This window comes from Ornithorhynchus anatinus, chromosome 14 (genome assembly GCF_004115215.2).
Source record: "Ornithorhynchus anatinus isolate Pmale09 chromosome 14, mOrnAna1.pri.v4, whole genome shotgun sequence".
Classification (NCBI taxonomy): Eukaryota; Metazoa; Chordata; class Mammalia; order Monotremata; family Ornithorhynchidae; genus Ornithorhynchus; species Ornithorhynchus anatinus.
In genome coordinates this window covers 4,080,232-4,656,947 of record NC_041741.1, presented here as the reverse complement: position 1 = coordinate 4,656,947, position 576,716 = coordinate 4,080,232, and the positions used below count along the sequence as shown (strand labels likewise).

The following is a 576,716-nucleotide window of genomic DNA, read 5'->3' as shown; positions in this document are numbered from 1 at the left end:
TGCTCTCTCCCAAGAAGTTAGTAGAGTGCTCTGCACAGAGTAAGTGCTCAATAAATACGACTGACTGACTGGTGCACTCTGAGGCAGCTGCCTCCCTCACTTTCCATCTGTAGTTGGCCTTGTTTCAGATTCCCTTGAAATGTAAAATAAGATAGAGAAAATAAGAAATGTTTCAACAAGATGAGGCCCAAGTGTCCAACTGGACTTAAAAATGGAGAGGAATTTGGACCTGGCTCTATCAATGGATGGGGAGCCAAGAGAAAAAGAATCAGAGAAGAGGTGATGTGGACACTTTTTTCCACGTGTGAAAGTTATCTCCCACTATTCCTCCCCATGATACACTCTGGAGAGGGGAGTTTAGCATACACGGAGAAAGGTCTCTTGTGGCCTTCAAGGCTTTGGATGACCTCAGCGCAAGCCTACCCAGTAATACAGGATGCTGGCCAAGCAACTTGGAGAGCTGGTTTCCCAAGCTACCTCTGTTGGAATTGCTCTTGCTCTCCATCAATTAAACATCTGGACCACTGGGCTAAAAATAGCTGGTCCTTGGCATGCTGAATGAAGGGAGCTTTCTGTTTAACTACTGGATCAATTTTGGACCTGAATCTGCAGGAGGCAGCCCTCACAGCAAGCACCTGTCTAAGCCTAATAGGGTTTGCATGTGCAGACAAGAGGATGGTTACTAGAGCTCTGGAGATCCACTTCAGGGCCTGCCCCAGGAATCCTGACGCCAGGACGTCTCTCTGGATGCCTGACGGCATTTTCATTTTTCTAGACCCTTCCTGGTAGTTTTCTCTCCTCCCATCCTTCCCCCCAACCATCATTCTCCCTATTGCCTTCCTGTAGTTTTTAGATCAGTCCTTAAAGCCTAGTAAGATGGTTTTAGAGCGAGAAGGAAAAACAGGGCTACCAGTACCCTCAGGTAACAGCTGTCAATCAATATGCATGACTACACAATCACATGACATAAACACCCAGTTAGCATGATCTCAACCTACTATATTTCATATTACTGTGCCACACTGACACCCAAAATACAGTACCAGCAACAAACCCCCTCTATAGGTGACTTACTAATCTAAAATCATTAATATTGTTAAGATGTGGAAGTAATCTACACATTTTTTTCAATTTAAGTCAGCTGAAGGGCAAGGAGGGTCTCTTGGAGGCCTTTGCTGATGGAGATAATAAGAAAAAGGAGAATGGGAAGGGGCCTGCTGTGAAGAGAAGCAGTGTGGCCTAGTGGACAGAGCATGGTCCTGAGACCCAGAGGACCTGAGTTCTAATCCCTTCTCTGCCATTTGTCTGCTATATGACCTTGAGCAAGTCCTTTAACTTCTCTGTGCCTCAGTTACCTCATCTGTAAAATACAGATTAAAACTGCAAACCCCATGTGGCACATGGACTGTGTCCAACTGATTATCTTGTCTCTAGTCCAGTGCTTAGTATGGTGCCTGTCACATAGTAGCACTTAACAAATACAAGAAAAAAACCTTGCCCAGTGCTGAGCCAGCCAGCAATTCCAGCAGAACTGATGACTGCAGCCTGAACTATGAGCTGGCATCTTTCCCATCCATGCTCCTTTCCTACTCTCTTTCCTAGGAACTTCCTTGGCACACCCCGGGAAAACTGTTGTTCCTAGTGCCCACTGTCCTGAATGCCTTTCTCATCCAGAGAAGACACCAGGGAAGGAAGGACACAGTACCTGTTGAGGGTGAGGGCAGGGAGGCATGATTTTGGGACGATTACAATAGGTTGTGATACCTTTTTTGAAATCCTTTACTTTGTGGGTGTGGCCTCGTTAGAGCGTAGGTTCCTTGAAGGCTGGGAACACAGCACTTATTTATGGTGTATTTTTCCAAATGTTTGGTACATTGCATTTACCTAGCGGGCAGTCGATACATGCTATTCCAACTACTGGGCGGAATGGAATGAGTGTGGCGGGGTGGAGGAGAGGGGAATCCAGCTCTTATTTTTTAATTCATTTGAACCCATGAGACCCGTCTATCAGAAGTTGAAGTCCTAGCCGGAATGCACGTAACACAAAGGATTTGGATTAGAGCCCTGAGACGATACCCAGAAAAGCAATATGTATTTCCGAACAATATTCTGGAGGCGAGACATTCCTTTAGTTAATGGGAAAGTAAAGAAAAATTTCACTTTCCAAAATGCCCTTTCTTTTTTGGCCTTTCTCTATGGAATATAGGACTGTCAGACGTTATTTTCATTCCACATCTGATGTCCATCCAACAACCTTTCCAGAGTTCATTCCCCTGGAGAAGGAGAAAGGACCACATTTAATGCTCATCATATTAGAGACATCGGTCAAGCCGACCTCAGGATGATGACATCTTCCAACAATTTCCTCTAGCTTTTTATGTGAAATAAAGCTAGCAAAGGTTTTAAAAATTTGGCCTTTGATTCCCTGCTTTCCTGGAATAAGTTATCCAGAGATGCTGCCTGAATTTTTTTTTCTTTTTTACAGAAACATTCAGTCCATGCTTCCCCACTCCTCCCAAACCTCCAGTGGTGGCCCATCCACCTCTGCATTGAACAGAAACTTCTTACCACAGGCTTTAAAGCACACCATCATCTTGCCCCTTCCTACCTTACCTCCCTGATTTTCTCCTACAACTCAGCCTGCACACTTCACTCCTCTAATGCCAACCTACTCACTCTACCTCAATCTCATCTATCTCGCCTCCGACCTCTCAGCCACATCCTGCCTCTGGCCTGGAACACCCTCCCTCTTCACATCTGACAGACGATCACTCTCCCCACCTTCAAAGCCTTATTGAAGACGCTTTTCCTCCAAGAGGCCTTCCCCACTTAGGCCTTCATTTCCTCTTCTCCCCCTCCCTTCTACGCCATCCTTGCACTTGGATTTGCTCCCTTCATTCACCCCTCCTTCAGTCCCACAGCACTTCTGTTCAGATCTGTAATTTATTTATATTTATGTCTGTCTCCTCCCCTAGTTTGTAAACTCGTTGTGGGCAGGCAACTCCGTCACGCTATATTCTCCCAAGTGCTTAGTACGGTGCTCTGCACACAGTAAATGCTCAATAAATACGATTGATTGATTGAATCAAGGGCCAGAAATCCCCAACAGTTACACTGTCTCTGTTACTCCAAACCACTCACCCCTTTCCTCTCTCCTTGCCCTTTTCTTCCCTTTCCCGCCAACGTCTCCAACACTGCTTTCTTTTTTTCCCCTATTTTATGGTCTTTTCCTTGATGGTGAGGCTTTACTAGTTCACCCACAGCTCTGTGAGGATTTCTTGGGTGATGAGCATTTGCCGGACAGCTGAAACCACTTGCCTCTCATAAGAAGCTTGGCTGTTCTTCGGACCACCTTTGAATGTGGTGGGCCCTGGGGGCAGGACTGGTTGAAAGGAAGAGGGAAGGTCTTGGAGAGAGGAAAGATGGATGGACACGTGGAAGGAGGACTCTTGTCATCCAGAACAAATCCATTTCAGTGGGGTATGGCTTCATGACAGCCCGATCATGGTTTGAGAAGAGGAGGAGATACTCTGGAGGCTTATTTAGTCAGGGGAGAGTGTGTGGATGATTCGGCCCAAAACATCCCCACTACCACACAAACGGTGCAATCTTTTGTCCTACTTACATCCCTTTTCCTATCTACCCGTTATTGCCCAAGCCAAGCTCTTCCGAAAGATCAGAGGCCAGAAGGGATGTACTACTTACTGTATTTTCCCGAGTCACAGTTTACAAGTGATTTCCTCTCAACAACACTCACACCCATGGATACAGACTCACTGTCACCAGCATATTTACCAGCCCAAAGCTCCATTCTTCATTTTATTTCGTTTAGCCATCTTGTGAATTGTCATTTCACTAGACTCACTGACACCTTTTAGGGCTGGGGCGGTCTGGTTTAGTGTTAGTGGCAGGGAGACTCAGATCTGCAAGTGGGCTGCTGTGCGTCCTTGGGCAGTTATTTAACCTCTCTGGACTTTTGTTGCCTCATCTATAAAATGGAGAAAAGCTATCTGACCTCGCTCCATCTTAGAATCCTGGGTGGGACAGGGACTGCGTCGCTTTGTCGCTACCTCGATTTTTCGTACAATAGGCAGCACTTAATAAATGTCATAATTATAAAGACTCCAAAGCCTGCTTGTATAGAGTTATAGGAATCACTCTGAATATCAGGCTTCCCTCTGTGCAGATGCAGCCTCTTCAAAAAGCAGTTTTCAGTGATCTAGAGCACCAAGCAGCCAAAGGGGGGGGCCTTAGGGCCCCTAGTGTAGGTGGGAGAGTGGGTGGGGGCCCAGAAAGCCCTTTCAAAGGCGGCCGGTCTCCCAGGAGCTTACGAAGGGGAAGGGTGTTTTGGTCACCACAGGCCAGGGCAGGAAATTCCTCCCTCAGCTTTTGTTTGCTTTTAATGAAAACAATGTCCAAAGGGCCCTGTCCCCCGGGGCTGAAGGCCAGCCCTCCTGGTGACTCTGCCAAACTGAAACAAAAGTCACCTCTGATGGGGAGCCCAGGAGGGAGGCTCTACCTTCTTGACTCCACCCCTGAGCTGCTGAATTACCTGACCTTCCTTTGACCGCATGAAATAGCAATTTACCTCGAGGAATGAATGGAAAAAGGGAGGAGCAGGAGTAATCCCCAGAGATTTACATTCTCAAGAAATGACCACCTTTCCATTAGAAGGGAAGAGCATGAAGAAGGCTATTCCTGGGCTAATACAACTCTCCACCCAACAGTGGCCACCGGATATCTGGGGACATTTCCAAGATGGTTGGCAACAATCAATCAAAGCCCTGAGCTATCTTGGATCTGGCCGCCAGGACGACAGAACTGAGGATTCCTTTTCCCTTTCCCCTTAGGACTGAGAGAAGACCTGAGGGGAAGTGTGTGGTTGTTTGGGGGGAGGGGCTGTTCAGTGCCGTGGCCATCCTTGGGAACTGAGCCCTGCCTCCTCTCTCACAGGTCTATTGTGATTGCACTGGGATCCAGAGAGCTGGACCTGACTGCTCCAGTAGCTTTCCCAGAAGCACTCTGGTCAGTCTGTAGGAGTATTTCAGCACCAGTCAGGGAATCTGCAGGCACTAGAACCTTATGAAGAGTAGAAGACTGTGAGCCCAATTTGGGACTGGGACTGTGTCCGAACTGACTACATCGTCTCTACTCCTGTGCATAGAACAGTGCTTGGCACACAGTAAGTACTTAACAAATACCACAATTATTATCATTATTAGAACCCGAAACAGGCCGGCACCCCCGACCCAGCTTCTTATGGAAGCCAGGGCTCTGCTAAGACTCTTTGACGGCAGGGAGCGTGCCTTCTATTATTAGTATACTCTCCCAAACATTCAGTACAATAGTCTGCACGCAGTAGATCAATCAATCAATGCTACTTATTGAGTGCTGACTGTGGGCAAAATACTGTAGTAAGTGCTTGGGAGTTGGTAGACACGTTCCCTGCCCACCAGGAGCTCACAGTCTACATTCTAAATGCTACAGATCACCTGTTCTGCCATTGGACTCCAGCGTCCAGCACGATGATATGATACGAAACGAGGGCTTAATCTCATGGCTCACCGGGAGTCGGCACTCTGCCTTCGAGGAAGGGGCTACCGGCCACAAAACGGGAAACAGATGAGACTAGCAACCCCCAAGAGATCCCTGCTCCTTCCTAGGCCAGGGCTAAGCTGGGCTGGGTAGGGAAGGCTGTGGGGGCTGGACTTCGCCCCCAAACCTGGTGGACCGCCTGCCCGACTGCCCAGAGCTGGCTCAGCTGGGCTTCTGGGCCCTTGAATTTCCCATACACACACTCTCACTCTCCCGCAGCTCTAAGGGGCCCAGGCTTCCTCACTGCTCCTATCAACAGCAACAGGGATGGCGCATCCACACTGCCTCTTGCTGCTCCCAGGCTGGGGGGGTGGGAGGGGCGGTCCAGAAACAAAACTGAGATGAGGGGGGAGGCCAGAGAGAACAATGGCGTAGCATCGCTACTTTCCTTATGCAAGTTGAGCACCTAAAATGAGCCCAAACAGGTCTCGAGAGCTGGTTGCGGCAGGTCGCGCTGGGAACGTCCCACGTTTTTTTCTGCAGAATGTCCTATTTATAAATCTGAGTCACTGCAAGCGGCTGTTTCTGCAGCCACCCCAGAGTGCAGGGACACACTGAACAGGAAACCAAAGACTAGTGGACAGAGCATGGGCCTGGGAATTCCCAAACTACACAAAGCGCCGGGGAAACCCCGGGGACGGGGTTGCCCCCTCTGCCCTCCCGGCCACCCCGCGTACGAGGACTATGAGCGGCCGACAACCTCACGCTCCTTTCCTTACCCTCACAGGTCTTCCCTGCCCCTCAGATCCCTCTGCACCCACCTCCCCACTCTTCTTCCTAAGTTCAGAGGTCACCTTCAAACTGTGCAATTCCAGAAGGGAGGTGAGGAAGTGGAGACTACCACTGAACCCTTTCATTCCTTGCCCCAAGGGCAAATATCTCCTCCCTATGGCCAGGCTATTACCTAAACCATTTGTCCTGTAAGATACCTGTTCCTGTTAAACACAATACATCGTCCTGCCTCTACTGGACACGGATCATCTAAAATGGAGCAATAATTTAAATCATTTCCAATGCACCCCGGGCGAGTTTCAGGCCGGCGGCGCAGGGTTCCGCTACAGGTCAAAAACGACTCAGGGGAAAAACATGGGGCCAGGAATCCAGAGATCCACGTTCTAATCCCAGCGCTACCACTGACCTGCTGGTTGACCTTGGACAAGTCTCTTAACCACTTTAAGTCTCAGTTTCCCCTCCTGTAAAATGGAGTAAAAAATATCTGTTCTCCCTTCCTCTTAGATCTTCAGCCCCTTGTGGGATAAGGATGGTATCCAATCCGACTATCTTACTTACCTCAGTGGTTAGCACCGTGTAAGTGCTTAACACCAATACTCCAGAATTTCTGACCCAGAAAAAACACAGCCTGCCCAACAAATCATTTCCAACTCTCACCTTTCACCTCTCTTATCCAGGACCTATGCTGACCTTTCCTAGCCTGAACGTTTCCTGAAGCGTGGAAGGCAAAGTGACCTCAGAGGACCCCTTTCTGTCCCGATGACAGAGAAGCCCCTTGCAGGGTGGAAGTGGGCTCCCCATTTCAGCATGGAGCAGGAGAACCCCGATGTCTGTGAATGCCGTGGCTCCCTGTGGGACTTGGCTGAGGTTCTGCTCAGGCAGACCAGCTGCTAGCTAAGCCAGGCTTGTCCTCCTGACATGTAGAACACTGAATGTCTGGAGACATGATCTCAGAGCAGACTTCTGCTCTTTCTCTACCAGAGATCAGAGGGCTGGCCCCAAAGAATCCCAATACAGACCTCTACAATCAGAGTCATACACACAACACACACACAAACACACACACACAGAATCAGACACTCTCCCTGCCAACCCTTCCTGTTTTCCCCTCACCCTCCTCTCCACCCCCTGCCCCTAACCAATCCAGCCAGTCGCAGCCCTTCCGACTTGCACCACCCTCTTGCTTCCAAGATAGAAAACCTCTCTCTCATTCCTGTTCTGGACTCTCCTAGTCTGCTAGTCGGGAAGTGTCATTCCGGAGTTTATTTCAATCATTCTGAATTCTTTTGAACAACAAAGCATGCAGTGAAGCTCTCCCAGATGACTCATACTGAGCTAGAAAAAATGGACTCTGATGGGAACATTTACAGTTCCAAATACCTAATTTTTTACCAGCTACACCCCGGGCAGCAGTGTCAGATGCACTTCAATGTGCAAGATTTATTAAGTCAGGGCACAAAACTCTAGGGCAGGTTTAAGCAAAGAACTCCATGTACTAATTAACTTCCATCTAAGGCTATGTAATAGGGTGGAGGAAGGCAAGAAAACAGGAAAGGTTGGCAGGGTGGGGAAAGAGAGGGAGAGGGAGAGTGAGAGAGACACTGAGACTAACTGTATGTGTATAGATCTGTGCTGTGGATCTTTTAGGCCAACCCTGTGATCACTAATACAGAAAGAGCAGAAGTCTGCTCTGAGATCATCTAACGCCAGGCATTCAGCTCTGCCAAGAGGACTAGTAGTTTTTTTCAGCTAAAACATGATGTTTAAAACCAAAAAAAGCTTATTGCATACCTGTCCCTGATGTCACATTTCCGCTTCATTAGATCACTGAGAGGGAGAGTTTCAAGGACTCGATTCCACGAAGGGATAAGGATCTAGAAATGAAATGAAATGAAATGAAATATCAAGCTTCCTAAGTGGCTTTCCAGCAGACCTAGTTGAAAATGTAACCCTCACCCCAAAATACCACAGGTTAAGTGTTGGAAGAGATGCTACTGCCAGTGGCCACCAACCAACTCGGATATCCTTGCCCTGCCCCACTGGAATGGAGCATACAGAAGTTCGGCAGTTGCCCCATGCACCAAACCTTTAGAATATTCCGAAGGATTGTGATTTGGATTCTGGACTAGCTTGATAATCAAGCACTTAGTAGAGTGCTCTGCACACAGTAAGCGCTCAGTAAATACATTGATAGATTGATGGAGCCCTGGAACTGCTCTTTCAGCAGTAAAGTATTGCAGCTGATTGTATTGATAAGCTGAATGTATCACTTTAACTCTTTGTGGGTGTGTATGTGTGTTTGATGACCATTTTTCCTTCCCATCCTTCTATTCTTAGATTAGGAAGGACCTGTGGGGCCAGATCCAAGTCTGAATTATCTGCCTTGCACTTTCCTTCAACACTCAGTACAGTGCTTTGCACACAAAAGACAGTTGGAAAATACTATTGAACGTATGAGAAAGCCAATGTGAAACATGGGAGAGAAAAATTCTTCATGTGAACTCTCTCCACCTTCTCTGTCCCTACCAGACCCCCATTCTAAGTCATAGCACTTCCGTGCCCCACAGCTTTCCCTCCTCAGCCACTTGACAGATAAGACCTAACCATGTGGACCTATACCCCACCAGAAGTCAAATGACCAACATTCTTCCAGCCCTCAACCTCACAGGATGTGTTCCACTGGTTTAGGCACTTCTTTGCCTTGCAGATTTCCACTCCATGAGAATTCAGATTCTTCTTGGACCCACCATCTTCTTTCAGTTTATTTGATTTTTAAGTTCATTACCAGGATGAGCTGTGTGTCTGGGATTGTTTAAAAACTTGGAGTAATATCAATTTGGAATCTTGAACCAACTTCTTCCCCCATGGAACACAAGTAATTCCCACTACTGTTCTCAGAGCCCTTGAGGGGCTCATGGGACTTTTATCGTTTCTGCTTTGAAAGAAGAATAGAACTGTTTCAAATCCTTTCGACAAGCAAAAGCTCCTCACTGGTTTAACAACCCATCCCTCTCCTAAGAATCTGCTCTAGAGGTCAGAAGCTCCACTTACCAATGTAGTCTACTTAACTTACCTACCACAGCACCTTACATAGGTGGATCCTAAGTGCTATTTCAGGGGATAATGAGATGAAACAAAGAATCTTACAGGACAAGAATACCGAGTCAATGTCTCCTCAGAGGAAGGCTTTTTTTCACTTCTGCCTGTAGAGAGTTACATGACCGAGAACTCAGTCCTAATTAACCACTCTTCATTACAAGTCTGGGGGCCAGGCTGGCCTGCTGATGGGCAGTAAGCAGTTTGAGGTGAGTTACATGGCTAATTGGCTTATCACCTGGAACTGGCATAAATCTATCCACAATACTGATCTTACACTGCACATCATACTAGGTGCCTGAGAAATGTAAGAAAGGATCAAGAGAAGTGACCCCTGCTCCCGAGGAGTTTGCTGTCTAGTAAAGGAAGCATACATTGAGAAATATTCCATAGAATTAATTGGTCTGTATGCTATAAACCACATCCAATGGGCTTGGGGCACGACCAGTCAGGATCCAGGACTCATTCCTGGTCAGCTCCACAGTCTGGATGGAGAGAGGAAAATCCGTTATGAAAAATCTTCCTCCAGAGCAGGACATTTGGGAAGGCAACAGGGTCTGGAGCTGTTCTCCTAGAGCAGAAAGCAGGTACCCCTGCCGTGAATCCCTCAGGTCCTCAGCAATGTATCAGAGGATCTCTGACTCACCGGCTCCAACTCGTCTCCCCCGTCAGCAGCGTTACTCTGGCTAAGGGAAGACGAAGAGCGTCACAGAGACCAGCCCTTCCTCTCTCAAATACCCATTTCCCTGTTTCTTGGAGGAATTGGCCCTGGGTTGTGGCATGCCAAGTGTGAACGTTAAGGACCGGGCTTTCCAAAACTGGCAAGGCTCACCACCGGATAGCTCCGTCATCTACAGAGTCGGGGCCAAAGGCACAGAGACGGGTGGGAAGGGCTGAACGTTTCCGGAGATAAAGGGAGAGGTCAGCCTTCAACTACTTCTAAGTTGCACAAGTTGCACAAACCAAAGCCCGTGACCAAACGAGTTTCCCAGAAGCAGGACAGGTGTTTACCTGAACCAGGGAAAAGGCAGCTTTGGGAGAAGACGCTAGGGGCGGTTTTACACTTGGCCCACCTGGTGAGTTGCAGCAGAAGCTGTGGTTTTGAGGGCTCAGTTGCCCTGTCAGCAGAACGGGTCTGTTCTCAGGTTTGCTGAGATGATATCTGCAGGGTGTTATGAGCAAGCTCCAGGGAGAAAGTATCTGGACCGGTGGGGAGACGATACAGGAAATGCCTCCCCCATGAAAACGGCTCATTAACCCCTGAACTCTTGGCTGATGCGAATAGCTCACGGATTCACCCACAGAAGGTCCAAGTGAAGGTAACCCCCGTCTCCCAAGAGGCATAGTAGTCCTGTCATTTATTGAGCACTTGCTTTGTGCTGAGCATTCTACTAAGTCACTGTACCCTGATCTGGCCTATCTTGCCACCGACCTCTCACCCACACCCATCTTTGGCTTGAAATACTTTCCCTCTACATACCCAAGGGATAATTATTTTCTTCACCTTTAAAGTCTTCCTGAAGGTGCATCTCCTCCAAGAGGCCTTCCCTGACTTAAGTTCTCATTTCCTATTTTCTCACTCCTTTCTGCATCACTCTGATTCATTCCCTTTTTTCACCCTTTTCTCAGCCCCACAGCACTTATGTCCATATCCATAATTTATTTATTTATATTATTGTCCTTCTCCCCACCTGGACTGCAAGCTCATTGTGGGCAGGGAACTGGACTCTCCCAAGCACTTTGTACAGTGGTCTGTATAAAGTAAGCACTAAATACGATTGATTGATTGAAATAAGTCAATTCATATACAGTGCCCATCTCCTGAAGGGCTCACTGTCTAGGAGGCAGAAGACAGATACCTAAATCATTGGCAGCTGATGAGCAAATGAACTCTTCCCAGCAGCAGAGAGTCATTTGTTCAAAGACATTTTCCAGGGTCCTGGAGATGGAGAATTTGGACAAGAAGGCACACAGACACCTAAACAGAAGGCTCACATCAGAGGCAAATCTCAGATGACTTCTTGAGGATCCCTTTGACTCTGAGTAACAGATGCCACAAAAATACAAACTGTCAACTCTGTGGTGTTTCCAGTGACAATGTATGGATCGGAAAGCTGGACAGTGAAAAAACAGGATAGAAAGAACATCGATTCTTTTGAAATGTGGTTTTGGAGAAGGCTTTTGTGAATACCATGGACTGACCGAAAAACAAATGGATTTTGGAGCAAATTAAACCAAAGTGGCCTTTGGAAGGCCAAATGACTTAGATTACCATATTTTGGACACATAATCAGGAGGACTAATTCTCTGGAGAAGACACTAATGCTATGGAAGAGTCCAGGGAAAACGTGGAAGAGGCAGACCAGCAGCTAGATGGATAGAGACCATAACGATGATAATGGAAGAACCATTAGAAAGTTTGCAGATTACGGCAGAGGACAGGACATTCTGGAGAAATAGCCATGGGGTCGCTATGAATTGGAAACAACTCAACGACACTTAATAATTATAATGTGAATATAGAAGAAGGTAAAGCTAGTGACCCCCCACACACACTTCAGGGAAAATTCACTTACATGTTGGTTGGAACCATTCAAGGATTCATTTTTTGCATACCATAGTTGCCATCCATGAAAAATTAAAAAAATCTGCCATTCAAGGATTCATTTTTTGCATACCATAGTTGCCATCCATGAAAAATTAAAAAAATCTGTTAAAACTGGATTCCTTTAACTCCCCAAGTAATATGCAGAAAGTGATGTTCATTAGGGCATCAGGGAGGTAATTTACTAAATGGTACCCTAGTGCCCCGACAGACTTAATTCCCTTCCCACAGGTAAACAATTTATTCCCTGAGATCTATTCACTCAACCAGATTCATCAAAAGCTCCACCCCATCATTACGTTGTCTTTGCTCCACCATCATTAAATGAGGTGGCCTCTCCTACACATCTTGAACCAGGCGTGGCAGACCTTGAAGTCAATGCTCTCTGAAACGGGAGCGATGAGTACCTCGGGGGCCCTGTGCCCCAGAGACCTGCCACCTATTCCCGGAACCGAAGCTTCCCCGAAAACTGCCCACTGGCCCTTGATCTCTCAGTCACATGACGCCGAGTGCCATCGTGTTAAGCTTCCAGGGCTGGTCCTCTGCTGTCCGAGCCTGCCCTGCTGTGGCCCAGAGGAGTCCTCCCGCCTCTCTCTGGACAATGTGCTCTAGGAGGGTCTGGGTCCTTGCCAGGGCAGCCATGGGCCATGAACTCTGCCCAGGCAGTCTGGGCCAATCCCAACTTCCGGTGGGCTCCGAGTCTCTGCAAGGTGACAGCTTGGGGCCGTGGTCACAGGCAAGCGGGCATGAGGAAATGACCCGTCTCGGCCTAGCAAGTACTTTGCCCAGTTCCCTCCTCTAGATCAATTTCTCACTGATGATTAACTCCCCTTCAGGCAGAGAAGCCCATCCCTGCAGGTCACTGAGCCAGTCTGGTGCCTCTCCTGAGCACCAGCCCTGCCATTTCAAGCAGTGGCAGCTGGCCTGGAGCCTGGGTATGGCTGGAGAGACAGTTCCTGAGACAACCAAATGAGTTTAGGTTCTGTGGGGAGGGCCAAATTCAACTCAGTCTTCAACAGTCAGACCTATCCACACAGACAGCCAGCTTCTCCATTTCCTACCATCTCTGGCCCCGGCCTCCACTATGACGGGAGGGCAGGGGGGTTTGACTGTCAGGTGTTCGGGCCGGAGTGCCAAGTGAAGTGACTCAGAGGAAGGGAGGGACAGCAGTCACGGCCTCTCTGGCTCGGTCTTCCTTTCTGGGCTGTGCCAGCGAGGAGATTACAATGAATACCCGGGCATTGTTAGTCTGACAGAGAAAGAGCAAGCTCACTCGGTATGCTCAGTTTCTGTTTTTCAGATGTTCCCTGTGTCATGAAAACAGTTCCACCCACGGAGTCCAGGGCCGGGTGTAGGGCCGTTGCAGTAACATAGCTTTTTTGCAGTTGTTAGGGGTGACCAACGCGTCATCCGGCGGTCACTCCAGGATCCTAGGGGGAATGATCGGCCCCGCCCTCATTCGCATTTGGTCCCTTGTCAGGGGATCCAAGGTCTCACAGGTTGGGTTGAGAAGGTGAAAGGAGAAATGTGAAGAAGTTTTACAGACACAAATAAACTAACCTGATCCATTCACACTGCTTGAATAATAATAGTGACTTCGGTATTTGTTAGGTACTTTCTCTGTGTCAAGAACTGTTTTAAGCACTGGGGTAGATATAAGTTAGTCAGGTCGGACACAATCCCTGTCTTACGTGAGGCTGACAGTCAAAATAGGAGGGAGAACAAGTATTGAATCCCCATTTGACTGATGAGGAAACTGAGGCACAGAGAACTTAAGTGACTTGCCCAAGGTCACACAGCAGGCAACTGGTTAAGTGATTAACTTGTATCTACCCCAGCACTTAGTTCAATGTGTGGCACAATGTAAGTGTTTAACAAATACCAAGTAAAAAAGATGGAACCAAGATTAGAACCAGGTCCTTGGACTCCTAGGGCCACGCTCCTTCTACTAGACCACACAGCTCCTTGCAGCCGTAAACTGTCCAGCCATGCCAAGATAGTGAGGGGTCATGGAAGGGCAGCTAGGAGCTCCACTGGCTGCTCGTCTGTGTCCCTCCTGACAGAGACAACAAGCTCGTGGGTGAGGAGCATCCTTTGCAGTCTCAGGTCAGTCCTGGGGGCCCTGACCTTCAGGGAGTACAAGCTCCGTTGCAGCTCTCTGACACAGCTGGGGCTTGTAGGAAGCAGGGCGGGAAAATTAACTGCCCGTGTTCCGGGAAGGTGGAGTCCAGAGTCAATGGAACAGGGCCTTTGAAGAAGGGAGGTGGGAGTTTTCGGTTTCTGAGATGAGGACTCAGACCCTGAGAGGAGCCACAGCTCCAATCTGGAGCTGGAAAATGAGACCCCAGGAGAGAAGAGGCGCTGTGGAAAAATCTTAGGTTTCCTGTATAGTGCTTGTGAGTTTCAGCTAAAACACTCAACACAGATTGCCCGTGGAAAGCAAAACTGCGGTAAACTAACAGAGCTGGTCTCTTTGGGAAAAGGGTGGGAGTTACTAGAGCTTCCGTACTGCCCCAAATTTGAGTGCGGAAGCCGCTCCCAATCTAGCTGGGTGCCTGGGTGCCCCTGGTGCGGCTGCATCCTTTTCCCCAAAGGCAAGGGCAGAATCGAATCCCTGAAATGGCCAAGAACAGTTGAGCTGCCTCTGACAAGTTGGTTTTGTCCGGGCAGGACAGTTCATGAGCGCAGAGCAGAAAAGGGTGTGAATCTCACTTGGGTGAAGCAGCATGGCCTAGTGGAAAGAGCATATATGCCTGGTAGTCCGAGGACCTGGGTTCTAATCCCCGTTCTGCCAACTGCCTGCTGCGTGACCTTGGGTAACTCACTTCACTCCTGCCTCAGTTATCTCATCTGTAAAATGGGGATTAAGATCGTGAGCCCCATGTAATTTCATCTCACCTGATTATCTTATATCTATCCCAGTGCTTGGTACAGGTCCTGGCACATTGTAAGCGCTTAAAAAACACCATTAAAAAAAACCCCAAAAGCTCAGGGGTAGGTTTCAAGGATTTGCCTTGGATGGGACCTGCCTGCTTTTAGGGGAGTCTGTTGGGCTTGGAATGCTCACGTTTCTATGTGCTGCTCCTACACCTAGTTTCTCCTACAGTGCAGGCGGGATCAAAGGCCTGAGAAAAGAGTCAGAGCTGTTTGCATTCACACAGACACCCAGTACGGCCAGCACAAGGATGGACTCGTCTCTTGCCCTGGGTTCTTTAGGCTGGTCTCAGGGCTATCTAAATGGCCAAATGCGAGGTTTGACTGTAACTTGTCTCTTCCCCAGCACTTAGAATAGTGCTTCGCACATAGTAGGTGCTTAACAAATACCATAATTATTATTATTAACTATTACTATTAGACCCCAAGCTCTGGTACAAAAGAAAGAAAGAGAAAAGGCTCAGGTAAGCAAAACAAGGACCCAGGCAGGAAGACTGAAAGCTTTGGGATGGCACTCAAAAGATGAACCGGAGGCCAGAGTGTCAATCCCTTTAGGGTTTTACCTCATCTGTAAAATGGGGATTAAGACTGTGAGTCTCAGGTAGGACAGGAACTGTGTCCAACCTGATTATCTTGTATCCACGCCATCCCAGAGCTTAGAACTGTACTTGACAAATAGAAAGCACTTAGCAAATACCATTCAGGAAAAAAGAGGAAGACAGAATTTCTACATTATCCAAAACTCCCTGTCTGGACCAAAAAATGCTTCCTGACTCCTGAATTTATGACTAACACTATGATGCACAAGACAGTCATTCATTCATTCAATCAATCAATTGTATTTATTGAGAGCTTACTGTGTGCACAGCACTGTATTAAGCGCTTGAAAAGTACAATTCAGCAACAAATAGAGACAATCCCAACAATGGCCTCACAGTCTAGAAGTGGGGAGAAAGACATCAAAACAAGTAAACAGGCAAAAGAAGTATACAGGCAGAAAGTCTCTGATGCTGATACAAAGTGAGATGCGCATCCTCCTAATGACTCTAAGCCTTGTCCTCCCAACATCTGAGGGAGAAGTAAATTCAACAGAATTCCAAACTGAAGCAAAATTGTAGCAGAGAAAAGGCCGCTCCATTCTAGGTCTTGCAACCTAGATCCATACTTCCCTGTGTTCCGGGAGCTTCACCCCATATAGATGCTTCCATTTTGTTTTCTTTGTGGTTTGGGCTGGGAGGAGGGAACTGGATAAAAGGGGAAGCAAGAGACAGAGGTAATGTACACCTGGCTGTTTTTTGTTTCAAAGATAATACTACTGATGGTAAGAGCCTAACTGTGAAGGCCAGTTTGGCCAAAAAGATCAGCTCAACTAGCAGCTCCTAACACTAACCATCCGGCCGGTCAGAAAGCGAAAAAGGACCACAGGTTCGTCAACAGTATTCATTTTGCCGAACTGCACTTTCCAAGCGCTTAGTACAGTGCTCTGCACATAGTAAGCGCTCAATAAATTCAATTGAATGAATTTACTGAGTGCTTTCTGACTGTACAGCCCTGGGCTGGGTGCTTACTTACAAAGCACAACATTGTACTAAGCAACACACCACAGAAGTAAAAAGACGAGGTGCGCTCTGCCCTTGAGGATGTAAGTTGCCAAACGAAAACAAAGAAAGAATAATAAGAGCAAAGCTACGAATGATCAAAAACAAAACCAGGCGATTAGAGACACAAAGTGCCAACCACATAGGTACTGGGGGGGTGAGGGAGTGACATGACCAGCAAGGTGAGGATGAATCGGCAAATGCTTCTTAGATGAGGGGGCTTTTAAGAAGGGTCCTGATAGAGAGAAAAGAAACGGTTGGGTGGATTTGAGGGAAGGGCAGTTTCCATGCAAGGGGAGCAAACTGGCTCACTCACAATTTCTATCTCTCTTTCTCCCTTTGTCAGCTACAAATCATTTGGGGCCTGTGAGAGGTGGAGGAGGAAAAGGGTTGAAAAATCTTTGTAATCAAAAACAGCAAATGAAACAGCCTTTACAATTACGCTCTACTGTTCCTGACCGCTCCTTATAAACTGGTGTTATCTGGCTTCAGGCAGCAAAGACTGTCCGTTTAATCTCTTTAGACCAGAAAGTCCTTATGCTATTTTGGGCTGGGAAGTGTGGTTTGGTCTGGGCAGCTCCATCTCGATTCATCAAGGAGAAGGGAAGGGAGAGATCAAAACCAGACCCTGGCACACTGAACCCCAGCTCCCTGCCCTGAAACCTCACAGACCCAGAGACAGACAATAGTGGCCAAGCTCCGGGATTTTAAAAGTGCAACCGTGACTAGGGCTTTTTATTTTATTTTTGTTCTAATCCATTGGAATTCAGCTCCACCTAGGCTCTTCTGAGCCAGAGATGATTAAGCAGTTAAAACACTTCCTCATTCTGGTTATATGCATTCATAAGGTTTCTGAAAGGTCTCCTTGTCAACCTGACGCAAAGTCCTTCAGGCATTGCTGTGCTGCTTCAGAAAACAAAGACGATTTAAAATTTACTGACGGAGGAATGGCGGCAGAATTAGTTCCTCTTTTAGACTCTGCTCTCGGTTTAAATCCTCGCTGCTGTGGATCAACCCAAAAGAAATAGAGGTGAAATTATCCACAGGAACATCGCTGGCCTCCAAACAAATGAAAATAAATAATTTGTTTCATCTGTAATCTATTCCTTAATCCTGCAGCAATTTATTCCGAATACGGATTTGCCAGCACACCTAGTTGCTGGCTGTTATCTCACGGGACCAGAATGAAGAACTTTTACTTACACACGATTTTTGATACTCAACAGGATGGAGTGAGGAACTGTTCAAATGTGACTCCAACCACACCCCTCTCTCTCCAAGCAGCATGTGCAGTAGATAGAGCATGGGCCTGGGAGTCAGAAGGTCATGGGTTCTAATCCCAACTCTGCCACTTGTCTGCTGTGTGACCTTGGGCAAGTCACTTCACTTATCTGGGCCTCAGTTCCCTCATCTGTAAAATGGGGATTAAGACTGTGAGAGCCATGTGGGACAGGGACTGCGTCCAGCTTGATTTGCTTGTGTCCTCCCCAGTGCTTAGTACAGTGCCTGGCACATAGTAAGCACTTAAACATACATCACTATTATTGTTATTATCAACTGCTGCCCCTTCAACCCCTGTGCAGCCACTGGGTAGATCCTGGACCAAAAGGAAGAAGCTAAAAGTGAACTCACCATAAACTCTCCCCACTGTGGACCAAGCCGGGTTCTGATGGGAACCTGTAAAAGAGGGGTCCTCGATACAGTGTGCTTTGGGGAGCAGACTCACCCAAGGAGCCCTCTTATTTGCTCAGTGCACCTTAAAGGGCTTGGGAGGTGTCAAGTTTCCGGACTCAATTTACTGCTTCAATGGGAACCTTCAAAGCTCTTCCAGGACTGGCTAATGCAGGGTTAGTCTGGGGTTTTGGCTTCTGTGAGCCCTTCGAAGTGCTTCTGGCCCAGCAAAGTCATTGGCTCCTTTTTAACTGGGGGGGACTACCCCAACTTGGTGGGTGGGAAGCCTCTTTCAAACAGGCTAAATGTCTTGGAATTCAGGGGATCTGGCCTCCCATTTTAATCGTTTGGTTTGAATGATGTTGATTTTGCCAGAGTCGGCCCCCAAGTGTTTTCGACTGATCAATCAGTGGTATTTATTGAGCATTTACTGTGCTCAGAGCACTGTACTAAGCTCTTGGGAGTACAGTGTAAGAGAGTAGATAGGCACAAACTGGTGAGGGCTTCTGCAATGAAGACCCAGTGGGTTTGACCCTCCATCCTCTCTGACACCCTTTTCCCCCACCTTGCCAATTCTGCTGCCATCTACCAGACACCAGAAACAAAGACAGATTCTGTCGGATCAGGTCGCCCCTTAATCGAGTCTACCCCCGACCCTGGTCATCACCCCTTTTATTAACACGACTATATTGTATCATACTGTATCATGTTGCTATATTAGCACCACTGTATTGTATCATATTGTATCATGTTGCTATATTACCGATTTCGTTTATTACTGTTTATTGTTGTCAGTGCTGCCACCCACCTCTCTGGCCTCGCCATGTCCCTCCTCCCCCCCTCCCCCCTCCCGCCCCTTCCTATCCTCCCCTTCCCCTTCCCCTTCCCCTCTCTCGCTCAGCTCTTTCCCGCTCTCTCCTCTGTCTCCTCCCCCCCTCCTCTCTCCCGCCCTAGAACCCCACTTTCCGTCCCTCGGTCTCGCCTATCCCTCCGTCGACCCCTGGGTCACGTCCTCCCGCGGTCCTGGAACGCCCTCCCTCCTCACCTCCGCCAAACTGATTCTCTTTCCCTCTTCAAAACCTTACTTAAAAATCACCTCCTCCAAGAGGCCTTCCCAGACTGAGCTCCTCTTCCCCCTCTACTCCCTCTGCCATCCCCCCTTTACCTCTCCGCAGCTAAAGCCTCATTTTCCCCTTTTCCCTCTGCTCCTCCACCTCTCCCTTCCCATCCCCACAGCACTGTACCCGTCCGCTCAACTGTATATATTTTCGTTACCCTATTTATTTTGTTAATGAATTGTACATCGCCTTGATTCTATTTAGTTGCCATTGTTTTTACGAGATGTTCTTCCCCTTGACGCTGTTTAGTGCCATTGTTCTTGTCTGTCCGTCTCCCCCGATTAGACTGTAAGCCCGTCAAACGGCAGGGACTGTCTCTATCTGTTGCCGACTTGTTCATCCCAAGCGCTTAGTACAGTGCTCTGCACATAGTAAGCGCTCAATAAATACTATTGAATGAATGAATGAATGAATGAATTCTTCAAGCAGCCAGCAAGAAAACCTGGGAAGCTTTCTCAATCATTCCTCTTTCCATTCTGTGGTGCTTAGGCTTTTAAATGTCCCCAAGGTTCACTTGGTCCAGGGCGTGCCTTTCTGCAGAATTCTTCTCCAGTGGGTTCCTTGGCTCAGTCAGGTAGCAGGGCAAAGCTGAACTAGAGCAAAGCTGGGAATAATGAGGGAGGGTTTCTCTCTGTAACCGGTTCCAAATTCTTGGATTTCTACCCATCTCTGCCTTTTCTGAGCACCCAGTAGAACCTGGGTGGTTGTTTAAACCCTGCCTTGAGAGTATTTCCATAATGCTTATGTAAAGGGAACATTTTTGCTTCCTGAGGATTTTCATCTTTTGCATCGTAGGTCAAAAATATTTCTCTCTCTCACATACACACAATCTAAATGATCAGAAATGTTAAAATCATCAGGAGAGTCAGCTAGACTGTAAGCTCGTTGTGGGCAGGGAGTGTGTCTGTTTATGATTATACTGGACTCTCCCAAGTGCTTAATACAGTGCTCTGCAACACAGTAAGTGCTCAATAAATATGATTGACTGAGTGACTGACTCTGGAACCTTTCCATTGTAAGGGTCATTCTTAGGGCACCAACAGGAAACAGGAACTTTTTTTAAATTGAAGTGCTTGGTAGAAGGAGAGAGCAAGAAAGAAAGAGGGAGTAGGGAGAGATAGGAGAGAAGGAAAGAAGGAAAGACAGACGAAAGGAAGGTGGAAAAGGCAAAGAGAAGGGAAAGAGGTGAAATAAGGAAGGACGGTAAAAGGGAAAGAGAAGGGAAAGGAGTGAGGCAGTACCCAACCACATTTGTCAACAACTTCTTCCATTTGAATTCCTGGGGTACGGTGACAGAAATTCTTTCTGTCCCCACTGGAAGAAGTTGGTGCCAATAAAACCGACAGGAGGAAACCAATAAATTCTAAGTCCTGCGGGTGGCATCCACTGAGAAATTAACTCTTGGACTTTGACCACTGAGAAGTTGCAGCCTCCATGCATTATTAAAAGCCTGTCATTCATAATTGATCTCCACATGCATTTTTCTGGGCTTGAAGGCTTCCCATAAATGGACACGCTAGCCGGGTCCCCTCACCCAGAATCGATTGGCCATACCGCAGAGGGCTGGAGTGAAGCACCCGGGACCGCCACATGATCCCGGCGGCCCGTTAATCTCCTTTTCCATCAAGGCCATAGGGAATCTGACCCAGGACCAGGCAGCCCATAAGACGGGGTGTGAACAGATTGCCTTCTCTTTGCTTTCCTACTCCCTCATCCTCCCAACAGCCCCGCTGGTAGCTACCATGTGGGAGGAAGGATTTAATGGACAGAAAGACTGAAATATAGTTTAAAAAGAGATCATGCTCTTTCAGGGGCAGGTTGTTTCCCAAACACGGGGGAGAAATGGATGGTAGGGCAGGAGTGGGGGTGGTACGAGGGTTGTGGGCTGGGGAAGCGCGGACAGGCACTTCTGGCTCCACTTTCCTTAGGGAACCCAGAGGAGCCTCGCAACCTCTGGCAGCCTGGATGGGTGCAGCCTCCCTGGGAATGCGGAAAGATTCCCTGCTGCCAAAACCTGCTCCTGCCTGTGGAAGCGCCCGTTGAGCCCGCCCGGCCCTTAATGGCAGAAATGGCAGGCGGGGTGGGAGAGGGAAGGTGCACTGCCTACTTCCTGTGGGCCGGGCCCATGTCACAACTCCCCCAGCCCAAGGGAAACACGGGAGCTGAAAGAGACAGTGAGTGCGGTCAGAGCTGAATTTCCAGGAAACCCTGCCAAGAGTCCCATGTCACCCCTAATAAGGCGCATTGATTCTGTGGGCTAGAAGCTCCCAGGCCTGCCAGCTCTGGGTTTGACTCTGACCATTTCCTTTTAATGGACTTGGGCTTTCAGCCAGCCACAGCTCCAGCCCCTCGGTTTCCTCACTTGCATCGTGGGCCGAAGCAACACAGACCAACGTTCTGCGGGATTGTGAGCTAATAAAAATGATCTTTGCCGTAGCAGTGACCTAGTGGAAAGAGCATGGGCCCGCGAGTCGGAGGACCTGAGTTCCAATTCCGACTCTGGCACCTGCCCGCTGGCTGTTGGGCCAAAACACTTAAATTTCTCTGTGCCTCAGTTTCCTCATCTGCAAAATGGGGATTCAATGCCTGTTCTCCCTCCTACTTAGATTGTGAGCCCCTATGGGACTGCAACCAACCTGAAAACCTTGTATCTACAACAGCACTGAGAACAATGCTTAATACATAGTAAGCGCTTAATAAATACCAGTAATTATTATTACCTATGAAAGGATAAAGACCATTATGAAGACATCAATAGTACATTAGTACTATAATAGTAATAATAGAACTATAGTACATAATAGTAATAGTAATAACAATTCTGGCTAGCACCGATGTGGCAAGTATGTTTGGGTCTCAAGGCCGTTTGAGTTGCTATCCTGGTGATGAGCGAATGATTGTGAGCCAAATGAGCACTGCTTCCTAGGCAGTTCTCATTTGTCTCACAAACATTCTCTCCTGCATTCATTCAATACTATTTACTGACCACCTAATGTGTGCAGAACCCACACTAAGAGCCAGGGAAGAATACAATGGAGAATAAATTAGCCCTTAAGGGGCTCACAATCGATATGGAAGGCAGGCAGCAAGCAGGCAGGTTGGTCATGAGCACACGAATAGAGATTAAAATGATGAAGGATAAAAAATACAAAGAGAGCTGTAAGCATTAGTCTGATCCTCTTCTCCAAATCTTCTCGGTCCTCACGCTCAATCTTTCCCCGTTTAATTGCCTCATTGCTGTGCCATTCTATTGGATGGAATCTGTGGCCATGATAGTGGAGAGGGAAAGAGGTAAGAGGAGAGGAAAATCAAGACGCGATAGCATTTTGCTACTGCTCCCCATTATCCCTAGTGAACAGGTAGCCTGGCCTACATAGGTGGAAGCAAATTACAGGGAAATCACGCCACCACAAACAGGAGGCCCTCAAAATTGCTGCAATTGGACAGCCACCTGACAGATCTGGTTGGATTGTGAGCTCTTGGGTAGGAGAGATCATGTCTTGACCTCTATTGTTCCTTCCCAAGCACTTAGTACAGAGGGCTGCACACTGCAGGCAATCAATCAACTCTGTATACTGAGGACTTAAGTTGTTCGTAGAGCACTGTACTAAGCAAGTGGGAGAATACATTAGCATAGATAGACATGATCCCTGGCCTCAAGAAACTTACAATAAAAATTGTTTCCTCCCCTTAAGGACTGGAGGAAAGAAGGAAAAGGGGAGAGATACATAGTTAGTGCTTAAATAAGGAGAAAATAAGAGATTACAAAGAGGGAGACAGGTTTGGACTAGTGAGTTAGATTTGGGAGTTATCAGAGTGGCCTCTCAGAAGCGGCGTGGCCTACTGGATAGAACACAGGCCTGGGAGTAAAAAGGATCTAGGTTTTAATCCCAGCTCTGTCACTTGTCTGCCGAATGACTTTGGGCAAGTCAATTAAGTTCTCTGTGCCTCAGTTACCTCATCTATAAAATGGGAATTAAGAATGTGACCCCATGCGGGACATGAACTGTGTTCAACCTAATTAACTTGCATCTACCCCAGTGCTTAGAACAGTGCCTGGCACCTAGTAAGTGCTTAATGAATACTATAAAAAAAAAGATGGTAGTTGAAGCTGTGGGAGCTCAACTAACATGAGGGCAGAGACAGCATGTGATGAATAGGACTGGTGGATTGAAGATCACTAACAGTCACTTCAGAGATAGCAGCTTTGGCTGAATCAGTCAGATGTTTGACTTAGAGCTGAGCCGTGGACAGAGATCGATAAAAATTCCACCCTTTGGCACTTCAACACTCATGCCCACGATGTGCCTTCCAAATGGTTGTTTTTGCTGTGGAGAATGCAACAGTGGAGAACAAACACGGCATCTTTTTCATCTCAGGCTCAGATAAAAAATGTAGGCTCTGACTCCAAAAGTGGACTCTCACTCTCTCCTTTCTCACCCGATCCCCACTGGAAATAGCTGGCTCTCCAGCTGGGGAGCCGGCTACATCACACCCTGATCCTCACTTCCAAGCTTGCCGGAGAACCTGTGCTTGCCGGAGAACCTGTGTAACCTCCCGATGCAAAAGAAGTGATTCATTCCCCACAGCTCTGATTGTGTGGCTCACATGTCTTGCTGGAAGAGCAGGTCACTGATTTGCCTCATTCCCCAAGTCTCCTATGCATTTTTCCCCCAAGGGACTTGGAGGTTTTCGGTAAAAGCTGCAGTTCTCTGCTGATACGATTCATATGCCATGTTAAAAGAGGGTCTCCCCGACTGTTACTGAAAGGTTGAATGAAAACCTGTATTAAGCGCTTACTGTGTGCAGAGCACTGCATTAAGCGCTTGGGAGAGTACAGTACAACCATAAACAGAAACATTCCCTGACCACAATGAGCTTTAGAAATGGCCTGGCTGTCAGTTTACACCTGCACCTATTTATTTATCAAAGAGGACAGTTTAAGAGACAATCTCAACTCCTCTCCTCAATTCCCATCTTCTCCTTCCAAAGATATACGAGCCCCTTGAATTTGGGATTGTGGGACTGGTCAGTTGTATTTATTGAATGCTTTACTGCATGCAGAACACTCTACTAAACTCCCGGGAGAGGACAATAGAACAATAAACATTTTTCCTGTCCACAGTGAGCTTACAGTCTAGCGGGAGAATATGCCTAGATGTAATGTTCCTATATGTCTTGTGGAGGGGGAAAGAGGTTATGTGGCAGCTGCAGGGCAGATTAGAACCATCTCTCTGACACCTCTCTAGCTGCAGGAAGGTGTTCTGTGCATTCTATTGGCTTTATTTGCTATGTCAGTTAATTATGCCATTACCAAAAACAATAGAAAAATCATTACTGTCGCCTGTGTTTATAGAGCCTTTTACTTGGATTGAATTCAACATGCTGCTTCAGGAGGCTGCAACCTCTTTGCCCTTGAAGGTAGATGGGGTGTAGATGTAAGACTCGCTTTTTAGTCGAACCAAATCCTCGAGAGATCTCACATAGTAATACTCGTGGTATTTGTAAGCAAGCACAGTTCTAAGTGCTGGGTTAGATATAAGTTAATCATGTCAGACGCAGTCCCTGTCCCACATGGGGCTCACAGTCTAAATCGGAGGGAGAACGGGGATTGAATTCCCATTTTATAGATGAGTAAACTGAGGAGCAGAGGAAGTGAAGTGACTGGCCCAAGGTCCCACAGCAGGCAAATGGCAGAGCTGCGATTAGAACCCAAGTTCTCTGACTCCCAGCCTGTGCTTTTTCCAATAGGCCACGCTGCTCTTAGGATGGAGGTGGTGCTGAGAGACAAGTGTCAGAAAAGACTCGAAACCACTCTTCTTCCTTCCCCTACAAACTCCTTCTAGGCAGGGAACGTGTCTTATGTAGCCGTGTGCTCTCCCAAGCGCTTTGAACAGTGCAGTGCATTGGCTAGGAACTCCATAAATACCATTACTACCACTTCTATTCGAGGATCAGTGGAAAGAGCAGGGGCTTGGGAGTCAGAGGTCATGGGTTTGAATCCCTGCTCTGCCACTTGTCAGCTATGTGACTCTGGGCAAGTCACAACTTCTCTGTACCTCAGTTACCTCCTCTGTAAAATGGGGATTAAGACTGTGAGCCTCACGTGGGACCCGATTACCCTGTATCTCCCCCAGCGCTTAGAACAGTGCTCTGCATGTAGTAAGTGCTTAATAAATACCAACATTATTATTATTATTATTATTTGTGCCCCTTTGAGAGTGAGCGACAGGAAGGGGCAGAGAGCTCTTTACATCTCTCGCCCTCATCTCCCCTTGGGGAGGAACTACCCACTCTACACCTGGGGAGCTCCTCCTCCTGCTTCGTCAGCAGACTTGGCCCCCAGGTCCCAGCTAGATCCCTGGGCACAGCTTTTCCTCAAGTGGCTCAAGTCATCTGTGGCACTGGAATCCAGGCTCCTCTTCCCCCTTGAGAAGGGGCATCACAGCCAACCGTTTCCTCAGGATTTCTCATGCTCCCACCGAGGCAGTGTGGAGAACACCCTAGGGCGATGGGAGCAGTTGTTGGACAAGTTCTCCCTCTACCTTCCTGTTCCTCAGTTCATCCGTCGCAGCCCTTGCCCCGGGGCAGCGCCAAAGGCGGCCCACGCTCGGCAAACCAACCTCTGACCGGCCTTGGCTCTCCTCCAAAAACGAAGCCGGCAGAGGCCCCGGGCATCCGGCCCGAGTTATTCCCTGCTGGCTCGGGCCTGGGCCTGTCCCGTTGCGCCATCCAACTCCCACTCCCGGCTCCTTTGGAGAGCAGCGGCCACAATCTGCTGGCTTTCCTCAGGTGAGGTGTGGGCCGCGGCTCCAGAGACCTCGCCCACGCCCGGGCCCCACCCCAGTCAGACCCATCCAACTGAGATTGTTCCAACTTGCAGGTCTTTCAGCGACAGGGAGCCAAGGAGCCGAGCCTCTTCAGGGTGACCTTGAGGGCTAGAAACTGAATAGCCCGAGCCCTTTTATCTGCTGGGTCGGAGGGAAGGATCAACAAAGCGCTTAAAAGGAAAGGGTGATTAGGGAAGGCAAACAGGGGCAGGAACCTCTCCTAGGAAACAAGAATTTGGGATTGTGGGACTGGTGCTGGTGTAATGCTCCTAGATTAGGTGTGGTTAAGTCAAGAGGAACTGAGTGCAGGGCCAAGCTTCATGTTGGCTGCTAAACTAGGTGCTTAATAGTGCAGGTGCTTCTAGGTTTCTCACTGCTTTTATCTAGTGAGACCACTGCATCTTAAGGAATGGCAGGTCCACATCTGGCCTGTTCCCTGCCTGCTTCACTGAAAGAAAAGGTTTCTGCTTCAGCTGCCATATCAACTTCAATAGGCTCGAATGGGCAACAGAATTGGCCGTCACCTCATTCTTCAAACGGGCAAGAGGCAAAGTAGACATTGGCTGGCCTCAGGAAAGCCAATCTTTTGGTGCCAACTAGTCAGGTGGTAATCTAAACCCAGTGGAAAACGGAGACCCTGAAAATCAGAAAGCATCGACTGCAGAAACTCCAAGGGACGAAAATGCTATCACCAGTTCCAGTTGCCTTTGGGAACAATCATTGACTGTAGGCCCTCCCCCCAGAAAGTTGTCATCCTTACCTGAATGGTCCAATTCGATCTCTGGGGTTAATGGACAAAGTCAGAAACAGAGACTCCAGGGACATGCCAGTCATTGAAGACAGAGGGAGAGGTTGGTTAGAGACTTCTCTCAAGTGGTTTCCAACAACATTTTCTGGGCACATAGACTCATTTTCTAGATAGGGAATTTAGCTGTGAAGCTTGGCGATGGGTTCTTGGATCTGCCACAAACTAACTCTGAGACTTCCCCTTATGGTGGCTCTGTAAAATAGGGGTGGAAAGGTGAGGCTTCTGTTCTGGAAGGCTTTGAGGAGCAGAGTGGCCTAGAAGAAGAACTTGGGCCTGGGAGGTAGGGGACCTATGTGGTAACCCTGGCTCTGCCACTTCTGCTACGTGACCTTGGACAAGTCACTTAACTTCTCTTTGTCCGTTTCCTCATCGGTAAAATGGGAATGAAACCATTTGCCCTTCTTTCCCCTTAGACTGAAATCTCTGAGGGATAGGGACTGTATCTGACCTGATTACCTCTATATCTACCCCAAAGTTAGTGCAGTCCTGGACACACAGTTAACACTTAACAAGTACCACGGTTGTTATTAACTAATGGAAGGACTGGAAAATTTTTGTGAGTACTTCAAACCTCATACTTTAAATAAGTCATAATCTGTGCTGACTGTGGACCAAACCAGCTAAATTCCAGACATCTTCGTCACAAAAACAGCTAACAACCTTCAAACCTCAACCTTAACCTTAATCTCAACCCTCAGTACGAGGATTGACCCTCATGGGGTTTGACCATTGATGGTGAGTTTTTGGAAATGATAATTCAAATTTTGCATTGATTAGTCCTTAGGCATCTAATCTAGCTGACTAATTGTTTTCCCTTCTGTATTCATTAAAGTCATTCCCATTACTGAGGAAGTTACTGAGTTGAAAGTTATTGCTCACACTGGAGAGAAAGGAGGGTCAAATGAAAGGTGTTCATTCTAAAAGAATGGGAAAGAACCTCTCTAAAGGTCTACACTTGATGGTGCTTTAAGCCTGACCCTCGGCGGTCACTGCCACCTTTGCAATGATGTTCCAGGAATGTCTTTGCAAGGGGATAATTTCGTCTCTCAGAGCGATCTGGGCTCATTATCGCTTATGAACTGGAAAGTTGAAAAATACATAGATGGGGAAATAATAGCATCCTGGCTATCGAGCAGATAGGCTGCTCTTTGAATTACACCTTAAGTGTGATTATGTCAAGAGCCTTATAATGATTATCTAGGCCAGGCCTCGGATAATGGGAAGCGCATTGTTGCACAAGGTTTCCCTCAAACTTTTCAGCATCAGGAAAAATCCCAGTCTCTATGCACGGAGGTTGACACATTATCATTTAGGTAACTGCAATGATAATGTGTTAAATGATGCTGCAAAATAATTCCCTGAAACCCACGATAAAGTGCACAGATGACACAGCTGTAACTGGCACATTGAAGGTTGGTTTCAAGAAGTCCCGATAGAGTTAAATTAGATCAAGATGGGCAGAGGGTTTGGGAACGGTGCCTTAATGGTTTCTCTTACAAGTTTCAGAACAAGGTGGGGTGGGATGGAGCTCTATTTCAGACAGCACAGAACCAAACTCAAAAGCAGAGAGAAAAGGGATCCAAAGATCTGGATGAGTAGAGAAGCAGCGTGGCCTAGTGAAAAGAGCATGAGCCTGGGAGCCAGAGGTCCTGAGTTCTAATCCTAGCTCTTCCACTTGTCTGCTGTGTGACCTTGGGCAAGTTTCTCTCAGTTTCCTCATCTGTAAAAATGGGGATTAAATCCTACTCCTTCCTACTTTGACTGCAAGCCCCATGTGGGACAGGAACTGTGTCTAAAATAACCTTGTAGATACCCCAGTGCTTAGAACAGTGCCTGGCACATAATAAGCACTTAACAAATACCATTATTATTCTTATTCTTCTTATTATGACACTTCCGGGGGCGGAGGGGCCCTAAATCCAAGGACAGTCATATCCTACACACCAAGACCCACTTGATGGGTCAAGGAGTTGGCAAACTCTCTCCAATGGGCTTAGAGATGGAGTAATTCCAAGATTCACTGGAGACTTGATCAAGTTCATTTAGTTCCTGCATTTCAAACCTAATTGGTAGGTTTTTATCACTATTATCATTGTATACAATAAAAGAATAAGCCCCCTAATATTAAAACAATAATAATAGTATTTGTTAAGCACTTACTTTGTACCAAGTACTGTGCTAGGTGCTGGGGTGGATGCAAGATCATCAGGTCAGAAACGGGGTGGGGGGACGACAGGCATGGAATCCCCATTTTACAGATGAGGAAACTGAGGCAAAGAGAAGTTCAGTGACTTGCCCAAGGTTACACAGCAGGTAAATGGCTAGAGCTGCAATTACACCCCAGATATTCTGGTTCCTGGGCCTATGCTCTTCCCACTAGGCCATTCTGCTTCTCAAAGGAGGATTTGGGTCATTCTCCTGCTTGGATTTCAACCTCTTCTTGTCTCAGATACTACCTGGATTGACACAGCCCTCTCCTTTCAAGGTAAGTAGAAGAGTAGAAAGTCATGATGGCTTTAATACTTTTCCTCAAAAACCTGCCTTCAGAGGATACTATCACAACATTTGAAAATGATGTGATGCTGCATCCAAGCACACACTGAGTTTTGGTTTGAAGGAAAATGGAATGTACTTTTTGGTTCTTTGAACATCAGGGATGCAGGTACAGGGATGAAAAGTCACCAAGTCCTCATTTCCCTTTCTCCCATTCCCTTCTGTGTCACTCTTTCACTTGGGTTTGCCCCCTTTATTCACCCCACTCTCAGCCCAACAGCACTTACGTACATATCCGTAATTTATTTATATTAATGCCTAATCCCCCTGTAGACGATAAACTCATATTGGGCAGAGAATGTCTCTACCAACTCTGTTTTGTTGTACTCTCCCAAGCACTTAGTATAATGCTCTGCACACAGTAGGCATTCAATAAACACGACTGACTGATCGATTGAAAGCTATCCGAGTTAGTAAACTCGGACTTCCACACCAGCAAATTACAGTGAATTGTGTGTATGCTTCTGGAAAGAAAAGGCTTGCTACAGAAGCCTAATGTCCTATATACTAAAAAAGAACAGAGAACACCCTTGCAGAAGAAGCATCCTCCAGTTCCTGCTAGAAATGTCCTTCCTTTTGCCTATGCAGAAAGAGCTACAGTGGCATTATGCCAAAGCGCATTACGAACACTTTCAAGGCTAACAGAACCGGAAAGACATCAAATTTTTTTTTACAAATAATTTTAACATTTTACAACCCTCAAGTTATCAGTTAGAGAGTACGATTCCCACAATTCTGTCTCTACTTGTTTTGATTTCATAGGGCAAGAGCTTAATTAAAACATACTTACTTAGAAACAAGGACTATGAACCTGATTATACTAACTAAGAGAGTGGAAGCACGAGTTATCTTCCACAGGTTCCAACCTGTCAATACATGTGTCAATATCAACATTTAATCTGGCATACTGCAGATCAATAAATTAATTTGGCCTTTGAGATCATCTAATGAAGTGTCAATCAACATGGTTCATCTTCAAATTTTAACCTAAGATACCCTAGGTCCTCCACAGACTAACTCCCCCAACTCCCCAAGAGCCAGGGTTCATTCTAAAACTTTTAGACATTTAAATAATTTGTGGCACTTTTTAGAATGGCATCGTCCTTAGGTTCGAGTCAGAAATGGGATTTCTAAATGCACCACCAAATGGGGCCCAACTCTAGGAAAAATGCAACATTTAATATAATAGAAACAGAATTCACAGAGGACCAAAACACCTATCTAGTAAAAAAAAATCCATTTAGGATAGTAAAACTATTTATCCCATCAAAATAAATTAGCTTTGATTCTATCATCTGATATTATAGAAAATGATCAGTGAGCCAATGATCTAAACAGAGGCTAAAAGAAAGCCATGCCGAACTATTAAATGACACACTTTAAAACCCCAACAGAAGCAATTCTGGATACTTATAACTGTCACTTTGGATGATCACATTTGTCAAAATCTCAGACAGTGGGCAATGTTAGCTCTCTCGGGCTCCTGAGTTGACCACTCCTGGCAGCTGTGGCTGGCCCTTGGAATTCTCTGCTCTCTGCCTCTGGAGCTGCAGTTCTGTGGCCTTGGGTTCTAAACCCACTTTAAACCCACTCAAAGGGAAATAAGCCTTTCCCCTTTGGTCAAGCAGAGGGCTATACTGTTGCAGCAAAAATCAGCAACTTGGTATGAACACTAATTAGTTCATCCTCCAAACAAGGGAATGATATCCCTCCAACTCACAGTGAGATTTCCCCAAATTTCTCCCTAGTAAATTCTGGAAATGAAAGACAGCTCTTCACAGTAGCCGATTTGCTTGTTAAAAGTCATTAAAAGATTAAAAGATATTTCCACTGGTGTGTACCAGAGCAGTGTGGACTTCAGTAAATATGGGGATAATCCTCCTCTTTTTTCATACTGTTTTGTGCTAAAATGATATTGCAAATTCTCTTATGCACAGCATAAGAGATTATAGAAATACATTGGGAGAAAACATACCATTGGATACTTGTAATGTGTTTCTGTGTGTGGGAAACAGACAGTAAAAGACAAAAGAGCTGGGTGAGAGCTGGATTGCTCCAGCGGCACTGAATTCTAGAGGGCACTGGGATTAGGCACTTTGCTCTTAAATCTCTCCTTATGTTTACATAAACCTCCACTGCTGAAAGGATGTTGTGGAAAATATTGACTACATAACAGAGTACTCTGAGCTCCCAGAAAGAAAGGTGCTGTATAAATGAAAGAATAATTTATATACTGAATAGGAAGCCTCGAGGGGGAAGACACATTATTTCATTGACAGGGGCTGTCAGTATCTAGAATTGCAAAGGTTCCTCTCAGGCACAGAGGTAAATTGGCAGCCAGATTCTGGGTTAGCCAGGGGATCCCTTGCTCATGGCTAACAGGGTTGCCCCCAACTTCCTTATAAAGTGAGTCTCTCCTCCGTAATCTTGTAGGGGACTCGGCAGGGGTTGCCCTTCTAATGAACAATAGAAATCATGGTTTCCCAGAGGTGGATGGACATCATCAGATTGACCTGACACTCATATTACTCTGTGGCAGGATTTTAGGTAGGGAGAGAATTATTCAAGGCCACATTCTGACGACTACAATTATGCAAGTCACTGGAAATCAAAGTCACCCTTCTCTGCTTACCCAGTTTTTGGGTATTAACAAAATAGTTGGAAAAAGGATTACAACTAGAGCTCTTCCTCAATGTCTGCAAGAAGTGTCAGTTCTCTACTAAGCTTTGAATGCCTGATATTATTTTTGCTTTTAACACCCACCATACAACCAGGTTTTAAATACAGCTAACAAGTGCAGAAGTTTCCGACGAAATATAAAATAGTCATGCAGCAGTTTTTACTGTCTATCTACATAGGAATGTATTTATGGGCTTGTTGGAGATGCCTATCTACCACTCTACCATGCATTCTGCAAAATGCTGATACAAGTTCAAAGTAAATTAAACTCAAAATACCAATATGTTGATTTAAATCACTTCTCTGAAAGTTCTTACGAATAAATGAACATAAGCATTATTTGAGCACTGACTTATTGAGTGTTTGATAGGCCTCCCTGAATATAATATTTTTAAGGTATTTGTTAAGCACTTACTATGTACCAGATACTTTACTAAGCACTGGGGTTGATACAGATCATGGGGTTGGAAACGGGCCATGTCCCACACAGGGCTTACAGTCTTAATCTCCATTTTATAGCTGAGGTAACTGAGGCATAGAAAAGTTGAGTGACTTGCCCAAGGTCACAGCAGACAAGTGGAGGAGCTGGGATTAGAACGCAGGTCCTCTGACTCTCAAGCTGGTGCTTTTTCCACTATGCCACATTGCCTTCCAAGGTAATGTTCTGAAAGGGGTTGAGATTTCAAGAGCATGAAAGCCTGAGATAGTGAGGATCAGACGAGCAAGTTATGCCATCAGTGGGTTTTAGTGATTTCTGTTTGCTTTTACCAAAATTGGGAACACTTTTCCCCCTGGCCTTTTATTTCCAGCTTTGGAAATCTTAACTGTCAAGCCATTAAAGTAATTTACTTGTCCATCGTATTCAAAGAGGGGGCTACTGATGGTGCTCTAGAGAGTGTATATTGTCACTGAAGAAGTCACGGTGAGCCCAAGACTCCCTTTTGCCCGATATGTATGAAAACACAATCCCACCGCACTGGAGTAAAAAAAATGTTAGCCACAGTATAAGTGAGACTGCCCTAAACTGACCCTGTAGGAAAATTAAAAGCAATAAAACATTTAAAGCCACATTAGAATTGGTACATGGCCAGTCAATTGGTTTTTCACTCTCTGCAGTTTTCGGGTTAAAAAAAAGAAATATGCCAAAACCCAAAAGACCACAAGTTCTATGATTGGCCAGTAATATACCTGGATCGGCATTACATTACAGCAGACCCTCAATATCCCATTCCTTGGATTTTGGCTCTGGGGGCCATGACTAATCATCTTCGTCACTTGTGGCTCGACTGAAACCATAACTCAGGATTCAGGACTCACTCCATCCTGACTGATGCATTTTTATTAAAGACGTGAATTCGGGTATTGGATAGCAATTGACAGCAACGATTAGGTTGGACCCAGTCCCTGTCCCGCATGGGGCTCACATTTTTAAGTGGGAGGGAGAACAGACATTGAATTACCACTTTACAGTTGAGGAAGCTGAGGCACAGATAAATTAAGTGATTTGCCAAAAGTCACACAGCTAGAAATTGGCAGAACAATTGGCAGAACTGGGATTAGAACTCAGGTCCTCTGACTCCCAGGCCCGTGCTCTTTCCGCTAAGCCACGTTACTTCCCTGAAGCTGCAGACCAGTATGGAGCCTGTTCAAATAATTCGACCAAGGGGTGGTGACCAGTGATGGTGGTAGTAAGAGTAATAAGAAAGAGGCAACTGTATGAAATATTCTAGAAAAAATACCCCCAAGATTTAGGAAAAGTCTAATTATGGGATTAAAATATTTAATAATATTTAATAAGACAACATTACACTAATTGATAAGTCAGAGTGCAAAAAATTATATTTCGGTGGCAGAGCAATATACGCATTGAGCCATTACCGGATGAATTTTAAAATTCAAGTGTTTTTTTTAAAAAAGGTGGAGCACACATTTCCAAGGATTACAAATTCTGATCCCCTAACACTTCCTTGAGTTAAAGAAGATGTAGAAATCTTAATCCCTATTTCAAATCTCAGTGGCAGAGACATGTACGGGGCCGTGGGACAAGGCCATAGGACTTTGGAGGGGCTGCAGTGCCAGAGAGATCCTGATTTTGGGGAGAGAAATGATTCATTGATCTGAGACCACCCTCAGGAGGCAGCTAAATCAGTGGCCAACACCCTGCTCCACAGCTGTCCAAGAGGGAGCTGACCCAAAGATGCTGAGGAGGGACTGTTTAGGACATCAACCCTTCCTTCTGCAGACATGGAATAAAACCATGGGGCCTCTGGGGAACGGATAGGAAAGCTGATCCGGGCAACTCCACTGCCCACGCTCTTTCAGGAGGCAGAGCTGGCCTCGTGGTTTACTGCAGTGCAGGCTAAAAACTGTGTTTTGGGGCCTCGAGTCTCTGGATAATTTGTGGCTGCAGACCTATGCTCAGGAAGAAGTTTGCCCAAGATTAAAATAGTAAGACTGTAGGTCATCGAGAAACAGACTGCAAAGATTTTCTTGCACGGTAAGTGAAAGCATTTCTCTGAGAGCAGATAAAGAGAAGCATATAATAAATTATTCTCAAAATAGTTTCAGCCAAGCATGCATCATGAGTACAAACAAACCTTACCCAATGTTATCACTCCAAGGTGAACACAAAGTTATCTGCTTTTTGCATCATGAATGAATCTAGGCCTTTAAAGTATCTGTTTCACCAGAACAACAGACGTCATTAGCAGCCAGAACATTTTGAAAGTTTCATTTCTTTAGATGCTGCATGAATGAAAACCAAACACATCAGGAGAACAAGAATGCAATGGAAAGGAAAAATAAAACAGGAATGATTGCTGTGGCAAAAAATACATATTGAACACGTTATGCAGTTTCATCTCACATATACAGTGAGCTTGACCATGATTTCAGATTCCAAGTTAGTTATCAGCTTGTTCTAGTTTGTGTCTGAATCTCAGAAGTGTGAGGAAAGGTCAAAATCGGTTCCAGTTTAACCACTGCGACCCAATGACCCGATTAAAGAATTTCATAGCATTAGTCCAACAATGCCATCTACAGGGAAAAGCTTGCACAACAAAGTCACACATCAAAAATTCACATTTTTCAGCGGCTGGACAGGTTCAAAACCACCTCTCTTCTGATTTTTTTATGGTATTTGAGAAGCACTTACTGTTTGCCGGGTACTGTTCTAAGCGCTTGGGTAGATACGTGGTAATCAGGTTGGACAAAGTCCCTGTCCCGCATAGGGCTCACAGTCTTAAGACTAATTAAGATTAATTTAATTAAGATTAATCCCCATTTTACAGATGAGGGAACTGAGGCACAGAGAAGTGAAGTGACATGGCCAAAGCACACAAGTGGCAGAGCCAGAATTAGAACCCATGTCCTCCTGAGTCTGGAGGTACATAATTTCAACAGATCCCTCACAGATACATGCTTCAGGAAAACAATTCAAACAACAGTTTTTGTTAAATATCTTACAGTAAGCTGCCTATAGCAATGCATTTCTCAAAATTAAAGTTTGAAATTCAATTTAGCTCACAAATCCACCAGATTCTGCTAATAATAATGGTATTTATTAAGAGTTTACTGTGTGCCAAACACTTTGCTAAGTGCTGGGATAGAGAAAAGATAATCAGTTCTGTCACAGTCTAAGAGGTAAGATCAGATGGCTTATCTCCATTTTACAAATGAGAAAATAGGGTACAGAGAAGTTAAATGACTTGCTCAAGGTCAAGCAGCAGGCAAAAGTACGTTTGTATTCACTGTCAGGAAATACTCTGAATTGCATTCCACAAACGACTAAACCAGATTCTTCTCCCTCCACCAGCCAACAGAAATGCCGAGAATACTAAATCCCAATATGCTTCATATTCAATTACGAGTAATCAATAATACTTAGTGAGTGCAGAGCATCATGCTAAGCGCTTGGGGAAGGACGATGAAGGTGGCAGACAGAATCTCTACCCTTATCGAGTTTATAATTTAGGGAGTAACATCCCCAGCCAGCAGGAAGCCATGCAGATAATTGATCATCATTGTGAACCTACGAGACTTGGGGAAGCAGTGATTACATCTCGATCACCCTCATAAAAAAATAAAATAAAAATGTTGGTATTTGTTAAGCGCTTACTATGTGCAGAACACTGTTCTAAGTGCTGGGGTAAACACAGGGGAATCAGGTTGTCCCATGTGGGGCTCACAGTCTCAATCCCCATTTTACAGATGAGGGAACTGAGGCACAGAGAAGTTAAGTGACTTGCCCACAGTCACACAGCTGACAAGTGGCAGAGCTGGGATTCGAACTCATGAGCCCTGACTCCAAAGCCCGTGCTCTTTCCACTGCGCCACGCTGCTTCTCATGCCGATGTGTACTTTAGGTAGGATACAAGGAAACATTCGGCACTGTAGAGTTTATGTCTGTGGTCTGAAGGAGTCAATATAAATGAAATATTACAACCCAATTATGCCTTTAGGAAGAGCTGAGCTGCATTCTGTGAATTGGGAATCGTGATGTTCAACAGCCAATGTTGTACAACGGATGAACGGAATCCAGAAATAAAACAATTTCCTTTCGGCACTTCAGCTAGTACAAGTGAATCAGTACAGATGGTGAACTGACAACTGCATTGTATTTACAAATAATGTCGCATCACTGGAAAGGAGAATACAACAATCGCAGATGTAACGTCACATGCTCTGCCTAGAAAGAGTCCGAAGAGTAATGAAATGATGCATGTCAATCCTATTTACTGAGTGCTTACTCTGTGCTGAGCACTGTACTAAGTGCTTGGGAGAGTACAATACAACAATAAACAGACACATTCCCTGATCACAATGCGCTTACAGTCTAGAAGGGGAAACAAACATTAATATACATAAATTACAGATATGTACATAAATGATACAGGGCTGAGAGGGGAATGAATAAAGGCAGAAGTCAGGAGGATGCAGAAGGGCATGGGAGAAGAGGAAAGGAGGGCTTAATCAGGGAAGGCCTCCTGGACATGTGCCTTCAAATAAGGTTTCCAACAGGGAGAGAGCCATTGTCTATTGGATGTGCTAGGTTTCACTCAGAGCACACATTCTACATGAAGACACACAGGTGGCCAAGGTGATTCTATTTATCGTGATTAAGTTGCCTTGTTTTTGTCCATCTGTCTCCTCCGATTAGATTGTAAGCCCGTCATTGGGCAGAGATGGTCTCTATCTGTTGCCGAATTGTACATTCCAAGCGCTTAGTACAGTGCTCTGCACATAGTAAGCACTCAATAAATACTATTGAATGAAGTGCGAGCTACATATTTGAAGCAAAACAAAATGGCTTGTTCCTGAGTTGGTATGTGGAACAACAGACAGCCATTCTGGCCTTGATGCAGAAGGTAACCTCACACAGCACTGAGAATGAGTAAAATTCAATTACAAAAGAGAACAAGATGAGAAAAAGGCTATTTACATGTTTGACTCATCAAACACTAGCATGAATGGCTAGTCACTCTCAAACTCACCTATTTTAGCATTCCACTTACTGAAGTCAAAGAGAAGTACACAGCTAACACAAACCAGGAAAAAAAAGGGAGCCAACTAACATTAAGCTTACTAATGAGATTTTTTCAAAGGTACCAGCAGGTGATTTTTGTGGTTTAGTAACAGAGGAAAGTATTATTTCCTTACTATTATGAAAGGAGAGGTACTTTTGAGCAACATCTTTGTAAGGGAGGGACAGGGAGGAAACAGAGAAAAGAGCAACAGGCGCTGCAAACATTAAACACAACAATATAACAAGGGAAATATTGTGGTGTGGCCAAGACTTGTGGGACCTACAATAACCTTTTCAGTCTCATAAGCACTCATGGGTGAAGTTCCCTGTCAGTGGGGTCTTCAACTCTATATAATTACGAGAGTCATACTTAAATGCTTTTTAAGATGTCATGTGGGTTGCTATTAGGGATTGAGAAGAGGGACTTTAGTCTGAAGAAAAAGAGAAATATTGCAGAGAGCTTCTCCGACAGTTCAAAGAGTGGATAGAAGAGCAAATAGCTTCAGAGTGTCTAGTAGGACACCATGAAAAAAAATTAAACCTCGACTTTCATAAGGACTTCCACAGAAGCCATCACATGAATCTTACTTTAGTTTACAAAGCTCTTGCTTAAAAAAAAAAATGATTTCATATCTAATTGCATTTTCTAGGCTGTGAATTGATGGGGATGTTCAAATCAGGCAACCTACATTTCTTTTCTCTAACCTTCATTTTCAGTTAATCTTGATTCTAAAACAAGGTAAGTTGAGAGTTAACAATGAGGTTAAATATAGTTTCCAGAAAGGTCTGGGAAGGGCCAGATTTATAGAGGTCTGTTTATCGAAGTCTATTTTAACTCTTGGTTAATTTGCTCAGTAAAATCCCAATGATTAGATTAGGAGATTACTTGCCTGCAGGGGCACTAGAAAGTGTTTGGGAAGATTTTATGCAGTTTTACACATATCTGAAGATAATTTAGTGTGGTCTATAAATCAAGGTCTGAATTCACAGGGAGGAAAAAGTTCTACTTTATATACTGAGAAATACGTATAACTCAAACATTAAAATGAACTATAAATAATCACGGTGGTCATAAATGAATAAATTTACTACCTTGGAGTACACGAGTCCCTGATCCACAAACTACCATGAGTGTTTTTTAAGAAATTAAGTCATCATCCTCAGGTTTGGAGGTCAAAGACAACAGCTAAGGTGCAAGAAATAGCAGTGGTTCATTTTTTACGTTGGTGGACACTTATGAAGTTATATGCAGATGGACAGTAAAGAATACAACTTCCAACTTCTCAAATATATGCCCTCAAGGTCAGTGAGAAATCAGAAAAGATTTCAGCTTCAAACAATTTTCACAAAAAACTTGGGATTTGAGGCACCAAAGCAGAATCGGCAGAAAAATGTTTAACTAAGAAGATGGGATACAGATGCCAATAACTATTTTCTTGGAATGCTGCTGGTTCAGGGATTATTTCTCCTTCCTTCCCCAAGCCTTTCAGATTTCATTCTAGACTAGGATAATATTCAACCATCACCCTTGCCAAGGGTATCATAAAGCATTTGATCTCTTTTGTGTTCCAAAACTCTGTACAGTGTAAATCTTCATCACAAAGAAAAAAAAAATCAACCAAACAAGCAAAAAAAAATTTCTCCTAGGAAAACATGGTCAGATCCTCTTTAGTTTCCTAATTATGCCCTGCCTGATTGTACTGTGTTCTTTTTTTTCAGGACTCTGTCTCACCTCAGTACATGTTTTGTTTGAGTGATCCACCTGAAACATGCCCTAAAGTCTGTGATTTCACATAGGGCAAAACAACAGTATGGGTTAGATTTAATATCATACTCTTCCAAGAGCTTAGTTCAGTGCTCTGCACACAGTAGGTGGCTCAATAAGTCTGACTGATTGACTCCCTTCCCTTCAGGACTGTTAGCATATAATGACTGTTACTTCTGTGAATTCTATGTGGTAACCAACTATCTGCTCATCTCATTCATCAAATCCAGTCTCCAGACATTTAAAAAAACAAAATAAAACAGGAAAAAATTATTTCCAAGCTGTTTTCCCAGGCTCTATCCACACCATTAGCTTATCCAGTTGTCATAGGCTTGAATTAGTCGGTCAAAAGGGATCATGATGGCAAATTCTATAAAAAAGAAATTAAGGCTTTAAAAACGTTTTCTCACCCCCAAAACACTGAATACTCACTGGGCATAGCAAACTATACTAGAAAGGTACTTCGGTATTCACAATTGTGGGTCAACCCTGCTGTCAGTATTTTGGTACTTCTGGTACAAATGAAAAGAGCTTTGTAGATGGTGACGTTCTGAGTTGGTCCCACAGAATTTCATAGGCACTGCTTATAACAATAGCTTCCAATAACACTCTCTTGCCCTTAAAATTCCCCCCACCTCACTTCCTAGTTCATTACGGTGAACACTAGGGTCTCCTTCCTACAAATACACAGAGGAATTGCCCCACCTCCAAACTCCCATAAAAACGGGCAGTTTTAGCTTACTGAATAAAGCCTTATATTTTCCAAAAACACAAAATCAGTTTAAAGTGGTTCAGGACCACTTGTCAAAAGCTGATGTTCTCTCAGCATGCTCTTTACGCTGTTCATTACCTTTCCCTGTCCAAACTGGCATGAGCACACATACAAAACAAAGCCAGTGGCATTGCCTTTCAGAGGAATTCTGTGTTCTGTAAATTGCAAAAGCAAATTCAGTGACTTGACAAGGTAAAAAATAATTACCATTTTTTTCCGCTGGATGTGTAAAATATGAATATCTTCACTCCGATATTCTTCATCATGTTTCTGTAGGGGAATCTTTTCCAGATCAAAATCCAGCTGAAGAAGCTATAATTGAATTAGTAACATACAAACTTCAGGTTGACTATATTTCCTGTAATCTTGTTAACTTCTTATTTAACACTATGAAAGCCTATTCAAATTAGAACACATTTGAAATACAACACCTTAACACAGTGCTCTGCACACAGTAAGTGCTCAATAAATACGACTGAACACCCTATTTTCCTCATCAATATTAACCTTACCCTTCTAGTGGAGTTTGATAATGCTTCTTTACTCCCCAGAATTGGAAAAACATTGCTAAGTGGGCAGGCCCTGGGTAGTTACTAAAGCCCCTAGCAATTTGGGAATTTAAATAACTTTGCAAAGAAAATTCGCATCTTATAGCAATACCAAAAACAGAATTCTATATTTGAATCTTTTGGCAAAGGATCTGAACATGAGATTACCCATCAAAATATACAATTTTACTGCAAGAAAAGTCCTTCAAAATTAAATAGCTAACTGCTGATATATTCATTAATTAGTTATCAGATATGAATTTACCTCAAAATACTTTTTCTCTATTTCTGGATTTTTCCCCATGGTTCGTTGCTCATAACAACATATGATGCAGGTTTCAGGCCCAGCAAGATCTTTCAGGGTCTTCAGCAGTGGCTCCAATGACTAATCAAAGAAAATATTTTCCATTTAGAACTGCTGCTCTTTCCCTATGGCTGGGGCTAAATCTCATTAAACCTAGTCATTGAACTTCCTCTTTTCTATTTATGTGAAATACAAATTTAATACTTAATAATATTTAATAATTCTAGCTACACAACACACATCTGAACATACTAGTATTCAAATAGAAAATCATATCAAGGCTAGCATGTCCTTTGGGAAACTGTCCAACAGACTCTTGAAATAACTTGGCGTCAAGCTTTAATCCCAGAGCTCTACCACGATGCTGCTATGTGACCTTGGGTAAGTCATTGTCAGTGGCCATCTCCTGTGGATAAATCCTCCCAAAATCTAGATTTGGATTATGGATTACTATTGCTTTACCTATTTACCTGTCACTATTTTATTATAGCAAATAAGCTATAAACACATGTAATATTATGGAAGATTTTGTTTCTGGGTTGCTTCTGCCAATCCTCTCCCATCTCAAAGGGGAAGAAGTGCCTTTCCCTATCATTTTTTCCGTTTCCCCTATGGGTCTTCGATGTCATCGCTTTATTGGTTACCTCTTCGTAGTATATGCAGTCTGCCATCAATATATAATCTGGTGCAAATTCTGCCACTTCTTCCCCCCTTTAAAGACAAAACATAGCAAAGTTACTTTACAATATAATAAAAATATATAGACCAGAAAAGCTTTGGGAGTAGTGACTCAAAGCCCCACATGGGACAGGGACTGTCAGATCTGATTTTTCTGTATCCACCACAGTGTTTGGCACATGGTAAAATGCTTAACAATTAACAGAATTATAGTTCTGACATTTTTAGCCCAAGTCAACAAATGTGAGCAATTCATAAGTGGAAATAGGGTTCAAAGGTCATACCAACCATTTCAGTACCTTGGCTTGAACTGAGCCCGTGACAAGGTGCTTATTCACGTCAATGTTCATCTTCAGCAGGTCCTGCAATTCCTCGAGATCTGTCAGCACAACATTCGCCCTATGGAACGGCACCATATGTGTGCATACAATATAGACATTACTCAAAAAATACCATAGTTCGTGATGTTTGCCCTTCTACTCTCCTAGGTCGGCCTTGGTGATCTTGTATCTATCCGGGTTTTGATGCATAATAAGCACTTTACACTGTAAACTCATTATGAGCAGGAAACATCCGCTAATTCTGTTGTGTTCTTCCACGTGCTAAATATAGTGCTCTGCACGTAATAAGCGCTCAGTTAATTCCACTGATATATTAACACATACCAGTCGGTCAGTTTTATGTATTGAATGCTCACTGTGTGTACATCACTGTACTAAGCTCCTGGAAGAGTGCAATAACAAAATATAACAGACACACTGCCCGCCCAGATGAGCTCTCAGTCTAGAGGACCACACTTTTTTTTATGGTATTTGTTAAGCATTTCCAATGTGCCAGGCACTGTACTAAGCGCTGGGATCGATAGGAGCAAATCGTGTTGGACACAGTCCCTGTCCCACATAAGACTCACAGTCTTAATCTCCATTTTCCAGATGAGGAAACTGAGGCCCAGAGACAGAGGCACTAGTCATACAGCAGACATGTAGCGGAGTTGGGATGGAACCCAGGTCCTTCTGATTCCCAGGCTGGTGCTCTATCCACTGAGCCACTCTGCTTCTGCTGCTGAAAAGCAGCTTGGCTTAGTGGAAAGAGCCTGGGTTTGGGAGTCAGAGGTGATGGGTTCTAATCCCGGCTCCGCCGCTTGTCAGCTGTGCAACTTTGGGCAAGTCACTTGACTTAAATGTTGGTATTTGTTAAGCGCTTACTATGTGCTGAGCACTGTTCTAAGAGCTGGGGTAGACACAGGGGAATCAGGTTGTCCCACGTGGGGCTCACAGTCTTCATCCCCATTTTACAGATGAGGTAACTGAGGCACCGAGAAGTTAAGTGACTTGCCCAAAGTCACACAGCTGACAAGTGGCTGAGCCGGGATTCGAACCCATGACCTCTGACTCCAAAGCCCATGCTCTTTCCACTGAGCCACGCTGCTGCTCAGTTCCCTCATCTGTAAAATGGTGAAGTCTGTGAGCCCCAGGTGGGAATCTGAAAACCTTGTGTCTACCCCAGCGCAAAGAACAGTGCTTGGCACATAGTAAGCGTTTAACAAATACCATCATTAGCATGGCTCAGTGGAAAGAGCCCGGGCTTGGGAGTCAGAGGTCATGGTTTCGAATCCCGGCTCTGCCACTGGTCAGCTGTGTGACTGTGGGCAAGTCACTTAACTTCTCTGTGCCTCAGTTCCCTCATCTGTAAAATGGGGATGAAACCTGTGAGCCCCACGTGGGACAACCTGATTCCACTGTATCTCCCTCAGCGCTTAGAACAGTGCTCTGCACATAGTAAGCGCTTAACAAATACCAACATTATTATTATTACTATTACTCTCACACTTAGAAGCAGTGCGGCATAGTGGAACGAGCCTGGGCTTGGGAGTCGGAGGTCGTGGGTTGTAATCCTGGCTCTGCCGCTGATCAGCTGTGTGACTTTGGGCAAGTCACTTAACTTCTCTGTGCCTCGGTTACCTCATCTGTAAAATGGGGATGAAACCTGTGAGCCCCACGTGGAACAACCTGACCACCTTGTATCCTCCCCAGCGCTTGGCACATAGTAAGAGCTTAACAAATGCCATCACTATTATCATTATCACTTGGCCTCAGTTCCCTCATCTGTCAAATGGGGATGAAGCCTGTGAGCCCCACGTGGGACAAACTGACCACTTTGTATCCTCCCCAGCGCTTAGAACAGCGCTTGGCACTTGGTAAGAGTTTAACAAATGCCATCACTATCATCATCACTTGACTTCTCTGGGCCTCAGTTCCCTCATCTGTCAAATGGGGATGAAGCCTGTGAGCCCCACGTGGAACAACCTGATGCCCTTGTATCTCCCCCCAGCGCTTAGAACAGTGCTCGGCACACAGTGAGGGGTGGAGAAATGGCACCAATAGGATACCACGGTGGAAGGAATGCGAGGGGAGGCAGGTCGGGTCAATGGCGAAGGTTTCCTCAGGGCGAGGGAAGGAGGCCGTCAAACGGTCGCTGAGGGCCCCCGCCGAAGCCCCGCCCCTTCCGGTCTGCGCCCCCACCACTTCCGGTCCCCCCCTCACCCGAGCGTGGCGGCCATGAGCCCCACAGCGCCCGTGCCGGCCCCCAGTTCCAGCACCGACCGCCGGCTGAGCGGCCGGGCCCCGTCGCCGGAGAACCCCGGCGTCTCCAGGTACTTGGCGAGGACCAGGGCGGCGTCCCACACCACGCAGCCCACGCCGCCCGAGCCGTACTGGTGCAGCCGCAGCACGGAGCCGTCCCGTTTCTCCACCGTCCGCACGAAGCCCCTCAGGGCCGGCTCCGGCGGCGTGGCCGCCATGCTGCGCCGCGCTAACCACCCCCCCCGGCTGCGCGCGCAGCGTGCCCACTTCCCTTCGCCCCGCCCATCCGGCGGCCCCTAGTGGCGGCTCGTGGTAAAGCCGCCCTCGGGCCACGAGGCCCGGCCTTCATTCATTCATTCATTCAATCAATAATAATAATCATGTTGGTATTTGTTAAGCGCTTACTCTGTGCACTGTTCTAAGCGCTGGGGTGGATACAGGGTAATCAGGTTGTCCCACGTGGGGCTCACAGTCTTAATCTGTGGGGAAACAGCGTGGCGCAGTGAAAAGAGTCTGGGCTTCGGAGTCAGAGGTCATGGGTTCGACTCCCTGCTCTGCCACTTGTCAGCTGTGTGACTGTGCGCAAGTCACTCAACTTCTCTGTGTCACCTCATCTGTAAAATGGGGATTAACTGTGAGCCTCACGTTGGACAACCTAATTACCCTGTATCTATCCCAGCGCTTAGAACAGTGCTCTGCACATAGTAAGCGCTTAACAAATACCAACATTATTATTAATCTCCATTTTACAGATGAGAGAACTGAGGCCCAGGGAAGTGAAGTGACTTGCCCACCATCACACAGCTAACAAGTGGCAGAGCCTGGATTAGAACCCATGACCTCTGACTCCCAAGCCCAGGTTCTTTCCACTGAGCCACGCTGCTTCAATAATAATAATAATGTTGGTATTTGTCAGACACTATGTGCCAAGCACATAGTCCCACGTGGAGCTCACCGTCTTCATCCCCATTTGAACTGAAGCCTAGAGAAGTTAAGTGACTGGCCCAAATTCATACAAGTGACATGGTAGGGCCGGATTAGAACCCATGACCTCTGACTCCCAAGCCCGGGCTCTTTCCACTTAGCCACGCTGCTTCTCAGTCAATACTGAGCACCAACTGTGTGCAGAGCACTAGACTACGTGCTTGGAATGGACAATTTGGCAACAGATAAGAGACCATCCCTGGCCCCCGCTGCACACCCGAACCACACTCACCCTTTGAAATAGAGCTCTAGAAATCGAGCTTCAGCTCCTTCAGCTCGGGTTCTCACGGCGGCCGATGGCAGCTTCTCCAAACCAATGCGAGAACGTTAAAAAAATAAAAATCAAATTTTAACCAGACAATGACCCACTTTAGTAGCTTACTAAAATGGAGAGATGAGCTGTGCCGTGTGGCTCATTTACACTTGGAAGTTACTGGGGTGAAAAGCTCAACTGGGGTCGTATCCTAAGATGTAATTTGGACTACAAGATGATATTGGCTCAGACTTTGAGGGACACACATTGCAAGAACTGGTCATTAGAAGGAATCCTGTGCATTATAAGGAACGCAGACATTTTAAAATCTTTTACAAATTAAGACTGGGGTGATTTATTAATCTTGTTAAAGAACTCTGATACAAAGCACAGTAAAAGGCCACAGACCAGGAAATAAAACAAGTGGCTTTTGGCCACTTTTACAACTGCTGCTACAGTACTACCTTAAAAACATTCCTTCTCTCATCAATCTGCACAACTAAGTAGCCCAAATGGCAAAGAAAAATTTCATTCCTTTGGCTGTTTAAAAAGTTTAATATAGTTTTAGTGTTTGCTGGTTTAAATACTACCAATCTCCAAAAAATATATATATATATTTTAAAATCACTGTAAATGCAATGAGATCTAGAGAGAAAGTTATTGGTTTGGAGGCAAAACTCAGTTCCTAAGCCACAGAAAACTTTCCTCTGAACGTGTGAGTTTGCAAAGTAGCAGACTGTTTTATAAGCCGCAAGTCACTTACATTTATACAGGTTATTAGCGTTATCTGAAATATACAATATAAACAAAACTGTACATACATGGCATATTAGCTTTTTTCTCCAAAACAGTAGGCAACTCATTAGCTTAAGACACTTTTGCCTGCCAAAATAAAAGGCACATTTGCACAGGATGCATGCTAAATACGAAGATCTTTTTCCAATAACTGGGTAAGGTACCCAATAAGGTAGCCCGTCTACACTGCCAAAATAACCAAAACCTATAAATGCGTTCTGACCCCTTAATTTTATATCTTCAAATTAGTTTTCCCTTGTCTTTGTCTTCAGCAGCAAATCAATGGCTATATTTTTTAAGTCAAAACATTGCAGAGTTTGAGACGAGTGGTTATTATTCACAACGCTCCAGTAGGTATTCACAAATTTAGAAGATGAGGCCCCTGTACACGTGTGAATCCATGGTCTTAAAAAGGCTTCTGGTTTGCAGATTTGAAAAATGCCACAAATGCACCTTTTATTTTTTCTTTTGGCCCAGTGCAGTCAGCTGTCAGTTTAATTCATTTAGTGTAATCTTCAGTGCAAACGGAGAGTTCTTTATACTGGCCTAACTGTTGGCGGCACTGAAGATCCAAGACAAGGCAATGCTATGGACCACCTGAGGGAAACGCTGAAGGAGCATGGAGACGTGCATGGTTTTTTTTTTATTTTTCCAATTTAGGGCTTTTCTGGAGCAGGGGGAAAATATCAGCAGCATTTTTGTAAGAGCATTATTTGTAAAAGTACTAAAATACACTGCCTTTTTTGAATAAATAAAAAAGGGACTTTACAAATACTATTCCAGTGTCAACGACTAAATATGGCTAAGGTCATTGAGGAGTTTCTGCATTTTCTAGCAAAGACAGTCTGTGCAAAGGAGGATGAGAAAGCTCCCTCTTGTAAGTCTTTGGAGGCAGTTTGGGTAAATGAGGGCTAGAATTCTGCCTTGGTGGAACCGGGGGAGCTTGAGGATGAGCGAGATTGTTGTGACTGGAACTGAGCATACAGCAGCGGCGTGGTACCCTTGGAGAGGGGGTGCTTGGAGGAGTATTTGGGGAATTTGGACATGTACTGGTTTCTCTGAACCAGTCTGGATCTCTGTGGAGATGTCCCATCGGTGGTGGCTGAAGATTGAACGGACAGTTGACGAAGTGTTCCGGTGGGCGAAGTGGAACTGGTGGAGGAGTATCTGGAAGGGGGTCCCTTGGAGGTGGTGGTGGTGGACTATGAAGAGGTCCTTCAAAAGGACCACCGTATGCAGGAACACGTGGCTTTATCTTTGGAGGTGGCGGCTGTCTTGGTGGAATAGCAGGAGGGTCGTCACCAGATTTCAGATTTCCCTCCAATAAAAAAATTAAATCATCACATACACGATTCGTTCATTTAAAAAAATTCTAGCTTGACTAGCACTAGGGCTTCTAACAGAAGACGTTATTCCAAAATTGAGAAAATTCAGAAATCAAGTCTTAAAATAGGATATTTAAAATCCAAAGGTACAAGAGGCTGATCTGAGATTCAAATTTGTGATCACTCTTAGTAATTTTAACCAATATAAAATATATTGCCAGTATCATATCTAAATGGTTTCTAACTAGTTTTATAAGAAAAGAATATAGGACTTGGGGCAAGGTGTTTGTTAGTTCATTAAAAAATTAGAAAAAATGAGTTCGTAAGGAAGTCAAATTTTGGGTTCTTGGTTTTACACCCTTGAAACTGACACAGATTAAAACTAGTTTATCATTCATAAAACCAAATCGTGTTCCACAATGTTCTTTGAATTCACTATTACATTACAGCATTCCAAACACCTACAGTTGGATGCACTTTGGTACCTTGGAATTTGAAGCGTCCTGATCAAACTTTTTGCGAGGTGGAAGAGGAGGAGGAACCAGTGGCTCTTCACTTAATTTATGTAAACTTCCACATGAACTGAAAAAAGATTCTGAAAAGAAAACAACCATTGTAGCCACAATTTAGCACCTGCTCTAAGAGAATCACTTCCAAAATATTAACAAGAGAATGTTCTTATTCTGCAGAAGTACTAAGAACCTGTCTCCTGCTAATCTAACTCCTTATCCCTAATCTATTTTCTTGTCTGTCTCCCCCTGTAGAAAAAAAAAGATGCATCTCACAAAATGCATTTAGGAAGCCACACCCTCATTCATAACAGATCAATCGCATATTCAAAATTCTTGTATGCAGAGCACCTGTACCCTTTAGAGAATAAACTGTAACAGTTGGCATATGAAATTATATTCCTGGCACATATTTACTACCATTGGATTTTATGCCAAAAAAGGAAAATAAGTAGTGCAGGGTATGATATGCAGATGGCAAGTTGAATTAAATACCCACATTTCCAGGATAGTAGTACCATATGTTTAACTGTAGTTCAAAATGCAGCACAAAAAACTCCAAATCGTGAGAAAAAGGATTTTAAAATGAAAATCCCAGAATGGGATTAAAATTCTCAAATATATCTAATAGAAGTAAACAGTGAATAGCCTGTTATATAAATGGAAAGACCAAGAACAAAGATTCATTTGCCTGTGGTAACAAACTATATCAATGTACGTTATGGATTAAAATGAAATAATTCTGACACTGCAATACTAAGCTTAGTTTACTGCATTCAACTTAAATGTTTAATGCAGTGATTTATTTACTGTAAATAAATTTAATGAGTACTGTAATAAGTAATGTCTCCCCCTCTAGAATGTAAGCTTGTTGTGGGCAGGGAATGTGTCTGTTATAGTGTACACTCCTTAGTGCTCAGTACAAGTGCCCGGCACACAGTAAACACTCAGTAAATACCACTGACTAACAGAAAGACTTTACATGCACTTTTTCTTCCTCTAAACTTTGGCCCAAAAGGTACATTCTGCAATATTCATGCAGCATAAAAAGTGTGGTTGACATTTTTACAATGAAGATATTTTAGTCTGCCACAACTAATTTAAGACTCATGAGAAATGTTACAGAAAAACTGAATACTCACTTGAATGGGGCAAGAGAACTGGAGCAAAGATGCTGTTGCTTCCTATGGTGGAAAAAAACACAGATTTTAAAACAAATGGCAGTCTTAATCTAGCATTCTTCAGTTTTATATATATATATAGAAGGCACTGAATGAGAAGCAAGCAGAATATTTTTATTTTAAACGACACACAAACACAGAGGACTGTTTTATGCTGGAATATCCAGGCTGAAAAGCAAATAACAGGTACTCAAATAAATATTAACAATCATCAGCAGATTAATAGAGAGAAGAGGGTTTTTGTTTTTTTTTAAGGAGTCACCCTGGCCCTGCCAGAAGCAACCAGTTGTTTACAACCTCTAAGTATTCGCCCCTGGAACCAAGTCATTAAAGAACCTCCCCTCCTTCAGCTTTCCCTTTTCCCGATCCCTCTCAATTCCTCTCCGCTCCAGAGCCCATGGCTAAACCCAGGTCCCAAAGTTAATGGATTGGGGCATTTCTTGGTTAAACAAAAAAATGCTGCATATTTTTATATTTAAAATACACACACACACACAAAATCTATTCTGACATATTGTGTTTTCATTACACGATTTGGACTTAACTCAATTCCAAGTCAATCCACTGGGCTGTAAATTTCTTAATCAATCAATGATATTTATTGAGGGCTTACCGTGCAGAGAGCATTGTTGAGGGTAAGGATCCAGTCTACTAACTCTATGGTATTGTACTCCCCCAAGGGCTTAGTACAGTATTCTGCACATAGTAAACACTCAATAAATATCACTGACCTGCTCTGGTGCTCTGGTGCCCAGACTTCTCTATCACCGTTGATGGCACGACCATCCTTCCCGTCTCTCGGGCCCGCAATCTCGGTGTCATCCTTGACTCGTCTCTCTCGTTCACCCCACACATCCTATCCGTTACCGAGACCTGCCGGTTTCACCTCTACAATATCGCCAAGATCCGCCCTTTCCTCTCCACCCAAACGGCTACCTTACTGTTACGGGCTCTCGTTATATCCCGGCTAGACTACTGTGTCAGCCTTCTCTCTGACCTCCCTTCCTCCTCTCTCGCCCCGCTCCAGTCTATTCTTCACTCCGCTGCCCGGCTCATCTTCCTGCAGAAACGATCTGGGCATGTCACTCCCCTTCTTAAACAACTCCAGTGGTTGCCTATCGACCTCCGCTCCAAACAAAAACTCCTCACTCTAGGCTTCGAGGCTCTCCATCACCTCGCCCCTTCCTACCTCTCCTCCCTTCTCTCTTTCTACCGCCCACCCCGCACACTCCGCTCCTCTGCCGCCCACCTCCTCGCCGTCCCTCGGTCTCGCCTATCCTGCCGTCGACCCCTGGGTCACGTCCTCCCGCGGTCCTGGAACGCCCTCCCTCCTCACCTCCGCCAAACTGATTCTCTTTCCCTCTTCAAAACCCTACTTAAAACTCACCTCCTCCAAGAGGCGTTCCCAGACTGAGCTCCTCTTCTCCCTCTACTCCCTCTGCCATCCCCCCTTTACCTCTCCGCAGCTAAACCCTCATTTTCCCCTTTTCCCTCTGCTCCTCCACCTCTCCCTTCCCATCCCCACAGCACTGTACTCGTCCGCTCAACTGTATATATTTTCGTTACCCTATTTATTTTGTTAATGAATTGTACATCGCCTTGATTCTATTTAGTTGCCATCGGTTTTTACGAGATGTTCTTCCCCTTGACTCTGTTTATTGCCATTGTCCTTGTCTGTCCGTCTCCCCCGATTAGACTGTAAGCCCGTCAAACAGCAGGGACTGTCTCTATCTGTTGCCGACTTGTTCATCCCAAGCGCTTAGTACAGTGCTCTGCACATAGTAAGCGCTCAATAAATACTATTGAATGAATGAATGAATGAATGAATGAAACCAAAGTCCGTGCCCATCGGTATGGCATTAGTCAAAGGGTAAGCACTAGAATATGATTTTGAGGATCTTCAAGACCACGTTAGAGCATACATTCTGCTCACTTTCCAAGTGATAGCTAATACTTACCATAGGAACTGTTGAGATCTATATCTAAAAATACACTAAGGTCTGAGGAAGCAGAGACCGGTGGAGTAGATGGTGTGTTTGGAGACGTCGGTGCTGACACTGTTGTCTCGTGCTCAGCTTCAGTAATCCGACTGAAGCTTATCTTACACGGTTCTCTTTCTAGAGGAGTCGGGTGACCTCGTAAAGTGCCTGAGGTAGAGCCATGCCTGCCAGCATTGGGCCTTATTCCAGGAGACTTTAAAGAGAAAGTTGTTTTCCTAGGCTAGAGAAGGTAAATGAGAATAAAATTACTACCCAGAGGTACACTGATATTCTTATAAACCATTCCAGCTTTTTATGAACCTACAGTTGAGACAACTATTGCCAAAGTCTGTGAATTTCTTGTAACTGTATTAAAATATAAAATATATTAAAATCTCTATCTTCATTACAGAACTGGCCCAAATTTTCTAATGGTACTTAATTAGGTAGACACAGTTTCAAGCTCCGGGCTAAGCACTGAGTTTGATTCAAGACGACGAGGTTAGAGTTCTGGGCCCACACAGGTTTTACGATCTAAGAGGAAGGGAGAGCTGGGATCTTATACCCATTTTATGGATGAGAAAAGCAAAGTTCAGAGACCCAGAGTCATACAGCATGCCAGAGGCAGAGTTTGGATTACAATCTGTGTCTCCTGACTTCCATTCCATGGTCTTTGTATTAAACCATGCTGCTTCCTAATTCAAGGGAGAATCAATCAATAGTATTTAATGAACACCTATGTGCAGAGAACTGTACTAAGCGCTAGGGAGAGTACAATAGAGCAGAATTAGCAGACCTGTTTCCTACCCATTAACAAGTTTACAGCATAGAGAGGGAGACAGACGTTAATATGAATAATTCAGAATGTATAATTTAAAGATAGGTACGTAAATGCTGTGGGACTGAGGTGCATATCAAATATCCAAAGGTCATATATCCAAGTGCGCAGATAACGCACAAGGGAGAGCAAGCTGGGGAAGAGAGGGCTTAACTAGGGTAATAAATAATTAATGTGTTATCGTTTTCATGTAAATTTGCTGAAAAAATTTACCTAATCCTCTTTTTCCTATACAACACACCTATCTTGTACCAAAGCCATCCCCTCAGGTTCACACAAATGAACCATCATACATGGAGCCTGTCAAAGCCAGATACTTGGCTAGTGGCATTACCATAGATTTGAGCTCCCAGGGAAAATATAACACCATTATTATTGGGAGTAACATCCGTATTCTTCTTTGATTTCTTACACTACCACCTCCTTGGCTGATACAGATTGACAGATCCAGTTCTCCTTCGTTTACCTACTCCTTCCTCCCACAAGTAAATCTTCACCGGCCAGTGTTGCTTATGAGTTTCAATAACTGGCCTTGTGCTAAAATTTTCACGTGCTAACCTTACAGATTTTAAAATGTAAATACCATTCATTATTGAAAGCATTTTCAAAGAAGTTCTTTTGTCAAAATCTGGAGAAACAGTACTTATATATTAAAACTCACTTGTGGCTCTAGAAATAGAGCTGGAAACGCTCAGGACTCAGGAGGAGGAATGAAGTTTTTAATCACTGTAATTGGGTTCAGTTTGAGGTTCATTGTTTTGTTTTTAATGGTACTGGTTAAGTGCTTACTAGTTAATCAGGCTGGACACAATCCATGTCCCACAAGGGGTACACAGTTTTAATCCCCATTTTACAGAAGAGGTAACTGAAGCACAGAAAAATGAAGTGACTTGCCCAGTGTCATACTTCAGATAAGTACTAGAGCCAGGATTAGAACCTACGCCATCTAACTCCCAGGCTCATGCTCCTTTCACTAGGCCACACTGCAACTCTAGACTTTTCATATCTACTTCTTGGAAAGCGTACTTTAGAGCTTTGAGGCTCCGCTTGGTCCTTGGGATAGAGGACAGCTGGATTGCCAGTTACCTAATACTGTTTTAAAAGATTGCATTTCCCCCTTCCCCTCTATCTTTTTCACTAAAAGGATTGAATATCATTTGTTTCAAGAGCATACAGTAGCTGGAAAGCTGAGAAGAACAGAGGAAGGAGAAGGGGAAAGAATAGCTTTTCAGAAAATGCACTTTTCTCCTGGCTTAATTTTTAAAATTCTGAAAATATAATAATTATTTCAAGGAACTTTTAGTAAATAATAACTGTTTCCCTACTGAAGAACATACATAAAGAACTTACAAATCGAGGTGGCTGTTTGCAGTTTCGGGGTTCAATTTCAAGTGATTTATTGAACAAGTAGTCTGTAAATTCTTTTTCAGATGTATTGCCCATAGGATTGAGATTTTCAAAGAATCCCTAGAATTAAAGACAAACAAAAGTAAGGGTTATCCCCCTGCTCTGTGCCTATCAAATTTCAGATCCACTTCTTGTATCCCAATTTTATAAAGGCTCTGCTCTTCACGAGTATACCGTACTTGACTATATCAAATTAATTACTGAGCACTTACTGTGTTCAGAGCACTGTACTAAGCGCTTGGGAGAGTACAAAACAACACAGTTGGTAGACATGGTTCCTCCCACAACGAGATTACGGTCTAGAGTATATGTGGCAGTTACCTTATAACAGTCAACATCATTCTGTAGGAGTTTTAAGCTAAATTGTGTTTACTATAGGTATAAATACATATTAGAATATATATTTTTATTTAGGGAGTGAGTTAAGAGAAAGGAAGGGGGGAGGTGTGATTGCCTAAAGAGTTGTATTTTCATTGATTTTTATTGAAATTATTTGTGTATTCACTTTAAAATTTACAAACATTACTTTAAATGAGTTTGCCCATTTTTACTCCCTGGGATTCTACAAGAGAGCTTTTGTTTGGGAAAGCTAAACCATTTTTCATTCACTATTAAGAACAAAACCTATCAAAATATGATTGACAAACCAGCGGCACACTTCAAACAATAGTTCGTGAAGACTATTTATCCGCACTTCCACTCTAAAAATATAAGGACACTCACTGTCTCAGAAACAAAAACGCTTCTAAGGTCAAAATATCATTGGGTGCATAGACAAACTTGGAGTAAGGCTTCCTGGAGGGTGGGGAGTAAGGTATGGGGGCTTCTAGGGGACAGGCTGCAAGGAGGCAAAAGTGATAAACAGGTAATTTGGGTGAAGGAATAGGATGTCCCTGTCCTGTATCCAAAGTACAGCAGGGCACCTAAAAGCTCTTGGGCCACAAATCTGGCAGGAAATAATTTAAGCTTCCTGCCCGGCTCTAAGGTGAAGCCCCTTATCAGCCAGGATCTGGGGTTGGTTAGGGGAGAATGAAGCTTGGGCCTGGACTCACAGCCTGCAGAGCAGGGTGAACATTAGGCGAGACCCTCACTTGGCTTCATAATCCTAGAGAAGGCACCTGTACAAGCTCAGAGTCCATGTCTAAGGAGGGTGGGGTTAGAGCCCAACCCTGGCCACAGCTGGAGTCCTGCTTTGAGCCTGTTGGATCATGTGGACAGTGTCCATCCCTGTAGACGTGAATCTGGGTCCATTGTGGACTACCTGGACAGAAGCAAACTGAAAGTGGAGCTACCCATTTTCTTGTTCCACTTTCTCTTGGTCCCATCCTGCTCCGAGGGGCAGGTGCTCTAAGAATGCTACTGATACTGCCCAAAAATCGGGGTGAGGGGGGTGAGATGCTGAGAGCTTCAACTCTCAAACTGTGGTTGCCAAGGGGATTGATAGCTACCCCCTGTATCTCTCAGGAGTTCGTACCCCTGCACTCATGTAGAACATAACCATTCTGTGTAGTTACGCCTTTCCCTCTGCCCTGTATTTTCTGACCCCCAGCCTTCCATAGTATGACATTTCTTGGGTATTTCAGTGGTACTGACTATTCAATATTTTAAAAAGTCATCAAAAAAGACTTACCCTTATTTCTGCTTCAATCCGCAAACAGTAAGGCTGATTCTGATACTGCTGAATTTCTCCAGTAATTTCAGCGACTTTCCTCCTCTTACTGAAGTTGATTAATTCTTTTCCTTGTTTTTTAAGAAAGTCATTATTTCCTTCTTCAGTCTTCAAAATATTTGTTAAATAGATTCCTAACAAAAAAGGATCTGAGAGTTTATTTTCATTGTTCCTGCCACCGGAAGAACAAGTAGCCCCTTCTAGACCTATTAAAATGCCCAAAGAGGGGGAGGGCCAAGTTAAGTTACAGAAAACCACTTAACCATGTGGCTTAATCTAGACTCAAATTTAGTAAAGAAGAGTTAAGCCTGACCCAAAATCCATCTGCCCACATTTGAGAAAATAGGCTTGATATTTGGGAAATGTAAAATCAAGAAATCTAGGTAAAATAATTTTCATAATTTGAACTTCCCCAAAAGGAAAAAAAAACCCAATATGCCTTCATTAAAAGTTTGAATAGGAATATAAATATACTTCTATTTGAATTTTTCTAATTTGAACACAGAAAAATATTTGCAGTTTTATAATCAGATATCAGAACAACCCATAATCCTAGGCACAGATATTGATCTACCCAAGTTATACCATTAAACAAAACAGCCCGTCAACAAAAAAAGTTCTGACAAAAGAGATCTGCATAAAGCATTTAATCAAATAATCCTAAATTGAAAGAGAATGTGCCTGAACATTTTGCAATAAAAATGAATGAAATAGATTCAGTTAACTAGCACTTTATTGTCTAAATGTATTCAACTGAAGAGGAGCATAAACCTCTGTAAGATATGGGCAAAATTACCAAAAAAAGGCACGCAGGGTGGATTGATTGATTTAAGCTTTGCCAGGTATTTTTTAAAGTGATCTTGGCTTAGGTCCACTGCTTCATCCAAAATTCTCCTTTTCCTCTCTTGTAATGCCTAAAGAACAAAAATAAATCTTGATTCTTAATTCAAAATATACAGATTTTAAAAATCTGGACTTCATATACTATTTTTTGTTTCAGTTTGAGTTTTCCACTCCATTATCAGCACTACATATACATTAATTGAAAATCCATGAAAGCATTACAAATTTAGTGCCCCAAATCAAAAAATATATTCATTTTCCCAATAGTTTACGGCTAAAGAAAGGCTAAAATACTTTTAAAGGCTAAAATAACTGTCAATATAGATTCCAAAACTGGACTAAAATTTTCTAGTACTTAGGGTTGGTTTGCATCCCCATGACTGTCTTATAAGTGCTGACTGAAGAGCAAGGAGCAAAAAAGAGTTTTCCTAGATTCATTTAACAAGGACTCAAATGTCACTTAAAAAAACAACCAAAAAACACTTTTCAAAAAGTGTGAAACTTAGGTTCCAGATCCTTCCCATTACTGAAATAGCAATTTTTAAGCATAAGACTAGGTTGCTTCAAATACATCTCACCCTTTAGACTCTATCAGGGAGAAAGAGCTCTGAACAAATCAAAAGGTCCAGCCTTTTAGAACTTGGCCATGCCTGGCCTGAAGTCCTGCTCAAGGTAGGTCACCAGCTGGGCTATCCTGAGGATCATGGTCAAGGACCATCAGCCTGATGTACATCCCTGAATAAGGGCCTGGGGACTCAAAAGTGTAGAAGCAGCTTGACCAAGTGAAACAGCACGGGCCTGGGAGAAAGAAGACACGGGTTCTAATCCCAGCTCTGCTCCCTGTAAACTGTGTGACCTTGGGCAAGTCACTTCACTTCTCTGTGCCTCAGTTTCCTCATTCATTAAATGGGGATTAAATACTGTTCTCCCTCCCTCCCTGAGTCCAAGACTGTCTCCCTGGCCTGATTTATGTTGTATCTACCCCAGCATTTCATGCAGGGCTTGGCCGCAGTAAGGACTTACCAAACACCAAAATAATAATTATAAGATTTCTGCCACCCCACAATGATAGTGCTGTAGTGTGATTCAACAGGAGCCTCTCCTCCACTGCTCTTTCTGCTCCCCATTCCTCTTGGTGAACTCAAGGCAGCCCCAAGGCCAACTGATCTCTTTCCCCAATTGCACTCCATAGTAGTATCTCCATGAAGTCTTCACTCCTTACGGCAACCAAATTCTTGCAACCGCACAAGGCAGTCTAAACTTGCTGCAAATCCAGTTGTTTCCTACTGCTGTTTCTTTTTTAAAAAATTTTTGCCTGCCTCATACAAGCTCATGCAAAGTTTTAGGGTGAATCCACAAAGAGGGTGATCAAATCATGGGAGGACGATAAACAATGACAAAAAGATGAGTCTATGCAGAAAGAAGTGGTAAATTGCTGAAATGCCAGAAGGGGGGAAAATAGGAAGGGTAAATAAGAGCTTGTTCTTAAAACTAATAAAAGATGATTGGAAATAAAGAATGAGAGGGAATCTAGTGTGAAAGGACTATATTCTTGATTAAGAATATTAGTTGTACTAAACAAAGGATGAGCAAAGGATAATTGAAATTGGCCTAAACAAAACTGAAAATGGTGACTACTCTTTCTCCTTCACACTCCATAGGTGAATTTTTTTATTCCCCCCTCCCAAATATTAATCTGAATCAATGCAGTAAAAAATCATGTAAAGCAAAAGATGACCTATGTTTATAGACAAATCCTATGCATAATCACATATTTTGCTAGTCCTTTTTATTTACTATTTTTACTGAAAACTTCCACTTCCTCAAAAAATTAGGACAGAAAAAGGCTTGCATACTTTTATTACATAGGTTAATTATTTCTAAAAAACACAAACCAGTGTAACACTTACCTCAAATGTGTGGTCTAGCCTGTACACAGGCACTGAATTCACTGCACTGACGATCTCCAACACACCATTGAAATTGTTTAAATCTTGAAAAACCTGCAGGATTTCTATGACTCTACTCAACACTGCCACTCGTTCTTCAAGGTTCTCTGCTTCCACTATACACCTAACGAACAACGGATTTTTGGAAAACACTGATTTAGGAAATTTACTGGATAGCTGAAATTTTTTATAGATAAAAATTCTATACCACCAACCTAAAATTTCATTAAATATTAGAAGAGTAACTGAATCTGTACGTACTTTTCAAACCAAAGAGTAAGATTGGTAGTATGCCTGATCATTTTCAATAAATTTGGGGAATTGATCTCCTTATCTTCTTTAGTCCACACACTTCCAACAAGTTCGGAAGGCTGAACGGCTCTGTTGAACCAGAAGAAAACAAGATTTAAAGGGCTGATAATACCCTTTAATTTTCTCTATGGTACATACAAAAACATTTCTGCTAAAAGTACATTTGCACTGGGAATAGGAAAGGTTAATTGGGTGATCAACTGACAACATCCTGTTGTCAGGAGTCTGATAAAGAGAGGCAGAGTCACATTGAAAGAGAGACCATTCCTCCTGAATTTAATAATGGAGAGGATATCCAATGGGACTGTGAACGGCCACCTCCCTATCCCTCCTCTGCCAGGGTGGAGGGAAGGAAGGACAGGAAGAGAAGGGGGAGATACACAAGTGTGAGCCAGACCTGCCACAGACCCGACAGAGGAATGTGAGCTAGGCCTATCACTGCCCCAGTTGGAGGGAAAATAGGTGACAGCCAGGAATAGAAGAGCCTGGTGTGGACAGTCATTCTTGCACGCTCCAGCCTCTGGTCTAACTTTCAGCCAGTAGCACAGCAGGCCCAAAAAGCTATTAGGGGGAAATGAATGGCTTTGGGTCCAGAATCCCAATAGTGGGGAGCCATTCATTCAATCATATTGTGCTTACGGTGTGCAGAGCACTATATTAAGCACTTGGGAAAGTACAAGAAAGAGTGACAATCCCTGCCCACAACAACACAAATTAACGAGTGACTTTTGTACTTATGGGGCCTTCTAAAAGATCTTCTTGAATTTAAGACTGAGGAGCCACTTCAGTTCTTTACCTGTAGAGGTCAGATTCAAGAAGTGTTAGCTGACGAGCAATTTCTATCGGATGGAGTGTCATGAGGTCAAAAGTTTCCAACTGTCCCGATCTGCTGAGATGCCATTCAATTGGTGGAGGTGGACTTTCGAATGTAATGTTATGGCTGATTCCATTTGCCTGAGCTTGTTTTTTCCGCCTGATGATTTTAGCAATCGATTCTACCCACTTCTTCATGGCTTTTCCTGAAAAAACAACACACCTGTGGAAAAGCCTTTCACGTATAAGCTTCAATATACTTCTACAGTCAAAAACACCCACCCCTGGGGTGAATTTCATTCATTCATTCAATAGTATTTCAGCGCTTACTATGTGCAGAGCACTGGACTAAGCGCTTGGAATGTACAATTCGGCAAGAGAGATGATCCCTGACCAATGACAGGCCCGCAGTTTAAACGGGGGAGACAGCAAAGCAAAAGAGAGCAAAACAAAAAGTAGACATCACCATCAAGATAAACAGAATCAAGGAGACGTACACCTCATTAACAAAATAAATAGGATAATAATATATACAAATGAGCACAGTGCTGAAGAGAGGGGAAGGGGGAAGAGCAGAGGGAAGGGGGGGTTCAGTCTGGGAAAGGTGGGGGCTCAGTCTATATATCACTGTTAGTTGTGCATTCTTTGAGTGTGAAAAATAAACACATCCAAATACATATATATAATTTTACAAGTGCATGTTTGTGCACTTGTATTTTACAAGTGCAACTTGTAAAATAATATCTTGTTAAAACATCTCTATTTTAACAGTCATTCAAAACAGGAAAAATGAGAATTTGAGGATAAACAAACTATAAGAGTACATACCAAAATAAAGAGAAAAGCTATGTTTAGTTTGTATACTTACCAGGACTTATCTGTATCTATAGTGTGTTCACAATGTAGATGAAAAATACCTAAGTATTAGTTTTTTTCCCTGCACTTTTAAGGCGTCTTCTACCCATCTTGGAAAAGCAGAATAGTTTAGCTATCCTCAAATTATTCAAAAAAGTTAGACATAAAATTGTGATTGGCAATCAGCCCTTTGCACCCAACATACCTCTTACACTTGTAATAAAAGATTCTAATTTTTCAAGCAATTCCAAATCTCTCTCAAAGTCGTAAAAATGGTGCTCAACCCAGTGTCGAAACACATTCAGTATCCTGGCAAAAAGCAAAACAGGCATTTTTAGTAAAACCCCAAAACAGAACACTACCTCCTCTTCTTCCCCATATCGACAGCTTCAAGGAATGGATCTAACAGAAGGACCCACCATGGGTTTCGAATGGTGAATCCCTGCTTAGAATCTAGCAGCCTCCATGACATTCCAGGACACAATTTTGACTCAGCACTACTGAGTCAAGCTATCCTAAAAGAACACAAAAGCTGCCACTACACTTCCAGTAGAGTTACCAGGATCGCCTGGCTGTTGATAGAGCCCCAGAAGAGTGGTAGCCCACATGCCTGAAAATCGTAGGGCTCAAAGCTGAAGTCGATCAGATTGGCTTGAGCTGGAAAAACTACTCACCCTTTACAGTCTGTCCAACATTGCCCAATTGTGGGAGGTTTCAAGGGGGGCACTGTGGGAAAGGTAGGGGACAATCTTCACTGACAGAGGTAAATACTTGGCTGGGTGACCCAGTATAGAATTGGTAACATTCTTAAACTCAAGTATTGCTTTCCGCACATGCCCGGTACTCCAAATACAAGTCCCATTCACTCACTGGAACCACTTCACAAGAGAGAAAGCACCACCTGTTATACTACAACCTACAAGTGAGTAGAGAGTCCCATTTCCAACTTGTCCTAGGCTCTCTTCAGTCCTTAGCTTTAGATTGTTGCTTGAACACAGCATAAAAGACCAAACAACCACCCTCACAGGCTCCAGCTGCTTCCCTATCTCTGGCAAGTTCCTAAATGGCACACTTAGCCAGTGTAAACTCCTCTAGACTGTAATCTCATTGTGGGCAGGGTACTTGCCTACCAACTCTCCCAAGTGCTTAGCACAGTGCTGGGCACAAAGAGAGCGCTCAATAAAATCAATTGATTCACTGATTTGATTTACATTAAATATAAATTACATATAAATGACACATCTGTAATTTATGTATTTCTGTATACTAATGTCTGTCTCCCTATCTAGACTTTAAGCTCGTTGTGGGCAGGGAATGTGACTGTTGTTTTACTGTCCTATCCCAAGTGTGTAGTGAAGGGCTTTGTAAACAGGAAGCGCTCAATAAATATGACTGACTGACTGAATGAATGAATATCCTGGCCTACCTCAGAGCAAAGTGAGAAGGAGAAGGAGGAGAAATTCTCTCACCACTCTGCAAGCCGTTGGAGAGATGCAATTATATCCCTTTGGTGGACAAAGTCATGTTATCCATCTCCACAGGAGGGAGAAATGGACTTCAGTTAATGAACCCCTTTCCCCACCCACCCTCTGCCACCTCTGTGGAGTGGACACCTCTCCTACATTACACTTTCAGCTATGAATGGAAGTGAACAACCCCTGTGGGAAGCTGTTGTTGAAGCTCTAGATTTGTTTTGGAAATATAATAATAATAAGCCCAAACCTCAGTTGAACGGGCTGGACATATTCCTTGCGAAACCTTTTAAGGTCTGCACTGATGGGCTGCTCTCCTTTCTCTACTGCCAGCCTATCCGCTTCTGTAGGCTCAGGATCTGGGATTTCAAACCTAAAAATAAAGCACAAGAAAATACACTCACTCTTGACAGTTTTGCTGTGAAAGCTACCACAAGACTGGAGGAAATAAAGTTGGCTTTCTTTTGCTTTTCTATAACTTTCAATAAGTTCTAACAGAACTGCTTTAGAAATCTTGGATAATTTGGAGTAAGAAGTCATAAGCTATGTTTGTCCCACTAATTCCATTTTCCAAATTTAGGAGGTCAATAAATTCCTTTAAAGATTTATATCCTTATAGGTGTAAACACAAAAATTCTGTACCCCAAAAATTAGGCAAACACAATGGGAAAAATGCAATTTAGCTAATAAAAAGTCAAAACTTCTTTGAAAAGTTTCCTTCTATTCTATTGTGTGTTCCATCCAATAAAGGAGTGAATACCACACAGAGTTTGGACCTAAAACTTATTTTTCAAAATAATTATAAGCATCAAGGAAGGGAGTCTTTTATTAAAGTATCATCTCAGTTATAGATTTGGGCTGCTGGAACAACATTAGATAGTTAATGTTCTTAATCAAAATTTAATTAATTTCTTTTAAAGTGTTGCAATGTATCAAAGAAATGTAGTTTTATAGAAATACCACTTTATGTTCATTTTGTGTGGACAAAACATGAAATCCTCCATACAACCTGGGCCAGCTTTTAAAAAAAAATTCAATTTAAAAGATAGGTGAAATATTCTCTGCTTACCTTTCGATCAATAAGCTCAACAGTTCCTGTGGTTTGCAAAAGGACCGATACGTTGTAAGGAAAGTTCGCACAAAATTAGGATCTACAAAAGCAAAAGAGTGATGAAAATAAAACTGCAATAACTGTTTTTAACCTGAAGCTGGGGTCACAGGAATCGAATAAGCAAGACAACCTCCATAATCAGATGATGTATTACTAGCCAACCCTTCCATTCCCTCATTCTGCCCAGGGACAGCGAGTGCTGCTCTTCCTCTCCAAAGGGAGAGAACAGCATGGCGAAAATTCACACAGTGTATCCTGGGTGGATTTAAGCAATGAAAAGGAGAGAGGTAGAAGATTTCTGCCCTCAACATGTTCACAGAGACAGCTACCTGTTTGGTCTGTGTGGTAGCTATTACATTCTAGCTGCAATGCTACTGCCAGGACAGGACAAGCCCAGATGCTCTTAGCACATCCTACTTACATGTCCACAGGACAGTATTACTGGAGGCTCAAAGAGTCTGGAAGAGTCCCAAACCTTGGATTACATTGGATTTGTATGACCTAATCTAGCTGGACAGATTTCTAGGCTTAAAGCAGTCCCTAACAGTCTTGGAACTGAGGCAAAAGTTCCAGTTCAGATGAGGCACATGGGAGAGAGTCACATTTGAGCAATGTAGAACCGTTTCTGTACACATGATCAAGTGAATTTGCCTGCCCCACAATTCCAAACTCATCATTACAACCTAATATTAATTTCCAATTTGATTTATAAATCCAAATACACAAAAGCATATCATTTTAAGCATCTGAATCTGAATGGAACCAACTCAGCGATGATTTTTAAAAATGATATTGTTAAGCACTTACTAGGTGCCAGGCACTGTACTAAGCACTGGGGTAGATATAAACTAATCAGGTTGGACACAGTCCATGTACCACAAGGTGCTCACAGTCTTAATCCCCACTTTAGAGATGAGACACAGAGAAGTTCAGGGCCTTGCCCCAGGTCACCCAGAAGACAAGTGGAGGATCCAGGATTAGAACCCAGGTCCTTCTGGCTCTCAGGCCCATGTGCTAACTACTAGGCTTTTGTTGCTTCTACTGCCTGTTCTCTGAGAAAACATATTTTTAAGTATGACTGCCCTCCCTCTTCAACAAGCAAATACCCCCACATACCTGCATACATATGATATGTTAGTCTTTCAATTAATTTCACCACAGTTCCTCCTTTAATTATAGGAATTCCACTCCTACTTTGTAAGTTTTCTTCAAAAACAATGTTATCTTCAGAGTCTTTCACAACAAAACGATACAATTCTGGGCTGGGAAGTCTCAGTGGCTGCTCATTTTCTTCTTTAAGTAACACAGAATCAAGCATTCGATCCAGAGTACTCCGATACTGAAGAGAAATTAAAGCTGCCATCCAATTGTTTTTTTCCTCAGCAGACTTGGCAGAAAACACAATGCTGTTTTCATCTTTGGAAACTAATTCAAAAGCATGCTTGCATTCACTAGTGTCATCTTTATCATTGATTTGAATTTTCCTCATGATAAATTTTTCTTTTAGTCTAAACTCTGCACTGCTGTAACCTGGAAGCCGGGACTGTCCATGATTTGTTTTACAACTGATCATCAAGCCATCGAAGAGAAAAATATGGCGTTCATGCTTAGCTCCTAATCTTGTTAGTGGACCTTCCATGATGAATTCATTACAACACTGGCCAATATCTTTGCCTTCCCATCCATCAATATTTTTCTGAATTTCATTCATTTTTTTGATGGCCAGGTGCTTGCTTCTTATTTGACGGTTATAAAACCGACAAACTGGATCCCTAAAATGCAAACAACAAATGAACTGTTTAGATACTTCATGGAACAAAAGAATATGATGCCTTTCTTCACCGAAACCTCTGCCCTCTGAATAAACCAAAATGCAAAACAAGTGCCAAAACTTGGCAGTGGAAAAGCATTGGACTCAGGTACAGTTTTTGGTTCCCTGTTACCACCTTTCCCCGTGACCACCTCTGCTACTAGCTCACTGAGTGCATCTGGACAAATCATTTTCCTTTAATTTCCTTTCCTCATTTGTTTCTCTCTAAACTGTAAGCTTGTTATGGGCAAGGAACATGACTACCAACCCTTACTCTGTACTCTCCCAAGTACTTTGTACACAGTGAGTGTTCAATAAGTATAACTGACTGAAAATAACGTCTTTATCCTTCCACACTTATGCTACCAATCAATAGCTGTAGCACTGCATTTTCTCCTCTCAGTGGTGTGAATAGCTTCTATTAACCTCCCTTGAGAGATTACAAGGTCCTCGAGGGCAGAGTCCAGGTCTATTATTCAACATGGTACAGTTCACTTGTATACAGTAGGGAACATCCAAGAATGAGATATAAAGAATTTGGAAGCTTGAGAATTTTGAGTAGTAGATAGTATCAAGTGTTGAATCTAATTTCAAGGATAGTACATTTTTTAAATATTAAACCTAATAATGTTGCAGTCTTCTGCATGTCAAAAGTCAAAAGGCTGTAAAAACTACAGGCAGAATACATTTTGCTGATTTTACTCTGCTGGAGATCAAACGTATTTATTGAGCGCTTACTTTGCACAGAGCACTATACTAAGAGCTTGGGAGAGTACAATATAAAAATAAACAGACCCATTCCCTGCCCACAATGAGCTTCTGAATTACTAAGTAAACAAATGTGAAGTACAGTGGCACAGAGTTTCAAGAGTGAAAAATAACTGGTCTACTTGGAAATGTAAAATGGCTTTGGTTCAAAGATACATGGCTGACAGCAAATGTAGTTTGGAGTTGACTCAGATTTTTGGGATCAAATCTTACCCAGGACGTCGTCTAGGTGAATGCTGCCTATAAATCCGTTCCATACTACATTGAAGATTCAACAGCGCAGTAATGGCTTGTTTCAAACACTCTCTGTCCTCCTCTTCTTCACTGCATTCTTGTAATTGCTAAAGGGCATAAAAGCAAAAATACATTTTGTATAATACTTGATTATTTTTTCCTAATCTTCTGAAAACTACAGAAATGTACTATTTTAATATACACATAGAGTATAATCAATTAATTGAAGAAAATTTTGCCAAACTAAAGGGAATACAATATACAAAACAAACTGCCAAATAATTCCGGAACTATTACTATTTTAATACACGCACAGAGAATATAATCAATTAATTGAAGAAAATTCTGCCACACTATAGGGAATACAATATATAAAACAAACCACCAAATAATGCCGGGACAACTTTTTCCACAGCTCCTATTCTTCTTGGATTCTCTTCCAAGTTTTCCTGCAAAATGCATTTCTGGCATATATATATATATATATATATATATATAACAGAATAAGGACTGAGTAGGAAAAAAACATCACACATAATTTTACTGGTTAGTTAATGGAGTTGGACTGAAAAATACCATAAAGTCATATTCCTACATGTATTAGCTGTCCTTCAAATTACCAAGCTCTTATTCATGCCTATGTGTATGGCTGAAGATAGATATACGACCACCAATCCATGGCAGTGATTGATGTATCTGTACTTACAATATATGTTATTTTTTTTTCCAATCAGCTTTCTTGGTATGCCAATCCTTCTGAGGCCTCTGCTCAAGAAAAGCAAACCCTTCTCCTGATTGCTGAATGACAGTTTGATCTATTCTCTGCTGCTGTCTCTTAACAGTCTGGTCTATACTGCATTGCTTGAGATTATGTTTCACTGCTTTTTCTGTTGGATAAATATCATTTTAGCTTGTGATACCCAGCACCTTCGATAGCCCGTTGTCATCCATCTCCGCATGCCCCATTCAATCAAATTCTTTAACAATTAACATTGCCTCAATACTACTACTAATAATAGTTGTATTTATTAAGCACCGCCTACTTGCCAAGCACTGTACTAGGGATAAACGCAATACAAGCAGATTGACCATAGTAACTATCCCACGCGGGGCTCTCAGTCTAAGGGGAAGGAGAACAGGTATCTTATCCCCTTTTTAAAGATGAGGAAACTGAGGCATAGAGAAGTTAAGATTCACCCAATGTCCCACAGATAGCAAGTGGAGGAGCCAGGATTAGAACCCTCTGACTGACAACCAGTAGCTCCCTGTTGATGATCCAGTCTTCCATATCCATGTTAATTATGTATGGACAGACATGCCTTCTGCTTTAGGTCTAGGCCTCTCAGCCATATTGAAGGTTGTTTATCAGTTTTATAGACCTTTAGCTAGGTATGAAGACTGATACCACCACATGGCCTTTCAAACTCCAGAAGAAATGCTTCCCCACTTGGTTCAGCTTTCTACTATTTTATATTATTCACTCATTCATGTTGAATGATGAACTTTGTCTTAATAATAATAATAATGTTGGTATTTGTTAAGCGCTTACTATGTGCAGAGCACTGTTCTAAGCGCTGGGGTAGACATAGGGGAATCAGGTTGTCCCACATGGGGCTCACAGTCTTAATCCCCATTTTACAGATGAGGTAACTGAGGCCCAGAGAAGTTAAGTGACTTGCCCACAGTCACACAGCTGACAAGTGGCAGAGCCGGGATTCAAACTCATGACCTCTGACTCCAAAGCCCGTGCTCTTTCCACTGAGCCACGCTGCTTCTCTGGCTGCTTCTTCTGCTTCGCTGTCTTCTTCCTCACTGCTTAGTACAGTGCTTTGCACATGATGAGTGCTCAGTAAACAGTACTGAACGAATTAATCCTCGGACACTGTATTACCTAGGCTTCCTTGAAGTCTTGTGGTATTTCCTCAGAGTTCTATTTTTGAGGGAAAGTTCACGCTGCATTCCCTACTCTTTCTTTACTTGTACATTTACTAATGACCATGTGGTAGAATGTCTTATACTTTTCATATTTCAAAACAAATGAGTTCTTGTTTATTCTTATACTTATTTGGAGATGAAGGCTGTGAGTCTCTCGTGGGACAATCTGATTACTCTGTATCTACCCCAGCACTTAGAACAGTGCTCTGCACATAGTAAGCACTTAAATACCAACATTATTAGAGAAGCAGTGTGGCTCAGTAGAAAGAGCCCGGGCTTGGGAATCAGAGGTCATGGGTTCTAATCCTGGCTCCACCACTTGTCAGCTATGTGAATTTGGGCAAGTCACTTAACTTCTCTGAGCCTCAGTTACCTCATCTGTAAAATGGGGATCAAGACTGTGAGCCCCATGTGGGACAACCTGATCACCTTGTATCCCCCACAGCGCTTAGATCAGTGCTTTGCACATAGTAAGTGCTTAACAAATGCCATCACTATTATTTGGAATCCAGAATACCTTTGGGCTTTTAGCTTTGACCCATGACCTCTTAATATTTTAAAATAGATTAACCAAATAAGCTTTTCAGGAAACAATGACCCCTCAAAGTGAAAGTGACTAACTGGCACATAATTCAACTATTCCAACAAATGAATTTAGAAAACTATGAAAATTCATGTGTCACCACTTCACTACCTGAAATAAGTTATGTAAATTCAAGAATCAGTCTCAACAAGGAGATTCAACTGTAAGCTTCAAATATACCAATAAAAAAGTTTCAAGTATATAAAAAAATTTATCATTTACGGAAAAATAAAGTCACATAATGACTGAATCTGTTTCAGATGATCGAAATCTCACTGCAGCAAGATAACTGAAAAAGGCTATCTGCATTGTTTGGAAAATGGTTACCATGCACAAAATATGACAGCACGAAAATTCTCAAAAACAATAGTCACACTTCAACTTTGGAGGAAAATTCCGTAAGGGTTGTTTTAATACAATAAAAATAATTCAAATAGCCCTTTCTATAAACATGCTTCTACCCCAAATCAGGGGATACGAATACTTGTTTATGTTTTAAGATCAGTAAGGTAGTGACTTTCTTTTCCTTCCTTCAGTAAAGATTGGAGGCTTCCTCTAAAACAAATTAAGAAAATAGCATTTGACCCATTAGGCCCACACCCTTATTCATGGGATTTAAAGCACTAATCTCCATACATTGCACCACGTCAAAGTATTCTGTGGTATAGAATGGTATCTTGTGATCAAGACCATGGGAGGAATTAAATGATTTGAAGAGTTTATGAAACTGTTATGCCACTAAACATCTGCTGCAGTCCTGATATTGTAAATGGTTTGGTACAAGAGTGAGGGAAAAAGACATGGCGCTAGCTTTATCAAGGATATAAAATATGGCTACAAGTGACAGAAAAACCCCATACAAGTGAGAATGGAAATCTAATTCATGTGCTGCTAGAAGAGTTCTTGTTTATAGGAATTCCTCACCATCTATACCTAGAATCAGTTTTTCCAATAAAAGACAGCAAAAGGAGATGTTTGAATGTTTATTGGAGCCTTTCAAATCATAAATACTGCTCAAAAATCTAACTGCTACAGTAATGTCTGTCAAAAAAGGTCAGTTTTCATAGCTGAAGATGCCAGTATATTGAGTTTCTGCAGCTGATCTTCATTAAATTGGTCAAATTATTATCAAGTGACTAACTAGTTGTTCAACAGACAAATGCATTAAAATATGCAAAATTCATTTTACAGGTATAATTTTTATTGGCGCTAATGTTGGATCTATTCACAATGTTTTCGACTATGACTGGCATTTGTGCCATGTGGCATTACAAAATAAACTATGATTAGCAATTTGTAACAATTGCTCAGAGAAGTAAACTATTTGAGGTTAAAGTGAGGAATCCCTAGAGCCAGAAATGGTCATTTTTCTGCAGATAGAAAGATTAAATCCTTTCCTTTTTTCATGATTGTGTAAGTAGGTTCAGAATGTGGACTTCATAAACTGAACATTCTACACTGTTTGTTCATTTCCAGCAGGTTGAATTCAATTTAATCAACTGTGGGAACATTTGTTCCTGACCCAGATCTTTAAGATATATTGTTTCCCAGCATCGTAGTTTGACAACATAATCCATCACTCGAATTACCCAAGCAACTTCATCATGGGTGCAATTCTCCAAATACTAAAGCCCTAATATCTCCATATACTAAAGCACTAATATTTGTGTAACCAAAATTTGAAAGAAATAGTCAACGTTTCCACAAGTACCCATAATTATAAATTGTGTTTTGCTCATTATTCCAGGTGCAATGACTCTGGATAGTTTTGGGGTTTGGCAAAGCACCCAAGTTGTTCCTTCAATGGGTGCAAATGACAAGAACAAGTAAAGAGGATCAAAATCAGGCGCTGATGTTTTAGTAAGTCATTTGCTAAGTAATTATGCTAAGTACCCAAACAGGTGTTTGGGGAGAAAAGTTAAAGAGAAGTACCTGTAGAAAGCTTCTCAGCTAAAGATTCACTGATCAATCAATTGCATTTATCGAGCGCTTACCATATGCAGAGCACTGTACTACATTCTTGGAAGGGTACAATATAACAGAGTTGGTAAATATGTTCCTTGCCCACAAGCTTCGAGTTTATAGAGTGATAGACATTAATATGAATAAATGAATTATGGATAGGTACTTACATGGTATGGGGCTGAGGAAGGGGTGAATAAAAGGGTGAATGAAATTGATAGTGATACTTCAATAGAGAGTTAATTCTCACAATCTTGAATGGACATTTAATCCCTTGACTGGGAGGATAATTTGACCAAGATTTTAGATATGTAAGAATTTCCTTGACCTTATGAAATATCTTTAAATATATTTACCAAGCTTCTCTTGAACTCATATTAAAAGATGCATCTATTAGGTATAACTGTATGCCTTTAGCAAGACAAATTGTGATTTACAATTAGTTTTCCTTAAATCTTCTTGCAGTGGCACTCAATTTAAATCTGAAACATAGGGCATATCTGTTTTTCCAGTAGTTATGATCTACTGTTGCCTTTAAATTTCAGAGAGGGGCAGTATTTGAAGTATCTGTTACCAGACATTTCTCTCCTTTACTGGACCTGAAAATATGAGCTTCCTTTATTTCTATATCTATCTCCCTGCAGTGCACAGATATCATTTGGATTTATCAAAACTAGAAGAATATTTTGAGATGAAAAGCTTCTGCAAGTGACTTGTACAAATACTCCCAACAAGCACATTTGAATATTTTTCAGTACTCTCAATATTTCTGACTACACAAGAACTTGGCAACATGGTTAAGAACCATATTTGAGGTATGAATAAGTACTTATCAATTTTATGCCTTATTTATGTTAAGTACTGTTCTACTTGCCAACTGAAAGTTTATTTTAAATAAGCCACATGTTTGTGATACACTAAACTGGCAACAGTTGGAGGTATTCCCATCATTGAATAACAGATACTCTAACAAATGCTTTCTATTGCCTGGGCTTGGGAGTCAGAGGTCATGGGTTCCAATCCCGGCTCTGCCGCTTGCTAGCTGTATGACTTTGGGCAAGTCACTTAACTTCTCAGTGCCTCAGATACCTCATCTGTAAAATGGGGATTAAAACTGTGAGCCCCACGTGGGACAATCTGATCCCCCTATATCCCCCCAGCACTTAGAACAGTGCTTTGCACATAGTAAGCGCTTAACAAATACCACCATTATTATTATTACTGCATTTCAGCTTAGCATAATAAAAAAATCCAAAAATAAATTAAGACTCTTGTGCCCAGTAACTCAAATTTAATCCAAATGGAATTGTTGAGTTTTTTTCAAGGAATCTTATGATATTAATCCAGTAATTATTTCCACTGGGAGATTATCAAAAGAGTACGGGGCCTGCTAGTGCAATATTTGGCTCCAGAAAACACTAAGAGTCTACTGAGCTGTAGTACTGCCTGACTTCCTCTACGGCTAAGAGACCTGGACTACCACCAGGCAGTCACACCTGGTCCTTGTCCTTGGGGCAGTTCGCCCAACTTCATCTATGGGTTAGTCTCAATATCGAATGACAAGACGATAGCACAAATGATGAAGTTGTGAAACGTAGTCCCCTAATAATAATAATTTGGTATTTGTTAAGTGCTTACTATGCGCCAAGCACTGTTCTAAGAACTGGCATCAAAGCTAGGCCCATGCTGACAAAGCTAGGCTGGAAGGGGCACCTGAAGAGACAGAGGGACAGCAGAACAGCCAAACAACTGCTGTATGGAGCTCTGAAATTGGGAGAGTGAAAGCCAGGAGGGCAAAAGACACATTTTCAGGTCACGATGAAACAAAGCCTCAGCCAATGTGCATCCCAGGTGAAAACTTGAAGTCAGTTGCTAAAAGGAGTGGCTCTCTTCAAGCATGAGTTTTCTAAGGAATGAAAGGCAACGAGGCAAAAGAGAAAACAGCCCCAGGTGTTACGAACGTTAAGCATGACAACACAAGCTTGGCCTTTTCAGCCACATATGCACTTGGGTGGGAATTTCCTCATCATTTAAATATGAAGTACCACTCTGTGTATCTGTATTATACTAGGAGGATAGAAATCCCAACAAATGCTGAAGATAATGAAGTTCTATCAAAGGAAAAACTGTGCTTTGGTAGATAGTAATTTCTGCTAGAGCACATGCTTTCAATGTCTAGTTTGTCTATAACGCGAGAGAATTAAAGAATGTTCTTCCCACTATATAAGCCTGTCCTGGTATAACATGATCCACAGTGGTTTTAAAAACAAAATGTTCAAGCAACTTCAAGAACAAAATTACCGCATAACTAGTCACAAATAATCATTTGAAAAATAAGGATCAGTGTGTGACTCATTTCATATTCTCCCAAATCCTGAGTACAGTGCTCTGCACACAGTAGGTGCTCAAATTAGTACCAGTTTGACCAGTCAAAAAGTATCTGGGGAGTGGCTGAACCATTATGTAAAACCAAAGGAGTCATTCACTGTGCTTTGGGAGCAGTTATGAAAGGCTGCTTTAAGCAGATGATCGGCTTTGGAAAATTGTGTTGATGATGAAAGGCACAGAATTTTATCGACTTCATATTAGTGATATGCGAAAGTTACATACGTTGCTGTTGTTTCCTTTGCTATCATATTACAGCTTTCAAATCAAACAATATTAAGGAACCAGTTCCAACCAGGTGCTCCCAAATTCATACAAAAGCCTGGTACCTCCTCAGCAACTGACATGAGAAAAAAGAAATAACAGCAAAACTCTGGATGGTTTAGAGATGCAAGATGAGGACTGACAGGGTAGCAAAAGCTCAGAAGCTCTTTAGAATAATAATATACAGTGATCCGTGTGAGCGTTTGTTGGGAGGTGGAGAAAAGGGGAAACTAGATAGAAATTTTCTTTAAACCACAGAAATAATTTCATGCACTAACTTTCACTTTCTTGCTTGCTCCCCACACTGTAAATAATCAGGCATTAATTTATGATACACACGATTTGGTGTGTGAATTCCTGAGACAAACCCCTATTCTACTGCTGTTTAAATAAATCATCCATCAACATTATTTTTAGGTTAAAAAAAATTAAGTACAGTCAAGTGTCTACACAATTTCAAGCCATCAAAAATGGTGGCTATTTAATAGCCCTCAAAATATTATTCATTATTTCAAACAGTACATGAAATATTTGCTGATGACTCTTTTCTTTTATGCATCACAAATCAATCTCCAGCTAATAAAACACAATTAAGACTTAAATGGTAGGCCCTCAAAAGAACTCTTTCTTGGCACTTTGCCTAAACAGCCATTAAAAATTGAAGCTCTGGGCTACAACTGTCCCAAGACTGCTGTTTTCTACTGCCAGTATTAAGCTGCTTCTGGGCACACTGCTTTTTTTCTTTCTTTTAAACTTCTTTGTAGTTTTTTTTCCACACTTGTTCTTGGCACTAGCTCATGTTATATCTTCTTTGTGATGGCGCTGGTCCCTATTAAGTCTTAGCAACAATAAAAACAAATAGAAGGAGACATTCACATCCTTAGCTGTTCCAGTAGAAGAAGGCTAACACACAGAAGGTCAGCGGTGAAAAGACTCCTATTATCCAGTGTTAGGCTACTATTACAATAAAGCAGTGGGCTGGAAATCTCTGCCCATCCTCATAGAAGCATTTCCTATACAAAATTTTGTTGGTTTTTATTTTATTATTTTTCACATTTCCAGATAAGTGAATGCAGATCCTAATCCAGGCAATGCAGGAAAACAGACCACAAATTCCCACACATTTGGAGTAAAATTGCTGTTTCCCAGGAACATTTGGAACATTTTCCAGGTTCCAAACCCATTTCTCAAATTTATACAAAAATATATAAGTTACCTTTAAGGTAAACCTCATATGGTCATTCATCTCTCAAAAAAATCTGTGATGAAAACAATGGATTTTATCCAATCTGAAACACTAACTGAGCAGATATGTGGCAGACTATATTCATTTTAGGTACTGAGTATTCACAGCACTAAATGTGAAAAAATATTTGTTGCTTTTTAACTTTGGAGGGATTCAATGGTAGCATTATAAGAAATTTTCCTCCCTTCTCTTCCATTCTTTCTCATCCCCATCTAATATAAATGGGAACAGGGAAAAAAAAGGAGAAAATAAATTGTAAAGAAACTTCTTTTGGGCTACAATAAGAACTAAAATTTTAAAAAGCAGCAATAGTATGAACATAAATTGGTAAGGATTTACGAGTAGGGGGAATTTATTTATATCCCTCTTAAAATTCCTATGAAAATAACAATTTAGTGGAAACAGCATCAAATTAAGACTCAAAGGGCTCTTGGGTTCCTTTGAATCTTTGTGCCTCAGAATTCCTAGTGATTAAAAAAAACCCAAAAAAAACAAAAAAGGACAAAACTTTCCCATACTCACCTCAGGGAAATGTGAATACAAATTATGAAGACTCTGAATTATCAATTGGAAGAAAGGAAACAACTTCAGGTGGCTTTATCTTTAAATTACATAGTCTAAATTACTTAATGTCTGCCTCACCCTCTAGAATATAAAGTTATTATGGGCATTCAGTCAATCATATTTATTGAGGGCTTATTCTATGCAGAGCACTGTAGAAAGCACTTGGGAGAATGTAGCTACTGATTCCATTATCCCAAGCACTTCGTACAGTGCTCTGCACAAAGTAAGCCCTTAAATACCATTGACTGATTTATTATATCTAATTGTCTTCTACATTTGAAGATGATGCTACTGAGTGTAAATTTTATCACTGTGAAGAGGGTGGTTGAAAAGGGTGATTCTTAACCAATAAATTGTTTCCACAGCATGAATATAAAAAGATCATCTCTTGCTCTTTAATGTTTTAAGCGCCTGGGGCTGTGTTACTGTTTTTTAAAATTCTGCCCAAATCAAATGACAAGAAGGCTTATAGTATTCATAAAATTCCACAAATACTGTAACCTTTTCCCTCAAAACAGTCTCATCTTACCTGTAATAATTCAAAATAGTGCAGGCAATGGTAAACTGGCACCAGCATGAGACGTGGAAGGACATAACGCACTGCCTCTTTAAAACCATCAGCAATGGACTGGAAGGCAAAAAAAAATTAGCTGCACTTGCTTCTCTATTATATAAACTATAAGTAGTCCTCAAAGCTGAGTTTAAAAAACAAACATAAAAAGATTAAAATGGAGAGCAAATAGCTATGGGAAACATATTCTCTTAGCAAATGAGAGCACTGGAAAGTCAAATGATCTTCTCCCCTTGCTCTTAAGCAATTGATGACAATATCTCCTTGATTGTATTTATTGCCATTGTTTTTGTCTGTCTGTCTCCCCCGATTAGACTGTAAGCCCATCAACGGGCAGGGACTGTATCTGTTACTGATTTGTACATTCCAAGTGCTTAGTACAGTGCTCTGCACATAGTAAGCGCTCAATAAATACTACTGAATGAATGAATGAATGTATTTCTACTTCATACAGAGAACAGGCAACAAGAGTATATTCCTTTGCAAAACAATGTCACTGAAAGCCACTGAGTGGTGACAGTGATGCTGGTAAAAACACAAGGAGAGCTACTGATGGCTAAACTGAAGAGTCACAGTGAGATGTTTCTGGGTCGTATGGCCACAGTGAGAACTGCCCTCTCCTTCGGTTTCAACCACCCCTAGAGTCTCACCATCAGGCTACTTGGCAAAAATACAATGGTGAGCTGAAGATCTGCAAAGAGTCATCCAAACTCATTGATGTAGATTTCAAATACTGGTTTCTTCAATCACTATTTACTCTTCACTCAAGTTTGGTGGAAGGAGAAGGAAGGGTGGGGGAAAGAGAAGAGCCACGGTAATATAGTGAGGTAAAGCATGCTTTTCTACACAAAATCTCTCCTGAAATAATCAACTTCGAAGTCCATATCTAGACGTGAGACTGGGAAGAAGAAAAAGGAAGAGAGGGGAGTGTGGGGAAATTAGATTTCTCAACATTGGTCCCAGACACTGGTGTTTGGGATTATGGAACAGCTGCTCAATGTTAACAGGGTATTTTAAGAAAAAAATTATCTCCCTCATTGATCTGGATGTGGTTTTTTTGCAGCTGAATGTGTTTATGTGTTTGAGAAGCAGCGTGGCTCAGTGGAAAGAGCATGGGCTTTGGAGTCAGGGCTCATGAGTTCGAATCCCAGCTCTGCCACTTGTCGGCTGTGTGACTGTGGGCAAGTCACTTAACTTCTCTGTGCCTCAGTTCCCTCATCTGTAAAATGGGGATTAAGACTGTGAGCCCCATGTGGGACAACCTGATTCCCCTATGTCTACCCCAGCGCTTAGAACAGTGCTCGGCACATAGTAAGCGCTTAACAAATACCAACATTATTATTAAGTACTGATTTTTTTTTTAGCTAACATGAATAAAAGTTGCTGCATCTCTCCAAGGACAAAACTGAAAAGATGGGGAACAAAAATTAGAGGGTAATCTACAAAAGTTAGAATTGTAGAGCTGGAGCTCTACTTACCTTTTATATAAAGCCTCAATTAAATCTAAATTTACCTGAAAATGAAGAGCAACTGCAGGTTTGGACATCAAATTATGGAAATGATCATGAAAGTCTGCCGAGAGAATCTCCTGTGACAAGGTTTCATAAGGATCAAACGCTTGCTCCTAAGGACACGGAAAATTCGGTCAGGTTTCACAAGCTTATAGAAGAAATGTCTTTCCTTAGTCCCCTAATCTCGTCTCTCTCCAATCCTCCAATTCCTTTCATTTTATCGGCCTTCTTACCAGTCTCCCTGCCTCCAGCCTTTCCCCTGCCCCATATGCACTGCCTACTGTCTCATCTTCTTGAACCAGCAAGCGGCACTCAGGACATCTCTCCATTCAAAAAACTTTCAATGGCTTTCCATTTCCCTCCACATTACGCAAACCCATGTTCAAAGACCACTTACTTCTGGAGCCCTACCAAACCTGCATAATTCATTAGAGCTTGTGAGCTCCTTGGAGGCAGGGAATGTATGTCTTGCTTCTGCTGAACTCTTTCAATGGTTTACTATAGTACTTTGAAAGAAATATCACCGATCGATCATTCTCTCCTGTCCTGCTCTTTTTACTCCCATCACTTCCTAGCCATGGCTCCAACTTTAGCAAAGAGGGCATCGTAAGTACATCCTATTCCTCACCACTCTTATGACTCCCTCTTCTTCCTTCCTTCTCCCTGCTCTCCTTCTCCTGAGCCTCACACTAAGTAAGGACAGTCATTTGTACATGATTTTTAAGCAGTGGAAATTGAGTGGAAGAACAACTGTTATGCAGCAAAAGGGTCTGGCTGTGGTAAAAATGCCTTCGGCCCAGGAGAGAAATAGAGAAAGGAACAGAAGCAAGCAGTGTGACGCCTAGTGGAAAGAACATGAATCTGGGAGTCACAGAACCTGAGCTGGAATCCCTCTTACCTGTTTAGTGACCTTAGGCAAGATACTCATCTATTAAATCTCCAGTTTCCTCATCTGTAAAATGGGGATTCAATACCTGCTCTCCCTCCTACTTAGCCTGTGAGCCCCATGTGGGACAAGGACCATGTCCAACCTATTGCCTGGCATCTGTTTATAACAAATTTATACCACTGACTCTCTAGGAAAATTCCCCAATATTTAACTTTTTATTTCACCCAGGTTAAACGAAGGATAAAGATTGAGGGAGGCCTGTGACTGCTTTAGAATTATAGTAAATGAGTATGTTTTACTAAACTTACTTCTGCCAGATCTTCAAAACAGCTGCCAGCTAAAGGATGAGGACTACTCTCATCTGTCATTTCAACAGTGTCCTCAATTAGACCTAAAAGCTTCACGGTCAATTCATGAATATCTGAAATGTTGCTGAATATCATTTCAATATCCTGGAAAGAAAAGGAGTCAACAAATATAAAGGGTATCACCATCATTTGACAACAATATTCCAATCTTGAACTGTGGGAGAAGGTAAATGCCATTCTGCACAAATATTGGGCTTCATAACAATCTGAAGAGCTTCCTTACAAAGACACCTGGAGTGGACTACCCCTTGCTTGCTTAGATAATACATAAGAGGATTTGTCCAATTGGCCCCGGGGTCTCTCCAAATGAAGTCAGTGTGTTCAGCTCTGCGCCCATTTCCAGGACGCTTCCCACCTTCCTGTGGGGACCAGACCCTTGTATCTGAAGGTTACTTAGGTGTGCTCTTGAGCCTGTTAGTGAGAGTCACCCAGCCTGATACCCCAGGCCCTGGTTGCCATCTTGAAAATGTGGTTGGATGAGAGAAGTTAAAAACAGATCTCAGATAACAAAAACAGGTGCAGAACAGGCTCTTTCAGGACCATTCAAGAATAGCAGGATGACACTTGGGAGAGAAGAAGGCTGATTCCACTTAAGAGAAACTTCTATCATACCAGTTGACAGACCTGGAAACACCTGGGAGCAGAGGCAAGGAATGTGTCTGTTTACTGTTATATTGTACTCTCCCGAGTGCTTAGTTCAGTGTTCTGCAAACAGTGCTCAATAAATACGACTGAATGAATATCTGATATACCTCATCTCTGGAGAACCCATTACCACTGCCCAGAAAATTACCTCAACCTTTCTTGAACTTACCGATATTTTTCAGTTGTGTCTTTGTTAGGGGTGATGGCTGGTGCACATTATCTTTATTCAACAATTTACATTTTTTAAAAACAAAAAGGATGCATTTTTGCTCTACATACCAAGGTTGAAACTGAAGCTATGTTTAAGGCTTAAGGATTCTAAGCTTTTACTTTGTGAGATTCAATAAACTCAAAGTCCAAGAAAGATACTTACGTAAGATGAAAACAGCTTTCTGTTAGATAGGAAAGCCTCGCGAAACACTTTTATAATCAGATTTAGCTCTCGCAGGTACTGCCTTTCTTCGGCAATTTCAGTTCTAACTAAGTCGTAGTAATTTAATTCACCTGAAGAAGAGGGCTCATCTTCACAGAGAGAAACCAAACCAATGTCGTCCTGATCGAACATATCCATTAAAACCTGACACAGAAATTTAAATCCATATTTAAACATTGTATTACTTCTACCAGTAACCAGTTAGCACTCAATAAACATGGAGAATTTACTGTCAAATAGTTAACTTACTAAAAAATTCAGTGTGACTAATCTTTGCAGTATTAACCTCTCTGTCAACGTGTCAACTTTTTTCAAATGAGAATAAACTTGGTTGTTGGGTCCAAGAATTAGTACCATAGTTCATTTATTCCTTGAGTGTAAATCTACCCGAACCATATATAAACACTTATGTAGACAGAGATGTACAGATCCCTGAGGAAAAGTGAAGAGACCATTTCACAAATTTTTCATTAAGTGCATTTGGTAAGAATTTAGAATTCAAAGCAGGGACCAACAGAACCCCACTATTTTTGAAACAGGCATGCCCATCTTAAGTTTACAGACTTGCAGCTTCGTTTTGCTACAATGCTGACTCATGTAGTTTTCCTATCCCAGTGTGTTCAAACTCATCCTTCAATAATTTGGGGGGCTACTTTTTAACCACTGTTAAAATCATAAGAGAGTTTCAGAATGGGAAGTAGAGAATGTTGCCCAGACAGAGATCCCCAGAAGAGAAGGAGCAGCCGGAGAAGAAAGATGGCAGAAGAGTGGTTCACAGAGTGGCCCACCTTGGGTGGGCCAGAGTTCCTGCTGACTCCCCTTGGCTAAAGGTCCCTCACAGAGGACTACTTTCATCTGTCATTTCAAGTGTCCTCAATTAGACCTAAAAGCTTCCCGCTCAATTCATGAACATCTGAAATGTTGTTAAATATCACTTCAATATCATACCTGGCCAGCTCAAGGACATAATCGAGTTGAAATTTTTCCTCTTTATTCTCATCTACTGCCTGCCCAGATTTCTAGACTGCTGCTGCTGTCGAGGGGCAGTCAGCAGGAACTCTGGCCCACCCAAGGTGGGCCACTCTGTGAACCACTCCTGCTATCTTTCTTCTACGGCCGTTCCTTTCTCTGCTGGAGATCTCCGTCTGGGCAACATTCTATACTTGCCATTCTGAAACTCTCTTCCGATTTTAACAGTGGTTTAAAAAAAGCCTCCCAAATTACAGAGGGATGAGGTTGAACACACTACTGGGATAGGGAAGCTACTTAAGTCAACATCGTGGCAAAGTGAAGCTGCAAGTCTGAAAACTAAGATGGGCAAGCCTGTTTCAAAAACAGTGGTGTTCTGTTGGTCCTCATTATAGGCAGGGAACGTACCTGCTAATTCTGTTTAATTGTACTCTCCCACATGCTAGTACAGTGCTCTGCACGTAGTAAGTGCTCAATAAATACCACTGATTGACTGATGTGGATTTCTGGAATCATATGTGGTCTATCACACATACTATAAACTTTTAAAAGAAGTTTACTAATAATCTACTGGGAAAAGAAAGAACAAAAAGGACCCGGGAAGCAAAAATGTTCAATATTCACTAAAAGCTGTGTGTCAATGCTTTTGATCCAAATGAGTTTAAAAAACACTTCCTACCTTATCTGCACACATTGATACTTTTATGTCCTGCTGGGAGATTTCATAGTGTCGGATATTGAAAACATAATTACCAGCTAATTTCAAAATATCAGCTGAGATATATTCCAATACGGCCACGATGTAAAGAGAAACATGGTAATCTACTTTATAGCCTAAGACTTCCTGTGAACGAAATGGGAAGAAAAAAACCATAAAAATACTTGCACAATTATCTTACGCACATTCAATATGGTCTCAAATTCATTTGGATAAAGTAACTGCTATATTATTATGAAGTGCCATAGGAACCTATGTGAAGTAAATATTTCCAAAATTAATTCTAGCCTTTGAGTCAGTGTTGGAAGCTTCCAACAAGATCTGGTTCCTATGGTCTTTGTCCCCAGGCATTTCCTCAAAGGTTTAAGAAGTTAAGATTAAAGGCAAGTAATGGATCCATTGATATTCACTTTGCATGACAGTGCAGGGTTGTACCGGTTGCTTATACACTCATCTGCCCTCCCACCTTGTCTCCTTGTCTCCTGGAGAAACATATCCAACTACAAATAATTTTCCAGTTGTTACAAAGACCTTCAAAGACAAAACTAAAGCCCTTTGACAATATTATCCTGATTCTTACAGAAGACTAGAAACTTAACCAAAAAAAACTCTTTTCATATAAGTCCCATGAAAATTTTCTAAAAAAAACTGTTTCCTCTTTTGGCTCAAGGGAACCAGAACACCTTGCCTTTTGACACAAAATCCACTTATTTCAAAAGGTGAAAATGGGTTGATTTGGGAAAATAATTTTTTTTTAAAAGCAGCATGTAATAAAGAAGGCTATATTAGGCATCTGATTATAGTCTTTAATTGGTACAAAAGCAGCAGGAGACATTTTTCTAATAATTAGGGAGGATCCTAAAAAGGTTCCTCCAGATTGAACATCAAAGAGGACTCCAGGAACACTTTTCTGGCTCCAACCTTATAGCCTACTGAAAACCATTTTGCAAAGTCTGAAGAATTATTTTAGAGAACTTTAAAATCTGGAATGGAAGAGTTGCTAGAAACAGAATACCAAAAGCACAGAATCAATGGAAGATGAAAATCACCCAGTCAAACTGGCACAAAGTGAATATTTTGTTGTTGGCTTTTTTAGTTTTTTGTTTTTTTTTAAGATAACCAAAATTTTAGAATGAATATTGAACTAGTCAAAAGACCCCTTCAATTAGCAGGGATTGAGAGTGGAGAGGAGAGAAAGGAGTCACTGGAACAGGTACAGAGTTCACAGGGGAAGTGGTATGAGACAGGTACTGAGAGGTTTAGGGGAGGAGAAGAAGAGCCAGCTCTTATTCCGACTCCTCCGTTGTTGTGGATTGGCCCAAATTCCTGACGTAGGCTCAGGATTCCCAAAAACCAACTACCGTCTTTTGCTGCATGAATACAACTGATATTCATGTAATATATGGGAGGTCAGAGGTTCTGGGGCCTCTTTTATTTATTGCCGAATTATACTTTCCAAGCGCTTAGTATAGTGCTCTACACACAATAAGCGCTCAATAAATATGATTGAGTGAATGGGGCAGGCATCTCTGGAGGTGAATTGCCATCTGCGTTTTCAGGAAAGTGCTTCAAACCAAGCTCTTCAGCCAACTGGTTCGACCAGAAAGGCATTTACCCCTATGGAGTAAGTGCACTGAGCCTCTAAAGTACTTTTGGTTAGCAGCTGCTGTGACATAGTTCTTTCGGCTGGTGCTCAGTGGAAGCCCTCTTTACGATCCCTCGGACCAGTTCATCTATGGCCAGGGTGACAGGGTCCCCAGTACTAAGCTTAATGGCCTAGCAGATAGAGCAGCGGATAGAGCACAGGCCAGAAGGACCTGGGTTCTAATCCCACTCTGCCACCTGTCTGTAAACTCACTGATGGCAGGGAATGTGTCCGTTCATTGTTATATTGTACTCTCCCAAGCGCTGAGTACAGTGCTTTGCACACAGTCAGCACTTGATATGATTGAATATTTATGAATGCTCTGTGACCTTGGGCAAATCGATTTACTTCTCTGTGCCTCAGTTACCTCATCTGCAAAGTGGGGATTAAAGACTTTGAGCCTTCTGTGGGTGGGACAGGGACTGTGTCCAATCCAATTAATTTGTATCTACCCCAGCGCTTAGTACGGTTTGTGGCACATTTGTATTAAAGATCTGCCTTATGATTGATTTTTCCATACCTTTAATGATGGATGAATTTTATCCACAGGTAGTAAGAGGGGATTTCTTCGTTTCCTTTTCTCAATGGCAGACTGCGCATCAGCAATGGCCCACTTGTCAATTGGATGGGGAAATGTCTTTTGAACTCGCTCCTGGACACAGATGATAGAAATTCATTGTCTTTGCCGTTCAAAACCCCACATAAATTAAGTGTTAATACATCCCTCAAAATATGGGAGAATCAAGCCCAACATTTTTGAGATACCTTACACTGTTAACAATTTGAATTTCCCCAAATTTAATTTAGAAAGAACAAGCAAACAAGGCAGGCTTCATCACTAAGATTTGAAAGGTAACATGATTTACTATCTCTCAGACATTTTGCTCCTCTAAAAGCAAACTAGTCACTGTTTGTTCCTTGCTCTCCCCTCACCCGCCACTGACCTCTCCTCTATACTCTTTGAACATGTCTGACACGCCATCATTCTCCCCATCCCCAAAACCCTACTAAAACCATATCTCCTCGAGGAAGCCTTCTCTGACTAAACTTCCATCTCTCCAGCCATGCGCTTGGCTCCCATCCCCTAACCATTTATGTATTGACTGGATTTACGTACACATCCTTCTACTTGATTCTTTCCCTCACCTATGATTGATTTTAATGTCTGCCTCCCCCCACTAGACTGTAAGCTCTTTGAAGGTAGACAACTAACTGTACTGTAATCATCCAAGTGCTTAGTACAGTGCTCTCTACAAAATAAGCATTCACATATCATTGATTGCCTGCCATTCACTGACAGACTATAAAATGAGGACTTATCTTTTCTTACCTCCACATCTTGAACTGTCCTTGGTTGTGCGATGCATAATTTACTGAGCAGCTGAAGAATCAACTCTTCAATATAATAGAGGGAATCTTCTTTTGCTGCGAGATTTGGGTGAACTTGCTGCTGAACCTATAAAAACAAAATAAATTATTTTCTCAGTTTACAAAGCTACACTGAGGGATGCTGGGTGCTGATCAGAATCCAACAAAGAGAGGTCTTTATGCCACTTATCAGTATGATCATTACAGACCCCTGAGGGATAGGAACCATGCCTAATTCCTAACTGGGTACTCTTTCCCAGCTTAGCATAGTGCTCTGCACACAGTAAGTGTAAAACTATAAGCTTGTATGTCTAGTAACTTTATGATAAACTCTCTTGAGCACTTAGTAGTGTTTTACATACAGTAGGCACTCAAATACCACTGATGCTGATTGACATTAATAGTATTACAATATTGTATCTTTTTAAAATATAGGGTGCCTCAGCATTTAAGCACTCCCCGCCACCCATAGCCATTTTGTATCCTGATTTACATACTCCATTTAAACATTTTTACTCGATCAATGGTATTTATTGAGCGCTTGCTGGGTATAGAACATTATTCTAAGTGCTTGAGAGAGGAACGAACAACAGATTTAGAAATATTCCCACCCACAAGGAGTCTGCAATCTAGCGAAAAAAATTTTAGGCTGTGGTAACTGTGAGGTTCAAACCTACGCCACTGAAATGACTAGAGTTTATATTCAGCACCTCTGACCACTCAGCTACAGGGCCCTCTCAAATGTACACTTTTTGCAACATGTGTTTAATGTCCCAGATAAGAACTGAAAGAAGCAGTTGGGTTTTTAAATTCCAAGGATTGGCGCCCTGACAGAACCACTACTCAGGTATCCAGATCAGCTGCATCAAGACCCTAAAAGGTGAGAACACTGGCACCACTAAATCCCTCTACCACGCAGAGAGCATCATCACATATAAAAATTATTGAGCGCCTGGGTACCAGCACTTGGAGGAAATGCAGAAGCATAAAATATTTTCTCCCCTCAGGAGGAGTTTACCGTTTAAAGAGGAAGATTAAACGAACAAAAATGATTAAGAGTGAGGGACTATAGAAACAGAAGAGGAAAAAAGGCAATTATGAACATACAGGTAATTAATTGCATAAGAGTGCTGAGGTGAGTGAAGGCTGGCATGACCTGAAAGAAGGGGTGGGTGGGGGAGTGAGATTAACTCATGATCTATTTGCCAAGTCATTCCCAGACCAATAAACAGAACTACTCAAAGGAGAAGAGGGAACATGGTACTGGTAAATTAAAGTAGGGTGAATGTACTATGCAAATGGTGTAGTGACATTGATTCAGTGCTTCGGATTTTTAAAAATCACTCTGCAAAGCTGCTTCAGCGTGTTTTAATGAGCCCTACCAAAGCGAGCCATTCTCTGAGAGTAAAGAGTTTAAGTCTTCTCTGATTAACCTTTCATTTCCCCACCCTATTTGCTTTCCCTTCTGTGTCACCTCTGCCCTTCGGTCTGTACCCCTTAACCACCCTCCACAGACCTTATGTATCTAGTCTTCTACCCTGCTACAGGTCTTGGTGGATCAACTGCTGAAGTGCTTTCCGTGGTACGGCAAGTGATTCTGGAGCTAAAAATCCCTGCTTGACTTTAGGGTACACATTTGCCTTGAGTACAAGACGCAGCTTGTCTTAGGATGCTAATTTTATCAACTACCCACTTCTGTGCTGGCACAAGGAGAGAGTTCAAAGCCGGAATGTATTCAGAAGGGAGTCAGGCCAATGTTGGTTATCTCTTTACAAAGATACTGCGCTAATTCCCTAATTTGACTTTTTCGTCTACAGTTATTCAGTGTCTACTGTGTATCACAGCACTGTGAAGAGCACAAAGAAAGAATATGAACTAAAGAGCTTACAATCTAAAACATAAATTCTATAACAAGATGCTGTTCCTTAATCATTTCATATTTCAACAACAAGAGTAGAAAAACATTTAAAAAAATTAGTATTATCGCTTAATACTACATCCACGTCATTTTGCATTTCCAAGTTCTTTTGTCTCAGCACCCTAGAGATAGTTATAAGATAAACATTACCTCACCAGTATTCACTAACCATATTTTTCTAGAAGCGCAGCCAGGAAAAAAAAAAAGCACAATTAAAATCATCTTCATCCTTTAAGAGTGGATTAACAAGTCAGACCTGTAGCGTAGTTATACCAACCTCTAGGTAGATATTTTCAACTACCATAAAGTCTCTTCACTAATGCCACAGCCACGTGCTGTTACGATGAATGGAACTGGAAATCTGGAACTGGAATTAAGGCAGACATAGGACCACCGCAAAGATGTCCAGCAATCAATCAATCGGTGGCATTTATTGAGCGCTTACTGGGTGCAGAGCACTGTACTGAGCGCTTGGGAAAAGTACAATATAACAGAGTTGGGCAACGTAATCCCTGCCCACAAGGAGATTGGGGTCTCCAGCCCCATTTTCCCCTTTCAACAGGGCGTTGCTCAAGCCAGAGAACCATGAGTCAGTTAACCAAGGCAAGGGACCAGGATAGGGCTCTGCACCTCCTATGCTTTTGTCTCCCCTTTTTCAGTGCTCTGGCATCAGTCCCTAGAGTTGTTCCTGCTGTGGCTCCGCTGGAAAAGGACAGAGAGACTAAGGGCTCTATCCATGCTGTCTCTCCCAGCCCTGAAGACAGTCCCTCTACAGATCTGCAGAAGCTGAGAATAGGACAGGATTCAATCATATTTATTGAGTGCCTGAGTGCAGAGCACTGTAATCATAATAATAACTGTGGTATCTGTTAAGCACTTACTTGGTGCCAGGCACTGTATTATGCACTGGGGTGGATATGAGCAAATCGGGTTGGACACAGTCCCTGTCCCAAGTGGGGCATGCAATCTCAATCACCATTTTACAGATGAGGTGCAGAGAAGTGAAATGACTTGTCCAAGGTCATACAGCAGACATGTGGCAGAGCCACAATGAGAATCCATGACTTTCTGAATCCCGGGCCCATGCTCTATCAAGTCCACCATGCTTAGTCATTGTACTAAGCACTTGGGAGAATACAATGAAATAGAGTTGGAAGACCCATTCCCTGCCCACAACGAATTTACAATCTAGAGGAAAGGCAGGGATAGTCAATGCTACGGAAGAGCAGATCCCTGCATAAAGCTGGAACTGCTGAGGAGCTGGATTGTAGACCATGTACACTAGAGGAGTGTTACACCGTGGCCTCCTTGATAAGAAAAATAGATACTCAGAGAGTGACAAATTCCAAAAGATGTAGTTCCCAATTCAAATATATTCATATCCTCTTGGCAAGACAAGGTTTACTTGAAAACTAATCATAAAAACTTTATCAGAGAGAGTCGAATGTTTCAATAAACGTTTTCAAAAAATCCAACTGGCCACAATCCTATAATAGCATACATTTTAATGCTCTATTGATGCTTATAGTCAACCCCATTATGAATTTATGAACATATTAAATTATTAGCATGTTATATAATTGCTGGGATAACTCTAGGCTTTGCACTCAGGTCTGGGTAAGCCATAGCATGATTACAAGGGCATCCACACAAGATGGGAATCTTGAAAAGTACCTATCACTGAAAGCCTTCCTATTACTCAAAGATTAAAATCCAAACCAAGGAAGTTGCTTCCTTTCTCCTTGTCAACTTATGATTTTTTGTTTTACATTTTTCACAGTTTAGCTTCCTAATCTGTTATTTATCACTAATGAACAAAAACCTACCCTAACCTCCTAGGTTTTATAACGTTTCCAAGAGCTGGGGGAAATGACCAAACCATATGGAAGAGGGCAAAAATTACAAGATGAGTTGAGTACTACAAAGAATCTAGTCACCCCCCACGCTCCCTGAACTCCACACTCAAACACAACTAGTGCATAAAGTTTGGGCCTGGGAGTCAGAGATCTGGGTTCTAATCCTGACTCTGCCACCTGTTTGCTGTGTGACTTTGGGCAAGTCACATAACTTCTCTGTGCCTCAGTTACCTCATCTGTAAAATGGGGATTGAGACTGTGAGCCCTATGTGGGACAGGGACTGTGTCCAACCGTATTATCTTGTTGTCTACCCCAGAGTTTAGTATAGTGCCTGGCACATAGTAAGGGCTTAAAAAATACCACAGTTATTCCTACCCTCACACAAACACCCACACACTCCCTCAAAGACATAGGTATTAATGTCTGTCTCCCCCTCTAGACTGTAAGCTCATTGTGGATAGGGAGTATGTCTGTTATACTGTCATATTGGACTCTCTCAAGTGCACAGTACAGTGCTCTACACACAGTATAAGAGCTCAATAAATACAACTGTCTGATTGAATGCCTTGACAGATTTGACTATTTGCTAGGCATACAGTGGAGTAGCAGCAGAAGTGAAATAAGAGCTGAAAACAGCAACCAGCAGCTGCCTGAGAGTCCCGCTGCGATTGCTCTGGGTAGAGCCTGTCAAGGCCCAGTGGGGTTAGAACTCAGGGCAGCCAGCAATATACTCAGCTGTGGTTTCTTTTATCTTCTTTCGCTGCTGCTGCTCAGTGCCAAGCTCTCTAACTCTATCTCCCTGACCAAAAGAAGCTGCCACTCCTCCCTTCCCCTGGCAAAGGGGCAAACTCACAGAAGGGCTAAAATCCAGATGTTCAGCAAGGCTGCCGGCCAGCCCAATCACCAGTAAGTCTGACCCCCTCCTGTGTTGCCCTTATACTTGGATTTGTGCCCTTTATTTATCCCATCCTCAGCCCCATAGCACTTAAGTCTATACCCATAATTTATTCATTTACATTAATGCCTGTCTCTCCCTCTACACTGTAAGTTCCCTGTGGGCAGTAAGCATGTCAATTCTTATACTGTACTCTCTCCCGAGAGCTTAGTATGACACTCTGCACCCAGTACGCACTCGATAAATGTGACTGATTGACTGAGGGATACTAGTCAGTGGCAAAATTTCATCTTGTACAGTGACAAAGGGAGAAAGAGGGGCACCTGTAGAAAGGAGACATGCAACCGGGGGGGGGGGGGTTCCCCAAGTGAAAGAGGAATTTGGGGAGTCCTTTTATCTTTATGTCCCCTAGTGCAACACCTCCCCTAACAAGAGGCCAGGGAAATGGTATGAGAGAGTATGGGTATGAAATGTATGGGCTAGAGGCAAGAGCAAGAAGGCATTTAGGTGGTCAGTGTAGAGGAAGGGGAGAATAAAATCAACTGGTGACCTACTGGGTGCAGAGCACTGTATTATGGGCTTGGGAGAGCATAATAAAATCAGTAGACATAATCCTTGCCCTCAAGGAGTTTATGATCTAATGGGGAAAACAGACACTAAAATAAACTGCAGGTAGGAGAAAGCAGTAAGAGTACAAGGGCATATAAACTGGGAATGTCACGGGAGAAGGAAGGGAGACAACAAGAACAGAGTCCTGAAAGTCTTTTTTATCGGAATCTCTGGGGACCGGGAACTGGACTGGGGCTTCCTAGAAGGAAGTGGATTCGGGCTAATGAGAAAACTGGAGTTTGGCCAATCAGGATATGGTCAGGGAATTTATTAAACCTGGGTAAATGTCTGTGGCATTCCTTTGGCCCTGGATCTTGGTAGCAAATGTTTTCTTTGAAACTATTATAGTTAAATAAACAACTCTGTGCTAAATACCAATCTCTTCATTATGCTATAAGATCAAGGTCAGAGTTTTTCTCACCTGAATGTCCTCAAAGGACGTGAGCTAATCCTGGAATGCAGCAGTACAAAAAGGGACAGGGGGACTGAGGAAGTCACATACAAGAACACATCACAATTCTGGACCTCTATCTATCTGCCATGTGAGCTGAGAGAAGGGGCCCCAGAGGAAAGGCACCTTGGAAAAAGACAAGGTGGCTGAAGGCATTAAATACTCCTTCAAAGAGTAAATAAGTCACAGGTCACTGCAGAGTAAATCTGTTTAAAACAATCTAGGGAAGAATCTAAACTGGGGAAAATTGTCTTCTCTTCCAGGAGTCTATTTTTGGCTCATTTTGCTTTAGCAATTGTGTTGAGTAGAACCATATGAAATGTGCTTGTTAAATGGCAACCGTTGGTTTGTTTTGTTCACTTAGTTCTCTAAACCACCTTTGCTTCTTACTAAAAAGCTTTTATACCTTGTAAAAAAAAAAAAGAAAAAAAAAAGAAAAACAAATCTTGAGAAGATGATATGCTCTTGGGCAACCCAAACCCACAATCTTAGGCAATCCCAAAGATGCTCCTGAAAGTTACTAAGTGCAAAACAATAAAGTACCTAATCTTAGTGGCCTGGGGCTAAACAAACTTGATCCCAACTACTCCCAGGTCTAATCTGCCCAACAGATGACAACAGAGTTCTCTCTGGTGGGGAAGCTTCAAAGAATTGAAAGACTTGAGGTTGTAAAACTCTTTATGTGCAGGGTCTGGGGAAATCGATGAGTACACTCAGCTCTCTTACACAAGGAGGGTGATACATTCCCGATGAAGCTGCCTTTAAGGAAAATGCCTTGTCCAACACAGAACACAACCAGTTTTTCAATGACACCTCACATGCTATCCCGATAGAAGCATGTGGTCAAAAGAATGTTTCTTAATGAATTTCCAGCATTCTCTTCAAAACACGTTAATGAAAACAAGCACTATTGGTAAACTGAGTCTGGAGGTCAGACTATAAACTGAATTTAATGGCTGGTGATGATAATAATAATAATAATAATGTTGGTATTTGTTAAGCGCTTACTATGTGCCGAGCACTGTTCTAAGCACTGGGGTAGACACAGGGGAATCAGGATGTCCCACGTGGGGCTCAAAGTCTTAATCCCCATTTTACAGATGAGGTAACTGAGGCACAGAGAAGTTAAGTGACTTGCCCACAGTCACACAGCTGACAAGTGACAGCTGGGATTCGAACTCATGACCTCTGACTCCAAAGCCCGTGCTCTTTCCACTGAGCCACGCTGCTTCTCTAGCTTCTCTAGCTCAGTTTGCTGGTGAAGCCAGCAAAGAGTTACACGGTAACGAGATTTACACTCTAACAACCCATGTGTCACAGGCTTATCATGTCATAGCCTGCACTTTCCATATGGGGCTTTTTAAGCACATACTTGGGCCATGAAGATGATGATGATGAAGGCATTTGTTAAGCACTTACTATGTGGTAAGCATTGTTCTTAAGCAGTGGGGGAGAAACAAGGTAATCAGGTTGTCCCAAGTGGGGCTCACAGTTTTAATCCCTATTTTGCAGATGAGGTAACTGAGGCACAGTGAAGTTAATGACTTGTCCGAAGTCACACAGCTAGTAAGTGATGGAGCTGGGACTGGAACCTACGACCTGACTCCCAAGCCCGTGCTCTTTCCACTGAGCCAAGCTGCTTCTCTAGCCACGCTGAAGAGTGTGGGTTGCATTATTGTAACTGAGCATCTTACTCATATATAACCATTCCATAATTACTTTATACTCTAAAGACTGGGGACTTAAGATTAAGAACCCTTGTGAGTTTTAATTTTAGCTTTTTAAAAACCGTTTAGATCTGTTCTGAGAGGAAGTTGTACTCCTCATTAGATCATACTATTTGTACTGCTGTTGTGTCTCAGAGGTAGAAGGAACCCACGGAGGCTTGTCTATAATATTAGACTTTAGTATTAGACAAGATTCTTAGTTCCTTATACCTGCAACAGAGCTTTCTTGTATTTCTGCTGCAGAACAGTTTCTTGCCATTTGGCACTGGAACTTGCTCAGTGACAGGTGGCTCAGAAACAGAAGGAAGGAAAAAAAATCCCCACAGAAAAGTCAAAGGGGTTCGTAGGGTGGAGGCTTTACAAATGCAGATGAAGGTATTGTGTGGGGCCTTGAAAGACTGGCTTTCAAAATTGGAAGTCTGAGTCCACAGTTGATGCTAATGTAGAGTTGTCCTTTGGTCTGAAGAAGATGCTGATGACAGGGAGACTGTACCCATGGTTGCGTGTGTCAGAGGGAATCACTTGCCCACTTGGTCCATGAAAATACAGTAGTGTATTTTTTTTGGTCCACGAATATGTTGTATAACTCTTGAAAGAAAAGCAAGAAGAGTGATGGCTCTGATTTTGGAATTTTCAGAAGCCAGTTCGGGTTCTAAAACTATAAGAGAGAAAGAAAAGCACTACTCCCTCTGGTTGTTTTTTTTTTTTTGTTGCTGTTGTTATTGCTTTTAAAACAGTTGAGAATGCAGATCGGGAGACAGAGTTACAGAACAAGATCATAGTGGTCAGAGTGACTACTGTTCCCAACAGAAATTTAAGTAGCACCTACAATAAACCTGAATCCTCAGATCCTGTGACCCCTCTCCTCAGAGCAGTGATTATGCAAGGGACTAAAATAATAGAAAAGAGAAAAGTTGATCTATATTTAACTACACTACCTCAAGATACAAGGAAAACTCTGCCCCCCAAAACCTGGATAGTCTGCCAGAACACGATCGGCAGTATTTCAAAAAGTACCTCATCTAAATTAGCCAGCAAGTAAAAATGACCAAGTCCCCCTGAATGTTTATGCAATGTATGTGGGCTGTGTATTCTTTGTACTATCCCTCTATATATGATCTAGAAAGAGCAGGTAAATAATTTAAAACCACGCTCACTGAGTAGTGTCTTTGGGGCTTAGGTTTATGAATTAGTAAACTACTTCCTAAATGGAAGTTCAAGACATAGTGATTGCATGGCCTAGTGGAAAGAGAGCTAGGTTGGGGAGTCATTTGACCTGGGTTCTAATTCAGCACTATCCCTTGTGAACTGAGGCAAGCCACAACTTCTTTATGGTTCAGTATCATCTGTAAAATAGGGAGTAAACACTTGCTCTCTCGCCTATTTAGACCGTAAGCCCCATGAGTGGCAGGGACTGCATCTGACCTGATCGTCCTGTATCTTCTCTAGAGCTTACTACAGTGTTTGGTACACACCATGCACTTAACACATACCACAATTATTACAATGACTGTACTTTGCATTTTCTTTAGGAATGGGACAATTAGGCTTAGCCAGTCAAGACGAACATTCCCATAAACAAGCAAAAGATAAGTTAAAGAAAGGGCGATATCAAGATAGCATCATCATCATCATCATAATGACTCATTCATTCATTCAATAGTATTTATTGAGCGCTTACTATGTGCAGAGCACTGTACTAAGCGCTTGGGATGAACAAGTCGGCAACAGATAGAGACAGTCCCTGCCGTTTGACGGGCTTACGGTCTAATCGGGGGAGACGGACAGACGAGAACAATGGCAATAAACAGCATCGAGGGGAAGAACATCTCGTAAAAACCGATGGCAACTAAATAGAATCGAGGCGATGTACAATTCATTAACAAAATAAATAGGGTAACGAAAATATATACAGTTGAGCGGACGAGTACAGTGCTGTGGGGATGGGAAGGGAGAGGTGGAGGAGCAGAGGGAAAAGGGGAAAATGAGGCTTTAGCTGCGGAGAGGTAAAGGAGGGATGGCAGAGGGAGTAGAGGGGGAAGAGGAGCTCAGTCTGGGAACGCCTCTTGGAGGAGGTGAGTTTTAAGTAGGGTTTTGAAGAGGGAAAGAGAATCAGTTTGGCGGAGGTGAGGAGGGAGGGCGTTCCAGGACCGCGGGAGGACGTGACCCGGGGGTCGACGGCGGGATAGGCAAGACCGAGGGACGGTGAGGAGGTGGGCGGCGGAGGAGCGGAGCGTGCGGGGTGGGCGGTAGAAAGAGAGAAGGGAGGAGAGATAGGAAGGGGCAAGGTGATGGAGAGCCTTGAAGCCTAGAGTGAGGAGTTTTTGTTTGGAGCGGAGGTCGATAGGCAACCACTGGAGTTGTTTAAGAGGGGAGTGACATGCCCAGATCGTCTCTGCGGGAAGATGAGCCGGGCAGCGGAGTGAAGAATAGACTGGAGCGGGGCGAGAGAGGAGGAAGGGAGGTCAGAGAGAAGGCTGACACAGTAGTCTAGCCGGGATATAACGAGAGCCCGTAATAGTAAGGTAGCCGTTTGGGTGGAGAGGAAAGGGCGGATATTGTAGATAATGACGGCATTTGTTAAGCACTTAGTATGTGCCAAGCACTGTTCTAAGCGCTGGGGTACTTTCAAGATAATCGGATTGGACACAGCAGACGTTTGGATTTAGGCTACTAAGATTTACAAGGGAGGATCGATGGATCAATCAATCAGTAGTGTTTACTGAGCGCTATGCACAGATCACTGTACTAAGTGCTTCGTAGAGGACAATACAGCAGAATTAGCAGACACATTCCCTGCCCGTAACGAGGATAGGAAAGCTGGAATCATGGGTCCTGGGACAAGAATAACACAGGAAGCACAGGATCTCAGTCTCACCGCTGCCTCAAAGATAACACTCCCAGGATAGAAATCAGAAGGACGTCAAAAAAAGTTTCAGACTCACAAGAGTTTTTTAGGGAAGTGGATATTTAGAAGTACACGAACTCTGGTCTACACCCGCTGCCTAGAATTCCTTAACTCCAATTCTCTCCTTGACGCCCTCCAATCTGGCTTCTGTCCCCTCCACTCTACCGAGATTGCTCTCTCTAAGGTCACCCATGACCTCCTTCTTGCCAAATCCAATGGCTTCTACTCTATCCTAATCCTCTTTGACCTCTCAGCTGCCTTTGACACTGTAGACCATCCCCTTCTCCTCCACACCTTATCTCACCTTGGCTTCATGGACTCCGTCCTCTCCTAGTTCTCCTCTTATCTTTCTGGCCGATCGGTCTCCTTGGCAGGCTCCTCCTCACCCTCCCATCCTCTAACTGTAGGAGTTCCTCAAGGGTCAGTTCTGGGCCCTCTTCTGTTCTCCATCTAGACTCACTCCCTCGGTGAACTCATTTGCTCCCAAGGCTTCAACTATCATCTCTATGCAGGTGACACACAAATCTACATCGCTGCCCCTGTCCTCTCCCCCTCCCTTCAGGCTATCTCCTCCTGCCTGCGGGACGTCTCTACCTGGATGTCTGCCCACCACCTAAAACTCAACATTCCAAAACTGAGCTCCTTATCTTCCCTCCCAAGCCCTGTCCTCTTCCTGACTTCCCCATCACTGTGGATGGTACGACCATCCTTCCCATCTCTCAAGCCCACAACCTCGGTGTCATCCTTGACTCGGCTCTCTCATTCACCCACACATCCAATCCGTCACCAAGACCTGCCGGTCTCACCTTTATAATATCACCAAGATCCGCCCTTTCCTCTCCACCCAATTGGCTACCTTACTGCTACAGGCTCTAGTAATATCCCGGCTAGATTACTGTCAGCCTTCTCTCTGATCTCCCTTCCTCCTCTCTCTCCCTACTCCAGTCTATTCTTCACTCTGCTGCCCGGCTCATCTTCATGCAGCAACGCTCTGGGCATGTCACTCCCCTTCTTAAAAACCTCCAGTAGTTGCCTATCAACCTCCGCACGAAACAAAAACTTCTCACTCTAGGCTACAAGGCTCTCCATCACCTTGCCCCCTCCTACCTCTCCTCCCTTCTCTTTACTGCCCAATCCGTAGGCTCCGCTCCTCTGCCGCCCACCTCCTCACTGTCCCCCGCTCTCGCCTATCCTGTCGACCCCTGTCCCACGTCCTCCCGCTGTCCTGGAATGCCCTCCCTCCTCACCTCCGCCAAACTAACTCTCCTCCCCTCTTCAAAGTCCTACTGAGAGCTCACCTCCTCCAAGAGCCCTTCCCAGACTGAGCTTCCCCTTTCCCTATGCTCCCTCTGCTGCCTCTCTGCCCCCCTCACCTCCCCTCAGCTAAGCCCCCTTTTCCCCCACTTTCCCTCTGCTCCTCCCTCTCTCCCTTCCCCTCCCCTCAGCACTGTGCTCCTCTGCTCATTTGTATATATTTTTATGATCCTATTTTGTTAATGAGATGTATATCCCCTTGATTCTATTTATTGCTATTGTTTTTGTCTGTCTGTCTCCCCCGATTAGACTGTAAGCCCATCAATGGGCAGGGATTGTCTCTATCTGTTGCCGAATTGTACATTCCAAGCGCTTAGTACAGTGCTCTGCACATAGTAAGCGCTCAATAAATACTATTGAATGAATGAATGAACTCTCCGGGTCTCATTAGGCTTCAGATACCCAGGAGTGCAACAGATCTGAGAAGATGTGGGGAAGGTTTTAAAGATAAGGGTAAAAAGCTCAGTCCTGCCAAGAGTGATAGGGCCCCATTGTAGGGCTTTAAGAAAAATGATGACATAGGGCAATAAATGATAAGTTACTTTGATAACTGTAAGAGAATGACGTCCAGCGAGTTGCAGACTACAATAGCTCAACCAAAAGACCATAAGACTTTAGACTAAGGACTAGCCTGGGAGAACACAGAGGAGAGGGCAAAGCTGTAAAGGAAGTTGAGGGATAGGGTGTGGGGGTCAAAGGACAGAGAGGTCAAAAAATGACTCAGATTACTATCAAGAGAAGCAGCGTGGCTCAGTGGAAAGAGCACGGGCTTTGGAGTCAGAGGTCATATGTTCGAATCCCAGCTCTGCCACTTGTCAGTTGTGTGACTGTGGGCAAGTCATTTAACTTCTCTGTGCCTCAGTTACCTCATCTGTAAAATGGGGATTAAGCCTGTGAGCCCCACGTGGGACAATCTGATTCCCCTGTGTCTACCCCAGCGCTTAGAACAGTGCTCTGCACATAGTAAGCGCTTAACAAATACCAACATTATTACATTATTGGAAATACAGCCTTTCAAAGGAAGCAAATCTTGTGTCTGGCTGAATCCCAGGATGGTCCAGTCCAAAACCTGACGAGGTGGAGATTCAGACCGCTTTTCTAGGATAGTAGTAATGGTACGCATTGAGCACTTCCTTTGTGCCAAGCACCACGCTGAACGCTTGGGAAGTAAAACAGAAGCATGAGGCTCACGTTCCCCGCCCACAAGAAGCTCACTTCTGAGGGAGATGGCAAGAGAAACATGGGATAGCACTGCTGCAAGGCATTTGACAGTCACACATGCGAAGCTGCCTCTCTCTGGTCCTGTGAGAACCAGTCCTTTAGATGACTCGGGAATACCTGCTGCCCTGAAGACTCCAGGCCCTCTGAGATCCTCAACGAGGCCCTGGACCAACCCAGCTCACTCTGCCCTAGTGCTCTGCACACAGTAAGCATTCAATAAATACGACTGACTGTTTTCCTTTACCTGGTCAGGCTTGGAGATCTTATCAGCTCATATGGCAAGTAGGAAGGCCAAGACAGGCTGGCTTCTTCTGGGAAAAAATGTGGATAAGATCAGGTACAGTAATCAAGAAATTGAACGGAGGGAATAGTGTCAGAGTAAAGGCACTTCTACTCTGTCTTTAAAGGGAAAAGAGTCAGTTTCAAGCTGTAGTATTTTCTATCGAGACATTCAGAAAACTAAAACTTGTTTACTGAAAAACAGGACTTATTACCAACATAATCACTGACTTTAAACACCCTGACTCAGAGACAGCTCTCAGAAAGCAATCAATAGGCTGGGAGGGACAGGGGATGGGAAGGGGGGGAGGGGACACATGCCACCCTCCCCCTCCATGTGGCAGTACAAGCCTGCCACAAAAATGGCTCTGGGGAAACCAGTTATCATGCTTCCTGCAGCCATGGCATGGCAGGAACAAGATCAAAATGAGAAGCAGCAGGGCCTAGCACAAAGATCACAGGGCTGGGAGTCACAGAACCTCGCTTCTAATCCTAGCTCGATCAACTGTTTGCTGTGGAACCTTGGGCAAATCCAATCTGTCTCCAAAACCTGCCGGTCTCACTTTATCGCCAAGATCCGCCCTTTCCTCTCCACCCAAATGGCTACCTTACTACTACGGGCTCTAGTAATATCCCGGCTAGATTACTGTGTCAGCCTTCTCTCTGATCTCCCTTCCTCCTCTCTCTCCCTACTCCAGTCTATTCTTCACTCCGCTGCCTGGCTCATCTTCCTGCAGAAACGATCTGGGCATGTCACTCCCCTTCTTAAACACCTCCAGTCGTTGCCTATTGACCTCCGCACAAAACAAAAACTTCTCACTCTAGGCTTCAAGGCTCTCCATCACCTTGCCCCTTCCTACCTCTCCTCCCTTCTCTCTTTCTACTGCACACCCGCACGCTCCGCTCCTCTGCCGCCCACCTCCTCGCCGTCCCCCGTTCTCGCCTATCCCGCCATCGTCCCCCGGGCCACATCCTCCCGCAGTCCTGGAACGCCCTCCCTCCTCACCTCCGCCAAACTAATTCTCTTCCCCTCTTCAAAACCCTACTTACAGCTCACCTCCTCCAGGAGGCCTTCCCAGAATGAGCCCCCCTTTTTTTCCCTCTGCTCCTTCTGCCCCCCCTTCACCTCTCCGCAGCTAAATCCTCTTCTCCCCCCATTCCCTCTGCTCCGCCCCCTCTCTCGTCCTATCCCCTCAGCACTGTACTCGTCCGCTCAACTGTATATATCTTCATTACCCTATTTATTTTGTTAATGAGATGTACATCACCCTGATTCTATTTATTTGCTACTGTTTTAATGAGATGATCTTCCCCTTGATTCTATTTATTGCCATTGTTCTTGTCTGTCCGTCTCCCCCGATTAGACTGTAAGCCCGTCAAAGGGCAGGGACTGTCTCTTTCTGTTACCAATTTGAACATTCCAGGTGCTTAGTACAGTGCTCTGCACATAGTAAGCGCTCAATAAATACTACTGAATGAATAAATGAAAATCACTTAACCTCTCTGTGCCTCTGTTTCCTCAACCGTAGAATGGGGATTCAATACCTGTTCTCTCCTACTTAGACTGTGAGCCCCCCCAAGTGGGACAGGGACTGTGTCCAACCTGATTAATGGGTACTTAGATGAGTGTTTAACATACAGTGTTTAAAAATACTATAACAGTAATGATGATAATGATAATAATAATAATAATAAAGATGGTGGCCCCTGCCATTTTCATCCAAGGCAGCCACGTTGGAGGTGGTGGAAGCATGAAGAGGCAGAACCAAGAAGCGAAGGGACATCTCCAGCCAGAGTCTTCATTTGGCCTTTCCCTCTAACATCTGGCTCCTCCAGGCTACTGCCATCCCTCCTGTCCAGGTCTCTGACCTTCTGGTCGCACCTGCATGGCACTAATTATGTTAATCACCCATGCAGAATCTACATTTGTTTTGGCTAATTTCATAAGAGGATGAGCAAAGAAACCCAACTCTAATACACAGCTAATGAGCTTTGTTAAGCATAGATGTACATTCTCGCTTGGGACAAATATAATTAAAGCCAATAGATTTCTTATCAAAATTGTTTTCAATAGCTACCAATATCATTGAGTCATTGGTGTGTTATTGTATATTGATGAACGGGGCGCTAGCAGAAAGAAGCCACATTTACTAGAAGCTTCCAATCATGACGACAGAACACCACGCATGCAACTACTGAATGGGTACTAATTTCCTTTTAAATTTTGTGCTTTTGCATTCTTTTCGGGGTGGACTGTGTGAGCCCACGGAACACAACTGGTAGAAGCAGACCTCTGGGGGAGTTGAGAATTCTCCTATAACCCACTTAGTTTAGGAGTCACAGGGAACATCTTTCAGTAAACTTTGAGTCCCCATTGATAGTTTACAGATGTTTATTTTACTTTCTAGGAAGATCATTCAGTATTGCACTAGAGTTAATTGCTATTGACTTAGTGTTCCATAGAAAGAAATGTATTCATTTTGCATTAAACATACTCTAAATTCAGATGCATACTTACAAATTTTATTGCACTAAACATTCACATTAAACCCCTCAATGGCACCTACGTCACCACTACTTGAAACATTTTTAGTATAACCCTCCTTTTTACACTATACTCTTAATATTTTTATGTTAACCACATGTCTTTCAAGTTTTCTGAAGTCCAGAGAGCAAAATTTTGAAAAAAAATGGAATGCTTATCAAAGTTCGGTGAAAAAAACTGAATATACTCAAAGCTGTCCATATTTATTCCCAATCTTAATCAAAAGGTAACACTGACCACGAAAGGGGAGTTGCTAGTCCTAGTCTCCATCCTTAGAGAATTTACAATCAGTCAATCAGATATGTTCATTCAGTCGTATTTACTGAATGCTTACTGTATGCGGATCACTGTACTAAGTGCATAGGAGAGTACAGTCCAACAATGAACAGACACAATTCCAGCCCACAACAAGCTTATAGTATAAACCTTGCTGTGTGTAGAGCAATTAGCGCTTGGGAGAGTACAACACAATATACATGCTCGCTGTGGGCAGGGAATGTGCTACACTGTACTCTCTTAAGCGCTTAGTACCGTGCTCTGCACACAGTAAGTGCTCAATACAAGTGACTGACTGAGACATTCCCTGCCCTTAACAAGTTTATAAACTAAAACACTGCAACCAAAAAGTCTACAAAAAGATAATCAATCTATTAAGAATTCATTTCTTCAACTAAGAGCTCACACAATTATGTATCTGTAAAATGTATGTTCCTTAATGAAGCATGCTTGGTAACTTTAATTAGACAGTGACGGTTCTTAATGTAAATGACAGCAACAGAGAGAGGGGTATTCTGATCTGGAAGTTTAGTGGGATCATCTCCTTTCCCCAAGAGAAATATTGGAATTTTTTTCTAAAAAGTCTAAGAACAAGCTTCTAGGACAAACACATGCTTACAAAAATGTGAATTCTACTTTTGCTACAGGCTGTTACTTTGGCCAAGCTGTTTACTCTCTTTTATCTTGGTTCCTCTAGAACATAAAAATAGGGTGAAAATGTCTCACACTAAAGTAAACCTGGAAGTTGTATTACAAAATAAAATGACAATGTTCAGAAGTGATGAAACCAGAAGATTTCTTCACCTTTATGGTTAAAACTGTCAAACAACCACCACAAAAAAAAAGAGCAAGTAACATACAAAATTGAAATCATGGACTAGAAGCAAAATTGAGGACCTGAAGTCACCAGATCAGAATGACTGGGTTAATTTTTTTTAGCCGAGGGAAAGCATATTTCAGTTTATTTTATTATTATGAATTACTAAGTACAATTCTCCCCTCATGCGGTGGGGAAATTGGTTGTGGCCACATGGTAGGCAGATTAAGGGAGGAGAAGAAAAGACAACCTCTTGCTACAGGCACTCATCCTGAATATACCCTCAGCCATGGGTGGATTAGTCTCAGGCAGAATCAAAACCCACAGGAAAGAACCCTGCCTCCTAGAGGCCTTCCTGGATTAATTTCCACGCATTGATTACATGCCCCTAACTGCTTCACCATATCTGTGCTACCTAAGCACCAGAATAGATACAAGCTTATAAGATGGAACACAGTTCCTGTTCTGCATTGGGGCCCCATTTTACAGATGAGGAAACTGAGGCCAGAGAGGTTAAAAGATTCACCCAAGGCTACAAAGTACATCAGTGACAGGGCTGGGACTTCAAGCTAGATCTTCTGACTCCCAACTCCAGGCATTTCCATTAAGCAACACTGCCTCTATATCTTATATACTCTACTATTTCCTATATGTAATTTTTTTAATTGTGTCTCCCTTGCTAGATTATAAACCCCTTGAAAGCAGGGATTACTACAGGCTGCATTGTTCTCTCTCAAGAGTTTCATACAGTGCTCTGCATAGGATAAATACTATTGCTCGATTGAAGTCTCAAATTATTTAGGGTGCCTTCTCTGACTACTTCCAACTCTATATTTTGTGGGGGAATGGTCATCACCATTTTACAGTGATGACTGGGCCATCTAGGGAAAGCCAAAACATTCACTTTATTGAGCGCTTATTGTGTGCAGAACACTATACTAAACACTTGGGAGAATAAAGTACAACAGCAATGGTAGACACATTCCATGTCCAAAATGAGCTTACAAATACATTTATAATATATAACTTACAGATAGGTACACAAGTGCTGTGGGGCCGAGGGTGGGGAGAACAACAAATGCCCTAAGGTCACAGGTCCAAGGGCAGAAGGGAGAGGGAGCCAGGGAAAACAGAGCTTAATCCGGGAAGGCCTCAGGGCGATGAGAATTTATTCCATTACTCCACTATTCCCTTTTCTGAGCATACAAGTGGGTTAAAAGAATCGGGTGGGCAGACAGAGATGCAGGGGGCTCGTAATCCTGGAGCACAAGAGCTCCCTGGTCTATTAGTTAGAAAATGGAACCCATTGCTTAGGGGTACAACCTGGGAACCACTGTGAGCAACCCCTAGACCACGTCTAATTCCCACCAGTGTATGCTCTCCCAACACTCAGTGCTCTACATCCAGCCGGCACTTAATTAATACTATTACTACTAACTAGCACAACTTTTCAGCTTAATGCTATTTTTCAACTCCATGTTGTTCTCTGCTATCACTCATTCAATGGGGAAACTATGACCAGTTTCCTTATTATTTCCTTTATAGAAATAGGGATTTTTGTTGGAGCAATTTTGAAGGAATGACAGAAAACAGTAGAGCGCTGACATAAATTCTTTGGAATCCTACTTTCAACCATTTAGGGATAATGGTTTTGTAAGAATGCCCCTGATTCAATAGGAAAATAGGATTTGGAAACAGAGTTTTACTTTATGGACAGTTTCTGAAAAACATTTATGCCAATTTTTAAGGTATCTAAAAGCGAAACTCCAACTACTTCAAAAATCACATTCTCAGGAAGAATGTTCAACACTAAAAGTAGGAACTCTTCATTTCGAAACACTAAAGAGAACACAGAATAAAAGAGACCAAAATCTTTTAGAAAGGAGAGATCCTAGAGAAATACATGATTAACTTATCATTGGTTCAGTAATTGAATTGCAGTTATCAATCAAGTTCTACAGCAAATCACTTCTGTAAGTGAAGAAAAATAGCAGTTGGTAGCTAAACATCTCCAAATTATTAGCTACAATAAAAAAAAAACCTTAAAAAAATGCAGTACGTAACATAACACAGTTGTGATGACACTCAAGAGACTGAAAAGTGTGTTTCATAATAAGAGTTTCATAAAAATATGGTGAAACAGGGTCTGGGGATTTGGGAAGAGGAACACTTTTTTTTTATGTCCAAGGTATAAGGAGACAACTCTAAAGGTATGTTTTAAAAATGTTACCCTGCAACATCTCATGGATTCTGAGAGTTCCCTTTTAAGATGTAGCTTGGCTGTTTCACTTTCCATATTGACAGCTTAAGGTTAAACTTCACCCCCTACCTATCTGGTGCCTGCCTTGAAGGCATCCTTCGACCACCACCTCCAAAAAACTATGTATATATAGCAGCACTTATCTGACCATAAAATTCCACTTGGCAAAAACACAAATCTGACACTAGGAAATAACTGAAGAGGGGGAAAAAAATCTTCTCTTTGGACAAGGCTGTATGGCACCAATATCTAGGCCTTTTCACTGATTTTGTCACTCCGTAGATATTTCTGACCCAAAAGTAAACCTTAGGCCTCTCATCACAGCAGTAAATGAAAGAAATACGGTCCAGAGTTTGTAAACCCAATGGACATTTGCAAATAACTTCACTCCTCTTTCCAACATAGAAGCCTCTCAATCACTCCCAACTCCACCTCCACTTTTCCTCACCCACAACCGCAGGCAGTAGCAAAGTCTTTCCCCAACCCTGTCCTTTCGGTCACTGCTCTGTGAAGCCTTAGTTGGCAGTGTGGTTGCCATCATGCACACTCGCAACCTCTCCAACCCCTCACAGGGTGGTGGGCAAGGAGCTGGCCTACTACTTCCCGCAAACCCAATGATCTGACAGCAGCAGGAGGCTAGGCAGGAAGACGGCCAGGACGGCCCTATTGATTCTACGTCAGTGGAGGCTGCAAAGGCAGCTCCAAAATGCACAGAAAGGACAGTCAGAGGAGGAGGAGGAGGGAGAGGCTGGAGTTGTCAGTAGGTGCTAGAGCAAGGACAGGGAGCAGAAAGGAGGAAAGTGAATATGGGAATCGGAAAGCAGGTGGGTAGACAGGCAAACTGCAGCTTAGCTGCTTCTGCCTCTGTGAGTGGAGGTCTTGCTGGACAGTTAGGGCACATACTGGGAGAAGCAGTGTGGCCTTCTGGATAGAGCCTGACCTGGGAGTCAGAAGGACCCAGGTTCTCATGCCGGTTCTGCCACCTGTCTGCTGGGTGACCATGGGCAAATCACTTCACTTCTCTGGGCCTCAATTACCTCATTTGGAAAATAGGGACTAAGGCTGTGAGCTCCATGTGGGACGGGGATTGTGTCCAACCTGATTAACTTGTATCTACCCCTGTGCTTAGAACAGCTCCTGGCACAGAGCGCTTATCAAATGTCATAAAAAAAGAAAAAAACTTAAAAAAAAAAAAAAAAGGTGACAGTTGCCTGACTTGACCCAGTACGAATCAATTGGGGAAAGGGGTTGGTCGGAGCAGGAGAGGGAGAAAATGAAAATAATCCCAGTCTCACTTCTGTAACTAGCAGGATCGTCTGCAGGGGAGAGGTCAGAAGCCAACTGCAAAGGGAAATAAAAAGTAGCATACAAGCCTAACTTTTTTATTGCCATGCTCGGAGAGAGGATTTCAGATGCCCATCATTTCTTCTGCTCCAACCTCTACCCCACTAGGATGGTTTTAGGGCCCAAGAAGCAGCTGTTAGTAATTGTTTTTGCATACATCCAGCTAAGCCCAAAACTAAGCCAGGCACAAAGAGTACCAGCTCTTGTTTCCTGACCACATCACTGCCCCAAAATACACACTCACCGGCAACAAGCAGATTAATTTATTTCTCTGGCTCCTCCCATAAATATCCACACAGACGATTACTTATTAAGCAATACCTAACAATGATTTCAGTGTAAGAGGAAGTATGTCTTCCTCCTGAAAGTGATGTTCCTCTTCCCGAAAGTAGAGTTTCTTTTAATCTGTAATTTATTTCTAAGGTCTGTCTCCCTCTCTAGACTATAAGATTACTGTGGGCAGGGAATGTGTCTGTTTACTGTTATACCGTGCCTTCCCAATGCTTAGTACAATGCTCCACACACAGTAAGCACTCAATAAATATGACTGAATGGTTATTTAATCCTAAATGACCATAATGTGCCAGGTGGGGTGAGAATAAAACTGGGCATTCCAATATTTATCATTAGTGAATAATACTTTAATAGGAAAAAGGTGAGCCTGAACACTGCAGGACACTCCACTATGCTATAACACGTTTTCATTAGGCATTTTGGCCAGCACACAGTAGGGAATTCGGTAACTTCTGTCCAACAACGCGAGCCTGCTTGGCCTCAGTGCAGCATGGGAACAGAAGAGACAGCTGGGCTTGCATGGGCAGTGACCAATGAGGGATTGGTGCGTTTGAGAAGAACTTGGTGTGCTTCACTGTAAAAAACCACTTGGCTCAAAGGACCTTGAAATGCATACAACTATAAAACCACATATTTTATGTGGGCTTCCTACAGGGAACTGTTGCTGTCCATGTCACCGTTATGTCACTCCGTAACTGGCCGGTAGATGGTTCCCACATAACAGGCTACTTTATGGATGTCTTCAAGTTGAACTTTTGTTTAAAGGCTATGGTTAGGAGCAGGATGACTATGGCCCATTCTTTACTAAGAAGTGAAAGCACTTTCTACCAGAAACACCACGGCTCCTTTCTTGGGAGGTGGTTGTTGCTGCCACTGGTGGGATGGATTAATGGAACAGGCAGTAATTGCTGTGCACAAATTCACAGGGCTCCCTTCCACTCGCACAAATTCTTGGACCGAGCACTGCGAGACCTATGTGGCTAAAAAATAAACTGGACCAGGAAACACTTGAATTAGTTGAAATCTTAGCACAAATCATTCAAAGAGCAACTATTTTGCCATTTGATGAGGCTTCTACACTAAAATGAAATTGCAAATTTTGCAGCCACATGAAATTCATATGAACTCACAGGCCAGGAACCTGAAAAAAATTACACCTAAATGGATTCAAACTGCCCCAAAATAAGGATTCTTATAAAAATAAAAGACTACAGAACTAATACTAAAGTTGCAGATGATAAGAGACTTAGAAAACAGGAAAAAACTCACTCTTTGTCAACTTTTAAAATCTGTTTTGCAGTATGGGGGCATTAATCCAGGTGAATTGGTTTAATACCTTTGTCATCAAAAATCAGACTTTGGAAAACATTAAAAAATACTGCATTCTGTTTTTCTTCTTTTCTCCCCCACACAAATTGGGCAAATATTAGACACAGGAAAATGAAGTTACTAATCAATGCCACAAGAAACATGGGCAAAAAGAGCACCAAAACTCAAATCTTAAGATTTCTTTCCTGAACACAGTTACCGATCTTCCTTGGAGCCTCACTACACCTCTGCAACAGAAAGGAATCTTAGGTAGTTAATCTTTAAAAGTGACAACGCTCTAGAGAACGCTCTGTCCATTAGTTCCATTAAAATACCTTCTCAAATCACACAGCCAGTCTACCACACAAACACAAAGTACCATCATGCTACAGTTACTTTGGAAGAAAGGAGTTGGTAGTTATTAAAAAGACAGACATTTGATTTATGTCAAGTAGTAACAAAGGTAATGCTTTGGCTCTTTGGACCAAAGCAGTTTAATGGAATACTATTGCTTCAAATGCACAGTTCTGAAGTTATCATTCTCTGTGACTGAGTAATCTTATGGAAAATATTTTTTATCACCTGGGTCTATACCTATATTAGACCATTAAGGAAAATGGAAATAAAGCTACTGAATTGAAAAGCGCAAATATCTTCCCTTCCGCAACTCCCCTTTAAAGAACCTGAGAGGGCAGTCCTACGACTAATTACCCTTCTCAATTCCTTCATTCTAATAATAATAATGGTTCTTGTTAAGTGCTTACTATGCGCCAAGCACTGTTCTAAGCACTGTGGTAAATATAAGATAATCAGGTTGGACACAGTCACTATCATCACCAACAGAATTTCCTGAATGCCACGAGAATGCAGAGCCCTGTACTAGATGCTTGAGGACATACAGAAGCAAGAGTCTGCAGTCTTCTGCTAGTCTGCTCTCTCCACCCCGCCTCACAAAGGGTCCCGGACCTCTTTGGGCCCCAGATCCCCAAATGCTAAACCTGGCCCTAAAACTAACCTGCCTGTACCCAAGTGGTTCAGCTTTGTGGTAGCCTGACCTGACTCCACAAGCAGGTGCCACCCGGCCGGGACCTGGATCATGCCAAGCTCTATCAGTCTAGATCATATATTTGCACCCTGTATGCTGCTCTAATATTTAAGTAGCTACGATGTTTCAACGGGAGGGTTAAGTGTACTTCTGGCTTCTCGAGGCTGATAAAAAATTTAGTCATAATGTCAACATTAAAATGACCCTATGCCTAATGGATCATGTTTTCATTTTTGTATTACCTAGGCTAGATGAAAAAGTGACGGGCCAAAAGAACTCCCAGCTCCATCTGTCTTGGGCATTGATGGGGCGGAATGGCCTTCACTGCCTGCACACTTCTCTCCTTTCATCCCTTTGTTTTAGTAGTAGCATTTACTGAATCCACATTAGGTAGATTGTATCAGACCCTGCATCAGACTGTATCTGATGTGCACTGTTTCAGGCTCTTGGAAGTACAGAATAATGAAGTGAAATGTTCCCTGGACACAAGAAGCTAACACTCTAATGGGGGAGCCCAACATAAAGATAGTTACCATGCTGTTTCAAACTTCATAAGCTGAACAGGTTTTCATAAGTGAGTCCTAAGGAGGGTGTTTTGAAATTAACCGGGAAAAATTCACTAGAGGAGGTGGGATTTTAGGAGGAATGTGAATGCGGAGGGGTCTGGGATCGGTCTGATTTAGGGAAGGAGGGAGAGAAGGAGTCTCTGGGTAGAGGAACAGTGTGGGTGAAAGGCTCAAGAGTGAGGTACGGTTAGAAGATTGACTTGGGAGGAATGAAAGCAGCAAGTTGGGGAAGAGTGGGTGAAGAGAGCAGAGAGGTAACAATAATAATAACAACAACAATAACTGTAGTATTTGTTAAGCGCTTACTATGTACCAGGAACTGAACTAAGCACTAGGGTGGATACAAGCAAATCAATTTGGACACAGTCCCTATCCCATGTGGGGCTCACAGTCTTAAACCTCAATTTATAGATGAGAAAACTGAGGCCCAGAGAAGTGAAGTGACTTGCCCAAGGTAAAGGTGGGGCCAGATGGTGGAAAGCCTTGAGGCGGGACGTTTTGTTGGATGCAGAGAGAAGCGGGCAGCCAGTGGAGGGTTTGGGGGAGAGGAGAGACACGGGCTGAGCAGTGCTTCGGGAAGATGATCTAAGCAGCAGGTGGAATATAAAATGGAGTAGGGAGAAGCTGGAGGTTGGGAATGTCATTGCTCCTCTCGGCCTTGTTTAGAGGATAGAGCATGGGCCGGGGAGTCACAAGGTCATAGGCTCTAATTCCAGCTCCGCCACTTGTCTGCTGGGTGACCCTGGGCAAGTCATTTCACTTCTCTGGACCTTGGCTACCTCATCTGTAAAATGGGGCTTGAGACTGTGAGTTGACTTTGTCCAAGTTGATTTGCTGGTATCCACCCAGGTGCTTAGTACAGTGCCTGGCACATAGTAAGCGCTTAACAAATACCACAATTATTATTACTTCCCACCCTTCCCCATTTCAGGATAAGAAGCCCATCCTGGAGCAGCTGTGGCACTATCACTCACTCATATGTACGTGCTGGGGATCAAACTGTCCACAAGGTGCATGCCCAAATTAAGCTGCTTAATCACACAATGGTTTTACTTCAAAAATCATTTCTGCAGTTCCCATTTATACTTTGCTCGACTTCTCAATGTGTCGCATCATTAAAAATGCTCAAATCAACATCCTTCTTCCCATTAGTAAATTATTTTAGTGTCTGTCTCTCCCATTAGATCATAAACTCTTTGAGGTCACGGATCATATTTACTAACTACTTCCCCAAATGCCTAGTACAGTAAGCACCCAGTAGGAGTTTAAAAATATGATTATCAGGACTTTTGTACTGCAACTCCTCATGGCCTTCAGAATTTCTCCTCTGCCACCAACAAAAAGCCCAGTCTGTCATTCTGTTGGCAGAGGGGCACATCTTAAAGACTCTGCAGGCGAGAAAGGGGAGGTCGCAGGAGATGAAAGCAGCCCATTCACATTCACCATAGTTTACTGCAATCACCACCATTCATTCATTCAGTCATATTTATTGAGCGCTTACTGTGTGCAGAGCACTGTACTAAACGCTTTGGAAAGTACAATTTGGCAATAGATAGAGACAATCCCTACCCAACAACGGGCTCACAGTCTGGGGGGGGTGGGGGGGAAGCTCTGCAGCTCTGGCCTCAGGAACCCTTAATATCACAGAATCGCTACGGGAAATATGACTGTACCCTCCTCCTCCATACTTTGAAACACACCAGTCTAACCCACTGCACTCAATCTGGGCAACAAGAAGCCCATCAAAGAGTTCTTCGCAATTAAAACTGTGAAGATGACCATGAATAGATTGTAATAAATGCAGTACATTTTTAGATATTTGAAGACTTGATGAGCAGAAAAAAAAAAATGCTGCGCCCCCAAACTTCCTAGAAAACTAATCTGTATTACTTAACTTGGAATTACTTCAGTTTCTTAAACATTTAGACTTCACAGTTATTTGAAGTCTCTCTCATTTCTAGCCCTTGATTTGTTTTTATTAATCCTGAACCAATTTATAATCTAACCAAATACTACATGCAGTGTGCTTCACGGGCAAAGTCTCCTGAAGGGAGAATAAGAGAAATTTTTTGCCTGCTCTCCTTTCCCTCCTCAGATTGACTTTCGGGTTCAAAAATCCTGCTAGGTAGAGACGGGCTCAAGATGGCTTTTCCTGGTCTGAGTCAGCCAGATTTTGGTTCCAATTTCAGCCAAGTCCTACAATGAGGAGGATCCAAATTCAGCCAGCCAAGACTGGGACAGACCGCTGCGCTCCCCCTATCGTCCCTGGGAAAGTCTAAGGTGGATACAATTTGCTGCAGGTGGTTAGCTGTACCCTAGCTATGGTATGGAGAAGCAGCGTGGCTCAGTGGAAAGAGCACGGGCTTTGGAGTCAGGGCTCATGAGTTCAAATCCCAGCTCTGCCACTTGTCGGCTGTGTGACCGTGGGCGAGTCACTTAACTTCTCTGTGCCTCAGTTCCCTCATCTGTAAAATGGGGATTAAGACTGTGAGCCCCATGTGGGACAACCTGATTCCCCTATGTCTATCCCAGCGCTTAGAACAGTGCTCGGCACATAGTAAGCACTTAACAAATACCAACATTATTATTATTATTATTATTATTGTTTCCCCAAACCTCCTCTCAGCCCTGAGAAGAAGGGAAGGTGTGTCACTGTCCATATCTCCTGTTTCTTCTCCATATCTGAAAATTATTTTAGTGTCTTGTCTCACCTGCTAGACCGCAAGCTCCTCGAAGGAAGGGATCATGTCTACTAATTCTACTGTTAATTACTACATAATAATAGTAATTGTGGCAATTGTTAAATACTACATGCCGAGAACTGTATTAAGCACCAGGTAGATTCAAGATGATCGTCATGCAAAGGCCCTGTCTCACATGGGACTCACAGTCTAAGTAAGACCGAGATCAGGTATTGAATTCCCATTTTAACAGATGAGGGAACTGAAGCACTGAGAAGTTAGATGACTTGTCCAAGGTCTCACAGCAAGCAAGTAAAAGAGCCAGGATTAGAACCCAGGTCCCCTGACTTCCAAGCCTGTGCTCCTTCCACTAGATCACACTGCTTCTCCCAAGTGCTCTGCACATAGTAGGTGCTCAAAAAATACTACTGATTGATTGATCACGAGGCCTCCAAACCCGATACAAACTCGGCTGAGCTGGTGACGGAGGGCTTCATCATTCTGGCTGTTTAATATGGAATCCCCTCCTCCCCACAAATACTGGCTTGGGGGCTTCCACTTTAAACAAATGACTGCTTTTACCCAGAAAAACAAAACTTATACCAAGGCTTCAGCCCCCTGAGGCTTGGCACACCTGCCTCCTGACCCCGTTCATAGATTTTATATTTTTAACTTTGTAGATGCTTTATAACACGCTCAAGGCATACCACTGCAAATGACTAATTTACATGGTGCATTTTATTTCACTCAAGTATCCTACTGAACCCATCATAAACAATTCTGACTGAGCCAATAAGAAAATTATAAAAAGGAGGAACTATAGCAACCTGTGTACATTTTATAATTGTGTTCAAGAGCTCTGTCCGATACCACAAAACATCAACATGAAGGAACAAAAAAAATGTTTGATTATATTCTAGAAATCTCTATAGGGATAAGACACAGTGGGATGTTTTCCAGAAAGTCAAATTTTAATGAACAAGTGGTGGCTCTGCCTCTTTCGCTCATCTGGCAAAAACCACATTAACAACAACAATGTCGCCAGGTTGCCTCTTCTGGGGGAAAAAAAAACATGGTGAAGGTCACTGAAGCCTTTTTTTGCCACTGAAGAGGTAAAAAATTTTAATTTTTTCTTAGCTTTTATGCTATTAAAGTGTCTGAAAAGCTGCTATTTATAAAACAAGTCTACATTTTATTGTATGACTTTTTTCCATTTCTGCCTTTAAAGAGAAATGTGGCCTTTCCAATCGTTTGTTTTTAAAAGACTCCCGTTTAGGCAGTACGGTCCAAAGCACTTGATAAACACACCCTCGGAAGCCGAAACTGATTACAGAAAGGATGCCACACGGTGCACAAATTACTCAAAAATGTTAAACTTCCTATTTCTGGTCCTCTATACAATGATTCAGAGATTTATTCATCCCCAGTGTCAAGGCTGTATTTCTGCTCCCCGCTGAAACACCAGTTCATATCGTTAAGTTGACATCACGAATTGTACAGCTGATAAGAACTGTTCTTGACTCACTGAATTCATTCCTCCACATGACGCTCATACACAGAGCAATTGTATTGCTTCACGGATCTGGGTGGATACCTTGTCTGGGAACTAGCCTGAAGGAAAACCAAAAAAGAAAACCCAAAACCCAGAAATTGTTCGCTGTGGAAAAGGGTGAATTTTCTAAAGGCCAGCTGGCCTTTTTCCTGCCAAGCGATCCAGGCGGTGGAGAGAACGCAAGTGGATGAACAACAACAACAACAACGGAAGCTGAGGCAGAAAACAGCTAAAACAAGAAATCCAGTTGGGTTTTCCCTCACAATAAAACCTCCCTTCCGGGGCCAAACGACAACTTCAAATAAAGGTCCCTCTGGACCCGACTTGCAAAAGCCAGTTTCCACTCAATCAGTGGTATTTGTTGGGTGCTTTCTGTGTGTGGAGTGCTGTACTTAGTGTTAAGGAGAGTACAACATTATTTACTCAGCGCTTACGGGGTGAAGAGGACTGTACTACACGCTTGGGAGAATACTGTATTATTTACTGAGAGCTTAGTGTGTGCAGAGCGCTGTACTAAGCAACTGGGAGAGGACTTATTTTTTGAACATTATACTAAGCGCTTGGGAGAGTACAATATTATTTACTGAACTTTTACTGTGTGAAGATCTCTAGGCGCTTGGAAGAGTACACTATTTATTGAACACTTACTGTGTGCTGCGTGCTATACTAAGCGCTCGGGAGAGCTGGTAGGTTCTCTGCCCCCAGTAAGTCAATCGTATTGAGCACTTACTATGCGCAGAGCCCTGTACTAAGCGCTTGGCAAAGGAAGGAGGCAGGTACTAAGAGCTGATAGGTTCCCTCCCCACACTCAGTCGATCGTATTATTGAACACTGGCTATGGGCAGAGCACTATACTACGCGCTTGGGAAAGGTGGGAGGCAGGTTCCCTACCGGCAATCACATTTATTGAGCACTTACTATGTGCAAAGCACTGTCCGAAGCACTTGGGAGAGGAAATAGTAATTGCGATTGACTGCGGGCATGGAACCCAAGTGCAGAGCAATGTCCTAAGCGCTTGGGAGAGGTGGTAGGCAGGTTCCCTGCCCGCAGTCAATCGCATTTACTGAGCACTTACTGTGTTCAGAGCACTGTCCTAAGCGCTTGGGAGAGGTAGCGTGGCTCAGTGGAAAGAGCACGGGCTTTGGAGTGAGGGCTCATGAGTTCGAATCCCAGCTCTGCCACTTGTCGGCTGTGTGACTGTGGGCGAGTCACTTAACTTCTCTGTGCCTCAGTTCCCTCATCTGTAAAATGGGGATGAAGACTGTGAGCCCCACGTGGGACAACCTGATTCCCCTATGTCTACCCCAGCGCTTAGAACAGTGCTCGGCACATAGTAAGCGCTTAACAAATACCAACGTTATTATTATTATTATTATTCCCTGCCCGTTGTCAGTCAATCGCAATTACTGAGTGCAGACCACTGTCCTAAGCGCTTGGGAGAAGCGGTAGGCAGGTTCCCTGCCCGCAGTCAATCGCATTTACTGAGCACTTACTGTGTTCAGAGCACTGTCCTAAGCGCTTGGGAAAGGTGATAGGTTCCCTGCCCGTTGTAAGTCAATCGCAATTGCTGAGTGCAGATCACTGTCCTAAGCGCTTGGGAAAGGTGATAGGTTCCCTGCCCGCAGTCAATCGCATTTACTGAGCACTTACTGTGTTCAGAGCACTGTCCTAAGCGCTTGGGAAAGGTGATAGGTTCCCTGCCCGTTGTAAGTCAATCGCAATTGCTGAGTGCAGATCACTGTCCTAAGCGCTTGGGAGAAGCGGTAGGCAGGTTCCCTGCCCGCAGTCAATGGCATTTGCTGAGCACTTTACTGTGCGCAGTGTCCTAAACGCTTGGGAGAGGTGGAAGACACAGGTTTCCCGCCCGCACTCAATCGCATTTGCTGAGCACTTACTGAGTGCAGAGCACTGCCCTAAGCGCTCGGGAGAGCACGACGCTCCAGGAGACACGGGCGTCCCCCGGGCAGGTCCCCGCAGCGCAGATGGCGCGGGGGAAGACTGGGGTGCGGGAGGCCGCCAGCACCTGTCAGGCGCGGCCGGGCCCCCGCACAGGCCCCTGCCCCCGCAGCGGACTGACCTTCCGTAGGGCCGGGACGAAGAGCCCCCGCCATTTCGGGCTGTTCTCGTCGCCGAAGAAGTCGTAGGGCTGCTGCGGCGGCTGCATGGCCCCGGCCGCCCCGCCAGCTCCGCATCGACGGCCGGCGGGGGAAAGGAGGCCGCGGGTCCCGGACCAGCCCCGCGTCTTCCCAGCCTTGTCCCGGCGGCGGCGGCCCTCACACACCCCGGACCCTCCTCGTCGTCGTCGTCGTCGTCCGAGGCCGGGCCTGGGGTCGGCTTCGGCTGCCTTGTCCCGTCAGTGGCAGAGGCGAGGCGGCCCCCGACGTGGGCTTCCCCGTGTGGCGGGGGTCCGCTCCCCCCGCGGCCGGTCCTTTATTCGGGGGGTGAGGCCGGCGGCGGTCCCGCGGGCCTCTCCCTCGCCCCGCATCCCCCCCGCTACGGCGGCGGCGGCGGCGGGCGGACAGCGACGAGGGCGACGGCGGCGGCGGCGGCGGGTCGGCGCCTCATCCCCCGAGCCCGCCGGCCCCGGCCCCGGCCCGGCCCCGCCCCTCAGCCACCTCCAGAGGCTCGCGCTGCCTCCTTTTCCGGCCCGCCGAGCAGGCCGAGGGGCCGACGAGGACGCCGCCCCCGAGCCGCCCTCCCCCGGCGCATGCGCACCGGGAAGGAAGTCCCCGGCGAAGCGCGCGCCCGCCGCGCCGGGAGCCCGCAGGGGGGCACGCGCGGCGCGCCCCCGCCGCGGAGGAGCGCCCTCCCCCTCCCACGCAACCGTTGCCGCCGGGGCTGCACCCGCCCTCCCTCTACGATCATCATGGTATTTGTTCAGCGCGTACTAGGGGCCCAGCACTGTTCCAAGCGCTGATGGTGATGATAATAATGTTGGTATTCGTTAAGCGCTTACTATGTGCAGGGCACTGTTCTAAGCCCTGGCTAATAATAATGGTATTGGTTAAGCGCTTAATAGGGGCCAAGCACTGTTCCAAGCGCTGATAATGATAATAATGGTATTGGTTAAGCGCTTAGTAGGGGCCAAGCACTGTTAATAATAATAGTAATGTTGGTATTCACTAAGCACTTACTATGTGCAGAGCACTGTTCTAAGCCCTGGCTAATAATAATGGTATTGGTTAAGCGCTTACTAGAGGCCAAGCACTGTTCCAAGCGCTGATAATGATGATAATGGTATTGGTTTAGCGCTTAGTAGGGGCCAAGCACTGTTAATAATAATAGTAATGTTGGTATTCATTAAGCAGTTACTATGTGCAGAGCACTGTTCTAAGCCCTGGCTAATAATAATGGTATTGGTTAAGCGCTTACTAGGGGCCCAGCACTGTTCCAAACGCTGATGGTGATGATAATAATGTTGGTATTCGTTAAGCGCTTACTATGTGCAGGGCACTGTTCTAAGCCCTGGCTAATAATAATGATATTGGTTAAGCGCTTAATAGGGGCCAAGCACTGTTCCAAGCGCTGATAATGATAATAATGGTATTGGTTAAGCGCTTAGTAGGGGCCAAGCACTGTTAATAATAATAGTAATGTTGGTATTCATTAAGCACTTACTATGTGCAGAGCACTGTTCTAAGCCCTGGCTAATAATAATGGTATTGGTTAAGCGCTTACTAGAGGCCGAGCACTGTTCCAAGCGCTGATAATGATAATAATGGTATTGGTTAAGCGCTTAGTAGGGGCCAAGCACTGTTAATAATAATAGTAATGTTGGTATTCATTAAGCACTTACTATGTGCAGAGCACTGTTCTAAGCCCTGGCTAATAATAATGGTATTGGTTAAGCGCTTACTAGAGGCCAAGCACTGTTCCAAGCGCTGATAATGATAATAATGGTATTGGTTAAGCGCTTAGTAGGGGCCAAGCACTGTTAATAATAATAGTAATGTTGGTATTCATTAAGCACTTACTATGTGCAGAGCACTGTTCTAAGCCCTGGCTAATAATAATGGTATTGGTTAAGCGCTTACTAGAGGCCAAGCACTGTTCCAAGCGCTGATAATGATAATAATGGTATTGGTTAAGCGCTTAGTAGGGGCCAAGCACTGTTAATAATAATAGTAATGTTGGTATTCATTAAGCAGTTACTATGTGCAGAGCACTGTTCTAAGCCCTGGCTAATAATAATAGTATTGGTTAAGCGCTTACTAGGGGCCAAGCACTGTTCCAAGCGCTGATAATGATAATAATAATGGTACTGGTTAAGCGCTTAGTAGGGGCCAAGCACTGTTAATAATAATGATGATAATAATGTTGGTATTTGTTAAGCGCTTACTATGTGCACAGCACTGTTCTAAGCCCTGGCTAATAATAATGGTATTGGTTAAGGGCTTACTAGGGGCCAAGCACTGTTCCAACCGCTGATAATGATAATAATAATGGTATTGGTTAAGCAGTTAGTAGGGGCCAAGCACTGTTAATAATAATAATAATAATAATCACGTTGGTATTTGTTAAGCACTTACTATGTGCACAGCACTGTTCCTGGGGGAGATGCAGGGTAATCAGCTTGCCCCACGTGAGGCTCACAGTCTTAATCCCCATACAGATGAGGTAACTGAGGCAGAGAAGTTAAGTGACTTGCCCACTGTCACACAGCTGACAAGTGGCAGAGCCGGGATTCAAACCCATGACCCCTGACTCCCAAGCCTGGGCTCTTTCCACTGAGCCACACTGCTTCTCTGTTCTAAGGGCTGATAATAATAATAATGGCATTTGTTAAGCACTCACTCTGTGCCAAGCATTGTTCTAAGCCCTGATGATAATAATAATGGTATTTGTTAAGCGCTTACTATGTGCCAAGCACTGTTCCAAGCGCTGATAATAATAACAGTATTTGTTAAGGACTTACTATGGGCCAGGCATTGTTCTAAGTGCTGATAATAATAATGGTATTTGTTCAACACTTACTATGGGCCAAGTACTGTTCTAAGCGCTGATAATAATAATGGTTTTTGTTAAGCGCTTACTATGTCCCTCTTTTGGGGACAAAGGGTTTGCAGGAACAGGGTCCCTAAAGTGGATGATTCTGTTATTTATTTTTCTTGTACTCTTCCTCCAAATCCTGACCTCTTTGGACCATGATACGAAATAGCGAGTGCTGTGGCAGAGTTGACAGCACAGCTAATGACTCTTTCCCCAGGGCCATCTTCTATCATCCTGCCGCCCTGAGTGGGAGCCATGTTCCCTGATGCTATCACTCCAGCCCACACACACAAGGTAATAATGTCATATGCATCATTTCATGGAAGTGTTTCACCACCCCAGCCCCCCCCCCAGTCACCTCAAGTGAGGGTCTCCGAGAGCCTGGCTCCAAGACACCGACTTCCACCCTAATCAATCACCAGCATGCCGTCACCATCTCTGTGAACAACAGTGGTGGGGCCATGTTTGTGAAGGGCTAGGAGGCCACCATCTTTGGAAGGTCCCACCCCACCACTCTCTGGCTGCACCACTTCCCGAAGTGATGGTTTGCCTCTTTTATGGACTGAAACAGCCTCTGCTTCTCCCCGCTATGTCCCCCAGTCAGGGGTGAATTCAGGTGGCAAGCAAGGCAGCCCCCTCAGGGAGCATGGTGGGAGGGGCAGCTAGCATCTTGGCAATTCTGCAAGTATTTTTCTACTCAAAACTTTTAAAGGATGACAATTTTGAGATCCAATAATTAAGAATAAAAAATTTTCATTAATTACTCGTATATCACTTGTTTCTACTATTAGATTCTTGACATGGTTTTGGGCAGACTTCATCAACAGTAGTATTTATTCAGTGCTGACTGTGCAGAGTGCTGTACTAAGCGCTTGGGAGAGTACAGTGCAACAGAGCTAGTAGACACATTCCCTGCCCACCACGAGCTTAGAGTCCAGAGGGGGAGGCAGACATTAATATGCAGAATTTCCACAAAATATTCCATATGGTATTACATTATGTTGTGGGCACTGCACAACATACCCAACGTTTCCTATAAGGACATTCACCCTAGGAAAGTGTGGCAAATCAAATGTTGAAGCTAGCCTTGTCCTGGTTTTCCTTCAGGAGGGTAGAGTAGAAAGGACAAATATGAGGGGAGAAAGTTCTCACTCTAAATTCTTCCCCTTCTTCTTCCTGGTGTTTCACAAAGACAATTTAAATCCAAAACAGTTCATACCCTTTCTGACAGAAACTTACCTCTCAGTGGAACAATAGCACAAGACGCCATCTAAGACATAGGCAGGTGTCTAGCCAAATCTGTCGAGATGAGTATAATTTTCACTCCCCTTGTAAAAATGGCTTGACTCACCTGTGTAGGCCGAGTCCCCATTCCTGGCCTCAGTGATCTTCCTTTCTTTCTTTGGTGACTGTGTGCCTATCCATCCGCACTGCCCCCACCCACCGCCAGCACACAAACTCTCCTCAGTTAAGAGTCGGTGCCTCCTGTTGTCTTTCACAGGAAATCTCATCCTCCTCTGCCTCCTGAAACTGGGAGAAACAACTGCTACTATTACTGGCTTCAGTCATAGATTTATTTTAGAGGAAAAAAAAAACTATAAGCATTGGGGTGAAAGAGAGAGTAAGGGAAGCACTCCCACCCCAGTACCCAGAGTTGATTCAGACATTTGGCTAAGAGAATACACAGTGCTTTTTTCCCCTTTTATAGAGGGTGGGGAGAGGGAACAGCGCCGCAATCAATCCATCTTATTTATTAAGTGCTTACTGTGTGCAGAGCACTGGACTAAGAGTTTGGGAAAGGACAATGTAACCGATATTAATATAAATGAAATGAATTAAATTATGGACATGGTCACAAGTGCTCTGCCACCCTCTAGTAATGGCACCCAGGATACTACCAATACCCAGATGGCTTGCTTCTTGCAATTACTACCAGTAGCCTGGAAATTTGCCATTGAATCTGGGAATTTACCTGGACTGCTGGAGGTAGTTCAGTCTGAAGAAGGTTACTGTTGTATTGTACTTGCCCAAGCGCTTAGTACAGTTCTCTGCACACAGTAAGCATTCAATAAATATGATTGATTGAAAAATGCCAATCATTCATGGTCTAATAACAATAATGATAATAATAATTGTGGTATCTGTTAAGCACTTACTATGTGTCAGGGACGGTACTATTATTTATTCATTTGCTCGTTGGCGTCTGTTCTCTCATTCTTAACTGTTTAAGATCTGTCAGCCTCTCTCTGTTGTGTCTCCTAGACTGTAAGCTCCTTTTTTGTGTCCAAGGGCCTGGTACCACACAGTGCTCTTTTCAGACTAGGTGCTCAATAAATACTGTAACTAAAAAAAAAGAAAGAAAACTGTTTGTTCTGCTCCCTGTGCTTGAGCTGTGGAACCTCGCTCATCATTCCAAATGGGCTGATCGGAAAACTCAATGTCAAGGGATTTAAAGGATGAGTTTTTTTTAGAGAACCGGTTGGCTTTTTCATTCCAGGAACCCTGCCAAATATTTAAGTTTGATTACCGAAAGGGAGAATGAGTTGAAACAAATTCACCACCAACCACAAATTACTCATGAATTAAGCAAGAGCAGTATAACAGTACAGCCATAATCAGGCATAGCGCTACTTTCCCAGGGTAAAGTTTAACGCTCTTCATTCATTCAATTGTATTTACTGAGCACTTGGGGTGTGCAGAGCACTGAACTAAGCGCTTGGTTATCACCCTAGTGTTAGCTCGGTCGGGAACCCGAATCCTTAGTAACAACAACAATAATAATAATTGTAATAAAGGCATTTGTTAAACACAATGTACCCAGCCCTGTTCTAAGCACTGGGGTAGATACAAGGTCATCAGGTGGCATTTGGAGCTCACAGTCTTAATCCCCATTTGACAGATGAGGTAACTGAGACATAGAGAAGTGAAATGACTTGCCAAGGTCACACAGCATATAGCCCACATTTTCAGCTGACCAATAAGGCACGGCTATTTACCGTTAACCCTTTCCCGACCTCTCCCCACCATGGCCAAGCCATCCACTTCTGCGATTTCAGCACTTAAAGGTGTAACTGCTTCCTTTTATACATGTTTTTTGTAAGTTATGCTCTTGAACTTGATCTAATTTTATGTTTGAGTTCTCAGGTTTCTTGTCTCCTCCATTAAGTTGAAAGCTTCTCTAGAGCAGGGACACATCTCTTTCTTCTTTTATAAACCTCCTCATTGCTTAGTTCAGCACTTTGCCCAGAGCAGGGGCTCAATAAACACTGTTGATGATTACAACCACAACGAGAGAGGAGTCAACCATACGCTAAGGCAGCAAAGCTTCTGATAAAAAGCTTCATAAAAAGCACCTAACACAGTATAACACAAATGACTTCGGAACTTAAAATTGTATGCTGTTACTGGTTGATTATACGCTCTCTCATACCAATCAGTAATATTTCTAGAACCTCTACGGTGTGCAGAGCTTGCTCTGTACTAGCATTTGGGAGTGTATTAATACAAGTACTATGTAATATGTCGGAAAGTTCTGGGGCAGAGCTGTCACGAATCTGAAACTATCTTCTCCAGGAGGACTTCCCCAATTCATTTCTACTCACCCCAATTTATATCTGCCAACTGCCACCTCAGCTCTTCCAAGCCACCTAGGCCCTTAAGTGCCTTCAACCTCCTGGAACAATCTATGTTCCTTCTCCTGATTAGAAATGATTTTAGTGTCTGTCGCCTATTAGACTGAAAGCTCCTTGAGGGGAATGGTCATTTCTACTAATTCTTATTAGATGTTCTCAAGTACTTACAGTGCTCTCTGCACACACTGGTTGTTGGATAAACAACACTGATTGACAGAACAGAAGGAGACGGTCCCCCTCAGGGGAAGGGCAGCAGAGTTCCAGCATATTTAGACTGTAAGCTTGGCGTGGGCAGGAAATGCATCTGCCAACTCTGTTGTATTCTTACAAGTGCTAACTACAGTGCTCTGCACACGGTAAGTGCTCAATAAATATCATCGATTGATATTTGGGGGCGTAGGGGAGAGTAAGGTCTACTTTTAGGCCATCAGTGTGCTGTTTTCACTCCTCCCTCAATGCTAAAGGTAGCAGACTCCTGTCAGGCCCCGACGAAGCCGAACAGATGAAGAGCAATAATCAGTGAACTACCTGCACTGTCTATTCTACGTTCACAAGGATGTAGTTGTGCTGGCAACTCACTATAAACTATTGGAAACTCCACAAAGGAACCAGTCGAGAGCTACTGCCGTAGCTCATCAAGCAATCAAATTGCATTTATTGCACGCTTACGGGGTGCAGAGCACTGTACTCTGAGGAAGCAGCATGGCCTAGTAGAAAGAGCACTGGCCTGGGAATCAGAGACCATAGGTTCTAATCCCAAATCTACCACTAGTCTGCCGTGTGACCTTGGGCAAGTTATTTCACTTCTCTGTACCTCACTTCTCACATCTGCAAAATGGGAATTCAATACCTGTTCTTCCTCCTCCTTAGGGTTTGAGCCCCATATGAGACCTGAATAGACATGAATAGAATGAATATTAGATATAGTAAGTGCTTAACAAATGCTGCTATTATTATTATTACCATTACTAAGCACTTGGGAGAAGATGACATAACAGAGTTGGTTGACACGTTTCCTGCTCACAACGAGCTTATAGTATAGAGAAAGGAAAGCTGGTCGGCTTTCCTGATGCAAAATAAACATAATCCAAATGGCATTTGAAGTTGAAGACAAATAGAATATATTTTTGAAATATGAATTACAGACTAAAGCCTGGGTAATTTAAAAATTGCAATTAAATTCTGCAGTAAAAGATTTAATTTCACAAGTAGAAAAACAATTTCTGATTAAATCATATAAATTATCTTTTCGACAATAATGTAAATAGTTGACACGTTCCCTGCCGACAATGAGCTTATAGTCTAGAGGAAGGAAAGATGGCCGGCTGCTTTTTAGCATTTATTACTCAACAAAACCACACCTCCTGGTGCCCAGAGAAGACGGTCCTTGCCCGATGGACTTTATAGATGGTTAAATACAAAGTATCAAATGAATCATGCCATTTATGATCAATTAATCCCTCTCCTGACGCAAAATAAACATAATCCAAACATTTAAAGTTGAAGACAAATAGAACATATTTTTTAAATACGAATTAGAGATTAAAACCTGGGTAATTTAAAAATCGCAATTATATTCTGCAATAAAAGATTTAATTCCAGAAGTAAAAAAAAAACTTCTTATAAAATCATACATTATTGTTCTACAACAATGTAAATAGTTAATATTTTATCTTTTTTATGTTGGAAAATTAAAGTATTCTTTAAACAGGTCTTTATATTATTTATTGGCATCAAATAACAATGAATGGCATTTACTGAGTCCTTACTGTGTGCAGAGTACTGTCCTAATGCTTAGGTCAATAGAGTTGGGAGATTCAGTCCCTCCCTTCAAGGAGTTTACAGTCTAGGAAGGGAGACAGACATTAAAATAAATGACAGATAGGCAGAGTAGAAGATCACGCACATAAGCGTGGTCTAGTTGATAGAGCCCGGGTCTGGGAGTCATCCTACTCCGCCGCTGTGACCTTGGATTTGTGTATCAGTGCAGTATCCTTTGGACAAACTAGACAGATGACATCTACTAACTCGACTGTACCCTCCCAAGCACTTAATACAATGCTGTGCATACAGTAGAGGTTCAAATAAATATTACTGGTGGAACCACATTTATGCCTGGTGTATTTTATTTCTCCTCTGAAGACATTTTGGTTCCTTCCCCAGAAGAGTCAGGTAGACATTTAATCTCTCCGGGGACTTGGGACTGTGAATGTAAACAATTGATATGGGAAAGGTTATAGTGTGTGTCCCCTCTAATACTCACATAAGAAAATATAATTAACCTAATATCACAGACCAAGAGTAGGCCAACCTCTTGGTAAAGGTTTCTTAGCTTTCAGGCAGTCTGGCACATTTCCATTTAAAAAGCTCAACTTCCCCATTTCCTGAAATTTTAAGTCATTTTCTGCCATTAGTGGTGGATGCTATATTACACACATCTGCAATTCTCCCCGGTTCAAGGCCCCAAGACATTACGGCCTCATTTTAACTTGGGGCACTTCCGATGCTAAAAACTATTTTACGGGCAAAGTGAATCTGCCTGACGTTTGTGTATTTGCTGAAAGGCACAAAAGAAAAAAAAGTCTCAGAAACGTTTACAGCATTAACAAATTAAACCAGGCTCACGTGGGTTGACTTTCTTAAGCCAACGTTTTCGAAGTCCACGAGAAATCATATGCATTCAGAACCTGAACGATCAAGAGAAACCCTATTAAAAATTTCTTATTTTTAATTCAAAATTTAAGACTTGCAAAGCATTTCTGTCACTTTAAGACCTGTACACTCATCCCCAAGTTCAATTCTCGCACCTCCTGAAGGTGGAAAAATTGGTACAGCCACTCGAGCTCACCTGACTGTGGATCCTGAGGTAGTACTGGAATTGAGATAGTTACCAAGCAGTTGGCCAACTCCCTTGCTTCTTGCATCGGATACAAAGTCATTTCTGAGGCGGCTTCCACCTGTTACTTTCAAATTGGGTAAGATTAACTTTGCCTCAACTGCCCAAGAAAAGCCACTGGCCATCTTTTTGTCTTGTGAGATGCATTCTCTGGCTGCAAACATCGCTGCTGTTCCTCATGTGAGGGCTGATGGGTTGCGCTGTCCTTTCCATCGCTCCTCAAACACCAAATCAGGGACTGAAAATGGAAAGAGAATTTGTCGGTAATCTCACATTTGAAGCTTTGAGATCCCAGGAGTATGTTCTTTTTTTTAATCTGAAAGGGGGAAAGGATTTAATCCTTAATCCTGTTTTTGGAAATTGAGTACCAAATGACTTTGTGGCCTAAAGTCCTTCTGAAAATCATGTCTCCTACAGGAGCCTTCCCTGGTTAATCTTAGCTCCTCACCCCACGCCCTCCCCAGCTGCTACTTCAGCACGTCCATGGTAACTACACACTGGGATTGTGAAAGTCCCCCACCCCCAGTAGCACATATGTACATAGCTTTATACTCTATTGCTTCCTCCTACCTGTAAGGAATTTTAGTGCCTGTCATTCTGCTGGATTGGAAACTCCTTGAAGATAGGGATCACGTCTACTAACGCTACAGCACTCTCCCAAACACTGCGCAGAGTAAAGTGCTCAGTAGATACTGTCGGTTAAGAATGACAACCTTGGCCCCAAACCCCACTGGTAGGTAGTATTAGAAAAACCTAACCCTTCAGACAACAGCGTTTCTACTAGAACCAAGAATTTCTCACAGTGAGAGGCAACAAGAGAAAGGGCAGGGACAAATGTGAAAAAATAAATAAGGGAAACTAATAATAATAATAATGATTGTGGTGTTTTTTAGTGTTTACTTTGTGCCAAGCACTGTACTAAGTGCTGGTGTGGATACAAGTAAATCAGGTTGGACAGAGTCCCTGTCCCTCTTATCCTCCTATCCACTAGCAGGAGTATGTCAGGCCAGTTAGAATCACGTTTGGTCAAGGAGGCTGAGACATTTCTTCAACCCAAAAGGTGAAAAGAGCACAGGTTCTGACTTGAAAAATAATTGTCATGCCATTTACATTTCAGAGCTCATCTCTGACCTAATAATGAGATTCTCAAATTATTTTCTTAAACACAAGCTGCAGAATGCAATTAATGCAGTCACATTGCTGAATCACCCCGGGGGCACCAAACACACACCTCTCCCTTCGCTACTTATAAATCAAATCTTTGCTCCACTTCATCTGCAATCATTTCTGCAATGGAGAGGGAAGAGGTGGCAGCCGGCGAAGGGGCGTTTCGCACGTGAAGGATTCGACTTCCTATAGCCCCAACACCTCCGTCGAACACAAAGTCATCTACCAGATTCCCATCGCTGTCCAGGGCCTGTGCTCTTACTCCCGATGGACCTCTAAAGAGACAAAAGCAGAGAAGTCAACTCTTCAGTGTCAAGCGGCACCCCAGAAGTTCCACACCAACTAAGGTTTTGTGTCTCACACTCCCCCATTGCAGCTTTATACATATCTTTGTACAGAAGGGCTTCCTCCTGGCTGTAATTCATATTACTGCCTTGTCTCCCCTGCTAGATTGTAAGATCCTTGAGGGCAGGGCTCATATCTATTCATTTTATTACACTCTTCCCAACTCTCTGCACAGTGCTCTGCACACAGTAGGTGCTCAAATATAAATATCTTTGATTGACTGATTGATTATATGTTATATCCACCCAAACCCGTGATCTCCAGGATACTAGTGGAAATTTCTAGTTTTTAATTTCTGGACACTAGTGGAAAGAGAGAGTCAAAATATGCCAAGGATGAAGTCCACCACAGGAAACAAGTATAAAATGTACTGACCCCCTTGGAGTAGAATAGAGGAACGCATATAACTCACTCTCGCTCTGACAAAAACAGACACTCAACAGCGTGTTACACAGGAGTGGCTGAATTATTGGCAGCTCATTTGGGCCCTTCTTGTCAGTCAATCGATCGTATTGATGAGCAGTTTCCGTGTGCACTGCAGAGCACTGTACTAAGCACTTGGGAGAGTGCAACATAGCAATATAACAGAGTTGGTAGACACGTTGGCTCTGGTGGTTTGTTTTTCAGCTGTAGGAATGGTAGCCAAGTGTTTAATATAGCGCTCTGCACACAGAAAGTGCTCAATAAATATGATTGATCGCCTGAGTGCCTCCTGAGAGCACTGCACTGTACTAAGCATTGGGACAGCACGGCAGAAGCCCAACACATACACCTTGCTCATGAGAAGCTCACAATCTAACGAGGAAGGTAAAGGCGCAAAATTATTCACAAATTGTGGGAGCAGGAAGAAGAACAAGGATCAGATAGGGGGTGGAACAAAAATGCCAAGAAGAAAATGTCATTATAAATAATTAACTGAGCAGATGAATAGACATATACCTAATCGCTGAGGATGGGTTTAAATACATACTGCTGAGGATAAGCTGGTTGAGGGGGAAAGTGTCTTCAGTTTCCTCTTCTGTAAAACGGGGATAAAATCCCCGCTCTCCAATCAATCAAGCGTACCCTTCCTCCCTGTTAAATTGTGAGCCCTTGAGAGACAGGTCTATGTCCAATATAGTAATCTTATATCTACCCCAGCATATGGCTCTGAGCTTGGCACGTAGTAAGGGCTTAATAACAAATACCACTATTTAACCAATACTATCATTATTATCATTATCATTGGGCAGCCATGCATAAGCCTGCCTAGTCTCTCTCTGAGGCACTCCTGCAATTAATTAGTGGTATTTACTGAGCACCTGTGTGCAGAGCACTGTACTAAGCACTAAATTCACAAAATCCAATCCCTTGCCCACAAGGACCTTACAGTTTTGGGTGGGGAGAAAGAACCTGAAACAAAAGCCTAGTAATAATAATTATGGTACTTGTTATGCACTTACTATAAGCCAAGCACTGTTCTAAGCACTGGGGTAGGTACAGGTTAGTCAGGTCGGACACAGTTCCTGTCCCACACGGGGCTCACAGTCATAATCGCCATTTTACAGATGAGCTAACTGAGACACAGAGCAGTCAAATGACTTGCCCAAGGTCACACAGCAGACAAGTGGCAGAGCCGGAGGCGGGGGTGACTATCTCCGGGGTCTTCTTCAGAGTGAAGAATTCAGATGAGACAGATCAAGGCGCTCCTCCCCACATGGTCTGGCCATGGTTTCAGGCAGGCTCAGTTCCCTTCAGCTTTCCATCTTCCGGGAGGAAGGACAGGGCCTGTTTTTTCTGCCTTTTCCCTGTGAATAAGGCCTATTATGCTCCACTTATCCTCCTCAGTTGCCTATCAGTTGCTCATGTCCCTGCTCAACCCCACTTCGAGAACAAAGGGTAGAAAGATTTTGTAAGCCTGAGACCACACTTAAGGGGGAAAAAAAACCCAAAGGGAAACCTGCTGATGTTTGAAAAAACAAAAAATAAAAAATAAAAAAGCAAACCACACATCCAGAATTTCCTCCAAATCAGCCTTTCTCAGAGGACAAAAAGCAATCAGAGTGTTTATTCTCCACATTTACTAATAGCTTGTTTGAAGCCCTACCTTCTAAAATTTGCAGGAAAAAAATGTGAAATGAACCTAGAGCCAGCCAGATTATTTTGCACTCCCCTGCCTTGGGCTGATTGGCACAGATTACATTTAAAGTTAATGAAAACAGTTTGTGCACAATGTGGGAACCGGTTTATACTGCTTACAGTAAATAATATTTTTGCATTAGGAAATCTCTCTCTTGAAAACAATGGTAATTTCTCTAGTAGATCTTTCACTTTTGTTTGCCATGACCCAAACTGAAAACAACTGAATGATTAAAGAAGTTTTCCTAAGATCTCGCTCAGTTCAGGCTGAGGCAACTCTTGAATGAAGAGTTTCTCAAATGCAATACTTCTCTTCATTTCTCATCCTCATCTAATGTAACCTCAGATTCATAATCGGAGCAGAATACCAACATAAGGCATTTCATTTCCCAAAATAACTTCAATTTAAAGTTATATTTGGGTTAAAGGAGAGGCAGTTTTACCTGACAGACAAGGAACATGGGAGGGGATTAAGGTTTACAGTTTTTTGTTTTTTTAATTCCAGCCTATCTCAAAACTACTAGATAAACTAAAAACTAAAAAAAAAAAAGCAAGCCAATAGCTTGAATCTGCTATTTTTTTCTCCCTGAATTGCAGCTTTGTGGCTGAATTCAGATGGGATAGGTGTATACAGGAAGCTGTATCTGGCCAATAAGATACTTAAGGCTTCAGAAGATTTCAGAGAAGGCTTCTTTCATCCACTAACTTCATAGAATTGGTATGGGCAGGGAACATATCTGCTAACTTTGTGGAACTGTACTCTCCCAAGTGCTTAGTACATGCTCTGGACACAGTAAGCACTCAATAAATCTGATCGATTGATAAAGGGTTGAAAGAGATCTCCAGAAACCAGATCTCTACCTCCAGGGCCTGGATTTTTAAATATAGGCCTCAAAGGGCAAAACAGGAAACTCTCAAAAGGCCCCTGGCAATACTGGGGGGAAAAACAGTACTCCTCCTAGACTTACTAGACTATAATCACATTTTGGACAGGGAATGTGTCTACCAATTCTGCTATACTGCACTCTCCCAAGTGCTTAATGCAGTGCTCTGCACACAGTAAGCACTCAATAAATATCACTGATTGATTGATTACTAGAACAGAGAATAGATACTTGGCCTTCTCGCTTCCCACACGCAGTGCACTTGTCTATTCTGTAAACTGCTTGAGGGCAGGGATCGTCCACCCCAACTCTTTTATGCTGTAGTCTCCTAACTGCTTATTTCAATGCACAGCACACAATAAATGCTCAATAAATACCAATGATTGATTATATGCATAATCAAAGATTCAATTGTTCTCATTTTTTGTGCTTTTATAAAAACATTTTATGTTTTACAAAAAACATAAACATTTTTATGTCTGTTTCCTTGGAGAAAAAGTAAGTTCCTTATGGACAGGGTTCGAATGTCTGTTACTTTCCCAAGTACTAAATACAGGGCATTCTTTGCACCCAATGGATGCCCAATAAATATCATTACTAATACAAAGAAATCCTGTCACTTCAACCCCCCAAATAAAGAAACCATAACTTTTTCCCTGTGATGACCTGAAATGCTACGGAAAGACTATTTATTGCAATCTCTTCTTATCACATCTCTCCCTTGGTTTACTGATAGGATTTCCAATCACGATTGTCCAGAATAACTTTCTGATGTTAACTGTGAGCCAGTCGTTTAGAATGTGAACTCTTTGTTGGGTAGGGATTGTCTCTGTTGCCGAATTGTACATTCCAAGCGCTTAGGACAGGGTTCTGCACATAGTAGGCGCTCAATAAATACTATTGAATAAACTGTGCCCAAGATGCCTCCACGTGAAATGTCAAAATTAAATCAAGCACCACCTAGTGGTGGAATGCAGCCACTGAGGTTTATTACAATCCCCGGTTCCCTGATAATAATAATTGTAGGATTTGTTAATAATAATAATAATAATGTTGATATTTGTTAAGTGCTTACTATGTCCAGAGCACTGTTCTAAGTGCCGGGGTAGATACAGGGTAATCAGGTTGTCCCACAAAGGAGGCTCACAGTCAATCCCCATTTTACAGATGAGGGAACTGAGGCATTGAGAAGTTAAGTGACTTGCCCCAAATCACACAGCTGAGAAGTGGCAGAGTCGGGATTCGAACCCATGACCTCTTACTCCCAAGCCCGGGCTCCTTCCACTGCTTACTATGTGCCAGGGACTGTACTAAGTGCTGGGGTGGATACGAGTAAATTGGGTTGGACACAGTCCCTGTCCCATCTAGGGCTCGCGGTTTTAATCCCCATTTTCCAGGTGAGGTAACTGAGGCACAGAGAAGTGAAGTCATTTGCCCGAGGTCATACGGCAGACAAGTGACGGAGAGGGGATTAGAATCCAGGTCCTTCTGACTCCTAGGCCCGCGCTCTATACACTAGATCACGGTGCTTCTCGATGAAAGCAACATTTTGCTTCCATCCATTTTTCTGGAGCTGGGCTCGGGGCTTCCAAGTGGTTATTGGGGAATTCGATGCGTTTCCCTTAGTTCTGCATCAGAGGCCAGCAATTTCTAATCTCTTTGCAATGGGTTGCAGGAAAAGACAGACAACACTTTGGCTCCTCCAGGCTGCGAACTGCACACGGAATTGTCTGCTGGCATGACTTTCTCCTTGGCTTTTAGTTGCAGACATGAAGTAAATCCACGGAGAGGAATGTAAAAAGAAAATGATGTAGCTGCATTTTTTAAGCCATTGTTCTCCACGGTGGAGAAATCTGGGTCCAAGATGCATAATTCTGTTGCATAGTAGTCTTCCAAGCACCTAGTATGGTGCTCTGCACATAGTAAGCACTCAATAAATACCACTGATTGATTGATTGATTCATTCAATAGTATTTATTGAGCATTTACTATGTGCAGAGCACTGTACTAAGCGCTTGGAATGTACAAATCGGTAACAGACAGAGACAGTCCCTGCTCTTTGACGGGCTTACAGTCTAATCGGGGCATCAACCTATCTGATTGGCATCAACCTATCTCAATTACATATTATCAAAAAAATCAATGGTATTTATTGAGCACTCATTGTGCAGAGAACACTTTACTAAGCACTTGGGAGAATACAAACAAGAGATGGTAGACACATTCCCTGACCACAGGGAGCTTACAGTCTAGAGGGGGAGACAGGCATTAATATAAATAAGTCATGGGTATATACATAAATTCTGTTGGACTGTGGGTGGGGTGAATATCAAATGTTCAATGGGTACAGATCCAAGTGCATAGGCGATTCAGGAGGGAGAGGGAGCAGGGCAAAAGAGGGCTTAATTGGGGAAGATCTCTTGAAGGAAATGTGATTTTAATAATGCTTTGAAGATGGGAAGAGTGGTGGTCTGTCATTCTTGAAGGGGGAGGGAGTTTCAGGCCGCGGGAGGACATGGGCAGGGCGTTGGCGGTGAGATAGATGAGATCGAAGTACAGTGAGTAAATTGGCGATAGAGGAACAAAGTGGGCGGACTGGATTGTAGTAGTTTTGGAATGGCCAGGAGTCAATATAGGAGAACAATTAGCAACTAATCAGACACTGACCATCGACCGTAAGAGCTACACTCTAAAATGTTTTCCTTACCTCAGGATATCGCTGACAGTAATTTCCGGGATGAACCTTTGAAGTTGCTTCAGCTGTGCACTAAGGAAACATGCTTTGTACATTTCACTCATCCCATAAGAAAAATTTCTGAACACCAGCTTGAGCAAGCCACTGAAAACAAACAAAATAAAATGCTCGTGAAAGCCAATATGCATATCGAAAAGGTAATCCATTGACTCATTTCCTGATATAACTCCATGCAGAAAATAAAATGCTCGTGAAAGTCAATATGTACACTGAAAAGGTAATCAATTCACTGGTTTCATGATATAATTCCATGCAGAAAATCAAATGCTTGTGAAAGTCCACCGAAAAAGTAATAGACTCACCAGTTTCATGATATAATTCCATGCAGGAGATGGAAAGGCTTTTATCCCAGAAGTAAATTATTTTCTGACAATGGGATAAATTCCCCATTTCCTCACACACACACACACACACAAAAAGTTACGGGGGAAACAAGATGGTGGCAGAGAATTGTCAGCCTGGAAAAAAAACTATTGCATCCCAAAATAGAATTTGGACCTACACCCAGAGGATGATGTATGCGTCTGGAGGCTCGTAAGCCAATGATGTAATTTTATAAACAGCAAATGACCCAAGGCCAAGGTGTAGATCAGCCTGTAGGCCCTCTGGAGGCTTTCAGGGTCCCTCAGGTTACCATCTCTCCTCCAAAAACAAACCCAAATGCCATCTCCCTCTTGTCACTGCTCATAGATCATGGTGGCTAAGAGCAAGGGACCAATCAATTAATCAATTGCATTCCCTGAAAGCTATGTGCAGAGTACTCCTTAAAGTGCTTGAGAGAGACCAATACAACGGAATTAATGGATGCACCCTGCCCACAATGAGCTTACTTACAGTATAAGGGGGGAAACAGTAATTTAACATACGATTTAAAGATATGTACCTAAGTGTTGTGGGGTTGGGGTGGGGCAAAAATCAAACACCCAAAGGTCACAGATCCAAGTGAGTAGATGACGCAGAAGGGAAAGCGAGCCAGGGAAAGAGAGGGCTTTATCGGGGAGGGCCTCTTGGAGGAGATATGACCTTAAAGCTTTGAAGGTGGAGAGTGGTGGGCTGGCATAAATGGAGGGGGAAGGAGTTAGTTCCAGGAAGCGTTTTCACAGATCTCAATCCGCCTCTGTACTGATGATGGAGTCTCCTTTCGAGGAGGACAACAAGCCTCCTCTCTGAGACATCAGAACGAAGAACCCGCCCCGCGGCATTGATTCCAGTGCCGGGAGTTTGCGCAGTGCCATTCGCAGTCTCTCGTCCCCGCCAGCTGCATTTCCCGCCCACAGATGCAGCATGTCACGACGGGTCCCTGACGTTTTTTACGGACCGGACCCATCTATAGCCAGGGTGACCAGAACGTGGTGCCGAGGTTAGACCATTAACACCGTGACCAGAGCAGGCAGTTGCTCTGGTAACTGTGGGGAGGTCTTCACAGTCCACACTAGCAGACTGTCTTTCTGGATTCGTGCTGGGCCGTCTACCTCACAGAACACCCGATGTGGGTCTTTGGTCACCGCTGATGGAACAGCTCCTACTTGAAGAGCCAGGACTAGAACCCAGGTTTCCTGATTCCCAGCCATGCCCTTTCCACCGAACCAAAGCATGACGACAGGAATCGGGAAAACTGGGTTCAAATCTTCGCTCTGCCTAAGCACTGGGGCTCTGATCTCAGAATACCATTGGAATGTCCCAGTGGGCAACAGAAGTAGGAAAGAAACAAACATCCCCCTCCCGACCCCATTAAAATGCACCCACCCAACAACGGTTATTAAGTGATTAAACACAGACGTTACCTATTAATAACTGCATCCACCATGTCTCTGAAGCTGAAGTCATAGGCTCTGTAACCTTCTCGTTTGAAGGCGAGAACCGCGTTAGGCCCGAGCCACACACTCCCATCCATCCTTGGGGTGAAATGGACTCCCAGGAAGGGAAACCGAGGATCTGGGACCTACAAGGTTAAGCTGAGCCCTCATCTTAAGAAATACCATAATTATTATTATAATATTAATGATAACCCAATGCTGCAGTCAGGTCAATACCAAAGAAAATATCCGTTTGGCAAACTAACACTTTTTGACAGTGGATACTACAGTGACTTTCCACACATTTAATTTTCTTTGTGTTCTCAGTTTATTAATCCCTATCTAACGGAAATCGACTGTGAGACCTATGTGGGGCTGTTGGATCTGATTTTCTTGTATCCTCTCCAGTGCTTAGTACATGATAATGATAATAATATTTGTCAAGGGTTGTTCTAAGCGCTGGGGGAGATACAAGCTAATTGAGTTAGACAAAGACCCTGCCCCACATGGACTCACAGAGTTAATCCCCGTTTGACAGATGAGGTAACTGAGGCACAAAGAAGTTAAGTGACTTGGCCAAGGTCACACAGCAGATGAGTGGCAGAGCCAGGATTAGAACCCAGGTCCTTTTGATTCCTAGGCCATTGCTCTATCCACTAGGCCACACTGCATTCCCAAGAAGCAGAGAAGCATTGGTACTTATCAAACACACGGAAAGTGTTAGATAAATACCACCATTATAAATGAGTCTCCAAGGTCCCTGGAGACTAAGTTTCTCCTGAGCAGGGCTCATCTCTACCAATTCTAGTAAGCACTTAGTACAGTGCTCTGTACACAGAAATCACTCAATAAATACCACTAATTGATGATAGATTGAGTGGAAATTCAGAAAGAGCCGTAATGGTTCCACTCAAATCTATTCTCCTTTCATGTGGAAGAGCCCTACAAATGTGCCCTCCTAAATGTGGGAAGAGATAGATGAGAAGCAGCATGACGTAGTGGATAGAGCACAGGCCTGGGAGTCAGAAGGTCATGAGTTCTGATCCGAGCTCTGCCACTTGTCTGCTATATGAACTTGGGCAAGTCACTTCACTTCTCTGGACCTCAGTTACCTCTTCTGTGAAATGGGAATTGAGAGTGTGAGCTCCACGTGGGACAGGGACTGTGTCCAACCTGATTTGCTTGTATCCAGCCCAGTGCTTAGTACAGTGCCTGTCACATAGTAAGTGCTTAACAAATACCATTATTAATTAATTACAGCTGGGTCGACGTGGCCTCAGCTGAGCTCTGATCGACCCTCCTCTGGGCCAGTGAGGGGAGCTGACAGGGGATCCTGATCCCTCCCTCAAGGCTGTTTGAAGGCACCTCATGAACCTCCAAGAGTGCATGCTCCTCCTCTGGACTGTAAGCTCCCTGTGGGCAGGGAACGTATCTACCAATCCCAGCCCCACAGCACTTATGTACATATTTGTAATTTATTTATTCATATTAATGCCTGTCTCCACCTCTAGACTGTAAGCTCATTGTGGGCAGCGAATGTGCCTGTTTACTGTAACATTGTACTTTCCCAAGTACTTAATACAGTGCTTTGCACACAGTAAACGCTCAGTAAATACGACTGAATTGAATGAATGGATACCGACTCTGTTGTGTCGGCCTCTCCTAAGCGCTTACCACACTGCTCAGCAAGAAGTAGGCCCTTGATAAATATCCCGGATTGCTTGCCCGATGAGATAAGAACACTGTGATTTCATACCGGATAAATGTTTCCCTTAACGAGGTAGCATTTTTCTGGCTTGAGAAGTAGGTAGTCTCCCCGGAAAGGCACGATGCGGGGTTCAGGACTGCAGCCGCTGAGTTCGGAGAGGCGGTCCGAGTGAAGTCCCGCACAAGTCACAACATACCGACAACGAACTTCTTCTCCCTGCCCAAAAACAAAAGGGAAATGGGACGGCGTTAGGGAGACAGGGAGAAATCGCCACAAAAAGAAACAGAACCTTGATTCCATCACTAAAATTTTGAAACTTCTATTTTGAGAATCATCTGAATTTGGATTCGTTTCATTTTATTTAGGATGAATTACCTCTCAGTTCATTGCTATTTGTGAACCCTAAATCATTTGCGATGGTACTGGGGTAGATGAAAAGGCAGAGGAGAGATATAGTGGCGGGCAGGGGGATACTTTAAGAAATGAAATGTTCGGCTTAAAATCCTTACCTTCGAATTCCTAATAACAACCGGATATTTCATTCCTGCAACAAAATCAGAAAAAGAAAACTTGGGAAGAATGAGACACGAGCATTTCCAGCAAATGGAGGTCAATGACATTTGCTGTTGCTGCTCTAAATATGGATGGGTTGGGCACCAGGCTGAAGTCAGATTTCATCATATTGGTGGGGGGTTGGGAGGTGACATGTTGGGCCGCAATTCAACCCCTTTGCCTTGGGATTGGTGGAATTGATAGGATGCCCAGACAACTTTGTAGAGCAATCAAACGCCTTTTAAGCAAATCACACTACCGTTGCGGACCTTTCTCGGTGCAGTCAATGAATCAGTCATTTTTTTTTGAGCGCTTACTCTGTGGCGGGCACTGTACTAAGCACTTGGAAGGGCATAACACAACAAAATAACAGACACATTCCCTGCCCACAATGAGCTTATGGTCTAGAGGGAAGTTTCTGTCCAATCAGCTTCTTGTTGCTTGGGGGAGGGAGGTAGCTGACCCCAACGTGGCTCAGTGGAAAGAGCATGGGCTTTGGAGTCAGGGCTCATGAGTTCGAATCCCAGCTCTGCCACTTGTCGGCTGTGTGACTGTGGGCAAGTCACTTAACTTCTCTGTGCCTCAGTTCCCTCATCTGTAAAATGGGGATTAAGACTGTGAGCCCCACGTGGGACAATCTGATTCCCCTATGTCTACCCCAGCGCTTAGAACAGTGCTCGGCACATAGTAAGCGCTTAACAAATACCAACATTATTATTATTATTATTAGAGGTCGGGAGGAGGGGCAGCAGAGCTTGCCTTCCTACCTTTCCTCTGGCTCTACTAAGCTGGTTTTGTGGCCAGCCTCCATGGCTCACCCTCACCTGTCACCTCTCCCACTGGGATGGATTCCTGTCGCCGCTGCCCCCTTCTTTGGTCACCCCAGTAATAATAATCATGGCATTTGTTAAATGCTTACTATGTCCCAGGCACTGTTCTAAGCACTGGATAAGTCGCCTCTCATGCTAACATTCCCTAAACCCCATCAACACCGGATGGGTCCCTGTAGTGATATTTATAAATTCCAGTGTCAATTTTACTGCAAGGCAAGAGCCGCTAACATCCGTGGGCCCCAAGGTGGCTGTCCCCAAATCATCCCCCCACCTCCACTGGAAATACTGAGGGGGAGAGGGCCAGGGGTGGTGCTTACCTTCTATACTGCCCACGGCGCTTTCGTTGACCATTTCAATGTGTTTCACTTCAAAATCAGTCACAACATTCCCGCCTGCATCCTGAAAGTCTTCGGCATAAGACAGAGACACCTGTGTATAGTTCACGATGCCAGTGTAGGGGGAATCGATGGCCAGCAGACCCTGGACGAGATTTTGGAAAACAGCAGAGGAACAAAGAGCGAACGAACTCTGGTTACAGTGGGCTTGGAGAGTTGAAGCTTGGCTGGAGATACAAGCCAACCTTCCCCACTCCCCACTGTTTTTATGGTATTTGTTAAGTGCTTACTATGTGCCAGGTGCTGTGCTAAGCACTTGAGTAGATACAAACTAATCAGGTTGGACACCAACCCTGCACTACAAAAGGCTCATAGTCTTAATCCCCATTTTACAGATGAGATAACTGAGGCAAAGAGAAGTGAAGGGACTTGGCCAAAATCACAGAGTCGACAAGTGGCAGAGCCGGGATCAGAATCATTCATTCATTCATTTGTTCAATCTAAGCCACACAACTTTCCCTACTGCCTAATGTAATTAATAATAATAATGTTGGTATTTGTTAAGCGCTTACTATGTGCCGAGCACTGTTCTAAGCGCTGGGGTAGACACAGGGGAAGCTGAATTCAGCTGAAGACAGAGTCAACCAAATTTACTGAGCGCTTACTGTATGCAAAGCACATTACCAAGCACTTGGGAGAGTACAAGACAACAACAGGTACATTCCCTGCCCACAGTGAGCTCACAGTCTAGAGGGAGAGACAGGTATTAATATATATAAATAAATTACAGATATAAACAGATATGCTTGCTCCATTGGCTCCAACATTTTGATCCAGAATTGCCATCAAGAACAATTACACACATTGCCCTAGAGCCAAAGCAAAGTCTACTGTTGGAATGGGAAGGCAATCAGTTCCTTAACCTAGAAATCTATAATTTATAACACATGCCCCCTTCTCAACCCTACACATCAGGACTTCCAGAGTGGAGAATGACACGACAGTACCGCTTTTGATTCCTGCAGACAGCTCATACAATAGGCTGCAGAGATAGGGGTGGGAATTCGATTTATAAACTCCTCTGCTAGAAGGTGCATGTTGCAGGCTTAGTGCAGTGGTCTTCATAACCAACCAATCAATGGTATTTATTATTATTACTACTACTAATAATAATAATGCTATTTGTTAAGCGCTTAGTATATGCCAAGCACTGTTCTAAGCCCTGGAGTAGGTAGGTACAAGTTAATCGGCTTTGATGGAGTTCCTCTCCCATACCGGGCTCTCACTCCTATCCCCATTTAACAGATGAGGGAACTGAGGCACAGAGAAGTTAAGTGATTTACCCAAGGTCACATAGCAGGTATGTGGCAGAGCAGGGATTAGAATTTAGGTCCTCTTGATGAACCCTTACTGTGTGCAGAGCACTGTACCAAGCAATTGGGAAAGCACAGTACAACAAAGGAGGCACAAATGACCCCTATCCATGTGGATCTTATAAACTAGAGGGGAAATTGGACATTAAAATACATTACAGACAGGCTAAGTGCTGTGGGGCTGGGAGATGGGTGAATATCCAAGTCCCCTAGACTGTAAGCTCATTGTGGCCAGGGAATGTGTCTGTTTATTGTTACATTATACCTTCCCAACCACTTAGTGCAGTGCTCTGCACACGGTAAGTGCTCAATAAATACAAGTGAATGAATAAATCCAAGTACTTAAGGGGGAGACGATACGTGCTCACTGAATACTGTTGATTTGATTGAGGAGACCCTGAGCAAGCCACAAATATTCTATGCACAGAGACGATGGATTTATCTGAGAGGAGAAAACAGAATGTTCGCTTGTGCTGCTTATGAGAGAGAACAGACAGAACTCCCCTTTAAGGGCAAATCTCAGATGCTTCTGAAACCCAGTTTACACAAGGCATATTAAGGCCAGCGCTGGCGTTTCGGACTGACCTATCCATCACTTCACTAAGATTGTGACTGCATTCTAATTCCAGAGAGGAAGAAAACATCTCTGAAGACTGGCATAGATGTCCATCCACAATCAGAGTTACAGTCCCTTAGGTTGAAAAATCAGTTTTCTGTTTCCTCAAAAATAGCCACGTCGTTCCCACAACTCTATCAAGAAATGTCACCTCATCACATGGCTTTCTGCATGGGATTCTGGCATGCCTGAGCCAAAAGAATAACGTCCCAAAGATGGTTATTGTGCTAAGACCGTCCACCAGACACCCCCCCATCTACTCTAGCCTGATACCCAGAGGAACAGTAGCGTTCTTATTCTGATTTGGCTCAAAGTTCTCCTCTGACTCAAGATTTCTGGGGTGCAGATGAAGAACTTTTTTGTTCTTTGTCATTTGAACAAGAGAAAGTGCGAGCAAAAGAGAGTGGGTCCTCCTGTTTAAACTGGGGCAAGATCTGTGAGAAGCAGCGTGGTCTAGTGGATGAAGCACAGGCCTGGGAGTCAGAAGGACCTGAGTTCCGATCCCAGCTCCGCCACTTGTCTGCTGTGTGACCCTGGGCAAGTCATTCTACTTCTCTGGGCCTCATCTATCAAACGGGGATAAATGCTGTGAGCCTCATGTGGGACAGGGGCATTGTTCACAGCACTGGGGTAGATACAAGGTAATTACGTTGGATACAGTCCTTGTTCCACATGGGGCTCACAGTCTTAATCTCCATTTTGCAGATGAGGTAACTGAGGCCCAGAAAATTCAAGTGACTTGCCCAAGGTCACACAGCAGACAAGTGGCAGAGCCAGGATTAGTACCTTCTGACTCCAAGGCCACGCTGCTTCTCAGGTTACTCAAATGTAGGGCCCTGGGAAATCATGGTGAATGTAAAGGGCCCATGTTTGGATGAGTGAGAAAATCAGCAGCCCCAGAAGTAATGGCTTGTCCTCGGGATCACTGTACTGGTGATACATTCCATCAATCACTGGTATTTACTGAGCGCTTATTGTGTGCAGAGGACTGTCCTAAGTGCTGGGGAGAAGCAGAGTGGCTTAGTGGATAGATCACGGCCCTGGGAGTCAGAAGGACCTGGGTTCTAATTCCAGCTCCGTCACAAGCCTGCCGTGTGACCTTGGGCAAGTCACTGCACTGGGCCTCAGTTACCTTTTGTAAAATGGGGATAAGAGTGTGAAGCCCATGTGGGACAGGGACTGTGTCCAACCTGATTAATTTGTATCTACCCCATTCAATAGTATTTATTGAGCGCTTACTATGTGCAGAGCACTGTACTAAGCGCTTGGGATGAACAAGTCAGCAACAGATAGAGACAGTCCCTGCCGTTTGACGGGCTTACAGTCTAATCGGGGGAGACGGACAGACAAGAACAATGGCACTAAACAGCGTCAAGGGGAAGAACATCTCGTAAAAACAATGGCAACTAAATAGAATCAAGGCGATGTACAATTCATTAACAAAATAAATAGGGTAACGAAAATATATACAGTTGAGCGGACAAGTACAGTGCTGTGGGGATGGGAAGGGAGAGGTGGAGGAGCAGAGGGAAAAGGGGAAAATGAGGCTTTAGCTGCGGAGACGTAAAGGGGGGATGGCAGAGGGAGTAGAGGGGGAAGAGGAGCTCAGTCTGGGAACGCCTCTTGGAGGAGGTGATTTTTAAGTAAGGTTTTGAAGAGGGAAAGAGAATCAGTTTGGCGGAGGTGAGGAGGGAGGGCGTTCCAGGACCGCGGGAGGACGTGACCCAGGGGTCGACGGCGGGATAGGCGAGACCGAGGGGCGGTGAGGAGGTGGGCGGCAGAGGAGCGGAGCGTGCGGGGTGGGCGGTAGAAAGAGAGAAGGGAGGAGAGGTAGGAAGGGGCAAGGTGATGGAGAGCCTTGAAGCCTAGAGTGAGGAGTTTTTGTTTGGAGCGGAGGTCGATAGGCAACCACTGGAGTTGTTTAAGAAGGGGAGTGACATGCCCAGATCGTTTCCCAGCACTTAGGACAGTGCCTGGCACACAGTTCCTCCTCCTCCCCCAGTGCTCGGCCCATAGTAAGCACTTAAATACCATAATTATTACTATTACAATGTAAAGGACAAACTTCCTGCCCACAGTGAGCATACAGTCTCCAATTACCATATGCGAAAAGCTGGAAGAAAAAGCCCTTTATGCCCGCTTCCCCAATATCTCTCAGCATCTGCCTGACCAAGGGTCTTCCCTGAACCTCCCCTTCATGTTCAGGGCAAGGGGGGAACAGAGGGTTGGGAAGAGGGCTCAGTGACAACAAGCAGGCCAAGGCCTCACCAAGGACACCAGCCACCCCGGGTGGCCCAGGCGAAGGTCACTCACCCTGCAGTACGGCTCCTTCATCTGAATCTCCTTAGAGCCAATCAGCCTCAGCCCCGGGACGTCGTTCTGCAGGCCTCGCTCGTACAGGGCCTTGAGCCGAGGAAGTTCCTCTTGTTCGGCCGCCACGATCAGCTTTGGGAAACCAGAGCAAACCGCTGAGCGAGCCGAGGTCACCACTTGACCCACCGAGAAGCTAACAGTGGTGCAACGCTGAGCTCCAAACCCAGGGACACAAAACGGCTCCCACCCGAGACAAGCCTCAAAGACTGGTGGGTTGGAAAAAAACAAAAAGCAAAACCCATTTTCCACACAAGTCTGGTTTCTAATCTGACTCCCCTAATTCCTGTCCCTCGGGGAGTCAACATTCTTTGTCTCCATCCCCACCCTCCACTGAGTAAGATACAATGAAAGACTATTAATCCAGGAGGGAAATACTTATAACGATCCTTGTAATAATAAAAATGTGAGCTCTGGAGAAATCAAGTGAACTCCAAGAAAAAAAGACAGTCTTTAACCCCAAATTAGAGAACATAGGGTGGACTGTGGCTAATCAAGGCTACGCACAGGTTTTCTGCAAGGGGTGGCTGGGTTATTTTAAACTTCTTCACTCAAATGGCTGCCACAGCCATGTAGCAACACCCTAAGAGTCTGTTCACTTGCTTTACATCAAGAAAAGGAACAGTCAGTGTAACTGCTAGTGCTAATATGCCACTTCGTATTTCCAAAGGGCTTTGGGAACTAATGTAATGGCTGAAGGAGGAACAAAGGAAACAGGGTTCTTTACGATTCTATGTACTATTCTTCAACAATTCTGCCCCATACAAAGTGGAGGCTTCCACTTCAATCTATCTCATCCCCCTCTCTGGACCAAAAACGCCTTGTGGGCAGGGATCTCTGTGGTACTGTACTCTCTTAAGTGTTCGATACAATGCTCTGCACACAGTAAGTCCTCAATAAATATCACTGATTGATTGATAATCTATCATCGGCAGAGATCAAGTCTTCTAACTCTACTGTATTCTGTGCACACAGCAGGTGTCAGCCAATCGTATTTATTGAACACTTGCTGTGTGCAGAGCACTGTATTAAGTCCTTGGGAAGTACAATATAACAATAAACAGATGCATTCCCTTACCACGATGACCTTACTGATCGATTCATTCATTACGATCCATACCTTGCCACACTGCTTGTATGGAATTCCCTTTCGGTCACAGTACTCATAGCAGAGGGCAGCACCCTGTACACACAGTTTGGCTTTCAGAGTTCCGGGTTTGTAATAAATTCCACTGTGAATGACACCACTGTTGTGTCCTGTCTGGTGACTAGCTGCAGAACAAGAGAAATGATGTTAACGAGAGTGGGCATTGCACCAAGACATTCAGGGGAATCTCTTATATTAATTTATATAATGTCCGTTTCCCCCTCAACTGTAAGCTCGTTATGGGCAGGGGACGTGTCCACTAATTCGGCTGTATTGTACTCTTCCAAGTGCTTAGTACAGTGCTCTGCACATAGTAAGGGCACAAGAAATACCATTGATTGGTTGACTGGGAGCGGGACCCTAGAATTCACAGCTGTGACTTCACTGGGTAATACAATAGCTTCCAGAAACATGACCCAAGTGAGGTAACCCCCATTACATTATCCACCTGGAGACCACCTGGAGAAAATGGTATCGGCAAGGAGACCCCGCTTCGGGGTGAGCCTCGGGTCACGATCCCCACACTGCACTTACCCAGTTCCTTTTCCTTTTCCAGGATTCCAAATGAAAGCGCCGGATGTCGCAAAGCGAGGACTCGGGCGGAAGCGAGTCCCACAATCCCACCACCAACAATGACCACATCATATGAGCTTTAGAGAGAAATTCAGATTGTAAATTGGCCGACTCAAATGCCGCATTCTTACTGGTGGATACTTTAGCTGCTGCAACCTGTAATAGCACTATTCTGAAATTCAAAAGAATTGTGCCCTAGACCACGGTATTTGGCCTTATGACCCTGCACCAGCCAAAATGACAGAACTAAATGTGTGGTCTAGTGGACAGAGTGCTGGCCTGGCAAGCAGAAGAACCTGGATTCTAATCCTGGTTCCACAACTTTGTCTACCAAGTGACCTTGGGCAAATCACTTGACTTCTCTGTGCCTCAGTTACCTCAACCATAAAATGGGGATTCAGACGGTGAGCCCCAAGTGGGAGAGGGACCGTGTCTAGCCTGATTAGCTTGTATCTACTCCGATGCTTAGCACAGTGCCTGGCACATAGTAAGCGCTTAATGTCTACCATTAAAAAAAAAAATGCTCTGGCCTAAGAAAGCTTTGTGGGGAAGAAAATATGTCAACCGACTCTGCTGTGCTGTACTCTCAGTACAGGGCTCTATACATAATAAGCACTCAATAAATACGACTGATTAATCCCCAAGCACTTAGATCCCTGCTCTGCACCCAGTAGGTGCTCCATTCAATAGTATTTATTGATGGCTTACTATGTGCAGAGCACTGTACTAAGCGCTTGGCATATACAAATCGGTAACAGATACAGACAGTCCCTGCCCTTTGACGGGCTTACAGTCTAATACCATTATTAAATGCCATTTACTAAATGATTAATGTCAGGGCTGGAATTAGAACCCAGGTCCTCCTGACACCCAGGCCTGGGCTCCTTCCATTAGGCCCAAGGGCACGGCAATTCCCTACCAGGGGAGTTCAAAGGTGAGGTTTCACCGACACCTCCGGCGCCCTGCGGCTCGTTGGGGTGAAGGTGAAGCAGCAGGGTCTAGTGGCTAGTGCCGGGGCTTGGGAGTCAGCAGGTCATGGGTTCTAATCCCGCCACGTGTCTGCTGTATGACCTTGGGCAAGTCACTTTACCCCTCTGGGCCTCGGTTAACCCATCTGCAAAAGGGAGATTGAGCCCTTGAGCCCCAGGTGGGCCAGGGACTGGGTCCAACCCGATTTGCCTGTGTCCACCCCAGCGCTTTGGACAGGGTCGGGCACCTAGTAAGCGCTGCACAAATACTACGATTATTAAGGAGCAGCAGAGATTGTTGAGGGGGAGCAGCTCACTCACCTGCAGTTGCTGCTGGTGCCGGTGCCTTGCAGGCGGGCGGGCGTCGCGCGGCCGGTCCCGCTGACCCCGTTGACCCCGGGGGTCAAGCGCCCCCTTGCGCCGGCGCCGGCCGCGGCCCGGAGGAGAAGCGCCCCGAGCGCCATCGCGCGCCACCGCCGCCGCCTCGGCCGCCGGGCCCCGCCCCCTTCGCGGCCGAGACCAATCAGAGGCCGCGATCCCGCCCCGCAGCCAATGAGCCGGCGAGCGGGGCGCAGGCGCAGCGGGGCGAGGAGCCGCGGGCCTCTGAGGGGGTAAGCGGGGCCTTCTGATGAGGGGCCGGGCAGGCTATCCACGCTCCTCGTGCGGGGCCCCGGGAATAATAATAATAATAATATTAATAATGGTATTTGTTAAGCTTTTACTATGTGCCAAGCGCTGGGGTAGATGCAAGGTGATCAGGTTGTCCCACGTAGGGCCCACAGTCTTCAATCCCCCTTTTACAGATGAGGTCACTGAGGCCCAGAGAATAATTATAAACAATAATGATGGCACTTGTTAAGCGCTTACTATGTGCAAAGCACCGTTCTCAGCGCTGGGGGAGATACAAGGGGATGAGGTGGTCCCACGTGGGGCTCGCTGTCTTCATCCCCCTTTTACAGATGAGGTCACTGAGGCCCAGAGAAGTCGAGTGACTTCCCAAAGTCACACAGCTGACAAGTAATAATAATGATGGTATTTGTTCATTCAATAGTATTTATTGAGCACTTACTATATGCAGAGCACTGGACAAAACGCTTGGAATGGACAATTCAATAGTATTTATTGAGTGCTTACTGTGTGCAGAGCACTGGATTAAGCGCTTGGAATGGACAATTCGGCAACAGAGACCATCCCTGCCTCTGCCACCACAGGTGGTATCCTTGGTGCCTTTGATGCGTTAGCTGGCAAAGAAATCTTGGAGTCTACTTGATAATCAACTTTCTTAATTGATGTGTGGAACCTGAGGGCTTTTCTGGATCCCCAGGATCTAAATTGCTGTTGAGAAGAGAGGTTAGAAAGGAAGGAAGGCCCTCCCATGGTCTTCAAGCCACCATCAATCAGTTGTATTTATTGAGCGCGTACTGTGTGCAGAGCACCATATTAAGCACTTGGGAGAGTAAAACTGAATAGAGTTGGCATCCATGTTCCCTGCCCATGGTGAGCTTATGGTCTTGAGGGGGAAATGGAAATTAATATAAATAATATAAATTACAGATATGTATATAAGTGCTGGGGGACTGAGAGAGGGGTGAATGAAAGGTGCAAATCCAAGTGCAAGGGTGACGCAGAAGGGAGTTGGAGAAGAGAAAATGAGGGCTTAATCAGGGAAGGCCTCTGGGAGGAGATGTGCTTTTAATGACGCATTAAAGGTGGGGAGAGTGATTGTCTTGGATATGAAGAGGGAGGGCATTCCAGACCAGAGGCAGGACATAGGTGACAGGTTGGCCTCCATGTAATCCTGCCAATATTGAAATAAACTAGAAGCTGTGTTGGGAACCCATACTGCTCTCTGTATGCCTGCCACTCATCGTGGTGATGTAGCTGGGGAGCGTGCAGGGGAATGCCAGGATTGGTGACTTGTTTCTGAGTTTCTTTTTATATCCTAATTCAGTTGAGCTTGTCTGCTGTGTGACCTTGGACAAGTCACTAACTTTTATGTGCCTCAGTTTCCTCATCGGTACAATGGGGATTAAATCCCTGTCCTCCCTTCTACTTAGAATGTGAGCCCCATTTTGGGCTGGGATTGGATCTGACTTAATTATCATTCATCTACCCCAGCACTTAGTACAGTGCTTGGCCCATAGTAAGCACTCAACAGATTCCATAATAATAGCACTACTTAATGTCATTATTATATTGTGGTCAAGTGATGGGATTATGTCACTGGTTTTACATTATAATCCAAGAGAATTGTCCAAGCACCCTTGTTTTGCAGAGGTATTAAAAAGAGGAAGGTTGGTAGAAACAAAATAACTGGAGAAAAGTCAGTCAGTCATATTAATTGAGTGCTTACTTTGTGCAGAGCACTGTACTAAGTGCTTGGGAGAGTACAATGTAACAGTAAACACACATTCCCTGTCCACAATCTAGAGTTGGGGAAATAGACCTCAATACAAATAAATTACAGATGCGCACATAAAAGGTGATGAGAGGGCCTGTTGCTAGGGAAGGGGGAATGTAGGGGAGAGGTGGTTCTACTATTGAGCAGCTACTAGCTCTGGTTTCCATGTCATCCCAAGAGCCCACCTAGAATTTCCCAGGGGTTGTGGATGCTCGAGTGAGTAACTCCAGTTCAAACTGGCACACTGTAGTCAACTGGAATTGGGCTGGTGGTAATGAATTTTGCCTGGAAATGAGAACCAATCCTAATAATAATAATGATCATTTGTGGTATTTGTTAAGCGCTTATTATGTGCCAAGCACAGCACTAAGTGCTGGGGATAGACATAAGATAATCAGGTTAGACACAGGCCCTGACTCACATGGGGCTCAGAGTCTAAGCAGGAGGAAGGGCAGGCATTGAGTCCGGCTGTTGGAATGTGGTGCCCCCGTGCTCTGTTTCTAATTATTAATTATATTTATTGTGCGCTTACTGTGCACTTCTCAGAGAAGCAGCGTGGCTCAGTGGAAAGAGCCCAGGCTTGGGAGTCAGAGGTCATGGATTCGTATCCCGACCCTGCCCCTTGTCAGCTGTGTGACCGTGGGCAAGTCACTTCACTTCTCTGGGCCTCAGTTCCCTCATCTGTAAAATGGGGATGAAGACTGTGAGCCCCATGTGGGACAACCTCATTCCCCTGTATCTCCCCCAGCGCTTAGAACAGTGCTCTGCACATAATAAGCACTTAACAAATACCAACATTATTATTATTACTGTGTGCAAATCACTGTACCAAGTGCTTGAATCAGCTCTCTGCCTCTAAACTGTATTCGGACTTAATGGGTGATGAAAAGTCCATTTCCTTTTAAATTTACTACCACCAATTCTTCACATTCAGAAAGAGCTCGAGTGTAGAGTGTGCCCTGGGTTTTAAACGGGTCTTTCCGCCCTAAGCTCCCCTTTATTTTAGCCACTTAAAGGCAGAGAAGCAGCGTGGCTCAGTAGAAAGAGCCCGGGCTTGGGAGTCAGAGGTCATGGGTTTTAATCCCGACTCTGCCGCTTGTCAGCCGTGTGACAAGTCACTTCACTTCTCTGGGCCTCAGTTACTTCATCTGTAAAAGGGGGATTAAGACTGTGAGCCCCACGTGGAACAACCTCATTGGGCAGGGATTGTCTCTACCTGTTGCCGAATTGTACATTCCAAGCGCTTAGTACAGTGCTCTGCACATAGTAAGCGCTCAGTAAATACGATTGAAGGAAGTGCTCTGCACATGGTAAGCGCTCAATAAATACGATTGAAGGAATGAATAGAATGATCAATGTGTTCGCTCAACACTAGGGGTCCCCCTTTATCCTGTGAACGAGCAGGCAAACAAAAACTGCAACCATGCTAGGATTTAAATAAAATGAATCCCGTTTCGGAAGCCACATCATTTCCGAATAATTGAGTTTAAATTTAACTACTGAAAAGCCGGGAAGTTGCCCTCTCATTTTCTACTCCCGAATACTGACCGGGTCATGCACGTTCATAGTTTTCATCAAAATCTTGACTCAATTGAGCGTTTTGAAAATGAAGACACAACTGACCTGAGCGGCGACCCGCATTCCCTGACCTGCTGCACTCTTACTACATTGTAAGGCTCATGAGCAAAAACGGAATAAAAATAAAGTTCAGCAAAAGGAGTGTGGGTGAATAAATGCATTTTTATCTTTGTTCTCGCTAGAGTGAAAGCTCCTTGAGGTCAGGAATCATGTCTAGTAACTCAATTGAACTTTCCCAAGCAGGGAAAGTACAGGACTTTGGACAGTAAACAGAGTAAACAGTAAATACTATTGATTGATTGATTGAAGGAAAAAGTGAATAGTCATGCCTAGAAGCCAAAAGTTATCACAGTTAGTTATTGTAGCTGCTCACTACGCCTCTTTGCCTTTATTTGCTTTTTAGCCAGGCCTCCTTTCTTCCCTTCCTCCTTTGCTCCTATACTCTAGACAGTAAGCACATTGTGGGCAGGGCACATGTCTGCTAATTCTATTCTATTGCACTCTCCCAAGTGCTTAGTACAATGCTCTGCATATAGTAAGTGCTCTAAATACCACTGATAGATATATTGCTCCTCAACTGCTAAAGTTCAAGGGTCCACTGCAGCCCGTTGGTCAGAGGGCTGTTTGCCTACATCTCTGGCAGAGAGTCACATCCCTGGTCTCTTAATAGTTACTGTAATACTGAATTCCCCTTAGGATTGACTCTCAGTGTTACCTACTTATGTCTCCAAACAATTCTTGTAAATGAGGAGTAACGGTCTTCTGTGTATAGTAGTCTGGCTACCAGCTAACAATCTAGTAAAGTGGTGTTTTACATTGCCAGATCTGATGATGCTGTTTGGAAGGTTCGCCTACCAGTTGCACAACTTTAAGAAACCCCCAAGGTCATGTGACTGCAGACAGTTCTGGGGATGGTTGAATGCCGTGTTCAACAAGTAAGTGCCCTGAATCAAGGAAGCGTGGAGACTGTAAGCTCATCCTCTAAGCTGGAAACTCACAGTGGGCAGGGAACATGTGTGCTGACTCTGATATATTGTACTCTCCTCTCCCAAGCGTTTAGTCCAGTGCACTGCATGCAGTAAGAACTCAATAAATTTTGATCAATTTAACTTCTCTGACTCAGTTTCCTTCATCTAAGATGGGGGTGAGGATGCCTGCTTTCCTTCCATTTGTCATTGTTTAATTACTTATTTTCTTACTTTTGTTTTTAATATTTGCCTCATTGCTCTGATTATTTTACCTGTTGTGTATTTGGCAACTTGTGTCCCCTTGTCTCCCACATTAAATTGTAAGCTCCTTGAAGGGCTAGCCATGTCTTGTACTTACTGGAATATTCCATGGCACCAAGTCCAGTGCTCTGAACATAGAAAGCACACAGTAAATATTGGTGATGTTTAGGGATTCATTCTCCATGATGTAAAATGTCTTTGTCTTCTAGTGGTATCTTTTTTTTTTTTACCAAAAACAAAACATTAAAAAAAAAGCAGATAGTGCACATTTTTCATAAAGTTAACCAGGGTATATCAGTCAGTCAAATGTATTGAACACTTACTGTGTGCAGAGTACTATACTAAGCGCTTGGGAGAGTACAGTATAACACTATAATAGATGCATTCCCTGCCCACAATGAGCTTACAGTCTAGAGGGGATATAGAGGGGATATCCATGTATATACCTTTCCGTGTGACCTGCCATGTGATGTCTTGCTTGGCAATGAAGTGAAAAAGGACAATTCCCAAGAGTCAGTTGCTTTTCTCGGTTAACAGGGTAGATCACGAGCGCATAAAGGCCGTGGGCCCAGACCGGGCAGCTTCGGAGTGGCTCCTGCGATGTGGAGCCTTGGTGCGGTATCATGGCCAGGAAAGATGGCAGCAGGACTACAACACCCTCCCGACTGGACCTCTAAACAAATATAAGATCCAAGCAATTGATGCCACTGAGTCCTGCATCATGCACATAGGATTCGACTACATGGGTAAAGGATGGCATCGTTTTGCTCTCAGATACTCTAGCAGTTGGGCACCTTTCCCTTTTCCAATCAGTTGATCCCCTGCCCACTCAGGAGTGGAACAAGTTGAGGGGGGGGCCCAGTGCCGGGGTGTGAAGCCGGCCCTCTTGCTGCCCCCGTGGCCTCTAGTCACACCCAGACAACTCCTCGTCCCCCAGCAATCCTAGATTTCTTCCAGGTAAAGGGAGGACCCGAGCTCTGAGGAGAAAGGGCCAGGCCAGGCCCCAGGCTCTGAGGAGAAAGGAGGCCAGACCAAGGCCAGCCTCTGAGGAGAAAGGGGGTTGAGGCTTTGAGAGAAAGGGAGTCAGGTCAGGACCCAGGCTCTGAGGAGAAAGTGGGCCAGGCCAGAGCCAAACCTCTGAGGAGAAAGGGGGTCAGGGCCAGGGCCCAGATTCTGAGGAGAAAGGAAGCCAGGGCAGGGCCAAACCTCTTTAGAAAAAAGGGGTCAGGCCGGGGCCCAGCCTCTAAGGAGAAAGAGGGCCGGCCAGGTCCTAGTCTGGGCTTTTATCCTCTGAGCCACCTGGATTCCACCGCTTCAATGCTCTTTAGATAAGTCAGAAGACTGGTAGCTTTCTTCCCTTCCAACTCCCGCCAACCTTTTCCTCATGGCTCCTTTGGGCTACCCTCAGGCCACTGTAGCATCAATGCTGCAGACACATCTCCCTCTCTCCTGGGCCTGCTAAGGGCTCTGGGGCAGCCGAACAGCCTGAATTCCTTCCCTGCTCACGTCAGCCATGAAGAAGGCATGGAAAAAAAAACAAAACCTCATTACTGTGGCTTACTGACCAACTCACTTGTGTGATTTTTTCCATATTTAATCAAAAGCTCAGTATGCAATTGCAACATATAATTGCATATACCATTACCAGCTCCACTAATCTAGAGCTATATGTTATCTCATTCTTTGCCTTCTTACATAAATGCCAAGGTAACTTGGCACAAATTCAGCTATTGAAAAGCTCACAATAGGTTCACAGGGGGCTAATGACCTATATATCACAACTGCTGTCTGTGCAGCCCTCTCTTTCCTCATGTTCATTGAAGCTGGGCAAAATAGTGGGTCTTGGCCACCTGGCCAAGGCCCTGCTGCCCACTGGCAACGTCTTAAAAAGTTGACTTGGGCAGTGGGAAGTAGGTACCAAACTATTGCACCATCTCTTTTCCAGAGGGCCTAGTACACGTTGAACAGATAAAGCTGTGCAAGTGTCACTACATTGAGGATGAGTGTTTGAAGCGACTCAGCGAGTTTGAGAACTTACAGAAAAGCCTGCTGCGGCTGGAAGTTGTGTCCTGTGGGAATGTCACAGAGAAAGGCATCATGGCCTTGCACCACTTGAGGTAGGTGAGCAGACTGAACCGGAAGAGGTGGAATGCCAAGGTGACTACTCAGGCCCTTTGGAGGGGAATTAGAGAAAAACACAGAGTTTACCATCTGCTCTGATAATCAGCTGGGCTTCAATGAATGGTTGAGAGAGTGATAGCTAGATCCTCCACTGGCCATACGGAGGCACATTTCTCTGCTCCACATAGTTCTGCCAAGCCTCAGTAGAGTGTGAGTGCCTTCCATGTGTAGAGCACTGTAGTGAGCACAACGAAATTATTAGATGTTGTCCTCTAGACCGTAAGCTCCTTTGGGACAGGGATCACATCTATCAGTTCTGTTGTACTCTCCCAAGTACTCCATCCATAAATACCAGTGATTGATTAGCTCTGCCCTCCAGGAGATTGAATCTCCACTGGAAGAACAATAGGCCTTTTTGAAGTCAATTAATGACAAAACAAAATTAATTTTTGTTTCTCAGAGTGTGTTTCAAGGTGGTTTTTTTCCCCTTCTTTTGCAGAAACCTTGAGTACTTATTGTTACGTGATCTTCCCGGATTAAGAGAGAAAGAAAAAATTATTCATTCCTTTCAGAAAGCAATGCCTTCTCTGGAACTCAAATTGGATTTAAAATAAATTAAACCCTAATAAGAGTCTTATTCCAATATCCTCGTGTTATCTGATCTGAGGGAAAACTTAGAGCACCACTAAAGAGCAAAGTATGATTTAAGGTTCGGCCTTTGGAGTCAGTGTTCTGTGTTGATTTCTTTTCATGGGGGTTGTCCACGTTTTACCACCTTAGCATGGCTAGTGTAAAGAGCAGGGGTCTGGGAGTTAGAAGACTGGGATTCTAAATCTCCACTGTGCCACTTGCTTGCTGTGTGACCTTGAGCAAGTCACTTAACTTTACTGTGCCTGTTTTGTGGTCTATCAAGAGAGTGTCAATACGTGTTCTCCCTCCTATTTAGACTGAGTCCCTTGTGGGTCAGGGGCTATACCCCACCTGGTTATCTAAAATCTACCTTAGCTCTTAGTACAGTGCTTGGCACATAGGTGCTTAACAAATATCACTTTTACTATTATCATTGTTAATATTAATAGCCACCCAACTACAAGGTCTAGCATGGTCTGTCCCCATCTCCCACCACTGATCCTGGGCCACAGCTAAAGACCCCACCTGCCTCCATCATGGGAGACCCGGGAGTGAACGAACGGGAAGCAAACTCAGTTGGAAAGTGAAACTACCCACCTGCCTCTGAAATCAAGATGGATTCTTCCCCTTGTGGTAAGTCTAGGACATAAGTAGGCTTAAAAATTGTGAACTGAGCCATCAGTACAGTGACTTGCGTGAATGAACCGGAGAAGTTCCAAACCACTGAGACTTCGAAAGGTCATCCATCTTTTCCCAGGAAAGAGGCAACTCTGCAGCTCCAGACTGGCTTAAGATGCACTTAGAAACCCCTTGAGGGGCTGCACAGAGCAGCATGGCTCTACCTGCTATCCAAACTGTATCTGCTTTTCTGCTGGGGAAATTTATCTTGCTGTAGGAAGGGCCCAAAAGAGGCACCCAGCTCTGCCTTTCACCTCTTAGAGAGATCACTGAGTGGGTGCAAAAGTGAATGTTGACTCAGAGGACTCGGGTGCATCAAGTACATGTCCGCTGGGCATGTGACTTGATACTGCCAAGTTCCAGTGGCTCTGCTTGAGGCTTACAGAACTGAAGGAAAGTCATTTTTTGTGGAAATAAGAATTGCAGGGGCACCTTCTGAGCAAATGTTTTAAAGGAGTAAAAATTAAAACTGGAAATGAATTTTCTTCTCATGGTCTTGTTTGCAACATTATCTGCTCCTCCTTAACAAGGAAGTGTCTCAAAAAGGAAATCCAACCCAAACAGTGTAATATTACTTCAGGAAAGGAGGAGTAAAGAATGAGCCCTATACTGTAAACAAATGAGAATAACTAAGCCATTTATTTAGCTCATTTGCTAAGTCTCAGTGGGTATGGTGTAACCTTTTGTTAGCTCATGTGGGATATCTAGTTTTGCCTGGAGGGTATGTTTGCTTGTAGGATATATTTATTTAGAAATTCTGAATATCTGTTTTTTAGCTTGAAATATTATAAAGCAGACGTTTAGATAATGAAACGTTCACAGCCAAAATATGGGAAATTTTAGGAAACTAAACTACATCTCCCAGCAATGTTGAAAATTGTTTGGAGAGCACCCGAGAGCCACACTGTTCACCAACCAAAATGGCAAGGGCCTCTCACCTAAATTGGAGAGCATTAAATACACTGTAGGTGATGGGGTTAAGGGAGGAGGGGACACAGCTCCTGTGCCCACAAGCTTTATCGTGAGAGGCAAGTCCATGCTAAAGAAAAGCCTTAGCCAGCTGGAAAATTCAACATAACCATTCTGTTGGAGAAGGTTTTCTGGACAAGAGTGACCAAGGCCTTGTGTTTTTCCCACTTCCCCTGTGGGTGCTAAACAACTAGTCCTCGCTACCTGGATCAGACAGATTTCATCATGAATGAAGAAATTATTGGAGAAGTTAGCTAATTTGAGCCCAGCTTCAGATAAATGGTATTATTCTGAGTAAGGAAGAACAGTGAGTCTGAAGACTAGACAGAAAAGGCAACTGCAAGAGATGTGATTTTACTGCAAAATCTACTCTTAAAGGACAGAAACCAGACTTCAAGAAGACATGCTTTATTGCATGTATGTCAATGGATAGGCATGTACATGATAAGATCTGTAGCATTTATTTTGTAACACATCAGGAAATGTCTTGGATTTATTTTCAACTCCTTTTACATTTATAGTGCCAGCCTGTTTCTTTTTATTGGTTGTTTTGCTTGTTGGAGACATACTGGTGTCTTGGGTGCAAAAGCTCCAACATTGTACACAACAGTCCTATTCATCCAGGACTAATATAAATAAGGAAAAACCATCCATTGACTTCTCTGGAAAATGCCTTATTCCCTAGCCCCAATACCAGCCTATAATATACTTGACACATATTTGTCTGGGTCAAGCCAATATGCACATTCAGAAAATCATCACCAGTAGTATTTACTGAGCACTTATTGTACACAGAGCACTGTGCTAAGCACTTGGGGGAGTACAATACAGAGTTGGTAGACACGTCTCCTGCCCACAATGAGCTTAACAGTCTAAAGTACTGTAAATTATTAAATAAGTGTACTGATCCTGTCAGACACTTGTCTGTCACTCAATCTACTTACTTCCTTGTCTGTACTGTGATGGCTAAACTTAGGAGAGGTTTGTCATTTCTAGGAACCCACAACTTTGCTCCCAGGAACCCACAACTTGCTTTGCTGCAAAAGACTTCGGGCTCCACGTTTCCATTTTGAGTAGATTTCCACTGACCACAGCTTTTACTTTCTTTGGGGCCCTCAGGTGCTAACACTGACTATCACTTCCTTTTCAAGACTCTAGAGAGACAGTATACACCAGAAAGGCCACCGATAAAACAGATATCCTGAATTATTGTTTCCTTTTTGCTACTCAGCGGGTTGGTACTGCTTTTACCTTCACTACCCGATAATTTCCTTGCAGATTTTACAAACTATATGCATTTTATTTCTTGACCCTGTGAAAGGGAAATATTTTCTAAATAGATTAAAGTAAGCATTTTTATTTCTGCAAAAAAAGAGGACAAACTAAGTGTAAATAATGCATATGAGCCCATTTTCTTTTAGGAATCAATGTCGAAAAGATAGCAAATCATGCTGCTAGATTAGATTATCTGGATTATCTGAGTTGTTAGATTTTATTTTTTAATTTGCATTTTGCCAATAGAAATAAAAAAAATCATGCTTCAAAGTAATAACTTTGAAGTAGTACCTTGGGGCTCTAATACATTCATTTCATGAGGTAATATAGCCTATTCACTTAACCTCTCTGTGCCCCAGTTCCCTCATCTGTAAAATGGGGATAAGAAAGTGAACCCCATTTGATCCAAGGACTGTAGCCAGCAGGGAACATGTCTACCAACTCTGTTGTACTGTACTCTCCCAAACTGCTTAGTTCAGTGCTTTGCACACAATTGGGACTCCATAAATATGGCTAATTGATCTCATAGCGTTTGTTTATCCTAATGTTTGGCACAGAGTAAATGCTTAAAAAATACGATTATTATTACAGTGACCTCTCCCTGTATGCTCGGACAGAAGGGATGATACAGAAGCAGTGCCTCCTATTGAATATCATTCAGATGAAAAGCTTATGGAATATGCAAACATTCGTGAAAAATGGAAAGCTATTCTTCTACTCCCATTCTATCAACTGTCAACTCGATAGACATTCAAAGCCTCCGTGTTCACAGCATGATGAACCTCCATATATTGCCTGTCTGATCCACCATTTAGCAAGTCAAAGGGATGGTAATCCCAAAGTGCCAGAGCTGAGTGATAAGCGATGTGATGTTCTGAGAGAGGGGTTATCATGCAGGAGCACCTCATTCAGGTTTTGGTCAGCATGAGTTCTTTAGTGCTTCTCAGTTACTTAATCTTAATAGCACCCCTTGTCAAAAAGTCCCTGACCAGCCCCCGCCACTCCTCTCCGAAAAAGCTGCCATCACTTTATCTGTAGAAGACTGCAGTCGAACTTATTTGCTTGAGCCCTTCAATGCTGCCATGCCACTGACTGTCATTTCATTTAGGGATCAAAATGGTGAACCCATGTCTTAATGCCTGTGATACTGTACAATGGGATTCCTCATATTTGGTTCAGTATTCCACCCAAGTGAATTTTTGCTTTTTTTAAGCTCAGTCATCACCATTCTTGGGAGTCACTGCACATAAGTCTTGGACTGTCCTGTCAAAGTTCCTGAATTATGTCTTTTACCCCTGGTTTTCCAGAACCCACTGCATCACCCGACTCCCATAATGCAGTGTGGTGAACTGGTTTTTACACATCAGTCTCATTCTCGTTTCCTGACGTCAGTCCTGTTGCAGACCCTCAACTTTGAGGCTTGTCGTCGATATCAGCCTCCCCATTCTTCGAAGAATTTATTCTAATGATGATCACGTCAATGGTAGAGTTGCCATTCACATTCTTTAAATACCCATGAATATCCCCCTGGAAGAATCTCCTCTACAGTAAGGAATTCCGTAATTGTTTTGTTTTGAACAGAATATCGTAAGACTGATCATGAATTGTGCTGAGCCCCCTGACCTTTCACAGTACTACTTATTGTAGATGGGAAATACCTTTTGAGTGTGAACTCAAGGATCTTTCCTCTGAAGCTTTGATTATAAGGTTAAGTCAATCAATCAATTGTATTTATTGAGTGCTTATTGTGTGCAGAGCACTGTACTAAGCACTTGGGAGAGTATAACATAACACATTCCCTGCCCACAAAACCATGAAGCATTACTTTATATTGACCCTGACTAATTGAACGGACTACTGTAGTGTATAGCCTGTCCCATTTCAATGCTAAGTCAGCACCTGGGAGAGATAAGAGAAACAAGATCAGGACAAAACACTGTAACGGAGAAGAGCAAAAGGTCCTCTTCCTCCTCCTCCTCCTCCTCTATCCATCCACTCTATGAGTTCTGAAGCAAATCTGAGTATATTCTGTACAGCACTTAAAGTAACAGTGAGCTGTTTTTAGCCCTGCCAAGACAGCAAAGTTAAAGAACAGCATAAATTCCCATAAGACTGGGTTAAAGGGCAGAACCACAGCAACAGGAAAGAGATTTTAAAAGACACTGAAATGCAATGAGAAACCTTCCACTGTGACAATGAAATATCATACAATAAGGGAAGAGGGGGGAGTCGGGGCATCAGAGCTCCCAAGGAGCCACACATGTCCACTTGGAGACAGACTTTGGAACTGGCTGCACATCTGATGTGCATCAGATCTTGCCACCAAGACCAAAGAGCAGGGGATCATTGTATTTCCTGCCTAAGCAGTGTTGCCTAGAAACTCTTCGTTATTTCTACCGTCAGGGCCCAAACATTAGACTTCTCTTTGTGCTTAGAATGCAGGCTGCTCTGGACCTGGATAATGCTTTCATTTCTTGCCAACTCAGCTTGCTACGTATCTCCCACTCTGCAAGATTTAGAAGTCAGTAGTTTAGAGTTATGTCCCTCTTTAACCAGAGATCCATCAGCTTCTTAAATGTTGGGAAAGCGATAGTTAAGCTTCCTTGTGTTGCAGTAGTATTTCTTGTTCTCCAAAGTGGGCAAGACGCTACTACTGGTCAACTGAGGCAGGTACTGTAACTGAGAAAAGGATGGAATTAGACTTGTGTTCACAAAATGTTTACTGTCAGTATGTACGTACTGTATACTTTATCTAATGAGGGTTCCTGTCTTTAGAGAGGCTAACGTTAGAACTGAAGGGGTTGAGGACCTTTACGTAGCGAGGTAGCTGTTTTCTGTTTCTGATGGAAGACAAGGCATGAACCCTGGAACATTGTGACGCTGCCATTAAACCAAGTTATGGAGCTGACCTTCTAAGAGTATAAGCACCTTGGGGGCAAGGAAAGTATTTTGTGCTTCTCTTATACTTTCACGGGTGCATTGCCCTCAGTAGGTGCTCAAATGCCATTACTGGGAAATTATTTTGGGTGGTAACGCTGTTTCAGCTCTAAATTCTGTTTGTAATTCTAGGGTGCAAAGCACAGTCAGTGAAAACAGCAGAGAAAGGAACAGCTACCGACTGGGTTGGGGGAAAGGAGGAATGGACAGTCCATTCAACCTTGCAATTAAAATTAAAATATACTGCTTTAGGACTGGTTTTTCTTTGAAAACCAAACCACCGTCATGACGATGATGATGGTATTTGTTAAGTGCTCACTATGTGTCAAGACCTGTTCTAAGTGCTGGGGTAGATACAAGATAATCAGGTTGGACATGGTCCCTGTCCCACATGGACCTCCTGGTCTTCATCCCCATTTTACAGATGAGGTAACTGAAGCCTAGAGAAGTGAAGTGACTTGCCCAAGGTCACACAGATAAGTGGCAGAGCTGGGATCAGGACCCAGGTCCTTCTGACTCCCAAGCCCGGGCTCTATCCGCTAAGCCCCGCTGCATCCCTAGGATCTAGAGGTTTCCAGACTCTAGTCAGGAGCACGCACTGACACGGTGCTCCAACTTCCAGCCCCAAGAAACGGAAAGCCATTGGCAGTCTCACCGCCGGGAGGTGCTTCCGACTCAGCCTCGGGGGTCTCCGGGAGGGTCTCTCCTGTTCCCTGGCCAGGTCTTCCGTGTCCCGGAGGCTGTTGAAGTACGGGAGCTGCAGCAGCTGCTCACACGTCAGTCGTGCGGCAGGGTCCATGTGGAGGCAGCCCTAAGGAGAGAGAAACACCCCGGCCATACGCCGTTTCCTTCACTTATTGCTCCCAGTGACCCTCACCCTGGGCCCCCTGCGCCCTGGGACCCGACGCTTCCGGGATAAAGAATGGTAGATCTCCCACACTCCCATCCCTGTTGCTTCTTCCCCAATCTGCCACCTCCACCTCTCCCTTGCTGCTGCAGTACAGCCCTTACCTTCATCAGCCCCAGAGCAGGAGAGGAAATGTTTGGGAATTTCGATTCCAGGGGCTCCTGGCCACGACAAAGAGAAAAATGCGTGTTTATTCCCAGCTGCTACTTTGCCCCCCGATCAAGGACCCCGCCCCGGATCTGGTCTGTTTGGAATAAAGAAAATCAGGCCGGCCGCCGCCGCTTAGTACCTCTGGCACCTCTCTGCTTTGGCACCCTAGGCTTAGGATGAAGTCTGCCCCTCACTTTCCCCCAGATGTGTCCCAGCTCACCCCATCCCTGCCGGGGTCCAGCCCGGTCCTCCACCCTCTATTCTCAGCCTCAGGGTTGATCCTCAGACCCCATCCACACCACCCAAGGGCCAGGGACTCTTACCAAATGCCACATTTGCAAAACTCTGGAACAGTATGAAAAGAAAACAACACCTTGCTTCCCTTCTCTGCCTCTCCTTTGGTGCTCCACAACCTGAGGGCTTGAAAGGACCACTCATTGTCCCTTTCACATGTCCCTTCCTCTTGGATGCAACCCTCTTCTCAAAACTCACTTTCGGGCGCGCTCTCACCAATAAAACTAATAATAATTGTGGAAATTTTTTAAGCGCTTACTATGTGTCAGGCGTTGTACTAAGTGGTGCAATGGATACAAGCAAATTGAGTTGGACAGAGTCCCTCTCCCCATTTTACAGATGAGGTACCTGAGGCACAGAGAAGTGAAGTAGCTTGCCCGAGATCACGCAGTAGACAAGTGGTGGAGGCGGCATAAGAACCCATGACCTTCTAGCTCCCGGGTCTGTGCTCGATCCACTATGCCTTGCTACAACCCTCAATACACCCACTGCACAGAGCGTCATCTTGTCTGCGCTTCATCTCAATCCTCAATTAATCAACAGTATTTAGTAAATGTCTACTGTATGGAGAGCACTAACGTAAGCGCTTCGGAGACTACAACAAGAGGAAAAGACAAGGCCCCACCCTTAGGGAGTTTACAATCTAATGGAAGACTATTACTACAATTTTTACTACAATATAGTTTACAGACACAAAGGAATGAAGATGGACTGTGTCTGCTCAGTGTTGTTCTGTACTCTCCCAAGTGCTTAGTACAGTGCTTTGCACACAGTAAGTGCTAAATTAATTCAACTGAATATGTAAATGGTGAATGCTTAAATCTTTAAAAATAAAAAAAACCCCACCTTATCCCTCCATTAGTATCCTGACAGACCAAGCAGCTGACCCATGCACTTCTGGCATCAGGTACCGCTTCCCTCCCCAACCTCCAACACATCTTCCCGCATCCTTGTGCAGTGGGTGTAGAGGGAGGGAGGGAAAAGGGAGGTTTCTGAAGGAAACTTCCCATCAGAAGCCACAGGCAACCTCTTAACTTTGAAATACTGACTTTCTACAGACTATGTGGTGAAAGGAAGAGGGAGAGAGGGCGGAAGGGAGAGAGGAAACCACTAAGAGGAGGGAAGAGAGGGCGACTTCAGGAATTGAGAAAACTGGGCAGGTCACAATCTCATTACTCAATGTCATTCTCTACCACCCCTCACTCCCCACATTGTGCTGTTCTGCTGTTCATGGTCCAAGGGCAGGTATCCTGTAGCTGAAGGGAAGTCACATCCGGAGCTGGACCCAGGGAGGAAGTGATAGAGAAGCCTGTATTGTAGGAATAATCCAGGGGGAAGAGGCAGACACTTCCCCCAGGACCTCGGCGTGACTGTTTGAGCGCTGCTGCCGGGGGAGTGAGATGGGGACACAGACGGACTCTCCCTACCCCACCCCACCCCTGCAACCCCAACCGTGCGGCAAACCGAGAAGGTGAGAGGAGGCCACAGTTTGGTCAGCCCAGAACTCAGGCGACAGGCCAAGATACAACAGGCCGAAACCCTGGACTGTGGCCTAGATCCAGATCCGGTTGGGGTGGAGAGGGGGCCCAAGCTGCACCCCTGGAGGGTTGACCCAAACGCAGCTCACTTTGGCTTGGGCCCAACCTGACCACGTGACCTTGTGGCTTCAGAACTGACCCGGCCCTAGGGACAGTGAACAAAGGCCACCCCAGGACTACCCCACCTCAGTCTCTTCCTCTTTGGCCGCCATGCCGTTCTGCCCCTCTCATCCTGTGGCAGTTGGACCACCGTATGGCCCTGAGGATTCTCTTACCGTATTCTCTGGGTCTGGAATCCTCACCCCGCTGAAGAACTGGTTCGTGCTAAACACTTGCTGGTGCCTGGGAATGAGGTCTCCTGTGGGCCGGGGGAGAAAACAGAAAGGCAGGTCCAGTTCACGGACAATAAAGGTCTCCAGGTCACTGGTCCACCCCCGGCCGTGGAGCGGAAACAGGGAACAGGATGCGACCCGCGGTCCTGGCAAAACGTTTGCTGACCACACCGGGGCCTCCCCAGGCTGCTTCACACAGCTGGAAAAGCACCCGAGCAGTGAACCGATGTGTGTCCGCGGCTCTAGTCAGCCCCCGGCTCTGACCGGTTTCCTCTGATTATGTCATATCTTAGCCCAGCCCCAGTTCGAAAGATGACCAGTGACCCTTAAAGATTCACTTTTTCTCCAAAAGTAAGGGTGGGTTGCCCGTGGAATTGGAGGCAGGAGCAGGGTAGCCATCTAGAGTGTGGCCTGATGGCCTAAGAGACCAAGTAAATGATCAGCAGATCCTGTTTCTCTCCCAGAGCCATGGTTCTAAGGCTTTTTCAGAATGTGGCAGCAGTGGCCCCTATTCCCCTCCATTCGTGCACCTCACCTCTCACTTCCCCTGCTCTGGAACACCATGATTTCCTAAAAAAAAAAAAAAAAAAGCACTGGGGCGTGGGAGGGGCCCAGCACAAGGGGGACACATATTTGCAGGAAAGGGGTCTTGCCCAGGTAAGTTTTTGAAACACTTCCCGTCTTTCCAGCCATTCTGGGGCTCCCCTAATTCTGAGAGGCCTATAAATGGGAGTAGGATTTGACTAGAAGTGGGCCGAGTGGATGTCGACCCGCTGCTCCCAGAGGCGCTCGAGGCGGCTCGAGACATCAAGCCGGGTCCCCACCCAACCACCCAGCAGGCCCAGCTCCTACCCAGGGTTTTCCTGATCAGGTACAGCTGATCCACGTCCGATTTCCCCGGCCACAAGGGAGACCCCGACAGCAGTTCCGCAAAGACACAGCCGACTGCCCAGACGTCCACGGGGGGGCCGTACTGAGTGTCCCCCACCAGCAGCTCCGGGGAGCGATACCACCGGGTGGCCACGTAGTCTGTGTAGTAGTCACTGGGGCCGGCTGGAGGGTACAGGACAGACAGGAAGGCAAAAGGAGCCAGAATTCAAAATGAAAGCAACAATGGCAGACCCAGGCACCTCCCACTACTTTCCCTGGAAGTCCTGATGGGTCTCACTAATAATTCATGATGGTTATGATTACAGTGATAATGGTATTTGTTTAGTGCTTATTATATGTCAAGCTGCAGACGGTGATGGGAGAGCACCATCAACCACTACTATAAGTGGTGAGATAGATACAAATGAATCAGGTTGGATGCAGTCCCTGTCCCACATGGGGCTCCCAGTCTAAGTAGGAGGGAGAACAAGGATTGAATCCTTCTCATCTGTAAAAATGAGGATTCAATCCTTGTTCTCCCTCCTACTTAGACTGTGAGCCCCATGTGAGACAGGGACTGCATCCAACCTGATTCATTTTTACAGATGAGGCACTAAGGCACACTGAAGTTAAGTGACTTGCACAAGGTCACACAGCAAGCAACTGTCAAATCTGGGATTAGTACCCAGGTGGTCTGACTCCCAGGCCCGTGCTCTTTCCACTAGGCCTTGCTCGCCGTGGCAAAAGGTGGCTAAGAGCAGGAGTTTTCCACACTGTGTGTGTAAAAAGTTGCCGTGACAAGTACCTGCACCCCCAGGAATAGTTCTTAAGGAGCGTAAATATTCTGATCATCAAATGAACTTCACCACCTAGAGCTGAGCCTGAAGAAATCTAGCCATACTTACTCAAAAGCCGAGCAAATCCGAAGTCACAAAGCTTAATGACCGAGTGCTTTGTGATGAGGATGTTTTCAGGCTTCACATCTCTGTGTATGCACTGGACACAAAAACCACAGATTAGAAACAAGCAGGGTCCCTGGGGAAGAACTACAAGGGACAGACACTGGAGAGCAGGAGAATCCCTCATCCCTAGTGAGTTGGCAGAGCTGAGGGAGCAGAGTTGGGCTAACGGAACTGAGGAAATGGAGATCCAGAACTGAGAGGCCGGAGCGGGGAAAGCAGAGAGGGTTAGGAAAGAGGGCCGTGAGTGGACTTGGAAGGAGAGAGGTGTTCCCTGTTTTCTCAGCCAGGGAACTTTGGGACCGCCTGAGACATTCAGCAAGATAGAGAAACTGAGACAAAGCCAATAACAGGCCATACTTAGGGGTCCATTTAAGAAAGGAAGAAGGGATGAGAGAGAGAATGTTCTCCATCCCTGGTGAGAGGGCAAGGTGATGAAGTCAGAGAGGAAATAGAATTCGGAGTGTGGGGCAGAGTGGGGATATTTGTAAACATATGCTCAGGGGTCTTTTGCAGCGCATCTAAGGGACTGAGTGGGAAAAACAGATACAGGATACAGGAGAAAACCTCCCTAAGGAGGCTACATTTCCCAGAAAGAATGCATTTCCAGGAGCCCTGCAGCAGTGAAGTTTTTTCTCTCTCTGCCTGGTGCCCTGTGCAGAATCTATTGTCTCAGGAGAGTTTTCCACTGTCCAGGAGAAATCTCTTTTAGATTCCTGTCTGCTTTTTCAGAGGAATTTATACAGGGGGACAGAAATTGAAGTATTTAGGACTAGTCTGCAGTTTGAGATTTCTGCTGGGGTGCCCCTCTGCTTCTGAATTAAACCCCTTTGTGTGTAGCGATTCTGATTATTTAGACACATTCTGGGACCTTTGGTTTTGCTTCTAAACCGATGCTGATGCTTCTTGGAGAATCTGTGCATAGTGCACGTCCTATGGGTATAGATTGCTGTTATTTCTCTGATGGAATTGGCGCTCTGTCAGTTCTCTGTTGAAACTGGGAAATCACCCAAACCCAGAGTTGTCACTTGAGTGGGAGAAAGGGGAAAACTGCCTAACTCACATGGCCCAGTGGGAAGAGCACAGAACTAGAGGTCAGAAGAACAGGGTTCTGGTCCTGACTCTGCCATGTGACCTTGGGCAAGTCACTTACAGCTTCAGTGCTTCAGTTTCTTTGTCTCCTGACAGCACACATCTGACTGGATCCAGCGTGACACGGGTGTGTGCGGCATTGGAGCCAGAAAAAGCACGTGAGTGTTCCTTGCTGCGAAGTTTGGCAAGTACACAACCCCTGCCTTCTGGAGAACCGAGTGAAGCATAAAAAAAAAAAAATTCCCTGTCTGAATCATTCATATTGCCCAGCTGAGGTGGAAACAGAAAGCCATCAACACCCAACACAGTGAAAAGGTCAAGACCTGACCTTCCACAGCTGAGTTGGGGAAAGGGCAAATGAGGAGAGGTTTTGCTTGAGGGGTCTCCCTTCCAACTTTTCAATCCATGCCCACTAGTCAATCTAACACTCCTACATAAATCCACACCTTTTCTGCAACCCAACACTAGATGTCACTTTGGTTCCATACGAAGGAGATGATAAAAGAGAAGTCTCAGACAGAGGTTTCCAGGCCTTACCGCAATGCTCAGGATGAGAATCACTTGAGATTGCTTTAAAAATGGGCAAGAAAGGAAGTGACATGAGAGGAAGAGCTTTCAAGAAAAGTCATGTGAAAATTCTTACTAGATGACAAACTCTTTGGCCAAAAAAAAAAACCTTAAGAAAACCACCACTCGGTCTAGTTTGCCAACCCATTTCAAGTGTCCTTATTTTGTCCCAATGTATTTGATTTTCAAGAGGGGGGGGGGTCGTTCTTTTCCAGTGTGAAAGTATAAACGACAAAAACACAGGGCAGAAGGAATAAGTGAGGTTCGTGCACTCTAAACACTAATTTGCAGCTCTCCAAATCCAAATCCCCAAATCTGGGAAAACCAGAATGTCTACTCCAGGCTAGGAAGAGCTGTGGAACAACCAGACCGAGACCCTGGGGCTTACGCTGTGTTTATGGCAGAAGTTGACAGCCTGGAGTGTTTGCCAGGTTATGCTCTTCACTAGCTGCTCCGGGACTCTTAAAAAAAAAAAAAAAGCACATAGTCTTTTTATTACAACTATTCAAAGGTGAAATGTGTGAGAGAGGAAAATTAAGCAACAGTAACAAAAAGATAGCACAATAGTCATCCAACTTACATAATAATAATAGTAATAATAATAATTTGATATTTGTTCATCATTTACCGGATGCCAAGCACTGTACTAAGCGATGGGATAGATACGGGACAATTACATCCCACAAGGGGCTCACAAGTAAGAGGGAGAACAGGTATTCAACCCCCATTTTGCAGATGAGGGAAATGAGGCACAGAAAAGTTAAGTGACTTGCCCAAGATCACACAGCAGGTAAATGACAAAGCCAGGATTAGAACTCAAAGCCTCTGCCTCCCAGGACTGTACTCTTTCCACTAGGCCATGCTGCTTCCCAAAGAACAGTCACAACACAAACCCAGAGAATAAGTAGTACGTGACCTGCCATCAGATGAGGTCCAGGGATAAACTCAAGGAAAGTAAGTTTTCGGAAAAGAGTACGGAAGCCCACTAAAATTTCTTCAGTCATGATTAGTCACCTGAGGAATTTTTACAACCATGTTAGGTTATGGAACAAGTCCCCAAATGTGCTAAGGACTCAGCCTGATGTGCCACTTGTCCTCTGCGCACAGGCAGGATAGACAGAAACGGATAAAGGTGGCCCCAGGGTAGTCTCACTGCATTCATTCATTCATATTTATTGAGTGTTGTGTGCAAAGCACTGAACTAAGCGCTTGGTAGAGTCCTATGTTAATAATAAACAGACACATTCCCGGCCCACAAAAGCCTACCCATGAGCACTGTCTAGTTGGGGGCCTGACCCAGCTTCAACCCTGGCTCCAGAGTCCCCATGCCAGAAGCTAGGCCAAGTCATCATTTGAGTGTAAGCTCCCCTTGGGTAGGGAATGTGTATCACGCATCTGTTCTATTTCCCAAGCGCTTAGTACAGCATGCTGCACTCAGGCGGTGCTCGATAAATACCGTTACCACTGCATCAGTGATTCTTGACAGCATCCCCAGCAAGTGGCTCAGAGAGAAACGTTCAGGCTGCAGGAGGACAGGGAAGTTAAGCCCCACCTGGGCTTCAGATCCTAGGCCTGACCCAAGCCACCTCTCCTCGGTTCCCCCCTAGCAGAGTCCCAGACCACAGCAGATGCCGCCGCTCTGGGTCAGTCAGATTCACAGCGAGCTTAGGCTGAAGCGGATCTGATCCGAGTCTTATTTCTGCGGTGCTGCCGTGCGTGATGGGTGGCCACGTCCAAAGATTGCTGGAAGATGTAATCCCAGCAGTCACACAGAACAAATGGGCAGGGAGGGAAGGCACTGCGTATTAGCGGCAACGTGCCTTTCCCTCCCCTTCCCCAAGGGGAGACTGGAGTGGACATCTGGTTCGGGCCCCTGGTTAGCATGTCACAACACCCCAGATATAGGGGTGGAGGGTGCCAAGGGGACTGTCCAAGATCAGTCAGAACTGGAGTTCAACTTCCTGCCCATCTGGGGGGCTTACGACCACTGGGACTGGTTTCTGGCTCAGCAACTTTCCTACCTCCCCCTTCCATCACTCCCTTGTGTTTATGACTGCAGGAAGGCAAGGGCTTCTTGACCTGGCAAGCGCTCTGGCAGGCCCATAAACACAGTACAGAATATGAGCCGTCTGCCACGGTAACTACCCGACGGTGACTTGTTTATCCACACTGTCCGGAGACCAGAACGCAACCTATAAACCTCCTTCGACAAAGCAGGTTCACAGTAACTCTCGGATAACACACGGGCAGGCTACTATGGTGATATAGGATGCAAAAGTGAGAGATGTCACATTTACTCTCATCCTCCTCCCCAGATAAAGGAGAAACCACCATGGAGCCACCAGCCTCCCGGGGCAACCTGCTAGCATCCGGCCCAGAAATACACCTATGTATGAGTCACCTCCCCTGTGGCTTTAAGTTGCCGCTGACCTGCCAACCGTGTGGACTAGTGGAAAGAGCATGGGCCTGGGAGTCAGAGGACCTGGGTTCTAATCCCTGCTCTGTCACCTGCCTGCTGGGGGACCTCAAGCCGTTTCACTTCTCCATGCCTCAGTTTCTTCATGTGTAAAATGGAGATTCAATACCTATTCTCACTCCTCTCTACACAGACCACCACATGGGACAGAACTGTGTTCAATCTGATTATCAATCTGATTATATTATTTTGAGTTATTTTTTAAAGTTTGCTACTGTATGGCAATCTCTAGGGAAGATACAAAATACCAGATGAGACACAACACTTATTCCTACATGGGGCTTACAGTGTAAAAGGTAGGAGAAGCAGGGATCGAGTTTCCATTTTACAGGTGAGGAATCAGACACCAGTCTAATAACTTGCCCCAAATCATGGAGCAGACCAATGACAGAGATGGGATAAGAACCCGAGTCTCCTTACTTCCCAATTCCATGCTCTTTCCATCAGGCCTCACCACAGCCCTAGAGGAAGACTATAAAATGGGGGTAAGATGCCTGCTCTCCCTAGTCTGTGACACTACAGGGCCTGTGTGTGACCCCGGGCAAGTCACTTCACTTCACTTCTCTGGGCCTCAGTTACCTCATCTGTAAAATAGGGATTGAGACTGTGAGGCCCACATGGGACAGGGACTGTGTCCAACTTGATCTGTTTGTATCCACCTTAGCACTTAGAACAGTACTTGGCACACAGAAAGTGCTTAATAAATACCATTATTATCATTATTAATATTACCACTGCCACCACCCTCCTGCTTATGTGACAAGCCCTATCATCATGTCCCAGTTGTGAAGAAGTGCGTCAGACAGCACCCCCTCATGAATTCCGTCATGTCTGGATTTATTTTTCCTGTACAAAAACCAAGCCCAAGAGAAACCCATTCCCGCCTACTAATGTACTCACCCTCTTTGGAACCTGTCCAGCTCGTGGAGAACCGTGTGGTCACAGTACTCGAACACCAAGTGAAGTTTCCGTTTTCTCCTGAAGACTTCAAGAAGGTTGACCAGGTTTGGATGCTTGAGTTGCTGTAATACACAACCAGGCCTTTAAACTACAAAATGTGGCATCACAGTTCAACTTTCTGCACTCTGAGGCTCCACGTGGGGGAAATTAAGTTCTCGTCCTGAGGGTGATCAGACTGTCGGCAATAAGAAGATACTGGTCTAGACTGTTGTTCACACTCAACCCACTGCCTGGAACTCCCTTCTCCATTAAATTTGAGGGGTCATCACTCTCCCCATTTTCAAAGCCCTTCTGAAATCACATCTCTTCCCAGAGGCCTTCCCTGACTAATTTCTAAACTCCCCAGGTTATATTCTTTCTACTGCCCAGGTCAGCATTTCTCCACAATCTCCCTTAGCAGTTTTGTGCACATCTTTATATACTCTTTGACTTGTGCACCAACTCATATCTGTAGAGTCCCTTTTTCATCTTCCTCCAATCAGTAATTTATGTTAGTGTCTGTCTCCCCAACTGGATTTTAAGACCCTTGAGGGCATAAATCAAGCCTGATTCCACTGCACTCACCCAAGCACTTAGTGTTCTGCACACCGTAAGTGCTTGATCAATACTACTGACTGACACCTCCTTCCCCTAAAGCCCACATACAGGATCTGGCCTGAAACACTGGCTGATATCAAGTGGAATCTTCGTTAAGCGATGGCAACACAGGCAGAAGGAAGTCTGTGAAAAGCAAAAGACACTTTGGAAAGTGGGGGTGAGGGACTCAGTTTTAGAACACGATCCAGAAGTTGGCAAGTAAGTAACATTTAAAAGAGGCTTAATTCAGTTTCTAGCCCTGCTGTTGGTCCAGAGGAAGGACCACTTCTCTGAGGATCAGATCTAGACCCAGTTCTCTTTGTATATGGTTAACATGGGCAAAAATCACTTGTGTACTTTAAAAAAAGAAAGGTATATGTTAAGCACTTACTCAGTGCCAGGCACTGTAATGAGCACTGGAGCAGATAAAGGCTAATCAGTTTGGACAGAGTTCATGGCCCCCATGGGGCTCATAGTTTTAATCCCCATTTTCCAGATGAGATAACCAAGGCATGGAGAATTTAAGTGACTTGCCCAAGATCACACAGCAGATAATTGGCAGAGCCGGAAATGGAATCCGGATCCTTCTGACTCTGAGGCTGTGCTCTAGCCACTAGGTCACACTGCTTCTGCACCCCTGCCTGCCTGCCTACTCGCTTGTTGCACTCCATGTTCCAGTGGGGTGAGAGACTGCGAGTGGCTTTGGCACAAGCCGGTTATAAGATAATCACTTCTTCTGCACAGATTCTTGATCCTGAAATTTCAGAATCTAAGTTCATCTGTTGCTCCAAATAGGCAGTTTCACCATCATCATCCTCCACAATTTCAGTTTCCAATGGGCTAGAGGTAGCATCTAGTGGAGCAATAGCACTTATTAGCAACTAGATTAGGAGTTCCCTAACAGCTGGGATCATGTTTCCACTATACTATATTCTTTGGATAGCTTAGTAAAGTGTGCTGGACACAGTAGATGTTCAATTGATACTACTGATTCAAACAGTCAGTGAGTCAATGGTATTTACTGAGACCTTACTGTGTGCAGATCACTGTTACTAAGCATTTGGGAGAGAACAAAAGCGTCCTCGCAGATTCCCTGCCTTCAAAGAGTTTCCATTTTAAGAGGGGAGACAGAACTTAAAATAAACCACAGATAGGGGAAGTATAAAAATAAGCTCATAAATGCTAAGAGGGTTGCACAGACCCTAGTCCATTGGTGGAGCACTGACTGATTTACACATTAAGAATTCCATGAAAAAGCCACTGTCATTTGGAGATTAAATATTTCAGAAATTTGCAGCAGGGACAACTTACAGCCACACTCCCAACCTGCCTCTAAAGTTAATACACAATTGGGAAAGTTAATAAACAGCCAGGGCAATTTCTGAGAACTATTTTAATAGCTAAAAGATCAAGCCAGTAAAACCAAAAAGAGAACTAAAACCCTAGCAATCTCTAGGTTAGTCATCCAATCGGAGTGAACAAATAGACTGAAAAGGCATAAGTATCTGTGTCCTCTGTCTTGAAAAGCTGCAATATCTTTGTATATTTTTGGAAGAGTTTTATATGCCTTTACTACGCTAACCCTCTAGAGATCTTATTCTGTCTTGAAAAATTCATTCAATCATTCGGTGGCATTTACTGACTGCATACTGAGTACAAAGTCCTGCATTAAGCTCCTGGAAGAGTACTAGGAAAGCATGACATGTTCCCTAATCTCAAGGAGTATTTACAACCTAATGTGGAAGGAGACAAGCACAGACTTTACAAATTTTGAGAGCAGGAAGGACAAGGATATAAATCAATAATCAATAGTATTTGAATTCTTACGCTGTGCAGAGCACTGTACAGAACACTTGGGTGAGTACGATACAGTCAGTACATCCCTGCCCTTAAGAAGCTTAAGATCTAGCAGGGGGCAGGTAGTATGTAGGAATACCGGGATTGATTAGGTGATTAAATAATTGAATACACAATAGAATAAATGCACCTGAACATAATTGCCACAGATTAATAAAAAAAGGCCTTATCATTTTCTCAGTTTTTTTCTTTCCTTTTCTAAAGACGGTGGACAGCAAAATTTGTTTTCTTGCCTTTCAGATGCTCAGAGACAGTGGCATTTGTTTAAGCTCTCGGCACACAATGCCTGTCGTTAGCACGATAATGCCAGCAGAGTTTGTAGGTTACTGGATCCTTTGTTCTCATGTTTTGCTGGGTTGAATTATTACTAACGTTCTATCTGTGGGCAACGCAATATTTCTAGATCAACATTTTGTGAGCTAAGCCAAAAAAAATTCTAATTATCAAACAAAACCATGTTGCTATTTGCATACAAAATGGTTTTGGCCAAAAAAAATATATTGAACAGGCCTCCACTTGTTAAGCAAACACTCACTGATAAGAGATTCATCTGGGTTTTGTTATCAGGAGCAAGCGAAAATGCTAGCTCTCACCCTTGTTTCACTTTCTGACACCAATGCCAATGCCCCCAATGCCAATGCCCCCCTCTCAGGCTAAATCTCTATATCAACCAATATTATCAACTGAGATGCAGGGTGACCTAGTGGATAGAGCAGGGGCCTGGGAGCCAGAAGGACCTGGGTCCTAATTCTGGCTCTGCCAATTGTCTGCCACTTGTGTAACCTTGGGCAAGTCAATAACTCTCCCTCAGTTACCTCATCTGTAAAATGGGGATGAAGACTGTGAGCCTCATGTGGAACATGGACTGTGTCCAAAGTGATTACTTTCTACCTACCCTATTGCTTAGAACAGTGGCTGGCACATAGAAAATGCTTAACAAATACTATTAAAAAAAAACCACCCCAAAACCCAATTGTGCCCAGGGGTTTCTCACTAGAAAGTCTATACATTATGAGTACTGTAACCCTAATCCACTTTCAACCAACAAATACAGCACTTTCAACCAACAAATACTGCAATTTCAACCAACAAATACAGCACTTTCAATAAGAGGAGTGGCATGGACTAGTAAGTGGAAAGGGCAAGGAACCGGGAATCAAGAGATTCAGATTCTGATCCCAGTTTTACCACTAGCCTGCTGTGTGACTTTGGACAAGTCATTAATCTCTCTGGGCCTCAGTTTCTCATCTGTAAAATGACGGTCCGCTATTTGTTCTTCCCTCCACTTTGACTGTGAGCTCCAAAAGGTATGGGAACTATCCCAGCCTGCACCCTTGGCTTCTCTAATTCATTCATTCAACAGTATTTATTGAGCGCTGTGTGCAGAGCACTGTATTACGTGCTTGGGAAAGTACAGTAACAATAGACACATTCCACACCCACAGTGATTTTACAGTTTAGATGGGGGAGACAGACATTAATATAAATAAGTTACAGACGTATATAAGTGCTGTGGGGCTGGGACGGGGGTGTTGGGGGGAATGAACAAAGGGAGAAAGTCAGGGCAAAATAGAAGGGAGTAGGAGTAGAGGAAAGGAGGGCTTAGACAGGGAAGGCCTCTTGGAGGAGATGGGCCCTTTTCCTCTGTTCCTCCTCCCCTCCTCATCGCCCCTAGTCCCTCCCTCTACTATTCCCCCTTCCCCGCCCCACAGTACTTGTGCATATTTGTACATACTTATTTTATTAATGTGTATATATAATTCTATTTTTCTGTTTTTATGCTGATGCCTGTCTACTTGTTTTGTTTTGTTGTCTCTCTGTACTCTGTGGCACAGTAAGGCATTTTGATTCTTCTTTCCCATTCCAGCCCCGCAGCAATCACTAAGGTGGCTCGCCAACTGAAGGGAGTGAACAGAAAAGCGCACCAGAAAAGCTACCACCCCAATTCTGCCACACAAGGGTGACCAATGCTTCTGAAAACTAAGCTTCCTCCCTCTACCCTCATGTGGGACAGGAGAGGAAGAAGAGAGATTGCAAGGGGCGTGGGGGGAGAGGAGGAAAGCACTAGGCTAGAAATAAAAAGACCCCAATGATCATTGATATGTTCGCACGCGTGGTTCACTTAGAGTTCTCGCACAACTCCCTATGCCCCGATCCATTTCCTGGCATAGAATTGTTATCATCCAAAAGCATTCAACTGTCATAAATTCCACAAAACCGTAGATAAAATTTCAGAGTCGTAAAATGGATAAAGTGAAAAAGAAGGAATTTTGAATCTACCTTCTGTAGCACACTGCCAAGGTCACCAAGATGAAGAATAATTTTAGTTGGAAATGAAAAAAAAATCCGGTCATTCTCGACTATGCTTTTGTGCACTGTGGCTCACCAGTTGAAAGTAATGTTAATTTAGAAAGTTTGAAATTATGTTTTGCTCCCTAGGAGTCAATCTGAACACCTCCTTTTTTTATATTCAGACATCATACTATCATCATACTATCGCCAGCTACAGTAGCAATAATTGCAAGCTTAGTTGTGGGAATAACAAGACCGGTTATTGCGGCCAAATGTAGATAAAGCAAAATACTTATCCATGTATGTACTTAACCAACCCATCACTATCTTTCCTTCATAATTCTCCAAGTATAAGGCAGTTGGCTTAATGGATAGAACATGGGCCTGGGAATTAGAAGGACAGGGGTTCTAATCCTGCCTCTGCTACCTGACTACTGTGTGACCTTGGACAAGACACTAGAAGCAGCGTGGCTCAGTGGAAAGAGCACGGGCTTTGGAGTCAGAGGTCATGAGTTCAAATCCCGGCTCGGCCACTTGTCAGCTGTGTGACTGTGGGCAAGTCACTTAACTTCTCTGGGCCTCAGTTACCTCATCTGTAAAATGGGGATGAAGACTGTGAGCCCCCCAGTGGGACCCAGGCCTGTGTCCAACCTGATCAGACTGTACCTAACCCAGCACTTAGTACAGACCCGGCACATAGTAAACCCTTAACAAATACCATTAAAAAAAATCCTCCCTTGTCAGTCTTGATAATGCTTTCTATAGGGAAAAAAGCATTCCTTTCAGGTGAAAGGCACTGAATGCTCCCAATATAAATCTGGACTTCAGAAAAGCAGTATCTCAAATAAGAACTCTAAAATAAAATTGAGCTATTCATTACTATGACCTGAAAAGTTTCCAGCAGTGGAAGAACTATATTAGTGGCTATATTTAATTCCCACAACAAAAGAACAGCTCCTTTCTCTTGGAAAGTGACTCACACAGTTGATTATGTATTACAGTAAGCATTGGATACATGCTTAGAAGTTACAGCTATCTGAGAAGAAGACAGAGCCGGACAATTCTTAAATTTAAAGACTGGTTGAGGTTTTGGTAGGAAAGAACCTGGAAGTTATAAATCCACCTACTCCAGGTAGGGCCCCAAGTTAACTCTGGAATTTTTATTACTAATGTCGATGGGTGTTTGAAATGAACGAAGAACAGGTGTCAATCAATTACTGTTACTCAAGAAATGCAGCATCTACTAGACACGGTATTAAACGCTGGGGAAAGGGTCCAGTTTCCCTGGGAAGAACTTGGAAATGAAGATCGATGCTTGCTTCCACCCACATTGCTCACCCCATTTATGTTTTTTTCAGGCTGAGCATTCCATCTTGTGTCTCAGAACATACCCACGGCCTCTCTATAGTTGAATTCATCTACGGTAAATACTCGATTTTCAAGCAGGTTTACCAGGCTATTATTTTTTAAGAATTAAGATACAGCCACTTTTCTCAGGAGAGGTTTCCTTAATTTTCTTAGTACTCGTCATTGCCACTCCCCGGGGAAAAAAAAACCACCACATTTTTTTCCATGCAAAAACTAAAAAGAATCAATTACCTTGAGCATGCGAATCTCTCGAAGGGCAATTTTCTTTATGACCGGGTCATCTTCTGACTCCATAAACCTTTTTATAGCCACTATCTGGCCGGTGTCTCGGTTTCGGCATTTGAAAACCACTCCGTAGGATCCTTCCCCAATTTTTCCAATTTTCTCGTATTTCTCCATCTCCAGGTACGAGCCTTAGGAAACCTGGCCTTCAGACTCGTTTGAAAGGGGAGGTGACCCTTCCAAAATCAAAAACAAGACAACACAAACCTTATAAAATACTGCTGATGAAAGTCACCGTCTTGCAGAAGCAAACCCAGCCTGGCTTCACCCAACAATGCCTTCTTTGTTCGGGACCCAAGCCAGAATGGTGAAGCCAGTTAGGGAATCAGTAATGAACTCATGTTCCTTAAGACTGACGTCTCTGGGGGAAAAGGAAACCGGATGCAAGAAGATCCCCGATGGGTTTAGCCGCCTTAAATAACCTTCCAGCTCCTCCGGCCTGCCCTGATGCGGTGGTGGCAGTGGGTTGGGAGGGGAAATCCAGGTCCATCCTTTCAGGAGGCAAAAATCAACCAATCAATGCTATTTATGGAACGCTGATCATGTGCAGAGCACTGGACTAAGCGCTTGGGAGAGTAGAGAAGCAGCGTGGCTCAGTGGCTCCTGGGCTTGGGAGTCAGCAGGACCTGGGTTCTAATCCCATCTCTGCCACTTGCATGCTGTGTGACCTTGGGCAAAGGCACTTCCCTTCCCTGTGCCTCAGTTACCTCATCTGGAAAATGGGGATGAAGACTGTGAGCCCTACGTGGGACAACCTGATCACCGTGTATCCTCTCCAGCACTTAGAACAGTGCTTTGCACATAGTAAGCACTTAAATGCCATAATTATTATTATTATTATTACAATATGAGTTGGTGGACACGTTCTCTGCCCACAAGGAACTTACAGTGGGGGAGTGCAGATACTAATATAAATTGAGGGCAGAAGGACCCTAGGGGTGGATGAATCCTCAGGCAGGTCACTGGGGGAGCAGTAGTCATAATTATTGTGATATTTGTTAAAGCAGTGTGGCTCAGTGGAAAGGGCACGGGCTTGGGAGTCAGAATCATGGGTTCGAATCCCAGCTCTGCCACTCGGCAGCTGTGTAACTGTAGCCAAGTCACTTAACTTCTCTGTGCCTCAGTTCCCTCATCTGTAAAATGGGGATGAAGACTGTGAGCCTCATGTGGGACAACCTGATTACCCTGTATCTTCCCCAGCGCTTAGAACAGTGCTGTGCATATAGTAAGCGCTTAACAAATACCAACATTATTAAAGCGCTTACAATGTGCCAGGCCCTGTACAAAGCGCTGGGGTGGATCCACGGAAATCGGGTTGGACACAGTCCCTTGTCTCTATCCCCCTTTTCCAGATAAGGGAACTGAGGCCCGGAGAAGTGAAGCGACTCGCCCCAGGGGACGCCGTCGGGGTTATTTTGTTAATGAGGTGTCCACCCCCTTGATTCTATTTATCGTGATTAAATTGTCTTGCTTTTGTTCGTCTGTCTCCCCCGATTAGACTGTAAACCCGTCAATGGGCAAGGATTGTCTCTCCCTTCTGCCGAACTGTCCATTCCAAGCGCTAAGTACAGTGCTCTGCACATAGTAAGCAACGTGGCTCAGTGGAAAGAGCACGGGCTTGGGAGTCAGAGGTCATGGGTTCGAATCCCGCCTCTGCCACGTGTCAGCTGTGCGACTGTAGGCAAGTCACCTCACTTCTCTGTGCCTGTTACCTCCTCTGTAAAATAGGGATTAAGACTGTAAACCTCAGGTGGGACAACGTGATTACCCTGTATCTACCCCAGCGCTTAGAACAGTGCTCTGCACGCAGTAAGCTTTTAAAAAAAATACCAACATTATTATTATAGTAAGTGCTCAATAGTTTTGAATGAATTGTCCATTCCAAGCGCTTAGTACAGTACTCTGCGCATAGTAAGCACTCAATAAACACTATTGAATTGAATACATGAATGAATTAGAACCCAGGACCTTCGCACTCCCAGGGCCGAGCTCTACCCAGTGGGCCCGGGACCGTAACCACCCCGGCGCTTAGTACAGTGCCTGGCGCAGAGTAAGCGCCTGATAGATACCATCATCATCCTCATCATCACTATTCCACCATGCTCTTTTGGGGGTCTCACTTTGGCTCCTGCCCCTCTAGCCGCCCCCTGGCCTGGGCCCCCCCCGGCCTCCCTGACGCCCCCCGCGCGCGCCCGCCACCCGGGGCCCCGCCCCCTGCGCGCGCCCGCGCGCGCCCTGACCTGGGGCCTTGGCGCTCCCGCGGTCAACGTGGGGGCGGGGCATCGTCATGGGGCGGCCCACCCCCTGCCCGCGCGTGCGCCCTGACCCCGAGACCTCGCGCTCCGGCGGACCCGAAGGGAGGGGGGAGTGGTCAGCGTGGGGGCGGGGCGGCCCACCGCCTGCGCGTGCGCCTTTCCCCCAAGACCTCGCGCTCCCCAAGCCGCAGGGGGGGGGGGGGCATCCTTGGGCGTCCCACCCCCCTGCGCGCGCGCTGACCTGAAAGGACCAATGACCTCACGGGGCGGCCCCGTCCCCCCTGCGCGCGCGTGGGCTTCCTTCCTCCCTTCGGCCGGGAGGGGGCGCTCGGCGGGCTCGGAACGGCCTCTGAGGAGAAGGCCGAGGCGGCGGCGACCACCCCCGGGCAGGACCGGGCCGGGCAGGACCGGAGACCGCTCCCATCCCCGCCCCGCTTGTCCGGCGATGCCCGCCCGACCCCCGACAAGCCCCTCAACCCCCGCAGGCCCGCGGGCAGGCAGCGGGCTCCGTCCCTGGCCGGTCCCATCTGGTTCCATCCAGTCCCGGCCGGTCAGGCCCCAGAGGATCCCTCCGATGGCGGCCCACCAGCGAGCCCCACTTTCTCTCCTCCCAACACCCCATTTCCACCCAATTCCACTATCCTAACTCCCCCCCCTTTCCATGTGACCCCATCACCTATTCCATTCTCTTCCCTCACTTCTACAATATGTGCCCATTTAACCTCCTTGGGATTATAATAGGAGTGATTCTTGGCAAGTGCTTACTCTGGGTCAACACTAATAATATTTGTTAAGCGCTCACTATGCGCCGAACACTAAGTGCAGGACTACAGAGGGTCTTCAGGTTGTCCCACATGAGGCTCACAGTCTTCATCCCCATTTTACAGACGAGGTCACTTAGGCACTGAGAAGTGAAGTGACTTGCCCAAAGTCACACAGCTGACAGGTGGCAGAGCGAGGATTAGAACCCATGATCTCTGACTCCGAAGCCCAGGCTCTTTCCACTGAGCCTCCGCTTCTCTGGAGTAAACACCTGCTTTCTTCAGGCTTATTAGCAGTGCGGACTGTAAACCCTCTTCTAGAGGGAACAGTAAGCAACTTTTATATCGGAGACTTAATACTAAGGAGAAGACATCAAAGACTGCAATTTTACCACTGAAATTAGGCATCAGACATCATCAGTTCGGCAGTGGGTAGTCAGAATTTATCGTCGCAGAACCAAGACAGAATTCTCTAACAGGGTGACTAACCGGAGTTATTTTTAAAACCCAACTTTGCAGGTTGGGTGTCGAGCACTGCTCCGTATCCTCTGTCAAGTACAAAGCTTTCGATATCAGCAAACCACATCTACAAACCACTCTGAACAGCAGATTTCAACAAACAATTCTGGAGAACACAGAAAACTGCGTGGGAGGTTGAGAGTTTCGATGATGATTTAGCAGTCTAGCTCACTACAGAAACAGAAATCTTCCTAAAACACACTTAGATATCTGTATGAACTGCAGTGAAAGTACACATGCTCCTTCCAAAAATATTTGACATAGAATCCGGACCTACCCCTAGAAGACCTGGTTCATTTAGCTTCATACACTAAAGAAATGAAGAAAAAGTGAGGTAAATTCCAGACAGGAAAACTTGTGATAGGGTAGTAAATGGCTTCAATTCTTTGAGGAAACAACTTGATATTTACTTTCAAGATACTTCCTTTGGGAGTTAGCTCACTCCTTGAATAAACACAAGTTACTGTCACCTGAGATACATTCCCCATGCCAACCTATAGTTTACAGGTGTCTATGGATCCAAAAAAGTTTAACAGTTTCATAAGACTATTTTAAAACCTCATGAAAAGGCTGCCATTAAGTTCACGGGTACAATCACATCGGGAAGACCTGAAACAGAAATAGCCCTTCCACAGAAACAGATCTTTTAATAAGACTTGGAGGCATTACATATCTTAAGAACACTAATTCTGTCCCAACAATTAACAAGCATACTTTTGCACAATCTGTTGATTCAATAGCCTGACAGAAATCAAGGGGACATGTTTCTTTAAATTATTCCAGAATATCAAATGCAACACTCCTAAACTCAGTTAATCGCATTTACTGTGTGTCACCTGAGTACCTACTGACTTCTGCCTGCCGTACAGAATGTTTTCAAGATTCAGGCTGGTTAGAACACAATTAAGGGACTGTTTTTCTGACAACTCGAGTCCTTTCAGGCTCAGGGTATCCAATGGGGAAATTGCTTTCACACATGTGCAGCCTTGGAATAGGACTATTGTAGTACAAGATTTTTTTTTTCTTTTTTTAATGAGAGGCTTCACAAGATCTTTGCTCCCTCACCTCAAACACCCCAAAGTTATATATTTATTCATGGTAGACTGTCAGGTCACTGTGGGCAGGGAATGAGTCTACCAACCCTGTTGTACTGTAGTCTTCCATGCACTTAGTACAGTGCTCTGCACATTGTAAGTGCTCAACAAATACCATTGCTTGACTGTAAATTGGCAAGAGCAGATCTGAAGATTCTGGCATCTTCCCTCAGGTCTGTTTGAGGCCTGACAGATTTAAGTACCACAGACTTGGGAGAGTACAATATAACAGTTGGCAGACACGTTCCCTGCCCACAGATATATATCAAAAATGGATTCCAAACTCTTTCATGCCCCATCTTTGAGGGCAGAAGTTGAGAATTTAAACCATGGCTGTATAGCCTTTTGACTGTGAGCTCGTTATTCCTCTAGACTGTGAGCTGCTTGTGGACAGGGAATGTGTCTACCAACTCTGTTGTATTGTACTCTCCCAAATGCTCAGTACAGTGTTCTGCACAAAGTAAGCACCCAATAAATGATTGATCGAGGACAGTCTAAAGGGGGAGACTGATATTAATACAAATGAACTGTGGATTTGTACGTAAATACTGTGAGGCTGAAGGAGGGGTGAAAAAAGGGTGCAAATCCAAGTTCAAAGGCAATACAAAAGGTGGTGGAAGAAGAGGAAATGAGGACTTGGAGAAGATGTGCTTTTAATAAGGCTCTGAAAGTGGGAAGACTGATTGTCAGATATGAAGAGGAAGGAAGTTCCAGGCCAGAGGTGAAATTTCCTTCCTTGCCTTCAGTTCATTTCCACCAACATAACCTCTAAAGTAACATTCACCATTTGTTAAAATTAGCACTCACTACCAACTCTTTGTTCACCGAACCTTTACACTGCCACTCATTTAGGAAGAAAGTTCAACTTAGGGGACCATGGGTGTGTTCATTTCGAGATGTTGGCCACAACACTCACTTTAAGTGTGGAGTTCAAGCAAATCTGGGTTTCAGAAACAAGACCAGGGGAAAGACAAACCTTAAAGTGTGTTGACATTCATAAAATACCAAAATACTACTTTCCAAAACTACTGAGGCAATTATTCATGACTGATGATCACAACTGTTTGTTGGCAACACTCCTTGGGTACAGATGCCCTTTCAGATGTGGTTAGTGAGTTTTCTCTTTTAAAATTAAAGGAAATTGGTGGCTTGCAAGAATACACTATACAACCTGCCTAATGTTTTTTCCTCTTCAGGGAGGGCAGGATCAGGAAGGGGCTTCATCTTCATAGGGCTTGTCGGAGCCAGATTTACCCCAGGTGGGAGAGTACTGAGGCTTTAGATTAAAAGCTCCTTGACATCAAGGACCACATCTTTTAACTCTCTTGAACTCTCCCGTAGGAGCTCAGTACAATGTTCAATAAATAAAATTGACTTCTCCCTCAGGCCCATACTCAAAAAGAAAGTTTGGTATCTTTGAAAGTAGAGGAATCAGCTTTGATTGTCACCACCACCACCTTCTACCAGTTAAATTCAATGATCTCAAAAACAAGCACACAATAGTTGCAGTCTCCACTGCTACAATGGAGAACAGTGTAGTCTAGCTGAAAGAGGATTGGCCTGGGAGCCAGGGCGCCTGGGTTCTAATCTCAGCTCTGTCAGTTACCTGCTGTATTGGGAAAGTAAAAACTTACCTTTCCCTCAGTTTCTTCATCTATAAAACGGGGATTCAATAACTGTTGTTCTTCTCCCCACTCAGATCCTGAGCCCCATGTGCAACAGGGACTGCACCTGACCTAAACTCACTTGTATCTCCCCGAGTATTTAGAACAGTTCTTGTCACACAGTAAGTGCTTAACAAATACCATAATAATAACACAATTCCCTTACGCTCTTTATTTCCACTTAACATCCTGTAGTAAGCATACCAATATTGATGGGTGAATGGGGAGAATCAGTGCAGGGTTGTCTCTCTCTCTTTCTCTCTCAAGAGAAAACCTTCACAGTCCTCCTAAAGACAAAAAATCAAGATGGAATGCTAGAGCTTTTTGTTATAACATCCAAATATCATCCGTCAGAAGACAGTGTTACCAGAGTGCTAAATAAACAAATACAGACAAATGGAAGTAATGTGATTCTTTAATGAAGAAATAAATTGGCAGAAAAAAAACCTAAAATACCCTAAACTCATTTAATTTTTAGAATACTGTTTACTATATATTTATGCTATCCCATGAGGAATTAAGTGACATTAAAATGATTTTACAAACTTCCCAAAAGGAGCAACCTGACAAAGGCAAAATTTTAAAGTGTATGTATAGTTGCTCTACAGGCATTCCTCTGGAATAGCACAAATAAAATACATGGCATGGACAGTGAGATACTTTTTTTCCTACACTAGGGAGGATTTAACATGTACTAGCATACACTTAACCAGTTGTTATCCCTAATGTAAAAACAAAAAGTATATTATACTGCTTGTCAAGAATACACGCACCAGTACAGTCACACAAAACTACACACACAGTGCTACACACACGCCTCTATTTCAATCATCATTACACTTATTAATGCACCCTAAAACCCTTGATACTTCAGGATATGAAATTCCCTTTTAAGGCAATTCTGCATGAAAATGTTTTATAAAATACTTTTGTTGTACAAAACTGCAATTATACAGGGAAAAAATGGCATTTTACCCCTCAATAATGCACTACCCCTACAGGAAAAGAATAACCATCATTTATACAATTGTAAAAAATCGTAAGCTGCTCTGTAACCTTCCTTTGCTAAAACTTAGATACGTTACAACATCCTAGCAGCAGATTAATAAATAAGGATTAAATATTCTATTTTACAAACCCCTAAAGAATGGCTGATTTAAAAGTGATAGGCTTGGCCAATACTTCCTAAACAGCTCGGGTTTATTAAGACTAAAACTTGGTATAAAATGAAAAAACGGTCAGTACTTAATTTATATAAAGGTATCATGTATGAACTATATCTTAAAATGTCCTGGCATCCTAGTGGCACACATTATTTCTTAAAGGCTAGGTTTCCTGGAACTGAGAAGAGTATTCTGTGTCTCATAGCTTTTATTAAGCAAACTTGATATAAACCACCACACAGTGGCAAGAGATAGAACAGCTGTTTCCAGCTACAGAAAGTATTGATTCCCACCCTAAAGTACAGATCACTGAAATATCACCCACAACAGATAAAGCAAGTCATAGTCCTGCTGGGATTAAATTTCCTTAAAGGGATTTTTTTTCCTCCCATATGGGATGTATTCATTTTCCTGTCATTTGAGTTGGGCTGCTGTTGTTTAGTAACTGTTTTCATGCCCAGCCAAGATGTAGAGATTGCTGTGAGCAGAGGGATTTTCTGTGGGCCTGCTTTCCAGTACAACAACCCTGAAAAATAAAACGGAAACAGAACAGAAGGGCTGTTAAAGCAGAAAAAAAAAAGGAGAGGTCTCATGTTTCCCATACTAAAATCACACCGGGGACAAATCTCATTGTTTGTGGTCTCAGAAGATTACATCAGGATCACAGCTGTAAAGATATTTTCAGCCCTTGGAACTTCTTTGAACTAAATTTTTTTTTTTAACAACAAAAGACATTTATCTTTGTTATGAATCCTGCCATATTCTCTTACGATTGATTAGTAATATTATTTGCGTCTTTGTGATATGTTTTTTAAACAAAGACTCATATAGTAGGCTAAATTTCATTATCCAATCCCCAGGGATTAAAAATAGTGTTCTGCTATTGAAACACCAAACTGCCAGAAAATATTAAATATTTTCCACTGAAATCAACTGACTTATTCATTCATTCAATAGTATTTATTGAGCGCTTACTATGTGCAGAGCACTGTACTAAGTGCTTGGAATGAACAAGTCAGCAACAGATAGAGACAGTCCTTGCCATTTGACGGGCTTAACGGTCTAATCGGGGGAGACGGACAGATAAGAACAATGGCAATAAATAGAGTCAAGGGGAAGAACATCTCGTAAAAACAATGGCAACTAAATAGAATCAAGGCGATGTACATTTCATTAACAAAATAAATAGGGTAATGTAAATATATACAGTTGAGCAGATGAGTACAGTGCTGAGGGGATGGGAAGGGAGAGGGGGAAGAGCAGAGGGAGATGGGGGGGAAAGAGGGTTAAGCTGCGGAGAGGTGAAGGGGGGGGGCGTTAGAGGGAGTAGAGGGAGAAGGAAATTCATGCTGATGATAAATGCATCCTCCCCACGTGCCCCCCCCCCCCAAAACAAACCACACAAAAAAACCTGAAAATTTTTTCCTAAACTGTTATTTGAAATTCCATATTCATTATCAGTACTGAGCTCTTAACAGTGTGTAAAGAGAGCACTGTAGAAATTTGAAAACCTACAATGGAAGTAAAACATTACAGTCCTTATCCTCAAGCAGCTTATAATTTTATGGGGGAGGGCAGGGGGACGATACCAAATGACAGTGCATTACAAAGTTAATGTACACATGTCAGAATTGAATTTCTTCAGCATTTTGATTACCTGTCTGATCCTAGTAATCGAAAGACTCTTGTTTCATCTGAAATCTCTTGGGTAACCTGAAAAAGATTGTGACGATAGGAAAAAAATTATCAATGTCTCAGTGTTATCATAAGATTTTCAAATCACAGTTTCTACCTGAACTTAGTTATTATACTTTGTTCGAAGTAGCTTTCATATTAAGTTTCCAAAATAATACTCATTGGAGGCAAATAAAGATTCAGATGACCAGGAACCACTTGGTAGTGTCCACTAGTAACTAGTCTGTAATGGCAACTTTCAAACACTGACCCAGCTGACATATGCCTGGGCTCCTCTTTTATTAGTTATTCGAGGCCAATTTTTCATTAAGTCAGCTTTTCCAGTGGAAAAATAGTAGCCTCAACTTGGGAACTATCCCCGATGCAAAACGTGCAAACATCTTCTGAGACTCAGGCTTGGCTTGAATACCAAAAGCTGCTTAACATGCTGGAGTTGCTGTGACTAACTCAGAAATATTATTCTCTCAAAACATGCAGGAGAGGAAGGACTGGTGAGCTGGCACAAGGTAGCTTGAGCCAGGAAACAGTAAATGAACATCAGCACTTAGGGAAAGCTAAGGATGTGAGTGGGCAATTTTCTTATTTGAGCCAAGGGCTTTATTTTGTTGGGTTTCTCTGAATAAAAGGAATTCCTAAGGTTAGGAAGTATTCTCAGATAAAAGCACCTCCTAGTTCAGGCTTAAGGACTTTGCTTTCAGAATATCAATTAAATAGGGATAATTACATTTTTATCCACAAATAGACTGGGGCTAATTGGAGGGGCTGGACATAGCTAGTAACCATGATGACCTCTGGAATTGTTTAAAAAATAAAATCAGCTTGCTAAAAACAATCCGTCTTACTTCATCTGACTTGAAGCTTTTACCCTGCATTCCATGTTTCCAGAAAGCCAAAACACTGTCTTGAAGACAAACTGAAAGGGAAAGTTGCACAATTAAATAGAAATCAGTGTACACACATTTGCTGTATTTGCGCTAACCACAGCGCTACAGACAAGGAAGGCTGCCCAAGTAGTCGGTGCGATATTCCAATGTCTGAATCATTAACACTTCAAATTTTATGGCTAAGGAATGTTTTATTAGCAAATTTTAAGAGCACACTTACTCCAGATTCTCAAAGATAAACATTTACTGAAATTCAGTTACACTAGAATTGCTGCCATAAACTTCCTAAATTGGGGGCCCATATTTCTACTTATAAGTATCTCATAGGTTTAACTGAAAATGCAATTCCTATTCAAAAAGAATGTGTTATGTGAAGTGAGGCAGTGGGGCCCTAGGAGATGGCCAGAAACACCAGGTGGACCTTGAGAAGCAAAGAAAATAAAGAACAGGAAGACCGCATGAAAAAAACAGGGTAGAGAATGGAAGACTGGAGAAGAAAACATCAACATCTTGTGGTTGTTCACAGGTTTCACAGCTAAACTATAAGAGAACTAAATACATAAACTAAAGAGGAGAGGAACAGGGGAGACTAAAGAGGGGACGAGAACTGTGAGAGTGAGAGACTGAGGAAGAGAAAATAAATTGATCAGAGAAGGGCAGAACAGAGGAGGAGGCAAGAGAGAGTGAAGAGGGTGATAAATGCTAAAATGCCATGGATACTTCTGAGATGTCAGCTAGACTAGTACATTTCATTTTTCATATTGTGAGAAAATGTTTGGAGGCAGCATTCATAAATTACACAGTCCACAACTCCTTGTTGCCCAAAAGGTCATTTGCACACTCATACACAGGGCAGTTTCATCCCATGAGCTCGTTGTGGACAGGGAAAACGTGTCTATCAACTCTGTTGAACTGTACTCTCCCTGATACTTATTAAACAACTCTGTTGAACTGTACTCTCCCTGATACTTATTAAAGTGCTCTGTACACAGTAAGTACTCAGTACGTACCATTAATAAGGCAGCACGTCAAACCCAAACAGATGTGCAATTCAGAAGAGCTTATCAGTTCCTTAACAGCAATCTTTTCAAAATGCAAGTGAAAACACACTGCACGACAGAACTGCCAGCCCATAAACATGCTCCTAGCCCCATCTGCTACAGGGGTGTACACTCCTTGGCATTTGTTTCATGAGGCAGGACCGGATAATCCATCAAAATATTCCTTTATTTACATAAAAGAGATGTAAATGACAATAGCACATCCACCCTCATTGATGTGTTAGATGTGGCTTGAAGTGCAGTTTGGACATCATCCAAATTTAAATACTGGCACAAATTCTTTTTTTTTCCTTTTCTGTTTTTGAAACTTACCTACAGACTCAATGCAGAAATCAAAACTTAGTTCAGAGGCCAGTTTCTTACTTGATTTCAGTTTCCCTTGAAGATTCACAATTTTCACAAATTCTGAAAGAAAACAACAAAAATCAGGCATGAAGATTTGGGCAGAAATCATAAAACCAAAGAACCCTAACCAGAATGGAAAACTTTAATAAAGCACTTACATAAGCACAGAGCTGTCTTTAAAAAAACAAAAAACCTCAACAAATCAAGTGGCTAATAAGTTGTAGGCTCATTTTTGAATTTTGGGGCTTTCATACAATAATTTCCTTTATTAGGTTGTGCATTTGTGCATCTTAGACAAACGAAAATCTTATCTCTTCTGCTTATTTACATGCAGGATTTCTAACAGCTTTCATTCAGCCTCTAAACTGTAATACTTTAAATTGTTTTACTGCAACATCAAAATGGGTCATTTTGATAAACAAATGTTCTTAAATGAAGTTAAAAAGTTTTCTCCCACAACTGGCCCTTCTATAGTCATATCTTGCCACGTTTTCACAATTATGATAATGGCCTCTGATCCCTATTGGCATCAGAATCAAATGCAACTAGAGTTCCAGTAAAATGGAAAACACAGAGCTCCCAACAAGGTCAGTGCTGATTCAGACCAAATAATACATTTCTCCCATAAGTAAACTTTGGTTTAAAATATTTCCAAACTTCCCTCCTAATTTAGTTTTTTTTCTCTCTCTCCCTCTCTCTTTCTCTCTCTCTCTCTCTCAAAATTAGGTCACTATGATGCTCAATATTTTAGTGGGCATTAATTAGTCTTGATTAAACAATTTTAGTTGAACATTAAAAAAGATGTAAAGAGTATTACTGATGTTAAAACTGTTCAAAGCGATAAACCTTGAACCTTCTCAAGAAGTATTAAAAGTGATCCCAAACTGGTCTACAGATCAGAATGTAATACTTACTGTCCAAGCATACTAGAACAGTGTCTCTTTCAAGTTGAGTTACATGAATGGAATCTAACTGTTGACTACCTTGATGAAAGAAAAGAAAACATTACAATTACACTGTATCTTTTTTTTTTTTTTTTTAAAAAAAAAGCTTTTTCTCTCCAAGCTCTAGTTTTAAGTCTTATTTGACTGATTCTTCTGACTGGACAATGAAATCTGTTGAGCACAGATATTAGAACCAATTTTTATGTGCTAGTATTATTTCTTTGAAAAAATAAACCCAGTGCTCCAACACAGGGATTGCATACTTACAAACCCTCACATTAAGGAAAATCTGCTTCAGCGCTCACACATTCCAATCCAGCATGCCTGCAAACAAGCAGTTCCCTCAACTATGCATCCTGCTGAGCTCAAGCAGTTTCACACCGTTGGAAAAACATTCCCTAATCACATTCTATCCAAATGCACATGGAAAATAGCCACTATTGCAGAATTTGGAATAATTCAAACCAACATATACCCACACCTGTCTACTAAAGCCCTACTATTGTACAATAGTACAATACAAACTATCAGAAATTCACCACTATCACCTTGCTTTAAGACAGAAGTACTTGACTACTCAATTCTCCCACGTTCTTTTAATTAAACTTGCACCAAAATGAGACTGTCATCTACAATTTAACTGTTAATAATGTTGACAATCTCTGCTCACAAAAGCATAAGATGACCAAATATGTAAAAAAAAAAAAAAAACCCCACAAAGAGTAAACTGTTGCCCCCCGGACCGTATCAGCAATGTGTGTGTGGGAGGGCCGTATTTCCATGAGCTCAAAGTGGAACGGGTGAGGGACTGGAACAAAGTTTGAGATAAAGACAGTTATAGCAATTCTTTCTCCCTCCCCTAACCTCAAGCACACCTTCCTCACACTTTGGCTCTATACCACTGCAGGAGCAGAGAAACAGCAGCTAATTGCAGCAGCCTAGATTTTTGGGGTTTTTTTGTCTCTAATAGCCCAAACTGGGCCCCTGCCAAGCAGGCACTGGTAAGTGGGGGCTCTGGTCAGCCGGAGGAGGCTGCTGTTTCCCTTCACAACTTCTCCTGCTGCTCAGATCACTCCATCCATGCTCAACTACCTCCGGCCACCATTTCACACAGGACTTTTGTGGGTCATGACAGCTTTTGAGCTGTAGAACCGAGGGGTGGGAAAAAAACAAAAAACAAAGCCTGCGACAGTCTCACCTAATGCTGGCTGGCGGGTCAGATGTGCCTAACAAGTTTAAGGGAGGCAGCATGGCCTACTGGATAGAGCACAGGTCTGGGAATCAGAAGGACCTGGATTCTAATCCCATCTCTACTACTTGTCTGCTGTGGACAAATTATTTATGGGAGGGAGCAGGAGAAAGACAGGATATTACTTTTCCCCTACAAGTTGATGTAAACAGGAAAGATCCTGAAAAAACACCCTTAAAACCCTGATGATTAATTGTTAAAAATGTTTAACATTTTTGCAATAAGATTTTACAATGATTTTAACTGGAGCCCAATAATGATACCTTCTCTTTATGAAGGGAAATATCTATTTTCACTATGATGGAAAAACACTGAAGTCATTAGTTAATTTTTTAGGTGTGTGTTTGTGTCAGGACCCCAGGAGGGGGTGGAAATTGCTTACCTGAACCAATTTCTGTAAACCATGAAGATGCAGAGTTCAAATTGATTGTCTCAAATTGAACCACCTGATTTGGGTCGGTGCCTTTGCTGATGGAAACACATACCATGGGATACTCCTGTTCTGGGATCACGAGCATCTCAAATACGTTCAGGGGGCTTGGTAATGGAAAATCAAAGTGCTGAGGGAAAAGACAACAGAATTGCAATTTAAAGAGCATTTTTCCCCTTGTCACATCTACAGCTGACCGACGCAGCACCCGAATATACATGTTATTCCCATTCCGGTTAAGCCCCTCTAACTGCAGGAAGTGCATACAAGACTTAGGTTTAACCACTATAAGGAATGCAGTTCCAAATCATGCTTCAAATCATTCAGTCATTTAATCCCATTGCAGACGTATCAGATCTATGAAGTTGATTTGTGTGATTAGTATGGAAAAATACGCTCCTTCTGAATGGCAACTCTACTACAGTACTGGAAACAAACAAGGAAGATGCTGTCGGCTTCAAGTGTACCTTTATTAACATGAATTTCTGCATCGGCTCATACCACTGGAGTAAAACAATTCCAGACTGCAAAGCTCCACAGAGGTACTTATGTCCTGAGTAGGGGTTTCTCACTGAAAAGGGATACAAAACTCAGCAATCTTGGAAAAATGCATTCCCACAAAATAACCAACCCAACCAAAAAAAAAAAACCCCAAAAAACACCATCTGTGATGGCAATGCCTAAGTTTAATACAAAATCCAGCTGGCTTGGGGAGGCCACAAATCAAATGCTGAGGTGGAAAGAGCAGTAACTGCCCATTCAAGCCGGGTTCCCTTTTGTTTCCCAAGAGGTACTCTCTATGACTTTCATTATTAAACAAAAAAGATAAAATAAGAATCTCCCCATCTCAATAATAAAGTGAAGCCTCTAATGTGAAACACACCAATGATAATGTAAAATAGGGTTAAAATACCCATCCCCCCTACCTTTTAACATTGTGAACCCCACTGGGCTGTGTCCAACTATCGCATCTACCCCAGGACCTGGTTGACTGAAAACATCTAATAAATGCCACCTTTACTATACTAACTCAAATTTTATGATGGAGTCACAAAACCCAGGTTCTAATCCCAGTTTTGCCACAGGACTGCTGTGTGGACCCTGCTCAAGTTACTTCACCTCCATGCGACTCGGTGATTTCATCTGTAAAGTGGGGTAGAGATACCTGCTCTTTTTACCTCTCAGATTATGGAGCTCTGCATAGGATAGGGACTGAATCTACCCCAACAGCGGGCAGAGTTCTTGGTACACGGAAAGTGCTTAAATACCATCGCTATTATTATTATGATTGTCTTCCCTCCTGAGAGGGGTCAGGGAGGAGACTACTAACACAGGGAAAGTCAGAGAACAAGTCTAGGAGAGACAGAACCGAGCTCCAGGGATAAGAACCTCAGCCTGGTTGAATTCTTGCCTCTTTGAATCAACAGATAGGCTAATGGGGAGAGGAGGTTTTTTGTGGCCGGAACCCACTGCTTGCGTGTCATGTCATTTCAATCGCCTTGTAGACTTCAAGTAAGAAGGCAATGAACTATGCCAATGCACTGTGGTTTCTCAACAAATGGGAACTAATACACATGAAGATATGCTGTATGTGGTCACATGGTCATCTCTTCCTAATGTCATTTTGCCTGCAGACAGCATTGAAGGCATTTAAAAACAAGTTTCTGAATATCTGTTTTGACTTGCCATCTGATTGCTTTATGTTTCAGAACAATTAAATATAGAAAAAAAAATCATGAAATGCTTTCTCACCTATACAGCATTTATGGCAGCCCTTTGTATCAGGAATCTTTGTTGTTAAGGCAAACTTCCTAAAATTACAAAAAAAAAAAAAGGCAAAATGACAAACTGCTCACTGTGATTGCATTTTAATACCTATCAGAGCAAAGGAAAACTTTGTGGATCCTCAACACGGAGCAAGTAATTCTAATAAGAGAACAATTCATAAATGTTCATGCTCATTCAAAACACACATATGAAGAGAACAGAGATCACATTTTATACCTTGGTAATATTCGGTCTGGGAACCTGTGGGTTTGAATATGGGCAGCTAATCCAGGTTTTTTGGCTTGTTCAAACAAAGCTATCAGATTATGGGAGTACAGCTGAAATGTTTTCCCTGTAAAATAAACAGCATTTTTCATCTAAGTGTCTTAGGGTGGATAAATACAATTTTCAAATAAAAATGCTCATATTTACCTTCTGAAATGCATCCAGAACGTTCAAAAAGAAAGGCAAGCCCAACAGAAAGAAAAGATGAAGTTACAAATGCTTAAAATTCATTTAAAAAATCATTTTAAAATTAACCATGATCTTGAAATAGAAAAGTGGGTCAAATTTAGTAATATATAAAACAAAATGTATCCGACGGTCAAGTAACACTTTGAGAAACTTCACTGTGGGGATCTTACAACATTCACCTCTCTGCTCTTCTCTACTGGGTTCTGCAATATGCTTTAGGCTCCCAGCTTTCCAACAGTTAATATGGCAGTACAGGAATTTCACCCTACCCACTTCACTTACACAGACTCTTTAGCCCTACCTTCCAGCTTACACTTGGACCAATAGCTCACAATTTTTCATTTTGTCTTCTAAAAGACAGTTACATTCCTCTGATGTAGCAGCCCCTGGCCTTGCTTGTGTTGCTCGTAGGGCAGTGTCAATGCAAGATGGTGGTACCTTAAACAAGACCTGGCACAAAGTCCATTTTGAGCCTGAAAAGCCTGGGGCTAGCAACCAAGGATCCTGAACCACATGAGTGCAAGTTCTGGTGAATCCATGAGATTAAAGCAGCCCTCCACGCTGATTCTCTTTCCCATTTTACAGACTGCAATATATAACTCCATTTTCTTAGGCAGCAGCTTCTCTTGGTTTCCTCATTTCCTCTTCTCTCTCTCCTTTGTGTCACTTGAATTTTCCCTTTACTCACCCCTCATGCTATTCCACAGTACTTATGTCCATTTTGATAATTTATTTAATTTTTATTAATCTCTATCTCCTCCTCTAAACTGGAAACTCGTTATGGACAGGGAACATGCCTACCCGATTCTTATATTGTACTCTCCCAAGAGCTTAGTACAGAACTCTGTATATAAGTGCTCAATAAATATAATTAATTGATTGTGGTCTAAACAGCTGATAATGAGACCACAATGCAGGAAGATTTTGGAACCATTTCTTCTCCTAAAAAACCCGGTGATGGAAATCCAAAACCTATAATAAATAAAAGGAGAAGAAAATTTCCCAAGAGAAAGAGTGATTAAAGGTAAGGGCTGAGGGAGGCTGTCAAATCTCTACCATTGGAGGTATTTAAAATTAGGATAAACTGTTCCAGAGTATGAGGGTTTGACATAAAGTGGGAGGATGGGCTATGTGGTTCACAGCCTCTTCCATCCCCAAGTTTCCATGCTCATTACCCTAATGAGTCAATGGACAGCTAAAATAAAATTCGGCTAAATTTTCCCTAGAAACAGTAACTCTTCAAAACACTTCTAGACTGTAAGCTTGTTGTGGGCAGGGAGTGTGTCTGTTTAATGCTATATTATAGTCTCCCATTTGCTTAGTACAGTGCTTTGCACACACTAAGCGCTCAATAAATACGACTGAATGAAAATACAGTATTAAAATTATGTTTCCTAAATGGTCACCATGCTTAACTTTTAATTACTGAAAAACGCATACGTACCTGATAATGACATTAAAGTATTATTAATAACATACAGCCACGTACACTTCCTTGGAAATAACTAGAAAAAGGAAACATGAGCCATTGAACTTAGATAATCACACACACATTTTAAAATACTTCTTCCCAAATAGCAGAGTGATATACATATTTTTCTAAGTTTGGAAGAATTCTTAACACATTTTCCTCAAATTTCTAAAAAATAATTCTTCACAAGTGAAAAGCAGTGTGGCCAAAATAGATAGAGCACGGAACTGGGACCCAGAGGGACCTGGGTTCTAATTCCAGCTCTGCCACCTGTCTGCTGTGTGAACTTGGACAAATCATTTAACTTCTGTGTGATGTAAAATGGGGATTAAGACTCTGAGTCCCAAGAAGGACATGGACTGTGTTCAACGTGGCTAGGGTTTATCTAATCCAGTGCTTTGTAGAGTGTCTGATACATAGTAAGTGCTTAGCAAATGCCATATTTTTTTTTAAAAAAAGATTGACATAGACTGCCTTTTAGGATCAGTGAATGTTTAGATAAGCAAATACCAGAATTTGGGATCTAACATTAAGCATCACTTCTTTAATGAGTAAAATTGCAAGATGCCATTTTGCAATACTACTCAATGACACTTCAAACTCTTAATTACCTGTTCCATGGTTGCCTCATGAAGTTCATTCAGATTCAGCGTGTAAATGCCATCCTCTGTTCCAAAAATGATATACTGATCTAAAACAATTGAAAGATTACAATGAAAATGAATCTTATACATGGTATCTAATTACTGATCCCAAATCCCCTATAAAATTATGGGTTTTATCCTTAAATTTCCATCCCTAGTTGTAAAATAAGGACAAATTTATTTATTGCTCTATTGTATTCAGCATTGTCTTTGTCTTACTTGGTTTCTGTGTTTCTACTGTTTCAGTTTTCCTTGTGTGTCTGTTGCCAACCTTCTCTTCCCCCTTTAGTTTTAGACTGTGAGCTCCTGGTGGTCCAAAGACCATGTCTAATTCTCTCTGTGAAAATTTTTCCCAACAGCATTGCATAAAGGTACTTTATTGAATACATACATTACCATTATCACTACAGCAGCAACAACAGAGTTAACTCAATTCAGTTGCCTGTCCCAAAACTCTCCTTCCCAATTCTCTCTCTCCCATCTTGTTACTTGGCTCTTTTACCCCAGCAGAAAGAGCTCCTAGCAGGGGATCACTTAAAATTGAGAGTATCTCTTAGGGGCCCATGTGCTCAGGACTGGTTAGCCAGCTGTAAGGCTAAGGTCTTAAAGGTGAGGCTCATCTAAACTGCAAATTTAAATCCTTTTCACACCACCTTCCTGAAGAACTGAGTAACCTCCAGTTGCCTTGGCACCCCATTCCTGCAGTCCATATACCTTCTTGTCACCCTAACTCTACTTAGTGGCCCAGCAAGATGGGCTAGTTTATTCTACAGTTTTGAAAACAAAAAACAGACTACCTTTCGTATCAGGATGTATCCACGATGTTGCACAATTAATCTTCAAAGGGCAGCCATCAAAAACTTTTGAAAAACAGGCTCCCATCTTAAAAAAAGAAAAAAAATCAAATTACTTTAAAACTTGGGATTGTTCATCAATTAAAAAATGTGTTAGGTAAGCAAATCTTTTCTTAAGAACTACCACTATTCTCATCAGTGGGTTTGCTAGAAATGTACCATCAACTCCAAATATGGAAATTATGTATCAACACTTTCTTCTCCAAGTGAATTTTAAAATTGTTTAAACATCTCCTGAGGTTTCATATTTGCCTACCAGCGGCCCTAGGGAGAGCTACTCTGTTGGCAGGCTGGCGGATGAACCATCTACACAGTGGCTTTAACGCTCTCTTTCCCCCCTTTCCCTTCTGCAACTTGTGTAGTTGTTTACATTACCAAACTGCACTGTCTAGCTACCACTCGGATCGATCATTGTTGCGTTTGGAGTGTACTTGCTTTGTCAATTTGTCACACTAGGTGACAAATTTATACAAGGTCACTGTGTTAAAAACAGATTTCAAACCATTTTATTGGGCTTTTTTCTAAATTTCCAAAGTTTTAGACTAGCATCTGCCACTGTTTCAAAACTCCACTTGATATAGTTGGAGGTTTTTGGAATTAATGGTACATTTTAACCAAGGAAATTTGCCAATAAGACAGCATGTTTAACCCACATCTATCTATTCCTACTAATCAAAGCTTCTTCACGTTACTAAATAGTGCTTGGTTCCCTTACTCCCATTCTCAGGCTTTTGAGAACACTGTCAATTTTCTAGATTTGAATGAATGTCTTCATTCATTTGCCGTCCTCAGTATAAGCTGATATGAAGCTGTTTTATTAATTCATTTACAGTGACTATAATTATTACTCTGCATTTAATCATTAGCTCTTCTTAGTACAAGCACATAATTTTGCATTCAATAAATACAATTGATTGATTAGCTCAAAGCACTTGGAGTGAATGGCCTTTTACTTTTACTAAACAGAAAAAAACACATTTGCTTTAGCTGACATACTGAAATTGTCTTACCAGCACTTTTGGGGTTGGTGGGAGGCCATTGATGGCTGGTTTCTGTGAAGAAATATCTATTAAATAAAATAATACTGCAGGAAAAATGGAAAGCTTTGCCAAAAGAGGGGAAAAAATGTCACTGCCACACTACTCTTCTGTCCAGGCCAAAAGGGCTACACAGGCCCCAGGGCAGCTGTTCCCTGGCAGCCTTGGCAGCCTGGAAAATGGAAAGTAAGATGAGCATCTTGCATCCCAGCATCATGCCTGGCAAGCACAAACTCTCCAACAGGGTGCAGGAAAGAGAGGAGGAGGGGAGGGTGAGCTGACCTCCCGTAGGTGGCTCTGGCTCTAAATCCAGGCACTGGAGCCCCCAGAGAGCAGAGAAGGAAGTGAGCCTTCACCCTTCTCCAAATAGCATTTTTCACAGGGGATTCCTGCACCCCCACATGTCACCTGTCCTGCCAGTAGGAAAACCTGTCCCCCTGCCTCCACCTCCCAGAGTTAAGAGCTGGCCTCTTTTTCCTGTGCAAAAAGGAAGCTTCAAGTGCCAGAAAGAGAGCCTGGGCATATATCATGGGAAGGTCTGAAACACCATTCAGGGACACATGCAAAAGACCCACTGAACATGCTTACCCAGAAACCCCAGGCTGGGACCCTGGGTCCTAATCCCACCTTTGCCGGGAGCCTGCAATGTTACTTTAGGCAAGTCTCTTCGCCTCTCTATTACTGGTTCCCTCTTCTGTAGAATGGGGACACACCTGCCTTTCCCTCCCTCATGGGGATGTTAAAAGGATGAAATACCTAATGAGAAAGCACTTGGGGAATAAACACGCCATATTAAAAAACTGAGGAATTGGAACCAAATGTCCATGGCATGAAATACCTACAGGGAAATCTCGTTTGTCCTTTTTTCGAGGTAACTGTGGGGCTGGTCCTAATCCTTCGGCGTTTTCACTTATCAGTTTCAGAACACTGTCTCCATTTCCTAAAAAGAAGACAGGTTAGAGAAAAATTACATAAGAACGCCCTCAGTACATCTGCTGCCAATTCCCCCCGCCCCCCAGTCCTCCTTTCCCTTGACAGTTTAAGCTCTTCACCACCAGGGTAGGACACTCGAACGTGGGTGTCATTCTCTGGGGCCCATGAGAGCTGCAGTTCAGCTTTGGCTGCAGTTTTGGTTCATAAGAACATAATGTTCCAGTAGTGCAGTCTCCAAGTCACCCACAAATGGAGTAGGTGCAAGGGAGTTGCGACCTGGAGGGACCGGGCAAAGCAAGGGGGGTTGGGGGGGTTAGTGGGGAAATGGGTTTGGGAGATAGAGATCTCATCAGCAACAGGGTAGATTCTTTTTCAATGCCTTTACTTTATTTATCCAAGGCACTGTATCTACCCGTAACCAATCCAGAGTTGCTGACACTGCTAGTCATACCAATAGAGGAAGCTTCCGCATGAGGACCGCAAATTGGAACACTTTGTCTTCTGTAAACATATGGGGCTCTATTTTCTGAGTCTGGACAGCGTTTTACGGTAGATGACTTTTCCTCATCTGGGAGGTTGTCCTCAGGGTAGCTGTTTATTCTTGGCTAGACCAGGAAGCAAAAGCATCATTAACGCACATTTAATCTGAAGTTCAGTTAACGATCTGGACCTGTTCACAGGTCGTTGGGAAAATTACACCCTAGTATCAAGAGCACCCCTGGATGGGGCAGGAGGGAATACCGGCTCAGGGTAACCCACCCTCTGCAGGACCCGGACCCTCGTTGTGGACAGGGGGCACGTCTGTTATATATTGTAGTCTCCCAAGTGCTTACTACACTGTTCTGCATGCAGGAAGCACTCAATATGCATGATTGACCGATTAAGTGGGGTTGGAGGAGCAGGCTTTCCATTGTTCTAGCCTTCCCCCCCACTCAACCCCCCCACCCCCCCAGCTCTTCCCTCCAGGGCTGTTTCCAGAAAGCACTAGGAAGCCCTCTCAGAAAGCTGTTGCCCAGTGTATGTGGCAGTAAGAGCCATCTTGTGCTCCAGTCATCTGTGACCCGGCCCAGTTGCCCCAGGGTCCCCTTGCTGACCAGCAAGGAGAGGCTTCCTTAGGGTGAACGGCACGTAAGGCAAGTGCCTCTATGAACCACCCCCAAGGTAGTCCAGGCTAAGCAAGAAATCTGTAACTCATGTGCAGGCTGGCTATGACTTTAACCCACGACCACAAGCAAATCCCTTGAGTGCCCCTGTGCTTGAGTTTCCTCCACCCCTTCCAAAAGGGCTGTTTCAAGGGAAATTTAACAGCTATTAAGGAATCCTACAGTACTTGAGAAACCTATATGAGACATGCAATATATGGAACTGAGAAGAGGAAATTGGTTTAAGGATGCTAATGTTTTCTGTCATATGTTGAATGAAAACAGATCTAAACCACAATTTCTAAACCATGAAAAATGGCAAAAAAAAATTTTTTAGATTTGAAGTTATTTTCCCATTAGAGAAGCATTTGCTTGCTCATTTTGTTTTTCCATAAAGTGTAACAAATAAATATGCATTTACTCGAGAGGAGAAATATTTTGGGCATTCAGAAATTATGAGAGAAACTTTTTCCCTCTAGAATGTCCAAGTCTAACAATCTGTTTTTTAGAAAATACTTAATCATTAACATCAAGTTTGGCACCTCTATCCTAACTGCACATCTGTCACCTCCAGGAATTCATACATTCAATTGTATTTATTGAGCACTTACTGTGTGTAGAGCACACAGTACTACAGTACTGTACTAAGTATAGAGTACTAAGCGCTTGGAAAGTACAATATAGCAATAAAGAGAGACAATTCCTGCCCACAACGGGCTTACAGTCTGTGGGGGGAGTTGGGGGCGAGTCGGACATCAAAACAAGTCAACAGGCATCTATATAGTTTTATAGATATCGTATATACATAAGTGCTGTGGGGCGGGGAGAAAGGGAGTGAGTCGAAGTGACGTGGTAGGGAGGGGGAGTTGAGGAAAAGGGGGCTTAGTCTGGGAAAGCCTCCTGGAGGAGGTGCGTCTTCAGGATGGCTCTGAAGGGTCAGTGAGTGGTGTCAAGGATGACACCAAGGTTACGGGCTTGTGAGATGGGAAGGATGGTTGTGCCATGTAAAGTGATGGGAAAGTTCGGGAGAGGACAAGGTTTGGGAAGGAAGATATTTGAAAGTTCGGGAGAGGACAAGGTTTGGGAAGATATTCTACTCAAAGGGAGTGGAGAAGTGCAAAGTCAAACAAGTCATGTGTATGAAACTGTAGAAGCCAGCTACTAAGGATCTGTTCTCCTTGTTTTAATTGGGAGAAGAGAGTCTCACTTGTACATTTGGGAACATTTTTAAGGTCTTTAATGAGAAAATATTTGAAAAATTCAAATTATTCTGTAGCTTACCTTAGGAGGTAGTGGTGGTGGCACTGCACGTTTTAAAGTTGATCTAATCAAAGAGAATAGAATCCTTTCAAAGTCACATATTTGGGTTCCCTGTAAATATTCCATATCTTACATATAAAGCCAAAAGGCCAGTAAGTCTATTAACAGGTATTTAAGTTTACAGCAGAAATGCATTCCTGTTCAGAGTAGCGGGTTTTTGAGGCTCGCAGACCAAAATGTAATTTCACAAATGCTTTGGGAAAATCAGTAAAACATCAATGACCCTGGCTCAATGACACCCTTTGCTTCAACAGTGCAGATACATTTTTTAATCATCAACGGGATTGGAATAAATGGAGCATTGTACAGACTCAGGTGGATAAACTAGGTTAAGTGACTTGCCCAAGGTCACAAAGCAGGCAAGGGATGGTGCCGGAATTAAACACTAGTTCTTCTAACGGGCCCATGCTCTACCCACTAGACCACAATGAGGTTTACTTTTCTTCCCCTTTAGGAAAAAATCTGGCCTTGGCTCTAATCTGCAAAGGAGAAACTTAACTGAGGTCCAAGATAACGTGAGCATAGATCACCGCTTAATGCAGTGCTCTGCACACAGTAAGCAATCGATAAAAATGATTAATTGATTGATAGATGCTGTGTAGATAGGATCATTGTGGACAGGGAATAGGTATAAGACCGAGCTCCCCTTCTCCCTCTACTCCCTCTACCACCCTCCCTTCATCTCTCCGCAGCTTAACCCTCTTTTCCCCCCATTTCCCTCTGCTCCTCCCCCTCTCCCTTCCCATCCCCTCAGCACTGTACTCGTCTGCTCAACTGTCTATATTTTCATTACCCTATTTATTTTGTTAATGAAATGTACATCACCTTGATTCTATTTAGTTGCCATTGTTTTTACGAGATGTTCTTCCCTTTGACTCTATTTATTGCCATTGTTCTTGTCTGTCTCCCCCGATTAGACTGTAAGTCCGTCAAACGGCAGGGACTGTCTCTATCTGTTGCCAACTTGTTCATTCCAAGCGCTTAGTACAGTGCTCTGCACATAGTAAGCGCTCAATAAATACTATTGAATGAATGAACTCTGTTGATCCGCAATCTCCCAGGCAATTAGAACAGTGTTCTGCAAGCAGTGAGCACTCAAACACCATTGATTATGATTTTTGAAGCCACATACCACTGATTCCTGTCTCTCCTTATTCTACTGCTGCCCTGGGTAACACCAAGGCAGTGCCCAGGATCTAGGAAGATTAACACCTGGGTGGAATGGTGGCAAGCAAAAATACCAAGTAGATTTTTGAGAAGACGCATGACCTAATGGAAAGAGCACAGGCCCAAGAGCCAGAGGACCTGGGTTCTAAACCCAGCTCCATCACTTGTCTGCTGTGTGACCTGGAGCAAGTCACTTAACTTCTCTGTGCCTCAGTTACATTATCTGTAAAATGGGGATTAAGCCCCATGTGGGACAGGGACTGTGTCCAACCCAATTATCCTGTGTGTACCCAACATTTAGTAAAGTACCTGGCACATTGTAAGTGCTTACAAACACCAGCAAAAAGACATGTACATGCATACAGTATCAGCAAGAATACCCAAAGATGTTTGCCCTTTCAGACTAAATCGAAAGCATTCAGTCCTGACATAATTTGGGTTTTTAGCGCCTGTTTTAGAAGGATCTTGATCAGGGAATTAAGGAGCAATGTCCTCACAAGGCAAGCTTGTTTGGGCTCAGCATGCCAGGTTATTAAAGAAACTGCTTGTGCACAGACTGTAAGCTCCTTGTGGGCAGGGATACATCTACCAACTCCATGGTACTGTACTTACCCAAATATTTATGGTACAATGTTCTGCACACACCAAGTACTCAATAAATACCACTGATTCACTGAATTTGAAGAGAGAAGAGGGGGATGAAAGGGTGGGACTGGTGGTAATCTATCAAATGAAAACTGAATATTACCAGTATTCATAAGAAAGCAGAGTTTGAGAACAAATGTTAGCTTCGAAAGATAGCATTTTCAACCTAACCACTATTAGGTTTCATTAAAAAAAATACCTGCTGGTATTTAATCCATCAGCAAAAGGAGTCCACTGTAGCACAGAGGCCGGGCCAGTTGGCAACACCTAACAGAGAGAAAAATGCAGTTTAAAATATTGCATCGTTAATGTTGACTTAGACAGAACTACTGCATGACTGCAAACGTAACTTCCCTCCTCTCCTTACCAACCAACTCCCAACCTTCTCCCCTCCAGACTGTAAGCTCGTTGTGGGACGGGGACATGTCTGTTATGTTGTTATACTGTCCTTTCCTAAGCCCTTAGTACAGTGATCTGCCCCGAGTAAGCACTCAATAAATATGAATGACTACTGTACCTTTCCCATTCACCTCCTCTACACTGCATCTTCTCTATATTACCTATGGTGCCTATTATAGCGACACTTGGGCACTCAATAAATACGAATCGAGGAGAGCTTAAAAGCAAGTAAATGGAAAGCAAGATGGCTCATTTAGAAGGCTGCAACATTTTAAACATCATCCGGTTTAGTTATAAATTTCAAAATTTTGATTTTCAGATGAAAGACGTCAAAACCCCTGCCCATAGCAAGGATGGGAAAAAATCCTAGGTAGCATTTCTCCTCTCTGAGTCCTAGAGTATCATCCAATTCCTAGTAGAGTACTACTGAATCTAATTCTGGTTTTCACCTTTTAAGAAGGATATAAAGAAGCTGAAATTAAGGACAGACAAAAAAGGCTGAAGGGTTGGATTTCAAGTTTTGTGATGACAGATCAAATGAAATGGGGTTATCTAATCTGAGAAAAGCAGGGTGAGAACTGAAAACTGATTTCAAGAATATGAAAATAATAAAGGAGAAGGGATGGCCAGCCACTTCCATCTTCACAGAACCATAGAAAATGTTTAAATTTTAGCTAGATATATCTAGATTAAGCTTGAGTACAATAACTGCAGAAATACTTCTCCAATGAATGACATTTGTACACCTCAAATACATTGTTAGAAAATCTCCATAAAGATCAACCAAGAAGTCACATGAACAAGTATAATTTTAACATCATAAATTTTTCTGTGTTAATAGCATTAATAACGTCTTTCTAAGCAGAAACACGAGGTGCAACCAACCACACATTAGGATATCTCCTTTTTTGTTGTTTTTTAAATGAGAAACTCAAGTCATCAACAGAGCAATCTGAGCCACGGTGTGACAGATGTTCTCACCCGTCAAAGTAGTCAAGGGGCATTAACCCCACTTCTCATTTTCCCCACCAAGGTATTGGCATCTAATTCCACTCCTCACCATGTCCTGAATTATGAAAATAGCAGAAATGCAGTCTTCACCCAGGTTACATAATTCTCTCCCCCTTACTTTCCCTACTCTCAATTCCCTAAGCCACATATTTAGTCAGATAGCTATTCTGCTCCTGCTCCTATAGGATCCGACCCCGGATCTTATGCCGGCCGGCAGCACGGGACAGTCACTTACACTATCTTCTCCTGTGGCAGAGACCATTGTGAATGTGTATGTTTGCCAGGGAGGGGATGGAGAAGAGGAGGAGGAGGAGCCGAGTGGCTCTAAAATCTATGGCCAAGGCAGGGAAAATACTGGCCCCCTTCCCTGCACCATGAACTTCAGAACCCAATTAACTCTTAGGGGCCATCTGTTAACCAATGGCAGGGCTTGTAAGATGACCTAGATGATGACCCTTTCTCTCATGTAATAGATAAAATAATGTGACAGAGGAACACCGTGTTGAATGGCTATAGTCCTATAGTGACTAGAAAAAGCTAAATAATTCGAAGCTATGACTCAAATTGAGATGGGATCCTCACACGGATTTTTTCTTGTGTCACTGGAAATTGAGAGTCATTAAAAAACATAAAAACCAAACACGATATTCAAATGAAAGCAGACGAACAATAAGTATGTAGTATACTTTCCTCTCCATGCAAAATCCCATTTAAATGTGAATTATTCACTTCTGACATGACCTAATATGGATAAAAAAGTGGTGACAGAGTAGAAAAACAGAAAACAATATTGTTCTGACTCGTACCATTTCATCCCGTGCTTCTGTTTCTTTTCGTAAAGGAGGCTCAAACTGAAGTTTGTCAACTGCAAAAATAACATTGATGGATTTTACAAAAACGCCCTTTGTATATCGGGAGTTCTCTTGAAGGGTGGAAGTCAAAGCCTCAATAATATTTGAGGGAGAGGAAGTAAGAGGAGAGTTCCAGGTCTCTTTCCTTTGTTGCTATTTGAGGGAGTTTCTCAGACCCCTAAAGGCCAGATTTCTGATGGTGTGAGATCTCACAATGCATTCTATTTAAGCTGCTGTTAAACGTTAGTGCCTTTAACACAGTAATATAGGCTTTTGATTCAGAAAATGTGTTCTCTCAAGTGGTTTGGGTTGGGCCTAATTTTCTTGAATTGGACTAACAGACGATAAATCTTTTCCAACTTCAGGATGGATATTATATGAACAAATTGGGGTCAGCCCAAGAGTTTAAGAGGACAGTGCTGACACTGCTGTGAAAGCCTTTAAAGATTTAACCTCGGTACAGGCTTTAGCTGGAAAAGTTGATGTTTAAAAGTATGGTACAATAATTCTTATAGTAAAAAGGAAAAATACTGACCTAAAATGCATTAGCCCAGCCAATCAGAATTATGCATACCTTATCACAGAATTCAATAGCACGACTGTTCCCTCTTACAAGAAAAACGACTGCTGAAGGCCACATGGGGACAAGATGAGGGAGTGTAGATGGATCAGTACAATCCCTCAGGATTACCAGAAACATAAATCTAGCAGAGCAGCCTCCTGATGGTAGTATACTACTTCATTCTCTCCTCTCTGTACCCTCAGCTGAGGAGGCAACCCCATGCTGGTCTCAAAAGAGAAAGAGGCAGCAGTTTCTTTTAAAGGAATTCTTGGTCCTTCAGCAGCCACATGTATGGATGTATTATCCAAACCACCTTGGGAAAAGGGCTAAAGAAGCACCCTACTGTTTTGTATGTATGTGGTTTTGAGAAAACGCTTTCCTCTCTGACCTCAATCCACATGAGGTTGAAATGTTATAGTCGGTAGTGTCATATTTGAGCAAGAACTGAGAGGTGTGTGTACACACAGAATTTGCATTCATGATGTGCCATTTAGGGGAAATTTCATAATTTAAGAGAAAATAATTTGCATCGGAGGCTTCCAAACTTCATCAAAATGTTACAAAACCATCCTGGCTAGTGCACAAATGTTCATTTATTACTCATGTAATTATGAGGAGAAATAATTATCAGTGATTACACAAACAGCAATCTCAAACCATTTGATTCTACCCCACAGCCCCCATAGTTAGATTGTGGAATTAAATATTACTCTAAGGACAACAAACATGGAAAATATCTTTACACCTAAAAATGTGTGAATCAAATAGAAGGTTTTGAATATATTTAACAGTGGTTGCAGCTCTGTCTTTACTTTTGCATAAGTAAAAAGACTGAAAAATGAGTCAAGAAAAGTATAACCACTAACTGAAAATGTATCCTCAATACATACAATTAATCTCTGATGCTGTCCGCTCGGCTCTAGCATTCCGATTTGTGGAACGAATGGTGGGACGAATAACAGCAAGAGGCTGCAATACAAGCATAACTACTTTAAATAATCACACTTTGACAAGCAATTTTGACAATCCTTCCCCTATTTTCTGATGCAAGATTATTTTTAAGCCAAGCAGGCACATTATCCAGGACCAAAAATTCAACATATCGTGATTTTTAATTTGAATAGGAAAATGAGAGATTCATGATTTTCAAGAATACCACACCTGATCAAATAAGCAAAATAATCCCATGCCCTGGACCTGAAAGGATCAAGATGGACCAAGTCTGATTTTGTTTTGTTGTTTTTTTTACGATTTCCATTCAGGGTAAATACGGGCACTATAGAATTAATTTTGGGAACTGCAAGTGAAGTACAGTCAGTTCTACCGCAATGCATGTCATCACTCTGTGTTTGGGATAGGACACTGTTGGGAAAGTAGGGAAATGTTCTTCTGACAATGGGTGTCTGTCTGGCTAGAATGTGATGTGGTATCTCAAGAAAGAGTGGGAAGCAGCCTGGCCTAGTGGATAGAGCATAGGCCTGGGAGTCAGAAGGACTTGGGTTCTAATCCTGGCACTGTCACCTATCTGCTGTGTGACCCTGGGCACGTCCCTTCACTTCTCTGCCTCAGTTACCTCATTTGTAAAATGGGGATTAAGACTATGAACCCCATGTGGGACACGGACTATGTCCAATTTGATTAGCTTGTATCTACCTCAGTGCTTAGAACACTGCTTGACACACAGTGTTTAACAAATACGATTATTATTATTAATATTAATAAAGAGTTTTGTGCAGGTCAAGGAATGAGCGTTATAATGCACGCTTTCTTAAGAAGCTAGCCCCTGAATGATAGAGAAAGTGATGATATTCTTATATCAACTGCTGATATTAATAGCACCCAGAGGTTATGAAAAGGCAAAGGGAGCACTGGCAAAAGTATGCAGGATCTATTCAATTTTTGCAGGGCAAAATTGTTTTGAACATATATGATTGTCTTGAACATGCATTTCTAGCACTCTATCAGTGCACCTCATTTGAGGCTACCATGACCACATACAGTTGCCTGAGGATTTTTTAATGATAATTAAGTGCTCACTACCAGCCAGGCACTGTACTAAGGTTGGGGTTGATAATACCACCACCACTAGTAATAATACAATATAATATTACAAGCTAATCAGTTTGGAATCAGGCCATGTCCCACATGGGGCTCACAGTCTTAATCCCCATTTTACAGGTAATTGAGGTACAGAGAAGTGCAGTGACTCGCCCAACATCTCACAGACAAGTGATTAGAGCCCTGGTTCCTTCTGACTCCCAGGCCTGCGCTCTATCCTCCAGGCTACACGGTGGTTTAAAGTATTTTAAAATGTTAACACTTCACAGATTTTGACTAGGCTTTCATTAGTATAATTTTAAAGAAGTGAGAACCCTTGGCCGGGGGGAAAAATATTGGGGAGCCACCATCCCAAACAATCAATTTCAAATGTCCAAGGTGCAAATGTTTGCTCACCTCAAAATCATCATCATCACCTTCACCGTAATGCGTGTGATTTTCTGGATTACTGACTTTGTCTAGCAGTTCAACTGCTAGTGCCTTTGAGAGACCAGGCTGTCCTACAAAATTGTGCTGAAACAATAAGTGATAAATTATGCATAAAATTTTAATCTTTGACCTCCACCTACCAAAAGGAGTATTAGAGCTTGTTCATTCAATAACTGGTACAGAGAAACAGAGAACAGCATTAATTAACCCAAATCACAAACCCTCCCCATCTCTCTAGCTCTGGGCTCTTGGTCTTGGTCCATTTTAGAAGTCCCCAGTCTAAAGCTTTACTGGCCCTCACACCTCTTCAGAGCAGCATATATGGGGGAACAAGACATCCTGCTCAAAGGCAGAAGCACCTTTCAAATTAGATTTTAAGAGCCTGAATGAGGGCCCTGGGATGCTCAGACTAATTAGGAGGGAAGGTTCCCAGAGTACTGTGGATGGAGGTGGCAGGGTGGGGTGGAGGTGGGGAGGGGAGAGTCAGCCTTTAAACCATCTGAGTGTATACTTCAAAAGCCAGGTAATCTATGCTATAATATCTGGAGTGTGCTATATTTCCACTCAGTGTTAAACAGTTCTAATGGCCTGGAAAATTGCTCACTGATTAGACCATATCCTTTACCCACATAATTGCAAGCACTTACAGTTAGAAGTCTTTCAGCTGTCGGTCTCTTTTTCGGATTTTTGGTTAGTGCTATTTTGACAAAATTGTGGAATGTTGATGACCTTTTCAAATAAAGAGAAATGATTACAGAAAAATATCAGGGATTCTGGTTTTACTTTTATGTTGACATGACTCCAAGTATGCTTCTTAGTCAGTAATTCTCTAAACTTTCTGAATCAATTTGGGTTACATAGCTCCCACCAGTGATAGATTTACTCTGGCACTTAGTTTCAACCCAGGATCTCTCGTCAACAAACATGGGGGTCACAAGAGAAATATTAAAGTATAATATCTATGAAACAAAAACTGCAATTCCAGTATCTGGGTAAATGATCTGATAGTGATTTGCATGCCGGCACTGTAACAAGTAGAAAGCAAATTTTCCCTTTTACATTGGCCCCCTTGAAAAAGCCAGGCTGTGTTTTCAATCAATCAATGGTATTTACTGAGCACTTAGTGTGTGCAGAGCACTGTACTAAGCAGTTGGGAGAGTACAATTTAACAGAGTTGGCAAACGTGCCCTGCCCACAAAGGAATTAACAATCTAGAGGGGAAGGGAGACACTAATATAAATGAGAGAACTGTACATAAGGCTGAGGGTGGGATGAATAGTGAGTGCTTAAAGGGTACAGACAGATCCAAGTGCACAGGCGATGCAAAAAGGAGAGGGAGCTGGGGAAAAGTGGGCTTAATCAGTGAAGGTCTCTAGCAAGAGGTGTGAGTTTAATACAGCTTTGAAGGTGGGGAGATGGTGGTTTGGCTTACATGGAGCAGGAGGGAGTTCCACACCAGAGAGTTGATGTGGGAAAGAGGCTGGAGGTGAGACAGATGAAATCGAGGCATAGTAAGCAAGCTGGTGCTCGGGGAGAGAGGTGTGTGGGCTGGGCTGTAGTAGGAAATCAGGGAGGTGAAGTATAATAATGTTATAATAATGTTGGTATTTGTTAAGTGCTTACTATGTGCAGAGCACTGTTCTAAGCGCTGGGGTAGATACAGGGTAATCAGGTTGTCCCACGTGAGGCTCACAGTCTTAATCCCCATTTTACAGAGGAGGGAACTGAGGCACAGAGAAGTTAAGTGACTTGCCCACAGTCACACAGCTGACAAGTGGCAGAGTCGGGATTAGAACCCATGACCTCCGACTTCCAAACCTCTGCTCTTTCCACTGAGCCACTCTGAGAAGACGAGGTCAGAGATACAGGAGAACAAGGAGAAGACAGTGTCAGTGAAGCTAAGGTTGGATAATGTTTCAAGGAGAAAGGGGTGGTCCACAGTGTCAAAGGAAGCTGAGAGGTCTAAAAGGATGTGGATGACGTAAAGGCCTTCAGATTTGGCAAGAAGAAGGTCAAAAGACTCATAGTAAGCACTTTACAAGTACCATAATTTTATTATTATTGTTACTATGACTGAATGCATTTACAATGCATGAAGTCATTCTAATCTCTGTGTGTGTGTCTGTCTGTCCTCATGTATAGATCTCCAGCTAGCCAACAACTAAACTCACAGATAATGGTGGTGGTGACTGGGAGAGGTAAGGGAGGAGGGGTGTTGCCAAGGGAGATGAATTTGGTTTCCTCACCCCTTTAGGGGCATCCCCCCAAACTCCAACACTGAGTTCCTCTCTCTCAGAATGGGAGTATTTAGCTGTGTGCCCAGAGTATAGAAAGTATGATAAGTGCTGTGTCGGCCATGCTTTTTGATGGAATTTGTGGGAAAGCATCAGCTGGGCAAATGTGTTGAGAGATAACTAGTCATTTTCATGTGTTTCCATTTTTAAACTATTTATTTTTAATACTGTTTGCTAAGTGCTTACTATGTCCCAGTCACTATACTGGCTAGATACTAGCTAAACAGATCGAACACAGTCCTTAATCTCCATTTTACAGATGAGGTAACAGGCACAGAGAAGTGAAGTAACTTGCCCAGCAGACAAGTGGCAGAGCTGGAATTAGAACCCATGTCTTTCTGACTCCCAGGCCTTTGCTGTATCTACTAGGTCACTCTTTCCCTATGCCCTTTACTTACCATTTTGTTTTTTCCTTTAGTTTAGGAGGTTGGAAATTGCTTTTTGTCATTAAGAACAGGGCCCTGAAATGGAAAATGTAATTAGAGATAATTACATAATTTTCAGTTTTATTCAAACATACAATAATTGGAACAAATCTAATGGGATCAAATAGTACAAGATGATTTGGTATGTCTTCATTGATGAAAATTGAGATTACCAATTTGATAGCAAGAAAGGAGCCAATTCAAGTAATTTAATAGCATTTTTGGAATAGAGGTATTTTCTACATTAAGAATCACTGATTCAAGGCAGCATCCACCTTTACAAGATCAATTAAAAAAGAGCTAAGCACCTTTTAGCTTAAAGCCCTAATTTAGTTTTAGATACAACTGCTTTCAACTATATAAAAGGACTGTTTCATACAGTAACAATCAACTTTTGATGGTCATGGGGAAATAAGATAAAAGTTAATCCAAAACTCACTTGAGCCAGTGTTCTCAATTTTCACACTTCATCTGTACCTACACTATATCAGACTTGCTAAAGAACTGCAAAATGTTCCTTTTTATTTTTTGGTTCCTTTACTAGAATCACCCTAAATCAAGCAGAGAAATGACCAAAAGGAGGGAAACTGAAGTAAAAAAAAAAAAAAAAAAAAGGCAACAGCCAGGATAATCAGACCCCCAAAATCACAAGTTGACCAGATGGTAATCAGCTGTTTGCTAACAATTGTAGCAGCAGCTATGAGGGTTAGAGATAAGGATGACCTTCTTGCTGCTGAGGGTTGTTTAACACAGGAACAATTATCAAGGGAGGCTGTGGTATCTCCTTCCTTGGAAATCTTTAAAAATAAAATAGATACTCATCTGACTTTGTTGGTTATTCACAGTCCTTGCCTGAAGGTGAGCTTTGGACAAGATGACTTGTAAATCTCTTCGAATTTTTTCAGTGGGATTCAATACATTTATTTACCCACTCTGTGGATTCATTCCCATTTAAGTTAACAGAAGTAGTCAAAATACCTCATTGGGTGAAGATCAAACATGGGGGGCTGGAGTTCTCCAAGTTCAATTGCTGTTATGCCTACAGCCCAGATATCACAGAGTTGGTTGTAACCACCATTCTTCTCTACTGCTGCAACTTCAGGAGCCATCCTGGGGGAATAAAAAAGAAAATCAAACCCACAACATTCCATCTTTTTGATTCTGAGAAACTAAAAAGGACTATTCTTTGGAACTGACATTTGAAATAATCTTTTTTAGCTTCACACATTGTGCTTTTTTAAATACTATGGATGGCCATCAGCCAAGGCAACTCAACAATAGTGGAGCCTTCAAATATATTTTCTTGCACAATGGCCAAGAAGTTCCAGGGCCCATTTATGGCACTGGAGATTGCAAGGAGAAAGGTGAGAGGACTTCCATCACCATTGGGTACTGGATCACTTGAGTGTTCTCTCCTTCTACTATACTCCCTCTTCTTCCCTTCCAGAATCTGACAACAACCAGAAGTCAGCAGGCTGGGAAGTTCTGAACTGCACTGGTTTGTTGCGATATAATAATAATAATGTTGGTATTTGTTAAGCGCTTACTATGTGCAGAGCACTTTTCTAAGCACTGGGGTAGACACAGGGGAATCAGGTTGTGCCATGTGTGGATCCCCATTTTACAGATGAGGTAACTGAGGCACAGAGAAGTTAAGTGATTTGCCCACAGTCACACAGCTGACAAGTGGCAGAGCCGGGATTCAAACCCATGACTTCTGACTCCAAAGCCCGTGCTCTTTCCACTGAGCCACGCTGATATCTCCCGGCTCTCTCACTTCTAGTCTTCATGCAAGAGGGCTTTTAATTTTTACAGTGTCACTCAGACTCAAATTAGATACAGAACTGAACTCTTATCAAATGACTTCTAATTATATCAGTCGATCAAACGCTGGTATTTACTGAATGCTTACTGAGTGCAGATTATTGTACTAAGCTCTTGGAAGAGTACAACATATCAAGGAGTTTGTCTACAAGGCAAGACAGCCATTAAAATGAATACAGAGAGGAGAAATACTAGAGAATAAGGAAGTGCTGTGGGGCTAGGGTGAACAGTGAATATCAAAGTGCTTAAGAAGTACACAGCCAAATGCATAGTCAGTGCTGAAGGAAGCGTGGATTAGGAAAATGAGGGCTTAGTCTGGGAAGATCACTTGAAGGAGATGTTAATTTTAGGAGGGTTTTGAAGGTGGGGAGAATGGTAAACTTTTGGATATGAAGAGGGAGGGAACTACTGGCCCAAGGAAGGAGGTGGTCAAGGGGTGGATGGTGGAACAGATAGATGAAACTGAGGTGCAGAGAGTACGTTACAATTATATTGATGATTGGTTCAGTCAGTAACAATATTGTCCACACTTTGGGACTGAATGGATTTAAGCAAAATGCAATTTTATTTCCAATGCCATTTGGTTATCCTTGTTATCTGGGTGGTCCTGTCATAATCATAGAAAGCCCTACAACACTGAGCTCATCTCTCCCAATCTTGCAGCTATACAGACCCTGGAGCCAACAAAGAAAGAGGTATCCCTTCCACACCCAATTCTCTGTAAAAATCAAGTCCACTCCTGTGTCATTCAGGAAACTGCTGGTCTGGGCAGTGAGCTACGCTCCCTAGAAATACAGCTGCCTCGCCTTTATGGCTGAAGACTCTATGCCCTCAGGTGGCTGGTAGAACTCTGAGGACCCCAGGCTGGTCAGGAATTTGGAGCAGTGGGAAGGAGTGCCCCAGGCAGCACCCTACGAGTTACGACAGTATAAAAGAGAGGGAAAGAAATAGAGGGAAATGGGTAGTGTCATTCCCCAGAAACCTCATGCCCTCTAGCATAATTCTGTTCACCAGTGAACCCTCCAAGGTAGGGTGATTTGGGAGAATAGTGTCTGGTCCCCAGTACCTACATCCTGAAAAACTGACCCAGCTTGGACCCTATCCCTCTGGGGACACCCATAGTTCAGGGCAGAGTTTCCCCCAAGTTGTTCCAAGTCTCTGAAAGGCCTGTTGAACCTGAAGTCACCTTGGGGCTGAGGGACTGTGGGCTCTGTGAGTTCTTGCCAGAGTGCCTGGGAAAGATGCTTTGGAAAACTTACTCAGGGGCTCCACCAGGTACTGGTGTGCTCTGCCTCAGATATGGAACTGTGTGCTGTGGGAGGCCCACTCCACCTGAGAGCAACTAATCTCCCTCCCCCATGGGTTTATGCACAATTGGAGCTTAAAGGATTTCATCCACTTCATTGCTCCCCACAACACACATCTGGGGCTATTAACTACCAGTAGCTCATGGCTGGAGATAGACGGGCCCAAACAGTGAAAACCTCTGCTTCAGGGCAGAACCTAAGGGGGAAAAGCCAGGATTTGTGTCTTCTCTAAAAGAGCCGTTTCTACCATCACGTCTTCAAGTTACAATAGCATTCTAGAATCTTTATGCTGATTATTGATACAATCCAATGACACTACACAAAGTTCAGTCAATGTAATTTCTTACCAATAAGGGGTACCAATGAAAGATTTCCTCTTGGCAATTGTAGCTGTGATTTTTGCTGCTACTCCAAAGTCAGCTGTGGAAAGAAGAGTCATTACATTCTGCAGAAGTTCAATAACCAGTTGGAGAAATACAATCAAAATAAATACAATTCAGTTAACTGCTACTTGGAGCTTAACATCATATGTCTTTGTCCTTTAAATGAAATGAACAAACTCTCCAGTACAAGTTCAAATCTGGACAAATGGCTTAAACAATTCATTTGATTTTAAATAGTAAATGTTAGAGAAATAACATACCCAATTTTACATCACCATGGTCAGTTAGTAAAATATTTGCACCCTAAAAGAAAAACACATTGGGTATAAAATTAGGACTATGAAAATGTTATTGCCCCTGAAAAATCATAGCATTTTAAATATTTAATCGTACCTTGATATCTCTATGCATTTTTCCTTTTGTGTGTAGATAGGCAAGACCCTAAAGTAACCAACATTTTAATCAGTTAAGACTCCTCACATATTACTGAAATTCCAAAATTTAAGAAAAAGTCTTTAATTTAAAAGGTAAACATGTATGCAATAGTAAAGTTGGGAAATTCTAGATCTTAAAAGAACAACTAAATAATTAACTTTCATAAATACTACCGATGACCTGATCTTACAAATCCAGGCATGCTTTTGTCCTGAGACCTGTTGGGGTAAAATTCTATAATATGCTACTTAACTATTTCCTTTTATTACCATGTCTGATATCATTTATGCACTCCAGTGACAATCTGTTCAAAATACTTAGTAAATATTATTATTAATATTGCTCAACTGTTTACCATTTACCAGTTGTATGAATGAGATCCAAAATTTTTTAACTAAAAAATTATTTTGTTCTTCAAGCATGATATACTGTTCATGCAACCAAAATCAAAGCAAACAAAAAATACATGAAGTTTATGTCAGCTTGTCAGTAGGCAATAGACAAGCTTATATAAAAGCCATATTTCTGTACAGTTATATATTTCTTCTCAAAGATGTACAATTCTTTCCCAGATCTATGCAAAGTTGCATTCCTGGTAAACTGTCACTTAAAATGTACATCATTCTGGATTTTGGTATTTTAGTGAATATTATGGCAATATGTATTGAATTTCACTGTAAGACAGCATTGCCAGCTTAAAGTTACAGAAATAGTCAATGAAGTGGAAGCACCACATGTGGTACATATATCTGAAATTTAATATTAAAAAAATAATATTTCAAAGGAGGGGATATTTAGTTTATCTTCTTGCCTTCATGCATGATGTTCACTCTAATGAATTCAATCTTGAAAATAAATGAAATTTAACCGTTCATTTCTGACATATCTGTATGTAAAAGTAGGATTTTTTTTCTAGTTAGACTACTATACCTGTAAAGTTTCTCTGCAAACGTAGGCTATTTGTAATTCGGATAAAGGTCCAGTAACTAAAAAAAAAAGAATGAAGAGATTTACAATTTAAATTTTCAAACAATAGTCTACATTTAATGTGTTTGCTAGCTAAAGCAAATATATTAAAAGATTTATTGTGAATCTTCTCTCTACCCTACAAAAATGGAGTAACTTCATCCAGACCCAATTTCAGGACTTGAAAAACATGCTGGCAATTAGATACTTTAACTTCATCAATTACCAATCATCTAGATATATAATCACAAAGCCACACAATCTAAGACCCACCTCATAGCTATGTCTGCAGTGTATGATCAATGCTACCTCTAAGAAGGGGAAGGGGAAGCATGTCAGAGTTAGATGGGGGAATTCTGTGAGCCAAGACAATATTGTTTGTCTTAATATATTTTTTCTCCAGTACCCATCATTCATTCAATTGTATTTATTGAGCACTTACTGTGTGCAGAGCACTGTACTATGTGCTTAGCTCTGTATTAAGTACTATCCAATACACTGTGTCAAAGGAAAAACAAATCTCAGACTTTAAATCAGAACACTATAAACTATGGTAAAGGTGCTCTTAGCAGTTTGATTCTTGGAATAATTACACCACAAATTAAATCACATTTGAATTCAGCACTATTAGAATAAACAATTTCGTGCTGAGTCCAAATCGTTCTGATGAGAACTGACAAACACAAAATAGTCAGAAAGTCAGAAGCAATAGTAAAAAGAAGGTCTAGTATTTGTGTACTTTCCAAGAAAAGTATTGCTTTTTTCACCAGGCTTTATTTGCAGTCTGATAAAGTTTCACTCACAAAATATTCTAAAATGCCTGGGAATCAAGTTGATCTCTTTAAATTGAAACTATTAGAGAAAAGCTGTGGAAGCACCCATCTGTAATGATTGATCTACAAAAATGGAGTTAGTAAAGAAGCAACACTCCTTAGTTTCTCTCTCTTTTTTTTTTTTTTTTTAAAAAAAAGGAAGCACTTCCTTTTGCAGGAACTGAAACAAATTAATGGCAACAATATCCTCAGGCTAAAGTATTTTCAAGTACATTTGCTTTTACTCAATTCAAAAATCATCCACAAGGACAGAGTGACTGACAGACTTTAGCTTCAATTAAACACCCACCCCACCCCAACACACACACCAAATCCCCCACACCCAATGAAAACCAGGTGGAAGTATAGGGAGACTCTAGAATCTGTCAGACTGGGAGATCAATGTGATACACAGAAACCATGTCCAATCAGATTATCTTATATCTACCCCAGAGTTTAGTACAGTGCTTGGCACATGGTAAGCACCTAAATATCATCATAATAATTTTTAAATCTTATACTAAAATCTATAATAGAAAACAGATTACAATGTATCTACATTTTTTCAAAAAGCTTGTTTCTTTATATTGCTCTTTAAAAATCACTGACTGTTTAATCATTAAATAGGTATGAAACTTTTGTTTCTATATATACTTAAAAACACAGATCTATAAAATATAGTTTTCTGAAATCCAAAGGATGCTTTTATTTTACTAAAACTACCAATTTATAAATGTGATAAGAAAATGAAGATTTTTAATATAAGATGGGAAATTGGGTGTTTTTTGCTTCCAGTGAATCTAAGTTTGGAAAACAGCATGGTCTAGTGGAAAGAGCACAAGTCTGTAAATCAGAGGACCAGGGTTCTAATCCTGGTCTGCCAATTGCCTGATGTGTGATCCTGTGACTTCTCTGTGCCTCAGTTTTCTCATCTGTAAAATGAAGATTAAATACCTGTACTCCCTCCTACTTAGACTGTGAGTCCCATATGGGATAGGGACTGGATCCAACCTGATTAACTTGCATCTACCCCAGTGCATACAACAGTGAATGACTGCATACAACAGTGAATGACCCTTACTAGGCATTTAATATCTCCATAAAAATAAACCACACCTTCTCTTCAAGTCAGAATGGACACTTCTTGAAATCTAACCTTTTTAGGGCAAAAAATTTTAAAGAAAATATCAAAAAAAAGTAGAAAAAGTCAAAGCTAACACAAAACTGTTTGCCTCTTTCATCATGTGAAGAAATGTGTAATGAAATAGATCAACAACAAAAATACTAAGTCATAAAATAATATCAAAATCAACAACTAATAAAGCAGTGATTGAAAAAGCAGAGAGCTTCCAATGTACTGTGTTTAGCTGGGTTAAAAGCATTCCTGTTCAGGGGCGGGGGGGTGTATGAGGGTGTGGGGGTGTTGGGGGTGGGTGATGCCTCCTCCCCTTCTCTCTCTTTTCCCATAAAATAGAAGTATGAAATTGGAGATGGTTCCTGGGAGGCTGGATCAAGGCAGAGAAAGGAGCGGGGAGAGAAAGCAAAGAGCTTAGGAGACAGGAACAAAGTAGTGACAAGCAGTGTGGCTTAGTGGATAGAGCCCAAGGCTGGGAGTCCAAAGGACCTGAGTTCTAATCCCAGCTTTGCCACATGTCTGCTGTGTGACCTTGGGCAAGTCACTTCTCTGGGCCTCAGTTCACTCATCTGGAAAATAGGGGTTAAGACTGTGAGCCCCATGTGGGACAGCAACTGTGGCCAATCTGACTAACTTGTATCTACTCCAGTACATACAACAGCACGTGGCACAGAGTGCTTAACAAGTAACATAATTATTAATATTAGTAATAGTGGTAGAGTTGCTCCTCTCCCTTCTTGGGTTTCTGTGCCTCCCCCAGAACAAGTGAGGATGGTACTGGTTCCAAGGGGTTAATCTGATTTTGCAGGGGAGCCCTAGAGAACTGAGGCGGGGCCAGCCCATGGAGAGCATCTGGATGCAGTTGGAGCAGGCCTCTGACAGGGACATGAAGAAGGGCAGAGGAATGGTCTGGGATTTTAAGCCAAGAAGTCACTTTAATTTAGTCCTTCCAGAAGTTTGGTTCAACTTCTACAATATTAACTCTTCTTAAAGAGATTGCCGGGAAATCATCCTCATAACCTGATGTGTGGCTACGGGGCGGGGAAAGGAAAGTTGTACCTATCCTTTCCTTAAATTTAAAACGCTACAGCATAAACATCAAGACCAATCTCATCATACCGTGATAAATGTCTTGGAGTGATCCTCCACCACAGTATTCCATACAGATCCATAGTTTTTCACGACTATTTAAAAAATAGAAAAGTAGTTAGAGAATTGAAAGGTCCATCCTACAAGGCCTTAAAAAAGGCCTATCTTCCTCTCCTTCCCACTTGGGAGCAGCCCTCGCTCCTCACCTGTTAAGCAAGAGCAGAGAAATAGCAACCACTGACAGTGTTTAACCGGCAATTATTTTTTTATTTCAAAAGGTTTCACAAAAATGGAAGTCACATCCGCAACATTGGGTTTGGATGCAATTATGGTCAGTTGCAATATGGTATTTTATTTTTGATACTGGAAGACATTTTCTATGTCAGTATCCAAATATATAAAAAAAGATTACCCTTTCTCTGTTAACAGGTCTGTGATGTTGCTGAAGATAGCTATGAATTTAGCCAAATGATAAATCACTGATGGAACAGAATCTTTAGACAAAATTCCCAAAAGCTTAGTAGTTTGGGATGGAATCTTGGTCTCTGTTTACTAATGACAGCAACTCAAATTTATAAAATACAGCAGGAGGTCAGTCTCTCCAAGGGGCAATTCTTTCAGTTACCCAAAGCAATGTAAAGTAATGTGCTCTGAATGAATATGGAGAAGGATAAAAATAGTTCTTCAAAATGCACTCTAACAAAGGAAAGTATTGAAGGAAAAGAAAGGAAACCAGTGCAAAGATCACATACATTTAAGAAATCCAGGCACTAGACAAGAAACCTCAAGAAGTGCATTCATTCAGAAGAGGAACGTTGTTACATGAAGCAAAAATTCAAATGGGATAGTTTTTACCTGAGATAGCTCCCAGAGTAGGATACAATGTTGCAATGTTTACATTCTTTTACCATAAATATTTCTTGCTGTATCAGTGAAAAATCATCTCCTGAAAAACAAAATGATAACATCTGGTCATGTTAACAGTAAATGTTAAACTGGAATTCTAAATGCAAATATGAGGAAAGTAGTCTTTTATGACAACTACCTGGAATTGCACTCCATTTTCATAAAAAAAATTAGAAGATACCTGAGTTAATGAACCTTTTCATGGAGTTAAAATAGTAATTACATCCTACTCCAACAGAAAACAGGATGTTTGCTTCATAAGGAGCATCTTACCTGAGCTGAACGAATAACCTAATCGGGTTCAGGAATCTAGAGATACTGGGAAATAAAATACTCAATCCCTGCAAGATACTGCCCATTTCAAATTGCCCTCCAATAGCCCTATCTCCGGAGAGATATCAAGGAACTTGAGGTGCAAAAAGAGGACTTTGGCTGAAACACAAGGACTTTTAAGAATGAAGGTAAAGTCAAAGTATCAAACAGAACCCAGGATGATAAGGAACAGTTCCCTTATGTTTCTTTCCTATTAAAGGTATCTGATTTTTCTTCACTGGCAAATAAACACTGCAAGGTTTCAAACTGCACTGTGGCGTTTTTCTATTTAGCTACGCCATGTTAAACTCTTCTTTTTTACGGATTCTCAAGCAATAGAAAAGTGTTATATTTAGATGGATGAATCATTCTCTTAGTTTACTAGAAGACTGATCTTGACAGTAAAAATATGCTTATGTTCATTATTTCAATCATACTTACTGAGCGCTTATTGTGTGCAAAGCACTGTATTAGGTACTTGGGAGAGTACAATACAGCAAAGAACAGACATATTCCCTGCCCGCAATGAGCTTACAGTCTGTCTTTGAAAATACCATACATCACTACTGAGGGGTTAGTACTCGGGCTCTTCACTGCACTGGGCAGAGCACAAAGGATCAATCAACCAGTGGTACTTAATGAGCACTTACTATGTGTCGAGTACTTTACTAAGCACTTGGGAGAGTATAGTACAACAGAATTAGTGGACATGTTCCTTGCTCAAAGCGAGATTACAGTCTAGAGATCCAACAGTGCCAAACCTCTCAGTGTTCTAATAGGCCAACATTGATTTCTGTGCCATGGGGTTTATCCCTGGTACTGAGGGGGAAGGAGCCATCTCTCTCCTTGGATAGCAATGAATGGGAGTAGGGCATTAAGTTGTGAGCCTGCAGCTGACACTTTCTGCCACCCATGTTTCCTTGGTACACATATTTTTAGTTCTGCCCCTGACTCTCCAAAAATTTGCCACACTGCTGGAGTCTATTGGCAAATTTGCCAGTTAACTATACACATGAACTATGAGTTTGCTTATCACCCTCACTAATATATATATATATATTGAGAGAGAGAGAGAGAGAGAGAGAGAGACAGCACAAGCAAATAGGGCAGGCTTTCATGTTTTTCATAGGTTAGAGGTGTGCCAAGGCTGTACTGGCCCCTGCCACCCGAAACCCATTTCATGGGGTCTGCGTCAATCAATCATTGGAATTTAGCACTTACCATGTGCAAAGCACTGTACTAAACATTTGGGAGAGTACCATACAACGGAGTTGACTGACACAACCTCTGCCACTTAAAGTCTTAGAGAAGCAGTATGTAGACTTGCTCCCTTTATTCATTCCCAACTCCCAGCCCCTCAGTACTTAGGTATATACCTGTAATTTACTTATTTATATTAATGTCTGTCTCCCCCTTTAGACTATAAATTTGTTGTGGATAGGGAATGTGGCTTTTTACTGTTATATTGTACTCTCCCAAACACTTAGTACAGTGCTCTGCACACAGTAAGTGCCTCATAAGTATGATTGAGTGAATGTCTAGTGGACAGAGCTTGGGCTGGGAGTTACTCCACTACTCTGCTGTTTGAACTTGGGGAAGTCACTTAATTTCTCTGTGCCTCAGTCCATCTGTAAAACGGGGATTAAGACTATGAGGTCATGTGAGACATGGACTGTGTCCAACTTATAATAATAATAATAATGTTGGTATTTGTTAAGCGCTTACTATGTGCCGAGCACTGTTCTAAGCGCTGGGGTAGACACAGGGGAATCAGGTTGTCCCACGTGGGGCTCACAGTCTTAATCCCCATTTTACAGATGAGGGAACTGAGGCACTGAGAAGTTAAGTGACTTGCCCAAAGTCACACAGCTGGCAAGTGGCAGAGCTGGGGTTGATTAGCTTGTATCTATCCCAGCACTTAGTATATTGCCTGGCATGTAGTAATCATGTAAATATAATTAAAAAAAACTTAAGTCAGTCTCCCACTGACCAGGATATTGCTCTGTGGTGCCTTGCCAAAGGAAGGGAGCAATAATGCCTTGCAAATGGCAAAATGGAAAGAAGGGAAAAATGAGAAGAAATGGTATGAAAGGTGAGAAGGCAGGAAAGGAAAGGGAGAGAGCCCTCTTCCCCCTGTTCAGAGTGAGCACTCCCTATGCAAAAGGAAGGGAATAGGGACAAAGGGAGCAAAAACGCTCAACACGAAATTTCTTCCATGTTTTGGGGTGGCTTTGTCTACATGTCTTGCTCCCTCTTTCTTTCCATCCTGTCGCCAAGAGTACCAGTGGAGCTGCTCTGTCCCCAGAGGTCCAACTCCTGGGACAAGTCCCCAAGTCCATTTTCCTACCCCACCTGACTCCAGACCCAGGCAGCGCCCTCACAGCCTCCATTCCAGGGGTCCTGCGGCTCACCTTCCTGCTGGCCTCTAGGATGCTCCTCCAGCCAAGGCTCAGACCAATTTTGGGGGGCACCTGTAGCAGTTCCTCAAACAAGTGAGGCTAACTGCTTTTCCCCTCTTCTTCCAAGTGAATCACGGTACAGTTCAAAAAAAAAATCTACTGAAAACTTGGAGTTCCTTAAACAACCCACAATTCAAATGGTCAAGCAGAATCTTCTACCCTATAACACTGTTCACTTGCTTAATCACTTCAGTTCACTCCAAGTCTAACTTAAGCATTCTTTATTTTTAGTGCACATACGGTGAATGACAGGTAAGCCTTTGAAACTTCAAAGGGGCCTTTCAAAAATTTAACATTCTGATCCTTCTTCCTTCCCTAGCAGTATAGAATTTACTGTGCACCACCCCAACATCCGAATGGCAACAAAAATGGTTATAATGCTATTGCTCATGCCCTGAAATAGTCACTGGATTGCTATTGGATATTACGTTCTGACTGTTGTAGCAGGGAACTGGATGGGGCTCACTGGGTCATGTTTTTCCTCTGTTGATGAGACTGCTGTGAGGACAAGCAATTGGGTTTTGTCAGCCGACAGTCTCCTGAAGGGCAAAATGCCCTAGCTGCTTCTCTTTGCATGAAACCCAGAGGTGTGGGAGATCTCTGCTATATATAAACCCAGCACGATCCCCTCTCAACCCCTTTAACAGTTTGGGCCAGACTTTATTTTTCCTTTCCTCTGCAGTTTAGGGCAGGAGAGGGCTAGAGGGAAGCAGGTTATGAAAGGGCTACCCAGGCTACTAATCTGAATAGTTTTCTCAAAGGGTCGTTTTCTTCATCCAGGGTTTCTTAAGGGTGGACAGATCTCGGTGGACAGATCTCTAATATTATGGTTTCAGCTGCATAAAGAGAGTAACCCAGTATTTCAGGATCTCCCCAAATCCTCCATGTACATTTAGTTGGGCTCAATCATCCAAATATTTCATACACGGCCTGGTTTGTTGTTTTTAGTTTTGGGTTGTTTTTTTTGGTGGGGACGGAGGCTTGAAGTAGGTCAAAACATTTTTAGGTCTCATTTATCTAGATACATTTAAATGTAGGCCTATGCAATGGCTGAGCTAGTCCTATGAGTCTCCAGAGTCAGTTGATGGTAGTTCACTTTTTTTTATGTTATTTTCACTCCTGTGGCTCTCTCTCTTGGCTGCTTTACAGATTAAGTTTTAATCAAGTTTCAAAACAAGTCACCATGTGACAGGATTAAAATCCAATAATAGCAAAAACAGAAAAAGAGACTGATCTGAAAGACACACTAGTTGAGGAAATGCAATTTGAAAACATTCTTGCCAAAGGCTGGGAGGAAAGGAGGGTGGAAGGATTTTACACTTCCTGGACTAGGGTGGCCATTCAACTATGTTTATACTGACCAATCCTTTTTTTCCGGCACTTTCTGGTACCGACACAGCTCTTTCATGTATGACACTTTTAAAAATTACTTTTTATTAAAATTTAATCATTTTTATTGGGAGGTCACATGGCCTAATGGAAAGAGCACAGGTCCGTGAGTCAGACAACCTGGGTTCTAATCCTGGCTCTGCCATATGCCTGTACTGTGACCATGGGCAAGCCACAACTTCTCCGTCCCTTAGTTTCCTCTTCTGTAAAATGGGGAAAAATATCTGTTCTCCCTTCTACTTTGAGTGTGAGCCCCATGTCGGACACAGATTGGGTCCAACCTGATTTTTGTATCTCTACCCCAGCACTTAGTACAGTGCTTGGCACAGAATAAGAGCTTAACAAATTGCACAATTATTTTAAATGCCCAGCCTCCCTTTTTCTTGACTCCTACAAAATTAATATGAATACTAAAATAAAATGCTGCTTTAAGATAGTGTACCATTTCTAAAAGTGAAACCTGTATCTATTATATTTTGTAGGCAATAGAGATTAGTTCAAAGCCTCTTGCCAGTGATCTAATTTAAATCATTCTGAGCTGGAGAAAATTCAGCTTTATGAGCTTCTGTAAATTCTGCACCCAGAAGCATGACTCACCTGTAGTCTTGCTGTTGTTAAAAAAAAGTATGTCTGTGGTCTCAAAAAAAGAAACCACACCCCGCTAAACTTACATAGTTTCAAACAAATGCAAATATAATGGAAGTTCTCACTTACGATCAAAATAGGTTGCTGAACCTGCTTGATTTGCTTCTACAATCTTGATTTCTCTGCCAATAAACCATTCATAAGCTGCCACACTGCCTGACACCTCAAGAACTAGCTAGTTCAAGTCCTACTCGATCCAGGACGTTGTTGGGAAAACATCCAAATTTCAAACACATCACATGTGGTGCATCCAACCACTGAAGAGCCCACTGTCTTGGTCCAAGCCAGTTCCAACATGGCTGGATACAGAAGGCAGGATTCTAGAGGCCTTTTTCAGAAAGAAGTAAAAGGTAAATCCGAGTCACTTCTGTACTATAAATGACTAAAAACGTGAGATCATTACTCTGAAGGTACAGCTAAACCCAGCCAATCACTGTCTACCTAAAAAATTCCTCTTGCCCTCTCATATGAATAAGGTATCAGTCATCATAGTAATGATGTACTTTTTTCAAAACTGATTCCAGAAGACCGTAGTAACTGTCACTGCTGAGTCAGACTAATGATTCCAATATCCTGTTTGGCAACAAGTTTGGAATCCTAGTGGGACTACTGACTCCTAACATCTGCATTAATATGCCACCCAAAATCCCGAAGTTACCCTATAGGTACTCCGAAAACCCTTGTTGGACCTATATCTAGAGTTTAGTTTTAATATTTCATAGCTGATCTGCTTGTTGACTTTATTAAAGAATAAAATCTATCAAAAAAGTGAACCTAAAAAAAAACAACACTTTCAAAACCTGATCTTTAACCAACACATGGAAAGCTCGAAGAGATTCAAAGTATAACCAAAAGAGCTTTTCCTCCTGGGTCCTAGTTTACAATTCTTTAAAGCTGCTTTAGAAGCAAACTGATTTAAGTCAAGGACTAATTCTAGATAATTTCTTTAATTTCTAATTCAGCTCTATGCCTTTGTGAGCGTATCTGTAATTCATTTATATTAATGTCTAACTCTCCCTCTAGACTGTAAACTCATTGTGGGCAGGAAACGTGTCTATCAACTCTTGTATTCATTCATTCAATCGTATTTATTGAGCACTGTGTGCAGAGCACTGTACTAGGCGCTTGGAAAGTACAATTCAGCAATAAAGAGAGGCAACCCCTGCCCACACCAGGCTTACAGTCTAGAAGCAGGGGCACAGACATACTAAACTCCCGAGAGTTTAGTACACTGCTCTGCACACAGTAAGCACTCAATAAATACGACTGATTGATTGCTTGAATATTTAGAGTGAAGAGAGAGAGAATCAGGGTTCCTGCAATAATAAAACCTCATTTCCTTTCTCCCGAAGTACTTTTTCCTCAAATTTCCAAGGAAGACCTCATCAAAAAATGGATTTCCCCTCAACTTTCATGCCAATTCTCCTGGATTGGAAATTTTTTTCTAATACCTTGTTGGGTGGGGAAGAGGATCAGGTGGAAGATGTCAAGAGATCAGTCAGGTGAAGAATTTAAAAGAGACTTGGGTAGCAACCTGACAGTGGAAGTCAGGGAAGAGAGCAAATTGTGAGAATATACCCTGGAATATCCCAGGGAAAAGAAGAGGATGAGTGGGCAGCAATCACTCACTATAGTGAGAAAAAGAATGGGCAATATCTCCTCTTCTCCCATTTGGAAATGGTTATGTCTGCACCCTCTTCTAACATGGGAGAAGGCTTTTTGGCTTGGATGGAGTTCCTTAATTTCTTAGGATGAAAACTGTTTGGCTTGCTTTGTACAGGGCAAGAAGTGAGTAATTTGCTGTGGCAGGATTATATTCTCATGCAAATAGGAAAAAATTAATTTTAAGTACAAGTACTATTCTAGTAGGTTTTTGTTTTCAATTTCCCTCCCCTTTCCAACTCTTTGCAGCATATTCTCCTTGTCCACAAGGAGTACATGAGGGATTTAACTGTATGACGAGGATACTTGCTATCTGTTTTCCATCTCCAGACCAAGAGAGAATGGGTAGAAACAGAAGCAATGCTTCTATTTAGTAAGTAAAAGGAATAGGTTATAATGGTTGATTGGGATTTATTTTCCTGGAAAGCTTTAAAAAATATATGAACTACCAATCAATAACTTCACAGTTTTTTTGGTGTAGTCATCTTGGAGAAGGAATTAGAAGGTCCCTTCTACCACTACAATTCTATCATAGGCAGGAATGAAGCAACACAATGAGTAATAACGCATGGATGCCATGAAAATGGAAACCCAGTTAAAGGTATACGAAATCTCAAAATATAAGACATGTAGAATAATGATGGCACCAGCTGTTCTTCTGTACTATTTAGCTGTAATTAGTGTTATGTAGAATGTATCACTGTGGTCTTACTGCTGTTTTGATTCAGGGAAACTGGAACATAACATTTCGAATTACTTGGTCCAGCACCTTTCAAAGTCTTTCCGCTTTTTATTGTAAACTATCATTCCTGGGTTTAGGTAGAATGACTTCCTATAGTGACCGACATACATATTACCTTACAATAATGACCCCAGGTGAATGTGAGTAATTAATTTGACATGTACTCTTCAATAAAATCCTTCTGAATGATTTTCTGCCTAAGAATCTGCTTAATTATTGTTTATGAAAACAAAACCATAGGAAATAAAAGTCTGTGGCACTGCCAATGCTAACCAAAAGGTCCCAGATTATCTTTGTTAGTATGTGGCAACTGTAGGTGGTTTTTAATGACTCAGTACCCTACTTATGAAAGTGGAGGCTAGCACCATTAAAGCTGGTAATAGCTATGTGAAATGTCACAATAAGATGAAGCCATTAAGGTGTGGTACATTTTTAAAAAAACGATTTCACTTAAAATAGGCTCACACCAAAATATCTAAAGAGGATCAAAATTTAAAATATTTTCTTTAGTCAACCAGTTCACAATTTAGATCTATCAAAAATAAACATAACTGAAAAGATGCCTCAGTCCACAAGTAATTTAATGCACATGATGATGAATGCAGAAGCCTAAAAATTAAGCTGCAAATATAAAAGTTGCAGTATCCCTAATTTCACTCCAAGGCAATAGCAATAATCATACTCTATCACCCTTAAACAGGGTAAACTCCTAACTTTACCTAGCTCTCAATTCTCCACTTCTGTGCCTTCTCCCATTCTGTTCCCCCATCTTGGCCCTCCCTCCCTCCCTAAATCCAACAAACCTCGGCCCTCCCCAGATTTCAAAGCCTTCCTGAAAGTCCACCTCCTCCAACAAATCTTCCCTAATTCATTACACAACCCAAGTTGTGTAAAGCCATTAGCCATCTCTAGAGCTCACACATTTACACATTCCTCAAGCCCTTCTGTAGATGTACTTTTTCAGCTGTAATTATTTATTTTGATCACTCTGTTCTAGGTCTGTCTCTCTCAGAGTGTAGGTTTCTTATGGACAGGGAATATAACAGTTGCCTGTTCTGTACTTCCCAAGCCCTTAGTACAGTGTACTGTACCCAAGGGGTTCTCAAAAAAAAATTATGATTACTATTCTCCTATAGAGGGTGATATGTGGTATTGATACTTCAAACTCATTTTTTTAAATTAATTTCATTGTGAAATTGCAAAGAACTTCCTTCTCAAATACATATTTCACAGAAGACACTGTCTACATTAAGTCTCAACCACTTCTGGAGCACTTACGAGATTATGGACTGAATAATTCTGTCAGTCTTGAAATACTACTTCTACATTTGAGCCGGGCTGATTAAACAATTACTCATTTCTCTTGCAAGTATTTTCTTCACCGGGGAGTGCTTGACTGATCCTCTGTCATTTAATTACACCAAGTTCACTGTAAATATAACAGGCCCTTGAAACAATGAGCTGATCTTCACATTTTGTAACTAACACGACTACACTACCATATACAAGACTAGAAGAGTCTATTGTCTGTCTTTTCCATCCTAGTTTCCAATGTCACCTGCACTCCAGTTAATGTTCTAAGCCACTATGCAGTAATATGTTTTTGAGTGAAATGTCGACTTCCATGACTTGCTGTAAAGGCTCATTAAGAGAGGAAACTCAAATAAATATTGAATACAGTTTACAGGAACCTCACTATCTTTCAATATGCAAGTATTCTCTTTAAATTCTTTTTGGAATTTTACACTGAAGCTTTCCCCTACCAATTCATTCTTAATCTACTTGACGTTTGAGGGGGAGAAGAGAAAACAAGAAAGCATTTTCATAGATGGGAATACAAATGTCTTGCTTGGTTGGCCATTCAGGACTGGAATTATCGTAACTAAATAGTTACTCAGTGTCATTTACTAAGATCTGAATTCAACATCTACTCATAACCTGTTTCCAAATTGCAATGAAATCTGATTTGCTTCCTAGTCATCCAAATAAAGCCAAATGATTTTCATCCCCAGAATTCCAACAACCTTAAGGCCATCACTGAATAGATCAACCTCAAAGTTATTTTTGCACACATTACCAAGTTGAAAATGCTTCAGAAATAATAACCAATCAGTATATACAATTGCAAGCAAAATGCTGGCAATCTTAAACTAAAAAAATATTTTAAAGACACTAGTGCCAATGCTTGCAGCTTTGTATACTGATTTAAGGATTCTCAGCTCAGAAATTTATGCAAAAATAGATATGTAGATAAAAGCTCTTCATCAGTAGTTCTCCATTAGAGTGTATGAGCAGGTTCCTCTGGATGTGAAGATGATGCTACTGATGGGGAGTCTTTCCTGCCTGAGGATAGATAGTAATGTAAGTCTAGCCCCCTTAATTCTGCATAAATCTCAAACCAAAAATAAACTTTAAACAAAGTAGCCTCAAATTGCAGGAAGCTGCCTAATGAAAAAAAATTCACTTACAACGAAATAACAGAAGGAAAGGTTTTTGAGATGCAGGAGCATCTCAAAAACTGCTGCATGGACTCAGGAGACCTAGTTGAGCTTCTGGCTATTCCTGAGTCACAGGCAGGACCATTCCTAGGGGGCCTCAGGTGGGAGATTATCGTTTCTGGGCCTACCCAGAAGAAGGAGGTTTTCAAGGAATGAAACTTCTTACTGGGAGGTACCTTAGTTCTTCAACCAACTGTCTCCTTCCTTCGCAGTTCAGCAGCCAATGTAGCCCAACTTCTCCCCTGCCCTGCTGTTCTTCAATCAACTGCTTTCTACCCTGCTGGACCGAGTCTGTGACACCTTGTTTCTAGGAGTCCCACACTAAACTGTGAGTCCTGGATCAAGCAACTCACAGATCTCCTGAAGCTGGAGAGGGGCAAATGTCCCAAAAGGGCTATTGCACGGGGGAGAGGGGAGAGAAGAGCGCTCTGTTTATAGGGATTATCTTCAGTGAGACAAAAACTCAACATCATAATCTCCCTATTTGCAATTGTGGTGTAATACCTATCTTGTATAGTTTACCCACAAATTGCGCTATTCATTTAAAATTTATAGTATTGTTGTGGTTTCATTTCATCTTAAATCATCATCTTTTTTTACCACTCTGTGCTCTCAAAAACAAAAAAAAGGAATCATATTGGCAAGTAATTATCTTTTCATGTCGAAACACAAACCCAGTAAAAAGCTCATCTGCTAAACCCATATGAGGAAGTGCTGTTGATTTGTTTGGCTTCAGTACAACTCCCAAGAAGCTGTTGAATACAGTCTTAAGTTCTTTTCTGAAATGGAGATGGCTCCAAAATTATTTGAAACATCTGAACCAAATGTTGGGAAAATTCATTAAAATACCAAGGCAAACTAAATAGCCCAAGTTCTTTCCAAAAGATGTGAAAAAAATCTTCTTCTCAACTTTAGTGCGGCTGTTAAACCAATGGCAAAAACATGAAAAACCTTTTGGAATTTTAAAAATGTATCTTCTTACAAAAGCAACTTATTCACAATAAGGTTAGTTTCACTTGTGGATAAGCACTTAGTACAGTGATCTGCATACACTAAGCACTCAATAAATAGCACTGATTGATTTGTGGGCCCAAAGGGAGGAAAAAACACCCCATACACAAAATGGAAAAAAGGATTCCAATTTACTAGGCTTGTGAGCCCCACGTGGGACAGGGACTGTGCCCAACCTAATTATCTTGTCTCTACCCCAGGGCTTAGTACATTGTTTGGCACATAGCAAGCACTTAAATAACACAATTACTATTACTAGGTCAAATGTATGGAAAAGTGTTCGGATACTAGTTACTATAAAAGGAAGGACACAAATGTTTTACATTTTTACAGAAAAAAGTTGATTTTTCTCACCTAGTTCCTTTAAGGGTCATAAAATCCCACCATTTGGATTGTATGCATTCCTTTGTTTTAGAACATTATGTACGATTCCATTAACATTCTCCACAGAGTACAGAGACTAGCTTCAAAACATCATGGAAGAAAGCCACCCTCATTAACATGGCCCATTGGCTCATGGCTTTCAAGAAATCAGGTCAGACTTTTAAAAGCTCAGATAAGTATGAATTTTAATTTGAAAAGACATCCCTAACACAATTGGGCTCCAGGCTACTGGTGTTTACTGAAAATAGGTAGATGCCTATTGCTACTTGGAAGAGAAGTGTCTGTGAAAAGTTGCTGGGACGGTAAAAGTGGGCTTGATGCTTTTTCTATCTGGGGGAGAAGAGCTTGACTCCCTTCTGAGAAGATGGTCAAATGCCACCCCGGCCAGGTCTGGCAGGACTGGGTCTGCCCAAACTCTAAAAGAAGACTTGTTCCTCAAGGAGGGCAGGGAGGAGCAACCTAGGCAGTCACATTCAATCCCGCTTGCGGTTTACACCTACTGGAACACGGACTGCAAAGTGGATAAGCAGCATATGTGGTTACATATTCCTACACAAGCTGTACTTTTTAATAATTGTCTTTTAGTTTATGAATACTTTTCTTCGGGACTTATTAGGAAATAGAATAGGAAAAAAAAAACTGATGACTAGACCCTAGCCTCATTTCTTGCAGAAACGATGATAGTGAGTGGGGCTTTCACGTCAGCAGAAACATCCACTGGTCCAACACTAACACAAAAGATAATTTTTTTTTTTTTAAAGTGCTCAATGATAAAAACACATCCCTCTCATACACTAAAATATCAGACCAGAGGCCTGATTCATCTGGACTTACCCTTGGCCTGATAGGAACTCCCATGGTGACCAGAGAAGCAGCGTGGCCTGATAGAGGACCTGGGTTTTAATCCCAGCTCCACTATTTGTCAGCTGTGTGACCTTGGACTGGGCATTTAACTTCTCTGTGCCTCAGTTTCCTTATCTGTAATATGAGGATTAAATCCCATTTAGACTTGTGAGCCCCATGTAGACAGGGACTGTGCCCAACCTGATTATCTTGTATCTATCCCAGTGCTTAGTTCAGAGCTTGGCACAAAGTTAGTGCTTAAATACCAGAGGCCTCTCAATAATAATAATAATGTTGGTATTTGTTAAGCGCTTACTATGTGCCGAGCACTGTTCTAAGCGCTGGGGTAGACACAGGGGAATCAGGTTGTCCCACGTGGGGCTCACAGTCTTAATCCCCATTTTACAGATGAGGGAACTGAGGCACCGAGAAGTTAAGTGACTTGCCCAAAGTCACATAGCTGACAAGTGGCCGAGTGGGATTCGAACCCATGACCTCTGACTCCAAAGCCCGTGCTCTTTCCACTGAGCCACGCTGCTTGCTTCTCAAGACCATCCTAGGCTCAACGTGCTCTTTCAATTCATTGATGGGCTGCCAGGGGCAGCTAACACTCCTATGTTTTGTTATTAGGACAGCCCAACGAGAAGCAGCATGGCCTAATGGATGGAGCACGGGCCTGGGAGTCAGAAAGACCTGGGTCCTAATCCCAGCTCCACCACTTGCCTGTTGTGTGACCCTGGGCAAGTCACTTCCCTTCTCTGTGCCTCATTAATCTCATTTGTAAAATGGGGATTAAGACTGTGAGCCCCAAGTGGGACATGGACTGTGTCCAACTTGACTAGTTTCTATCTACCCCAAAGCTCAGTATAGTGTCTGGAACATAGTAAGCGCTTTAACAAATGCCATTTTTTTTTTAAAAAAAAAAAAAGCCCAATGTGAGCTCTGACAGGGAGTAGGTGCTCCATCCAGATGCTCTTTCCCTCCAACGGAAGTTCACATGGTTTTACCTCCCAGTGACAGTCATGTTTCCTGTAAACCGCTAATGTATAATTGGCTCCACTCCATATCACCTCCAACCCAGGTTTTGATTCACTGTCTTATTCCTACAACTAGTCCTTGGCTTTGTCCATTTCCTCCCTCTCCGTTAACATGTCTCACCATAACACTGCTTCTCATCCTTTCCTTTAGTCTTCACACTTAAACCCCTGGGCAAATGTGCCCCACTTGGTGTCAGGTCACAAATTTATTCAGTGATTGATGGAAATGCAACTTTCACACTATTCATCAGATGGGGCAAAAAAATGAAATCCAGGGCTCCCACCTGACCTGAGACCACTTTACCAATAAGCATACTCTCGAACGGTCTGCTGTCGCAGCAACAATTTCCTGGAGAATTTAACCTGTCTCTATGATGGCCATCACTGTTGAGTAGTTTACAATTGCAATGATCCTTCTTTATTTCCAAGAAACATTAAGCAAGAACCCCCCAACCAAAAACAAACAGTTCTCCACGTTGGTATATGTCCATGTAACTTTTGCTAATCTCTTTCCTTCCCAGCAAACCTCAGACTTAGTGAGGTCTGGATAGATAGTAAACTATTCAAATGATTGCCTGAATTTCCCGAACAGCAAAAGGTATCTTTAAAGTCTTAGCTAACATTACAATTAGAAGGTGTCACTTCCTCCTACAGATGGATTATATATTATCCTTATAATTCAAGTCTATTTTAATCAGTGACAAGTTTAACCAGATTTGTCAGGGGAACCCACTCTGTAGTCTGAAAGACGACCCTTTTTTCTCCAAACCATCACACTCTGGCACTCTAGTGTGCTAGAGCAGGGCAGCCATGTGGGAAGCTAGGAATGCAAAGTCTCACCTGGAAGCATTTTTAAAAGTACGCATTGTCATGTTTTAAGAGCACTTAGCTGTCCATTAAAATACTCTGGAATTTCAGAATTGGCTCTTAAAAGATTACATTTATTTATAATTTAAGTGCTTAAAATGGGAGAGAGAATGACAACATACAACTAACCAAAAATATCTTGGCACATAAAACCATTTTATGGACATAGATCTGCTACCCAACCAACTCCCTGAAAAGTTAACTTCCCACACTATAACTATACAATTACCCATGACAATATGGTTGGCCACATCAGAATTGGTGGAACCTTGTTTAATCCTTTCCTCAGACCCAAGCTAGTTAAGCAGGGTGGTGTTCTATCAAGTCGAAACCTAATCTATTCTACAGTTGGTGTTTAAGGACACAAGAAATCTGGAAATAGTACTCTGAATCAGATTCTGATCTGCTGGGAAATTCTCCCTACTCAACAGGCTAAAACGACCATTGAAAATCCTTCAATAAGTAGTTTCTACACACTGATGACTGTGCTCTAAAAACACACCCACCTGAGGACCTGAAGATGACTATGAACCACTTTTCAAGAATCAGCAAAACCCCACTTTTTTTTTAATAGTATTTGCTAAGCACTTCCGATGTGCCAGGTACTGTACTAAGCTCTACTGTCTGAAAATAGTCTAAAGAAGACCAAGGTTATATATACAAACCTCCAAATGGTCAACTTACACAGGACCAAAGATCACCACTAATGACACTGAACTGAATGCTCACACTGTCTGATGGTGGCAAGTGTGTAGACTGAGAGCAGAAAACTGAATCAGGAAGATTAACAGGCTCTTTGGGAAACTGACAAAAGGTGCACACTTGAGACCACACACTAGTGGCTTTTAGATCAATGGCAGTGTCTAAGCTTCTCTAACAGCTATAATAATAATGTTGGTATTTGTTTAGCGCTTACTACGTGCCAAGCACTGTTCTAAGCACTGGGGTAGATACAAGATCATCAGGTTGTCCCAGGTGGGGCTCACAGTCTACATCCCCATTTGATAGATGAGGGAACTGAGGCCCAGAGAAGTGAAGTGACTTGCCCAAGGTCACCCAGCCAAGTGGCGGAGGCGGGATTAGAACCCACGACCTCTGACTCCTAAGGCCGGGCTCTTGCTATGAGATTGGGACTTTTCAAAGGGACCAAAATGACTTCAGGGAAGTTTCAAGAGGTCTTCCTCTATGGTATTAACATTACGTGGCTAGGCAGGATTACAGAGACATGCTAGTCCAGGCAACGCCAAAGTACTCTTTCGTTGGGTGAGATGTGAAAGATATATGTAATTAGCTGCTGAATGGAGAGATTATGTGTGTGAGCTGTGGGGAGGGAGAGGGCAAGACACCAAAATGAGCCAGAAGAAAGAAAAATCTTAGACAACACAGAACTCTGGACAATTGGAAGGCAGAGTTAGAAAGCAGAATAGTCCTGCATGCAGCAATTAAAAATGGGAGACTTTCAAACTAAAGACCTCCAGAAGGTATGTCTCAGATGGAGAAATAAAAATAGTGCCAGGTAAATGCAACAGTGGAAAAGGGGAAAATATTTATCTGCACAAAAACAAGAAAAGGATTGCCAGTGTCACACTGGCACCCTACTTAAAAATCACCTCCTCCAAGAGGCGTTCCCAGACTGAGCTCCTCTTCCCCCTCTACTCCCTCTGCCATCCCCCCTTTACCTCTCCGCAGCTAAAGCCTCATTTTCCCCTTTTCCCTCTGCTCCTCCACCTCTCCCTTCTCATCCCCACAGCACTGTACTCGTCCGCTCAACTGTATATATTTTCGTTACCCTATTTATTTTGTTAATGAATTGTACATCGCCTCGATTCTATTTAGTTGCCATCGGTTTTTACAAGATGTTCTTCCCCTTGACGCTGTTTATTGCCATTGTTCTCGTCTGTCCGTCTCCCCCGATTAGACTGTAAGCCCGTCAAACGGCAGGGACCGTCTCTATCTGTTGCCGACTTGTTCATCCCAAGCGCTTAGTACAGTGCTCTGCACATAGTAAGCGCTCAATAAATACTATTGAATGAATGAATGAATTTTCAGCCACATTTGGCCACTCTGATACAGTATAATGTCTTTTCTTTGAACTTTGAATGACATTATATATATATATATTCATTCTACCAAGGACTATCATATACTCTGGGGCTTAAGTAGACCTTAGATATTAGCCCAAAATTTAATCCTATACAGTCTGTATAAATCCAACCTCTCTCATCCTAAAGGGAACATGTCTACCAACTCAGTTATATTGTACTCTCTCAAGTGCTTATCACAGTGCTCGGCCCACATTATATAAATATACTCTGTAAATATGCTTGGCTGATCCTAAAGGGATTGGTTGGGGTGGAGGGGGAGGATGATGGGCACACAGTGGATTAAGAGCTCAACCAATGAGATAAGGCAAAACTTAAGTAAGAGTTTAAAACTCAACCCACCCACAAACAGCCCACACATGGTGGTTCAAATGTGGAGGGAAATAGGTGAGATCATGCTGGGAAAAAAAAAATGCTCGGGGTTGTTTTCAAGCACTGAAATGGGGGCGAGGAGGAAGGTGACTTGAAAACAACTGAAGTACTACATAGCTTCTGTCAAAACAAGTAAAATTCATAAAAGTTGAGGAAGACTAGAAAGCCTTATAAAGCTTGTCAGCATCACCTTACCCTCACTCTGACTTCTATCAGCAGTTCACTAGCCCCTCCCGATGCTAGTCCTGCTGGTGGTCCAAGGACAAGAGCAAGGCTCTGCAAGTCTAGACTCAACAAACAATAGGGGAATACCTGCTGGGGCCATAAAGAGTGGGGAAGGCTTCTGACTGAAGCTGCAGCTAGGGCGTTCCATGAGGTGGAAAGATACAGAAGGGATCCTGAAAAACAGCTGGCAAACACTGGAGGCAAAAACCACAGTGGTGTCCAAGGTAACCATCTTTTGGATGATGGTGCTACGGTACAGTATTGGCAATATATTCCAGTCACTTTGGCTCTAAATGGGTCCTGTATGTAAAAAAAATACCCAACAAATCTCTGCACGCACTTCAATGTGCTGCATCCTTGCCCACCTACACACTCACCGCACAAGTCACCAGCACTGGAATCAATTTATCAATTCCTTTTATGTAGGTCCTCGGTCCTGAAATCTATCAACTGACACTTGTTACATTGCTAAAAACCTGATCTGTTTTGGACGAGGGGGAAAAATAGTGGAAAGCCTTTTCCATAGAATATTCTGTAGCTCTTGATTAACTTAATCTTTCCAACACAAAAAAAGGTTTTCTGGTGTATTTCAAAAGATTAAAGCAATTAAAAAAAAAGGAGGAAGATGTTTTAAAGGGTATAAAACTTACCTGGCTCTAGCTTGATAATTTTTACTGCAGCCAACTCTCCTGAATGTACATTTCTGGCCTAAAAATGCAAGAAAAAGTTATAAAAAGTTATAGGAGCATGTCATCTTATAAAGGTCAATTATATTACGCTATTATCTCAACAAATATTATAAAAGCATAGGTTACCTGATACCACTTTTTACATTTTTGAAGCTTTATCAGTCTCGCTTTTACCATTTCAGCCCTGTTTTGTCTATTTTATGGGCGCATTTCATGCATACCAATTTTAAACTGTATTTTGCTAGAACAGTGTACCAAGAGCTATACACTGAGATGAATTCAATAATTTTATTGTTCCTTAAAATACTGCATCCCTCTTCAATTTCTGCCAATGCATTTTTGAGGAGATGACAATCAACTGCCAGAAACCTGAGAGAAATGGTCATATTTCACACATTTTCTATAAAATCCTAGCAGTCAAATTTTAGTATAGTATTAATTCATCTCCCAATCAATTCATTACTTACATTATAACATGCTAATATCACGGGGCATGTCACCCCAAGTGGCTTGGTGGAAAGAACACAGGCCTGGGAGCCAGAGGACCTAGGTTCTAATCCCAGCTCTTCCACTTACCTGCTGTGTGACTTTGGGCAGATTACAACTTCTCAGTGTCTCAGTTCCCTTATCTGGTAAATGGGGATTCAGTACCTCTTTTCTCCCTTCTCCTTACAATATGAACCTCATATGGGATCAGATTATCTTGTATCTACCCCAGTGCTTCATACTGTGCTTGGCACATAGTAAAGTGCTGAACAAAGACCATACCTATTATTATTAGGCCACACTGCTTGTTTTTTAGGAGGCAGACTCTAGACACGAATACTCCTTCAATCATTTTGGAAACAATGGGATATACTCTTCTGACAATGTGTTTCTGTCTGGAGAAGTAATGATGCTGTGTGGGAAGAAATAGTTGTGCACCTTCAGTTAGAGGGTTTTCCTCAATATGAACACTGGGCGTATAAAATAATTTACTCTTACAACCACTTTGTTGGAACTTAGCCTTGAAGTGGCTTTTGTGGCCCTGATTTTGAATGGGATTACCGATAAATGTTATTTCCCTGATTACTTTTGGCCCTCTCAATAATATTCACAACCCTAATGGGAAAGAACACTATGAGAGGAACACTGAACAAACACCAACTGGAAAGCAAAATGAAACAAAAATCCTTGAGCCTTTATTCTTGAAGGAACTTTTTGATCCTTCTGTTAATGGGGAAGATGCAAAACGTTGACTAAACACCAAAAAAGCGGAGAAAAGAGGAGTGGAGGAGGGATGTTTTTTCAAAGTCACCTTGCCATCACAATTTAATCAATGGTATTTGCTGAGCTCTTAATATGGGCAGAGTACTGTACTAAGTGCTTGGGAAAGTATGATAAAGTAGACCCAAACCCTGTTCTCAAGGGATTTACAATTCAGCAGGGGAGACAGACATTAAAATAAATTACAAGTGGATTGGGGGGGGGGGGGGGGTAAGGATATGTACATAAAAGCTGTGGGGGTGGGGCGAAATCCTAAAGGATACTGAGCTGAGCTGTTCCTCACAAAATTTTGGATAGGAATGGGTTGACCAGAGGGCAAGTAAGAAATTCCAGAAATATATGTATGACAACAAAAATCTATTTTTCAATTCCAGGTGCCACCAGTTAACTGTGGCAGAATCATCACTACACTTTAGTGTAACTGTGAATCCTAGTTACATAAGAAAATCTAGTTATATGAGTAAAATGGCAAGAGTAAACTGTACCCTAGTGATAGGAAAAGACATCTAACTTCATTCTGTTTTGCAGACAGATTCTTTTATCCAAAAATGAAGAACCATTCAGCAATTCTTCGCAGTCAGTAATTTTCCAGCTGCATGTTGCAAATATAAAGCAGTACCAGGCTCTTTTATAATGGACTCAAAGGCTTTCAGAAAAAAAAAATCTCCAGAGACTTCACAAATTCAATTCAGTGAAAAGATCCCTTTCTCTGTCTCTAAAATAAAACTACTTCTTACAAAAGAGCAGTGCATTAATACGTTTTTATAAATCCTATCTTTGTCTTCAAAAAGCGGAAAAAAAGTTTAATAAAAACTGTATAGAACGTTGCAAAAGAAAAATAAAAACAAGTAAAGCAAATTCTTAGTTAGGAAGCCACTTGTCACCTTCCCTAGTTAGAAGCTTTCAGGAAAAATACTTTTAAGACCCAGCTTTCTAGGATAATGTTTCTTCACGGTGCAAAACTGTACTCCTACTAATTCAGAAAGAAATCTTCCTAAGTGAAAAAGATGAAATACAGAGTAAACTAAGAGTTGCTTGTCCCTTGTACTCAGGGACAATGTCACAGAATAACCACGAAATTTATTAAGCACTTACTAGATGGCAAGTGCTGGGATGGATGTAAAATGATTATACTGGACACAGACTCTGACCCACACAGGGCTCACAATTTAAGAGGGATACCTAGCAATCAATCAATCATAGTTATTGAGATAATACAATAGAAACACTTAGTATTTTATCATTTTGTAGATAAAGTAAATGAGGCACAGAGAGGTTGTGACTTATCCAAGGTCACACAGCAAGGAAGTGGCAGAACTGGGATTAGAATCTGAGTCTCCTGACTATCAGTTCCACGTTCTTTCTGCTAGGCCATGCTCCTTCTCAAATTTCTAATCCAAATGATAGAAAATGTCCATTTCTTATGTTGATACTTCCTTGAGTTCTTTATTTCCCAGCAACTGAATTTTAGTCACAGGAAAAGTTTCAGATTTAATTTATTTTGTGTCACACGAGGTTAAATATTTTAATTAAAAATATAATCAGGAAGCATCATTTTCTCTGGCGTTCCTATGTCCCAAGGAAGATAGTCATACTGTATTCTCAGAGTATTAGGAAATGACTTTAATTAAAAAATTAATCACATTTAGATCCTTCGTAACTTCCATCAAAGCTGTTGAAATATAACTTTAAAACGGTGGTTCTGATTAACTTGAGAAGTTTCCAACCCAGGAAAAGAAACTGCTAAATCAATCTTAGTTTCCATGTAAATCTCAACTGCCAAAGGTGAACGAAAAGCAATTTCTCACGGCACAACCAAAGACAGTTTGGCTTTGAAAGATTTTTTTGTTTTCCTAATCCATTTAAAGATAGCATGGGACATAGAAATGAAATTCTTTCCGTATACATTCTTTTACTAAAAAAAAGATTAAAAAACAAAGTCTTTGCATCCTGCCATCAGCTCACACTTCTGAAGACTGCCCAGAACTCCCAATATACTAATCCCGACTAGCGATTCTCTCATTTTTCTGTTACCACATTTTAACCCAGATAACTTGGAAGGCAAGAATGTCTTTGACTTTCTAAGCTCCAAGTGAGGGGACGGTGCTTTACATGGTGTAGGTGGCCCAATGATCCAATGACAGCAATCACAGACATAATCAATGGCATTTAGTGAGCGTTTACTGTGTGCAGAGCACTGTACTAAGTGCTTGGGAGAGTGGGTAGACATGTCCCCTGCCCAAAATACCAAGAGCAAAGATCACTTGTATGACTGTGTTTAGAAGTCTGAGCCACTCTTCGCTATGGCCATGAATACAGGAGGAACACAGTGCAAACATGCCCCATGGTTTGAGGATATAAAGACTACTACTCATTCATACAAACATCACTGAATTTTTGAATACTATTCTTTAGCCCTGAGTCTACAGAACTAACTGCAGGAGAAAAGAAGGTAGAGAAGGATTTCTAGATCCCAATGAACAGCAAATTCTTACTCTTATTTACAGAGCAATTCAGGTATTAGGTTATTTCCTTAAATCTCTTCTCAGTATGCCAACTGGACACCAACACTGTAGAGGAAACTGAGATGTTTCTAATAAGACCAGCTAACAACTTCAAGCTCCACGAGTTTAAAGTATCGTCCTTCATATTACTTCTGACAAGCCACTGATTCTATAAATTGCTCCATGTGTCTAACCAAGTCCACTTCTCAAGTCAATTTTGTTTGTTTTTGTGGTATTTGTTATGCACTTCCTGTGTGCCAGTCACTGTACTAAGCACTGGGGTAAATACAAGCTAATCAGGTTGGAATTAGTCCATGTCAATTAATCGGTCAATCCTAATTAATGAGTGCTTATTGTGTGCAGAGCACTGTATTAGGCACATGGGGGGTACAATAACAGACACGCTCCCTGCCCTCTATTAGCTTACAGTCTAGAGGGGGAGACAGATATTAATATAAATAAATTACAGATAGGTATATAAGTGCTGTGGGGCTGAGGTGGGTGATGAATAAAGGAAGCAAGAAATGGTGATGTAGAAGGGAGTGGAGGAAAAGGAAAAGAGGTAGGCCTCTTGGAGGAGATGAGCCTTCAACAAGGCTTTAGGGGGGTGTTGGGGGGCGGGAGGAGAGAGAGTAATTGTCAGTCGGATATGAAGAGGCAAGGCATCCAAGGCCAGAGGCAGGATGTGGGCGAGAGGTCAGTGATGAGATAAATGACACTGAGGCACAGTGACTAGGTTAGCATTAGAGGAGCTAAGTGTGCAGGCTGGGTTGCCATAGGAAAGTAGCAAGGTTAGATAAGAGGGGGCAAGGTGACTGAGTGCTATTCACCCCAGCACTTAGTATAGTGCTTGGAACATAGTGCTTATTATTATTATCATTATTTTAATAATAACAAAAATAATCTCAAGATGCTAGTCATTCCTGACCGAGGGAGCTTCAGTACAGCATGTTAATCTCTTCCCCTATTTTAAAGAGGAAGGGAGGATTTAACACTGTAATTTTAAAGAACATTTCAAACTTTAGATAGGGAAAAAAATATGCTAGAAAATATAATTTTTCAAACTTAGGAGGAAGACAAAACTGTTGGGGTGTGAACACATCTTATCTCTAGCTATCTTAATTTAAATTGTCAGTGTTTCTTCTGTGAAACCACATTTACCTGTTCATACTTACTAAACATTAGGTGGTGGTTTTGCTACAAACCCCACAGAGGACATTGTGCCATTGTGTTCTAGGCTTCAATATTATCTTCCTGCTTCTCTCAACAATGCTTGGCACATAGTAGCACTTGAACACCACTCTTATTATAAACCATAGTTTTATCATAAGAAATGGAGTAATTTCATTAAAAGCAATTTTTTTAACTTTGAAAGCAAACACAAAGTTTAAATCTACACTAGATACATAAGAGGTTTCCAAAGATCATTGTAAATTGATTACACATACTGCACTTTAACTCTAACATAAACTTCTTTGAAATGATATATATACAGAATTATATAATCCATACATGAGCAAGTTTAAAGCGTGATTAAGTTTTACTGCTTAGTTTTCTTCTAGGACTTCAAGACTGTGAGCTCATTGTGATGACGAAATAATAATAAAAGTCACTCTGGTATTTATTAAGCACTTACTATGTACCAGGCACTGTACTAAGCGCTGGGGTGGATACAAGCAAATCAGGTTGGTCACAGTCTCTGTCCCATGTGGGGCTCACAGTCTCAATCCCCATTTTACAGACAAGGTAACTGAGGCCCAGAAGCAAAATGACTTGCCCAAGGTCACAGGAGACAAGGGATGGAGTCAAAATTAGAACCCAGGTCCTTCTGGCTCCCAGGCCTGTGCTATTTCCACTACGACACGCTGTGCCTAACAACTTTGTTACATCATATTCTCCCAAGTGTTTAGAACAGTGCTCTGCACACAGTATACACTCAATATAATTGATTGATTCAATGCATTTTAGGCCTTGGTCAGTAATTTTCTCAGTACAATTGAGACAAGTAGGAGTTATTCAATTGACAAATGGGAAAATTTAGGCACTGAAAGTGAAAAAACTTTGTCTAGATCAAAAACTGAGCTAAAAATAGAATCAAGTGTTTCAAATCTCTGTAGAGGCCTTTTAATTAAAGCACCAGGTCCCAAATGGCAAGCACAGAATTTTTTTAAAAAACGATTTCCCCAAACAGAAGAAACCCCTATGAAATGAGACAACCAGAGTATGACTGATTTACAAGTGGAGATGATAAACAGTCATAACATTACTTCACTTTCTAACAACACTTTCAAGACTCCTTTACAAATTAATAATCCACCTAGGGAAAATGACTATTTGAGACTTAACCGAGTTCTTCACTACCTTGAAAAGAAAGGGAAAGTATCTTTATCCCCATTAGAGTGCAACTCCTTGTGGGCAGGGAACATGACATTTTTTTTTGTTTTGTGTTTCCAAGTTCTTAGAACAATGCACAGAGCCCTGTGGGTGCTCAATAAATACCATTACGCCTCCTCCTCATCTTCCTCTTACTCCCCACTTCCCTACCCTGTCTGGGTGGCTTGCAGGCAAGGAGCTGGGGCTAGGTCCCACCCAGAGCTCCAGATCAGGGCAATCGAGGAATGTGCACAAAAAATGCCTTCCACAAATGCAATCTGCACATTTTGGAAGCGGCGCTTATCCCTTATCTTCTCTCTCCTTTCCACCTAGGCTCTTACTCTGAAAGGGCACATCATAAAAGAACTGTTGGATAAAGACGGTCAATTCTCGCTCAAGGTTGAATCCAGCCTGCTGAAACATCTCAAGTGGTCCATGGGGTGGGCTCTCTGTTACAGCTGTGATCTGACTCAAGGTCTGGTGGCCGGGGCAACAGCTAGATCATCATTGCTGCAGAGAATTTAAAGACACCCCTGGCCCTCCCCCTAATCCTAGGTTTATTTGAAAACAGGCAGGGCTGGCAACCTGCAGAACATTTCCTGAGACACTGCTTATGTAAGCAATGGCTGAAGGAGTGAGATGATCCCATCAGCATTTCTGAAAAATGATCTGTACCATTGTGTGTAGAATAGGCAGGACAGGGATGGGCCTGGAGGCAGGGAAGAAGAGCTCAATTTAAAATATATCAAGTGGTTGAAAAATCTGGGGTCCACCCAGTCTAATCACAGCACTGATTGGCAGCCTCCTGGCATATGCAGCTGTCCCTGGGAGCTATCGGGACTTGCATAGTCCAGGGGCTAACTACACTCACAGTAGCAATCAATCAGTGAGAACTGCATTAAGCACTTGGGAGACAGAAAGAGAGGCTGAATCCCTCTAGACACAACGCCTGCCCTCAAGGGGTTTACAATCTCAAGAATGCTCCAGACAGAAATGAGGGCTGAAATGTTTCCAGTCCTGACCCCAACTTCCCTGATCCAGACTGGGGAGCAGGGATCACCAATCTCGTAGAGGCCGGCAAGTACCAGATAATTCTAGGCTTCCACAGCTACGAAGGCCCTGAGCCAACCACCAGATATTGGTTATGGTGAGGAAGAAGGGCTAATCATCCAGCAGCACCTTTCCCATTCCTTACCCCACCCGGCCAGATAACAGCAGGCGAAAGAGGCGGAAGAGCTGGAGAAGGACACTGGAGGTGAGGGCACAAGTGCCCCTCCCATCAGCACTTCACCCTGCCAGGAAATCAGCAACGGTTGATGGCTAGGGCTGGGCTGGGGAGGGAGAAAAGTGGAATTCAGAAGCAAGAGACAACAGTGCTGGGGGAAATTCTGCCTTAGATACCAAAAATGAGCCTATATGAGAGATTGCAATTAAACTATTGGACTTCCGATCCCCAACCCCTTCTCTTGTTGTCCTTTACTTTGAATCAACATCCCGGACTATTTCACTAGGAGGAAACTTCAAATGGTAAATTGAAATGGCATTTTTGCTTAAGGAAGCTTGCTGGTTTGTTATGGACAATATGTCAACATGATCTATAAATCAGTTCAGAATCCAGAGTTACTGGGACTGGGCAACTTCCTGCAAATGGCAACTTTTCCATCTAACTATAGTGTTTATTGAGCAGACAGCGCAGAGCACTCTAACAAGCTCTTGGCAGAGAACAACAGAGTTAACTCATACGATCCTTGCTTTCAAGGAGCTTACAATCTAGTGGGGGAGATATGCTAAAATAATTTCAGATAGGAGAAAGTAAAAAAAAATATGTACATAATAATAATAATAATAATGTTGGTATTTATTAAGTGCTTACTATGTGCAGAGCACTGTTTTAAGCACTGGGGTAGACACGGGGTAATCAGGTTGTCCCACGTGAGGCTCACAGTTAATCCCCATTTTACAGATGAGGTAACAGGCACAGAGAAGTTAAGTGACTTGCCCACAGTCACACAGCTGACAATTGACAGAGGCGGAACTCGAACTCATGACCTCTGACTCCCAAGCCCGTGCTCTTTCCACTGAGCCACGCATAACATAAGTGTTATGATGGGGGTTGGGAGGAGTACTCAAATGTTTAGGTACACGGCAAGCTGAAATGGCAGTGGGGGAATTATGAGGGGAGGAAAAAACATAAATCAAGGAAGGCCTTTCGGAGGAGACGTGATTTCAGGAGGGCTTTGAAAATGGGGAGAGCAGATGACCATCAGATGTTACTGTGAACCCCATGTGGGTCGGGGACTACCTGATTATCTTCTATCTACCCCAGCACTTAGTAGAGTGAAGGGGGAGGGAGGTCATGAACAAGTGATCAGCAGCTAGAACAAGGCACAGAGAGTAAGTTATCTTGAGAGGAATAAAGCGTGTGAGCTGAGGTGCAGTGGAAGAAGAGAGTGAACTGATTGACTACCTAACACCAATGGGCAGGAGTATCTCCTGAAGGTGTGAACCACAACTTCCATGGAGCGATTACACCTCTAGAAATTGCTAAACCTTTTCATGAGTGAAAGCTCAGTCTCAAAGTCCTCTTAACTTTCCTCCTTCTTTATGTGATAAAGTGGCCTTTATAAAAATGGCCAGATACAACAGTCATCATCAGAATACAAAATGTTTAATTCTGAGGCATCAGCTGGCAGACAAGGGCCTTGGATCAAGGATAGAGATTTTTATAATGGCCAAAAAAGTGGTTAGAAATACTCAGACAAAACTCCTTATCCCCTACAGAGGCAGAGTTGGCAGATGCTATGATGAATATTAACATATTAAGAGTTTATTCAAATGAATAAAGAACACCATATCATAAGTTCTTTGATGAGTGCACAAATCTCACACTACATGAAGATTTACCTCAAATCTACAGGAGAGTAAACCATGCTTCTTTTACTATTTAATAAGAATCTATCTATACTTTGGACACTTGACCTATTAATCCATGGTAATTAAAGATTACTGTGCACCGGTATTATTTTAAGCACTTGAGAGAATACAATATAGTTGGGAGACCACGGTCCCTGCTATCAAAGGGTTTAATATGCTTTATTTTACCCTAAATATCTGACAAAATCCATAACCCAGAATCACTTGTAAAATGGTATGCCTAAAGTTAACAATTCACATAGCAAAATATTTTATAGTACCAGAATACAAACTCAGAAAGACCCATGCAATTGAGCAGTACACGCATGGCAAAAGTAAGCAAATTTGGTGAAAGTTGGCTTTTATTCGCCACAAATTTATGATAAATTGTAACACGAGATCCAGCCTCCAGGTCAACCAAATGAATCAGTACCATTTCATTCACTCAGAATAATCTACGTTCAAAAAACAAAAAAAAAATCAGACAACATCCTGGGTATACTAAAGGGTAAATGCCTTTGTGGACTAGGGAAATATATTAAGTTTATAGTATTCCTACAAAAGTAAAAGATTCTCTAGTCTAATACTAATATTTACCATGGGGTCTTAAGAGCTTACTTTGTGCCAGGCACTGTACTAAGCACTGGGGTAGATACAAATTAATCCATTTGGACCAAGTCCATGTCCCACATGGGCTGATGGTCTAAGTAGGCGGGAGAACAGGTATTTAATCCCCATTTTACAGAAGAGGAAACAGACAGATACTTGCCCAAGGTCACCCAGCGGACAAGTGGCAGAGCAGGATTAGAACTCAAGTTCTGCGAGTTCCACTAGGCCACACTGTTTCCCTTCATACCTTTCCACGTTCGCCGGGAATCTCTAATGTCCATTCCTATGGACAATCAATGACCAGTTCTTCCCCCTCAGGAAGTCCAAATGAGCATCAAGATGGTAAATTGTTGACAGGTAAGTTATATCTAGGGAGAGATTTCCACATCTAAACGAAGGAGGTCCTGGGCAGGTGGAAATTACTCAGTCAATAGTATTTAGAGCGCGTTTACGGGGTGCAAAGCACTGTACCAAACGCTTAGGCGAGTACCACGTAAGAGAGTTGGTAGACCTTTTCCCACCAGGAGTTTACTGTCTCCAGACACGGCGACAACTACTCTCAGTCTATCACCGTGTCATTCATTCATTCGATCGTATTGAAGCGCTTACAGTGTGCAGAGCACTGTACTAAGCGCTTGGGAAAGTACAATAGAGCAAGAAAGAGGGACAGCCCCGACTCTTCGTTTGCTTTTAAAAAAAAAAAAAAGAACTTACTGAACAAGACACACCAAACTCCACAGTCCCTCCTGTGGAGATTTCCTACAAAACCAAGCGCTTAACACAGTGCTCTGCACAACAGTAAGCGCTCAATCAATACGGGAAGATTCTCTAAGAACAATATTTATTCTGGTGTCTTAAGAGCCTACTTTGTGCCGGGCACTGGACTAGGCGCTGGGGGGAGAGACAACTTAATCCATTTGGCCAAAGTCTTTAGGGTGTCAACTCATAAACCACACAACTTTATACTCCACGAGCAGGAGAAAAAACAACAACAAAAAAACAAAAGTTCACCAGCCGCTTCCAAGGCTGGATTCGGGTCTTGCCTGCAGGAAACGGCTCACACTAGCTGCGAAGGGTGTGGGGGAGGGGGGGGGGAGGCCAACCCGCCCCCAATCAACCGTATTTATTGAGCACTTACGATTCATTCACATTTATGCAGCGCTTACTATGTGCAGAGCACTGTACTAAGCGTTTGGAAAGTCCAACTCGGCCCCAGGGACAATCCCTGCCCGACAAGGGGCTCACGGGTGAGATGCACTGTACTAAGCGCCAAGGAGAGGACGCAATAACCAGAGTTGGTAGACAAGTTGCCTTGCCCACAACAAGGCTGAAGTCAAGGGGGGAGGCAGACATTAATAGAAATAAAAGCACATTCAGGATCGATACAAAAGTGCCGGGGGGGGGGGGGGTTGAGTGCAGCGTGGCTTAGTGGCAACAGCCCGGGCTGGGGAGTCAGAGGTCGTGGGTTCGAATCCCGGCTCCGTCACTTGTCAGCTGTGTGGCTGCGAGCAATCACCTCAGTGACCTCATCTGTAAAATGGGGATGAAGCCTGTGAGCCCCACGAGGGGCAGCCTGATGACCCCGCGCCTCCCCCAGCGCTTAGCACAGTGCTCTGCACATAGTAAGCGCTTAAATACCAACATGATTATTATTAACGGGGGGGGGGGCAAACGCAAGGGGAGGGCAGGCAGGCCTAAGGAAGGTCCCGTGAGTCCTCACCTTGTAGACGTCCCCGTAGGTGCCGCTGCCCACCCGCTGGATGAGCTCGTAGTCCTGCTGGGGGTTTCGCCTCATGATGTCCCCGGCGGGGCGCGGCGGGGCCTCCATCTTCGCTCCGGCCCGACGCCGGCCGGCCCGACGCCCGCTTAACGACGAGCGGCAGCGGGAAAAGCAGGGCCGCTGCCCAACATGGAGCCCGCTCCTTCTTCTCCTCCTCCTTCTCCTTCTCCTCCGGCCGGGAGGAAGAGGAGCGGGTGACGGCGAGGCCCGAGCGGCTGCCCCCGGGGGCCGGCCGGCGCTCCGGCCGCTGACGACACCCACCCGCCGCGCGCGCCCTGCACTTCCGGTCGCCCCTGACGTCACGCACCCCCCGGCCCAGCCGTCCGTGACGTCACCCCACCCTGGCCGCTCTGACGTCGCGCCCCGCGGCGGCCCCCGACGTCGCCCCCACGTCACACGTCGTCGCCCGCCCCCCCGCCCGCCCTCAACTCCTCACCTCCCCTGCCCTCGCTCCTGGGGCGGCCCTTTCGTCGACGGTTCCCCGAACCTGTCCCGGCCGCCTCACTCTGCCCCTCCCCCTCTCCCGCCTCCCCCTCCCTCCCCAGGCTACGTCACGGAGCCGGCGGGCGGGAGGCAGGACGGAGCCCGCCTCACCCCGGGACGAGGGCGCCACCCCGCGGCCTCGCCTCCGCACGACACCCGCCCCCCTCCCCCCCCCGCCCTTCTGGCCCGGGCACCTCTCCTCCCTTCGGTAATAATCCATAGGTTATCAAATCGGACTGGACCCTCTCTCTTGTCCCACACGGGGCTCACAGTCTCCATCCCCATTTTACAGAGGCCAGAAAAGCGAAGGGACTTGCCCAAAGTCACACAGCTGACAAGGGGCGGAGGGCGAATTAGAACTCATGACCTTCTGACGCCCAGGCCCGTGTTCTAGACACAGTGCCATGAGCCCGAAGCCCTGTGACCTAATGGACAGAACGTGGGCCTGGGAATCAAAAAGAACCGGGTTCTAATGCTAGTTCAGCCCCCCCCCCCCCGTCTGCTCTGAGGCCTTGAGCAAGTCACTTCCCTATGCCTCGGTTACCTCTTCTGTAAAATGGGGATTAAGAGTGTGAGTCCCACATGGAACAGGGACCGTGCCCAACCTGATTAACTTGTATCTACCCCAGGGCCTTATGAATGACTCTCATACCAGAAATGGCAGAAGATGGGACATTCTGGAGAGGGTGTGTTCATGGAGTCGCTATGGATCGGAAATGATTCCATGGCATTTGAAGAAGAAGAAAACGACCCCACTGCTTAGTACAGCCTGGCACATAGTAAGCACTTAAATATCATTTAAAGGGGGGTGGGGGTGTCTCAGAAAGGGCCCTACCCTAATGGGTGTTGAGAGAGCCCCTCTCACTAGGAGGATTAAGGAGGTTAAAACATCAACACCGTAGGCCTGGGGCAAGCACGGCTGAGCTGGGGGTAACACTGTCTTTATTTAATCATATTTATTGAGCACTTACTGGGTGCAGAGCAGTGTACTAGGCACTTGAAAAGTACAATAGAACAATAAAGAATTCCCTGCCCACGAGAGATTACAGTCTGGAGGAGGTATGATTTCAGAAAGGCTTTGGGAAGAGCTGCAGATTGCTGGATTTAAAGGAAGGGAAGGAGTTCCAGGCAGGGATAAGGATTCTAGTGAGAGGGCAGTTGCAGGAGAGATGAGAATGAGGCAGGGTACTACTACTAATAATGTTGCTATTTGTTAAGCGCTTACTATGTGCCGAGCACTGTTCTAAGCGCTGGGGTAGATAACAGGGTAATGAGGTTGTCCTATGTGAGACTCACAGACTGAATTCCCATTTTACAGATGAGATAACTGAGGCCCAGAGAAGGTAAGTGATTTGCCCAAAGTCACACAGCTGACAGGTGGAGGAGCAGGGATTAGAACCCATGACTTCTGACTCCCAAGCCCGGGTTCTTTCCACTGAGCCACGCTGCTTCAAGGATAAGCTTGAAAGCCCACAGGGTGTGAGCTGCTGCAGTGTAAAACAAATGTAAAATGGGGGGTGAGCAGGAGGGGAAAGTTATGGGATAAAAGTAAAATGAGGAAGGGAAGGGAAGAGGTGGTGAGACCAGCTGGGACACTCCCTGCCCCATCTTGCTTTTTGTCAACCATTCCAGGTAGGACCTGTTTTCAGGCCATGGAGTAGAGTGAGTTCACTTGCCCAACCGGCCCCTTCTGCTTTCTGCCAAGGTGTTTCTCAGATGCCTGACTGAGTTGTCTTGTTTCACCAGTCTCACCGCCTTCCTCGACTTTCTAATCGACTAGAGCTCAAGAGGTTTTTTCCACTGGCTTCTGGTGCAGGTGACTCTGATTAAGTTGTTGATTGAGCCTCAGATTCTACATGTACAAATTGAGCCTAAGCAGGCTTTTCATCTGTCGATTTAAGGTGAATTTGTAAAGCACTTTGCAGGCTTGCCAACCGTTTTCCGCAACCAAAGTGTTTGTAAAAATGTACAATAATAAGTGGTTCCCAGCCCCTAAAAGAAGTTCCAGAGAGGAATTTGGCACTGATTAACCACAAAACTAACAATATGGCTTAGTGGATAGATCTTAGGCCTGGGAGTCAGAAGGACCTGGATTCTAATCCCCACTCCACCGCTGTGTGACCTTGGGCAAGTCACTTAACTTCTTTGTACCTCATCTGTAAAATGGGGACTAAGAATCTGAACCTCATGTCGGGCATGGTGTGCATCCAACCTGCTTAACTTGTATCTACTCCTGTGCTTAGTACAGTGCCTGGCACATAGTAAGCGCCTAACAAACACCATTGAAAACACACACACACATATATATATATACACACACATATATATATAGTGTCATTGCTCGCAGCACATTTGGTAGGTGGGAGACATATATTCTAGGTCCCTGTTTTCTAGAAAAATTTAAACCAGTGAGCCCAAGTAACTGTAACCTTTAAAAACCCAGATTATACTATTGTGACTTTAAAAACCTAATGAGGTTAGCTGGAAAAACTGAGGATATGAGGTTGGAACCGTGTTCTTGTCGTGCATAAATTACATAGAATAAAATCCAGATAAAACTGGAACTGGGAATTTCCATGCATTGAGCACAAGAAATATTCTTATTTGGGAAGAGTAAATATAAGCAGACTTGTAGAGTCAGTGGACAAAGCTTATGTCTGTATCTGCTGCACTGAAGAAATGGCTGAAGAACAGTTCTTCCTTTCAGAGTTGGCTGGCACAGATGCCTGGCTTTTAATGAATCAAAAAGTTTTAAAATACCGCATTTGAGCCTCATATTGTTCATTATTACTTGATACTTGAGGGTTCTCCTTTCCCTTCTCCTACCCTCTGAAAATTAGAATCCTCTAGACCCAAGTTCTATTTTTAAAAATCGCACACATTTCCATAACTGCTCAGTTAAATGAGACATAGAATTACTGTGGCAAAATACTGTTCCATTAGGAAGCATGCATGGTTATTGCCATATTAAACATGAGTCCAGTGTTCTGCCCACATATGCTCAATAAATACTATTGATTGATGTTGGCATAGGGATCCTAAAGTGAAAAATCACTCAAAATATTGTTTCTTTTGGTCCAGAGGTAGTCTATTAATCCAATATCTTCAGGTGATTAATTTTGAGAAATTAATTCAGTGCACTGCTCCTGAAATTTTAAATAACTGCAAAGGTGGGACTACCTATTGTATCTGAAACATGCTCTTTGAGATCAATTTTTGCCAGTTCTCTCTGGAACCCTTCGTGATTTAAACTCAGTGAACATTAACATTTGGAATATAGTGATGTTATACCCCATTCAAGTAAAATGGCATTTTTTCTGACTACAAATATTTACTGATGGGGTAGCCTAAAACAGGAAAATTATTTCTAATGTCTGTAAAATGCATGCCATGTGAACAGAGTAAAAGAGATTCGCTTTTAATTTCCTCTTCTACTCAGCAAGCCTTTCTACATCCTCTGAGTTCTCTCCAAGACTAATACATACCCCTGCCTGAACGTTCAAAATCTATCAGTCAGGAAGGAGCAGTTAACCCATTCAGTTGCTTCATTTCCATACAGATTTTACAATTTAAAGGTTTCCCTGTCCTCTTGCTGCCCTCTCTCTTGTGGATGAATATTACCTAGTCTGTTTTCTTCCCAATTGTTGGCTTCTTGCTTAAAATATTTTTTGAAGGAAAATTAAAGTGTTCTTTTTAATCTTCCAAAGTGTCACCATGAAATTCCAGTTTATTTAAAACAAAATCCCATGGGAAGAATTTTGCCCTTCTACTGTATTCTCATTTTCCGTGCTCACACATATATCCCTCTGGGAGACTTTGTGTTGGCAGCTACTTTACTGATCTCACATATGCACTGGGGCTCAAGTCTGAGCTAATTTTCAAGCTTTATCAGGATTCTGTGGCTTTAACTAGTCCCTTATTTTGAGTTTAGTTCAGATTTGGATATGAGACTCCCATTTTTCCCATAGTCTTAGTGAGGAAAACATGTTTGGCAAAGACACAGCTCTACCCTGGGAAGATACAACAGAAAAAACGCTGTTAATTGATTTGTCTCCACCAATTTTACAGAATAGATCCATTCTATTCGAAATTCAGTTCAATTGGAGTTCGTCTATAATGCTATGAGGAATGTAGCTTCTCTCTCTAAAAGCTCTCAGCTTACTTCATAGCTTGACTAGTCCAGAGACTCAGATGGCAGGGTGAGGAGGAGAGTCATAATGAAGGCAGCAGAAGCAATCTAGAGAGGGGCCACCATGAGATGTTTGGGGGTGGGAGGGAGAGGCAGCGTGTCTTCTCCACTCCCCCTTGCTGAACTGGAAAGATTCCTAGCTCCTCTGCTACTCTTTCTCAAAATAAATGTTCCAGGATCATGATTTCTCACTAGCTCTTCTTACACTCCTACTGGAGAATGGGGAGGGGAGAATTGATGGTCAAAAAGTCCTATTCCATGCAAAGAAGATTTTGATGATTAACCACTGCTCTTGCCAGTTGAGTAGAAGTTTGAGAACCATTTAGTCTTGGGATTTGGAATTAAAGTGAAAAAAAAAATAAAACAGCTAACTTTCTTTTTACTTCAATCACGTGGCTAAATCAGGAATTGTCTGGGAATGGGGTGGGGCAAACTCCCTGCAGGTGGGGGAAAGGGCATAGATTCCACCAGTTGCTTGTTGGGATGGATTAGTGCTAGTTAGTTCCTGAGACTGGGATTTGCATCACAGTCTTTATGTAGCCACTCAGTGTGGTGGAGATGGCAAATTACAAACTGGGATTGTGACATTAAATTATGCCCTCTTTGTGGGTGTCTAATTGGATTAATAGTGTCTGCCTGGATGTGCTGGTGGATCTATGATTTTCTTTCCCAAATGCCTTTCCTATTCCTCCTTCCTCCTCACTACCAGTCTGTCTGGATTCTGGAGACCACTTGGAACTTGAACCCTCACCCCCATCCCTCTGCTCTCCAGGTAGAAGCAGGAAGAAGAAGATGAGCTGAGAGAGTCAAAAGGCCCAAATGGTCTTTGTCTAGCAGTGAATGTGCTGGGAGCAGTATCCCTGGTTTGTAGGTGAGAATAAGTAAGTTGCTCCCTAATGTTCATTTTGTCTGCCTAGGTTATTGCTACTATTAGGTTGGCTCTCTATTGTGCAGATTCAGGCCCCAGATGGGTTTTGCGACTGAAAAATTTTCTTCATAAAAGACCCTTGCCCCTGTTGGACATTGGAGGAATTGGGGGGACTATTTTTGGTGCTTGTTAAGTGCTTACTATGTTTCAAGTGCTGGCGTATTATTTAAGTGTCATCAAGTCATTTCTCATTCATAGCGATTCCTGGATATACTTTCTGCAGAACGTCCTGTTCTCTGCCATAGTCCTCAACCTTTCTCATGGTTCCTCCGTTATCACTGTTATGGTCTCTATCCATCTAGCTGCCGGTCTGCCTCTTCCACATTTTCCCTGCACTTTTCCTAGCAATAGTGTCTTCTCCAGAGAATTAGTCCTCCTGATTATGTGTCCAAAATATGCTCACCTAAGTCGAGACATTTGGCCTTCCAAAGACCACTTTGGTTTAATTTGCTCCAAAATCCATTTGTTTTTCAGGCAGTCTGTGGTATTCGTGAAAGTCTTCTCCAACACCATATTTCAAAAGAATTGATGTTCTTTCTATCCTGTTTTTTCACTGTCTGGCTTTCGGATCCATACGTTGTCACTGGAAACACCATAGAGTTGACTATTTGTATTTTTGTGGCATTAGCACATTTCATGACTGTTTCCCTGACTCATCATAGCAAGTCTCCCTAACATTAATCTGTGGCATATTTCTTGGCTACTATTTCCTTTATTATTGATTATCGATCCCAGGAGATCTGGGAGTGCTGGGGTAGATACAAGTTTATCAGGTTGGGCACCACCCCTATCCCACACAAGTCTCACAGTCCAAGTTGGAGGGAGGAGTATTTAATCCCCATTTTAGAGGCCTCGAGGGAAAAAAAATGTGGTGTTTAAGTGCTTACTGTGTGCCGAGCACTGGACTAAGCATTAGGGTAGGTACAAGATAATTAGGTCCCACACGGGGCTCACAGTCTAAGTAGGAGAGAGAACAGATGTTGAATCCCCATTTTCCAGATAAGGGAACTGAGGCACAGAGAAGTTAAGTGATTTAACCCAAGGGCATACAGCAAGTAAGTAGTGGATCCAGGATTTAACCCAGGTCCTTGGACTCCCAGGCCTGTGGTCTTTCCACTTTCTATCTTCTCTGTAATCCCTTTTCCAAAGAAGTCCCTTAGGGTTTTGGTTTAGGTAACTGCCAGGTTTCCTTATAGCCCTATTTTAATCCCTCTTTGGTCTCACAAAAAGAGGGACAAATATGGGAAAGTTTGAAGAATAGTTGTTTTTGAGCATTAGGCAGGGAAAAGTTACTGGCTTTAAGCCGTTCCAACTAATTTGTAAGTGAAGTGTATCAGTGCTAAGATTGTCGGTGATGCTAAAATTATTGGTGACAAGACTTTTATAATAATGTTGGTATTTGTTAAGCGCTTATTACATGCAAAGCACTATTCTAAGTGCTCGGGGATACAAGGTGATCAGGTTGTCCCACATGGGGCTCACAGTTTTAATCCCCATTTTACAGATGAGGTAACTGAGGCACAGAGAAGTTAAGTGATTTGCCCAAAGCCACACAGCCGGCAAGTGGCGAAGCTGGGATTAGAACCTATGACCTCTGACTCCCAAGCCCGGGCTCTTGCCACGAGCCACGCTGCTTTTATATAATATTGCTTCCCCCCCACAAATTCCAATATAATGAGAGATATCAGGGAAAGGAATGAAAATGGCCACTAAAGTGAGATTATAATCAATCAATGATATTTATTGAGTGCTTATGTGCAGAGCACTGTACTAAGCACTTGGAGAGTACACTACAACAGAATTAGGAGACACATTCCCTGCCCATAATGAGCTTACAGTCTAGAGATGCCTTAGTGCTACTGGTGAATGAAGTACAATATGATTGTCTTTTAGAGATAATATTTAAAATGTCAGTCACCTGAAATTAAGACTAGTTTTTCTTTGTTCCAATGATATTTGCTATAATATTTTAGTGATGGTAGGCTCTTAAATGGTGGCAGAGTACCATGACCTGCCTTTCAAGGACAGAGCTAGGACCCCTATGGGTTCTTTCTAGAACACCAGATGGTATGTAAGCCCCATTGACCCCCTCCCTTCTCGCCTTCGGTCTCCTGGCTCCATTCCAGCTTCCTGGGCCAAGAAAGCTGCAAACGGATATTCCTCTTCTTATTTATTTATATTAATGTTTGTCTTCCCCTCCATCAGTCAATGGTATTTATGGAGCACCTACTATGTGCCAAGCACTGTACTAAGAATTTAACACTGTACTCTAGACTAAGCTAATTTGAGACAGGGAACGTGTCTGCTAATTCTGTTTTGGCATTAGGATGGCATTAGCCCTATGCTGTGGTCACTTTGGTTGCCAGTGGTGCCGAGCAGCCGTCTAGACTGTCACCTAACTGTGGGCAGGGAATGCGTCTACCAACTCTGCTCTATTGTACTCTCCCAAGCGCTTAGTACAGTGCTGTGCCCACAGAGGGCAGTCAGTAAATAGCATCGATGACGATGATGCACATAAAAACCTATGCATGCATTTGGCGTGTGCAGTCGTTATGCTCCAGGCTGTGGTGGGAACACAACGGGCACAGAGTGCGAGTGGTGCTGCTTAGGCCACCCCCAAAACAAAGAGATTCCTTTGGCCGGATTCTCAGTCCTGATATCTCCGAGACTAGCCTTGCCCGGCCTTCCAGATGGAAGATCCCAGGATCAGTGTGTCTTGCACGCTATTCTCTTTTTAAGTGGTGCTTGACAGAAAAGGCTTTCTAGCCCTGGCTGAGAACCAAGAACCATGACAGTGGAGGAAAAGGAGGATTGAGCTGATTTCACAATTCAAGGGAAAACCTGTAGCTCCATCAATGAAATACTGATTCCTACCATCCTCCTATCCAGGGAGCTACAAGGTAGAGAAATGAATTATTTCATTTCAATTATTCTTTTAATTCTTTTTACTCAAATGCCTTAGGGTTTCGTATGATGAGTATTAAGGAGATAGATAAAAGCATCCTCTAGTAGCAATCAGTGAACATAAAAGAAACCGTATAATATATGAAATGCAAAACATCCCATGTGCCCCAATTATTGTTTTCTATTTTTTTTAATTATGAAAGTTTCTACATCTTCAGGAATAACCCGTAGTGGAAATACTCACCGAGCTCCAAGGTTTTGTGGAATGGTAGATTTTCATTTAGCTTTCTTTTTTTTTTCTTTACTTGGGTTCAGAGCCACATGTTAAACAATCTTCTTATAGTCTTGTGTGCATTCTAGAAGTTGATCACCTTTGCAAGTTGAGAATAAAATGTTTGATGTTCAGGCCTTCTGATTTGGTGTGGAAAAGCCAATTAATGAGAGCCTCATTCCCTTAGCACATTAGAGCTGACTTTAAATTCTAAAGAGATGTTATTTTTCAACACAAATACAGCACTTTTTCACAGTAACCAGCTTCAAAATGGCCAGTTTCACTCTTGAATGACTTGCTTTTTAACAGCAAGTGTTTGCAAATACTAGGGAGGATTCACATGGGAGTAGTTTTATAAAGAATGGAAAGGCAAAATATAATCGCGAAGGATCAAGGTTTAATGACTGTGCAGAGTGAGTGTTGCAGCTCGGTCGAAGAGGGGATACTGCAGTTGGCTTTTGATTCTACTCATCCTTTTTCCATAATAGGAGTTTTCCATGTGCCTTTTGTGTAGAACACTTAGGGAATTAGGGGAAATTTTTCCGACACCATACAGCTCTCTGGCTAGAAAGTGATGTGATGTCAGATGAAACGGTTGTGCCTGATCTTATATTTTATCTATCCCAGTGCAGTACAGTACAGTTGTTTGGCACATAGCGAGCACTAAACAAATACTGCATTTATTGTTGGAGAAGCAGCATGAAAGAGCATGGGTCTGGGAGTCAGAGGACCTAAGGTCTATTACTGGCTCCGACACTTGCCTTCTGTGTTACCTTGGGCAAGTCACTTATCTGGACCTCAGTTTCCTCTTCTGTAAAATGGGGATTCAATACCTGTTCTCCTTCTTAATTAGACTGTGAGCCTTGTTTGGGACACACCTGATCATTCTGTAGTTACCCCAGTGCTTACTACAGAGTGAGTACTTAACAAGTATGACGATTAAGTGCACCGGAACAGTCCAGGCATATGTACTAAAATGCAAGTTTTCTTTAAATGAGGTTCAAAGGAATGTAACCCCCATGTAATAGGAGAACTGATGATCTCTACTGCCTCGAAAAGACAACTGGGTGTACATGGGTGAACTGTGGATGTATCAGATAATACACATTGTTGGAATCACGTATGGGTGTTTTTTCTATATCAGAGTTATTTAGCCTCTCTAAAAGTAGCACTTTAGCATCGATTTCCTATATTTAGATTTATAGGAAATTGGATAGAGGGGGTTGGAACGCAACCCCTTATTTCGTATTGAAACAATTATTACATTTTATTTTCACAAATAAGCTTCCCACTTAGACTGTAAGTGCTTTGAGGGCAGGAGTACTCTCCCAAGTACACAGTACAATGCTCTGCACCCAGTAGGAGCTCAATTCATTTGGTCATATTTATTGAGCGCTTATTGTGTGTAGAGTACCATACTAAGTGCTTGGGAGAGTACAACAGTAAACAGACATATTCTGTTATTAGTTGATTAAGAACACAGCTGCATAAGCACTATCTTAACTTGCAGGCTTGAATAATATTTGAATATATTTTTTAGAACATTGAGGGAAAAATAGGTTGGACACAGTCCATCTCCCACATGAGGCTCGGGACGGGGAGGCAGAAGGACCTGTGTTCTAATCCTGGCTCTGCCACTTGTCAGCTGTGTGACTGTGGGCAGGTCAGTTAACTTCTCTGTGCCTCAGTTCCCTCATCTGTAAAATGGGGGTGAAGACTGTGAGCCTCACGTGGGGCAACCTGATTACCTTGTATCTACCCCTGCGCTCAGAACAGTGCTCTGCACATAGTACCAACAGTATTATTATTATTACTAGTACAGTGCACCGCACATAGTCAGCGCTCAATAAATACTATTGAATGAATGAATGACCTTGCATCTCTCCCAGCGCTTGGAAGAGTGCTTGGTACATCCTAAGCGCTTAAGAAATACCATTATTATTGGTGGCGGTGGTGGTGCGGGTTTGGGGACGGAAGGATGTTGCGTGTCCCTGTGGGTTGCGGTGGGAGGGTGCGAGGCCGGCATTGGTCGGACGCCCGGCTGGTGATGCTGAGCTCAAAGAACCTCCCTTGGTCCCCTTTCTCCTCCTCCTCCCCGCCCCATCTCCCCTCCCCTCCCGCAGCAGCAGCAGCAGCAGCAGCAGCAACCCCGTGCACCGCAGCCCCGTGCAGCACCGCACCGTGCACCGTCGCAGAGAGGAGCTGCTGCAGCTGCCGCCGCCAAACCAGTCCTTACCCCGCGCAGCCCCCGCAGAGGAGGAGGAGGAGCAGAGGAAGAGGAGGGGGCCCGGACCGCCATGGCCAAGAACCGCAGGGCCAGGAACAGCTGGGGTAGGTGGGCGGCGGGGGCGGGGGGCTCCACCCTTGGCTCCCTTTCTTTGCCCCGAGGTCCAGCTGGGGGTCCGGAGGGGAGGAGGGCCGGGGTCCAGGCTGACCACTCGCTTCTGCGCTAAAAAAAAAAAGTGTTTCCCGGAGAGGACCCCGCCCCTCCGGACCCCCGGCCTGCTCCATACTGTAAGGGCTGCTGCAACCGGGACCTCAAAGCCTCCCCCTCCTCTTCCTCCTCCTCGTCCCCCTGGCCGTCGCCCTCCGCCCCAGCATTTGGACAGCAGCTGCGGCAGGGTTGCCCCGGGGGCTCCGGCCGAGCTGGGGGCGGCTCCTGCTCCCCCTGCCCCTCCTGGTCCTCCCCCCCCCCCCCCCGGTTCTCCTCCTCCCCCTGGTTCTCCTCCTCCTCCTCCTGCTGGTCCCGGCCGCGGGGGAGCCCTGGGATGTGCGGACGGACAGTGGGCCGGGGGCGGTCACCTGCCTGCCCTGCCTCCCTCTCCTCCTTCCTCCTTCCCCAGGGGAGGGGCCCGGGAACAATGGCCACCCACTCTCTCCCCCGCCAAGCCGAAAGGGGAGGGGGCCGCCTGCCGGGAGACCCCCCAACACATACACACACACCCCCTCCTCTTCCTCCTCCTCCTTCTTGTCCACCTCTGGGCCCCTGAGTGGGTCCGGGGTGATGCGCTTGCCTTTCCCGGATCACGCGGGAATCCCGGCACCCCTCCCGACCCTTCCCACCCCTGCCTCCCCGGACCCGGAGGGACGAGAACCTGGAGCCGGAGGATCAACCTCGGGGCATCTCTGGGCAGTGCCAGGCCCCCCACCCCACTCCCACCCCGTGCCCTGGAGAGGACGAGCCCGTTACAACCCCAGCCCCTCCGGCATCGCCATCTCCTCCCCCTCTCCTCCTGCAGCACAGCAGCTGCTCCTTCTCCCCCGGTATTTTAGGTTCCGCCCTAGGGAAAACCCCGTTGTTCACTTCATACCCAACCATGGGTCTGGGCCCTAGTTTAGGAGGTGAACCCACAGGCAGTGAACACCCCCGCTACCCCCGCCTTTAAAAATAATCTTCTTGTTTTTGCGGTTCTTGGGTTTTGGAATTTCTTGGGCCCTCCCCTGAACCCCCACACTCTCCTGATTGAGGCAGGGCCTAATTGGTGAGGGAGATCTCGCAAGACCTCATATATGGTGCCTGAAGAGGGACATCTTAAGGGAGGAAGGGGATGTCATATCTGGCATTGATAGAGGAACACCCCTATCTCTTGGAGGAGACGATGTGGTTGCAGTGTTACTTTAGGCCTGAGAATTCCTCTCAAAATAACCTTCGACACCCCTACCTTCAGCAAACGTAGCAGGGGCTGCTAGGTCCTTTCTGAGCATAAAGTCTGGTATCATGTACATTTTGTTTTGGGCCTACCTTCTAGGCTTTTTGAAAGAATCCTCCTCAGGAGATTTTTACGTTGTCGGGTGTCAGTGTGGGAACATTCCCAGGGTCAGGAGAGAGACTTTTCCCTGGTGAGATTCTTTAGTTCATCTGCGTTGAGACTAGCTTATGGAGACTGTGTCCAGTCTGATTTTCTTGTGCCTTCCTAGTGCTTAGCACCCAGTTTGGTCTTACTAAATATTATAAGTCCTGCCATTGGTGTATTGGAAAGAACACTGCTCTGGGAATCAGAAGACCTGATTTCTAGACCCAGTTCTCCTTGTAGCTGGCTAAGGTGGGTGAATACTGTACTTGTACTTCGTAGCGTGCTATGTCCCTCGCCGCCTGCTGACTCCTTGCTCTCCATGCCCCCAGTAGGAACGTGGCTGGCAGGGATGAGAATGCAACTGGCACTGCAAAAGCCACTAGCACCACAATTACTCATGCAGGTTCTATTATTTCATGTAGGTTCTTAGTCTTGAAGCCTCACAAGGTCTTTAAGAACCAGAAGATTCTGGTTGAGTTTTGTTTCACAAGACAATGAGATAACAGGGCAGAGTCAGGGAAAGGGTCAAAGTGAAAAACTTCATTTGAGTGGCTTCCCTTCCACCTAAAGAATCTTCCTCAGATCTCCAGTTTGGAATGGCTGTGAACAAGTAGGGCTACTAGAGGTGAAACTGAGTCTAGGTGGTCTTCAGACTTAAAATGCCAGTGGTTTTTGAAAACTTTATTTTGTTGGAAGTGGTTTTCTTACAGGAATAGTATAAATGGGTGGTTGTCATTTATTTTTTTTACCAAAATTACCCAGAATGGAGGACCCAAACCAGCTATTGATAATTAATGTAATGAGAAGCAGCATGGCCTAGTGGAAAGTTCATGGACCTGGGAGTCAGAGGACCTGGGTTCTAATCCTTGCTGTGTAACCTTAGGCAAGTCACTTAACTTTTCTAGGCCTCAGTTACCTCATCTGTAAAATGGGGATTGGGTCCTCCCTCTAATCAAGTTAATCAACCTGATTAATTTGTATCTATCTACCCCAGTGCTAAGAACAGTGTTTGGCACATATTAAATGGTTAAGTATTTTAGTAATAATAATAATAGCTGTATTAATGTGTTTTGGTTCAGTCGTGTTCAAAGAAAGGGTAGCCAGCTTTTACTTCAATGGAATTCAAATGGGACCTGTCAACCACCCTGGTGACTCTGCCTGATGATCAGTTAACTCCCTCCATCCTCTTTAAACTCTTCTCCCCTCCCACCATTATGGTTTTTAAACATGGTTTCCCTATTTTCCCATGGCTTCTGTAAGCACCACCCACAGTTGTGGAGCTAGTACCATAAATAGTAATAATAATTAGGGTATTAAGCACTTATTATGTGCCAAACACTCTTCTAAGCACTGGGGTACATACAAGTTAATCAGGTTAGACACAGTCCCTGTCCCACATGGGGCTCACCCTCTTAATCCCCATTTTACAGATGAGGTAAGTGAGGCCCAGAGATGTGAAGTGACGTGCCCAAGGTCACATAGCAGATGTGACAGAGCCGGGATTAGAACCCAAGTCCTTTTGACTCTCAGGTCCATGCTCTATCCACTAAACCATGCTGCTTCTCAGCTTCTCCTAAAGGAAGCTAGTGTAGTAAATTTGGAAGTGATATGTTATAAAGCTGAAATGGTATTTATTAATTTGCCAACCTGGCAATACTTGTTCCTTGGGCTTGGACATCAAGAATTTCTCCTTGGTAGGGGACTTGACCCACCTAACCTCTTTCTGTGCATGTTTTAGTTTGTACAGAAAATGTTTCCTGCCCAATCATTCAATCAGTGATATTTATTGAGCACTCACTGTGTGCAGAACACTATACTAAGAGCTTGAGAGAGAACGATACAACAGAATTAGCAGACACGCTCCCCGCCTGTAATGAGCTTGTAATCTAGAGGGGGAGATGGGCATTAATATGAATAAATAAGTAACTTAGAATATATAATATAAAAATATTTACATAAGTGCTTTGCGGTTTGGAGTGGGGCAGATATCAAATGTCCAAAGGTCATAGATCCGAGTGCATATTGGATGCAGAAAGGAGAGCGAGCTGGGAAAAGAGGTCTTAATCCGGGGAAGCCTCTTGAATGAAATGTGACCTTAGTAATTCTTTGAAGGTGGAGAGAGTGGTGGTCTGGTGTATGTGGAGAGGGAGGGAGTTCCAGGCTAGCGGGAGGATGTGGGAAAGGGGTCAGTGGCGAGATAGACAAGATAGGGCCCAGCGAGCAAACTGGCTCTAGAGGAGCGGCGTTGCTTGGCTTTGCTGTGGAGAATCACACATCATCCCAGTAAGGTCTGAAGTCTTTCAGCGTTTGGACAAACCCCTGATTTGGGAAACTGATGTCCGTCTTCTGAGCCACTTCATCCTCCACTTTCTTGTCAGGTTTATCTCATTGACCCGGATGCTTTATCAGAGTCATGATAAAGTGGCAGGGCACTTGTGATCCGTTACCTTTTTATATTTGCCCTTCCAGTTCAAAGATGTTGCCACTGATGGTGAACTTTATGTGCGCTTCAGCCCACGGCTGACTTTACCTACAGGGTGAGTTAATACATTTTACAACTTCCCAGAAGCCAAATTGCTTGAGGTCTTAGCATCATTATGACTTAAAAAAAAACCCTTCTCTAGTGAATTTGGCTTTGTGCACTTCGCAAACCATAGACCAATTAGAAATGTCTTGAAATGGAGCCAGAGTTGATGGAGAAGATTACGTACTAACTACACTTGAACCCAGTTCCAGTTCTCTGAACCCAAGCATTTCCTTGGTATCATTTAGAATATAAGCTTGTTCTTGGACTTGGGTATCTCCTCCTTCTTTTGGAGTATCCATTGCCCAATTTAGAGCCTATCTGCTCACTAATTTGAGATGGGAAGAATGGGCTGTCAGGTGTCTTTTCCTTTTGAGATTCCGTCTGATGGTCAGCAGCCATCTAAACCTTTCCCATGGGCTTTTGTGGAAGTTCTTCCCTTCCATTTTTTAAATTCCATTTTTCCCTTTAATAGGAAGGCTGGTACTTTTGTATTCCAGTCTTTGTTGTATATTGTGTATTCTTTTGTAATCCAGTCTTTCTTTCTAACCCTGCCCCAGAAACAAATTTTTCTCCTCTCTTATTCCCTTCATGTCACACTGTTAGAATGAGACTTGTTAGCTGCTGTCCTCTTAACTCCAGTTGCCAAGAAACTGTTTCCTAGGTGCTGTGCCTTTTTTTGTTTGTTGTCTTATAATGGCTTTCCATACGACTCATTTCATCATTTGCTTTTCTTATCCTTATTGGATGGTTGGAGAGCAGGATTCTTTATTCAATTCTAGCAAGAAAATGGAGACCCTCTCTCCCACATGAATCTCCAGAACATTGAGATCAATCTATCAATCAATGGTATTTATTGAGTGCTTATTCAATTCAATTCAATAGTATTTATTGAGCGCTTACTGTGTACAGAACACTGTACTGAGCACTTGGGGGAGTTCAACAGTTAGCAGACACATTACCTGTGCACAATCAGTTTACAGTCTAGGGAGGATATGTTCTAAACCCTAGGGATTTCTAGTTTACCACATAGTAAACTACATTGCAGTGCCTAGTGGCTCCTTTTCTTTGAGGCAGTGCAATATTAATAGAGCATTTGTAATGCCAAAATGTCCACATTCAAGATGAAATCTGCAGACATCTCTAGAGCAGATAAAGTTGTCATAGTGCCTGGGTCAGGGAATTTTTAGATCTAAAATGAATTCCTGTAGGGTTGAAACCCATTTCATTTTATTAGGTCTTCAAGAGAGATGGAGACTTCCGAGGTCACTGTCCTGAGAAGGTGCTCAGCATTCACCAATAGTAATGGTTCGCATACTTCATCTTCCTAAGGATTCTCCTACAACCCCAAGAGACTTCTCTTCGCAGGGAGTAATCCCTATTCTGTTAGCCTCTTCTCAGTGGTTTCATTCCCCAACTCTTGTAAACCCTTCTCGCTCTCTCAGCCATCTCGAAGTACCCAACATTCCTCCTTTGATGATGAAAAGGATAGTAATTATTAAGTATTTTCTTTGTGGCAAGCACTGTGCTAAATTCTGTGTCTTAACTTGAGGCTCCCACTGCATGTTTATAATTTAGTGATGATCAGATCAGTGCTATTTAATCTCAAGTTTGTGTGCAACCAATTCACTCCTTCATAGAGCCTCACGTCACTAATGAAGATGACAGTAAATCTGGTCTGAGCCAAGGTCATTTCCTAAGCAAGACACTCCCTTTGGCTTCTGGGCCGAACCTCACAGCTCAATTTTGTCACCTCCAAATCAGTGACTAAACTATGTAGGTCACTATTCATTCAATAGTATTTATTGAGCGCTTACTATGTGCAGAGAACTGTACTAACTATGAGAAACTGGGCAAAATTCTTTCCTTTATGTTAGGAGAGTGTCTCCCATTTGGGACACTGTGGGTAGGGAATGTGTCTGTTGATTGTTATATTATACTCTCCCAAGCGCTTAGTACAGTGCTCTGCACCCAGTAAGTGTTCAATAAATATGATTGAATTAGGACCCCAAAATTAAACCTTGGGCCCGGCTCTCCCATTCCGGTGTTCTGACCCTACGTCTAGGAATCAAAATCTTTTGTCGACGTGGCAAGTGTCTGTGTTATAAAACTTGGGCCTTGGCATTTTGGAATCTGCTCTGCCATATCCCAGAGTCTCTGGGGTTGCCAGACGGTCTGATTTGGCCCTCGTTTCAACGTACACTTGGCTTTCAGATCCGCTTGTTAGCAATCGGTAGTATTTGCTGGGCGTTTCCAGAGCCCTGGAGAGTTTCTGGTTCTTGGGAGGGTAAGGTTGTTCGGGGAAAGCGGACTGGCCATCAGATTGCCGGATTTTCTGAGGGCAGAGGGTACTTCTGTAGTACTCTCCCAAGTGCTTACTACAGGTCTTTCAGTAAATACTGCTGATGGTGGTCTTGTCCAGAGCAGCTTCAGCAAGATCCTCGATACCCTGAGATGAACTGAACCCCTGGATACTTTTTATGGCTGGATGAGAAACCCCCAGCCAGGGCTGGGAGGACTGACTATATGGAACTGATTTAATTTTGGTAACTTGTGGTGAAGGACCAGATACGTTTTTACACTGCCAAGTGCCTCTAACATTTCAACTAGTAAATACAGTTAACCTAATTATTATTTAATTTGTCCTCCACTGGTAAGGCTCCAGAGGGGAGAAAAGATGCGGGATCCAATATGCTTATTTAAATCCCATCAATAAGGCATAGCTGACAGGAAAAGTGAAAATAGTCTGGCATTTGGTAATTAATAGTCTGATTATCAGTGCTTAGAATAATGCTTGGCACATAGTAAGCACTTTAAAAATACCATCATTATTATGTAGTGACATCAGAGCAGTGGAAGTTTAGAGTAGAGCAGAGTGAAATTTACCCTTCCACTTCTTGAGGAGCACAGGTGGTAGGAGTTTGGATGTTTAAATATTCAGTCCCTTACGGGAGACAATGACGGAGCCTTCTGAACCCCAGTCCTGAGACTTTGGGGCCAAGAAGCAGCGTGGCCTAGCGCAAAGAGCACAGGCCTGGGAGTCAGAGGACCTGGGTTCTAATCCCGGCTCCACCACGTGCCTGCTGAGTGACCTTGGGCAAGTCGCTTAATTTATCTGTGCCTCATTTCAAATCTAAAATGGGAATCAAGACTGTGTCCAACCTGTTTAGCTCATATCTACCCCAGCGCTTAGTACAGGGCTTGGCACATAGCGCTCAACAAATACCATAAAAAAGAAAGGACTTGCATGGCGAATTGACTGTCCTAGTATCGAGGGTTTGTATGAAGCCACTTGCTCTCTCTCATCCCTGTCGGTAATGCTCAGTGGAAGGCCTCAAAGGAGACTGAGGAGTAAAAAAAAAAAAGTATATTCCAGAAACTCTTTTCAGGAGACTGTTTCCCAGGATACTGAAGGGCTATATTTCCCAGGATTCCCTGGGAGTTGATCACTGTTTGGAAGAGATGCTCTGGCGAATAAGAGCCCGGGAAGCAGGGAATGCTCATCTGAAAAGACAAACCTTTTTGGATACAGCTTGTGAGGTGTTGGGAAGGAAGAGCTTGTGTGAACAGTCTCAGCGTCAGACATGGTGAATGCTACAGTGAGAGTTTTCCTTAACTCGAGGTTTAGCATGAAGATGGACCCTCTGGGGGCAGAAGATCTGGGGGTGTAGAAACCTTAATTTAGCTTTTCTTTTTCTGCCTTGGTAAGAAAAGCCGCTGTGCGACTTTAGGTGGCACTTAATCACTCTGGGCCTGAGTTTCATCATTATTAAAAGGGGATAAGATCCCTCGTCTCCCTTCCTCTAAGATTGTGAGCTTCCGGGGGAGAGGGGTTGTGTGCAATTTAAATATTTTTGTATCTAATCCAGTGCGTAGCACGTAGTAAACACTTAGTAAACAGCATAGTTAACTACCTGCATCTACTAGGACATAAGGATGCTCGACAAGAATTAGTAACTTGGGATAAAGCTGTTACCATTCACTTTATTGCAAGAAGCAATGTGGCCTAGTGGATTAAGCATTGGCCTGGTAATAATAATAATAATGGTATTTGTTAAACACTATGTGCTAGGCACTGTTCTAAGCACTTGAGTAGACATAAAGTAATCGGGTTGTCCCACATGGGGCTCATGGTCTTAATTCCCATTTTACAGATGAGGTAACTGAGGCACAGAGAAGTGAAGTGACTTGCCCAAGGTCACACAGACACGGCGGAACCGGGTTTAGAACCCACATCCTCTGACTCCCAAGCCCAGGCTCTTTCCACTAACCCATGCTGCTTCTAAATAGGAAGGACCTGGGTTCTAATTCTACCTCGGCCACTTATCTGCTGTCTGGCCTTGGGCCAGTCACTTAACTTCTCTTTGCCTTAGTTCCTTCATCTGTAAAACGGGGATTAAGACTGTGCGTCCCATGTGGGTCTTGGACTGTGTTCAACTTGATTTGCTTGAATTTACCCCAGCGCTTAGTACAGTACCTGGCATATAGTAGGCCCTTAACAAATACTAAAAGAAAAAAAGCTTGAAGATGCAGTGGAAAGAAAGCCTTGCCTACTTGTGTTTGGTACCTGAAAAAATGGGCTGAAAAAAATCACCTTTCTTTGTAGAATAGTTATTATAAGTATGCCACTTAAAGGACTGGAGGTGCAAATGGGTTTTAAATAGAAGTCCTGTTTCTGACTGCTATATGTGATTTGAGTTTGGTGCAATTATGAGTTTTTCTGCAGCCCCTCCATGGTTCTCAGTGGCTGACCTCCTTTCTAGGACCAGCACCTGGCTCGTAGCTATTCTCTTGGGGAGGGATTTTTGAAGAGCACAAAGGACGGCAGTGGGGTGTCTCCCTTAACAAGTCACGATTTCTATCTATGCATAGACTTCCCGCCTCCCCAGCCTCAAAAGCAGGCTAACGTAGGAAACCTTGCTATATACACTTGGGTAACAAAAGGCACCGTGGTCCATGGGAACAGTGGTGGGCTAGAGCTGGCAACAGCCTTCCCGTGGGTGGGTTGGGTTGGGGTAACCTCCAAACCCGTGACCACTATTGAAATGGGGTCTAAGGTAGTTACTCTACATCCCGCTCTCCCTTCCTCCTCAAGCCCCGTTTCTGAATTTGGTGCTGCCTGGAGAGATGGCGTTATGGCTATGATGGCCATCTGAGAGTTGGGTGTGTGAACCCCGCTCTCTCAGGGGGTTCTGGGGCTACCAGTTCTTATTTGTTTCAACAGGTGGGTTTTCAGAAAAGGTCTATGAGTGGAGTTCAGAAGAGGAAGAGCCTGTGAAGAAGGCGGGGCCGGTTCAGGTCCTCATCGTCAAAGATGACCACTCCTTTGAACTGGATGAAACTGCCCTGAACCGGATTCTTCTCTCAGAGGCCGTCAGGGACAAAGAAGTTGTTGCGGTGTCTGTGGCTGGAGCATTTAGGAAAGGAAAATCTTTTCTGATGGACTTCATGTTGCGATACATGTATAGCCAGGTGTGACATAATGTGCACTGAAAAACCCTTGCTTGTTTCTCTACTGCAGGTGTTTGGTTTCTTAACCTGGGTGTTGTGCATCCTTTCTTTCTTATTATCATATTCTTCCCAAACCCAGCTGCTTCTAACCGCTTTTGGGGGTCCACTCCTTGCCTTGGAGTTCTCTGCCCATACAACTCTGCTGCTGCTGATTCCCTACACTCTCTGGATGTTGCTTTACCTTAGGTTTCTCTATTTATGAACTAGACAGACTGATTTGCTCCATGATACGTGGTCAGGCCTAATTTCCTTGGCCTTATATGGAAAGGGCATGTAAGCACTACAAGGAACATGGCTTGATATTCACCCCACCCTCAACTCCACAATACTTATGTACATATCTGTAATTTATTTTAATGTTTGTCTCCGGCTCTGGACTATAAACTCCTTGTGGAACATAACCAATTCTTTTGTTTTGTGCTCTCACAAGAGCATAATACAGTGTTCTGCACACAACAAGCCTTCAGTGAATGCCATTGATTAATTGAGGTGGAGACAGGGCTGAGGATATCTGAATCAGAAAGGCCAGAGGGATTTCAGCTGAAAGGGAAGTTAAGTAGTGAAGAGGAGAGTAGAAGAATGGAAGACAGAGGGTAGATTAAGAGCTCATGATTAACAAGGGCCTCCCCTTTTCTGTCCCATCTTCCATTTCTGACAATGCACTGAGCCTTGGAGTCCTGTTTTGGAGCAGAAGCAATGGACTCTCATAATGAAACCCTGCAAGGAGACTTACTACAACGTCTGTTATGCCACTAAAATCACTGAGTTAATAAAATTATATTTCTTTATTTTTTTGCACTTGAGAGTCTCTTGAACAGTTGTGATACAGCTCATCCGTAACAAACATCTGTTTCGTGAGCATAATAGATCAAGGGTTGTCATCAGATGGGCCTTTGAGCTATGTAAGAAAATATTTACCTTTTCAAATTTTTGCCATTCAAAATACGCTTGCTGCCAGTGGGGAAAAGTAGCGCAAACAAAAGCCATACCTGTAACTCACTATAAACTTTTAGCAAAATGTACTTCTTAAAAAGCCATAAAAGAAAAAATTCACTTTAAAGATTAGTTAAGAATTATACACTACGTAGCACCTGGGCTGAACTTCTTTTTAAAAAATAGACGTCTTTGATCAAACAAAAATGATGTGACCAAGTTGCCTGCCTGGAAGAGTAGCCAAAAGAAGAAATACATGGATTTCTATTTTGCCTTTGGTGAAGAGTAGCATCCGTTTGTTCAGGCCAAGTTCTGCCTTCAATTTTACTTTTAATAATAGTTCAGAAGTTTGAGCAAGTTAAAGTTTGACACCAAAGAATGGGACATCTGCACTAAAATCTCTTTCAAAAATGAATTGTCATCCACCAAGATAACACAATTTATTTGATGTTTGGGCTGATCATGTATCAAGCCTGGAACTTAGCACGCAGTAAGCTTTTACTAAACCTTTAAAGACTTAATGCCATATAACAATACTAGGTGTCATAGGAACGGATTTAGAAACTTTGCAGCCCTGGAAGAATTTTAGTTTTCTAGTTCATCCCTGGGTTACTACTACGAGGTACTTTTTACTTTGGGGAGTCTTTAAATTTGGGGATATCATTGATATGCCCTACCAAAAGCTGGCAGCTACTTACTCTCCATACAAAAGTTTCACACTGGAAGTTAGTTCACTGTGAGAGACTCACTGTTCACATTTTGCCTCTCAGTGGGAAGACACTTTGTGGGAGTAGTGAGAACTGGAAAGGGCCATTCAGGAAATCTGGGAAAGGAAAAAAATGTAGTTCTTAATCTAAGGTGGTGTTTCTCTCCTTAGGAGTCTGTTGACTGGGTTGGAGATTACAACGAACCACTGACTGGATTTTCATGGAGGGGTGGATCTGAGCGAGAGACCACAGGCATTCAGATATGGAGTGAAATTTTTCTGATCGATAAACCCAATGGTAAAAAGGTATGCAACTTATCGCCTATGTAGCAAAAGTATTTAAATACAGGAAGACCAGGGTTCTAGTCCCAGCCTTGCCCCTGGTCTGGTGGTGTGACCTTGGGCAAGTCACTTAAGCTCTCTTGGCCTTAGTTTCCTCATTTATAAAATGGGAATAAGATGCCTGCCTCTTCCTACTTCTTAGAGTGTGAGCCATGTATAGAACAAGGATGCTATCTGATCTGATTTTCTGGTATCCACTTTAGCTCTTAGCACAGTGTTTTGGCACATAATAAGGGCTAAATAAATGCTATATTATTGTTATTAAAATGAATTAAATGTCAATCAAATGTTATTGGAAATAATGATTATTATTGTTAATAATAATATGAATAGCCACATTGCATTAGTCTGAAAGAGTAAAGACAGCTCCCTCTTCATTGTCCCCAGTAGAGCACCACTTAAATGGAAAGCCATTCCTTAGGCAAAGCAAAAATCAAAAAAGCAAAATGAGGGGATCCTGCTTTTCAGCCTTGGTTTCAACCCAGCTGCTGGACCTGGGTTAGAGTTGGTCGTGCTGATCTTTGTGACTTCTAGGATGGGTTCATGGACATAAGGTTGTCAATCAAGAGGCCCTGCTTGGGCTGGAATCCTGAGGGACTCAGCTTAACTCGAGGCCAAGCTGACTGTGGTGGAGAAACTTTGTAGTGGACTTTCTCAACCCAACATCTAGGGATGGGAGACTTCCAGGACTCAAGACTTGCTCAAACATGGCGATCACCTTACAAGCTCTGTGATTGGTCCTGTGTGGGACTCCACTACATATTATAGTCTGCACATTGACCGTGCGTGTGTGTGTGTGTGTGTGTGTGTGTGTGTGTGTGTGTGAGAGAGAGAGAGAGAGAGAGAGAGGGAGATCATTGAGCCTTTGCAAGATGTGAGATGTGGAGAACAGGGAGGTAGATTTTGAGCCCAGCCTGAGCCTAATCACCTGTCTTCTGATGGCAGTGACGGTTTTGTTTCTGTTATTCTTCCAGCTAAGAACTGGATAATTTAGACAGCCCATGCTTCTCATAAAAACATATGGGATATTTCCCAAGTACTCAGAGCAGTGTTCTGCACACAGTAGGTGCATAATAAATACAGTTGATTGATCACTCTTTTGCCTGCAGGTTGCCGTATTACTGATGGACACTCAGGGGACTTTTGATAGCCAATCAACTCTGAGGGATTCCGCTACAGTATTTGCCCTTAGCACCATGATCAGCTCAATCCAGGTACCAAGACAACATGTCGTTCCTGTTGTTACAGTTGCTGAAGGGTTGTCCCCAAACAGAAAAGAAGTTTCCGAAGGGAGGTGATGACTGGGTTCAGGGTAGGAGGAGGCAGAGCAACAGAAGTGGGCATCAAGGTAGAATGGATAAACCATTTCATGAGATTTAAAAGAAGTAGAAAGTAATGAAATTGGTAGCGTGGCATTGGGCAAGACTGGAGTTCACTCATGGGCAGAGAATGTATTTACCAACTCTGTTGTATTGTACTCTCCAAACACTTAGTACAGTGTTTTATACAATAAATATGATTGATACAATAGTAAGCTATGGGACCACTCACACACTGGCCTTACTAGCCACATTCAAACACACAGATATATCTTCCTGCCAGACTGTAAGCTACTTGATGGCACAGATCATGTTATCTAATTCATTTGTACTCGCCCAAGTGCTTATTACAGTGTGCCACACTCAGTAAATATTGTTGACTGGTCTGTAGCATTTTTGAACCCTGAAGGGCAGCATTATATAATATTTATATACACAAACACACACATACACATGTACATATACCCTTATACACACACACACGAAAGGAGTAAAATCTCTAAAATCTCTCACTCGGTCTCTCTGCAGTGGTGCATTAAAAAGGGAGGTTGAATTCCCTGGTGCGTGAGGGTGTGTAAATGATCACCCAGAAATCTGTTGGGCTAGTTTGAAACCCATACCTTTGCTCACAAGAAGAGGTAGAAGAAAACTTTTCAACTAGGCCAGAATAAAATTGACTGCAGTCTGTGAAACCGTTTGTTGGTGGGCTGATGTTTCATTAGGAAAATAAGATGCTTCCATTAACCCTTCCAAAAGAGCTAGAGCTGGGGCAGAGGTGCTGCAGGAAACTTTTATCCACTAGGCGTTCATCGACAGCTTCTCCTTGACTTCCCTCTTAAGGACTATAAGTAATGAGAATGTAACGAGAACATGCAAAAACAGGGAGTTTGGGTCAGCCGAGAGGTTCCACAGCAAAAGGAGAAAAGGAGAAAGAAAGGCCAAGTATGAGGGGGAACAGCTTGTCATCTTTCCTGATTTTACTTTGTTTTTTAACCAAGGTCTACAACCTATCCCAGAATGTCCAGGAAGATGACCTACAGCACTTACAGGTATTTCTGAAAGCTCTTTGTGGGCAGGGATAGTATCTACTATTCTATAGTATAGTTCTCTGCCAAACACTTAGTACAGTGCTCTGCACACAGTGAACCCTCAATATGTTAATGAATTGATTGATCACAAACCCACACAGACCCTCTTTAAACCCTAAAAAGGGATAATGTTTTCATGAAGCTCAAGAAACAGTGCAGACATTTTCTGGAAAATGACCAGTCTCCAGGATTCTCTGCCTTTCTGTAAACACGGCTCTACTTGGTTAATCTCCAGAAGTCATAAAAAAGCATCTAACTTTGCACTCAATAGCAAGTTCTCCTCCTCCTCCACCACTGTAAAATTGTAGTTTCTGAATTTAGTTTAAATGTGGTGATGTTCATTGTGGAGGTTAGAGGTAGGGAAATGCATTTCAAATAAAATTTAAAAAATAGAATAATGAGTATTACCTTAGTAAAGTTAGGACTGGACGATGATTCCAAACGCTTGTTGTACTTTTGACACATTGCAAAGGCTGGTCAGGCTTAAAGAGCAAAACAACTGATTTTGGCCTTTCAGTTTGTCAGCCCTATTTTCTAAGGTTGTGTTCACCATTTTAGTGTTGTGTCTTTTCAAGATGAGGATGATGATAAAAAATAATTCCCTCGTTGTCATTTAGCTTGTATACTTGGGATTGAAACATTCCACCATGTATTGCTACTCTATCTGGGTGTTCCCGAGTATCTAGAAAAGATAACCTATCGAAACCTTTAAGTCCAGCTGTTGTGGTGTGTGTGTTATGGCTTCTTCAGCTACACCTGCACATATGGGTAGGATCTCGCCTTTGATAGCATCAGCTTCAAAATTGTAGCATACACACTCTCTCTCTCTCGCATGTTTAAGCTAGAATGATATTAGGGAACATTCTTCCAAATATGCAGGCCAGTTTAGGCTCAGACCTGCTGAGGTATCGAAGGAACTACCTGGGGTGTGTGCGTGTCAGCAGCACTAACATGGAATGGGGAGGGGGGCTGCTACACCATGAGTTTTCCTTAACATGAGGTTTTGTGAGAACACGGCCGTCTGGTTCTAGAACTGGGTGTATATAATCCTATTCTAGTCAAGGTTGTAGACTTTGAGAAAAAAAGTTGAAATCAGGAAAGATAACCAGCAAGTCTTTTCTGTTACTTGTACTCATGTAAAAATGGTTTTTTTGGTTCCTTCTTTTGAGCCATTACAGTTTAGACATCAAGAATACCGCATTTATTTGTATAATTGCACCACTTTTGGGGGCATACTTTCTCATAAAACATGGGTGGAGTTCTTAGGTAAGGTCATATAAGAATTGCAGTCATATAAGAATTGCATCTAGCTATAAGGGGAGCAGGAAAAAAAAGGGTGGAAAAGAGGGGAGAAGGAAGAGAAATGTAAGAGGGTACTTGAGAGTACTTCTTTTACTTCTATTACACTCTACCAAGTGTTTGTAAAGGATAGGCACTCCCTGGTCTGGAAGAAGAAACACCCCAGCTAATCCTGGCTTGAGCCCGTCTCTGCCTTGTTATTGTTATCGTATTATTGTTTGGACCCTGCCCTCTTCCTATCCTGGAAGTCCAGAAAATGTATTTAAATAATCAGAAGTGCCCAGGCCTGTGGCTAACTCTGAAACAAATCCATCATTCCCCAAACAAGTATCTACCTTCATTTTATAAAAAACTTGGTGTCAAAGAAAATTGAGCAGAAGGGAAGAATACAGACTGTGAGCTCCTTGAGGGCGGGCATCATGTCTGAGAAGCAGCGTGGCTCAGTGGAAAGAGCCCGGGCTTGGGAGTCAGAGGTCAAGGGTTCTAATCCCAGCTCCGCCGCTTGCCATCTGTGTGGCTTTGGGCAAATCACTTAACTTCTCTGTGCCTCAGTTACCTCATCTGTAAAATGGGGATTAAGACTGTGAGCCCCACGTGGGACAACCTGATTCCCTTGTGCCTACCCCAGCGCTTAGAACAGTGCTCTGCACATAGTAAGCACTTAACAAATACCAACATCATAATTATTATTACTAACTCCGTCGTATGTGCTCAGTACTAGATGACTAAATATTCTGCACACAGTAGGTGCTCAATAAACATTATGGATTGACTATAAGCCCATGGTGGGCAGGGCATGTGTTTACCATTCTGTTACAGTCTACTCATCCTAAACGCTTAGAACAGCGCTCTGCCCACAATAAGCACTCAATAAATATAATTGATTGATTGAATTGAGGGATTGAAAGGAAGTAGTTTATAATGACATGAAATTGCATTTGTTTTGTTTCATAGCTTTTCACCGAATATGGCAGACTAGCCATGGAGGAGACGTTTCTGAAACCATTTCAGGTTAGTATGGGGGAAGACCTTGTACCAGTGACCAGTGTGAAATCAGAGATCTTCACACCCCAGGTGGGTGGAGTGACTGAGGAGGGAGGAAGGGTCAATTTGACTAATCTGTGAAACCCTGAAACCATTCTCAAGCAAGGTGAAATCTTGATTTTTAATCTCTTCAATTCCTCTCTCCATCCTTCTGTCATTGATCCTCTAAATCAGAAATGCTCAGGGGAGAGGCTAGAAATGAGAGTCGGAGGGACCATGATCCAGAGCCTTCAGCAGACCCCCAAACCCAACCGAGGCCATGGGAGACAGGGCAACATTTTGATATTGTGTTGTCAAGCTCGCTGCAGAACTGGGTGAACCCCAGCCCCGTGGGCAGCACTGCTGACCCCAGGGGCTGCTTCAGCTTGGGCCTTTCCAGCTGGGCAGCAGCTGGGCCTGGGGTGAGGGAGCCAGGACTGCTCAGAGCAATATTCTGGCTCAGGCCGTGGTGATGAAGTGGGAACGCCCCCCTCTCCTCCCAGGCAAGGCTGATTACTGGCAGGATTCAGGCCCTGGACCTGAGAGTTCTCTTTCTATCTGTTGCCGAATTGTACATTCCAAGCACTTAGTACAGTGCTCTGCACATAGTAATCGCTCAGTAAATACTATTGAATGAATAGGTTGTAGAGAGCAGGGATGTTGTCTTATTTCCCCGTGTTTTCCCAGACGACTTACAGTGCTCTGCGTGCGGGCCCTTAGTGGGTGCTGCCGATGGTAATGGTGGCAGAGCCGGTGGCCATACTGAGGTCAGGAGAGGCCACTGCAATGCCGCCATTTCTCCCTGCTGTCCTCGAGGGGGAACTTTGCCTCAGACAGTGGTTGCCCGGTAGCTTTGTTGCTGGTCTGGAGTGGCCTGGGCCACTGCTAGGCCTTTGGTGGCTGTCATCTTCTTGCCTTGAAGTCCTTATAGCCTTGAATGCTCCATAGGAAACCAGTTTGGCAAACCTGCTAAGGTATCTTGTGAAGGGACCTTCAGGCCTTTCCAGCAGGTGTCACTGCTTCCTCTGCTTTGGGAAAATCCTAAAGTGGGTGAACCCGCAGCGGAAGCGCAATCCCACTGTCCCGCCCCCTAGCAGCCATTCTGCCATGTCTCAGTGTGGTTGCAGGATCATTAAGGCCCACCCTGCCTTGCACAGCTCCCCCTTCCCTTCCGTGACGGTGAACTGAGATATAATGTGATATAATAATATCACAATTGTTACTATTATTCTTTACCCCCTGATAATGGTGGCTGGTGGCGGGGAAGGGGCAGAGCTGGAAACCTGTCTGCTCCCTCCACGCCTGCTAAGGTGGCTGGGCATAGCCTGATACCCCAGGAAGGCCCTCTGGGGTCAGTGCCCCCAGATCAGTTGGGTTTTTTTACCCAAAACCATGACACTGATCCTCCAAGAGACCGTAGGTGCCCAGATGGACCAAAAATCCCCAACTGGACCTTGAGCACCCTACAGTCACGGTGTTCATCGCATAATAGTCTCTGCAGCAGCACTTTCCCTCCTCTGAGGGACAGGGAGTGAATGACAAACTCTTTTCTGATATTGACTTTCCATTAATCCCAGCATCTTTACCGATGCTGGAATGTAAAATAGTAATCTGACCCAGTCCACCCTGCCCAGCAACAACAGTGTAGTGCACGACCTCACCGAGCAGATGATATGCTGCAATAGATCTACTTGGATTTGGAGCTGAGACGAAATGAAAAAATGATAGGGCTGGAAAGCTGGGCAACCCTCTAAAGAAGCCTCACTTAGCCCCATCCTGCCTACATGGCTGGATTTGTGACTGGGGGAAGAGGTTGCTGGCCTCAGCAGAGGTCAGCGAAGGTGCATGTGCTGAGTCACTTCTATCTCTTCCTTTTAAGTGATATTTGAGTACTTACTATGTGCCAGGCACTGTAATAAGCACTGGGACAGAGACAAGGTCCCACATGGGGCTTACAGCTTAAGTAGGAGGGAGAACAGGTATTCAATCATATTTATTGAGTGCTTACTGTGTGCAAAGCACTGAACTAAGCGTTTGAGAGAGTACAATATTGAATCCCCATGTTGCAGATGAGGGAACTGAGGCACGGAGAAGTGAAGTGACTTGCCTAAGGTCATGCAGCAGCCAAGTCTGAGTGGGGATTGGAACTCAGCGCCTTTGATTCCCAGATCAGTGCTCTTCCCACTGAGCCACACTGCTTCCAGGACTTCCTCAGGCCCCGTCAGCCAGCACCCAGTTTCCGGCAGTGACGTCCACCATGATTGCAAAGTGCCCAAGATCCAGCTGGGCATCTTTGGTCCATCTGGGCACCTGTGGTCTCTTCGAGGATTGGTGTCACAGTTTGTGGGCAAAAGAGGCAACAGATCCAAGAACACTGCCCCCAGGGGACCTTTCTAGGGTATCCTGGGCTACTCTGATAGTCGGACACTCTTCCTCGCTGAGATTGTTGCTCGCTGCAACAAGCCCTAGCCCTGTTAAGGAGGAGGACATTTAGGTAGGCCAGAGATGGGAGAACATCAGCCTGGACGGCCCCTGGGTTTACATCGCCTCTCGTCCACCAACACCTCGAACTGACCCTGCCTCTAGAGACAAACAGAAAATCAAGCCAGTGATTAAGGACGTCACTGTTAATGAATGAGGCAAAGAGCAAGTCTGAGATAAACTAGGTTCCCCTTTGCAGCCAAGTAGGGCTGGTATACAAAGTAGTGACAGGCTAGAGGGGTCAGGGAAAGTGGGTCAGTGGTAATACCACCCCCCCACCCCCAAATCTTCACAGGGCCGGCATTTAGATCAGAAGATGGGGGGGGGGGTCTAGACCACTGGACCGTTGACCATTGATGACATGAGCTTTGTAGTTGGCATGGGTTTGTCCAATCCATTGCAGTTTATTAATTTCAAACAATTGTTTTCCCCTTTAATTAGGGGCTAATTAAAATCCTTTCTAATCATCCAGGACAAACTACAACAAATGGTGGAACAGGAGTTGTCATTGCCTTCTATGAACCCAGTGCTTAGAACAGTGCTTGGCACACAGTAAATGCTTAACGAGTACCACAATTATTATTATTATTACTACTTCTGAGAGGAATGCGGAATCTCGTCCCCTCAAGCCTTCCATGGGCATGGAGGGTACAGTTGAGTTAGGAGGGACAAAGTGGAACCAAAACAAGCCTCTACCCAGTGGATAAGCCCCAGATATAAACTGCTTCACTAGTCAGAGATTTCATTATTTTGCCTTGGCTTTTTCTCAAGGACGGGAAACTTTTAAAAGTTTCAGATGGCATCTACCTTGATTGAGTCACGGCTGTGAATGCCGTGTTTTGTTTTTTAATCTCTCTGGTACTTCACCCCTTTTCAGTGGCAAGTAAGACTACCATATTTTCAGGGACCTCTTCTACAAAACTTGGATATAACCCACTCCCCCGCAGGGGCACAAGAAGTCCTTGAAGGAGGGGTGAGACTGCCTACAAAGTCAGGAGAGGCACAAGTTCTGGAATCTGGCCGGTGCTGCCTTGAACATTCTGAAATAACCCTCAGTTGCCCTTCACTTGGTTGCCTGGGCCATCTCTCAAGGCTCCTCTAACACTTCCCAGAGGCGAGGACGGCTTTAAATTCACCTAAGAAAACATTACCGGTGGGAACGTTCCAAGAAAGCAGCTAGTTGTCGCTTTAAAGGGGCATTCCCAACTGGTGAACTTCCAGTCTTCTCATCTGTTCCCTTTAAGCATCAGCCTACAAAAATACTGATCAACCCATCCTGCTTTGCTCATGCCTGGGATCGAATCAGTCAGTCGGTGGTATTTATTGAGCGCTTACCGAGTGCAGAGCCCTGTATTAAGTGCTTGGGAGAATACAATACAACAGAGTTAATAGACACGTTCCCTTGCCTAAAAGGAGCTTACAATCTAGAGGGGGAGAACCTGGGAAGGTAAATGTAGAATCTTCAGTAGCCATGGTATAATTGCACTCTGAAGTTTAAAGAAATTGCCAACTGAAAAATTATTAATAACCTTAAGATTTAAGGTTCCTTTCCTAAATTCTTATTTCTAAGAGTGTGTAGAGAAAGCTGCTGATGGTGCTGAAGCAAATGAGTACCATTCTTTGAGTCTGCTTTTAATATCCTGTTGGCATCCTGCTGCCAATTCACGTGGTTGTTAATGTGATTTTTAATGTCATATATCAGCACGTCATTGACTGAGTCTGGCGCGTTCAGTTTGTCAGGGGCTTGAGGTGACATCCTATACCCAGTGGGTGGCTGTCTGTATTTTCCCAGCTTGAAGGCCCTTAATATTTTCAGGTACTGCATCTTCAGGGTCAGTTCTTATTTCATGACCTAGTTTGTTTTTCTGGTCCGCGTCTTGGCATGTGAGTGAGATGTGGACAGGCCCGCATCCAGCTCTGAGGCCTGAGTGCAAACTCAATAAATGAGGCGGTGAATGCATCATCCAGCTTGCACAGAGAAGGTAGCAAGCACTATGCCCCCTGACCTTGCAAGAGAAGGCTTTAAAAATACTGATCCCTGTTTCAGGAACAAAATTTCAGGCTACCCAAGTCAAGGCTGGAAAAAAAATGCACCAAGTTTCAGCTTGACTTTCTTTTTCTACACATGTTCCTCATTAGGTCTTTTTGGAAAGGGGCCCCGATAAGACCAGGCTAGTGAAATTAAATTCCCCAAAGGAAAAAAGCCATTGGGTTTAAAGCCCTGAAGGGTTTCCTTTATCTTGGTTTACAAACCTCTGTCTCTGCAAACTTTGCTTTCCTGAGAATCTCCCCTTTCCAAAATACAAGGCTTTGGGTTGGAATTTTCTGAATAGAAATCGCTGGCTCTGTTCCTGCAAGCCCGAGAACAAGAAGTGCGAGCTCTAAAGCTTCCACCCAGAACAGTAAGAAAAAGAATGCTGGGAAACAGGGGTGACTTCCTCGTTCCAAGAGGTCAGCTTGCCCTAGGGAAATGGGGCCAACCCATGGGAAATGATGGACATTGTGGAGTGAGGGGTTCCCTCTCACATATCCTTTCCCAAGTATAATTCTTTTCAATGGCATCTGCTACATGCTTACTATGTGTGCCAGACACTACACTAAGCACCGGGATAGATACAAGCTAGTCAGGTTGGACACAGCCCATGTCCCACATGGGGCTCACAGTCTTAATCCCCATTTTACAGATAAGATAACCGAGGCACAGAGAAGTTAAGTGACCTGCCCAAGGTCACAGAGCAGACAAGTGGTGGAGCCAGGATTAGAACCCTGGTTCTCTGACTCCCAGGCCCAGGCTCTTTCCACTAGGCCATGCTGCGTCTCATGTAATTGTAATTACGGATCCCCCTCGAGGTGAGTTCAAGTTTCCATTCCCAGGAATTCCTATTTTTGTGGTCCTTGCAGGAAAAACGTCCTATGTAATTTTGATGGGCCTTGCAAAGTGAACCCAAAGGAAAAGGGAAGCCCAGTTCAATTCTCTTACGCTATGTCTTCAACCCTGTCTCCTTTGTCTCATTTAGTCTCTAATATTCCTTGTCCGGGACTGGAGTTTCCCCTACGAATTTTCCTATGGAGCCGATGGAGGTGCCAAATTCTTGGAAAAACGTCTCAAGGTTTGATTTTTCTAGCTGCCATTCTGCATGCATTTTCATCAGCAATTTGTGAGGTAGAAGTAGTCTTGTTCTTTCAGCTTTGCCTAATGTCAGAGCACCTCACAACATACCAAATTTCACGTGGTATCTGGTTTCAGACCCATGCTGAGAATGGGAACAGGAAGGCCATTACTTTGCTTGAATGGCACAGGCCCCGGGGATCCAGAATGACCCAGGAGATTTCCCCTCCCAAGGAATAGTCTGGGTGCTCTAAGGAGCAGCCATTTTGGAGCTGGGTAGGTCCCAAAATTCTGACAGCCCTCCTGCCTCCTGAATTTTGGTTGGTAGTCTCCCTCCTCACCGGCTGGGCTGGTGGAAGCGGCTGTAATAATAACGATAGTAATCATGATAGTATTCATTAAGCGCTTACTTTGTGCCAGGCACTGTACTAAGCGCTGGCTTGGATAGAAGCAAATCGAGTTGGACACAGTAGCTGTCCCAGGTGAGGCTCACACTCAATAAAATTGTAAACTCCTATCGACCTATTCTGTGGTATCAACTTATTCTGTTGTTGTACTCTTCCAAGTCCATGGCACGGTGCTTAGTAAATAAGCACCCACTAAATACCATTGATTCATTGACGAGCTTGGTTCTTGCTGCGGGTAACACCTAGGCAGCACACAGTAGGCAGAGCAGCTGGGGGCGGCGGTGGAATGGACCACTACTTTCAGGGAGCAGCCAGGGCTCATGGAGGAATTAACCTTAAAAATAGAGGTCAGGCCCCGGAAACAGGGCGGGAATGTCAGAGAAGCAGCAGGAAAGGCTGAGCTCCCTCCTGGCTGCCGGTTCCACCTCTACCACCATCACTGCAGTAAAGCAGCCTAGAAAGTCACCGGTTCCCCCCACCCGATGTTTGTTCATTTTGTCCTTGCCAGCGACTAAAGTAGCGAGGGGAGATCTCACTGTGTCTTTTTGCAGGTCTCAGGGAACCAGCATGAAGAACTACAGAATGTCCGAAAACACATCCATTCCTGCTTCACCAAAATTTCCTGCTTTCTGCTACCTCACCCGGGTTTGAAAGTTGCCACCAACCCCAATTTCGATGGGAAACTAAAAGGTTTGTAGTTTCATGCATGTATTTGTCTATGTCTGTTTTGAATTTTTTTTTAAATGGTATTTGTTTAGCACTTATTGTTTGCCAGGTGCTGTACTAAACTCTAGGGTAGATACAAGTTAATCAGGTTGGATACAGTCCGTGATCCACATGGGGCTCATAGTCTTAATCCCCGTTTTACAGATGAGGCAACAGGCACGGAGAAGTGAAGTGACTTGCCCAAGGTCACACAGCAGACCAGTGGCGGAGCTGGGATTAGAACCCATGTCCTGCTAACTCCCCGGCCCGTGCTCTATCAACTACACCACACTGCTTCTGGAGTACATATCTTCTGTGTCATCCCAGCCTAATGTCAATGGTCTCCTGTTTGGGAAGTGGGATTTTTGAGTGAGAGTGGCAAGGAGGCCGGGGGAAATTGTGTCCGTGAGAAGAGGGGACCTAGGACCCGTTTCAGGAGGGCTTTTGTAGCATCTTCCAAGACTTGAGCGGGGCGTGGCCTTCAGGAATGTACTTGGTAACTTCAACGCCCCCGGAGACTATGGCTTTGCCTCCTGTCCCTGTCCTGGTTTGCTAGGGTAGTCTGCTTTTCTCATCCATCGTTCAGGAAATATTGAGTAAATTGGATAATTAATAATGGAAAAGATGGAAAAATGTTGAAAAGAACATCTTGAAATTAGCTGCAGGACTCTCCTGTCAAGCAGGAAGAGCTGAGATGGTACCATGCAGCAGACCTTCGACAAAGAAGTCTCTTGATTCCGGAAATTCCAAGATCTGGACCGCTGCTAATTCCGGAGGAAGGGAGAGCCAGAGGGCTTTAGGGCCCTCTTGCATTTCACTCTGTTCCATGGTATTCTGATTCAGCTGCAAGAACAGGAGAGACCTATCGCTCATCCCTTTAGGGAATCCTTTCCCTAAAGAATTTCTGAGTGTGCTCAGCTCAGTGCTCTGCACTCAGGCACGCAACAAACAGTGTGAATTGAATAACTGAAGAGGACTCTATTGCTGACCACCCAGCACTGTTTTACAGCCACAACATCCCGATCAGATCGATGACACTCTTTTGGCTTTATCTTTGCATGCAAAAATGTGTACTTGCAAAAGTGACCTAACAAAGAAGGATCTGCATGGAAAGGAAAGCCATGTATGGAAACAGTTAACACAGAAATGTTTCCTACTCTTCTCTTGAAAATTTCACTTTAATTCCAATACAAATAGACAATTAGCATTTCTATGAGCGAGGTATTAAGGGATCATAAAGATTGTTATTAGAATAGTGGGACTAATGCCCATCACCTAGGCACATTTTTGACACATATAACAGGATTGAGGTGGTTTCAGTGATGTTAACAAACTTGCTTTACCTTCCAGAAATAGATGATGAATTCATAAAAAACTTGAAAATTCTGATTCCCTGGCTACTTAGACCCGAGAACTTGGATGTTAAAGAAATCAACGGAAATAACATCACCTGTCGAGGTCTTGTGGAATACTTCAAGGTAAAATCTCGCAGGGGACTTCTAAGTATTTGCCACTGTGATGTCTCGTCTGGTTAACTGAGGGATAATGGACACCATTTTTTATGGTACTTGTTAAACTCTTACTGTGTGTCAAGCACTCGTCTAAGGGCCGGACTAGATATGAATTAATCAGAAAGGATACAGTCCTTGCCCTTCATGGGATTTGTAGTCTAAGTAGGAGGGAGAACAGGTATTGGATCCCCATTTTGCAGTTGAGGAAACTGAGGCACAGAGAAGTGAAATGACTTGCCCAAGGTCACACAGCAGTCAAGTGGCAGAGCTGGGATTGGAACCAGTTTCTCTTGCTTTATCCTCTATGCCACATGCTTCCCTATTTGTTTGGAGTGGCTCTGCCCTGCCCAAAGGCATCTGAATGACATGAAGTAAGAGAGAACATCCTTTCTTTTCTTTTTCTTTTTCCTTTTTTTTTTATGGTTTTTGTTAAACACTTACTCTGTGCCAGCCACTGTTTTAGGTGCTTGGGTAAATATCGACTAATCAGGTCGGACATAGTCTATGTCCCATATGGGGCTCACAGTCTCAATCCCCATTTTACAAATGAGACCCAGAGAAATTCAGTGATTTGCCCAGGGTCACACAGCAGATAAGTGGCAGAGCGAGGATTAGACCGTCGATCTCTGACTCCCAGACCCATGCTCTATCCACTGTGTCCCGCTGCTTTGACCAGGCTGACCGCTGCAGCCTCTCACCAGCCTGCTGGGGGAACTGAGATTCTGCTTTGGAACCTGAGCTGTGCTCTGGGACCCGGGAAGATCATGATGGAAGCTCAGTCCACATAAAATGTACTTGGTTCTTCCCAAATGGGAGATGCCAGACCACTGTCAGATGATGCATTCCTTTGTGGTTTACGTCCTGAAGTGCTTAATGGAGTCTGCCCCAGACTTTTCGCATTACTCTCAACCAGAGAGGAATTGAACGGGGTCAGGTTGCAGTGGCTCTTGATTTGGAGTGGAATTCTCTGCCCAGTTTGCCAGGAACCCAGAATCCAGAATCCCTCCTGCCCATTGCATTTCCTTCTGCTCTAGTTCCACCCTGATGTAAGCTCTCAGTGAGCCAGTAAGACAAGGGGCAGGGCCTCATTCTGTCTGGGTACTGGGCTCTGCACACAGTAAGCGCTTAATAAACACGATTGACTGACTGACTGACTGACTGACTGATTGGGTCACTGGCCAGAAGGGGCTCTTTTTCCAAGGGGCCATCAGGACCACCAGGCAGGCAGGGAGGCAGGGAGGCTGAAGGGTAGGGAGGAGTGAGCTCTGGTAGGGGGTGTCACAAGCTCCGAGGCTGCCTCACTCTGGCGGCGCTGACCAGTGCAAGGGAGGGATTTGGAGTGGAGACAGATGTCTGGGTGATGATGGGGAGGGTACTGGCTAGTACTGTGGAATCCGGGCTGGGTGGGATGGGGACTTGCAGCATGGTTCTCTAGACTTTAAGTTCCTCATGGACGAGGAACGTGTTTGCCAACTCTTATGCGCTACTCTCCCGAGTGCTAAGTACAGTGCTTTTTGCTCATTAAGCGCCTATGAATATGATTGACTAATTGTTCACACAGGCCTAACATCCCTCCGCCCCTGGGTGAGGGCATTAATTGGCAGGGAAGGACTGGTGAGCGGGAGACAAAAACAGCCCTCTTGCCTGGGCACAAGAATCCTGGTTCACCCTGCGGGCGAGGCTAGGTAAAAAAAGACTATAGAAAATCAGAAGTCAGCAAAAATTACAACAAATTAGAAGAATAAGTTGAGGGAACTTGGTTTAAACATGTGTTTTATTTGTCTCTTAGGCTTATATAAAGATCTATCAAGGGGAAGAATTGCCACACCCCAAGTCGATGCTACAGGTAAAGTCTCTGTTTGCTTGTGGACGCAAGTGGCTCGGGGGGGGGGCGTTAAGTGGACACTGCAGGGGATAGAGACAGTGGAAGGCTTCAAGCTTTCATGCTTGGGGTTGGTTCTCTGAGGTACCGATTTGCTTGTCGCAGGAATGACTTGGTGGAATCTTTAGAGCAGAGCAGGGAGAGAAGCTCAGTTGCCTCCTGGGCTCACTGCGGTTTGCTCTTGTTAAGTCATGGCCATTTTAAGTCACTGGGCACTTCCTCTCAGGGAGTCCACCCTTACCATCAGGGTCCACTGCAGCTGTTTAAACACCACCCCCCTCCACCTTCCCAAACAGACATAAGAAGAACTTGAAATAAGAAGCGGAAAAAAGGAACTACTGGATTTTCAGAAACAAAGGTCCAGATTTTGTGCATCCTTTCTTGGAAGTTGCATGTTAAAGGAGGAGAAACTAGAGACTTTCCTTCGTTACAGGTTTTCGGTTTCTTTGAACCCCATGAGTTGTTCCTTTTATCTATGGCCAGTCATTTGAGTCTTCTTAAATGGTGTGAAAATTTTCAAGTTCTTTCATGAACTGTGCTTCTTTTTCCAATGAGCCTCAGCTTTGAAAGCTTAAGTGAACTGTTTTGTAGAGTCCTTGTTATTTTTAACACCTGGTAGTTGATCATTTTCCAAATGATTTGCTGCCTGAATAAGTCCCTTTGCAAGTTTGGGTAATAGATTCTTAAAAAAACATTAGTGGGAGAAACTGCCAAATTGAATACTGGTAATGTACTGCCCAGGTGCGATTCTATTCTTTAAAAAAGTTTTCCCAAGGATTTTATAGTACTTTTTTTTCTTTTCGCTAAGAAAATTTTGGTTCAGGCATTAAAATATCCTTACCCGACTTTTTCTTTCCTCTTACCCAGTAATTTTTTTTTTGTTAGGCTCTAGGACGTTAGCACTTTTAAATTTCAGGTTAAAGTTTGTTGCGCCTGAACTTTCAGTTAACTGCCAGCGGCCATGTTGCCCAGGTGGGGCCCATAAGGAGTGTGATGTGACTTTTAAGTCCCTGTTTGTCCTTTGTCCAAAGGCTACCGCCGAAGCTAATAACTTGGCAGCCGTGGCCACTGCCAAAGACACATACAACAAGAAAATGGAAGAGGTAAGAACTAGAAGGGTGATTTCCAAGGTGGTTCCGACAGGGTGAGTGAGACTGTCCTCCAGGGGTTCCATCCGATGCCTCTTCCGGTAAGCCACAGTATACATTCTCCCCAGGGGAAAGGCACCTCTCTGGGCTTTACTGTTGTCTCTGAACCATTTCTAATCGTTCTCCCTCCGAGGCCAGCCCCTGGACCAACTAAACCCCTGCCTTTAAAGCAAGCCTACCTACACATCTGAGACTCGATCAGTGATGTTTGAGCACTTACTGTGTGCACAGCACTGGACAAAGGGTTTGGGAGAGTACAAGAGTAGGGAGACATGATCTTTGCCCACAACTCTCAGCCCATAGCTCGCTCCTTGAGTAATTAAGAGGAGAATTATACGCTTAAGACTAGTGGATTAAAGTCACATCTCCTCCAAGAGGCCTTCCCCGATTGACCCCTCTTTTCTTCAGCTCCCTCTCCCTTCTACGTCATCTACACTCTTGGGTCTGTGCCCTCTGGGCATTTGCTATTCGCCCTGCCATCACCCCAATGGCACTTATGCGTATATCTTTAAATTATACATTATAAATTATTTATATTAAAGTATGTCCCCCCTCTAGAGTGTAAGCTTGTTGTGGGCAAAGTGTACTCTACTCTCCCAAGCACTTAGAACAGTACTTTGTGTGTAATAAACACTCAATAAATACCACTGATTGATTAAAATTGAGGGAGCAAACTAAATGGGGACCAGTTTGACCCCAAACCCCAGACTGTTTTAATAACTTTATAATTTGATGTCTTCTAAATGTTCTTTATCTGTCAAACCCAAGAGTTCAGAGCTGGGGGTCAGCGGCGACGTTACCAACACCAAAAGCAGCTGCCAAACTGCCTCCGGGAGCACTGATCCCCAACTGACAGACTTGGCAGAATTGGCAGTCAAATGCTGGCTTTGAAAAGGCTTTGGAGAATCAAATGATAGTGGTCTCCAGTGAAAATAAAACTTATCTTAGAAAACTCAGGCCAGGCAAGCTGGGATGAGCTAGCATTGAGGCACTTGAGGTGGCGGCTGCTTCAGCCTCCAGGGAGCCCACAGAAGAGAGGGTTGCCGCTGCTGGGCCACTCTCTGGCTGGCCCCACTAGCCCCAGGTGATGGGCGGTGAGGGCTATGGCGGGGCAAGGGAGTCGCAGACACTGCCCGTCTGCCAATGCTTGGCAGTCCCAGGAGGGAGAGAGGAGGGCTCACTTGGGAAAGGGATCCCATCAGGCCTGGGTCTGGGTCCCTGCTTCCTCTTCAGAATGGGTCTCCGGACACATTGATATTATTTCTTGGTTTGGGTTGTATTGCCCGGCTGAGCTGGTGAGACACCAATCGGATTAACTCGTTATGGGCAGGTAACCTGTCTGCCAACTCTGCTGTCCTGAACTCTCCCAAGCGCTTAGTCCAGGGCTGCGCACACAGTAAGCGCTCAGTAAATGCCACCTATTGATCGATCAACCATCTCTTCCCCCGCTCCAGATCTGTGGGGGGGACAAACCGTTTCTGGCTCCCAGCGACCTGCAGAGCAAACACCTGGAGCTCAGGGAGGAGTCGGTGAAGCTGTTCCGGGGGGTCAAGAAGATGGGCGGGGAGGAGTTCAGCCGCCGCTACCTGCAGCAGCTGGAGAGCGAAATCGACGAGCTGTACATCCAGTACATCAAGCACAACGACAGCAAGAACATCTTCCACGCGGCCCGCACCCCGGCCACCCTGTTCGTGGTCATCTTCATCACCTACGTGACTGCCGGGGTGACCGGCTTCATTGGCTTGGACATCATAGCCAGCCTGGGCAACATGATAATGGGACTGACCCTCATCACCCTGTGCACCTGGGCCTATATCAGATACTCTGGGGAGTACCGAGAGCTGGGAGCTGTAATAGACCAAGTGGCTGCCGCCCTGTGGGATCAGGTAAGATGATTCTCCTTCGGTCAGCGGCTGCTGGGCCTTTCCTCTCGCTCTTCCCTCCCCCGACTCTCCCGCTTGGGTCTGGGGTGGTCTTCCCCCCATGGCCTTTCAGAGCGGCACGAGCCCCACGTAGTTTCTTCTACTTCGGGGTTCAAAGCGAGCTTGGGTTGCAAGGAGGAAGCAGAGGCTCTCCCTTCTAATGTCTGCTCAGAAAGACCAGTCTGGACTTGAGGAGGAGGAGGCTCTGTCTCCCCCGCCACATAGGTCTGAGTGGGCTGGGTAGAAGGACTCTTGGGTATTTTACAGCGGTTTAGGAAGGAAAAAGTAAAGGAATTTATTCAGTCCAACCTGCTCCAGACCAGGGACTCTGGGGGATTCTACTGCTGGCTCAGCCCAAGCTCCTCAGGGAGTGAATGTCCACCTGGGGAACTGGGTGGCCTTAACTGGGGAAAAAACAAAACACAAAACAAAACAAAAAAAAGCAGAGCTAGGAGGAGCAGGCCTTCCCAGGGGATCAAAGGGGGCTCAACAGCACAGCCTAGGGTGAGCTTGTGGAGCTGGGGATTTTGCTGGGATGTTTTTTTGGGTGGCTTAGAACTTAGGGGTCATGCATTGTAGGGGCCGGGCCGGGCCCGCCATGTACCTGCGCAAAGCTGTCCCTCCCAGAACTGTGCAGAAGCCCAACAGGCTCACTCTGGCTCATTCTCCAACAACGGGAATTTGGAGGTGGCAAGGGGGCTTGTGAGGCATCTGCACTGCCTGGGAGAGGGCGAACCCAGCACCTGCTGTCCGTCCATATGTCTATCCTACCCCCGGAGAGAGATGGACCGAAACTGGACCTCCCGAGGATGTTTCTTAGCCCACGGTTCCCTGCAAAAGACCCGCTCGGGAAACCAGAGGGTCAGGGACAGGGGCCGGATCGACTTCCAATGCTGGGCTCAGTCTCCAGGGCCACCATCCTCATCCTAAAAGGGTTTGCTCACCTCCCCTGTAGTCTCAGAATATTTCTTCATGTTTCATCAAACGCTCTGAGAAAATGGAAGCCGAGACTTCTTGACAGGGAGGAACCAATTGTTCCATAAACAATTCTCTCACTTTAATGTCAACAGTTGTTATTACAATTAAATCCCGATTTGCTTGCATCCACCCCAGCACTTAGTACAGTGCCTGGCACATAGTAAGCGCTCAACAACTACTATATATATTATTATAATCATGATGGAGGTGGTATTTAAGTGCTTACTGCATGCCAGGAACTCTACTAAGCATTGGGGTAGATACTCTACAGTCAGATCAGACACAATCTGTCCCATTTGGGCCTAACATTCTAAGTAAGAGGGAGAATAGGTATTGAATCCCCATTTTACAGTCAAAAAAACTGAGGCCTAGAGAAGTTGTGACTAGCCCAAGGTTACCCAACAGAGCCAGTATTAGAACTCAGGTCCCCCGTCTCTTAGGCCTATGGTCTTTTACATGGCTCCCACACAGTTGCCGTAAATAACTAGAATTCTCACTGCAGGAGGACGGGGTGAAGAGTGCATAACATAGAGAAAAAGGGAATAAAAGAGGTTATCTTCCAAGGATTTTTGAAAGTACAAGGGAGACCACGATTTGGATGTCTGAAGCAATATTACAAAGGCTCTAATATGCAAGTCCCAATTCTGTGGATTCTGAAATCCGTTTGTCATGTTACATATTACTCTTGAGAGGTCTGGGTACTTGACCTCTTGCAAAAATGAGTAGAAAAGGATCGAGTTGCAAATGAGGTTGAAGGCTGCAATAGTACAAGTATTGTAAAAAACACCATTCCTGTTTTGTTTTTTTTTCCCTTCTCTAAATTGCCTTTGCCACAGGGAAGCACAAATGAGGTAAGTCAACTTTTTTTTTATGAATAGCAAAGCTTTCATAAATGTGCCCTGTTTGTACTTTGTAGGCGGATGGACTAGCCAAGGTAAACTCTTTAGTGCAGACAAAGAGAGAGAGAAACAGAGATTGAGATCGGACAGGAAAATATGTTTTTACTGTAACCAGAAAATCCTTAGACATGGCTGTGTTGTGACGAATATACAGACAACTGGTTGTAAATGGTTCTCAGTTCATCTGCTTTTTCAACTCTGTAATTCGGTCTCCATATCACACGGTGTGTATTTGGCCTGCATACTGAGCCAACCACAGTCGACAACAAAATGTTTCCGTGGGGCCATTCTGCTTTGTTTTGTTTTTCGGCTTCTCTGGATTTTTGGAATTCTTTCTCTTTTTTGGCAAGCGGCCCGGGTTCACCACTGACTGAAACAAAGCAGGGTTATGAACCTTGAAATTTAACAGACTGGAGGGAAAGCAGATAAAACAGGAGCCGCACAACGGAGCATTCAGTTGAAACTTTGACAGCTCCTGTCACGAAATGCTAAAAATAGTAGAAGCCACGCCAGCTGGTAGGCACTCGCTAGGGGATTGAAAGGCTTTGCCCCTGACATACGCATGGAGAAATTCCTGTGCCCAATTTTACCAAATTCAGAGCCACAGACACCTGAGGCAAGAATTTGAACCTGAGCTGTAGAGATGAACTAGAGAAATGACCTCGGTGGAAATAACTTGGGACCGTTACCTCCAAGGACCCTTTTGGTTAGCGTGACTTGGAGAGGAGACAGGTAGATGGCTAGTGATGATAAAATTGACCTCCGGGTATATGTGTGACTGAAAGGGCCAATGTGGGCCCACAGTTCTGACTGCATTATGCACACACAATGTGCGTGGGTGTGTTGTGCTGTGCTTACTGTGTTTTCTGCGGCACCTGGTGTTTTGCTGTTGCTTCCTTGTCTCATGATTCCTGTGCAGCTTCTCCTCTCAAAGAGCCATTCCTTTTTTCCCCTCTAGACTGTAAGCTCCTTGCGGGTAGGGAACGTGTCTACCAACTCTGTTCTCTTGTACTGTCTCAAGCAGTAACAGGTAAATGCAACCTAAGAAAGGGTAGTGATTATTACTCACACTGAAAGGTTTGCTTCTCTAGGCCATGAACACAGTCCACACAAATATGCTAAAAGTTCACCAGATAAGTCTTACTTTATGCAACCTAGATGTGCGGATGGGTAATGTTCACGGGTATAGCTTAAAAAAAAATAATCAAACTCTCTTTTCTTCTTCAGAATTGGCCTCTTTTATTGTCACCTAGCATTCTAAATTGGTCACGTCCGTGTCTAGAAAATACTGTGGATGTGGCTTCAAAGACTACCTGTCTCTAGCAATAGCTGTCTCTAGGAACCTAAACCGAAGTTTAATCATGATCAGCATCACTGCAGAGTCACATAAAAGTAGAGTGAATTTTAAGTGTCTCTTTCTGTTTCCAGGCATTGTACAAACTTTACAGCGCAGCGGCAACCCACAGACACTTGTATCACCACGCATTTCCGGCACCGAAGTCAGAGTCTACCGAAGATTCAGAAAAGAAGAAAATGTAATAGCTTTTTTTAAATATAGGCGCATGACCAGGGCACCAGTTGTGGGTACCCCCTCCCCCCCATCTGGAAGTCCTTCTCTATTGGAAAAGGGAAAGTAAAAAAGCCAATCACTTTAAAAGATTCCATAATGTATTTGTTTTAATTTTGACTCCAGTGTTTAACAAACAGATGTACGCATGGTTATCTCACTGTTACTATGTACATAATTTCTGAAACTTCTCGGTGGGGGCGCGGACGGGAATATATGCTGCCAAAACTATTGAACGGATGAGTATTTATGAATACGTGTGTTCCCCCTTCTATTTGCTAACACCACCAGGTAACGCTGAAGCCCTGTGGTTGGCATCACCGCACGGGTGATCCTGCGACACGGCTTCTGCCGAAACGTACCAAGGATTGCTCCCCTCCCCCATCCAGCCGGCTGGAGAAGCCGAGGGCGGACTCGATGGGCTTGGCTTGGCTTGGCTTGTGCCCGATGCTCCGTGAATCCCCCGTGCTCTCTGGCCCCTGTGAGAGATCACATCTGTTTGCTTTGTCAACGTCTGAAAAGGTATTTCCTCCTCTACGGTAGCCTGTGAGCCTAAAACTACTAGGTCAGAAATGCCCTGCAGTTCATTTTGTACATGTATTTGAGAGTTTCACTGTGCTGTATATTTTTTTCATTTAGTGTACTCCTCACAGGTTTATTCTTTTAACATGTTGATGTACTATTAAAGTTTACTTTGGTTCCTAAGATGCAGAGTATGAGGTGACTAATTTTATTGAAAATGGTCAACTTTGCTCTGGAGTCTTATTGGTTTATATCTCGTTTTCTCCCTTCAGGATTTTTTTTTAAGACAGTTAAGCTTGCAACTGCTCTTTGAGACCTGTGGATTTCAATCCATGGAGATTAGAGGACTGGGCCTGGCTCCTCCTCAGTCAGTGAGGTCAGTCTCTGTTGGGCTGGGGCACAAGATTTTTCGAGTCCCATTTATGGGGCCTTCCCTGGAGGCACTGGGGCTCGGCCTCCAGAATCCTGGGGTGCTGTGGGAGGAGGAGGAAGAGGAGAGCAATGATCTTCATCCCATTACTGGTCCTCTCTTGGCTGCTCTTTACCTTTATTGGGCTTTGGGCAGGTGGATTCTTCCGTTAAAAAGTGGAAATATTTCCATTACAAAAGCTACCAGAAGGAACTCAATCACTAGACAAGATTTTTAGCTTTCATAAAAATATATTTAATAAGCTTGTTATCAAACGACCATGTGAGCGGTAACATTTTAATATCACAGCATAGGTGCCTGCTTGTGGTAATCTAAAAACTTAGACGAAGTACAAACCTAACTGCCGAGAGATTCCGACTCATTTGAACGGAAAGTTGAAACTTATCGAATTCTCGGGACTTACGGTTGTTGCACGGAATAGGTCTGTGGCGGGCTGGGATGCATTTAACATGATTCCGCGTCTTTTGGTGAAGAACGACTTTTTTTTACAGGATAGAAAAACTGATCTGTAAAGCAATTTAACAAACATGATTCCTGGCTGACTCCCTGATTGTCCTAAGAGCGGTAGATTTTAACCCGCTGAGGAAAAAAGCTGGCTTGTCTTTCTCCGCCTAGGCACAGTTAGAGTGGTCTGGGAGGGCAGAAGGGTATCTCCGGGCATCTGGGCCCCTGCCTGGCCGGGGGGCCACCCCAGTCTTTAGTCCTGAGAAAAGGAAAAAGGCCCCTCCCCGCTCAACCCCACCATCTGCACAGCAGTTGGCCGAAACCCACTGGATCCACCAGCTCTTTGCAGCTTTAGAGTTTAAAAAACAAAACAAAAAAAGCAACTCTAACTTTGCCCGTTAGAGCGATGTAACCAAATTTCATTTCTTCCAAGTTTGTGTCATTTCAAAAACAGTACAGCAAGTGTCCACATCGTGTAAAAATGCTAGAGCTTAAAGCTGTAAACATCTTGCTTTATGAAGACGACACACAGGTAGCTAGCTTGATTTCGCTGGGGCTGCGGCCTCCTCACCCGGGGAAACCCAACACCGTTTAACAGAAACAGCGTTCCTCAATGTTGCCATCTCAGTTACCGGTACAAGCCGGCATCTTTGTTCCATCTGGGGGCGGAAGGGCTACTTAGTGTTCTCGGACACTGCTTCTCTGAAAAATGAACGTTCTTCCGAGAGACATCTCTCTTTCTAAAAACAGGGTACGTTTAAAAGAGTCTCAATGGTGTTTTCCACCGCACAGGTGCAATATCGGCAAAGGGTAAGCTGCCTTCCTTAAACCAAGTACTTGTGTTCATGGTTTCAAAGTGAAAACGTTTTAAAGCTGTTTAAAAAAACCCCAAACCCCGACAAAATTCCATTTGAAAAAGTTAGCTTAGAAATTCTTGCCGTGTTGCTGGGCATACCACTGCTGCCTCTGCTTGCGGTTCTCGAGTTCGGAGAGGAGGGCTTGCCTGTAGGCTTCGTACAGCTTGACGATGCGCTCCAGTTCCTTCTTGAAGAGCAGCTTCAGCATTCCCTGGTAGGTGTCCAGGTCGGCCAGCTGGAAGAGCTCCCACTTCAGAATGTGGTCGTATCTGTTGGCAAGCACAGGGACGGGCGGGACCCTCAGACATTTACAAAGCACCCTTTGCAGGGAGACACTGTATTCGGCCGCTTACGTAAGGCAGTTACTTTCAATTAACAGAGGTGGAGAGTCGGTAGGTGCTAGAGGTCAAGGGAAAGTGGTTTGGTTCTTTGTGACAAAGAATGACCGTGGGCTCCGCCTGTGCTAGCTCACTGCTTGTAGGATGGTGGGCGGTGGCGGGCCTTACTTAGCCCTGGAAGTGGGGAAGTTGAGAGGTGCAAAGAGCTGTCGCTGGCCTTCTCCTCCACTCTGTTGCCTTAATGTGGTGTAGTGGATAGAGCCCGGGCCTGGGGTTCTAATCCCCACTCTGCCATAAGCCTTGGACAAGTTATTTCACTTCTCTGGGCCTCAGTTACCTCATCTGTAAAATGGAGACTCAGACTGTGAGCCCCATGTGGGATGGGACTGTGTCCAACCCGATTTGCTTCTTCCCCACTCTGAAACTTATCAGATATCACTGTTATTATTTTCCCTTCTTTCATGGTGAGGAGGCATGGAAGGCTACCCGCTGGGAGTCTGCAGCACCCCCGACCACAAAAAGAGGCTCCCTGACTTGACTTTTGTATCCGTGTGTCACTGTAAGCACAGGAGAACTTACAGTCCAGCAGTACACTGCTCCGCTCAAGACAGAATGAGTTTTAACGGAGTCGGCTGGAGCTGGGAGCGTGAGCACTTACTTGACAGGAGCCCTGGCGTAGACCTGGAGCCAGTCGGGAATCTCGGCAGTGTGATAGGGATTTGCAGGAACGAGGAAGACCTGGCTCCTGTCGGCTTGCTGGGGTTGATACGTAACTGGAGGAGGCTGGTCATAACGGGGGACGCTGAAAGGAGAGAATAGGCATTTGCCGGACTGTTTCCGAAGATTTCAGAACAAGGAGCTGGCCTGCACCACTTCTATCCCAAGAGAGCAAAGACCCCGGCATGTTTTTAGGGTTGGTATTTCCAAAATCAGATTCTACGCTGGTCACTCCGGGGGTGGTGGGGGGGTGGCTGGTTCTCAAATTTTCATCAGGCTAGAAATCCCCAAATGAGTCATCCAATTGGCTTGAAACCTGAGCCAGTATTGAGTTGATAGGGTGACTCTGACTGACAAAGCAGCTAGTTGGGTGTGGGTCCCAGCTAAGAAATGGAATAAATTCCATTTTTAAGGAACAGAAATTTACTATCTAGATGGTTATCTTGAAGCAAATGCAATTTGTGTTGGCATGCTGTGCTCCAATTGCCTTGTGCTGCTCTAAATTACTCTGCTATATGCAAACTTTGGGTCTACCTTACATCTTTCCACACTGCTCACGTTTTTCTACTACAGCAATCTCACTAGCAAGCTCAACAGGGAACAAAGGCTTGAGTGTTCAACCCCGAGGTTAGAATGTTAGCTCCTCAAGGGCAGCTGTTTCTTCTGCACATTCTTTAAGAGACTAGGAAAGTGCACTGCTGAGCTCTTGAGATTTTGCATTTGGTTTTTTGGTGGCAGGGCAGTTCCTCCTCTAGAGTGGAAACCCTTGACGGCTGCCCCCTACCCGTTCAAATTGACGCTAACCACAATGAGCCACTCTGGGTCACAAAAGTCTTGCCTCTCGTCTGTTTTCTCTTCGATGAAAAAGGGTCTCCCAGCGATCTCACAGGGAATGGCAAAAGAACAAAACTCAGGATCACTGATCCGCCTACCTGGGAGCACACGGGTGCTTGTACTGCGCCGTCTTATTTATGTGGTCGACGTAGTACACCCCAAATTCTGACGATTCGACCCGCTCCCAACCGGGAGGCAGGCCCTCTCGCTCAAGAGGGTGGCTCCAGTGGGTGGTATTAGTGTTATGGTCGATGTAGTACTTCCTTCCTCTGATCGTCCAGTCCACTGACCAGCCAGGAGGCAGAGGTAAATCTTCTGAGCTGTGGTTCGTTAAATTTCCTAACGACGTAGCAGCAACCCTTCCGATGCCTGAGGAAACACAAGGGGTTATTCAACGCAGGCCAAGAGCTGAAATAAAGAGGACTGAAGTCCTATGGTTTTCCTCAGCCAGGAGGGCGGTAGAAAGCTGGTAGCTCACACTGAATCAATTCTAATTTGTCTAAGCCAGCAGGCCCAACCCTGCCTCCACTTCTTAGCCAGAATGGGGAATTACAAAGGCAGATGCCTGCCCAGCTCAAGGTCGTTAAAAACGTATCCCACCTCAGACAGTGAGAAGGATCACTGGGAAGGTAATCTGGAACAAGATGTCTTGGGGAAGTGCACTGCTAAAGAAATATTGAAAAAAGCAAAACTAAATTTAGTGTGGGAGTCAAAAGGCAATTGAATGATTCCACATAATCTATGCCCAATGGATCCAATGACTCTGCAACATGCTGTTTTCAGAAGCAACATCCTAAACAGAAAATAAAATTTTCAAATTGATCGTGCTTCTCCAAATACCCTGTGCTGCTTTTTCCCCACCACCTGAACCAACCCAAATACAAATGAGGTCATGTAAGTCAGGGCCTGTCAGTCAGGGGTGTAGTTGAGCATCCTAGGGTTTTCCAAAGGCTTCCAAATGACCGCACCCCCCCACCCCCGCCTTTTTACCCTTGAGGAATTTACAATCAAAGAAGGTGGTGTACTTTGGTCAGCCAGCCTCAAAAAACTCAATAAACTCTGAATTTCCTTCCTCTTTCCGACCTCTATTGTTCTGCTTTGATGGGAGGGGACCTGCCCCTATTTGCTGCAGCTGAATATTTAAGCAACTGTCAATCCAGTAGAATAGGGGCAACAGGAGGGGCATAGAGCCAATGAGGGGTGCTACTAAAAAAGCAGGCAGTCCTGCAAATGTTGCAAGGGGCCTATCTGCAAGGCTAAAAACTTCTGTATTTATCAGCAGAGAACGCCTTATGTAGACTCACGAAGATTTCTCCATCAAGAATCCCAATTCTGTTCCCTGGGTAGACCGGCCAGTATTTGAAAACTACTCCCCATAGCTGATAGCTTCTTGGGTGCACTCTGTCTTCTAGAATTGTTTTGGGTGGCAATTTCACATCCAAAAAGGCTCTCAGTACTCAACTAGGAAGTTTTACCCCCCCCCCCCAAAAAAAAGTGAAAACCTACCACTAAAATTGCCCACGAGGATTAGTGGAGTTGCAAGTGCCCCGGACTCATCAGCCACTAAAACATTAGGAAGCTGAAAGGAAAGTTGGGAGTGGGTCATTTATTGAGAGATGGCAATGAGGGAGAGACCGCCAACAGACCTTCTCCTGCTGTAGTTAGGGGTAAGGTTTGCTGTTTCTGGAAGAAGACAATCTAATAGTAATTTCCTATACCGCACTTTGGCTGACGGAAGGAAAGTTCTTTTTAGTTCAAAAGGCTTAAAATTCAGAATAATCTGATTTGGGACAATTTAAAAAGAAAACTACCAAGAGGAACGCACCTCTCCAAGGCAAATTCAGATTCCTCCAGATCTTGTAATAATAATAATAATGGCATTTGTTATGCACTAGTCTCTTCCAAGCACTGTACTAGGCACTGGAGTGGATACAAGCAAATCAGGTTAGACCCAATTCCTGTTCCACAAGGGGCTCAGTCTCGATCCCCATTTTACAGATGAGGTAACTGAGGCACAGAGAAGTAAAGTGACTTGCCCAAGGTCACACAGCAGATGTGTGGCAGAGCCAGGATTAGAACCTATAATCTTCTGATTCCCAGGACTGTGCTCTATCCACTACATGTTGCTTCAATTATAGTAATAATTTTTATTATTGTGATGATGATAATAATAGTTGAAGTATTTGTTAAGGACTGTACTAAGGACTGGGAAGAATACAAGATAACTCCCTGTCTCACATCTAAGATGGAGAGAGACCAGGTACTGAATCCCTATTTTACAGAAAACAGGCACAGAAGAATTAAGTAACTTGCCCAAGGTCACACAAGAGGTTAGTGGCTGACCCAGGCCTCTACTCTTCATCCCTCTGGCCCAGCCTATCACAAACCCAAACCACAAACCTGGATGTTAGTGGTATGTAATCATCGCTGTAATATACAGAATAGAATTTATTGAGCACCTACTATGTGCAGAGCACTGAACTGAGCACTTGGGAAAGTATAATACAATAGAGTGGCAGACCTGATCTCTGTCCACCAGGAGCTTACAATCTAGATAGAGAAAATGGCAGAGTGGAAGGCTGAGGGTGGGGAGAATATCAAGTGCGTAAGTAAGGGTACAGATCCAAGTGCAGAGGTGACACTTTCAATTGTATTTATTTAGCACTTACTGTGTGCAGAGCACGCAGCACTTGGGAGAGTACAATATAGCAACAGACACATTCCCTTCCCAAAACATGCTTACAGTCTAAAAGAACAGACAATATAAATAAATGACCAATATGTACATAATTGGTGTGGGCTGGGGGCGGGGATGAGTAAAGGGAGCCAATCAGGAAGACGCAGAGGGAGTGGGAGAAGAGAAAGGAGGGATTAGTCAGGTAAGACCTCTTGGAGGAGAAGTGCCTTCAATAAGGCTTTGAGGAGGGGAGAGTTACTGTCTGTTAGATAGGAGGAGGGAGGGGAAGGTAGGTCAGGAAAATGAAGGTTTAGTCAAGGAAGGCCTCTTGGGAGAGAACTGATTTTAGGAGGGCTGTGAAGGTGGGGAGAGTTGATGTACTGTTGGATATGAAGGGGGAAGGAGTTTCTGGCCAAAGGGAGGATAGGCAAGATCAAGGTAAGTTAGAGCAGTAAAGTATATGGGCTGGGTTGTAGAAGGAGATCACTGGGTGTTGAGAGCAGATTGAGAGTCTAAAAGCCTCCTGACTAAGCTTCTTGTGGGCAGGGGGCATCTACCAACTCTGTTTTACTGCACTCTCCGAAGTAATTAGTACAGTGCTGCGCATGTAGTAAGCACTCAATAAATACCATTGATTGATTAAAGCCAACGATGAGGAGTTTCTGTTCTGATCCAGAGGTGGGTAGGTAACCAAGGGAGGTTTTTGAGGAGTGAACATCTGAGAGGAGGGGTGTTTTACTTGAAACATTGTGGATTTTTGCCTGGTATAAAAATAAGGAATGATTAAAAAGTAATTTGCAAAATGTTTCAGATGTAGTAGATAAGTTCATTAAGAGTTTCTGAAAAGAAGTTTCTTTCAAATAATTTCAGACACCCAGATGGAAACGGAAGAGGTTAGAGGTTCACTTGAACGACCTTCATCTTCTGCACATTATGTCTCCAAACATTACTTGCTTATCCCTCCTCAACCAAAAATAACTTCTTTTCCAGGCACACCCTTCCTCAATTAGCACTTGCTGCTGGTGAACTCCGAGGAGATTGTGAGGCCATTGTATGCTAATATCCTTATTTTATCCAGGGCCCCTAAGCCAGGGTGATGTGTGGGTCCCATTTAAGCAGCAGAAAGTGAGCCAAGCAAGTGAAGAAAGGCTTTCCTCTTGCTCCTCCAGGACTAATGACCCCAAATTTAATTCTCCACACCCACACAGAGCTCTGACACTAGCTTGCTGTATGACCTTGAGCAAGTCACAACTTGTCTTTCCTTCCTTCTCTTTTTTCTTTCTCTTTCTCTCTCTCCCCCACCTCCCACCCCTCCCCACAAGACAAAGGAAGCACTTGAAAATCCCAGTCAGCTCTAGTTGAAGGTATCTTTCCTCACTGACAACTTCAACCTCTCACTCACTAAGCTGGTGCTCAAGAAATGCTCCTACTTTGTATGACCAGAAGTACTATTATTAGTACTAACATTACCTTCTCTCCTCCTTATCCTCACTCTTCTCCCACTCCATCCCAGTCTACACACCCACTCCTCTAATACCAACCTTCTCCCTGTACCTCACCTCAACTGCTGGCAACCCCTTGCTCCCACCCTCCATCTTGTCTGGAACTCCTTCCCCTATATAGCTGACAGGCCACACTCTCCTCAACTTCTAAGCACTACTGAAATCCTACGCCCCCCACCCCCCTATTTTCCCGTCCTACTGCCTGGTCCGTGCACTTACATCCACCTTTCCCCAAGCACTTAGGTAATCCCTCCATCACCACCACACTGGATCATGTCTATCAATTTTTGTCCTTTCTCAAGTCTTAGTACAATGCTCCAGGCACAAAGCGAGGGCTCCATAAGAACCGGGCAGATTGAGACCCTTCAGCCAAGGGCTTTAATCCACAGGGGCCCCGTCCAAACAAATGACACTAAAACTGCTTTCTCATCAGCAGAGCAGGAGGACTGTGAGCCACCGGTGGGACAGAGAGAAAAAGCTTAGTGTCTTCCGGCACTTTCTGGTGTCCTCGAGCACTGTCTGGGAAAGGCTGGCTCCCAGGAACTCTGTCAGAGGACAGGCCTGGGTCTACCAGCAGAGTGGAGATCCCGCCCAGGCCCCCAATAAAACGGGCTACCACCTCGCTCCCGGGGCCCGACAGCTTGCGGGAGCCTCGGCAGGTGCCACATCCAACTGGGTCCACCCTCGGCCAGGGTCTGGGATGAAGCCTGGGATCTGCCCCTGGTCTGGGCATTCACCTCCCAGATAATGAGGATAAACTAATAATTACTATTATGGTACTTGTTAAGCGCTATGTGTCAAGCACTGTTCTAAGCACTGGGGAAAATACAAGCTAATCAGGTTGGACACAATCCCTATCCCACATGGGGCTCACAGTCTCCATCCCCATTACACAGATGAGGGAGCTGAAGCCCAGAGAAGTGACTTGCCCAAGGTCCACAGCAGAGAAGTGAAGGAACTGCATGGCTTAGTGGATAGGGCAGGGGCCTGGGAGTCAGAAGAACCTGACTTCTAACGCCAGCTCTGCCATTTGTATGCTGCATGACCTTGGGCAAGTCACTTCACTTCTTTGGGCTTCAGTTACCTCATCTGTAAAATGGGGATTAAGACTGTGAGCCCCACATGGGACAGGGACGGTGTCCAACCTGATTAACTTGTATCTACCCCAGCGCTTAGAATAAATAGTGCCTGGCATAGAGTAAGCACTTAACAAATACCATTATTATTATCATCATTATTATTAGGTCCTTTTGATTCCCAGGCCTGGGATCTAACCATTCTGCCACACTGCTCTTTTCCCATCTCCGTGGAGGCTGTGAGCTACGTGCCCCCAAGCCCTGCCCCATCCACCTTCCTGTATCACGAGGAGTCGGCCTGGCCGCTCGCAACCCTCACTACTTTCCTCCCTCCTTGAACGCAGACACTTTGGGAGCCTGGAGGGACAGACGCTGTGGGAATTATCAAAGAATACAGGCATGATCCTTGCACTAGGCTCGTTTGCTCTCAAACTGGAAGTAGCTCTGTAGACATACCTTTAAACAAAGCAGACAGGTGCTTGGGGCAGACATTTCCATCCGAATTACAAAAATATTCCCAGGTTTCATTATGGTATGCGTGAGGGCTGGAGCTGTTATTGGGTCCAAGTTTTTACTGTGGTTAGTTTGGAGACAATTCAGTCAACTCGACTATTCCTCGTCATCATCAATTTTAATATTCAATATATTCGGAGTGCTGTACTAGGCACTATGCCTCAGGAATTTTATATCTAAGATTGGTGACACAAAATCACTTCCAAATAATTTGGGAGTTGGGGGAAGAAACAGAGCCAGGGCACAAGAAAATGAACAGCTGAATAAGTGATAAGTAGGTAAATTTTTAGAAGAGATTTAAGTGCTAGGGGTAGCTGGAGTGAATGACATGACTTGGGACAAATATCCATCGGGGAAGGCCTCCAGGAGGACATGGGCTTTCAAGAGAGCTTTGAAGAGCCCTGGTCTGAGGACTGGTGGACTTGAAAGTTCCAAATGGGGGAAGGGACAAGTGGTCAGAAGCAGGACAATCAAGAGGGAGGCACAGTAAGAAGGTGAGCCTGGGATGGGCAGGTGAAGAGAGCTGAGATAGCTGGTGTAAGAAGAAGATAGCTGGTGGACAGCCTGGAAGTTAAAGGTGAAGTGGTTCTGTTTCACGAGCGGGACAACAGGTAGCCATCGCAGGGAGAGCTTAGAGGAATGGAGCTCAGGGAGGAGGGTCGCAGAAACAGATGGGGCTTCCGATTCCCTTGATAGACTCAAGAAGCCTTCCGTGCATCAGGGAGAATTCAGCGCTCCCCTGCCTGGGCCCCAGGCAGCCTTCCAAGCCCGCGGGAGCAGGACTGGGCAATTACGCTGGCATGCAGGCTCTGTTTACTACGTGGCTGCGGGCAGGCTGATAGGGAAGGACAGAGGGGCCTCAGAGGAAGGGGCCTGGAGGGGGGACGGAGGACGTGGACTCCGAAAACCCAGCCCATTTGGCCAGAGAGGCACTTTCTTGACTTTAGACAGACCATGGGTTCAGTCACAAACCCCGCCACGCAGCAGGTTGAGGGGGTGGGAGGCAGCCTGCCCAGCCCTGCTCTGGAACCCTTTCAGGGAACTCTTTCAGCATGGGGGGGGGGGGGGGGGGGGGGGGGGGGGGGAAGATGGAGGAAGGAAGATCTTCAAACATTCCCAACTGCTCATAACCAACCGTACAGAGGAGCCTGAGGAAGTTGGTCCCTCTCTGGCCTCCTAGCCTGACCCTCCAAATTTCTAGGTGTGAAGTCCGAGTTTGGCTGTAACAAGCAAGGGCCAGCTCTGCAGCCGCCCTTCCCAGCTCCCTCAGCCCTAGAAGCCACCGGCTGCTATCTGTCGGCCGGGCTGGGGCGGCTGTGCTCGTCCAGGGGCCCCTGTTTGGGCACTGAAACCCCCGCCGAGCCGCAATTACCAGAGGTGACGTTTTGGTGCTCAAAATTACTATCCCTCCAAAACAGGTTTGCTTTCTGCGCCCGGGGGGGATTTTAAAGTTAAAAATCCAGCTTGTCTTTTCCCAGACCGCTGGCCAGAATCTAACTGCAATACAAAGGCCGCCAAACTGCCTTTAGGATGAAAACTGAATGTTTCCTGCCCCTGGGAGGATCCTTTCCTTGGCACATCCAGCCCGGGCTTGTCTGGTATGTGAGCCAGAGGTGACTGGTGGCACCGGTCACATTTCAATGTTAAACAAAAACTCTGGGAACCTGGGATAATATTGTGCAACCCATTTCGGGAGCTGCCTATAAACACAATAAAGTATGGTAGACAAGGAGTTTGATGAAAAAATATGCAGCAGTCAGTTTGCAAAGAGTCACTATTACAATTGAATAGCAGCATGGCCTAATGGAAAGAGCATGGGCCTGGGAGTCAGAGGACCTCGGTTCTAATCCCAGCTCTGCCTCTTACCTGCTGTGCAATTTTGGGCAGGTCACTTAACTTCTCTGTGCCTAGGTTTCCTTATGGACAAAATGGGAACCTCAATGCCTGTTCTCCCTCTTTAGACTATAAGCCATGTGTGGGACCTGATTATCCTGTATCTACCCCAGTGCTGAGTACAGTGCTTGACACATAGTAAATGCTTAACAAATACCACTATAATTATTATTATTACTACAATAAAGTTAATATAAAACAATTTCCTAAAAGACCAAGTGATCCATTTCCTGGTTTTACTTCCTTCACTTGTAGCTAAGCCAGGAAGACAGTATTACTATGAGTAATATCTCATGCCTCATGTCTTTCCTCCCAAAGCCAATGCACTAAAGCAGTGCTTGGGAGAGCACAGTACAACAGAGTTGGTAGATGCCAAAGTGGACTGCCCTCATACTTAAATTCCAATAAAAAGGTTATTTAGGAGGATTTTACTATTTTCTACTTTTGCTCTTCACTTCCTACATTACTTAAAACCAAATCCACAGTGTCATAGTAGTGTTATTTTACCCATGAAGGCATGCTTATGCACACGCTAAACATATACATACGCACACACACACACACACACCCTCCCACCTTGGTGCTCAAATACGACGTTCCTGGAGGTTAACCTGAAGCGGGAGGATGTACCTGGAAAGTTCAACATCCAGCTAACAGTCTCGGCCCTAGGGTGCGTGAAGATGGTCTCTGCTGCACTGCTGCATCTGCTTTGGCAGCTGTTGAAAATTTTGCCCTTGCCTCAGCCCCACATCTGTTCAAAGAGCTACCCCGTTTGTGACTACAACCCACTTGGATGGTCTACGGCCAAGGCACATGAGCATTCCAAACGCTGCTCTCAACTCTCTGACAATTCTGCAGAATGGAGATTCTAGATGAGCTATTTCCCCTTCTGAAAAGCAGATGAATTTCTATGCTGCAATTCTACAAATGGAACCCAAGCCCCTGAAGCGATTCATTTTCAATTTTATGGGTGCAGGCTGAGCTTTCTGTGGGTGCCTGGATCAGGAAGTAGGAGTTGAGGACCTTCTCCTGATCACAAGCAGTGGTACAAATTTGAGGGGAGAAAGAAAAGACGAGATGGGAGGGACCTGTCCCGGGAAACAGAGCAGATATATCCCAATGATTAATTTTTAAAAGTTCTTGGGGAGTCTAAATCATGAATATATGAAATTTAAAGTTGAGCACCATGAAATTATTCCTACAGAAACATCTAAGAGCTCACAGAGCCAAACGACTTACCACTCACACTTAACAGGTAATTTTCCGTCATTCCCGACCAATTCACCTCCAATGTCGCAACAATATAAGCTGTATAATTCAAAATGCAAGAAAACATGTATTGTTGAAAAGAGGCCACGGTTGGAGAGCCAAGTTCAATTTCGCCAAGGCCCAGTTCCCTTACCTACATTCCTTGCGGACAGGAATGCTGAATGAACTGCACAGCGCTGCTGGCGGAAATCCAGCTACGGGATCCACCTCGACCATCTCAAACTCATCCTCTCCTGCTTCAATTCTGTCCGGCAACTATATTTCTCTTTATTTACTCCCATGCCCACGCCAACTATTTCAGACTTTTAATTCCTCATGCTCCCTGACTGAACACCATCCACCCATCTCTTGCCCCTAATGAATTTGCCACCTTCTTCACTGATAAGACAAACCATCAAGCATGGTCTCCATAATATTGTACCATTGTTTGTCATTGTTTTTACGAGATGTTCTACCCCTTGACGCTGTTTATTGCCATTGTTCTTGTCTGTCCGTCTCCCCCGATTAGACTGTAAGCCCGTCAAACGGCAGGGACTGTCTCTATCTGTTGCCGACTTGTTCATCCCAAGCGCTTAGTACAGTGCTCTGCACATAGTAAGCGCTCAATAAATACTATTGAATGAATGAATGAATGAATGAATAATATCCCTTCTGTGCCTTCCTCCTCCCTCTCTCACTCCTTTTCAACTCTCCAATCCTTCCCATCAGCATCTCAAGATCTCCCGCCTCCTCCTAAATCTACCCTACCACCTGTGCCCCTGACACCATCCCCTCATACCTTATGAAAACACTTGCTTCCCTCCTTTCTTCCCTCCCCAAGTGCTTTGTTCAACCACTCACTTTCCAATGGCTCCTTCCCCCCTGCTTTCAAACATGCCCACGTATTCCCTATCCTAAAAATCCCTCCCATGACCCCATGGCACCCTCCATGTATCAGCCCATCCTCCTCCTACCATTCCTTTCTAAAGTACTTGAGCGAGTTGTTGACATCTACTGCCTCCCACTTCCTCTACTCCACATCTCCCCTTGATCCCTTGCACACTTCAGAAACTTTCCTCCCTAAGGTCAGCCTCTTTCTTGTCAAACCCAATGTCCTCTGCTCTATCCTAATCCTCTGCAACCTTTCAGCTGCCCAGGCACTGTTGATTGTCCCATTCTCCTAGAAACATTTTATAAACTCAGCTTCACTGCCACTGTCCTCTCCCGGTTCTCCTATCTCTCTGGCCACTCCTTCTCAGTCTCTTTTGTTGGCTCCTCCTCTGTCTCCTAAACTCTAACTGTGAGGGCATCTCAAGGCTCAGGTCTGAGTCTACCCTTCTATTCTCCATCCATGCTAATGCCCCTGAAGAACTCATCCGCCCCTCAGGTTTCAACTACCTTTTCTGCGTGGATGATGCCCACCTCCAGCCCCGACCTCACTCCTCTGAATTCCCACATTTCTTCCTGCCTTCGGGACATCTCTTCTTGGAAGTCCCAACAATGCCTCGAGTGTAACTTGTCCAAAACAGAACCATTCACCTTCCCGGCCAAACACCCTGACTTTCCCATCACTCTAGACAGTACCACCATCCTCCCTATCTCACACATCCACAACCATGGCATCGTTCTCGATTCAACTCTCTCCTTCAATTCACATATTCAATGTCACCAAATCTTGTTGGCTCTACTTTAACAGCATCTCTAGAATCTACCCCTTCCTCTCTACCCAAACTGCTACCATGCTGATCCAAGCACTTATCACATCCTGCCTTGACTACTGCTTCAGCTTCCTCACTGACCTCCCTGCCTCCTATCCCTACTTCACCCTGCTGCTGGATCATTTTAAAACAAAACAAAACAAAACTTTCACTCCACATTTCCCCACTCCTTAAAAACCTCCAATGGCTGCCTACTGATTTCTGCATTAAACAGAAGGACTTTAAGGCACTCACCTCGCCGACCTCCTACTACAACCCAGCCCACCACTTTGCTCCACACCAACACACTGTTCCTCGATCTCATCACTGCCCACCCCTTGATCATATCCCCTTTATGGCCTGGAACCCCCTCCCCCATATGACAGACCACCACACTCTCCATCTTCAAAAATCCAACTAAAAATCACACCTCCTCCAAGAGGCCTTCCCTGACTAGGCCCTCATTCTTCATATCTGCCCTCTTTTCTGTGCCGCCTAGGCACTTTGATCTGTATTCCTTAAGCACTTAATATCCACCCCACCCACAGCCCAAAGCACTTATGTGCATAGCTTTATACTCTCCCACTCCCCTATCAGTAATTTATTTTCATGTATCTCCCCATCTAGACTCTGAGATCCTTGTGGACGGGAATGTGCCTATCAACTCTACTGCACTGTTCTCTCCTAAGTGCTCAGTATGATACTTAGCACCCAAAAAGCACTCATAAATACCGTCTACTGATTGACAGGCATTATATCTTAATTCTCCTGTATTCCCCTGGGCACTTTGTACAGTGTTTGCACAGTGGCTGCTCGCTAAATATTTTTGATTGATTCTATTAGTCTTTCAAGAATTACCACCTGTGTTTACCCCCTAACTGACCTCCAACTTGTTGTGGGCAGGGAATGTGTGTCTTCCAACTCTGTTATCTGTCCTCTCCCAAGTGCCTAGTACAGTGCTCCACACACAGTAAGTGCCCAATAAATACCATTGGTGATAATGATGAGATAAGGAACAGAGATAGTAAGTGGGTGATTTATTTTTCTCATTATAGAACTATAATGGTAAATGTACCTTTACATTTAATATAGAACACGTTTGAGATTTGGAAAGTTGCTACCAAAAATGACTCCCAAGACCAAATTTGTTCCCAGCCTCTGAGGGAAGCATAATAACTCTCCTTGATCAGAATCTGGAGACTACTGCTGACCCCTGCTAGTTCCGCAGAGAAAGAGGCAGACTTTAGTCCCTCCTTGAACTCACAAGCCCTCCTCTCCCCTGCCTACCTGCACACCTACTTAGTGCCACTGCCATGTGGTGATCCATCTCCCACGATTCGACTCGGTTTCTCCGGAGCCCCACAGACTACACTATACTCAGGGCACTCATGCCACATCAATTCTCCAGGACCTCAAGGTTGGCTACAAATAGCTTAGCTGATCTAAAAACAAACTTCTAAAACTTTGCAGTTTACTTGAAGTCAAAATGGAAAGTTACTCACTTCCTAATTTAGAAGTTGCCAATTAACTGGAAGGGAAGCAATCATTTCCTTACTCCTTCCGGGTGAGAGGGGTTTCTGGTCAATGGGGTAGTGAGTAAATCAGTCTTGAGGAAGAGACTGAAGTCCAAGCTTCCCCAACGATCCTGCGCTCCCCCTCCCACCAACTCCACAGACTCGAAAGATGGTTTCTCACATCATCTTTCTACTACTGTAATAACCTCTTCGGCGATATGTAACTTCCACCAAACTTTAAAAATCAAATAACTCAAAGATGATTCTAGCACTGGAAATTCATCCAGCCTACAGATAATATTCATTATTCTTCTCAGAGGGTGTTCACTGACTTGATAAGACTGACCAGCCTTGTAATCCCTATAGTGGTGGGGAATCATTAGGGGTTTAAGTTCACCATGAAGGGGAAGAATAAAAAAAGGTACAAAGGTCATGGCATAAGGCAATTAAAGCTGGATGCAGGTGCATTCTTGCTTAAGATGAGGAGGATGGGTGATAAAAAAGGCAAAGTCAACACAGGACTTCCAGCAATTTCTGACCTCTTTGAAAAAGCGTAATTTAAAGTGAGGCTATAAACAGTGAGTGCCTATCAACTCAAGCAGCAGTTCTGGCTTGCTGTTCAGTGCATTTCAAACAGCCACATTCCCTGCCCTGAAGAGCTTTTGGTCTAAAAATGCAAAGATTAATGTATTCACATAAAGATTTTACATAAAACTAACTCTCTAAATTAGTTATATTAGGGTGTGGTCATATTTTATGCTTTTACCTGAAAAATATGGGAAAATATTTATCTTGGGTTTTCTTTCACTAAACACCCCCTCAAAAATAAAAAAGAAGTAAAACATTTACAATTTTACTACCAAAATGAAACTTGATAATCTATGAATCCAATCTAATTTTGTGCCAGGTCAACTCATAGTAATTTACTGTACTTGTATCAATTTGTTGCACTGTTAGCCAGAGAACTGTATGTGCTTTGGAATTTTAAGTCTGAAAGGTTTAGGTATTTCTATTTGTCATCCTCCTTCCAATACTGAGCCCTATAACCTCAAAGCCATGACTGGGACTTCGCTTAGTTCTGGGTGATTGCTGGGGTGTGTGACCCCCAAATGAAGCTTGGGGCCTTGAACCCTGTTCTGCAAACCAACAGAGAGTCATGACATCAGGTATTTCTTGGCTCACCTGCAAAGACTGGAAAGGAGAAACCCGAAGAAACAGCTGTCAGGCCTATGCTGTAGAGGGTGTCAGAAAAATAAAGTCTGAATCCAACCCCAAACTCTATCCACCTCTTACTCAATTAGACAATATAACTCCCAGTAATTACCTTAGAATTAGAGTTTACCATGAAAAATCCATAATCTAAATTACACTGAGTTTAAGTAAAGGGATGCATGCTTTTTTTTTTTTTGCCCAGTGAGTTAGGGAGAGGAAATTGGAGGAGCTGAATGTTCAGCTAGGTTCCTGGGGGTCAGACTCGAGCACAGCCCCTTGATTTCATGAACTGCAGCAGGGGGAAAAGGACAGGAAGCATTCCAGGTGTTCGGTACAGATAGCAGAAGGCTTGGGGATGGCAGTGAGATGATTAAGCGACTGGAGACTGAATGCGCTTGTCGGGGAGAAGCAGAGAGTACAGGATGGGAGACAAAGGGGTCGCAGCAGGAGGGAGAAGGAAGAGGAAGCAAGACCGTGGGCAAGTCACTGAATTTCTCTATGCCTCAGTTTCTCCATCTGTAAAATAGGGATTCAGTAACTGATTTATTTATTTATTTATTGGTATTTGTTAAGCACTTACTTACAGGCACCAAAGCACTGAGGCTGACACAGGTTACTCAGGTTGGACACCGTCCCGTGTCCCACATGAGACTCACAGTCTTACTCACCACTTTACAGATGAATTAAACGAGGCACAGAGAAGTTAAGTGACTTGAACCAAAGTCATACAGCAGACAAGTGGTGGAGCCAGGTTTAGAGCCCAGGTCCTTTGACTCCCAGGTCTGTATTCTCTTCACTTCGCCAGGATGCTTCTCCCTACTTCTTTGACTGTTCTTCTTCCTCTGTAGACTGTGAGCCTCAGGTGGGTCGGGGACTGTGTCTGACCTGATTAAACTGTATCTACTCCAGCATTTAGTACAGTGCTCGGTACATAGCGCTTAAAAAAACACACATTATTATTGGACTACGATGACAATACCTGCTGCGATAGCAAAACCGTGCACCGAGACAAGCTGGGAAGAAATGAACAACTCTATTGCTTTGAGTGTGCTTTTCTGGAATTGACTGATATGTTTACATAAAGTTTCACAGAGCAGCAGCATGGTCCAGTGGACAGAGCCCTGGCCTAGGAATCAGTAGGCCATGGGTTTTAAACCCGGCTCTGCCACTTGTCTGCTGTGTGACCTTGGGCAACTCACTTCATTTCTTTGGGCCTCAGTTCCCATATCTATAAAATGGAGGTCGAGGGTGTGAACCCCATATGGGACAGAGACTGTGTCCAGCCCAATGTGCTTGTATCTACCCCAGCGCTCAGTACAGTGCCTGGCACATAATAAGTGCTCACCAAACACCACAATTATTATTAAAAACACGAAGTTTTAATAGTGGTTCCTTCAAATCTCTGATTGGTTGGGGAGAATAGTTCTGTCGGCAGTTCCGAAACCTGAGTTACGGTCAGATTCTTGGTACCTCCCCATTAAAATCAGAACTTCTTTCTTCACAGTTTCAGTTCTACATTTCAGCTGCACAGCTCTCTAGTAGAACTAGGTGAGATTCTATGCTCTCTAGGAACATAACCCAACACGGGGCCCAGCTCAATATGGCCCCCAGACAGCCATCGAAACAAGAGCTCATCAGCTCCCCTTCCAAGCGAGGAAAGACAGTGTACAAAGCAAAGGCCTCAGGAGAGTTTCCCTCTTCTCACTCCAATCAGTTGAATTTCCTCTGAAAGGCACCTCTAAATCCAGGAAGGCTGTCCTGCACTCGACTACTTCAATTTCTAAAAATCCTTAAAGAGCTCCCTTGTTCAAACTGTAAAGGTTCAACCGTAACTCCTGAAAAACAAGTCTCTGACCTTTAGTACCTCCAGTAACCACAAAGCCTTAGAGTCAGTATAACCTATTACAGAATCCCACTGCTTCTACTATGTTTCATTCACAGAAATCCCCGTGGACAGAGGTGAAAAGAATGGGCATGGCCCAGTGGCAAGAGCAGGGCTTGGGGAATCAGAGGACGTGGGTTCTAATGCCAGCCCTGCCACTTGTCTGATGTGTGACCTTTGGCAATTTGCTTCACTTCTCTGTGCTTCAGTTACCTCATCTGTAAAATGGGGATTAAGACTGTGAGCTCCATATGGAACAAGAACTGTGTCCAACCTGATTACCTTGTTTCTACCCCAGTACTTAGAACAGTGCTTGGCACACAGTAAGCACTTAATAAATGCCATCAGCATTAGTCAGATGTCAGCCATTTAAATAAGACAGCAGGATTGGGACAACGTTAAATGAAGGTGGCTAAAAACACTTGTAGCTTGGTTTTAGGAAGTAACTCAAAGAGATTCCTGGTGGGGGGGGGGAGGGGGGGCGGGGAATCAGGTACCTGAAGGATGCCTGGTCTGGTTCTGCGGCATTCTTTGGAAGAGATCATTACTGTGCTCATAGTATCGGAAGTCCTCGTGCACGCGCTCTCCCAGCGCTCTTCTCCTCTGGCCGTCGTAAAAACTCTCCGGGTAGTAATAGCGGGACCCAGCGTCTCCATTTTCGGCAGCACCGGCCTCCGTCAAGAAGGACTGAGATGAGGAGCCATACTCGCGAGGGACGTCAGCCAAGCTTCTGGCAAGATAGGAAGGTGCGGACAGCCGGTTGCTTTCTCTCCTCATGACCTCGTGAGGTGGCCTCGGAATCAGAGTTCTGAGGAAACTCGGGTTTCTGGAAACGACTCCATCCCCGGGAGCAGAAAAGGCATTAGGGCTTGAATCGGGAAGACAGATATCAGTTCTCCTGGGAATGGTTGGTCCGTGTCGGATGAAAGAAGGCATAAGGTCTGAAACGACAGATCATTTCAAATGAGAATTCTACCTTCCTTGAATTCCACTGATCATTCCATCAATAGTATTCCATCACCTTTCCTGAGCCTCAGCCTGCTGTATTAAATGTTTGGGAGAGAGCTCAACAGAGCACCATTGCTCTAGGATCAAAATCCTCCACATCCCAAGCCCCAAAAGGTTGCATTTCATGGTGAGAAAGGAGAATGCACAATTTCACAACTTCACTTTAAAGGAATGGTCAGGAATTGTCAAATTGGGGGTCATTAAACCATTTTTTCCTCAAGGTAACTAGTCATTCCAGCTTTGATGAATTCTCAATATGATCCTAAGTATCACATGAAATGCCAGTAAAGTTACAGTACAGTTAAAGTACAGTAAAGCCAGTAGCTGTTAGAGAAGCAGTGTGGCTCAGTGGAAAGAGCACGGGCTTGGGAGTCAGAGGTCATGAGTTCGAATCCCATCTCTGCCACTTATCAGCTGTGTGACTCTGGGCAAGTCACTTAACTTCTCTGTGCCTCAGCTACCTCATCTGTAAAATGGGGATTAAGACTGTGAGCCCTACATGGGACAACCTGATTCCCCTGTCTACCCCAGCGCTTAGAACAGTGCTCTGCACATAGTAAGCGCTTAACAAATACCAACATTATTATTATTACAAATGTGGAATTATTCTGTATGCACCACTGGGCACATACAAGTTGCACAAGTCCATAAGAGACGATGCCTGTGAAATGTCACATGGAGTTTCAGGCTTGATCTGTTCAATTTACAAGTAAAACCCATTTGTTTAAAACCAGATTAAATTCTGTCACATCTTAGTTATGGGGAGAGTCTGCTAAAAATCAGAATTCATTGACCTTGCAAGAAACATTTCAGCAAAAAAAACAGGGGAAGAATTCAATTCCCCCAATTAGACTGTAAGCCCATCAATGGGCACGGATTGTCTCTATCCGTTGCTGAATTGTACATTCCAAGTGCTTAGTACAGTGCTCTGCACATAGTAAGCGCTCAATAAATACTACTGAATGAATATCAGCCTGTGTATGAAAAGATAAGATTTTAGAGTCCTTCAGGATATCGATATTCAAATATCTTTCCTCCTTTGGGATGGAAGTCAAGAATGTGTACTTTAATGAATAAAATGAATCAATCTGGTGGAAACAATTTGTAAAAAACAAGTAAGAAGATGTGCTTATCTGCTCAAATTTACTATTCTTTCAGGTGGTACATGATATCGAATGTTGGAATTCGTCAAAAACCATACAACACACGTGGTTTATCATTTATTTTTCAAGTAAACTTTTTATCCCGTATTTAATTTGTGACAAGTGAAACGTAAAAAAGGAAGCCAAGAAAAGAAAAGCTCAATAAGAATGCAAAATTACCCCCCAAACTGTAAGTTATTTTGTAGGTTCTTTGACTGCATTGCGTTATTACTGCAATAGTATTTGGAAATGCAGAAATTCTAGTGAAAAAGCCCCCAGAAGGCTGAAACTTTTCTAACTTCTGTTTCTTAAACCTACCAGCAAGACTGAGTAACCTGATAGTAGAAAACAGAAAAAAAGTCCATAAATGTTTGCTCTTGATTTTGCTGGCAAACAGGTCGACAGTGGAGAGGGTTCAGGGGGTGGAGGGGGCTAGGCTTTATTTTGTTTTTTAAAAGGGGAAAAAATGGGGATGAAAAATTTTCCAACACTTCATTTAAGCCGCTTTGCTTCAAGCAAGTAACCAGTATTAAAAACTCTACAACTAGTTTCAGTGTTCTGACGCACTGTTTCAGGCGCAATGCTGCATTTCGTTGTTTTAAGAAAGGTAGCTGAGTTATCCAAGGTTTTAGCCAAAAGAACCCTTAATGAAACTTGAGGGTCATTTATCACGATTTCTGGGAGGGGCCTGTGCACAGACATAAAGCCGAGGATTAGCACTATTGAGGAAAAAATATATTGCCGACTTGTTCATTCCAAGCGCTTAGTACAGTGCTCTGCACATAGTAAGCGCTCAATAAATACTATTGTATATATATGTATACATATTTTTCAAGCACTTGGAGGACTGAACTTCAAACAAGCACTCAAGTAGGATTTAAAGACAGTCACTTTAAATTTCCAAAGGGCCCCGTTTAACCAAAAGCAGCGGGGATATTTTCCACTAGGGGAACGTTTGGAGCAATTATTTATCTGGCAGACCTGCTCGGGTGCACACATTTCTACGTTTTTAGGAAGGTTTTAAAATGGGGAAGGTGGTGGCACGGGGATGCTAGACTTCCCCAGCAAATGATTATCCTTAAAACAAGACATCGGTCCGAGGGCTCCATGGTGGGTTCTCTGGGCCACCTTCACACCGGTTTATAAACCTCTCCTCGCCCAGGCCAAATCTCACAGAATTGAAGCCAATTCACCAAAGAAGCCAAGGAGGACAGAACCCAATCAATCAGTGGCGAGTCTCCCTTCTACTGAGACTGAGTGACCCATGTGGGACCTGCCGATCTGTATCTACCCCAGCGCTTAGTACAGTGCCTGGCACAAAATAAGCGCTTAAGCAATACCACAATTATTATTAGACAAAACCAGCTGATCTGCCTCCCCAAAATCCGTCCTTAGAGCACAGATGGGAAGGGAACGTGTCCACTAATTCTGTTATAGTCTACTCTCCCAAGCGCTTGGTACAGTATTCCCTCTGTGAGCTCGTTGTGGGCAGGGATTGTCACTCTTCTATTGCTGTTTTGTACCCTCCCAAGCGCTCCGTACAGTGCTCGGCACACAGTGAGCGCTCAATAAATACCACTGAATTGAACAGCAGGCGCTCAATTAATACTACTGATTGCTAGACCAGCGCTGACCCCGGCGGGGCAATCGATCCATTGGTGGTATTGACCAAGAGGCGCCTATTGGGTGCCAAACACTGTACTGAGCGCTTGGGAGAGCGCTTTACACCTCGGGGGGAGGCGCCCCGCCCTCGAGGATCTCACGATTCATTCAATCGTATTTACTGAGCGCTTATGGTGTGCAAAGCACTGTCCTAAGCGCTTGGGAGAGTGGGGCGGCGTGGCTTAGGGGAAAGAGCCCAGGGGCCAGGAGTCGTGGGTTCTAATTCCGGCTCTGCCACCTGTCAGCTGTGGGACTGTGGGCCAGTCACTTCACTGAGCCTCAGTTACCTCATCTGTAAAATGGGGATTAAGACTGTGAGCCCCACGTGGGACAACCATTTTTCCCTGTGTCTACCCCAGCGCTTAGAACAGTGCTCTGCACATAGTAAGCGTTTAACAAATACCAACATTATTATTATCCCGGCTCCGCCACTTGCCAGCTGTGTGACTTTGGGCAAGTCACTTTAACTTTCTCTGGGCCTCAGTTCCCTCATCTGTCAAATGGGGATGCAGTCTGTGAGCCCCACGTGGGGCCACCTGATGACCCTGCATCTCCCCCAGCGCTCAGCACAGTGGTGGCCGCATCGTAAGCGCCTAACAAATACCACCATTATCACTCCTCGTCAGCTGGGTGACTCTGGGCAAGTCACTCCTCTGGGCCTCAGTGACCTCATCTGCACCACGGGGACCACCTGATGACCTCGCGTCGCCCCCAGCGCTTCGACCAGTGCTCGGCACAGAGGAAGCGCTTAAGAAACGCCGTCGCGATCGGAAGGATCACTGCAGAATAACAGACACACACATCGGGGGGAGGGGGAGAGGGGACCGTGAAGTTGGAGAGGAGGAGGAGGAGGAAGGGCAGGGCGGGGGGTCCCCTCGATGGAGGCCGGGGTCCCTCCTGACGGCCAGTCCTTCCCCCCCCCCTCGGGCCACTCACTCCGCAGCAGCGGCGACGTCTCCTTCTTGACGTATTTCCCCTGCACTTCAGGCGGCTTGGACCCCTCGTTTTTGGTTTTTTTCCGGGACAACATGTTCCTCGCGGAGCGTCCGCCCCTTAGGGCTCAGCCCCGGCCCCCTTAGGCTCCCGCTGCTCCTCCTCCTCCTCCTCCTGCTCCCCCGCCTCCGCCTCCTCCTCGGCCGGCGCCGCCCGAGGGGCTGCCGCATCATCCACCGCCGCTACGGACGCCGCCCGACCCTCGCCCACATCCCGCCCCGGAGCGGAGCGGAGCGGGCCGGGCCGGGCCGGGCCGCCGGGGCCTAAGGCCGCTGGCAGGGGCAGCAGGAGGGGCCGCGGGTCCCGGCCGGGGGCATCGACATCCTCCTGGTGGTGGTGGTGGTGGTGGTGGTGGTCGTCGTCGTCCTCCTCCTCCTCCTCCTCCTCCTCGTCCTCCCCGCTCCTCGTCTCCTCAGGCCGCGGCCCACTAACTTTCCTGCGCGCGGAGCCTGCCGGGAAACACGACGCAGCCCCACCGACCTCTTCCCTCCTCCTCCTCCTCCTCCCTTTTCCTCCCCCTCCCTTCCCTTCTCCTCCTCCCCTCCCACTTTCTCCTCCCTCCTCCTTTCTCTTCCTCCCCCTCCCCTTTCCTCTCTCCTCCTTCCCCTCCATTCTCCTCCTCCCCCTCCCTTTTTCTCCCTCCTCTGCTTCCCTTTTCCTCCCTCCTCCTTCCCCTCCCTTTTCCTCCCTCCTCCTTTCTCCTCCTCTGCTTCCCTTTTCCTCCCTCCTCCTTCCCCTCCATTCTCCTCCCCCTCCCTTTTCCTCCTCCTCCCCTCCCCTCCCTTTTCCTCCCTCCTCCCCTCCCCTCCCTTTTCCTCCCTCCTCCTTTCTTACTCCTCCCTCCTTCCCCCACCTCCTCTTTCTCCTCTCCTCCCTCCTCTACCCCTCCCTTCTCCTCTTCTCCTTCATCCCTCCTCCCACCCCCTCCTTCTCCTCCTTCTCCCACCCCCCTTCTCCTCCTCCCTTCCATCTCCTCCTCCCTTCCTCTCTTTCCACCTCCTCCTCCTCCCTTGCCCAAGGCCACACAGCAGGCAAGTGGCAGAGCAGGATTAGAATCCAGGTCCTCTGACTCTCAGACCGGTGCTCTTATTACTAGGCTACGTTGCTTTTCATTAAACCCAAAGGAGAAATAATCTTGTGGGACACTTCTGGGCACTCGAAGTCCACTTTTCATTTATATTTACCGAGTTCTTCAGTCCAAGTATGATACTACAATACCTGAGTTAAAATACCTTTGAGATGCCTTGTCCTCCACAAACCCACAGTAGTGCACTTTAACTGGCCTCTACTATTCCACTGAGCACTGCTCAGATACCAATCCATTGAGTGAGGAAAGATAATGATGGCATTCGTTAAGCACTTACTATGTACCAGGGACTGTTCTAAGCCCTGGGGTAGACACAAGGTGATCAGGTTGTCCAACGTGGGACTCACGGTCTTAATCCCCATTTTACAGATGAGGTCACTGAGGCACAGAGAAGTCAAGTGACTCACCCAAAGTTACCCAGCTGACAAGTGGCGGAGCTAGGATTAGAACCCACGACCAAGAAAGATGTGACCTGATGACATCTTCAATTTCATGATAAATATGGGCTAATGATATATCCTCAATCTATTAACATTTTAGGCAAAAATCTACAGCCAAATATATCACCTCAAAAGGAGCCACAGGCATTTATCTTAATGGGGAAGGCTGATTGTATTTTCCATACATTTGGTCTGAATGTTTACAATGATTGTAACCTCCAAAGAGATTTTAAATACAGTAAACTTGTCTTAGACCAGAAAGATAGTGAGGTTTTGGGTGCCCTAAACCAAGGCTTGAGGTCTGGGCAACTGCCTGCTCTGTGACCTTGGGCAAGTAACTTCTCTGTGCCTCAGTTACCTCATCTGTAAAATGGGGACAAAATTGTGAGCCCTAATATGGAGCAGGGACTGTTTCCAATCCGATTACTTCATATCTACTCCAGCGCTTAATACAGTGCCTGGTCCATAGTAAGCACTAAACAGATACCGCAGTTATTATCATCTCAAGCATCACCATCCTAACCTAGTGTTGGTATGAGGGGCAAGAAGGAGTCAGAGAAACAGATGGTAGCGGTAGGGTCCTCATCCTGAATGCGCATTGTGGGGATTTATTTGGGGGAAGGTAATCTGTCAAGCATTGAGTAATATGAAGACATTCTGCAATGGCTGGATATTCTTCATTTTGTTAACTCCCTCTTCTTTCCTGCCATAGCCCAGGGGACTGTAGCGAAAATGGCCTGGTGGGTGGGAAGAGGTGAAATGGACGGTAACAATCCCAGCCTCAAGTCATTCCTCCCTTTTGGGAGGAAGGGCCAGTCAGTGGCTTTATCCACCACAGAACTGCTGTATACTGCAGTCCCACGTGATTTCTCCACCCCCCAAACACACAGACACAATATACTTCTAAGGAACACTAAAAAAATCCCAAGAACATTTGTAAAGTTATTTAATTTTTTTTAACATATTTAAGCGCCTGTGTATTTGTGAAACTTTCCTTCCACTTTGTATGATAGATTACAATGCATTCAAGTGATACAGACAATCTCTGTACAAAAATTACATGATTAGCTCCCTGCTGGGTTGTTTTTTTTTGGATCACAGCATGATATTTAGTGACTAGAGAGAAATATAACAGCAGTCGAGCCACAAGATACAAATATGAACTGATAGTATATCTGCTTCAAAAGAACTCAGGTCCCCTCCCAACTTCCGTTCTTTGGTCAAAGCCAATGTCCTCTCAAATCTTGTTTATAAATATGGTAAGGCAGGTGAGAAAAACAAAAAACAAACAAGCTATCTACACCTGGATCCCTTTTGATTTTGCAAGTTTCACATTAAAGTGATGCTGAACAGCCTCTATGTATACTTACAGATACCATCACATCTCTGTAGGGCTGAGATTATCTATGCAACAGTAGTCAAAGTCTCCATCCATCCCTTCCAAAGCAACTAGCGATAGAAATGTTTAAATGAGAAATGAGATGCTGCATATAGATCTAATACTAATTTTAGAAACAGGAAAAGATGATTTAAAGATTTTGCCATTGTTGGTAATACCTCACATTTAAGGGAGTCGCTTTAAAATTAATTCCTTAATTTAAATTTGATTCTGGACTTTGTAAAAGAAGAATGGAGGTGCTGATTAATTTTTTCTGCTTGGGGACACTGAGAAAATAATCCAGTTTTATGATGATCTCATGTACTTTTTGTGAAGTCACGGCTGTCCTGAATGAAAGTTTCTTTAAAACTCCGGAGGCTCGGAATGTCTTAGAGATTGGAAATTGCTCAGGTAATTTACACTGATTCTCAGAATATAGTTGCTGGCTGGAAACTATGGTTAACTCAGCTGGGCAATGGGAAAGACACTGAGCACCTTCCTTTGAGTTTGGATTTCTTTCACCTTCTCTCTGTCAATGTCTTGTGTGGGACTGCCTCCTCCACTAGATTGTAAGCTCCTTGATTGTAAGGCCTGAATCTCTTACTCAGTTGTGTTCTCCCAACCCCTTAGTCCAGTGTTTAGCACACAATCGATGCTTAATAAATACTATTAACTGAACAATCTTCATCACCATCCTCCTAGAAAGCAATCAGGCCAACTCTCTGCCTCTCATGCTTAAGACCAAAAAAAACCCCAAAACAAACAAATTTAGGCCAATCCCTGTCTTTCCGACTTGTTTTGAGGAAAGTTTCATGAGCCTCGGTTTTAGTTTTAGTCAGTTGAGCACGTTGGCCTCTTAAATATGAAGCTTGATTTCTTTTACCTACAAAGCTGTGATGTTAGATTTAACAGTTATACAAAGAATGACTTTCCAGTTAGATCAGACTACATATACCATTGGACACTATATTTAAATATTATGAAAATTGAAGAGTATTAACCCCTAAGGCTTTAAGAGAAAAAAAATCTTTGGTTCTCAAAAGGGAAACTGACAGCTTATATTTTTAACAAATTATGGATATACCTTGCTTGTAACCATAGCTATTACCCTGTGAATATTTCACAACCGCCACACAAAAGCCTATAAACAAAAACCAGGTTTCAAAATCAATGAAATTAAATTTGCTCCACTCCAGATACTGTTTAAAAACACCAATTTTTTAAAGCCAGTCAATCACTCATCACAAACGTGGAAAATAATTCAACAATGAACAATTTAGCTCGAGTGCCTTTTACGGTTTTAATAACATTAACCACGTTGAGGGTTTTGCTTTACTCAAATTGGCAATATAAAGTTGGAGAGGAACCACCAATCCAGATTCTACTGAGACTTCATTTTCATTATCTGCAGTTTAGCAGTATTTTAGTGGGGAATGGAGCAAATAGTTAGTCTACAATTTTCTAGGTGAAACCTGGGTAATCAACAAGACTTTCTTTGTGTCCGTATTAGGCTCGGTCACAAAGTGAGAGTTACAACTACCATGATTCACACTGACTCACACCAACCATGTTCCGTTCTTATTTTCATTCCCGGTTTTACGACTTCCAGTGAAATATGCACAAATGCAAATCTGTGTGTTTAATGGGTAGCGGTTCTACTGCTTCAATATGGCTTTCCAACTGGCTTTCCAAGCAGTTGCAGCATTTATCCTACAGGTAGTCCATGGAGTAACAGATGTCTGGCAATTCCCTTCTCTGGTCTGTATAAAACTGATTCATTTTCCCAGCCCAGGGGCACCCTACAAAAACAATTAGAATATTTGGAAGAGTTTAAGACACATAAAAAGAGAAATATATTGGCAGTTCAGACAGTACCTGAAAGAATGTGTGTCTCATCACTGAGACATTCTGCAGACCCATTTGGAGGGGTCTAACATATGTCTTCCTATAAAAACAGTTCCTACTTGGCATTCCTTTGTTTCAAAGGGACCAGCTCGCAGCAGAGAAACTAAATGGTTCCTCTTTTCTACCCCGAGCATCGTCTGATCAGATCTGAGGCACATTAGGATGCTGTAAAGTTTGGCCTGCCGTAGCTGTTTAGAACAGCTGGTGCCCAATAAATCGGGATTATTTATGCTCCGTGCGTACATGCGGTCTTCCCTCCCCAAGACGAATGAAGTAAGGCTCTTTGGGAGCATTTAAAAATTCACTGAAATGGGAAAGAAAAATTCTATCAGAGCACTGTATACATACACACATTCATACACCCATACACCCCACAAATAAATAGGCTAATTAGATTTTATATACATTGCAATTCTATTTGTACATTGAAAATTTGTGAGGAGGAATTATTTTCTTGGGAGTAACAAAAACAAAAAAAACTGGCAGGTGGTAATTTTAGGAAATCAGTTAAAGGAATCGCTCCCTGAGTTTCTGAGAATGGTCCAGTTTAGAAAGGCTCTGACCCTGGAGAAGGAGAAAAATAAGTCTTACCTAAACATTCAAGAGTAGTGCTTTAGCCCAGTGCTTAATTTCAGTGCTGTGCTTATAGCTTTCAATGATTCCAGAAGTGGTTTTAGCTAAATAAAAACAATTCCCTTTCACTTCCTTCCTGGAAGTTCCATGGGGCTAGGGATGATGTCTACCAATTCTATTGCTTTGTACTCTCCAAATCACTTAGTACAGTGTTTTGCACACAATAAGTGCTCAATAAATATCACCGATTGACTGAAGAAAAGAAACGAGACTGCATTTGTCAAAGGTAAAATGTACTACTGTGTTTGAAAATTTTAGATTGTGAGCCTTCTTTTTACTGCGAGTTCCCATCTATGAATTATCTTCCAGTGCTCAGTATAGTGCCCTGCACACAGTAAACGTGTAATAGATACTATTTCTACTGAAATGACTTAAATTTTATGACTTAGCTGTACTGTTATCAGATGTAGCATTTCTAAAGTCATAATACTGACAGGAGAGTTTGTAGGCTGTATCCTAGTTACTCACTTTCTCCAGAAAACTCTTATTAAAAAGAATAGCACTAAGTGAGTAAGTAGGCGGGAAAATATACAGTTAGTTTACAATTTACAGGTAAAGGAAACAGATGAAATTCTGTTTTCCAATAAATAGAAATCACTCCTATCCATGAACAGATTTCAATACCTAAAACAAAATACATGATTGAGAGAAACCCTAACTGGCACATATTAAAGGAATTCTTACTATAAAAGATTAGGGTGGGGAAAAGTCCCGATTTGGCTACAGTTTATACAAACTCTATAGTCCACTGTAATTCTTTTCAGTGGATTCAGAGTTTAGAAATAACTTAAATTACGTAGAAAAACACTTTTTCCCCACAATTCCCCAAAAGGACTGCTTATCTAAAATAGGTTTAAAATGGCCCATTTGAAGGGGGATGCTAAAATCTGTTCCCAGAAGTGTCACGCTTCGAGTTTATTATTCCAACAACTTTCACTTAAAAAACTCTTAAAAAGGTCCAGAGTCATAGGTGATCCCTCGACAGTCTGAGCTGCACACCCTGAATCACTCATGCCAGGCCTCTAGCTAGATCAGAGAGGTGTCACTCAGGGCTTAAAGGACCCAGTAATATTGGCTTTTCTGGACTACTACATCCTCGAAACCTGTTCCCCTCATGGCCTTTATGCGCCCCACCCTTTTCCCCTCCCCGCAAAATCCCAGCCCCCTTTTCGCCCCCGTGGTCAAAGTGAAAAGTTAGCACCCATGTCCAAAACACAGAAGAGGAAAGACAGACAAATGCTGAAATGCTAGCATCTCAAAGTGCATGGCTCATGTGCATCCTTTGGCTCAGTTATGTCCTCACGGGGAGGCTAGGAGTTAGGGGGGTCGGCGTCAGGCTCCTGACGATATTACTCAGACTCGCGATCTTTTCCTCCAGAAGGTAGTTTTTTTTCTCTGCTGTTTTCTGCCGTTGCTCGGTCATTTCCAAGGCTTTCAACAGCTGGGCATTTTCAACATAAAGATCCTTCACCATTTCATCTGCTTTAGTGTTCTTGGAAAGCTAGAAAAAGAATCAGAAAGCAAACATCTTTCAAGCTCGGGCTTTGGGTAACTGTCCACGACATGCTGTAAAAACAAACCACCTCCATCCATAATATATTATGGGTCTAGGAGATGCTGATAGATGCCAGAGTTTCTAGTATTAATACTGTGATTTGGTCATTTCTGCCTCACGCTACCTGTCCTGCTTATAACTGACTCTATAGAAGAACTCAGAGCAGCCACAGATTTTGCTAGTCGGAGCATGGAACAAGAGAAGATAATTAAGCATTTTCTCCCTACGTTATTTCAAGACTTGAAATTTACTTTGAGGTCTTAGTCACCAAATGTACATTTTGTTTTTGAGCCTGTGGAACAAGCTTGTGCTTAAAAAAACACAAGTTCTCTTTCAGAGTCGGCAGATACTTTGGGTACAAATATAATCGCCTCCACTGCCACCTGGGGGCTTTTTTCTTTTTTTTTTTTAAACACCTACGCAAGGAAGTTTTTTCTTCTTTTCTAAACAGTGGCATATGGAGCAGCTGGTCACCGACTATCTAGAAGGCTTGATGGAGAGACTGCGTGTTAACGTGTTAACCTTGAATCATTATAACTGTGGTAGTATTTGTTAACCACTTACTATGTGCCAAGCACTGCACTAAGCACTGATACAAGTGAATCAGATCTCACACAGGGCTCTGTATTCTGTATGCACTGCCCAGGGTGGCTTGGGTGGCTCTCACAGCAGGAGTCCATTGCCAAGGGAGCCCTGGGACTGACCATTGAGTGTCATGACTCCTATTCTCAGTTGCATGAGTGGCACTGGTGATCCAGTTTTCCAATAATAATAATGATAGTAATGATAATTGTTAAGTGCTTACTATGTGCCAGGCTGGGCTGGATACAAGCAAATCGGGTTGGACACAGTCCCTGTCTCACATGGGGCTCACAGTCTCAATCCCCATTTTACATATGAGGTAACTGAGGCCCAGAGAAATGAAGTGACTTGCCCAAGGTCACACAGCAGACAAGTGGCAGAGCCGGGATTGGAACCTTCTGACTCCCAGGCTTGTGCTCTATCCACTTGGGCCCGCTGCTTCTCACTTGGAATGTGCCCCCAAGCCAGGAAACCCCACTGTTCTGACTTTAGACAGCTCACCTTAGGCTCTCCCAAGTGCACTGTTAGGAGCCAGAGCAGTGAGGAGGGTCTCAGTAGCCCCAGCTTGGTCAATTAGGCTGGGAGGGGTGGTAAAAAGTACGATTTCTAGGAAGTCGCCCTCTGGCTCAGGTCGCAGAATCAGCGCAGTGCACCTTCTGAGACTGAAGCTCTGGTACCCACTGTTACAGGGAAGAGGGAGCAGTGGTCCTCACAGCTGTCTGAGCTGGATTTACAGACTAGCTTGTCCCAGGTCCCTGATAATAACAGTATTTGTGAAAGATACAATATAATCAGGTCAGATACCGTCCCTGTCCCGCCTGGGGCTCCCAATCTAAGTAGGGAGAATAGCTATTGAATCCCCATTTTACAGATGAGAAAACAGGGACAGAGAAGTTGGTGACTTGCCCAGGGCCATAAAACGGGCAAGTGACAGAGCTAGGATTAGAACCCAGCTCCTCCGACTCCCACACCTGTGATCTTTCCACTAGGCCACACTGCTTCTGAAGCCCTGAGAGTTTCCAGTCAGGGCTGAAAAGACCCCAGATGGTGGTTTTCTGATCCTTTTGCTCTTTGAAGCCTGCCCCCTCCCAGTGTCCCCTCACAACAAACTCACCTGAAAAACCTGCCCTTACAATATAAATTTAAAAAAAATTTTAAAAATTGGCTTCTGAGATTAGGATGCTCGAACAGCCTAGATACCAGACAAAAAAATGTGGTTACCATGAGCACACTAGTGATGGTATATTTTAAGAATACTTCCTATCCTGATAATATACCCAGTGCAATTTTTCCTACTTGCCCAGACAATACCAATAATTAGAAACTAAGATGTCCAATGAACCTCACCAGAAGCGTTCCGCATCCATGCCACCATCACCACCAACAGCATTTACTGAGCGCCTATTAGGTGCTTGGGGACATGCCCTTGAGGTGCTTACAGTCTAATGGGGAAGATAAGTGGACATCATTTGCCAAGTATATAAGAAGTGAAAAAGAAAGCATAGGCACAAAGGATAAAAAACAAAAGTAAGCAATTAATTATATAAATATAATTATATAAACAATACATCTAATATAATTCAGTGCTCTGGTGACCATTATCAGGAGGCTGGGGACTCAAGTGTCATTTTAGCAGTGCTGGCTAACATTGGTTGGTTTAAGTTTGAAGAACTTTGGAAAAAAAGAATCTTTTAAAAACAAATTCATCTTTTCTTAAAAAAAGAGAACCAGCTTGGCCTAGTGGAACGAGTATTGATTTATGAGTCAGAGGACCTGGGTTCTAATCCAGGCTCTGCCACTTGTCTGCAGTATGACCTTGGGCAAGTCACAACTTCTCTATGCCTCAGTTGCCTCATTTGTAAAATGGGGATTACGACTGTGAGTCCTAAATGAGACTGAGTCCAACTCGATTATCTTATATCTGCCCCAGGGTTTAGTTCAGTGCCTGGCACACAGTAAGAATTAAATACCATAAAAAAGTTCCTTTCTCCAAAATTCCTTACAATAATATCCGTAAACATTATCACCTCGCTGATCTTTGGGATTTTGAATCAGAGAGCCCTAAAAGGATTCTCAAGCTTTCAGTCCCAAATTATTAGTCATAGATGGTGGACAGGTTGACACACAGAGAGAGAAGGGGGTAAGAGAGACAGAAAAATAAGCTCACTTGTTCTTTTAGTTGATTCACTTTCTCCTGAAGAAGTCTTTTCACTAGTTTTAATTTCTGTTCAACTTCAAGCATGCGTTCCTCCATGTCCTTCACTAGCTGCTGCTGGCTCCCCTGAAGAAGAAAAGTACATTCCTGTTAACACGAAAGTCAAGTCTCAGAGAGGTCATATCACCAGCTTTCTCCACTCAAAAGACATCTATCTGGGGAAGGGCGGCAGGTCCACACAAATGCAAGTGGATCCAAAGGCTGAGACGGACATCCCATCTACCAGTCATTCACATTAGATGGGCCATCCTGTCGAAAGAAAAGTCATGGTTGAAAAATAAAATGAAATGTTCTTACCTGCGTTGCTACACTTCCATCAAGATTTTTAAAAGGGCTTACAAACCAACAACTGAAAACAAAATTCCCTTTCCTGTTTGTATTTCTTCTGATAAAGGAAATCGAGCTCCAAAGTAAACTATGCTGCCATGTTAGCTGAAAGCTGGCAAGTGAAGGTGGGAGGGCCCAACAAGGATTGTGAAATCTCTGATGTGGGAATCTGAGCCCGCCTCCTCTGTTTCCCTCTGCCATGAGCAGTGGTGCTGGTGGGCTCTGTCCTAGGTGTTAACTTTTCAATATTTTTATATTTTAAAGACACCTCTAAGAACCAAATAGAGATGTTCCCCTCCCCATTTCATATTTTATTCACGAGGGGCAGCAGAGAACAGGTTAAAAGTAAAGAGAGAGTTTTGACAAGTTTTGATTTTTTTTTCCTCCCTTGGCAAAATCTCTTAGGATGCATTGACAAATTCCACAAGGTAGTATTTTAGTGCAGTGCTATAAATCAGTTTACAGTCCTTTTTTGCTAACAGGATATGTCACTGGAGTAAATCAATTTTCAGGCTTTGTTGGATTTTTTTTTGGTCGGGGAAAAGACGGACTTGGGGAGCTGGATACAAAAGCAAGGAGGGCAGATGACAAGATTGGTAAGTTTGCTTTAAAATGGCTTGCTTATGAGAAAAGTATACCACATTACAGTTCTAGTCAATGGGTTAGGCAGCCTGTTCACTTGAAAAAACCAAAAACAACCCCCCTCAAATTTTTCTTTTTAAAGATTTTTAACTCACCAGCAGTGAATTAAAAAGGCTATTCTCATCATTTTAACTTTGATTAAAACAATAGCAATAATAATCAACTTTTGGGAATTAAAGTGAATGGATTTAGTGAAATGCCAATTAAACACTGATTCCAAAGACATTAATGCTGACACAAGGGAAGGATCAGAGGCTGGCCAACTTGTGTGGGTGCTAATGAGTACACTGAAGCGGAATAAGGTTGTAACCAAGAGGCAAGCACCCTGGAGAGATTTTTTTCTCAGAAAACCCAAATATGGCATTTACAAACAAAGGTCCTAGTATCAGTACTGAAGAGTAAGCTCCGATTAAGAAGCTTTTGGTAAATCTACTAGAGGGCATAGCGGGGGAATCACTAGGGGGGCAGAGACAGGACAGAGCCCTTGGGAAGAAAATTCCAGGAAGCTCCATCTCCACCCACCTGCCCGTCCCGCTGCAGTTGGGTAAGCTGCTGGGCTGGCGAGAGCACTCTAGTAGAAGCTGGGGTAGTACCAGCCAGACCACCCTTCCATGCCGCCTCTTGGCAGACTGATGGAGCAAACGGATTAGGAAGGCAAAGAAAGGCCAAACCGAGCATAGCAGATGTGTATTTTCCCACATTTGGTATGCTGAAACTGGCCCTCGGGCCTTTCTCCCTCTCCACCCGTAAACTTTGCAGCAAGAGTGTCATTAAATGCTCTTGCTCTGGAGACACGTTTCCCTTCGACTTCCCAAAACTTTTGAAGGCTGCGTTGGGATCCACTGAATTTATTACTCAGTGACTACCACAGTCACTTTGCTCTCTGTTGTGGCTTTAGGAGTCAAAGTTTTCCTCCCATAATCCAGTTTAATAACAGATGAGAACAAATGTAGAGCCAAAGTTAGTTTTCTACATTTAACATCACTGCCTTTAAAAAAAATCACCTCGGCCTTAAGATTTCTTTAGGCATTTCAATTATTTTTCTCCTGAAGGCAGGTGTCAGGCTATGTTCCTGGGCATTGGTCAACTCCACAGTGGCCTTGGGGATGGTCAACCCAATCTGTAATTTCTTTTAATGTCTCTCTCCCCCTCTAAGATTGTTGTCAGTCAATCATATTTACTGAGCACTTATTGACTGTGTGCAGAGCGCTTGGGAGAGTACAAAATAATAAACAGACACATTCCCTGCCTTGTGGGCAGGGAGCATATCTATTAACTCTATTGTACTGTACTCTTCCAAGTGCTCAATTAATGTCATAGTCTGACTGGGGTGAAAGGAAGCAATTACTGGCTGCCAAACTCCCTTTGCTTATTCTCCAGTGGCCCAGATCAGATAAAAGGGCCAATTCCCAGAAGCCCTGGCCTTCAGGGCTTGGCATCACGAAGATGTGCCTTAGTATGAGGTACTCTGCACACAGTAAGTGCTCAAGTAAGTGATTGATTGGTTTGCAGGGCAAGCTGATCTGACCTGGCAGAGAGGACCTGTTGGACAGTAGCGACAGTGCCACCATTTTCCTCACCCTGGTTGTGTTTCCCGGGGGGAGGGGTCTCCTCACCTTCCTTGGGCAGGATTTTTCAATGGCCATGCCCACTGAAGAACCAATGGCCCTCGTGAGTGCTGGGAGTTTTAGAAATGAGATGACACAAGTAGTGCGGCCTTGCCAAATGCCAGATGGATGCGGGGAAGTTATTCCTTTAGATCCAAAGTGTGATGAATCCATCAGAGTCATCTTTTTACCCTCCACAAATCTCAAGTGACTTTGGATTTAGGAACAGCCTCGGCACCCGAATACGGCAATATTACCATCAAAAAAAAAAGAGCCCACTCTGCTTTTATCTTGCAGTGTTTGTTTTCGATTAAGGCTCATGTTTTGTCATTTCTAACTTGTAAGAAAGACTGTAAGCTCCATGTGGGACTGAGGTTGTTTCTACTCTGATTGTGAGTTCATCTACCACAGTGTTTAGCACAGTGCTTGGCACGTATTAAGCCCTTAAATACTATCACTGTTATAATGTTTTTTCCTCCCACTTTAAAGAAAAACGAAACACACTTTCTTAAAAAGTCCAACAGTAATGGGTTTCTACATTAAAGTAACATCGGTCTCATCATCGTCCACACATAAATAGCAATCCTCTAGACTGCAAGCTCATTACAGGAGGGGAACGTGTCTGCTAATTCTGTTGAACTGTACTCTCCCAAGGGCTTAGTCCAGTGTTCCGCACATAGTAAAGTACTCGATAGATTAGCAGTACCAACGGCATAGTATGGTGAGGTGGGAACCCTAACAGCCAGAAAGCAACAACGGGTGACCGGCACGGGCCACTTGGGACTCTTGGTTAGGAATGTCCGACCTGCGGAACATCCGAACTGACCAGAAGAAAATGTCTCCCAAGCTCACGGCTCCAGGCAGGGGTCCCGTGCCCATCACTCGTCAGGAAAGAGGCCCTGTTCGTACCTGTGGTGTGTTGGCTTCGGGGGTCCTGTTTTCAAGTTCCTCTTGCAGGCACTGATTCCTCCTCTCTGCTTGTGCCAGTTGCTGCTGAAGCTGCAGAAACTGCTCCCTGAGCACTGTCGGGCAGGCCGGAGGCTGGAGCAGCTGCGGTTCCCGACACGTCTGGGGCGGGCTAAGCGTCACACCGGACCTCGAGGGTTGCATCTGGACAAAAGGCCAAAAGCACCCCATCAGGTCCCACGTTGCCGACCAGTCCCAAGGTGGGGTGGGTTAATACGTCTTGGGGTCCCCAGGCCAATAGCATGGGCACATGGTTGGGATGGGGCGTTCTCTGGAGGACATGTGTATTCCCTGCCAGCATTTCAGAATTACCATTATGAGGCGCAATATGCCAACGGGATGGACTTGCTGGAGTTTCTTTTTGAATCTGAGTAGAGGATTTTTTTAGAGGAGGAGATAAATCCCCTCTAGACCGTAAGCTTGTTGTGGGCAGGGAATATGCCTGTTTATCATTATAGTGTACTCTCCCAAGAGCTTAGTACAGTGCTCTGCACACAGTAGATGTTCAATAAATAGTTGAGGGCAGGGAGCAGATCAACTAATTCTATTGTACTCTCCCAGGTGTTTAGTGCAGTGCTTAATAAAAAGAATTGATCGCCCTTGAGTATGTAGTTTTCAAAAGGCTTTTTTTAAGATTATTTTTTAAACTCTCCTAAAGAAAAAAATCACACTCTCATTTAAGGATACCTTGATTTCTAACTGGTGGCTTCCAAAATATTAATTTCCCCCAACTCTTAAGCCAAATCTTTCTCTTAGAATGGTGTGATTAATGATGTCAGACTTCATTTTTCAATTCTGGGGAGGCTGCATCCATTGGAAGCTTCTTCCTTTAACTTTCCCCAACGTATCAGGGCCTGCCTCTCCCGGAACCACCAGTTCCGTGGCTGTGTCCACGTCAGACCTACTCTGTAGAACAGCAATGAACGTCTATCAGACCCACAATTAAGCCTTCGTATTAACCAACACGAAGACTGATATTTCTGGAGAAATGGGACAGGGAGGAACTAACATTAAAGGGCATTGGGAGGGCGAAGGGCTGTGAAACTGAAGATGAAGAGAAGACAAATGCATATCAACATGCAAAAGGTGATGCTAGGGAGGAAGAGAAAGTTACGCTATAGTAGGTGACGCATGCCACCTCTGTTTTGGTTAGGTATTCAACAGACACTAGGGTTGGATGAAAGGCATGCAAAATCAATCAAATATTAATAGGGAGAGGAAGCACTCTGCTTCTCAAGGAAAATGCATGGCCATTATAAAACACAAGCATGAAATTTCAGAACCACTATTCATTTCCGGAAGCTTTGACTCAACTAAAGCACTCCATTCGGTATCCTTTTTCTGTACAGAAAGTCAGAAAATTTGCCATCTTCTCCTGGGATGAAAGCTGGCAATTTCGGGTTATGATGTTAATTGCAATGTGTGTAGTATGTATTGGGACTTGAAAGAGGTCAATACTACAACAATCCAAACCAAAGACTATTTCCACAGCTAAAGGAAAATGAATAGTGACTCTAATCTGAATAAATGATTCATCAGCAGTTACAAGGCAATAAAAACTGTGACTAGAATAAAAATGAAATATCTTCATGCTATGAGAGTAGAATGAAAAGCATAGACACGCTCTACCTTCGCATACTATCTCAGAGAGAGAACTGCACCCTTCTCTGCTAGATCCAACTGAATTCTAGGCCCGGGTTAGCCACAAACAAAAGGAGAACATCATGAGAAAGGTACAGGGATTATTAGAAACGAGAGAAAGAAGTGTCAGGTGAGTTATTTTGCTAGATCACATATGCTGGAAGAGCTGAAGTGCAGGAAAGAGTTCATATTTTATTAGATAACGAAACTTAAGTCATCTGCTACGACATGCGGGTTCACTGAGTTTCCACGAGGGCAGCAAGAGCTTGGTGTGGGCAAAGAATGGAGTCTTCACGCCCGCATCTTCTGGGAAATAATCAGCCAAGAGCTTGACTGTTATTTTATTTGCTATTTCCCAGGGCATGCAGCTCAGAAAGTTCATGTTTGTCTTTTTCTGAACAGGCATATTCTAAACAAAGAAAGATACCTGTAATTTCATCTGTTCTTGTGAAACCAGAAGAGATGTTTAAGCATCTCATCACACTTTCTAGTCTTTTCCACTTCTCCCTTCCTCATTCTCAGCCCCTTTTCCTGGGTGATATGGATTTCTTTCATTTAGCTTTATCAATTGACAAGAGAGTCAATAAACTGAAGACGTCTATCTACGGAAATTCAGCTTGAATCTCAGTTCGAGTTGTCCTACTTTAGTGTTTCACAACACTAAACCCAAATCAGGGCCGGCTGGTGAATGCATTACGTCTACCACAGTGATTAATACAGTGCTAGACATGCAGTAAACAATCAACAAATCCCACAGTTATTATTACAATAGGTAAGTCATTGCCATAAGGAGGATCCAATGTGGGACCATCCAAAGGCAGTGGCCAACCAGCCCATTTTAAAGATGTCGTCTGCATGACTTCTCTCAAGAATGGCCATGTGGCACAGCAACGGGTTGGAAGGGGTCCGTCAGCGGGGCGTAGATTGGGATCCAAACTAGCTGGGGGGCTGGGCAGCAATGGAAAATACTATCCTGAAAAATCTACATGTGATGTCATCAAGTTATGTGTGATCGCAGCATGACATGATAGGTGTCGTGTGGACCTCGAGGGCTGGGTGATGAACAGGTGGACTGCCTGAAACTAGTCCCAGTCCAAATGGTGGACTAGCGAGTTTCCTGGCAACAGATCATTCCTCGTAGCCAAAACATTCCCCCTCTAGACCGTAAACTCCTTATGGGCAGGAAACAGGTCTACCAACTCTGTTATAATGTACAAGTGCTTAGTATAGTGCTCTGCACCCAGGAAGTGCTCAGTGAATACCACTGATTGATCGATTTGCTTTCAGGCCTACCTCCACCAGCTGCTCATCCAGCTTCACTTGCTTCTTCTTTAGACCTTCATTTTCCAAATGAATGGTTTCCAATTCACGTTCAAGGTCATTCATCTGATTGACCTGTTGGGAGAAAAATATTTCTTAAAAGTCTGGTTTCACCTGCTTCATTAAATTTCAAACACATTTCCACTGACCATCAATTTCAGTAGTTCACGAGAAATCAATCGTTCAGTTGTACTACCTGATACATTTTGTTACTTTATGGGCAGGCAACACGTCTGCCATTTCTGCACATAGTAAACACTCAAATACCATTGATGCATTAAGAAATCCAATCTAAATTTTCTGTAACACCGACTGTCAAAAGATGTCTACAGACAAATAAGGTCAGAATTTATTTAAGAGCAAAAATAATTCTAAGAACAAGCTGAATTTCAGATTTGCGAAAGTTTTTCTCTATCAAATTGCATACTTTCGACACTAACCTATTATGTCACCATCAGCAGCAGCATTTATCCAGCAGCTGTATGTAGAACTCGGTACTAGGCACAACGGAGCCCCTCAGAGAGCTTAAAACCTAAACTTCAGCAGATATTTGTGAAGATGGGCAGTTTACATGAAATTGAGGTGGGCCCAAAATGAAGCGATTTCTTTTATTTTGGTTAATACCCATTATAGTATCTCCAAATAAAGTACAACTGTCTCCATATTGTTATTATTTTGGTCTGTACAGTTCCTAGGTTGACAAGTCTCCCACTGCCCCTGACAATACCCTCCTGGGCTTGGGTCCTGTCTTTTCAGTCTCTATTTGGCTAGCCATCATTAAGCGCAATTCGATGATGACAAAAATAACGGAATTTTTAATGTTCATGAACAATGAATTTCGACAGCTCTAGCTGTGAAAAATTTATTTTGAAAGAGCTTGACATGCATCCTGAGTAAATTGGCTGTTACTGAAGCAACAGGGCCAGGGTAGTATCCTGAACCCTGAAAGCACGCGCGCGCGCGCGCACACACACACACACACACACAGAGCTTCCTTATTATAGAAAATAGATCAACACAGTCATCACAGCTTCAAAACTCACCTTTCTGTGAACAGGAGACCGCTCCTTCTGAAACTGTTCACACTCCCTTTTCAAGCTCAACTTCTCTTGCTCTACACTCTTCAAAGTGCCTGATGAATTCTGATGTTTCTGGTGCTTGGGGGAAAGAACGGTATATTCCAGTTGACGGACCTATGTGGAAATGGAAAAGAAATCTTAAAGGCCATCATGAAAAACGTTAAATTCCCAAGGTTTCATGAAGACTATCAGAAAAGAAGCAGTTCTCTGCTCTTGTGTTCAGTTATTCAGAACACTTCCCTGGATCCTTTGAATCCTTGCCCCTGCTGATTTCCTTCCTATACAATTATTTAACAGGTACCCAATAGTACTTTTCTTTAAGAGGCCTTCTCCGATTAAGCCCCCCTTCCCCCTACTCCCTCACCTTTCTGCACCACATATGCACTTTTATCTACCCTTCAAGCACTTGACAGTCACCCCACCCTCAGATCCACAGCACTTGGTTACATATCCATAATTTATTTATTCACATTCATGTCTGTCTCCCCCTCTAAACTCTAAGCTCCTTGTGGACACTAACTCTATTCTACTAAATTCTCCCAAGTACTTAGTACATTGCTCTGCACATAGTAAAGGCTCAAAAAATACCACCAAGTGACTGATTCTGCTCTGAATTGACTAAAAATGCATACCAGGCTCCACAGCAATTGGAAACATTCTTGGTCTAGATTGGTCAAGATTCTCTAGATTATAAACCTGGAGTAAGATTTTGCCCCACTTCCAGAGTGGACTCAGTAACGAGTGAACTAGAAGGAATATTTTGCTGAGACATCGACATGAATCCACTGTGCGTGCTTCAATTCCTTAATTCCCTATTTTATAAACAGTCTTTTCAGAAGGAAAAATTCTTCATTTAATGTTTACTTACAATGAAAAATATTTCATTAATATCCAGTTTCAGGACAGAGATCATCCTAGGGTCAGTGGACTGACACTTCAAAGACTGGTGTGTTACTACCATGAATGTATTTGAAAATCTACTCTAATGTTTTTCAAGGCTGCTACAGTTAGCTCCCCTAGTAGATGGGCCAAATTGTCCATTCCAAGCACTTAGTCCAGTGCTCTGCACATAGTAAGCGCTCAATAAATGCTAGTGAATGAATGAATGTGACTGCCTTCTTTCCTAACTTAGCAATAAAGAGTTGTGCTATAGCCTGCACTCCTTGACCGACGCCATGTGCATGACCATTTCTTTCGACAAATCATCGCAATCTATCTGGGCAGATGCATGTTGTCGGGAGAGTGTTTCCCAATTCCCTCACAGAGTTCTGGCCACAGCATGCCGTCAAACCCACCTTTTGGCAGGACTGACTGCATTTCCAGTGTTCTTCATGTGCCACTATTCATTCAATTGTATTTACTGAGCGCTTACTGGGTGAAAACACTGTATTAAGCGCTTGGGAGAGGACAATATAACAATAAATTGACACATTCTCTGCTCACAAGGAGCTCAGAGTCTAGAGGAGGAGATAGACATTACTATACATGAAGAAATAACAGACATATACGTAAGTGCCGTGGGGCTGGGAGTGGGGATGAATCAAGGGGGCACGTCAGGGTGACGCAGATGGGAGAAGGAGACGAGGAGAGGAGGGCTTAGTCAGGGAAGGCTCCTTGGAGGAAGTGTGCCTTCAATATGGCTTTGGAGGTGGGGAGAGCAACTGCCTGTCTGCTTTGAGACGGGAGGGGGGTTCCAGAAGAGAGGCACTCACTAGTTCGTGAGTGGGAAGACATCCTTAGTTACCTTCTCCAGGGAATGGGTTAGCTCTGCCTTGATGTTCTGTACTACACTTTGGAGCCGTTCATTCTCATGAATCAGTAACTGCTGTTCTTGTTTAATGAGCTGATCCAGATCTTCCCAGAACAGCAACTTCTGCTGGGTTTGGACTCCCAGAGAAGCCATGGCCAGTTCTACACTTTGGTTCTAGACACACAGAATTGTAGAGAAAGGCCTCAGCACAAAGTAGAAGATAATCTCTTTATTCAGAAAGATTTTTATGCTCATCAGGTAACTGGGAAATATCAGTATTTACCTTTCCCTCTTTGAAGAGATCTGGTTTCAGAAACTAAAAAAAAAAGATTTAGACAAACTTCTGACAATGTCCAACTATTCTAATAAAGTTCACTGACAAATGGTGCAAACCCAGCAAATGACTGATTTCAATAACATCTAGGAATGAATGCTTTAACTTAGAGAAAGAGGGCTTTTAGTCAATGGAGTTCCTATAAAATTATATAAAATCATTCATGAATGTTAGGGTTTTTTTGGCTTAGCAAAGTGGTACCAATGTTCTACTGACCTGAAAGATTTTTACTACTCCATTTTGCTTTTTAGAATCAAATAGTACCTATGCGACTGAAACCAAAATTCAGTTAGACCGAAAAGCAAAACTGAATTTGTGACTTCATAACATGATCAAATCATTATTTTTAAAAAACACCTTCCCTTCCCCAGCATTTATTTATGGAAAAAGGTTGAGATTCATGACCTTCATAAAAATGTGCCTGATGTTTTTAAAACTATTAATTTCTTTTAAAAATAACTTGCATTTTCAGGTGATCGGTTTGTTTCAATGCCCCATTCACTATGAAGTAGTCACCTACCCATGAATACAAATCTCAAATGACAGGCAGGGCTTTGCTCTTCCCAACTGAAATATTTTGTCCCTTTAAACCATGCATCAGACAACTGCAGCACTGCAGAACCCCAGCCAGAAAATCACAGCTGCACTGTCCAGGTTATCAAGGAGCAATAGTTACTGGCATTTATTCAGTGCTTTGCACAAAGTAAGCCCTCAATAAATACGACTGAGTGAATAATGCACTAGTTACATGATTTTTTTTTTTTTTTTTTTACTTTCCAGCAGCCTGTCTTTAGGCCTGGTCTGGGTTCACTCTCATGGCTGAGTTATGGATTTCTGTATTTCACACTCAACTGCGAAATAACTTTCATTCGAAGTAGAGTGACCTAATGGAAAAAGAGCAGGAGCCCAGACATCTAGGTTCTAGTCTTAGCTCTGTCCCTGCCTGCTGTGTGACCCTGGGCAAATCACTTGGTTTCCTATATCTGAGAAGTGTTGAGAAGATAAAATGAGAGGATTGATGTGAAAGCAGATAGGGTCACCTCTCAATGTTCTGTTCTGGACCCCCTCCTCTTTCTCACTTCACACTCACTCCCACAGCTTCAGGTAGCATCTCTCTACAGGTGTCCATCTCTATCTAGATGTTCCACAGGTAGCACAAGATGAATGTGTCAAAAATCCAATTCCAAAAATTCTCCTCTAAATCCTCTCTTCCACATACCATTCCCATCACAGTTGTCAACACCACCTCACTCCCTATTTCCAAAACCCACAACCTCAACATTGTCCTCAATTCCTCGAGAAACCGCAGGGTGCAAAGGATAGAGCATGGGCCTAGGAGTCAGGTGGTCATGGGTTCTAATCCTGGCTCTGCCACTTTGCTGTGTGACCTTGGGCAGGTCACTTCACTTTTCTGGACCTCAGTTACCTCATCCATAAAATGAGGATTAAGACTGTGAGCCCCACGTGGGACAGGGACTCTGTCCAACCCGATATGTTTGTAACCACCCCAGTGCTTAGTAGAGTGCCTGGCACATAGTAAGCACTTAACAAGTAATACAGTTATTATTATTCCTCCCTCTTTCAACTCTCACATCCACTCTGTTGTTTCTAGAATCTACCTCTTGCTCTCCAGGACACCACCCAGCTTCTGGCACTTGAATATCCCCGCTTAACTACTGCCTCAAGCCCCTCACTGGCCTCCTAGCCTCCTCCCTCTCCAATCTATTCCTAACTCTGCAACTCCCAATCAATTTTGTTTGGTACATACCCCCAAAACTTGTAAAGGTCGCCAATTCATCTTCACAACAAACAAAAACTTTTGATCATTGGCTGTAAGGCACTCCATCCGCTCTCTCACCCATCCACAAGGACAAAAAGGGTGATGCCCTCTGTCCCCTGTAGTTTTCTGAGCTGAATTTTCAGGCTTGCTCCTCCCACAACTCTAACAAAACCTTAGCGTTTCCAGTCAGGGCTGATTAGACCCAAAATGTTAGCTTTCTAACCTATTAGCTCTCAGAATCTTGTCCACTCCCAATCCTCATCTCTCCTAAAGTCTCTGACCATTTTCATCCCCACACGCAAAAGAGAAGTTGGCACATCTGCTGTTCCCCTATTACACCCCACCTCCTGCCCTCTGGTCCTTCCAAGCTCACAACCTCACTGTTTCTCTCTCACAATGGAACTCTCTTCTTCTGCCTCTCACCCTTCCTCCTGCCGAGAGCACTCTCCACCATCTAGCTGCCAGACCACAGCTCTCCCCATTTTCAAAACCCTTCGGAAACGCCACCTCCTCCAGTTAGTATTCCCAGGTTAATTTTTCTTTGCCCCCAGTTACGTCACAGCACTTTGGCACATCAGCACCTTTGAACTCAGTTCCAATTGCACTTTTGTACATATCGTTTTACATACTAAGCAAATTCTCCCTCCTATTCGTAACTGATTTTATGTCCGCCTCCCCAGCTACACCAAGCTTCCTGTGGGAAAGGAGCTTGTGGTCTTTGACTGTCTCTTCCCAAGCCCTTAGTAAAGTGCTCTGCACACACACAATAAGCACTCAAATCAGATACGTGGAGAAACTAAAAGAGCTATAAGAAGGAAATCTATTACAACTACTAATAATAATGCCAATAATTGTAGTATTTATTAAGCACTTACTATGTACCAGGCACCGTACTAAGCACTGGGAAGGATACAAACAAATCAAGTTGGACAGAGAGTCCCTGTCCTACATGAGGCTCATATTCTTAATCCCCATTTTACTGATGAGGTAACTGAGGCACATAGAAGTTAAGTGACTTGCCCAGGGTCCCGCAGCGGATCCTTCCTACTCCCAGGCCCATGCTCTATCCACTACGCCACGCTACTTCTCTATTGCTTCTCTGCCCTGGCAGCAAGCCTTCTTACAAAAGACAGCTACCTTGTCATTGGCGTTCTGTAGTTGCTTGCTTAGGGACACCACTTCCTTCTTGAGAGTTTCTTTCTCCTGTTGGCTCACTCGTAAATCTGACTTTACCAGGGACATCTGCAGATTGACAGTCTTCAGAGAGTCATCTAAACTCTGGGCCTGCATCAAGAGACAAAGTTGTGCCTGCATCAATCAATCGATGGTATTTACTGAGCGCTTACTATGTGCAGAGCACTGTACTAAGCACTTGGGAGAGTTCTGTACAACAGATTTAGCAGATATGTACCTAGCTTACAGACTACCAAAATCGAAGCCCAGAGAACTTCTTAGGAATTCTGTGGAACTCTAAAGCTGCAGGCTCTCACAGAAGGATCACCATCCACGATTTTAACCCAATTATCTGGAAGAGTATGCAGCCACGTACTAGAGTGGAGTGTACACATTCCCCATTCCACTCCCTTTCGTTCTACTGGGAGATATCAGGAGACTTTTTCAAGTCTCTTCTAGCCCCAGGCCTATAAAACAGAAAGGTCAGCTAACCTCTCAGCAAACCCGTGAAGCCCAAGAAGACAAATCTGATGCTCACCATTGCTAAAGGCTACAGGCAGCAAGGGGACTTCTTTCATTTCTCATATTTCTTCTGACAAGGCTCTGCTGGAGTCCAAGTGGACATTTTATAACTATCTATACTGGGGCAGGGGGTGGGAGGGAGGATAAATTTAGGAGGTGCAAAGAGTGTCACACTAATGTTCTGAGAAACAAATGGAATCATATCTATATGTCCTGCTCAGTGTCCTCCCAGGAATAGGAGGTAACTTTTTGTTTTGAGTGCCAGGAGGCAGAGAGGGCTGGGATTTGAGCAGGGTTAAGAGGATTGAGTAGGGACAGGCGTCAAAGAGCCAATAGGCTAGACAGCCACCATTATGCGTCTCCTTAGCCCCGAATGGAAACTCCTTGGTGAGAGATTTGGGGTGAGCGAGGCTGGGAGTTCAGTTCCCACAGCTGCGCAGGTCATTGCCTCCTCACCCATGTGTAATCAATCAGTCATATTTATTGAGTGCTTCCTGTGTACAGAGCACTTTACTAAGTAAGTGCTTGGGAGAATACAATACAGAAACATGGGGCCCTGTTGCTCTAGTAAGTTCGTTGTGGGCAGGGAACGTGTCTGATCATTCTGTTGTACTGTGCTCTCCCTAGTGCTTAGTACAGTGCTCTGCACATAGTGTTCAATAAATATGATTAAAACATCACGTATTGTACCATGGGCAACCATAACTGTCATATTGGCATATTGCCTTTTCGGGAAAGGGACTCAACGGACGTAGCTGAATAAAAGTGAAATTCCAAATGGGGCAACAGGTATTAAAGAACTGCAAAAAGGAATCTTCCTACCTTTTCTTGGGAAGCTGCAAGCTGCAATTTCAGCGTCTCACTCTGCTGTTCCCACGTTTTCTGTTCCTGCTTCATACTTACAACTCTGTTCTCTAAAATGCTCAATTTTGCTACCTGCAGGAAAGAAAAAAAGGAAAATTCTGAGAATTGATCCCCACTTGGCAAGCAAAGGGAGAGCCTCTGTTCGAATCCCAAGTTCTTTTAAAACTACAGCCACTTCAGTCAAGGGGAGAAACAAATCAGAGGTAGGAAGGAAGAATGAGAAAATGAAAAAATATACATATAGAGAGAAAGATGAGCAGATGGAAGTGATAAAAAGTTGAAATATTAAACTCCTATGACACAAGAGAAACAGCCTCAGAGAATAAAATGTAGAGCAGCATTAGAAAGAAGGTGGGCAGGGGTGGGTGGGTGTGAAATGCAAACTAGATGCTGTCATTAAACTTCGTTTTTTGTTCCTCTTGAGCAGATTTGCTGGACTCTGGCCACTGTCTAAAAACGCAGTATCAGAAACAAGTGTTATTTTGCTGGGGAGTTTTGATATAAGCATTTTGTTAGACTAAGTACCTTATCAACACATCGGTTTAGTTCTTCACTCAAAGCTTCTTTTTCTTTCAGCAGCTTTTCGTTATAACTCATTACACTAGAAATTTTATTCTGTAAGTCAGACAGATCTGGACCTCTGGGTAGCTGTGGAAGACAAATAAAAAATCTTCTCAACAACTCATTCGTTCATTCAATCGCATTTATTGAGTGCTTACTGTGTGCAGAACACTGTACTACACGCTTGGAAAGTACAATTCGGCATCAAATAGAGAGAATCCCTACCCAACAATGGGCTCACAGTCTCATATTTGTATCTGAGGAGATTTGTAACGGACGTTTTTCTGCCACCATATTTTTGGTATTTCAGATGGCATACAAACTTGAAGACTCCCAGAATTTGACCAAATATTTTGCTATGGCCTCTCCTCAACCTTCAACTGTCTCATAAAAAAGTCTCTGCAGAACCATCAACAGTATTTTACTTAGTACTAGCAATACTAATGATGTTAGCACTAAAATTAATAATTGGAGTTAATATTATTTTAATTATTCAATAAATGCTTAATTAGTAGGACTATAATTGATGAAATACACTAAGCTCTTCCTGTAGATTATAAGATCCTAGTGGGGTGAGAACATGCCTGCCAACTCTGTTGTACTGTCCTCTCCAAAGCGCTTAATACAGTGCTGTGCACCCAGTAAGCACTCAAATACTACTGATTGACTGATTCTACTCTTGCTCAATAAGCATGAAGTAAGCACCCTCACCTCTTTAATTTTCTCTAGTTCCTCTTTGAGAAGGAGGTTCTCTTGTTCCACTATGTGGATTTGAAGCTTTAGTTTCGACAGTTCCGTCTCCAAAGATGACACTAAAGCAGATGACTGTGGGGAGAAGAAAAGTCACATATTTCAGATAATACTTTGCTTCAGTTTGAGTAACATGGAAAAAATTCAAAAGGGAAATGATCCAACCACATGCAACCACGGAACAGCTGGGCCTAGAGAGCCCAGAGTTTTAGAAGTCCATTTTTAAAGCTGCCACAGTTATTTGGCATGTACTTTTTTATTCTTTAAAAGGGGTTCAATAAGGTGTAATTTTAACCAAATAAACTAAAAATATTCTAATACTCCTCTTCATCTGTCCTGATCTATGGCCGGATAACTTTTTTTGCATGAGCATGGCCTGCTGAGAAAAGGATGAGTCACCGAAGTCCTAGGTTTTACACCCTGCCATCCTGCTGTGTGACTCTGGACAAGTCACACTTTCTGGGCTTCAGTTTCTTCATCTGTAAAATGGGGATAAGATACTTGTTCTCCCTTGCTCTTGGATCATAATCAATGGTATTTACTGAGCACTTACTGTTTGCAGAGCGCTGTACTGGGGCTCGGGAGTACCAGTAGACACGATCCCTGCCTTCAAGAAGCTAACAATCCAATGGCAGTGAGACCAAATGTGATCAGGTTGCTTTATATCTAACCCAGTATTTAGCACAGTGTTTGGCACCTACTAAGCACTTAATACTACAACTACCATTCTTATGATTGCTTTAAATAACATTTAACTTTTATGGATGCAGAGAATGAAGATCCAAAACACGCCTTCCACTTTTCAGCATTACCAGCTCAGCCTCAGAGATCGTACCTTCACTTTACAATCCTCTAGCTCGTCCTTCAACTTTGATCTGTCCTTTTCCCAGTCTTCGAGGGAGCTCTTTCCTGGCTCCTTTTCTTTCTGCCACAGGAATTTAGCCAAACGCTGAGTAAGATCTTGCACTTCTGCCTGATTCTGGGAATTCTTTTGGCTCAGGTCAGCATTTTCCAACTCCAGCTGTTGGTTTTTGGTTTTCAGTTCGGATACCTACGATTGGAAAAAAAACAGTTTGTATTCCCTGGCAGCCATCTCTCCCTACTTTTTCCTAATTTTCCTTTCCTGCCTTCCTCCCTCGCATCTGCATCCAAATGATTTCCCACAGAGTCTTCCCATCATAACTATACTGCACGACATAAATGAGCTAGGAGCTTTCAGATACAAGTTTTATAGATCCTATTCATGCAGAATTTGCATAATTGGTTTAAAATTTGCATTTATTGGCTCTTTACTCCTTTAACACTTTTCAAACCAAGTTGCCAAACGCTAGGTGACATACCTGTGAGCCCATCATTGGGCAGGGATTGTCTCTGTTACCGAATTGTACATTCCAAGCACTTAGTACCGTGCTCTGCCACATAGTAAGCATTCAATAAATACTATTGACTGAATATCTGCTTTGGTTACTGAGGCTTCCAGACTTAGACTCCTCACTTGACTGTAAGCTCCTTGAGTGCTTGGTTCAATGGGGCCTAGTGGAAAGAGCATGAGCCCGGGAGCCAGAGGGCTTGAGTTTAATCCCAGCTCAGCCACTTGTCTGCTCTGTGACTTTGAACAACTGACTTAGCTTCTCAGTGCCTCAGTTACCTCCTCCTCCTTAGACTGTGAGCCCCATGTTGGTCAGGGACTGTGTCCAACCTATCCACCCCAGCGATTACTACAGGGCTTGGCACATAGTAAGTGCTTAACAAGTACCATAATTATTATTACCAAATACTGTATTGTACTCTCCAAAGTGCTTAGAACAGTGCCGAGCTCAATAAATACCATTCATTAATTGACTCATTCAGAGTTTTCACAAAGCAGTAGGCAATCACTGTATATTGAAAGGCAGACTCAATGGGTCAATAATATTTACTGAGCTCCTACTGTACTAGGTGCTTAGGACAGTACAATAAAATCAGTAAGTAGGATCTCTATCATCAAGGAACTTACAATCTACCAACAGAGAGAGACATTACAGATGAGAGGAAGTAGTAGAGAATGTACGATATGTACATTAAGAGCTGATGTGGGAATTTTTAATAATATCTGTTAAGTGCTTACTATGTGAGAGGCACGGTGCTAAGCACTGGGATAAATATAAGCTAATCAGGTTGGAAACAGTCCATGGCTCATGTGGACCGCACAGTCTTAATTCCCATTTTGCAGATGAGGTAACTGAGGCACAGAGAAGTTAAGTAACTGGCCCAAATTCACACAGCAGACAAGTGGTGGAGCTGGGATTACAACCCAGGTCCTCTGACTCCCAGGCCCGGCTCTGTCCACTAGGACACACTGCTCCAAACTAAAGCCAGGCTGCTTTTAACTCGGTGAGATCCCATCGCCTCTGGTCAGAGAAAGCAGAAATTGACTGATCAGCACATCCAGTGTATTTATTTGTATTGATGTCTGTCTCCCCCTCTCTAGACTTTAAGAGATCACTGTGGGCAGAGATTGTATATGTTCACTGTTGTGCTGTAGTCTCCCAAGCACTTAGTATAGTGATTGGCACACAGTAAGTGCTCAAAAAATGTGACTGAATGAATGAAGATAAGGGCTTTGGATACATCAAACATCAGGCTTAAATTTGGGCATTTAAAAATGGGACAAGAACGGTCCAAGATTCACAATCTGGATACAAACCTGCTTCTTTAAGTTTTCGACCATCTTCTGCACTGCTACTTTTTCTTTTCTTACCATCTCGATTTCCTGCCTAAAACAATATTGAAAACGTGTCTGAGTTTTGATTTTCAAAATTGGATGAAAATAGTTGCAGTTCTTGAAGTCCTTAAGAATTCCAGGAAACCAAAAGGGTAGAACATTTATTTTTATGCTTACCACATTTCTTCCTGAGATCCACTTAATTCTCTTAATTTGAGGTTGGAAATGCTACCGTCCTCATTTAACGAGGTAATTTCATTTCTTAAAATAGAATTTTCTTCCTGAAGCTTCTCAGACTCAAATCTAAATCAGAAATATAAAATGTAATTAAAGACAAGTAGGTCATCTGGCTCTCTGGAAAAGAATTCTAGTGACTGCCATTAGGGCCAATGCTCTAAAACAGTTTCCTGAACTTCAATCAATCAATCAGAACTTAGTAATCAGACCACAAAAGGTGACTTAATTGTTATTGCTGGAGTTTTCAATTTCACGTTATGCTGGATTAATGGAAAATGGGTAAGGAAGGATTAAGTGTCTATTGGAAAATGAGAAGCGGGTGGGAAGAAGAGAAAAAAAAATGTCCAGGTCTCAACTGAGGACAGCTTGCAATTTAGCATTAATATTAAAATGCTCCAGCAAAATATACAGGGAAATTTTGAGAAAACAAGTCAATCCAGAAATGAATAAAAAAGGAGTTGTATTCTCTAAGTGAGGCAAGAGTTCAATTTGATTTCCTATTTGTGATGTCGGTTATAAGAACACTTCCACTCTAGTTAAATGGAAAGAGTTCACAGAACTTAACAACAAGCTTGAAGCACATGTTACGCATTCAAACATTCTACCACCACAAAGCAGATTTTGCCTGGTGTATTCTAGATTAGTATAAGAATTCAAAAATCACTTATCTACAAGAGGAGTTAATAACGAACAAAAGCCTTTTTACTACGAGATACATCATTAAATGAAAGAAATTAGCCAAACACACTTTGGCAAAAGATCCATCCATCCATCCAGCAAGTTAAGTTTTTAGGGTGGCTTGGTTCTATATGACCATCAGATGCACAAATCGTTATTAACTTGCCTAGCCCTTTCTTGTCAGCAGGGTTAAGCTACTTTGTTAATACAGCAGGGAAGCAAAAGGAAGTCAATTGGAAACTATGGTGCCTTTTGAAAGACTGAGGGGTTAGTTCTCTAAGCACAGCAAGCAGCAGAAGTTAAGGCTTTTGGTGAGGTGAGCTGAAGGATCTCACCAAAATTTATAAATGCAGATTACCTCAGATGTTCAACTTTTTGCTGCATCTCACTGCATGTGCTTTGTAAGCCAAACATCACTGATTTCAGCTCATCCTCTTTGTCTCCTTGGGAAGGCCCATCTTTTTGCTTAGCTAAAGAAGTGACTCTCTCTCTCAACTTTCTGGTCAGCTCTTGGAGTTTCCTCTTTTCCAGTTCTAGTTCTGCTATCGTGCTCTGGCACTGGCAGTTTTTCTCTCGAAGGTGTAAGAGTGCTGCAGCATTTTCCTCTAGGGCCTTCACTTGGGTTGGTTCCTTGGACCTTACCGGGTGGCCCGGGATCTTTTCCTGAGCCTGGGCGTCTTCAAGAGCCTTGAGTTCTTCCGGGGGCTGACTAGTCTCCTGTCGTTCTCTCGCCAACACCGGGCCATACGGCTCTGACTTTTGCATCTGTTCGAGCGGCTTTTTCTCCGGTTTCGAGTCCTGATTTTCTAAGGGGGCCGCCGGGGGTGCTGAACATTCAGAGAGTTTTCCTGATTTTTCCTGCAGTTCCTCAATCTTTTCCTGAAGCCGTGGCATGAGGTTCTTCAGCTCTGCATTCTCTCTCTCGGCTTCTTCATAGCTCCTTTCAAGTCTTGAGAAGGTCTCATTGGCTTCCTCAACTTTCTTTAGCTCAGCCTGCAGCCTCAACACTTCCAGAGTGAGCTCGTTGTTATTTTCAATTGCTTGGTCGTACTGAGTTTCAAGTTCAAGCAGCTCCTCCTGGAGACAGGCGTTTTCTCGATTAGCATCTTCGTATAACGTTTTGTACCTGGGGGTGGCATTGGGGTTTTTTTCGAGCACCTTCAGCTTCTTTTTTAGCAAGGAGACTTCAAAAACGAGATCCTGTTTCTCCTCAGAAGTCCGGTCACATTCTGCATGCAGTATTCTCACTTTCTCCCGGAGGTGACAGATCTGGCTCTTGAGCTCGCCACTCGTGGCCCCGGTTTCTTCACTGGTCTCAAACTCAGAACAAGTCTCCACCATCCCTTCGGACTCCTCCGGTTTTTCATCGAAACTTTTTGTTTTCCTCCTCTCCGGGTCCTCAAGACTCTCATCCGAGAATGGACCTGCTCCCGGACTGATGCTGTCTGCTGGTTCGACCCGGTTCCGCAGAGGAGAAGGGTCTCTTTGTTCCGTTGGGCTTCTGAACAAATCGGCATTGGCTTGGTCTAAATACGACAGGCTCACTGCCCCTGGCTCCAGTTTCTCTAACCTCTGCTCCAACTTGATGATTTCGGCAGACATTTTCACATTTTCCTTCACCGCCCTCTCGTGCGCCCTCTGCAAGCTCCTCAGAACATCCCCGTTCTCTTCTAACAGCCGCGGCCCTTGCTGAAGCACCATCGCCTTGTCCTTCGTTTCTGCTGCCTTGGTTTCTGGGCCTTGGCAGCTGCCAGGAAACCTAGGGCGAGAGCAAGTTTCCTCCTGCAACTCCTTTATCTTACCCTGAAGCCTGGAGATTTCTAAACTCATCTCAGTCTTCTCTCGGTCCATCTTCTCAAGGGTCTCTTTGTTGTCATCTTCCAGTGCCAGAATCTTGGAATTCATTTCTTGCCTCTCCCGTTCACACTCCACCTGCAGCTCTTCGAGCCTCTGGCAAGCTCGCTTCCCCGTGCCCTCTATCTGAGACATGATCTGCTCTCTGTCCTTCAGCTCACGCACATGATTGTTCTGCAGCTCGAGTATTTCATTGGACAGCTGGCTTCTCTGCCTCTCGGCCATGTTCCTTAGCTCCTCCAGCTCTTTCTGAACCTGTTCCTTCTCCAGGACCAAACTGTTCAAGCTTTCTTTATACTCCTTCTCCAGCAGCTCCTTCTCTTGGGTCAGGACCAGAGATGTTGCTTTCTCCCGTTCCAGGGTCTCTCTAAGATGCTCTAAGGTTTCGGCCCACTCTTGGGTGATTTCTTCCTTTTCAAATTCCCACCGTGATTTCTCCTCGAACTGCTGTTCCGCGAGGTCTTTCAGCTCCTGCCGATGGCATTCTTCCAGTTGGCTCAAGGCTTCTTCATGCTTGCTGGTGACCCTTTGGCAATTAGCCAGAAACTGAGCTTCTATCACTGAGGTTCTTCTACTATGCTCAGTTTCCATTTTTCTCCTAAATGTAGTCAACATACAGCATTATTGCAACCATTCGCCAACTCAGGAAACAATAAAAAACAAGCGCTTAGTACAGCACTGTGCACACAATAAGCGCTCGGTAAATACCAATGATTGATCTGGAAGAGTCTATGGAGCAGGAACTGAACTTGACACTTTCTAAAAATGGAGCTCCTAACCACAACTTAAATTGCTGCTTGATTCTTCTGTATTGGTAAAGGGTTTCAAGCCTGAGATCAGAGGCAGGTTGCCATGACTAATTTAAAAGAGGGCCCCCTTATTTAATTCCATACCTTTTGGTTTTCTCATGGCTCTTGCTTCCACTATGTGTTTCGGCTAGAGCGCTTCTGGTGGAAGTTAGAAAACTTTCTTCCACCACTGAGCGTCTGGCAGCTGATTTGGGATGGTGGGAAGGCGGGGAGGTCGAGCTTTAACCCAAGATTCCAAAGTAAGATTAACTCACCCACAGGCACATTACAATAAGACTCCAACTGTGGGCACTGCTTGGAGTCTTTCAGCATGCTGACTAAAATACATTGCTATTCCCAAACTACTCAGTTTTATCGGTTTTGCTAGAGGGAAAATAAAGGCCCAGGGGCTTTCTATACAGGCACTAATCACACCCATTTTGGGTGAAAAGTTCCAGAAGACTCCAACAAGGGTCCTTCCCTTGCCTCTGGAAGAGCACTGGAAAAAGTTCAATGGCCTGGAAGGAGTGCCCAGATCCCCGAGGCGCCTCCATCCTCAGGCTCAGCCACAGGACACCACTAGACCCCAAGCAGAGTAGTCTGGAACAGGGAAGGGACCCCACCTCCGGCCATCTCTCCCACACTATCCTGGCTTCGCCCAAGCACCACTGAGGAGCAGCACTGGGCCTTGGCGCTAAAGACACCGCCTCCTTCCTTGACTGCTACAATGAGGGCCTCACCTTTCCTCCTGGAGTTCGCTTTGGTGCTTCTCCCGGAGCTCTCTCTGGAGCTCCTCCTTCTCAAGAAGATGTTTCTCGGCCAGGCTTTGCAGTTGCTTGTGGTAAAGCTGTTCCAGTTCACGTTTCTCCCCTTCCATTGCCTGAACTAAGCTCCTCATCTTCTCTTCTGCCCAGACCCCACTCTGTATGAGCCCCTCCCGCTCCCGGTTGAACCCTTCCTCCAGCTCCTCCAGCCTGGATTTAAGGGTCGCCTCGTGTTCGAGCTTCAGGAGTTCCCGGAGATGTGCCTTCTCCTCATCGAACCTCATCCATAGCTGGTTTTTCTCATCTGTATGCCTGCAGTCGGCTCTTTGCTGCTCCTCCTTTAGCACCACTGCCTCGCCCTGCAACTTGGTGATTTCATTTTTAAGGCCACTTAATTGCTTTTCCACAGAGTGCAGTTTGTCCTCACACTGTTGCTTCACCAGCTCTTGCTCTCTCTCGCAGATGGACTTGGTAGCATCTACCTGCTTCTCATACCGGCTGACCTGCAGCAGAGAGAAGACTTAAGGGATCACTCCACTCCAAAACCGAGGTCAGAGAACTAAGGGGCGGCACCTCAGGCCCTTCCCCTTGAAAGCCAGAAGGACCACAACCGGCAGCCATGAGCTTCTCATGCCATTTAACAGTTAAGATGACTTACCTGATCCTCAAGTTCCTGTTTCAAGTTGTGCAAATCCCTTTTGTGCTGCTCTTTCATTTGCTCAATGACCAGCTCTGCTTCTATGCTCATGTTCAAAGGATTGCAATCTTCGGAGCCAAGCCCTTTCAACAAAAAAATGTACTTTCACTTACACTGCTAGATTTGGTTGTCTCAAAGCCAGGCAACATTTCTAAATAGCTTCCCTCCATTTACTGCCCCTCACTGGGATTGAGGGGACCACCTACTCAAAGAGAGTGGTTCAGCCCACACTACCCCATCTGGGGATCAATAGGAGACAATAAGTCTAAGAATCCTCTGTTTCAAAAATTCAAATCAACCGATCTAGGTAGAAATCAGAGGGGACAGGCTTATAGTTGATCCATTGCAAGTTGGAACTGCAGTGAAGGGAAGGGACTGCAGTGAGTCCCTATCGCTGCTTCCTAGAGAAGCAGCGTGGCTCAGTGGAAAGAGCACGGGCTTTGGAGTCAGGGCTCATGAGTTCGAATCCCAGCTCTGCCACTTGTCGGCTGTGTGACTGTGGGCAAGTCACTTAACTTCTCTGTGCCTCAGTTCCCTCATCTGTAAAATGGGGATTAAGACTGTGAGCCCCACGTGGGACAACCTGATTCCCCTGTGTCTACCCCAGCGCTTAGAACAGTGCTCGGCACATAGTAAGCGCTTAACAAATACCAACATTATTATTAACTGCTCAGAGGAGCTACCAATTCTTCAATATGACTAAATTTGGCCCATACATTTCGGTTTGGAGGTGGGACTTCAACAGCTGGCCTATCAAGTGCAATTTGGGGGCCAAGAGAACTCTGCCCTTCCTTTCTCCACCTCTTCCCTTTGCAAATGTTTACAATCTCTGTTGCTGGAGGAAGCGTTACCTAAGCATACCAAGCTAGATTTGGCCCATCAGCCCAAGACAACCAACACTGCCAAGTTCTCCAGAGAAGATGCTAGTGGCAAGTCTCAAATAAAAAAGGTCACTTGGAAAGGTCTCCTGTACAAATAGCATTACCTCGGTCAGGCTCCATGCCTCCTCTTTGAATATCAAGTTCGTCGGCCAGAGAGCTGTTCACTGGAAGCCTAAACACTTTGCCTTGAGCACGATACTCTTCCAGCTCAGACTGGAGTTCATCTACCTGGTCTTGTAAGAGCTGGAGAAGCAGGACCCAAATTAACAGTGTGGTTGAGTCCAATCTCACCAGAGCCCACCCGGTTATCATCATAATCAATAACATCTGAACATCCGGGTATGAAGAATTCTAGGTGAAGTAATAGAAGACCCCTGCCCCTGCCCTTGCAAGGCTCTTTGGGTCTGTCCGCTTCAAGCACTTGATATCCACTCTACCCCCAGGTCCACAGCAATTATGTACATATCCTGATATGCCTGCCATTTCCCTATCTATAATTTATTTTAATGCCTGTTTCCCCATCTAGACTGTAAGTTCCTTATGGATAGGGATTGGGTCTACCAACTCTATTGTATTATACTCTATTGCATTATAGCCCCAGCTCCGCCCCATGTCCGCTGTGCAACCTTGGACAAATCACTTATCAGAGCCTCAGTTACCTCATCTGTAAAATGAAGATAAAAAGTGTGAGCCCCACGTGGGGCAGGGACTGTGTCCAATCTGATTACCCCAGTGCTTAGAACAGTGCTTGGCACATAGTAAGCGCTTAACATGCACCATAATTACAGCATAGTGGATAGAGCACGGGCCAGGGAGTCAGAAGGACATGGGTTCTAATCCTGGCTCTACCCCATCTCTGCTGAGTGACCTTGGGCAAGTTACGACTTCTCAGTGTCTCAGTTACCTCATCTGTAAAATGGGGAGTGAGACTGTAAGCCCCAGTTGGGACAGGATCGGTATTCAACCCAATTTGCTTGTATCCACTCCAGTGCTTAGTACAGTGCCTGGCACAAAGTAAGCTCTTAACGAACAATATTATCATTATTATTATTATACTCTCCTACGATTAGTACCCTGCTGGTTACAAAGGAAGGGCTCAATAAATACCCCTGATTGACTGACAATGTGGTTCACAGAGCAGGGGCAAGTCAACAACGGTCTCAGAACAGTGAGAGTTAACCATACAAATCAATTCCCTAATGTACTTCCACCTCCAAGCACCATTTCCACCGGGCCAGGATTAGGAAGGGATTTAACTCAAGTGACAAGAAAAGAGCAACTCCCCAACATTTTGCATGGTTCTCAAAAACTGTTAGGTTCCCACAGGGCAAGAAAGGTGAGGTCAGCCCCAATTCAGAACTTACCCTGCACTGCTGTTCATATTCATTTTTCATCTGTGTCAATCTCTCTTCTTGCAGAAAGAACTCTGCACTACTGGGGTCAAGATCGCCAAACTACGACAGTGAAAAAATAAAGCAAGCCAGTTAATGCTCCCAAGCTACCTTCCTCGTCGACAATGTTTAAAAGGCTCAGGCTTTCCCTTAGCATGCAAAAGAGGCTCTGCAGTTTTTACTTCTGCGGAAATGCCTGCAGAGAGGGGAAAATAACAGGATATAAAAAGTAGAGCTTGGTTGGTAATGTCTGTCATATCCTGATACTTTTCCCTGATTTCCAATCTGCTACATTACATATCTATGGAAAAGTTCAAAAGCTCATTCGAAAAGCCCACCTTCATCAGTAAATGGCATTTCCCACTGCTAAACAGATTTAGAAACACTTTGTTGAATTTAAAACATACAAAAAGGAACCCCTTCTTCCCAGAGCACTTGGTAAGCAACTGGAATATGAAACTTGGGGAAGTTTTTCAAGCCATAGATATAAGCAAGCTCAAGAGGTCTTGGGATATGTTCACAGGAGGACAGTTAAGGATGGAGAGGGGAAAGTTATGGGCAATGAAGGACATCTATCTAACCACAGAGAGGACTGCTGTCTCACAGAGCCTCCAAGCATCCTGTGGCCACTGGCTGAAGCATCCTGGGCAGGATGGCCTGCCCCAGTAATGGCATTTCTTATGCTCTGGCTTAGAAAGCTGAGAATTCCGCTTCATTTTGAAGATGTACTGAATGTTATTGAGGGTACGGTACTGACCTTTTCTGCCAGGACATTTTCCAGATTCCGCTGTAGTTTAGTTGTCAGGCTTTCATAATCTGCCAGTTTCTCTGCATTTTCTATGAGTTCACGCTCTAGACGACTGTTTTCCTAGAGAAAAATGGGAAAATGTGAACACCCTATGCTCTAAAAAATAATAAGATTAACCACTGCACCAAACCTGGTGTTTTAAGTGCCTTTCTTTACAATTGGCAACTAGAAGTCACCTCCATGGGCTTGGAATCTGATAGAAGACTCTACTCTCTGTATTTCACTATCCACAGAGAATGAGACAGCCTAGCACTAGATAATAGTGAAACAAACAGAAGTACCCCTTTAGAATCTATCTACCCCAACCGTCAAATCAAGAACTGGGTTTCAAGCCCAAAGCTTGGTGTGTCCAACCTGATTATCTTGTCTCTACCCCAGTGCTTAGTTGAGTGCCTGGCACACAATCAGTGCTTAGCAAATACCAAGAAAAAATAAATACATAAATAAATCTTAGTTCAGAATCATGCAGGGGGTCTAAAATGATTTAAACGTGTGGTGACTTTTTATTAGTCCTTTCCCATTTTCCCTGTGGGCCTCTGTGGAATTACTAATAATGTCTGCTCTAGGCAAATATTGTAAGCTCATGGTGGGCAGGAAATGCGTCTGTTCATTGTGTTATACTGTTGTACCCTCCCAAGGGCTTATTACAGTGCTCTGCACACAGTAAGCGCTCAATAAATGCGATTGACTGGGCTCTCTTAGGCTCCTGATTCAGAGGAGATAAGGGTGATTAGGAATAGAAAGGATACTGGTAAAAAAAGGGTGGGGTCAGTGCAAATTTTCCCCTGGGGTAGGGGGGGTCATAGGGAAGAGAACTCTGTGTGTGTTAAGAGCCGAGGACCTGAAAGATTTGTAAGTAGCTAGGTTCCTCAAGGTTTTACCTGATTCAACCCCACTTACACTCTCCACTCCTCAAGGTATTTAGCTTTTTTTAAAATTACAGTTCAGCCAAGACCTAACTATAAAACTGCCGTGAGCTTCCACTACAATTGTCATCCATGCCGGAAGGTGGTGGCCACATCCTGCTGTGTAAATCAAAGCTCTAAAATCTGCTTCAGCCAGGACCCATCCCAACCCCGACCATCCCTGGCCCAGAATCAGGACACCCCTCATTCCCCAAGGGGGAGTCTTAGGCTTCTGCCGTAACGCTACTCAACGTACCTTTAATGACAACGCGAGCCGGTCGCGGATGTAGTTCTCTTCGGTTTTCACCTTCTCGACTTCCTGCTCCAGCTCCAGGCGCTGCTTGCTGACCTGCTGCTGAATCTGCTCCCTCTCCCTCTGGAGCTCGCTCTTCAAAGCTGCAGTGCGTTCTTTGTACTCCTCATCCAGCTTCCTGAGGGTAGAAATGGCCAAGGCCAAGTAAATCAGTCATTAGTATATACTGAGCACTTCCTCTGGATTGTAAGCCCCTTGCAGGCAGGGATCCTGTCTACCACTGTACTCTTCCAAAGTGCTCAATAAATACCGTGATGATGACCTAAATGCAATAAGGCCTTTTGATAACTAACATCAGGTAACACAGGACCATGGTCTAGTGGGTAGAGCATGGGCCTGGAAGTCATAGGGGTCTGGGTTCTAATCCCAGCTCTGCCATGTGTCTGCCATGTGACCTTGCACAAGTCACTTCACTTTCCTGGGCTTCAGTCACCTCATCTGTACAATGGGGATTAAGACAGTGAGCCCCAAGTAGGACATGGACTGTGATTAACTGGATTAACTTGTATCTACCCAGCCCTCAGTACAGTGCCTGGCACATAGTAAACACCTAACGACATTAAAATAAATCAGATAGGCCAATGATGGACAAAGCCAGTTAAAGGTACCACAAAAGAGCCTGGAGCTTTGGGCAAAAGGATGGAGGCTCTGTGAAGTGAGCAAGCCAGGGAGAAAATCTAAACTAGGGAAAAATAAAAAGAAAGTCAAGAACTTGGGTGGATTTCTTAATCCAAATCTAGTAAATGCATCTGAGAGATTGTAGTATGAATCACGAATGCCGGAGCCTTAAAATACTACAACAGTATCTGAGGTTCCTGTTCTCCGACGATCCTGGGCCCTACACTAGACTGAGGAAGATCGCCTGTCCAAGGACCCATCCCATCCTACCTGAGGTTGTATTCATTTCGACGTTCTATGGCTGCATGATGGTCATCCACCTCAGAGGCCATCAGAGACTTGAGTCTTTCTGCTTTCTCCAGATCTAACCGCAACTTCTCCTTTTCTCTGGCCACCTGGTCAACTCGCTCCCTGGAGAAAGACCCAGGCAGAATTAAAGAAAGACCATTCTTCCTCTACCCACCGAACACCCAAGGTCAACCTTAGGTACTGTCAGAAACCACTGCACTAACTCAACCAAACACTCAACGGCACTAAATGAGTGTCTACTTAATGAGTGCTAGACCTCTGCATTAAATATTTGGAAGAGTAGTACTTAGTACAGTGCTCTGCACATAGTAAGTGCTCAATAAATACCACTGATGATGATGAGGAGGAGGAGAAGACACAAGTTCATTGCCCTCAAGCACTTTACAGTCTAATGAAGTGGGAGCAAATCAGGGAATTTTCCCCAGGCTTCCAGATATGCTATCTGGTAACTACCTGGTAACATTTGCTTAAACAAGTTAAAGGCAAGAACGCTTCCTTCGGGGCCTCCTATGAGCAGGAAAAGGGAAATGAGGGGAGCCCGTTAGCCTGTCCACTCACAATAAGTGCCTGATCTCAGTCTTGAAGCTGGCCAGAGCTGCCTGATGAATACCATTCTTGGTGATCAGTAGCTCATTTTCTAAGGCCAAAGTCAGTTCTGTGAGGTTGACGTTTCCATTGAGGCTGAAATCCAAGGCCTGCAAGTCAGAAACCATTCATTAGTTTGGGACAACTCCCAAGCCTGTCTTCTGAAAAACTCCCCAGACTCAAGGCACAACTAAGACTCTGGGGAGAAACCGTGAACATTTGTTTCTCTAGCTCACTAATGTAAATCACAACAAACCTGAACAACTTCTCCATCTCTCAGAGTTCCAGACCAAAAAAGGAAATCTCCCTTGAGCTTGTTGACTATTCTATAACCGGAATAAAACAGACCCACACATCTCCTTCCTGGGCTCTCCGTCGACTCAGACCAACACTGAAAGTTCTTTAAGAGGCAAACGGTCCTTATCTCTCCCAAGGTTGTAGAAGAAACGAGCCAGTTATCAATCCATCCATGGTATTTGTTGAGTGCTTACTGTGTGCATAGCACAGGTTGCAATCTACATTGCTCAGGCAAAGTGAAAACCATCACCTCAAAGGAATTTTTGCTCTACAACACCCTTAGAGAGAGGAGCTGAGGGGACCCTCACCTTTAAGATCTCCTGGCTGTTCTCAATACCCTCTTCATGCCAGGTGTCAAGGATCTGATCCACAGAGGCGTAACCCATTCCATCGTCCAAGCAGGAGAACACTCGAAAGCCAATTGTACTGGTCATTGCTGATGGGGTTGTGGTGCGCCTTCCACTTTCATCGAAGGACTGGAAGAGACAATAATAACTGTGGTATTTCTCAAGCACTTACTATGATCCAGTAAGTGCTGGGGCAGATATGAGAATCAGGTAGGACAGAGTCTCTGCCCCAGCTGGGGCTCACACTTGGGAAAGAACAATATAACAGAGTTGGTAGATGTGGTCTCTGTCCACAAGGAACTTAAAGTCTACAGGACTATGTGTTCAGGACGCACCTCCTCCCTTCACCCCAAAAGCCGGCTCTCAGAAATGACTGTAGAAGCTCTGCACCCAGGTCCACGCAGTAAGGACCCTGACAAAATCTAAATCCAGTCTCAAACACCCGGTTCTCCCAGAATTCTGGGGTTGGATTTTGGCACTGTTGAATTCATTCCTTCCGACATCCCATCGTGCTGCCTCCAGAAGGACGGTTGCTGTTGGAAAACCCTTCCCCAACTATGCTGCCGCATTCCTGCCAAATTCTCAGTATTTGGTCCAGAGCACTTTCCCTCTGATGTGGCCTTGTTCCCCAAACAGGTTGATTCATTCAATTCAATCGTATTTAGGTTAGCAAGCATCCTGGCCCAGTGAGGTGCCAGCGAGTTAGTGCTAAAAATGCTCTCTGATGCTCTCTCCTTAAGAGACTGCATCCTATCGGATCATTACCTGCATGGAAAGGTGTCTTTTCAGTTGCCTGTAAGGAGTGGATGCTGATGGTGTGAGAGATTTTCCATTCTTGAACAATCCATAAAAAAAATCTTCTACACTCATCGTGCCATCTGGTTCAAGATTGTGGAAAACATCCTCAAGCATCTGGAAAGGAACAACCATCACAGACCTTAAATGACTTCTCCTTAATTGACATTTTAAATAAAAAGTCTAAAACACTGCCCAAGCCACCCATTCAGAAGTGACTGCATTCCTGTCATCTGGCTGCACCCAAGGGTTCAGAGGCTGATGTGACTTCTTAGCTCAATTAGAATAAACCGGCTCCACAATGAAGCAAACCGCCAACGCTCATCCGGTCCTCGTAAATCATGAGTAATTCAAGAATTAGTTGTTCCGATTACTGTACCTAGGAAGATTAGTCTTGCCCTCACACTGCAAGTGGAAAAATAAAATTGGATACACTCCGAAATCTTGGCCAGCTCTTTGTGTACGAAACAATCTGAGTTCTTTTGAAGCTGTATCTTGTTTCTAGACAAAATGTTTTCTTTTAAGGGCAGAATATGTTTTTTAGATGGAGAATCCAGCCTCCACTTGGCGAGTGAGAAAAGAAAGAAGTGGTGGCCTTTGAGAAACATTTCAATAAACAAACACAAGCTAGCAGCAGGGGTTTATAAACAATGTCATTTAAACTAGAGGATCCCAAATCACTCCCAAAATAATGCAGTGGCTGAGAAGACACTTCTTGGGATGTGGATGATGAATGAACGAGGCCTTCCTCACTTTTTTTGACCTGGGCAGTACTTCTGATAAAAATGTATGGGCAGGAAACAAATTTTCCTCTTCCTGTGGCTCTGTGTCTCTGGGCATCTTTCAAGGAGTCATTATTCTAGCTGTATTGATGGAGGAAATGCCCAATCTCTAATCTCTCATACATACAGTGGCACGCTCAACACTAAAGAGTTGGTGGGGGCGGGGAGATGAGGGGCTGTCACAGAATGAAACCCCAAGCTTTTAGAAGAGATTTGGGACATGTGGCTAACTGACATTTTCCTATATTCTGGGAACTGTTAAATTTTACTTTCTTCACACAACAGATTGAGACATTTCTTGAATCTCTTAAACAGTTGCTTCTTCCACCGCCTTCCAGGAGAAAATATCTGGCTCTGTTCTTAAGTTGTTTCCCAAGATTCGCGTGGGCTTTCCAGATAAACTGGTACAAGGAAAAACGTTTTGGAAAGCTGAAATCTTGGGAAATGGTAAATGTCAGCGACTGAACAAAAGGAAGGTGAGTCAGGAGGAAGAGCTCTAGAATAAATCCATCAGCTCCCCGGGGTTGCGGTCTACCAATCGGTGCAACTGGAATGACAATAACCTCTGTGAGAAATTCCCAAATGGGGACTTTGTGATGTTTACAAGACTTTCAAAAAATGATCTTTAACGAACAAGAGTTCCACCAGAGTTCTAGTAGTAGGGATGGCAGTTCTTGTGCCCTTGCCTTGTGTTGAGCACCGCGGTAAAGCGCTTGGTGAACGGACAGCAATTCAAACATGGTCCTCCTTGATCAAAGTTCACAACTCTAGTAGTATTTATTTAGTGCTTACTGTGTGCACAGCACTGTAGAAAGCGCTGGGGAAAAAATAGAAGGATGATAACACAGCCTCTGGCTCTCAAGGGGCTCAGTATCTGAGCTTCCGTTACTTCTCCCTAGGTCAGATCCCTTATCCCTCAACTACTTCTCCTGCATCTTTTGTGCATTGTTGCATCCATAACCTTTTCTCTACATATCGTCTTTAAACACTTCAATAAATCAAATCAGTGGTATTTAGAGATCACTTACTGGGTGCAGACTGCTAAGTCCTTGAGAAAACACAATAAAGTTGGTAGGCACAATGTCTTGCCCACAAAGAGCTTACAGTCTTCAGAGGCAGACAAACATCTATATATCTATTTTAACTTTTTCTTTTATCTGTAAATTATTTTTGCCTGCCTCCCCGACTAGGATGCAAGCTCCTTGAGGGCAGGGATGGTGACTTCTCTCTAAGTGTGGTCTCTCCCAATCATTTAGTACAGAGCTCTGCCCAGAGTAGGAGCTGTTGATCGATTGCTTCTACCCACTGGAAATCATTCATTCTTCCCAGTGCTCTGGTGGGGAGTAATTTGATACACTGAATAAAGTGTATAATAATGGTTCTCTGACTCCACAAATAGGAGACATGGCTGAGCTCTTTAAGAAGGTAATCAACAGAATGGTTGAACAGGATTTGCTGTGGTGAGACATCTCAGAAACAACTATCCTTCGCCAAATCCAATTAAATCTCTTAAACCCTAATAGGATTCTGAAGTTCCTTGTGGGGAGGAAATGCATCACTTCTCTGTACCTCCCGAGCAATGCACCCAAGGTCACCCAGGAGACAAGTGGTGGAGCTGGGATTAGAACCCCAGTCCTCTCATTCCCAGGCCCTTGTTCTTTCCACCGGGCCATGCTGCTTCCCTATCTGATCGATGGGCATGACAATGAGTCTGTTTCTCATAGAGCTGAGAAATCTATTGTCCTCACGGCCACTGCAACAGCCCTGTGCGTAAATTCATCTGAATAATTACCTCCCCATCGACAGCCTGCAAGCCATACTGTTCACAGATGGAGACGAGCTTCTTCTTATTCAGATGGCCGTCTCGTGTGATGCCCAGGTTCTCGCACACCTCCCGCAGCTTCTCTTCGATCCAGTCTTGGGTAGGGGGGGACACGCTCTGAGTCGCAGTTAGGTCGTCAGGGTTCCAAAACCGTAACTGGCCTGGAACAACAGGGAACCTTTCACGCCACCGAAATGCCCGCGGAAGGAATCTAAGGTTCCTTCCCTCCCCAATTCCACCTCCCAAAAGCCGCCACGGGTGCCTTCTAAAGGCAAGGATGGGTGCTACCGAAGCACCGTCACTGAAAATGAAACAACTTGGACATTTAGCCCGCCTGGAACAGGCGCTTCAGTCCATAAGGTGCTAACAAGCACACACACTTGTTCGGGATAAAGGAGGAAATTAAAACAGCCTCCGGATGCTGCTATTTCTGCCCGGCCCAGTGATGTGAACTCGGATTGTGGTGCACTCTTAGAAGGAGCTGAGACAGTTAGGAGGTTATCATTAAGACTGTCTTAACCGCTGCTGTCTAATTAGATTATCTCTGCTGTCCTTTCGGGCACAGCCACCGTTAGGCCGCGTCGGGAAGGGAAGAAGGGGATTTCAAGAAGAAAGCATTTTCCTATGATCTCCAAGTTCCCCATAAGAGACAACACTTTGACCTACATGCAGCAGGCAAGTTAGCGAGTGGAACTGAAATTACAGCGAGGGCTCGACTATAATGCTGAAGGATGTGAAACAGAAGCGAATAAAGAGCCATCTGTCCTGGGGGAGTTCATCATTCACCTGCCTAAAAACAGTTGGCAGGACCTGAGGGTCTTGACGGCCCTGTAGCTCTCCATTCTCCCCAGCAGTTCCCCGAATCACGTGGACGCTTCCAGACGCGCATACGTCGTCAGGATCGGAGGTCCAGAGAGTTGGGTGTTAGGGTGGAGAATCCCTGACACTTCATCCTTGGACAAAAGCCCGGAGGAATGAAAATGGCCCTTTCAATTCATCTCCGACCTTCTGCTGTAGGAACACAGCCTGCTGCTGCTACTGCACATTTTCATCTGCAGCGACCCGGGGCACACAGATCATTTGGTGTTTGGAACAACACAGCTCACTGGATGGATTAATCGGCCAGCTGTGCTGGGAATTCCCTGACCAACACTGCCACCTAATGGCTTTGGGAGTTGGCCTAATGGCTTTGGGCAGATCAGTCTTCAAAACTACCAACACGCTTAGTATTTTAATATCATTCCCTAATTTAGGTGAAACAGTAGATCTGTAAATCATCCCCATCAACTCCAAGGTGTGGCACGATCCAGATTCTACTTGGGAGCTTTGTCTTAGGTGATGATGTTAGAAGGAGATCCAGGTTCTGGTCCTGGGCTGGCCATCGGTCTGCTGTGTGACCTTAAGCAAGTCACCTAACTTCTCTGTGATTCTGTTTCCTTCCCTGCAAAATGTGGATACAATTTCTGTTCTCCCTTCCTCCCTCTTAAAACTTTGAGCCCCTTGAGGAGCAGGGATTGTGACCAATCTGAAAACCTTGGATTGACCCCAGCATTTAGCACAGGGCCTGGCACCCAATAAGCACTTAATAAATGTTACCGTGACTTTTTTTCACCTGACATCAACATGATAGGGTTCAAATGAGAAAGAAGGAGACTTTTCTTCTTCATTTGAAAAAGGATTAGCTGCTCTATCCCAGTACTTACTCGTTTAAAAGCTAACATACATTAACCTTAACAGCATCCTGGAAAAGTACAAAATTAGGGAGGAACAACTTCCATGCTCTTGAATATGTACCCCCTTTTTTTTTTTTAAATGGTATTTATCTATCTAGCACTTACTACATTCCAGGTACCAAATTAAGCACTGGGGTAGATAGAAGATAACCCGGTTGGATACAGCTCATGTCCCGGACTAATAATAATGTTGGTATTTGTTAAGCGTTTACTATGTGCCAAGCACTGTTCTAAGCACTGGATGGGGCTCACAGTCTTAATCCCCATTTTACAGATGAGTTATCAGGCACAGTGAAGTGACTTGCCCAAGGTCACGCAGCAGGCATATGGTGGAGCCAGGATTAGAATCCAGGTCCTCTGACTACCAAGCCCAAGCTCTATCCACTAGGCCAAGCTGCTTCTTTCTTCAGCTTGCTTCAGCCCTAATGCACCCAATGCGCCCTACTCCTACCTCACAGGACAGGAAAGGCAGAAAGAGAGGACTGAAGAGCTGGTGTCATATTATGACCGTTAGCTTTCTAGAATCAGATCGACTTTCCCAACATGATATTTTAGTCACAGAAGCAAATTTAAGAGAATCTGGAAAGTCTGCAAAACTAAATCCAAAATATGAATGACCTTTACATTTTCTGCAGAAAGGTCATAATCTATGCATTTCATATCTAAGTACAGGTTAGCACAAAATGATTTTTCAACTGATCTTATTAAGCCTAGAGAAAGGAGTCACAGACACCTGACATTTGAACACAACTAGATGTCTTCTCCACCAAAGTGACTATTATTATTATTATTATTATTATAGCATTCATTACATGCTTACTATGTGCTAAGCACTTGGGGTAGATTCCAGAAAATCAGACCAGACAAAGTCTCTGTCCCATACAGAGCTTACTGTCAAATAAGAGGGAGGGACAGGAGGCATCGACCACTTTAAAGGTGAAGAAACTAAGGCCCAGAGATGAAGTGACTTGTCCAAGGTCACAGTGCAGGCCAGTGGCCGAGCTCGGGCTAGAACCCTGGTCTACCAACTCCCAGCCCCGGGCTCTTTCCCCTAGACTATGCTGATGTTATTACTGTTTCCTAAAACAGGCCTGTGAGCAGATGTGGACTGCAAAAGCAGCTTAAAATACCCAATTTTTCACTTTCCAAAAAATCCAAATGTGTCACAGGGCCTAGTTTTGCAAGATGATTCTTGGGAAGCAAGATTACTTCATCTCATCTTTCCTCTTTTAGAGACCAGAAATTAATGCTTCATTTTTGAGTCAAGTACTTCCCTTATGTCTGAAGTCTTCTCTGTGCTGCCAAGATCAAGAAGTAGCATTTATTAAGCCCAGTTTATGGAAATGCCCTTGTTCATTCATTCATTCGTATTTACTGAGCCCTTGTGTGCAAAGCACTGTACTAAGTGATTGGGAGAGTACAGTACAACAGACACATTCCCTGCCCACAACATTATGGAGGACAAAGACAAAGAACAGGTTAAAAAAAAACAGTCTATAGGGGCTTTGCTTTATAGTATATTCAACAGAACATGAATATACATTATACCTGTGTGTAGGGGAGGAAAGATGGGAAAAGGGAAGGAAGGGGAGAATGCTAAAAATGCAAATAAGTCCTTGGAGATCAACTATCAGTACCCATTTTTCGGGAAGTCATAAAAATAGCATTAACTCTTTTCCTTGATTTCCCATTTTCTCCTGGGTATTATGCTGGTGCGTTTGAACATCAATAAAGTTTACTGTTTTTCTTTACTAAAAAGAAAAAGTGTCACAAAACAAAGAAAGCCATTTTGATATCCTGGTATGACTGTAGGCTTGGAAAGAGAGAAAGATAACCAGAAAAGAGAGGAAGTTCAGTTTCCTCAAATGTTCAACGGCTGGAAAATGGCCCCTAGATTCAAAACAGCTCATAGATAAATGCCCAAGAGTCCAACGATGACCCCCTATAGAGGAAGTTAATCCTTACTGATTCATCTTAACATCCTCTAAAATCTTTCAGTGGTTTCCCTTTTATTTCCGGGCTTTTAAGAAAACAAGTGTAACAGGGGATATTTCGGTTTCTTCCAGGTCAGGCCTAGCTCAGTTGCTCTTCACGGTTTGACACTGAGCCACATTATCAGATGGGAGCTTGGACGAAAGAGGCCAAATCAAAAACCAAACCCGAGTGGCCCCATGTCCCAGCTCCACTGACTTTCTTTTCAAACTGCTTTTTAAGTGACAAATTTAAAGTGGCATATTCAATGCTAACACTCTCATCCTCTTCTTCCTTCAGAGACTGTCAGGAGCAGCCACCACATCAAAGAGCCTGGATATTTTGTTCCTAAGGACCTCCTCTGCTCGGCTTTACCTCAAACTCTTCTTTGGGCTATGTGAAGGAAGCACACGACCTCACCACACCCTTCTGAAAAACAACCGTAGACAGGTTGTTTTCACCTTCCACAAGCTTCCTGATAGGGAATAACTAGGACAATCAATACTCTAAATAAATCCTTGGGTTCTTACCTTCGGCTTCATATTCTTCACTGTGCTGGGTCTTCCAGTGCTAAAGAAAAGGAGGGGGAAAAAAGTGAAATAAATTTTATCTGAGAACCACACCTATTCTGCAAAAGACACAGACAGAAGCTCTTAAACCAAAATCAAATCAACTACAGGCTCTCACTAATGCGCTGATGCTATAATCTCTGTGGTCTCGGCACTCTGACAAGCTGTCGGCCTAAACCTTGCCGATGAGACAGATTAGAGTGCAATAAGATGTTCAAAGTGTTCCTTCCAATAAGGACTCTTTTTTTCACATTTAGAAGAGTTGCTTGTGGGACAAAAACAGACGTGAGGGATAGGGGCTGTGTCTGACTGCCTGCCCCAGCACTGAGTACTGAAGAACATAGTAAGAACTTAAATGCTGCTATTACTTTTTTTTTAATGATATTTGTTAAGTGCTTACTATGTTCCAAGCACTGTTCTAAATTCTGGGGTAGATACAAGGTAATCAGGTTGGACCCAGTCCACGTCCCACATGGAGCTCACAGTCTTAATCCCCATTTGACAGATGAGGTAACTGTGGCCCAGGGCCATGAAGTGACTTGCCCAAGGTCTCAAAGCAGACAAGTGGCAGGGCTGGGACTAGAATCCAGGTCCTTCTGACTCCCAGGCCTATGATCTATTATTATTATTACTGTGAAAAAGTGACCTTACAAGGGAATCCATGCAAGCCGAATTGGGATAAAGCAATAATAGAATAAACAAACAATAATAGAAGTCTTCAAGAAGCACTAGGTTGGACCTGTCTTTTTTTTCCCCTTTAAAAAAACAACACAGCCATGCTTAATTTCTAAAGTTTCTAATTTGATCCAAGGGCCAATCCGATAAGGGGTTTAAGGAGCAAGAATGCTTGTCCAATCGACATTCATTCACTGAGCAAGGACCCAAATTTTGCACAACGATTCCTGAACCATCATAATTAGAGTTCTACTTTAGGGAACATCATTAATTTAGATGAAGAACCTGTTAGAAATGCAATGTAGCGAGCTGTGCTGCTACCTTCCTGCCAGCTAATATTCCTACATAAAGGTCTGAGCATGACTGATGGATTTAAATTCAAAGTCACTAAGGACACAGAGAGAATCCAAATCGTAATATAAAAGTTTAATACATCTCATTCAGATTACAACTAAAAGCCATTAATCTACAAGGTTGCCATGGAAACTGGATTAGGTCTCTTTTTTTTGCATTTAAAGCACCACTTCATCAGATGTGATGTGGCAATTCAGTACTTGACGGACGATCGCATTTGCCCTTCTAGTTATGTCTTTCCGTTGTCCCTGGGAAACTCAAGATCTTCTGGGAAAGCAGGTGAATGTAACTCCAGGTGTGCTTGTGTGTGTCTGTGTTTTTTTTTGGGGGGGGGGGGGGAGGGAGGAAGTAAGACCCTGAAGGCTTTCTTCTCATTTTGAAAAACCTGGGCCCAGCTGGATGTTTAAAGGTATGGCCTCTCTTCATTTAGCAGCAGGAAGAATAGAAATGTGTCAACTTTTCCCCCAAAAGGTTGCAACGGTTTCTGTCATGACTCTCAAAGTGTTCCCGTATATCTGAGCAAATCTTCCAAAACGAGATCGTAAATTAATTCTGAGCAGAAGAATCGAGACATTGAGTTTATACCCATCCTCGGCACTCAGCATCTTGGACAGAACAGTCCATTTATTTATTCTGAGCCTGCTGCCTGTTTGTCCCCATCACTTGCCTCCCCATCTCTACTTTGCAGGTGGGGAAAGGGTCTTGCGCTTCTGCTCTACTTTACGTCCTTTCCCAAGCGTTCTGTATGGTGCGGCGCACTACAGAGGCGCCCAAATGCCATAACTACTGCTAAAGAGGAGAAATGAGCGGCATCGGAGTTACAGGACTTGTTAGGCCTCCTCCAGAAGGTCTCAGAAAAGCATACATCCTGCCGACAGCTTCATGGCAATATGGCGAGAGCTTTAGCAATTAGCAACTCCCTTCTCCAGTGGATACAACAGAAATGGAACCGCCTGCAAGAACCACACCTGCTCACCTCGGAACCACCCAAGTCAGTCTGTCTAATGAACCCGCCAGACAGTTCCAGAACACAAAGCCCAGAAAAATGGAAACTCCTGAGATCCAGGCCCAACCTTGTCTCAAAGATGTCTCAATCAAGCGATGGTGTTTACTGAGCACCTACTGTGCACAGAGCACTGTATTAAGCACTCTCCTCAAGAGCAACTCGAATCCTGTGCCAGCTAAAATTAGGGTCTTTGTTCCCTTCCATTCAGGCTGATAACATCACCCTAGGCCTTAGCTGAAGTCGATTCCTTTAGAAGAGAAAAGAGCACTGTGGAATTGTTGGTGACTGAACGTTTTTCATTAAATTGTAATTTCGGCGGGTGGGTGGTGGGAGGGTTCGATTTATTCACAGGTCATTTATTTTCATTCTGTCCAGCTGAAGTGAGTGGCTCAAATAAAAGAGGGGAAGAGAGGGAAGAAAGTGGATGGGATTGAAGGTGGATAGTCCGCCTGGGCATTAGGATAATACCGCCAGATCATGGGACACTATGCTGCAACCTGACATGTTTAACTGGTGATGGTTTATAGAAGACACACGCTCATTATGGGCAGGGAATTTGTCTATTTATTCTTGTTTAGTACTCTCCCAGGCACTTAGTCCAGTGCTCTGCACAGAGTAGGACCTCAATAAATATGACTGAGAAAAAAGATTGAGTGAATTGGCAGGTGGCTTCTGAAATGGAGCAGTTAGGCTAGCAGACGGCAGAAGAGTGATCATCGGGAGCGAAATCAGAGAAAAGAAGCCCAACTGCTTTCTTAACGCTCAAGTGAAACACGACTTCCTTTCCGCCTCCAGAATAATAATAATCCCGACGGCATTTAAGTGCTTCTACTGCTCAGATTCCCCCAACGTGAGGGGCAGGATTAGGAAGACATTCCCCCTTCACCTCTCCAACTGACTTGGATTGTCAAAATGGGGCTCTAGACGAGGAAAGCCTAGTGGCAGGTGAGGAACATCCCTGGCCTTCTGGGCTGACTGTTGCTATAGCTACTCGGTTGCCTCCCCCTCCAAGAAAGAGGAGAGGCCCCCGCCAAGTCCAAACGGGCTCTAATAGCAGCTATTTTGATCCCGGCAGGCTGCCACAAAGCAGAGCGGCCCCATTCCACCGACCCCTAATTCGGTTCAGCTGCAGGCCCTCGTGGCGGCCGGCCTGCGCTGGGGCCTCCTCCATTGTGTGCTTGCCCGTGCCGCTGCCGCCTCAGCTGGTGGGGGGGGACCGTCCTCCCCGTCCCCCGCCCTCATTATCATGCCAAGTGTGCTCGACAACAGCTCCATTGTGGGGGAGAGAGGTGAGGGGTCCCGGGGTCGGCCGGCAACAGGACGGCAGCTACAAAAGGGCCTCCTGGGCCTTTTCGGGGGAAGACAAAGAGAGACTCCCATCGGTGCCATGAACCGTCCATCTCGGTGTCATGTCAGGTATTGTTCCGTCAGCCGGGACGGTTCTACAGCTGGACGTGGGTCCCGCGCACGAGCAGAAGGCGGGGATTTCGGGGATGCTTTACTTTGATAGACACACGCTTTGCTGGGCTCCAGAGCAGATGGCCCAGGTTTCAGTGACCCTGGGCTTCCAGCTCGGAGCCCGGGCTAGCATCTGCAAGCCCGGGCCGTTGACTCACCGCGGCCTCTCTCCTTCAAGGGCGGCAGCCCCTCCTACCCCACCATCTGCTCCAAAAGGACGCACCTTTGTTCCCGGACAGAATATATTGCTAATTAAAACAATTATCGGGGCACACATTGGGGGCATTCTCTTTGTGCACAGGTTGTTTAGCCGACGCTAAGCTGTGTTTGAATTTAATTTTGGGATGGGGATGGGGGAGAAAGGACAGGCGCTGCCAAGATGGAAGCCTGCCATGTGAAAGAGGAATGGAGTGAGGGGGAGAAAGGAGAAGATAAGGAAGAGCAGACACAACTCTCTGCTGCAAATGTTCAGAACCAACTGGCTTCATTTTCATAGGGTCCATGGATAATCTGGCCAAACACATCCAGGGAAATGCAGAAAACACAATGGGAAATTCTGTTAAAGATTCCATTATTTAACTCTGCTTGACATTTTCGAGTGACATCGGCACGGCTTTCTCTCTGGTCTGATTCCCTGTTTTTAAGAGGTGAATAATGGAAGAAGAAAGAGAAGAAAGAAGCAGAGGGGGAAAGAGGAGAATCGGGAGACGACCAGAAGTAAGGGTGCATTGTTAGCTGCAGAAAAGCCAAGCTTATTAAGGAATAGCTCGTCAAAACAGAGTGAGTGTCTAAATCTGGACTCCTGGTGAGCCGACTTGGAGTCAGCACACCAGTAGGGCCTCAGGCCGTGAACAGAAACAGGTACGAACAATTTAGATGAAATTACAATATCAACTTTTCCAATAATGCTACATTTACGTAGTCATTTGCTTTTTTAAAACAAGTGAGCTATTTCAGTCTTCAACGAGACCAAAAGTAGCTTTTCTGGAAGGCTCACTGCTGGACATTCTAACCCAGTTTTTGTTCAGACCTTCTGTAATTAGAAGTCAGGGTTTTGGATTCAATTGTCAGTCTTCCCAAGGGCATGGACTGTAACTTTTGCTTCTGGTGCTCACTCCTCCAAAGTGCTAGGGCTTAGCACAGTGTTCTGTACCCAACAGATATCCAGTAAACACCCCTGATTGGCTCTTACCCTACCAAATCTACACTGAAAGAGATTCTTCTTCAAATCACTTTAGTTAAAACCCTGAAGATCCCTCAACTGTTCTTTTCTAACTTATGATAAAATTCTTGTTAGTTCCATCTACATATTCCCCATGGTGAAAAGCAATGAGCAAAGTATTACATACTGGAAGAGGTTTCAACCAAGGCCGAAAAGACTAGGTATCAACTGATCTAATTGTTTGCCCTTACCTACCCAGTGTGAATAACGTGGAAAGTACAGTGTCTATTGGATTTGGGGCAGGGAATGTGTCTACCAATTCTGTTATACTATACTCACTCAAGGGTACTAAGACCTCACACAGGAGCACTGTACTAAGCACTTGGGAGAGTACAACATAACAAAAAACAGATACATTCCCTGTCCACAATGAGCTTTCGGTCTAGAGGGGGAAGACAGACATTAATATGAATAATGATGTTTAAATTGGGTCATGACCAGAGCCAAGAACACGCTCCGGTACAGGGATGGCCCACCCCACCCCAAACCAATTCACTTACAGAAAAATACCCAGTTTAGGCACTGGGAAACACCAACCTACCACTCCACTGGTCATCAGACCTCACCCCAGAGTAAATCATTTCAGTACATTTCAATACTCCTAAAAAGGTTAGAAAATATGGTTTAAAAAGAAGGAGGAAGAGTCCAGGAGAGAAGAGACCTCTCACTGGGTGATGTGAAAAGTATAGTCTGTTGGAAAGAGCATGGGTCTGGACATCAGAGGACCTAGGTTCTCATCCTGGCTCTGCCAGTTGTCTATGAAACCTTGGGCAAGTCCCTCAACTTCTCTGTGTTTAGGTTTTCTCTTCTGTAAAATGTAGATATTAATGCCTGTTCTCTCTCTTAACTAGACTGTGAGCCCCATGTGGGACAGGAATTGTGTCCAATCTGATTACTTTGTATCTTTCCCAGCACTTAGTACAGTGCCTGGGAAATAGTAATCACTTAAATATAATTTAAAAAAAAATCTGTGGAGCCAAAGGTAGAGTCCAAGAGGTTTCTGATAGCCACCCCAAAAGTCACAGTGGGATAATCAATAAATGAGCACTTTGATACTCACACCAGCCCCTCAGCCTCACATCAGATATTCTTATCCTCTATTTCCCCTCTCTGTAGACTGTAAGCTCCTTTTATGCAGGGATTCCATCTACCAACTCAATTGTATTGTACTCTCCCAGCACTTATTACAGAGCTCTGCACACAGTAAGCTCTCAAACATCACTGATTGATAACTAAATTATGAAATACTCAGACTTCTCAAATGCTATCTTAACAGAACACATGGCCAGTATACGAGGTCTCCCTTCCAAACTCCCCATCCAGGAGTGGCCTACTGTTGTTGCAAGATTAGGAAGATTGCTTGCTGGGAAAGAGTTTGGGGAAGTACTAAAGACACTTGTGAGGTGCCTGGGGAAATTAACTGTGTTGGTCCGGGCAGTGACCCCAAGATGCCCAGCCTTTTGTCACAGGAACACAACATTCTGCTTTGAGTGTAACCTGATCAGCTGCACCGTGCGGATTGAGAAGACCGGAAGGAATAAATCACACCCTGGCAAAAGGGGGATATTTTTACACAAGTGAATCTTTCAGATTTTCTAACAGATCTTCTAGGAGCCTTAAATAGCCGGAGAGACAAGATACAATGTTCCTTGAGACTTATATATCCTTGCCAATTGCATCTGGTCTAATAGCAAATGCATAGCGGTCCCGCCACTTTACACTCTACATTAGCAAATAGTATAGTCTTTAATGGAATTTTTATAAATGAAGTGATTTGGAAAGCAAAAAGCTCAGCACAGCTCATAAACCACTTTTTTTTTTTGGTCACACTATAAAACAACATTTTGAGCTACATCTTAATTGTATTCACATTTTACTTAGGAACATTAAAATGCCATAATGCTGTTCTGGTACTTAGCCAGGACAATCAAGCCAGGCGAGAATTACAAACAGGATTCATCAACCAATGATGATTCTTTATGTCTTTGGATGGAAAGAACTATACTAAAGTTGGCCTAGAAGCAGCTCTGGAAGAGGACAGAGTTGCCAGAGTCTTTCATTCCCTGCCTTATTATCAGAGCTTCACTGCTGGAAGGCAGCATATTTTAGGAGAAAAAGCATGGGATTGAGAATTCAGGAAACTTGGGGTTTGCAGTCCTGGCTCTGTCACAGGACTGCTATGTTCATTCATTCATTCACTCTCTCATGAAATCATATTTATTGAGCGCTTGTGTGCAGAGCACTGTTCTGAGCGCTTGGTAGTGCCCAATACAACAATAAATGGACACATTCCCTACCCACAATGAGTTTACCGCCTAGAGTAGGGCTGACAGACAAGGTCCTGACTTGTTTGTCCCTTTGCTCTTCCCCACCTCCCAGCCCCACAGCACTTACGTACATATCTGTAATTTATTTACTGTAATAAGGATGGTATTTGTCAGTGCACAAGGCTAAGGTCGTGAGAGAGAACACCTTGCACTTAAATCAGCTCAGCCTACCCCTTCTCAAAATAGTCTTTGGTAAAACCATACCCTTGGCCCTGTTTTGCCTTACTTGTGGGGAACCACAAAGCTTCTGTGGAGGAAGAGTTGAGTTAAGAAAAAAAAAAGTTAAATTCAACTTTTGATTTCCTAGAGCTATAGTTTCCTGCAAATTTAAAAACCTGAGCAGAGAAAGAGGTTGAGAGACCAAACAAACACATTCAGGAATCTAAAGCACTGTTTCCCAATTCATCTGAACATTAGCATCTGAAATATTCTGACATCCCACATGGAACTGTCACCGAAACGTGATACGCCCACCAGAAACACCTCTCGGACAAGCCGAATCGGAAGACAACTGGCCCTGTGGCACGCACCTGAAATGCAACCTTGACATTCTAAAGACTTGGTATTAGGGATTGAGAACAAAGGGAATAGGAGTTCTATGCTTCCAATCCTCTCTGCCCTCGGCCTGGCCCTTGGACTCCCTACACACTTCTCCACTGTTCCAGCAGTCCGAGTTCTCCTCTCCCTTGCGACCTTACCTCGCGGCGATCACTGGAAGGGATGTGGGAAGCCCGGGCTTCTTCATTGAGTGGCTCAATCACTGTCACCTCAGCAAAGTCTTCCACAGATTCCTGGAATTCGGGCAGGGAGCGGCGGCCATAGCGTTTTCCCCCTTTGATGTATTTCGGCTGGGCTTCTGGTGAGCAGTCTGCACAGAGAAACACGAATGGTGATGCCACGGGGCAGCCAAAGGAGCGCACGTCTTCTGACACTTGGTTAGCCCTCATCCAGGCCGGGTCCCTGCTCAGAACTTCCTGGGTTTGCATCGGAATTTGGCAAGTAAAACTCGACCTGAGAAGCAGCGTCGCCTAATGGATAGAGCACAGGCCTAGGAATCAGAAGGATCTGGGTTCTCATCCCGACTCAGCCACTTGTCTGCTGTGTGGCCTTGGGAAAGTCACTTCACTTTTCTGGGTTTCAAGTTACCTCATCTGTAAAATGGGGATTAATGTGGGACACAGACAGTGCCCAGCCTGATTAGTTTCTATCTACCCCAGTGCTTGCACAGTGCTTGGCACATAGTAAATACTTAACAAATACCATAAAAAAAACCAACAAAAAAACCCTCAAGTATTCTGAGAACAGGACAATGACTGCTGTGATGACAAGAGGACAGGATTCAAGGTGATTATAGGTGAGATTATTTTCTGCTCTTCACTGTCTCCAACTAAGTTATGTCTTGGAACAGCAGTTCATACAAGCTCAGCAATCAATAGTAATTCTCAAGGGCCTGCTATGCGCAGATGTCTGTACTATATGATGGGGAGAGCACAGTAGTTGGTAGACATGTCCCCTTACAATCTAGTGGGAAAGACAGGGCACTGAAATATTTTTACATTCAAGAGTACCTAAATTAAAACAAACACTATCAGCAAAGTGAGTGCTGACAACAATCATTCTGAAGATATAAACTTAACCGAGAAATTTGTGTCAATGCTCTGGCTTTTAGAAATATTAGTCAACTATGACTACGGAACAAAGAAATACATTAAACCCACTCGCTTCCCACCGTGGAGTAGCAGCTAGAGGTTTACAGATAATTTAGCAGGAGCATTTCATTATGAATTAAAAACCAGAAGACAAACCAGCAGAGTGAAAGAGTATAAATTAATAGGTGCTTTTCTTTTTTGTGAGGCTTCCATGTCATTCAAAATTGGAAAATTAGCTTGCAGGGGATCAGAGGCCTTTTATGTCACCCTGGCCCAATGTTGAATTTTTAAATTCCTGCATTCAGAGTTCAAGAAACAGTGCCAGTAAAGACAAAAGCTAGGAGTTCACCTGTAAAAGAAATGGGCTTTGAAAACACCACCACTTCATCCAAACTATCCTGCTCACTATTCTTTTATTCCACAGTTCATATTCTTTTATTCAACAATCAATAATTTAGCTGTGCAATGAATTATAAAACACACAAGATTGCAAAACCCTTTGATTTCCTCTCATCATACATTCCTTACAGACACAGTGCCACTCGGGAGAATATAGGCAAGGAGTGAGAGGGCTTCGACAGGCCAATTTTAACAAGATCTGTCAGAGTCTAGGCATGAAAGCTGTAGCGTGCACCATACCACATACACAAATCAGGCAGAGACAGGCCAATTAAATGAACTTATGGAACCAAACTGCATTTTTATAATTATTCATATGGGGTTACTAGCAATTCCTATTTCCTATTTTATCTTCAGTGGCTAATGGGGCCCTTACAGTTTCACACTCAAAAAAAACGTTCCTTCTTATAGTACCATCTCATATTTCATTAGAGGCACAGATGGAACCAGGAGCACTTCCAAAGTACTTAGGAAAGAGCAGAGGGAAGAATTTACTCTAAGTACATTCCTGCTAAATTTACTACTGAGTGTACGAATGTACGAAGACTAGGATTTCTGGACAGGTACAGCTAAACATGCAACATTCTAAATGAACAATCTTTATCATAACAAAGGGCATTTTTTTCTAATCTGAGGAGAGTGTCATTTTATGAGCAGTAGAGAGAGCTAAGGTACCACACTAGAGAAGCAGCGTGGTTTCATGGCTAGAGTCCAGGCTTGGGAGTCAGAAGAACCTGAGTTCTAATGCCAGGTCCAACACATGTCTGCTGTGTGACCTTAGGCAGGTCATTTCACTTTTCTGAGCCTCAGTAACCTCATCTGGAAAATGGGGATTAAGACTGTGAGCCCTATGTAGGATAGTGACTGTGTCCAACCCAATTACCTTATATCTACCCCAGCGCTCAGCACAGTGCCTGGCACATAGTAAACCCTTAACAAATACCACAATTATCATTATTATTTTGTGTCAGTTTGCCAACAACACCCACAGATGCCAGTCTGGTAAGAGTTAGTGCAGAACCATTCTCAATGTGTTCCATATTCCAAAATCTTTAGTAACATGAAAGGTCATTAGCAGGTAGGTGGCTTCTGAAGAGATCAAATCCAAGCTGTATACTCTGAAAAGAGAATACGGGACATCTCGGCTCTAAAGCAGCATGACCTAGCAGACACAGCACGGGCCTGGGAGTCAGAAGGACCTGGGTTCTGATTCTGGATCTGCTAACTGACAGCTGTGTCCTTGGGCAAGTCGCTACACTTCTCTGTGCCTCAGTGACCTCATCTGCAAAATGGGGATGAAGACTGTGAGCCCCATGTGGGACAGAGACTGTATCTAACCTAATTAGCTTGTATCTATCCCAGCGCAGAGTACAGTGCCTGGCACACAGTAAGTGCTTAACAAATACCACAGTTATGGAGGAGGGTGATTACCAATATGGTTACAGGCACCCCCCTCCTTCCCACCTCCACTAGGGGTAGAGCCCTTTACAGACTAGCCTGAGGCCCTGGATATTCGAATAATACCACTGCCTCAAGTTACACAGGCTAAAAACATTATTTCACAAACCCTAACCATATGCAGGTCTTTCTGACTTCCAGGCCCTAACTCTAGCCACTAGGCCAGCATGCATATGGGCCATTACACACACACAAAAAAATCCCCTGAATCATCACAGGGGTTCAGATGTCCTTCCAATACTAGGCAGTGTGGCCTACTGGAAAGAGAAAAGGCCTGGGAATCAGAGGACCAGAGTTCTCTCCCCTCTAGACTATAAACTAATTATGGGCAACGAACTTGTCTTCTAATTCTGCTCTGCACAAAGCACTTAATAAATCCCACTGATCGATTCCAATCCTGGCTCTGCCGCTTGTCTGCTGTATGACCCAGTGCAAGTCACTTAACTTTTCTGGACCTCAGTTTCTCCTTTTTGTCAAAGAGATAACTACAGTTCGATCACTTCATTTTCTATCCATTTCACTGACTAAAAATCTTGAAGAGTAATTGCGAGTGATGGTAGGTGGAAGGGACATGAGAATCTGAAAGTTAAACTGAAAGTTTAAACAGGGTCCCCGAGAGCCCAAGGAATTTTAGATCCATGACCAGAGAGACTGCGGCCATTCACTAGGTTGGTTCTCTCTGTCCCTACGTGGGCTTCTGTCTGTCCTTGAGCATTAGGAACTAACACTGAGGCCCTGAGCCCTTGCCCTACTTTACTTTTATACAATGCCACTCTTTCACACAGCCTTAGGACTAGAGTCACTTTTACAGTCCATTTGCATTTGTAACAGAGATGATCCTGGAAAGAGTATATTGGAATTATTTAGCAGTCCCTGGTTTTTCCTTCAAACCTAAAGATTCTGTACAGGCAAAGAGGATACCACACACTTAAAAAAAAGTAGCACAGAAACTGCCACAACTGGCAGCCAGTTACTAGAGAGGGAGAAAGATCTTGCCTTTTCACCCCAAACCTGTCAGGTTCTTTTATTTCAAGTGACATCTTAGGGATGAAAATGCCCAGGATTTAACCCCTCATAGGAAGAGCTCCACTATTACAGGAAAGTGCAACATACGTCAAGAGCCCTGGAGACCTAGATACTCTACACTGTGAGCTCATTGTGGGCGGGGAATGTCACTGTTTATCGTTGTATTGTACTTTCCTAAGCACTTAATACAATACTCTGCACACAGTAAATGCTCAATAATACAATTGAATGAATATTCAAATTTCAATAACCTCCAAATGTGTATCAGTTTGATGGTAAAAGTAGGATTTATCTCAAGTGAGAGGTTGGTTTCAGATTAAGTCTGAGACTGAAATATCTTCCTAAAAATAGATTTACGATTCACTTGTAAATCTGATCTGGAGGAAGGAGGAGGAGGGAGAGAAAGAGGGGAAAACAGAGAACAATGATTAAGATCCCAGAGCTCAGAGAGTTCAAAAGCTGTCTGCTACCTCAATTTCACTTTCCTTTCCCATTTCCTGCACAAATTCTCCACACAAAACAGCCTGCCCTCTCTCAGGCTCAGACAGATTTTCAAGGGAGCGGAAGGTGCTCTGAAGTGAAGAAGGCTTTTCCTTATTGGTAGGGCCCTGTCACATGACGAGAGGTCATAGGAGGAGGAGGAGGAAATTAAGGCCAGACACCCACTTGGTAGGTGAGGTAGCATGAGGCAATGATGGGATTACGGATGTGTGTGGATTGCGGTTCTCAAGAGCAGACTGGGCAGGGTAAAGCCTATTCTAAGTACAGCACCTTGCTTCGGAGAGCACACCTGCTCTCTACATTTTTTTTTAAATGGTATTTGTTGAGCGCTTATTACGTGCCAGACACAATAAACACTACGATAGATACAAGATAATCATGTTGGACACAGTCCCCTTCCCAAATAAAGCTCACAGTCTTCATCCATTTGCTTCTAGAGAACCACGATCAGGGTCACGCTCACCTGCCCTCTAGAACCACTTTGCTTCTAACACCAGGGTGGTTCAGCCGGCCCCCAAAAAGGATTAAGCTCCTCTAAGATGCAGAAGCCCCTCAATGGTTCTCCCAAAGACCCACTCAAGTATTGCCTAGCAACCCAGTTGTGAAAACGGAGATCGCCACCTGCACAGCGACAGTGAACAGAAAGCTATGAAACCACCATGTGCAGCTGCAGCTTATGGGCTTTTTATTTCTGCCTCAAGCCACTCAACCTAGCCTGCCTCTAGTCAAATAAATATGCTGGCCACAATAAAAGCCCAGGACACACGCAAATGCACTTAAAATTATCTTCATACTGCTGCAAGGTAAACACACCCAATTTCCTGACACCAAAGAGCACGTAATGTTGGATAATAATAATAATGATGATGATGATGATGGTGTCTGCTAAGCGCTTACTGTGTGGCAAGCACTGTGCTACGTGCTGGGGGAAGGTACAAGCTAAACAAGTTGGACATAGTCCCTGTTCCACATGGGGCTCACAGTCTTAATCCCCATTTTACAGACGAGGGACCTGAGGCCCAGAGGAGTGAAATGACTTGCCCAGGTCAGACAGCAGACAAGTGTCGAAGCTGGGATTAGGACCCAGGTCCTTATGACTCCCAGGTCTGTGTTCTAACCACTAAGAAGCATTCTTGCTCTCCACTTCCTTGGGCTTGAAATGCTGGGAGAGGTTCAAGGAGCTGCAGCTAGACTGCACCTCAGGTTCCCTGGAGTTGAAAAGGGGAGGTGGGTGGAGAACAGTTTCAACAATGGCCTTTGGGGTTTCCTTCCTTCCCACCTCCTCCTCAGTGCTCTGTACTGGCCATCGGTCTGGGTAGACAGAGAAAGCTGCACCTACTGCCTAACTTTTGAGAGAATTCTTAGAGATGAAAAACTCTCCACACCTCTCTGCTCAAAACCATTCTGTTTTCAGTAGTGTCCTCAGAGCACCCTGCATTAGCACAGGTGGAAAAAGGGAGGGGAAGATAAGCTCCCCTCAAGAAGTTTAGAAACGACATAGTGGAGAAGGGAGGAAGTCCTGCCTGCTAGTTCCACCTCAGTGGTTAAACAGCTCGTGGACTCCAAAGTAAGCAATTTCCCTTCAGAATGTATTTGCCACATTAGTGATCCATCATGCAACCCTCCCCCTAGATCCATCTTGGAGATCTCCTGTTCACCAGAATAAAAGAGCCTTGGCTTGGACTGGCTCCCCTTCAGGGAATTTCTGTCCTAGCTCACCCTTCTCTAAGCTAGGCAATGTCTGGGAATGGGATTTCCAAGGAGGCGGCGAATGGAAAGATGGCAATATTGAGGTTGGACATTGTTCTACTAATTCCCAAATGAGATACAGCTGCACCATCTGATTTAATACCTAGGAATAATCTAATAATTGCCTGCCAAATATAACTGAGTATTAGAGAAGTCTTGTTTTAGTGTCTAACAGCTGCATCGGCATACCAAGATTTCTCAAGTAAACTGGTGAAAATAACTGTCTGATCTTTGATGTGGAGAGACATCCAGACTCATACTCTAATATGGAAATGCCCTGAGTTTTCCAAATTCTCCCATTCTTCTATTCTTGAGTTTTTAAATGGAAATGGGAAGTGGAAGGGGTGGTATACAGCAGGCACCCTTACCTGGTTCTTGAAAGTGCTCTTCATTTGATAAGGTCCTGGATAAAATGAGTATTAGTGCTTCTTTAAACTGGTCAAAGTGAACCTAAGAATAATGAAACAGCAATTACAATTAGCAAACTCATTCTTGAATCCCTGCTCCCCCATATGTCATTCACCCCAACGATAAAAGTGAAAAGAGGTTGGGATTGTGCCACTTATCTACTTGAGGGAATGCCTTCAAAGCAAGCCAAATTTTCCATTTGAAAAGTGGGCTATGGACGATCGAGAACTTTTGACACATGGATACTTTTCTCCATAAAAACTAAAATTTTACAGATGCCGTAACTGAGGCACAGAAAAAGTGAAGTGATTTGTCCAAGGTCACATAGCAGACAAGTGGCAGAGTCGTGATTAGAACCCAGATGAAGAAGCAGTCAAAAAAAAGTTAAGGGACATGCCATAGTCATATAGCAGACAACTGACAGTGCTGGGATTAGAACTCAGGTTCTCCGACTCCTAGGTCCATGCTCTTTCCACTAGATCATGCTGCTTCCCAAAGCCTTCCAAATCCTGCCCCATTATTCTACCCAAGATAGAATTCTAACTAGGTGGCTTACAAATAACCTGCAACTGTCTCAGTTTTCCAAGAGACTTAAGCTCTTTGGGGCAGGGAACAGGTCTAACATTTCTGTTATCTTGTACACTCCCAGGTGCTATTACAGTGTTCTGCACACAATAAACGTTCACTCAGTCATATTTATTGAGTGCTATGTGCAGAGCACTATACTAAGTGCTTGGGAGAGTACAATATACCAGAGTTGGTAGACATGTTCCCTGTCCATAACGAGCTTAATAATGAGATTGATGAACAAAGGAAAAGTAAAAATCCAAAGACAATAGACAGGTCCAATTAGGTCAAGGGGTACACCTGCTTGGGAATACTCCCCAGTAATGGACCCGAATACTTTTCCTAGTCAAGCTTTCTCAGAAATGGAGTCCCAGATTAACTCTCAGCTTATCCTTTCAAACCAGTGTGGTCCACTGTGATAAAACCAGTTAGCTGGAGGTCTCTGGTTGGATAATCCAGCGTGAAAGAGTTAACACTGCTGAAATGTACCCAGATGTCACTCTGTTTCAGCTGAATGCTCAGTGAGATAAAGGGGGGCTGAGGAAAGCCCATCCTTTAACATTATAGGTCCTACATGTCAGAGTGTTGACTTGACGCAGACATCCATTTCCTCTGTCAAAGCCATCTTCAAACTATGTTCTGTTCTTCAAAAAAAGTGGAATGTTTCTTCTGAATACAAATAATACCTTTCATTCCAAGGGCAGAAAACCCTCCTACGATATCTGGTACGGTGAACCACCTCCCTATTTTTACAGATGGGTACAGGAATGAGTCGAGGAGAGGAAGAGTCCACCTTGAGCCTGGCACGAGTCAGCGGCAGACAATTAAACCCAGGGTTCATCCCATTCAAGCTCCTTACGGACAGGGAATGTGTCTGCTAATTCCGCTGGATTCTCCCGAGCACTTAGTACAGTGCTCTGCCCATAGTAAGTGCTCAATAAATACCATTGATTAATTCAAGTCAAATCTTTGGCACTCAACCACTTGGCTAAATGGGAGGGAAGGGTTCCACTTGGAACGAAAGCTTGAATCCTTTCAGTTGAGTTCATGTGTTTCTACCGTGTTCCCGAGGGCCTGGGAAGAGTCAGGGGATAGTAACTCTAACCCGGTGGCTGGGGAACGAGCAGAGGCAGATCTCTTTAGCTCGGCTCACCTATTTCTCTGTCTGCATAATAGCTGCCGGCCTCCATACAGTGAAAATCACAATCCTTGCCTCTCTCTCTCCCTCCATCCCATCTTTCTGCTTCTTCCCTTTCTGTCTTTCTCTCCTCACCTTCTCCCATCTTGCTTCCCAAAGTCCTCCGCCCTCTCTCTCCTATCGCCTTACAGTAGGGCTGCAGGGACAGAAGTCCTAAGGCACAGAGTCTGTCCCCCCCCCCCCAGGGCCACCTTGATTTTGTCAGCCAGCAGAGGGGCCACCTAGGCACTTACCGGGCATTTTCCTTCTAGCTACTTTTGGGACAACGGGAAGCCAGAAAACAAAAGGATTAAATACCTACAGCACACACTGACAGGGGGCGGTTAGCAAAAATACATACAAATAGATCCCCCTCTGAGCAATTGGCTCTGTCAAGCCAGATGCGGGGATAGTTCAGGCCTAGGAGCTGGAGAACCTGGGTTCTAAGCCCAGTTTTGCCGCTTGCTTGTGTAACCTTGAGCAAGTCACTTACATGTTCTGCGCCTCCATTTCTTCATCTCTAGAATAAGGAATTCAATACCTGTCCACCTCTTTTTTTTTTCCTTTTAAACGGTACTTGTTAAGAGCTACTGTGTGTCAAGCATTGTATTAAGACCTGGGGTAAATACAAGATAATCAAGCTAGACACAGTCCCTGTCCCATACGGGGCTCATGATCTAAGTAAGAGGGAGTAAGATTTAATCTCCATTTTACAGATGAGGTAACAGACACAAAGCAGCTAAGTGGCTTACCCAAGATCACAAAGCAGACAAGTGGTGGAGCCAGGATTAGAACCCAGGTTCTCTGACTCCAGAAGGGCCTGTGCTCTTTCCATCAGACCACACTGCTTCTCAGTCCTTCCTACTTACTGTGGGACAGGTGCTGTGTCTGGCCTGATTATCTTGAATATACCCCAGGGCTTAGTACAGTGCTTAAATATCACAGTTGTTGGTTGTTATTATTAGTATTATTATTGTTATTATTATTAAGAATATTTTATCAAAAAGCAAGCAAACTGCTGAGGAGCAGATCTAAATTTTTAAAACCTTCTTCTGAAAATGCTTTGAAGCTATCAAGATACTATCAGCCCAGGAATGATTAAGCACCTTCTCATTTGAATAATAATTGCTGCCATCTATTCTACAGATGTTCACATATCTGGCATGCCTCAAAGGGCAGTTTTGCAGCAACAGGAAAATTGCATGTCTGACAAACACACATGACATTTAAACTAAATTAACTTCAGGAACAGAGAATCGAATATTTTTCCTGTCATGCATCACCACCATTTAATAGGAATTTAGTATATCGGTCTTATGCTCTGAATTTTATTTGATTATCCCCTTAATACCTTTTTTTTCCTCAGTGAGCTGTGCATTAATGGTCTTTGAAAAAAGCAAAGTCAACACCATTTTAACCCACAAACTGGCTGCAGCAGGACACAGCTGAAGAAACATAAAATTGCACAGAATCATTTAGGGCAACCTGGAGGTTGAACACCTACCCACGCACATGTTTCTTCAGTTTGACTTGAGCCACACCAAAAGGGATTTGCAATTATTTTAATAGTATATAAGAAAGGGGAAATTGTGCTAAATGTGGATCTGAAAGTGAAAATTAAACAGATGCGAGGGAAATGAAAGTGAAACCAGAAGTACTGTCAGCTTTCCCAAAATGTGGGCTTTTAGCTGGACGGAACGCAAAAGGGAATTGGGAATGTTCTTCCAACCACGTCCATCTGTCTGGATAGAGCACTGTTGGAAGAAACAGTTGCGCATGTGCACACAGATTTTCCTTAACGTTAGGCAGGAACATAAGTCCTACATTACAGGAAATCTGGCTGAACTGGAATTTGCAGAAGATGAAAAGGAGTATGTTTTACAGGCTCTGGACTGTGAGCTTATTGTGGGCAGGGAATATGTCCATTGTATTGTTATAGTGCATTCTCCCAAGTGCTTAGTAGAGGGCTCTGCACACAGTAAGTACTCAGTAAATATGACTGAATGAAAGGACTTAATCCACGCCATTGTTATGATAACTGCATCAATCCCTGGCTATTTCTGCAAGGCGCTGGGCAACTAACTACCCTGGAGTACACTGAGGTGCATTTTCTTGTCTGAACAGACACCAAGGACAAAAAGCCATCTGTCTCAGATCGTGCAGGGGAATAATCGAGAAAATCAGTATAGGTTCCTGAGGTACTGTAGTCCCAGTGGACCAAAATAAAGAGCCCTGAGACTGAAGTTCCTAAATACAACCCAGCCTGTACAAGAGTTGATGGGCTGCACCACTCCTGGCTTCCTCTTCTAGGGCCACTGTGCAGCTGCTTCCAGCCTGGGGAAGACCTAAAGAGCGACTGGTGTAAGGGCCACATGGAAATACTACAGTCAGGAGAGGATTAGGGAGGCATGTGGGACAGCAGAAAAGGCAAAGAGAGCCAGCTTGGACAGGAGGAGAGCAGCGTGGCCTAGTGGTTGGAGCCTGGATCTGGGAGTCCGAAGGACTTGGGTTCTAATCCCAGCTCTGCCACTTGTCTGCTGGGTGACCTGGGGCAACTCACTTCACTTCCTCTAGTGCCTCAGTTCCCTTATCTGGAAAATGGGAATTAAGACTGTGAGCCCCACGTAGGACGTGGACTGTGTCCAACCTGAACAGCTTGTATCTACCCCAGCTGTCAGAACAGTGCCGGGCACATCGTAAGCGCTTAACAAATACCATTTAAAAAAAAAAAAAAGACACAAGAGGACCAGAGAACTGTGGTGAAGAAGCCGGGTCTGATGGTCCCTCCCAACCCTTCCTGCCACTCCTACCCAACGCTGGTCCCCCCGGTAGCCACGCCCCTCCACCCGGTCACCCTTAAGCCCCTCTCCAAGGCGGCAGAAGGCAGCGGAAGAAGCAGGGCAATAGATGTTGAGTGCTCCAAACTGCCGCTGCCTCTGTGCTGGAATTTCTGATCATCCATATCTTTGCCGGGTAAATATACCTCCTAAGGCATCGGAGCTTATGCAACTGAGATGTTTTACATGGAAATGTTGGAGAGTGGGAGAGAAGAAAGGAAAATGTTCCCTGCAGTGTGTAGCGCTAACCCAGCAGCTGCAAATGGAACAGATGGCCTTCAGGCCTCCAACACAAAAGCAATTTTACCATGACCGCTTCAGATGAAATCCCAGAGAAGAGAGGGACACAGAATGGACTGGTAGCACGAGCTGAATCTCAAAAAGGGCTGGACTGCAGTGAGTTGCTCAATATTCTTTCCCCTCCTACTTAAGACAGTGACTCCACATGGGCAGGGGCTGCATCTGACCTCATTCACTTTTACCTACCCTACCGCTTAGAATAGCGTTTGACACACAGTCAGCGCTTAACAAGTACCATTAAAACACACACAAAACAAGTGGAGGGTGGGTCAGTAATGAAATCAATCACGGGGCACCTGACATTTTAGGATGGGACTGAAGCATTCTCTGACAAACTCCCTCCTGCCACCCATGCTTTTGTGGCCAGCTGCTAGCAATGAGGATGCAGAAGAGGGAAATCCCCCCAACCCCCAGCCCGATCCCCAATCCCTGCCATGCCCCCGGGTTGAGCTCGTTTTGGGCCTGGCAGGATTCGGCCAGCACGGAATCAAATCGTCGGCCAGGTTCTGGCCAGACTTGGCTATAGCCTCTCCCGATGAGAGGGAGGCTCAGGCCAAGGAAGATAAAGGCATATTTAAATAGTCTTACTTGGCTTTACCGTTATCTCCTGAAAGCCAAAACAAAAGAAAACATTTCACTTCCTTTGCCCGGGTTTCCCTCATATGGTACCCACCAAGGAGGAAATTTTGTCTTCAGTTCTGGTAGGGTAATTCCTGAAGCTCTTACTGCCCATCTGGCTCAAACCGGGAGGGATCGGAGAAAGGAGGTGATGAAACATCTGGCCACTAGCCAGATAGCTAGATTCCTATCAAATGTATCTTAAGATACAGTTGAAACAAATTTGATACAGTCCTTAGCTCATCTTATTGTTTTGCTGAATGTACTCGCATAACTGGCCCGCTTGTTCAGTGTAGTTTTTGTAACCCCAAAAAGGAGGTGGCCTACTGCTGTGAAATCATGTATAAAAATAAAGGGAGCCAGAAAAAGAGGGAGGAGAGAAGGAAGAGAATTATAATAATAATAATGGTATTTGTTAAGCACTTACTACAAGCACTGTACTAAGGGGTGTGGGAGATACAAAATAATCAGGCCTGACACAGTCTCTGTCCCATATGGTACTCACAGCCTAAGAGGGAAGGAGAACAGGTAAGGGATCTCCATTTTACAGATGAGGAAACTGAGGCAGAGTGGCTTATTCAAGGTCATCCAGCAGACAAGTGGCAGAGCTGGGACTAGCACCCAGGTCCTTCTGACTCCCAGTCCCGTGCTCTACCTTCCAGGTTATGCTGCTCCTCAGCTACTGTGAGTTACTGCATGATTTGGGGATTGTACACAAAAAGTCATTCGATGATCTTCAGAACCCCCATGACTCGGATATAAGGGAGGTTTGGGGGGTGGTTTCACCTTGTCCCCTTCTCTGTGCAGAGCCTAACTTTGCTGAGAGTTGGTGAGCTTTCCCATGGAGAGCTGGAAATATCGAGAACCCAAGGCCCCAGAGTAAGACCCATCCAGTTTCCTAATAGCAGAAAGGAGAACAATGGATGGCCTCCTCTTCGGTGGGGTGAAATCTAGTTAGTCTAGAAAATCCTCAGGGGTTTTGGGATTGATGATGGCTGTCGCCATCAACCTGGGCTCCAATGGGCTGCCAGACAGACAGACAAGCCATGGATTGGCTGATTTGGTAAAGGGGGTGGGAGCCAACCGGGGGTGGAGAGGTCTTGGGCCAAAGCCCAAGCCCCCACTCTCTGGTACGGCTGCCACAGCTGGCTCTCGATCCCTAGGGCGGCCAGGAAGCTTCAACACTGGCACATTAATTTCAGGCGACTCTGCTCACAAGACAACCACCTCACACACTTATATTTAGCTTTCATCCCTGGGGCATCAGGTAAACCCTCTGCTACTCGCCATGATGCTTTGTGTTCATCCTACCCCGGCAAACGTCAGATGAGAGAGTCCGCCTAGGACGGCGTCAGCTTCTTAATAAATCAATCCCTAACTCCCCTGCCTGTTTTATTTCCAATTAAGGTTAAGAAATAACACACACACCTGGGGAGGAATTACTAACCGTCTGCTGAGCGTGTAATACACTGGCCACCAAGGACTGCGTGTTTATGGTGATTCTATGACAACCTCCCTTGGAAACCTGCAGTTTTGTTTTGCATTCTCTTCTAACAATCACCATTAAATCAGGGGGACTAGATACTACTGCTCTTTACCCAAGAGAACATGAGCAAGACTCAAGATCATTAGGAACCAAAAGGAGGAAGAAGTCGTCTCTCTGTCACGGGCCCGGGAGCTAAGAAACTACACTGGGTGGACGTTGATGAGGAAGGAACAAACTGATCCTCCAAGATTCCCCATCCAAATGCCTTCTCTTGGATTTGCTTGGAAAGCAAAATTTAAAAAGAAAATGGTAAAAAGAGGCAAGCAGCTCATCTCACTGCTGTGACGTGAGCTCAATCAGTCAATGGTATTTATTGAGCACTTACTGTGCGCGCAGTACCATGTATTAGATGATTGGGAGAGTACAATACAGCAGAGTAGGTAGACCGGCTTCCTGCCCCACAGGAGCTAAAGCATGTATTATCAGCCAAGACCAATGGCCACAACTGGCTCCAGATACACATTTCCAACCTGCTGGGACTATCACTCGGTACATTCACTTCAGGGTGCTACAATTTCATTCTTCGGTCCTCTGGTACCAGAATCCCACATATGGGCCCATAAGCCAAACACGCCCAAGGAGAAAAGATGATGAAGAGGAAAGATGAAATCACTTGGCCCAACTTAGAGACCAAGACAGTTAGGGGGAGAAAATCAGTCTCTCTCTCGAGATCTCTGGGCCCTAAGCTCATCCTCTAGACTGCAAGCTCATCCTCTAGACCGCAGGTTCATCCTCGAGACCACATGCTCGTTGTGGGCAGGGAACGTGTCTATTGTATTATCCTCTCCCATGTCCTCAGTACAGAGTTCAGCACACAGTAAGCACTCAATAAAAATGACTGACTGAGTGCCAGGACCATCACCCTCTGGACGACTCTGAAAAAAAGTGTCCTTTTCTACTTGGGCCCTTCCTTGTTTACTATGGCCTACGGGCAGCAAGAAAGCTGCAATAGCCTTGAGCAATCTAATTAGTAACATCTTCCTTCCTCTCTCCATGTAAGTTCCTCTCTGAGCCACCTCAAACAACCATTTGGAACGACCTATGAGTTGGTGGAGCAAAATGAGTTTTAACTCTTGGAACTGGTTGTCGCTACTAGCCAGGATGGGTTGCTGCATCCTCACACTTTCCTTTACTTCCTCCCCTGCATCCAGAACCTTGGGTCAAAGAGCAAGCCACGCCTCGTTCGGCTCTAATGAAGCAATTATCATCGGGTTCGTCGGCTCACACTCATCCCCACTCCGGGAGGAGAAGTCTTGTTTTGTCTCAGAGTTAAAACCAGGCACAAGGACCAATCAGATGCATAGTGCAGAAGGAGACCTCACCTACTTCCCGTCAAGTTTTTGTCTGAGGAGGTTAGCTGGATGCCCCACCACGGACACAGTCCACTTAGGGGCATCTTTGTGGTGTTGCAGGACCAGCCTTACTAAGGCCACAGCTCTCTGCCTGAAGACCTGGGCTCTTCTCGTATCCACCCTTCCTCTTCTTTGTCCTCAGCAGAACTAGTTTCAGTCCAAGTGACCACCCAAAGGGATGATGATAATCAGTGATCGAGAAACGGGGTGGCCTAGTGGATAGAGCATGGCCCTGGGAGTCAGAAGGACCTGAGTTCTACTTCCAGCTCCGCCACTTGTCTGTTTTGCAAACTTGGGCCAGTCACTTCACTTCTCTGTACCTCAGCTACATCATCCATAAAACGGCAATTATGTCCGAGCCCCATGTGGGACAGGGATTGTGTTCAACCTGACTAGCTTGAATCTACCCCAGCACTTAGCACAGTGCCTGGCACATTGTAAGAGCTTAACAAATACTATTAAAAGATCAAAAAAAAAAACAAGGATAGATTTAAGCATCTCCTTCCCACCTTCCACTCAGCAGAAAATACTGAAATACTCTCTTCTCTAATATAGAGTTCTGTGGGCACCAGATCATTAAGTTAAATGGCAGGTTTCCCCTACTGCGGCTGGCCTGTCCTGAGCAAGCGACAGTCGGTGGTCCTCGTAAGACGGGAAACCATGTGCAACTATCTGCGACCCGAGGGGTCTTCTCAAGGTCCTCCCTGCCCTCCCTTCCCGCACTCCCTCCAGACTTACCCGGCCCAGCAGGTTGTCCCGGAACAGTGTCTGCTGCAGCACGGGGGCCACCTCCTCCAGGTTTAACATGTGGCACAGATCCGTCAGCTCCTCCTGGCCCAGGGAGCCCGTCCCCGTGCTGTCGAAGCTGTCGAACAGCTCCTTGAGACGGGCCTCATGCTGGTCCTGCTCCGCTTCATCCATCCCATAGCCCGCCGTGCCCACCTGTGTCCGAGAAGGAAGAGGAAGGGAGACGGCGTCTTCACTCTGAAGGTTCATCACTTACACTCAAATGTACCGACTGTCTTGGCACCCTGAGAAGCCGTCCCCCCACCGGATTTGCATGGCTCAGGACTGGTCACGCCGAGCCCCCTGCTCTCGGCAGATCCCGGTGGCTTCCAAAGGCAGGGGGGGACCAGGCACTTGTGGAAGCCCCACCAGGGAGAGGTATGTCTTTTTTTAATGGTATCTGTTAAGAGCTTACTCTGTGCCAGGCAGTGCCAGGCACCGTTCTAAGCACTGGGGTAGATACAAGCTAAGCGGGTTGAACACAGTCCCTGTCCCACATGTGGCTCACAGTCTTAATCCCCATTTTACAGATGAGGTAACTGAGGCACAGAGAACTGACTGGCCCAAACTCACACAGCAGACAAGTGGTGGAGTCAGGATTAGAACACAGATCCTTTAACTCCTAGGATAGTGCTCTATCCACTAAGCCACGCTGCTTCTCAACCTTCCTGGCAACCTTCCCCTCTCAGCTCCACATTCAAGGCTGATCTCATAGGGAGGGGGGTCTTGGTGGGATCATCAGTCCAGAGTGGACCCTGAAATACAACCAACAAGGCCCCAGAAGTCTACTCTAGAAAAGTCTAGAGAAGCAGCATGGCTCACTGTAAAGAGCCCAGGCTTGGGAGTCAGAGGTCATGGGTTCCAATCCCGGCTCTGCTCCTTGTCAGCTGTGTGACTGTGGGCAAGTCACTTAACTTCTCTGTGCCTGTCACCTCATCTGTAAAATGGGGATTAACTGTGAGCCTCACGTGGGGCAACCTGATTATCCTGTATCTACCCCAATGTTTAGAACAGTGCGCTGCACATAGTAAGCACTTAACAAATATCAACATTATTATGATTATTAGTCAAATGTTGTGGGTACCTCCGGAATGCCCTTGGGCCTGCACCCTCAGAACCGAAGTATTCTCCCAGAATCCTCCACACCGTGATGACCTGGGGTTGGACCAAAATTCCCATAATCCCACAGGGCTGGAGCAGGCCACCTCCTGAGCCAGCTGGGGCCCAGGTTTACACCTCCCTGGGTGTTAGCAGGAACAAGAATCCACCCTCTTCCATCATTCCTCAGAAAATATGAAGTCTCCTTCCCTCTGCAGTGAATACTAACTGAACTCCTGCTAGAAGAGCCAGCAGAGAAAAACTTTCCTCTCACTTGCATTTTATTCCTTCCCATAGGTTTGAGTTTGCAAGAGGCTGAGGGAACGATAGCCTATATAAAAGGAGATGGCCTTTAACTCTCCTCATTCGGCGAGGCGGTGAGGTTTTTCGAGATAACTCTGGCAGGTCTGGAGGGGAGGAGAGAAGGCCCATTTCGGGTGACCCACATTCTGAATAGCTCCGGGAGTGTCTGTCGCGATTAATAGAAGAATGGAGAGGGCACTGTGATAAAAGGTGACAGGTGAGTGAAAGGAAGGTTGAGCAGCCAGCTCAACGAACACCATCCCTCCTACAGAGCTCTACCCTCTCATCCCTCATCCCTCTACAACTGGCAGGGTTTAGGGGCTGATAGAGCACAGACCTGGGAGTCAAAAGAACCTAGATTCTAATCCTGGCTTCGCCACTAATCTGCTGGTTGATCTTGTGCAAATCATTTCACTTCTCTGTACCTCAGTTTCCTCACCTGCAAAATGGAGATTAAGACTGTATGACAGGGACTGTGTCCAACCCAATTATCTTCTATCTACCCCAGCTCTTTGTACAGTCCTTGGCCCATAGTGAGCCCTTAATAAATACCATAATTATTATATTATTGTTAATATTATCTGATTGCAAAACAGGTACTGTCGCTAGGCTGCCCATCCCATCACTTGTACCCAGGGGCAGAGAAGGGTGACAGTTTCCCTGTCAAATGCCCCTTGCCCCTACTGTCTTCTAAAGTGGCTCCCCTTCCCTATCAATCAATCAGCGGTATTTCTTGAGGGCTTACTATGTGCAGAAGGGCTTGGGAGAGTACAACAGAATTAGCAGACATGTTCCCTGCCCGTAACGAGGATCCAGTCGGGAGGGGGAGACAGATATTAATATAAATAAGTAATTTATAATATATAATTTAAAGATATGTCCTAAGTGCCGCAGAGTTGGGGATGGGATGAATATCGAATGTCCAAAGATCCCAGATCCAAACACGCAGATGACACGGGAGGCGGAAGGAGCTGGGGAAAAGAGGGCTTAAGCGGGGAAAGCCTCTTTGAGGAGATGTGACCTTAACCTGTGCCCTGGAAGCCCCTGGGTTTGTTCCAGCATTTATCCAACCTGCCATGCGGCCCCTGGGAAAGGCCCCAACACACAACAGTCACTCAAATGCTCATGGCGGAAGCTACACACCAGCAAAACAACACAACTCTAGAATACCTATACCTCCTGATGAACCTCTTTCTTTCTGGACCTATTGGTTCAATTATGCTGTGTTCAGTTTGTGCTGTGGCTACGTGACAAAGCATGTTGAAAGAACTCTCCTCTGCCCACAAGCAGCATGGGAGGGATTGCGGGGGCAGGGCAGGGACCAGTGGAGATACCTGTGGGCAGGTTCTGGGACTGAAAAATCCCAGCACCACATCTGGTTCCATTTCCTGGCTCTGAGGTGTTCTGCCCTGGATGTCCCCGGAATGGACCTTCTCTACGACTCTGGGGCGTGGACACGTCACAGTGTTGTGCCCGTTCAGTTGGTGATAAAATCAGAGTCGTTCTTTTTTTCCAAACAAATTTCTGCATCACCAAGCTTTTGGACCAAAGGAGAGAAGCCTAGACTATACCAAAGATCTTCCTCTTCTTCGGCCCGCCTGCCGGTGACCTGGATGTCTGATTGGGACCCAGCCGATCTCTCTCGCTCTGACTGTGGCCCAGATCCCTATCAGATCTCGCTCTGACTGTGGCTCACCTTGAATGGGAAGACTGTCTACAGGGTTCTTTTCCAGTTCCTGGCCATTTAAGCCAATTGTGAGTGAAGATTCGCATTGCCAAAGTCTTCATTCGATTCAGGTGGCCTACAACCACCAGGGGAGATAGTGGACGAGGCCTGCTTCCCCTTATTTCGCTCTGCCTCATTTGGCTTCGACCTGGGACGCGATTACCCCCTGGACGTGGGAGGGTGGCAGGACCAGACACCAAGAGAGGTTGCTGGGCCCCAAACAGCCTCCTTGTTTATTCCCAGGCACCTCAAACTCACTTCTACCAAGAAACTCAATTAGCTTTCCTGGAACAATTAGATTGGATTTACAGGCAGAACTACTCCCTTAAGCACCAGCTAGTTTGCTGGGTGTTTTAGGTCACGCCTTGTCTGCTGTACGAAGGGAAGAAGCATTGCTTCAGCAGGGGATGTTGTCCTGGACAACACCCGACTGGCTCTCCATAATGCTGGTTGGCCAATATTAGCCAATTGCCATTACACTATTGCAGCCACTTGGCATTAATTTGCACAGCTGCTCCATTCTTTGTCAAAAGTTCAATGGCCTCTGGACAGAATCAATAGCTCCAAGGTGTCATTTTTACCAACAAGAAACTGATTACTAGTTCTAAGAGTATTTTAAAGTCTCTTTCCTGCTTCCTTTTTTATTTTTCCTTTAATCAGCATAATGGATTTCATCTTCCATCTATGTTGACCCTTATCCTGGTAAAAAGGAAAGCGCTCATTTTGGGAGTGACCGCACCGCAATGCTTGATGTCAAGACCAAGATTCACAGATGCCAAATACAAATCATCTCCCAAGAAGACACTCCCCCACTTAAATCAATCCATAGTATTAACCGAGCATCCACTAGGTGGGCAGCATTGTGCTAAGCACTTGGGAGAGGACAATCTAAAGGAAAATATAGCATTCAAAATTGGCTATGGTTAAGGAAGCAACACAAGAATCCAACTTCACAAGCAGTGAACACATCAAAGAGCAGGAACACACGTAACTGGAACTGAAAATAAAAAGTATGTGTAATCTTTCATAAAAGAATTAGGGTGTTTCCTAGTAGCATGTGTTTTCAGACTTGACTGCAACTTTCACTGATCAAGCGACAAGCCTAGGCAGGACCAGTGACCTCTGAAAGGCAGGGGAAGCAACAGAGCTAGTCCACTCCAAGATATTAATCCAGATACCTGATGGGCTCATTTTGCTACAGGGGTCCACAAAGCATAAAATTGGTCATGTATGAAGTGACAGAATTGTAGTTGTAAAAATGGACTGGAAAACTGAAAGGAAAGACATTAGGCTGACTGAATCCAGGTAAGGGTGAAGGGTGGAAAGAGCCCAAGCTTGGGGTGACAGGAAATCAGGGTTCTAATTCCAGCTCTGCTGCTAAACTGCTGTGTGCCCTTCAACAAGTCATTTACGCACTGTACAGTGCTCTGCACATAGTAGGCATTCAATAAATACCACTGATTAATTGATTTAATCACGGTGAGACCATAGTTTCCTCAACTGTTAAATGGGGATAAGATACCTGCTTCCTCCCTCCGCTGAGCTTGTGAGCCCCAAGTGGAACCGGGAAGTGACAACTCTGATGATTTCTACCCAAGTATTTAGCATAGTGTTTTGGTATACAGGAAGCACTTGGTGAATACCCTATTGTAAATGGGGAAAATAAGTGTTGTCTCAACTTGGTCAATATTTTAATTATCTGGCAAAAGACTTAAATACAGCAAGACACCCTAAAACAAGAATACCATCTGAACTTGTGAGCTACGTACCCCCAGTGAAAGGGCTTTGGACATTCACTTCCTGTTAATGTAGCAATCAAAGCTGCCTTTCTTTTAAAATGTATCATCTTTTTAAAATCCACATTCATGTCCAGACCATTAAGAGATTTTGGGAAAAAAAAGGTTCCACATAACTGAGCCATTCTTTTGTCAAAAATTTAAAGAAAATAGGTGCCAGTTGTTTTCTTAGAATGAAGAATAAATAGAATGCAATCTACCTTGGTTTTGGAAACTGCTGATAACACAGGATGATGTGGATAGAAGTCACTGACTGACCAATTACTTAAATTGGGTAGTGGCTGCATCCACTTAAATTATTGAAATTGGGGTGGGGAGTTGGGGGAGAAGGAACCTGCTGTTATGTTACCCAGAGGAAAGAAAAGGCAACTGAAACCAGAAACCAGGGAACTCTCTCAAGAATGGACTGGGAGAGCAGTCAACCACAGACTACAGATTAATTTACAATGCCAAAGGAGAAGATAGTCTAGAATTTAAGGAAGAAACCACCATCTCTGGCATGAACTATAACAGGATGTCCCCATCAGTCTTCCATTTTATCCACCCACACTCGGCAACTCCTGACTTACAAAGCCTTAGAACGAATGGGACCCAGGAACAAATAGGTAGCAATAATGATAATGGTGTTTATGAAGCACTTGCTATGGGTCAAGCACTGTACTAAGCGCTGGGTTAGCTACCAGACAAGCAGGCCGGACACAGACTGTGAGCCCCAAGTGGGACGGGACAAAGGAGGTATAGGCACCCACATCAATCACTTAACTTCTCTGGGCCTCGGTTACCTTACCTGTAAAATGGGGATTAACACTGTGAGTCCCGTGTGGGACAGGGACTGCATCTGACCTGATTAGCTTGTACGTCCCCCAGCACTTAGCACAGTTCTTGCAACACAGTAAGTGTTTAACAAATACCATTATTATTATTAATAAAAATAATGAACTCTGGACATGAGATCCAACTGGTAAATCCAAGTTCAACGCTTTAGTAATTGCAATCTAATGAATAGTAATAATGGTACGTTAAGTGCTTATACTTTGTGATGAGCAGTGGGGTAGATGCAAAATAATCACAATCTAAAAGGGAGGGAGAACAGGTAAGCTATAAGCTATAAGCTCCTTGGGGTCTGGGATCATGTCTAACTCCACTGTACTCTCCCAAGCGCCCAGAACACTGACGATCGAGCAATATTGCTGATTAATAGAAAGTGGCTTGTAATCACATCACCCTTAGCTAGAGTTTAAGTTCTGTTCTAGGGCTTTTCAGGCCAGGCAGAGTGAGAAGGGTACGGAGACTGGCAGGGGAAACAAAACGACAGAAGAACACAATGCCAGAGTTGCTACTAAACCCCGGTCTTTTATCTCCCTTCCAGATGGCCCAGCAGCTGAGCTACTGGGTGGAATGTCTGGATTGTCTTCTCCGCTCAGTGGCTTTCTTGGCTAGTGCATAATAATAGGTGCCGTTGGAGCAGTATTCAGACAGACACAGCTGATAAGAGTCTGAAGGCTAGGCAGGGATCAGTCACTCACCAAGAGATGCAATATAGCAGGCACTCAAGAAAGGCTCTATATTCAATGAGGGCCAGAACCTCTTTAAGTAAAGCCTTGGATCTGCTTCTCTATCACAGGGCTGGGCGAGCTGAATCCTCCCCACAAACCAAATGTAAAAAATACAGTCTTGCGTGAAATAAGGACATGGCTGCAGATTTTTCTGGGCTAGGATGATGCATAAATCTCCTCTGACCACATTTTGACAAGTCAATGGTAAAGAGTTAAGAGGTCAAATTTCAACTTTTTCTGGGAAACACAGAGTAGTATTTAAGCTATTACTGAAAAAGCTGGCTCTTACTCATATGTCTCTTTCTTTCTATGGGTGGGTGTGTCTTAATGTTCCCTTCCCATGACCAGTTCTCTCCCAGGGAATCCGTTTCCCCCCAAAACCCGATTCCTGATCAACCCACTAGCACACGCAAAGGAGTTTCTGAACCAACTTCCTTGTTGCATTGATATAATGGAGAACATTTAGGCAAAATATATTTGCACTTTCCCCGAGAAATTAATTACACTTGAGGGCACGGCTAAACTGGATCACTATTTACTTCGAGGATAATTATATTTTTAAGACTTAATGGATTCACACCCGGAATCAAGCCTCAAACCCCATACTTTGGTTCCACAAAATAGAGAGTTGGATTACCTAATCAGGGAGCTGACATGGGGCTGGGAGAATAGTACAATTAGCCGGGCCCAGTGTGGGCTTGGTAACCTGTAATCAGATCCTAAGCACTGCCACAGTGAGCTGGAACACAGAATCAGTAGCTTTGTCCACTTCATTTTTGGACAAGGTAAGCTGCTTGCCTCAGTTTTACTGCTGCAGCCATACTGGCACCTAGCCACTAAAGGGTCAGAGCACAGGCAGCTCTGAAAGTGTCCCCGGGGCTCTAAACACTGCAGCACTCCATTTCTCACACCCACAAACAATTCTGTATTTCCTTAAAGTCACTTCTCTTATTAAATGAGCAGAAGAATATGTTCTAGCTACTCTGTCCCATCTGTGCGATACTCCGCAGAGCTGAGGGAATGGGAATCGATCAGCTGGACAATGAAGGGGCTTCTTAATTTCCAATCAAGATCATCACCTGCACTCAGCCCTCCTCAACTGTATTTACCAAGCATCTGCGTGCAGAAGACTGTACTGGACACTGCCAGAATCACTTTTGAAAGAGAGACAAATCAGAATTAAGGCAGATTCTGACCTCTGCAGCCCAGATCTAACTGAGGCAAAGTCTTGTGGTAAGAATCCAAGCGGCATTACCTTGGTCGTTTTGAAATATTCGGAACCAGTTACAAGTCCCATAAAAAGATTTAAAAGAATGAGAGCAGTTTAATGTTACCACTTCTCAGAAGTGGTGCAGACTGAACCGGGCAGTGCTTTATCAGTGTAAAACTACCAGAGATGCAATACAAACTGACAAATTATATATAATTGGCACCACTATTAACTGATGGAGTGGTTTGTATTTTTAAACCTCTCGCAGTGAAATAGAAAATTGGACCCATTTTGACAAAAACCGGGAAAGATGTTCTTTGATGAGAGAATCGACTGCTCACAAGTCCTTTCCCGTGTCCCATTCTCCTCCCCATGAGTTCCTTTGATACAACAGATAATTGCACGCCGAGATCGAGACCACTCCCTATTGTGCCGAGGTCCCATTAAAATGTTAGACATTGAAATTTTTGATGCAAGACTTGTGCTCATTGTCTTCTACCATTTACGGTCGGACATCCTTTAAAGCGGTGTTCTCACTAATGGTAGTGTCTTTGTTTGCTCTCAAACCCATTTTAGTACTCAGATGAGTCCCTTCGTTTCCCAAGCTATTTAGATTAGGGATCATCCTCGGCACCCCCTCTAAATGCTGGATTGCATCCAAGCCTCTATCAATGGACAGGTGGACCACGGCATGTCCAGGGTCCTCATGTTCAAGTGGTGACCTGCCTCGCGACAGTCACTCACTCATCCGCTTGAGTGTTTATGGAACGAGCACGGTGCTTCAGCCTGCCCTACTTTCTTTGTCCTTAGACATTCTAGGAATCGCCATAATCCCCTTCGAATCACCATTCCCCACAGAACCGAACCCTCGATGTGGTTTCCATCACATCGAGCGGGGACACGCAATAAAGCGGGTCAAAAACGTACCCTGATTCAGGAGGAAGGGTCCGGCACAAGAGTCACTAGGTGCTTCCCCCAAAGACGGTCGAGACGGATATTTACCGAACAGCTGGAACTCCGTCGGGGCGGCTTTGAAGGGATGACTGTAGACAGACCTAAATACTGCTTCTCTCGCAATTTACTCCGTAATGGACTTTCCCAAAATAATCAGCCTAAAAATCTGAACGGTCGTCAACCGACATTTCAAGACAACGTGCTGACTGTTTTGATTTTCTCATTCAATAGTCGGGTTTGTATCCAGTACTCATCGGCAACCTTCAGTACGACACACTGACTTTCACACACGGTGAAAGCAGAATGATCACATAATAGTTACTTTGTCTGGAAATCAGCAACGGTTACTTAGATGGCTGAACAATCTCCCTGTGCTCTCATTTTGTTTCCACCTTAAGCCAGATTTATCAGTGCTGGGCCAGGAACGGACGGCTCGCAGCTCGGCCCACACCGTCAATTTTACTGGGGACAGCCATGACCCTTTCTATCGTCCAAGGAAGACTCTGCAGGCTCAGAAAACGTTCCCTGCCCACGAGGGCCTAGAATTTTCATTCACCAACCTTCCAGGCTCCAGTTTGGCTAATATATTCCTGGCTTTCACGCAGGACTGGAGAGGGTGCTTCTGTTCCATCCCCCAACTCTCCCTCCCATCTGTCTCCTTCCTTAGATATTCCAGGATGGACACTGATTTAAAATCCTCTTTTAAAATCTTCCCAAAAGCCTAAAAAAGAACTCCCACCTGCCCAAGGCTGCCTCGAGCTCCTCAACCCAGGGACGGCCTCATTTCCAGAAAGTGGTCAATACCCTAAGCTCTTGCCGGACTGGATTCTCCCAAGAGCTCAGGACAAGGCTCCGTCTCCGGTAGGCGCTCAAGAAATACCTCTGATTGACTGACTACTCCCCACCTACCTCCTCTTCCCTGCCGCCGACGGCTGTTGGGCTTGCAACTCGGCGGTGGAGGAGGTCGGGGAGGGTCTGGCCCAGGTCCTCGGGGGAAGATGCGGGCCCGGGGGATGGGCGATCAGCTTCACCGTGTCCTCAGCAACCCGAGATGCGTTTCCGGCCCCCGCATCCCATCGCCACCGGCCGAAAGACGATACGGTCCTGGCTGCGGCAACGGACACCGACCCACCTGGAAAAGCCCCCGGCCGGGTCATTCATTCATTCATTCAATCCTATTTGTTGAGCGCCTGGTGGGGGCAGAGCGCTGTACTGAGCGCCCGGGAGGTGCACTACAGCAAAAAAGGGGGACGATCCCGGCCCCCCTCGTGCTTACAGTCTAGGGGTGGGGGGTCCCGGGGCCGGGTCATTCATTCAATCCTATTTATTGAGCGCCTGGTGGGTGCAGAGCGCTGTACTGAGCGCCTGGGAGGTGCACTACAGCAAGAAAGAGGGACGATCCCTGCCCCCCTCGTGCTTACAGTCTAGGGGTGGGGGGGTCCCGGGGCCGGGTCATTCATTCAATCCTATTTATTGAGCGCCTGGTGGGTGCAGAGCGCTGTACTGAGCGCCTGGGAGGTGCACTACAGCAAGAAAGAGGGACGATCCCTGCCCCCCTCGTGCTTACAGTCTTGGGTGGGGGGTCCGGGGCAAGGCCTCCCTCCCCCCCCAGCCCTCTTACCTTGGGGGGGGCCCTTCTCCGGAGCCCCGGCACCGCCGGCGAGGCGAAGGGGAGAGGTTTGGGGGAGCGGTGCGGAGAGGGGGCAGCCGGGTCCGGGAGGACGGCCTTCGAAAGGGCACAAATAGGAGCAGAGCAACAGCGTCATTTCCAGCTGGAAAGGGGGCGGGGGGCTGCAATGTGCTGCTCGGGGGCCGGTCCCTTCCCCTCCCCCGGTCCCCCAGTCCGGCCCCGGGCCCCCTCCCCCGTGCCCGTGCCCCTGCCCGTGCCCCTGCCCGGAGGCTCACCCGCTGTGCCCGCTGTCCCGGGCCGGCCGGCGCTGGCGGGGCCGCGACTGCGAGGTTTCAAACGGAGGCGGCCGCTGCGGGGCGGGGAGAGGAGGAAGGGGGTGGAGCCGAGGGCGGGAGGGGAAGCTGAGCCCCCTTCCCCTCTGCTCCCCCTCCCCTTCCCCCCTCCGCTCCACCCCCTTTCCCTCCCCGCAGCACTGTGTCATTTGCATATATTATCATTACCCTGTTTATAGTTCATTCAATAGTAGTTATTGAGGGCCTACTTATGTGCAGAGCGCTGGACTAAGCGCTTGGAATGGACCATTCGGCAACAGACCATCCCTGCCCATTGACGGGCTTACAGTCTCATAATAATAATAATGTTGGTATTGATTAAGCGCTTACTACGTGCCGAGCAATGTTCTAAGCGCTGGGGTCGACACAAGGGAATCAGGTCGGCCCACGTGGGGCTCATAGTCTTCATCCCCCTTTTACAGCTGAGGTCACTGAGGCACCGAGAAGTTAAGTGACTTGCCCAAAGTCAGACAGCTGACAAATGACAGCTGTCTCATCGGGGGAGACAAAAACAATAGCAATAAATAGAATCGAGGGGATGGACATCTCATTAACAAAATAAATGGGGTCATAAAAATATCTAATAATAATGTCGGTATTGGTTAAGCACTTACTCTGTGCAGAGCGCTGTTCGAAGCGCTGGGGGAGATACAGGGCGATCAGGTTGGCCCACGGGAGGCTCACAGTCTTCAGCCCCATTTTTACAGATGAGGGAACTGAGGCCCAGAGAAGTGAAGTGACTGGCCGACAGTCACACAGCTTACAAGTGACAGAATTAGAACCCATGACCTCTAACTCCGAAGTCCGGGCTCTTTCCACTGAGCCACGCTGCTTCTCATAGACTCAAGGGGATGCACACCTCATGAACAACATAAATACAGAAGCAGCGTGGCTCAGTGGAAAGAGGCCAGGCTTGGGAGTCAGAGGTCATGGGTTCGAATCCCTCTCTGCCACTTGTCAGCTGTGTGACCGTGGCAAGTCACTTCACTTCTCTGGGCCTCAGTTCCCTCATCTGTAGCATGAAGACTGTGAGCCCCACGTGGGACAACCTGATGACCCTGCATCTACCCCAGCGCTTAGAACAGTGCTCTGCACGTAGTAAGCGCTTAAGAAAATACCAACATTATTATTCATCGCGATGATGTCTTGTTCCCTTTTGCTCTGCCATCTGGCTCCCCCCTTTAGGCCGCAAGCCCGTCATTGGGCAGGCATGGTCTCTCTCTGTTGCCCAACTGTCCATTCCAAGCGCTTAGTCCAGTGCTCTGCACATAATGACGCTCAATAAATATGAATGAATGAATGAATGAATGAATGAATGAGGAGAAGGGGGCGGGGCCGGGCCTGAGGGGCAGCTCCCCTTGGCTACTGCGCACGCGCGATCCCCCGCCCGCGCTAGTGCGCACGCGCGACCCCCGCCCCCTCCCCTCGGCCCCACCCCCCGGCCGGGCCCCGTTCTTCCCGCCTGCGCTACTGCGCACGCGCGACCCCCCTTCAGTCATTCAATCATTCACTCGTATTTACTGAGCGCTTCCTAGGTGCAGAGCTCTGTACTAAGCGCTTGGAAAGTACAATTGAGCAACGGATAGAGACCGCCCCTGCCCTACAACGAGCTCACAAGTCTAAAAGGGGGAGACAGACAGGAAAACAAATCCAGGAGTCCGGCATCAATAGCATCAACATACATAAATAGAATCATAGATAGATACACATCATTAATAAAATAAATGGAGTAATAATGGTGGTATTGGTTAAGCGCTTACGATGTGCAAAGCACTGTTCTAAACGCTGGGGTCGATACAAGGTGATCAGGTTGTCCCACGTGGGGCTCACACTTTTAATCCCCATTTTACAGATGAGGGAACTGAGGCACAGAGAAGTGAAGTAACTTGCCCAAAGTAACACAGCTGGCAAGCAGCGGAGCCGGGATTAGAACCCATGACCTCTGACTCCCAAGCCCAGGCTCTTTCCACTGAGCCATGCTGCTTCTCTAATATAAATATATATATATGATACATACAAATATGCACAAGTGCTGTGGGGAAGGGAAGGGGGTAGAGCAGAGGGAAGGAGAAGGGGGAATGGGGAGGAGAGGCGGAGCGGAGGGAAAGGAAGGGTTCAGTCCTGGAAGGCCTCCTGGAGGAGGTGAGCTCTCAGTAGGGCTTTGAAGAGGGGAAGAGAGTTACATTTACCATATTCACCTAACTGCACTAACAGCTTGGAAAAAACCCAACCGAAGCGAAATACAGGGTGTCTGCCTTATCGTCGTTCTTGCGATAGTATTTATTGGACCCCACTATGCATCAAGCGCTGTTCTAAGCACAGGGGTGGATACAAGTTGATCAGGTCGGACCCAGTCCCTGTCCCATAGCGGGCTCGCAGTCCAAGTAGGAGGGACAGTAGGTGTAAGAATCCCAGCTTTACGGATGAGGAAGCAGAGGCCGAGAGAAGGCACGTGATTTGCCAGGGTCACACAGCAGGGGCAGGATTAGAATCCAGGTCCTCTGACAGCCAGGCCCAGGCTCATAGCTAAGTGTGCTCCCCCAAATGTTAAGAACAGTGCCGTGTACACAGCAGATACTCAGTAAATACCACTGAGTGAACCCAGAGGTCAGTTTCAAGGTAGACCAAAGAGACCTGAGAGTTCACATTTGTCCCCATCCTGTGAAATTGATATTTTTTGCCAAATAATTTTTAAGGGGCCAGGGTTGCTTCAGTTATGAGGTTTGTATTTCACTGGGATTTGTTGCACCCACTTAGTGGATAAAATGTACGCAATTAGCAAATTAAAAACACTAGATGGTCTAAATTTGAAACCAGTGTTACGTAAAAGACAATGTATCAAGTGTTTCAACCAACTAGATGATGTGCTGACACCACTGGATATGGGCCAAACTGAGCTCCTAGCCTTCTCTCCCAACCACCTTCTCTTTTTAACCCTCCCCTCCTTGTCCAGGGTACCTCCATTCTCTTCTTCCCAAAGCTCCCAATTTGGGTGCAGTTTATGACACCTCTTTCCTCTTTCCATTCAATCCGCCTCCAATTCTGGCAGTTTCTTCCTCTCCAGCAAAGGTTGTCAACAGGGGGTTAGCAACCCGGGGTACTTCAAAGCACTCTGGTGGGGCTGGGGGGTTGTACATCCATTACTGCAGACAATGGGAAGAGATAATGGGGACTCCTGGGGAGCAGGTGACAGAGGGGCTCTCAGTCCCTAGCCCACTGTTTTCTTTTGACACCTGCTCCAGCTATCCACTTAAGAAAGGCAAGGGTGTATGTGTGTGGTGTGTGTGTTTGTGTGTGGTGGGGAAGCAGGAGAGTTGGGGGAGGGAGTCTGGATGAAGATGGGAGCCAGGGAGGGAGTATAAAATGGAGGAAAACTTCAAGTAGAAACCCTGCTACTGCAGGGGCACAGATTTTGTTTTCCTTTACTGCCCGGTATGGTAGATAAAGCACGGGCCTGGGAGTCAGAAGATCATGGGTTCTAATCCCAGCTCCGCTTCTCGTCTGCTGTGTCTGCTGTGTGACCTTGGGCAAGTCACTTCGCTTCTCTTGACCTCAGTTCAAAATGCAAAATGGGGATTGAGACTGTCAGCCCCATGTGTGGCAGGGACTGTGTCCAAACCAAATTTCTTATATCTACCCAAGCACTTACTACAGTGCCTGCTACATAGTAAGCGCTTAAATGCCATATTATTATTATATTCTTATGGTATTTATTAAGCACTTACTATATGCCAGGCACTGAACTAAGCGCTGGGATAGATATAAGACAATCAGGTTGGACACCATCCCTGTTCCACATGGACTCACGGTCTTAATCTCCATTGTACAGATGAGGTAATTGAGGCACAGGAAAGCTAAGTGATTTGCCCAAAGTCACACAGCAGACAAGCAGCGGAGCCGGCATTAGAACCCAGGTCCTTCTGAGTCCCGGGCCCGTGCTGTATCCATGAGGCCTCGCTGCTTCTCATGCACGGTTCTTAAGAAAGCCTGAAAACCCAGGCTTGGAATTACTTCACGGATCCACCCCTACAACGCCCATACCCTGGCACAAGTCTTCATCCGTGGCTTAACGGAAAGAGAAGCAGGCTAGGAGCAGCAGCCTTGATTTGGGGGGAAAGATGGACAGACTTTGGATCCTTTATCTGCCTCTCCTTGGGACTAGAGGTGAGCGGTTGAGCAGAGTCCTGTCCTGGGGGAGGGGAGGGAGGAAGGAAAGGCCACATCTGACACAACAGAATGGTGGTCTTCGGCCAGACGGGGACACACTGACGGACCCTCTGGAGTGGGAGGGGAGCTATTTGTGCCACTCCATTTCTTTCTCTGAAAAGAAATCCCCCAGCTTTGCCCCAGTGGTGCGCTAAATTCTCCACACCCTTCCTTGACACTGCAGCCCCACGTTTGACTCTGCTCATTTCAGCTCCCCTTGTTTTGGGAGGCTGTTGGGGTTTGATTTCCCAGAAAAGGTCTGGAACCCGGGAACTCTGCTCTCAGAGTCTGGCAATGGGGAGAAGGACAGATGTTTCATGCTTATTTAGTTTGCCAGAGGTAGGTGGCCCTGAGCAGCTGTTGGGAAGCAGTATAACCTGCTGAAAAGAGCATGGGATGAGAGTGAAAAGAGCACGGGATGAGAATGAAAAAAGCACGGGATGAGAGCCAGGAGACCCGGCTTTTAGTCCCAGCTCAGTCATGGCCACTCAACCTCTCTAGGCCTCAGTTTTCTCTTCTGTAAAATGGGGATAAGATAGCTGCTCTCCCCATCTCTGAGACTGTAGACACCACATAGGCCAGGGCCTGTGTCTGATCTGATGAGTTCCTTCCTGCCCTAGTACAGCATTTTGACACTTAATAAATGTTTACAAGTATTATTATTGTCAGCGGGATGTCTGAGATGAGAGGAAGACTTTTTTCTTCTTTATTCCATTTGCATAATCTGCTGCTCTGCACCCCTCCCTGTTTTCTTGTTTGGTTGTTTATGTTATGTATTAAGCGCTCATTATGTGCCTCCTTGCTAACAGTGGGAAAAATCCTTTGGAGTTGTGACCCTTGAGGAAATGATGAAACTCAGCTCCCTCACCTGGGTGTGTCCCATTTTGCTCTATTTTCCTGGGAGAGAAAATCCCCCAAATAATTAACTTCAACTGGAATAATACTGTTCCGAAGTTCCAGAAGGAAACACATAATAACATACAGATGGTAGAAAAATCGGGAAGTTAAACACCAACCGGGGAAATAAGGATCATTAATGATGATGATGGTATCTGTTGAAAGCTTATTAGGTGACAGACACAGTTCTAAACGCTGGGGTAGATACAAATTAATCAGTCAGACACAGTCCCTGTCCCTTATGGGGCTCACAATCTAGGTAGGAGCAAGGACAGGTATTGAACCACAATTTTACATATAAGGAAACCGAGGCAGAGAGAATTTAAGTGATTTGTCCAAGGGCACACAACCAGCATTGATTAGAACCCAGATCCTTTGTCTCCCAGGCCCATGCTGTTTTCACTAGGTCACGCTAAAAGAAAAAGCAGACCAGTGGAAATTAAAGAGGGGTGGGAAGAAAAATATGTTTTTTATATTTGCCTTAAAAAATCCGCAGGACAACATCTGAATTTCTAAATGAAATTTAGATACTTAGAAATCCAGTTCATAATAATCACTGCTGTATCTCCTCTTCGGCTCTTTGCTGCCACAACGCGTTTGTTCTACGTAGCACACCTCGGGCTTGCCTGTCCATTTTATGCAGAGGCAGGAAAATAAACAATCACCCTCCCATTCAGTGGCCATAAAATTAAGCTTCCTCTTTGTTAGAGTCGCCTTGGTAACCAAGATGAATTTTTCACCTCTGGTTCCCTTCAGCAAGAAATCATTACACTGTCTTTGCAACTCATGATGTTGTTGCTGTAGAAATAAATTTAATCCCTGCAGGGAATGGATACGACTTTATTAATGCAAAAGCTCGGATAGAGATATCTCTTCCTAGGAGACCACAAGACTTTTGCATTAATCTGAGCCAGAGCCGGATTTTAGTTTCTAATGAACTAGTATTTTCCAATATTTATTTTTTAACCTTTAGAACCGATGTGCCATTATAAAAACCTTTCATGCAAGTAAATTGAGAATATTAATGATTCTCATTTCTAATTAGAATCTTAGATTTGATGAGACCCCAGACGGATCATCACTGATATATTCATACACACACACACAAAATGCAATCACTGATGAATGATAAGCACCTTTCTGAGTCTGGGGATGCAGTTAAATGGTACCAGAGCCTGTTGGTTTGTAAAATGTCAATGCTTCTCTGTCACTCATTTTCTAGGCCTGCCTGTCAGGTGACCCCTGACTGGAAGCCCACTGTGACCAGGGAACCTATCTTTCCCTGTGAGCATCGTTGTGAGACTCATGTGGGACAACCTGATTACCCTGTATCTACCCCAGCGCTTAGAACAGTACTCTGCACATAGTAAGCGCTTAACAAATACCAATATTAATTTCTCTGTTCTGTACTTCTCAATCATTTAGTGCAGTACCTTGCTCCCAGTGAGTGCTCAATACTCGCTACATAACTCATATTTACAGCTCCCTCAAACAGTCGGATTTATTGAGCGCCTACTGTAAGCAGAGCACTGTATTAAACACTTGGGAGAGTACAACCCAGTTAGAAGACATAATCCCTGCTTTTTAAGAGATTACAGTCTGGTCGGGAGGACGGACCCAATCGGTCAATCTTCCACAGTCTACCGGGGAAAACTCCCCTCAAACCAACTCTCGCCTTACCTCCATTTTCCAAGATATCTCCCAGGGTTTTCTCATCACTTCAGACGCAGGGCCTGAAATGGCCACCAGAGATGGAAGATGAGCCCTCGGGGAGGCTCTGCCATTTCAGGTCTTCTCTGTGGCCACTGCACCAGACGTCCTTGGCTCGGGGCAGTGTCGGAACGCCTGCGCTGCTGTTGGAGAAACAGAGATAAGTGACAGCATCAAGGGGGCAAGGAAAGTCATCGGCAGAATCAGAACCGGAATTGGACATTTCCCATTTGAACGAAAAGCAGTATCATCCAAGGGATAGAGTGTGGGCCTAGGAGTCAGAGGACCTGAGTCCTAATCCTGTCTCCACCATTTGTCGGCTGGGTGACCTAGGACAAGCCCCTTTTTTATGGTATTTAAGTGTTTACTATGTACCAGGCATTGTTCTAAGCACTGGGGTAGATACATGGGCTCACAGTCTTAATCCCCATTTTACAGATGAGGTAACTGAGGGACGGAGAAGTGAGCTGACTTGCCCAAGGTCACATAGCAGACAAGAAATCCTGACTCCCAGACCCATGCTCTATTTCTCTGTGAAAATGAGGATTAAGACTACACACCTCATGTGGGACATGGACTTTGTCCGACCTGATTAGTTTGTACTGCCACAGTGCTTAGTACAGTGCCTAGCTCATAATAAGCTCTTAACAAATACTATTAAAAAAAACAAAACCTCTTGGCATTCCTTTTCCTAACTGGGAGCTTGATTAGCCAACTGAACAATGTTTGGCTCTTGTCCTCTTCCTGTCAGGGGTCCCATGGGGTCAAAACGACTCCTTTCCAAGGCTCCTCTGGGTGGGTGGGCATGTACCCCTGCCCATCTGGGCTGAATAGGGACTCTAAAACTCATCCCATCCAGGGCAGGCGAGGCAGGGCTGCAGTGCCTGATGAAGGTGGGGCTCTGTGAAAGCAAGAAAGCTCCAGAAACGCCCCTTCCTCCCCCTTCTGGTCCCCTGTACTCTCCTTGCACATTCTAAAGCTTAAAGGTGCAAGATGGAAAAGCTCAGGATTTTAAGTCCGAGCCCCCGCGCAGGAAGCACGTATTTGGGAAGCCAGAAAGCTCGGCAGAGAGAGGGCTGACTTTGAAACGTTAAGGGGATTCCACCAACAACTCGGGTGGGGAGGGGGGTGCTAAATGGACTCACTTGGTTTGGGGATATGAGGAGGCACAGGTCTCGACCTCATAGCCCCAGGCCACTAATTCCTGTCCTGTTTCCATGCTCCCACGTGGGATACTTCACTCCACTGAGTCTTTTTCCAATCCTCTTGCCTTTCCTTTAAACTTGGATCTGTTCCCTTCAAGCACTTGATTTAACTCCACCCTCAGTCCCACAGCTCTTAAGTTCATACCCATAATTTATTTCATGTCTTTCACCTTTACACTGTAACCCTATGAGGGTAAGAGAATGCATCTCACACCTCTGTTGTATTGTTCTCTCCCAAGTGCTTAGAACAGTGCTCTGCACACAGGAAGCACTTAAAAAAATACCACTGATTGGCTGATTTCCTTTAACTCTTTAACTGAATGACAACCCCAGGCCATCGTTTGAACTAGGATTGGCCTCTTGGACTCCAGAAATTGTTCCCTGCTGACATCTGCTAAAAGGGTCTCTGGTTGTAATGTAATTTTCTGCGGAAGGTGGAGCGGTTTGCTGGGAAGGTCAGATTGACTGTGACTGGTTCTGGTGGGGCCAAATCACTTTACTGTGCCTCAGTTACCTCATCTGTAAAAATGGGGATGGAGCCTGTGACCTCCATTTGGGACACGGACGTGTCCCACCCGATTTTGCTTGTAACTACCCCAGCTCTTGGAACAGTGCCTGGCACGTAGTAAGCGCTCGACAAATATCATAATTATTATTATTACACCCAAGTCAAATACCACCTTGCCCTCGAGGCAGATGGCGCTGGCTGACCAGCAGGGAGCCAGGCCGTCCAGTCCAAGAATGAGCCCTTAGAGGTCTAGGGCCTGTAACAAACGGTTTTTGCTCTCCCCGGAGCGGTCAGGCCGATGCCCCCTTGCGTCTGCCCCAGTTGGGCTCCTCCTGAGCAACTCACCCATCACCCTCCGGCCTCCACGACAGTTTGGGTTCCCCATGCTGCAGCACTCCGGGGTGCCCAGGCCACTGTCTCCGCCGCTGCCCTGCGGGGCTGAGGGCCTCCGAATTGGACCCGTGGTGTGGAGGGGCTCCTGCCCCCGGGGGGTGCCATGCTGAGGGGGCCTCACCAGCCTGAGGCCCAAGAAGGCAACCAGGCCCGAGTGCCACGAGGCGGCCATCACGCAGGGCCTGGGGGTGTGGGGGCGAGGGGGGAAGGGGAATGGGGGGGGTCTGGGGGTGTGAGGGCAAGGAGAATTAGTTTGGATAGCTGTGGGGGCCTGGGGTGTGGTGGCGAGGGGAAGGGGAATGGGGAGGGCCCTGGGGGTGCCGTGAGGGCGAGGGGATGAGGAGGAGTTTGATGGTTTTGGGGCCTGGGGTGTGGGGGCGAGGGGAAGGGAATGGGGAGGGCTGGGGGTGTGAGGGCGAGGGGGAATGAGGAGGAGTTTGATGGTTGTGGGCCCTGGGGGTGCTGGGGCCAGGGGAATGGGGCGAGGCCTTGGGGCGATGATCAAGGGGTGGGGTCTGAGGTGTGGGGGCAAGAAGAATGGGGCGGGGCCTGAGATCTGTGGGGGCAAGGGGAATGAGGGGGCCTGGGGGCTGTGGGGGCGAGGGGAATGGGGGGTTCTGGGGCTGTGGGGGTGAGGGGAATGGGGGGGAATCTGGGGTTGTGGCGGTGAGGAGAATGGAGGGGCCTGGGGCTGTGGGAGTGAGGAGATTGGGGCGGGGCCTGGGACGATGACAACGAGGCAGGGCTTGTGGGCAAGAGGGGAGGGGGAATAATAATAATGATAATGGTATTTGTCGAACGTTTACTATGTGCCAAGCCCTGTTCTAAATGCTGAAATGGGGCAGGGCCCGAGGGTGTGGGGGCGAGGGGAATGGGGGAGTCTGAGGGTGTGGGAGTGAGGGGAATGAGGCGGGACAACGGGGCGAACCTTGTGGGGAAGAAGGGAGGGGGAATAATAATAATAATAATATTTGTTAAGTGCTTACTATGTGCCAAGCACTGTTCTAAGCGCTTTAACGGTGAGGGAGGGGGCGGTCCTGGGGATTGTGGGGACGAGGGCAACGGGGCGGGACCTGGGGGCTGAGGGGGCGATGACAATGGGGCGGAACTTGTGGGGAAGAGGAGAGGGGGAATAATAATAATAATAATGAAAATTATAATGACAGTGGTATTTGTTAAGCGCTTACTATGTGCCAAGCACTGATCTAAGCGCTGAAGGCGGGGGGCCTGGGGGCTGTGGGGGCGATGACAACGGGGCAGGGCTTATGGGAAAGAGGAGAGGGGGTAATAATAATAATAATAATGATCATTCATTCATTCAATAGTATTTATTGAGCGTTTACTATGTGCAGAGCACTGTACTAAACGCTTGGAAATGAACAAATCGGCAACAGATAGAAACAGTCCCTGACGGGCTTACAGTCTAATCGGGGGAGACAGGCAGACAAGAACAGTGGCAATAAATAGAGTCAAGGGGAAGAACATTTCATAAAAACAATGGCAACTAGATAGAATCAGGGTGATGTACATCTCATTAAACAAAATAAACAAACTAAATAGGGGGGTAAAGATATATACAGTCGAGCTGACGAGTACAGTGCTGAGGGGGTGGGATGGGAGAGGGGGAGGAGGAGAGGGAAGGGGGGAGAAGAGGGTTTAGCTGCGGAGAGGTGAAGGGAGCAGAGGGAAAAAGGGGGGAGCTCAGTCTGGTAATGACAATGGTATGTGTTAAGCTCTTACTATGTGCCAAGCCCTGTTCTAAGCGCTAGCATGGGGGCGGGGCCTGGGGGCCGTGGGGGCGGAGGGAAGGGGCGGGGGCCTGGGGGTGTGGGGGCGGGGCTCGGGGAGGGGGGATGAGCTGGTCCTCGGGGGCGGCGGCCAGTGGACAGTGTCGAGGATGGGGGAGGACGGTGGGGAGGCCCAGACCCCGGGGTCACTGGATGCCCCAGCCCCTCCAGCCCCCCACCGCCCCGGCTATGCAGCGTCCTGGTTCATCATGGTCTTCAGGGTGCTGCGGTGAGTCCGGGGTGGGGCCTGCGGGCCTCCTCCCCCGTCTCCCTTTATCGCTCTCTTGTCCTCTCCCAAGCGCTTAGTACAGTGCTCTGCACACCCTAAGCGCTCAATACATCCCACTGACTAGGGGACTCCCGGACCCCGGGGTCCCCGCAGAGGGCACCATCTCAGCTCGGGGCTTCATCATCATTAATGGTGTTGATGGAGCGCTGTACTAAGCGCTGGGGAGAGTGCAATACAACAGAGTTTGTTTTCTGCTGGGGTGTCTGTTAAGCGCTTACTATGTGCCAGCGCTGGGGTAGATAACAGCTAATCAGGGTGGGCACAGTCCTTGCCCCGCACGGGGCTCACAGTCTTAATCCCCATTTTACAGAGGAGGTAACTGGGGCACAGAGAAGTCAATAGACTTACCCAAGGTCACACAGCTGGCAAGAGTTGATAGACATGTTCCCTCCTATAAAGAGTTTATAGTCTAGAGAAGAGAGCATCCGATCGGCTATCCGATCAATCGATCGGTGGTATTTATTGAGTGCTTACCGTGTGCAGAATGCTGTCCTAGGCGCTTGGGAGAGTACGCTATTACAGTGTTGGAAGACACCTTTCCTGTCCACGAGTTAGTCCAGAGGTTTGATGGCGAGTCAGATGAAGCTGCAAGAAGACAGGGTTTTAAGTTGAGGTCCGGTGGTTAAAGGCACCCCTGCTCTTTCTCATCTCACTGTCTATACTAGAGATTAAAATATATATATATATAATTAAAGAAATGTTGCTATAACCTCAGCCAGCTCCCGCGTCCTGCCAGCCAGCTAGCAAATGCCAGCAAGTAGAGCAAGGTAGAGTTTAATAACACTGGCCTGATTAATCCAACAAGTTCCCAAGCGGTCAGGCAGTTCGCTGTCTGATTTTTTTTTGTAATTTTTTTTTTTACTATCTAAACCTTTCTCGTTTTACTGAAGAGCAGCTTTTTCTTTCTAGGTTGTATCTGGTGGCTTTCAAACTATTCAACAAAAACTGGGACATATATTGGTTTATTTAAGATAAAGGTGTAATTCGAGTACTTCTTCCTCTCTCGCCTGGCTAGGTAATCCAGGTGTTAATAAAAAAAATGGGCTAATCCAAAAAAAATTATTCAAAATCTTTTGTTTTTTTTCCCAGTTCCTCGCATGATGAATTAATGTGCTTTGATGGTGTTCACTATTCATTTTTGTCTCATTTAAGCATGAGAAGCATGAATCCCAAGAGGCTATCTGAATTTTCCAGTAATGCTGTCCCTTCTCAAGGCTAATCTAATTTTTTCATTAGAATTGTCTGGTATTTTGGCTGCCCTGATAGAGTCGCTTGTTTTTCTTATCATTGGGTTCTCCTCCATTTTAAAGCCTCCACAGAGACACTAATATCGAGCAGTTGAAGGAGTCTACTTCCTGCAATGTGGACAACTCCATCAGTCAGTCAAAATACTTGTTGAGGACCTACTGTGTGCAGAGCATTACACTAAGCACTTGGAAGAATATAGTAGAATGAGTAGTCATAAATCCTGCCCTTAGGGAGTTACAGTCCAGAGTCCCGTGGTGTGGGGTATTATATTCCCCTGTTTTGCTAAACATCTAGTCCCCCACCCTCTGGGCCTTTGTTCATCATTCCCAATTGCTAATAGTACTGAGAGTTGCATTATTGATCATCCCCTGGATGCAGTGCATTGTGCCTAGGAAAGCAGTCTTGATCTGTTGCCAAATTGTATTTCCCAAGTGCTTAGTACAGTGTTGTGCACATAGTAAGAGCTCAATAAATAGGATTGAATGAATGAATATGGGCTGCAAGTTTCATCGTTCTCTTTTTACTCTAAAATAATTTCACCCAGTTGTGCTGAATTGCTCCCAGCCCAATGTCTCCTCTTGATCGCTTATGGGATATAATGGCTTTCCACTTGTCAAACTTGAATTTCTTGAGGCATTTTCCCATCTGATAGGCTCTTGTTCTCTCTGGGGAAGAGACTTTGACGTCTAGTGGCTTGTCTTTTTCTTGCGCTGACTGAAGTTGGCTAATAATGGTTATTATTCAATGTTGATTAAGTGGAGTGTCAGGCACTGTACCAGGCAAAAAAGAGACTTCTGTTCCTGTTCTCTGGGGATTTACATTCTCCCGCCGTTGCTGGCCGGGAGCAGGTTCCAGGACAAAAATCACCTGGAGTGGTGTTGGTCCAGCGGTGGAGTAGATGAGCTTTCCATCTTTATCATCCCCCTTGAAGAGGGAGCTCAAATGGAGGGTGGAGATTTTTTTTTCTGCCAGGCACTTTACTAAGCACTGGATAGCTACAAAATAATCAGATTAGACACACTCCATGTCCCACATGGAGCTCACAGCTTTAATCCCCATTTTAAGATGAGTTAACTGAGGCACAGAGAAGTTAAGTGCCTTGCCCAAGGCCACATGGCAGACGACTGGAGGAGCTGGGATTAGAACCTTTCCCCTCTGCTGGATTTTCCCAAGCACCTTGTACAGTGCTCTGCATGCTGAAGCTGTTCAATGATTAAGCTTCATGAAAGAAGTGAATGTTCAATAGTCAGTTCTTCCCTTACAGGTCTTTTTTTTTTAACGATATTTAAGTGCTTACCATGTGCCGGGCACTGTATTAAGTTCTGTGGTAGATACAAGCAGATCCAGTTGGACACAGTCCAAATCCCACATGGGGCTCACAGTCTTAATCCCCATTGTACAGAGGAAGTAACTGAGGCCCAAAGTGACGTGACTTGCCCAAGGTCACACGGCAGATAAGCCCGATTATCAGAATGGGGAGCCGTGACCCCGTTGGCCCCATGGGATTGAACGGCGGAGTGTGCTTGGCGGGGCCACCTCATTCCAGCTGTAAATTATGGCCTCCTTGTGCCGACGCCCGAAGGGTTTTCCACCACTACTAAAGTATTTATTAGTGACAAATACTCATTAGAAGCCAGCTAAGTGATTGTAATAGAGGGTTTGCACATTTATTTTCAAATCAGCTTTGCTGTCTTGAAGCTTTTCCTCCGTTCTGATAGGATCGGTATTGGATTCTGAGTCCGACACTAAATCCTTTGGGCCCCCAAAGTGGAGGTATTACAAGCAGGGCTGTCTGGGTCCCACACAATTGGGTGCAGGTGATCATCCCTGGGACTTTTCCCTGCCACCCTGCAGGTTCCCCTGGGGCACCAAACATTGGAAAATAAGCCCCTTGAAGGCAGGGACCAGATCTTTTGAGAAGCAGCGTGGCCCGGTGGATAGAGAACAGGCCTGGAAGTCAGAAGTTCAAGGGTTCTGGTCCTGGCTCTGCCACATGTCTGCTGTATGATCTTGAGCAAGGCACTTAACCTCTCTGTGCCTCAGTTACCTCAATCCGCTCAATCCGCTGCAAGCCACCTTTGTGTTTCCTGGTCCTTTTCCCCGCCCCGTGGTCCAGCAGGCTGATTCATCTGCTCCTCTTCCTCTGTGGTATTTCCTGAGTACCCACTGAACACGGGTCACTGGACTGAGTGTCTGGGAGAATAAACCAGGAGCAAAATAATAATAATAATGATGGTATTTGCTAAGCACTTATTATGTGTTAAGCACTGTTCTAAACACTGGGGTACATACAAGCTAATCACTTGGGACACCGTTCCTGTCCCATGTGGGGCTCAATCCCCACTTTACAGATGAGGTAACTGAGTCCCAGAGAAGTGAAGTGACTTGCCCAAGATCACATTGCAGACTTGGGGTGGACTGGAATTAGAACCCACGTCCTCTGACTTCCAGGCCCTTGCTCTCTCCACTGGGCCATGCAGTTTCTGGATCAGTCCTCTGCAAAGGCTGAAACCGAGTCCTGTCCCATTTTTTTCTTAATGAACTAGATTGTTGATGGCGGTTTCTGCTCTGCAGAGCTGGAGTTTCCTCAGCCAAGGCTAGCAGTCCCTGGCCTCCTATCCCAGTAGAATCCAGCTATTCCAGTCTTAGATGTAAACGGTTTAGAGGGCGTTCTTTCTGGGGGGCTTGGCAGTTGGACTGTGGGCCTGAGAACCTGAGGATCGGGCCTGTTTGCTTCACCAGCTATTATTGGATCATTGGCCTGCTTTTGGAGGCTGTGGGAGCAAGTCCTCCTCCGCTCTGCCGATGCCTCCCTCAGCCCAGCGTGACGTTCCAGGAGGATGTTTCAATCTCTCCGTGCTGCAGGTGTCTCTCTGAGCAGTTCTCCCATTATTCACCAGGCAGGTGAGGTGAGGTACACAGGAAGGGGAGGTGTATGTGGGGGGCGGCGGGGGGAAAGTGACAAATGAGAACTTGGTGATGTGGCTTGTTTTCGGAACATCAGCCACAGCAGTGATTCATCTGCCATCCGCTGCCGGGCACTACTTGTGAATGCAGTGATGTTTTGAAAAGACTCACAGCTCCTGCCCGCAAGAGGCTTTCAGTCCCACAGAGATAGCTGTCTAGGAAATAAGGAACTACAACAAAGAATACGTCCATTTGTCCCCCTGCATATCTTTCACTTATTTTAACGTCTCCCCCACTAGATATTGTAACGTCCTTGAGGGCAGGGATTATCTACTTACCCTACTACTTACTTACTTACTTACCTACTTAGTGTCTACTTACCCTATTGTAGTCGCCCAAGTGATTGATTGATGGATTGATACCAAAATGAAAATTGCCCCATGTTGGCAGGGGCTTCCATGACGTCTTCCCCAGCCACCCTTTTATCTTTGAATTCCGGCAGTGTCTCTTCACCTATTCTCAGGGACAGGTCATTTTTACCAACTCGGTTGTACTCGTTTAGTACGATGCTCTGCACACAGTAAACACTCAATGAATACCACTGATGATGGTGATTATTTTGTGTAAAGTCACTCAGAATTCTCACACCAATCCCCACAGTCAGGCTAAAACAAAAGTGCAACTCCTAAAGATGGAAAGAGGTAGAAGGATTTTGAAAAATCTTACGTATTTCATAATATCTTGCAGGTCCTTTTCATGCTCACTGCCAAAACTTAGAAGAAAATTTGTGACGCTATATGAAACCTTAATTAATAAGTCATTAAAGGAACGTTTCTTCCCTTCATTGATGGAGAAGTTGGTCTTCTTTAACTTTTGTGAGTATGCTCCTGTTGTGAATGACTAAAAACTCAGCAGGAATGTTTGGTATTTCATACTGAATAAAGAACCTATTTCCTGGCTGTGAAGCCCCTGCAAAATGTAAAAGATTAGGTGACCTGTGGGATAATCTTGCTTAGCGTTAAACTGTGGCTCCTAGTGTTATCCAGGGATCACTTGGTGACAAAGAATGTATTCTCGTGTCCTTGCCGTCTGTCCTTAGGAACAAAGTAGCCGAGGGGAGAGAGAGCCAGAAAACCTGCTTTGGGCAAAGGAGAATGGTCGGGTTTGCCTCTGGAACAAATATTTTCTCCTAATCAGAGGTGGCTGAATTCTCAGGGGTAATCCAGAATGGCCTCCCCAAGCTCTGCTCTGTGTTGGCTTGGCTCCGAGAGATGAAGTGCCCTCTGCTCTGTGGAAACAGTCCTGCGTGGAGGAAGGGGCCTGGGGAAGATTATATCGGTCTCAGTCCAGCACCCTCCACTCCATGGAAAAAGTCTTGGCCAGAGCGGGGAGGCCAGGAGAGATTATGTTGATCCCACTGCAGGTTTGGTGGCAGAGTTTCCAGAAGCATCGGCATGCTCTAGCAGGTTGATGCTGAGAAGCAAGTCAGTAACAGAGATGTCAGTGGGAGTCCACTAGAGTGCTTTCCACCTAATGGGTGCTTAATAAATATTCTGTTAATACTGCGTGGAGGCAGCTTTTTTGCTTCACATTTCTCATGCTTTCCCCCAGTTGGTACAGTTCTCTGTGGCATTCATTCAGTAGTATTTACTGAGCACCTACCGGGTTGCCGAGCACTGTACTAAACTTTGGGAAAAGAAGATTAGACAGGGTCCCTGATCTCCCCCGACCCCACCCAAGAAGGTTCTTCATTGCACTAGCCGCACCCCCAGCGGTAGCAAACGAGTCACGAAAGAAAACTAGCTTTCAGCAGTTTCTACCAAGTTCCAGTGCATGGTCCTAGAGGGGTAAGTGATTTTATTATTTTTCTCCTTTCCTCTCAAGTAAGAAAAGCTTCAGTTCTAGGGTACTTTACGCTGAAATTCGCTCTTCGGTGAAATTGAGGCAATCGTCAAACAATGCCTTTTCTTCCTCTTCACATTTTGTCTGATGGATCTGTAGCCTGGACCCGAGGGATGGGATTTCAGCAGCCGGTTCAAGACAGAAATAGCTTTCTCTTCCTTTCTATTTGAGATCAGGAGAGCAGGTTTGAGCCCCTTGCACAGTAACAATTTCCTGTTTTCCAGGGAAGGCCCCCTTTCTGGCGAATCTGAAGAACCCCGAATCGCGGATTCCGCACACAGTGAACTTCTACGTCAGGCCTGAGCCTGGGGTGACCTTGGGAGTATGGTGAGTGTGTCTGTTTGAACAGCGAGATTCCCATAGGGAATAATAATAATTACGGTACTTGTTAAACATTTACTACGTGCCAAACACTGTTCTAAGTGCTGAAATAGATACAAGTTAATCAGTTTGGTCACAGTCCCTGTCTCACATGGGGCTCACAGTCTAAGTAGAAGGGCGGAGGGTTTAATCCCCATTTTACAGATGAGGTAATCTAGGCACAGAGAAGTGAAGTGACTTGCCCAAAGCCACACAGCAGACACATGGCAGAGTCAGGATTAGAACCCGGATCCTCTGATTCTCAGGCCCAAGCACATTTTCTTTCCACTAGGCCATGCTTATTCTCTAAGGTAGGTGAGTGCCTTATGGAAAAGCTGAGGTTAGTGTGGAATGGGCTGCTGGAGACCCCCAGATATTTATGACTCCAAGATTAAATAGGACAAGGCAAAGGCAGTGAGCAATCTGGAAGGAACCTTATCGCCCCCTCCCTCCTCTCTTCTCTTCCCCGAAGCCCCCAGTTCCTGGACAAGAGCCGGATTCTGGGAGAGACCGCCCCTAAAGCTCGAAGTGAGGCAGGGAGGACCAGAGGTGGGCTGCTTTATTCCCTCCAGAGATGGTCATAAAAAATATTCACAAATGGAGTAATCAAAATAAACACTTAGGCTAACAGTGGAATAAGCTTCTAAATGGGTTCACATAAGTTCTCAAGTGCTAGAGATGGCTGAGAACTTTCTATTGTGTCCTGTCCTTGATCTTTAGGCACACCGTCCCTGAAAGCAGGGGAGAAGAAGCTAAAGGGAAGGACCGCAGATGGTATGAAGCAGCCCTCCGTGACGGCAACCCGATTATAGTTTATCTCCACGGCAGTGCAGAAAACAGGTCAGTGGGCTCTGTGGGGAGGGATTGGAACCCGGCAGCAGACTCTGGGGGAAAGACGGGGGAAGCCGGCACCGTGGGCTAGAGCCATGCGAGGTTGGGTCTACAGAACGGCTGTGCTCCTCAGGGTTCACCTGCAGATGCCAGCCTCTATTCTAAACGTGAGATAATTCTATAATGTGGTGGACGGGGAACATCGGTCAAATGGAAATTTGTGTGTAATTCTTAGCAGAAGCTGTTCATGGCCCATCTAAGTGCTGTGAGGTGACTCATGGTTTGATGGAAATAGGAGAAAGCAGACAGGAAATAGTTGAGGCCATAAGGCCCAGAGATGATGGATGGAAGGTGGTGAGGGAAGGAGAGGATCTGTGGGAATAATGAACATTTGAGAGTTCAGGGTCACGTCTCTAAGAGGAGCAATCTGAAATGATATCCTTGAGGGAAGACTTGAATGGGAACTGGAGACCCTGATTTCTCAGGGCAGAGGTTTCCACATTCCACATTCTGAGTCCTTAATGTAGCTTTGTGGTAAAAACGTCGCATAGTTCCCCCCTTTCTCCTGCTTCGCAGGCAGAGCCACCAATGGGGCTGTAGAATTAGGTCGGTCGATGATTATCAGCCCTGGTGTTGTCATCTGCAGCTAGAAGGGGCGGCCACAAGCTCAGGAATGCAGGTGGCTTCAGAAATCCAGAATTTTCCACTTCTTCTCTGCCTCTAGCAGGTCAAGGTGAACCATTTTGCTCTCCTTCTTCCAAGTCCTTACCAGTCTGCAGTTCTCACGAGGGCTCACGTATGTGGAGTCCTGGAAAACCACCCAGCCAGTTCTCACCTGCACACAAAGCTGCCCAGTCTGAAAAAGTGCTCCAACAGCTGGGACAGAGCCACTGTTCATAGGACTCTGAGGGGAAGAACAGGTGTCTTCTCTTGTCTGGCTGTTGGTTCCCTATGCTTTGAGAATGATTGGCTCCCATATTCAGTCAAGAGCAGATTATCTCCGGGCTGATTGGATATAATAATAATGATGGTATTTGTTAGGCACTTACTATGTGCCAAGCACTGTTCTAAGCTCTAAACACTGTTCTAAGATCCAAACTGAGGCTAGAGCAAAGGCTCAGTTGAGAGCAGATTATCTCAGGGCTGACTGGATATCCAACTGTAGTTACAGCAAGGGCTGAGCCAAAGTGGGTCTCCGGCTGTCTGGGAAAGGGGAACACAATGGGTCTTTTTTTAAAAAAATGGCATTTGTTAAGCACTTACTATGCACTAGGCACTATATTAAGCTCTGAGGTAGATAGAAATTAATCAGGTTAGACACAGTCCCTGTCCCACATGGGACTCAGAGTCATAATATCCATTTGACAGACAAATGGTAGAGTTAGGATTAGAACCCAGGTCCTTCTGACACCCAGGTCTGTGCTGTCTCCACTAGGCCACTCTGCTGGCTGGACTTCAGTGTTCCTGACCTGGCGCTAGTCTCGTTACTCCAACCCACTCATTCTGATTATTTCTCGAATCAAGATTCCCCGCCTCCCACCGCCCACGCCCAAAATGGAAGTCATTCTTATAACCCGTTTGTCTCATTGTCTCTCTCTCTGCAGAGCATCCAATCACAGAGTCAAGCTGATGAAGGTACCACTGGGCAGAGGGCCCTGAGATTCCTACTTCCATTAAACTGCAGCAGATGGTTTGCCCTAAAGCCCTATTCCCTCTCAACCCCCTGACATCCTTGAAGGCATTGGGGTTAGAGGAATGAAGCCAGGGGCGTGGAGGGAGCTTCTGGGGTTTCACACTTGCATACAGTTCACGGAGCAGTCGCTGGCGATTACTTGGGCCTTCACGGTTTGGTTGCTTGCAGTCTGAGAGGAGGGTGGGGTATGACTGGGCCGACGGGGAGCCTTTAACCGTCTCAAAGGAAGATGTGTTTAGTTGAGCAGAATTTGGGTGTCAGGGTCTGTGGCTTTTTCAGGTCACTCGGGGTGGGGCTTGGTTCGTCGTGTCTGAGCAGGTTGGAATGATAGCACTTCCTCCACCCCCTGGATCGAGTTAGCTAATCGGCCAGATAAAGTCAGATGTTGGGCTCACCTCCTGGTCTTATCCATCTCCAAGATGATGCCACATGTCTCAGGCTCCCCCGTCCCTGAGTCACAGAGAGTTGGGCAAGCTAAGATTATCTGCCTTACTCCTTTCTCATAACAATTAGGTAATTTATCCATGTGGTATTTGCACTGTCCTCCCACCTCTCTTGGTCGGTGGAGATATGATAGATGCTAGGAGCTCCCTGGATGCTCCTGGATGATGGAGAAGAAAGACTTAGGGGAAATGGAGGGGGTGATGCTGGCTGTGTCTTCTCCAACCCACTGCTCGTGCCTTTTTCCTCTCAGCTCTGCCAAACTACACCCCTCCCCACTTCCAAGCCCTTCTACGTTGCCACTGCTTCCACGAGGCATTCCTGGATTAATTACTCTGGCTTTCTGGCTCTGGTTTCCTCTTGGCACTCGTGCTTACATCTGTTGAATTATACCTCTGCTACGTGCTGTGGCTGGGAACGTCGGGCACGGGAGCTAGACGGGAAGAGGCAGAAGGGCCAATGAGAAACCCGGCTGAGGGTGGGCGTCAGACTTTCCCCAGCCCACAGAGTGGGGAGAAAGACAGCTTTCCTGCCCCGCTACTGCAAAGCTTGACCTTTTTTGCTACTCCTCAGGAGTAGAACGATGGATCCGGTTGAGGAACTTGACTTTTGTACAGGAGCTGGACATGCTTGCTGTGCTTATACTTACTAAGCTGTCCTCTAACCCATTCCATCCCCCTGCCCTCCCCACCCACCCCCCACACCCCCACGTCCCCCAGCACACACAAATATAAACATACACACTTTTCCGAAGAGCAGAGACACAGTTCAGTGACTTGTTCTTGGTGAAATCTGATATCAGCCTGGAAATGCAGGGCAATGTCGCATTCTCTCACTCACCCCCAAGGAACGGAGGTGAGAGGCCATGTCTGGGCTCATAGGCCTGGGCCTAGGCCATTGCCGTTATCGGGCAGCGTTTCCGGTGGCCTCTCAGGCCCTGACTTTGCTATGCTCCGGCGCTCGGACTCTGCCCTGATCAGGCCTCTTCTGGCCTCCCGGGGTCTTACCCAGTGCTCCCGTCTTCCTTATTGGTAGCTGTTCTTCTCCCTCCTGTCGGCATCCAGCCGAGAGCTCTTTGTGGTCAAGAGGAGACTGAGAGTTCAGTCCCTCTCCACAGCACTAAAGCCACCCTCTGTGCCCCTGGCTATCACCAGCCAGGCTAGGCTAGCCATCTGCCAAGGCCGGAAGGAGAGCTTGTCTCTCAGAATCATGTGACCTTCATCTACATTCATCCGTGCTCCATTTCTCAAGGCAAGCTCCAAGAAGACTTGAGTGAGACTCTCACTTTGCACTACTCTAACCCCAGAAGCTGTAGAGTTGGGACTCCCGGCTGCTGACAGGATGGCGGGGAGCCTACCTCTCTACTAAAAGGTGCGAGAGGGGATTCCTGCCCAAATCCTGTGCGAGTCAATACTGAGTGGATGCTGTCGGTTTGTTTCTTCCTCAGGCCCTGAGTGAAGGTGGCTTCCATGTACTGGCTGTGGACTACAGAGGTGACTATTTGTCGATTAGCGGGCATCTCACTTTTGGCAGGGGTTAGCGGTGGTCGTGCTGGTGGTGGCTTTTAACTGCCCCAGGAGGGGTGACTCTGGACTCCAACTTGCTTCCAGGCTTCGGGGACTCGACCGGCAGTCCGACGGAGGAGGGGCTGACCACGGATGCCGTGTACCTCTATGACTGGGTCAAAGCCCGCAGCGGGACCACTCCCGTGTGCCTTTGGGGCCACTCTTTGGGCACGGGGTAAGTGGGGATGGCCGACTGACTCTGGCCTGAGGCCCGAGGAAGCTAGCCGTGGGCAACAGGTATCATAGGGCTGCCCAGTGGCCTGGGCCAAATGATGGGTGTGGGGTGTTCAGCTAGGACACCTTTTAAACATCCCCTTGAAAGATATAATAATACTAATAATGTTGGTATTTAATCGCTTACTATGTGACAAGTACTGTTCTAAGCGCTGGGGTAGACACAAGGTAATCAGGTTGTCCCATGTAGGGTTCACAGTCTTCATCCCCATTTTACAGATGAGGTAACTGAGGCACAGAGAGGGGACCCTGTGTCCTCTGGAGAGCCTCAGTTCTTAATGTCAATCTGCTCCTTTGATCTGTTCGGTTTCCTGTGAATTTTCTGTGGCTGACTCTCACCCTGCTGTTTGCTTGTTTACAGAGTGGCCACAAATGCCGCCAAAAGACTGGAAGAAAATGGTAATTTAAAAATGCTTAGAGGGTGGTAGGTGAAGAGAAAATGATAATTTTCCTGCTCATTCTAGCTGTCTTGGGTTTGGCTTTCCTTCAGATGTCACACAAAATGGTGCACGGGAAGCCTGAGTTGACACAAAGAGACTTTTCATAACCCTCCGAATCAAACCAAGTCCTCACCCTGGGCTTCGAGGTTCTTACCTAACTCGCCCCATCTTACAGATCAGCTCTTCACCCACCCCTCACCAGCTTGTTTTTCTCATTCCCAGATGAACCTAACCCTATCTGTAATAATAACTGTGGCATGTAGGCACTTACTATGTGTCGCACACCATCTTAAGCAATGGGGTAGATACAAACTAATCAGGTTGGACGCAGTCCCTGCCCTATGTGGGGCTCAGTCTAAGTAAGAGGGAGAATAGGAATTTCACCCATTTTACAGATGGGGAAACTGAGTCATAGAAGTTACGTGATTTGCCCAAGGTCATGCAGCAGGCAGGCTTAGAACCCAGATCCTCTCTCTCACTTCTTCCCCTATTATTCCCCCAGCCCTGGAATTCCCTCCCTCCCTCCCTCCATAGGTGTGACAGACCACAACCCCACATTCAAAGCCCTCCTACAATCCCACCTCCCACCACAAGCCACCCCCGATTAGTCCCATAACCATCTTAGAGCAGGGGAGGGACAGATCCACGACAGTGTGATAGCAGCAGCTTCTCTGTCACTCAGCTCTGCCCCTTGTCTGTTGGGTGACTTTGGGCAAGTCCTTTCGCTTCTCTGGGTCTTGGTTACCTCATCTGTCAAATGAGGATTGAGTCTGTGAGTCCCACGTGGGACAGGGACTGTGTCCAACCCCATTTGCTTGTATCCACCCAAGGACTCAGTACAGTGCATGGAACATAGTAAACACTCAACAAATACCGCAGTTACTATTATTATTATTCTCCGTCGTCTCTCTCCAGGTCGCCCCGTTGATGCCATCGTCCTGGAAGCTCCATTTACCAACATGCAGGACGCGGGCGCCAATTACCCCATGTTGAAGGTAAAGGTGTCGGGTTGTGGGGCTGGGCCGTAAAACCTGCCACGCGACGGAGACCAGGCCTTTCCGACGTTGCCTCAAGCCAGAGAGTCTTCCGCCCTAGTCCAGGAAATCCCCAAAGTCGAGGAAGGCAGAGGGGATGGATGGCTGGAGGCGGAATGAGTGGGCTTACTCCAGCTAGAGCATCTGATGTCTGTGGAAAAATCACCATTGGTGAGAGTGGAGCGGGTGTCTAGACTTACCCTGCAAGCACTAACTCTTTCCTCTTAGATATACCGCAATCTGCCAGGGTTTCTACACTTGTTCTTGGATGCCCTGACCGTGGATAAAATCGTCTTCCCCAATGACGAGAAGTATGTATGGCTCATGACCTTCCTTCGGCCACAGGCCTTGCTGGAAATACGAAGGCGGCTGTAGCTGGGGGATGGGGCTGAGAGCCCCCAAATCTAATCTCAGTTCGGAGGGAGGGAGGGAGGCTGGGCTGGGCTGGGGAGGACCTGATCCGACGTGTTGCAGGAATGGGAGGTGGCCTTGAGGTCCGGAGAAGACTTGGTGGCCTGGGGCATGGCTCTGGAGAGAATCCCCACCCCACCCTCTGGTTCAACTAATTCTTCCCCTCCTCCCCTTAGCGTTAAAGTTCTGTCTTCTCCCCTTCTGATCTTACATGGAGAGGATGACAAGACCGTGCCGCTGGAACAAGGGAAAAGGGTAACTTTTTTTTTTTTTTTTTTTTTTTTACCTTCAGACAAGATCCACAACTGATTTACAGGAATAGGTGTTTAAATGTCCTGTTCTGCTGCTCTAGTAATAATAATAGTGTTTTTTTAAGCACTTGCAAAGCACTGGGATGGATATAAACAAATCGGGTTGGACACAATCCCTATTCCACATGGGGCTCAGTCTTACAGATGAGGTAATTGAGGCACAGAAATCTGAAGTGATTTACCCAAAGTGGTACAGCAGACAAGTGGCAGGGCAGGGATTAGAATCCAGGCCCTTCTGTGTCCCCGGCCCATGCTTTCTCCAGTAGGCCACGCTGCTTCTCTGCTTCTCTCTCACCCTTTGTGTCATTTCTGGTTGCGGCCGACGTGTTCCTGACATGGCTATATTTCCTTCTTTCCCCCAGAAGTCCCCTAGAAGGGGACTTGAGCAGGACAAGGCTCTTGTGCTCTCATCTTCACGAGCGATGAGCTACGTGTGAGAGAAGCCGCCTCTGAGATCTCCACATTAGAGAAAGGGTATTGTTTGAGGGCTCCCTTCTGGACACTCTGACCCCCAGAGAGCTAGACAAGGCCCCATCTAGAGTCGGCTTCCTGAAAATTCCACCACAGGACTGCTAAAGAACTAGTGGTTTCAAGGAGACCGTACGTCAAGGAGACCACATGTGTTTCTAATCAGATTACAGTGCAAAGTTACCATACGTGAAGCTTAGTCAGGACCTTTAACTCTCAACAGCTCTATGACATTGCCCACGATGCCTACAGAAACAAAGAGCGGGTCAAGATCGTTATTTTCCCCCCGGGCTACCAGCACAACTTTCTGTATAAAAATCCCAGGCTGCCGTGGATTGTGAGGTGAGACTGTTTAACCAAAGTTCCTTGCCAGTTCTTTAAAGGCAATTCATTCAGCTTAAAATTCTTTTAAAGGAGTAGAAGGATGCACAAACTAACATGGAGACTCTCTTGCAGGGATTTTTTGAGTAAGCAGTGGAAGTAAGCAGGTGCAGTAGCTGAGTTGGCACAGATGGGCCCAAGGTGACTCCAGACAGTTGTATGTTTCCTCATATTGACTGCCCCACTCGGTAAATCATGGCTAAAACTAACCCACTGCTTTCGATAACTTCAGGAGTGCTTTTGTCTGCTCCTCCGTAACTGCTCAAAATGGTTGATTTGAAATGAATCATAGCAAATTTGTTACTCCTGTTCAATTTCCAATCAGCGTTCATAAAGCTTTTCGAATTCTTGCTGGTGAATTGTCGAATGTGATGTGGGCAGGCCACGAACCCAATCAGTCATATGTAGTCCTTTAAGTTGGCATTTTTATTTCAGCACTTGAACCCATAAAAAGTACCCCACCCCCTAGAGATAGTTGTAATTACACATTATTAGCACATTACAAAAAGGCACGACCTATAAAATAGCGGGCTGTCTCCCTTTAAGCAGTTTACTTCCTTAGCTTTTCAACTCTGTTACCATTCGCTTGTTTCACCTCATCCCTAGGTTCGTTAGGGGGAGGTATCTTCAAGTCCGAAGGCTCGGTGCTCCAGATGTCCCTAGCGTACTCCTTGATCGTTCGGTCGCTAGAGAACTTTCCCGAGGCCGCTATGTTCTTCACGACCGTTCTGGTCCACTCCTTCGAGTTCTGAAAGTGAGGGAACACAGCAGCCATTCATTCATTTGATCGTAGTTATTGAGCACTTACGGTGTACTAAGTGTTTGGGAGCATACAATACAACAACGGACGCATTCCCTGGCCACAACGAACTAGAGAGGGAGACAGGCATGAATATACATAAATTACAGATGTATACAGATGGGCTGTGGGGCTGGAGGGAGGATGAAGGGAACAAGGCAGGGCGACGCAGAAAGGAGTAGGAGAAGAGGAGAGGAGGGTTTAGTCAGGGAAGGCATCTTGGAGGAGATGTGCCTTCAAAAGTCAGCCTCTCAGAAAAACATAAGCAGCACAGTCCCCTACCCCCAAATCCCCTTCTCCAGCACCACGTGTCTCCGACGGGCTTAGACAGTTATCGACTTCCTGGGTGAGCGGGAACCTATCTGGCAATTTCTGAAGTGAGAGACTGGATGGTGCGAGTTAGCGCCTCACACTCAGGAAGAAGTAGGTTGTTCTAAGTGAGGCCAACGGTGCAAGCTAATCTGGAAGTCTCCTCTCACTTTATATTGTACCCTACTGAGCGCTCAGTACAGAGCTCTGCAAACTTGTAAGTGCTCAATACTTACAATGGACTGACTTAATACCAGTGAGTTTGTAGGTCCCACATTTACTGCAGGAGAGCAGCCAGCCTTCCAATGGGCACATTCCCCTATTTGCATCTGCTATGATTTGGGCTTTATCTTCATGGCGGATGTGGACTTTAGCACCGTCCTTCCTTAGAACATCTATCACATAAGCATCCACCAACGGAGGGAAGCAGAGAGGCAGGCAGCAGGTCTGGCCCAAGAGAAGCTTGCTTGTTTTGCTTGTTTGTGGTTTTTTTTTTTGTTTTGTTTTGTTTTAAAACAGGCCCAGGAAGCTGTGGGGAATTTGGTTTTGTAAAACTGACTGGAGCCAGGCTCAGGAATGGTCCACCTGAGTTACTGCTTAGGACTATCTGTTGCCGAACTGTACTTTCCGAGCACCTAGATCAGTGCTCTGCACACAGTGAGCGCTCAATAAATACGACTGAATGGACGAATGAACTTTCCCAAGTTTCATTAATCGTGACAGATGGGTAGATAGGGCATTAAGGAAAGGCACTAGCCCCAGCCACCCTTAAAGCTTATGCTGCACTGCTCTGAGCTCACTTGAACAATATTGCTATATTGAACTTTGTCTTCAGGTACAGGGTGGGGATTCAGCAAAGGGGTGGAGAGGAGACTGAGGTCCAGAAGGTGCAGTAAAAGTCTACTGGCAAACCATCTGTTGGCTTATGCTACGTAAGACCACACATCTCCAGTGCCTATGGCCAAAGAGAAACAGCTCCTCCTTCGCTCCCAGAAGGCACTTGCCAGCCTAGGGCTTGTCATCATTATCATCGATGGTATCGAGCACTTACTGAGGGCAGACCATATACTAAGCACTTAGAGTACAACAGGGTAAGTAGACTCAATTCCTGTCCTTGAGGAGCTTACAATTTAATGGTCCAACATTAAACATGACCCTGGAATGGACAGGTATGTAAGAAACCCGACCTGAAGATTCATTCATTCAATCATATTTATTTATTGAGCTTACTATGTGCAGAGCACTGAAGATGAGGGTGGGGTGGTTACTACCCAGATCTGCTCTATATTAAACCATTAAGTGAACCAGAATATTCCAACACAACCAAAAAAAAAAAAGATTTCAAAATGTCCTTGAGTACTTATTACATCCATCCTTATTTTTCCAAATTCAGCCTCCCTGAAGCACCAATTGTCAAACCAATCACACGCAGGGAGAGACGAATGTCGCATATTTGTTGGAAAAACTCAAAAGGGGAGGGGTGAGAGTGGAGCAGAAGGTTTGTGGTAACTACTCTATTTGAGTGCTCAAATGCTGCTCTCTGGGCATGGGCACCACCAGACCGACGCCATTTCATTCCCACATTTGTGACCATGCTCAGCCCCTTTCAAGGAGGCAATTCCCTTTCAACTCCTCATGGGGGGAAAAGCCCACTATATAAATCCAATCGGTCAAACATACGTGATGACTCCAAGATGAAATGCACAGGAAAGCCATATTTCCTCAGTAACTGATTCAGTTAACTGATCTCTTAGATGGCATTTTCAAGATCAGTTTCAGTCTCCTAAGAAGAAGTCTCACTCAGTGTGGCATCAGTAACTAATAAAGAGAAAGATCTTCCCCAAGTCCAGCCCTCTGCTTATCACAAGAGTGACCTAGAGGCTGGGGGAGAAGGACCAAGTTGGGTGCGGGGGGGGAGTCTCATCCCAGACACAGGTCCCCTACAAACTCTCTGTGTTGAGGCAGAGAGGAAAAATCTGACTTTGCCCTTCTGCGCCCAGCTCAACCTGGAGTCTGACAGAAATACCCAACTGGCTTCAGGCCAAACGCCTGCTCTCAGCACATTTGGCCAGGAAGCCCCCATGGTAACACCTGTGGAGTTGGGTAAAGATACCACTGACTACTATAAGTCCCTCTGGCCTCGACTACCAGCTAGCACAGTGGTTAGCTCTCAGGAGATAACTTTTCTTTGGCCGTAAGATGAGGAGGCAGTGAAAGCTTTGTGGCAGCCTCCAGGAAGCCCAAATGCCATCATGGGGTTCTCGGTAGCCAAGCCCCCTTCCCTTAAACCCGGTAGTTACATATTGCCCAAGGGGAAAGGAACAGAAATACGTTCTTCTTCACTCAGTCAATGGGGGAAAAATGTTCGATTCTGCTGTGCGCCCCAGGAGCTGAGCAACTCTGCTGACATATCTTGGAACATAGAAGGGCTCCCACCAGAACTCTTGGGTTAAGTCAAGTGGGGAGTGAAAGCAATGAGCTGGGTATTTTAGGGCAGTCTCTCCTTCGTCAGCCTGAGCTTCCTATTTCAGGGAAGCAAAAATAGGGTGTGGGTCTGAGGATCTGCATCATCTGCCCATGGAGTCCTGGTTAGAGTGGTCACAGGAGGGGCTGTGCATACTCTTTTTCCAAGGTTTAAAAAATAAATGAAAATGGACGGCTGAAAGGTGCTTACCATGTACAGCTGACTGACTTTTTCTTGACACTTGACATAGGCTTCAAAATCTGCAAACACTTTAAACCTGTAGCAAGCCGGAGAAAACACAAAGACTCGGGTCAAGCTTAGGTTAGAATAAACAAACGGTTCAAAGCTGCAGAAACCATATCACCCTCTGCGGTCAGACGTGTGTCAGCAGAAGAGAATCTTAATTGGCAGCTACCTCCTCTCCCCAGTTTTTCCACAACATAGCCCCGGCCGCTGGATCGGAAGTGCCCGAGTCCTGGGCCTGGGTGCTTTCAAGTTTGTTTTTATTTTCTGGTATTTCTTAAGCCCTTATCTGCCAGTCACTGTAATAAGTGCTGGAGTTGATACAAGTTAATTGGGTTGGACAGAGTCCATGTCCCACGTAGGGCTCTCAGTCTAAATCCCCATGAAGTAAGTGAGGCCCACAGAAGTGAAGTGACTTGCCCAAGGCCACATAGCAGACACGTGGTGGAGCTGGGATTAGCAACCAGGTCCTGATTCCCAAGCGCATACTCTATCCACTAGGCCATACTGCTACTCCACAATTCTTTGAATATTTATTTGCTCCAGCCTGAGTTTTCCCCAAATCCAGTCTGATTTCTTTTCCTCTACAGGGCCCCTAAAACAGGGAGGATTAATCGGTCAAGCAAACTGACTGAGCATCTTCTGTGTCTAGAGCACTCACCGAGCACTTGAGAGAGTATGATACAATAAGACACGATCTCTGGCCTCAAGGAGTGGGAGGAGAAAGACATTAGAACCAATTGCAGACAGGAGGAAGAAGGAAAAAGAGTTTGGGTCCCAATAACGGCTCAAGTGACGGTTACATAACGTGATCACCTAAGTGCTGCTAGTACAATTAATGCTCATAAAGCGTCCTCCACGCCCCTTTATCGTGGCCTGGTTTTACCAACCTGTCGTGGTGGAACAGCATGTTGACTACATCTTTGAAGAGGTCAGGTTGGTTCGGAGAAAAGACGCCACCGGCGATCTGGTCGATGGCCTGTTTCAACTCTGGAAGCTTTTCATAATATTCTTGAGCCTTGTACCTGGTTTGAGACATGGCAAGACATGGTGACTGTTTCTTGTGAGAGGTGATGAGAGACCCGAGCACCACCATCTCCCTGCAGCTCTTTTGAAATGGTGATGTCCCTTTCCATGACTGTAACAATCTGTGGCCCAAATGGACTTTTAGTAACAGTAATAGCGGTACTTACCGAGCACTCACCGGGTGCAGTGCGCTGAGCTAAATGAACAGCCAGGGAGTTTACGCTAAGTGTGGGAAGCCAGACCTTTAGGTACTTTCTTGCTGCTTTTAAAATTTGATTTGTAACTCAAAAAACACAAATTACAGCAAACGGTGGGGACGGTCAAATCACATGCCGCTTGCAGCGGCATCTGACACGGCACAAGAGGGCGCGTTTCAGCGAAGTGCCCCTGAATATTATTTCTAAAAGGGCCACGTCAACATGGTAATACCCATAACGGTGGTATTTTTTAAACATTTATGTACCGAACCCCATACTAAGTCCTGGGGTAGATACAAGATAATCAGGTCAGACACAATCCCTGTTCCACAAGCAGCTCACAGTCTAAGTGGGAGGGAGAACAGGAATTTTGTCCCCATTTTAGAGATGGGGAAACTGAGGCCTAGAGGAGTTAGGTGATTTGACCATTTGGTTCCATCCATAACCTATCCGGCAACATCTTGGAGACTACTGCCCTAGCCACGGTTTACATATAGAAACCTAATGATCGTGGGGTCCCCCGGAGATATCTGCTTCTTCCCCTCCCCACCCTCCCAGCCCCTTCCCCCACTGGGTCCTGAAGGACCTATCGCTTCTTTAAATGGCATGTGAGCCCCTGTCTCCAAAGGCTGAATTCAGAATTGGCTCTAGTCATCGTGTTAAAAAAGACAAAATTTAAAACGTGTTGGAGACGGGAGGAGAGGATTGTTGAAGAGGGGGATGCAACTAAACACATCTTACTCCCACCACAAGTGCCCACAGGTTTGCCTCTGGGTCATCCAAGGGGCTCCCCAAGCTCTCAGTGGTTCAAGATGGCAGATCAGCTCACCCTTTCTTGTCCAAGGCGGCCACGTCATCGACCCTCATGCCAAAGATGAACAGGTTCTCTTCTCCAGCTTCCTCTGCCATCTCCACGTTGGCTCCGTCCATGGTGCCGATGGTCAGGGCGCCGTTCACCATGAATTTCATGTTGCCCGTCCCCGAAGCTTCGGTGCCGGCCGTGGAGATCTGCTCCGACAGGTCGGTGGCTGGGATCACTGCAACGGGGTACATTGGGGCTGACCCAGGTTTTCTCTGACCCCCTCAGAGGTTACCCTTCTCGGAGCTTTGTGATTATTATCACTAACAACAATAACGATAACTGTCCTGGGCACTGGGGTAGATAGAAGATAATCAGGTTGGACACAGTTCCGGTCCCACATAGGACCCTCAATCTGAGTAGGAGGGAGAACGGGTAGAGACGCAAAATGGCCTAGTGGGGACAGCACAGGACTTCGAGTCAGAAGGACCTGGGTTCTAATCCTGACTCCACCACTTGTCTGTCATGTGACCTTTGGCTAGTCACTTAACTTCTCTGTGCCTCAGTTACCTCATCTGTAAAACGGATATTAAGAATTCAAGCTCCCTGTGGGACAGGGACTGTGTCCAACCTGATTAGCTTGTATCTAGACGGTAATCTCGTTATGGGCAGGGAGCGTGTCTGCTAATTCTCTTGTATTGTACTCTCCCAAGCACTTAGAACAGTGCTCTGCACATAATAAGCACTCAATAAATGCCACTGATTGATCTATCCCAGCGCTTAGTTCAGTGCCAGGCACAAAGTAAGTACTTAAATACTATGAAAGAAATAAAAACGTACTGAATCTCCATTTTCCAGTCGAGGAGACTCAGGGCCAGAGAAGGGAAGCGACTTGCCCAAGGTCACCCAGCAGACAAATGGCAGAACCGGATTAGAACCCAGGTCTCCTGGCTCCCTGGTCTGGGCACTAGAGCATGGCTGAGATGCAACACGTCCAATCTCAGAGGCTTGCTTTTGACTCATTTACAACTGGGAATTCTGAGCTGCCCTATGCTCAGAAAGAATTCCATTTCCAAGAAGTTCCTTTAAGGAGTATAGGCCATTCCAGGGCAGGATGAGGAGAAGTCATCTTGGGGCTCAAGCTGGGAGGCCTATTAGGTGCCCAGCTCAGTTTTCCCCTCCCCCACCTCACCCCCAACACCGTTTTGTTTTGTTTATGGTATTTGTTAATGCTTACTATGTGCTAGGCATTGTTCTAAGCAGTGGGGTAGACACATTATTCAGGTTGGACACAGTTACCTGACCCACATGGGGCTCACAGTCTTAGTTCCCATTTTACAGATGAGGTCACTGAGGCTCAGAGAAGTGAAGTGGCCTGCTTATGGTCACGCAGCAGACAAGTGGCGGAACCAGGATTAAAACCCAGGTCCTCCTGACTCCCAAACCCGTGCTCTAACCACCAGGCCGTGTCGCTTCTCTTTTGGGACAGGCTGCGGAAGGTTTGGCGCCCAGGGGCTCCAGGGCTATTACTAGAGTGGCCCAAGGAGAGCAGCCTTTTCCTCAGTTGGCATTCAGTAGATCCCAGCCCAGCACCCCGCCTCCCTTTTAATTAGTTAGTCCCCCCGCAGAGCTCCTCCCTAATGGGCACTTGGCCTCATTATCTCCCTCTTGGCTGGAGGCGGGAGCTGGGGAGAGGATTTCCAGGTTCCAGGCCACTCCCCGGCCTCCAGTCGCAGGCCCCGTCATCTGTCCGTATTGATACAATTCAGCATTCGTGAGGCCCTTCTGTATTGGAACTGTTTCAATGGTGTGCCGCAGGAAGTGCGGGGCACACCTCTGACCTTCAGCCCCACTACGCTCAGCGCTGCCGACTCCCCGCACGTACACATCTCAGGTCAAGGCTGACTTGCTTTTGGTGTGTGTTCCATTTTCGGCAGAATCCCAGGAGCGGGGGTTGTGGATCTGTCTCTGTCCCAGCCCGCCCTCAGACAGCTCTCCAACTAGCTGCTCCAGGGCACCGGAACCCTCTCAAAGAGAGTGGCGGCACCTCGGGAGTGGGTACGAAAGGAAACGGTGCCTCCCTGGGGGCTGTGGTTTGAGTGTGCTGGAGGGCAAACAAGCAACAGGCTCCGGGGGTTGGGGCGAGGGAGAGACTGGCTGCCAGCCAATCTGCAGGTTACAACTCGGTTCCCTCCGCTGCCCGGTGCAGCCTACGACCTGGACCGGCCCGCCTACCTGCCGCTGCAACATGGCTGGGCCGGCCCCGGTCCCACCGCGTTAGCATTGGCGTCTCCTCCCAGAGGAAAAGTCAGCCAGCTGGAAAGCTGTCCTGTAACAGGACGGCGGGGGGCGGGGCGCGGAGAGCCATGGGAAGGCAGCCACTGCTAAGACAGGATTCCCGGGCGCTTCCTTCCAACCCCACATCAGGGAAGCAGGGGCTGAGAGGTGCCACGGGGCTGTAAACTCTAGGGCTTCCCCAAAATGACATCCCCCGGGCACCTGGCATCTGAGTGGAAGGAAGGATTTACTTCCTCAAATGCAGCCGAAGCAGCCAGGCCTGGAGGATGCTTCTCCGGGACCACGCAACCCCGGAAGCCCCTAGAACTCCGCCAGGCACCCGGAAGTCTCCGCTCATTCAGCTCACTTTTAGGACGTTACCTTTTTCGGCCAGGGACACTCTGTAGTTCTCCAAGAAGATGACTTTCAACTTGCTCCCAACCACCGGGTCGTTGTTGACGACGTTGGCCACTGATGTGATGAGCTTGATGATCATCTTTGCCATATGATATCCTGGCGCAGCCTTGGAGAAATGGCCAAACACTGACGCTCATTAAATGCCATCGGAAGAGGGGATAGGATGGGTGGGGAGGAAGGATGACAGGGGTTGGCGGGGGGAGACACAACAAAGATCCTAGCCACAGGATCTATCTTACCTTGCCTCCGATTATGACCGTCCTGGGCACAAATAACTTTTTAGGGTCCTTCCTGATACCTGAAGAGATTGAGGAAAAAAAGTCAGGAGGAGGGGTCAGCGGGGCGGGTGAGCCAGGGGCTGGGGGGGCGGTGGCCGGCTTCCCTCCGCTTACGGTTGTACATAGCGATGACATGCAGGCAGTTCATGAGCTGCCGTTTGTACTCGTGGATCCTCTTCACCTGAACGTCAAACATGGAGGACGGGTTGATCTTCACCTTGTACTCCTTCTCCAGGTACTGAGAAAACTTGAGCTTGTTCTCCTGTGGAGATAGTCCCGGGGCATCAGCCACCCGCTGGCTCCACCAGCTGGGCTGGGAGTCCTGAGAAGGAAGAGGGACCCACAGCCTTCACCTGCTTAACGTTGGCCACTTCACGGAGGAAGACGTCGTCGCCCACGAATCCGTGCAGCTTGGTCAGCTGGCTCAGGTCTTTCACGTAGTCCTCCCCTATTTTCTTCCGAATGAAAAGAGAAGCTGCTTGGGGTTTGGCCTGTCCTAAATTCTGGGTGCAGGAGTCTCTCTCTCTCACATACACAAAGGTCAGACAGACTGTGAGCCCGTCATTGGGCAGGGATTGTCTCTATGCTGAATTGTACATTCCAAGCGCTTAGTACAGTGCTCTTCACATAGTAAGTGCACAATAAATACTACTGAATGAGTGAAAGGAGGCAAGCAGCCCAGGCAGGCAAGCAGAAACTCCTGACCATTGGTTTGAAGGCATCCCAACGGCTCTCTCCCGCCCAATTACCCACCCTTTTCCCACCAGGGCAGAAGTACCTCGGCTATGAGCTCGGCCAGGCCCGGGTTGCACAGCAAGAGCCAGCGCCTCGGGGTGATGCCGTTCGTTTTATTCTGGAACTTGTCCGGCTCGATCTGGCTGAAGTCCTTGAACCTGCGGGTAAAGGAGAAATGGCGAGGGGCTCAGCTCGGAAGCTGTGGTTCCCCGGGGTTCAAACCCCAGCCACGAGACCGTGGCCACTCAGTCGGGAGGGCTAGAATTGGGCCGAGCATTCCCGGTGAGCTCCTTGGCGGGGAGGTGGGGGTGCATTTTGAATGTAAATCCAAGTAATCCCAGGGGCAGCTGTGGCTGAGGCCAATTTGCTCCTGCTTGGGGCCCTGCAGGGATATCGCCCTTCAGCCTGAGTCTACCTGAGCCCTCTAACTGCTGGACGAGGGATCCGCCATCTCGAGTGGGTGCTCACAAGCACCAAGAGCTTGGTCCTTTTTTGGCAGCGAGGCAACACAGGTCACTGCATTCCCCATTGAAGGGGGCAGGGCCTATGTGATCAGCCAGTTCGTGTTCTTTTCAAAGAACGGCAGCGGACGGCCACCTGATTGCTTCTTGAAGGGATACCCTTAGTATCCCTCCCGTTTGACCCTAAAGAGGGCCAGGGGATGGAGAGATGGCCCTTTTGAGGTCTGAGTCCCCGGAGTTCAGTGCATTTTTTGCTAATAATAATTGTGGTATTTGTTAAGTGCTTACTACAAGCCGAGCACTGTACTATGTGCTGGGGTGGATACAAGCAATTTGGGTTGGACAAAGTCCCTATCCCGCGTGGGGCTCACAGTCTCAATTCCCATTTTACAGACGAGGTAACTGAGTCACGGAGAAGTGAAGTGATTTGCAGACAAGTGGCAGAGCCAGGATTAGAAGCCATCATGTTCTGACTCCCAAGCCTATGCTCAATCCACTACACCATGCTGCTAGAACTTTTCAGTTGCCCTACCAGATCTCATCCCCACCCCTCTCCCACCAGGCCAGCTTGTTCAAGAAGCTCTGACATCTTTTCACGAACCTGTTAGTCCGAGAGCCCCCCCAACACCCCTGCCCCTCAGGGGATGGACAACGGGGCTTACACCTCGTTCTTCACTATGTCAGAGTGGATCCGAGCCACCCCGTTCACAGCATGGGAACCCACGATGCAGAGGTGGGCCATGTTGATTCTTTTGACTCCTTCCTCTTCTATCAGAGACATCCTCCGTAGCCGAGCCTCATCCCCGGGGAATAAGGCTGCAATTTCCTAGCCAGAGAAAGGGAAAACTCGGTACAAACAAGGGAATGAAAACAGACAACACACACAGCCAAAGGGAAGGAAAACTCGGAACAAACATGAGAATTTAAAACAGAATACACACACCCACCCACACAATCTTACACGTGCTTCAAGATCCACTTAACTCACACCATCGTTGTAATGAGTGTCTGAAAATATTCATTTTCCTGGCATAGCATTTCAAAGGGCTCACAGCTCAGAGAAGAGGGAGCTCGATCTGAACAAGAAGATGTGCTACGGAGTGGGGACCAAGTCCGTCGACCGTCTGCACTCTGGAGTCCTTGGCTTCTGCGTGGATGGCCAAGACTCTAACCCTTCCCCCTGCTGCAGTTCTCGTTAGATCCCTCCCTCTCCCTCCGGGCCCGACCCAGTGAGGGTGAGACGCTGAAGACCGATGGAGACTTACATCCAAATGGCGCTGGTTTATCTCATAGATGATCTGCAGGTGCCGAGGCAGCAGCTTCTCCACAAGATGCACAGGCCACCGTTCCAGGGCTTCGGGCAGGACGGTGTGGTTGGTATATGCAAATGTCTTCTTGGTGATGTCCCAGGCCTGAAAGAACCAGAGAAGTTTAGGTTTCCCCTCCCCTGACCGAAAGGGCGATCCCAGCATGCACCCGGCTCTCAACAAATACCAGGTTATCGCTCCCGGCCAACACTGCTCCTTCTTTCCTAGGATGGGATTGAATTCAAAATTCCTGGGGTTTGGAAAAGTCAATCTTGGGACACCGAGTAGTCTGTCCATGGCTAGGAAGGCCACAACATTCTCCCGACCACTAATCCAGTCCCAAGCTCCTCATTGTTCAGCTCGTGCCCTTTGCATTAATAGAAGGGACAGGGAATAGTAGGATTTCTTCTTCTGTCTTTTCGATGCTATTAGTTTCCAAGTCTGAGGGTACCCTTGGGCACCAGGAGGGCCAAAGAGAAAATCAAGTACTGAATCCCCGTGTGTCTTGTGTGTGGGAATACTGGTTGGAATAGCCCAGTGAACAACCTCAGCTATTTATTTTTTGCAGAGCACTGTGTGCGTCTTCAAAGAGCATTACAACTTTGAGATGCCCTTTTTAAACACTGATCAGTTGGCACCAGGTGACTGATTTACAATTGAAAATGTACTTCTGGCAGGATTTCTTACCCAAATTTTATGATTGTGAGTGGAAAGGCAAGGAAAGGAACAAGAGAAAAAAGAAAAGTGTTTTCCGAACCTTGGCCCAGGGCAACTTTTCGATGTCCACAAAGACCCTCATCAATTCAGGGATAGCAAGGGCAGGGTGCGTGTCATTTAGCTGGATGGCTACCTGCAAGAAAGCAGTTACAATTTTGAGCAACGCTCACTGCTCCGATCCTCGTCCCTCCACACCAATATGACAATTCCACAAATTTGAAGCAGTCCTTCTTTGCCCCCCCAGTGGCTTCCACATCATTAATCTCTTTTTATTCCCTCCCTCAACAGCCCCTGCCATTTTCCTACTGCCGAAACTGTACCCTGAACAGAAACAGGATCTAGCAACACGGCTCGGCAGGATGACGGGGTTGAGGGGGGGAAGGAAGAAGGAGCCGGTGGGTAGTCTTCCCTCCGCTGGTGACTGGGGCAAAGAGGTAAAGCTGGAGACGAGATCTCAGTCCTCCCTTTGGACCACGACTGCCCTCCGCCAGGTTGCACACCTGATCTGGAAAAGCATCAAACACGGTCCGGACGCTCTCGGTGCTGCCGAACTTGGAGGCCTTGAAACGCCGGATGATATCTTGCAGGGTGGCGGCCACCACGAAGTACTCCTGCTTCAGCCTCAGCTCCTTCCCTTCAAAAAACTACAAGCCAGACATGCATTTCCGAGGGCTGCTCCATCCAGGACAACCTGAGTACAGTGCCTGGCACACAGTAAGTGCTGAACAAATACCATCAAAAAAAATACCTCACCCAAGAGGCTGTGTGGGATCCCTTTTAGGGGACAGGTGGGGGGAGAGGGCCTGAATGAGGCCTCTTTGGGACTCTGACCACCTCAACAAGATCTGGAGAGAGAGTGTGGCCTGCTGGAAAGCACAGTGGACTGAGAATGAGGAGTCCCAGTTTTGTCGCTGCCCGGCTGGGTAACCTTGGGTAAGTCACTTAGCTGCTCTGGGCCTCTTCTTTCCCTTCTGTAAAATGGGAACAAGACTGCGAACCTCATAGGGACTGCGTGGTTTCATCTGATCTAATGTGGGCAGGAAACATATCTACCAATTCTGTTGAATTGTACTCTCCCCCAGCACTTTGTACAGTGCTCGCACACAGTAAGCGCTCAATAAACACCACTGATTAATTCATCTACTCCAGAGTTTAGCATGCATATAATGAACACTTACTTGCAACTGAAAAATTACTGTACAAAAATATTTCCCCACCTACCCTAGTTCTCAACCAGCACTGCCTTTTTCCCTCAGCAGCAAGGAACATGAGCCAACTCACTTGCCCTCTGCAGCCTAGTGAACTGCCCTGGGCTGGTGAGGGTGAGGCAGTCTCGGAGGCCAAACTCGGCCCTTCCTGGAGGCGGGGAGGTGAACCTCCAGTTTTCCTTTAAGACATTTCAGCCCAATAACACCCAGGACTTTCTGGTCTAGAATAAAGGTTTTCATATTAAGCAGAAACCCGGCCCAGCCTCAGCAGCTGCTCAAATGCTGAGGTTGACCACTGCCTTATCAAGCTCTTTCATCCGATGCTTCTCCTCTTTCCTCATCCTCCCTTACCTCTCAGCCGACCACACAGCTCCTGCTGCACAGTGTGTGACAGTCAACTACAGCTGAGCCCATTTGTAAAATATATTTAAAAAACCCAACCACACAATCGGAAAGAGGCTAGCTCCAGAAAAAGTAAAGCAATTTAAGACAGTATTTTTTTGCCCAAAATTTGTGGTCATCTCTCATGCTGAGAATTTAGGGGTTGAGCCAGTTTTTGGGTTTTTTTTATAAAATCTCTGCTCATCCAAGAGCCAGGAGGAGACTGGATTTGGTCCAGAATGAAACCAAGGGTCTGCTGGACTGAATATTTCAAAAGCAGCTAGAGTGAAGACCAGCTGAGAGAACACTGACTAATAATTAGGAAAGCAACCCAAACTATCCACCAATTTAAAGCCCACTGGCTAGGAGGGTTTTCACCCTAATTCATTGTATTTATCGAGCACTTCCTTTGTTCAAAGTGCTATACTAAGCACTTGGGAGAGTACAATACAACAGTAAACAGACATTCCCTGCCCACAACGAGCTCGCGGTCTAGAGATGAGCATAACGCCAAGCTCGTCTTCATCTCGCCACCAGCATCCAGGCCCAGAGGCAAGGACCCTTCCAGATATCAAAAAGGAATCCGCTGCCCGACTACTACAGAGGAGAAATGGGTCCCTCGAGCGGTCTGCTCAAAAACGTTCCACTCGCTGACGTTAGGGGACCTTTCTCCGTATTTGCCTCAAAATCTGCAGCGGATTGGAGCTATACTGTTTTAAACTATACTCAAACAGAGGATTAATAAATATCAGTATGAAGCATTGGGAGGAAATTCTTTCCTTGTAAGGTGAGATACTGCAATAATCCTTAAGAGGGGTCTGAAATCCTACAAAGTCTCAGACCAGCCCTTTTGACTTCGCAAATATAAAGATGATTTTTCCTTGACCTCGCTGACACATGATATTCTTTCACAAACATTTCCGGAGCTCTGTGAGGTAAGAGACATTGCCACAAGAATTAAATGTTTGATGCCATATTTGACTATTTGAAGGAGGAGCAATTTATTTCCTAGTTTCGGATGGGCAAACTTCCTCTCCCTAAGAGAGGAAATCAATGGAGCCTGTTCATGGAGACAAAGCTTTCTGATCATCTGATCTGTGGGTTGGTCAGAAAGTTACCCTGAAATAGCTGGTTCTGGAGAGACTAGCTTCCCCTTCAAGGAAGATTCGATTTTTATAGCTCAACCGCTTACATTATCATTAGGATACAGGACCCGGGAGATGTTCTCTGCAAGGTTGCGATCAAGTACTGCCTGAATGTAGTCACCAACATTAACTAAAAAGAATGGTCAAAAAGAGAAAAAAAAAATTGAAATCCTATTTTCATCTCCAGAGACCTTCTAAAATCTCACCTCCCACAGGAAGACATCTCTAAACAGTCACACAACCTGTCACATCAGTCCAACAGCCACCCTTAGCATTTATGTATTTTATTCCTATCCTAAGCACGTATGCATTTACGTATTTTCAATGACTTTTTCTATCTCATCCTGGTAGAGCTGAACTACTTTCTACTAGATCATCTTCCTGCTCACTCTATTTGAAAATCATTTTGCTGCCTGTCTTCCCCATTAGACTAGAAGCTTCTTCAGAGTGGGAATAGTGTTTCTTATTTCTGCTGTTCATTTCCAGGCACATAGTACAGTGATGCGCTCTCTGTAGGTGCTCAGTTAATAGCATTGATTGACTGATAAAGAGTTGACCAAGTTGCATGTGGGGCAAGTTTAAAAAAGCACCTCCACCAACCCCAAGCCAAAGTGCAAACCCCACTTTCTCATGAAAAAATTCCATGTTAGCAAAGGCCGGATCGTGGGCTAAATAAATCTCCCTGCTGTTCCCGTGTAGCTCTTAAAAGGCTTCTTGTGTCATGGCGAAGGATGGCAAGAATTCAGGCCTTTTCTCCACTCCCCCATCTTCCTCGGGGCTCCCTCAGCTACACTCAACCCACCTACACTCAATCAATAAGCTCCCATTCGATTCACGCAGCGGAGGGCAAGGGAGGCGGGCCGTGTAAACTGGGGTCAGAACTTACAGTCTCGGAGGTTAAAGTCGTTGGGAGCGCGAGCAGACCAGAGGCGCATGGTGTTGACGGTGTTGTTCATATACCCGGGCACCGGCGTGTCGTAGGGCAGGGCCAGGACCACCTGTTTGGTTGAACAGTAGTTAAGCTGTCTTCCCTCCCCTACCAGCCGAGTGAGATGAAGCGTGCTTGGGGGATGGGGCTCTGGGTCGGGAGCCAGGTTTTACAAGAGACACTCTGCACTATTGGACCAGTTTTCAGGATCGATTGAAGGGCAACGTTCCAAAAAAAGGTTTGGGGAAGTATTCAAAAAGCCAGTTACGGTGAATCAAATGAGAGCAATTTCCAGGGGTTGGGGGAAAAGCAGGGAGAAGATGACTTAGCCCAAATAATATCAGTCCTGCTGTCCCTGGGCCACACTGCCCAGCCTCAGGCTGTGGGCTCACATCCAGAAAACAGGAACCTGGGTTTTTAGACTCCCAGTGACCTCACGTGGCTTTGGTCCCAAACACCCTCCTCTGCAAGCAAAAAAAGCCGCTCTGACAGCCATCCTACTATTTGAGTGTCTGGATGCGGGTCAAAGAAGGTCAAGTGGGGCAGCCTTTACACTCACTCTGACCAGATTGAGTAACCAAGATTATCCACAAGAAGCCGCTGGAAGTTTTCTCGTTTATAGGTTGCTCTCAGCCTGAACTCTGTATCATAACCGTTCCGGCCATCGACTTCCAAAATGAGTTCATCCCAGTCCCTGATCATTTAGTACTAAATGCAGAGCTGGAGCTACCAATCATTTTTATGATGGGTTTGTTGTCTCCTAATGTTGCTCTTCCCACTTCATTATAATCAAAATAAAAATTACGGCCTACGTAGTACTTACCAAAACAAGCAAAGGCATTTCAGCCTTGATAACACATTATTTTACTCACACATCTCTTAATCTTTCATTTTAATTCTTCATACTATTTCACAACCTCCTAAATCAAGCCTAAACGGCCTTCTCACAAAGCAAACAGATGTAGGAAACCTTCTTTCCCAAGTGTGTCTAGCTCCCGTGAGATTCCTAGAGTGAACCACTATCCTTAACTAGCCATAAGAGTCGAAGCCAAAGAAGTAGCATACCCTGGTGGAAAGAACACGGGGCTGAGAACCAGAGGCCCTGCGTTCTAATCCTGGCTCCACCAACTGCCTGCTGGAGGATCTTGGTCAAGTCACTTAACTTCTCTGGGCCTCAGTTTCCTCATCTGTAAAATGAGAACTCAATACCTATTCTTCCTCCTGTTTAAACTGTGAGCCCCATATGGGATAGGGACTGTGTCCAACGTGATTGCCTTGTATCTACCCCAGTGCTTAGATCAGTGTTTTACAAACAGAAAGGGCTTAACAATTGTTATTATTAATAATATCATTATAGGGCTGACCCACAGAAGCTAAAAGTTGGGCTCAGTGAAGTTCAATGAAGTTCAACCTCTTTTTAAAAAGTGGTATGGAGAGATGGTTTTTTTGACCAAGTAGGTCAAAAAATAAAATCTCCTTGGTCAAAAACTCCCAAAACATAAAACTGCCAAGAACTACAAGTAGAGATTATTTAGCTGGTAGCCTTCAGTGTCCCCATATAATCTTCAAAGGTTGGCTTAATCTAAGATAATAGCTCCTTCTTGGGCCTCACTAGCGAGTTCAGCAGTGCAGTCACTTAAACCAGAGAGTGATTTCAAGTGGGAAGACTGCCCAACTCTCACTGCGATTGTGCTTGTTACAAAGTCTACATGAATTGTTCATGCTTGTTACAAAGTCTACATGAATTGTTCATGAGCCCTTGTGAGAAATCTCAGGAGGTTCAACTAATCCTGACTGGAAGGGAGGGAGAAGGGGAGAAAGGGAAAGGACAGGGTCGGGGAAGAAGAGGCCTTACTTCATTTCTAGTTCTAGTTTAACCAGACTAACTCTGGTATTACTACCCTGGTACGGATGGACCCAACCAAATAGACTCTATCAGTTTCTGCTCATTCTGCCTGAATTCACGATTGATAAAAAGTTTTGTGAGGATGTTGATAATTGATATGACAAACGGTCTTGAGGTGGCATGCTTTTATCGAATCCCGGCTCTGCCACTTGTCAGCTGTGTGACTGTGGACAAGTCACTTCACCTCTCTGTGCCTCAGTTACCTCATCTGTAAAATGGGGATTAACTGTGAGCTTCAAGTGGGACAACCTGATTATCCTGTATCTTCCCTAGTGCTTAGAACAGTGCTCTGCACATAGTAAGCGCTTAACAATTACCAACATTATTATTATAAATAAAATTCTGAGGCAGCAGAATCTGAGTTCCATTCAAAACCTTAAAACGAACTGGGGCTGGAGGGTCTGGGAACTCTAATCTGTGGACTGTGGAAAATTTTGTTGTGCTTTGAGGCAAGACGCTTAGCCCTTTCCTGCATCAGTCATTCACAAAATAGGCAGACCCAAATGGTATTATGGGAAAAGTCCCTTTTCCCCTGAAGGGAGCTCCTGTCGCTTCTCGTTCATCATACCTGGGTATCCACCCACTTGATTCCATTCTTGGTATGCTCCACTCGCCCGTAGAAATGGACCGGAAGCATGAACTCTGGGCGGGCTTTCTCCCAGGGGTTGCCATGTCTCAGCCAATCATCTGCTTCTTCCACCTGGAAAAGAGGCACAATGCTGGGTCTGCTCTCTCAGAGAGGGCACCGCAACAAGAGACCCAAGCCTAATCCAGAGGCCACTCTCCGAGTTTGCTGGAGAGCGCCCATCAAGACGGACGACGACGACAACCCGCACCCAACGGAACCCCTGAGCTGCCTTTCCTTTAAAAAGACTCAGCATTAATGCCCCAAGACAGCAGACATGGCTTGTGGCAAACTGTATTTCTTAGAAAAGAGTTAAGCCAAATCACAGCCAGATGCTCAAAGCACAAGGTTAGAAAAATTCAGGATTTCAGACCACCCCCTTACCCATCATGTGTGATGATATGAACCAATTGCATTTCACAGTCTCACAAGATGGAGAATATTAAAGCTGATTTTGTTTTTAAGTTCTGACAGTGTCACTCACTTTTGAGAATATTTGAAGTTCGGCATTAAAGGGTTCCTACCAGAACAATCAACTTTCCTGGATTAGTGTTGAGACCACAAAATCCTACCACAAATTGGGAAGGACAAAACCCCCAGAAAACAACAAGACTAGGGTATCTTGACCGGCTGTAAACTCTGATTCTGAGGCTGGGGAGGGTTCGCATTGTAGGGTTTTGCGGCAGTTAACGGAGGCACCATGAAAACACCGTTTCAGGGTGTCTTGCAACAGAAAGGAAATCGATGCAATAGGAGACCTTACTTGGTGCTTGCCTTAAGTCTGCGGGAGGTCGGCGGAAGCCATTTTCTATCGGGAGAACCTTCCCTGAGGGGAGTTGACGGAGTGTTTTACAGGGAGAGACACACATTAATAAATGACCCTTTATCTCTGCACAGCAATCTTCACCCATCAAGCAATAGTCTCTGGGAGAATTGAGTTCAAAAGAGACCGGGGTTCACTGTCCTCAGTTAAGGGCAGTGGAGGCTCGTTCCTTCCGCCCCAAGAGACCTTTTGGTACATTCTTGCTGCACTGGGGTGAAGAGTGCCTGGCTGGCAGCCTGAAAGGGTGAAAGTGCCCTCTGAGACTAAGGTCAAACTCCCGCCAGGGGCAGGGAGGGAAGAGTGCTTCAGGTACTGGGGGGAAGCAAGCCTTCGAAGGCACTCCTCTTGCCCCCTCACACCTGCCGTTTGGATATGAATGAGTGAATGAGATAGACAGGGGCCCTGTTTGTTTGGTCCTCTTTATCTCCCATCTCTGGTTGTCCCTTTGCAAAATATCAGTTAATAATTTCCTCAACTTCAGCAATTCCTGTTCCGAAGCTTTGAAAGAGATGTTGAAAAGAGAAAAATCCTCCCACAATCACCCGGGGCACGCCCTCCTGCAAAACTTGCAGGAAGTTATCTCGGCACCTGGATAGGCATTGAAGTTGACTGCCAAACCCTTTTCCACTCTCTTTTTCCCAGGTGAATCAGAAAAGCTACAAATCCAGATTCCTTAAACGCCACTAGTGGAGCCAGAGAAAGGGAGGGAAGAGGAGGAAGGTGAAAGGTATTAGAGTCAGAGGGAGGGGAGGGAGAAGGGGGTCTGTGTGTGTGTGTGTGTGTGTGTTTGTGTGTGTGTGTGTAGGAGAGCAGGGGTTGTTGGGAGATGTAGCTGATAGCTCCCTAGGCAACAGTGCAGTCCAGACTCAGTCAGTAGCCCCCAAATGGAAGAAACTGGGTGGTTGAGGAAATCGGCTACAGATGCAATTTTGCTGTGCCTAAAACTGACCTCCCATGGCCAAGGTTTAAGAAAAAAATCTACTACTGGTTAAGGGGCAAGAGTCTGTGTGAATTTTAGAGCAGCTTGGAGAATTACTCGACTGAGCCATCATTTGTGCCTGAGTGTCGGCCAAGGTGAGCGGGGTGTGCCTATTGTTCTGTCCCCAAGGGCTTTTTCCTGGAGCTCTGAATATACATGGCATGGAACAAAGTTCAGGAAGTTGTCTGGGAATGGCCAAGGCTGCAAAATCCTCTTGAGAGCAGGCTGGATTCATTGGGATCTTTAGAATTGGTCAGAGAAGTCCCTTCTTGAAAATCCACCCTTCTCCTGCCCTCAAAAGCAAGCAGGCTCAGGAACAGGTATAGAAGCTGAACCGCCGGCAGTTTCCAGAGCAGGCCCCAGAGGATTCTGGGAGAATCCCAGAGGGACAGATCCATATGGACAGACTGAGACACTGCTGCAACCCAGGGCATCCCTCTGGTGTGCCTGTTGGGGACCGGCGCAGTCAGAAAGCTCGGGCTTCGGATGGTTCCAGAGTCTGGAAGAAGCTGTGTGTGAGCCTCGGCTGGGAGCCTGGAGACCCTTCTGCTTCTCTGGCTTTGACCCGCCCTCCTGCTGTGGATTTCCAAGGCCTGCCTGATTGAGCAGGTGATTTTCCACCCAAGCGAGGCCCAGGCTCCGGGCAGCAAAACGCAGGGGGTCAGGCAGTATGTACAAGGGGGTGAAGGGAGGGCAGACTCCCACCAGTGACTCTTATGGAGTGGGCAAGAGAAGACAGAGCTCAGTCTCCAATTAAGCCCAAGGGGACCGGTGACAGAGAACTGACAGAAATGGGGACCGAGTCACACCCCACTTCCACAATTTAAATGCCATCCTCTGGGCACGAATGGGTGTAAGCCTACCTGCCATCCATCTCGAATCTTCTGATTGAAAATTCCGTACTCATATCGGATTCCGTATCCATAGGCCGCCAGACCCAGGGTTGCCATGGAGTCCAGGAAGCAGGCTAATTGGGACAGAAGACACACACACAAGCCATGTTACGCTCAAGTCGGCTTTAAAAGCTATCCTGAAACCTGCCCCATTAAGAATAGACAGTCAGTGGTCCTTTTAAAGGGTTGGGGACACTGCAAGCCTGGGGAAATTCAGGTAGTTAGTGAGAGAGAGGGGAACAAGACAGGAGGTCTTTTCCACCATGATCTTCTGGAGAACTGGTACGGCTGCACTGTCCTCTGCCACCCGGGCCTGGTTGGTAAGATCCCCAGCTCGGCTGGCACCGGAAAAGACACTGATTGGACCTGGGCCCCTTGACCTCCCGTCCACCCACTTCTCTTAGCATCATCGAAGACGGGGACCTCCGACCGATCATGGTTCCCTACGGGCAGGGATCGTGTGTACGTATCCTGCTGTACTGCAATCTCCCAGTCACTTAGTATAGTGGCTCTGCTCTCCGTAAGCAGTCAATAAACACCACTGATTGACTGATTGATTGATAGATACCTGGCAAAACCAGTTTACTGCCTCTTGAGATGATGAAGCATGGGTCACCGCTCCCCTGAGTGCTGATTTATGATGGTCTCTGAGAGGACGGGGCAGAGCCCTCTAAATTAGCGTGGCTCAGTGGAAAGAGCACGGGCTTTGGAGTCAGGGCTCATGAGTTCGAATCCCAGCTCTGCCACTTGTCGGCTGTGTGACTGTGGGCAAGTCACTTAACTTCTCTGTGCCTCAGTTCCCTCATCTGTAAAAATGGGGATGAAAACTGTGAGCCCCACGTGGGACAACCTGATTCCCCTATGTCTACCCCAGTGCTTAGAACAGTGCTCGGCACATAGTAAGCGCTTAACAAATACCAACATTAAATTCTGCACAAGGTCAAGGGCAGAGTGGACACTCAAATACAGGGTCACTGGCTTCCGCCATTGTACATGACAGGGAGCAGGGTTTGTGGGTATCAGCCACGAAGCCCTCAACTCCAGAGCTGAGGCTAAGTTGGCTTAATACCCAAGGCCGTATGATCCTGAGGCCCATGGCAGGCCACAAAGTCCCACAAGTGTCTATGTCCCCAAATCAGCTGCCTAACTTGCACCGTGCGCATCTCCAACGATGTGAGCACTGTAGTGAATGCCTGCTGAGATTAAACCCTATTTTCCCCGACTCCCTCTCCCTTCTGCATCGATGAAATACTTAGAAGCTCATTTGGTGCAGGAACTGTATTGATTTATTATTTTAACGTCTGTCTCCTCCTCTAGACTGAAAGCTCTTTGTGGGCAGGGAATGTGCCTGTTTATTGTTACAGTGTACTCTCCTAAGTGCTTAGTACAGTGCTCTGCATAAAATTAATGCTCAGTAAATACCAGCGAATGAGTGTGAATGTGTCAGCTAATTTCTCTTGTATTGTACTCTCCCAAGTACTTAGAACAGTGCGCTACACATAGTAAGCACTCAGTAAATGCCATTGATTGATTAGATCTGTGCCCTTTAAAGACTTGATAGTCACCCACCCTCACTCCCACTTTTGCATAATTTGTTTATTTATATTGTCTGTCTTCCTTTTAGACTGTAAGCTCCTTGTGGGCATGGAATGTGTCTACCAACTCTGCTGTATTATACTCTCCCTAGTGCTTAATACAGTGCTCTGCACACTGAGCTCAATAAATACCACTGATTGATTGACTGAGAAGGGTGGGGATGGTTTCTACATTCCAGACAGCTCGGGCTGTTTCGAGCTGGGGGCCTCATTTCAGGCCAGACCACACTATGCCCCACCCACATCCATCCGAAGGGGTGTCTCTTTCCAGCCTCAAACAACTGTATCCACAACTCAACTCAGAGAATCAAACTGGAGAAAATTGCCCCAGCTGAAACTTTCCCCAAATGTAAAGCAAATGTGGGAAATTTTTGGTGCTGGTCTAGTTGGGAGGAAAGGCGCAATGCAGCCCCTTTTGGATCACGCCCCTGGTTTAAAACACTTCTGGAGACTCACCTGAACACTTTTATTCTCCTCTCTGGGAAATGAGGCACTTTGTGGGTTAATCGTTTCTCACAAATAACTGAGTATTAATTAATTCTTCCTCCAGAAGTATAGGTACATTTTCCCCACTAGCAAGTCAAAAACAACCTGTGTGAAATTTCTAAATGCAGTGGGTAAACACTTAAACTCATTTAAAGCCAGCGTGGCGTCGATCAATCCTGAACAAATAATGGAGGCAGGACTTTGGCCTTTGAGGGAAATTTTCGGAAACCCCAAAGTACACAGGAAGGAGCTTCTAAATTGAGGGGTTTAGGCAATCTCTCTTGGGCCAAGTTCCCCTCTTCTCTGTTCAGCTTCAATCGAGTCGCAGGCCTAAACTCCAGCAAAAACACACCCTATTCCTACCAGGTCCTTGCTTGGCCCTGAGATTACAGTGAGGAGGAAAAAGGTAAAATTCTCCAATAATCCTGATGCCAGAGATTAGAGTTGAGGACTCTGATCAGCTCTCTGGCAGTGAGAGGCAGGATGGCTCTTTCTTTCAAAAACTTACTCCGGCCCCTTCTTTTTTCCCCTGCTATCTGCTCTCCCACTGTGGATTTATTGTCTGTCTCCCCTATCAGAGTGAAAGCTCCTGGGGGGCAGGTAGCACACCTCAGGCTCCAGTTGTACTTTCCCAAATCCTTAGAACAACAGTGCAGTGCACCCAATGCCTGCAATCAATAAATTTACATAACCTCCAGCTATTTGTTCCAAAGACCGAGAGGGAGACAGACATTCACAACAACGATCACTTACCAGCAAGTCTCCCAAGGCCTCCATTGCCAAGGCCCGCATCTTCCTCAATTTCTTCTAGCTCCTCGATATCCAGTCCAAGCTGTAGAATAAAAGAAAGGAAAGGAAATCTAGGCGTTGACTCCACTTATGGGCCCTTTCTGTTAACCCATTTATCACTGTGAAAATTCAGAGTTCAGGCGATTCACTTTCTGGCCCTTCTCACATCTGACCCTACTTAAGCCCTGACGGTCATGAGAAATCTTAGCGAAATACACTAGTCCGGCCTTCTCGGATCATCACCGTGTAATGTTGCCAGAGCCCCGACAAGCACTTGATCCAGAGCTGGGTTGAGACTGGTTTCCACAGGCCCACTGGCCTCACCAGGACAACGCTGCCAGAGAAACTGGGAACAGCAGCCGCACTGCCTCCTACCCTTCTTTCAGGGGCTCTCCATCATGGGATAGTGAGGAGATGGGGGGTGAGGGAGAATATAGTAAATGTTTGTTCACCCATCTGAGGAAGCCAAGGAAGCAGCCTTTTGCGGCAATCGACCAGCTCGTTGTGGGCAGGAAACGTGTCTACCAACTGTTATATTGTTATACTAGCCTCTTCCAACCACTGAGTGCAGTGCTCTGCACACAGTAAGCGCTCAATAAATACTGTTGATCAACCCTCAAAACTGGAAGTGTCCGCTAACTGGAACCAACTGAGAGATCATCCAATCGGATCTGAGCTAAAAGCTTGGCCCAGATATTGTTTTCTTCTTCAGTTAGCCGCTAAAATTTAAGGTCTATTTTTTATGTTAGTGAAGCAGTATGGGGTCGTGGAAGGACAGCCACAATAGCCTTCATTTAGGCTTCCTTCAACAAGCCGGTGTTATTGCTTAGCAGGATGTTGGAAGTTCCACCTTCCAGATATTTAAAGAGCCTCTGTCGCTTACATGTAAATGCATCTATTGCAAGCCTGGCAGGGCCTCATAAAGCTCAGCCAATCAAAGAACAAATCTGCCTAAAGAAAATGGATAACGAGTCAGCAACCAGTTCTCGGCTTCTGTGTAAAAGGAGAATATGGAGTCTTTTCAAAAGACACATTCAGTGCGCAACATCATTTGTGAAATGCAATTTCCTGTGGACTCTTGTTCTCTGAGACATAACTTCACAGTTGCAAAAGATGGTTCCCAAAAACCTAATCAGCCATCTAACTTCTCGCTTTGATTGGCAGTTAAATCAGCAGAGATGAGCAGATGTTTGAATTTGACGTTTCTGTAACTTCAGACTACTAGCATTGCAGCTTTAAGTTCCATTCCCGGCCCTCTCGGCCACCGGCAAGAAAACTCCTCATCGTCCAGGAGGATGAAAGAGGAAGGTTTCCCGTCTTACCTGGTAAATCGCCTCATCACAGGCGTTCTGCAGGCCCAGATTTATCATGGTGTTCTGTAAGGTGCGGCCCATGTAGAATTCCAGGGAGAGGTAGTAAACCCTCTGAAACAAAGCAAAATGTCAATGATTCTGCCTCCGCCCGGTGTCCCTGGTTTTCAAAGCCACAGGCAGATCGGGGAGAGATAAAAATACTGGCATAAGCCTGAGTAATTAATAACAATAATTATGGAACTTGTTAAGCACTGTTCTAAGCACTGGGGTAGTTACACATTAGTCAGGATGGCCACAATCCCTGTCCCACAGGGGGCTCAGCCTCTTATCCCCACTTTACAGATGAGGTAACCGAGGCCCAGAGAAGTTAAGTGACTTGCACCAAGTCACACAGCAGACATATGGCAGATCTGGGATTAGAACACAGATCCTTCTGCTTCCCAGCCATGCCACCTCCCATTTAGTGTTTCCCAACGAGTGCTGAGATAGAGAAAAAGTTATGAGACTGGACACAATCCCTGTCTCATGGGGCTCACAAGTTCTCACCTCATTTTACAGATGGGGAAACTGAGACCCTGACGGGTGAAGTGACTTGCTCAAATTCACACAGCAGGACAGTGGCGGAGACTGAACTGAAACCCAGGTCATCTGGCTCCCAGAGCTCTGCTCTTTCAACTAGAAGATGCTGCCTCACCTCAGTCACCCACTGCAAAGCTCACACTACTTCCCGGGCACATTCCCCTGTGCCTTCCCACAGAGGAGCCCTCTCCTAAATTGCCCAAATAAATGTGGGTTTTCTTATATCCCAGATGAGTCATGTTTGAAAGCAGGCCGTAGAGAAAACCACCATCCCTCTGTGGTGACAGAGTACCCAATTGTTAATACATACGGAGGAAGGGCAAGGGGCAGTTTGGGCACAATGAGCTCTGGATGAAACCCAGTGAAATCTCTATTTGAGCACTTCTTCCTCTCGTTGGTAAATCGTTATAGTGTGTGTCACCCCCATTAAACTGTAAGCTTCGGTATGAAACCGGGCAAGTCACGACTTCTCTAGGCCTCAATTTCTTCATCTGTAAGATGGGAATTCAATACCTACTTAGACCGTGACTCATCTTGTTATATTATATTCTCCCAAGCACTCAGTACAGTGCTCTTCATGCAGTAGGTGCACAGAAAAAATACGATTGACAGACCTGATTATCTTGTATTTACCAGAATGCTCAGTACAGTGCTGGGCCCCTGGTACAAAATTAAATTCACAATTCACAACTACTATGGTCATGTCTTCTTAAGCTACTGTACTGTCTCAAATGCTTGGTACACTGTAAGTGCTCAATAAATACTACTGATTGGGATTAACATCAATTCAGAGCTCTGTTCTGTTGGATCCCTTCTCTGAGGGTGCTAACTCTGGAATGAATGTCTTTCACTTAGTTGGTGGATAGGCAGAAAGGGGCTATCTTGTCAGCCCCATTTCTTCAAGGACCATTAAAGTGCTTAAATAATCAGGTTAAAGTAATCAAGGATGAAACACTGATACTAGAGAATGAAGAACACCTGGCTTTATCAAAGTTTGCTGATCACAACTACAAACCTCTGCACCCCAAAATTAATCTCCCACAAAGTTAGTAACACCAAAACCCCGACATGCTATGAAATGCAAATCTGAACTGGATTAATATAAATTTGCCCCGGTGAAATAAGTTCTCTTCAGAACATGTGGGCATGCAAAATAGCCAGACTGGAAGTTCAGAACGTTCTCCCAGAAAACAGGTCGAACACCTGGGGCACGTTGCTTTGTTTAGCTATCTAGGCAGGAATATATATATTTTTTAAAACAAAACTGTAGTACAGCTGTCCTTTGAGGTTACACCCACAAGTGTCAGAGGGAGAATGGCTTGCACTCTTCATCGTTGAAAAGACAATCAGTCCCCTTCTCTGGCCTCATGAAGGATTTCCCAAGTGCTTAGTACAGTGGTTTGCACACAGTAAACGCTCAATAAATACAACTGAATGAATGAACGTCTCTGCCTCAAGCACACTAAGAAGTTTTCCTGGCCAACTCCTGGGCATCCCCGGTCCCAGAAGCATGAATGAACTCTTGAGGGAAGTGTGGGGAGAGGGAGGGTGAAGAAAATGGGGAAGAGGTCATCAGTGGCAGCAGCACTTTTTCCTCTCCCCTGTGTACAGTAAAATGAAGTGAATAAAGGTATCATGGGATTCATCTTCTAACTGAAGAGCTCTACAGGGACATGGTTCCTTTCACACCCCTCATCAGCAGTCAGTACGACAACCTTCTGGCAGCAGAAATGAGGAAAGGATTCAGCTAGAGGGGCCTCATTTTTTCCTAATGGGATTAAGCGCTTCCTGTGTGCCAAAGTGCTGTGCTAAATGCTGGGGTTGAGACATACAATCCAAGGGGATGCAGTCCCTTTCCCACCCAGGGCTCACAGTTACAAAGGTGGGGGAAGCATGTATTTTATCTCCATTTTACAACGAGGAAATTGAGGCTCAGAGAGGCTCAGAGCTGCCACTTGTCAGCTGTGTAACCTTGGGTAAGTCACTTAAATTATCTGGGCCTCAGTTACCTCATCTGTAAAATGGAGATGAAGACTGTGAGCCCCACGTGGGACCACCTGATTGTCTTGTATCTACCCCACCGCTTAGAACATTGTTTGGCACATGGTAAGAGTGCAACAAATACCAACATGATTATTATTATTATTATTATTAAGTGACTTGCCCAGGGTCACCCAGCAGGTGAGCGATAAAGCGGGGAATAGAACCCAGATCTCTGACTGGCAGTCCGGGGCTTTAAATTAAATTAAATCAATCAGTGGTAATTACTGAGCTCTTACTGTGTGCAGAGCATCCACTACCCACATGCTTCCCCTAATGTTCTATTTCAAAACTAGTACACTCCGTTCTCCTGAAAGGTGGCTTTTCACCATGCACGTAGCCTAGGACGATTAAGGGAATGTTTGTCAAACAACGCGAGCCTGTTTGACTACAGCACGCCAAGGTGTTGAAAGAAACAGTTTGTGTGCACGAAGGCAGGGTCAAACACAGTGAGTTTGCGCACACCCGACAATGTGAGTTTTTCTTAACGTGGGGGTCTGCAGGAAGGCAAACCCTAGGAGTTGGGAGAACTGAGCATACTCTATCTACTGCCCTTGGCCATTTAGTGGAAGCTGTTAGGGGAGGAGTTGAGGAGGGGAATCAAGAGACCTCGAATCAGAGAAGCGATCTGGTCTAGTGGATAGAGCACAGGCCTGGGAGTCAGGAGGACCTGGGTTTTAACACCAGCTCTACCATATCTGTCTGCTGGGTGACCTGGGGCAAATCACTTCATTTCTCTGTGCCTCGGTTACCTCATCTGTAAAACGGGGATTGGGATTGTGAGCTCCATGTGGGACGTGGGCTGGGTCCAACCTGATTAGCTACTATCTACCCCAGCTCTTAATAACAATGTCTCATACATAGTAAGCACTCAACAAATACTAAAGAGAGCAAAACCCAAGTCTCAGTCCCACCTCCACCATTCTCCTGCTTGATCCCTTTGTGCCCTAATTTCCCCATCTATAAAATAAGATACCTATTTCTCCCCAGCTCCATGAGATGCTGAAACTAAAATAACTGATGCACTTTGAAAAAAATGAGCACTATACCACCTTGAGATATTACTGCCATTACAGTCATTACAGCAGACTCCGAAGGAAGGTTCTCTCAAGCCAGCGTATTTGGGCAATGCTCCTTTTCGCATAGGCACTTCACACCGGGCTCTTGGAAAACGGTCATTATTTTAGCACATTTTAGGAGAAGTCCGAGCCACCAAAAATTGAACGGTGAAATCACCCATCTCGCCCTAGCGAGGCTTCATAGAGGAGTTGGGGGGCTAGAAGAGAGGGAAGGGGATGAGGGTCCAATCACCTTTATCCCCCGGGGCTGCGGTTACCGGACCCCAGGCCTATTTCCCATTTAAATCCCAGCGGCCACAACTGTAGTTTAAAATCTACCTGCGGTGGCCAGTGGAAAAGAGCTGGGCTGGTTATTGCCAGGGGCAATGTGAAACCCATCTGGGCTGGACAGTGCTTGTACTATCCCTGCCTCCTTGCAGCGGACACAGCCTCCAACCGCCTCAAACCACCACCACAGAGAGTCCACAAGGGCTGAGTCACTTAACTGCCCCACCCCTCCCCAACATTCAAAGCCTTACTAAAGTCACGTCTCCTCCAAGAGGCCTTCCCTGATTAAGCCCCCATTTCCCCTACTCCCTCTGCATACCTTCTTGCACTCAGATCTGCACCCCTCAAACACTTGATATTCACCCCATCCTCGACTCCACAGCATTTATGCACATTGATTTTAAAGTCCATCCCTCCCTTCTAGATTGTAAATTCCTTGTGGGCAGGGAAGGAGTCTGCCAACTCTGTTATATTGAACTCTTCGAGGCTACGAGAAGCAGTGTGGCCTTGTGGATTGACCTCGCATCTGGGAGTCAGAAGGACCTGGGTTCTAATCCTGCCCCACCACTTGTCTGCTGTGTGACCTTGGGCAAGTCAATTCACTTCTCGGTACCTCAGTTCCCTCTTCCGTAAAATGGGTTATTAAGACTGTGAGCCCCATGTGGGACAGGCAGGGACTGTGTCCAAACTGATTAGCACTTGTATCTACCCCAGTGCTTAGCACATAGTAAGCACTTAACGAGTACTGTAATAATTATCAGAGTGCTCTGCACATAGTAAGCACTCAAATACTATTGATTGGTTGCTCCTTGGGTGAGCACCCATCTCCCTTTCCTCCATTCCTGGCTGCCAGATGGTGCCATCCCTTTGAGCAAGGGCAAGGAGGGAGGGGAGGGAACTGGGGGAGAAGGAAGGGAAGGGATGGGGGGGAGAAGCAGCATGATTCAGTGGAAGGAGCACGGGCTGGGGAGTCAGTGGTCATGGGTTGAAATCCCAGCTCTGCCACTTGTCAGCTGTGTGACTTTGGGTAAGTCACTTAATTTCTCTGGGCCTCAGTTACCTCAACTGTAAAATGGGCATGAAGACTGCGAGACCCACATGGGACAACCTGATCATCTTGTATCCTCCCAGCGCTTAGAACAGTGCTTTGCACATAGTAAGTGCTTAACAAATGCCATTATTATTATTAAGGATGGGGAGGGAGAGGAAAGGAGGGGAGGGAAGTGGGGGAGAAGGAAGGGAAGGGATGGGAGGGAGAGGGAGGGAGAGAAAGAGAAAGGGAGGGGAAGAGGAGGAGGGATAGGGAAGAGGAGGAGGGAAAGAGGAGGGGGAGAGAAGAGGGAGGGACGGGGAGGGAGGGGGAGAGAAGGGGGGAGAGGAGGAGAAAGAGTGGGAGAGGAGGAAGTAGAGGAGGAAAGGAGGGGAATGAGTGGGAGAGAAAAGGAGGAAGAGAAGGAGAGGGAAGGGCAGAGAAGAAGGGAGGGGGAAGAGAAAGAGGGGGAGAGGGAGGGGCAGAGAAAAAGGAAGGGGAAGAGAAGGAGGGGCAGAGAAGAAGGAAGGGGAAGAGAAGAAGGAAGGGGAAGAGAGGAGGGGGGGGGGAAGGGGAGAGAAGGAGGAAGGTGGAAGAGAAAGAGGGGGAGAGGAGGGAGAGAAGGGGGAGAGAAGGAGGGGGAAAGAAGGGAGAGAAGAGGAGGGAGAGAAGGGGGAGAGAAGGAGGAGGAGGAGGAGGAGGAGGAGGAGGAGGAGAGGGAAGGGCAGAGAAGAAGGGAGGGGGAAGAGAAAGAGGGGGAGAGGGAAGAGGAGAGAAGGAGGAAGAGGGGGAGAAAAGGAGGGGGAGAGGGGAGAGGATGTGAAGGAGAGAAGGGGGAGAAGAAGAAAGGGGGGAGAGGGAGGGGCAGAGTAAAAGGAAGGGGGGAAGAGAAAGAGGGGGAGAGGGAGGGGCAGAGAAGGAGGAAGAGGGAGAGAGAAACGGGGAGAGGAGAGAGGGAGTGAGAAGGAGGGGAGGAAAGTGGGAGGTGGACTGTTTGAAAGTGGAGAAAATGGAGTGCGCTGGTGGGTGGTGTTGGGGCTGGCTGGGGCGCTGGCAGCGGCCGGCGCGGGGCGGCGGAGGAGGAGGCAGGAGAGACGGGGAAGGAGGAAGCGGAGGCGGAGGCAGGGAGGCAAGAGGCGGGGGTCGGTACCTTGGGGTCCTTCTCGTAAGTAGTGCTGCTGGGTGCGGATCCAGCGGCCCACCAGGTGGTTCGCGCACCGTGTGCGCCAGCGCGAAGTAGTAGTCGCGGGGGGGTGGCCACGTTGCGGTCCTTGACCAGGGTGAAGTGCAGGTGGCGGTTGAAGAACCCTTCTTCAACTCGGCCACGTTCTCCACCCCACGATCCCGCGATCTGATCTGCTTGCGCTTTCTCCTGGTCGTCGGGGGCTTCGCCATGGCGCCGGCGTCTGCGGTGGACAGGACGAGGAAGAAGAGGAAGAAGAAAAAGGAGGAAGAGGAGATGAAGAAGAGGAGGAGGAGGAGGAGGAGGCGGAGGAGGAGGCGTCAGGGCCCCGCCCCGCGAGGGAGGGTCCAGCGACTAGGCCGCAGGACCGGCCCCCCGACCCCCATTCCCTCCCTTCTTCTCTTCCCTGGATCTCCCCCAGCGCTTAGAACAGCGCTCTGCACAGAGTAAGCGCTTAACACATAATAATGTTAATAATAATTATTAATAATAATAATGTTGGTATTTGTTAAGCGCTTACTCTGTGCAGAGCGCTGTTCTAAGCGCTGGGGTAGACATAGGGGAATCAGGTTGTCCCTCACGGGGCTCACGGTCTTCATCCCCATTTTCCAGATGAGGGAACTGAGGCCCAGAGAGGTGCAGTGACCTGCCCACAGTCACCCAGCTGACGAGTGGCGGAGCCGAGATTCGAACCCATGACCTCTGACTCCGGGCTCTTTCCACTGAGGCCACGCTTATTATTGTTGTTTATCTCTTATTCTCTGCCCTGTCACACAGCTGCCAAGTGGTTATCTGTTAAGCGCTTACTATGGTCGCAGAGCACCGTTGCAAGCGCTGGGGAGATACGGGGTCTCATCAGGTCAGTGGAAAGAGCCTGGGCCCTTTGGACGTCAGAGGTCATGGGTTCGAATCCCGGCTCTGCCACTTGTCAGCTTTGTGACTGTGGGCAAATCACTTCACTTCTCTGTGCCTCATTGACCTCATCTGTAAAATGGGGATGAAGACTGTGAGCCCCACGTGGGACCACCTGATGACCCTGTATCTCCCCCAGCGCTTAGAACAGTGCTCTGCACATAGGAAGCGCTTAACAAATACCAACATTACTATTAAGGGGCAGAGCCGGCATTCGAACCCACGACCTCTGACTCCCAGGCCCGGGCTCTTGCCACTGAGCCACGCTGCTTCCCTGAGCAAGCGTCTAATAAATACCATGATATTATTATCTGTTGCCGCATTGTACTTTCCCAAGCGCTCAGTACGGTGCTCTGCACACCATCAGCGCTCCACAAATACCACTGGAATGAAATGAATGAATGAAAATGAATGAATGAAAGTGGTAGATCTGAGTCCCGGCACGTAGGACACGGAGATCCGGAGGGAAGGCGGGGCCTTCGTTCTCCGCCCACTCTGATTGGCCCCTCCCCGCCCCAGGCCCCGCCCTCTCCTGCTGACCACGCCCCTCACCGACTCCGCCTCTCCTATTGGCTCCGCCCTCCTAACTGACCACGCCCCTCATCCGACTCCGCCCTCTCCTGCTGACCACGCCCTCCCAACACCGCCCTTTCCGATTGGCTCCGCCCATCTACTGACCACGCCCCTCATCCGACTCCGCCCACTCCTATTGGCTCCGCCCTCTCTGACTCCGCCCCTTCTTCCCAGCCTGACCGCCCGGGGAAAGCGTGGGAATTTGAGGGGCTGCTCTGGACGGGGTCACCGTGCGCATGTGCGGTGGGTATGTATTCATTCATTCATTCATTCATTCATTCATTCATTCATTCGTACTTATTGAGCTCTTACTATGTGCAGGGCACTGTACTGAGCGCTTGGAATGGACAATTCGGCAACAGATAGAGACAGTCCCTGCCCAAGAACGGGCTCGCACTCCAAAAGGGGGAGACAGCAAAAAAGCAAAACAGAACAAAACATCATCATCGAGATAAATGTTGGTATTTGTTAAGCGCTTACTATGTGCAGAGCACTGTTTCTAAGCGCTGGGGGAGATACAGGGTAATCAGGTCGTCCCACGTGAGGCTCACAGTCTTAATCCCCATTTTACAGATGAGGGAACTGAGGCACAGAGAAGTTAGGTGACTTGCCCACAGTCACCCAGCTGACAAGTGGCAGATCTGGGATTCGAACCTGTGACCTCTGGCTCCCAAGCCCATACTCGTTCCACTGAGCCATAGAATCAAGGGGATGTACCTCTCATTAACAAAATAAATGGGGTAATAAATAATAATTGTGGTTATTAGGCTTCCTTGTTTCAAGCACTGGCAGTGGCAAAGCTTTGGCTTCTCTGAATTTATTACAGGTCACTGTCAGGAGCTGCAAGGCACCCTTTTGAGCAGCAGAAATGGGTTTGGAGACCAAAAGGGTTACGAGACTATAAGGGTTACGAGACTATTCCAAATGGATGCTGCATTCTTGACTCTTCTTGGAAAAGCATTCAGCCAAAACAACTGGTACAGGTGAAAAAGCTTGAAAGGAACTGTCCTTATCTACTCTTTTGTATTGTACTCTCCCAAGCAATTAGTACAGTGCCCTGCACGCAGAAAGCACAAAGTAAATAGCATTAATTGATCGATTGCCTCTGTCCCAGGTGGGCCAAAGAAAAGTTGTTGCCGTGGCTTTCTTCTGACCCTGCTCTCTTTGATGGGAAGGGGCTGAGCGAGGTGGGAGTGTTTGCTCTCCGTGACCCACTCGGTCCTCGCCCACCCTTTGGCAACAACACTGACCTTTTCCCTGCAAAATCAAAGTTTCATTGCTGGCCACCCCAACCCCTGGGAAGCCACGGAAACACTGTCCTTTCAGCAGGCAAATAGCCAAGGGGCCCACAGTCGACTGCAGTCTTTCCCTTCGCAGAAGCACGGAGGGACAGTGAAGCGGGGAGATAATCCCAGAACCGGGCTCAGGGCCCTCTTCCCCATCGTGGCTTCAGGCATTGTTTCCCAAGTGTTGGCAGGAACTGGGTCTGAGGTGAAATCTCTGGATGCTCTTGGACTCAAACACAGGGTAGCGTGCGCCTGCAAAGACGGGGACACGCAGTTATTCACACCCCCATCTTCCTTCAGGGGTACTCGGCTCCTCTTGCTTCCTGCCTCCTCTGGTTTCTGCTCAGCTCCATGGGGAAAGTAGCTCTCTGGTTGTGTGCTCGTGAAGGTTGGGCACGTGAATGCATTTCTGTGTGGCCCGTGTTCCGGTCATGAGGCCCAGGTTGGGGCATGTTGGCAAAAGCCCACTGCTGATCGGGGTGGGGGGCACCTTTTCTTTGTGGCAATATATCAGAATTAATTTCTCAGGGCAGGTAGCAGCAAGTGAGTCTCCTGACTAGACTCTTTGTGAACTTTTGGCAGTCTACCCTTGTCCATTGGAAACACATTCCAGGTTCATCTGGGAACATTCCAATGGGACAATCCACTTGCAGATTACATTCCAGTTTATTATTCCAGTCTAATCTTTCAAAATCCATTAGCAACTCAGGGATGTGGTAGAGCTAATTCCCTGGATTCCCAGAAATAGTAATAGTAGTAATAGCAGCTCTGTTAGTAATAAGGAGCACCTTTGGGGTGCAGAGCATTATATTAAGCTCTTGGGAAAGAACACCAGAAGCCAGAGACTTGGATCCTGTCCACAAGGAACTTACGCTCCCCAAGATGACAATCCACCCAAATTTAGCACCAGGATGATTTGGTTTCCAGAGGACCCATTGGAAATTGCAGAACAATTCAGCTGGCCTTGGCTCTGCTCCTTTCTGGTGAGCAAGTCTCTCTGAGAATGACTTTTAAGTCCTTAAAGGCTCCCCACTCATACTACTGAGCTCCCACAATAAACAAATTCGATTACACTGGCCCAAAAGAGCAGAAAAAGAAACTTGAGAAGCGTTAAGGGAACACCTAATAGACTCTCATAAAATTTATTTATCGGTACAGCAAACATGACAATGTCCTTTAGTACAGCAGCTGTGTGCAGCTCTAATCACAGTACAGTGTAAACTACGTGTTACAAGTCACTGGAAATCTAATAAGCAGGATAAATGTAATAAAGAACTAGGAGTAACTATGAGTCCACAGTGGGCCAGCCATTGAATCTCATTGGAAATTAAAACAAATAACAAACCAGTGTTGCCCTGCAACAGTTTTCTATAGGCAAAAAAAAACAAAACAAAAAAAACCCAAAACACACTGAGATGACCGTGAATGAGCTAGCACTCATTCAATAAATTAGGAAACTGAGTACTAGAACTGTAACAAACAGGGACGAATCTAAATAAAGTGAGCACCCCGAGTCAATGATTTATCTATTTACACAAATTCATTTTTGCCGGAACATTAATTGGTTATCTTCCCTGTCCCTTCCCACCCTCCCTCCCGCCCCAGAGGATTCACTACGGGTTCTCAACTAACCGAGCAGTCTGGTGAAATCGACCTAATCAACCTCCGCCTCCCTGGACTGATCTGATATGTCAAACAAAGGAAACCGCAGTGCCACAATACGCATCCCGTGCGATAGTTTCCAATCTGGGGTCAACAAGAGCAAGGCCCTGGGATTCGGTTTTTCTTGCTAACGTCGTCGGAAGGACCAGGAAAGGAAGTTTGTGAGTGGCGGCTGAATGGATGGTCGGTTCGTTTGCAATAGGCACGGGAAGGGCTGAGCGCAATCGCAGCCGGCAAAGAGTGTGTTTATTCCTGAGAATGGGAATGCCATGGGTCGTGAATCACCTTCCCTGCTTGGGAATTTGTCCCGGTCCCCCCCTCCGGCTTTCCGGGAGTGAAAGACCTCACAGAGCAGTTTTTAAGGCTAGGATTCACTGTAGCTATAAAAAAATTCTAATATCACCGGGACCGAAAAAGGCCCCCATGTATATGGCAGCACTGTTGCAGTGGGCTTGGTGAATGAATGAGACAAAACTCTGGTTTAGAAAGACGTGGAATTGCTCTGTGTGGAGGTAAACTGTGACTACCCTCCCGCTACGCCTCGCCGAGGACCTTAGAGAGAATATTCTGATTCTAGGACTGCTGCCCGTAGGTGAAACATTCAGGTACTTTTCCTATGCTAAGGGACTAAAGGCTACCCGTCTACCCTATTAATGAGGCTCTGGCCAACCTGAAGACTCGTCCAGATTTAGCTCCAATACTATCTGATTAGACCCCAAACCCGTTAACGCTCAGTTTACTCAAACTAGTTCCACACGCATTAACTGCCGATTCAAAATCAGCATCTCTGAGCATGTTCTGCGTGAAAGCAGGATGGCCTACAGGAAAGAGCACGGGAGACCCAGTTTTGATGTCCAGCTCCACCTTGGGCTTCCTGTGATCTTGGGAAAACCACTTAAACCTCTCGCTGGGCCCCAGTCTTCTCAGCTGTAAAATTGGACTGAGGTACCTGCTCTCTTTTCCTCTGATATTTTGAGTGTCCCTGTGGGACAGGGTCTGTTCCCAATCGGATGCAGCATGGCATAGTGGCTAGAGCCCAGGCCTGGGAGTCAGAAGGTCATGGGTTCTAATCCCGGCTCTCCCACTTGTCTGCTGTGTGACCTTAGGCAAGTCACTTCGCTTCTCTGGGCCTCCGTTCCCTCGTCCGTAAAATGGGGATCGAGACTGTGAGCCCCACGTTGGACAGCGTCCAACCCCATTTACTTGTGTCCACCCCAGCGCTTAGTACAATGCCTGGCACATAGTGAGCGCTTAACAAATACCACAATTGTTATTATTATTAGCCTGTATCTACCCCAGCGCTTAACACCTAGCCAGACTCTAATAAACACCATAATTGAAGTAATTAAAGGCATCGGGAGAGAGAAATGCCCCAGGAGGTGAACTGATGATGACCTCCTAATCGCTCTCCTCTGAAGGACTCCTTCACCTCACAGCATCTTTTGTTTGACTTCTGACTAAGCAAAAAAGTCGCAGGGAAGGTTTTATCCTTGGCAGTGGGTGCCAACGGCACCGGCATCGTTCGTGGGCAAAGAAATCTTCCCTCAACTAAAGGCAAAGGAAATGAACGAGGTAAAGCCTACAAAGCGGACACAGCCGAACACCAGAGGCTATCTAGGTCATCTGTCGGCTGAAAGAGCTATACACCGAAGCCGACGCAGGCAGGATGGTCTAGAAGGGGAGATGCGGCACGGATATGGGGTAGACGGGCCGGAGAAGACCAGCTTTTTCCCTCCATCCTCTCTCTTCTTCCTCTCCTTTTGGGTACCTTCTGGTTTCTGGTGGCCAGCTGGCCGCAGGTTGGTCCTTGCCGTTGTTTAGAGAGGCGGCCGCTGGACGGGTCCCGGGGGAGAGAAGGCAGCTGACTTCTCAGCGGTGGCTCCGTTACGCTATTGACGCTCTGCTGGAGTAGAAGTCGGGCACCGGGAGCCCGGTGTGAAGTGTCACCTGCGGCAACAGAGTTGTTAGGGTTTGGCCAGCTTCCACTCATTCATTCGATCAAATTTATTGAGTGCTTACTGTTTGCAGAGCACTATAAGCGCTTGGGACAGTTCAGTAGAACGATAAACAGATGCATTCCCTGTCCACAACGAGCTCACACTCCCATTCCCTCCCTTCGACGTCCTGCTGGCGTATCATTGGGTATCGTAACCCATTTTACCCACATTTTACAGAGGAGGACACTGAGACCAGAAAGCTTAAGCGACTCGCCCAAATCACCCAGCGAGGCAGGTGCAGATTTCGGGCTAGAACCTGGTTCTTATTCCCAGCCCTGTGCCCTTTCTATTAAGGCGGACCTACGGCTCACCCCTCTATTTTCAAACGGAAATCTTTTTTGGTTTGCTTTATTCCTACCCCCGATCCTCCTGGCTAGGGCTCAGGAAAGGTCGGGCCGTCGTCCCCGGGGTCTCTGGTACCCAAAAGCCCCTAGTGCTCCGAATTAAGGCCGGCAAGTCGGGCAAAGGGCAGCATCGCCTGGGCCCCGGGGCTAGGAGGTACCGGCCCGGGGTGGTTCAGCTGCCGGAAGAACGCTCCTCCTGGGTTTCGGGACAACAAGCCTACCTGCACGTTCCTGTTCAGGCTGACGGCCGGAAAGAACAAGCCCTCCATGTTCTCAAAGGCCACGGGGCCCTGCTGGTCCTCGTTGATGGAAAAGGTCAGGGTTCTCTGGTTCAGGTCGAGAAGGACACCAATGGTGGCACCTTTGGTGATCCCCCCTTCAGTTCTGCGGGAAGAGGAAGGGATGAGGGATGAGGTCAGTTCTCTCACTTGCCTCTGAATTGTTCACCGTAGGGGGGGAATGAGACAACCATCTCTATCATATTCTCCCAAGTGCTCGGTACAGTGCTCTGCACACAGCCAGCACTCAATAAGTACGACTGATGGACTGACCCTCCCTCCACACGTGACTCTCCGTGCTGAGAAGGAAGAACACTTTACTGGACACCAAAGACAAGACCCTCTGAAGATTCCCGATCAGCACCAGGAATTCCTCGGCCCTAGATCTGAAATCCCAAGCAGGTAGCTGAGCCGAACCCGGGACCTTGACGAGATGGGCTCTGGCTTCTGTGTTGCCCAGTGCAGAGATGATGGCCCTTAAGATGAAAATCATTTCTTTTCTTTTCAAGTTTAGAGTCATGCTGCAAAATTATAGCATCTGAGAAAAGGATCCTTTCCTTTCAAAGGGAGTACTTAAACTGGATGAACTGAAGTTAAGTCAGGAGAACCCGCCCGCAAATATCACGGAATAAACAATGGCTTTTGAGGCTGCGGGCAGGAAGGTAGGGAGCAATCGGCAGTAGAGATTAGGATATTGGCTTTTCTCTTTCTGCCATCTGCACTTGGACTTTCATTCTCCATTTGGCAGGGTAGAGAGTGTTTAAAGATTTGGGAAGGGGCCCGTGCCTGGAAGAATGAAGGTGGTATTTGACTCACAATGCTCATCCAGTTTAGCAGTACCCTTAATCTCATCAGCGCACACGGTTCAACAAAGACATCGACACACGACATGCGGTTTGTGCTCAAGAAAACGTTGATTTAAAAGGTGCATTTCCCGGCACGATCTGCGGGCCGCGAGTGTAATGTCTTCTCCCCTGCCTTCCAAGCAGAGCAGCTCAAAGGTAAATACAAGGAAGAGTGGGTGAAGTGGGTATGATTCACAGGTGATGACATCTGAGTTGTGTGCCTGGAGGAATCAACTACAGGACCCCCAGAATGGGAGCCTTAGTGTTGTGAGGGGCTTGGCTCCTAACTCTCACCCCTCGAAGTGGGGATAAAGTGGAGGATATGGGCAGTTTCCATAGAGGGCTTCCCTCTGCTAGAATGGAGAAATGCTAAGGCTTGTCCCTGACAGAGCTTTAATGGACCTATCCAGAGCAACAACGGAGTTGCACTAAAGCTGATTTTGGAATGAACTGGGGATCTTGAGAGTTTTTCACGCTTACCTTTTGCTGATAGTAAAGCCCTTTTCCCTCTGACCACAAACATCTCTCTGTGACCAGAGCTGATGGGAAATAACTCTACCCTTCAATTAGCAATCGGAAAGCTCTAAAAGCATTTCAAATATGAAAGCCTCACCAAAGATTTGGAGTTTAGATCCGTTAATGTGTTTTTCTTGAAAGTGATGAATGATCTCTCTCCTATTAAATCCTAAATTGCTTGAGGACCGGGAATGGGTGTCTTGCAACTATTCTGCCTTCCCAGATGTATAATAGCACATTCCAGAGAACCCACTTGGAAAACAGAGCAGTGGCTAGTGACCAGAGGAATCCACCGATAATTTAGTCCAAACACTTCCCATAAAAATTTGATCATTCAATTAATGGTATTTATTGAGCACCTGTGTGCACTGCACTGTACGAAGCTCTGAAATAGAGCTTGACTCAACAGTGACGGTTCTAGGCTTATATACTTAGTGCCCAATTTCCTCCCATCTGGGATTATCAGGGCTTGCCATGCACACATTCCCCTTTTCTTCTTCCTCTAGTCTGTAAATTGTTTCAGTCTCTCTGGCTACTTGAGAGCTGGGATCATATCTATTTCCTCTATTGTCCTCTCCCAAGCACTTAGTACAGGGGTCTACAATACTATCAATTGATGCCTTGACCATCATATCACATTAGGAGAGGCAGAGGAAAGCCTGAAGAATGAACATCCATCTCTACCGTTATATGAGAAAGGGGACAGCCAGGGGAGTTGTCACAGAGAGAAGTGGATAATAATAATAATAGTACTTGTTAAGCCCTTACTATGTGCCAAGCACCGTTCTAAGCACTGGAGTAGATAGAAATTAATCAGGCTGGACACAGTCCCTGTCCCACATGGGGCTCACACTCTTAACCCCCATTTTACAAGTCAGGTGAGGCCCAGAAAAGTGAAGTGACTTGCCCTAGGTCACACAGCAGACATGTGGTGGAGCCGGGATTAGAACCCAGGTCCTGTGCCTGTGCCTTATCCACTAAGCCACGCTGCTTCTCATAGGCGCCTATTTATTGTTATACTGTCCACTCTCAAGCGCTTAGTACAGTGCTCTGCACACAGTAAGCGCTCAATAAATACAAATGAATGAAGGTATTCAGTGGCCCTGAACTGGCTCAATCGTCTGTTGAGTAACCTCTCGGTCTTCCCTGCCATTTTGGGTCCCGAACCTGTCGTGAAACCCTCTGGAGGGTGGAGGGGAAAGCAGATATTCCAATGGGAACACTGACAGATTCAGAGAAGAATCATAATCAGCGTGAGGGAACGAGGCATTTTGTTCCCAGAGGCCTAGTAGCTGAGGCTATGGCTACAAGGGCTCCTGCCTGACTCTCTCTCAGGAAGCGAGGTGGGGAAGGGGCTCTGAACGGGAGTTCCGAGACCCTCGGGCTCTGGCTGGATGCCGGGGCAGAGAAGGCTTGACTTCCCGGGCCGCAGGGTACCTGTTGGTGTGCGAGTTGTTGTGCATGAACCAGCTCCGGTTATTGTCCACATACATTGCCCAGGCTTTGTCGTCCTTTCCTAACATCACATCCTTCATCACGTCGATGCGGGCCACGCCGAAGGCCGGGTCGGGGTGGTTGTCGTAGCGATCGACCGTCAGCTCCCAGTAGTGGACCCCCTTGGAGAAGCCGGTTTTGCCCAGCACCACCCGGTCGTCGTAGCTGTTGCAGGTCACGGTCAGGTTGTCGTTGGAGAAGATGATGTCGGAGTGGGCGGAGCCGGGGTCGAACGCAAACCAGGCGACTGGGGGGGGACGACAAGAGGGGCCTTTAGTTTCCGCGGCCGAGCCCGTTCCTGCCAACCGCAAGAGACTCCTGAGCTGAGTGATTGGCATCTTGTCCGGGCATCATGCTGCCATGCAAGAAGGAGGCGTCCAAAGACAAGATGGGGTTTCGTCGGGTAGAGACTGAGGAGGGCTGACGGGGGCGGCCCCCTCCGCACTCAGAGGCAGGACACCGAGGATACGCGACCGAAGCGACGGGGTTCCCCGAGGGAAATGGGCCTCCTTGCTCACTGACACTGTGCTCCCGGCCGGCTGATCTGGGGGTGGAGTCGCACTGGGGCTGGGGGGACGTGGGGGAAAGGGAGTGAAGGGTGATTCCCATCTGAGGGCCAGGTCGGTGCCGCCAGGGACGCAAAGGGAGTGGGGGGGTTGCATTAAAACACATGTAGAATCCAACTGGGGTTGGGACGGGAGAGGGAGGGCTAGAAATCAGAACCATTCATGGAGGAAGGATAAAACATACCGAATCACATCAGGAAATATCCACAGGGGTCCTTCCGGGATATTTGGTAAAGACCAGGTTTGCTCAGCTCTGGTCAAAGCTAAGGAGCCGCTTAGCAATCGACATTACGGCTGGTTTTTAGGAGTAATTGTGGCTTGGCTACAGGCAGGTACCACACCACTTCCTTCACAAACAAACAACAGTTTCATAAGTCACTACCCAAGCCCCATGTACTTTGCTGAGGAGCAACTCTCCTGAAAACTGGGTGTAGATGAGATGGCACGATTGCAACAGAGCCGTACGTCCCAAATCCTCAAGGTAACTTAAAAACCACACACTCTACAACGGATTTAGTCACTGATTTATTGAACGTCTTTGCAAGTCAGCTCACATGCTCTTAGACCTTTGCATTTTGTAACAGAATATAGATTATTCCATACCTGCCATCAGTTTTTTAATGTCAACTGTTGTCATTCCAAATGAAAGGCATAGAGGAGAGAAACAGGAAGTGAAATTGACATGAATGAGAAAACTAAAAATTTTTCTGAGTTGGTGAACAGTCCCTCTTTTCGGGCGCTCTCTTTGGCAGAGGAGGGAAACGTGTCTAGAGAGGCCCGGTCCTAACACAGACTCAAGGCATGACTGTCGAGATAGGTTATGATCTCACCCAATTTTCTTTTACTAAATCGACTGATTTACACTCCCCTCATTCCAGACCTCAAGCAAGAAAACTGGAGAGAGTCAAGCTCCTCTGTAGAGCAGTGTGAAAAAACCCATTACAGTTAAGCAATTCGACTCCCACACTGAAGTACGAGGTCTCATCTCAAGGAGATGATTCTCTTGCCTTGAAAGTGAGCAGTCATTTATTTTGTGAAGGAAATAAGTTGAGGTACCCACCACAAAGTAAAATTCAACTTAATTATGAGAAGTATACTTGCCTAATTGAGAGTAAGGCGCTGATTGGGTCTCAAAATTGCATCCTATAAAGAGATACTATATTTCATACATCAAAGCTAAGAAACAATCAATTGTAGTTGTTCACATTTTACAAAGAATCATTCTGAACAATGTCAGCTGAGGCCTGATTCATTAAAAACCAAAACCCTGTTTACATCAGAGTGCGCTTGACTTTGCCGAGCAAAGACTGCTAGGAGTTCTTCTGCAATGAAAAGCAGAGATTTTATCATTCCCCAAACCTCCTATCTGTTCTCAAGCTTCGCAACTCACCTGTCCTCAGCCATTCCCTCTCCCTGTCACTCCTTTTCCCTAAGGGCTTTGAATTCTGCGTCAAAGAGGCTCGCAGCCTAAGAGAAAACCCTAAATTCTTTCGGAAGGAATGAAGGGAGTCCATGACTGACTGCCATGATGTTGATAATCTCAGTACTACGATGCTCCTACGTGCAGAGTTAGCTGAGCCTCTGCTCTGCCTAGATCTGTGCCAGACTATTCACTTAAAGTTAGACATATTACACGCTATTTATTTACACTAACCCCTGGGTATCTCTGACAACTATCCAGGGTACGTTAATGGAGAGCTGGGTGGAATCCAGGAGTTAAGCGGTGTGTGAGAGTGGTTGAAAATTTATCCTTGAAACCGTCCTTGTTTAGCTTTGGGAAGGGTTAACACAAGACCTCTTTAAAAATCATTAACTCCCTGTTAAAAATAGATAACGCCTTCCGTGATCTTTTCAAGAGAAGCAGCGGCGATATTTATAGAATATATAAAATATATTTACCTATTTTAAAATTAAAGAAACAATTTAGAAACAATCCACATTTTTCTCACGGCAAAGCAAAGTCAAGACACGGAACAACCGAAAGGGGAAAGTATGAATGCAGGGCACCCGAATGGAAAATCCGGCGTTCCTTTGGGCTGTCTTTTTAGGAAACCAAGATGGAGATTATTGCTCTTCTGTGCATTTATTCAATCCTCAATCCATTCGCTTAGCGCTATTGCTGGACACCTGAATCCCCACCCATATGTTGGAGCTTTCCTGGGTTTGGGGGCCATCTGGGTTTTTCTAGCAAATCAAGCCTCTTCCCTTCACTTCCAAGAAACGATGCAAAATCTGCCGAAATTGTTTTTAATGAATCATGCCCACGCCCGGTCCATTTTTTGGGTTGTATTTGCGGAACGGGTATTCCAACGGTGCTGTTTCTCCATTTATAAATTCACCACGTTACATTTTAAATTCAATGATGCCACGAGGAACAATGCTGAGTAATACATCCGTTAAACATCCCCAACCACAGTCCATTTTATTCTCAAGACGTATCACAACTGTCACAGTATCTCAGTACATCACACACAGGGTGAGAAAAATTCGGTAACAAAGCAGGTTTAAAAGCCAAGTAGTGCACAGACCCAATGAGAAACACGAAAGCACAAAGAAAAATGTTGTTTTTAAAAAGCTCGGAGCCCCAGCATCCTTGTGGCACTGCCATGCTGTGCAATTCCTCATTCCAGGATATGGGATGGGGTAGGGGGAGGAGAGGAAGAGGGGTGGAGGGAGAGGGAATTTTGGAAATGTGAAATGGGCCAAATTTCTCCATGATTATAAAATAGTCCTGAAGAGATCGACTACGACCGCAGCTGAGACCGGTTTTCTAGACGGGCACTGTTTGCTAGATAGAATTCACGGTCAAGCTAACTCCTGCCTGTCTGCCCCTGCACGCTGAATTGGCCAAAACCGCGTCAAGGGCCATCTGGGCAGGTGAACAGGGGCAGACCAGATTATCAGTTCAACTGAGTCATTCTCCCCGTCTAGAGCGTAAGCTCATTGTAGGCAGAGAACGTGCCTACCAAATCTGTTGTACTGCACTCTCTAAAGCACTTATTACAGTGCTCTGCATACAGTAAGCGCTCAATAAATACCACCCATTGACCGATCACCACAGGCAGCTTCCAGTTCGGACAGTGTAGTTCTCCTTTCCTGAAGGAACCCAACAGGAAAGAAATGCCATGGGTCTAGCCTCACCCCAAGCGTGATTTTTAGTGCCTACCAGCCAGCAGGGTGCATTCTAGGTGCGTGACTTACGGAGATCTCTTGAGTCTATGTTTAATCGGATCAGCCCACGGTTAGATGCTCTGACCCCAGCCCAGACACAGCTGGGTCGCAAACCCCCACAATGCCACCACAGCCTTTTCTCAGCGGTTCGTGCCGGCTTCGTGCCACAGCATGTGATGGCAGTGTGGGTTACGCATGGTATGTCAGCTGGCGCAATGGGGGTTATTTCACTCCAGTGGGGCTTGCTCGCCAATGCCAAAACAGAATACAGAAACAGCAGCTCAAAATGGTATCGTTACACCACACAGACACAGAAGCCACAAAACTCCCTCACCCCAGGTCTCTTCACACAAGACACAGATAAGAGTTTATCCCCTGGCTGTCCACACAAACGGCAAGAACACAAAAGGTATTTCAGAGATGCCCTACGGGCACAGAGATCACGAGGAACCGTCAGACGGGCTCAGCTCACCGGGTGCATTCAGAGACTGTAAAGAAGAATGCAAGCTCAGCTGCTGGGATGAGGATCGGAAATCAAAGTAGGATCTTCCGGGGAAGCTGGGTTGTAGATTAAGGGTGGAGGAGAAAGGGCTCATCCTACGGAGCTGCAATCTTTCCGAAGGCACTGGAAAAGGGAGGGTCTGTTCTTCTGACTCTGTGTCTAAACGTAAGATCAACGCAAACTAAATATCAGAAATCTGCTGTCTGGCAGCGAACTACTCCCCCCGAGACTCGTCTTCACCACCGGCATCACGGAAGGGGTTTAATTCTTCCTGGCCCTGCAGAGCATTTACGCAAAGCAATCTTTGGGGGCAAGAGAAGGCAGAGAGACATTAGCAGGCACAGTTCTAGGCAACACCTAGATACCACACAGTGACCTCGTTTTTCTTCCAGTGGAATCCAATCCGTGGTTTTCATTCTTGGAAAATATAGGTCCGGTCAATCACTGCTAAAAATTACTTCCATAGGTCCCACCTGACAAACATGCTTAGGGTTCTATTTAGACATATTAGAAGACCAGACCAGTTATCTGAGAAATATTTAACAACCTCATATGCTAGATGTAGTTACTTTTTAAGCGATATAGTCACATTTTTAATTTATACCAGCCATTCATAATTTCCCCTTTTCCTCCAAAGATTATTTTTTTGAAGGGAAGTAGCGTGGCCTAGTGGAAAGAGCATGGGCTTATGAGTCAGAGGAGTTTGACCTGGGGCAGTTTACTTAACTTCTCTGTGCCTCAGTTAATCTCATCTGTAAAATGGGGATTAAGACTGTGAACTCTATGTGGGACAGGGACTGTGTCTAACCCCATTATCTTGTATCTACTCCAGTGCTTAGTACAGTGCCTGGCCCATAGTAAGCGCTTAACAAATACCATTAAAACAAAACAAAATAAAAACAATACCATTAAAACGAAAAGAGTTTTATTAAAATCATTTTTGAACGGCAGACTAATCTTGGGGGGTTTCCTTTGTCAGAAATGTTCGTAGAATTTAATCTGGTTTATTGCACAGTGAACTGAAATAAGGGCTCATTGCATCTGAGTCCCCAGTGGGATGTGGGGATGAATGGGAGGATGTCTGTAAAGCACTGTAGCCACTTAAGGAACTTTCATGAATTATGCTTCTGCATACATTTAAATCAAGTTTTTCAACCACTATAGTCCAAAATATGGAATACAGCAGGGATGGCCAACTACTCATACCAACTCATCTGTTAGGTAATTATTCACACTGTCAGGTTCTCTTGTTTCAACTCACAGCTTTTGTACAAGCTAAAATTCTGAGCCCAAGAAGCGGTACAGCATCCCCTCTTCTTCTTTCGGCTCTCACCCAATTCCATTCCTTCCCTCCTTCAAAGTCCTTCTAAAAAGCCACTTCCTCCAATGAGGTCTTCCCTGTTTACCTATCCCAACATTCCAGGCATGCTTTCTTCTCAGCCACTGCAGTCCTCATGTTAGGGCCCTTCGAAGTTACGTTTTGGAAGTGGCACGGCCTAGTGAAAAGAGCACAGGCCTCAGAGTCAGAGGTCCTGGGTTCTAAACCTGGCTCTGTCACTTATCTGCTGTGTGACCTTGGGCAAGTCACATAACTGGGAAACCCCCAGTTTCCTCACCTCAAAAATGGGGATTCAATACCCGCTCCCCTTCTGCCTAAGAATGCAAGCACCATTTGGGACAATGACGGTGTCTGACCTGATTATCTTGTTTTTCCCCCCAGTGCTTGGCACAAAGATAAACTTTTAACAAATATCACCAGTATTATTATGTTTGTCATATATTTATTCCCTTGGTTTCTATTTTTTGTTCTGAGTTCTGAGTTGTTCTGACAGCCACTGTTCTTCTCAGAAGAACCCTTTACAAGGAGCTCACTAAGTATTTGAGGTCATACTTACATGCTAAAGCCTGGCTCACTAGCAGTTCATTCCTTTGACATGTAGATTGCTGGAGACATGAAAGCAAGTCCCTTTTTGAAGGAGGAACAGCCCCTTCACTTGTTTATAGATCTAAAGAAAGCGAGTGGCTTCCTCCTTCATTGACAGAGTAGTATCCCTGAACATTATTATATCAGGACATCTGCAGTCTTGATGAGCTGAGAACTATTTGTGCACTAAAGTTACCCAATCTTTCCCCCTCTAGACTGTAAGCTCGTTGTGGGCAGGAAATGCATCTGTTTATTGTTGCATTGTACTCTCTCAAGCATTTAGTACAATGTTCTGCACATAGTAAGCGCTCAATAAATATGACTGAATGAATGACTTTAATCCGAGGGGACAGCTCCTTACTGGCAGATGGCACTGGCATTATCTAATGAAGAATCTTAAAGGAAGCCGGCACGGCCTAGTGGGAAGAGGATGGGGGGTGAGGGTAGTCAAGAGACCTGGGTTCTAATCTCAGCTCTGCCAATGACCTGCTGTGTGACCTTGGGCAGGACATTAGTCTTTATGGGCCTTAGTTTTCTTAGAGTGCAAGGACTTAGCACATTATAAGTGGTTAGTTCAGTGCTATGCACATAAGGACTTAATAAATACTACCGATTGGTAAAATGAGGGTAAGGTACCCATTCTCCTTGCCGCTTTGATCGTGAGCTCTCTCTGCGACAAGGCTTGATTATCTTATATCTTTCCAGTGCTTAGCCCAGTGCTCTGGGACACCGGAAGCACTTAATAAATACCAGATTCAAGAAGCCCCCCAAAATGAATTATGGAATAATCTTCTCATAAGTAATTAGTTTGTCATAAAGCCAACAAAATATTAAAACCAATCAAACTCTAGGCCAAAGGATTACAGTTTATCATTTCACCCATTACAACTTGGGCAATGGAATCTTGGAGAAGACATGACTAAGAGGCAAATCTATTACTAATAAAGAAAAAAAATGAACATAGAATTTTCTCAGCAGCTCCACCATTGATAATTGGGAAGATGCATCAGGAATTTCTCTGACCTGGTTGATCATCTGGTTGTTCCAGAGAATCAGTCTTAGAATGCCAACAAGAACCATAAAGTCTGAACGGATCCAAGGTCTAGAAGGGACTCTGACCTCGTAAAGGTTATCTAGTCCCTCCCCTGTCTTCGCACTTAACTCATCCCAGATGAGTGGAATTCTGTCCTGTTTATAAAAATCCTTTCTTGGAAAATGTTATGGAATCTTCCCTGGCTCCAAACCAATGTTTAGCAACGGGAAGCTGCACATCACCTTAAACCACATGTCCTATGTCAACTAAATGAGGTTGCAAGTTATTTCAAAGAATCAGAATCAAGTCATCAACAATCTCTATCAGCAAAAAACCATGGTTCAGGAGCCAGAGTTAGGGCTAGGACTAAGAAAGGGGAAGTGAACGCGGAGCATGGTGAGGAGGACGGGGGTGGAGGAAGTGAGGGCTAGCTGTCTTTGAGATTGTTAACCTTGAATGTGAGACCACTGACGTACTCACATTTAACCTTCAGAATGTAAATTCTGTAAAGTGAAGGATCAGGTCTTTCATTTCTTTTGTATGCTCTCCAAGTACAGTGCTCTGCACAAGAAATGCTGGTAGCTTAAAAAGTTTGATTTGCAATTTGGCCTTTAACATTCTCACTGCTGAAATAACATTCTCACAAGCTGCTGCCAAGGACCATTTGAGACATTTCCTTCTGTCCTGTCTCATCCCGCCCTCAAGGGTGTCTACACAGTTATCTGTATCCTTTATGTAAGAACCCTTACATAAGGGTTCTGGGAGGGTACTGTGAGAAGCAGCATGGCCCAGTGGATAGAGCACAGGCCTGGGAGTCAGAAGGACCTGGGTTCTAACCCCAGCTCCGCCTGCCCGCTGACCGTGGGCAAGTCACTTCATTTCTCTTTCCCTCGTTACCTCATCTGTAAAATGGGAATTAAGATTGTGAGCCCCACGTGGGACACGGACTGTGTCCGACCTAATTAGCTTGAATCTACTCCACCTTTTAGAACAGTGGCTGGCACATAGTAAGTACTTAAATACCAAAAAACCCCAGAAAACCCTTCACCATAAATTGCAATTGAAGACTCAGACATCTCTTTCTCCAGTGTGAACATCCCTAGTCCCTTGAGTGTTTACACACTATTTCATTTCCCAACTTTCTATCATTTTGAGGGCGCTTCTAAACCCTTTCAAGTTCTTCAGAGATCCAGGGGACCTGTGTTCTCTTCCCTTTAGGTCTCTCGGTAAAGTGGGGGACAAGGCTGCTCACTATTAAATGAAGCTGGATGAGCACTTTGGCTGAGAAGTGCTTTGTTCCAGCAAATTACCAACAATCACGAAATTGGCTGAGCAGCCTCTGCTGTTTTTGTGGTGATCTATGACAGAGTTGTCATTTTAGGAAGTTCCATTTTTCGCTCTCTTCAGTGCCTCCCTCCATGCCCGGACCTGCACTCTAGGAAGAGGGAAAGCCTGGCAGGGTCAACCAAGGATCTTCGGGAATGGGGTATGTTGGGGAAAGCCCCGAGGGTGGATTGGGAAAAGGCTTCTTTTTGGGAGTCAGGCTGCACTGCAAGACCTGAGCGGGCAGGAGAGAGGGCACCTCTGCTGCAAACCAACTTTACTGATTCCTGAACCAGGCTGGGTTTGCAGTCATGACTGAAGAGATGAAAACTGAGGAACTGGATTTGGACATTTCAGAGGGGAGAAGATCAGAAATTCTACTTGTAAAGTGAAAACTGTACGGCGAGGAACTGAAAAGGCTTTGTCCCTAAATATGGGGTAGATGATAGGCCCTGCAGCATATTTCCCAAGTGTTTAGTACATAGTCCTGTATTCAATAGGGATTCAATAAATACCCTTACTACCACCACCATCACCGTATCATTGTTCGTGGGTTATTTTAAAGACTAGGGCGATTTTCTTGAAGCCTGATTGAGAGCCCAGCCTGACCAAAATTCTTTTAGCACAGGCAAGAGGAGAAAATTCCCTTGAGGTTAATTTTAGGAAGAGGGACTGGATGGTTTAATAAAGACAGAAACAGATGCAGATGGCGATTTAAGGCAGCCATCCTGTTCCTTGCCTTATACGGCCCCTACATTATGTTTCCGTCCCGATGTGGATTACTGTAATGAGCTTTGGATGTGAAACTGAAACAGCTTCACTGTGTCTACAGACTAGGGATCTCCCATGGAGCCTTTCTGAACAGGATTTTCTAATCCAGCACGCTGAACGTAACTGCCTCCTGGATGAATAGGACCGACTTCCTGCCCATGTTCCAAAACAACAGAAGCTCCAGAGACATTCAGAAACATCTACGCCAAACTTGCAAACGCCATGTATCGACGGGAGACGGGTACCCGATGCCTAGTTGAATTCAAATTAGGAATGAGGGAAGTCAGTTCAGACTGTCATGATTTGACCTCTCTCCTACCATTTCCCAAATTTTATTCCCTTCCAAGGATGAGGAAGGACTCAAACCCATCAACAGGAATAATGTGGAGGCTTTGGGCAGATCCCCCTGGTAACCCACCACTTGGGTGGCCGAGGAAGCGGAGGAGTGTCAGGGAATGGGGTAAATGTTACCCGATGCCAACACGTCAGCACCTTGGGCAGTGGTGGCGTGCCTTCCGAGACCTCGCCAGCTGTTTAGATGCCACGCAGTTCACGCTTCGAGGGGTTCTGCTGGGGTGCCTTACCCTCGGAGGTTTGAAGGACCAAGGTCTTGCTGTACGGGCTGACTCCCGATTTGTTGAAGGCCTTGACCCGAGCACTGTAGGTGCTGTTGAAATGAAGCCCGTCCACCGTACACATCATCTCCTTGCCAACGTACACCTCCTAATGAAGAAACAAGAGTGCTCTCTTTTAATAGCAGTATTCTTTTTTCTTTTTTGTTTTAAGTGAATCATTCAGGGGGAATGTTTCCAGTACAATCAGCCTATTCTCCTGGCTATTTAGACTGTGAACGCCATGTGGTTTTTATCTTGTATCTTTATCTTGGGGTGGGTACAGGCTAAAAACCCCAATGCTTGGATTAGAACTTGACATATAGGTGCTTAAAAGATACGATAACAACAACAATAATAATAATCATTATAATATATAATTCTATGATGATATAACTGTATAATAACCATTGATAATTATTACAATATATTATCATTATTAATTTTAATGTTTGCCTCCCCCTGTAAACTCCTTGAGGACAGGGATTGCATCTATCGATTCCACTGTATTGCTATTTTCCCAAGCACTTAGTACTGTGCTCTGCACACAGTGAGCACTCAATAAATACCACTGATCGACTGTTAATCCTTCATGTCTTGGCATTTATGCGGAGCTATATATCTTCAGAGTGTTCTGTTATTGTTTTATTTAGTAAATAAAATGGGTGTGGGGTGAAGCTACTTCCCACAGTTATTTGAAGGTAGAAGCGGAGCTTTGTTGGAATCTCTGTTTCAGGTTCCCTGCCAGAGAAAGATGAGCTGCATTTGAAGTAGAATCTGCTTCTTGATTCAGTAGTCAGAAGAAAGGATATGGAAAAGAAGTAGAAGATCTCAGATTAATTGTTCCTCCTCCTCTCCTGGCCAAGTTTCTGGCCGAGGAAAGGACGAGGAACTCTTCACTCCAGAGACACAGCGTGGCCTGGTGGATACGGCACAGGCCTGGGAGTCAGAAGAACACGGATTCTAGTCCCACCTCCGCCACTTGTCTGGTGTGTGACCTTGGGAAAATCATTTAACTTCTCTGTTCCTCAGCCACCTATCTGTAAAATGGGGATGAAGAGTGTAAGCCCTATGTGAGACAGGGACTGAATCCAACCTGATTACCTTGTATCTACCCCAAATACCATAAAAAAAAGAATCACTCACCAGAATGAAGTGATGCTTGTTCTCAGCCCGTGAAAGCTGACACCAACAATCTTCTCTTCTCTGACATTTTGGGGATTTTTGAGTATCAATCTATCTGCTCAGCCCTAAATATATGTTTCCTGGCCCCTGCTCTATACCTTCTACTTGCAGCAGGTCCCCAAGGCACCGGATTTTCCAATTTTGTCATGCGCGGGCTCTAACGAGGTTATTATCATTATGGTACTTGTTAAGCATTTACTCTGTGACAAGCCCTGTTTTAGTTGCTGGGGTAGATACAAAGTAGTCGAGTTGGACACAGTCCCTGTCCAACATAGTGCTCACACTCTTAATCCCCATTTTACAGATGATGTAACTGAGACCCAGAGAAGTGAAGTGACTTGCCCAAGGTCACACAGCAGACACGTGGAGGAGCCGGGATTAGAACCCATGACCTTCTGACTCCCATGCCCATGCTCTACTCACTAAGTCACGCTGCTTAACCGGCACACAAAATCCGGGACTCATGGGCCCCCAGAAAAGTTGGTTTCCAAATGGTCAAGACCAGATTTTCAGGAACCGGTTAGTTTGCCATGTTTACCTCTGGCTGCATCATCGATCTGTCCAAAGCCTGTCCAGTGGGGCGGGTCCTCCTACTTACTCGGAACTGACCGCCGTTCCCGTCATCCAGCTCCAGGATGTATCCTTCCGCCAGCACGGCCGACAGAGGCGGCTGTTTCCAGGACAGGGTGGCGCTGTTGTTCTGGGTGCAACATTCCTCCAGCTGCAGGATGGGGGGCGCTGGCACTGGAGAAGAAGCTAAACATAAATTAGTGTAACCCTGGCTTCTGTGATCAACGGGATTGAGGGATCTGGGGATTTCCCCGCCCAATTCCACGCATATTGGAGACACCCTCCCTACCAATGAGTCAACTCACTGGAGCTTCTTCCCTTCTGGAAGAGAGGGATCCCTGAAAAACCAAATTGCTTTGGGTGGCAGAGCAGCAGGGAGTACGGTCTCTTTTCACCGGGCAACTCATAACTTCTTAGGCTGGAATGATGGCTCCATGACCTTCTTTAAAAAGGAAGTTTTTTACACAGCAGCAATGATATTCCCTTAGCGCTTACTTACATAGCTGTACTTTATATTAATGTCTGTCTCTCCCTCTAGACTGTAAGCTCATTGTGGGTAGGGATTGCCTCTACTAGCTCTATGTTGTACTCTCCTACGTGCTTAGTACAGAAGCACCAGAAGATATTCTGATGTAGGTGTTTCCCTGTTGGGAGTCAATCGATCACTCAATTTACTAAGCATCTCCTGAGTTCTAGGAAGTATACTAAGCACTTGGGAGAGTCACCTATACAAGCAAGGCTATATATATGGTAGAACAATCCACAGTGTTTATTGAACACTTAATGTGTGCAGAGCACTGTACTAAGAACTTGGGAAAGTAATAATAATAATAATGTTGGTATTTGTTAAGCGCTTACTATGTGCAGAGCACTGTTCTAAGCGCTGGGGTAGACACAGGGGAATCAGGTTGTCCCACATGGGGCTCACAGTTTTAATCCCCATTTTACAGATGAGGGAACTGAGGCAGAGAGAAGTGAAGTGATGTGCCCACAGTCACACAGCTGACAAGTGGCAGAGCCGGGATTCGAACCCATAACCTCTGACTCCAAAGCCCGTGCTCTTTCCACTGCGCCACGCTGCTTCTCAATACAACAGAGTTAGTAGTCATGATTCCTGCCCTCAAGGGGCTTACAATCCATAGGGGAATTTATCATTAGGCTGCCCATAAGTTTATGATCACCACTTCATTAAAAAATAAAAAAAGTTCCTCACGTATTCAACCGCCTTGTTCCTATGGGGAGGCTCACTCCTGAGCCATACTCGCTGTCCTGAAAGGAATCCCTCCACAGAGGTTACTGTGCTATAATGTGCCCAGATAATGACCAAAAAAAAATGATAAACACTTTGTTTTAATAATGCAGGATTCCTGAGAATAGGTTTTCTTGGTTTAACTAAAATTTCTCCTCCGGTGTACAGCTGGTTTGCTCCCCCTAATCTACCCTCTCCTGCTCGTGAGTGAGTATGGAGTTTGGCCACACTGTTGCACTCATTCTGTCACTCAGCGTATTAAAGAATAAAAGGGTATGACTATCAACCCTAAAGAGAAAAGCCAGTCTATACTATATCGTGTTCTCATAAAAGCACCTGGCAGGAAGCCAGACCCGTCCTACAAAGCTCTCAGTGTCACCAAAATTCAGGATGAAGACTCGGTGGTCAAAATATAATTACAAGGCATCTCTTTTCATTTGTGAAATTACATGAACAAAGGTGGCATTATAACCCTTCAGCCAAGTCTCGATTATCCTGGATGAAAGGAGACAGGACTAGTCTGAATGAGCAAAATCCAGGTTAATCCAAAAATCTCATTCCACCAACTGTCTAAAAAGTCTAATTCCAACAAGTGTCTCACCAGTGTATTTTTCTCCAGTGCTTAGTAAAGTATTGTGCTTACAGTAAGAGCTACTGTTACTCTCCTTAACTAGCATCTTTTCCACTTTTGTCACACTTTCAAACTAGTGATCTTACTGGTTGGTTTAGAGGGTCACTGATTTTTTCCCCTCCCTTTGGGGAGGCACAAATGAACAAAGAAATGGCTAAGAGGAGGTCTGGCAAGGCAAAAACGGACAAGTCTGCAAAATCTACAATTTGGACAATCAGACCTTTGACAATGGGGCATTAATTGCACTTCAGAGGAAAGATAGGGGTTTTTACAAGGGATAGGAACAAGATTTATGCTCTCACTAATTTTTAAAGAGCCTACCAGTAAATCTTCATTGATATAAACAGCCAAAAGGAAAATTAAAAGATAATCACCCGAGGCTGAAATTTTCATAGACAAGGCAGAGCTTGTTAAGACTCCATAATGGGAGCAAAAGTCAAAGGTATTTCACCTAAAATGGATTTGACCAGAGTTTCGGTCATCAAGTATAAATTAAAAACTAGAAATGTAATAGTCTAGTTAGCAACCAGTAATGTATTATGGGACATGATCTTCCCATTATAACCTGGAGACTTCATGATTAATGTTAATGAAATAAGCAGCAATGGTGTTAGAAAGAGAGGGACTGCCAATTAAAATTTGCCCCCTGAATTCAGATTGCATTTTTGCAGTCTTCTTGGAGCTGGCTGCCAAAGTGTGCTTTTGTTAAATTACCTAAGCAGCCTAAAGAAATTAATCAAAAACTCGAAAAGGTTAGCTGGGAAAGGTTACTAGCATCAAAACAGCTAATGCTGGCTAGATCAGAGTGGTTTAGAAGCACCATTCAATCACCAGCATTAAGTGGTAAATAAATAATGCAGACTTTGACAGATTAGTGCTCTGGCTGAATTAATTAAGCTTAACAGGGAAACGGCAGAGCATAGCAAATTATGTTGTGGGATAATCATCAGAAGAAATTAAAATCAAGATGGAGTGTGAAGGGAAAAAATGAAATTTATCCAACCAACCCATCCTACCTTAGGGAAACTCTCTCCTAGGAGCACTGATATAATAGGGATTCAGAATATGGTGTCATAGGTCTAAGAATTCTGCAGGTCAGCAACATGTGCACTTTAGGACCATATACATATATGTATGCTTGTGTGCAACTAAAAAGGCAAGTGAAGAGCAGTTCAATTATGAGAGTTCTAGAACTAGAGAAAAAGATCCAAAGTACATTATCTGGTTTATTTGGGGCCTGGCTTGTAACCCAGGAGCTAAGTTTTTTCACAATCCAACAAAGATCAAAGACAAAAACATTGCTGCTTCTCCAAGAGCCAAAGAGTAGGGCTCTCAAATAGGGTTTCCACAGAAACAAACAAGGAGCTGCTAGAAGGAAAGAAAAAATTTCCAAATTCTAAAGGGGAATTTAATATTTCTATGTAAGAGGAGGCTGCCCTCCACTGCAAGATTCCAGATCAGGTTCCACACGTGGAACTTCAGGTTTAAAACGTCAATTCTTCTGAAGTAGAGCTAATTTCACTTTAACTTAGTTTTATTTAAATGGTCCCCCAGAACTTGACATCATTTGGCTACTCACCAAAGAGCTGAGTTCATTCAACTCACAATTTGATGGGATCTGCTGTTTCCCTTTAGTTTCTCTTTTCCCACCAGTTTCCAAAGTAGCTGCCTTGGTGCAATGCCATATGTTGCCCAAAAGACTGGCAGAATGAGGCTATGATGCCATTTTCTCTTCGTCTTAGTTGACAAATAAGACTTCCATTCCTCCCCTAAAGTTGGTCATATTCTCTCGGTCCTGAGTTTCAAGTTCTAGAATGTTTTTTGCAGCAACGATGTTACCCAGATACAAAGATGTCCTTTCTCTTGCTACAAGGAGTCACCAGTCAGGGAAGAGTTCAATTACTTGGCCCATCTCAGACTACTAGGGGGAGTAGGGAAAAGTTTCGAGCTCCTTCCTGGGCTACTAGAGAATGAGGTTCACACAGATGAACTAGCAGACACGGGAAACAGTGTGACCCATTAGGGAGCACACAGACCTGGGAGTCAGAGGACCTACCTAGGTTCTAATCCTGGCTCTGCTTCCTGTATGACTTTGGGCAAGTCAATTAACTTCTCTGGGCCTTAGTTTCCTCATCTGCAATAGGGGGATTAAATCCTCTTCTTTCTCACAGACTGTGAGCCTCATGTGAGAGGCTGTGTCCAAAATGATTACCTTGCACCTACCCCAGTACTTAGCACATAGTAAGAGCTTAAGTACCATTTAAAAAAAAAGATTCTTGTCTCGCGACCAGGCAAAAGCCATGTCAAGTGTCATGCAGAGAAAGGAGAAGAATGAGGTCAGGGATTTATGGGCCGACCTTCCCCAAAAGCAGGCTATTTACAGCTAGAAGGTTGGGCTCCTTCCAGTCAGCATGGCTCTTCCCTCACGATATTGGTTGTTCTCATTCTGGCCCAGATACAAGTCTTACCTTTCATCTGCATGAAGTCGAGCTGGTGGATGGACTGCAGGAGTGGAGCGTTGTCGAGGTTCAGGTCAAAGTCGGTGGTCATCCTGGGTGTGAGCGTCCCCTTCCCCCACTGATCCTCGGTCAAATGAACTCGCCGTATGAGGGCATCAGAAATCTGATCACATCAAAGACCACAGTTCGGGAATGAAACATCACAGAGGGACAGGAGTTGACCCGCCGCCCCCTTCCCCCCCCCCCCATTCAAATCCTGAGGCATCTCTGCTCACTTTTTGTTCTTTTCGGAAAATCAGCCCCTGGAGGGAACAGCATTCTCTCCACAGAGAGCACAGAAGGACTGAAACAATTTCTTACCCGTCATCAAACAGTTCTGACATCTCTCTAAACATCCCTAGTTTTAAATCTTAAATTTTTCCTGGCCTAGATGAGGATGAAAAATTAGTTTTACTGTAAAAGCCTAAGCTTGAAGTGGTAGGTCCTGTGATTTATTGTTATTTAGCTGTCTCAGTGGAAAGAATCTTGTAATAGGTGATGAGGAACCCTTAAAGACTGATGACAGCTGCCTTTAGGCTGAGAAAGGAATCCTACCAGGTAATGTTCCTAATCAAACACTGTTCTGACCCTTCTCACTTGAGGCTTTAACTTCTCATCAGACTCTGGAACCAGTGGTTTCTCTAGATACTTAGAGTCAGAGAAGAGCCTTCACACCACATCCTTTCTATTTTAGGCCTCCAATCATCAAATGACTGCCACTTTATTCTTTTACAAAGGTTCTTTCTCCTCATTATCTTCAGTCTTTCTCTATTGCTTCTTTCTTTGCTTTGACATTAATATACCCATTACCCCAATGCCAGAAGAACAAAAACATTACCCAGTAACTAAGCGGAAGGAAAGAAAGTTTCCAAATTACCTGCTTAAATGGGAAATGATCTTTGGCTTTCTAGAGAAACACCTGGCCTCTGGGTATCGCTAGCTTTCGAATGATCAGCCATCAGGGGTGCTGATGAAAGAAGTTATGGGCTCCAAGAAGATACAAGTGTTGACATTTCAGAAAATCCAACGATTAATCAGTTGTATTTATTGAGCACTTACTGTGTGCAAAGCACGGTACTAAGTTCTTGGGAGAGTACAATATGAGAGCTTTGGTAGATATGTTCCCTACCCACAACTAGCTTACAGTCCAGTTCAGCAGTTTGCACAGTCGACGCTCAATAACTACTAATAATTATGTATTGGGATTCTGCTCTCCAGTCCTAGTACAGCAGTTAGAAAAATTGAAAAAAATATATTCATTCTCACCTGCAAAAAGCCACTGGGGTCGTTTTCCTTAATGACCTCCAGGCAGTATTCCATCAGGCCAGTGGTCTGGCGAAGCTTCACGGTGCAGTGAGATATCTGATCTCGTACCACCTGCAAATTAGAGTGGAGAATATTCCTACACGGTCCAAGGTCACACAGCAGGCAAGTGGCAGAGGTGGGACTGGATCCCAGTTCTGACTCCCAGTGCTTTATCCACTTGGCCAAGCTGTTTCTCACAAGCACTGGGGCAGTTAATCAGGTTGGACACAGCTCCTGTCCCACATAGGGCTCACACTCTAAATAGGTCAATATGTTATAGCTTTCTGTGCCTCATCTTCATCATCAGGAAAAGGGGTAGAAGGGGTCCTTGCTCTCCTTTCCTCTGGGACTCCCTCGGGTCTGAGCTGATTATCTTGTATCTACCTCACATAGTAAGCACGCAGTAAAGATCATGATTAAGTGTAGTAGGGGAAGAGCCCGCTAACCTACCTCAAACACACTCCTTTCAGCCACATTCATTTTCAAGGAGCTGCTCCAGTGAGATCAGGTCAGCACTGTGTTTCAACTCAAGCGGTATGGCCGAGTGGAAAAAGCAGGGGCCTGGGAGTCAGAGGACCTGGGTTCTAATCCCAGCTCTGCCACTAGTCTGCTGGGTGACCTTGGGTAAGTCACTTCACTTCTCTGGTGCCTCAGTTCATCTGTAAAATATAAAAACCTGTTCTCCCTCCTACTTAGTGTAGGACCTGATGATCTTGTATCTACCCTAGCACCCAGAAGAGTGCTTAACAAATACTACAATTATTATTATTATTATTATTATTATACAGCCTCCAAGGCTCTCCTATTTACCTAGTAAATGCTTCTACTTAGGTTAACTCTGGGAAGGTCCCTTAATGCACCAAATCTATATCTGACAAGTTGTCATCTTAATGGCAAATTAAATATATTTCCTGAAATGTCCAGGTTCTCAGCATTATTTGGAAGCAGTAAAGAAAGAATTTCCAGTAGCCGGGCTCACTCTCTTCCTTCACTGTAGGTTTCAAAAGAACTACAAGGAACCCAGGAATAACTGGCCCAGCAAACCCAAAGAAATGAAATAAAAAGAAAAATGCTAAGCACAGATTTTTTAGAATTTTGTCTTTAAAAATCACACTTCAAGGGCTGGAAGAGAGTTTTTGTAAGAGGAATGAAAATTCAGCCATTCCCAAGTGGGCTTCTGCCTTCTCTCCAGACCCCAATCCTAAACTTCAGAGGTTCCATTGACCCCATTTATCAGGCAATGGGAACGTTTCTGGGGAACTCCGTAAGGAAGAAACACTTGCCTGGTTCTAAACCCCAGCCAAAGGTACTCGTCAAGGCAGTGTGACCAAAGACAGTTCTGCTTGTAATGATTGATGGTGTCATCCCTTTCCTTTTCCCAACACCCAGTTGAATGTTCATTTCTACTGCTTAAGTGAGCTGGAATGAATTCATTACACTCATAAAATTTCACGCCTGCTTCTATAAATCAAATACTAAAACCCAGTTTATCCCCGTGGCAGCGAGGATTCCAGGAGCTGTCTGGCCATGGTGGCTATCTGCCCACCCTTATGAAGTGGGAAGTGTCTCGCTGCCAAATAGCTGATGACTTTCGGCTGCGAGGGGTCTAGTGGCTCCAGAATTACTTAGCCCCCGGCTTCTTGAATGACTCTACCGTCTCTAGGCAAAGAGTGCCATTCCGCCTTTCCTCTCCCGACTTGTGCCCCGTTTGACATTGAGCCATCCCGATCTTTTCACATTTCATAGGGACTACAATACCCTGAAATGGGTGCCGCTGTGCTCGACCAATCAAGCTCCTGGCTCCCAGGAGCAGTAGGGTTTCTGGTTAAATCCTTGCATTCTAATTGTCGCCTAGATTCTGAACTTGCTTAACAACCATTTCTATTTATGGAAATCACTGAGCCATTCCTAGAATTATGAAAAAGCAGCATGGTGTAGTGGAAGGACCACGGGCCCGGGAGTCAGAAGGACTTGGGTTCTAATCTCAACTCTGCTATTTGTCTGCTGTGTGACTGTAGGCAAGTCACTTCACTTCCTCTGTGCCTCAGTTACCTCATCTGTAAAATGGGGATTAACTGTGAGCCTCACGTGGGACAACCTGATTACCCTGTACCTACCCCAGCGCTTAGAACAATGCTCTTCACATAGTAAGGCTTAACAAATATCAACATTATTATTATTATCTACCCCAGCGGTTAGTATAGTACCTGGCACATAGTAAGTGCTTTACAAATACCATTTAAAAAAAAAAAAGATCTGTCTAGTTCAGTCTACCTATTGAATCTTCTCACCTTTCCTTCTCTTTGCAGCTTGTCCCATGCCACCATTCTTCATTACTATTGATTTCTCAGTATATTTATCTCAAATATCAGTGAATTCTCATCTTGGGAGATTTGTCCATTTTTCCCTTGGTTTGGCCCCTTTCTAAGTCTCTAGGACAAGTTCACTAAGCACTGGTAGAATTCTGGATATAGGAAATCTGTCTCTACAGAAATGGAAATGTTGAAAAGAGACAGGCAAATAGGGAGCTTGGAAAACCAATCTTTTTATCTTCTGATTTGCTTTAAAGCCAAAATCTATATTCAATTCTCTTGGGATAATGAATTTGCTCTCCAGTGTTAATGCTTTCAGAATATTATCAGTAAAATCACCATCTGCTTTGGCTGCCAAGTGCCTATACATCACATGGACAGTTTTATTTTGGTTAGGTGTCAAACATAAAGAAAATTGGTTTCAAAGAGAAATGAAGGTTATTTCCATGTCAACATGGCACATTAACTCCTGGAAAAAGAACCAGAAGCTCCTGGTACTGCATCCCCTAGAATCCTCAACCTTGTATTTTGCATGGAAGAGGGAGATTTAAGGTTTTCATCAGATAATAATCATACCTTGGATTAGGTGAATGCTTTTATTTCTCTAAAGCACTTTCACGCTAATGACTGCATTTTGCTTTGAGGATATCCTTGTGAGATCAGTATTATTATCTCCGTTTTACAGATGCAAAAACAGAGGCCCAGAGAGGTAAAATGACTTGGCAGCGGTTCCACAGAAGGTCAGCCCCAAAGTAGGGTAAATTCAATCAATAATTCATGAATTCAATCTTATTTATTGAGCACTTATTGTGTGCAGGGCACTGTACTAAGCACTTTGGAAAGTACAACACAACAACAAACATTGACATTCCCTGCCCACAATGACTTTACAATTTGGGGGTGGGGGCGCAGGTGGAGAGAGATATCAATACAAATGAATAAATTTACAGATAAGTACATAAGTTCTGTGGGGCTGGAAGGGGGCAAGAGCAAAGCAGGGAGACACAGACGGGAGTGGGAGATGAGGAAAAGCGTGGCTTTGTCTGGCAAGGCCTTTTGGAATCCACATCCTCCAACTCCCAAGTCCACACTCCAGCTGCTAGACCACGATAGCCCCTAGAGCTGTGTCCACTACCCTCCGGAAATTTCCATGGATCTCAGGACCTCCCTGTAAGGACGACCCCGGGGCAGTCTGTTCAGCTGGCCAGGAACAACTGGAATGGGTAGACGACTGGATCCTCAACTTGTTCAAAAGTTGCCCCTATCTGGAGGGTATAGTTATGTTCAATTTTTCCCCTTTAAAAAAATACTCTCTCCCCCAATCCTCCTCCTCTCTTTTTCTCTGGGGACTTTTGTGGACAACTGAATTTTAGGGCATGCTCGGTAATCTAGGGTCCTTGGAGCCATTTTCTATGTCTGCTTTCTGCAGAATCTTCAAAACTCACTAGTCTCCTTCATCCATCTCCATCTCAGGCCACCTCCCCCTGGCCTGGGCCTTGTCAGAGTCTGCTATCCTACCTCCCGTCCGACTCCGCCACCCTTCTCAGATTGCTCCCCTTAACACAGACAAAAAATTAAAAGAAAAAGTCCCTCATGGAGCTCACAGTATTAATCCCCATTTTACAGATAAGGTAACTGAGGCACAGATAAGTGAGGTGACCTGTCCATAGTCATACAGCAGACAAGTGGCTGAGCTGGGATTAGAACCCAGGCCTGTGCTCTATCCACTAAGCAATACTGCTTCTCAATGTGGGCAGAAAGCATGTCTACCAATTCTGTTATACTGTACTCTTCCAAGTACTTATTATACTGCTCTGCACACATTAAACACTCAATATGATTGATTGATGTGCTCACCCATAGAAAGACCTAAAAGAAGCAGTACCGAGGCAGTAGGACCAGTCCCAGGTTGGCACCTTTCACTGTTCCTCTAAAAATACATTCTGCCGCAGATGCTACAAGTGTTTCTGGAGTCTGAAATCTGATCTAAGCAACAATACTAAGACGAAGGACCACTTCAAGTCTCGCATTCAAACCCAGTGGTCCCGAAGACTTCAGCTACTGGATAAACAGAATACGGCTTGCAGATGGAATATTGATAAAAATAATGATGAATGAGCTGACAGGATACCTGACCTGCTACTGAAAGCTGAGCGCAAAGCAAAACGAATCAATGGTGAATGTAAATTTATTCCCAGATTTCATTTCCACACTTTGCCAACTGTAGTTGTCTGACCTCTGATGTCATATGCAACCTCTAGAAAATTAACTGTGCCACATCCATTGTGTCAGGAGCTTCTAAACTGCATCTCTGCCTTTGCTCTCCGTGCTCACTAAATGTCACTGGTAGAGACGCTCCAGATGTGGATAGAGCATGGATCTGGAAGTTAGAAGGACGGTCTAATCCCAGTTCTGTCACCTGTCCACTGTGTGACTTTCGGCAAGTCACTTCACTTCTCTATGACTCAGTTACCTTATTTGTAAAATGGGGATTAAAACTATGAGCTCCATGAGGGACAGGGACTGCACCCAACTGATTACCTTGTATCTACCCTAGCATTTAGTATATAGCCTGGCATATAATAATCGCTTAAATATCATAAGTAAAAAAATACAAACCTAAACAAAACAAAAACCTCACTTAGCACTCTGGGGACGGGCATACCAGGGTAAACAAATTTTTCCACTATAAAACTATCACCCTGCCTCTGGAGGAAAATCTTCTGGATGATAGACTGGGCCAGCCTTCTCACTGCTCAAGCTGACACATATCTTGGCCTTTAACTTTCTTCCCCGAACCTCCAGGCCAGATTCTGGTCAAAATCACGCTAAATCCTAGTTGGCTGAATGTCCCCATTCTCAAAAATTCACATCTTTGATTTGCTCTGCTGAAAAGTCGATCTGTATGTCTGCTTCCCATCCTTGGAGTTACTATAGGAGTTGGGTGGTTTTGAGTGGTTCAAAATGGAAAGGTTAGGTAAGTGGGGAGTGATACTTCATCTGTCAATTGGGGATTAAGACTGTGAGTCCCATGTGGGACAAGGACTGTGTTCAACCTGATTATCTTGTATCTACCCCAGCGCTCAGTACAGTGCCTGACACACAGTATGCGCTTAACAAAAACCATAATAAAAAAAGAGGACAGGGTGGACTGCCTTTCAAGGGGAATCTTTGTCTGCCTCAGATATTCCCACAATATAATTCCACATATGGGCATGGAATCCGGACCAAGATGGTTATTCTGTCTAGAGAAACCCATTTCATTCATTCATTCCTATTTATTGAGCACTTACTATGTTCAGAGCACTGAACTAAGTGCTTGGAAAAGTACAATATAACATTAAACAGTGACATTCCCTGCCCACAAGGAGCTCACAGTCTAGAGTGGGTGAGACAGATATCAATTCAAATAACTAAAATTACAGATATATACCTAAATGCTTTGGGGCTGGGAGGGTGGGGAGAGCAAAGGGATAAATAAATTTACAATCGATCCCTGAAATCTCCATTGGTGTTTCCAGCTATCGGCTCTGATAAATCACCTTCCCGGACTTTCGACCCAGCAGACAACATTATCACCAGTCAGTTCCACTCATTTGCAGAAGAGAAATTCACTGTGGAATGCACAGTCAGCTCACCCCATCTGACAGGTGACTTGCTCTCAGACAGAACTAGCTGTCCCCGGACAGATGGAGGCAGAAGGAACAGCAGAGCTGTTGTTTCTTGAAGAAGCAATCGGCCCCATTCACAGCACTCCACTAGAATCTGATGGCAGCTCCATCTCATCTGCTTGCATTTATAAGGACAGCCGCCCACCTGTACAACCTCCATCTCAGGGGTCCGGAGATGGGGTCCTGAGGCTGCCGTGAACTTCAGTGAAGCATAGAGATGGGAAATGGAGGCCTCTATTTAGAAAACAATGCTTCCCGAGTCTCGAGACTGGAAAGGACCAACCAGTCGGCTCAGTGGAAAGAGCCCGGGCTTGGGAGCCAGAGGTCATGGGTTCGAATCCCGGCTCTGCCACTCGTCAGCTGTGTGACCGTGGGCAAGTCACTTCACTTCTCTGTGCCTCAGTTACCTCATCTGTAAAATGGGGCTTAACTGTGAGCCTCAAGTGGGACAACCTGATGACCCTGTATCTCCCCCAGCGCTTAGAACAGTGCTCTGCACATAGTAAGCGCTTAACAAATACCAACATTACATTATTATTATTTCAACCAGTCCATCCTTCTGCCATCAAAAAACAACAGCACTCCACCACTCTCTTTGAAAACAAGCGAAATTTCACAACTCACTTTTTAACCTATTTTCCTGGTTAGTATCTTCCATCTTGCTTAGTACAGTGTTCCACAAACAGTATGCGCTCAATAAATACTATAGAATGAATGCTCTTCCTTTTATTTTCCCAAATTTGCTCTGCTGCCACTTACCAATTACATCCTCTTGTGCTTCAAATGGTCATTAGGGAGATAAAGAGTTAAAGGCCCTGTACCTAGGAGTTGGAGGATCTGGGAGGCTCTGCCACTGGCTGCTCTGGGACATTGGACAAATCAATTTAACCTCTCCGGGCCTCAGTTTCCTCATCTGTAAAATGGGAATAATGATTCCTACCTCTCCCTACTTCCCAGAGATATTGTGAAGATCATATTATATAAAATCAAAGCATTACGATTTCAAAATGATTCCAAGGTTTTATCTTTCCTTAGTTACCATAAAAATGCCGTTGAAGGGCAGCGTTGACCAAAGGGGGAGAAAATGAAGTCTGGAGGACATAAAAACCGAGGGACTTTTCTTTGTTGGCGAGTGGCCCTAGATCTCCCACACTACACTTCTGAGTGCTGACAATCTCTTCTCCACTCTCCCACTGGCCAAATGGCTTCCTCCCTGACACCAGCCTTTCCTTTGCAGGCTCAAAGGCACCAATACGATGTTCCTGACAGGAAAAGATAAAATACGAGATATAAATAGGGCTATCGACAATGTCAAAATTGGTGGTGCAAAGTATAAATTCTGCTTATCTACAGGTTTAACACCAAAAGTACAAAGACTATAAATTTTAGGACCTCAGAGGTTAAGCTTTATGTGATCCAGGGAGGTGATGGTTAGAACTTTATATTCTCCTTCCTTTAAATTCTACTACTTTTCTTTATGTATCCTGACATTTTTAATATTTCAAGGCAATAACTCCATTCACTGTCTGGTTAAAGATCTCAGGAGGCATGTTCCTTCACATTAACATCCAAAGTGAGCAAAGAGAAGCAGCAGGGCCTGTTGGATAGAGCGACGGGGCCTGGGAGTCAGAAGGACCTGGATTCTAATCCCAGCTCTGACACCTGTCTGCTCTGTGACCTCGGGCAAGTTACTTAACTTCTCTGTGATTCAATTACCTCATCTGTAAATGGGGATCAAGACTGTGAACCGCACGCGGAACGGGAACTGTGTCCAACCTGACAATGCTGAATCTACCCCAGGGCTTAGTAGAGTGCCTGGCACATAGTAAGCACCTAACAAATGCCATTAAAAAAATGGCAAACGCCCAGCACATTGAGCATGTGAAGTTGGCTGGAAAAAAGGTGCTTGCCATTCAGTTTATGAAATGAATCAATGAGAGGATGCAGCAGTTTATAGGCTTTGAGATGGGAGTAATGTTAGAATAGCAAAGTGGTACATTGTATCTTGAAAAAACATGAGTGCCATTGACGTAGGATCTCAAAGAGGTCAAATACTCTCGTTCCCACTACTACTTCCCAGGGATGTTGTGAGAAATTAAACAATGCATGAATAAAGCCCTGCGCTCTATGGGAGAAAGACAACTTTTTCCTCCACCTACTGCTCTGCAACCCCACTGGCTAGAATGCAGGCAACAGCATGGCCTAGTGGATAGAGCATAGACTTGGGAGTTGGAACGACCTGGGTTCTAATTCTGGCTCTGCCACTTGTCTGCTGTGTGATCTTGGGCAAGTCACTTGACTTTTCTGAGGCTCAGTTACCGCATCTGGAAAATGGAGATTAAAACTGTGAGCCCCATGTGAGACATGGAGTGTGTCCAACCTGAAGAGCTTGTATCTACCCCGATACTTAGTACATTGGCTGGCACATAGTAAGCGCTTAACAGATACTATAAAAAAAATTAAATGATTCATTTGGGAATGCAAATTCCCCAAGGGAAGGAACCAAGGCCATTGAGCACTCTGTTCTTCCATCAGTATTGCCTGTCATCCTTTAGGGACCCAGTAACAATAATAAATAATTTCACCGTTCATAAATCATGACCTATAAACATTGCTCACAAATTCATCTGGATGACAATCGCAGCCATTATGGTAGGTATTGAATTTGGTTTTCAATTTTTGTGCTTTCAAGCTGAAAGATGGTTTTCACCATACTCACTGGTTGCTTTCATTAGAGGTGCATTTTTCAATCATTTGTATGATTTAAATTGATGCCAAAACTGAAAAGGGTTTTCGGTGCATGATGGATTTTCAATTAATAATAAATATGGGATAAAACTATTAGACCATGCAAATCTTTGCTAAAGAAAATTGAGTCCTCCTGTTACTCAGGTGCACTTCAATTTTTCATAATTCATGGCAGAGTAATGGAATAAATTGAGTGTGCGCCGTTAGCCAACCGGTCCCTTAGCAGCACGCTAACAAGGGACTCACTGCTACTTTCTCTGTGCCGGCTATGGCTGCAGACTGTCACAACATATCGGGTTATTAATTATTTTTAAATTCTTTGTGGGGCTTTGAGGATTTTCATTTTCTTTGCAGATGAAGACTGAAGAGTGATTACTGGCAAGCAAAGTAATGCCCCAAACTACCACACACAATTTTATAAACCAATACTCAGAAACCAAATTTACCTTTCTAAAAATTTTATGACAGTTTTATAATCATATACTGAAGCTAAGTAAATTAGAAAATGATAACAATGGGATAATGAAACAGATGGAACTGATTTCTGCAAGTTTACGAACACTAGAAATTCGCTCCTTAATTTTATCTCTGTTTTTGACATGACTTCACAAACACTTCCACATACTGTCAACATCCCCTCTCCAAGGTATTTCTAACCACGAAAGTGGATTTCTTCACTGCTTCTTTCCATCCTTTGGGGAAACCAACACGAAAAATCAGATTGCAAAGGCATCTTAAAAATTGACTCATGCATAAATCAGGAGCCGCCCTTCTTTTGTACTCCCTCAAACAAAATACTATTTTCATCAATCTTCTGTTACAAACTTGGAACTCATTCATTTTACCCCTCCCCCCACACCCTACCCCACCTCCCACAAACAGATTAAAATCTTTAGGCCAATCCCACCCTTGGTCAATTATAAGAGGCCTTGGAGAGAGACTAACAAGAGGTGACTGATTGGACAGATCTTTTTTGGTGATTCTACTCACCATCCTGAGCATTGGGAATTTTCAGAGGAGGAACTGTAAATCCATGATCTAGCTGGTGGCTCAAAGTAGTATTTTCCTAAAGGTATTGCAAGGGCAGCCTATGCTCACACACTGCTACTAATTGCTCCGTCGTATGTATTGCTTTTGCCATATGGTGTTACATCCTACTGTCCTAAAATAGATATTTTATTCCCAAGGGTTGTTGTTTTCTATATAAAAGACTATGATTTGCATTTTAACACTGCTCTAAAATACAATCACATCTGCACATGCTGCCAAAGTAAATTGGGGATGGAGAGGGGGAGAGACATGACTTCTCCCCACCTTTTCCCAATAAATGATTTCCAGCCATTTCATGAAGATGATGGACTGGTGCTTGGCCCCCATGGAATTCTGAGGTTCCGGAGATGTGATGACTGTCAGACAGGGAAGGTCAGTTTTCAAACACATGTAATTAAACTGGGGTCTGATGTAACAACACGAATTGAAAATCCTGACTAAAGAGACAGAAGTGCCAGTGGCATCTCTCCAGGATGTCAAATGAAGCTGAATTTTCAATCTCTCTCTCTCTCCTCTCTCACTGCTTTCCCAGGACTACTAAAAAACATTCAATCACTGCTTTCAGACAGGGACCTAATAAGAAAATAAATAACTTTAAGGATCCAGTTCTGAGGCACTAAAATCTTCTCTTTGGGAACATTACAACATCTTGTAATGATAATAACTTGCCTATGTAAAAGTGCCTTTACTTTTCCAAAGCACTTTGACAACTGATACCTCATTTTACCTTCCCAACACCCTGGTGAAACAGGGAGAGGAAGGTATCATTATTACCCAGTTGAGGAAACTGAGGCTTAGAGTTAAGTGACTTGCCCAAGGTCACACCAGACCAGTGACAGACCTGGGTCCTCTTCTCCCAGTTCCATGCACTTTCCTCTTAGGCCACTCTGCCTCCCCCCAAAACAAGAGAAGGCATATATTTTGGGAGATGTTAAAATGCTGAATTGAGAAACTTTGACAAACAATCACAATTTCTCCTATGGTACTGTAACTTAGACACTTGTAAATCCCCAACAACATGGGTGTGTGCATGTGTGTGTAGTGGGGGGTAGGGGGATGGGTCTGGAACAATTAACTGGGAGCACTACTAGCTGCAATATAATACAGTGGGAAGCAGCTTGGCATAGTGGATAGAGCATGGGCCTGAGAGTCAGAAGGACTTGGGTTCTATTCCTGGCTCTTCTACCTGTCTGCTGTGTGACTTTGGGCAAGTCCATTAACCTCCTTGTACCTCATCACCTCACCTGTTAAGTGGGAATTAAGACTGTGAGCCCCATGAGGGACATGGGCTGTGTCCAACCTGATTAACTTGTATCCGCCCCGGTATTTAGTTCAAGGGCTGACACATAGTAAGCATTCAACCAATACCATAAAAAAGGTCCAAAAAACTATAGTTTAAAAAATGAACTATATATCATACTTTTAAAAAAGAGATGCTCTTATAGTTTCACTGCTGTGAACATTGAGTTACTTCCATTTATCTATTTGCTCTCACAATATAGTTTCAGATAGCTCTGATTTTCAAAAGAAGGATCAGTAGAGAATAGAGTATATAAATAAAACAACTATAAAACTTAATTACGAGCCATTTGTCTTTCTTCCTATCTGCTTGCTCTCCAACAGTAAACATGAATGACTCTGTAATCACATACCTACTCCAGTGCTTAGAACAGTGCTAGACAGATAGTAAGCGCTTAAATATCATTATTATTATTATTCACTTCAGTTGTGTTCCACTGATGAACGAAAGAGTTATGAGTGGCACTATGCAAACTATTACTATATTATTATTACTGTTATTATTAAGTGATGGTAATAATAATAATAGTATTTATTCAGTGCTTTCTACTTGCCAAGCCCTGCACTAAGCACTAGTGCAGACACAAGAAAATCAGATTGGACACAGTCTCTGTCGCACATGGGGTTTGCAAGTCTAAGTATGAGGGAGAACAGGAGTTGAACTCTCATTTTACAGATGAGGAAACTGAGGAGCAGAGCAGTTAAGTGATTGCCCAAGGTCACCCAGCAGGCAAATAGTAGAGCTGGGATTAGAAGCCAGGTCCTCTGACTCCTAGGCCTGTGCTCTTTCCCATGCTTTCTTCCTTCCATTCTTGGTCCTGAGCATTCAGGATCAAGGCTTGTCCGCTGCTCTTGATAGGTGACTCCACCACTGTTACCCTGCAGTTTCCTCTTTTATTATTATTATTATTATCCTCCCGAACGATAGACAAACCCTCTCAGTACTGACCAAGGCAACTCTTGTTACACCCATAAAAGAACACCTATTAAGAAACGACCAGAAGAGTTTACCGACGGCTGAGATGTTTCCATTTTAAGGCACAATCCTTGACACTGATTTCAGTTTGAAATCAGAATTCATTCATTCAATATTTATTGTGCAAAGCATTGTACTAAGCAATTGGGAAAGTACAATATAACAACAGAGACACATTCCTGCCCACAAGTTCACAGTCTAGAGGGGGAGACAGACATTAATATAAGTAGATAAATAAACAAATGTAAAGGCTCTAGAAGATTCTTCTGTTATACTGGTCTTACTTCCAAAGTTGAAATGTTCTTTTAATAGAAGCAGTTCCCAAGCATCTTGTAATAATTCCCCAGCTCAAGAACTGCAGCCTCAGGGGAATCCTTGGAGGAAAAAAATTAAATTTGCCATTCTTCCTTTTCATGCTAGACAGCTCCCAATACGGCAGCTGCAAGATAGCATCTCTGAAAACCTCAAATAACCTCTAAGGATATTAAATGTGAATGTATAAAAGCACAAGCACTAGATCCTTAGTCAAACAGGGGCAATGAAAGCTCCATCCAGCTAAGAAAAATAAAATAAAAGCCATCATTGTTTAGCTCTAATTGCCTGTTTAGCTCTCATTGTTTGGCTCTAAGTGCGTGCAATGTGCCAAGCACAGTGTTCTGCACTAGGATAGATATAAGAGAAGCAGATCACACAGATCAGACATGGGGCTCCCAGTTTAAGAGGCAAGGGGAATAGGTATTTAATCCCCAGTTTTCACGGATGAGGAAACTGGAATACAGAGAAGTGAAGTGATTTGCCCAAGGTCACACAAGTAGTGGAGCCAGCATTAGAACCCGGGTCTTCTGACCCTCAGTCCCTTGCTCTTTCCATTATACAAAGCTGCTTCTCCATCTGCCATCTATGCCTCCCCACAACTCTTAATGCTGCAAGCTGACTGGTTCTGTTCTGAGTGGGCACTGAAGAGCAATGACATACTAGGATGAGTTACAAGAAGGTCTTCATTGGAGTTGTCCCTGCTCTTCCATGCTTGGAAAACTGAGGGATACCTCATCAGCCCTGGTGGGGGGAATCCCCAATGGGCTCTAGGGTAACAATAATAATAATAGTAATAACAATGATTGTAATAACTGTCGTACATGTTAAGCGTTTACTGCATGTCAAGCGTTTACTGCATGTCAAGCGCTGTACTAAACACTGGGGTAGATTCATGATAATCAGGTCCCACATGGGGCTTACAGTCCAAGTAGGAAGGTGAACTGGTATTGTTCACTTGTCTGCCACTTGCCTGTTCTGTGATCTCGGGAAAGTCACTTCACTTCTCCGGGCCTCAGTTACCTCATTTGTAAAATGGGGATTAAGACTGTGAGCCCCATGTGGGACAGGGACTTTATCCAACCTAATTTGTTTGTAACTACCCCAGCGCTCAGAACAGTGCTTGACACATAATTAGCACTTAAATACCATTCTAAATATTTATTCTGATTTCCCTAATTATAACTATTTTTTATGTCTGCTCTCACACGAGCAGGGAAGCTCCTCGTGAGCAGGGAAAACGCCCCCTGCTTCCACTCTACTTCCTCAAGCGCTTAATAAAGTGAATTACGTGCAGTGAGCCCTCAATAAATACCTTTACTACAACCTGGAGAAAGCCTTCAGAAAAGGCGGCTACACCCGGGTTTTCATTCTCTGGCTGACAAATTCTTGCTCGAGGGAATTCTTCATGGGGTAATAGCTCTCATTCGGATTGTACAGTCCAGTTCTATCACCCGACTCTGTCCGGTGAGAGCAGATCTAGTCTAGCAGGAGTTCCCGGCTGATTGCTTCATATCAAAATGAACTTGCCTGAAGAGAGGAAGTTCCCTTTGTTTCCCTTCCGTTTCTTTCCTCTTTTCCGAGCCCAGAACTCACCTTCAGTTTGTTCTCATGCTCCTTGTTGACCCGGGCGAGCAGCTGGGCTTTTCTTCTGTTCAGGGCATCTATGAGGGCATCACACTGGGCCACCAGGCAGGCCTCAAATTCCACACTGTTCTCCTGTGTGATAAAGCACATCTCACAGCCTCCAGGTTTCAGCCACACTGGACTGCTCTGTCTCCACCAACCGACTTGACAGGAACAAAAATATGGCCACTGAAGTGCTCAAATTAACGGTTCTCTGTAATAACATGGTTCTTTTTTATGGTGGGTTTTTGTTTTTTTTTTTTAACTGGATCATGGCAGGTGTCAGGGCCTGGGTTAAAATTTACAGTGTATGTGATAAGACACTATCACTACACCTATTTATGGGAAGATATTAATAACCCTGGTGGGGTACATGATCAAACAGGGCCCAATTCTATCCGACAGCCAAGTGGCCTTCTAAATAGAACTGGTGTCAATTCCCTCAAAACTTGGCCAGTCTTTCCTGGAAAATGGTACCTGGAAACTGTGGGATCCGCAAAGTGGATCAGATCGGAAGAGGTCAGCAAAGAGATCCCTCAGTGGTTTTGATGGATTATTTTCTGGACCGCGGGAAAATTCCCCTGGATTCCACAGGTAGGAGAGCAGGAGCCAGATGGGTGTACCTGCCCCGTGAGAGTCAGGCTAGACCAAATTTTTGGCAGGAAGAAAGAGGGCCCCATGTTAAGAAGGAGCAGCAGGAGGGGACAGATTCCACACAGCAGAGTAAAGCCCGGCAGCACGATGGGAGGGAGACATCAGTAGATGCAGGGAGAGCTTGGAGGGGCAGTGGAGCAGCAAAGAGGGCTTCCATATCTTGCCCATACTGAGGAGGGATTCTTGCCCTTGGGGTTAGACAGCAAATACCGATTATTCCATTAAAAAAACCCTCAACCTGTACAGAAAATCATTTTACATAAGATACAGAATACTAATGCTCAGTTTACTATATTACAAGAGTCTTTTGCTGGACTGGAATTCTTCTTGTACCAAAAGTCGCATGTGAACTTCTACTGGAAGGCTTTGGGCAAAAGGCTCCGGGATGTATCAATCGGTCTTAATCTAAAGAGGGTCGGATATGAACCTGAATGCCGTCATATAGATAATTCAGTAGGCTATCTTTTGAGCACGTACTTCACTGAAATATACAAGCATTTCTCATTTCTATTTTTCATAATTTACTAAACATTAGTCACATGTGCAATTACCAGACAACCCAGGAATGTAAAATTCAACTGCACATCTCATCTTGGATTATAGCAAAGCCAGAGGAGGATTCTCAAAAGGCTGAACAAAATGGGGCTATTTTAAAGGGATTACTTTAGCTTTTAAAAAGATTTCTTTTTAATGGCCCGATAATTTCCAAAGCCCTATAGAGCAGAAAGTATATGTGCATGTGTGTTTTTTGGGCAACAGTCCACTGTTAGAGTGGTATTTTCTGCTCTGAAATTCAAGCTTTTCCTCAGACAATTTGGAGAGGGGAAATGAGTTGGAATTATGGAAAGCTAAATGTTGCCTTTATTTTTGCTCTTATCGATTCAGTGCTCAAGTTCCCAGAGAAGTCCTTCTGGAAGCATTTCTAGAGGTTTCTGTATCCAACATGGAATAAACTGGGTAGGGGAAATCCTGCTGAAGAAAATTATAGATAGCACCGGCCTGGGAGTTGCCCAGCTCTGCCACGTCTGCTGTGTGACCTTGGGCAAGTCACTTAATTTCTCTGTGCCTCATTACCTCATCTGTTAAGTGGGGATTAAGACTGTGAGCCCCATGAGAGGGACATGGACTCTATCCAACCTGATTAACTTCTATCTGCCCCGGCATTTAGTTCAAGGTCTGGCACATAGGAAGCACTTAAATTCCACTATTATTTTTTATTATTATTTTTATTGATAGAAAATGTGACCTGGAACACCTCCACAACTGGGGGTCTGGAGACAACAGGTGGCTGAGGCTGGCACCCTACTGGCCCCCAAGACCCCCCGTGACATATACACAGGAGTGGAAGGCAGCAGAAGCCCCCCTACAGCATTCAGAATGGTGGGAAGGCTATGGCAGAGTCTCCTTAAGGACAGTTTGACCGGAAGTGGTGAGATGCTCTTCCGTATACTGATTACTCATAGTGATATCTAGACTGTGAGCCCCTAGCAATCGATGGCATTTATTGAGCATCTGCCTTGTGCAGAGCTTGGGAAAATACAAGACAATGATGTGACTCCTGCCATAAAGGAGCCACTGCCTAGTGGGGGAGACTGACATTAAAAGAAATTACAGATAGGGAAAATGTGAGGGACAGGGACTGTGTCTCATCTGCTGTATTTGTATCTACCTAGCACAATGTTTGGCACAGAGTAAATGTTTAATTAGGGTATATAATAATAATGATAACAATAATGCTTAATTTATGCATTTTACTGTTGATATGCTTATCCTCTGTTAACGTACATTAATCACCATGACATTATTTTTCTTCCGTGTCCTGTCTGTTGGATTTTGAACCCCTTGAGGGCCAGCAACCTTGCCTTAATTGATTTTTGTGTAATTCTAGATATTTTGTGTAATCAGATATTATTACTATTTTGGAGTCAAAAAATGTGGGTGCCGACTGAGAAGGAAATACAGAAAGACAAATTTTGTGTCTTCAATCATAGAGACTGATAGATTAGTTTCTGATTGCTAAGGTTACTGAAACTCTGGAAAGCACCAAAAAGGAGATTTGGCGTGAAAGTCATAACTATAACAAATGAAAAATTACCATGATTCAGTGAGCAAAATGAGGGCAGAGGCTCTGATTCTAGAAAGGAAACAGAGCAAAAGAATCTAAGAGGATACAAGGCTTTCAAGTTTCCAATTTGAGTCATTTTTGCTCTTCAGGTCTGGTCAACAGTGTTCTAAATAACATGGAGGGCAGTACTGGGGAACCAGTCTCACTGGTGTGTTTCCATATCAAAAGATCGGAGAGGGGAACTAGTTGAGGCAGATTTAGGGTCCAAGATGGCTTCAACTGTAGTTTATGCTGTTTTGTCCATTCCCGCTTAGGGTGGACAGCCAGTTGGTTCTGTTTCTGGACCAGGCTGGCGGGTGCCACCGAATCCACTGATGTTACAGTCATTGCCAGATCTCGGGTGGAAATCCTAAACTACCCCAAATAAAAATCATATTCCACAGCTTTCTCTGAAAATGAGAAGCAGTGTGGCCTAGTGGATAGAGCCTGGACTTGGGAGTCAGAAGGACCTGGGTTTTAATACCGGCTCTGTCGCTTTTCGGCTTCGTGACCTTGGGAAAGTCACTTATCGTGCCTCGGGTCCCTCATCTGCAGAATGGGTTTTAAGACTGAGCCCCACATGGAACAGGGACTGGGTCCAACCTGATTACCCTGTATCTACCACAATGCTTAGAACAGTGACTGGCACATAGTAAGCGCTTAACAAATACTAAGAAAAAATGAGGGCAGGGATGATGAGTTTAGGTTATCAAATGTTTAGCAAAAACACTCTGGATAGCTCAGTCTACTCAGTACGCTATTTGTACTTTTTTTTTTAATGCTTTTCTCCCCAATTAGAACGCAAGCTCTTTGTGGGCAGTGAATGTGACATCCTTGTTTTGTTCTTCCTAAGTGCCTGAGCACTGAATTGCCCATACTGGGGGCTCGAAAAATACTAATGCTTATATTAACCAAGTATGTTCATAGGCAAAGGGTCCTAGGAGGTTTATTCTGTTTTTCCTTATTTTCAGGGAAGACAAATATGAGGACCAGAATAAGTCTTGGGAGAGCAGGAGTGAGGTGACAAGAAGGGTTTGAGCAGGAGAAGGTAATACTGCTATTCCTACTAATGCTAAGAGTGGCATATGTTAAGATAGCAGTGAATTCCCCAGGATAGAGGTTTGTATTTAGTCAGAGGGTTTGGGTGTGGAGGACAGCATAGAAAGGGATGTGGTAGAGGAATTTAAATAACAATAACAATCCAGCGAGGCAGTGACAAACTCTCCAAACAGAACAATCGCTTATTAACCTTTTGGGGCTTGTTTTCTCTAGCGGGTGGAAATGGTACCTGGATTTGCTGAACCATATTTCGCAGTTGGACCAGGAATTCTTTGGCTTCTTTAGCTCTGTCCGACAGCCCGTTCAGTGCCTGGGAGAGCTGGCTCTGCAAGCAGAAAGGAGAAACGATGTCAGGAAGGGGACAAAGGAACAGCCCAATGGACCACTTTTGACCCCTGGAGGGATGGGGGGAGGTCTTAAACGAAGAAGCAGGGGATTCCCAGAGCAGCGTGGTGCAATCTGTGAGTCTGGACACTTCTGAAAGATGAGAATTTGTCAAAGATGATCGACTCCAGGGATTTTACTGAAGGAGGAATATACTGCTTTTCTATTTTAGAAAATGGAGAAAGTAAGGTTATGAGTAAATCCATGAGCAGACAGGTGTGGAATAATGCTGAGTGAGTTCGCCATGGGAATTCAAAGGCACAGAATTTGGGGGGAGATTGTTCTCACCCAAGAGTTTCTGAGAGCACCTGAGCACAGAAGGGGAAAGGGGGGAAATGTGGAAGGAAGAGGTTCCTTAGGGTTTTGCAAACCACTTCTTTCCAACATTTGGATTATTAAAGAAAGCAGAGGCAGCATGGCCTAGTGGATAGAGCACGGGTCTGGGAGTTGGAAGGACCTGGGTTCTAATCCCAGCTCTGCCATTTGTCTGCTCTGTGACTTGGGGCAAGTCACTTCACCTCTCTGTGCCTCTGTTACCTCACCTGTAAAATGGGAGTGAAAGCTGTGAGCCCCACATGTCACATGGACTGCGTCTAACCTGGTTATCCTGTATCTACTCCAGTGTTTAGTACAGTGCCTGGCACATAATAAGCTCTTAATAAATACCATAAAAAATGCACCTAATATAGAGGCACCTGAAAAGACTCAGAGGAGGGATGGGGGAAGGAAGATGTTTGTCCAGCTACCCGGGGCTCTGCCTCACAGTCAAGGAAAATATCTCCCCACTGCCTCTCTATGGGGAGGGGTTGAAAGGTCCCATTCCACTTGCCCATTTTTAGATTGCAGAGCCCCAAGAAGGGGAGACACCCCAGAAGAACCTGAGATCAGGGTCACCCAGAAGTCCACAGACACCCTCCAACCTCCCTCTTCACAGGAGGTGGGTGCGACTGAAAAACAGAGGGTGGCCTATCCTCCCAGATCAACCCGTCTTCTTCTACTCTTCCATGCAGAGGGGGAGAAAGTAGCCCATTATTATCACCACTATGAAAGGTCTTGCTACAAATCCCCTGCTGGAAATGAATAACGGATGATGGGCTAACTCTTCCTGAGGTTCTGCCCTTTTCATTTAATCAAAGCAAATCCCATTTTGTTCCTTTAGAGGGTGGTCAGTTTGATCTACCAGCCAGATCTGCTCAGCAAAAGATACCTAAAGCTGTAGAATTTCTTGCTCCCATTATTCCCTCTGTAATCAACTACTTGTACAATTGCAAATGAAGAGCTGGCAAGGAGCCCAGCACCTGACCTAGGAGTTCAGTCTGTGAAGGCGACCAGGTTAGTAGCAGAATTAAGCAATGAAAAGGAAGAGAACCTTCTACAGCAAAGCATACTGGGAAGTCTTTAATGACAAATAATTTTTTAATTTTCTTTTTCAGGTCACAAGAACAGTTTTTGCCTGGCTAATTATTGCTCTAAGGCTTCAAAGTTCTGCATCCCAGGAGAAGAACTGGGAGAGGTATGACCTTGGCTTCCTTTCTTTGTGACAGTCAAACCAGAAGACCAATTTTGCACCAGACGAAAGCTCTCAGTATCAATATTTACACTTGGGTTGCTTCCAGATGCAAGGAAATACAACTACTGTCCGAAGATTATTACTGGTTGATTTAGCTTGACTGCACCCTTAATTCCTGCCTTGAGTTGCGAGATACTGTATATTCAATAACTCACTGTATTCCCGTAAACTCTGAAAGTATGCATATTCATCATGTGTTTATGCTAAAATAGCTTTATTTCACATACAGTACTATTCAACTGGCAGGGTTAAAGTTCCAGAAAGCAGTTTTTAAAATCTTTAAGCAGAAATGAGTCAGATTTCTTGGACATTTTCTTGATAATTCACTGATAAATGAGGTACTATAACCATAGTACGAGAGAACCGTAAACAATAAGACTTCCCTGCCTTCAAGCAAAGTATGGCAGTATTATAGACATTTTTCTCAGTGGCCCTAAATTCAAATACAGCATCTTTCTATCCAATTATTGTGGGTTTCGGCTGATAAACAAAAACCCAGGAATGGAGACACATCATGAAGAAGTGCCAACTTTTCAAATTTTGGGGGTCAGAGGGAGAAAAGGGGGCAAGGATGGGAAGGGGGAGTCTTCAAAAATCTACTAGTCCAGAAGGTCACTATCTCGGCCTTTGTCAGAGACCTAGAAAGGGTGAGTCTGAAGTCTAAGCACAAAAAAGATGAAGGGGTGATTATCGCCTCTGCTCCCGTGCAGTAGACGCCAATGGCCTCATGCCATCTTGGTAAGGAATTCAAGGGCACATGGTTGTTAAGCAAAGAGTATTGATAAAGAGTTGGTATTGAAGCAGGAGCAACAGCAGCAAGAGGAAGAATAATAATAATAGAAATAAGAAGAATTGTGGCATTCGTTAAGTGCTTACTTTATGACAAACACTGTACTAAGCACTGGGGTAGACACAAAATAATCAGGTCCCACATGGGGTTCACAGCTTAAGTAGAAGGGAGAATACTGAATCTCCACTTGGCAGATTTTTTGTATTTATTGCCTTAAAAGAATAACAATGCAGAATAAAAGCAGTACCTACATTTTGGCATCTCTTCTGGGAAAAGGCTTACGGGCCATTCTGATAAACGGCCGCTATCAATTAGACTGAAATCCCCATTTTCAGTAATGTCTCCTAATGACTCATCATTAGTTTTGTCAATCCAGTGCCGGGATTTTAGCTGGGGGTCCCACACTTAGATTTAGCTCTAGTCAGGATGTAAAATGATCCCATCATCAGATGATCGTTTTCCTTTGGGGAAAATTGATTTGCTAAAGCTCTGTAGATCTCACTCAGCATCCTCAATGTGGGATAAAGGCTTATGGAGTAATTTTCAAAATGGAATGCAAAAAACCTGAATAAAGAGCACATTTGAGTGCTCAAAGGTAAACCCTTCTGCCTGTGAACATACTAGCTATCATTCTTTCCCAGTGAGGATCCAAGATGCGATTCTCACATTTGTACTCTGCACTTAAGGGCCCGGACACATATCACTTTCACTCTGACAAATCAGGATTTTTAACTGAAAGACTGGAGCTATTTTATGGGGGCAAATTAAAGATCATGGAAAAACTTCACAATACAGCACCCCAGCTTGTCTTTTCAAATAAAACACTGCCTGGAAGGCTTTAAATAACAAGTTGGACTCAATTATCGGAAGAGCTGGTTAGATGGTTCTAATGCTCCTATTGGACCACAAGGGGTTTGAACAGAAGGCCTCTCTGCCCCTTGCGCCATATTTCATTTTGATGACAGCTATTAAACCAAAGAACAACTCACACCCAAACATCTTCGCGCCCTGAGGTGCTCCCTTTTAACTGCATCGGAATATGACTGGTCGAGCTGTCACCCACAATTTACAGCAGGAACACTATTCATAGGAAGGGAAAGCTTGTCCCATATTGTCCTAGACAGTCCATTAAGCAGAATTAATTAATGCTACATTTCAATTACTCTAAGCACCAGGGTTTTATATGCAAAGTACATATAATCATTAAGATCTCTACTATGACGAATTCTGGTTGAACTCACAATGAGGGGATTTAGAACATTAGACACTATTTCTCATTAATATTTGGGCATCGGAGTGGAGCTGGCTGTGTGACTAGAAACGCTTTTCTCCTCACACCCCTTGAATCTCTTCAGTGCACTTGTCTCTTCTGAAGTTTATGGGACCTGTGATGACAAAAACAGGATTCTCTGAAGAGAAGCAAGAATCGTGCTTAACGAGAAAACTGCTAACCTTTCCTAATCACAACCTTCAACATTTCTTGCTTCTCATTATGCGAATGCACCAACCACCCAGACACAATTCCCCTCAAGTGGCCTGGTGCTTCTTTCAAGGATTTAAGGCAACAAGCTCATGGAAAATAAAAATGCAAGCCTGCTGTGTGGTTCAATTCTAAGATCATTGATGGTACTGACGGAAAAACAGCGACAAACAAAATATGAACTCAAGGCAGGCAGTGAGGTGACTATTTCTATGTTTAAGTGGGAACTGAAAATAGTTCATTTTTGAAGCATCATGGCATGCCAAAGGATCACGGCATGAGAAGACCTTGAGGATCGGTATTTCCCAACACTTCCTAATTTAGTAATTCATATGCTGGTTAATGAATGGCATTTTAGAGATACGCTTTTGCGGTTGCCAACAATGTGATTGAAAAGGGGTGGAGCCACATGAGGTGTTTAATTAAACCACCTTGGAAAGTGGTTTGGATTCTCAGAAAACCACAAAGTTTTCCACCCTTTCTTCTCTGGCCTCTTTCTTTGAAGCCTCTGCTTGCAAACCTAACCGTAGAAGATACCATAGCTGCTTGGCATGGTAAAACAATGCTTTCAGAGGGAATCAATGTTCTCCTTGTATTCATTTACTGATCAACATTTTCATTTTCTTCAAGTGGGTCTTTCATAGTTGGACTTCACCTACCAAGACTAAAGCAAATAATTTCCACTGCCTTCAATTAACTGGGCCTTTTTCTACCCAACCACTTACTGCTTCCCCACCCTGTGTTTTCCCTTATAAGAAGAAGGATAACACCAACTGGAGGAAATGAACAAAGATAAAACAGCCCTTTCAGATCGAGTGTGCTAACATAATGACTAATGTTGGTATTTGTTAAGCGCTTACTATGTGCAGAGCACTGTTCTAAGCGCTGGGGTAAACACAGGGGAATCAGGTTGTCCCACGTGGGGCTCACAGTCTTAATCCCCATTTTACAGATGAGGGAACTGAGGCACAGAGAAGTTAAGTGACTTGCCCACAGTCACACAGCTGACAAGTGGCCGAGCTGGGATTCGAACTCATGAGCCCTGACTCCAAAGCCCGTGCTCTTTCCACTGCGCCACGCTGCTTACCCCCGAAATGGAGAAAATCTTGGAGCAACTATAGAAACCTGATATTTCTTCCTCTGCTGAGGTTTGTTCGGAACTGATATTTATAGCTCCAAATTGTTCCAAAAAAAAAGATGCCTTATCCTTACTAGTATGGAGAGGAAAGATATATTTAAACCAAGTCTGCTCTCATCTCACCCTTTACCTTAAACAGCTTTGTCAATCATTTCCGTGTAAGTGAATGGCAGTCTCGACCCAGTGAGATGGGAACGGTTCCCATGGCAACAGGTTTTGGTCCCCCCCCACGCCCCCACCGAAGACTTACCACTCGATTCTTGCGGCCACACAGACGGCAGTGGAAAAAGTTTGATGCCGCGGGTGTCCCGCTGAGTATGTGCACGATCACTGCAAAGGGGCAACCTGTGACAAGCCTGTGAGCGATGGAGCCGGACATGGATGTAACACCACAGAGCCAATATCAACCACAGGAGGGAAAAACAGAGCAATTTGTTCTCGGGGTCAGTCCGTGCCACTCTACATTCAGTCCGATGCATGGTCGTCTGCGAGCAGCACAGGATGAAGGCATGTTGTGAATTTCAATAAGGTTTCCGTCAAGGGGATGGAGAAAGGTAAACTGCATTTCACAGGAAATACAAGCACTTAAATACCATAAAAAATGACTACTGTTTAGATTTTATTACGTTTCTTTTGCTTCCCAAGTCAGCCAGTCAATCGTACTTGTGGAGTGCTTAATGTGTGCAGAGCACTGTACTAAGTGCTTGGGAGAGTACAACAATAAACAGACATATTCTCTAACCTCAGTCTAGAGTCGAGGGCAGAGACTCATGTTTACTGCGCGAAAGAAGGCAATGGTAAACTACTTTCATATTTTCACAAATAAAACTCTATGGATCCACTATCAGAATGATTGCAGATGGTGGTGGGGTGTTCTGGGAGAAGTGCTCTGCACACAGTAAGCGCTCAATAAATACAACAACGAATGAATGAAGCAGCATGGCTCAGTGGAAAGAGCACACACTTGGGAGTCAGAGGCCGTGGATTCTAATCCTGACTCCGCCACTTGTCAGCTGTGTGACTTTGGGTAAGTCACTCAACTTCTCTAGGCCTCAATTATCTTTCCTATAAAATGGGGATTAAGACTGTGAGCCCCTTGTGGGTCCACCTGACAACCCTGTATCTATCCCAGCACTTAGAACAGTGCTTGGCACATAGTAAGCACTTAAATACCATCATCATCACGTATCTATGGATTCGCTATGCATCAGAGACAACTCGACAGCATAAAACAAGAGTGTTCTCATTTATCCTACACCACCTTTGTGAGGTAGGAAAGGATAACGTTTCCCATTTTACAGGTAAGGAACCTGAGGTACTGAGAAGTTAGTTAAGCGGCTTGCCTGAGGTCAGACGACTGGTGAGCGGAGGAGCTCGGTCTAGAATCCAGGCCTCCTGACTCTCAAACCTGGGTTCTTCCCATTATATCGTGCCAACTCCTACCTCAAGAATTCTGTCTCTTCCAATACACTTCATTTTACATGAAACTCGCTTACTTATAATGATGCCTCATCACGGGCTACTAAACACCCCCACTGAACGTTTTAATAAAGCCAAAGATTTTGTAATTTATATTTCTAAAATGGAAACTTTCACCATCTGTGTCCTCATCACCTAACCCTCTGGTTATCTCCGATTCCCAGACGGCATAACTGGTGGGGTGAGCTGGGGTTCAGGGTCAGGCACGCATTGCCCGTCCCCTTCCCAACCCAGGCTGCCATCCGATACGGGTAGTCCTAGACAGGTGACTCGGCTTCCCCACTCTGCTTCTGGTTTGGACTGGGGCCTCTTCTGACGGGGAGGAAGAGGAGGGGTGGGAGTTGGGGGGCGGTAAAGGAATCTGGTGAAATAGCTCTGCTCTCTCATCCTTCAGACTTTCCAGAGCAGCAGTGGCTTTCACCAGCTGTGATTCATCTTACCTTCTCCTGTCTCTGTGAGTGAATTTGTGCTCTGCCACTTGTCAGCTGTGTGACTGTGGGCAAGTCACTTCACTTCTCTGTGCCTCAGTTACCTCATCTGCAAAATGGGGATTAAGACTGTGAGCCCCATGTAGGACAACCTGATGACCCTGTGTCTACCCCAGCGCTTAGAACAGTGCTCTGCACATAGTAAGTGCTTAACAAATACCAACATTAATTTGTGAGGGCCGAGTAAGTGTGAATGCATAGAGGGGTGAATATGTGTGTTTGTGCCCAATGTGTGCCCATGTACACCTTATGGAATGGACCCTTCAAATAGGAATAAAAGATTTATTACATTCAAGAAACAATCTGGACTTCACGCAAGAAGATTCCTTGGAAGAGTTTCAAACCTACTGTTTCAGATGATTTATCTTTCAGACCATATATTTTTAGATTATCACAATATCTAAAACTTGGAAATTAATTAGACATAAAATTTAAGGTGAATGTAGTAGGAATACAAGAAATTTCATAAGGGTTCAACTCTATTAATGCAACCTTTAATAGAGGAAGTTATCATATCTAAAGACATAGACATATATATGTGCATTAATAGAGATTTCCAACCTACATTGCTACAAAAAAAAAAAGACAGATTCATCACTTTCAAAAAATATGTTTCTTAAATTCCAGAGGTTGTCAGATGCTCAGCTAATCTCTCTCTGGACACCATGTGTTTTGAACCTAACGATACTAAGAACTTGATTTATAGCTCTGACACAGAAAAGAATTAGAAATGACAACTCATTTTCATCTAGTCAATGCCTATGGAGACCTAACCCTTTTTATAATTTGAAATTCAAATGCTTACGATGTAAAAATTTTTTGTTTTATCATCAATAATGATTCATATTAATTTTCCCACATTAAGTCAAAAAAGTAATTAAAAACAAAACATCAAGAAAAATAAGGAGGCTAAATCAATACAGAAAACTCCATGGTGGTTTAGAAATCTCAGAAACAGAGAAAGGCACCCTCCCAACAAGGAGCTTACACTCTAATGGAGTGGCTAAGCAACACTTCCCACGCCCATCATCCTCTCAGACTGGGAATCACACAACTTTGAATTTCCCATGCAGCCATCTGATTTAGCCTTTTTAGCCAATAACCCCCAGGATTACCTACCTGTTGGATCTGGCTGCAAACATCTTTGAACCTGAAATTCACTTCTCCCTCTAGGGCCTGCTGAATTTCTGAGCAGAGTCAAAACTGCCCACCTTGTTCCGGTGAAGCAGTGGCAAAATCCCATTCCTCTTTTGCCCAAGGACACGGGAGGCAGGAGGATGAGGGCCGATCTCATTATTTTGAGAAAAGCAGCCCAGGAACAGTCTGTGTGGCTCCCATTCCAGGAGTGGATTTCTCCTGAGTCTGACTCTTACCTGTATCTGCCATTTCTCCTCTGCCTTCCTGGGAATAGCTTCCAGGAAAAGCTCCAGCTCCTTAGGGCTCCTCGCCCTCTTGCCTCACACCTTCAGACTCCTTTCCCCACCTCCTCCCTAGTCCCTTTAAATATTAGACTGTGCCTAAAAAGAAAGGGCAAGCAGTAAGGTGAGTAAGCAAGAAGCAGAACAGAGACACAAGTACAGGAGATTTGTGTACAGGGGCTGGGGGGAAATGTATGTGTTTCCAAGGAGACAGTGACTATCTGCAGGAAGGGGTGAGTGGGACCTCACCCACTAGGGCCATATAGGGAGGCTTGCTGGAGGCTGACCAGGTGATAGATGTTGTCTGTTTCCCCCGTTTAGACTGTGAGCCCGTTGTTGGGCAGGGATCGTCTCTGTCGCCAAACTGTACATTCCAAGCACTTAGTACAGTGCTCTGCACACAGTCAGCGCTCAATAAATACGATTGATTGAATAAATGAATGATCATTGCCAGAACTCTCCCCTCAACACAGGGTACTACCTAATGTCTGGATTTGCAGACCTCTCTTTTTTCTCTTACTGTGGAGGGGGCAGGAGGGAAGAAGGTAGATGGTAGAGGTGGACTACATTCTTCAGGCATTTTCCAATGCTTGATACATCTGCAGCAACAAATTGCTGTTCCATTATCAAGTAAAATTCAGTGCTGGTTATCTCAAAACAAGGGACGTCTTGGTTTCAGAGCAATGTGGTGAGTTAATCCACCAATGATTCTTCCATCTCCCTTATCCTGAGATCTGAGCCTGGTTGTGAGATAAAGACTGTGGGACATGAAGAAAAGCAAGGGTAAGCTTTTCCGGGTAATCTTGGCCTCAGAGAAGGGAGCTAAGGACCCTAAAGAGGTATTTCAGAGTGCCTGCAGCATGCCTAGAGGGCAGAGCATGGGCCTGGGAGTCAGGAGGACCTGGGTTTTAATCTCCCCTCTGCCATATTTGTCTGTTGTGTGACCTCAGGCAAGTCACTTCACTTCTGGTCCCTCAGTTACCTCATCTATAAATTGGGTATTATGACTGTGAGTTCCTTGTGGGACATGGAAGGTGACCAATCTGATTAGCTTGTTAGCAACTCCAGCACTTACTATAGCGCCTGGCATATAATAAGTGCTTAACGAATACCATAAAATGAATAAACACAGAACTTTCGATTCTCCGTTATTCTGAGCAGTACATTATGAGGCCTCCTATACCCTTTGCAATTATAATTTCATGCCTTCCAACTAGTCAACCGGCAGGAAAAAAATTCATAAATTTTTCTCAGAGGGTAGCGTGGGAAAGCTGAAGAACTTGCATCACAACAAAAACCATGACTTCTTTTCACAGGGGACCTCGCCTTCAAAAGCTGACTGATCGATCTTTTGCTCTCGTAGCTCGTTTGAGGCTGGAGGCAAAGAGAGAGCTGAAAGCGGCCAACAACTCCAATAAGTCTGGGCAAAGACTCCAGACTGGCTCCTGATTAGAGTGAACTGTAGAGAATCGTCTCCTTCATCTAGGGAGAGAAACAAGGAAGCAAAGGAGATCACAGAACGGCCGGAAGTGTTGAAATGTCTCCTTCCCCATCAAGGACCACTTTAACAACTTGCCTTCCGGTTGCTATGGTTACGTCACGACTTCGGAATTCATTTCCACAAAAACAGCAGTTGTGGAAAGCTGACAGATATATCAGGAACTCTTGGTTTCTTCTACTCCGCAAACAAAAATTAAAAATGGAAAACTCCAACCACCCACTGACAGGGTATTGAGTGGTATAGCGTGTCCTTCTCCTGTTCCTTTTCATTTATTTGTTGGATTCCCTCCCTCCAGCTGTGACATGACCGACGAAGTCCCATGTTTTGATTTAGGGCACTGTCGGATCTCTGGCAGGGAGACTGAAACAAAATTTCACACTGTCTACCCTCCCGGTCTTGGTCATTCATCACAGGTCAGCCACATGCCATTCTCCTCTGAGCACTGGATACTGGCCGGGTCTAAAACAGGCTGGACAATCCCTCAGTGGATTCCAAGGTCTGGCCAGTGTGTTTTTTCTACCAATAAATCGAGTCAATTCCGTCAATGGGATCCCATCTCTGTTAGTCCTTGATTCCCAGTGTAGTATACATCGAGTCTCCCAGAGTTGGCACAGGATGATAAATTTTGAGCTTCACGAGGCCGATCTAATGGAACAGCATCAGGAACAAGAGATAAAAAGGAACAAGGACAAAACTCTTGTCCAGTGTCATATTATCCAAGTTCCTCTACAGAGCAGAGACTCAAATCTGGTCTCCTCCTCTACAAAACCCTCCAAGTTTGGGGATAAATTTCCTTCAATCACCTTCTGTCCACCACTGCAGCGATAAATAAAGCACCTGGAGGAATTACTGAGGTGATGGAGTAGGGTTGGCGCCACTCGACTACTGGTTTACATCCTCTTCTATTCAAGCATTTACTCCTCCATATAAACATTTTCCACTCTTTCTTCCTATCTGTATTGACTTTGTCTCCTCTGGTCAAGGAATAGAGTTTGTGTCTTCTAACTCTACTGTACTTTTACTAACTGCTCAATAAATTGACAGAGGCTAGGAAGGACGGGGACAGAATGAGGCTGGTGGGAGAAGTTGAGAGTCCAAGTCGGTAAGTTTTTGAGATCTTGCAGGAGGGAAAGATGGGTAAAAGCTTGAAACAGGCTCTGGAGAGAAATTTTATTTTACTTTGTGTGGTTTCCAGGGAGAGAAAGAAGCAAAAGGTTAGTGGGAAAAGTATATTCAGGAGGACCTGCTCTTCCCATGACTTCAGGGGTCCAAAGTGCGCCAGCCACTTCTCGTACTGCCCTGCCACTGCTCCTAGGTTTCCCGGCATCTCTTTATAACTGAATTTAGCCCTCAAGGGCTCCACATTAGAGAAAAAGCAAGGTCCAAGAATACATTTCTAAAGTGGGATACAGCACACTCTTTAGAATTTCCATTTTCTTGCAGTACAATTTGCCCTGGTTTAGCAGATGGTATCAACAAGGCTCTGTGGTTTTTTGTAATCCACATAATACATGGAGAGAAATTGCTATTTCAACCCACAATAGTACAAAGACACCCTGGGATGGCGGGTTGTCTTCCTACTGAACATACTGCGAAGGAGAAAAAGGAGCATCACCTCATGACCTTCAATCAATATGAAATCAAGATATCTCAGTCAGAGAAAGCTCAGTTCCGCAGCTCTCTCCAGATTATTTTTTAAAGCTGTCGCTTTCATTTTGGAAAAAAAGAGAGGGGTGGTTTTTCCTTCCAGGGTCTAAGTTTGTGCCGGATTTGCAAACTCTTCCAAATACCGGGCTTGCTCATCATTCCAAGGCACAAATTGTCAAAAATCTTGGTCAGTCATGATGGCAAGGAATGCTCAATTCAGGATGTCAGAAAAATGACAAGATGAAACCAACAAAATTTAACATCCCCCGTCTCAGACCCCTTTTCAAATAACTTTTAGCCTGAGAACTCACACAACCTCAAACTGAAAGGCCAAAATCACGGCAGCAATTTGAACAGGACCTGGCTTTGGAAGCAAGACAAAGTGACATTTGCCAAATTGGGCCTTAATTTCAAAATGGGTTTAGATATGTGTGTGTGTGTGTGTTTTGTTTTAAAGTAGCATCCTGTTAGCTGAAGTCCAGTATGTTTGTGTGTGGGTTGAGTCAGAAAATAGAAATATTCTGCCCATTTGCAACTCCTGGTGACATACGTGTTTTGCTGATCTCCCTCTGGACTTGACTTTTGTCTCCTGGTGCCAAACTGTGGACCATTTTGTTACCCCTGTCATTTAAAGTCCACATCCTCTTTCTCCACGCCATCTTCCTCTACCCCTAAGACAACCCCAAGTTGTCATTACCTACAACCCTCCTGGAAACACACCTTCACGCTCCTTTTTTCTACCCCGATCTTTGGAAACATCAACCTCCATTCTGATGTTCATCAGACCACTCTGGGACCTCACTTCCACACTCTGATCGACTCCACTGAGCTCCACCTCCACGCTTTCCACATTAGCCACACGCCCACATGAACTACCTTCAGACCTCATAAAGATCAAAGGCTGCTCTGTCTCCAGAATCTCAAACTGCATCTCCTACACCTCCATCTCCAATCAGTCGATGATATTTATTAAGTGCTGACTATGCGCAGGGCACTGTACTACACCCACAATCTCTGAATTTGTCACCTTGTCTATATCCTTCTCCACTCCACCTAGCCTCCACCCACAGTGAGTTTTCCGGTCTTTTAGTCTTCCTTACATTTCCCAAACTATCTCCCCTCAATTCATTCGCAACCCACCTTCCCCAGAGGTCAGGATCCTCAACATTATCCCTCCTGCCTTCTCACCTCCCTTGCCCTCTTGCTGCTCCATTGTGCCAACCCTCAATCCTGGACCACTTCCATTGTCCATTTCCTCTGCTTTCACACTTATGCAGCTGAGTGATCTTGGTAGAAATCCAAGACCCACGCCAACTTTGGCCACCGTAAATACGGCTTTTCATGTTACGACTCTGCCCTTTCATTAACCAAACAATGCTCATTATCGTGTCTTCATCAACTCCCTTGCCTATAGCCCCCATTGGACTTTGCCAGGCCTTAATTAACTTCTAAGGCCTCCAGGGCTTTCCCACCTCTCTCTTCCTAACTCCCAATGATCTCACAAACTTTCTTCACAAAGATCGTGCCAGCAGACAAGAGTTTCTGAAAAGGTTTGTTTCGTGTTGTCTATTTCCTCTTCCTCCGACATCCACATTCTCCTCCTTCCCAAATGCCTCTAAATAAAAGATCTCTGGGTCTAATTCTGAAAGGCTAACCTCTTTGTGCCACATTTCCTCTCCTCTCTTATACTAACTTCAACCTCTGTCCCTTCTGGTTTTTTCCCTTCTGCCTTTGAGCATGCCTAAATCTACCTTAGAAGTAAAAAATGATCCTACGGTCTCACTTTAAGCCTGAAGAGCCAAAATGTATGTACCAGCTTCCACTCAGGAAACTCCATAGGCAAAGATTTTCCTTGGCCAGGTGAAGCTGAATGCTGTACCAAAACTAGGCAGCACCCTAAACAATGAAACACTGATAGACAATCAGCCATACACAACAAGCTGAGATCAGGAAAGCCAGCATGTCCTTTGGGAGAGTGATAGATTTTGCTAACAACAGAGCATTGACTTTGCACCAAATGGGAAGCAACATCACCTAGTGGAGTCAGGGGACCCGGGTTCTGATCCCAGCTCTTCCACTTGTCTGCTGTGTCACCTTGAACAAGTCACTCCACTTCTCTGTGCCTCGATTACCTCATATGTAAAATAGAGATTAAGACCATGTGCCCTATATGGGACAGGGACTGTGTCCAATCTGATTAACCTGTATCTACCCCAGAGTTTAGGGCAGTGCCTGGCATAAAGTAAGTGCTTAACAAATACCACAAAAAAGTCTTCCAATTTGTTGTAATGTCCAAACTTTAATAAGACTGAGATCTAGACCTACAACTTCTCAAGGCATTTTCAGCTTCTCAAGAATTTCATCAATGTCATCTATCTACGCTCTCTAGTCAAGATCAAAAAGCATAATGAGATCCACCAGTGGAAGACAGAGAAGCAGCACGGCATAGTGGATAGAACATGGGGCCGTGAGTCAGAAGGTCACAGGTTCTAATCCCTGATTTGCCACTTGTCTGCTGTGTAATGTTGGGCAAATCACTTCGCCTCTCTGGGCCTCGGCTATAAAATGGGGATTGAGACTGGGAGCCCCATGTGGGGCAGGGACTATGTCCAAATTGATTTGCTTATATCCATCCCAATTTAGTACAGTGCCTGGCACAGTCAGAGCTTAACAAAACTACAATTATTATTAGTACTACCAACTCTATTGTCATCTACCAATTCTATCATATTATACTTTCCTTAGCCCTCAGTATAATGCTCTATTATACAGTAAGCACTCAATAACTACCATGATTGATTGACTGACCTGTAATGCAATCAAATCATCATCGTTTAGGCAATGTTCATCACACAACATCTTTGCTGGGTGGGATAAGAGAGGAGAATGATTGACAGCAGAAGTGCCGTTGTTTTTATGAGATGTTCTTCCCCTTGACTCTATTGCCATTGTTCTTGTCTGTCCTCCCCCGATTAGACCGTAAGCCCGTCAAACGGCAGGGACTGTGTCTGTTGCCGACTTGTTCATCCCAAGCGCTTAGTACAGTGCTCTGCACATAGTAAGCGCTCAATAAATACTATTGAATGAATGAATGAATGAAGTGTTAAGCAGCTTCTGGATAGTGAACTGGATGGAGTAGATTCCAGCAAGGAGAACATATCAAAGGTTTTAAGAACAGAGTGAAATAGTCATAGATATTTACTTATATTGTTTTCTTCTTGTTTGTGGGCAAATCAATGAAAATTAAACCATCAACAACTGTCATCATCAATGGCATCTGCTGAGCATTTTACTAAGCCCTTGGGGGAGTACAATATAACTGAGTTGGTAGACATGTTCTCTGTCCACCACGAACTTACAGTGTAGAGGGAGAGGTAGACATTAACATAAATACTTTATAATACAGAATTTATATATATGTACATAAGTGCAATGGAGTTGAGGGTGGGATGAATATCAACTGCCCAAAGGTCACAGTGCATAGATGACACAGGAGAGACGGGGAACCGAGGAAAAGAGGTTTTAATGGGGGAAGACCTCTGGGAGGAGTTACGACCTTTAACAATCCGTTTACTGTACAGCCAGTTCTCCTATAATGTGAGGAGAACTTGACAAGCCCCAAACAAAGAAATACTCGCGTTATGAGACGCTCAAGTCTGTGCACAAAACTAGTTCTTTCAACAATGCTCACTGGCTTCCGAAAGACTCACGTTGTCGGAAGAATATTCCTACCTGCCTAACAGAGAGGGTGTTCCAGGCCAGACGCAGGATACGGGTGAGAGGTCGGCGGCATTAGGGGAACAAAGTTTAAAGGCCGGGTGGTAGTAGGAGAGTAGGGAGGTGAGGCAGGAAGGGGCAAGCTGATGGAGGGCTTTAAAGCCAATGGTGAGGAGCTCTTGTTCGATGCCGAGGTGGATGGGCAACCAGTGGAGTTTCTTGAGGAGAGGGGAAACACAGACTGAATGTTTTTGTGGACAAATGATCTGGGCGTCAGAGTGAAGTATGGACTGGACTGAGGAGAGACAGGAGGTAAGGAGGTCAGCAAGGAGGCTGATACAGTAATCTGTGCGGGATAGGATAAGTGACTGGATTAACGTGGAAGCAGTATGGACGGAGAGGAAAGGGCAGATTTTAGTGATATTAATGGGAATCCCGGCAGCTAGGGCCCGTTTTTTTTTTAAAAAACAATGTTTTTATTTTGAAAACTTCACTTCTGTCATCATCGACGGTACTGCAGAGTTCTGTCATTCTCAAAATTGGCTTCTATTTCCTCCAAAACTCTTTAACTTTGGGTACCTGCCAAATAAATATTCTCACAATTCTGTCATTTTTGCCTGAAAGTGGGGTATAGTATTAGTAATGGTATAGTGATAAAACCTCTCAACCAGGAGCTATTTTATAGCTGTCTTTGGGTAATGCTACTGATGATGAGCTTTTTTATTCATGTGTGCAGGTGTCGGTGAAAAGGCTAATGTGTGAACAGCAATCCTTTTAACACATAAAGATCTATTAATATGGTTAAGAGCTCAATAACATATAGACTGTTCCCAAAAGGAACAGTCCTGCTTTATTATTATTTGTAACAAAGGTGAAAGCAATCCCCTTAAACAGATGCAGTATAATAGGGTGCTTCACTCCCTATTAGGCAGAACTCAATCCTGACTTCATTAACCCTAACCCCCACAGAGTGGAGCTAAGGCTCTATGCATATAATGGACATGCATATATTGTATTTGATGCCACTTGGGTGAGCCTTTTCCTTCAACAATTTAGCTTTAAATTCCCTTTCTCTCTCTTTCCCAGGAGTTCTCAGTCATTTTTTCCCTCAAGGCACACCTGCAATCTTTATTTTAACTCAAGGCTCCTAAGTGATTTTTTTTAACCAATGTTGAAGTACAAAACATACATCCAGTAACTTCAAAAGTTACTGAGAGGTAATGGTCAACTGGAACTAGGTGGTACCAGGGACTTAGTAATCACCAAACTGATATCAACATCATTCAACAGTCTAGGAGAGCTCCCTATTCAGTACTAGATACCCTGTGCTGTTAACAAAATATGCACTGAAGGGGTAGCCAGAAATGCTACATTCGCTGTAATGTTTACTCTGGTGCACTTATAAGTATTAATTTGGGTAATTAAAGGCTGATAATTCAGAACTGGATTCGCAGCGATATATAAAAATACATAAATGAAGACTGGCACTATATTTGATGTGCTATGCAAGGCATAAACATACCTGCTCAGAGCATAAACCTACTGGCTCAATTCTCTCCTTGAAAACCAAGCAGCAGTGTTATTTCAGGAGTGTGTAAAATAATTTGCTTATCATCAAATGGGAAAAACTGATGACAAAAATATTTGCATTTACTCTGCTTTCCAGAGGAAAATCTCTTGACCGAGTGTCTAACAACTCAGTCAGATAACTCTGACGGATGGAACTTTAGCTTCCTTTCTGGGTTAAATTCCCAGGGCCCAAGAATGATTGATTATCAATGAGGCCAGGGGCAGAGCATTTTCTAGAGGGACTTCTACTTTCCAATTACGTTGCTCTTGAGGCCTTACAGATCCCTAGCTTGTTAACTTCTAAACTATGATATGTCAGGCCCATTTAGTTTATCGTGCTAATGTTAATTTCTTGGACTTTGGTTTACTTCCTCCAAGGAACTTAAATTGCTATTGGCTAGGGAGAAGAAACAGCTTGGGAACCGTTACAGGCTAACATAAAACGTTATGTTTTAACATTTCAAAGTAAAAGCTAAACATATTTTCGTAAAAGATGAATTCGTAGTTCTCGGTTTGCCCTCACTTGGCAGCTCACGACCTTTACATGTAAACATCATTTGCTTCACTTAAGCATCTTTTACTGAACTGCTGAAATGTTTTCTTTGCATATGGAATGTTCCAATTGGCATTTCCTTTGCTTACATGAGGAATACAATTAAAACATGACCCCACTGCCTATAGGTACTGAATTTGATTTACGTTACTTACACAACACAAGGTATTTATTAAACAAACACTGCCAAACAGAATGTGTGTGATGATAGGGAGGGGTGTGCTTTGAAAATCTTGAAACACTAGTTGATATTAAACATACTGCTAATGGAGGTGAATTTTTGTGAAATAAAATGCAGTGTGGAAATAGTGTCTGACAAGATTTGGGGGAATTTAACTGTGCTATGGAGCCGTTTGAGGAATCGGAATGTTGGGATGAAAAGCTGTAATCAATAATAGCAAAAGGCATAAAACCCTTTGTGATTTTCTAGGTGATTTAGATAAGTGAATGAGAATGACTGTTAAGGAGGGAACAGTCCAGAAGTTTAGTGGTTCTCCACTGCTTTTGTCTTCTCAGCAAATATTTTATTATGTAAATGTGAACAAACCTTGCCTTGTGTTGTAACTTCTAAGATTTTTTTTCCCCTCAAGGAGTTCCTACATTCTAAAAGCACACTAAACCTCAAGTTGTCTCTAACTTGGAAAACTCCATGGGGCAATGCATCCCTGGATTATTCCCAACCACAGTGAATCTAGCCAATAAATAAAAGTCCCTCAATTTAACAACCACTGATGATGTTGTAAGAACAATGAAATGAGAACCAAATGGTCTGGGTTTTCTATTTCCTAGATAGATTACTTAAAAGTTGCAGAACTTAGGCTCACAAATCTCCATTCTTTTCTACTTTCATGTATTACAGTATTTATTAGACTCTATGAGGTAAGCATTGGAATAATTACAAGATATTTAGATGGGATGGAGTCCCTCCGTTTCCCTGACGATTTGGAGACAAAAACCTGCTTCCCGGACCCTCTACTTGTGCCAAGTTTGCATCCAGTCTGAGAAGAAAAAACACTTCATTTCCAGTTGGATGGCCTCAAAAGCTCATTACAAAAGTGGCATGACATTTAAATAGAGGGAAGTGATGCAGAGGGCTGAGGAATGTAGAACTGGCAGAGTCTCCACCCTGACCACACAGGAGTGACATCTCAATTCCAAACTGAGAGCAGTATTATTGCCCCCAAGAAAAGTGACAGGAATTCGTTAATGATAAAGCACGACTGAAATCACACTTCCTCCACCAAGCCTCCTCGGACTTACTGATGATTCTCACCATCCTCTAAATCCCTTGCACTTCTAATAATACCACAAGACAACTTCAGGCTTCCTTTCACATGTACATATCAGATGTGCATATGTACAAATGTTTCCCTAAGATATGTACACCTATCTGCACTGAAGGGGTAGCCAGAAATGCTACATGTGCTCTAATGTGTAATCTGACCCACTTTATAAATATTATCAACTTGTCTCTGATACTTTTCTTTGATACTCTAAATCCCACCCTTAGTATCTATAACAACGTTATGTAAAATCCATCGGGCAACAATATTTAATGAGTACCTACTGCAGGACACTGTACTAAATGCTCAGGTAAGATCAAAAGAAGTAGGAGACGTGATTCCCTCCCCACAGGAGTTTACAATCGAACAGGGGAAACAGACACAATATCATTCACAGAAAGGAGGAAGAGGTGATGAAACAGTAAAGCATGGATCTGTTCAAAAGAGAATCGGAAGTTGTGAATGAAGAAGTGCTGAGCTGAGAGTAGGGAGGATGTAATCTGGAGCAAAGAAATATGCATTGGGGACAGCTTCTTGGAGGAGGTGTGATTTCAGAAACGCTTTGGGGATGAGAAGAGCTGGGTTCTGGTGAATTTGAAGGGAGAGCCAAGGATCTGAGGTGGGGAAATCGAGGATTGGAGGTAAGAGTCAAGAGCAGGGCACAACAAATGCGATGAGGAACCAGAGTTGCAAGCTCGAGTGTAGTAGAATCAAGTGGATGGATAGGTAAGGGGGGATGGATCTTGTTGGCCTTAAGAGTTTTTATTTGTTGAGGACAGGAATGGGTAATTTTTGAAGATTTCTGAGGAATGGAGAAGTATTCATTCATTCATTCATTCAATAGTATTTATTGAGCGCTTACTATGTGCAGAGCACTGTACTAAGCGCTTGGGATGAACAAGTCGGCAACAGATAGAGACAGTCCCTGCCGTTTGATGGGCTTACAGTCTAATCGGGGGAGACGGACAGACAAGAACAATGGCAATAAATAGAGTCAAGGGGAAGAACATCTCGTAAAAAGTATGTGCAGAACATGTTAAAAAGATAGTCTGAGCAACAAAGTACGAGCTGAACAGGAGAGGGCCTGGAGCTTTATCCTTGAAAACTAATCCTGTCAAAGATTGAGACTGAAAAGATAGATCTCAGGTGCAGTTTCTATCACACTTTATTTTGGCACCTGCGTTTGGTTTTTTAAAGACTGTTTCAACTGCATATGTAAAATCCATCAGTCAACAGTATTTAACATCCTCCTATGTTTCCCAACATTTCATTTGTTCTCAATAACATGGCAGAACCTACAGAACATACAAGAAGTATGTAGTCTAAAAATACTTTTGCCTTTTGAAAGGCACATTCATTACACTTTTGTTTTGGAAAGCAATCTAAATTCATGGCAAAACTGTGTTTTACTAATTTCCCTGGATGGCTCAATACACACTCAACTTCTTGTCTCAACGAAAAATACAATAATTGCAATTAATTAATGCCTACAGGCAATTGTGCACAAGGTTGTGAAGAGTACCAAAATCTCAGCACATCCCATTTCTCATTAGCAATAAAATAATAAAAGCTGTAATTTAATCAGAAACAAATTCTGTTCAGTTATGAAATCTGACCAAAAAATCTCACAAAATTTAGGATTCGTGACAAAATGTGTCCAGCTGAAACCCTAGGCTGTGGCAGCAAACCAACAGCTACCAAATACAAAATTATTTCCCAAGTCTTCCAGATGGACTACTTCAATCAAGCTTTGTTCAAAATTGAAGGCAAGTGCCACACATAGAAAAATCAACTGCTTCAAGAAAAGACTGCTTAATTTTTCAATTCCTCGGAAATATAATTCTAACGTCAAGTGACGGCTAAGCCTATCATTACACTCAGACTGATTTTGAGATCAATCTAATGATAAAAAAGCATGGCCAAGATTTACTTTAAAAGAGTAAAAGTCAAGTAACCTCTGTAAATCACACTTGTAAAATCACAATGCCAATCAGTGACATTGTTGAATTAATTATTCTGTAATCATACATAGCCTGGGTTCCCCCCCTCCAATCCTTTAAACAATGCTGCCTCAACATTTAAGTGGATTTCAAATGTGCATTTTAAAACTGACACAAAAAACTGACAAAGGACTATTTAAAAATGCCACTTTCCCCTCCCTTTTCCTCTAGAAAGTCTTGAGACAAGACTCTATCCATGCTAACCTATTCTGACAAGTAGGTCACATTTTCTAGCTCAAAAACCATTGGCATTAATGCTCTACATTCACTTTATACTCACATCTCTCTTCATTTATCCTTGTTTATTGAACCAGAAAGCTGTTTTCCACTAGAGTGTAAACTCCAGAGTCATGTAATTGTAATTCAGTGACCACTTTGTGCAGTGAACTGTACTAAGGTGCTTGGTAAGGATAGAATAATGAAATGACAAGTTCCCTGTCCCCAAGAGGCTTCCACTCTAACAGGGGAGGCAATCATGAAAATATTAATAATTACAGTGGTCAAAATAAATAGGTTGAGTAGACATATGAGTGCTAAAGAAGGTATAAAGAAGCAGTGTGGCTCAGTGGAAAGAGCAAGGGCTTGGGAGTCAGGGGTCATGGGTTCTAATCCCAGCTCTGCCGCTTGTCAGATGTGACTTTGGGCAGGTCACTTAACTTCTCTGGGCCTCAGTTACCTCATCTGTAAAATGGGGATTAAGACTGTGAGCCCCACGAGGGACAATCTGATCATTTTGTATCCCCCCAGCACTTAGAACAGATGGTATTTGTTAAGCACTATGTGCTAGGCACTATACTAAGTACTGGGGTAAATACAATATAATTTGGTTAGACAGTTCCTGTCCCACACAGGGCTCACAGTCTTAATCCCCATTTTCCAGATGAGGTAACTGAGGCACTGAGAACTTTAGTGATTTGCTCAAGGTCACACAGCAGACAAGTGGAGAAGCCAGATTAGAAACCAAGTCCTCTTATTCCCAGGCCTATGCACTTTCCACTAGACCAAACTACTCCTTGTGGACAGAGAGGAGGAATACCAATCCTGTTATACTGTACTCTCCCAAAGGCTTAGTATAGTGCTGTGCACACAGTAAGCACTCAATAAATGATTGATTGATCAATTGACAGAGTGAGGAGCAGCTAAACAGTTTGGTTTGTGAGGAATAAAATCAGCGAGTTAGGGAATAGCTGGTGCAGAAGGCAAATAGGTAAGGTAGAACTAGATGATAAGCTTTGAAATCAGAGGGAAAGAACTGTGTTTAACTTGGTACGGTATCTAACATGACATCATTTGCAGTTGGTTGCTTAATAAATGCTACTTGGTGCTGAGGAATCACTTCAAATAAAAAAAGAATTACGGTTTACATATTTCAAAAATAAACTCAAAGACCTGTTATGGGATTTTAATTAAGAAAATCAAGCTGAGGTGTTATTTGGCCACAAGGGTAAAATATACTCTTATTAAAATGCAAACTACAAAGTAGTACTGCCTCAATAACACTTGTTAAGATTCCACCAGTTAGTATGAAGCAATTTCAGACCACTAAATTGCAACGGAAGATCTTTGCCAAAAAACAGAGCTTCTGCACAGCAAATGGAACAGCAATTGCTCTTTCTGCTCAAGCCAAATACTGAACACTGTTGAGCTGTGCTGGGCCCCTATCTCTGATGCCTCCGAAAGGCCGACACACCTAATAATAATAACGGTGGTGGTTGTTAAGCACTTACTCTGTGCCAAGCACTGTTCTAAGCGCTGGGGAGGATACAAGATGATCAAGTTGTCCCATGTGAGGCTCACAGTCTTCATCCCCATTTGACAGGTGAGGGAACTGAGGCACAGAGAAGTGAAGTGACTTGCCCAAAGTCACACAGCTGACAAGTGGCAGAGCTGGGATTAGAACCTAAAGCGCAGTAACAGTGGAATTAGGGTAACACCGTCCCCTCCAGGGACCCAAGTGAGGAAATGATTTATTTAATGTCTGTCTTCCTCTCTAGACTGTAAGCTTGTGGTGGTTAAAGAACATGCCTACCAACTCTTGCCTCAATCAATGGTAATTTTTCGATGCTTACCACAAGCAGAACACTGAAATAAGTGCTTCATTCATTCATTAGTATTTATTGAGCGCTTACTATGTGCAGAGCACCGTAGTGAGCGCTTGTAATGTACAATTCGGGCAACGGATAGGGAGAATTCCTACCCAATAACGGGCTCACAGTCTCGAGAAAGTACAACAGAATAAGCAGAACACATTCCCTGCCCATCACTCTCCCAAGTGCTTAGTACAGTGCTCTGCACACAGTAAATGCTCCCAAGCACTATGGTGCTATGGACACAGTAAATGCTTCCAAGTACATAGTACAGTGCTCCCAAGGGCTCTGCACACAGTAAGTGTTCAATAAATACCACTGATTGATGGAATAACTCTCCAGGTGTTGCTGCCCCAGTCCTCTCTGGGCTAAGTGGGGCTGGTACGCCAATAAAAGGGAAATGAATAAAATCTGGTGCATCCTCTCTGGCGTGGGCTGGAAATGGAAGAGATTAGTATGTCAACAAGTGACTGGACTTCGAGCAACCACCCACTCCTGCCAAAGCACGGGTAGAGATAGGGGCCTGGGGAAACGGGCCACCGGCCCCATCAATTTGAGCTTAAATCCCCTCTGGGGATGCCGGTCTCCCCCTTTCCTAAGGAGACTGGAGGAGGCTCTGCTTGTTCATTCTGTCTCATACCCTTCAGAAGCAGCGTGGTGTGGCGGATGGACCCAGAGCCTGGGAGTCAGGTCATGGGTTCTAATCCTGCTCTGCCACTTGTCTGCTGTGTGACCTGGGGCAAGTCACTTCTCTTCTCTGGGCCTCTGGAAAATGGGGATTGAGACTTTGAACAAGGGACTGTGTCCAATCCGATTTGCCTGTCTCCACCCCGGCGCTGGGTAGAGTGCTTAGCACACAGTAAGCCCTTAACAAAAACCATAATTATCATTATGCTGTTTAAGGGTTTCCTATTATTATTCAGTTGGCAAGGGGAAGGGGACCATCTGACCCCATCATCATCATCACCAATGGTATTTACTGAGAGTTCACTATGGGCTCTGTACTAAGCGCTTGGGAGAGTACCACAACCCACAAGGAGGCTCTAGGCCTACCTCCATCGCCGCCTGCACCCTTCTCCCCCACGACTGCCCCGCCGTCGACGCCCCCGGCCGGCGCATGCGCGCTTCTCCCCCACGGCTCCCCCACCGTCGAAGCCCTCGGATGGCGCATGCGCACTCCCCCCGCGCCGTCGAGGCCCCCGGCTGGCGCATGCGCATTTCCCCCCACAGCCCTCTCCGCCGTCTGAGCCCCCCCGATGGCGCATGCGCACTTCTCCCCCACGACTACCCCGCCGTCGAAGCCCCCCCCGGCCGGCGCATGCGCACTTCTCCCCCACGACTACCCCGCCGTCGAAGCCCCCGGGTGGCGCATGCGCGCCTCCCCCCGCGCCGTCGAACCCCCCGGCCGGCGCATGCGCACTTCTCCCCCACGACTACCCCGCCGTCGAAGCCCCCGGGTGGCGCATGCGCGCCTCCCCCAGCGCCGTCGAACCCCCCCCGGCCGGCGCATGCGCACTTCTCCCCCACAGCTCCCCCGCCGTCGGAGGGCCCGGCCGGCGCATGCGCGCTTCTCCCCTACCGTCGGAGTTCCCGGACGGCGCCACCCTGGCAACACCAGCGCGTCAACCTGGCCTGGGATGGGGCCAGGCAGACAGGTGTTGAGGAAGGGAAACTCTGCACCCCCCCCATCCTCTTTATCAGAGGGGGAGGTCTGTGACAACAGCAAATGGAAGTGGTCAGCGAGGTCGACCCCCCTTCCACCCTGCAGGTCCTGCCAGGACCCCCTCCCCCGTTGTGAGAGGCTGCCAGTCGCCTCTGCGGGGGCATGCCGCCCGCCAGCTGCCTGCAATGCACCAGAAGAGGTAGGAGCCCCAGCCCTCCTGCAATGCCCACCGCCCAGAAGGCCTCGACGGCTTCCAGGGCGCCTGCAAGGGGGAAGGCAGAGGGGGGGGAGGCTGGACGAGGCCCTGTGGACCGTCAGACGGGGACGGTGTCGGTTTAGGGGGGTGCTCCGACGTGCTGCCCGGCGGTTGCCGAACTGTGCATGGCAAGCAAGGGCTCCCTGGATGCTGTGTTCATTCATTCAATAGTATTTACTGAGCGCTTACCAGGTGCGGAGCACTGGACTAAGCGCTTGGAATGGGCAAATCGGCAACAGAGAGAGACAGTCCCTGCCCTTTGACGGGCTTACAGTCTAATGGGGGGAGACGGGCAGACGAGAACAACGGCAAGAAATCGAGTCAAGGGGAAGAACATCTCCTGAAAACGATGGCAAATAAACAGAATCGGGGGGATGTACCATCTCATTCAACAAAATTAATCGGGTGATGAAGATATATACAGTTGAGCGGACGAGTACAGTGGTTGGGGGGGGGGAGAAGAGGGTTTAGCTGCGGAGAGGTGAAGGAGGGGGGGGCAGAGGGAAAACAGGGGGGAGCTGAGTGTGGGAAGGCCTCCTGGAGGAGGTGAAGCAGCGTGGCTCATTGGAAAGAGCACGGGCTTTGGAGTCAGGGCTCATGAGTTCGAATCCCAGCTCTGCCACTTGTCGGCCGTGTGACCGTGGGCGAGTCACTTCACTTCTCTGGGCCTCAGTTCCCTCATCTGTAAAATGGGGGATGAAGACTGTGAGCCCCACGTGGGACGACCTGATTCCCCTGTGTCGAGAACAGTGCTCGGCACAGAGTAAGCGCTTCACAAATACCAACATCATTATTATTATTATTGTTGGTGAGCTTCAGAAGGAATGAAGGCGCGGCCCCCAGCAGGCGCTCAATAAGTAGGCCGGAGGGAGGGGGCGGCACTCACCTTATGCAGCTTCCACATGGCCCCCAGGGCCTTGACCTCGTGGCTGGAGTGCCGGCCCTCCTCCAGGCACTGGTAGCACACGGGCATCTTGCACTGGACGCAGTACATGCTGTGGTTCTCCAGCTCGTGGTCGGTGCAGGTGGAGATCTTGCGGGGGCTGAGGCGGCGGCTCACCCGGCCCTGGGCGGGGGGCACCAGGCGGTGCTTGGCCAGGGGTCCCCGGGGCGGGTGGCAGCGCAGGCGGCACGGGTCGCAGTAGAAGACGTCGCACTGCTCGCACATGACCGCGGCCTCCTTGGGCGCCTTCTCGCACAGCTGGCACTTGAGCGCGGCGGCCTTGCTCTGCTGGTAGCGGTCGACGACCCCCTCCAGGACGCGGTTCTTGGGGAAGCCGCGGAGCCCCCGCTCGTCGAGGATGAGGCTGCGGTGGCACTGCGGGCAGGTGATGCACGAGTTGCGGGCGGCCGCGGCCGGGGCCGCCGGAGGGGGCGCGGCCGGGGGCGGCAGGGCCGGGGGGAAGACGCGCACGCCGTTGGGAGACTTCTGGCACGGGGTGGTCGGGGCGCTGGCGAAGCCCCCGTAGGAGCCGTAGCCGCTGTCGGCCTCGCTGTACAGGCTCATCTTGTCCAGGTCCAGGTAGTCGTAGTCGGAGCCGCCGGAGCCCGACGCCCGACGGCTCTGCGGGGACTGGGACTCGGGCGTCTGCACCAGGATGTTGCGGGCGCAGGCCTGGCACAGGTTGTGGGAGCAGGGCAGGATGATGGGCTCCCGGTAGAAGGAGCCGCACACGGGGCATTTCAGCTCCTCTTCCATCTCTTCCATCGGGGACCGGCGCGGCGCCGGCGGCGGCGGCGGCGAGGAGGGCGGCAGGGACGGACGGCGCCCAGCACCTCGGCCAGCGGCGGCGGCAGGTCCTGCTGTCACCGCGCCCTGGAGCGAATGAGGCTCCCGCCCTCCCCGTCCCCGCCCCCCTCGCCGGGCCCCGCCCTCCAGACCCCGCACCTCGCTCCCATTGGTGGGCGCCGGCGGGTCCCGGCTCGCCATTGGCTGGCGCCCCCGTCCGTCTCCCTTCCTCGGCTCGCCGGAGCGCCCCGCTCCCATTGGTGGGCGCCGGCGGGTCCCGGCTCGCCATTGGCTGGCGGCCCCGTCCGTCTTCTCCCCGCCGTTGCGCCCCGCCCCTCGCTCCCATCGGTGGGCGCCGGCGGACCCCGGCTCGCCATTGGCTGGCGGCCCCGTCCGTCTTCTCCCCGCCGTTGCGCCCCGCCCCTCGCTCCCATCGGTGGGCGCCGGCGGACCCCGGCCCGCCATTGGCTGGCGCCCCCGTCCGTCTCCTCTCCGCCGCAGCCCGCCCGGGCGCCCCGTCCTTGGCTCCGCGCGCATGCGCCGGGGCTCGCCGCTGGCCCTGCCCCTTTGCCCTTCTCTCTCTCTCTCTCTCTCTCTCCTCTCTCTCTCTCTCTCTCTCTCTCTCTCTCTCCTCTCTCTCTCTCTCTCTCTCTCTCTCTCTCTCTCTCTCTCTCTCTCTCTCTCTCTCTCTCTCTCTCTCTCTCTCTCTCTCTCTCTCTCTCTCTCTCTCTCTCTCTCTCTCTCTCTCTCTCTCTCTCTCTCTCTCTCTCTCTCTCTCTCTCTCTCTCTCTCTCTCTCTCTCTCCTCTCCCTCCCTTCTCCTCTCTCTCTCTCTCCCTCCTCCCTTCCCCCCCCCTCTCCCCTCTCTCCTCTCTCTCTCCCTCTCTCTCTCCCTCTCCCGTTCATTCATATTGATAAGCGCTTGGAATGTAAAGTTCGGCAACAATAATAAGAATAATGTTGGTATTTGTTAAGCGCTTACTATGTGCAGAGCACTGTTCTAAGCGCTGGGGTAGATACGGGGTAATCAGGTTGTCCCACGTGAGGCTCACAGTCTTCATCCCCATTTTACAGATGAGGTAACTGAGGCACAGAGAAGTTAAGTGACTTGCCCACAGTCACACAGCTGAGACACGACTCCTGCCCGACAACTGGCTCACGGTCTAAACGTTCAAATCCCTCCTATCAATAATGATAATACTTTTTAATAATATTGTTGGTATTTGTTAAGCGCTTACTATGTGCAGAGCACTGTTCTAAGCGCTGGGGGAGACACAGGGGAATCAGGTGGTCCCACGTGGGGCTCGCAGTTAGTCCCCATTTTACAGATGAGGTAACTGAGGCGCAGAGCAGGGAGGTGACTGGCCCACAGTCACACAGCTGACAAGTGGCAGAGCTGGGATTCGAACTCAGGACCTCTGATCCCAAGCCCAGGCTCTTTCCACTAAGCCACGCTGCTGTGTGCAGAGCACTGGGCTAAGCGCTTGGAATGTACAGTTAGGCCACAGGCACGATCCTCGCCCAACAACGGGCTCACGGTCTAAACATTCAAATCTGTATTAACTATTATTAATAATAATGTTTATTAAGCCCTTACAGTGTGCAGAGCACTGGACTAAGCGTTTGGAATGTACATTTGGGCAACAGATAAAGACCCTGCTCAACAACGGGCTCAACAACATTCAAATCTGTCCTATCTATTAATAATAATTATTATTAAGCCTGTGAGCCCCGTGTGGGACAGGGACTGTGTCCAACCCAATTATCTTGTAGCTACCCCAGCGCTTAGAACGGTGTCTGGCACAGAGTATGTGCTTAACAGATACTTTTATTATTATTAATAATTATAAATGCGATTGAATGAATGACTGAGGTAGTTTGCAGCGAGTGGCAGCTCCTGTGAGTGGGCTTTCCCGCCTAGGTGTGTCTTGCTCAAACCCCAGATTCCTGCTGCCATGGCTCCAGCTTTCTCCCCTTTCCCTCTCCTCGTCCCTGGCATCACCCGGCAGGTTCTACCTTTCAGCCCGTCTTGGTGTTACAGGGTCGTTTGAGGAATTACTGAAGGGAGGGATTTGGAGCTGGAATGTTGCAGAACTCCCTGCATTTGCAAGAGGAAGCGGGAAAAGGAGCCTTTGGTAGGGAAGCCAACGGCTCGCTGGAGTTTGCTGGGGTTGCATTCATTCAATAGTATTTATTGAGCGCTTACTATTTGCAGAGCACTGTACTAAGCGCTTGGAATGTACAAATCGGCAACAGATACAGTCCCTGCCCATTGACGGGCTTATAGTCTAATCGGGGGAGACAGACAGACAAAAACAATAGCAATAAATAGAATCGAGGGGATGAACATCTCATTAAAACAATAGCAGTAAATAGAATCAAGGTGATGTACATCTCATTAACAAAATAAATAGGGTAATGAAAATATATACAGTTGAGCGAACGAGCACAGCGCTGAGGGGAGGAGAAGGGAGACGGGGAGGAGCAGAGCGAAAGGGGGGAAAAGAGGGCTTAGCTGAGGGGAGGTGAAGGGGGGGTAGGGGGGAGCAGAGGGAGCAGAGGGAAAAGGGGAAGCTCAGTCTGGGAAGGCCTCTTGGAGGAGGTGAGCTCTAAGGTGGGTTTGTTGCAGGAGGGTTAAAGGTGAGGAAACTGTGCCTAGGGGTGCCAACTTTACATTTTGAGGGGGGAGACAACCTGTGGTGGAGTTTGGAGGGGGTGAATTTCAAAGAAGGTATTTAAGGGATGTTACTTCTGGGTATGGAAACTCCCTTGTTTCCTGCCCTTCTAGTTCTTGTGGGCAGAGAATGTGTCTACCAGCTCTGCTGTGTTCTATCAAGTGTTTAGTACAGTGCACTACACATTCATTCGATCGTATTTATCGAACACTTTCTGTGTGCAAAGCACTGTACTAAGCGGTTGGGAGAGGACGATACAACAGCAGACACTTTCACTGCCCACAACGAATCAGAACAGCCAGTACCAAGGCAACAACTTGCTGGATTGTGGCATACGAGAGGCAATGGGCAGTAACCACTTTAGCGCTAAATGCTGTCTCTCGTTTCTCTCCATGCCCTAACAGGAACTTGCCTGGGAAGGATGAAAGAGTGAGACTGGTGCTGCGCAAAGCACTAGCGCTGGAATCATTCCTTCACGTAGGGCCACAGCCCTGAAGCCTCAGGATCAAGGTTTGTCCGCTATTTCCTATGGATGTCTCCATCAGATAGAGTCCAGCGTAGAGGGAGGGAGATTGCCAGGGCTGGGGAAATCTGGCACTCAAGTGACTCCTCTCTGTTCTTCACCCAGAAGAGCACATGACTTGTCAATCAATGGTATTATGGGGATAAAGGGAAGATTGGAACTAAATATGTTTCCATTCTGTATCTAAAACTTCCGTCGTGAAGTATTCCCTGGTGATCCAATCCCTAACTTCATTTGATCAGGATTTAGGTAATTAAATTAATTCCAAAATCTCTTGATGTGAATTTCACCATTTCCTCCTAACGCAATCATACACTTAGCTCAAGTCTATTTCCTTGAGGTAGATTTGCAAGCTTTTGAAGATTTTTTTTTTCCCTAATGACGCACAACTTGATAATAGCTTGCTTAAAACAGCCCCCCAACTGGGTTCTACTTAATAGGAAATAAAAATCCCCAAGTAATTGATGACAATGGAGAAAAGCTGTGAATCACTGTAGTGCTATGTCTTGCTGAGAGGAAGGTGAGGAAAGAGATGAGGGAAAGTCATTTTTATTCCGTCTGGTGATCAGCACGTGCCCAGAAGCCAGAGGATTGATAGTCCTGTAATTGCCTCCTAGCTCATGTGATTGCCTCCTAACTCGTGTGACTACAGATGTTCTGATTCATACAAATAACTAGTTATTCTCTGAATCTTCATAAGCGTGGCCTAGTGAAAAAAGCATATGCCCAGGCCCATGCTTCTTTATCCCCTAGGCCACAAGCTTGCAAAACCCTTGCATACTTTATTATTATTATTAGCACGATCTCATGGACACATGTTCCTCTCCTTCCTTCTCCTGTCTGTGATTTGTTTTAGTATCCATCTCGCCCCCTTGGTTGCACACTCCTTGAATAGAACTAGAAGCAGTATTTATAAAACACCTGCTACTGTGTGCGAAGCACTGTCCTGAGCCCTGGGGAAAAATACAAAGGGGAGAATTAGACATGGTCCCTGGCCCTTTAGGGCCTCACAATCTAAGAATAAGGTGGGGAAGTGTTTGATGGCAGAAATACAAGGAAAAGGGAAATAGTTGAAGTACAAAATTGTATTATATTGTATTCTCCCAAGTGCTTAGTACAGTGCTGTGCTCACAGTAAGTACTCCAAAAACACGATTGATTGGTTTATTGACAAAAGCAGCATCAAAGACCAAGTTCAGCGCCCAACAGGCCTGGTTGTAAGGGGCTTCAGGGTTCAGTTGCCTGAAGTCATCGAGAATCCAGTCACACCCCAAACTTCCCAAAGTTCTAAAATTCGCAGGCCACAGGACAAGTCAGAAGCAGGGCCCAGGGTGCCACAATGAGAAGGTGGCAGGGATCGTTGTCTAATTCTACTGTACTCTCCCAAGCACTTAGTACAGTGCTTTGCACACAATAACTACTATTGACTGAAAACCAGAATGTCTGCTCTATTGTCATACTGTACTCTCCTAAGCACACAGTAAGTCCTCAGTAAATACAGTTGATTGAAAATGGCCCCGTCCCATGCAGTCCACGTGGGGCCAGGCATTTTTGACTAGTCATCATTGTCGATCTCCAATTCCAAACCACCCTGAGTGATATCTTGGGCCTATTCTCATTTCAACTTTGGGTGACTTCCTGGAACCTCAGCTCTTTTTCCTGTTTTCTCTCCAATTTGGTATCCAAAGCATGTTCCATATTGGATGCCGTGATCACTTAGACAAATTAGAAAAGAGTCACATCTCTTCTTAAAATAAATGGGCCAGATGCTCAGGGTGGTGTTTTTTTTTTAGAATTATCTAGGCTGAACACCTGGTCTAATGGGCCCAGTTCTGGATATAACTCACCACTGAAATGCTTTGAAATCTGGGAATCTGACTAAAGGAAACCCTTGAAAACATCTTTCTTAAGGCCGAGTGGGTCCTCTTAAGACTCACACTTCTCTCTCTGTCCATGGGTTCAAAAACAGTAGCCCATAAAAAGTGTTGTTGCACATTCTGTTTCCTTTAAAAATCGGTAACCCTTCCTATGCAATTAATATGACTCACCACTTAATGGGAAACAAGATCTAATTGATGATGAATCTTTGCCAGCCCATATGCCTGAATAGGCTGTCACCATTTTCCACCAAGAACGGTTATACATATACCTGTCTGTTTACATGACAGGGCAGTGTGTTTGTGTGTGTGTGTGTTTGTGTGAGAGAAGGAGTTGTATCTATGCTACAAAGAGGGAGAAATCTTTGGGATTATTTTATTAAAGGGAAAACCTAGAGTTGGACTGCTCCTTCGGGCTCAAAGTAGTGTGATTTAAAATAATTATGGTATTTGTTAAGTGCTTACTATGTTCCAAGCACCGTTCTAAGCGCGGGAGTAGATATAGGATTATTGGGTTAGACACAATCCCTGTCCCACATGGGGCTCATAGTCTTCATCCCCATTTTACAGATGAGGTAACTGTTTACTGCCCAGAGAAGTTGAGTGACTTGCCCAAGGTCACACAGCAGACATGTGGCAGAGCCGGGATTAGAACCCAGGTCCTTCTAACTCCCAGGTCAGGGTGCTCTGTCCTCTAAGCCACGTTTTATTATGAAGCCCAGAAAAGCCCCTTGTGGGTAGGGAACATGTCTACCAGGTCTGTCGTATTTTCTCAAGTGCTTAGTACGCCCTGGCCCCAGTAAATCCTCCATTGGTGGACTGATAAATGATTTCCTCCCTAAAATAATGTCCCCTACTCTGGATACACATCAGTTGTACAGGAGATTACCTCCATCTGCTGCCGCTGAGGTTTCAGAGATACTTGGTTCCGTGACCATAGACTGAATCCAATTTTTCCTGGCAGCCATCTGCTGCTGGAATCTCGCTGTGGCCAGGGAACATGTCGGCTAATTCTGTTGTTGTACTCTCTCAAACACTTAGTTCAATGCTCTGCACATAGTAAGTTGTCAGTAAATACCATCGATTGATTGGGCATAGGATTAGACGAGAACGTGGATGGTGCAGGACAAATCTTCGCTACTGTAAAAACAACTGCAGGGCCTGGCCTGTTGGTGACAGGACACGCTTTTCCACTTTAAACTATTGGTGTTTGAGCAATGCTCACCCAAGTGGCAAGAGCCCAGAAAAGATGCACTAACTGTGACTTTAAACTCTTTGCGGGCCGGGAATGTGCCTGTTTATCGTTATATTGCACTCTCCCAAGTGCTTCATCTAGTGCTCTGCACACAGTAAGCACTCAGTAAATACAATTGACTGACCGACTGTTTTCATGGACACAGTGTTTAAGTGACTCTCATGGATTCAAGTGCATTGTCTTCAAACCTCAAACCAGTCTGTATTGTCTTCAGAACACTGTACTAAGAGCTTGGAGGAATTCAATAAAAGTTAAGAGTCACAACCCCTGCCCTCAAGGAACTTCTTCTGTAACGGGAGGGATGGGCAGACCTAAATTATTTATAAATTGTGGGAGCGGGAGAAAGGACAAGATGCAATTGTTGACAGCAAAGGTATGGGAGGATAGAAGAATATGTGCAAATTAACATAAATCAATATTTCATATAAATATGTACATATATGTAAGGGCTATGGACAGGTGAATAAACAAAAGAGTTAAGGGTGACTACTGAGTGGATGAGGAGATGGAAATTAATTCCTTCTTTAATCTCCACAGAAACAAAGTAAATGTTTTTAGTTGGTGCTGATTCATGTAGGATTTCTATCCTAACCTGTTTCCTCCTCCTCCTCTTTCACCTCTTGTCTCTTCCTCTCTCCCTTCCTCCCCCTCCCCCTTTCTCTCTCTCTCTCTCTCTCTCTCCTTTCTTCCAATAAAGGAGAGAATCAGGCTTCACGAACACCATATCTAAATGTTGGGGCTTTTACTTTTGAGAGCCTAAATGTTCTTCCTGTTTCAAGAACAGCCAGGTGGAATACTGTTAGCCTTAAAATGCATAAGAGGAAATAGTTTTGTTTTCCTTTGTAGGTTTTGAGTCCTATACATCAGCTTTTTTTAAATGGTATTTCAAGGCTCACTATATGTCAAGCACTGTTCTAATCAGCTAATCAGATTGGACACAGTCCCTGTTCCACATGGGGCTTACTGTCTTAATCTCCATTTTACAGATGAGGGAACTGAAGTCACTTGTCCAAGGTCAAACAATAGATAAGGGGCAGAGCTGGGATTAGACCCCAGGTCGTCTGACTTCCAGGCCCATGCTCTTTCCACCAGGACGTGCTGCTTCTCTGGATTTACTGGACTTTTGTGAGGTTGGAGCTATGGATGTTTATGATTGTCTTATTTGTCCTTTAAAATGGATGTATAAAGCACTGAGGAAGTACTGCCAAGGTGAACTGCCTTCATTTTCGAGGTAATTGCCGTGGGGATTGAAACCAATGAGACAAAACTTACTAAATCCATCACCTTGTTCTGCAGACAGGACTACTGAAGTGATATGGAATGAATGGATTCAATCAGTAGAAATAGGGCTAAATGATAAAAGACTTAGGGATGGAAGGGTCTCTGAAAGGTCACTGTGTCCAATCCCAATTCCAGACAGGATGGTACATTCCTAAATAAACAAATTCAGCCCTGCATTGGCCTTGACATCTAGTTCCTTGCCCTCTCTCGACTATTAATTTCAAATCCTCCCAGGAAAAGGAGAGTCCATAATTTCTCCACTCCCCGAGTCCGAAGACAGTGAAGATCGACTCATTATAACTAACCTAGTGGAAGCGTTTCTACAGATTATAGCTCCTCTCCCTGCCGAGCCAAAGAGCCCCATTTCTGGATGCATTATCGTTCTCTAAAGGCTACTTGACTAATGATACCATCTTTATAAATATTGATGAGCTGAAAATGGCTTAAAGATCAACTTGTCAGTTTTGATTGAGAACTTTAAATCAAAAAGACCAATCAGAACTCAAAAGTCCTCCCCCACCCCCCAACCCCCAAGCACTACAACACACGTAAATAAGAACAAGGGAACCGACCTGAAGGAGTGGAACATAAATAAGTCTTTTCTTTTTTATTTCCTCTAGACTGTAAGCTCATTGTGCACGGGGATCATGTCTGCTAACTCAGTTTTATTACTCTCCTAAGCACTTAGTACAGTGCTCCGAACACGGTAAGCACTCAAATGCCACTGATTGATCCAGTGGTGGTGTGCATTATACAAGATTAGAAGAGGGCAGAACGATCTCATTTCCCAAGGAAGAAAAGGAAGGTCTAAAAGAAACGATCCAACAGCCCATACCACAGCATAAAATCCATGTAAGATTATTATGAGTTTCTCCCTCTATGAAACAAATTAATATTTCCTACTCTCCACCCTATGGATATTGAGAATTAATGAATGGATATTTGTCAGGTATTTTAGTTCTCTGCTGAAAGGTATTAAACACCTTCGGTTTCTTACAATCTCTGACAATGAAACATTACAGAAAGAAGAAAAGCAGAGGGTTAGATGATAACAATTCCCTTATTCTCTTAAATCTTTTTTTGCTGGGAAAAAAACAGCACTCATGTCCCTTGTTAAAAATGAATAGTTAAAAACCTTCCCCTAGAAAAATCCAAAAAATGAGATCCCAGGAGATGGTATGATGAAGGAAGCACCAGATTCAGCTAGGCCCAAGGGGAGCAGAGGACAGAAACATGCCAACCATTTCCCGAACCAAAACCAGGTGAACTTGAGAGACTGAAGAAGGTCTCAGGTCCGTTTTTGTTGGTTATAAGTCTTGTTTGGGTGGAAATAACTATCAACAGCAGTTCCTCAAAAGGTTGTGAAATAGTTGTTGGTTTTTTTCCTGAGGACATGTGTTTTCCAGGAGAGGTAATTTGTTGGGAGAAAATGTGAGGTAATGGAAGTTAAAGGAAGGATTTTTAAATTGACCTTTTCAAGTTTAATAGGGGTGGAAGAATTACTACATTCCTCTTATCTAATCATTACTGTTTCTTCTAAGGTCCAATCCTTCAATTAAACCTGTAATTTATGAGGGAACTGGCCTGGAAAAGATAATTAGCATCATTTACCTCCTTTCATGACTATTAATTGTTTTTTTCTGCATGACCATTCCTCTCCTTGTAACAGACGAAGCAGGATTTTAAATGTTTCAGTGTGACTTGTCTCTGCAATGGAGTTTCTGGTAGTGGTTAATTGTACAAAGGGATGAAAACAAGTCCCTTTTTTTTTTTCCAGCTTCCACGAATCTTCTCTCTACTTCCTTGCTATCCTCTGGGGATATCAGTGGTGGTTTGTCCGGTACATGAGAAAAAAAATGAGCTATGTTTCTTAGGGAGAAATGTCTTGTGTATAAAATAATGTAGGTCATTGTGTGGTGCCAGCTTTTCGTGGTGAACATGGGAGTGAAGAGAGAGCAGGAATTTCAGAGGGTTTGGGAACTGTGAATTAGGTTGGACACAGTCCCTGTCCGGCATGGGGCTCACAGTCTAAGTCGGGGAGAGAAGAGGAGAACTGAGGCACAGAGGAGTTAAATGACTTACCCAAGGTCAGAGTCAAGATTAGAACCTAGATCTCAGTCTCCTAGCCCCATGCTCTTTCCACCAGGCCACACTGCTTCTAAGTCATCAGCCCAAATGCCCTCTCATCAATCCAATATGATAAGAAGAGTGGCTTCTCAACAAGCGGGGCTACAATTACATTGTGAGGACTGTCACCTGACTTACTGCTTTGGCCTTGCCGTTGTGCCGGCTTGATAGCATCTCGATAAGCATTCTGCATTCTGGAGAAAAGGATCCTTCGCCGTCCATCTCAGCACATTCTAAGACATTCGAAGTGCTGCAACGAATCGGTCAGTTTCAAGACAGTTGGGAGGTGGATTGATGGATTGCCCATTAGATATAAGCAGTGCTTACAGCTAAACATGATCGGGCTGAGGGTGAGGAGAGGAGATTTTAACCTTTGCACCTAGAGAAGCAACGTGGCTCAGTGGAAAGAGCACGGGCTTAGGAGCCAGAGGTCATGGGTTTTAATTCTGGCTCCACCACCTGTCAGCTGTGTGACTTTGGGACAAGTCACTTAACTTATCGGTTCCTCAGTTACCTCATCTGAAAATGGGTATTAAGACTGTGAGCCTCATGTGGGACAACCCGATTACTCCATATCTACCCTAGCGCTTAGAAGAGTGCTTGGCACATAGTAACACTTAGCAAATACCAACATTATTATTATTATTTGGAGAGGTTTTTTCAGACTGAAAAGCCTGGGCCAGGGGATCCGCCTCACTCATCACTGCATGCGCTCTAAGGGAAGCATTGTGGCCTAGTGGATAGAACACGGACCTTGGAGGTAGAAGGACCTGGGTTCTAATCCTGGCTCTGCCACTTGTCTGCTGTGTGACCTTGAGCAAGTCACATCACTTCTCTGGACCTCAGTTACCTCCTTTGCAAAATTGGATTAAGACTGTGAGCCCCAAGTGGGACATGGACTGTGTCCAACCTGATTAGCTTGTACCTACCCCAGAATTTAGTACAGTGCCTGCTACCTAGGATGTGCTTAACAAATATCATAAAAAAGCCAAAACGTTTTCCCTGGACAACTCGTTGACTTGCTCCATGACATTGCATAGGCGCCAGAGAGCTGATCTCTGAGTCCCTCGACTGCCATGACAACCTCTGGGGCTTCTGGTTGTGGCTTGGCCACCTCCTGTAATTGGCTGAAGAAGCAGAGTCTCCCCCAGCACAATTCTGGAGTGAATACGATTGGAGACTACAAGCTCTGTCCAATCCCCAGAGAGTCCGGGGCTTGGGGTCTCTGTCATCCTTAAGGGACTCTAACTGCTGAGAATTACGTACGGAAATTTTATTCCCCCTCATTGCTCAGAGCGAGCTTCTTATTTTGGATCCGGAGGCTTCTCTATGTGGGATCGGTTCAAAACCTGCAGGATGTTCGTTTCTGGAGAGGCGGCTTACATAAGCCGGAGGGGTGGTGAAGCCTGCTGTTGGTTTCATTGTGCTACGCCTCCAACCGAAGAGATAATTACAGTCGTGGGTGGCCAGTACTTGGGAAAAGGCATGAAGAATCCGACGGCGGGTCTATCTGCCGTGTTGCTCAGTGGGGTGGCCTCACATGATGGAACTTCAGAGGGTCGCGTTTCTGCAGGGATTCCGATGGGCAACAATCGAGGCAGGCTTCAACTCAACCCAGCCGTGTCCGAGAAATGGCAGACAGAAACACGGAGGACTCAATCCATCACTAGGATTTATCGAGCTCCTACTGGATGCCGGGCCAGTGCCACTCTAAATTCTCTTTTCGTTGATATGATTTCTCAAATTAAGAGTTTAAAGGGAATGTTGAGAAGTAGCAGAGGCATGTAATCATTCCATGGCACTCGGGCTTTCCTCTGAAGGGATTTTTTTTGTTTTGTGGGGAGAGGCCTTTTAATGGTATTTGTTGAGTGCTTACTATGTGCCAGGCACTGTATTAAGCGCTGGGGTAGATACAAGCTAATCAGGCTGGACGCAGCCCTTGTCCCACACATGGGGTTCGCAGTCTTAATCCCCATTTTACAGATGAGGTAACCGAGGCCCAGTGATCACACAGCAGGCAAGTGGCAGAGTCAGGATTAGAACCCAGGTCCTTCTGACTCCCAGGCCAGTGCTCTATTCATTGGGCCAGGGGGTGTTGGAGGTCGGCGGGTGGGGATGTGGGTGTGGGTGTGTGTGTCTGTGTTTTGTTTCATCCTGTCTACCTCGGGGCGTTTGCCTAGGACAGTCTAATCTCTGAACCAAGGACCACCGCTGCTAATATGGGTCTCCCCAGTGGGCCAGGGTCTGAGCTCTGTGGGGATCAAAGACTCCATACTGAGGGCAGGCACCCTGCCCACTAAACTGCCCTAGAAAGAAAACATTCCATGATCGGAAGCCAAATCCCCACCTGAGATTTGGGAACTGGGAACAGTGTGAGTCCAATCGTAGGTTTTTAGAACTGGAAGGTGGGGAACTGGATAGATGCATTTCACTTGGTGTTTGGACCAAAATTCAAACCTCCTTTTAGCTTGACTCAAATCCTCCTTACCTTGTTTTCTCTCAAAAGCACGTTGGAAAGATAGGGGAAGAGGCAGACAGATTGTAGGCCGTTCCATCTCCTTCATTTAAAAGGCCCCTCCCGGCTCGATTGACTGTCCTTCCCAGCGGAACCTGGGAAATGTAGGCTTTGTCTTCTGAGAAATGTAGGGAGAAGCCGAGGTCGTGGAATACCATGTCAGTCTGCTCTATCTCTGTCCCCCTCACATAACACATAAGGCTGGTTTGGCAGGGCATGAGCAGTGGAGAGGAATAACTGCCCGGAAAACTTTTACTATTTCCTGTCATGTTTGTGTAGCAAGAAGCAAGCTTGGTGTTGGTTTTGGTCATGAAATTCAGTTTAACCCCCCACTCCATCTGCAATTTAAAAAATGTTCTTTGGAAGTGATAGGTTTCAGTACAAAATCCGAGAACATCATTAGTTTAATTACGGATCTGGAGCTTGGGTTAAATGTGTCTTTGTCCCCTTTTTACCTCGTTATTTCAGACATTTCTTCGAGTGTAAGAGCACTTCACTATCGACCCAACCATTGTGACCTGACACACTCAGTTTTTAGAACGTTTAGTTTTAACGACTCATTAAATATTCTACATATTGTATAACGACAAAAGATGTTAAAATGTATTTCTATTTTCAAATGTGGGGCGCCCTTTGCTCTGCGACTTGCAGAATTTCACTTGTTTCAGGCATTAATATTTTAACAAAAAAGTATTAAACGACCTTCTGCATGACAATGGTGAAATTAAGTCTAACACTCCATGAATTTACTTGAAATTCTAGAAGTTCAGAAAGCAAAACACCCAAAAACACTCAGTCCGATTCTTCCCCTGCCATGGGGCGGTGAATGGGCAGAATGTGCTTACGCTGTGAGGGATTCAGGATAGAGAGAATGGGGGAAGAAAGGGAATTCCTGGCCAACACGATTCAGTCAGTTCAGCTAGAGCACACATTTTCATTATGCAGTCTGGTTATGATATGATGGAAACATTTGGGTAAGTTCTTCCTACATCATGAGTTCAATCACTCATGTTTCTTAAGTACCACTGTACTAATAAGCTCTTGGGAGAGTACAATATAACAGGGTTGTTATACACTTTTCCTGCCCACAGTGAGCTTACTGTCTAGACAGGGAGGCGGACGTTAATATAAAGAATAAATTATGGATCTATACATAAGTGCTGGGCCCCCGTCAAGAAACAGATTACCATAAAAACCAACTAGGAGGGTCGAAGAAAGGAGAGTCAGAGAATATAAGAATTCCTTTACCTTCAATGCCCAATAAATTTAGGTTTATTATGCCTGTTGACTGAATTTGGGGAATTCTACTCTGTAATAAGTGGTCTTACTTACGTACTTTCTTAAACTACCCCCCCAACCAAGTTGCATTCTTCGCTCCTCCCAAAGAAATTTAGTATTGCACTTGGTTCTAAACTCTACTTCCCATTACCCTGCTCCCTACAATTAATTCCCTCCTCAATTTTGCTAGACTACAAGCCTTTTGCCTTTTCAAAGCCACCCTTAAGAGCCCCTCCCTGGAAGTGGAATGTGCAGGGAGATACACATTGGCTCAGGACTCCATCCCTCAGGCTCCCAAAGTCTGGATCTGTCCCATTTCTGGGCCACCCTCCATGCTTCCAAACCTGCTGTTTCAGACTGTCCCGTCTACTAAAAATCCATTCCTCTTTATAGAGCTCTTTCATTCCAGGATCTCAAGAGCTAAATACAAGAGCAGTTGAAGATGAAATAGATGCGTGGGCCTGATGGAAAGAGCGTAGGTCTGTGGAATCAGGAGACTCAGGTTCTAGCCTCGACTCATCACTGACCTGCTTCGTGACCTTGGACAAGTCACTTAACCTCGCAGTGCCTCGGTTTTCCCGTCTGTAAAATGGGTAATAATATCGGCTCTCCCTCCCTCTTAGATTGTGAGACGGGGACTCTGTGTTTTCTGATTACCTTATATGTACTCCAGCAATCAGTGCTGTGCTTGGACAGCTAGTTGCTTAATAAGTACCCAACATTGTCATTATATTCTCGTGGTAGAATATAAGTACCTTGAGAGCAGGGAACAAGTGTCTTGCTACTGTTGTACTTCCCAAGTGCTAGGCATGCCATAAAGAAACAAAAGCAAACCAAAAAAGTGACCCAATTCATCAGCCTACGCTCATTTTGTCAGAAAAAAGGCTGGAGGTTGTCTCTGAGACAAAAGATGCTGCCCAAGTGATTATTAGCGACGCTTTTGTCTTGCTGCAGCTGGATCCTTTTTTACGTGCTATTTAAATACAAATTTCGAGTTTCCAGCAAAGCCCAAGAAAAATATTTGGTCTGGTAGCTGCCCGTCAGGGGACACTGGCGGTGCTGATGTCCGCAGTGAGCATAGGCAGGCTTTGTGGCAAGAAGAAATGAAACCATGATTTTTGTCGTACTTTTAGTGCTAAGTTGAGCCCGAGCAGCTGCTCGCTATGTGTGGGAGGCATTTGGGAAATGGATCTTAGCTATGGCTCAGGCACTGGGCAAAGGACAACTGTGTCCTACATTGCACCCCAAATCCCCAGTGGCCTTCTCACTGGATCCAAGGGCGACAACTCCCCCAAGACCTTGGGATTGAGCAGCCTGTGGCAGTCCGGACTCCTGCCAATGGGGAGGTTTGAACCTTCAGAATCTTCCTGGGCAAAGATCTCGTCCTTCTTGAAGAAGCCTTACCTCAAATGCCGAAGAACATGCCATTAATGGGTTAATGGAGCACGTCCTATGGCATGGGTGAAGGCAAGTGTTATCCTTGACCCCTCAGTGAAGGAGGAGAAAGTGGACCAGAGAGGAGTCTTTGGAATCTACTCACTTATCTTTTATATAGTTTATCTAGCAGACAACCACTCTCCTCATCTTCCAAGCTTTATTAAAAAATCCCATCTCCTCCAAGAGGCCTTCCCCAACCAAGCCCTCAGTTTCCCTCCTCCCTCTCCCTTCTGCCAATGCACCTGGATCTGTACCCTTTAAGCATTTGATATTCACCCCATCCTCAGCCCCAAGGCACTTATGTACATATCCTTAATTTATTCAGTGCCTGTCACCCCCTTGGTGGGTAGGGAACGTGTCTACCAACTCTTGTATTGTACTCTCCCACACGGTACACAGTAAGTGGTCATTTAATGCCACTGATTGATTAATTGAAAATTGGATACACTAGTGAAGTGTTTTGAACATTCTGACCAATGGTTACGCTCTGTTTCTGGGACTGATTTCACCATGATTGGTCCAATAGGAATGGAAAGAATATAGGGAGGTTTGCGTTTCTTCTCACGTCATTCATCCTCCCAAACCCAGTTGCGCATCATGGGTAGTTTAAACAGGTACACGCAGCATGTGAGCACGCAAAGGACTAGGGCTATTTTCCTAAGCATGTTTATTCTCAAAGACAATAATGCTACCTAATTAGAAGTCCAGAACAACTAACAACAATGTTGTTTTCCTGCGCAGGGAGTTTGGTGCTCCTTAAACTGATAGTAATAATTTAGACACAGTCCTTGTCGCACATGGCTCTCAGAGCCTACACAGGAGGAAGAACAGGTATTGAATTCGTATTTTCAGATGAGGAAACCGAGGCACAGGAAAGATAATAATGATAATATTTGTGGCATTTGAGTGCTCATTATGGGCCAGGCACTGTACTAAGCGCTGGGGTGGATACAAGCAAATTGGACTAGGCACAATCCCTATCCCAAATGGAGCTCACAGTCTTAATCCCCATTTAACAGATGAAGGAACTGAGTCACAGAGAAGTTAAGTGCCTTGCCCAAGGACACACAGCAATTAAGTGGGAGAGCCAGGATTAGAGCCCAGGTCCAGTTAAGTGACTTGAATAAGAAGCAGGGAAATGGCAGAGCTCGAATTAGAACCCAGGGCCTCTGATACTCAGACCTGTGCTCTAGCCTACCTCTGGATTTTCAGAAGTCTCATGGAGAGGTAGTTTCGTTGCCTTCTATGGTGATCAACTTTTCCCCTGACTCATTCCTATGCAGAAACCTGTCTCTTCAACTTCCCTCTCTCATTTTGCAAGCTGTAAACACCATATAATAGCTCCTTTTCATTAACCGAGAGGGAGAAAGCCATTACTAAACTTCTGTGTAGGATGCCTGACTCATCACTTATTGGGGAACAAGATCTAATTGATGATAAATCTTTGCCAGTCCATGCATGAATAGGCTGTTATCGTTATATACCAAGAATGACTGCAAATATACAAATATAGCTGTCTGTTTACATGAACCTATGTGTGTGTAGGTATAGAGAAAGAGAGAGGGAGTGGCATCTATGCTACAGAGAGGAAGAAAACTTTGAGTTTCTGTTATTTAAGTGGAAAAAATAAAGTTGGGCTGATCCTCTGGGATTAAAGTAGTAAGAGTTAACGGCATCATTATGAAGCTCAGAAAAGCTCCTTGTGGGTAGAGAACATGTCTACCAACTCTGTTATATTGTACTCTTCCAAGGGCTTAATACAGTGCTCTGTACCAGGTAAACACTCAATAAATATGATTGATTGGTTGATAGCAGTGGGAGAGCAGGACATCTTGGCAGAGAGGCAACATGAGAGCATGGAAATTTGTTTATTGTAATATTGTACTCTCCCAAATGCTCAGTGAAGTGCTTTGCACCCAGTAAGCTCTCAGTTAATATGACTGACTGAATGAATGAATGACTTGGGGAGCGGGGTCGGGGAGAGGAGGGCAGGAGACCCCAGTTCTAATCCCAGCTCTGTCGCTGGCCTGTTGTGTGAACCTGGAAAGCCCATTTCATCTCCATGTACCTGTTTCCTCATCTAAAATGGAAATAATAATGAGGCTGTCAGGATTAATGGAGATAAGAGATGCAAAAAAGCTTTGGAAAAATAAAAGTGCTGTAGAATTACAGATCGAGATTTGGAATGCTGGGGCCTCGTGTGGCGGCTCTGACCAGGATGAGCATCCAATCCTGCAACAGGTGAGGGAGGCGGATGCGGGAACACATTAGTGGGGACGAGCCCGGGGGCAATAAGCCCGAGCAATAAGGCCAACGGAGGCTGACCTGGCTACTGGTGCTGGGGAAACTGGAGCCTAATGCAAGCCTGGTCACTCATGGAGGTGGGGAGTTTTTGCGGACACAGCCACTCGCACACGCAGAGAAGCAACGTGGGTCTAGCGTCGATGGTAGTAGGGCCCTGGAGGTCAAAAGACCTGGGTTCTAATCTCGGCTCTGCCCACTCGTCCTGCAGGGTAACCTTGGGGCAAGTCACTTAACTCCTCTGGCCTCAGTTACCTCATCTGTAAGAGAGGGATTCATCACCTGCCCTTCCTTCTACGTAGACTGCGAGCTCCATTTGGGACAGAAACTGTGTCCAACCTAATTATCTTGTGTCTGCGCCAGGGCTTAATGCAGTGCTTTATAGATAGAAAGCACTTAATAAATATCAGTATTTTTATCGTTAATAATAACGTGTCTGTTGTACTCTTCCAAGTACTTAGTACAGTGCTTAGCACTCCGTCGACCTCAGTTCCTTTGGGGCAGGGAACATTCTTGGGGCTCTATAAGAGCTTCCCCAAACACAAGCGTTCAATAGACCACTCAATAGATATTATTACTTTTACTACCGGGTGCTCAATGAACACCTTTGATTGAGCGATTGATTGATCCCAACTTCCAGACCTGAAGTGCCAAACCCACAACTTTTGGCATAATGCATCGAGCCCAATAGAAATCCAAGCAGTCCACTTCGGAGGAAGGAGCGGCTTCAGCCGAAAGACTTTGACTGGTCCAGAAGACAATAGGTGACGAACACGTATTGTATCCTGTAATAAGGAATGTCATCCTGGCTTTTCCCAACGTTCCTCTGACTCAAACTCCTGCTTTGTTTGGAACTTATTAAAATGCATCGAATCTAGGCCCTGCCAGCCACGAAAATAGAAGCCGCTGTTGATGCCAAATAATTTAGGCTTTTCTTCCCACGGGCATGTAAACAAACCGTCTATCAGATGCCCAACCATGCAAATGAGAAAATATTCATTAAAGGCAGCGGTGGCTCTGGAGAGGCTCTCATTTCATTCCCAGTGTGATGCGGGGCATGGATTATCCTCGCGTATTGTCTGGTGGGACGGCTCTCTGCCTGGTGTCACGGCATATCAGCAAATATTCCATTTCGTGTTTTCAGTCACTAAAGAAACCCTCTACAAATTACTGTAATTAAAAACTCAAAGCCTATCTCAAAAAATAAGATGAAGTTTAGTTTGTGGGCTGCTTCGATCTCAGCGAGGAAAAAGAAGATTCAACATAAAAGAGCCCTGAAAAGTTTTCCATGATAAAACATAAAGGGGGAATTATAGAACAGATTTTTGATTACTATTCCAGATATAAAAGTAAAAATGTCTTGTCTGCTTATTCAACATGGGGCATACGGAGAAGGAATTAAAAATACCTCTCTTTCATGGACTAAGATATAAAAATTGCACATCTATATAATCATTCATTCAATAGTGCCCCCCACGGCAATTTTGTACAGATTTTTAAATTACATATTATATATTATTTATTTATATTAATGTCTGCCTCCTCCTCTAGACTTTAAGCTCGTTGTGGGCAGGGAACGTGTCTGCCAACCCCGTTATATTATACTCTCCCAAGCATTTAATACAGTGCTCTGAACATAGAAAGTGCTCAACAAATACCATTGATGATGATTCATGACATATAACGAGCTTCAGTTATGTGTAGAGCACTGTACTGATACTTGGGAGAGTATAAACTCCCTGTGGGAAAAGATCCTGTCTTCTGCATGGTCTAGTGGATACAGCACAGGTCGGGGAGTCAGAAGGTCCTGGGTTCTAATTCAGGATCTGCCACTTGCCTGCGGTGGTGACCTTGGGGCAAGTCGCTTAACTTCTCTGGGCATCAGTTTCCTCATCTGTAAAATGGGGATTAAGACTCTGAGCCCATGGGGACGGGGACTGTGTCCAACCCAATATTCTGTATCTACCCCAGCGCTTAGAAGAGTGCCTGTCACATATTCAGTCAGTCATATTTATTGAGCCCTTATTTTATGCAGAGCACTGTACTAAGCGCTTGGAATGTACAATTGTGCAACAGATAGAGACAATCCCTGCCTAGTAACAAACGGGCTCACGGTCTAAAAGGGCAGGGATTGTCTCATCTGTTGCCGAATTGTAACATTCCAAGCTCTTAGTACAGTGCTCTGCACATAGTGAGCACTCAATAAATACTTTGAATGAATGAATAAAAGGAGGAGACCGACAGCAAACAAGTAAGTGCTTAACAAATACCATAATTATTAATTACGATTGTTACCCTTTTCAAGCACTTATTCGACTGATTGAAAGACTTGGTTTCATGCTGTATTACTTCTAAGGTAAGTAGATTTTTAGATAATACCACATACTGATTTACTGATAAATTTTAAACTATATTCAGGGCGACTTCTGCTACTCCTATTAACTCCAGTCTCTCTTCAGTAATTCCGGTCAGCAGTTGGAGAAAGTTCTATATTCTTAAAATGTGTCAAACTTAACCTAACACAGAGGATTTTGGATTCAGGAATAATAGCAGCTAATACTTGCCGGTTACTTTGACTGCATGGAGAGCTTTCTTCCTACCAATTTTCCTAAGAGATTTACCTAAGTGATGCAAAATGGGCATCTTTTAAAGATGTAACCCTTCTCAGCTGGAACCGAGAAAGAGACGATGTAGGTTGCCACAGAAACTGATGTTTAGGACTGGAACGTTATGCTTTTCTCCTAAAAAAGATCCAAAATGTACTGAGGGTGTGATTGGTAGAGCACAGAAGGAAGTTTCTAAATCAGGAGCCGGGCCTCCTATCTCCATATGAGGTGGGGAGGGAGGGAGTGTTGGTGTTCTCCACAGGCAGAGCCCGCACCTCAAATACGTGAGCAGATTTTTCTCTGACGTTCCTACCTCAAATGGTTGGAAAGGAAGGCCAAAGGAAGGCCAAAGGCCATCCTTCTAACCCTCTTTACCCGCTGCCAGTTATCCAGTTTATACCAGACATGCAGGTTTTCAGATGGTCTGTCTCTCGGATGGTTCTGATAAGGCACCAAGCGGCATTGTTTGGATTACAAATGTTTCTGGGCATCCATTCCCATCAGGTGTTTGTTTATTTTTTGTACTCGTTGAACACTTACTATGTGTCAAACACTGTTCTCAGTGCTGGGGTAGGTACAAGTCAATTAGGTCGGACACAGTCCCTGTCCCGCGTGAGGCTCACAGTCTTAAGTAGGAGGGGGAACTGGTATTGAATCCCCATTTTACAGTTGAGGAAACCGAGGCATGGAGAAGTTAAGTGACTTGCCCAAGTTTTGCCACAGCAAGCAATTGGCAGAGCCGGGATAAGAACCAGGTCCTCTGACTCCGACTCCCAACCCTTGCTTCTTCCACTAGGCCACGCTGCTCCTCAGACCTACCCATCCCTAGAAGAAGGGGTTGAATTACAACCGAGAAGAAGCCACGTCGTCTATGATTGACATGGAAGCGATACGTATGTGTGTGCGCGCGAGCGCATCTGTGTCCGAGCCTGTGTCTCTGAGTGAGTGTGGGTAGCCATGGCAACATGAGCCTGCTGGGCAGGAGGGAGGAAAGAGGCCAGAGATGGGCACCCTTTCCTCCTGTCAGGAGCCGGAGACAGTGGTCGGGAGCTGGAAGCCGGGGACAGAGGAACTGGGGGCTGCTGACAGAGGCGGGACTGGTCAGAAGGAGCAGGAGAGGAAGCTCACCGACAAGCAGGAGGGAGAACAGGTATTGAACCTCTATTTGCAGATGAGGAAACTGAGGCCCAGAGAAGTGAAGTAACATGCCCAAGATCACACAGCAGGCAAGCGGCAGAGTTGGGATTAGAAACCATGACCTTCTGACTCCCTCCCTGCTCTCTCCACTAGGCCACGCTGCTTCTCTAACTGAAGCACAGAGAAGTTAAGTGACATGCCCAGTCATACAGCAAACAAGTGGCTTACTGAGAGGGTGAGTTTTGGGGGTCTTTTTTATTTTTAGGGGCATTGTCAAGCGCTTATTATGCGTCAGCACTCTTCTAAATGCTAAGGTGGATGCAAGTTAATTAGGTTGGACCACAGTCCCTGTCCCACATGGGGGTTCACAGTTCCAAGTAGACAAGGAGAACAGGAGAATCGAGAAGTTAATAACTTGCCCCAGGTCACACAGCAAGCAGTTGGCAGAACCGGGATTAGAACCCAAGTCCCCTCGCTCCCAGGCCCATTCTCTTTCCACTAGGTCATGTTGCTTCTCTTTCAAAAGGAAATCCTGAGAGCTTGCTAAACCCAAAGGAATTTTTTGACTCTAATAGGGCACAGTCAAAATAACAACCTATTTTGGCTGACAACAAATAGAATAATTAGCAAATTTAATATGCCCAGGGGTTTTAGCTAGAGAATGGATTTTCTCACAGGACTCTTCTAGACCTACTTCTCCTCACCTTTATTTGGCAATTATTCTTCTCACACCCATCCTGTTGTTCCGGAAGCCTTCACTATTGCTTATTGTCTCCTCCTGCCTCTCTCTAACTACTCTCTCTCTCTTTCTCTCTCTCTATCTCACCTTGCTATGTGTTATCTTCCTACCTACCTAGTGACCAGTGCACCTTTTAAAAGTTAATATTTCCTGACCCGATTTCCCAGTTAGATGACAAATCTCATCTAGAACACCCGCTGAGTCCAATTCTCTCTCCTCATGGTGACTCAGATTTTTGGAAGAGGTTGACTCCCACACATAGCTTAAAAAGTGGGTCCGGGGAGTAGCCGGCGGGAAGTTTCTGCGGGGAAAGCAGAGGAATCTGTTCGAGGAGCAGATTCTCGGCCCTGATCGCTTAGTATGGTAGTCCGCATACAGTAGGCGCCCAATAAATACCATTGATGGATTGATCCGTGGTTGAGGACTGGATAAGCTATTAATGTGAAGGGAAACGCAGCAGCCAGCTTCTCTATTAATTGTGGTATTTGTCAAGTGCTTACTCTGTGATGATGATGATGGTATTTAAGTGCTTACTGTGTCAAGCGCTGGGGTAGATTCAAGCTAATCAGGTTGGACACAGCCCCTCGCCTACATGGGGCTCGCAGTCTTAATCCCCATTTTGCAGATGAGGTAACTGAGGCACAGAGAAGTGAAGTGACTTACCCAAGGTCACACAGCAGACAAGTGGCGAAGGCAGGATTAGAACCCAGGTCCTTTTGAGTCCCAGGCCCATGCTCTATATACTAGGCAGTGCTGCTTCATTTAATACAGTGCCAAGTACTGTAATAAGTGCCGGGATGTCTACAAGATAATCAGATCACACACAACTCCTCTTATCCCCCTCCCAACCCCCGAGGGATCACGGTCTAAGGAATCTTTTGGAGCAGGGAAACTGCCCATCCACAGACCTTGAACTGTCAGACTCATATCTTGGTTTCTTGAGGTTGGACAAAATCCTCTCCTCATTCTACAGGGGTCGGGATGTCATGTAATTGGCAAAAACTGCAGCTGATTCTAAATTGCCTTCTCTTAAAGCGAGAGAGGGAATTAGCATAATCACTTCACTCATAGTGCAAATCCAATTATTACAGCAAAAGGCACTTCATTAGAGGGAAATTTCTTTACGCATGTTTTCTTTTTTTAACTGCTGGGTTTCAGCATTCTGGGAATAGTGAAAGGAAGAATGTGATTATTATTATAGGACTGTGGTCAGGAGCTGATACTTTTTAGAAGCATTTCTCCTCTTTTTCCAACAACTCTTTGGGCTGACCCATAGTTAGCTGGTTTATCTGTTCTCTCTGGAGGCCTGTAGCAATAAGGAGAATTGCATCTTAAGTCTCATAATTGATCTAGGGCAATGAAGATCCATTTTGCTTTCCCATTACTCCGTTTCATTAGTCAGATAGATGAGTTAGTACTACTTGAGCTTTTCTCAGATCTACTTACCCAAAGGGTGGATAGATCAAGCTATATGAAACTGTTAAACACCACTAGTTTCTAGTGATGAGACTTCCAGTTGTCGATGCTATGATTTTGTTTTCCTTATTTCCCAGAAGGATCAGAGAACAGGAAGTGTGGCAGACCCCACTGGTGATTTTCATCATCTATCCATCAATAAATTGTATTTATTGAGCACGTACTGTGGGCAGGGTACAGTAGAGTTAGAAGACATGATTCCTATCCTTAAGGAGCTGGCAATCTAAAAGGGGAGGCAGACACAAATAAATTTACTGATAGGAGGAAGAGGGGAATGGAGAGACGGCTGTGTGGATGAGTAAGTGTTTAAATAGAGTGCATATGTCAAAACGTATAGAAGTGCTATGGGTGATTAGGGTTGTACAAGTGCCTAAGGTAGAAGTGGGGAGGATATGATCTGGGGAGAAAAATACTCGAAAGAATTCTTTCCGCAGTTCAAGAATCCTCATACCTAGGAGGTGAATATTAGGTGAAAATCTCAGGCCACTCTTCTTTTATTTCTGGAGTGTAACTTGATCTCGTCTATCTCGCCCACATCCTGCCTCTGGCCTGGATTGCCCTCGCTCTTCATATCTGACAGTTACTCTCCCCACCTTCAAAGTCTTAATGAAAGCACATCTCCTTCAAGAGGCCTTCCCTGGCTAAACTCTTATTTCTTTTTCTCCCACTTCCTTCTGTGCCACCCTGATTTGCTTTGCCCCCTTCATTCACCGTCCCTCTCATCCCCACAGCACTTACGTACATATCAGTGATTTATTTATATATATTAATGTCTGTCTCCCCCTCTAGATTGTAAGCTCACTGTGGGCAGGGAACGTGTCTACCAACCTGTTATATTGTACTCTCCCAAGCACTTAGTACTGTGCTCTGCACACAGTAAATGCTTAATAAATATGGTCAATTGATTAATTGAATGAACACTGCTCTTAGTAGGACACATCCGTCATAAAGATGCTTCAGTAAGAAAGCCCCCATAAAATGAGCTTATGAAGTTTCCCACAAGCCAAATTTCTGACACCTCTCTCCAGAGACCCCCCTCTAGTGTACCACTCAGCATGGAGGTTGTTTAAGCCATGGCTACTGACTGTAATTAAATTGATGCTAAAATACGTTACCAATAGTTTAGAAAAAAATTGGAAGAAAGCAATTTATTGACCCTCGTTTCGCTCACGAAGATCAAAGATTTTAATTAACTTTTACCCGTAGTTTGATGTGGTAAACGGGGGACGACTCCAAAGTTAATTAGTGCATCTGTTTGAATTTCACTGAATAATTTGATTCTTTACTGTTTTGAATTTCTCTAAGTAATTGGTATCATTATATGCATTTAAGTCTGGGGAATACATTACCATGCATTAATGTTTTTCTAAAGGTAATTATTTTATTTATAGAAAATCGGCCCCTGAATTCCCAAAGTATTAGCAGTCCTTGGTTAGTTAAAAGGTACCAGGATTTGTCATGACTTGGTTTGCTGGATCATCTCTATTTGTTGCTGAATTGTAATAATAATAATGATTGATGATGGGTATTTGTTAAGTGCTTACTATGCGCCAAGCACTGGGGGAGATACAAGGTGATCAGGTTGTCCCACGTGTGGCTCACGGTCTTAATCCCCATTTTACAGATGAGGTCACTGAGGCACAGAGAAGTTGTGTCTTGCCCAAAGTCACACAGCGACAAGTGGCAGAGCCAGAATTAGAACCCCACAACCCCTGACTCCCGAGTCCGTGCTCTTTCCAATGAGCCACGCTGCTCCAGATATACCAGATATTCAGGTTGGACACCGTTCCTGTCCCCGAAGAGGCAAACCGTCTAAGAGGGAGGGAGAACAGGTATCCTTATCCTCTTTTATGGGCTGAAACTAAGGTTCACAGAGGTTAAGTGACTTTGCCCAAGGTCATATAGCAGGCAGGGTGGCAGGACTTGCGGCTAGAGCCCGGATCTTTTGACTACCCAGTTCTATTTTCTCTCTACTAGGCTACGCTGGCTCACTGTGTCACTGACTGCTTCTCATCAGCCAGGCAGTCAGTTGTATTTATTGAGTGCCTACTGCATGCAGAGCACTGTTATAAGCGCTTGGAGAGAAAAATGTAACAGACACATTCCCTGCCCACAACAAACTTACAGTCTAGAGGCGGAGACAGGCATTAATGTAAATAAATAAATCACATATATGTACATAAGTGCTTTTGGGAGATGGGGAGGGGGATGAATAAAGGGAGCAAATCTCATTTGATTCCAGTTTCTCTTGTTTCCTTCCAGATCCCCCTTTGCCATTTCTATTCCCACTCCAATGAGGGAAGATTTGTTTTGTCCTTGCAGCACCTTTGGCTGCATAATTTTTCTCTTAGTTCAAATGTGGCAAAGTTGGCTTTCATTACAGATTTTCTATTTTTATCAGTTTTCTTATGACATTTACCCAAGACATCTGTTTCTGGTTACAACTTTTTTTCTCAGTGAGATGCATACAGCTTCTTTGAACCCTCCTTAAGGTTTTCAGAAGAAGGCAGAGATTCCGTCTTCTAACTTATTGTATTTTCCCGAGTCCTTAGTCCACGTTCGGCACATAAACAGGTGCTCCGTAAATACTATTGACTCTTCGATGCAGCATATGGGATGATTCTTCACACCTTCTGACAGTCCACTGCCGTAACAACTGAAAGTAACAGAAATCAAATGTCAATAACACAAATGCAATTTAGTTCCCCTGCCCCTGTCAATGATTTAGTCACCTTGGGCTTTTGGCCATTTTTGCTTGGTTTTACTGCATCCCTGGGTAAAATCCCTGTGTTTACTGACATCAATTACCATCTGCCTTTATTTTCAGGTAGAACAGACCAGATCTAACAGAGGGCAAAAGAAAAAGTACCTTCAATTTCCAAGCGCAAGATTCTTTCTGAATCGAGGAGGAGATTTTCTCGCTTAGCTGAGGAAGGTCAGGAATGAGACACTCAGTTTCCTGATTAGCCAGCTGTGCTCACCACTCAATATTTACTTGCCATGCTCCTTAATACAGCCAGGATCTCTGGTCAGGAAAGGAACTCGGGCTGATTTTAAGAATTTCCCCTGTAACTGGGAGGTGGTTCACATGAAACTCTATCCTTTCCAAACGTATTTTTTCCAATAGCTGGGCCAAGAGGTGGCCCAGGACACAGAATGTGTACACACTAGCCCAAGTCCAGAGATTTTTTTTTAAAGGTATTTTATTAGCCACCTTCTCATGTACATATGTGCATTTGTATATTCAAGTTTTTACCCAGCTATTTTCTCCTGATGCATTTGTGTTTCTATCCTCCCTCTCCCACTATTTGTAAATAATTTCTGTTTTTCTTTTCTTACAATCTTTAGATTGTAAGCTCCTTAAGGGTAGGGGATGGGTATTCCACTTCCCTTGTACTCTCCCAAGTGCTTAGTACAGTGCTTTGCACCCAGTAGGCCCTCAATAAATGCCAACAGTGGATTGACTGATTGACTGGGGAGGGGGGTTATGTACCTAATGAACTCTACGATAAGGAAAATACACGCTAGAGTACATGTAGCTCCACAAACACCCCTGTGTGTACCCAACTATTTCTTCTAACATCACATCGCTTAGGTGCTCAATAAAGATTACTGATTTATTGATGATGGTAGCAATAATCATGACATTTCTGGCAAACGCTGGGATACTTACAAGTTTTTGAGATTGAACACAGTCCTTGTCCCCTCTAGGGCTTACGATCCATCTTTTCCCCACTTGACAGATGAGAAACCGAGGCCCAGAGAGGTTACGTGGCTTAATTCACCCCACCCTCGGCCCCACAACACTTATCCGTAATTCATTTAATTATGTTGTCTGTCTCCCTCTCTAGACTGTAAGCTCCTGTGGGCAGGGAATGCTTCTATCAACTCGGTCACACTGCACTCTTGCAAGTGCTTAGTACAGTGCCCTACACCCAGTAAGTGTTCAATAAATGCAATCGATCGATTGATTGATTGACTTGCCCAAGGTCACACAATAGACCAGTGGCAGATGTGGAATGGAACTTTGGTCTCCTGATTCTTAGTCACATGCTCATTCCACTAGGCCATGCTGAAGCATTGTTAGAACTGGGGATTATTTAGTTACTTTATCTCCTGCAAGAAAGAACCCCTAGTGTCCTGTTCAACTTTAGACAGGGACCGTGGCCTGCATTAGGCTTGACCTAATGGAGAAGAACAGAGAAGAACAGAAGGGTGGGTTTATGCTGCCCTTCAGCAGCTAACAAATGGAAAGCTCAGCCAGTGATAGAGTTCACTTAAAGGCCCAAGTTATGCCACATCAGACAGAACAAATAAATTACTGCCCTGTCCACTTCATTTCAGCTTCGTGGTCACAAAAGCTCCATCCCTCTTACTGGTGATAATTTATTCAGTTTGCTGGATTAACCCCTAGCCAGCTGCATCCGGCAGATTTCTCCAAACTGGCAGATGGCAGAAATTCAAATATTTTTCCTCACCTGCTTTTTCAGAGGACCCTCATCCAGGCTTTATCCCTAAACGTTTTTCCCAAGTTGCTTGGCCCTGCCGATATCTTCTTTTCCACTTTGCAGAGATTAAACAGGCATTGTGAACTTGATAAGCTGCAGAAGCAATAAGGTGCAATAAAGGTGTGTGGTTTGTTGGAAGAGCACGGACCTGGGAGTCAGAGGACCTGGATTCAATCTAAGTTTCTACCACTTTAAAAAAAGGTATTTTGTTAAGTGCTTACTATGTGCTAGGCACTGTACCAAGCACTGAGGTAGAGACAAGCTAATCAGGTTGGACACAGTGTCTGGACCCACATGGGGCTCAGAGTCTTAATCCTCATTTTCCAGATGAGGTAACTGAGACAAAGAGAAGTGACAAGAGAATTGAAGTGACCTCCCCAGCAGACAAGAGGTGGAGCCAGGATTAGGAACCAGGTCTTCCAACTCCCAGGTCGATGCTCTTTCCAGTAGACCAAGCTGCCACCTAATCTGTAAAAAGTTAGAATGTGAACCCCATGTGGGACATACTCTGTCCAATCTGATTGACTTGACTGCACCCCAGCACTTAGTACAGTGCCTGGGACATAGAAAGTGCTTAACAAATACACAGAGAAAAAAAATTTCCAAAGCAAGGAGCATCACCCAAATTGAGATGTCTCGTCACTTTGTTGCTTGTGAGAGCAGTATGGCTTAGTAGATAGAGCATGGACCTGGGAGTCAGACAGCCTGGACTCTGGTCCCGGCTCTGCCACGTCTGCTGTGTGACCTTGGACAAGTCACTTTGCTTCTCTGGGTCTCAGTTACCACATCTGCAAAGTTGGGATTAAGAGTGTGAGCCCCATGTGGGACAGGGTCTGTGTCCAACCAAATTAACTTGTATCTATCCAGATCTTAGAACAATGCTTGGTACATAGTAAGCGCTTAACAAGTACTATGATTATTATTATTATTATTACTTGAGCCTCTCTTTGGGAGCAGAGGGCTTGACTATCTAGCACGAGGCCACATACAACCCCAGAAAGAGTAGAGACTGTGGCAGCCATTGCTGTGGCTACGGTTATATCTTGGACTCTGAATCATGAGGAGATTTTTTTAAAAATTCAATTTATAAGAGGCTTCATGCTGCAGCTGCTGTTCTCTTTTCTACCAGGGTGGTGGAAAGCAGGACGGGATGGGTCTCTTTTATGGTGCTGGGGGGAGCCAGTTTCGGTTCCTAGGGAGCGTTCACCCAGAAACAAGTCACAGTTTTCCTGCCTTCAAGGAGGTCATATTCTGACAAACCTGACGTCTCTTCCCACTACATCACTACAGTCTGGCGTCAGTGGTCAGATCGCCCTCCGGATAATCATGCCCGCTGCTCCCACGGAGAGGTTGAAGTGAGCAGACGTCTCAATTTGGGTGAACTTTCCCCATGACTGGAAGTTTGGTTGCTAGTCACCAAGGAAGCCTCCAGAGTCTGCGCCTTCACGGTTCCGCTGAGGCCGACATCGATCTCGCTTCGAGCCGTGAAGAGCCTACAAGGAGGACACAACTGTACTTGTGTTGCCCCACTCCCTTGCCTCTCTTCCGTGTTCAGTCGAGAGCAGATTATCTCAAGGCTGACTGGATACCCAGACTGAGACCAGAGCAAGGGTTCAGTGGAAAATAAGCTAGTTGTGGGCAAGGAATGTGTGTGTTCATTGATGTGTTGTCCTCTCCCAAGTGCTTAGTAAAGTGCTCTGCACACAGTAAGTGCTCAATAAATACTACCAAATGAATGACAGAAGATTATCTCAAGGCTGACTGGAAATTCAAACTGAGGCTAGAGCACGGGTTCAGTGGAGAATAAGTCGTGGGCAGGGACTGTGTCTGTTCATTGATGTGTTGTCCTCTCCCAAGCGCTTGGTACAGTAAGCACTCAATAAATACTATTGAATGAATGAGAGCAGATTATTTTAGGGCTGACTGGTTAGCCAAACTGAGGCTAGAGCAAGGGCTGAGCCAAATTGGGCCTCAGGCCGCCTGGGAAAATGGAACACAATTGAGTCTTTTTTTATGGTATTTGTTAAGCACTTACTGTGTGCCAAACACTGTACTGAGCGCTGTGGTAGATACAAGATAATCAGGTTGGATATAGTCCCTGTTCCACTTGGGGCTAACGGTCTTTATGCCCATTTCACAGATGAGGTAAAAAAATAAAAGTTCTGTCCTGCTTCCAGAAGGAGCTCCTGATGACATCTTCACTGAACTCCTCCTGCCCTAGCATAACTCACTGGGGTCCCGCTGCCCAGAGGGAGAAATGTTCCAATATTAGTCCCCATGAGATAAATGAGTTTCCACGATGAATAAGTCATTTGGACAGAATTCTCACCTTCCCCAGAACCCCCACAGAGCCCGTCGTGAGTGTGTCATACTGCCGAATGAGTCAACCTCAGCTCTTGGAGGTGAGAAGGAAGCAGCATATTAGGATGGCTCGGGACGAATTAAAATCACAGCAGGGGACTCTCATCGGGCCCAATCCGTGATTTCCACCTGCTCCTGTTGGTGGATTGATAGCTGGCCACCGTTCTCTTTGCTCCTCGACGGCTTCAGCAACGTGGCTCGCCTTGTTGCGTTGCTAAGGAGCTCAGCCGTGGGAGTGCCCGAGCTGTAAACTCGTTACGCTATTGATGATGATGGTATTCGTTAAGCACTTACTATGTGTCAAGCATTGTTCTAAGCACCGGGGTAGATACAAGCTAATCAGGTTGACACAGTTCCCACCCGACATGGGGCTCACGGTCTTAATCCCCATTTTACAGATGAGGTAACTGAGACACAGAGAAGTGAAGCGGTTTGCCTGAAGTCACACAGCAGACAAGTGGTGGAGCCGGGGTTAGAAGCCATGTCCTTCCGACTCCCAGGCCCGTGCTCTATCCGCTAGGCCATATGGGCAGGGAATGTGTCTTCCGACTGTTATATTATCCTCTTCCAAATGCTTAGTACAGTTCTGGAACACTATACTAATGATCAGATCTTGGGCAAGTCATTTAACTTCTCTGTGTCTCAGTTACCTCATCTGTAAAATGGGAATTAAGAATGTGAGCCCCTCATGGGACATGGGCTGTGTCCACCCTGATTAACCTGAATCTCCCCCAATGCTTAGTACAGCGCCTGACACATAGTAAGCACTGAACAGATAGCCCTGCCGTGGATTCCTGCAACCTGAATCGGACCCCATCAACACACTCTTGAGCTTTGGGAGGGGCTGATTGTCTTGGAAATCCCACTCTCGCACAGAAACTACAGCTGTCGCCCACCCCAGTAGGGAGACCTTGAGAGCTGAGCGATCGGAGAAAGGCAGGACTTTTGCTGACAGCTGCCATGCTGCTGGGCGAGATTGCTACCGTATCCAGAGAGTGACCCTCCAGAGACATTGCATTCACGAGCGTGAGTGTCACTGAGAGAGAATCCCTTGCGTTCTCAAACACGGAAGGCCCGTCGACATAAAGTCACGCACTCTTTATGGTCACTTGCCATTCAGGTGAGCCCCACTCAGACATCGGTGGTTAGAATGGGCAAGGTATGTCTTACTGCCAGCAGGTCATGTGCTTGACTTGTTTTTGCTGCAGTGGGGATGGTTTGCATCGAGTCATCCATACTCTCTCATCCAATTTCCCTGTGCCAAATGGTTGTAAAGTGTCCCGGAGAAGGAGGGCAGTCTGTGATCACTGACTAGTAACGGCTCCACTCTAGAGCCCCTCCTCACCATGAGAAGCCCACCTGTACTCTTTGATGGCTTAGTACTCACGTATAAGCAGAAGGAGGAGACACAATCTCTGTGGATATACTTTAATCCTCTCCTCCCCACCAGCAACAGTGGGAAAGTTAAGTCTGACAGAAAGAATTGCCCTCATTTTTGACGCACTCTGACATATCACTTTGGTAATTGTGGGATTTTTGAATTCAAACTAACAGATTACCTTTGCACGCTCTTGATGTTAGTCTGCAAAGCTCAGGCAAGGTTTTAAGCAATTTTACTTTCAGTAAAAGAGAAAGTTATATCAAGATTAGACCAAATGAGAAGAACAGAAACCAACGCTTTTTTTTCTTTCTAGGTAATCCATTTGCCTTTAGAGTTTGTAAAGGTTATTCCTCCAGTGGTCTCCATAGTAACTACCACATTAAAAAGTGGAAAAAAACCCTTCAGACAATTTATAATCCCCTCAAAGGAGTTCTTGGTTCTTTTATCCTCCACTCTAATAGTTGGATTCACAGTTGCACTAAGACAATTTCTGAGATAACTAAAAAGCAAATCATATTTCAGGTCTGTGGAGAAGTTCAATTTCCAGGCCATCTAGTGTCCAAGTAATTAGTTCTCCATCCAATCTCTTTCTCAGAAGGAGGCTTAAAAAGAAGTTTCCATCCACTCTAAGTTTAATGAAACTACCACTTTGTGCATTTGGCTACAACATAACCTAATTAGTTTGGCTTGGCACATTTCCCGTAGATGTAACCAGGTTTGCTCCCAATTGGTATATTCTTTCTCTCCTCCCCTCCCTACTTTCGTCCAAAAAGAAGAGCCAGTTATAAAATGGCTCATAGCAATACAGGTCCCATCTAAAACCTTCAATTGTGTGGGACAAGGGAAAAGAAGTAGTAATAACAATGATGGTATTTGTTAAGCGCTTACTATGTGCCAAACACTATTGTTAATGCTGGAGTATATACGAGGTAATCAGGTTGTCCCACATGGGGCTCAGAGTCTTAATCTCCATTTTACAGATGAGGTAACTGAGGTGCAGAGAAGTTAAGTGGCTTGTCTGAGATCACACAGCAGACAAGTGGTGGAGCTGGGATTATTTGAGCACCTATTGAGTGTAGCACACTGTACTAAGTGTGTGGGAAATATAATAGACCCATAAGATACATTTTGCCCACACGGCACGTAAGCTCTAATGAGTCTTAGCGGACACAAGGCAGAACTCCTCTACCCTTTACCAATTTCCATCCTTCCAGAGTGTATGGACCACCCCCCGCCCCCCCAACCTTCATGCTCTTGGGACTATTTTTAGCCTGGCACCATCCTCTTTAACATCAAACAGAAACTCCCTACCATCAGCTTTAAAGCACTCGATCACCTTTCCCCTCCTACCTTGCCTCACTGCTCTGCTACTAGAACCCAGCCTGCACACCAGACTTCTCTAATGCCAACTTACGTACTGTACCTCGATCTCGTCTATCTCACCACCGAACTCTCGCCCACGTCTTGCCTTTGGCCTGAAATGCCCTCCCTCTTTTTATCCAACAGAGGATCAACTCTCCCCCCCTTCAGAGCCGTCCTGAAATCTCCTCCAAGAGACATTCCCTAACTAAGCTCTCAATTCTTCATCTCCCACTCTCTTCTGCATTGCCTTGGCACTTGGATTTGCTCCGTTTCAACCCCTCCCTCTGCCCCACAGCACTTAGGTACATATCCCTAATTAATTTATTTATATTAATATCTGTCCCCCCTCTAGACTTTAGGTGTGTTGTGGGAAGGGAACGTGTTTACCAACTCTGTTACATTGTACTCTCCCAAGCAGTTAGCATTGTGCTCTGTGCACAGTAAGTGCTCAGTAAATGCGATTGATTGATTGATAGCACCAGCAACAATAAAGAAATTAAGTGGGGCTCGGGTACTGGCAGGGAGCTGACAGCCTCAAGGGACCCATCTGATGTCACTGGGGTCCCCCTGAAAGTCGTGGGCCTAGGGATGCTATCTTTTTGTCCCTTAGTTAAGGTGATCCTCTCTTCCCAACTTGAATTGGTGCAACCTGATAGACCTCAGACAGTGTAGGTTATTGATATTCACAATCCAGTTTTTCAAGCATGGCGTAGTGGCTAGAGCATGGGTCTGGGAGTCAGAAGGTCGTGGGTTCTAATCCTGCCCCGCCACTTGTCTGTTGTGTGACCTTGGGCAAGTCACTTGATTCATTCATTCAATCATAATTACTGAGCACTTACTGTGTGCAGAGCACTGTACTAAGCACTTGGAATATATAATTCGGCAACAGATGGAGGCGATCCCTGCCCAACAACGGGCTCACAGTCTAAAAGACTTCACTTCTCTGAGCCTCAGTTATCTCATCTGTAAAATGAGGATTAAGACTGTGAGCCCCACGAGGGACAACCTGATTACCGTCTATCTACCCCAGCGCTTAGCACAGAGTAAGCGCTTAACAAATGCCATTCTTACTATAACTTGTTTGCTCTCTCTCCTAGAGAAACATCTTTTCTCCCACCTACTGGCCAAACGAAGGAAAATTAAGGAGGTACTCTCCACTTCTGGTTATTGTTCAGGAGCACACCTATGCAGAAAGAAATCTTCAAGAGAGATTGCATAGTGAAATCTCCAAGGAACAGAAAAGAAGAAAAAAATAGGGATTTTTGGTTAGCGTCATATGAAAAGCCTGATTTTTTTTTTGGTACTGCAGTGGCGTGGACTGCGATTTAATATTCTGGTAGGAAATTAAAATAAATTAATGGTATTTTATTGAGTGCTTACTGTGTGCAGAGCACTGTACTAAGCGCTTGTTAAAGTGCCTCGCACAGAGTAAGCGCTTAGCAAATGCCATAATTATTATTACTCTCAGCTTCTCATAGGAAGGACCCTACATAAATACAACTAACCATGAAAATCTAATCTCCTTCAGAAGGCTTTCCCTGATTAATCTCTTGTCTATACTCTCACAGAATACTGGTGCTCAATAAAGCATATGAAAAAAAACAAAGCACATCGCCACCTCTTGTGGAATTTGTATGGTAAGGAGACAAAATGGGCAAATATTTTCCAGTTCAGCATGTGGTATTGGTCTCTACAGAAAATGAAGCAACAGGAATCCAAGTGAAATAGTGAATGCTAAAAATGGTCAAAATAATCGCATCGAACTAAATGACATTTACACGAGACAATAAAGGATATATACAGAAATGGAAACAGCTTAATTAAATCCAAGAGAAACTGTTTACTTCTCATTTACATACTTGTTCTCCATTGTACTCCAGGTTTTGAAGAGGAGCATTTTTATTTTTGCAAAGTAGCTGCACTGTATTAATTTGTCATTGTTGATAAGATTATTTCCACTGTCATTTTGGATGCACAAAGTGCCTTTCCATCCAAGAGTTGAAAGTGCTTATTATCATCATTAATGTCCATAAAAATGTTTCAAATACCAGGCTATTTACCTTGTCTGTAGGCACAGCTCAAGCTGCTAAGCCACTGCTTTGGCAAAAAGCCTCCCGACCCAACTCTGTGTGTTTGTATGTCCTGTACATTGATTTTATATTATTTATATTATATTCATATAATTATCGTAATTGCATTTGTTAAGAGCTTAACTATGTGCCAGGCACCGTACTAAGCACTGGAGTAGATACAAGCCAATAGGGTTGGACACAGTCCCTGTCCCATGTGGGGCTCACAGTCTCAATCCCATTTTACAGAGGAGGTCACAGAGGTCCAGAGAAGTGAAGTGACTTGCCCAAGATCACACAGCAGACACATGGAGGAGCCGGGATTAGAACCCATAACCTTCTCACATATTTATAGTGAGCAAAATATTTATTTCCTTCTGTGCTTGTTTCTTTTGCTCTGGGATTTATTTTGCCCCTCTAGACTGTAGGCCCCCATATAGAGTATAAACTTGTGAGCAGGTAATGTGTCTCCTATATCATTTTATTGTATTTTCCCAAGCACTTAGTACAGCTGATAAGTGGCAGAACGGGGATTAGAACCCATGACCTCTGACTCCCAAACCTGTGCTCTTTCCATTAAGCCACGCCACTTCTCAATCCCGGCTCTGCCACTTGTCAGCTGGGTGACCGTGGGCAAGTCACTTCATTCATTCATTCAATAGTATTTATTGAGCGCTTACTCTGTGCAGAGCACTGTACTAAGCGCTTGGAATATACAAATCGGTAACAGAGACAGTCCCTGCCCTTCACTTCTCTGGGCCTCAGTGACCTCATCTGTGCTCTGCACAGAGTAAGCGCTCAATAAATACTATTGAATGAATGAATCTGTAAAATGGGGATGAAGACTGTGAGCCTCACGTGGGACAACCTCATTATCCTGTATCGCTTAGAACAGCGCTTAGAACAGTGTTCTGCACAGAGTAAGCGCTTAACAAATACCAACATTATTATTATTATTACTATTCACCTCTCTATGCCTGTTACCTCAGCTGTCTGAGGTATTAAGACTATAAGCCCCACGTGGGACAACCTGATCACCTTTGCACCGTCCCCAGCGCCTAGAACAGTGCTTTGCACATGGTAGGCGCTTAACAAATGCCATCATTATTTGTGAGCCACTGGATTAACCAGGTGGCAGGTGGGGGGGGGGGAGAGTGACGTCAACGGGGAGCGGGGGGCGCATGCGCCTGGGACCAACGAGAGGTTGAGTCGTCAACGGTAGGGGGGCGCATGCGCACTGGAACCAACAAGAGGTGGAGTCAACGGCGGGAGGGGGGAGCGGGGGGCGCATGCGCACTGGGACCAACAAGAGGTTGAGTCCTCAAGGGGGAGCGGGGGCCGCATGCGCACTGGGACCAACAAGAGGTGGAGTTAACGGCGGGGGCGCATGCGCACTGGGACCAACAAGCGGTGGAGTCCTCAAGGGGGAGCGGGGGACGCATGCGCACTGGGACGAACAAGCGGTCGCGTCGTCAGTGTCGCCCGGCCTCTGCCATGCGCACTGAGGGTGGTGCCTCGCGACGCGCAGGGAGGGCGGAAGTGCGCGTGCGCGCGGCCGGGAGGGCGAGCGACGGACATGGCGGCCGCCCCGGGCCTCCCGTTTCTCCTCACGGGGCGGCTGCTGCTCCTGCTGTTGCTGCTGCTGCTGCTGCTGGCGGCGCCGGTCCGGGCCCGGCGGCCGGGCGACGTGCGGGCCATCACCGACGACAACTGGAAGGACCTGCTGGAGGGCGAGTGGATGATCGAATTGTGAGTGTGGGGGCGCCTCAGCGGGCGGGAGCCCGGCTGCCCTCAGGCCCGCCCTTTCATTCATTCATTCAGTCAATAGTACTTAGTGAGCGCTTACTATGGGCTCAGCACTGGACTAAGCGCTTGGAATGGACAGTTGGGCAACAGAGAGAGAGACCATCCCTGCCCAATGACGGGCTTACAGCGTGGCTAAGTGGGAAGAGCACGGGCTTTGGAATCAGGGGTCATGAGTTCGAATCCCGGCTCTGCCACTTGTCAGCTGGGTGACTGTGGGCGAGTCCCTTCACTTCTCTGGGCCTCAGTGACCTCCTCTGTAAAATGGGGATGAAGACTGGGAGCCTCACGTGGGACAACCTGATACCCCTGTGTCTACCCCAGCGCTTAGAGCAGTGCTCTGCACATAGTAAGCGCTTAACAAATACCAACATTATTATTATTATTCTCTGTGCCTCAGTTTCCTCATCTGGAAAATGGGGATGAAGACTGGGAGCCTCACGTGGGACAACCTGATCGCCCTGCATCTCCCCCAGCGCTTAGAACAGTGTTCTGCACATAGTAAGCGCTTAACAAATACCAACATTATTATTATTATTAATCGGGGGAGAGTCGCCCTCCCTCCCCTGGTCAGACCTTCCCTCCCTTTCAGTCGCCTTGATTCGTTCAGTCGAATTTATGGAGCCCTTACTCTGTGCTAAGCGCTTGGAAAGCTGTGTGACTCAGTGGAAAGAGCCCGGGCTTGGGAGTCAGAGGTCATGGGTTCGAATCCCGGCTCTGCCACCTGTCAGCTGGGTGACTGTGGGCAAGTCTCTTCACTTCTCTGGGCCTCAGTTCCCTCATCTGGAAAATGGGGATTAACTGTGAGCCCCACGTGGGACAACCTGATGACCCTATAACTCCCCCAGCGCTTAGAACAGTGCTCTGCACATAGTAAGCGCTTAACAAATACCACTGTATTGTACCACAAGTACCACTGTACTGAGCGCTCGGGAGAGGACAGGACAACAATAGAAACATTACCTGCCCACAACGGGCCCCCAGGCTAGAAGGGGGAGAGGCAGGCCTCAAAACAAGCAGTCAGGCATCTATAGCTTCCATAGAAATAAATAGAATTAATTAATTAATGTTGGCATTTGTTAAGCGCTTACTCTGTGCAGAGCACTGTTCTAAGCGCTGGGGTAGACACAGGGGAATCAGGTTGTCCCACGTGGGGCTCACAGTCTTAATCCCCATTTCACAGATGAGGGAACTGAGGCCCAGAGAAGTGAAGTGACTCACCCACAGTCCCACAGCTGACAGGTGGCAGAGTTGGGATTCGAACCCATGACCTCTGACTCCCAAGCCCGGACTCTTTCCATTGAGCCACGCTGTATACATATGCACGTCAGACCAGGTAAACAGGCATTAATATAAATATTCAGTAGTTTTTATTGAGCACTTACTATGTGCAGAGCACTGTATTAAGCACTTGGATTGGACAATTGGGCAGCAGATCGAGACAATCTCTGCCCAACAACGGGCCCGCAGTCTAAACGGGGGAGGCAGCAAAACAAAAGAAAACAACATCATCAAGATAAACAGAATTATGGAGATGTACACCTCATTAACAAAATAAATAGGGTAATAATAATATAGACAGATATGCAGGGTGCTGAGGGAAGGGGGAAGAGCGGAGGGCAGGAGAACTGTAGATATTGCATATATACACGTGCTGTGGAGCGGGGAGGGGGTTCAATCATTTAATCATATTTATTGAGCGCTTATTCATTCAATAGTATTTATTGAGCGCTTACTATGTGCAGAGCACTGTACTAAGCGCTTGGAATGAACAAGTCGGCAACAGATAGAGACAGTCCCTGCCGTTTGACGGGCTTACAGTCTAATCGCTTACTGCATGCAGAGCACTGTAGTAAGCCCTTGGAAAGTACAGTTCTTCAACAAAAAGACAACCCCACCCACAATGGGCTCACAGTCTAGAAGGGGGAAGATAGGCATCAAAACAAGTAAACAGGCATCAGTAGCATCAATATAAATAAATAGAATTAGATATATACATATATGCACATCAAAACAAGTAAACAGGCGTTAATATAAATAAATAGAATTATAGATATGGACAAATATACCCAAGTGCCGTGGGTCGCTGTCTCTGGCCCTGGGGTTGGCCGGGTCTGCTGCCTGCTCTCGTCCCCCATCCAGAGACTACGACCCCCTCGCCCTCCCCACCATGCAGGCCTCCTCCCCCGCTTTCCGTTTCGAGGGTGGTTTTGGGGGGCTCACCTCTCTGGCGAGGTGTGGGGGAGCGATACCTTATGTTCTGTCACATAGCCTCACTTATTCAATCGAGTTTTTCTTCTGTCAGGTAAATAATAATGATGGTATTTATTTAGAGCATATTATGTGCCTGGCACCGTACTAAGCGCTGGGGTGGAAACGAGCCAATCAGGTTGGACCCAGTCCCTGTCCCACGTGGGGCTCACAGTGTCAATCCCCATGTTACAGATGAGGGGACTGAGGCAGAGGGAAGTGAAGAGACTCGCCCGAGGCCACACAGCAGACAGGTGGCGGAGGTGAGACTAGAACCCGTGACCACGCAGTAGCCACTAGGCCATGCTGCTTCATTCAGTCGGATTAAATGCCTACTGTGCGCACAGCACTGTGCTAAGCGCTTGTGAAAGTATAGTACGAGAAGGACAAGTATGAGAAGGAGCGAGGCTCAGTGGAAAGAGCCCGGGCTTGGGAGTCAGAGGACGTGGGTTCTAATCCCGGCTCCGCCGCTTGTCTGCTGTGTGACCTTGGGCAAGCTGCTTAATTTCTCTGGGCCTCAGTTACCTCATCTGAGCCCCATTTGGGAAGAGGACTGTGTCCAACGTGATTAGCTGGTAATTACTCCAGTGCTTAGTACAATGCCTAGCAATTAACAAATACCATAATAAAAATCCAACAATAATGCTAACTTTGGTATCTTTTGTTATATTTTTATTACTAAAGGCACACCAGTTGCATTTATTCAGGGTCACTGTGTGCAGAATACTAAGTTCTTGGGAGAGTAAAATAGAATTAGACCTGATCCCTGACCTGAAGAAGTTTACAGTCTAGCTGGGGTGTAGACACTAAAATAAATTACAGCTAGGAGGAATTAATAGAGTCTGAAGATATGTACACTTTCATTAATTTCCATTTGACTTCTTTGGCAGTTCATTCTTTAATTTGGTCGCAGTATAAAAATTTCGTTCCTGATAAAACCATAATTTTTTTTGAAGTATGAGTCTTGAAATAATCATATTGTACGATGACAAGTACACAGCTCAGTCAATTAGGGTAACAGGTTGTTAAAATCAGTGAAAGTGAAAGTCAGGCGTTTGTATCTATCAAGTGCTTATTGTATGCAGAGCACTGTACTGACTGCTTGGGAGAGTAAAATACAACAGGCACCATTCCCTGCCCACAAGGAGCTTACAGTGTTTAAGGGGAGACCAACATTAGTATAAATAAATAAATGACAGATGTGGACATGAGTGGTGTGGGGCTGGGAGGGGGGATGAATAAAGGGGGCAAGTTAGGGAGACGCAGAGAGGAGTGAGAGAAGAGGAAAGGAGGATTTAGTCAGGGAAGGCCTCTTGGAGGAGAAAGGCTTAACACTCCCATTGGTCTTAGAGTTGATAGGGGAAGTGGTCACCAACAACAAGGTGCCGAGATAGTTCCTCGGCATTGTGGAACTGGTGTTACGGAAGGCTGACCGCAGGGATCCCCGGGCAGCTGCATGAGAAGGGAGAGTCGAGCAGTTTTAGAAGCAAAGTGAAAGCCCAAATTCAGACAGCTCCTTATAAAACTGTTGGTTGGGACAGAGCAGCAGCAGATGGACCAGCCTGGTTTGGAGAGGGACTCTCTCCTCTTTGAGCAGAAGTTCCAAGAAGATAGGGAGTTGGAGACAGGCAAACACCCTGTTTCAATCTCCCGTGCTCAAGTTTCCCGTGTGCAGACCGCTGGAGGAGCTGTACGTTGCAAACATCACCATGATGTGGGCCTATCTCTGTGCTTAATAATGTCAGGCGCACGTTGGTCTTTTCAACTGCACCTATGAATGAATGAAGACAGTTACACCTAATTGCTTCCTGTATTGAGTTGATCTGTACCAGGAAACCAATTACTATCACTTCACTTCTGCCTATATTTGGTTAATCTAAAACACCTGACACGTGAGACCAGTCCTACCGAATTAGGGTCTCTGAGATTGAAAGTTGCATCACAATAACAGCGTCAAATCAAAATCTTAAATCTTATTTTTCAAAGCAAGGTAAAGGAAGAAGGATTATATCCCCCAAACCCCTCATCCTAAAGTGCCTGGTTAAAAGGCACAAGTGCAAAAGGAATGAAACTTTATGAATAAATCTAGATGAGTCGGTGAGGATAGAGTACTCAGTACATAGATAATAATGATGGTATTTGTTAAGCGCTTACTATGTGCCAAGCACTGTTCTAAGCGCTGGGGAGGATACAAGGTAATCAGGTTGTCCCACATGGGGCTCACAGTTTTAATCCCTATTTTACAGATGAGGTAACTGAGGCACAGCGAAGTTAAGTGACTTGCCCAAAGTCACACAGTTGCCATGCTCTTTCCACCGAGCCACGCTGCTAGATGAAGAGTTAAGTTTTAGGATTATACCTTAGGCAGGGAGTGTCTGTTTATTATTATATTGTACTCTCCCAAGTGCTTAGTATAATGGTTTGCACACAGAAAGTGCTCAATGGATAAGATTGAATGAATAGGGAGTTTTCTAGCAAGAGAGTCTGTTTTGTTTAGCCTGAATTTTGTGATTGTTTCTGAAATGTCAATTTTGGAAGCTGAGAACCGAGAGAGGTCAAAAAAAAAAGTCTTAAATAGAGCAAGTGATTCCGAGTTAACAAAAGTCAAAGTCTGGAAGCTTTGGAGTAAAGTAGAAGATAGAGTAGGATGGCTCAAAAGTATTGTAGAGTCGGAGATGAACATTTTCAAAATGAAATGGCAGAGAGAAACCAGTGCTGATTCATAATGTTCATGAATGAGGAAAACCCACGCAACCACACAGATCTTCATGGTGTTCAGAGATTTGCACCAGTACTTAGCAAGCTTCCACCCCCACAGATGAATGAATCATTGTGGTTTTTTAGCTTCAGATTTCTCAGCAGGGGTGCTCTCCTTCTAGACTGGATTTCACCAGTCGGGTGGTCCTAAGAACTGCCTTTACTGTGAAGCTGACTCTTGACTTTGCTTTGTTGTAAACTTTGGAACCATTGGTTTTCCAAGGAGTAAAAATTGGGAACAGGGAAATTTTCCTTTTCCTTGCTAAGCTCCAACAGGATGATCTAACAGGGTTAGGAAAGAGAAAATTATTTGGTGAAATACTTGTGTCTATTAATATTTGCAGTACTGATTATTATTAGTGCAACCCACTCTATTACATGAGGTGCTATGTAGGAGGATGGTCATCTTGTGCCTCCTCCCTCAACCTTCATATGATCTGGACTTTTGCTGTCTCCTAGTTATGCTCCGTGGTGTCCTGCTTGTCAGAACCTTCAACCAGAATGGGAAAACTTTGCTGAGTGGGGTGAAGATCTGGAAGTTAACATTGCAAAGGTGGATGTCACAGAGCAGCCAGGTGAGTCTGTGTGTCATCCTGCTCCTCCCACTGGTCACCCTACTGAATTTTACTTGGCTGACCAACTTATTTTTATCACCGCATGCTTATTCTTGCTTTTTCTTTTGGATTTACCTAGAACTTTTTCATGGTACAAGCAACTTAGGGAAGCTTTCTAAGATTATCTTCTGTTGTTTAATTGGATAACATTGCTTTGGCATCCTTTAAAATATAATCATTTAACATTCAGCGAATACAAAGAAAATTAGATAAATTAAGTGTAAATCACTTGATCTTTTTAAAAAATTTGAGTCTTACTCTGAGAAATAAATAATTCATTTGAACAGGGTGAGTGGTTAAGTTTCTCTGAAGGCCAGAAAATTCTCTTTTGCTAGACTCCTTTTTGCATTTCTCAAGCCTTTTTGTCCATTTGCAGGACTGAGTGGCCGATTCATCATAACTGCCCTTCCCACTATCTATCAGTAAGTATGTGCAAAGTAAAATAAATATGGTCCTCTCATAGTTTGGATTTTTATCGTTTAATGGAAGTGAGATTAGTGGTAATGAAGATGAGGAAGTTTTCAGGTTTCATGTAAACATAGATATGGAGAAATGGACTTTTTTTTCATTTACAGTGCTCTTCAGAGCTACCCTTTAGCCTTGGGCTAATTTGTAAAAGATCATCAAGACATTTTACCTTTTGGATGTTACTAAAGGCATTACAAAGAAATGACAATTCAATATCAAGTTTGGGGGAAATGTAATAGTGTCACAGAAGTTACTGGAAGGGACACATCTTTTCATCAACTGATGGTATTCTATGCAGAGCTTACAAAGTAGGTATGATAAATGTACTCATAGTCTGTCTCCTTGAATGTAGTTGTAAAGATGGAGAATTTAGGAGGTACCAAGGTCCAAGAACAAAAAAGGACTTCATAAACTTCATAAGCGATAAAGAATGGAAGAGTATTGAACCTGTTTCTTCATGGTTTGGGCCCCGTTCTATTCTGTAAGTATTTTTGTTGTTATGGCCTGTTCTCAAGTCATCTTCTAGGGCTCAATCAATCATATTTATTGGGTGCAGAGCACTGTTCTACACTCTTGGGAGAGTACAGTGTAACGAAGTTGGTATGAGCTGAAATTTAGGAGTGAAAATATACATTACTAAAAAGATAAAGCTTTGTAGTGCAAGAACATAGTTAATAGTTTTTGAAGCGTATTTAAATTTTGTTCTGGATTACAGAATGAGTTATGGGAATAAAGTCAGATAAGTGTTTTATTTTAGCTGATCTGGAATCGGCATTTAACAAATTACCACAGTTGTTGTCATTAGCTGCGTGCATTGCGTTTGGTTGTAAAGGCAAGATGAACAGTTTGGAACAGAGGTGGCAGATTGAATGGGTTTCTGCAGGTATAAAGAAAACTTGCTTCCCCATGCAGGGATGAGAATTGGGTTAGGAGAGGCAAGAAAAAGGAAAAAAGGAGTGATGAGTGCACAAGATTTTCATAAATGTCTGGCACTGCCCCCAAACCTGGAAAATTTGATAAAGAGGACCAGCCTAAGGGCATTAAAACTTACTGGTAATAATTGTAGTATTTAAGTGCTAACTGGGAGCCAAATACAGTGCTGGGATAGATATGGGATACTGATTGGATACAGTCCCTGTCCCATGAGGACTCACAGTCCAGGAGGAAGAATGAGGAGGGAAAGGCGGGAAAGTTTACATTAGTGGAAAAGAGAGAATGAATAAAATTGGGACCACATGCTTAAGTTACGCAGTTGTTTAGTGATCAGGAAACTCCTGTGACTTTACAAGAAATTCTGCTACAAGCAGTTATCCTACAGTGATGAAAATCAGTGGTAAATCCACAATCTAGAGTAGAAAAGGCAAAATAATCCATTATATTTTTCATTCGGGTGCAGAATTAGACTATTTCCAGTTTCCTAATCTATTTTTTGCTTTATTTCAGGATGAGCAGCATGTCGGCTCTTTTTCAGCTGTCTATGTGGATTAGGGTATGTACTCAAGTTTGGCTTCTAGTAGGTACTAGAGAACACATGGTCTGGATTTAATCCATAGAAAAGACCAAACGCCCACAACTAGTAAAGTGGTTAAATGAAGATGAACAAGTAAACAGCTAAGAACATGAGGGAAGTAGTACTAGAAGGAATCCTATGTATCGAAAGCTTATAGAAGGCAGAGCACTCTTCTAAATGCCTGGGAGTTTCAGTAGAAGCAGAAGACATGTTCCCTGCACAAGTGTGGAAAACAGGAAGAATTACCAGCTGCTTAGAAGGGATGACTTTTTAGAAGCGTTCTGAAAAACTAGAGGTTTTTCTAGGCAAGTCTTGTAGGAAGAAGGCTTGAGCAACGGAGATGAGGCAGGATGGCCAAGAGCGATGGCTAGGTTGAAGTAGGTTAGAGTACTCTGGTGAGGAGTGGTGAGCCATCGAAGGTTTTTTGAGAGGAGTGTTGTACTTGGGTACTTCAGAAAGACCATCTGTGCAGCTCTAGATTGCTTTAAACATTGCAAAATGTGTAGATTCTACTTTTTCAAATGATCGATTCTTTGGTGCTCTTTTTTTTTCTTTGCATCTAGCACTGCCATAACTATTTCACAGAAGATCTTGGAATACCAGTTTGGGGATCATATGTAATATTTGCTTTAGTGACTCTGTTTTCAGGACTTATCTTGGGACTTGTGAGTATAGCCTCTTTTCTGACCACCTCAAAAGTTAATTGTGTAGTTTGAGGTCAGTGGCATTTTGTGAGGCATGAGAAGGAATTCAAGCCCTTAATTTTTTTTTCTACAGATTATGGTATTTGTAGCAGACTGCCTTTGTCCTTCAAAAAGACAGAGACCCCAGCAGTATCCCTATTCAAGTAAGTACCTTTTAAAATTCCACCTTTTTAGAAATTCCCCAGCAGCAGGGGAAGTCCTGTGAGCATTGGGGCAAGATTCTCACTTCATAAGGGGACCCCTATCCCCAAATCCTCATTGGTCTCATCTTGCCTCTGTGGCTGGTTGCCGAGTTTCCGGTCAAACTTTCCAAGGCTGATTCAGTACTTTTACAGCTTGATTAGCTAATGAAAAAGTAACTGCTTTGGCAGTTTGCTATCATCTCAGACCAACTTCTTTGCTGTTCATTTTTCCAGATATCTAGTGAAGGTCTGATTTTTCTGAATATGTGCCCTCCTAGTGCCATGACTGATGGTTGGAATTAAGTTTAGCTGGTTATGGTTGTTGCTCTTAAGGCCATCAACCTGGCATGAGGCAAGGAGAGAGAAATAAGGAACCTGCTTTGGCAGGTGTAGACCAGATAACCTCCATCTCTATTGCCCTACTCCTAGCCCTAACCCACCTCTCTTAGTTGCCTCCCAGTCCCTAGGCTGGATTTTCATTTGTTGGTGATATCCCTCTAAACTCTGGCTATGACCACCCTATTTGCCTTTCCTTTTGCATCACATACACACTTGGTCTGTACCCCCTTAAGCACTTAACTACCTACCCCTCTTATGTACATGTCCTTACTCTGTGTCGCTTCCCTTGTCTGTCACTAATTTTAAAGTCTGTGTAGACTGTAAGTCTAGAATGATCTCCAGTGTGGTTTTTTTGTACAAAGAATATTTGGAGTGCTTAAGCGTGAAACCGTTGGACATCATTTTGTATTCGTTTAGAGTGAAGGTATTAAGAATGCAGGATATTTTGTTTGGAGGTAACTTCTTTGGGTGTCTTAAGAGCAGCACCTGTAAAGTGCAGCTGCAGTTAACTTAAACATCATTTTGTGCCATCTGCTATTCTCTACTTTCTTATAATTCACATAGTTTGGTTCTCTTACCGGTCTGAGGCTCTTTTGAAAGAGCATTTCAGAACAAATACCCAGATCCTAGGAATTGAGAAGAAAACTACATTTGGTAAAAATGAGGTGCTTCTCTGTTCTGACTCCATCTACTTTTGTATTTTTGGTGCTTAGGGTTTTGGCATATGGAAGTATTTAGTAGGGGCTACTTAACGTTGAAGTCCCAAACCTTGGTGTAACAAAGGCTAAAGCAGTGTGACCTTTATTTGCTTCTAGACCATGAGTAAAGTGTGAAAATATCCAAGGTCTTAGGCTGGGTTTTTGTGATAAAAGCAAAACTTCGAACCACAACTGTGTGTGTTTTTTGCCTCTAAGAAAAAATACCACCAGAATCTACCCGGATCTTGAAAAAATTGGAAGAGGAACAAGAGGCCGATGAAGAAGATCTTTCAGATGATGATGCTGAGAAGAAGAAGGCATCCAACAGAGACTTTTCACAGAATGCAGTGAGACAACGTACCGTCAACACTCCTGCAGCAGATACATCTTAGATCATTTTAGAGTTTTCTAAATGATATTGATGAGAAGCAGCAGCCTCGTTTATCTCTAACCTTCTGGTTAAAGTGAACCATGACTTGAACGTTGCTGGGGTTCACTGTAGATTTACAATCATCAGTGATCTGCTTGTTAAAAATGACCATGATACCTCTTACCTCCCTACGCCCACCCCGCCGCTATTTTGAAAAGCTTTTAAAAACTGCAGGAGTTGGAAGAGATGCAGTAAGCCCACATGAATCACCTGTGTAACAGAACAAACCCTCCACGTGTGATGCTTGAACTCATTTGTAGCTTCTGGTGTGTAAGGCTAAAAACTATGCTCTGAGAGTTACCAATTCCTGTTACATGCAAGGAGCTGGTGATGAGCAGGATTGTGTGTGTGTATATGTTTCCAAAGATCGTTGCCGCCAAGTCTGTTAGAAGTATGGAATGAGTGCATTACGGTATTAGTGAACTAAAGAAAGAAAAATTGCAAATCAATTTTCTCTAGAACATTCGGAAGCCATTTCGCCTTGAAATCGATTTTCTCTGCTCCACTGTGTGGAAAATTAAGGAAAATGTTTCCCGGGGCGGGCGGATTGCAGTAGACACTCTCCGATGGTAGTAAAGATGCAGTTTGAAGTTTCACAATAATGGAGTTAACCAAGAATACCCGTCTCTCTTTGCAGCTCCTAATGCGTGAGCTCAGTATGGGAAATATTGGATGTGTGCACATGAGGTGAATCCATATTATTTTTATAGTTTGGCTAGCATAGTGTTCTTGGTTCTATGAAGAGTGATTTTATCTTTTCCTTCATGTACCACTTTTTCTCATTTTCCCAAATTGAATCACATCTCAACTCCAGACTTTTAACATTCTAAAATGATGGAATTTGGTCCTTCGTCCAAATGAAAATAATGGTTAAATTTCAGAGCTGGCTTTCTGAACCTTCCAGGATCCAGTTTCAAGCATAGTTTAGTCCATGAATTCTTTAGGATATGAAAGACTATATACATGAATTGTTTTGAGGAAAAACTGTGTTTTTGGAAGTAATTTTCTAGGTAAGAACTTTTTTTTCTAGAGAACAAAGTGTGTGTGTGTATGTTGCACGTGTGTGTGTTAACATTTTTAATTTCAGACAGTGCAAGTGAATTTAATTTTATAACACTTTGTTAACAATAGCATAGGTTACGGAGAAGGAATTTTAAGGTTCTCAGTATAAGCAAATAGGAAAAAGCACCAGTTCCCAGTCTGAAATGTTTTTAACTGATTTTGCCAAATATATCAATTTTGGCAGATGTTTTTGTAAAAGGAACATTCCAGTTTTTTTACTATACTTTACTATGCCGTTAACATTGTTGGCAGAAAGAGGTACCATCCTCTTGCTTAGCGTGAAAAAAGAATCGTGTGTGTCTTCTCACCTCAGTGTTACAGCAAAGTACATTTTATGCTCTTAAAAAGGGACAAAAAAAAAAAGGCAGGAGGAGGAGCGGAAAAGTGGAGAGCCACTAGGGAAGAACAACCAAAGTAATCTTCAGAAACAATTTCAACAGTAATGTGTTCTCTGTAGTGTTTGCCTCATCTAGATTTTACTGCTGGTGTTTGAGCCCTCCAAATACTTTACCTGTTTCACGTTGTTTAAAAAGTTTCTTCAAAGGGCTTTTTTTAACATCTGTGAATGTTTATCACCTTAGAACCTGAAAAAAATTACAGTGCCATAAAAATTGATGTTATGTGGAAGCTTCTGCAGAAGTACAGGCAACAGACTGAACTTTCATAAGCAGTTCAGTGACTAACACTGAAGCCAGTATGATTTACAGTCGTGTATTGAAATTAAAAAGGATCAATCAGTATATCACTGTAACATGTTGTGGTTAAGCCCGGTAACACAAAATATGTTCTGGTTGTACCCTCCAGTGTGTAGATTTCCCTTTCTCCCTTACATTCACTCCCTCGCCACCCACACACAAGAAAAAAATTCCTCTTAGTTTTGGCCAAGCTCTTCTGCAATTCTGCCTTGGTGGATGGGGGTGATGGTTGATAGAAAGAGCCCACGGCTGGTTTCTGGGGATGGGGACTGACAGCTCTGAATCACGTAGGGTGACGGTGGGGTTGCAGGGCTTTGGATGTGTGGTGGTGGTCAGGAACCCCCAGCCTGTGTCACATTCATTCATTCAATAGAATTTATTGAGCGCTTACTATGTGCAGAGCACTGTACTAAGCGCTTGGAATGTACAGTTCGGCAACAGATAGAGACAATCCCTGCCCAGTGACGGATAGGCTCACAGTCTAAACGGGGGAGACAGCAAAGCAAAACAAAACAAGACGACATCATCAAGATGAATAGAATCAAGGTGATATACACCTCGATAAAATAAATAGGGTAATATGTACAAATGAGCACAGTGAGTAGTGGTCCATTCCTGGCATAAGGTGGTAATCATAATTACGGTATTTGTTAGGTGCTTACTATGTGCCAGGCACTGTACAAAGCGCTGAGATGAATGGTGGTTGGGGGCTGTGCCTACTTACGAGAGGACGATCCCGACCCTGGAATTGGTAGTGTGGGGCTGAAGGTGTTTTGTTTGCCCTGGGTAACTCTTGGGGCAACTACAGCCAGTCTGCCGTGACCCCTAGTGCCACTTCATCTGCTAGAGTAGTCGCTCATAGAAGCAGCTTCTATCTTTGCCACCTGGAGGGAGAAGGGTGGGCTTCTGCTTCATTGGTGACCCTGGGCTGCAGAAGGAGTAAGTCTCTCATATTTCTGCTCGGGGCACTCGGGGGTGGGTCCTCCCACCCCACTCCCACAATTGAAGGTTTTGGGCATCTGGGGAAGAGCTATGATGATGGGCCAGCTTGGTGTAGCTGGCCAAGCACGGCCCGTGTTAGGGTGACAGCAGACGCTCACTTCTTGCACTCTGGGGTACAGTGGATGGAGGCGTCCCCCCCACCTTGGTGGTCAGACTTTCGCATCCTAGGGACCGACTCAAGGTACAGTGTCCCCACGGGGTTCCATGTCTTTTGAGGACTTTCCCACATGTATACGTTCCTTCCCCCACCCCACCTCTCTCTTTCCTTTGGATCTCTGTCTCAACCCGGTTGGTTCACTGGCCTGGGATAGGGCTGACTCGATCTTTCTGATTGTGGGTCACTAGCTACCATCTCTGGGCAACCTCTAGCCACAGTCTTGAGCCTTAGATTTTCTCCTATCCCTTGATCCTGTAGAAGCACCTCCCACTCTCCCACTCCCCAAACCAGCAGATTGGCGCCTTGGGTGCTGACTGATTTATTTTCCCCCTTGAAGGGGACCTGCCTTGGGTGACGGTATTGCACTGGAGTCGTGATCAATCAACCTATTTGTTGAGTACTTACTGTGTGCAGAACACTGTCCTAAGCACTTGGGAGAGTCCAATTGGAGAAGCAGCCTGGCTCAGTGGAAAGAGCCTGGGCTTGGGAGTCAGAGGTCATGGGTTCAAATGCCGGCTCTGCCAATTGTCAGCTGTAACTGGGCAAGTCACTTAACTTCTCTGTGCCTCAGCTACCTCATCTGCAAAATGGGGATGAAGACTGTGAGCCTCACGTGGGACAACCTGATTACTCTCTATCTACCCCAGTGCTTAGAACAGTGCTCTGCACATAGTAAGTGCTTAACAAATACCAACATTATTATTATTATCATTATTATTACAATATAACACACTTTCCACGCCCATAGCAGCAAACAGCAGAGGGCACCAGAAGACACTAGATGAGTCCAAGACTCAATGCAAGGCAATCAATGGTACTGATCGATCACTTGATTACTATGTGCAGAGCACTGAACTAAGCACTTGGGAGAGTACACTAGGATAAGTAGGCACAATTCCCGTCCTCGAGGAGCTTCCAGTCTAGCACAAGAGGCAGATTTTGAAATAGATCATAGGGGAGGCAATCGAGTTTAATGATGTGTCCATAAGCGCTGTTGGGGGAGGTTTCCTAGGACACAAACTTCGGAGGTGGAAGTAGGTGGCTTGAATGTGAAGAGCTTGATCTTCCCGAATTTGAGTCTGTGTTAATAGCCAGTCTCAAAATAAACTCTGCCCAGCTCAGAATCATTGTATAATAATAAGCATTTACTATGTGCCCAGCACTGCGCTAAGTGCTGGGTAGAGCCAAGACAAGGTAAGCCATAGTCCGTATCCTTCAAGGAGTTCACAGACTGAGGTCCGGAGAACAGATATTCCTGTTTTACAAATGAGTAACCAAGGCACGAGGGATATGGAGCCTGGTTTGTTTTTAAGATTTTAAAAATATAGGAATTGAAATATGGTCACTCATGTCTTTGAAAAACAATTTTTTAGAATAGAGAAAGCTAGATAAGGGATCCCCCCCCAATCCCCCCCCCCCCCCCACAGTTCCAAAGAGAAAAGGTGTAAGAGGGGATGTAAAACATACTTTTTTCTTCACTTGAATCATCATCAGTGATATTGAGTGCAGAGCACTGTACTAAGCACTCTAATGTATCATACTTAAATTCCAAATGATACTGCTTTCAGTTCTGAATCACCGTTAAGACATCTTCCTGGGAAAAATCTCATTCTCTCCCTTCCTCAACCCAATAAGTGCACAAAACAGCTTACGTGAGCTTCCCGGGACTTAGTTTTAGCAATCCCCAGGGTGGGGAACAGGCCTGGCCATGTCAGACGTAAATTTGGACCCTCGGGACTCATCTGGTGTCAGGTAGGATGCCACAATGCCCACTGTGCCCCTTTCCTTTCCTTTCTCTCACCAGAGGGGCCTTACAGTAGAAGGAACCATACAATTGCATGGGCTTTCACCACGTGAGTATCCACCAGCGCCCTGCCCGGCCCCCACCGACACCGTAAGTTTTAGCCATTGAGCCCTGATGCTTTACTCGTTTAAACTAATTCCGAATCCATCTTTTTTATGCTCACTCAGTAGTAGTTATTGAGGGCCTAACAGATCCACTACCAGAACGATTTCAGATGGAGGCGGGGCGTTCTGGGAGAGATGTGTCCATGGTGTTGCCTCGGGTCGGAGACGATTTGACCGCGTAAGTCAAGATGATGTTTACAGAGTACTATATACTCAGCAATTGGAAGAGTATGATAGGTAAAAGACACAATCCCTGACTTGTGAGATACAGCGGGGCCTGTTGAAAAAAGAACGGGCCTGGGATGTCAGAAGGATGTGGCTTCTACCCCTGGCTTCGCCACATGTCTGCTGTGTGGTCTTGGGAAGTCCCTTAACTCCTTTGTGCCTCAGTTGCCTCATCTGTAAAATGGGGATTAAGACCGAGCCTCGCATAGAGCTCTGTCCAACCCAATTATCTTGTATCTACCACAGCGCTTAGAACGGTGCCTGGCACATAATAAGCGCTTAACAGATACCATTATACAACTAATAATATTCATGATAATAGGTAATTATGGTATTTGTTAAGCGCTTACTGTTCTAAGTGCCTGGCACATAAGTGCTTAACAAGTATAATTATTCATTATTATTATTTTTATTAGGTACCAACTGTATACATAGCATAGAATAGGTGTTTGAGAGGACACAATAAAAATACCTGATCTCTGCCCTCAAGGGTCTTATACGCAGTGGAATTGCCTCCAGCAATCAGTATTCCCAGGTGGTCTAATCCAAGAATTCACCAGGCCTGATGGCCCCCCACAAAGCTTCTGGGATCAGATCTGCCCACTCTGTTATATTGTAGTCTCCCAAGCACTTAGTGGAATGCCCTGCACACATTAAGTGCTCAATAAATATGATTGATCGCTGCATTGATACACTGAAATGAGTCTTTCTGGCTCTTCACGGAATTCTCCTTCCTCCCTGCCAGCACTCTTCTCGCTTTAACAGCCCCTCTCACGTATCAAGGACGACTGAGTCCAATTCTGTTGTAATTAAGCCTACGCAAACGCTTACATGTAGAAAACATAGCCTGGCAATAGTGATGTTTTCCAGCAGGCACGCTAGGAGAAAACTCATCCTAGAACAAGGCTTAGTCATCCCCAATGACTCACTTCAGGGATGAAGATCTTGTTATGCAAGGTAATTTTCTGTAGACATAGATATACCCTTGCCTGCTTATTATCATTATTGTTATTACTATTAATAATAATTACTACTAATAATTATGATATTCAGCACTTACTATGTGCTGAACCCCGTGCTAAGCATTGAGGTAGTTCAAAGATAATCGGGTCCCACGTAGGGCTCCATCACTGGCGTTAGTAGCAGGGAGAACAGGTATCGAATCCCCGTTTTGCAGAGGGAGGGAACTGAGGCACAGAGGAATTAAGGGACTGGCCCAAAGTCACACAGCAGGTAAGTGAAGGAGTTGGGATTAGAAGCCAGGTCTTCTCTCTCCCAGGCCCCTACTCTGTCCTCTAGGCCGTGCTGCTTCTCTTAAAGTGTTGCCCTCTGGCTACCCCGGGCTTGGGAGTCAGGGGTCAGGGGTTCGAATCCCTGCTCTGCCACTTGTCAGCTGTGCGACTGGGGGCAAGCCACTTAACTTCTCAGTGCCTCGGTTCTCTCATCTGTAAAATGGGGATTAAGACTGTGAGCCTCACGTGGGACAACCTGATTCCCCTGTATCTACCCCAGCGCTTAGAACAGTGCTCTGAACATAGTAAGCGCTTAAATACCAACGTTATTATTATTCTCTTCTCTTTCTCTGTTTCCGGCAAAGTCTGGCCCAGGAGGACTCTTCGGGAAGGTTCCTAATTCAGGGCAGGCATCAGATTAATTCAACTCTTCGGCCTCTTCCCTTTGATCAGTGTCGTTTGTGTTGGAAACGTGGGGATAGAAAGCAAATTTACCTTTCGCAAGCCTGCCCGGCAGACTGTAGATTTTAGAATCCAAGTAGTCCCCGCGGTTTTCCTGAGGAGGGTGCACGGGAGTCACAGTTGCGAATTGCTGACACCAGAGGTTGCGGGCAACCGCAGCCCCAGCCCCGTGATCTTTGTGGAATCCAACCCATCTTCCTCTCCTAGCCAAGGGAAAATATGCAGTGGCATAGTTTTACGGAGCAGAGTTCTCATCATCTCCGCCCAGTCGATCTGGCTTCTTTTATGGGAGCCTCATCGAGCTGACCTTCCCACTGCCTTCATCCCTCCTTCAGAGCTGTCAGTTTGCCCCTTCCGGCCTGCTGCTGCCCATCAGACCTCTCCCACCTTGCACGAACGGCCTGGAAGAGCAGTCTTAAAGGCGGGGCTGCCCAGTCTTCTGCGGGAGGGAAGGAGGTAGGCAGAAGAGGGAGGATATCCGGGGCAGTAATACTAATAATTAGGGTATTTGTTAAGCTCTCACTATGTGCCGAGTGCTGTTCTAAGCAATGGGGTAGATAAAAAGTCACCAGGCTGTCCTACGTGGGGCTCACAGTCTTAATCCCCATCTTACAGATGGGTCACTGAGGCACAGAGAAGTGAAGTAGCTTGCCCAAGGCCACGTGGCAGACAAGTGGCGGAGCCAGGATTAGAACCCACATCCTCTGACTCCCAAGCCCGGGCTTTTCCGACTAAGCCACGCTGCTTCTCAAGAGCACCTTACCCCATTTGAAGATCTTCCCTATGGGATGTCAGCATAGAAGTAATTTTCTCTTAAACCCATCCAAGTTGGGTGGTGGATCCCCTTTCCAATCACGGGGCAGGTTGTATTTCTGTTACAAGTCTTATTCCATGTAGGACCCAAGTCAGGAAAGGGAGATCTAGGCCAAACCCTTTGGCCTCCCAGTGTCCGTTTTAATAATAATAATAATAATAATAATAATGTTGGCATTTGTTAAGCGCTTACTATGTGCAGAGCACTGTTCTAAACGCTGGGGGAGATACAGGGTAATCAGGTTGTCCCACCTGAGGCTCACAGTCTTAATCCCCATTATACAGATGAGGGAACTGAGGCACAGAGAAGTGAAGTGACTTGCCCACAGTCACCTAGCTGACAAGTGGCAGAGTCAGGATTCGAACCCATGACCTCTGACTCCCAAGCCCATGCTCTTTCCACTGAGCCATGCTGTTGTGATCCAGATTCAGTGCCTTAGGAGGAGCCAAACACTGTCATGAAAATGGAGTTAGATTTTATTTTAAAATGGCGCAGAAGGGTAGGGGCTGAGGCTCCTCTCTCCTGCTCCATCTAAGAACACTCAGAACCGCTTTCCTTTATGCCTTCCCAGGTACCCTCTGGGAGCCAGCTGGAGAGGGTGGGCGGAGGGGCATCTTTGTTACTGTTATTTTCAGAGAGGGGGCACAGAGCAGAGAGACCAACTCCCAGTTCAGGTGATAGCGGTAATATTAGTTATTGAGTGTGATTCACTATCCTATCACTTTGGGAGCGTTTCTTCCAGCCCTCCCCACCCAGCCAGGCTGTAAACTTGTCGTGGACAGGGAATGTGTCTGTTTATTGTTGTACTGTGTTCTCCCAAGTGCTTAGTACAGTGCTCTGCACAAAGTAAGTGCTCAATAAATACAGCTGAATGAATGGGTACATTATTCCGGGGACATGCGCCTTGTCCACAAGGAATTTACGCTATAAACTATACACTATAAAGGAAGCAGAAATATAAGAGCAGGGTTGGACTACCAATCTCTCGAGGTCCCTTCCAACCCTAAAACTAGCCACTACGGCTGGTCTGCCCCCGGGCCCAATACGGCTACAGCTCTGGTCGCCTCTGTGTCCGGTGTTTTTCATTTCGAAGCACTGGCCTCCCTTGTCCCCGAGTTTTGTGGGTTAGAAAAAGTGCCTGTTTCAGAGGAAGTTGGGAGGGGTTAACGGCTGCGGAGAAAGGGATGGTCTGGAGAGATGCTGTAGGTCGGGGAGAGCTCAGAT

The 576,716-nt window shown here is 44.8% G+C and overlaps 13 protein-coding genes across 33 annotated transcripts; 4 read left to right on the top strand and 9 right to left on the bottom strand.

Annotated features, from left to right (window-relative positions):
* Positions 1-15,887: 15,887 nt before the first annotated feature.
* Positions 15,888-44,630, bottom strand: VCPKMT (valosin containing protein lysine methyltransferase). 2 transcript variants are annotated; one of them, XM_029078697.2, is made up of 6 exons: positions 44,354-44,630; positions 42,099-42,209; positions 41,777-41,843; positions 41,094-41,213; positions 40,488-40,592; positions 15,888-16,206 (listed from the first exon to the last, which is right to left on the bottom strand). In XM_029078697.2, the coding sequence occupies exons 1-6, from the start codon at positions 44,608-44,610 to the stop codon at positions 16,102-16,104; spliced, it is 765 nt and encodes a 254-aa protein (XP_028934530.1). In that variant the 5' UTR covers positions 44,611-44,630; the 3' UTR covers positions 15,888-16,101. The 2 variants fall into 2 exon arrangements, with proteins under 2 accessions (XP_028934530.1, XP_028934532.1); XM_029078699.2 differs by lacking the exon at positions 15,888-16,206 and adding an exon at positions 39,782-39,878.
* A 1,327-nt stretch (positions 44,631-45,957) lies between these two features.
* SOS2 (SOS Ras/Rho guanine nucleotide exchange factor 2) lies at positions 45,958-113,908 on the bottom strand. Of its 2 annotated transcripts, none has more exons than XM_029078694.2 (23): positions 113,500-113,908; positions 83,518-83,643; positions 82,708-82,839; positions 80,504-80,668; positions 78,796-78,999; positions 77,718-77,861; positions 76,523-76,633; positions 74,968-75,066; positions 65,479-65,606; positions 63,804-64,459; positions 62,646-62,727; positions 61,827-61,949; positions 60,310-60,413; positions 59,233-59,455; positions 58,386-58,505; positions 58,086-58,248; positions 56,129-56,246; positions 55,294-55,466; positions 53,607-53,723; positions 51,398-51,659; positions 49,401-49,442; positions 48,235-48,344; positions 45,958-47,745 (listed from the first exon to the last, which is right to left on the bottom strand). In XM_029078694.2, exons 1-23 carry the CDS (start codon positions 113,584-113,586, stop codon positions 47,233-47,235), a joined length of 4,002 nt encoding a protein of 1,333 aa, XP_028934527.1. In that variant the 5' UTR covers positions 113,587-113,908; the 3' UTR covers positions 45,958-47,232. The 2 variants fall into 2 exon arrangements, with proteins under 2 accessions (XP_028934527.1, XP_028934528.1); XM_029078695.2 differs by having other exon boundaries at positions 45,958-47,742; positions 113,500-113,906.
* A 7,227-nt stretch (positions 113,909-121,135) lies between these two features.
* L2HGDH (L-2-hydroxyglutarate dehydrogenase) lies at positions 121,136-142,943 on the bottom strand. The gene is made up of 11 exons (XM_029079280.2): positions 142,801-142,943; positions 141,473-141,588; positions 140,912-141,063; positions 139,735-139,866; positions 135,415-135,577; positions 134,222-134,256; positions 133,761-133,928; positions 131,993-132,150; positions 130,161-130,292; positions 124,171-124,381; positions 121,136-123,177 (listed from the first exon to the last, which is right to left on the bottom strand). Exons 1-10 carry the CDS (start codon positions 142,941-142,943, stop codon positions 124,186-124,188), a joined length of 1,395 nt encoding a protein of 464 aa, XP_028935113.1. The 3' UTR covers positions 121,136-123,177; positions 124,171-124,185.
* An 86-nt stretch (positions 142,944-143,029) lies between these two features.
* On the top strand, positions 143,030-162,683 carry DMAC2L (distal membrane arm assembly component 2 like). Of its 3 annotated transcripts, none has more exons than XM_007663029.3 (5): positions 143,030-143,090; positions 147,282-147,393; positions 148,225-148,433; positions 149,633-149,804; positions 162,536-162,683. In XM_007663029.3, exons 2-5 carry the CDS (start codon positions 147,287-147,289, stop codon positions 162,666-162,668), a joined length of 621 nt encoding a protein of 206 aa, XP_007661219.1. In that variant the 5' UTR covers positions 143,030-143,090; positions 147,282-147,286; the 3' UTR covers positions 162,669-162,683. The 3 variants fall into 3 exon arrangements, with proteins under 3 accessions (XP_007661219.1, XP_003428433.1, XP_001514331.1); XM_003428385.4 differs by lacking the exon at positions 162,536-162,683 and adding an exon at positions 150,888-151,596; XM_001514281.4 differs by lacking the exon at positions 162,536-162,683 and adding an exon at positions 150,308-151,596.
* On the bottom strand, positions 152,478-175,105 carry CDKL1 (cyclin dependent kinase like 1). 3 transcript variants are annotated; one of them, XM_007663019.2, is made up of 10 exons: positions 175,058-175,105; positions 172,767-172,993; positions 166,383-166,504; positions 163,395-163,467; positions 161,294-161,384; positions 160,371-160,571; positions 159,462-159,544; positions 157,309-157,365; positions 156,953-157,108; positions 152,478-156,039 (listed from the first exon to the last, which is right to left on the bottom strand). In XM_007663019.2, the coding sequence occupies exons 2-10, from the start codon at positions 172,932-172,934 to the stop codon at positions 155,932-155,934; spliced, it is 1,059 nt and encodes a 352-aa protein (XP_007661209.1). In that variant the 5' UTR covers positions 172,935-172,993; positions 175,058-175,105; the 3' UTR covers positions 152,478-155,931. The 3 variants fall into 3 exon arrangements, with proteins under 3 accessions (XP_007661209.1, XP_028934569.1, XP_028934568.1); XM_029078736.2 differs by lacking the exon at positions 175,058-175,105 and having other exon boundaries at positions 152,478-156,033; positions 172,767-173,301; XM_029078735.2 differs by lacking the exon at positions 175,058-175,105 and having other exon boundaries at positions 172,767-173,300.
* A 4,402-nt stretch (positions 175,106-179,507) lies between these two features.
* MAP4K5 (mitogen-activated protein kinase kinase kinase kinase 5) lies at positions 179,508-244,160 on the bottom strand. Of its 2 annotated transcripts, XM_001515094.4 has the most exons (32): positions 243,844-244,160; positions 232,420-232,477; positions 215,171-215,261; positions 214,346-214,410; positions 211,244-211,299; positions 210,272-210,319; positions 210,139-210,181; positions 209,843-209,915; positions 207,343-207,474; positions 206,338-206,400; positions 204,293-204,374; positions 203,613-203,729; positions 202,049-202,127; positions 200,552-200,610; positions 198,535-198,602; positions 196,485-196,527; positions 194,513-194,666; positions 193,971-194,068; positions 193,102-193,143; positions 192,035-192,119; positions 191,205-191,284; positions 190,567-190,627; positions 189,081-189,083; positions 188,886-189,000; positions 188,634-188,692; positions 187,349-187,452; positions 186,834-187,011; positions 185,173-185,241; positions 184,226-184,318; positions 182,811-182,881; positions 181,931-181,986; positions 179,508-180,799 (listed from the first exon to the last, which is right to left on the bottom strand). In XM_001515094.4, the coding sequence occupies exons 1-32, from the start codon at positions 243,949-243,951 to the stop codon at positions 180,712-180,714; spliced, it is 2,541 nt and encodes an 846-aa protein (XP_001515144.3). In that variant the 5' UTR covers positions 243,952-244,160; the 3' UTR covers positions 179,508-180,711. The 2 variants fall into 2 exon arrangements, with proteins under 2 accessions (XP_001515144.3, XP_007661241.2); XM_007663051.2 differs by lacking the exon at positions 189,081-189,083.
* Positions 244,161-246,271: 2,111 nt separating this feature from the next.
* On the top strand, positions 246,272-288,531 carry ATL1 (atlastin GTPase 1). Of its 3 annotated transcripts, none has more exons than XM_039914015.1 (16): positions 246,272-246,287; positions 249,348-249,456; positions 254,802-255,009; positions 264,221-264,468; positions 266,318-266,452; positions 267,598-267,702; positions 268,806-268,856; positions 271,149-271,205; positions 276,716-276,808; positions 277,766-277,904; positions 279,270-279,397; positions 281,220-281,276; positions 282,344-282,415; positions 283,915-284,346; positions 286,197-286,211; positions 287,688-288,531. In XM_039914015.1, exons 3-16 carry the CDS (start codon positions 254,976-254,978, stop codon positions 287,796-287,798), a joined length of 1,677 nt encoding a protein of 558 aa, XP_039769949.1. In that variant the 5' UTR covers positions 246,272-246,287; positions 249,348-249,456; positions 254,802-254,975; the 3' UTR covers positions 287,799-288,531. The 3 variants fall into 3 exon arrangements, with proteins under 3 accessions (XP_039769949.1, XP_028934493.1, XP_028934492.1); XM_029078659.2 differs by lacking the exon at positions 246,272-246,287 and having other exon boundaries at positions 249,235-249,456; positions 287,688-287,794; positions 288,118-288,531; XM_029078660.2 differs by lacking the exons at positions 246,272-246,287; positions 286,197-286,211 and having other exon boundaries at positions 249,231-249,456.
* A 457-nt stretch (positions 288,532-288,988) lies between these two features.
* SAV1 (salvador family WW domain containing protein 1) lies at positions 288,989-312,472 on the bottom strand. Its single transcript, XM_007663071.3, has 5 exons — positions 311,931-312,472; positions 307,680-308,123; positions 292,067-292,337; positions 291,076-291,219; positions 288,989-290,348 (listed from the first exon to the last, which is right to left on the bottom strand). The coding sequence occupies exons 1-5, from the start codon at positions 312,022-312,024 to the stop codon at positions 290,147-290,149; spliced, it is 1,155 nt and encodes a 384-aa protein (XP_007661261.2). The 5' UTR covers positions 312,025-312,472; the 3' UTR covers positions 288,989-290,146.
* Positions 312,473-314,443: 1,971 nt separating this feature from the next.
* Positions 314,444-392,988, bottom strand: NIN (ninein). Of its 6 annotated transcripts, none has more exons than XM_016226783.2 (31): positions 392,910-392,988; positions 391,914-392,136; positions 382,314-382,517; positions 373,139-373,220; positions 366,687-366,856; positions 358,908-358,947; positions 354,644-354,834; positions 352,040-352,186; positions 351,236-351,403; positions 350,604-350,740; positions 350,007-350,147; positions 349,062-349,236; positions 347,850-347,960; positions 347,066-347,155; positions 345,806-345,944; positions 344,782-344,903; positions 344,100-344,626; positions 341,076-343,169; positions 339,980-340,105; positions 339,785-339,854; positions 337,934-338,149; positions 337,060-337,173; positions 336,313-336,435; positions 335,746-335,859; positions 334,366-334,512; positions 331,109-331,288; positions 329,329-329,478; positions 328,259-328,360; positions 325,268-325,468; positions 321,735-321,848; positions 314,444-318,931 (listed from the first exon to the last, which is right to left on the bottom strand). In XM_016226783.2, exons 3-31 carry the CDS (start codon positions 382,494-382,496, stop codon positions 318,722-318,724), a joined length of 6,384 nt encoding a protein of 2,127 aa, XP_016082269.2. In that variant the 5' UTR covers positions 382,497-382,517; positions 391,914-392,136; positions 392,910-392,988; the 3' UTR covers positions 314,444-318,721. The 6 variants fall into 6 exon arrangements, with proteins under 6 accessions (XP_016082269.2, XP_007661278.2, XP_028935167.1 ...); XM_029079335.1 differs by lacking the exon at positions 331,109-331,288 and adding an exon at positions 320,915-321,009 and having other exon boundaries at positions 318,812-318,931; XM_007663088.2 differs by lacking the exon at positions 331,109-331,288.
* A 10,803-nt stretch (positions 392,989-403,791) lies between these two features.
* ABHD12B (abhydrolase domain containing 12B) lies at positions 403,792-418,537 on the top strand. 2 transcript variants are annotated; one of them, XM_029079338.2, is made up of 14 exons: positions 403,792-403,901; positions 407,952-408,113; positions 408,864-408,991; positions 410,243-410,345; positions 411,099-411,218; positions 412,814-412,844; positions 414,791-414,836; positions 414,954-415,083; positions 415,504-415,541; positions 416,498-416,577; positions 416,845-416,927; positions 417,204-417,282; positions 418,030-418,148; positions 418,263-418,537. In XM_029079338.2, exons 1-14 carry the CDS (start codon positions 403,882-403,884, stop codon positions 418,288-418,290), a joined length of 1,167 nt encoding a protein of 388 aa, XP_028935171.1. In that variant the 5' UTR covers positions 403,792-403,881; the 3' UTR covers positions 418,291-418,537. The 2 variants fall into 2 exon arrangements, with proteins under 2 accessions (XP_028935171.1, XP_028935172.1); XM_029079339.2 differs by lacking the exon at positions 407,952-408,113 and having other exon boundaries at positions 403,793-403,901.
* A 55-nt stretch (positions 418,538-418,592) lies between these two features.
* Positions 418,593-449,692, bottom strand: PYGL (glycogen phosphorylase L). The gene is given in 24 exon segments (XM_029079337.2): positions 418,593-418,935; positions 421,970-422,036; positions 422,893-423,027; positions 424,055-424,262; positions 426,683-426,824; positions 426,958-427,016; positions 427,111-427,258; positions 427,350-427,451; positions 427,775-427,889; positions 428,855-429,018; positions 429,458-429,604; positions 430,257-430,349; positions 430,717-430,860; positions 432,998-433,080; positions 433,837-433,948; positions 436,353-436,484; positions 439,075-439,178; positions 441,939-442,017; positions 443,297-443,398; positions 449,433-449,450; positions 449,452-449,490; positions 449,492-449,533; positions 449,535-449,585; positions 449,588-449,692. Coding segments are annotated over 24 exon segments (2,574 nt in total). The 5' UTR covers positions 449,678-449,692; the 3' UTR covers positions 418,593-418,737.
* A 5,473-nt stretch (positions 449,693-455,165) lies between these two features.
* TRIM9 (tripartite motif containing 9) lies at positions 455,166-521,333 on the bottom strand. 6 transcript variants are annotated; one of them, XM_029079128.2, is made up of 13 exons: positions 520,432-521,331; positions 494,752-494,847; positions 490,676-490,798; positions 476,673-476,783; positions 475,377-475,530; positions 471,057-471,214; positions 469,247-469,385; positions 463,582-463,770; positions 461,040-461,081; positions 460,542-460,565; positions 459,370-459,619; positions 456,461-456,623; positions 455,166-455,845 (listed from the first exon to the last, which is right to left on the bottom strand). In XM_029079128.2, exons 1-13 carry the CDS (start codon positions 521,251-521,253, stop codon positions 455,783-455,785), a joined length of 2,334 nt encoding a protein of 777 aa, XP_028934961.1. In that variant the 5' UTR covers positions 521,254-521,331; the 3' UTR covers positions 455,166-455,782. The 6 variants fall into 6 exon arrangements, with proteins under 6 accessions (XP_028934961.1, XP_028934960.1, XP_028934959.1 ...); XM_029079127.2 differs by having other exon boundaries at positions 459,316-459,619; positions 471,057-471,202; positions 520,432-521,330; XM_029079126.2 differs by having other exon boundaries at positions 459,316-459,619; positions 520,432-521,329.
* A 36,392-nt stretch (positions 521,334-557,725) lies between these two features.
* Positions 557,726-569,737, top strand: TMX1 (thioredoxin related transmembrane protein 1). Its single transcript, XM_001515240.6, has 8 exons — positions 557,726-557,929; positions 563,450-563,565; positions 563,981-564,026; positions 564,425-564,553; positions 565,516-565,561; positions 566,146-566,247; positions 566,360-566,429; positions 567,722-569,737. Exons 1-8 carry the CDS (start codon positions 557,757-557,759, stop codon positions 567,895-567,897), a joined length of 858 nt encoding a protein of 285 aa, XP_001515290.1. The 5' UTR covers positions 557,726-557,756; the 3' UTR covers positions 567,898-569,737.
* The last annotated feature ends 6,979 nt before the right edge of the window (positions 569,738-576,716 follow it).

Excerpts from the sequence above, each read along its gene's own strand:
- VCPKMT (XM_029078697.2), bottom strand. The coding sequence starts at position 44,610 with ATGGCGGCCACGCCGCCGGAGCCGGCCCTGAGGGGCTTCGTGCGGACG. Across the intron at positions 41,844-42,098 it reads CAAGCCAAGGTACTGAAATG|GGGGGAAGAAGTGGCAGAAT; the intron begins GTTGGTATGACC and ends TTGTCTTTAAAG. Across the intron at positions 40,593-41,093 it reads TAGAGAAAAAGTATTTTGAG|CTTCTTCAGCTGGATTTTGA; the intron begins GTAAATTCATAT and ends ATTCAATTATAG.
- SOS2 (XM_029078694.2), bottom strand. The coding sequence starts at position 113,586 with ATGCAGCCGCCGCAGCAGCCCTACGACTTCTTCGGCGACGAGAACAGC. Across the intron at positions 65,607-74,967 it reads ACTATTTTGAATTATTACAG|CAATTACAAGAATGCAGTGA; the intron begins GTAAGATGAGAC and ends TATGCCCTTTAG. Across the intron at positions 58,249-58,385 it reads CTTACTCTTTGGTTTGAAAA|GTGTATAGTGGAAGCAGAGA; the intron begins GTACGTACAGAT and ends GTTGTTCGTTAG.
- L2HGDH (XM_029079280.2), bottom strand. The coding sequence starts at position 142,943 with ATGGCGCTCGGGGCGCTTCTCCTCCGGGCCGCGGCCGGCGCCGGCGCA. Across the intron at positions 130,293-131,992 it reads GTGGATGCAGTTATTAATAG|TGGCTTGCTCAAGCTGGTGT; the intron begins GTAACGTCTGTG and ends GTTTGTTTTCAG. Across the intron at positions 124,382-130,160 it reads ACTGTCAGCGATATCCTGAG|AGGTCCATCGGGAGTAAGAG; the intron begins GTAAGGAAAACA and ends TTGTCTCTTTAG.
- DMAC2L (XM_007663029.3), top strand. The coding sequence starts at position 147,287 with ATGATGCTGTTTGGAAGGTTCGCCTACCAGTTGCACAACTTTAAGAAA. Across the intron at positions 147,394-148,224 it reads TTGAATGCCGTGTTCAACAA|GGTAGATCACGAGCGCATAA; the intron begins GTAAGTGCCCTG and ends CTCGGTTAACAG. Across the intron at positions 148,434-149,632 it reads CATAGGATTCGACTACATGG|AGGGCCTAGTACACGTTGAA; the intron begins GTAAAGGATGGC and ends TCTCTTTTCCAG.
- CDKL1 (XM_007663019.2), bottom strand. The coding sequence starts at position 172,934 with ATGGAGAAATACGAGAAAATTGGAAAAATTGGGGAAGGATCCTACGGA. Across the intron at positions 166,505-172,766 it reads GAGAGATTCGCATGCTCAAG|CAACTCAAGCATCCAAACCT; the intron begins GTAATTGATTCT and ends TGTGTATTACAG. Across the intron at positions 159,545-160,370 it reads CCTGATCAGGAAAACCCTGG|GAGACCTCATTCCCAGGCAC; the intron begins GTAGGAGCTGGG and ends CCCGGCCCACAG.
- MAP4K5 (XM_001515094.4), bottom strand. The coding sequence starts at position 243,951 with ATGGAGGCCCCGCCGCGCCCCGCCGGGGACATCATGAGGCGAAACCCC. Across the intron at positions 210,182-210,271 it reads AAATGCATAGAGATATCAAG|GGTGCAAATATTTTACTAAC; the intron begins GTACGATTAAAT and ends TTTTTCTTTTAG. Across the intron at positions 204,375-206,337 it reads CTAAAGGAAAAAACAAAATG|GTCATCAACATTCCACAATT; the intron begins GTAAGTAAAGGG and ends TTATTTGAAAAG.
- ATL1 (XM_039914015.1), top strand. The coding sequence starts at position 254,976 with ATGGCCAAGAACCGCAGGGCCAGGAACAGCTGGG. Across the intron at positions 267,703-268,805 it reads CCATGATCAGCTCAATCCAG|GTCTACAACCTATCCCAGAA; the intron begins GTACCAAGACAA and ends TTTTTAACCAAG. Across the intron at positions 271,206-276,715 it reads CGTTTCTGAAACCATTTCAG|TCTCTAATATTCCTTGTCCG; the intron begins GTTAGTATGGGG and ends TGTCTCATTTAG.
- SAV1 (XM_007663071.3), bottom strand. The coding sequence starts at position 312,024 with ATGTTGTCCCGGAAAAAAACCAAAAACGAGGGGTCCAAGCCGCCTGAA. Across the intron at positions 292,338-307,679 it reads CCAGACCAGGCATCCTTCAG|GCATCGGAAGGGTTGCTGCT; the intron begins GTACCTGATTCC and ends GTGTTTCCTCAG. Across the intron at positions 290,349-291,075 it reads TACGCCAGGGCTCCTGTCAA|ATACGACCACATTCTGAAGT; the intron begins GTAAGTGCTCAC and ends GCTTGCCAACAG.
- NIN (XM_016226783.2), bottom strand. The coding sequence starts at position 382,496 with ATGGATGAAGCGGAGCAGGACCAGCATGAGGCCCGTCTCAAGGAGCTG. Across the intron at positions 366,857-373,138 it reads AGAGCACTTTCAAGAACCAG|ACTGCTCACCAGAAGCCCAG; the intron begins GTAAGGGTGCCT and ends TTCTCTGTGCAG. Across the intron at positions 350,741-351,235 it reads ACAGCCAGGAGATCTTAAAG|GCCTTGGATTTCAGCCTCAA; the intron begins GTGAGGGTCCCC and ends TCTGACTTGCAG.
- ABHD12B (XM_029079338.2), top strand. The coding sequence starts at position 403,882 with ATGGTCTTCAGGGTGCTGCG. Across the intron at positions 403,902-407,951 it reads ATGGTCTTCAGGGTGCTGCG|CTATTATTGGATCATTGGCC; the intron begins GTGAGTCCGGGG and ends TTGCTTCACCAG. Across the intron at positions 414,837-414,953 it reads ACTGGCTGTGGACTACAGAG|GCTTCGGGGACTCGACCGGC; the intron begins GTGACTATTTGT and ends ACTTGCTTCCAG.
- TRIM9 (XM_029079126.2), bottom strand. The coding sequence starts at position 521,253 with ATGGAAGAGATGGAAGAGGAGCTGAAATGCCCCGTGTGCGGCTCCTTC. Across the intron at positions 469,386-471,056 it reads GGAACGGCGGTCAGTTCCGA|GAGGTGTACGTTGGCAAGGA; the intron begins GTAAGTAGGAGG and ends TTTCTTCATTAG. Across the intron at positions 459,620-460,541 it reads CATTAAAAAACTGATGGCAG|TCGCCTGGTTTGCGTTCGAC; the intron begins GTATGGAATAAT and ends GTCCCCCCCCAG.
- TMX1 (XM_001515240.6), top strand. The coding sequence starts at position 557,757 with ATGGCGGCCGCCCCGGGCCTCCCGTTTCTCCTCACGGGGCGGCTGCTG. Across the intron at positions 564,554-565,515 it reads TTTGGGCCCCGTTCTATTCT|GATGAGCAGCATGTCGGCTC; the intron begins GTAAGTATTTTT and ends GCTTTATTTCAG. Across the intron at positions 566,430-567,721 it reads CCAGCAGTATCCCTATTCAA|AAAAAATACCACCAGAATCT; the intron begins GTAAGTACCTTT and ends TTTGCCTCTAAG.